The sequence below is a fragment of the Mauremys reevesii genome, linkage group 1, assembly GCF_016161935.1.
Source record: "Mauremys reevesii isolate NIE-2019 linkage group 1, ASM1616193v1, whole genome shotgun sequence".
In the NCBI taxonomy this organism is placed as follows: Eukaryota; Metazoa; Chordata; order Testudines; family Geoemydidae; genus Mauremys; species Mauremys reevesii.
This window is the reverse complement of record NC_052623.1, coordinates 45,524,882-46,101,597: the sequence shown is the minus strand read 5'-3', so window position 1 is coordinate 46,101,597 and position 576,716 is coordinate 45,524,882. Positions and strand designations below refer to the sequence as shown.

The 576,716-nt window shown below is 42.3% G+C and overlaps 5 protein-coding genes and 5 long non-coding RNA genes across 25 annotated transcripts; 5 read left to right on the top strand and 5 right to left on the bottom strand.

Moving 5' to 3' along the window:
• Positions 1-85,015: 85,015 nt before the first annotated feature.
• On the bottom strand, positions 85,016-117,051 carry FGF9 (fibroblast growth factor 9). 3 transcript variants are annotated; one of them, XR_005592646.1, is made up of 5 exons: positions 116,659-117,051; positions 115,987-116,272; positions 108,530-108,633; positions 86,862-88,287; positions 85,016-85,857 (listed from the first exon to the last, which is right to left on the bottom strand). XR_005592646.1 is itself a non-coding variant. In XM_039519902.1 (4 exons), exons 2-4 carry the CDS (start codon positions 116,261-116,263, stop codon positions 88,042-88,044), a joined length of 627 nt encoding a protein of 208 aa, XP_039375836.1. In that variant the 5' UTR covers positions 116,264-116,272; positions 116,659-117,051; the 3' UTR covers positions 85,016-88,041. The 3 variants fall into 3 exon arrangements, 2 of the variants coding, with proteins under 2 accessions (XP_039375836.1, XP_039375843.1); XM_039519902.1 differs by having other exon boundaries at positions 85,016-88,287; XM_039519909.1 differs by lacking the exon at positions 116,659-117,051 and having other exon boundaries at positions 85,016-88,287; positions 115,987-116,458.
• Positions 117,052-128,962: 11,911 nt separating this feature from the next.
• Positions 128,963-133,522, top strand: LOC120397890. The gene is made up of 4 exons (XR_005594070.1): positions 128,963-129,114; positions 129,491-129,703; positions 132,385-132,458; positions 133,419-133,522. It is a non-coding gene; the product is annotated as an uncharacterized LOC120397890 (long non-coding RNA).
• Positions 133,523-158,532: 25,010 nt separating this feature from the next.
• MICU2 (mitochondrial calcium uptake 2) lies at positions 158,533-415,207 on the top strand. 3 transcript variants are annotated; one of them, XM_039492554.1, is made up of 13 exons: positions 158,737-158,792; positions 290,978-291,093; positions 301,732-301,879; positions 357,627-357,658; positions 357,758-357,833; positions 365,607-365,654; positions 370,889-370,971; positions 392,091-392,156; positions 401,108-401,205; positions 408,946-409,117; positions 409,415-409,523; positions 413,033-413,190; positions 414,384-415,207. In XM_039492554.1, exons 2-13 carry the CDS (start codon positions 291,013-291,015, stop codon positions 414,486-414,488), a joined length of 1,176 nt encoding a protein of 391 aa, XP_039348488.1. In that variant the 5' UTR covers positions 158,737-158,792; positions 290,978-291,012; the 3' UTR covers positions 414,489-415,207. The 3 variants fall into 3 exon arrangements, with proteins under 3 accessions (XP_039348479.1, XP_039348488.1, XP_039348494.1); XM_039492545.1 differs by lacking the exon at positions 290,978-291,093 and having other exon boundaries at positions 158,533-158,792; XM_039492560.1 differs by lacking the exons at positions 158,737-158,792; positions 290,978-291,093 and adding an exon at positions 256,678-256,796.
• On the bottom strand, positions 330,803-345,910 carry LOC120373747. Of its 2 annotated transcripts, none has more exons than XR_005585686.1 (4): positions 345,790-345,910; positions 345,453-345,642; positions 343,971-344,098; positions 330,803-330,860 (listed from the first exon to the last, which is right to left on the bottom strand). It is a non-coding gene; the product is annotated as an uncharacterized LOC120373747 (long non-coding RNA). The 2 variants fall into 2 exon arrangements; XR_005585687.1 differs by lacking the exon at positions 330,803-330,860 and adding an exon at positions 342,431-342,507.
• Positions 403,439-405,157, bottom strand: LOC120373750. Its single transcript, XR_005585688.1, has 2 exons — positions 404,875-405,157; positions 403,439-403,732 (listed from the first exon to the last, which is right to left on the bottom strand). It is a non-coding gene; the product is annotated as an uncharacterized LOC120373750 (long non-coding RNA).
• Positions 415,208-415,437: 230 nt separating the features above from the next.
• LOC120373755 lies at positions 415,438-416,910 on the top strand. Its single transcript, XR_005585694.1, has 2 exons — positions 415,438-415,961; positions 416,168-416,910. It is a non-coding gene; the product is annotated as an uncharacterized LOC120373755 (long non-coding RNA).
• A 20,515-nt stretch (positions 416,911-437,425) lies between these two features.
• Positions 437,426-513,260, top strand: ZDHHC20 (zinc finger DHHC-type palmitoyltransferase 20). Of its 2 annotated transcripts, none has more exons than XM_039538929.1 (13): positions 437,426-437,654; positions 468,147-468,173; positions 479,558-479,652; positions 484,950-485,070; positions 486,655-486,724; positions 491,265-491,297; positions 493,290-493,410; positions 500,179-500,311; positions 501,701-501,827; positions 503,040-503,129; positions 505,086-505,201; positions 505,653-505,730; positions 507,137-513,260. In XM_039538929.1, the coding sequence occupies exons 1-12, from the start codon at positions 437,537-437,539 to the stop codon at positions 505,688-505,690; spliced, it is 1,089 nt and encodes a 362-aa protein (XP_039394863.1). In that variant the 5' UTR covers positions 437,426-437,536; the 3' UTR covers positions 505,691-505,730; positions 507,137-513,260. The 2 variants fall into 2 exon arrangements, with proteins under 2 accessions (XP_039394863.1, XP_039394869.1); XM_039538935.1 differs by lacking the exon at positions 437,426-437,654 and adding an exon at positions 445,010-445,134.
• Positions 446,188-458,184, bottom strand: LOC120405364. The gene is made up of 3 exons (XR_005598525.1): positions 457,985-458,184; positions 446,688-446,755; positions 446,188-446,301 (listed from the first exon to the last, which is right to left on the bottom strand). It is a non-coding gene; the product is annotated as an uncharacterized LOC120405364 (long non-coding RNA).
• Positions 513,261-515,082: 1,822 nt separating the features above from the next.
• MRPL57 (mitochondrial ribosomal protein L57) lies at positions 515,083-517,392 on the bottom strand. 2 transcript variants are annotated; one of them, XM_039519373.1, is made up of 2 exons: positions 517,165-517,392; positions 515,083-515,681 (listed from the first exon to the last, which is right to left on the bottom strand). In XM_039519373.1, exon 2 carries the CDS (start codon positions 515,676-515,678, stop codon positions 515,364-515,366), a length of 315 nt encoding a protein of 104 aa, XP_039375307.1. In that variant the 5' UTR covers positions 515,679-515,681; positions 517,165-517,392; the 3' UTR covers positions 515,083-515,363. The 2 variants fall into 2 exon arrangements, with proteins under 2 accessions (XP_039375307.1, XP_039375306.1); XM_039519372.1 differs by having other exon boundaries at positions 515,173-515,681; positions 517,179-517,388.
• Positions 517,393-517,429: 37 nt separating this feature from the next.
• SKA3 (spindle and kinetochore associated complex subunit 3) lies at positions 517,430-575,550 on the top strand. Of its 9 annotated transcripts, XR_005592513.1 has the most exons (11): positions 517,430-517,541; positions 521,524-521,640; positions 532,120-532,184; positions 532,709-532,874; positions 534,144-534,570; positions 540,177-540,283; positions 541,103-541,287; positions 541,535-541,744; positions 541,955-542,073; positions 552,303-552,488; positions 575,352-575,550. XR_005592513.1 is itself a non-coding variant. In XM_039519367.1 (10 exons), exons 2-10 carry the CDS (start codon positions 521,538-521,540, stop codon positions 575,368-575,370), a joined length of 1,401 nt encoding a protein of 466 aa, XP_039375301.1. In that variant the 5' UTR covers positions 517,430-517,541; positions 521,524-521,537; the 3' UTR covers positions 575,371-575,550. The 9 variants fall into 9 exon arrangements, 8 of the variants coding, with proteins under 8 accessions (XP_039375301.1, XP_039375297.1, XP_039375302.1 ...); XM_039519367.1 differs by lacking the exon at positions 552,303-552,488; XM_039519363.1 differs by lacking the exons at positions 552,303-552,488; positions 575,352-575,550 and adding an exon at positions 543,427-543,895.
• The last annotated feature ends 1,166 nt before the right edge of the window (positions 575,551-576,716 follow it).

Here is a 576,716-nt window from a genome sequence, read left to right as displayed (position 1 = left end):
CTACAAATATGAGCCATTCTTTTGCCTATACAGATTACAAGTGAGCATGGATAGGAAAGAACAGTATATCTGCACTACACAGGTATCATATTAAAAATGTCTACATTAGCAGTTTGCTATTATATTGTCTGTATGTCATAGTAAAATGAAGAGGAAACATTAATGTAATGTTGCTCTTTCATTGCTAGTAAGAGAGGGTCATAGATAAAATGCAAGACAGTGAAGTAGCTTTAACACGTCTCTGTTGGCATTGCATTAGTTTAGTCTAGCGTGAAGTGATGCAGAATACTGCAAACTGAAAACAGTTTGCTTGCTACTTTGAGAATTATTTTTTCATTTTATTAATGGTACACCATAACTAGTAAGGAAATAATATACTATTATGATTAGTGTCATGCAAAAATCTGGTGATACTACTGTTCAAAAGCCAAATGTTCCAGTTAATGCTGAGCCTTAACTTTGCTTTCTTTTGCTTATGCCTTTGATATGTGGTCTCTCTTTATATAATCTTCTGCCAAATATTGCTATATAGACATATATTAAAGACAAAATACTAAAAGAACATTATTTAAATTGTAAAATCAAGCACTCAGAAGTTAGGTAATGCCAGAATTTAGGTGGCCTGTGCGACATTAATTCTGAACCCTGGGGTGCAGGCATTGTGAACTAGGGTAACATTTTCAAAAGCACGTAGGTCCCATTTTCAGAAGTGACTTAGGCACTTGAAAGCCTAAGTTCCATTGACTTTCATTGAGATTCAGGGTATAGCTACACTGCAGTTAGGTGGCCTCATTGCAGCTTGTGTAGCCATACCTGAGTTCGTGTTAAACTAGCTAGCTCAGTAGGGATAGCAGTGAAGCTTCCCATCCACCCAAGAAATTACCCAGGGTTCCAGGGGGGCTTGTATAGCCCAGGCTGAAGTTCATGCTGGCATGGCTTGACTGCTGTTGGTACCCGAGCTAGCTAGATTAAAACTCAGGTAATTCTATATGGACTGCAGTCACACACACAACTGCAGCATAGACATGCCCTTAAGCTCCTAAACATCTGTCACTTTTGAAAATGGAACTTAGGTACTTTTGAAAATTTTAAACACAATGTTTCATTACATAATCACATACTATTATTTCCACAATATCAAATTTCAGCCTTTCCCAGGAAGAGGCATTCACAGCATCCACATCACAATAGCTTGTAATAGTTACTGCAGCCTAAAGCTATTATAACTTACTATTTCATTCTATTTTCTCAGCATCACATTAATAAATTGTCAGCTTTTACATCACGATATTTACTATTTACTTATTTATCTTTTTCTCCTTCCCTTTTTGAATATCAACCTGCAGAACAAGAATTCTTGCCTTTAAAAAGAAGTCATGGCCTGTTCTTCCCTATGCTCAGCTACATCAACTCCTCTACAAACGGAGCCAGTTGTAGAGAGAGATAGGGAGCAAGGGTGCCTCTTCCTGGGAAAGGTGGAAATCTGCAGAAAAAACAGAGCTATGCCCCTGAGAATAGGCAGCTTGAGACCTTTTTATCTTTTGAGTTGAACAGTACAGTAACTGGAAAGGAAGATGACGTCTGTCTGTATCCGCACGAGTTTTTTCATGAAGTTGATGGATTTCCACTTCATACAGCTAAATTAAATGCCTTGCATGGTGACAGGTTTCAGAGTCGGCGTGCAAGGCACTGAATTTAGCCATCTGATGTGGAAATCCATCAACTTCATGAAAAAACTCATGCAGATACAGACAGACGTCATCTTCCTTTCCAAATGCAAACAAATGGATATCAGACTAAAAGTACAGTAACTGTTATCATTACTTGGTTTGGAGGAATTTTTGGGGTAGTGTCTATTATACTGCATGTGGCTGCAGGGAAATTATTTTCTTCCAGCTTCAGGCTTCTCTTGCTCTGAAAGCTCCATCACAGCTTCCTCCTGGGTGCATTTCACTGCAAGCTGGCTTTGTAAAAGAGTCCCACACGTCCTTCAGTATCCTGGAACTACTAGATGGGCTCTTATGAATGAGGAAGATGCTTTGTCTTACTTTTACAGGCTTCAGAAGCTTCTCACGTGTTTTTAAGTCCATTTTGTCTTCAATAGTCTCTGCAAGTGCTTTGCCTATAAACTAGCCTCAAACTCTGCTTCCGTGTTAGTCTTTGGCTCTTTTGGATCCTTCTATTTCTTTCTCAACTTCCTCTTCCTCTTACGCAGACTGTATTCTAGGAGAGCAAAATTCCCCTACCAGAGAACCAGATTATGCAACCCTTACTCACACTGCAGAGCACTTACATGAGTGGTTCACTGACATCACTGGGATTACTCACATGAGCAAATGCTCATCAGTAGCCTTAATGAACACATATCTGTGTCTGCTTTTCACTCCAGTCAGGTGCCACCTACTGCTCAAACCACTTATTGCACCATTTCTTCCCACTAAATTATATCAAAAACAATAAAAAGAACAGGAGTACTTGTGGCATCTTAGAGACTAACGAATTTATTTGAGCATAAGCTTTCGTGGGCTACAGCCCACTTCATTGGATGCAATGAAAACAATGAAATTTCAGCATCTTTTTTCTCACTTCTAAAGGATTTAAGGACACCACTTCATCACTTGTGTGCTTAAACCTCTCTGCCTCATATACACCTCATGTAAATATTTTTAAAATACCCTTTCTGGTAACCATATAATAAAATGAAATTATGGATGTGTGCATGTTTAAACAATAAAAATGAAGTGTTTATTTAAAGGCTGATCTAGTATCACTTTAATTCTTCCACTGGTTAAAGCGACATTTTAGAAAATAATTAAGACGCAGCATCCATCTTTTGCAGGTTACTAGACACAGTAAACCATTCTAGACTTCAATCATTACCTCATCAGTCCACAATTTCTCAGCCATTTCCTACTTCCCAAACCTTCATGGATGCTATTTTCTTTAATTTCTTTGTGGTCCCAATTCTTTGCTGATAGTTGAACTGTGCCTTCAAGAGATTGTACTGACACCAGGTTAATTGTACACAATTAGCTCCAATTCTAGAAGGTGCTAGGAAGTGGAATCTTGTCACTCGGATATAAAACTATAAAACCTGGAATAACCAGAGGCACAGGAATTAAAAATGCTTGATTTTGACTATCTAGTCAAGTCTGACAGAATCAGGATTGAAAATTACATTATTGTGCACATACGTAATTCATGAACTAGAAAAAGTTGCATCTTTGATCTCTCATCCTTGACACAATATGCAGAAAACATGTAATAGTCAAGGCTTCCTTGTTGACACACATACTTCTTAGTCTTGTTAGAAATCCAGCTTCCTTGTCCTACTACCTCCCAAATATACCATGTATGAATTCTCAACTTTTATGGTAGAAAAAATAAGAACATTATATTAAAGTGTGATTTTGCTCTAAGGAGTGACTATAAAATTATTACCGTCTCACTCAATTTATCTGATCCCTGTGTATATTCAGAAGCATATCTTCTTTAATGACAATGATACATTTATACTACTGTTTACTCCTGGTATCACTGCAGAGGTCACACAGCTAAGAGGAAGTGAGTTGGATTCTATCCTTTCTTGTGCATCATCAACAGAATTACAGGGTCAGACAGGAATCAGTAGGAGATTAAATCATTAGGCATTAGGCATCTAATCTGCTTAATTGCTTTTGTATATTCCTCTAGACACCTGTGTTTTTAGACACCTAAATACCTTTGAAAATCTGGCCCTATGACTATTTCCTTCAAAAATCATGGATTTGTGTCTGCAGTGCAGTTTCTAGATAATCACCAACGGCAAATAAGGGTATTCACTAAGAAATGTACATGTTGTTATGGGTCTGCAATTACGCATTTGTGGTAAGCCCTCAAATACCATAGAGGTGGAGTTGGTATAAGAATATAAAGAAAACAGAGGAGAACTTAAATCTTCAGCTCATGCCGGTCTTTGCAGCATAATTGACTCTACCTTGTACGCCATCTCAACAACCAGGAATCACAATAATAGGAGCCTCAATAACACTAATATTCAAATACAACAGATGATAATACCTAAATTGACCTGAAGTGGCACAAAGTGGAAAGGCAAGGGAAAAGCATACAGTAAATGTGTGAAGTTAGAGTTAAACCAGGGTAAACAAGAGAAGAAGTAGGTCCAAGACATACATCTTCATGAAGAATGGCAAGTGAAGTCAGTGGAGAGAGGGCATGCAGCACCTCACAGGACTAGAGCTGTGGCTTGTATTGATAAGAAAAGACCTTGGGCCCAATTCTGCAATGTGCTGAGCACTTCCTGAGTGTCTTCATCCCCCATTGGATCAGGCCCCTTGTGAAGAATTTCCCTTTGACGATGAGAGGGGTTTCTTGAAGAGACTGATCTTTTCTTGAAGACTCATAGTGTTTGGACCCTGCATGGGCTGGAGGGAGCATGTGGGACATTTTGGTTACATGTCCATTTCCAGATGGTGACACAGTGTTAACAAGAATGTTACCAATGAGCCTTGATTGGTATTGTTGAGGGATGCTGTAGTCAGGCACGAGACTGAGCGTTGAGTAATTCTCTGGCTTGTTGTACCAGGTGCAGCAGAAAGTGCTTGCAGAACAACCCGCAAGATAGGGGCTGAAGAGCACACGTAAGCTGGGGGAGATATTTTCCAAGACCCCACAATTCACAGGTTACACACAGAATGGGAAATGATTGTTATTATGTGAATGGCTGCAGTCCGTTCTCCATTAATGAGAAATAGCTTAAAATCTACTAAATTCAGTGTTAAAGAATCAGTAATAGTTTTGTTTGTTTAAGCTATACAAAGGACTCTTCCTTTTAACCCTAGTCTCTAAGGGAAACAGCACACAGCATATATTACAAATAAATATTTTTGCTTGATATTTTTCTTCCAGCCATTCTTGTTAACATGCTTCATGTACTGCTAAATTCTTCTATCCATTACCATAGGAATAGGCAACAAGCTTTAATCTACTAGGTGGTTTCCTGTCCCTTGATGCTCTGATTCTTTAGCAAATCTTTCTATAGAAGTTAAGCTATGTTTTTATTACTGACTCCAGCAGAACTTCAGAAATTTTGCTACATCTAAAGTAGGTGTGGTAGTATTTATAAATCAAGGGCAAGTTATGCAGTTTTCAGAAGGTGGTTTATATTGCATATTTGAAAATTGGAGGTGTTTCAGGAATGCATCATAAAACCACCTTCCATAAACTGTCTCTCAGGAAACAGTAATGATAACAGAGGCAGTCAGATTTCATTTTAAACAAGTTACCTTGTACCCTTGATTTACTCAATTTCTGGATTTTTTTTTCAACCCAGGTTGAAAATCTTCCCAATGTTTTGAAGTCTTATCAGCAGAGTTTTCAGAAGCATTCAATTTACTTAAATTTTGCTATCACCCCAATAATTGGAGTGCTACATATTTCTAAATTGCAATTACTCGGTTTTGCTGTAACTTGAGATACAGTACCAGATAAATAGCAATAAAAATATTTGATTTTGAGCTCTTCAGTTAGCAAGATAGGGTTTTGGTTGAATAGGTTAATGAACAAGTTAAGTTATAATATACTTACTCAGATAATTTGGTAAAACCCTACCCTCTTTACTTGATAGCAAACTGCACTGTTAAAAAACTATGAAAATCCCTGTACTATATATATAGTATTATATAAAAAGCAGAATGTCATACAGTACATAAACTACACAGATTAACTAAAGTGCCTGACCTAAAACTGGTGAATTTCTAACTGCCACATGAAGTGTAGTGTCCTATGTAATTTAGTAAAATTAAACTGAAATTCTAGTGGATTTAATCTCTCTCTTGGAAAGACGTTATTTTCTCAGAAGAATGTGTACAAATCTTCATGGCTGGCTGCGTGGGTGTCAGAGGCCAGAAAAGGGTGAACAAATTGGACATGCAGAATGAAAATATATAAAAACCTGTAAAATTACTATGTTTCTTGACTGTAGGCAAGTGCTAAATTTGATTCTGGGACATAATGGGATGTTAGAAGATGAAGTACAAATTTTCATACACCTTCATTCCTTTAAAGGTTACCTCCTATAGATTACACCTTAAAGTGGGGCTTTTGCCCTGGAAAGGTTCTGTTGTTAAAAAACAAACATTTATACAACATGAAAGGCATCTGGCCTATATTTTTCAGTTCACTTTACTGTTATTGAAGATATTTTTGTTGATAAGGATTTTCTCTTTCACAGCTCAAATTCTCCATCTGCTTCATCTTCCCGGGAAATCAGAATCTGTTTGTAGCATCACAGCCTGTTGTTGTGTAAAGAAGGCCTGGAAAATCTGTATTTTGTTTTGAAAAAGTTGCAGATTGTTTTTTACCCAAACACTATCAAGGAACTAGCAAGGATATCAAATTCTGTCTCGCTTGTTTTTTTCTGGAGAATACATGGGAGGTCCAGAGAACTGGAATAGGGCCTGCTGTAGCCCATAGACAAAGGGGCAGAATGTTTAATATTTCACAAAAAGTCTATTTCTCCCAACTTTTTCTCAGGTGTTTAAGTTAAACTGTTGTTAATGCAATAAACCAAGCAAAATAGTCTTTAAAAGACTGAATAGCGAAATAAGTAAATATCCCTACCCCTCTCAAAGGTTCAGGTTTCACTCTTTTGTACTTGTGATGTCATAATCTCAATAACTATCCAGTCATCCATGAAAACAGGTTAGACTAGGTTTGTAGTATTAAAAAAATCAGAAAAAAAGAAAAAAATATTCCTTTATATGAAGTGAAGGAGAAAAAAAAGGCAGAAACACTTCATTTTAAACTTTTGTAGTAATTTTATAGGGATACAGTTCATGATTTGCTACTTGTATACAGATGCAGCTTCAAATTAATACATTATGAATGCATTATTAAATATGCCATAGTGGTTATTTGCTTTAGAAAGACTAACAAAGAGAGAGAAATAGAGAGAGCTGCAGATGAGTTTGGAAGAGAAGACTAGGGATGAAATCCTGGCCCCATTGAAGTCAACAGCCAAACTTTTATAGACTTTAATGGAGTTCATCCTAGAAGTTCACTTTTCCACCATATTGTGTGTGACATGGCAGCAGGACATCCAGGGGGAAGTATCTGAGAAAGAGTTGTGGATGCATAGCTGAAGAGAGGGGTAAGCTTTGAGGACAGAGAGGAGATTTGGGAATCATCAATGTAACATTCTGCAGGAAAAGAGGTCTTGGGTGAATCACTTTGTTATATTTAAAGTGAAGCTTAGTTTTCCAGCAATCTCTTGAGGGTCTATACTAAGCTTGCCGGACCTGATGCCTCATATAGGGTGACCAGACAGCAAGTGTGAAAAATCAGAACGGGGGGAGAGAGTTAATAGGAGCCTATATAAGAAAAAGACCCCAAATTGGGACGGTCCCTATAAAATCGGGACATCTGGTCACGCTAGCCTCATACCTCAATTCCAAAATGAAAACCACAATGACTTCTGATATTTCATTTAATACAATTAAATTTTGCTCCTGTGAACTATATCTCAACTAGGGGAGTCCAGTGGACTATGTTTTATTTATCTCTTTTTGTGCTACAGTGAGGCAAAAGAAGTTATACAAACACTGGAACTGTGAAAAACATCTATTTTTAAGGTGTGGAAACCCTTGTCCAGTTTTTGGTAGAAAATTTCTAACCCAGACCCTAAACCAGCAGTTCTCAAACTTCATTGCACTGGGACCCCCTTCTGACAACAAAAATTACTACATGACCCCGGGCGGGGGTGGGGGCAGAGCCCGGCCTCCCAAGGCAGGTAGGGGGGCTGGACCCTGAGCCCTGCTTCCCCAGGTTGAAGCCCACAGGCTTTGACTTCAGCCCGGAGCCCCAGCGAGTATAATGCTGGCCCTTGCAACCCCATTAAAATGGGGTTGTGACCCTCAGTTTGAGAACCTCTGCCCTAAACTAACATAACAATTTTGAGGCTTTTTTCTGTGGATTTTAAGGAGGAGGGGCAGAGAACAGTGGCTAAATGTTATACCAATATACTAGTGCCACCATACCTTGTAAATAAAGGACTGTGACTCCATTTCTGGATGCATACTGTGTCCTGCGCTGTGTTTAAAATTGTTAGTCAAGTACTTTTGCATGATATAATCAAAATGCTGAGAATGTATTAGAGACAGCACCATAACAAGCATATTAAAGGCTGGCCATCACATCCCCCTTCTCATCTTTCTCTTACCCATTCATTCCCTGTCGAAATTCTCTTCTGACTCCCCCAGACTTCGGTGCACTTCTAGACACCTATTAAATCTCTTTCCCTTTCAGGGAAAGTTGCTCAGTTGTGATTCATGCTGAAGGTCTCTGGTGACCTTTTACAGCCTTCACTGGCTACTTTCTGAAGAGGTGGGTTTTCATTGCTGTGCAACTAGTACTCCAATCAGAAGGTTTTAGGGACAGTTTTTATCCTGGAGTTATTTTTGCAAGTGGGATTGTATTTATATGAGTTTCCCTTCTCTCCCCTAATCTCCACAGGGAAAGACTAGAAGGGCTCACACACAAATGCAAACCACATAGATGTTACATAATTTATTTAAAAAAAAAAAGAAAACCTCTTCAAACCACCACCACAAAATTAAAAAACATCTCTTCTCTGGACCCTGTGAGCTGGCTTCATTCTTCATTAGCTATCTGGTAGTAGTGACATCACAGCTTAGCGCATTAAGGAGTTTCAGACTGGATCAAGAGGGGCTGGATACAAGGATCAAAAAGAAAAGTGGTGTGTTATGGGTAAAAATGCAGCAATGCCATGAGGAGTATTCAGCACATTTTGGAATATGTTACCATTTTAGGTGACTTTTAAGAGCAATGTCAGTCATCATTAGAATATTAAAATCAACTTGTATTCTACCAGGAGTCCAGAGAGACAATTTTACAGCCAGTCAATAATACAGAGAACCTTATTACCTCACAATACTTGCAGTGTATTTATATCACAGTTCTTCCTACGGTAGCACATTATGTAAACAGAGTTGTCCTAAACTAGGCCATGCATATTTGTCAGTGGTTGGCAAACCACAGTGTTTGTTAGTTTGCGAATGTCACAGTTATTTTACCATTCCCTTTATTTGTGTCTCTTATTTAAAATTTGCCTAAGATTCTGATTAGCCAGGGGTATCAGAACTGAAATGTTGTGAAAAATACTGGTTAATATACCCAAAATGGATATAGTGGCCATGTCAATAAATAGAAAATCATGCAAATGGCACCATACAAATTACTCAAAATAACTCATCAGAAGTAAATAAAAAATGAGACCTTCCAATAAGCTAATTGTTAGTTCTTTAGGTACAGACTATTCCATTCTGACTGAATTGTCTACCAGCATATACATTTCACAAAAATACTGTACATTTCTACATTAATTTGCAATGCTATGGTTTAGTTTAATGTAAACCTTTCGGGGCAGGGGTTTTATCTTTATATTTGCCTGTAAACTACACATACCACTATGGCACTTTGTAAATAAAAACAACAGCTTTCCATCCTGGATTCTGTGTATCTATTTAGCTTTGTATAGACACACACATCCATCAGCATACTGTTGGAGCGCTTAAAAAACATCAGTTAATTAATGTATCACACAACACCCCTGCAGGGTAGAAAGTATTGTTAGCCCCATTGTACAGATGGAGAAATAAGGAACCAGGAGTTTGTGATTTGCCCAAGTCTCACAGAACTTAAAGCTCTGAGTTCTAACCACAAAACCATCCTTCCTCTCTGGATGAGTAGATAAACTATGGGAATTCTTTCTTGCCAATCCAAGTCCGGGTGTAACTCCAAACACTTTTCTGCTGGAATGAAGCAGGCCTTTCCACTGAATGAACTTAGGTGAAAAAGAGTCTATATATATGAAAACTGTGGGTGAAATCCTGGACCCATTGATTTCACCCTGTGTATTAACCTGTCTGACAAAATGTGTGTAACACGCTGCCCGGATGCCTACCATGTCGCTCTCTAGTAGCTGGCCCCCATCAAGGTTGAACAGCCTGCTACTACCAATGGATAATGGAGTTATTACTTTTGATAAAGTGGCTGTGGGTTTTTTGTTTTTGTTTTTTTTTTCCCTTTCTAATGAGAGTCCTGAGTTCCATGCTCACTGGCAACCCACAGTGGAAGGTATTAGACTTGCAGGGAAATATAGTGATCTTCCTCCTAAGCATATCGTGATATGCCCACCTATTCCTCTAAGGAAGCCTCTAGAAAAAGCAGAAGGTCTGGAGATGGTGTGTGACGGGTCTGGTACCCCAGCACCCCCTAGTGGCAGGGGCGAGCTGGGGGCCTAGCGCCACGCCACTCCCTTGTCCGTCGGTCGGCCCCTGGTAGCCGGCGTATTACGGCCTAGCGGCCGGAGTCCATAAACACCCCCTTCGGAGCGGGGTAGCACGGCCTAGCGGCCAGAGTCCACAAACACCCCCTTCGGGGCGGGGTAGCGCGGCCTAGCGGCCAGAGTCCATAAACACCCCCTTCGGAGCGGGGTAGCGCGGCCTAGCGGCCAGAGTCCACAAACACCCCCTTCGGAGCGGGGTAGCGCGGCCTAGCGGCCAGAGTCCACAAACACCCCCTTCGGAGCGGGGTAGCGCGGCCTAGCGGCCAGAGTCCACAAACACCCCCTTCGGAGCGGGGTAGCGCGGCCTAGCGGCCAGAGTCCACAAACACCCCCTTCGGAGCGGAGTTTAAGGGGTGGGGTAGGGGGACTCGGGCCCGCCCTCTCCACCGAGCCCCGACCCAGGGCCCTGATTGTGGCAAGCTCTCCTTGCCACCCGCTCGGCGGGGATCCGCCCGCAACACGCCGAGAGGTACTGCAGCTTTAAGGCTGTCAGTCCCGACAATCACCCTGGGTCACTTCCTACCCTGTCTAGCCGGACGTCTGCGTTGTGGGAGCGGTTCCCCCGTAGGTTCCTCGCGGCAGGCGTCCCTCCCCGGGGTCTCCGGTACGGCCTCAGCTCGGCTGACGCCCCGGTCCAAGCTCACTGACTCTCCTTCTGCAGGAGCTGACGGTCTGCGTCCTTCTCCCCCGGTGGCCAGCCCAGATTGAGCAGACCTGCAGGCTTTTATATCGGTCTGCCAGTTGGAGCATGCCCAGCACAGCTTCCTGGGCGTGGCTTCCTCTGCTAGCAAAGAAGGGTTAACCCCTGCTGTACCAGTGCGGGGCTGTCCCGCCCCGTCACACACCCTCCCCCTTAAGACAGCCGTCGGGCCCGGCTGACCCTGGACTCCCGCCTCCCCCTCCTCTTCCCCGATGCGGGAGAAGAAGTCCGCGTTCCCATGAGCCTTGCCTGGCCGATGTGACACGCGGAAGGCGTAGGGTTGGAGGGACAGGTACCACCGCATGATCCGGTTATTCGTCTCCTTCATACTATTGATCCATCGGAGGGGCGCGTGGTCAGTCACTAAGGAGAAAGGGTTCCCTAATAGATAGTGCCTTAGTGCTTTGACCGCCCACTTCACTGCCAAGGCCTCGCGTTCTATGGTGGAGTACCGGGTTTCGCGGGGGAACAGCTTGCGGCTAAGGTACAAGACCGGGTGTTCTTCTTCCCCTACCTCCTGTGACAGCACGGCCCCCAGTCCCACCTCCGAGGTATCCGTCTGTAGGATAAAGGGTTTTGAAAAATCCGGTTGGACTAGTACCGGTTCCCGTGTTAATTGTTCGCTCAGGGCGCGAAAGGCCTTTTCGCAGCCTTCCGTCCAGCGTACTTTCTGGGGTTGTGAACTGCGCGTCAACTCCGTCAGTGGGGCAGCGAGTGTGGCGAAGTTAGGCACAAACTGCCGATAGTACCCGGCCAGCCCCAAGAACTGCCGGACTTGCCGCTTGGTTGTGGGCGTAGGGTACGTCCTTAATGCTTCCACCTTGTCTATGAGGGGATGGATCTTCCCCCGGCCAACCGTGTAGCCCAGGTAAGTCACCTCCTTCTGGCCCAGGTGACATTTCGCCGGGTTCGTGGTGAGGCCGGCTTCGCCTAATGCCCGTAGAACTTCGGTCAGGTGTTGTAGATGTTCCTCCCAAGTGCTACTGTAGATGACAATGTCATCAATGTACGCTGCGGCGTATTCGTTGTGTGCGTTCAGCACCTGGTTCATGAGTCGCTGGAAGGTGGCGCGGCCGTGCAATCGAGCGGCATCATAGTAAATTGGTAGAGTCGAGCGGCGTTGGAAATGCTGTCTTTTCTCGTGAGGCGGTGTCAATGGGATCTGCCAATATCCCGCCGTCAAGTCCAGGATGGAGATGAACTCGGCTTTTCCTAGCCGCTCCAGCAGCTCGTCCACCCGGGGCATGGGATAGGCGTCAAAACGTGATTGTGCGTTTACCTTGCGGAAGTCGATGCAAAACCTGACTGTCCCGTCTGGCTTGGGGTCCAACACTATGGGGCTCCGCCATTCACTCCGCGACTCTTCCACCACCCCTAAGGCTAGCATCAGCCCAAGCTCCTCCTTCACTGTCTCCACATCTTCCTGGGAGCGGGCGGTGTGTGTCCCGCACTTTGTGCCCTGGAATGGTAGCGATGTGGTGGCTTGCTGCGTGGTTTGTCGGGTCGTGTCGACAAAACCACGGGGAACGCCGCCACCAGTCGTTCTAACTGGTCCCGCTGGGCTGGGGTAAGCTCGTGGCCTATGTCCGCCGTCCCGGCTGCCTCGGGCTCTCCCACCAGCGGCCCCAACTCCGGTTCTGGCGGGTATGGGGCTATCAGCAGGCCCTCTCGGTCCCTCCAGGCCTTAAGGAGGTTCACATGGTAGACCTGGGTATCCCTCCTTCGCCCGGACAACCGTACCTCATAGTCGACCGGCCCAATCCGCCTGACCACTTCAAAGGGGCCCTGCCACTTGGCCAGCAGCTTGGACTCTGAGGAAGGAAGCAGCAAGAGGACCCGATCCCCCGGCCCGAAAGTTCGCACCTTGGCCCCCTTGTTATACTGAGCCTCCTGAGTCTGCTGGGCTCTAACCAGATTTTCACGGGCCAAGGTCCCCAGCTCCTGGAGGCGTTCCCGCAGGTGGAGGATATACTGCACCGACCCTCGAACACGGGTCTCCTGCTCTTCCCAGGTTTCCCTTAGGAGATCGAGGATACCCCTAGGCTTCCTCCCGTAGAGGAGCTCAAAGGGGGAGAACCCCGTGAACGCCTGGGGTACCTCTCGCACCGCGAAGAGGAGTGCGGGGAGTAGTTTATCCCAGTGCCGTGGGTCGTCCTCTACAAACTTTCTCAGCATGGCCTTCAAAGTGCCGTTGAATCGCTCGACCAAGCCATCCATCTGGGGGTGGTAGACGGAGGTCTTTAGTGCCCGGATGTTCAGCAGCCTGCACAGCTCTGCCATCAATCTAGAGGTCACATTCGTCCCTTGGTCCGTTAGTATCTCCCTCGGGTTACCTACCCGAGCGAAGATCTGCAATAGTTCGTTAGCAATGACCGGTGCTGTGGTGGACCTCAGTGGCACCGCTTCGGGATAGCGTGTGGCATAATCGACCACCACCATGATGTACTTATGACCTGTGCCGCTCTTCTCCAGGGGTCCCACGAGATCCAGGCCTATCCGGTCAAAAGGCGTCCCCACCACCGGCAAGGGTACGAGGGGGGCCCTTGGTACACCTTTTGGACCGGCTCTCTGGCATTCTGGGCAGGAGGCGCAATAATCTCGTACCTCCGCATGGATGCCCAGCCAAAAGAACCCCTCTGGGCCACCCTTTGCAACGTCTTCTCCCTGCCTAGGTGTCCGGCCCACGGCACCGAATGTGCCAGACGGAGCAAGTCCCGTCGGAACCGCCGCGGGACCAACAGCTGGCGTAGTTCTTCCTTTGTCTGTGGTTCTGGTACCACCCGATAGAGTAAGTCCCGATGGATCTCAAATCAGGGCCCTTGTGGCTGGCGGTGGGGCAGGTCTTCCTCCCCTGGTGAGCTAGTCGCCTGTTCCCAAGCCCGGCTGAGAGTGGTATCCCCTCGTTGCTCCTCGAGGAAGTCGGTGTCCACCTCTAGCCAGCCCGGGCCCTCTCTTGCCGGCGCTTCGGTGGGGACTTGGCTCCTTACCCCTCTCCCGGAGCTCCCCGAGGGCCCCTCTAGGGGGTCCTCGGCCGTGGGCTGGCCTAATAATCCCGGTCGTCTAGCCCCTTCCCTCCCGGGCGGCGTAGCCCCTTCCCTCAAGAGGTTTGTGAAGCCCGGCCAGTCACGCCCTAAGACCACGGGGTAAGCCAACTTGGGAGCCACCCCCACTAGACACTGAGCCCGGTGTTGGGCCGCCTCTAGCTGTACCCAGACAGTGGGGTAAGGCTTCACATCCCTATGGATGCACTGTAGCCGGATGGGGGCCCCGGCGGGGCCGGTGGGCTTAATCAGCCCCTCCCGAATAACCGTCTGGCTACACCCGGAGTCAACTAAGGCCCAGGCAGACGTCCCATCCACCTTCACCGGCAGAACAATTTTCCCCGGCTCCCAAGCCCGGGCCCGGTGACCCGCCGTCCACACCTGCCCATAATTGCAATCCATGTACGGGCACTCCCTCCTGAAGTGCCCTACCTGACCGCACTCGTAGCAGCGGTCCTGTCTCCCTTCTTCGATAGGGTTGTGGCGGGGGCTGCCCGGCCTTGCTGGTGCCTCCTCCGGTCATCGCGGGATATCTCCTCGGGGTGTCGCCCTAGGGCCCCGGGTTACTGGTATTCCGGGGGGCTGGACATGCCGCCGAGGGTCTCCCCCGTCCCCCTTACGTGGCCCTCGGGCCTACCCTGGGCTCCGTCCCCCGGGCTCTCCCCCCTGGGGGTTGGTCTTCAATTCCCCATCTGCTGCCTGGTAGTCCTCCATCAGGGAAATCGCGTCCGCGAGGGTCTTGGGGCGGTGCCGCTGCACCCAATCCTTCCCTCCCGGAGGCAGGGCTTGCAGGAACTGCTCTAAGGCTACCATCTCGGCCACTTGAACGCCCGTCCGCCCTCCCGGCTCCAGCCACCTCCAACAGAGGTCCCGGATTCGCTGGGCCACAGCCCGCGGCCTGGCCCCTGGCGTGTATCGTTCCCGGCGGAGTCGCTGGCGGTAGGTCTCAAGGCTGACGCCAACTTCGTCCAAGATGGCGGCCTTGACCTTCATGTAGTCCAGTGCGTCTTGGGGGTCCAAGTTCCGGTACACCGCTTGAGCTGGGCCCGTCAGGTAGGGTGCCAGTATCGTGGCCCAATGAGTGAGGGGCCATTGTACGGCGGTCGCGACTCGTTCAAAGGTCACGAGGAAGGCCTCAGGGTCATCCCCCGGCCCCATCTTAGCTAGGCGCACGGGTAATCCCCCGAGACCCTCGCCGGGGTTGCCCCTGACAGCCCCTAGAGGCGTACTCGGTGCCGGTCCGACTAGTGCCGCCATCTGTTGAACCAGCCGCTCCTGGTTCGCCTGTTGCTGGGTTGTCAGCTCCCGGATCAGATGCTGCTGCTGTTCCTGTCGCTGTGCGGCTTGTGCCTGCTGCTGGGCCGCCAGCTGCTGGAGCAGCTGAGTTTGCTGCTGCTGCTGCTGTTGCGCCATCTGCTGCTGCTGATTCTCCAGCAGCCACTTCACGAGTTTCTCAGGGTCCATTTTGGGTTCTGTGGCCTTATCTCAGGCCCGTTCACGCCCCACGTTGGGCGCCAGTTGTGACGGGTCTGGTACCCCAGCACCCCCTAGTGGCAGGGGCGAGCTGGGGGCCTAGCGCCACGCCACTCCCTTGTCCGTCGGTCGGCCCCTGGTAGCCGGCGTATTACGGCCTAGCGGCCGGAGTCCATAAACACCCCCTTCGGAGCGGGGTAGCGCGGCCTAGCGGCCGGAGTCCATAAACACCCCCTTTGGGGCGGGGTAGCACGGCCTAGCGGCCAGAGTCCATAAACACCCCCTTCGGAGCGGGGTAGCGCGGCCTAGCGGCCAGAGTCCACAAACACCCCCTTCGGAGCGGGGTTTAAGGGGTGGGGTAGGGGGACTCGGACCCGCCCTCTCCACCGAGCCCCGACCCAGGGCCCTGATTGTGGCAAGCTCTCCTTGCCACCCGCTCGGGATCCGCGACAATCACCCTGGTCACTTCCTGCCTGTCTGCTCACTGACTCTCCTTCTGCAGGAGCTGCCAGACTGAGCAGACCTGCAGGCCTGCCAGTTGGAGCATGCCCAGCACAGCTTCCTGGGCGTGGCTTCCTCTGCTAGCCATGGTGGAAGAATTGCACCCAGAGGGGTGTGACATCCCACAACAATAGTGTTTATTAAGACACTCAACCCAGACATAGGCAGCCTAGCTTAGCATCCCTTTACCTGGTATCAATTTTCAACTAGTGGTTAGGAAGAGCTGTCTCAGTCTCCACATTTTTGCCAGTTACACTAAGGAATATCAAAAACTGGGGGGGGGGGGAATCAATCCCCTCCTCTGAGCCATTATGAAACCAGAGATGGATCTTGATCTGTCTTATCAAAGAGGAGAACCTAGATTTGTCAGCTGTTGCCACCTAGGAGGACCTGACACAAACTACAGGACAAACTTTTACTCTTGGAAGCCAAATTCAGACGTGATCTAAAGACGTGTAGCATCTCTGAATAAAACCACAGTAACTGGCCAGCCAGGACAGAGTGAATGACAGGCTACTGCATCATCACTTTGGCCCACTGGTCTTACTTGGCAGCCAGAAGAATCGGCAATGACATCACCACCTCAACACTGCCCCAGCCTGTGCCCAAGCAATTGAGTCACAGCAGAGTAATGTCAGGAGCTGCTTTCCCCTTTATCTGCCTTTCTATTGCCCAGGTAAGACCAGCTGAAAGCTCCCCTTATAAAAATATCTCAGAGTGACCAGCACTCCTAGAACACTGATCCTAAATACTACAGCTTACACTCATGATACTGCTAATGTTAGGAGCAATTATTATATTATTATAGAGAATCAGGCAGAATTGTCTTAAACTAATTAAATAACAATACAAACTCAGAACAAAAATTCAAACAGCCAAACCAGTCGTTTTTTTAAATACTGTATGTTAAAAGCTGTTATCCTTTTGCTGAGGATTGTGTGCAAAGTTTCAGCTCAGACAGAATGTAGACAGTTGAATGCCATTCCCCAAAAACTTGAATGTTCCAGTTGTGCTGACGCAATCACTTACTGCTTCATCACCGGCTAACAGACAGATGAGAAGATATATTTGAAAGCCAAGGTTCTTAACCCAATAACAAGTCAAATATTGATCAGCTCTTGAATTCTTTGAAATGTGTTTAAATTACACAATAAAGTTCCCAAGATGCACAATAAAGAATTCTATGGCATCAGTTTTGATTCCATATACGTCAAACTGTCCCTAAAAAAAAAAAAAAAAAAATTTAATTTATATATTATTTTTTTTTCAAAAAAAAAAAGAAACTTTTAGGGTTTAGAAAACTGAAACTACTGTGAACTCTTAAAAATTCCATTCCCCATGAAGGGATTGGAATGAACTTTTTAAATTTATTACAAATACCAAAGACAGAAGGGGATGAGCTACACATCTGAGATGGAAGGAAAGAATCTCCTGAGAACAAGCTACAATCAACATGTCATCTAGATAAATTAATATCCTTACTCCCAAACACAGACAGAGATTTTTTTGGAGGGGGGGCTATTTTGATTTATAGAGATACTTAAGAATTCAAGGCTCAATTCTACTTTAGTCATGCAGGCTTCTTTGGCTATCCTTACCTTCAAATATTTCAGACTGTCCATCCTTGAAAGTTCACATCTTCAAAAAGACATTTAGTAATGTTTCACTAATGTAAGAATAAACTGAGAAACACATTTGAACTGTAAACACTGAGATTAAGATCATTAACATGAAGGAAAATATAAGCATGTTTCATACCTAGATAAATCCATTTATCTTTCTGGTATCACTTATTGTTTCTACTGCCTGATTTACCTATCAAAGATAACGGTTATTTTTTATAAGACCTTCCCCTCCTCCCCCCCACCCTCCTTATAGCCCATCTTTCGCTCCAGGATCTTGCATCAAAATCAAAATGAAGAATCTGTGACAATGAACCATATCTGAGGGTGATGATTTCACTGGGAGATCAAGAAGAAAGACTGGGGTCAAAACTTTAGCTGGTGTAAATCACTGTAGCTCCATTAACTTTACTGGAGCTATGCTGTTGCTACCAGCTGAAGATCTGGCCCTGCGTTCTGATATAGAAATATTTTAAACTAAGGCCCTAAATAAAGGGAAGAGGAATAGAGATAATTATGGACCAAGAAAATAGTCGTAGTTTAAATGGTCTGGTCTTTCAATTTTACCCTCACTGTGGAAAATCCCACTTTAAAGAATCACTGCCAAGCAGTTTAAGTCTAAGGTTAAGTTTTTGTTCCAAAAAAAAAAGGAGGGGGGTTCCCAAAGCATAACACTAATAGAATTATTGTCATGATGTTTTAAAGAATACATGAACCCTTGATGGCAGGGTTTAAACATTCCCCTGCAATGCTGGGAGCTCAAACACAACATTCTTGTTCAAATACATGAGAACCAGAAATTGAAAATGACCATGTTAGTTTCGCTGTCCTGCCTGAGTAAAGTGCAAAGAGTAAACAAGGAGCATACATCTTAAAAAATTAACTTACTTTTAGTTTCAATCATCTAAGGTCTTATTCGTAACAGAAGTAAGGATTGTTGTTAAAATAAGTTTTCAGTATTGATAGGGCGCTTTTAATGAACCTCCTAAGTAGAGATGGGAACTCTGTGCACAAGTCTCCTAAAGTCTGGGAAAGCTGAGACTTGGATTTAATTCTGCATCTCACCTTCAATGCTATGTCCAACTTGTTGCCTAATTTGTCTGGAGGACACTTCATTTGTCTGAAGAACCTCATGAGTTCCTAATTCTTTCATCTCTGTTTACTTCTCTACTACCATACCAAATACTGTTATTTTCCTAATTAGTGCTTTTTATAGGGGGCAGGAGGAAGGAAGTTTTGATCTCCTTTAAAGTGTACATTCAAGTTTCTGAACAGAATGCTATAAATTTACTTAGGAAGATATGGCAGGGAATGTAGCGCCACATCATGAATTAGAAAAGAAATTATGGAAAGATAAGTTTAAATGTAAATGTATGTAAATCACTGTGTTCTGTTCACCTTTTAAGTGATTATGGACACCTGCTACTGGAAATACCATTTATTTTCTACACATTGTAGATTTGTCTCAGATTTGAGATTTGTCATATCCAAGCAAAAAATAAGTAATAGTTATGCCATTATGCTGGGGAGTCAGCATTGTGCCTTGTCCTTAACTGGGCATTCTTTCTGGCACCCACATGTTAGTTCATTTGAATATCTACATACCCGATATGCTGAGGGAAGCTAGTAATTAGATGTCTAAAGGACTTAAATCGCACCAGTAGTTCACAGGTATGCAAACAGAGGTCATCTTCTTTGTTAATCTAGCTCCAGACCTGCACACATCCTTGGGTTCTTAGTGTTTTGTTTTTGACTCACCAAAAGCGAGATTTTGCAAATGCTAATAAGAGTTCACATAACTTGCAGCATTTGAGCCTTATCACTTATAACTTATAACCTTATAACTTATAACTCTCTCTTCCTCTATTAGCAGGGTATCTTTCCGACATCAAGGGAGTCCAAACGAGTTCCAGAAAATTTAGCTGGGAAGGAGTCACATTGACTCCCCACTCAAAATTACTCATCCCCCTCTTTGTCTGGTTTGTCTATTTAGACTATAAGCTCTTTGAGATGGAGACTGTTTCTTACAATTTGTTTCTAGAGTGCTTAGTAGAAGGGTCTCACTAGGATCTCTAGGTGAAATTTTTAATACAATGAATAAATAAATAATCATAAAGTGGATTGTTGGTTATTATTATTAAACCATTAACTGTATTCTGACTAGAAAAGAGGGTGGGGCAAGGCTCCACTCTCACCCAGCCAATAAGGAATGAGCTGGAAGAGACTGGCATAAATGCTGCCTCCTTCTTCATAGTGGGATATCAGATGCCTGCAGACACTGAAAGGAGTAAGAAAGCTCTTGAGTTAGCAGGGAGCAGAAAGCGGCCAAATCCTCTCAGCGTATGGACTATGTGAGGCCAGCTGAAGAAGATAAAGTTCCCCCCAGCTCCAGGAAGCAAGCTAGGGATCCTGCCAGGAGGCAAGATTAAGAACCCTGAGGGGACTAGGAACAGAGCTTAGGGGGCAGATTTTGGAGGAACCCTAAAAGCCAGATGTACCTTTTGTTTGTTGGGGCCTTTTTGTTATGGCCCCTTTTTGTAAGAGGTTTTGTAACAAAGAAGAAGACTATTATTGATTCACATGTCAAGAGTGTCTGAAGTGGAATTGTTAGCTTCAGGGAAACTGAGGCAGGGATTACTTGCAGCTCCATGCTGACAAAGGAGAGGGTATTACAGGGCAGGTATGCACTACAAGAGTCTCATTTGTTTATATTATAAGCTCTTTGAGGCAGGGGAAGTCGCTTCTATGTGTTTGTACAGCACTTAGCCCAGCAGGGTTCTGATCGCAGCTTTAGAAGCTTTTGAAATAAAAATATTAATAATAAAAACATAGTAATAACTACAAATATTTACTCCAGACATTTACCTCTGATCTTTGCAGCTTTGATACGTTCCCAGTGAATACCGTGGAGTTCCTAGGATGCCAGAGCTCAGTGTCTTCATAATTTAGTGCTTAATACTAAGCGTGGCTCATCACCTCTCCGTATTAGGCCATTAGTCTCTTTCCCTGGCTCAAGAATCCTCTCATCCTGCTGCCCTAGAGCCATAGGTCATTGCATACACACAGTTACAAACCATAGGCAATTTTTTAGGGAAGATGTCAAAGTGTCTGTCTAAACACCTTCTTTTTCGGACTGAAATTGATACTGGTTGATAGTGTCCAGCTCTTCACTAAATCCTGACAGTTATTTAACAACAAATAAAAAACAGCCAAATGATTTACTGTTCTAAGCCTACATTGTTGTGCTCTGTGTTTCTTTAAGAAAGGTGTGAGTATATGTGTAAGAGTCTTGAAATACAGTGGTTACCATGGTAATTATCTGTGTTTAGAGAGTGGAGGAGAGTAAAGTTCCATGTAAGAGGCCAGAGTAGAATGCAAGTTAAACATGCCTCTTTGCAGGTCTAACTTATGCACTATTCCCCCGCCCCCCACTAAAAATATCTTTAAAAATATGCATAGATTGTTCTGCTGAGCTCCAAAACTATTTCATGGCAATGCCAACTTCTTTATTTTCAGTGTGTCCCTTCCACCCGTTGACCGTGGGTTCCAAAGGCATGAAACAATTGTGCCTGGGAAGAGAGTATTTTTCTAAACAGAGATCTTCCAGAACAGAGTAACTGCTATGCAATCCATATTTTCATGAGTTCTGCATACCTTAATGGAACTGAGTGCATTAATCTTACAAAGCTAACAGATTTAAAATGTGGATATAGCTAAATGGCTGTAAACTTAATCGGAGGAAAATGTTTTGTCTACATAAATTTATCTATGTGAACAAATAATACTTAGCACTTATATTGTGCTTTACATTTTCAAAGTGCTTAACAAATATTAAGGGTTTAATTTTGCTACCCAGGGGGACTACTTCCATGACCAGGTCTTATTCATGTGAGTAAAGATGGCAGAATCTTCTTACTCATGCAAGTAGTCAATACTATTCTCTGTGAGAGTGCCAGTCTACCTGTATATAATTGTTGTCACAACAATCCTGTAAAGAAGGCCAGTAAGTACTGTTATCTCCATTGGATAGAGGGGGAAACTGAGGCAAGAAGGTTGAGGCCAATATTTTCAAAAGTAGCCACTGAATTAGGGTGCCTCAATTTTTAGGTGGCCACCCTAGCCTGATTTTCAGAAGTGCTGAGCACTTTCAGGTCCTGTGGAAGTTGAGGTTACTGAATACCTCCAAGAATCAAACCTGAAGTTGGGCACTCAAAAATCAAAACATATCATCCATGGTCACTTAAAATTTGGGCCCAAGTGACTTGCCTGAGGTTGCTTCATGAGCTAAAGGCAAAGCCAGTATTATAATTCAAAAGTGTATGCCTTCCACATCTGTGCTCCACCGGAGATTTTGTAAAAAATGTGTATTATAACTAGAACAGGAAAAGCTGTCTTTTGTAAGTGATTGTCATTTCACTCCTTTCCTGTTTTGATTTAGCAGTCTAGATTTTCTTTTTGACACACACACACCCTTTTCTTACTGACCCACAGCGAGAGAGAGAGAGAGAGAGAGAGTGGCTGATTTCCGTCTTCCACTTGGGTACACATATGCTATTTGTGTCATCTGTGCAGCAGGCAGCAGACTCCATCACTTGCTGTAAAAAAGTGATAACATTGTCACATAGTGAAGCTGTTTAGGCGCTGTGTGTGAAAATTCTAGCACCTGAGCATGGAGGTGATTAGCAGCAAAACATGCACAAGCAGATGTATGTGTGAACTAACTTGCACAAAAAAGTGTCCATATTAGATTACACAGGAAGCAGATACATCTTTGCAATATTGTTTTGTAAGGTATAGTGGTAACACTTCATAACAAGAAGACATTTGTTAATGTTTACAGTGGAATTCTTATACAACTACCCATTACCTCTACTTGAATGCCAAAGGAATTCATCATACTTACTGTTATTATAATAAATGCCAAAGGCAATAGGGTAATAATGGTTTGCCATTGTCACTTATTAGAATGTGTTGCTAGAATTTTCAAAAATGTTCATGAATAAAGTAGAGACAAGGTGGGTGAGGTAATATCTTTTATTGGACCAACCTCTGGTGAAAGAGACAAGCTTTCGAGCTTACACAGCATTGACCTGAAGAAGAGCTCTGTGTAAGCTCAAAAGCTTGTCTCTCTCACCAACAGAGATTGGTCCAATAAAAGATATTACCTCACCCACTTTGAATCTCTAATATCATGTGACCAACACAGCTGCATCAACACTGCAAACATGAATAAATTGCAAGCCAGATAAATACATAGTCAGTCCATTTCAAAAGAAACATTAATTAGGTCCGGTTATTAATGAAGGGGCAGTGGGACCCAGTAGATAGGGCATTTAACTAAGAATTGGGAGGTTTGGGTTTTATCCCCAGTTTGAGCACTAGCATGCAGTTTGACCTTGGACAAGTTCCTTTGGCCCAAATCCTCAAAAGTATTTAGGCACCTAAATTCCTTTGAAGATCTGGGTCTTCACCTCTCTAAGCTTTAGTTTCCGAATGTGTAAAATGGTGACAATTACACTTACTTTCCTAGGTAAAGCTCTTAGAGCTCTACATGTGACAGAAAGCGTATGTATTGTTTATTTGTACATTTAATGAGTATGCTAAGTGCTTTACAGACGAAAGAAAAAGACATGATCATTTCCTCAAAGCGTTTCGTCAATTTTATACATGACGCAATGAGAGGCAATAACAAACAATCAGGAGGAAGGGTGAGGAAGGGCAAGGGTTACTGTAATAGGATCACACAGTTAGTTATGGTATGTGACCAGCATGATGGTTCCATGGAAGTTTTGTTTGTTTGGTAAATACACTCACTTCTTATGGGTAACATGGAAAGAACTGGGTTTTAGGAGGGATTTGAATGAAGGCGGCAGCTTGAGAACAGGTGTTGGGAAGATAGTTCATGCTTAGAGACGTACTGTAGTTGGTATAGAGAAATTACATCATACAGCTAAATTATCTCTTTATTCTAGCACCTTCCAATCAACAGCAAGGGCTGTATTCCAATGACATCAGACTAGCAGATCATGAGTCTAGCACCATCTAGCTAGCTCCCAAAGAAACTCCCACCATCATATTACCACACCCTATAAAATATGTATTCTCTCAGCAGAAATAATATATAACACCGTCTCTAAAGTCACATTTGAATCTGAAAGCATTATATGTGCTAGTGTTACACATAACACTCAAGACTATTAAAACAAAATCACCAAACATAAAATGGGGTCTGTAAGATGCATGCTCTAAAACCATATCAAGTAAACAGAATCAGGCTGAACTAGTATGACTGAATCAATATTTCACAGCAGTGGAACCTGGCTATGGTAAAACTCCCACTGACTTCAATGCAACCCAGATTTCACCCCAGGGGTGCAAATGTCAAGATAACAAGTGGTTAATTAACAGGTGAACTACAATTACATACATTCGGGACAGTGACATCACAGATATGAACATCATGTTACACCTTTTTGGAGAGAATATCTTGCTTTTCCACACAGATGATGCCTGGAATCTTTTGCAAGGGCATCATGTGTAATTGTCTATACAAATCATAAATCCACCTTCAATGAAAGCTTGTAATTGATGGAGGATGCTGAGATGCAGAGAGTTTATAGGCATAAGAAATGTGGACCATCTTCTTTACTATTTCTGTACTGATCTGGAAATTGCACTATTAACTAATTTAGCTGCTTTGACATGATGTATAGATTCATAAATTCTAAGGCCAGATGGGAACATTGTGATTATCTAGTCTGAAGTCCTGTATAACATAGGCCATAGGACTTCCCTGAATTAATTCCTGTTTGAACAAGAGCATATCTTTGAGGAAAAAAGTTACCAGTGGTGAAGAATCCACCATAGCTTTTTGTATGTTGTTCCAATGGTCAATTACCCTCACTGTTAAAAATTTGGGCCTTATTTCTAGTTTGAGTTTGTCTAGCTTCAGCTTCCAGAAACTGGATCTTGTTATACTTTTGTCTGCTAGATTATCTTTAAAGTGGAAAGTGCAGCAGCGGAGAGTAACAGGAAAAGGAAATGTATTGGCCTTTCAGTAGGTGGAAAACATAACCACAAAGGCTGTATCCTGGCAACTGAGAGGTCCTCCTTATTAACAGCAAGAATATAGATCTCAAACTTACCAAACCAGTTTGTAAAAGACAAGTTAGAAATGCAGAAAGAGGGTTAAAGGGGAGCCCTGCTATTCTTGTCCCTAAAATATTGTATACTATAACTAGAATAAAACAAAAGTGCCAAACAGCTAGATATTATCTTGATTCCAGGAACTTCTACCCAATACGGATTTAAAAAAACCATCCAATCACATTAATATATTTATAAAATATGTAAAAGTACATAAGTATGGTCTAGCACCACCTAGCTAATTCTCAAGGTGGCACGTTTTCACAATTGCCACAGCTGTTGACAATTTTTCGGATTAGTTTTTCTCCAGTGAGTTGGATTTCACAGGTAGTGTCCTACCTACCACCTACAGAGAAGAGTGTTTCTTCAAAAACAGCCATCCACAATTATTACATTATTTTAACATCTATTGATAGTGTTATGCTTTTAGGTGGATCCCCACCATTTTCTGTCTCGCACCACACTATAGAGGGAGACTTTGATACATGGGGATCATAACCCTGGGTGTGGGGAAAATTCTTCCATCCCTACTACACAAACCATGCTCCTGGTACCAAACAATGCTGAGCCTGTTACGACTGTGTGCTGCTTCCCAGGGCTTGGCACTTAGGGCCAGATCCTCAAAGGTATTTAGGTGCATAACTGCCATTAATTTTGATGGTAGTTAGGCTCCTAAATACCTTTGAGGACCCATGCCTTAGTTTCTATGAAGGTTCAACATTAGAGAAAGTATTAGCACAAAGCAATTGTAGCATTATTTGTAAATGAGACCATGACTTAATATTTTATTAATGCTGTATCCTGCAAGGTGCTATGCATTGTGGCCCAATCTAGCAAAGCATTAAACACATGCTTAACTTCAATGACACTGTGCACATACAGCTAAGTATAAGCTGAAGTGCTTTGCTGCATTGGGTCCTGAATGCTCCAGTACCATGCAGGATCAAGCCCTTGAAGAAGTAACTTGTAGTATATTTGCTATTTAATTATATAGTTCTGTCAAATTTAATATTCTTCCAGAAATAAATGATTACAGTGTTACAAGGGAATTGCAATATTATTATCATGAAACACTGTGACTACTTGACCTCCATTTATTTAAAAGAAGAAATGTCTCTGTTTTTTGTAAATTAAAAAAAAATTAAGCAAGGTTCAATAGATATTAAATTGAAATGCCTTAAAAAAACAAATCAGGAAAACTCATTCTTTTTCATTCTGGTAAGAGAGTGTGACAACATATGGTACATAGTGGGTGGTTGTTCTAAACATAACATGTATGTGTTCAACCTAAAATGTTTTATTGGTTCCTGCATATGAGAGCAGCAGCTAAAAATGACTGATGACTGTTCTTTCTATATCAGCAGAGTGTAAAAGCCCAAGAAAAAAATGTAGGGCCTTTAAATTTACAAGTGTTTTAAAACAGACACAGCCTTCATTTAACCTTTTGTTTTCTCTAAGTATGCTCCAAGCTTAATGTTTCCTGTTCTTGAGAACCATAACACTGCAGTATTATTATTATTATTACCAGATTATCCAAAGATATATCACAAGGTAGGAGGCAAATGCCTTCCCCTCCCCCATACCCACTCTATGGCACCATGAAAGAAAACCTGCTTTAACTTGTAGGTTTCTAGTACCACAGTGCACAAAATATATAGGCAACATCACTGGGTGCAGAAGAAAATGAGTCACATACATAAGTCTCATAGCTCTATCTAATGTGTGTAGGTATTTATACCTCACTCATCCCCGTGATATCTGTTGCATAAATAAGGAAATCTTGTTACTGTCTCTCTCCTTCCCTCTTTTGGGATATTAGTAGTAGTAGTATTACTTTATTATTATTATTTATTATTATTATTTTATTATTATTATTAGTGAGGGAAGTGATGTTTTACTCTGTGTTCTGAAGGTGGTGAGTTTTGTCACCATTCTGTTCTGTCGCAATAATTCCACAGTAATAGGCCAGCTCCCAAAAAAGCTCCATGTCCCTCTCACATGAGTCTCATTCCTGTGTTTTCTTGGGACCATAATTGATATAAAAAACAACCAGCAACTTATGCAAATAGTTAACTAATGTAAGCACATGAACTAATTACATTTGCCCTCCCTGCTGATTTCTCTCCGAAGCTGTGTGTATGCCGGCAAAAACAGGACCATAATTCTCCATCCATGCTTCTCCAATAGTGGTAGCAATGGTGACAATTGGTGTGTGGGCAGGGTTTATGTGTTTTTATAGCTGTGTCTCCTAACCCTGCTCTGAGCAGGTATCATACTGCACCCATATAACTTTATGTCAAGGAATTTGGTTAAACCACGTAAGTGACCCACTGATTCTTCATTCTCCCACCTCATTATTAGTATTCAAGTTACATGTGTGGGGGTGGTGAATCTACGGGAGTCTAAACAAGTAAGAGAGCCTAAAAGAGCATATGTTAGCCTAGTCTAAGTATAAGTTGGTGTAACATACTCACTGAGGAAACAAGAAGAAAGTATAAGTTACACCAATTAACATGCCCTTTTGACTTGCTTAGATTCTGAATTTGGTTCTCCACGTGGCCCAGCATCCACAAAGTTGGGTCTAGGATTGCGCACATATTCTTGAGTTAGCAAGCCACGTCCCCTGCCTCTCATGTGTGAAACTACTGCCATTCATAAGAGGGATGCTGCCCCGTTCTTCCCATGCTCTGAGGAACATGGATTTTGGAGAGTGTGTTTTCCCCTTCCATGCATTTTCCATAGCAGGGGATGATTTGGCCCAAGGTCAGCAATATTTCCAGTTGTTCAGAATCGTTATTTCCTACATAAAATTCTGAGCCTAATTCTGCTGTCACATTATTTTCACCTGGGTATAACTCCACTGACCTCATTGGAGATGCCCCTGATTTACATTGGTGTCAGTGACAACAGAATCAAACCCTCTGGTTCTGAAATTTCTTTGGACCTCAGTGAAACAGAAGATTTCTATTCAGAGTGTCACCTTCCTTTCCCACTGACATATGAATCCTTCAGAACTTTTTAGAGGATAGCCATTGATGGATCTATCCTCCATGAACTTATCTAATTCTTTGTCCAACCCAATTATACTTTTGGCCTTCACAACATCCCCTGGCAATAGATTCCACAGGTTGACTGTGATTTATGTGAAGAATTACTTTCTTATGTTTGTTTTAAACCTTCTGCCTATTAATTTCATTGGGTGACTCCCGCTTCTTGTGTTACATAAAGGGATAAATAACACTTCCTTATTTACTTTCTCCACACCATTCATGATTTTCTAAACCTTTATCATATCCCCCATTAGTCATCCCTTTTCTAAGCTGAACACTGCCAGGCTTTTTTAATCTCTTCTCGTACGGAAGCTATTCCATACCCCTAATCATTTTTGTTGCCCTTCTTCATACTTTTTCCAATTCTAATATATCTTTTTTTAGGTGACCAGAACTGTGCACAGTATTTAAGGTGTGGGTGTACCATGGATTTAAATAGTGGCATTATGATATTTTTGTCTTATTATCTATCCCTTTCCTAATGGTTCCTAGCATTCAGATGGCTTTTTTGACTGCCACTGAACATTGAGTGAATGTTTTCAGGGAACTGACCACTAGGACTCCAAGATCTCTTCCTTGATTGGCAACAGCTAATTTAGACCACATCATTTTGCACATATAGTTGAGATTATGCTTTCCAATGTGCATTACTTTGCATTTATCCACACTGAATTTCATCTGCCATTTTGGTGCCCAGTCACTCAGTTTTGTGAGATCCCTTTATAACTCTTCATAGTCAGCTTTGGACTTAACTGTCTTGAGTAATTTTGTAGTATCTGCAAGCTTGGTCACCTCAGTGTTTAACCCCTTTTCCAGATGATTTATGAATATGTTAAACAGCGCTGGTCCCAGTACAGATCCTTGGGTGATCCCTCTCCACTGTGAAAACTGACCATTTATTCCTACCCTTTGTTTCCTATATTTTAACCAGAAACTGATCCATGAGAGACCTTCCCACTTATCCCATGACTGCTTACTTTGCTTATCATAGAATCATAGAAAATTAGGGTTGGAAGAGACCTCAGGAGGTCATCTAGTACAACCCTCTGCTCAAAGCAGGACCAACCCCAACTAAATCTTCCCAGCCAGGGCTTTTATGACCATCATATATTGCAACTCATTTAAGTGTAGTGAGGAGGTCCAGTGCAGGTACTCCATAGGAGGTATACAGTGACCAGATAAATGGCTTGGAAAAGGACTTTAAGAAAGATGTTCATTAAAGGAACAAACAGGGGGTGGTTGGGGACTCCTATGATTGGTAAGGCATGGAGCCCAACCCCCCATTCTTATAGCCCACCTTAGCCCTCCTACGAGATGGGGGTGGATGATAAGGTCCTGGCAATGGATTTACTGGAGGGACCTGGATGGAAAAAGAGGGGGAGCTGGTAAAAGTGCCCCAGGTAATTACAGAATAAACATGGGGTTACCAGCACTGTACACTGTTATCTGCTGGGTAGTCGCAGACACCGAATAATAAAGTTGTGGCCTGATTCATCCCATGTCAAATGTCTCCTGTCCTTCTTTTGGCATAGCCAGACAAAAAGACTTTGGTGTGAGACCTTGTCAAAGACTTTCTCAATGTCCAAGTACATTTTATCAACTGGATCACATTACAGTCCATATAGGACATAAATCAGTGAGTGAAGACATAGTGATTATGGTGTTTTTAGGGCAGAAAGGAAAGAATGGTTAAAACAAAGAAACATCAGGAGATTTGATTTGTAAATTGCAATAAAGCTTATGTGGTCCCAAGTACTACACTCAACATCATATCTGCTTTCTAGGAACAAATTATTTTTTTTTAATCTAATATAGCACTTTTCATCTCAGGTACCCAACATGCTTTTCCATAGTTTACAGGTCTAATCTTGTTCCTATATAATATAGTGTCATGAAATGAAGTCTCTTGTGAGGTGAAAGGTGGCAGCCAGGTTCACTGGACATTGCACAACAGTGAGAAGAGGAGAAATTTTGTCTAAGGAAAGACACATAAGTCCTACTCTTAAGAAAAGTATCCTGGGTTATTTAATATCCATGTGTAGCAGAGATGACCTCACATTTATAGAACATTAGAATAAATACAACTGCACTTAGGCCCGCCCTATATACTACAATAATACATACTGGTACTGTTTGGACTCACTTTTTATTCTGAGTCAAAGTGATTAATAACTGTGAAACACAAACTTTTCCAAGAAAGCCTATCAAATGCTTTGTGAGAGTATTCGTAACTCTGGCACATAGCTTGCTGCAGTTTTATTCTTCAGTGGAACTAAAGGAGAACTTGGTTTTATATTTTATGGATATTTAAATAAGTGACAGTGCTTATTAAATCACTGTAATATAGTAAATTTAGTTAAACATGTTGTCAATTAAATGGCTTGGAAAGAAAAAAAATGGACTACCATTCTCAAACCAATGTTTCCTTACAAAAACCTTGAAAAATTAAATTTCATTGAACTCTTAATCTCTTTCTGACTCTCATTCAAATTGTGCAATCTTTCTATCCTAGAAGGTTTAAGAGTGAAAATATAGAAAATGTTCTCTTCTGTCTTTGCCAAGGATTTTTGTCCAGCATGTCAAGATATTCATTAAAACTATATGAATCTCAGGCAATCATTTAAATATTATCACAACCAGCCCCCGCAGAAAACACTCAACTTCTGCAAACAAGGGACAATATGACATTCATTTGCTTAAGAGGTTAAAGGTGAAATGCATTTGTCACTAATGTCCTCAGCAAAACATGAACAATTCTTAACTGAAAAACATACAAGCTACTGTGACATGAAGGGAGGTTCACAAACGAATGAGCAGATGTCAACTGCTGTTGAAGTCAGCACTAGAATAATGGTGGATGGGGATTTTTTTAATATTTGTTTCATTTTGAATAGGTCCCTTGTTGTGTATACAACCACTGGGCTTGATCATAATCCTTTAGAAGTGGGAGTTTCACCAGTCGCTTCTATGAGAGATGAATCAATCCCAAACATCCATTAAATGAATTTCATAAATAGCATTACAAATAATAATTAAATCATCTTAATATAGCTGGTCATTTAAAAAATTAATAAAAAGAAATAATTGCAGCTCAGTTTAATGTAAGTATTAAATGCAGACAATTTAATGTAAGTAGTTAATATAATGCTCCTTTTCTTTTCTTCCTTTTTCTTATTTAAAAAATAAATTAGGGAAATTTTGTGCTGGTGAAAGTTGCTGGAGTGATGAACCTGAAGAATGAATCCTTATATTTGTTGACAGAACAAATGTAGCATGGGATGCACCATCAGTGCAAACTTTGCCACACTACTATGCCGGGGTGTCTCAAACTTGGCCTAAAAGAATTCTGTCTCATGAGTAAGAGGTTCATCCACTGCTGAGACTGACAACCAGGCTGCCAATTAGTGTCAATTGTGCTGTTGGCTTCTATGGTATAAAAACTCAGTCCAGCCAGAAGGAACCATTCGATCGTCTATTCTAACCTCCTGTATGTCACAGGCCACCAACACCTCCCAGCAACAGAACACTAACCCAACAACCGAAATGAGACCAAAGTATTACAGCCCACAGGAGGGTACGTCTACACTACGGGATTATTCCGAATTTACATAAACCGGTTTAGCAAAACAGATTGTATAAAATCGAGTGCACGCGGCCACACTAAACACATTAAATCGGTGGTGTGCGTCCACGGTTCGAGGCTAGCATCAATTTCTGGAGCGTTGCACTGGGGTAGCTATTCCGTAGCTATCCCATAGTTCCCGCAGCCTCCCCCGCCCCTTGGAATTTCCGGGTTGAGATCCCAGTGCCTGATGGGGCAAAAATCATTGTCGCGGGTGGTTCTGGGTAAATGTCGTCAGTCACTCCTTCCTCTGGGAAAGCAATGGCAGACAAGCATTTCGCGCCTTTTTTCCCTGGATTGCCCTGGCAGATGCCATAGCATGGCAATCATGGAGCCTGTTTTGCCTTTTGTGACTGTCACCGTATGTGTACTAGATGCCGCTCACAGAGGCGATTCAGCAGCGCTACACAGCAGCATGCTTTTGCTTTTGCATGACAGCAGAGATGGTTACCAGCCATACTGTACCATCTACCATACCATAAATTAGTAATAAGATGATCATGGTTACCAGTCCTTTTGCACTGCACCATTTGCTGCTGTCATAAGTGCCCCTGGCTGAGATCAGCCAGGGGCGCAAAAGCCAAAATTGGGAATGACTCCCTGAGTCAATCCCTCCTTTTTGGTATCTAAAAATAGAATCAGTCCTGCCTAGAATATGGGCAAGTGTACTAGAGAACCACTGTATCATAGAACCAGAGAGCACAGCTGCTCTGTGTCAGATCCCGCAGAAATTATGAGCTGTATGCTATTCACAGGGGGTGCTCCTGCAACAACCCCACCTGTTCATTCCGTTCTTCCCCCAGTCTTCCTGGGCTACCGTAGCGTTGTCCCCCCCACTTGTGTGATGAAGTAATAAAGAATGCAGGAATAAGACATAGTGACTTATAAGTGAGAAATGAGTGGAAGGCAGCCTCCAGCTGCTATGATAGTCCAGACAGGACATTAAGCAGTGTGGAGGAGAGGAGCCCAGCATCGCGCTGCTAGTCCAGGGGCAATTGAATCTTTTCTTTACACATGAAGGGTGGGGGCTGATGGAGCTCAGCCCCCTGTTGCTATGATGAGGACGGTTACCAGCCATACTGCACCATCTACCAGGAAAAATTAGGGCCAGGCGCCCTTGATAGACCTCACGGATGCTAGTCGGCATGGTTACCAGTCCTTTTGCACTGCCCCATGTGCCAATAGGCTGATGATGACAATGGATATCAGTCTTATTGCACCATCAGCCACCCATGGCGGGGTGGGGGAGCAAGGATGTTGGTGTTGAGTGCTGCAGCATCGTGTCTATCTGCAGCATTCAGTAAAGATAGGGTGACATGTAAAAGAGTCAAGAGAGGATTGTTTTCCCTTTCACTTCTGGGGGTGGGGGGAGGGTGCGTAAATTGCCGAGCTATGCCCTGACCCACCGCGGACATTGTGTTTGACCCTAGAAGCATTTGGAGCTCAGCCAAGAATGCAAATGCTTTTCGGAGACTGCAAGAACTGTGGGATAGCTTGAGTCCTCCAGTCCATGAGCATCCATTTGATTCTTTGGCTTTCCGTTACGCTTGTCACGCAGCAGTGCGCTGAGTCCCTGCTATGGCGTCTGTCTGGAGATTTTTTAAAAATGATTTTGAATTTCGTCTTCTGTAACGGAGCGCTGATAGAACAGATTTGCCTGCCCTTACAGCGATCACATCCGCATGGTCCATGCGGGAGCTCTTTCTTTATTTTGATTTTTAACTGCCTCGCCACACGTGCTGATCGGAGCTCCACGCTGGGCAAACAGGAAATATTCAAAAGTTCGCGGGGCTTTTCCTGTCTACCTGGCCACTGCATCCGAGTTCAGATTGCTGTCCAGAGCGGTCAGTGGTGCACTGTGGGATACCACCCGGAGGCCACTACCGTCGATCTGTGGCCACACTAACCATAATCCGATATGGTAATACCGATACTAGCGCTACTCCTCTCGTTAGGGAGGAGAACAGAAACCGGTTTAAAGAGCCCTTTATATCGATATAAAGGGCCTCTTAGTATGGACGGGTGTGGCGTTAAATCGGTTTTACGCTCCTTAAACCGGTTTAAACACATAGTGTAGACCAGGCTGGAGACTAGACTATTACATACCACAGACAGAGAATAGGAGGGACTGAGATGCTCCAGTGCCTGAGGTCCCCGAATGGCAGGGAAGTGATCAAGAGGAATACATCCAGATAATCCTGGCAAGTGACCCTCACCTACCTGCTGCAGAAGAAGGTAAAACGCCCCCCAAAAGTCACTGCCAGTCTGACCTGGGAGGAAATTCCTTCCTGACTCCACATATGGCAATCAGTTAGACTCTAAGGCCATGTCTACACTACAGCCCTACGTCAGTATAACTAAGTCATAGGGAAAAATCCATACCCCTGCAGTTCACACTGATAGTTATACCAACCTAACCTCCTGTGTATACAGCACGGTGCTGATGGGATAGTTTCTCCCATTGACATAGCTACCACCTCTCGTGGAGGTGGATTAACTACACTGACAGGAGCAGCTTTCCCGTTGGCATAGAAGCATCTTCACTAAAGTGCTACAGTGGCACAGCTGTGTCACTTTAGCACTATACGTGAAGACAAGCCCTAACATCTGAGCAAGAACCAGCCGGCCAAGCACCCATAGGCACCAACTCCAAGGGTGCTCCAGTCCTGCCATAATCCAGCTGTCCTAGTGACTAGGATTCTGAAGTGCACTCCGTTCCATGCAAAATTAAAATATGAATCTGAGGAAAGCAGTTGCATGGAGGAGTGATGGCAACATGGAATTTATGCCAGAGTAGTTCGTATTATATTACACTAACAAAATAGAATCCGAATATCAACAGCTGTGTCATGTATCCGTTATTTCCCTCCTCCCCAAAATATAAACCTTTCCCACCTTTTTAATTAGCAAAACTGTTATTGAATATGACATAGGAATATTTTACATTTTGTAAGTGATTATTAAATAAGCAGGAAAAAATGTTCTGTGGAAAAAAGAAAACCAAGATGACCTTTAAAACAATGTCAAGCCCACACTGTCCTGTGATTTGTGTGTAGGTATGGGTTGTTTAAAGAAGAAAAATTGCCTTATATTAAGAGTAACATCACATTATTTAAGGCTGCTATGGAAAGTATCTTTGTGTTAAAGTACTGTAGGTTAAATAAATAATTATAAATTAAAATGCATAGACTGTAATTTATCAAAGCTCAAATTGAGATTGTGCAGGAAGGCCTGTCTTTTTGGACATCATTACCAGAAAAAGAAATAATTTGGTTTTTATCTTGAAATATATACTGTAGTAGTTATTGAAGGTTATGACATCTCTTATTTTAGCTGACTCATTTTTCACTTGAACAGCAGCTCTCTCATGCATAGCAAAGCAGAACCCAGAGTCACGCAAGGAAAAGAAGTTTACTGCACCATTAGACAGAAACTGAATGCACCTTTGAAAAAGTATGCCATAATATCGATGTTAAAAAACAAAGTAGGCTATATTGTGTCCTCAGTTACACCTACATAACTCCAATGAAATCCATGGAAGTCCGATTGAAGACAGAATATGGCCATAATGATTCTAGAAAATCAGCCCAGATTTTTAAGGATTTTTTTAAATGTAAGTCAATATGCACAACACTTACCTTAAATGAAAGATGAGACAAGTATTTTGGACATATACTTAAAGAAACCTTAATGGGCTGCTTTGATGTAAATGTGAAAACATCTCAGATACAGTGGTGATTGAGTAAGCATGAATAATAGGTGTCCCTGATCAAGCAGTCAGACTCATTAGTGGAGATATTGTGTGTCTAAGGAGCCTTACAGGGGTCCACAAACACACTAGCCGATCTGATTGCTGGGCCCACATTACTCTGCGGTTCCAATTCTCACAGTTTTATCACAAGCCTCATGATATTGGCTGTCTTGATAAAAGTGCCAACTCCTGGAATCATGTTATTTTGTGAGTTTCTCAGCTTTAATTTAAAAAGAAAAAGTAAGTTTCTAGCCTTCATGGTTGCAGTTGGGACCCAAGTGTAACCGAAAGGCTCAGAAACCCGAAGGCAAACAAGAACTCAAAATGGATAGTTTATTTAAAATCTCATGACTTTTAAGCCAATCTCATGACTTCTGGGCACCTGGCTCACAATTTTTGAACACTTGGGGTTGGCAATACTGGTTGCTAGACATCGCTTGCTGTGTATATTTTTGTAACTTCTATGAAAATAGCAACATAACTATATCACCTTTTCTGGAGCCATCATTTATATTCTGTTTAGTTTGTTAGTTAATCAAAAACATGATTCCCAGACAGCATGTACACTGCCTGTGTACTGGAATACAAGTGACTACACAGAAATAGCAGTACATGGATTAATCCAGGGGTTGGCAACCTCTGGCACGTGGCTCGCCAGGGTAAGCACCCTGGCGAGCCAGGCCAGTTTGTTTACCTGCCACATCAGCAGGTTCAGCGGATCACAGTTCCCACTAGCCACAGTTCGCCGTCCCAGGCCAATGGGGGCAGCGGGAAGCGGCACGGGTGAGGGATGTGCTGGCCGCGGCTTCCTGTTGGGGTGAGGGGAAGCATAATGTAAATAAATGCCCTTCCCTCACAAGGATGGGAGCTCTGTGGACAGTAGCAGCAGTGGGTTTCTCTGATGAGGAGGGGACCAGAAATTGGACAGAGTAATCTGCAAAGGCAAAATCCTAAGCAGCAAGCAGATGTAGGCAGTAGCTCTGTTTATCTAAGGTATTTATATGGCCCACACTACTGTAGTAGGTGAGCACATCACAGTCTTTATGGATTTATCCTCACAACACCCTTGTGAGACAGGGAGGTAGTATTATTCCCATTTCACAGATGGGAAACTGCATCACAGAGCTACTAAGTGACAGACCCAAGATCACTCAGGAAGCCTGTGGCAGAGCAAAGAACTGAATCCAGGAGTCCCAGGTTAGCCCCTAACCACTGGGCCATCCTTCTTTTCTGAGGTAAAAGTAAAGTAGGGAGAGTCTGAGTTTGGAGAAGGTAGTTGCTTTGTTATCTAGGATGAAGAGCTGGAGCCCATGGTAGAGCGAGGACATGTCACCTGTTACTCAAGGGTATCACCTATAGGTGGTAAGACAGCAAGAAGGATTTTGTGGTCCCCTGCAACTAAGATTGTATAAATTCTAGAGGAGAGGCTTTGGCCCAGAGAAAGTGATGGACCTTGTGACCCAATGCAAAGAAGGGGAGATGGGCACATGGACTCTGGAGGAGCTGGGTCCAGGAACGGTGAAGCACTGGTGGCGGTAGTGGTGGTTGGATTTGGATTTTCATTTAGACTTTTCCCTTTGGCTGTTGGGCAAAATGCTGCTTAGCAAAAGGATAACTCTGCAGAGAATGAGGTAAATACCCCAAACAGCATGGCCAGCCAGAAAGGGAAGCTGAGGCACCAGGAACACTCACTGATGGACAGGAGAGACACTGCTAGGAGGGCAAAGTAAAATAACTCAGGCTCACAACATTACTTACTTAAAATGTATTAGTAAATGGGGGAAAAAATTCACTTCTTTAATGTAAAGATCCCACTGGTAAAAGTCAATAGATTTATGTCGAGTAACAAAACACAGAAAGAGTCACTTCCTTCTAACACAGGGAACAAGGAACTTTATTAAAATTGGGAGCATAGTGTTATCTCTAAAGCTACCTGGTTTCTTTGTTTCCCTGTAGAGCATCTGTCTATAACTTTCCCCAACCCTCCTCCTGCCTGACTTCCTGATACAGATTTAAAGGAGCAGTGCATGTCACCACAGTCAGGCTTCCCAATGTGGCTTTCATACAAGGTGTTTTTGCTTTTTTACACAAAAAAAGCTGAAGGTCTGGAAAAATTATCCAAATCTGTTAAACTTTACTGTGCTTTAAAACAGGCAGTCCCCGCCCCACTCAAATGAAACATGTGTTAACTCCCAGCTCTCTTGACCAATGCCTTAAGCTGCGCTCAAAACTGACAAAGCAGCTGTTAATGTAACCATCGATGTAACATGCTCATAGTTGTCCACTCCACTTAGGAAGGTTTCAAGTCGTCTTGGGCATGCTCAAGTAGAGTACACTGAAGTAGTCTAGGCTAGAACTGATGAAGGCCTGTGTGATAAATGAAGAGGGGGTAGCTCCCTTTTATGGACACCCAGCCAGCCATTAGCTATAAAATTCCTCTTAGTAGATATTCTCTAATTGCTCTACCTGTACAGAGTTAAAAATGGGAAGACTAGAACTTTTTAAAATTGAAAGAAGACTCCCCTTTTGTCTGTCTGTTGTTATTCTCCCAGGGAGAGGCGAACAGGCCAACAGCTATGCTGTAAGAAGCTCGGGCCAGGTATGAAAAATCATCAGTATCATACCTAGAAACTACTCATTTAAAACTCCCAGATATGAAAGTAGATCAGGAAATGTCTAGAAAGATGCAATTAGGTTTATCTCTTTTATTTCGTTATGGCTTGTGGATTCCTCTGTGCTAACCCCAGGTGCATTGCAGTTTTTCTAATAGCTCATCTGTGTGTGGAATTGGATAGTTCTCTGGGCTAGTTACAGCATTTAGCTTATGTCGTCCATGCAAAAGCGGATTTCCCCATCTGGTTTGGGACCAGAACCACTGGAGAGGCCCATGCACTCTCATAGGGGTGGATTACACCCATCTGTAACATGCCCTTGATCTCCCCTTCTATCACAGTTTTGGCTTGAGGAGCCATCCAGTAGTGTTGGGCTCTAATTGGGCGAGCATCACCTGTGTCAATGGAGTGGTACACCCGTTCTGTCCGTCCTGGGGTGGCTGAAAACATTGGTGTGAAGCTGGTGCACAGCTCCTGGATTTGCCGTTGCTGCTTACGTCCAAGGGTCATGGAAAGGCTCACCTCTTCTAGGCCACCATTGCTTTTCCCTTCATAGTAAACGCCTTCAGGACACACAGTGTCGTCTCTCTCCTGGGCTGTGAACTGGAGAACCTTGATTTCTTGCGAATAAAAGGACTTTAGAGAATAACATGGTATACTTTAGGTCAGGGCCGCCCAGAGGATTCAGGAGGCCTGGGGCAAAGCGGGGGAGCTGCGACGCTTGTACTCACTCGGCGGTGGTCTGGGTCTTCAACGGCATTTCGACAGTGGGGGGCCCTTCAGTCTCTCTGCATCTTCAGCAACACTGAAGGGCCCCCCACCACCAAAATGCTGCCAAAGACCGGACCACCGCTGGGCCAGGGCTCGTGGGGCCCCTGCAGGGCCCAGGGCCTGGGTCAAATTGCCCCTCTTGCCCATCCCCCCACCCTGGCCAGCCCTGCTTTAGGTTTTAGGGTAGGGTCTGGGAACGCTATGAGGTAATTAACAACTCCCAGGTGCTCTCGGACCATAAATGGCCCTTCCCACAACACTTCCATCTTATTGGCTGGAGCACTTTCAGGACCATGACTTGATCACCTACTCTGAAGGAACGCTCTCTGGCATGTTTATCATACCAGGCCTTTTGCTCTTCTTGAGCATCCTGTGGCCACTACACTAGGGTGATCATGGGCTAAGCTCAAGAGCTTTTCCCTATTCTTAGCTGTCTCTGAGGATGCCAGTCCTCCTTCTACCCACTAGAAAGGGTTTCCTTGTATAAGGGTAGGTCCATACTTACCGCGCGGGTCGACGCGGTGAGTTCGACTTCTCGGAGTTCGAACTATCACGTCTAATCAAGACACGATAGTTCGAACTCCCCACGCGCTCCGGTCGACTCCGGAACTCCACCACCGCGAACGGCGGTGGCGGAGTCGACCTTGGAGCCGCGGAGTTCGACCCCGCCGCGTCTGGACGGGTAAGTCAGTCGAACTAAGGTAGTTTGACTTCAGCTACGCTATTCGCGTAGCTGAAGTCGCGTACCTTAGTTCGACCCCCCGCCCCCGTAGTGTAGACCAGACCTAAGAGTCCTCCTTCTACAACAAACTTGGACTTATTAGAAGAGCTGAGAAGCAGTGGGTCACTCTGTGCTGTCATCCAAACTTCCTTGAGGCTTTCATCCACTTCCTGCTCTGCCTGGAATGGCTCCCTTGATGCTGGAGACATTAGTTCCTTGCTGGGTTGTTGACTTGGGCTTGGTCCCACTGGAAGCAATGCAGGTGATGGGGGTGTCTCTGTCGACTGTGAACCGCTCTCTGCTGGTGCACTGGGTTGTATTTCAGGCTCCGGTTGAGCTTCTTGCACCATTTTACCTGCTGCTGCAGGTGCAGGCTCTGTGGTGCCCTTTGGTGCTGGCTCCCCTGACTCCGGTGGGGTTGCAAGCACAGGCTCTGGTGCTGACTGCTCCACCAGTTCCGATCCTTGGGCTGGTTCTGGCTGGGTCCTAGGAACTGGACTACAACTGCTGCCATAGACTCTGGTCTGAGGTCTTGTTCCACCACCTCTGGCTGGGTCCCCGGGGCTGTGGTATTAGGGGACACAGACTAGGCCCCTGTAGGAGGCTCAGCAATGGAGTTAGGCGTGGATGCCTGTTTAGCCTGGCTGCAGGTGACCATCCCCACCTTTTTTGTTAGCTTCACATGGTTGGCTAAGTCTTCTCCCAGAAGCATGGGAGTGGGATAATCGTCATAGACCGCAAAAGTCCATATGCCTGACCAGCCCTTGTACTGGACAAGCAACTTGGCTGTAGGCAAGTTGAAAGAGTTGGCCTTAAAGGGTTGCACCATCACTTGGGCCTCTGGGTTGATGAATTTGGGGTCCACTAGGGATTGGTGGATAGCTGACACCTGTGCTCTAGTGTCTCTCCGGGCAGCAATCTTTCTCCCACCCACACTCACAGTTTCCCTTCACTCTGTGGGTATTTGTGAGGCATCTGGCTCTGAAGGCTCTCGGTGGGGTCCCAGGGTGATGAGTTGCAGTCGGCTGGTGCTCTTGGGGCAGTTGGCCTTCACATGCCTCAGCTCATTACATTTAAAGCATCGCCCAGCTGACTATGGGCTGCAGCGAGGTGGGTGGGTGGAGAGTGGGGGGGGGGGTGGGACAAGAGGGCATCTGGGGTCTCCCTGGCTGTGTGGAGGGCTCCTCCTTGTGAGGTGGGGCCTTGGGCTGACTCCTATGGTGGGGTGTCATCTCGGATTGCCCCTTCTGGTATCCCCATCAACTGCTACTAGCTTTCTTCTTCTCTGCCACCTCCACCCATTTGGCTACAATCTCCACTGCCTCAATTACAGTTTTGGGCTTCCTATCTAGGATGTACCTTTCTATTTCCTCAGGAACACCCTCTAAGAACTGCTCCATTTCTGTTAGGAGAGACAGATCTTCCAGACACTTAACATTTGCTCCTGATGTCAGGGCATCCCAATTCTTTACAATGTGGGAGGCGGTCAAAAAATGATGTCTGGTCTGGTTTCCCTTAGGCTCTGAACGCTGGCATGCTCAGGAGTTAGTTAGTAGCTTCATCCTAATTTCTGGCCTTTCGTTAAAAAAAAAAAATGTTCTTTTCAGATCTCTCTTAGGGTCCTCTGCTAAGTGGTCCACTTGTCACCATGGTCTCAGCTCCAGGGATGTGTAGTAGGTAGGGGATGTTAGGCCCCAGGGCTCAGAAATTTCTATTTCTACCTGTCTGTATCTTGTATGTCTATGTATGTGTGTGGAAATTGGAAATGGAGAGGGCTGGTACCTGGCTGTTACCTGGACCTGAGCTGACCCAGCTCCTGCCTTTTCAGCTCCCTCTCTGCTTCCTTCTCTCTCCTTCCCACTTCTCTCCATTCCATCCTCCCTCCTCCAAGTCCACTCTTCCTCTCTGCTTCCACTGTCTTCTAGAAAGAAATTCTTCTGCCTGTCTGCCTGTCCATCTATCGAGGGGCATCCTGGCATCTGGCATCTTTGGGTTGGGGAGGGGGGATTCCCACCTCCATTTCTGTCCCCTCCCCCCCCCCCCTCCCCCTGCATTTCTGGGCTTGATCTGGTTGTGTCCTGGGTGGGCTGGTCTGGGTTCCTGCTGTCTTGGCTCTGCTGCTGCTTGCTCATGGGGTTGCTCAGCAGTAACCTGTCCCCTCTGCACAGGGCTGCCCTACTGTGTGCCTGCTGCTAGCCTAGCTGCTGTTGCTGCCTGCTCCTGGCCTGAGCTCTTTACAGCTTAGCTGTTGACAAGACAGACAGACAAAAAGGAGACAAAGGAGAGCAGGAAGTGGCTCTTTTGTTTTTTTTTCTTTTTTTGGCCTTTTTGGCTCCTTTGGCCTACCTTCCTTTTACTTCCTTTTTTTTTTATTTTTTAGAACATTTTACAGGTTACAGGTAGAGCACTAGAGATTTATAGCTACTGGCTGTCTGGGTGTCCATAAAAGGGAGCTACCTCCCCTCCCTTCATTTATCACAGCCTGCATCAGTGTGGCAAAGGCCCATATCCAAGAGGAAGAAGGCAAAAATATCCTGGACAAAGACAGTACAAGACATCACAACTATCCAAGAATCTAGAAGCAGAGAGAGGGAGATATAGACCCTTAAACTACAGTCCTCATCAGCTAAGATTGGAAGACTCGAAACAATAGTACCATCCCTTGCGTCCAATGCTTTCCCTTCTGACCATCACTACTTCTCTTATCTGAAGCCAGCTTCGGCCAGTGTGCTCTCCTCATGTCTCCATCTCCATTCAGGAAATGGAAAAGGATAAAATTGCCAAGGGACGGAATTTCACTTTCATGCTTCACTGCAGATATTACAAATGATTGAGAGTAAAAGAAAAAAATCTATAAAACTAATCAGCTCTAGTTGTTTTGTCTGACTCTTGTTTGTTTGTCATTATTGTCTGGCTCACCTTCAAGGCTCTGAGTAATCACATCGAACCCTCTTTAGTTCTGTTGTTGCCTCCTGCCTCCCTCTCACTCTCTATACCCTCACTGCCCCCTTTGTCTCCGTTTCTCAGGGGTGGCTTTTTTGTTCCTTTCATCAACCCCGTTCAGTTGGAACAGCTTCCTAACTATTGTCTACCAAGTACCTTCCCTCTCCTTCAAATCCCTCCTAGAACACCTACTTCTTCAGAAAGCTCTTCCTATCTTCATTTCTTCACCAGTCTTGCACCTGAATTGTTATTCTGAGTTTAGTTTTTGTCTGTGTTACATTATAAGTTTTTCAGGAAAAGAGCCCTCATTTTATTTGTTTTGTAATACACCGTGCACATTTATGGAGCTATATAAACAATTAATACAGATCTTAATTTAACGATTATGAAGAATGAGGTGGCAATTGCTACAGAAAGATTCATGTGAGCAAAATAACTCAGACTGTGATTTTTTCTGGTGACCCAAGAAAGAATTTACCCAAAGAAGGCCCTTGTAAGTATTTTTGCAGACATGGCTTTGCTTTGTGTTCTTTATTTGCCTCTTCCTTCCAAGATACGTTTGTCTATCTGCTTGTTCACATACGTAAACATATCCTTTCCAATTCCTCTGGGACAGGCTGCTCCAAGAAATTTTACACTGTGGCATCTACTGAATAGTACTTTCTATAGTACATATGCAACAGTAGAAGAGCATAAATGTTGATTTTCCTCAGAACATTCAGCAAAAACTCCTTCAGGTAGTGCTGAAAATAATTTTAAGAACTAAATCCTTCCCTGACCACTGCAGCAATGAGAGGCATGAATGCTACCCAATCTGTCCCCATTTCCAGGAATCCTGAGAGCTAAAACCGAACTCTTCCGAGTAGACCAGAGTGCTACATTACAGGATTGCCTTTAGCTGCTCTTGGTAAGGTGCTTAGGACCTGATTTATCATTGTCCTGCACTTTGTGTAGTCACTTACACCCAGGGGTGTGCTCAGGGGGGCAAACAGGAATGCAGGGGATCTCTATAGTCGGTGGAGGACGCAGAACTCCTCCTGCTCCTGGGCTGCACTGGGGAGAGCAAGAGAGTTCCCCTCTCCCCACTGCAGCCCCCGGGGGAGAGAACTCCTCCTGCTCCTGGACTGTGGCGGGGAGAGCAAGAGAGCTCCTCTCCCCCAGGGCTGAAGGAGTTCCACTCTCCCCACCGCAGCTCAGGAGCAGAAGTTCCCTCTGGGGAAAGGAGCTCTCTCATTCTCCCTGGCACGGCCCTGGGGCTGGAGCAGTTCTGTGAAGGAGTTTGCTCCCCGCCCCCACCAGAGGAGTTCTGCATCCCCCACTGGGGACCCCCCAAAAGTGGTAAAATTTAAATTCCTGCACATGCCCCTGCTTACACCCACTGGGGTAAAATGCTTTCAAATCGTAATGATAGCATTTTTCCACTCCTCTTCCACTAGTGTAAATGACTATACCTTGTGGGAAACGTGCAAAATGCTGCTGTTGTGATTTGGCAGTGTCATGATTGGATTGCTCTTAATCTTGTTCAAATGATCCCTTATCAGGCCTAAGGTCCCAAATTAGTGTTGCCTTGCTCCTTATACAGTCATTTGGGCCCAGATCCACAAAGGGACTTAGCCATCATTATGATGCCTAACTTTTGTGCACCATGAAAATCACTGGACTCCACAAAGCCTGAGTTGGACGCCTAGGCTCGCTATAGAGAGATAGGTGCCTAAGCTAGCCAGTGGGAGATGCTGACAAGAGGACTCTATCCTAAGCCCTCTCATGGAGTTCAGTGCCTAAGTCCAGGATGAAGGGAGGCATCTATCTCTGCAGGCCATCCACAGCCAAGAACACCTGTCTAGGAGTCAAGTGGTCTGGATGTCTATGCTGTTGCTTGTGAAAATGGTTTAAGTGCCTGCACTAACACCACACAAAATGGCGGGTGAGAGGGGAGGAGCAGTGGCTAATGCCTCCCTTAGCCCAGTGGTTAGTGCATTTCCCCTGGGATGTGGAAGACTCTGATTCAAATCCCTGCTCTGACTGATGAGAAGAAAGGAACTGAAAAAGGGGTCTCCTACCTCTGAGGTGAGTGTGCTATACATTGAGTCACTCTGTGTGGCCCAATCACTATTTAATTAAAGTGCCATGGCTTCAACAAGAGAGACTGAGACACCCCTCATCAGAACATCCCTTAGTCTAGTGGTGAGGGCACTAGGCTAGAGGGCTCCTTCTACTCTTCTCCCTCACCATTTTCTGCAGGGTTAGGTGTGCCCGCAGTACACATATCCAATTGGGCTCTGCAGGCAAGATAGGCAGGGAAATGTCCATCTTCCCCTGGTTTGAGGACTGCATTGAGGCTTAGGCTTGAGATAGGCATCCGAGCACCTGAGCATGCCCAGAGGCAAAAACATAGGCACCTAAGGGACTTTTACAGAAAAAATGTAGGCACCAAGTGAGTTTAGGTGTCAACATGGTTAGGTGGCAGCCAAGTAGTGATTTTGTGGATCACAGTGCCTAAAACTGGGACATAAGTGCCTAAACCCCTTTGTGGATCTGGCCCTTGGAGTAGGGCAAAGGTGATTTTGGCTCCTGAGTCTGATAAGGAATCATCTGAATAAGAACAGTGCCTTTAAGAAATTAGTTGGTTTTATGTCGCTTTTGTTAATACTGGGTAGAACTGAGTAGTGTTTTGCCACCTGATGAGAGACTCACTGAAAACTCCCAGTAGTGTTTGACAAACATAAATGGGAACAAGAGAGAAGTATGAACCTTTTTCCTTTCTTGTGATCATTCCCATCTTTCTTTTACAACTCTTTAGTTCTTTCTCATTTCCTCCGAGTAGCTAAAATAGTTCAGGCAGGTCAGATGGGCTACAGAGATTGAAAAGGGGAAAAGAAGGAAACACCTGTGGTGAGGTCAATTAAGACTGAATCAAGTGAATACAATGCAACTGCAGAGAGTAAAGGTTTGGGCTGGGTCTTTCCCCCCTTCTTTCTCTCTAGCAAAGTTTTATGGGGAAAATAACTTTCTAATGGCTGAAGATTTCATAATGCCAAGGGGGAATGAAGGAAAGTTATTTCAAAAGCAAGAGCAGACTTCACTTCCTGGAAGCAGCAAAGCAGCAGAAAGGCTGATACTTTCCACTAGTTTTAAAGGACTGCACAAGGCAGAGGGTAACAGTTACTTGGGTCCTTAGGGATAATATGAACAAAAATAACTCTGAATTTCCTTGTCATGTTTATTAATTAAGTGGGAGATTTGTCCTATTTGGGAGAGAAGTGTCTGTGGGATAGGGTCCTCTGTGTGATCATACGCAAAGGGAATCTTATGTGTCAGCATGATGCAGCAATACATCAGCTTGTGGTGACAGGATGCAACAGGGGGAAGATAACATGGACAAGAGAAGAAATGTATCTGAAAAGGTTTCATGTCCTCCAGCAGGTTCATAGCCACAACACATATGTGTGCGCACAAACGCATGTAGCTGCAAATCACAGATGTTCTCCAGCCTCATTTCTATCAATATTAACTTCCATTTGATGAAGAATTTGTACCGAGGTGAAAAAAAACCTTAGTGTTACGTTCATAGCAAACACAGAGAGAAATCAGATAGAAACAAATAGTCTTGTTGGGAGGTTGCAACATAACACAACTTTATTTCTTAGAATTCATAACACAAACACACAAGAACTCAAAAACAGGCTGCTGTTTAAGGCAGCAAAGTGCAGCTCACACACATCCATCCCCCGTCTTCTTCAAGTTGGCTCTTTTCAGACTGAACTTCTGATTGCACACCTTCCTACAGACACTCCAGTCTGCAAGTAGGACCAGGAACCTTCTCCCGCCTACTACGCACACCCACTCTTAAAGTGATGGCTTGAAATTCCAGCACAGTTCTCTATATACCACACTTAGGGGATACTTCAATAGGAAACTTTGAAATCCACAATACCATTTCCTGCCTTATAAAAGATGTAAAGACATTTCCAAAGCGACTTCATGCAAAGTCTATATATTATGTAGTCATGTGTCTTCCTGCCCAGAGGGGAGGAGGTGGAGGAAGCAGAATGTCTTTTAGAGAAGAGGAAGTTGACTCCCTGCTGGGACACATCATCTTCTCCCATCAGAGGCTTTGCAGTTCCATCCACTGGTGGGAAATGCAGGGAGCCTTAGAAACTCCTCAGCCAGGCACCTGCTCTTTGCAATTTAGATTCCTCTGCTTGGTGAGTGCTCTTTTCACCAGCCAATGACGGGGGAACCAGGGTCCCCAAGCCAAGCAGAGTCAGAGGGAGTTCTCATTATCCTTTTGCAGTTTAGGGACAGCAGCACTCCTTCATGCTTCCCCTTTATTTTACCACCATATGTAATTGCAAACTTCTGTTTAATTTGATGTCCATTAATTCCAGCATTGCAGCTTTCCAAATCTCTTTCTCCCATTAAATATCTGTTGGCACAGCTGTAGAAGCTTGAATTCTTCCTCACTGAATCTCATTTTTTTCCTGCTCTTTTTGGATCCTTTCTATTATTTCTCTGGCCTTATTGGTGTTCACAACACCTTCCGTATAGTATCATAATACAAAGTAGTGTCTAATCCTGCTGTGGGTATTCAACTCCTCGCTGGAGGCTTTCAGCTCCACCGATTTTAGTGGGAGTTGGGGTTATTCAGCACTTCACAAGATCAGACCCTAAAAGCAGGGTTAGTACCAATCTCAAGGGGGTGCTTCCCTCTACTTGATTTACAGCAATTTATTATTAACTTTTGTTTATTGTCCAGCCAGTTTCCAACCCTTAATCAAATATTATTAAATCTACCACATTCCATTTAAAAGATGGGTGTAGTATCTGCTTACACAACATCCCTGATAAAACCCATGTACTAAATTCAGTTGCTTTTTATGAAACTGACTTCTATTCTCAACTGTGAATTCTGCCGTCTCATACACTCTGCTAGGCTGCAGCATATGAAGGGGGCAACTGATTCCCCTACACATACATTCCTTTACATGACACTTTTTACATTAAGTGTCTATCTGCTCATCCAGTAGTTACAACATACACAGTTTGGCAACGAAGGACTCTTTGAATCCAGGTTTGTCAGAACTAGATGCACCTAGTGTGCATCTTTTTTTAGCTACTTGTGTGAGTATGCAATAGGACCAAGAAATCTGACAAGCTTTGAAGTACAAACTTAACGCACTTCAAAACAAATGTGTACAATATACTCTTTGGTTCATCATTCATTTAGTAATCATATGGACTCATACAATTTTAAGCAGTGATGGTTGCATGAAGGATATTTGGTTACTATTTACATAATTTCATAATCTGATGAGATCCAGAAGGTAGATTAAGCTATGAAGATTGCTCTTATGACTCACTTTTTTCCCTTTGCTTTACAATTTTACAGCAAACATTTGTTACAAAACAGTCACCAACATCAACTAGTCCTTAATACAAAATTAAGCCTAGCATATTTGTATTACCAGTTTGCTACACTGCAATTTCAGTTGAATATATTCTCCACCGCTTGTCCAAAACTGTTGTGTAAATAATGGTGTATGCTTTTAAACAACTGCTACATTTCACCACCAAAGATAAGAGCATTTTGGTAGTGGAGAAATGATTCTTGGATGGATATAGATATAGATAGATACACACACACACACTTCATACAGTGCTTGGGGAATTTATGGTATGAAATTAGAGAAGCTGATCTTAATGGAGCTATTCACATGCATACCGTTAAGCACACGTGTATGCAGGATTCTGGTGGTAACTATCCCACAAAGCTCAGCAATTGAGACAGCAGGTAATGTTTGTTGCAGTAAGACTTTAGAACAATTTTGCGCAGTAGAGGTGCAATCCTGCTGGTTGCTGAGCATTCTGGCCCAGGCCCTCACAGCACTTAAGCACATGCTTAACTTTAAGAATAGTTAAATAGTCCCATTGAAATAACAATTACGCACGTGCTTTGTTGGATCAGGGCCAAAGTGCTCAGCACCTTATGAGGTCAAGCCTTAGGCAAAGAGAAATGTCAGGGACTGTAATAGTAAGCACTACTGTGAAGAGCTAGCTAACACCTTGCTGGTGTTTGGTAGCACAGATGATCATGCCACCAATCTTTTTTCAGTGTGTCTGCTGAAGCCAATGAGAGCTCCTTGCTTTGTTCAGGATCAGAACGAGTGGGGCTTGAGCGAAAATTTTATAACAGATGGGGAATTAGTGTGGTGGAAAGAGAAAGGCGAACTAATCCAGACAGCTGGTACAGCCACAGCATAGGACGGAGATCCTGTGGAGGAGAGTAGGGAGAGGGAAACTAAGAGAAGGCCAGAACTGACAGTCTGTAGGGAACCCAGTTGAGCTCACAAAAGTAGATGGGGTGCAGACATGATAGGCTTAAGAGTATATTTTTTTAGTTGAAAATGACGTAGATAAAGCTTGTACTAATTCTGATGTATGGCATCCAGCTAATATGATGGCGGAAACATCAGAAATCAGTTGTTAGACTGATTGGGTTAGAGACAATGGAAATCCACCCTGCAGAGGGCATGATGTGAGTCTGTTTCCAGACTGGAACAGACTGGAGTTTGAGTGACTTTTGAAGGAAGGAATTGGAGTTATCAAGCGTAGTGTCCAGTGCTTGAATGAGTGAGTCAGTAGAGTGTTTCAAAGCAGGATGTGTGGAAGCCTCTGTTGCAGAGTTTATAGAAGGCAGATTTGCAGCATAGTATAGCAAATCAGAGATCAGTTAACGTTGGTTCAAATATACTTTATGTATATCTATTTGAGTGTGTGCTTGTTAAAATAATGGAGTGTCACCATTGCACAGATAAATTTTACACAAATGCAAAAAAAAAAAACCAAATTGTAAGCTTCCTGCAGTAATATTAATGCAGCTATATCACACTTCCTGTGTACTTCCTGTGTAACCTGGAGACTCACTGCCCCAAGGCGATGCAATCCCTCCCTGAGTTCCCTGGCGCACAGGGTAGTGTGCAGGTTTTTGTGATATTTGTTGAGTTTGTAAGTCTCAGCTCCTGGAGTCATGTGACAACATGAGAGTCTCAGTGTCACAGAAAGGACATTTTTTGCCCTCAGGGTGGTGAAGAAATATTTAAAAACATAAAACCTAAAGGCTCAAAATCCAGAAGGCAAACAAAAAAGGACCCCAAATGTATTCTTCTTTTTATTTTATTTATTTATTTATTTGAAACCTCATGATTTTAAGCCAATTTTGTGGCTTTATGGTGCTTGACGTAATTTTTGAATGATTGGGACCAGCAATATCACGGTATGGATAAGGTCCAACTTCTGTGGTTTAGAGCATATGCTCAAGTAATACTGCTCTGCTTCTCCCCATGTCCCCAAGAAAGATGCTCAATAGGAAGGTCAAGACTTCAGTCTATAGGGTAATTTTTGCTCTTGACTTTCCTTGGGTGCCAATAATGCTGTTGACCAATGGGTAATATATATTCCCGCCAATTCCTTTTTAGCTAGTGTGATTATAGTTTTCTATTACTTGGTGAACATTAACTTCTGTCAATGCACACAACATTATTTTTGCTCTTCACTACTGAGCATTTAACTAGGTATTTATATTACATACAGTTTATACTTAAGTATAAGAGGGGTAGCTGTGTTAGTCTGGATCTGTAAAAGCAGCAAAGAGTTCTGTGGCACCATATAGACTAACAGACGTATTGGAGCATAAGCTTTCGTGGGTACATGCATCCGACGAAGTGGGTAATCACCCATGAAAGCTCATGCTCCAATACGTCTGTTAGTCTATAAGGTGCCACAGGACTCTTTGCTGCTTTTACAGTTTATACTTATTTACACTGTATTCAATATCAAATGTACTGCAGAGTACAGACTAATTTTTCCAGTACTTCTTTACTCATCAATAATATTTTTCAGTGTAAATATTTTGAATATTTTAACAAACAATTTAAATCCACTTACAATATACATTACAGTAATTCAGGATCAAATCCATGGATGTGGTTTCAAAAAATATACTTCCACATTAGTTGATCTAGAGTCAACTAGCAAAATGATTAACCCTCAATTATAGCAGCAGAGCATTATAAAGTGGATAGCTTTAGAAAGATAGAAGTGGAAGCTTGAACAAATGACCAAGGAGGAGTATAAAAATATTGCTCAGGCATGCAGGAGTGAAATCAGGAAGGCCAAATCACAACTGGAGTTGCAGCTAGCAAGGGATGTTAAGAGTAACAACAAGAAGAAGGTCAGGGAAAATGTGGGCCCCTTACTCAATGGGGGAGGCAACCTAGTGACAGAGGATGTGGAAAAAGCTAATGTACTCAATGCTTTTTTTGCCTCTGTCTTCATGAACAAGGTCAGCTCCCAGCCTACTGCACTAGGCAGCACAGTATGGGGAGGTTTCAGAGTAGCAGCCGTGTTAGTCAGTATGCATCCAAAGAAGTGGGCTGTAGCCCACGAAAGGTTATGCTCAAATAAATTTGTTAGTCTCTAAGGTGCCACAAGTACTCCTGTTCTTTTCACAGTATGGGGAGGCGGTGACCAGCCCTCTGTGGAGAAAGAAGTGGTTCAGGACTATTTAGAAAAGCTGAACGAGCACAAGTCCATGAGGCTGGATGCACTGCATCCGAGGGTGCTAAAGGAGTTGGCGGATGTGATTGCAAAACCACTGGCCATTATCTTTGAAAACTCATGGTGATCGGGGGAGGTCCCAGATGACTGGAAAAAGACTAATGTAGTGCCCATCTTTTAAAAAGGGAAGAAGGAGGATCCAGGGAACTCCAGGCCAGAGAGTCTCATCTCAGTCCCTGAAAAAATCATGGAGCAGGTCCTCAAGGAATCAATTTTGAAGCACTTAGAGGAGAAGAAAGAGATCAGGAACAGTCAGCATGGATTCACCAAGGGCAAGTCATGCCTAACTAACCTAATTGCCTTCTATGATGAGATAACTGGCTCTGTAGATGAGGAGAAAGCAATGGACATGTTATTCCTTGACTTTAGCAAAGCTTTTGATACGGTCTCCCACAGTATTCTTGCCAGCAAGTTAAAGAAGTATGGGCTGGATGAATGAACTATAAGGTGGATAGAAAGCTGGCTAGATTGTCAGGCTCAACGGGTAGTGCTCAATGGCTCCATGTCTAGTTGGCAGCCGGTATCAAGCAGAGTGCCCCAAGGGTCGGTCCCATGGCTGGTTTTGTTCAATATCTGCATTAATGATCTGGAGGATGGCATGGACTGCACCCTCAGCAACTTTGCAGATAACACTAAACTAGGAGGAGTGGTAGATACGCTGAAGGGTAGGGATAGGATACAGATGGACCTAGACAAATTAGAGGATTGGTTCAACAAGGACAAATGCAGAGTCCTGCACTTAGGACGGAAGAATCCCATGCACTGCTACGGACTAGGGACCAAGTGGCTAGGCAGCAGTTCTGAAGAAAAGGACCTAGGGGTTACAGTGGATGAGAAGCTGGATATGAGTCAACAGTGTGCCCTTGCTGCCAAGAAGGCTAATAGCATTTTGGGCTGTATAAGTAGGAGCACTGCCAGCAGATCGAGGGACATGATCATTCCATTGGTGAGGCCTCATCTGGAGTACTGTGTCCAGTTTTGGGCCCCACACTACAAGAAGGATGTGGAAAAATTGGAACGAGTCCAGAAAAGGGCAACAAAAATGATTAGGGGGCTGGAGCACATGACTTATGAGGAGAGGCTAAGGGAACTGGGATTATTCAGTCTGCAGAAGAGAAGAATGAGGGAGGATTTGATAGCTGCTTTTAACTACCTGAAAGGGGGTTCCAAAGAGGCTGGATCTTGACTGTTCTCAGTGGTAGCAGATGACAGAAGAAGGAGTAATGGTCTCAAGTTGCAGTGGGGGAGGTTTAGGTTGGATATTAGGAAAAACTTTTTCACTAGGAGAGTGGTGAAGCACTGGAATGGGTTACCTAGGGAGGTGGTAGAATCTCCTTCCTTAGAGATTTTTAAGGTCAGGCTTGACAAAGTCCTGGCTGGGATAATTTAGTTGGGGATTGGTCCTGCTTTGAGCAGAGAGTTGGACTAGATGACCTCCTGAGGTCCCTTGCAACACTGATATTCTATGATTCTATAAAGATCTGTAAAATGCAGACAGGCTTTTAAAAGGTATCTTTCCCTAAAAAATAATGGGGGGAAAAAACACAAAAAGAATCAATATGAAGACATCAGTGACATATGAATGAAGTTAAGCATGATTTTACTTATAAAGTACTGACTGATACCATCACTATAATGAATGTTTTCTGAGTCAAAAACCTAAGAAAAAACAAACTAAACTGCCTGTGTAAGTTTCTGGTTTCATTTGGCTGCCTTTGATAAAACTCTATACCATTTGAGGCTCCTAAGACAACTAATTCCATCCTAACTAACGTTTTTATTGGCTGAAGCTCACCATATAAATCTAAATGTCTGGTTACATATTATTTTAGCACACTGTAGTAAAAATATTTTTTTGGAAATAAATTAAATAAAACAACCCCCATGAGCTTAAATTATTAATGGTTTATGCCAGTACAATTGCTGAAATAAGTACAATTAATCCCATTTTCAGCAGTTGTATGATAGGAAATAAAATAAAGTTTGTATTCTAAGTGATAGAATCCTTTTCAGTAGCATAAAAAATTGTTTTAGCAAATTGCCCTTTGTGCCACATTGATGTAAAAATGTGTATCTTAAATTAAATCAGTTAAGTTCAATACTGGAGATCTTTCAACATGCAGCTTTTATTAAAATATAATGACCATTATTTTTCATATATGGCATGTGATACTAATTAAAAGCTACCTTCCTGCATTAGAGCTTAATCATAGAATCTCAGGGTTGGAAGGGACCTCAGGAGGTCATCTAGTCCAACCCCCCTGCTCAAAGCAGGACCAATCCCAACTAAATCATCCCAGCCAGGGCTTTGTCAAGCCTGACCTTAAAAACCTCTAAGGAAGGAGATTCCACTACCTCCCCAGGTAACCCATTCCAGTTCTTCACCACCCTACTAGTGAAAAAGTTTTTCCTAATGCCCAACCTAAACCTCCCCCTCTGCAACTTGAGACCATTACTCCTTGTTCTGTCATCTTCTACCACTGAGAACAGCCTAGATCCATCCTCTTTGGAACCCCCTTTCAGGTAGTTGAAAGCAGCTATCAAATCCCCCCTCATTCTTCTCTTCTGCAGACTAAACAATCCCAGTTCCCTCAGCCTCTCCTCATAAGTCATGTGCTCCAGCCCCCTAATCATTTTTGTTGCCCTCCGCTGGACTCTCTCCAATTTGTCCACATCCTTCTTGTAGTGTGGGGCCCAAAACTGGACACAGTACTCCAAATGAGGCCTCACCAGTGCTGAGTAGAGGGGAATGATCACATCCCTCGATCTGCTGGAAATGCCCCTACTTATACAACCCAAAATGCCATTAGCTTTCTTGGCAACAAGGGTACACTGTTGACTCATATTCAGCTTTTCGTCCACCGTAACCCCTAGGTCCTTTTCTGCAGAACTGCTGCCCAGCCATTCGGTCCCTAGTCTGTAGCAGTGCATGGGATTCTTCCGTCCTAAGTGCAGGACTCTGCACTTGTCCTTGTTGAACCTCATCATATTTCTTTTGGCCCAATCCTCTAATTTGTCTAGGTCCTTCTGTATCCTATCCCTACCCTCCAGCGTATCAACCACTCCTCCCAGTTTAGTGTCATCTGCAAACTTGCTAAGGGTGCAGTCCACACCATCCTCCAGATCATTAATGAAGATATTGAATAAAACCAGCCCCAGCACCGACCCTTGGGGCACTCCACTTGATACCGGCTGCCAACTAGACATGGAACCATTGATTACTACCCGTTGAGCCCGACCATCTAGCCAGTTTTCTATCCACCTTACCGTCCATTCATCCAGCCCAGACTTCTTTAACTTGCTGGCAAGAATACTGTGGGAGACTGTATCAAAAGCTTTGCTAAAGTCCAGAAATAGCACATCTACTGCTTTCCCCTCATCCACAGAGCTGGTTATCTCATCATAGAAGGCAATTAGGTTAGTCAGGCATGACTTGCCCTTGGTGAATCCATGCTGACTATTCCTGATCACTTTCCTCTCCTCTAAGTGGTTCAGGATTGATTCCTTGAGGACCTGTTCCATGATTTTTCCAGGGACTGAGGTGAGACTGACTGGCCTGTAGTTCCCTGGATCTTCCTTCTTCCCTTTTTTAAAGATGGGCACTACATTAGCCTTTTTCCAGTCATCCGGGACCTCCCCCGATCGCCATGATTTTTCAAAGATAATGGCCAATGGCTCTGCAATCTCATCGGCCAACTCCTTTAGCACCCTCAGATGCAGCGCATCTGGTCCCATGGACTTGTGCTCGTCCAGCTTTCCTAAATAGCCCCGAACTACTTCTTTCTCCACAGAGAGCTGGTCACCTCCTCCCCATACCGTGCTGCAGAGTGCAGCTGTCTGGGAGCTGACCTTGTCTGTGAAGACAGAGGCAAAAAAAGCATTGAGTACACTAGCTTTCTCCACATCCTCTGTCACTAGGTTCCCTCCCTCATTCAGCAAGGGGCCCACACTTTCCTTGACTTTCTTCCTGTTGCTAACATACCTAAAGAAACCCTTCTTGTTACTCCTAACATCTCCGGCTAGCTGCAACTCCAAGTGTGATTTGGCCTTCCTAATTTCACTCCTGCATGCCTGAGCAATACTTTTATACTCCTCCCTGGTTATTTGTCCAATCTTCCACTTCTTGTAAGCTGTTTTTTTGTGTTTAAGACGAGCAAGGATTTCACTGTTAAGCCAAGCTGGTCGCCTGTCATATTTACTTTTCTTCCTACACATCGGGATGGTTTGTTCCTGCAACCTCAATAAGGTTTCTTTAAAATACAGCCAGCTTTCCTCGACTCCTTTCCCCGTCATGTTATTCTCCCAGGGGACCTTGCCCATCAGTTCCCCGAGGGAGTCGAAGTCTGCTTTTCTGAAGTCCAGGGTCTCTGTTCTACTGCTTTCCTTTTTTCCTTGTGTCAGGATCCTGAACTCGACCATCTCATGGTCACTGCCTCCCAGGTTCCCATCCACTATTGCTTCCTCTACTATTTCTTCCCTGTTTGTGAGCAGCAGGTCAAGAAGAGCTTTTCCCCTAGTTGGTTCCTCCAGCACTTGCACCAGGAAATTGTCCCCTACACTATCCAGAAACTTCCTAGATTGTCTGTGCACTGCTGTATTGCTCTCCCAGCAGATATCAGGGTGATTAAAGTCACCCATGAGAACCAGGGCCTGTGATCTAGCAACTTCTGTTAGTTGCTGGAAGAAAGCCTCGTCCACCTCATCCCCCTGGTCCGGTGGTCTGTAGCAGACTCCCACCATGACATTACCCTTGTTGTTCATACTACTAAATTTAATCCAGAGACACTCAGGTTTTTCTGCAGTTTCATACTGGAGCTCTGAGCAGTCATACTGCTCACTTACATACAACGCAACTCCCGCACCTTTTCTGCCCTGCCTGTCCTTCCTGAACAGTTTATATCCATCCATGACAGTACTCCAATCATGTGAGTTATCCCACCAAGTCTCTGTTATTCCAATTACATCATAATTCCCTGACTGTGCCAGGACTTCTAGTTCTCCCTGCTTGTTCCCCAGGCTTCTTGCATTTGTGTATAGGCACTTAAGATAACTCGCTGATTGTCCCGCTTTCTCGGTCTGAGACAGGAGTCCTCCCCTCTTGCAGTCTCCTGCTTGTGCTTCCTCCCGGAATCCCACTTCCCCACTTACCTCGGGGCTTTGGTCTCCTTCCCCCGGTGAACCTAGTTTAAAGCCCTCCTCACTAGGTTAGCCAGCCTGCTTGCAAAGATGCTCTTCCCTCTCTTCATGAGGTGGAGCCCGTCTCTGCCTAGCAATCCTTCTTCTTGGCAAACCATCCCATGGTCAAAGAATCCAAACCCTTCTCTCTGACACCATCTGCATAGCCATTCGTTGATTTCCACAATTCGACGGTCTCTACCCTGGCCTTTTCCTGCCACAGGGAGGATAGACGAGAACACCACTTGCACCTCAAACTCCTTTATCCTTCTTCCCAGAGCCACGTAGTCTGCAGTGATACGCTCAAGGTCATTCTTGGCAGTATCATTGGTGCCCACGTGGAGAAGCAGGAAGGGGTAGCGATCCGAGGGCTTGATGAGTCTCGGCAGTCTCTCCGTCACATCGTGAATCCTAGCCCCTGGCAAGCAGCACACCTCTCGGTTTTCCCGGTCAGGGCGGCAGATAGATGACTCAGTCCCCCTGAGGAGAGAGTCCCCGACCACTACCACCCTCCTCCTCCTCCTCCTCTTGGGAGTGGTGGTCGTGGAACCCCCATCCCTAGGACAGTGCATCTCATGCCTTCCAATCAGTGGAGTCTCCTTCTGCTCTGTTCCCTCAGATGTATCATCCACTCCACTCTCTGCACTAGTACCTGCGGAGAGAACATGAAAACGGTTGCTCACCTGCATCTGTGTTACTGGTACATGGACATTTCTGGTACTCTTTCCTCTTCTGGAAGTCACATGCCGCCAATTATCCTCGCTGGCCTTCTGTCCCTGCTGCGTAGCCTGCTCTGAATCTTCAGAACATTGTGGCCTCTGAAGCTGATCCTGACATCTATCCAGGAAATCCTCATTTTCTTTTATGGAACGCAGGGTTGATATCTGTTTCTCCAGACCTTGAATCTTCTCTTCCAAGATGGAAATCAGCTTGCACTTTGTACAGACAAAGTCACTTCTATCCTGTGGAAGGAAGAAAAACATGGCGCATCCTGTGCAGGTCACAACAGCAGATCGCTCAGCATCCATGGTCTCTTCCTTCTGAGAGCTCTCTCCAGGTGAACTCCCAGGCAAACTCCTTCTGTTTGCCTCTCTGCCATTCGCTGCTCAGCTGGTTCGCAGCTGACTGCCTTTTTATAACAGTCAGGCCCAGCTGGAACAAAGCACTCCCAAATCAAACTGGTCAAACAAGCAATCAAACAATCAAGCACACAGTCAAACTGCCCCCCCAACAGACACTCAGATACTCACCAGTGCAGTCCCCCTACTGCAGCACTTAGCGTACCTCTGCTCAGAGGGATCCCAGGCAAACTCCTTCTGTTTGCCTCTCTGCTGTTCGCTGCTCAACTGGTTCGCAGCTGACTGCCTTTTTATAACAGTCAGGCCCAGCTGGAACAAAGCACTCCCAAATCAAACTGGTCAATCCTATTCCAGGATCCAGCACTTAATGTACTACTAAAATTATTATTTGATAGTCCAGTCCTAGGAGATGCTGAATGCTCTCAATCCTCGGTTCCCAATGGACTTAATGGGCATTGAGGTTGCTTTGCTTGTTTTCCATAGATTTTTAAGGTCAGGATGGACGATTATGATTGTCGTGGTTACAGGGTTGCTGAATCTCTGTCTCCTTTCCGGTCTTTCTGAGTGCAACCCATCAAGTCTCCGGCCTTGTGCTTTTTCTTCTCCTGGGGTAGAATCCGGCAGTTCTCTCACTCTTACAACAGGTCCTGAGAGACAGTACCCTGTGCCTCAACTATGCTTATCCAGCAGATCCAACTGAGCTTAGCACCTGTGGTTCTTCCCTTTGGGAATCTGGTTTTAAAAGGCTGCCTGGTCACCATATATTCACTAGTATTGTTTATTTTAACAGTAGGAACAAAGCTTTTGGAAAGAGGATTTTAAAACAACAGTCTATACATGTCTATCTTGCCTAAAGGCTTGCAATTGCCTCAGAGCAGCCTAAGCAGGCCCGGCTTCATCAGGCACCCCAGAGGGTGCCTGTATCACTCTGTTTTCCCCATCCCAGCAGCCCAACAACGGCCTCCTCTCCAGAGAGAGTCCTTCTAACCAACCAGAATTCCTCTGTTCTTGTCAGTTCCCAGGGCTTGGCCTGCTTGGCCAAACCAGTTGGTAAGCTCCACAGGAGGCAGACTCCTCAGTACTAATGGCTCTGCCATTGTACCACAACAACCCTCAGGTGTTTACTGTGGATGCTTATCTTGAGCCATTTTTTCCTTCCCACCTGCTTTTCCTGCATCTACGCAGCAGCTCAGATCATCCAATACGTGATGGCTGTTTTGTACAGACTCTAGCACCACAAAGTAACCCTCAAGTTAACGTAGCCAGCCACTGGAGTCCTCTGAGTAGGTGAATCCTGGGATAATTTAGAGCAACCATAGCAGCTCCTGTGCCATCTCCACTCCCAGATGGTAGCACATGGGCTGTGCCAGAGAAAAGTAACAAGGAACCCCTCACCCAGATAATCTCCAGTTGCTAGAACAATCCCTTGGGACCACAGGCAGAAAGGACAGATTAGAGAAGGGTGAGCAAACTTTTTGGCCCGAGGGCCACATCTGGGTATGGAAATTGTATGGCGGACCATGAAGGCTCACAAAATTGGGGGTTGAGATGTGTGGGGGGGAGGGCTCCAGCTGGGGATGCAGGCTCTGGGGTGGGGCTAGGGATGAGCAGTTTAGGGTGCAGGAGGGGGTTCTGGGCTGGGACCAAGGGGTTTGGAGGGTGGGAGGGGGATCCAGGCTGGAGCAGTGGGTTGTAGCACGGGAGAAGGTCAGTGGGGCAGGCTCCAGGCAGCGCTTACCTCAAGCAGCTCCAGAAGCAGCAGCATGTCCTCCCTCCAGCTCCTACGCGGAGGCGTGGCCAGACAGTTCTGCGCGCTGCCCCATCCGCAGGTGCCACCCCTGCAGTTCTGACTGGCCACAGCAATGAGAGCTGCGGGGGCCATGCTTGGGGCGGGGGCCATGCTTGGGGCAGGGACAGCATGCAGATCCCCCTGGCTGCCCCTCTGTGTAGGAGCCAGAGTGGGGACATGCTGCTGCTTCCAGGAGCCATGCGGAGTGGGGAAAACTCCCAACCTCACTCCCCGGCTGGAGCTGTCACAGTCACAATAAAAATTGCCCCTCCCATGGGGTCCCCTGGGTAAGCACCAGTGTTGTATATTGCTAACACTTATATATGCATTAAAAAATCTTTAAAAGGGTTACAAATATACATGTAAAGTAAAAAATTCCTTTGCAAATTGCAAAAAGCCAAAAAAATAAAATAAAACCTGAATTAACTCAACAATCCAGCTAGGCGCAAAAATAAAAAACAAAACTGCAGCCCAAGGCCAACGCACACAAACAAGCTTTCTGCTACCTGCCAAACAGCTAAAAGCTTCTTTAAAAAAAACCTAAGCCAAACAAACCTAACAAGATTGCAAAACTAAAATAATTGCAAAGGCCAGTACATGAAAAAACAACAGCCTCACAACCCTAAAGCTGGTGTGTTTTAAAAAACCTAAAAAAGCTGCAAAAGGCCAGTTCAAACTGGTACAAAGTGCACAAAAAACAAGAGTCCCTAAACAAAAACGCCCCCCAAAAAACACAGGGCTTAAAGCCCTCCCAAAAAGCTAAAGCAAGTCAAAAATTTACAGCAAACCCTAAACAACCTGTGCACAGGGCAAAACTCTTGTCTACCCTTCCCCCATCTTCTTCTTTCGTTACACCCAGGCTTGGCCATCCTTGGGTTGTGCGTGTATAAATATAAAAGTGGGTTATGGCTCGGGCACTAACGCTTTCTTCCTTCTTCCAAATAAGGTGGGGTGCACCCAGCACTCACCACTGTTATTTAATTAATAAAGCTTTAAAGTTAGTTACATGGTATGCTCCTTCATCTCCTCACCTAAAAATCCTGTGGCCTCAGCCTAATCACCTAAAGCCCCAGGCAAATTGGTAACATAAATCTGTCACAGAGGGTCAGATTAAAACATCTGGAGGGCCAGATGTGCCCCTGGGCCATAGTTTGCCCACCCCTGGATTAGAGCATATCTGAATCTGCTCTAATTTATTCTGGGGACTGAGCCAAGGACTGGACATACCCTTGATTGGAGGTGGAAGGGTATCCTCCCTGCACCCTTTCCGGTCCCCTCCCCTGTGCAGCTCAGCCATAGTTCAGGATCTGTACTCGTGCTTCTGACTAGCAGATTTAGCACTGTCTGACACTGATGTAATTCTTGTAAGCACAGCTTTTGGGGTGATGATTATAGAAATGCCAGTCTCCAAAATGAGTGTGCCAGAGATTAAAAAGGGTTAGTATGTGCTGGCCTCTGATCTTCTTGGAGGGACTTTGTTGAAATTAACATTGGGGAAAAAGGTGGGTCAGTGGGTGAGTTAAATATACTTAGTGTTCAGAAAGTGCCAGAACAGGTAGCAAAGCAAACTCAAGTCCTCTGATTAGTCCCACAAGAAACAGCAATAGTATAAGCATTTCCCACATGGCACCATCTACATGCCTCAACAGTAAACTGAAAGGACCATCTATTGAGAGGCAGAAGATGTTGCAGCCTCCATGACTGATCAATGCTACTGAGACTGAAAAATCATGATAAGAACCTCTCAGTGCCAATTGAAACACTGGCCTGTGATATCAGCAAGTGTCTGATACTAACATGCAGAGACCATCAACTCATTTCACTCAATCCATTTAAACCTCATCAGGATAATGACATTTGTTCGTTACTGAACTGGGTGAGATTCAGACCTTATCCCATTCCCAATCCCCTGGGACATTCCAGCCCTCTGAAATGTGTTTAATAATATGGTTACAAAGATGTTACACATGGCAGGGTAAGGTTAACTTTATCTTTTTTACCAAACTAATAGCCATGCATTGCTAAAGGTCAATAAACTGGCAAGGAAAATATACGACAACGCATAAAGAAGCTTTTCTTCAAAAGTGCTCTTGGATAAATAAACATTTGAGTTCTTGTAAACACTCTGTACTCTTCAGATGTAAATATTCAGAAGGTGTATTCAAAAAATTGAAATGGTTCCAGTACAGCATTTTGTTAATAGGAGATGGTGAATTTTTGTCCAGTTATTAAGTATAGCTTGTATTGGCCAATATTAGAGAGTGTTTATTTGCCTAACAAGATTTACTCCTTAAACCGAACTGCCTCCAGTATTTCTGATAAGACTATAGCAAGAAGAAAAAAGATGTTTTACTTTGGATGTTAGCAAACATCTTTTGCAATATATAAAGATTAGATACGGGCACAGGCCATAAACTCACTGGGAATCACAGTTTTTTCAGAGTTCAGAGGGGGGTAGGAGTGGTTTGGATCTGAGATTTGGTAAGAGGGTAGCCCTGTTGACCCACCTGCCAGGTAGTTCACATTACTTCATGAGCAAAGATTTCCACAAAAATGCCACGGAAATGAATGTAATTCTTTGTTGCAATGGGAGTTTGTGCATACGAGGAAGATGCTTGCTCAAATGCTAGTCTCTGAAAGGGTTAATTTGAAACCGGCAGGTTTCAGAAGTGACTAGAGACAGCATCAAGCCCTCTGTGTATGATTAGCCAATGTGAGTTTGGTCTGACTGCTGATGGGTTCATTGCCTGAATACTGTCGTTTGGTATCCTTCTACGAAGGTCCAGGAGTAGACACTCCCTCATGCAGCAGGTCAGTCAAGTCTTATTAAATTTGATGCTTGTTTTCCTAACTTGCCTTCAGACTCTTAATTACTACTGTTCTAAACACCCCAGTGTCATAGTACGCTGGAAGTTAGAGACAGAAAACACCTGTTAAGGTCATGCAGTTCACCTCATGCCTGATTCAGGATTATTCCTACCGTACATTTTCGACCTTGTTTTTTCCCCGATGTAATTCTAAAACTCCTAAACTACAAGAGTTTCTCCTTTCCCAGTGAAGACTGTAGAAAGGGCATCTTAGAAAGGAGAGGATCATAAAATATTTGAAAGAAAAGAAAGAACGAAAATGTGCTATTTCAGCACCAAGGCTGGATTTTGGTTTGATGAAAGCCATAGAAAGATTCAGCAAAAACAGCTGTGTTCCTCTCAGGGGTTGGACTTCAGACCTAACATATACAGTATACACAACACATATATTGTTTGGAACTCCAATAGAAATCAATGTATATATCACAGAAGCGCACCTTGGAACTACATAACAGAGAGACCATTATCCTTGTATCACTCTGCATCACATTTTCATTCACTCAGACAGGATGAAATCGCACTCAGTACAGTGGGCATGTGGAAAACCCTAGGCTTTGCTTATGCTCCACTTAAACAACAAGTAGAGCTTTGCAAGGGTCTCCTCCACCAGGTTGAATCTCACCTACAGTGCACACTGGGGCTGGTCGGTGAATCCTAGGGTCAAATTATCCACACTGTCTTGGTTTGAAGGCCAGATACACATCTCAACATACTTAAAATGTCCTTCACCAAACAAAGACACTCCAACAGAGAAGTAGATCACATCAAGGAATGGGACACCCAAATAAGCCCTGCTTCAATACAGAAACCCCCCTGCCTCCAATTGCATACCCCTAGCTGACACTTAGCACTGCACACTAGAGCCCCTGGAGAGTATCATTAAACAATTACTCAATGGGGACCACTTCCTGAAATAAATCTTTCCCAAAACCCCTCTTCTGCCCGTCAAACACCCCCCCACAATCCTCACCAAGCTCATCATCAGAAGCAAACTCCCTGGAGATCAGGACACACCAACTCCAAGCAGCACCAGACCCCACCAGGACAACAGATGTAAAACCTGCTCCACTGCTACAATGATCAATATCCCCACAACACACCTTTCATGATCCCTGACCTACATATGCCTATTGCAACCTGTGGTGTACCTCATGCAGTGCACTAAATACCCACCAATAATAATTATGTGGGTGAAACCAGACAATCACTATGCTTTCAAATGAACTCAAACAGAAAAATGATAAAAGATTAAAAACACCATCTCACCCATGGGCAAACACTTTTCACAAAATGATAACTCCATATCTGATCTCTCAGTCCTGGTCCTCAAAGGAAACCTACACAACACCTTCAAAAGACAAGTCTAGTAACTTAAATTCATAACTTTGCTACACACTAAAAATAATGGTCTTAATAAAGATAATGGATTTATGGCTTGTTTCAACAACCTGTAACTCACTTACCCTCTTGGCTTGTGACTGCAGGGGTGTTAGTGGCCATTTCACCTTGAATGGTTCCTTGAAATATGTGTTAACTACTTATGTTGTTCTACTTTGTATTTAACTGTGATGCTCTGGGTATGTCTACACTGAAGTTAAAGACCCCTGGTTGGCCCATGCCAGCTGACTCAGGCTAAGGAGCTATTTAACTGCAGTTAATGTTCAGGCTTAAGCCATGGCCTGGGCTGTAGGACCCTGCTAGGTGGGAGGATCCCAGAACTTGGGCTGCAGCCTGAGCCCAAATGTCTATACTGCAATTAAACAGCCCCTTAGCCTGAACCCCAAGAGCTCAAGTCCCCTGCCACAGGCAATTCACAGGTTTTTAATTGTAGTGTAGACATACCCCCTGAGTGCCATTCTCAGACCTGAAGAAGAGCTCTGTGTAGCCTGAAAGCTTGTCTCTTTCACCAACAGGAGTTGGTCCAATAAACAGTATTACTTATCCCACCTTGTCTCTCTAATATCCTGGGACCAATGTGGCTACAAGAACACTGCAAACAACAAAAGCTCAAAACAGTTCCTAATCCAGCTTCTAAGGGCAGTCCAATACAGAGCTATGAAGATAAGTGTCCCACTGGCACCTTCAAGACATCTTCCTTACCGTAGGCTACTCATAGACTCATAGACTTTAAGGTCAGAAGGGACCATTATGATCATCTAGTCTGACTCCTGCACAATGCAGGCCACAGAATCTCACCCACCCACTCGTATAACAAACCCCTAACCTATGTCTGAGTTATTGAAGTCCTCAAATTGTGGTTTGAAGACCTCAAGCTGTAGGGATATTAAAAAAGGTTTATATTAAACATGGTTTATATGAGAAATGATTTATTGATTTATTGTTAATTAATACTTTATAACTTAAGGTTTATGTTAGAAGTAAATTTGTGATTCCCAACATTTAGCTTCTAACCTGCAAGCCACCAGCTGTGTCTGTGTAAAGCCTGCTCAAAGAGATACTTGGTATAAAACTTGTTAAGCTCAAAGAAATACTTTGTATAAAACTTGTTAAACAGTAATTATCTCTAAGTAAGCCAAAACAGTAGCTGTTATAGTGTATAGATAGAGACCCCCACCCTCTGTAAGTTTTCATCTCACTTTATCTTTGCTTGTTAAAAGACAGGGAGTCTCACATAAATTGGTAACACCCCAAAAAGTAAAGAGACAGTGAAATAGATGTGATTAAGATAGAGAATGTATGTGACTGAATGGTTAGGGAGTCACCAGCCTAAAGAATTCAGTGTCGGCTGAAGAAGGTGTCAAGTGGGATCAACCAGATGACCCCCCGGAGGGCAAACTGGAATCCACCAACCACACCTCAAAGGAAGGAAAAACAAAACATCTAATAACATGGAGCCAGCCATCTGCTGATTGATTTAGCAACAGCAGAATGAAGCAACTCCTATGAACTAACATAGGGAAAAATCCCTATAAAACTGGACTCTAAAGAATAAGGACTTTGAGTCTATGGTTCTGCTGCCAGCCTCCAGGAGCATCAGATGCATCTGACACAGACTCGGCTCCATCCTCATGACCAAGATACCTGGCCAGTAACTTGGCATGAGCAACATCTAGGCTGGTAACTATAACATCTATACAGAACCTGAATATGTGTGTGTGTGTGTGTGTGTGTGTGTGTGTGTGTGTGTGTGTGTGTGTGTGTGTGTGTGTGTGTGTGTGTGTGTGTGTGTGTGTGTGTGTGGAATAAGTAGTAAAACAACATTGTTTACTGTTGTCTTTTGTTTTGTTATGGTATTTACAATAAATGTGGCATCTTTGCCTTATCCCTCCTAATAAGATCCTGCTGGTTTGTATTATATTGGTACAACAAAGCTGCAGAGAATCCTCCAGCAAGTGACCTGTGCCCCATGCTGCAGAGGAAGGCGAAAAACCTCTAGGGCCTCTGCCAATCTGCCCTGGAGGAAAATTCCTTCCCAACCCCAAATATGGTGATCAGTTAAACCCTGAGCGTGTGGGCAAGACTCACAAGCCAGCACCCAGGAAAGAATTCTCTGTAGTAACTCAGATCCCACCCCATCTGCAGCAATTACTAGCCCCCTGCCAGCTGCAGAATGTGTTTGCTGTCCAGCCTTCTCTCCATAGCCAGCTCCCAGTCTGCTGCCTGTGGCCCACTGCTCTGGATCCCATGCAACCTCCATCTTTCTTGTGAGTCCGCTTCCCTCCAACCTCAGGTTGTACTTCCCTTTCCCATCCTCTGGCAAGAATGGAACCATCTTCTGACTAGATATCAAAGTGGAGGATAACACAGCACCAATAATGAGCCAGCAGGTTCATTACAATTTCATTATTCTGCTCAAAGATCCCAAGTACCACCTTCAAGCTTATTTTTCTTTCTAAACATTGGGTTTAATGCAAAACATATATTGTAATAATACTGGCCTAAGTCAAGACCTGGATTTTTTTCTGCCTGGCAGTGTTTGCACTGCTTTGTTTATCTAGGTGTGTTTCTTTGTTTCTCTTTTTATACAAAAAGAAGGTCATTTTAACAGGGACAGAAAGAGTTTTGCAATGCTATTTTGGAACCTGGGAATTTCCCACACTGTAACCAAGTGCATTGCCAGCATTCCACGGGTAAAAAAATCCAGGAACAGGTGGGGAGAAATGTGACTGTCGGCAAGGAGTGGGAGATGATTGTGTTTCATAACAGTCTCACCAATGTGCACCACACTTCTTACTTTATTTTGCACATATACATCTGTGCATATATTCCACTATTATTGCAAGGAGTGTGAATGAATGGCTCACGTTACTGGTAGCTGGATACTGAGCCCTTCACCCTCCAGTAGACTGATTCAGATGTGTCCAAAGTCAGTAGTGACCAAAACATGATTCCTAAATTGTCTTTCAAGGATGCTGAATGGGATTGTGGCTCCCGCAACAACCTCTTACGCTGCTGCATGGGTGCACAGGATCCATAAAAGCCTTGCAGCCAATCAGGGGAAAGCACAGGACGCCTCACATGCCCTTATGTAAGCTGCAGGTGAGTATGTGTAATAGTCCCCCTCTGTACTCAATGTGCAAAGGTCATGAGTCCGTTACTGCCCCTACTAGAGAGCCTTGACTGGCCACCATCTTGGCAGACATACCAGGGATTGAAATCAGGACCTCTGGAGTTAAGCATGAGCTGCCATAGCTCAAGATGAAGAGCAAAAGCTGTCTAGGTGGGGCTGCAACAAACTCATATTCTCTGTAGATTGGCCTCAGAGTGGGGGGCCTGTAACACACACTCATCATGTGGGCACAAGGGGAAGGAAGTCCCTGTAGTATACAGCACCGTGGGGGATTCCTGGGGCTGCAGAGCAGCCCATAAGCAGCCTTGGTCAGGGCTGCAGTAAAGGATAGCTGCCCAGCCCTAGGCCCGGGGCTTCACTTGCTCCCAGAATAGTCTTAAAGACACTTTTTTCTCCCCACAACTCAGGCAGTGTCTTCTTATGTACGGCTGCTTGACACTTTTTGTGGGGAAAATGTGCAGGTGGGCGCAGGAGGGCTCTATTTTTTGTTTTGGTTGAGAACACATGTGTGTGTGTGTGTGTGTGTGTGTGTGTGTGTAAAGTGTTTTTATCAACATATTTTGAAGAAAACACTATTATACTCTTCCTTCATTCTCAGTACAAAAAAACTCATTGTAATTGTTTTTGTCAAATAACAAAAAAATATGCATGTAAATGTTAAATTCAGATATGGGGGTGGGGGTTGTTTGTGGGGTTTTTATTTTATTGTTGTGACATACACCATATTTTGGCCAGCTCTGCTTCTGTGCTGTGCCTCTGTGCCATTGAGCTCTGGCCTAGAGTGGCCCTAACCATTAAGACACTGATGAGAGTGTCTTCTCTGATCTCTGCATCAGGAGATTTAAGCATCAAGGCTGAAGCAATGCAGAAAACAGCTGAAAAATTGAATCGTCTGGCACAATCAGGAGACTTAACAGCTCTGCTCAATCCCTATTAGTATCATTATTATATTAATTAATTATTATTATTTTATTATTGCGGTGGTGGCTAGGAGCCTCAATAGTGGACCAAAACCCAGTGTGCTAGGCGCTGTACAACCACAGAACAAAAGACAGTCCCTGCCCCCAAAGAGCTTTTCCAAGCTAAGATAAGCATTGCAATGCCTAACTTTTAGGTGCGCTGCCACCTACCAGAATTCACAACCCCAAGATAATCCCCCCAAGCTCCCCATACAACACATGAGGAGAGTTAAGCCCCTAAAAAAGGGATTCACAGAAATCATCAGGCTGAGTGAGGAGCTGCCTAAGATAGGAAATGTCAAGGAAAGAGGTGTGACCTTGCAGGGAGTTAGGCTAGGGGGAGGCACCTACCTGCACTCCTGTGAACCCTCTCCTGGAGTTAGGCACCTAAGCAAGGTCAACCTTTTCTCCTGAAAATTAGAGGAAGAGGAGACTGTGTCCCCCTTATAAACAATAGCCTAATAGTTAGAACACTCACCTGGAATGTAGCACCATGTTCAATCCCTACGCTGCTGGATTTGGATCAGAAATTCCCACCTCCCCAAGGAGTGTCCTAAGCACTGGGATATAGGCTCAGTCGCACTCTGTCTCTGGCACAGTGACTATTTCAGCAATTACACAAAGTGGAAGAGCCTCAACAGGAGAGAGTATTGTAAAGCTGAGAGCTTAGGACACTCATTTGCAAATTGGGAGCCCCATCCATTCCCAGTGTATCTAGGTTAGTCTCAATGGCTTTGTTCTATGTACTGAGGTTTTCCCCAGGTAGTGCAGCATTCTCTGATTTGCAGTGCATTGCTCTAGTCTGCATTCCTACAGCATATGGAAATCCATTTGGTGTTCAAGGAAATTCTGAATACTGAGGGAAGAATATGCAATGTAGACCTCCCCCTCCTCCCTCTTGCCTCACCTGGATCATGGGGGTTGGATGGGACAGGAGTCCCAGGGAGGCAGATAGGAGGTGAGGGCCGGGCCATGACCCCTCCCCTAACCAACCCTCCATACAATTTACGAAACCTGATGCAGCCCTCAGGCCAAAAAGTTTGCCCACCCCATTCTAGGGGTTCCTTTTCAACAATACAACACAGAACCGGCTCAAGCCCCCACCCAGTAACTTGGGAAAATTACACACTTCCCCACTTGAAAGCACAGAGTCTTTAATGAAAGGAGGGAAGTCACTGAACACTAATTAGGGAAAATGCCTCAAGCAGGATTCATAATCATAAAACTGTGAGCGGGATGCCCACTCCAGAGTGTGTGGGGCAGTGCCTTCCACCTCATGTTCTTGAGTTCTACCGCCAAAAGTTCCTTTACTGTGCCCCTCTCTGCTCCCTCACTGTACCCCACTCATAGTGGTTGTCCTTGGTCAGTGAGGACCCAGAGTTCAGAGGTGCATCTGTGTGAGTTCATCTCCCACTAGGGGAAGAAGCCATCTTGTTTGCGCCACCATCTGAGCACTTGCTCTGGCTGGCCACCCCCCAGCTGCGGTTCCTCTCTGCTGGTCACCCCACCAGCTGCTCCTTCCACTCCGCTGGCCACCCTACCAGCTGTTCATTCCACTCCACTCACTACCCACCATTCCACTCACTGGTCACCTTCTGCCACCTGCCTCTCTGCTGTAACCTCTGAAGGTCAGTCTCTTGAGGTTCTACCCAGCTCTTAGTGATTTTCAGCTCTGAGGTTGGGCAGAGATTCTGACCCAACAGAAGTGATTGTCAGCTCTTTTAAGCACTTAAAATAACCAAAGGCTTCTATGGAGCCTATTCAGCTCAATCTTTGAACAGTAGGGAGGAGAAGGTTAAACCAGCCCAGAGAAACTTAGGGAGAGTCCACACCTCCTAACTGGGACACCTATCCCTACCCCTCTCTGCTTTCACAGGGGCTGGCATTTGAGCTCCTGGCTTAGTGAGGTCCTTTCAGCTGAGGGTGACCTCCTCATTTGGGACAGGTTAAGCACAGTTCTGCTCCTCTTTACTCAGACAATAAAGACAACAACATTGATAACAACATTTCATTACTCCTGCATTCAATACTAAAGTGATTTGTAGCCCAGCACCAGCCAAAGTTGATCACTTGGAGCTACACAGTTCCTGTCTGATATATACCTATGCAGAGTAGATGTGTTCATGTAAACACAGTTTGCTCCTGAAGTCTCTCCCCCTCCCCAACTAGCTGTCAGGGGAAAGTTCATTCAGACCCTGCTTACATAAATAAAGGCATATCTTATTTCTAAAGATGTGACCAGCTATGAACATTGGTTTTCTCTGTATTTTTGTATGTTTGTATTGGTTTTGTCTCTCTTTCTCAGGCACTTTTGAATAGATTTTTCAGAATTTTGCTAGTATCCTGAGTTAAGTCTCCAATAACTATAATAGAATCAATTCACTTGTGTGTGAAGTTACCTTTAATTGCAATTTTAGAAAATAAAAATCAACTGTATCTATATAATACTTACTTGAACTCCAAGAAATCAGAGTTTGTTTAAAATTGTGGTCACGGTATTCTGCACATCAGTTCAAGTACTCTCTCTTTCCTAGCTTAAAAACTTTTCAATTTAGAGCCCTTTTAATTTTAAAATTAAAGTACCATAATAATTCAGGACTTTGGAATTTTTACGAAGCATTTCAATCTGGCTTATGTGTATTAACACAAATAATTCTGTTTATGAAAAGCCTCTTCTCTAAATTCAGAGGCCAAGATCCTGGCCCCCAATACAGGCCCTTTGCAATGTGTCAGTGGTGCAAAAAGACCAAAAAGTCGCCCGAAGCAGGATTTCTACTATCCACTTTTGCATTAATTTCTAGCCTAGAGAGTCATGAAGTATCAAACTTTAAAATCACACTGTTCTGATTACTATCATGCTTTCTATTCCAGACTTCAATTCTGCATGGATTTTAGAAACCACATTCTCAAACTCTTAGAAGTAGAACCAAAGCTGTACATCATCTAAAACTTTGGAATCGCAGCTTTCAAATGACATAAAGCATTAATCATTAACTCTAGTGGTTAATGAGAATGCACTATCAAAATCAGGCCAGAATTGAAATAGGGGGTTAGGAGTGCAAAGTAAGGCACTAATTGGAGTAATCTGATTTTAAAGTGTAGGTGTTGCTTAACTTATTAAAATATATTTTTACAATATTATTGAGCTCTAACTGTATAAAATTTCATAAAACATAAAAGAAAGATAATATTTGTGCTTCTGCTATAGTTATAAGACACAGTTTGCTCCTGGCATTACAAGCAGTTCTTTTTTGGTACCTTCAAGAGAAACTAAAATGTTCCAATGAAATATCAGATTTTCTTCTTTTTTTCTGAGCCTATTTTCTCTATTTAACTTCAATTGGCTATTACAGCTCCTTCGCCCTGTGAAAACAGTCCCAGCCTATGGAAACAGCATGCAACTAATAGGGGCCTCTTAGATTTTGCTGAGAGAAGGAGCCACAGCAGAGGTCTGAATATTAATTTTCCTCAGTTCCATGAAACTATCAATATTTGACGCAGTTTAACATAACAAAAATATTGAAAATATATGTTAATAAATTAGATAACACCCACACTTTAAGGATCAACAAATCAGAACAAAAAATGGTTAGAACCAGTATACTTTTCAGAGACCCGTGACCAAAAAGAAAAACAGCTTTCTGTCATAACACTTTTAGTGGGCAAACCTGGAAGAAAAAAATAGTTGTTTCATTTTGTTAATTTCAGCAACTGCATTGCTTGCCAGACTGGCGTGCTTTGTGTTAGTTTCAAACGCCTGAGTTATGATTCTAAAACTGAAAATGTGCTCCAAGCCAAGTGGTTTCCACTAAGATAAAAAAAAAAGTGTTTGGCCTAATGCTGGAAATCTCTGCACATTCCATAGAACTTGAGGCAGATGTAAACCAAGTTGTCATTCACATACAAAACAAAGTTCCCAACTTACCTACAAAGAGCAAAAGTGTTCTGGGAATTTTAAAAGTGTGGTGTTCTTGGAAACTATATTCCATGCCAACTCTTTTTAAGCAGAAACTTTCCTGGAGATGTAAATAATGAAGCAGTAATGACATTTGCTGACTTACAGAGAAAATTCAAACAGTCAGATAGGCATTTCTTCAAGAACATCCATGTTAAGTACTTTGGGTCTGATTCTCTTCTCACAGCAGTCTTACACTGGTGTAACTACTAACTTTAATGGAGTTAATCCTGATGTATGCTGCTGTGAAAAGAAAATCTGGCCCTGTATGTCTCTCCCTATATCTAACTAGTATATTTCACTGCATGAAATTATACCACATAATCATCTGTGCACAGAAATTAAACCTGATGGGAACTTGACCTGGAACAGTATAGCCAGTCCTAGGTCTCATTCTCAAGAAAGATATTTGATTTAGAGGAGGTGAAAGATCTGTTAGAAAAGGATTTGGGAAAGGTTGAAAATAGACATAGTATCTAGAGCAATGTGAGTGTGCAGTTTATTACATTCATCTATTTTTCAGAAAAGGAGGAAGTGGAGTTGACAGCATGGTCACTTACATAACAGCAGGGAACCTGCTTGGCTGAATACTGACTCATGCTGCAGGTCTTGCCTGTACTCAGCTGCTATGCTTTTGCTGACTCACTGCAGCATCAATAAAAGAAAATCAAACCCAACACTGTAGACAAGACCCGAGGTCTGCCAGGATGAGCTGCATATCAGCTGTTTTTATATCAGCCTGTCTGAGCCAAATTATCAGCTGTGCTGAGCATTCTTTGGCTGAGGTTCAGGAAGGTGACAAAAAGGTACACTTTCAATTTCTCCCAAGCCTAGAGCTACTATGCACAGGCTATATCCATAAACACATTTTAGAGCAGCCCCAAGGCTCCTATAATCTATGCCATCCACCCATCCTCAAGCTGTTACATGAGCCAGGGATGACTTAGTCACTACAACCACCACTACCCTGCGTTGGTCTCAGGGACATGGAGTGCAATAGGAGTCACTATAGTGGTTCTATGCTGCTTGAGGATCCCTCTGTGCAGGGGCACTCTTATAGAGGATAGATCTGCATGGTTTAAAACCACTTTATGCTGCTGGATTGGTTCAAAGTGGTTGGACTGTGGCCTAGGATTGGGCCCTGTGACACAATACAGTGCCCGTTCTGTACTCAAACCACTGATACATTCAAATAATTTTGCAAGTAGAAGCATAGCCCATCTTGTTGCATGGTAAAGCCAGAAGTAAAACTCAGGAGGTCAGTGCTTGGACTCCTGTGCTTTAGCCGTGCTGCCTCGTCAGTAGTTTTAAAGTATGTGATTAACATTATGCAATGTTCAAGCAATGGGAACTGAAAATATATTTTGATATATTGCTTTTCTTAGTTTTTCAGCTATCTCTTTTAATGCAATTCAGTCATGATTTGGTTCTGCGTTTAACAATGTCTGCTTAACAAACCCCATAAAAGCTCTTCATATTAAGAGTAATGGGAAGAATTCTAGTAAACCTCTGACAGTCAGATTTCCATGGTAAATTATGGATGTTTCCCCCTCAAATATGCATTGTCATTAACACAAATTAAAACCACGCTGGATAGCCAGCTAACTGTAGATTAATTAACATTCCAAGTGCATGTTTTTGTTTTCAAAGAAAGGATTGAACTAATCAAGGTCACTTTGCTCTTGAGCAGCTGGGAAGAATGCACTTTGCTACACCAGACTTTGCAGGTCTTGCTGACGTTTAATAACGTGAACAAACATTTTTTGACAGGTTTCAGAATGTTTAATGCACATTCACAATGATGTTGCATGATGCTTTGATCTAAAAGTTAAACCTAATCAAATCTAAACCTGGAATAGGGTTAGAGTTCAGTCTTCTTACCCTTGTTCAGGTAAGTAGAACTTATGCAAGACAGTTGTCCCACTGTACTCACTGGGCCTACTTGCTTGAGCAAGGGCTGCAAATCAGGCTCCTAAGCTAAAAACTGCCTGCTTCCATTCAAACCAACGCGAGTTTTGCCTTTGACTTCACTGGGAGCAAGATTGGGACTTTTAATGCTCTGAATATTAATATGCTGCTGCTATGTTTTAATGTAGAAGATAGTAATAAATATTGTCTATATGGGCATATATTGCATTGCTAGCCATTATAACTCAGTGTTTTCCAATAACATTCAAATATGTTCAAATGCTGACTCAATAATTACTGTTCCATCACCTTCATGAGAACTCGTCTGCTGGAATAACAAACAAACAAATGACTAAAATGTTCAGGCAAAAGGCCACCTGAACATGAAAGCCCATATGATGGCCTGACAGTGACTCTAGGTGGGCTCTTTTAGACTATACTGAGTGCCATGAGTGGGAGCACTCTGTCACTGGCCCTGGATAACTTGAACTCCAGGCACAGACAGCTTGCATACATGTGCACACACTTACATGCTATTAGACTGCAACTGCTTTGACAAGATCGAAAAAAAAAGAGAGAAGCAATAAGGAAATATAGAAATGACCACTGCAGACTCTTCCATTGTAAGTGCCATGTGGCTGGAAGCGGGGGCCTGATTATCTACTTCCTTGTGGCTCGGGCCAGATGCTCAGCACTGTTCTGCCTGCAGTGCAGAAGCCTGGTGAATCTGCCCTCCTAAGGATTCCTCCAGCATGGGGTAAACCTCTTAGTGGCATAGAGCAGGTATCACCAGCTCAACCCTGCTACCCTCTTGATCTCCAGTGCAGGGTCATAGAATATCAGGGTTAGAAGGGACCTCAGAACATCATCTAATCCAACCCCCTGCTCAAAGCAGGACCAATCTCCAAACAGATTTTTACCTCAGATCCCTAAATGGCCCCCTCAAGGATTGAGCTCATAACCCTGGGTTTAGCAAGCTAATGCTTAAACCACTGAGCTACCCACCCAAGACATGAAAGGTCAAAAGAAAGGAAGCATGGCCAGAGCACCGTGTACTCCAGTGCTGGTGTAATGGTCTCTTGAGGGGCCATTACCACCTGGTGCAACTTAAAGCAGCCCAGTGAGACCGCATAATCTGTAGTTCCATGTCGTCTCTAGATTTTGTGCATTGAGGGATAGCTCAATGGTTTGAGCATTGGCCTGCTAAACCCAGGGTTGTGAGTTCAGTCCTTGAGGGGGCCATTTGGGGAACTGGGATAAAAATCTGTGGATTGGTCCTGCTTTGAGCAGCAGGTTGGACTGGATGACCTCCTGAGGTCCCTTCCAACCCTATGATTCTATACCCATCTGTACTCTCTACAACTGATCTTGATTATCTGCAGATATGTGGATTAAAAAAGAGGGAGCTATTGCCTCTTCACCCAGTTGTTCATGTCATATGGACATATCAGGAACAAATGTCCTTAGTGTAAATTATTTCCCAAGTCATCTTGTTTAGCTAATCACTAGTAGGCAACTGTCTGGCTATGAGTGATTTTACATAGCTTTCATGTGACTCTGAGGCTCTTCAGCATTAGTCTAGCCAGGGCAGAGCTCCCAATACCCAATACTCTGTGTAAAACAAATATGACCAGGCAGCTATATTGTACCATTAGATTTTAAGCAGAAGTCCCCATTGAAAGTCAAAGGTGAGTTCCGCTTAGAATCTGATGGCATGATACAGCTCAGGATTTGTGTCAAAACTAAGAGTTGTGTCAAAACTAAGAGAAAAGGAGACTTTTAGATCAGTTGTAGACAATACCAGCCACAACCCATTGAGCTAAAATTATTATCCATTTGCTAGTCTGTTCCCCTTTGGAAGCCCTTGTTTGTATTTGTTTGAGATGTTTTTTGTTTTAAAAGGACAAATCCAAGTGAGCTGGTAACATTCTTATTCTCCTCTTATTTATGTTGCCTTTACTTCAGTGGAGTTAGTCTGGATTTACAGTGGTATAAGTAATCTTGTGCCTGATCTTTCACTCTATAGGATGGTGGAGGCAATACACTCAGCAGCTGGGAAACAGAAACCACAAACTCCTTTGTGTCTTTCAACAGCAGCCTCTCTAGCCAAATAAGGAACACCCTTGATCTGCCTCAGAGGAGCCCTGTCCTCCTCAACCAAAAATGTGTTGACAGCAGTATGGGGCTTCAAGGTTAGCGCATGAAGAAAAGTTTTCTCCATGTGTAAGAGTCAGTCAATGAGGGCTCTGGGAAGGTGAAGGGAGGAGGCAGACGAGCATGGGCGCACTGTAAGATGCAGCTCCTAATCAGAGGCATCGTTTCAGAAAAATGTGGGGTGTGGGAAGCTGGGTCAGCATAATGAACAATATATATGATGCTATTATGTCCTGCAAAGTGAGGGGGATGGGAGGGACACAAAAAAAAGTAAGACATAATGAAACATATAGACCTCCGAAAAGTTGGGGAGAGGGGTGTCAACTGCCTCCTTTTCCCCACAGCAAGTGACACCCTGCTCCTAATCAGAAAATGACATGAGAGAATGTGACCCTTCAAGATATTTTTTTTTGATCAAATCATGTGGTACAACAGGACTGAGAAAATGAAACTAATTGTCTGGCACTTCCATAAATGTCACTTATAAGAACAGCAGATGACAAGCTGCACTTTTCAGACATTTTCCAAAATCATAACAAATATCTGTTACAGGGAACAAGTGAAAGGATACTCCCTCCCTCCCCGATGGAAGAGCCAAGTAACAAATGGGGACTAGAAGACTCAACCGTGATTTATTGTCAATGTTTGAAGACTTTGTAAACATGATCATTTTCTCCCTTGAGAAAGATGAGAGGACTCTAAAGTATCTGCTCTTCTTCTTTCCTTAATCTGCTGTCCCTACTTCCTTGACCTTATTGTCCTGCTGCAGTGATTCTCCATTAGGTTTCGGCACTATGGCGACATGATTAGGGCCTCACACCTGGAGTCATGTGAGACCATCAGAGTCTCACAGGATGGCTCCTTCCTGCTATCCCCGCAGGGCTCTGTGGAGGTTGTTGGCCTGCACACACAGATTATGCTGCTCAAGTGTATGGGGGCTGAGTCCTTCTTCCTCTGGAATGGACCCATCTCACATGAAGACAGGGAGCAGTGGTCCAGTGTGTGGGGAGCCTCAGTCTGCCCAGAGGGGAGTGGTGACAAGCCCACCACCAGATCTCTTTTGTGTGCATGGCCCCACCCCTCCCCTAGTAGGACTACAGTGAAGGGAGAGGGCTAGGGTGGCCCTTTTGAGGCCAGAATAGTTCATATACATATCTGAATTTCCACAGTACGCAGGAGTGTTTGGTTTGTGGTTTTGGTTCAGGCCTATCTGTAATTAAAATGGCACTTTCCAGAGGGAACTCTCTTGCTACATATTTCTGCAGCAGCACTTAGGCTTGGTCAACACTAGTCAGTTATTTTGGAATTAGCCGAGTTAATTCGAAAAGAAAATGATTCCGTCCACATGACCAAACCATTTTTTTCGATTTAAAGGGCTCTTTACTCCGATTTCTGTACTCCACCTCGGCAAGTGTAGTAGCACTTAAATTGAGATCGCAATCCTGGTTTAAAGGTATTGTGGTCGCAATTCAACGTTATTGGCCTCGGGGAGCTATCCCAGAATGCTCCCTTGTGACCGCTCTGGACAACACTCTCAACTCCGATGCACTAGCCAGGTGGGCAGGAAAAGTCCTGGGAACTTTTGAATTTCATTTCCTATTTGGTCACCATCAGCACAGGTGACCATCAGCACAGTCCACCATCACAAAAGACCATGCAGTCCCAGATTCGCAGACGAGCTCCAGCATGGTCCAAATGGGAGGTACTGGATCTCATCGCATGTTGGGGAGATGAATCAGTTATGGCAGAACTAGGTTCCAAAAAAGGAATGCAAATACTTACGCTAAAGTCTCCAGGGCCATGACGGAAAGAGGCTACTCCAGGGACACAGAGTCGTACAAAAATCTAGGAGCTCAGGCAAGTGTACCAAAAAGCCAGGGAGGCAAATGGGTGCTCTGGGTCACAGTCCCATACATGCTGTTCTACAGTGAACTGCATGCAGTTATGTGGGGTGACGCCACCACTACCCCACCACTGTCTGTGGACACCTGCAAGGGGGGAGTTGCATGCAGCAGCGGCTCCAGGCACCAGTGCTCCAAGCGCGTGCCTGGGGCGGCAAGCTGTGGGGGGCACCCTGCTGGTCCTTGCAAGGGCGGCAGCCAGGCAGCCTTCGGCGGCTTGCCTGCAGGAGGTTTGCTGGTCCCGCAGCTTTGGCGGCAATTCGGCGGCGGATACGCTGAAGCCGTGGGACCGGCGGACCTCCCGCAGGCAAGCCACTGAAGGCAGCCTGCCTGCCATGCTTGGGGCGGAAAAAAGCTAGAGCCACCCCTGGTTGCACAGAGAGAGGAGGATGAGTTATTAGAGGACAAAGAGGAGGAGGAGGACAGGCTGCAAGTGGGGAAACCATTTTCTCCCCTAGCCAGGAACTATTCTTAACGCTGGGCCAATAGCCTCCCCCCACTCCCAAGGTTGGCTCCCAGGCCATGACCCTGGCGAAGTTACTTCTGGTGAGTGAGAGCCTGATCGGAGCCATTTGGTGGGGGGCAGGGATAACCCAGCCACGCTGGGCTGTTCGTGTTTAGTTTAAAGGGCTCATCCTTGTTCAAACCCTCATCGGAGCCACACGGTGGGTGTGGGAAGGGAAGGGGGGGTTGTGTGGAGCAATCATCCCAGAGACCCCGCAGGCCCTCCTTCTATATGGCAAACCCACCAGGCATCGTTTGCTATGGGAAAGGTGGCCCGGCCATTTGAAAGCATTGAAATGAATGCGGAAGAAGCAGAACCCCACCTGCCCCTAGGGCTTACCATAGCTGCCTGCAAGCTGAATTCTGTTGCCCGGCTGTGTGTGATGGCTTACTCACACCAAAGTGGCAGGCACTTCAGTATAAGAGGCAAAATGCTAACTTGTACAGAAAGAACATGTGCTGTGTACTATGAATTGCCTGTTTCACTGAGAAAGAGTGTCCCCTTTATTCTCTGAAATGTATCTTTTAAAATACTACCCTCCCTTTTTCTCCTCCCGCAAGTGCAAATGTTTCAACAGGGCCCCTATCTGCTCCGTCCCAGAAGCTGGTCCGGATTAAAAGGCGGAAAAAATGAACTCAGGACGACATGTTCACTGAGCTCATGCAGTTCGCCCACACTGATAGGGCCCAGCTGAATGCGTGGAGGCAAACAATTGCAGAGTCCCGTAAAGCATTACAGGAACACGGACAGAGGATGGACATGTGTGATGAGAGCAGGCAGGACGCTATGGTCAAGCTTATGGGGGGGGCAAACTGACATGCTGCGCTGTATGGTGGATCTAAGGCGGGAAAGGCAGCAAGACCATGGGCTGCCACTGCAGCCCCTGTATAACTGCCCTCCCTCCTCCCCCAGTTCCATAGCCTCCTCACCCAGATGCCCAAGAACACGAGCGGGGAGGCTACGGGGACTCACATACTCAACCCCAGAGGATCGCCCAAGCAGCAGAAAGCTGACATATGCGAACTTTTGATTTGGTTTCTGGACTTGTCCTTCCCTCCTCCTCCTCCACACCCCAACCCAATCCCCCTCCCTACCTTCTGATTTCTCTCAATGTGTCGTACAACAAATAATAAAGAACGATTTTTAAACAATTGTGATTTTATTTCCTTTCAGATATATAGGGGGCGGGTAACTTCAAGAGAAACAAACAACTGTCACACCATACCCTGGCCAGTCATGAAACTGGTTTTCAAAGCTCCTCTGATGTGCAGCACACCCTGCTGCACTCTTCTAATCGCCCTGTTTTCTGGCTGTGCAAAACTGGCCACCAGGCAAGTTGCCTCAACCTCCAACCCTGCCATAAACCTCTCCCCCTTACTCTCACAGAGATTGTGGAGCACACAGCAAGCAGCAAGTACAATTGGAATATTGGTTGTGCTGAGATCTAACCGAGTCAGTAAACTGCGCCAGCGCGCTTTCAAACATCCAAAAGCACATTCTACCACCATTCTGCACTTGCTCAGCCTATAGTTGAACTGCTCCTTACTACTGTCCAGGCTGCCTGTGTATGGTTTCATGAGCCATGGCATTAATGTGTAGGCTGGGTCCCCAAGGATAACTACTGGCATTTCAACATCCCCAACAGTAATTTTCTGGTCTGGGAAGTAAGTCCCTTCCTGCAGCTGTTCAAACAGACCAGAGTGCCTGAAGATGCGAGCGTCATGCACCTTTCCCGGCCATCCCACATTGATGTCGGTGAAACATTCCTTGTGATCCACCAGTGCTTGCAGAACCATGGAAAAGTACCCCTTGCGGTTTATGTACTGGCTGCCCCGGTGTTCTGGGGACAAGATAGGGATATGTGTTCTGTCTATTGCCCCGCCGCAGTTAGGGAACCCCAGCGCATTAAAGCCATCCACAATGGTCTGCACATTTCCCAAAGTCACTATCCTTGATAGCAGCTTGTCAATGATTGCATTGGCTACTTGCAGCACAGCAGCCCCCACAGTAGATTTGCCCACCCCAAATTGATTTCCGACTGACCGGTAGCTGTCGGGCGCTGCAAGCTTCCACGGTGCTATGGCCACTCGCTTCTCAACTGCGAGGGCTGCTCTCATTTTGGTGTCTTTGCACTTCAAGGCAGGGGACAGCAAGTCACAAAGTTTCATGAAAGTGGCCCTACACATACGAAAGTTTCACAGCCACTGGGAATCATCCCAGACCTGCAACACTATGCGGTCCCACCAGTCTGTGCTTGTTTCCCGGGCCCAGAATTGGCGTTCCATGGCATGAACCTGGCCCAATGCCACCATGATCTCCCAATCACCACATGCCATGCTTCTAGGAATGTCTGTGTCCTCATCAGTATAGTAATCACACTGTTGTCGCTTCCTCGCCCAGTTTTGCAGGTACTGCACATATTGCTGGATAATGCGCGAGGTATTTACAATGGTCAAAACTGCAGTGGAGATCTGAGCAGACTCCATGCTTGCCGCGCTATGGCGCCTGCACAGGTAATCCTGGAAAAAGGGCACAAAACGTAGGAGAGCTGTTTGGTTCAAGATGGCCAATAAAAGGCGGGAAGTGGTTGCCTTCTGTACCATCTGCTGTAGCTTTCACAGAGGGACGAGCAAGTGACGACACACACCCAGAAACACCCACAAGAATGGTTTTGCCCCATCGTGCACTGGGAGCTTAACCCAGAATTCCAATGGGCAGCGGGGACTGAGGGAACTGTGGGATAGCTACCCACAGTGCACCGCTCCGACATTCGATGCTAGCCTCGGTACTGTGGACGCATCCCGCCGAATTCACGTGCTTTAGTGGGGACACACAACACCGAATGTATAAAATCGATTCCAAAAATTCGAATAGAATAATCTTCGTTCTGTAGATGTACCCTTAGGTTCACATGCCATCATTTGCTTCAAGAGTTCTCTATTGACTATTGAAATACAGCTCTGTACAATTAATCAATACTGTCAAAAATGTTGGGAAGCATTTCTCAGAAAATGACCTCACTTCTGTGGGGATCCACTGCAATACCATGAATAGGCATGAAAGAAAGGGAATTCCTGGTTCAGGATTATCCTGTCTTTTCTAAGAAATAAAATCAATTAATCATTTCATTGATTATACTGAACTTCTCTATTTTAATTTTCCCCACAGATAGGGCTTTGTTATAAATGTCTTTATAAGAACAAGTTGTCCACAGCATTCTTCTCTGCCTCCATCCTGCTAAGCATTGCTAAAAATCAGCACAGACATGCAATGGTCCAGTTGTTCCGCAGGAATTCCTCTTACTCACCTACTACCCTCATTATAAAAACAGGCCTGTGTACATGTAGTTCTGGCCAGGTTTTGCATTCCAGACCTGATCCAGACAGGTTAACTGAAAGAATCCCATTGACCTAAGTGTTGGTAGAAGCCCCAAAGTCGGGGCCACGGTTTGGCCCTTGGTCTGCAAAGCAAAAACTCATAGTGTGAGCTTGATCTTTTTGGTGTTTTTTGAAATGTAAAACTGACCAGTTATTCATTATTAGAAAGATCAGCTATTAAACACACAATGAGGAATCATTATAACCTTGCTAACACACAGGACTTAAATTCAGCCGGAGCCATCTGGAGTGGACCTCCGGTAAATATTTTCAAACCCATGGGAGCCCCAGCATGCTCCACTGGGCTGAAGCCCCAAACCCTGGCACCTCCCTGCAGCTGAAGGCTGGGGCCCTGAATGGGGTTGGGGAATGGGGGCCTCCAGGAAATAGTCTCTGAGACCTTAAGCCCAGCTCACACACACTAGTTACCTTCACAATAATGTCCATCTTCACAATAACGTCCCACTACAGAATGATAAGGTGACACAATGAAAAGAGAGTTTAAGTTGCTTCCAGATTGTATTTTTTTAATCTAAATTCTCCAGGTAACCCAGGACCAGCTCTTCCCTGCACATGCTGAAGTATGCCCCCGTTCACCCAGCTCCTTTCCTTGCTAACTCTTCTTCCTTTGTTCTCGGAAGCAACCTATCTGGCCCTTTTTCAGAAGGAAGTTTCTTGTATAGCTGAGTAGCATCCTCTGAGGGACTTTACCTAGCTCCAATGGAAGTTCCATCCATGCTCTCAGCTGAGTGCAGGAATTGAGAAAACTGAGAAAGCCTCTAGGCTCCTCATGGAGAAATATTTTTGTAGCAAATGAACCATGCCCAATTTTATCAAGCACTGAGGTCTCAGTACACCTGTGTAATGACTGAATCTGATCTGAAGACTACATTTCTGCCAACAATCCCATTTTCCATCAGGAAACAATCTGGTGCTCTAGCTGCATGTTGGCCCACAAACTACTGTTTATTGCCCTGCATCTAGTCATGTTTTAGTCGGTGCATTGCAAATAACAAGGCTTGAATTTATAAAGTTTCCATCCAAGAGTAACTTGATTAATTTTTTTAAAGCTGCATGTTCAAGTAATACAAACACAGAGGGGAAGAGGGACAGTTTGATGTATATTTGTTCTAGTCCTCTGAACTTCATTTTTTCCCTTTCTTTTTATTCTGGCATGGCCACCCAAAGTTTGCCCAGCAGAGGGTCTTACAGGCAGCCTGCTGGGTCAGAAGGACTCTGCCTACTTGGCCTAAAAATACTGTAGTTGCTCTAATGTTCAGGCCAGAGGCATGGCTCACAGAGAATACAAGTCCCAGCATCCAGTGCTACATCTTGAGCTGAATAGCTTATCTATAGTTTGTTTTAAAGAGCTGGGAGGCTGCAGGCTGCATTTAGCCTCTTCTGAACTAGACTTAAACACAAGAAAGTAAAAGGTTATGCAATTTTTGTATAAAAGTAAGCAATGTTGCAACATGGTAATTTGTTTATGAAAGGTCATGAAATGTTGCAACAATTCCCAAACTATACAAGAGTTATTATGGTAGGAAGTTTTACTGAAAGTAAAAATAAAGGCCAGGGTGGAGTGTCTTCACAGCAAAACCATACGAAAATTAGTACAGCCAAGGAGGACAATAACGTAGAACTGGCTACAACTGAGTCACAGTGTGCAGAGTACCAACCTACAGTACAATTTGAAAAAAAGAAGTAGGAGTTGGGTAAGAGGAAAAAAGCACAAAATAAAGAAGCAAGCAAGGAAGAACACAGCAAGCTTCAAGGAGAGATGGTAGAGAAAGGCTCAGGGCACTCTTTCAATATTTAGAACCATCCTCGAAATAATGTTTATCAGCAATTGCCTGTGTAGCTATAGAAAGCCTAGGCATTAGTGAATGCCCTTTTTAAGAAGACGCATGAATGATAACGCTTGAGAAATGCTCTCTTTTCATAGACGTATTGCCTCCATTAATAGGACATATATATAAGACTGTGTTTTGAAGGATGGAAATGATTTATGGGTCACGTTTTGCACATCACCTCAATTTGATGGTCTGTGATTTCTCAAGCAAACATAGAAATATGAAACACTGACAAGTGAATTCACTTCTAAGCTTCTTTCAATAGCTCTTTCATAGTCACACCTCATGAGACTGCACACAAAAAAATAACTTCCCTCTACCCCAGCAAAGAGTTTTGAAAGAGGTGAAATTCTTCTTTTTACTAAGCAATATACAACTAATTATTACTTTATTGCAATGAAAACCAGATAGGATATGTGTGAGTGTAAGAGGGAACAAGAGATACCTATTTAGTAGTGTCTTATAGAAAGACTGTGTATTCTTATTCTTCAGAACCATTTCAGGAGATCTCATTCATGATCAGCCACAAACATGAAACATGAAAGAATAAATAATGTTGTTGCCTCACATGTGCTGGCTATAGTGAGACAGGACATTCATACAAGGTACATCAGTGGATCAGAGCACAACATCCTTTGCAATACATAGAGATCCTTTCACCTCTCCAAAGATCAGGTGTTGGATTTTCTGAATCCTTCAGTGGGAGATTAAAACAGACAATGCACCTCAAAAATGATGAACGGGGGGAAAAAAGCACACTGATCTGCAAGAATCAAGGCCAGGTAAAGGAAAATGCACAAAAGCTATTTAAAAAAATACACAAGCACCAAAAAAGGTAACAAGATTGGATTTACACAGTATGATGCAAATGAGACATAATCATCACAGTCCAGGTTCGATCCTCAAGTTTCCCTCTCACTAAAAACAAACATGTTTTCTACTCTGATCAAAATCTGTGGCCAATGCAGGATTGATCTGAACTGCAATGACAAAGTGTAGCCAGGACATGTACTGTTACTTCTTTGTTTTTGACTAATTTTCTTCTCTTGTCTTTGATGGGTGAAGACAAAATAATCCTATATTCTAAATATTAAATTAATTAGCAGTGCCACAACCACTGCATTCACATCCACTCAGAGTATGAAGGAAATGGACTCCCTGAAGAATACGAGTGAATGGTGAAGGAACAGATGTTGCTGGCATATCTTCCCCTGCATCTTGCTATGTTCTGTTTATAGAGGAAACCTAAAGACCATCTTAGAGGAGTACTTCATATCGTCATCTCTTGCCAATCTGTGTTTTTATTAAATACACTTTTATCCCCATTCACAGGCCCCACTGTTAATGCTCACTCTTTCTCCAATGATCGCTGCCTTTTCCCCTCCCCCATCTCCACACACTTTATACCCAGTCATCAAACAAAAATGTACTTTTCCTCTAAGTAAAAGAGTGGGTAAAATTCCACTCCGATTGGTAACAATGTAAGACTATTTTTTTTCTGAAATTTGTCTTCTTACCCTCAGCACCTTTCTCCTTTGCCAAGCCTCCCACCCACTCTTTGCTATTTTTTGAATACTGCTGGTCACATACCAGGCTTAGATCAGAACCAAGAGATGCATCCAACTAAATTTGGATCTTAACACATTTTTTCCATACTGACTGCCCAATAGGTTACAGGTTTATTTGCAGTGAAATCCCCAAAACAACTCCTGTCAGAAAGAAATTTTTCCCCATATCCCAAATTAGCAAAAAGATATATACGTTCATGATTTTGCTCTGTGTGGAATTTTCTCACGTCTCCTGTAAGAGCTAGCAGAAATATTTTTAAATGCCATAATTACATATATGCACAGTTGTAAGAAACAATTCTAATGGAACATCAAGTAAATAATACCAATTTTCAAAATTCTATAACAATATATTTATACAAATGACATAATTCTGTACGTATTTACACACCATTACAGATTATCAAGTAAATAACACCAATTTTTTTCAGATTTTTCTCCAAGTGAATTTTAGTGCTCAAAAAAGGTGCCAGACTGACAGCACTAGAAAATGAAGACTTCTCTTTGTCCACAACACAGGACCAGCAGTAGTGCAAGCTTCCCCACTTTGCCCCATCAATTATCTTCACACTTGATTTAGAAGGATCACATGAGGAATGGAAGGGCATTTGAGTCTCCATGCCCATTTAGTCCCTGGCAAGGGTGCTAACTGGCACCCATGTAATAGTGGTTTTGTTATGTGAACCTTGCTCCATTAGAAAACAAACATTTTACATAAGTGATTGAACAAACTTTTGTTCACTACTTGACATGAGCTGAACCTGAGATGAAAGGCTCTGTGGCCCACTGCCAACCCCCGGACAGTCCAGTCTCCCAATAATGCCTATGTTAAATTTCATATTTCTATATTTACATAAATTCAGTATTTACACACCATTATGGGTTACTTGAGTAAATTGGTTACATTTTATTGTATCGACTGCCATAAACGCATAACATTTTTTCTTGGTTTTTAATCCTTTCTTTAAAAAAATACAAAAAATAAATTAAATAAAAACATGTTAAGTGATATAAATGGTCTGACTATGACTAAAAACCCAAGGAAACTCAATGTTAAGACTCAGACTGTGGTCTCAACTCATGGCATTTTTAACTTTTGTCATGAATGTCTTATGTTTGTGGATTTAGTGTACATTCAGTTATAATCCACCTTTTTGCAGTTCAATTAAGTTAACCTCTGATGTTGAATGATGAACCTGGTATGTCCTGGAAACTCATTCCTCCATTTTGACCAGATAGGTTTTTAATACCTTCTGCTCAAATGATTCAGTGTTCTGTCAACCTGCATCCAGACTCCCTGCCTGTTTCAGCAACAGTGAAGAGGGTTAAAAATAAACAAATGAATGATCTTATAGGCTGTTATAAAATGCTGTAAATTCTTAAACGAGAACATAGTCCCTACACAAATAAACAAACAGGCAATGCCTAACTATATGTTAAATCAACTACATTAATTTAGATAACTTTAGCATTCAAAAACAATTATTATAAAATGCCACATTTTTATTTGATTTAGTTTACTAGTGGTGTGAGTCAAGACACAGTCTCTGCTACCTATTATATCTGGGAGCACAGAAAAGTCATGTGTCAATGACATTGAGCCATATGCTGTTCCATAATAGATTTAAGTTTCAAATTACATAGTTTTATACCACATAGACAATTATGCATCAGAGCAAAAAAAAGATTAATAATCAAAAGTGGGTTAGAAATGGTAAGTATGGCTACCGCAAAATATGTCTATGATCACAGTCAGTCTCTGTATGCAGTCGGCTAGGAATATTAAGGCCAGATCTCTCTCCCAGTGAATTCAGTGGCAAAGTGAAGTAAGGTCAAAACTTAAGTAATACAAAAATTATAAATTCCATTTTGTTAAATATGCTAACAATTTTGCTCCTTTTTCCTCAGAGTATTGTGAAAAATAGTCTCTTTCCTAACAACAAGTTCCAAAATTATTACCAGTAACAATATATGTTTATGTGCTTAACATAAAATGATACAAAATCCATATAAAGTATATTACATATTGTAATCTCATTTATAGTTTATGAATATTTGAAGGTAACTTCAGGGAAAAAAAACAAGTATAATACTTTCCCCCTCATTGTCATTACTGATAGAGATTTATTAGTTTCATTTTGCAAGTTTGACTTTAAGAAGGGTGCTAATATCATGTATTATGACAGTTCACACTGAAAGCAACTTTCCATAAAAGATGTTACAATGACCCCTATGGAACTTGTATAATTTCATAGCAGATAGTCAAGTGCACAAATAAACATGTTTACAAGAGAGATCCTGTTACCTGGTTCTTGCCCTCTTAAACCATTCTGTGCTATCTGTGATCATCTTAATTAGTACAACCGTTTATATTAGTTATGTTGTTTCTGGTGTTCTGCTTAAAAAAAAGCATATTTATCATATTTAGCTTTGGTATAATCTGCAATAGGTTTTAACAAGTAGAGTATATACCAACCCCTATATTTTCCACAACTGAGAAGTTTACAATGATGGAATAAGTCACTTTATCAGAGAGGAAATATTACAAACACAGAATAAAAGTTGAAGACCCAGTTTTATCTTTAATCCTCTTGGGGTAAGCTATGAAACAAGCAGTCAGAAGAGTGAATACTCAGTGTCATGAGTGGTGTGCATACTTTTACAATAATATGGGCACAGAATAGATTGTCGCCTTTAGTACATTAGGGTCACTAGAATTGTTTTTGTATCCATGCACCTTTTATATTTACTTGCATGAATTTACCACAGGTTCATAGTGGCCTTCGCCATTTTAATGCTTACAGAGCCTAAAGCTTCCAAAATGCCTATCTGGCCTGTACATATTTCATTAAAAATAAACTCTCTATAATAAATAAATATATAAAATAAATAAAATGTTGCCTTTGGAATTTCTATAAATAAATTTAACTTTTTATTTTTTCACTAAGAGGTCTTTGCTTTAAACTCAAGGGGACGATACCCCGAGAGCAGTTTAACTGAAAAGTCTCTTGTTTAAGTAAGACTGCACCCTCCATGCCTTTGTAAATGCAGCGTACACTTGAGCAGGCCACCAGCCAAAAATCCTGATGAATCAAAGTATGGCAGCTATGCTGATATATGATGAAGTACAACTGATCAAAAATTTAAAAGCGTATCTATTTCCCAGCATGCATCAGTTCTTTTTCCTCTTTGCTTTTGCTTCTTTCTTTCTCTTTCATTCTCTCTCACTCTCTCTCACACACACTCTCTTCTCTCTCTCATAATAAATCAAGCGAGTGGGCATAGGCTCTCCTCCAGGAGGAGAAACCTTTAAGTGCAGAACAAAATCAGCATGTTCCATCCAAGCCTCCATCATACATTATGCATGCGACAAAGTTTGGCAACAGTGGAGCTGATGTGATGGCACAGCTAATCAATAAGAACCCACCGCATTAAACCTTTATAGTGGTTACTTTTTAAGGGCTCAAGTGAAGGAATTGTCTTTGTCAACTTTGGCTTAAAATATCCTTATATAGTTCAGGTACTTTCTCAGGGTCCACGGGTCTAGGTAAAAAATGTGTAAATTTTTGATGCCGTTTAGTCCTAGTCCCTTCTCTTGGAGTCCCATCTTTATTTAATGCAACATAATATCGTCTTCCAGTGTCCACATGTTTATATAGATTTGATGAATATGTATTATACCAGTTTTCTTCAAATTGCTCTCTGAATACGCACTCCTGGGTTAATTTTTCCTGAGAAGACAAAAGAAAAAGCAGTAAGAAACCAGTATTAAAAATAACTTTCTATCCATTTAATGCATGTATTACCATATTTAAAGGAAACATTACAAGATTATCTTTACTTATCAATACCAGTGACTCATTGCAAGTATAGTGAAATGTGCTAGATAAAAATTCCTAATGTTAACTATAGCAAAGATTCAACAGAGCTCTGTTATTTCTATGTGTTGCCTAAAACAATCACAACATAGACAACGGTGTGTGAAAGCTAAAAAGCTCTTTCAATAACCTGTTTTAAAAAACAATAAAAATAGCAATGCTTTAATTACCACTCATTCTAGAGAGAAAAGCAGCTCACAGCCAGGTGATGTTAATGGACTTTTTATCTTAAAAATCTTTTTTTTTTCTGCAAAGGATTTGAATTGTGAGATACAGCAAAAGAAAAACAGAATTCTTTTGTGGGTTTCAAATATAATTTAATGCCTTAAAATCCAAGTGAGTTTGTTCCAAAGAGTAATCGAAATATTGAATTGAAAGAAATACTATTTGAATATCTGTTACTTGGCTTATTAAAACAGAATTTAGGGTCTGACCAATTTGCTAAGCGATAATTCTTCACAGAGATATATAGGACACCTAGGTTTGTCTTTTGTTCCCTTTGCACCTGATCCTCCAGTCCTCAGCCTAGGCAAAACTCACATGGGCAACAAAGCAAAGACTCCAGGATCTTGTTCTTCAATGGCTAAAGTAAGAAGAGCTGTAGAGCCAATGAATTCAAAATTGAGGGCCACCGCTCAACACACATTGGGGAACAGAGTTATCAAGCCCCTGAGAGAGCCTCATATCAGAACACAAGACCTATAGAGTGAGGGAAAGAACTTAAGAGAAAGTGAAGAAGAGCCTCTGATCTTTATAACATGCAAAGAACTCTGAGCCTCCAAGAAGAAAAAAGAATTTAGAGCCACTTTTTGCCCTAGATTCATATGCACAGTTGTCAGTTAAACGAATAGAAGCGACATCTATCTATCAGCCAAATTCTGTTTTCAGCTGTAACACCAGTGGAATCACTCAAATTATTCTGGATTTATACCATGTAAGACTGAGGCCTGGTCTACACTAAGGGGGGGGGGTCGAACTAGGGTACGCAAGTTCAGCTACGCGAATAGCGTAGCTGAACTCGAAGTACCCTAGTTCGACTGACTTACCCGTCCAGACACGGCGGGGTCGAACTCCGCGGCTCCAAGGTCGACTCCACCACCGCCGTTCGTGGTGGTGGAGTTCCAGAGTCGACCGGAGCGCGCGGGGAGTTCGAACTATCGCGTCTTGATTAGACGCGATAGTTCGAACTCCGAGAAGTCGAACTCACCGCGTCGACCCGGATGGTGAGTATAGACCTACCCTAAGACTAGAATTAGGTCCTAGGGGACAGATCTTCAGCTGTTGTAAATCAGCATAGTTCCATTGACTTCAACTCAAGCTCTGGCCTTAATTATTATAGAACTCCAATCACTGTAATATTTTGCACAAATGATGAAATGCTTTGTATGTTACATGCATTTATTACCGTAAATCAGAAGATCTCCAAGCACTTTGCAGACATTAACAAATTAAACCTTAAAAAACACACATTTTTACAGATGAGGAAACAAAAACAGAGTGACGTAAATGAAATGACTTGTCCAACATCACAAAGGAAATCTGTGACAAAGACAGGAATAGAATCCTGACTCCCAGCCCTGGTCTTTAAGCACATGACCATCCTCTCCCACGTGTGTGCATCCTAGATCACAATTTGTAGGCAACTTTTTAAGATGGTTGTATTTATCTTTTTTAAGTATCAGAGGGGTAGCCGTGTTAGTCTGGATCTGTAAAAGCAGCAAAGAATCCTGTGGCACCTTATAGACTAACAGACATATTGGAGCATGAGCTTTCGTGGGTGAATACCTACTTCGTTGGATGCATGTATAAGGTGCCACAGGACTCTTTGCTGCTTTATCTTTTTTGGCACTTTTGATGGCAATTTAGTGAAATACTTTATACATAGCAACACTGCTCAGGTTTTTGTTTCTGTTTAGAAAATGAAGAGAAAATATTTATTTTCAATAAATCCTCAAGCATCAGCGGGACCAATTTGCAACCTGCTACTTGTGTAAGATTTAATTACACAAGATGCTCCATTGACTTTGAGAGCTGGGATTGCACCAATAACACATTTTTACTGAATTTTTTAAAAAGTTGAGAATTAAATGTGTTCTAGTAGCCTCCCACAACATATATAGAATATTACACATGCATCTTTAAGATCAAGATCTTTCTTATACTAACTAAATAATCTTTAAATACTGATCTTGTCTTAACATTTCTTTTACTTTGGGTGATTTTTAAAATTACTTTGTATTTTTTAACAGCAAAAGCAGATGCTGATTGGTGTTGTATGCTGTGCCTTTAGCTCCACAGGGGACATGAAACTAATTCAAATTAAGTTTTCTGCTCTCTGCAGGGAATTAGATCACATGACATGCACTGCAGAATCAGTCCTTGTTAAAAATAGAGATCTTGATAAAATGGTATTCTGTCCTTTCTTGAATCCATTAATTATTTATTCACTTCATCTACATTTCATACATACTGAGAAATGGTCTTTTAGTACTATCAAATGTATATTTTTATAAGTATTTTCCCATACCCAGGTATACAGTTTAAAATACTCTATCCCTTCATATGGAAGGCTTAATCAATTATGACAACACTACAGTATACTTAATCATCAGACCTTGATTGAGTTTATTTATTATACTGCATTCTGTATTCGTTCCACATATTTTTCACCTTACAGTTTCAATTTCTATGTTATGAAGAGTTCCCAATTTTCCCATATTTTCCTTCTGGAACATAGCTAGGCCTTTTTTGTACCATATCAAAATAATTCATTTAGGAAAAATTGGTATGAGATCCATATAGTACACAGTGTAATATTTTTCTTTCCAGGATATGGGTGATTGTTTATATATGTATAAATTATCATATTTTTATGTAAAATGTGTTTTTAAAATATCATGAACTGATACGGTATGGCAGTCTTGGACAGTTGGGAATTTGGGGTTTGGTCTACAGATCATTGCAGTAAATAGACTGCCATTGACTTTGATGGACTTTGGACAAGGTGCTCTGTTAGCTAGTGATGTAACACTAATCCATGACCAAATGCGGATTGCATCTGATTTTCCCCTCCTATCCTCTCCCCACATGGCTGCCACAACAATAGAGGCCATATAAGTTCTTAGATAGTTAGAAATTGCTATAAATCAATATTGCAAAAAGCTGTAGCAGTTTACACCCATATTATGAGTGCCCATGCATCTTATTCAAGACAGAAGCACACATAATTTAGGTGGAGGAGAATACATAGGAGCAGAGAATGACGCATGCATGCAGTAGTTTTGAGCAATAACATACATGAACCCATCTGGAATACCCTTTTGTCCTTCCAGCTCAGTGTGTGAACCATTCACAAAAAGCCAACCCTGAGGTTTTGGGAGGGAATATTATTGGTAAGTGTTTCCCCCTTTGGCTGTGATTTTCTGGAAGTACATTGTGCATAGCCTGAAAGCAGAAGTTGGCCTTAGAATACTCCATTGCTTCTCTGTGGTGTGATCTGTAACTTATTTAATTTTTTTTTGTAATTACTCATCTGCGCATACTTTACAGTACAATGTATTATTTAATCTTACTAGATGAATTCTGCTACAGACCGACACATACACCAAGCATATCTAAGTGGGATAGCAGTGGAAACTAACTTTTACTCCTGTGAGTGAAAAGGCTGTTTGCCTTCACCAAACTGTTCAATTTGGGGGCCAAATCTTGAGGTTTGGCCTCAAGTAAGGCTCTGCTCAAGATTTGACCTTGGAACTAAAGAAATCAGATGTTGCACAACACACCATGTTTCCAACTAAGACAGTTTATAGAGTATTCCACTATAAAGTGATCGATTCTCGTTTTACTGTATTTCCATGTTTTACCTCTTTTAGCTTATTTAACTGTAGCTGTTAATATAATATGCATCTTTGAACTATTCAATTATATCACAGGGCCCAAGTGATGAGTATGGATTTAATTCAGAAGTCTGCTAACCTGGTGCTTTGGAAGAAAATCTGGTGAACATTAGCTACTATGGAAACCTCTTTATCTTTTTATATATTATCCACTACTTAGCAGGGAGAAAACAGTAATTACAACATCAAAACTTTCAGCCAGCCCCATTAAAAGTAGGACTATGAATTAATAAAGTGTAGGTCTATCGAACACAACAATGGATGCCTGACTAGATGATTTTTACAATATATTCTTGTGGAGCAGCTAATGTAAAATGTAGAATAATAAAATAAGAAAATGTTTAATCCATATAGATATTACTCTCAAAATGACTTCATTCTAAGGCTAATTAATTTATTGGACAAATATTTTGTATTATATATTTGTGTTGCTTAGTAAATGAAAACAAAGTATAGTATCCTGTGTAAAAATATTCAGTATGTTTTTTGCCCTTTTAAGGCCTGTTAATTGGGGCTACATTTAAAGCTGTATAATTGATTTTGAAATCTGACCATTTACCTCATCCTTACTAAAATGACAATAAAACATGCCATCTATCCTGCTTGTCGTACACTCTTATTTCTGTGCAACACATCATTTTGTCCTTCTTCACATGGACTACTACATTATTTAAATCAAAGAAGACACTTTACACGTAAATGCTTAATCCAAAAGTCCCAGCACATTATAAAAATAAGTAAATTTGATTTGGTCAAAGCTCTTTCTATATCTACTCTACATCACAACCATGAGAGTTAACCCTCTCTTAAGAAGAGTTATGTTTTCAGATATAGTCTCCCCTAAATATATGCTTGCAATGGTTTGAGCATTGGCCTGCTAAACCCAGGGTTGTGAGTTCAATCCTTGAGGGGGCCATTTAGGGATCTGGGGCAAAAATCTGTCTGGGACAGTACTTGGTCCTGCTGTGAAGGCAGGGGACTGGACTCTGATCTTTCAAGGTCACTTCCAGTTCTATGAGATAGGTATATCACAGTAATGAAAGGTATGTGTTCCATAAGAGGAAAGCATAACTATACAAAATGTAATGAACAGACCCTTTTAATTTTTAAGCACTTTTCCTCACTTTTTTACTTGCAAATTAGAGCATTATATATAAAATTGGTCTCATACTCAGTCTGAATAGGCTATTAAACATAAACATATTACATTATTTACTCTAACTGGAGAGCTATCATAAATATTACAGCAGCCATACACAGGGCTATTTTCTTGTCTGATCTCACATATTTAGCAAGATTGGTCCCTGGTTGGATGGAAGACCTCTAGGGAAACCACAGCTACTGTTGGAAGAGGTACTGGTGACTGAGGAGTGTCACTTTTCTTTCTGAGTTTGTGAACGGAGCTGGATAGGCACTTTAGTTGAATATATTATTTCCTGCACATTGCCATTTTTCTCTGACAAATATGTTCAAGCAATATTTTTGGCAATATTCAGTCAGAATGCTATCATACCTAATACTATTTATTAAATCATTTGACAAATGATGACAAAAACATTATTTGTTTTTTTTAAACTTTTATTGCTGCTGAAAGAATGCCCAGCATTATACAGCTGAAGGAGACGACTACCAAATAATGCATCAAACTGAAATTCAGTCCAGTTATGATCATTAAATATTCCATGACACTTTTCACAAAAGCAGAGATGTTAGGCCAAGTGTCTTGGCTGAATCCCAATTGGGTAATTACATTTTGCCTATCTCAAGTCACTTTGTACTTTCAATTGGCTACGGTTTAATCTTAGCTTCCTGTTCTAAAGGGTTGTGTACACATGTGTGAAGGTTTTATTAGGCATACACCTTCACTTACTATATTCTGCGTTTGTTTATCTTCAATCATCTGGAAGCATTTTTCAAGTATTATTGTATCCAATATCTTCTATCCAAAATTATCCTAAAATTACCAACATAGCTGGTAAAACATGGTCTGCTTGTTGGCGGTATGAGCAGAAGAGCCAATGACTGACTGGACATAGAAACTATGGTCTCTCTAGCTCAGAGATGAGACATATTGGCAGGGCAGTGAAACTTGCTGTTCTTTATATAAGGAGAAGATTTCAGCATTGATGGTTAAATCCTGGGAATTTTGCCATTAACTTCACTAGAGCCAGAATATCTATCGGGGTGCTGAAACAATTTTCATAGTGGGGATGCTCAGAGCCATTGAACCAAACTGTAAACCCTGTGTATAATAGAAACCACTTCAAGCAGCAGCACCCCTAGTTCCAGGACCGATAATATCTATCAAATCAATAAATCACTCTCTCTCTCTCTCACACACACACACAACTTCATAAGACAATCTTTCATTTTACTGACACTCACTCTATTTGGATTGCAACCTTCCTAAGGCATTAGGGAAGTTTTTAATATGTACTTTCACTGGATACATAATCATTTATTTAAACATTTAAAATAACTCCAGTGCGGATGGATTTACTTCTGCCAGCAGTGACTGTGCACTGAGTACATGTGTTTACTTGTTCTAATGTATATATAGGAACACTTAAATTATAGTCAGTTGAATGAAGTAGATAACTGCATTTACTTCAATGTTTGGATACTGAGATACTTGCAAACTCATCCACAGTGAGATGATAATGCTGAGGGCCTCCACAGGCTTCCATTGAAAGCAACTGCAGAACTCTCAGGGGAGAGCCTCAGCTGTATAAATTGTCATAGATCTATTGACTTCAAAAGTTGAAGATCTGCTCGAAATTTACTTAGGCAGGATTGGGACTTGTGTTGATTTCTTTACCAGTCTTGCCCAACAAAGTCAGTCTGTAAGGAAAACAATCAAAGGGCCAATTCTTGAATGTTTTCCCATTGTCTTCAGTGCCAACAGGATTGAGATTATTCTGTGCCATACACTATTTACACCACTGATTTCTTTATTTTAGGGTTGCCTTCCATACTCAAGAGTACAGTTGCCAACATGATCAGTGCATCTGATTCAGAACACTTGGCTGAATGAGTTTCAGGGAGCCCTTCCAAGAATCTGAAAACAAGGTTTACGTGTTTTATATTATGCAAACTGACATCAGACCCAGCCCAATTTCTACTGAAGGCAGTAGAAAAATTCTCATTAACTTAAGTGGGAGTTGGATCAGGCTTATAATGATAACAGGAAAAAAATTAAAACACTAAGTGAATCATTTCAGACACATTCAGATTATCCTCGCTCCCCACATTCTATGGGGTCAAAAGATATCAAATATGTAAAATCAGGTATACTGCCCTGCAATCATACAATATATTCAGAAGACTATACTATATACTATGTTGTAAGACACAGTAATATGAAATAACTTTTTAAATATATACAGACATATTACCGTATATACTCATTCATAAGCCAAATTTTTTTTAGTAAAAAAGGGAAGCACCAGAGATGGGGGTCGGCTTATGAACAGGTATAGAGAAGTAGAGGTGGGACACAGCCCCTCCCCCCAACAGAGGGAGCAAGGAGAGGCAGCACAGCCAGCAGAGCCAGAAGGGAAGAGGCAGGGCCAGAGTCTCTTCACTTCTGGCCACGCTGCTCCCCACCCAGCCTCCAAAGCAGCTGCAGCTCCAGGGCTGGCAGGCTGCAGCCGTGCCACTTGGCCTCACCCCCAAGAGCAGGATGCGGCCACGCCGCCCGAGTGCTGAAGCACGCTGCAGCCGTGCTGCCTGGCCCAGCCCGCTGGAATATGCTGCAGCCGCGCTGCCCGGTCTGGCCCGCCTGAGCAGGCTGCAGCTGCACTGCCGAGCCTGATGGAGCAGTTCCAGTCAGGTCAGAGACATCCTCCCCTGGCCCTCCCCAGATAAGGTGGGAAGGGATGGAATGGGGAGAGTGTAGGGTACCCGGGCTAGGGGTGGGGTCATGTGGGGGGTGGTCACAGGGGTTATTCCCCTGACTCCCAGCTTCTCCCCCCTAAAAAATTTCCCCATCAGTTGCTGTCCCGGCCCATCAGGGTAAGCAGCTGGCGCGCCAGGACACTTTGTTTATTTAGGTTTACCTGCGGACGCTCGAGGTAAACAAACCATCTCGGACACCAGCGGCTTACCCTGATGGCCCGGGAGCCAAATTTTGCTGACCCCTGAATTGTAGGGTTAGCTTATGAACAGGTTATAAAAATTTTCCATTTTTACTTAGCCATCTTGGAAGGGTCGGCTTATAAACAAACCGGCTTATGATCAAGTATATACAGTAATTTAACCAAATTTGTTTAAATACAATGAATATATATAAAATATAGCCAGGCTGTTCAATCAGTATCATTAGATAAAGTTGTCCTTTATAAGTACAAATCAATGTTTAAGAGAGTCATATGATCCATAACATTTTGCCCCAATGCCCAAAATAAAAATATTTTTATAATAGTACATAAGTAGTAGTAGCAATTTATAGAATTTAGAATATTTAATTTTAGATTCTTTCAGTAAAATAGTTTGTTCAAGCTCTGGTAAATTAGATTTCTAGGCCCCAATGCTTCTACAGGCTCTTTGGCAGCTTACCCACACATTATACAGGATTGGGATCTTATAACACTATAGTTCTAGAATCAAAACTGTGGATGCAATTCAAACTCCTGTGTTGGACAAGTTTTTACGTCTATTAAAAAAAACCATCATACTATTAATTTTGAACAGATCTAGTCATGCAAAGCTTCCACTGGAGTCTGGGAAGATCTTTCTGAGTTTGCTGGGTACTGCGTACCCGATGCCATATCTAATGTTAGTCTCCACAGAATCTACTTGAGGCCATTAAATGTAACCCTTTCATTGGTCAGCTAAGTAGAAATAAATTGATATTAAGGCCATTGTGTCACACTTGCTCCCTAACCCACCGCCCCAAACCACCATCACCACTTTTACCTGGCAGGATTCATTATCTTCTTACATTTTAGCTATTTAAAGATTATCGGTCTGGGTTTGTCAGCATCCTACTTTTTTGGTCTTACACTTTGGGGACTTAAAGACCCAATTTAAATATTTCAGGTAGCAACTACTGAAGAAAACTAATCATATTTTTGCCTTTAAGACAGTCAGTGATCCTTTTTCAGAGTAGCAGCCGTGTTAGTCTGTATCCGCAAGTGATCCTTAACATTCAAAGGCTGTTTCTTCTAGTTTTGTTTTCCAGTTTATGCACTTTTCACATTTGTCCATTCTGAGTTTCAATTAGATAATTTTGCCCTAAGATCACTTGTTTCAATATTGTTTGTCATTAATTTTCTAAATAGGACATATGAGATTTAACATCAGAGTTCTCTCAGAAAGGCCAGGAATATCTTCTGTGCTGTTGTGATTTAAGTTAGGCTCTCAGAGGTGCAACTGTTTCAGTCATCAATGACGGCTTAGGGTACGTCTATACTACCCGCCGGATCGGCGGGTAGTGTTTGATGTATCAGGGATCGATTTAGGGTTAGGGCTAGGGTTAGGGTCTGGACACAATAAATCGATCCGCTAATCGATGCCTGTACTCCACCTCAGCAGGAGGAGTAAGTGGAGTCGATCGGGGAGCCACGCCAGTCAACTTGCTGCCATGAGGACGGCCAGGTAAGTCGAACTAAGATACTTCGACTTCAGCTACACAAATAGCGTAGCTGAAGTTGCTTATCTTAGTTCTAATCCCCCTGCTAGTGTAGCCCAGGCCTTAGACAAGTCAGCTGCCTTGGGTGTTTTGTTAACTACCCTCTCGCCCACCCCCCAACCCTGAAAAAACAGTGGAATCCATCTTTAATTATTCAAAATTTATCCAGGCAATTAATTGCAGCTTTGATGACAGAAACTTTCTCTAGTAAACTTTTTATAAGACCTACTGTACAGTTTAGCATAATTAACATTCCTTGCTTCAGAAAAGTTTGGGATTTGAATAACTGGGGAGCAGCAAATCAGGAACGCGGTATGCTTTAAAAAGATACACAGGGAAGCTCGCACACTTGCCAATTTCTTTTGGCCCCCAAATTTCATGAGCATCCAAAATTTGAAAACATTTTTTAAACAAAGTGGGGGAGGGGAAAGGTCAGTAAATCAAGGATTAAGGAATGTCGTGCTTTGGCATATTTTAGTTTATGATGTGTCTGTCATTTAACTAAAAGAAATAATGCTACTTCTTCTTTCATATGGCTTGGGTAGGTAGCAATGATTACAAATCTAAATCTAGGTTTGATAGTCAGCATGTTGCTGCAGCAGTGAGCTGGGGCCTCTGGTGAAAGAATGAAGGGGACACTCAGATATGATGTGCTCCATTGTTTCTGCCTGGTGACAACAGTTGCATAAAGGTGCTTGCCTCATTTTCTATTTAAAGGGGGTTTGTCCACATCTCCAATGAGATGTCCTGATGCAATTCAATCTGCACCAGTCTTTCCAACATAAGTCAAAACCCAATGGTTCCTCAGCAGGGTCAACAATGAGCTATTTGTTTTGAGCTGTTGAAATGTTCCGTGTGGCTCTCCATTGAACCTCAGCATCAAAGTTGAGTGTAAGGGTATTGATGCAGTTCTACAGAGGGTTGCAGGATTTTAATCTTGTCTTTGGTGGGTTCTGCAGGTCATCGTGCAATGGGATCCTCGTGTTTGCATTGACATGGTTGAGAAAGCCAGATTTTTGGGCAGCTTGTGATAGGACCGGGAGCCAGTCTACTGGGATCGATTTGAGCGTCCCTGACACTATACATATGACATTATTCATTCAATAACACTATTACATGACTGGTACGTTGCATTGTAAGAAGTTGATCATAGAATCAGAGATAACAGAATCTGAGAGAATCACTTAGGTCATTCAATCTTATCCCTTTCAGTTTCATAAGACTATGCTGAGGCCTAGTCAATATTTCAAATGAAGCCCTATAAAGAAAATCTAGGTGCTGTAGGTAGTAATGCTGGTGATTCATTAGCGCTTCCCTTTAAATCAATAGTGAACCAAAGTCCCTGCACAGTGCCAGGGATTATAACTGAATTTTAGACAACACAACCAGGGCCAATTTCCAGTTTTACTAAAAAAGTTAATCTGCCCAGATGAACAGAGAGTATACCCACATTCTCAAAACTAGGTATACAAGTTCATATGCTGATTTCAGATGGCACGGTATCCCCATGCCCCAAAAATCCCCCTTTCTTTTCCATATAGATTCCTCCGTACCTTTTCTACCATCTCGGTTACTGGCTTGAAACATCCTTCAACCTGCATCCACTCCCACCCCATATATCCTGGAGGAACAGCACTGGGCTAATAACACTATTCAAGTTTTAACAGGGCTGCCCCATACAAATCCTAAAAGGGTCATCTGGGAAGCTGAGGGCAGACTAGAAACCTTAGGCAGGTTTTCCCTACCTACGGCTACTGAGGATCAGCGGGCATCTTTCAGGCCTGGAGGCTCAACAAAGATGGAACCAGCAGCGGGGCAGGCTGTTTCCTGCCCCACCACAGAGGGAGAGAGAAAGGCTCAAGCTTCTCTTCCCTTCCCCTCCAACAAAGACCCTTTTAGAACTCGGGGTCAGAAGAAAAGTGGCCACATCCAAGGCTGTCCGGGGGAGGAGGGTGGTAAGTGAGGCAATTTTCCCCAGGCCCTGCAGGGGCCCCCATGAGAGTTTTTTGGGGCCCCTGGAGCGGGGTCCTTCACTCTTGCGGGACCCGGGCCCCCGGAGCATCTTCCGCGACAATTCGGCAGCGGGGGCCCCCCGCCGCCAAAGACCCCAGGCCCCCTGAATCCTCTGGGCAGCCCTAGCCACATCAACTCTTGCAGAAAAAGAGATGAGATAATGAGCACCTTTGGTTACACCAGAGTGTGGCAGAAGGCAGTAATGAAAGCCAACGGGTCACTGCCTCGAAAAACACAAAAGAAAAGAGGGGATTCCTGCAGGAGGGGAACAAAATTGTAAATTTCAGATGAAACCTGTGAATTTCATCCACTTTCGTGTGAACCTTCAAGCAAACTTGTCCAAATGAAACCTATCAGCAAAAGTTCATAACCAGAGACGCAAAAGTTTTTGATGAAAACAGGTCAAATTTGTCATGATTAATATGAATATAGGAACTTTTTTCCAAACCAGTTCTATTCCTATCACCCTCAAGTTAAAGACACCAGCTTCCACGTGATTAGCCCAAGCCTGGCATTGCCTTGTGAGTCCCGGGCATCTATTGCCATTAAAGATTACATGGCACTTTTTAGAAGCATATGGGTGTTAACCCGAGTGTAATGGCCAAATTCCAACTTGGATAATTACCTCTGTCTATTTAAAACAACCCCCTTTCCCCAGGCAGGGAAGCGTCTCTTAAATTTGCCTTCTGAAAGTGCTTTTAAATCAGCAGGCCTTCCAGACCAGTAAGCCTAACTTCAATAAGAGGCAAATTGGTTGAAACTATAGTAAAGAACAGACTTATCAGACACATAGATGAACACGATTAGTTAAAGGAAGAGTCAACATAGCTTTTGTAAGGGGAAATCATGCCTCAACAATCCATTAGAATTCTTTCCGGGGGTCAACAGACATCTGGACAAGGGTGATCCAGTGGATATAGTGTACTTGGACTTTCAGAAAGCTTTTAATGAGGTCCCTCAACAAAGGCTCTTAAGCAAAGTAAGCAGTCATGGGATAAGTGGAAAGGTGCTCTGATGGATCAGTAGCTGGTTAAAAGGTGGAAAACTAAGGGTAGGAATAAATGGTCAGTTTTCAGAATGGAGAGAGGTAAATAATGGTATCCCCCAGGGATCTCTATTGGGACCAGTCCAGTTCAACATATTCATACATGATCTGGGAAAAGGGGTTAAAAAGATGGCAAAGTGTGCAGATGATACAAAATTACTCAAGAGAGTTAAGTCCAAAGCTGACTGCAAAGAGTTGCAAAGGGTACGCCATACTACCCGCCAGATTGGCGGGTAGCAATTGACGTCTCGGAGTTCGATATATCGAGTCTCATCTAGACGCGATATATCGAACTCCGAACGCGCTCCCGTCGACTCCGGAACTCCACCACTGCGAACGGCGGTGGCGGAGTCGACGGGGGAGCCGCGGACTTCGATCCCGCGCCATGAGAACGGGTAAGTAGTTCGAACTAAGGTAGTTCGACTTTAGCTACGCTATTCGCGTAGCTGAAGTTGCGTACCTTAGTTCGACCCCCGCTCTCCCCCCCAGTGTAGACCAGGCCAAAGGGATGTCTCAAAACTGAGAGACTGGGCATCAAAAATGGCAGATGAAATTCAATGTTGATAAATGAAAAGTAATGCACATTGGAACTACATACAAATGATGATACAAATACATACAAAATGATGAGGTCTAAATTAACTGTTTCCACTCAATACTGTGTGCAGTTCTGGTCTCTCATGTTTAAGAAGGATGAATTCAAACTGGAGCAGGTTCAGAGAAGGGCTACTAGGATGATCCGAGGAATTGAAAACCTGTCATATGAAAGGAGATTCAAAGAGCTTGGCTTGCTTAGCCTAACCAAAAGAAGGCTGAGGGGAGATATGATTGTTCTCTATAAATATATCAGAGGAATAAATACCAGGGAGGGAGAGGAATTATTTAAACTCAGTACCAATGTGGACACAAGAACAAATGGATATAAACTGGCGATCAGGAAGTTTAGACTTGAAATTAGACGAAGGTTTCTAACCATCAGAGGAGTGAAGTTCTGGAACAGCCTTCCAAGGGGAGTAGTGGGGGCAAAAGACATATCTGGCTTCAAGACTAAGCTTGATAAGTTTATGAAGGGGATGATATAATGGGATAGCCTAATTTTGGCAATTAATTCATCTTTGACTACTAGTGGTAAATATGCTCAATGGCTTGTGATAGGATTTTAGATGGGGTGGGATCTGAGTTACTATAGAGAATTCTTTCCTGTGTGTCTGGCTGGTGAGTCTTGCTCATATGCTCAGGGTTTAGCTGATCGCCATATTTGGGGTCGGGAAGGAATTTTCCTCCAGGGCAGATTGGCAGAAGCCCTGGGGGGTTTTTTGCCTTCCTCTGTAGCGTGGGGCATGGGTCACTTGCTGGAAGATTCTCTGCACCTTGAAATCTTTAAACCATGATTTGAGGACTTCAATGGCTCAGACACAGGTTTGATATACGAGTGGGTGGGTGAGATTCTGTGGCCTGCATTGTGCAGGAGGTCAGACTAGATGATCATAATGGTCCCTTCTGACCTTAAATTCTATGATTCTAACAAAGGAATCTTGGAGTTACTGTGGATCATAGATCTCTGAAAACATCTGCTCAAAGTGCAGTGGCAGTCAAAAAAAGCTAACAGAATGTTTGGAACCATTAGGAAAGGGATAGATAATGAGACAGAAAAGATTATAATGCCACTAGATAAATCGATGGTGTGCCCACACCATGAATACTGCATGTAATTCTGGTCACCCCATCATAAAAAAAAAAGATATATTAGAATTGGAAACAATACAGAGAAGAGCAACAAAAATTATTAGGGGTATGGAACAGATTCCATATGAGGAGAGATTAAAAAGACTTGGAAATTAAAAAGACTTGTTCATCTTGGAAAAGAGACAACTAAGGGGGAATATGATAGAGGTCTATAAAATCATCACTGGTGTGGAGAAAGTGAATAAGGAAGTGTTATTTATCTCTCCACATAACACAAGAAGACAGGGGTCACCCAATGAAATTAATAGGCAGTAGGTTTAAAACAAACAAAAGGAAGTACTTCTTCACATAACACACAGTCAACCTGTAGAACTAATTGCCTGGGGATGTTATGAAGGCCAAAACTACAACAGGGTTCAAACAAGAACTAGATAATTTCATGGACTATAGGTCCATCAATGGCTATTAGGGCTCCCTATGGGGCAGACACTCCTGTGTCCCCCAAAAAGGAAAGAGATCCTGATCCAGATGTAGGCTCACAGCTACCAGCTATGACAGACCTTTCGCTGGCCAACAAAATCCTCCCCCTTTCACTCAGGTTGGGTTTGCTTCCAGATAGAGTCTTTGGGGCTTGTTCCCACCGCAGCAGTCACCAGGACCCCAACTTCCAGCTCCAGGATATATGTCTCTGTGCACCTCTTCCACTCCATTACAGCCAGTTCCTGCTTCTGGGTCTTAATTGCTTTGTCTCTTAAGTCCAGGCTGGTGGGCAGCCTTTTCTTTTCCAGGGCAGCCTTTTTCTGGGCAAATTGTACATCAATTTCTATTTGTCTTCCCTTAAGACCATCACTCGATGAGCTGGGATACCACAGAGGATCCCCTCCTGCCAGAACAGGCACCCCTCCACTCCTGTCTTGCTAACTTAGACATTCCAGTCAGCTTCAGCACAGACACAGAGGTTGGGCCACACCTGTCTGCAGTTCACTGAAACTGAGATGCACTCAGCTCAGGGGCTTCTTAGTTAACAGAGACTTTCCCAGTGCCCAGTGTTCAGCCTTTCTGGACAATTTCCAACTTGTATAGTTCTAGCTTCTTCTGATCTTCAATCTTATTTATTTTGCTTCCTTTTCTGTCCCTACTTCCCTTACCCGAAATAAGCAAATAGAAAATAACAAACCAGTAACCACTTTGTCTGTTCTCCAGCCACCACACTTAAAACTCGCCTAAAATCACTACCAGTACCTCAAAGCAACCAGCTGTGCACAGAGCCTGCTCGACTACTCCACTGTGACAGGTTGGATCACAGAAACCCTCTTGGGAGCTGCCATCTGATGTGCTAAGATTACTTCTACCCCTGCCTTCCCTGCCAGCTCGGGACCCCAGCACCCTGTCTTGCTGAGGCAGACACTCCCGTCTGCTCCATCACAGACCCAGGGTCTGAATTACTTGTCCCAAAGCTGCAGGTTTACCTGAAAGCAGCTAACAGAACTGTTCCTGTCTTTAAACACTCAGATGCCCAACTCCCAATGGGGTCTAAACCCAAATAAATCCATTTTACTCATAAATTGTTCACCCTCTATAACACTGATAGAGAGAGATGCACAGTTGCTTGCTCCTCCAGGTATTAATACAAACTCTGAGTTAACTGATAAGTAAAAAGTTATTTTATTAAATACAGAAAGTAGGATTTAAGTGGTTCCAAGTAGTAACAGACAGAACAAAGTAAGTCACCAAGCAAAATAAAATAAAATGCGCAAATCTATGTCTAATCAAACTGAATACAGATAATCTCACCCTCAGCGATGCTTCAGTAAGTTTTTCCTCAGACTGGACACCTTCCAGGCTGGGCACAATTCTTTCCCCTGGTACAGCTCTTGTTCCAGCTCAGGTGGTAGCTAGGGGATTCTTCATGATGGCTCCACACCCTTTGTTTTCTTCCACCCCTTTATATATCTTTTGAGTAAGACGGGAATCCTTTGTCCCTCTCTGGGTTCCCACCCTCCTCCTTCTCAATGTAAAGACACTAGGTTCAAGATGGATTCCAGTTCAGGTGACATGATCACATGTCACTGCAAGATTTCATTGCCCACTTGCCAGCACACATACAGGAAGACTTACACCCATCTGCAGACAATTGTCCTGGTTAATGGGAGTCATCAAGATTCCAAACCACCATTAATGTCCCACACTTTGCATAATTACAATAGGCCTTCAGAGTTATATTTCATATTTCTAGTTTCAGATACAGGAGTGGTACATTTATACAAATAGGATGATCACACTCAGTAGATTATAAGCTTTGTAATGATACCTTACAAGAGACCTTTTGCATGAAGCATATTCCAGTTACATTATATTCACTCATTAGCATATTTTTATAAAACCATATAGACTGCAATGTCACAGCTAGATGGACCATTATGCTGTGCAGTGAGGTTGGTACCTAAAGACTTCTCTGCTCCCCCTCCCATGAAAGACTGATCTCACAGTGGTGGTGAAGTGAAGTGAGTCTAAGGTATTTGGGATTTTTCTGGATCAAAGATGCTAAGTGTTATTGCAAGGTGACATTATTTTCCAATAGCATTTTTTCTGTCCTGTTCTTACATATCTGCAGTGATGCTTTGACTACTTACCTAGCCCAATTGCTCTTCAGATCTTTTTTCCCTAACTTATAGCCTAAACTTTTTCTCACTTAGTTTCCTTGCTCCTTGTCCTACCATTTGAGAGGCCAAATAATTCTCTTCTTTTATTTACATTGTAGTCTGAAAGGTATTTATGGAATGTGACATTATGCCCTCTTACCTACACCGAGTAATTTTTTTGTGGACTATGAAAATCTCTCTTCTCAAAATGTCTTATTTGCCAATCTTTGGATTTCTTGTATTATGTCCTTGCAAATTTACAGGAACAAACCAGAAGTGCATATAATATCACAGATGAAGTCCTGACAAGATGCTGTAGCAAGGTATCATTACCTTCCTAAGCAACACACCCACACTATAATATATATCTCTTCAAAACACACACAGTACTTTTGTCGGGCAAGGTCATGCTTAGTTTTCTATAGATTATTTCATGTAGGTCTTAATCAAATTAGCTATTTTCTAGACAAATAATTTACAGACTGAAACACAGATATTAATTTCCTCTTCCAGTAACAAAACTTAACTTATATCTATATTAAATTTCATCTTGTTGCATGTGCTCTATTGTGAAGAGGAATCATACTGAGTCTTCTTTGCATGCTGAAAAGGGGAGTCAATATAAGTGGAAGGGACAAAGTAGCTGCACAGAAGGAAAAGTTACTGCAAAGCAGCCTCCCAATTATGGCCACCAAGAACTACCTCTGGCCTCTCCATGGATGCAACACAAATACTGAGTTTTGCATGGCCAAGGCCAGAACATGGGGGTAGAGAGGAGGACTCTGAAAACAGCCACTCTACATAGCATGTTCCTACCTGAGAGCAGCTTGTTACAAAGAAAAATAATTGTACAGGCATTTAAGATTTTAAATGTTATAATGATGACGGAGGAGCTCCTCCTTTTGAAGCTTACATATTGTGAAGAGGGGAGGACGAACAGCTAGTGGGGATCTACCTAATAGGCAGTGCTTTAGGAAAGCCCGGGGGAGCATGGATGGGTCAAAATTTGCCAAAACTGACACTGTTGTTCCCAGCAATCTCCTGCCTTCTGTGAGAATTGTCAGTAGTCACATACCCTGGGTGTTCTACTCTGCCACCTATCCCCTCTCCAGTGGTGCTGAAGATATCTCAGGAGAAGGCCTCAAATTCCATGCCTTTTAACACAAAAAAGGGAGGATATGTGCCTTAAGGCAGTTGATTTGGAAGTACTGGACACATGTCACACCTTTTATAATGTTCACCCAGAGATATTTCAATGTAAATACATATTCTTCCCACTCACTGCATCTACACTAGCAAAGTTAGCACCTGTTAACAGTAACAACCAGCAGAAATGCACCTGCTCTGATCCTATTACACTAATGTAGACTAGGCACTTCTGACACTGTCATAAAAACCTGCTTTGAGCCCTGTCTTCACAGTAGCTGGCAGTTGCTGAAATATGGGTACTAATTTTGCTAGTGTTGACAAGGCTTTTGAGTATCATAACACTGAGTAGCCATTACATCTTATGTTTCATTGAAAGTAATACAATTTGATTACCATCAATCTTTGGTATGCTGCATCTCTGTAGTATGAGGACAAGCAATCTCTTGTCATGCATTTAAAAATGGAACTCCCCAGCCTGGCAATCCTCCAATCTGAAGGGCTCCGTTTTTTAAAATATAACTTTGAAGAAATATTTAACAAGGAATATTTTCACTAGTTCAGTGTGACATTATAATACAAACACAGAATACAAACCTAACATGGCAAAGTTCTGTCACATTACTAAAATTAACTTCCCAAATCCATTTATTAAAGCCTCATCAGTAAAAAGGAGTCATTTTTAAATTATTTGCCTTTTGTTATCCTTAGATATTTGCTTTAAATAAAATCTGAAAAGTGTACCATAATTTAATTGGTTCATTGGACATGTGTTTATCTGCTTAAAAAAATTCACCCCATGAACTGAAAATCAGTAATATTACTGTTGTTTCTCTGCATAATTCAGTCATATAACTGCTTCATAACTTAACTAGTTCTTTGGACTATTGATCCAATAATTGCACAATAATTATTTCTTAAGATTGCCCATTTAATCACCTCTGTCCTTCTGGACTCTCCTCCCACACTTCTCAAGCCCCACTTCTCCTGCTCCATCTCCAGAAAAAGGGCAGTCATCCTTGACTCCTCTATATCCCTGCTCTCACAGAGCATGGTGTCAGAGGACAGAGGATGAAACCTGGCTCTCCCTTGGAAACTGCTCTGCTGGACCTCTCCCATGTGGAAGCTTCTCCTTTTCTACGCACTCCCTACCCCAAATCATCTCCAATGGAACATGTGTTGGGGGCACTGGGCTTCTCCTCTCCCGCTCTTTGTGCTCACAGCCCCTCCCTCGCTCCTTCAAACAACATTTCCTCTGACACTTCTCTTGCTCATCACCAGTATCTGCCTCTGAAGGAAGCCTAGTGACATGTTCCCTCCTTCGTCGGTCCTGCCACCCTCCTTCTCCAGTAGCACTACTTCTTCATTCTGGCTCTCACACTGGAAATCCCTAGACACCATTCTCCTCCCTCCTCAAACCCTCCGTGCCCCTCTCTCTCACAATCTTGTCAAGTTTTCAAACACAAGAACAACAAACTTCTTTTCCTCGCTTTTAGGGCCCTGCATAATTTAGCCTCTCCCTACCTCTCCATTCTTGGAACTTCTGCTGCCCCTTCCAAGGACGATAACTTTTATCACTGGTTCTCCATACATCCCTTATGCCTGAAAAGAGCTCCCCCAATATATCCACAAAACCAGCCACCTTGTCCTAATTAAAATCCCTCCTTATGACCGACTTCTACTACGATGCCTACTGTAAATGGCCTATTAGCCATGATCATTTATAAACAAGGGACATTAAAACTTCCTGACTACTATCATTTAAAAAAAAAAACTTGAAAGTTGTAGTCTGTCTACATAATCACTCTTCCCTGCCACTATTACCCTTGTTCTCCCCGCTTGTTTATTACATTGATTTGCTCCATCTTGTCTTAAATTAGATTGTAAAATATTTAAAGCAGTGGCTATGGGTTTGTACAATGCCTAGCACAATGGACCTCAGATCTCATTAGGGCATCTGGGAGCTACTGCGACACTAATAATAATTAATGCAATCAGATGAGAGCACGATTTTCGAAACTGGTAAAGAACTTACCGAGCCATACAGTTCTCCTTTTTCATTCATTCCAAGGTACAGTCCACTGTCTACCCCTCGAATGCTGACCAGGCCCACTGCTATACTGATAAATTCCAGTATACCTGCAAAATACAGAACGAAAGAAATGTACAGGTTGTTTCCATTTGAAGATTATTTGCTTTTGATTGATCACTAATTGACAAGGAGATATTATCAAAATTGTTTTTCGACTTTAGAGCTGTCTCTCCAACAAGTAGGAGAACTACTGAATGTTATTAAATACACAATATGTGAAACAGTTAACTCTCCTAAGCCTCTACTAGAATGATGCATTGCAGATAGCATAAGGGTGTCAAGCCAAGAGATTATTCTCAACCTTTTCCAGAATTTATTTAAACAAAACTCTACAGCATGATCATATTACACAATGTTTATCAGTATCCTGATTTGCACCACAAACAATAAATTCAAAGAAAAAAATGTAAAGTATTCAGATAGATTCCTTAATCATGTTAATTTTGGCTATGAAATTTGTTTTGCCAAATAAATCCCTAAAAACATGTTTTAATAAAAACTGCAAGAGGAAAATAAAATGTTATGTGTTTGCTATGAGAAGCATTCATTTCCAAGCATCATCGAATGAGGAACACATACATGGAAAGAAATCTACTCACAGCACAGTCCTCCAAAAACTTAAGAAATAAAAATCTGAGACTCTGCAGTCCAGAGTCTCACACACATTTGTCTACAAAACTATCCATCTAACTCTCTGGGATGATATTTTTACTCATCCTAACTTTGAAAATTAAAATATTCCTGCTCCAAATAAACCTGCATAAATGATTTTTGTACATTTTACATCAATCTCCCAAAGAGGCATTTGGCCACTATAGATCAGAATGTTCTGCAGAGAAACACTGCTTCTGCAAAGTTCCCAGAGTTCAGCGTGCACGGTACAGCGAGTATCTGCATCACCAAGTCACCTGGTTCTGGGGTTTTTTCCCTCCCTTCCCTGCAAATTGCTTACCTCATCAACCAGGATGCTACCACCCAAGACTTGTACAAATCTAGAATTTCAGTGGAACAAAATAGACATCATTTTTCATTTTGCAGTATTTGTGCAAGACTACAATGATCTCACAATAACTATACTGAAACATTAATACGAAAGAAGCATATTGCTGCATTAAGCTACTTTCTGAGCCATACGATAAAATGTAGAGAAGCATTTTCAATAAATTGGTAAAATATGTATATCTAAAAAAAAGCTTATTGGAAATTATATTTACATAAAACAATAACAGTGTAATGCAGTGTTGAGTCTTATCTGGCTAATAAGTACTTATGAACAATTAATTTTTCATCTCTCACAAAATATAGTCTGTGCGCTAATCAATAATAGGCATGAGCCACATAAATCTAATAAAATATAAGTCAAAGCCTATGGGGAAATTTTCTAGCCAACATAATGTTAAGATGAAATGTATTCCCTATAAGGGACTATTGATCATTACTTTACATAAGCACTACACTGTATGTTTACAGCACTACACTGTATGTTTACAGTTTTGATAACCCTGACATATTAAGGCCTATATATTTTAAATTGCTTTGTACAATGTAATGGGGAAATATTTGGTAATTATGGAATTTTGTCTTTGAAATAACAACAAGAGATGGTATGCAACATACAGTATTTATGGTGTTTCAGACACAATCAGCCCATTGAAACAATTAAAACTTTCCCCCAATCGTTGCATATATAATACTTCCAAATCTTGTTAATGAGGCTTCTTCTGTAAGGCTTTCATTGAACTATCATATTACTTGATATACATTACCAGGGAATTTTAAATGAGTCAACTCTTATATTAAGTGTATAGCATTCCATATTGTAGTTCTAAGTTAGTAATGTTGAGCATGTATAAAAGTGGAGCATAACTTTAATTGCCACTCTAATTTCAAATATTTAGGTGCACATTGCTGACTGTCTAGGGGGTTGGGAGGAAGTGCTGTCATATGTTCTATTGAAGCACAGTAGCAGATTTTTCAAGGTAACTGGCAAGGAACACCCACATATTTGAGATTACAATAGAGCCATCTGAATATTTTAAATACACAAGCCCATTCACAAGTAGTAGTATATGTTACACACCAGAGTACTTCAAGAGATTATTTTGGGCCTACCCTGCAGTCCTTACTCTCAAGCAAAACTCTCATTGACTTCATTGGGAGTTTTGCCAGTTTAAGGATTGCATGATTTGGCCTTATGCCCTTGTGAATATTTTCACTTTATAGTTTGTGTAATGTACACGTAGTACTTACAAGTTGAACCGGATAGTAAATTAAAAGGGATATTTTCCCTTCAAAATTAGAGTAGTCCAAACTTAAATACCAGGACAAAACACCTCCAAACTTTGAGGCTTAGGCCCCATTTGTAGTCAAAAATCTGACAGCCTCCAAAATGAAGATATAATTTTCTAAAATGTGTGAGCATCTTATTCTCAGACACTGAGCATTTCTGCTTCTAGGCAGAATCCAACTTCTCTCCAAGGAAGTTGGGAAGAAACTTCTCCTGTGGGAAGGTTACTCCACAAATGCCTGCATCAGTGTTTCTTGCATCTTCCTCTGAACGATCTAATACTAGACCATGTTAGAGATACTGGACTAGACAGACCATTTGTCTGACCATGTAGAGCAATTCCTATATTCCTACCAATGTCATGGGAGGTGAGTAGGTACACCTTTTGCAGAATAAATTCAACTTTTATCTAGTCTAATACACAATAGTAAAGACTGGAACTACGGATGTATTTTCTTTGGCCTTAAATAATGAATACCTTTCAGCTAGGGACTGTGTTTGTCCCACCCTTTGTACATTTCTGTTTTTCACTCAATATAGTTATTTATTTTTCATATTGCATAAGTGGCTTCCACTTAACACCCTAAAATGTCATAAATCACCAATACACTAAATAAGCATCATTGCCATCAGTGACTTATTTGTGAAATTTCCAGAGAGGAGGTAATGAGGTGCCCAGCACAGAGGAGGGAAGCCACAAAGGACCTGGAGCCAAAGAGCTAGGTAAATAGCACTGTGCTGTATTATATTTAGCAAGTGATAATGCTACCACAGAAAAAATAGAGAGGAGGAAAAAAGATACACTCCCTGGTTATGAAGTTACTGAAGTTCAGACTCATGAAACAGATAGCTCAAAATGGGGAGGGGAATACAGGGAAGAAAAGGACAGGGGAGAGGAGAATGATTTCCCAGGCTTTCCCCCAATCCCTACAGATCACTGCTGGAGCAGCCCTGCTACTGCAGCTTCTTTCTGGACACCTACTGTCTACTTTTGGAAAACTCTGATTTTGGCACTCCGCTGGAACAAACATTTCAGCTGGGAAGTACTGCCTGACAGTCACAGCTGTCACCTCTCTTTTCCTACATGGCCACATTAGGCCAATTAAAGCACCAGAGAGCAGCTACAACTCCCCAAGAGGCAGGAAGGCCCCTCAGGCTTTGACAGAGCATATTGACCCTAGATAACTTAAAATAGCTGGCAAAATTGCTAGTTGTGTTGGTCAGTGGCAAGTGCAACTCAGCTGCAGTTCCAAGGATGCTATGTTTTGTTGTAGTTACTGCATCCAGAGGTGTTACAACGTTTCTGGGGGTGGTGCTGCTGCATCATCACCACCACACTTGCAGAGCAGCAGTCACTAACGGGGAAGGGAAGAGAGAACATGGGAACTTTTTTTCTTGCAGGCTTCCTTTCCTGTCTCTGGTGTCCTTTATTTCTCATCCAGGCCCCTGGAATGTAGTCCTTACTCAGGCTACCCACCCCTGAACTCAGTGAGAGTTTTCCTTGTGCACAGACTGGATAGCCATGTCTTGGATGATTTAGACCTAACAGTTCCTGCATCTTGGAGGAGGTTAGACTAGATGACCCTTGCAGTCCCTTCTAACCATATGGTTCTGTGATTCTAAGGATAGAGCTAGCTACCTGCATTTCTTCTTTACAATGCCAGCCCTCTCCCCAGCCCAGTCCCTTCCAAGGAGAGAGTGGAGCTGGAGGGGCCGGGTAAAACAGAGAGAGGAGATCACATATACACAGCACCAGAAGGAGGAGGGGAAAAGTGCCAGAAGCTGTTTCTGCTGCTGCTGCTGCTTCCACTCCCGTTTCTGGAGCTATTGTCTGCACCCCCCTTCAGCCCGGCGGGCAGCTAGTCACATACACTGCAGCCACTGCCGAAGGATTGCTGCAGAGATGCTCTAGGTCAGGCCATGCAGCTCCTTGTGGATCACTGGCCTCCCCAAGGAGAAGAAAGCCCACTAGATTTATTGTTCCCCGCTTTGGCGAGCACCTCAGACTGGCTCCTCTCTCCCACAGGCTCAACTCTGGCTGGTCCCGAAGTAGCTCTATAAAACCCACTGCGCCCACACACACCTTTCTCCTGAATAAAACTCGGATCCCAAGCCTAACACAGGCTCGCAGCGGTCACGGGTGACTTATATAGACAGTCGAGTGGGTGGTTTGTAGGAGCTTCCTCCTTCCCTTGCTGCTGGTACAGATGCTGATTGCTGCGCTTCTTTGTGGCTGCGGGTCCCGAAGCGGAGGTCACCTCTCAGCAGCTCCCCCCCCCGTCCCCCACTGCATATTCCTGCGTTTTTAATGCTGTGCATGCAGTGCGGTGCTGACGCAGAGGGCACGCCTCTCACTGTCCCAGAGTTACTGAATTTACAATGACTCCACTGTCTACCAAATGCCCTAGACCAAAGGAGACTGCATCAAAAAAATCCTTTGTCACCCCAGAGAGATAAGGCTTTGATCACATGGGATGGCATGGGGGGAGCTAATTCGGCTGTCACTGAGCGATTTTTTAAGGTGTACGTTTGGGCTGTAAAAATGCAAACTATTAAGGCTCCCGGAACACAGGCGAGCTGGATTCATGGCATGCCATAGGCACGCCTCCAAAATTGCATCCCAAAGTCGACTTTTTAGCTGTAGGCTCCTCTGGGGCAAAGCGGGGCTCCCAGGGCCAGAGCGCACAGCGTGGGGGGGGGGTCACAAATAGCCTCTGGTCCCCTTTGTCCTCCCTTTTCCTGAGGAACTGCTTGGCTCTGCCCCGAAGCCCCCGCTGCCAGCCCTTACCCCACGGCTGCCCCACTGGGGTCCCGCTAGCTCTGGGACAGGAAGGACCTGGCTGTACGTGCGGCATAGGACGTCCCTGACCTAGAAGATGGAAAGGAGACTTCAGGTCAGCGCCCGCCCCCCTGGGCACCGGGGGTGCCATCCAGCCCTGGTACACCTGCAGGGAGATAACACCGCCCCAGCACAAGTCAAACCAGGGCCCCCTCCCAGCACCTCCACCCCGGGACCCTCCTTTGCAAACCCCCACAGCCCTGCCTGCAAACGGGCAGGAGACCGGCCCCGCGCTTTGCTTCGGCAAACTGCCGGGAAGGCAAAGAGCAATTCCGCCGCAGTGCTAGAGCAGCAGCCCCCTCCGGCTCCGGTTCGCTCCCCAGCACTACGGCGGCAAAGCCGGGCGCCGGGCAGGAAAACAGGCTTCGAACAACGCGGTCCCCGCCGCCGCGCTGGTCAGGACCAGCTGGCAGCGCCCCTCCGAACGGGGGAACCCGGAGGGGTCTAGGACCCCGCAGAGTCCCTCCGGCTACGGCCCAGGCCGACGCGCGAAATAGCAGCCGCCGCGCGGCCGCCGTACACCTGCCAGCGGCGTGAGCCCGGCTCGCCTCGGAACGCGCCCGAGCCGCCTGCTGCCGCTGTCTGGCAAAGTGCTCCCCGGTGCTCCGCAAAGGCACCAGCTCCGCTCCGTCCGGGCACACGCAGCCCGCTCCCGGGGTCTGACACTAACCTGTGCGCGCCCACGGAAAGGGCGGGCAGCCGCGGGAGAGTGCAACCGTCAGGCAGATATTACTGTCAAGCCCTCTCAACTTTCCTCCAGAGTTTCAGCTAGGCTGGCAAGCCCAGCTGCGCTCGGCTGCATTGCCCGCATTCTTTTATTATACATTTGATTGTCTTCATCCTAGTTTCGGCCAGACAGCGGGTGTTCCTTCCTCTGTACGTGCGTTTGTTTATAAGAGTGCAAATCTTTTAGCAAAACGATCCTAAAGCAGGGAAAGCCCTGCCAGTTTCCCTGTCAGCTGCACCTCCGAGAGCGGTGTGCTGCTGTGTGTGGCTGCTGAAGGAGGGTGTTCGGAAACACACGTTACATTATCAGACAGAAAAGTCTGACACCGGCTGCTATACGGTGACTGTGCACGTTTTAATCCTCTCCGCCCTCCCTCGAATACCTTTGGAGATCATCCCTTACAACACGGGTATTATCTAAACAGACCCACAAAGCAATAAAATACAATTTAGATCTTGTTCAACATCTGGCATTAAAACATGAAGGGGAGGGAAAAAACCCCACCACAGGACTTTGTTTTTACGACCTAATTTAAGTGCTGTCAGGTGGGTTCACTCACAAGTTAACTCCTTCCAAAAGCCTGGAAGCCTGGATAGCTATGAAGGCACCACCCTCCTTAAAAACCAATAAGTCACTCCATCCAAAGTGACTCGGCTACTTTTATATATGCACCCGACAGAGTCTTTAAAATTACACGGCCAGGAGGGTAGCTCCAGGCCCATTTGACTACGTGTGCGCCCACAGGCTCTTAAAAGTGGATGAAGGCATAAGCCCCCCAGTCGTCAATGCTGAGTCACAAATAGCGACCTCTGGAAATGAAATCCACGGAATGCTCTTTAAAATTAGCTCCCAGCTTTACACACATAGCTCAGGGAGCCCACATTTTGCTGCATGCTTATGGAAAATGACAAGCACCGGTCTTAACTGGATACCTGCGCGCCCTATAATTCCTACTTCCTACAATGTATTGTCATTATTCTTATTTCATGACTAAGATCTTGTGTTATGCACGCAGAGATCATTCAGAGAGAGATCTTGTGCGGACAGGGAGGGTCTGCCGGTGGATCCCTCCCTGAGAATCAAGACGACCAGTTAATAATTCAGGTAGTTGACTTATTAAGATATATTTTTTAAAATCCTTCCATAAAAGTGGCTACAGACTGAGAGCCACTCCCTTCAGGAAACTCAGTGGATTTTAAAATTGTAGTAGTTACTGATTAAAAACCCTTTAAACTCCTGAAATCATCCCATTCAGTAGAAGCGTCCTGAACAATAAACAAAAACTCTCAATCTCTCTCTCTACCCTTAGGCATAATTTAAAGCTAGAAAATATTACTACTGTACTAAAAATACTGTAAGTGCCGCTGCTTTGGCTGCTGCAGTTGTGCCACCCGCGTATCTGCATTTCCGTACACATTTCTTTAGCTGGCCCGTCATAACAATAACAATAAATCATTCTCCTCCCGTCTCGTTCCCCCCCGTCTTTTTATTAGTTCTAGCATATTATTTCATCACATGACCACTAAAGGGTTAATGATAATACCTACCAAATCTGCTGTGGTCTTGCCTGGTTCCCTGGATAGTACCATTGGGGAAGATTTCTAAATGAAATCCAGTCCTGCAGTATAGCTGCCTCCGCCTGAGGATCCCCTTTAAATGGTCCAAGTCCGTGACTGCAGGCCCCCTGGGTAGCCCACCTGCCTCAGACTGACCCAGGTGGTCACTTAACAAAACCGGACTATCCACCGGCAAAACGGGCACATTCCCAAAGGGTACTGCATCCTGCACACCGAAATAGTTCCCAACTTCACCTAAGGGAGCCATCAGAAGATTCTGTTTTTAGAGAACAAGAATAAACAATAATGGTGCCAAACCCAGGAGATATAAGATTGGGTATATCCACTCCACTTCCCCTCCCTATTGCAGTTACAGAGAAAATGTTCTTTCTTCAATCCATTAAATGCATAAATAAAAGTAATATTCTGTTTTGACTGGTACAGGGTCAAGGTCAAACCCCTGTTAGTCTAAGAAACCACCACTTTATACTCACACACTGACATATTTATAAACATATATATGTGTATATCTATATATATGTATATATATCCCCAGCTCTTAGCAAGCAGTAAGGTCTTCAGCCCATCCAACTGTAATAAGGAAAAAAATCCGTAGTTTCTCCATTTGGTTTAAGATAAGAATGACCATAGCAACTTAAATACCTAGGCGTTATAGGGATTTTTTTTAAGATGCACAGGCTACGTCAGGATTTATGGATTCTGACTCCAGAAAGGCATGCGCTGTTTTTACTCTATAACAGACTGCATACATCAGCATGAATCCTGCAAGGGGGCGGGGGAATCTCACGTTGTTGGCGGAGATAAATCCGAAAAAGAAAAAAAGAAAAAAAACTTTTGACGTCCAGATCTATTATCCAGAATTCTCAGGAGGCTCAGCAGATGTCCGCTGGTTTAGAATTATTGACGATCCACAAGCAAAGCAGAAACGTACAAGTGCTTGTGTCTTTCTTGGCTGGCTCGAAACAGGTGTTGCTTCTGCAGGGCTCCCTGTGAAATGTTGTACTCCAGCACTGAGCTGCAGCTCTTGACTGTGGATCTCCATCCAGCACGCAGAGTGGCGCAGGAAGAGGCATTGGGCTGGGTTTAAGGTAGTCCTGATTGCTACTGGGAGGATTCTCCGAGGTCCTAGCGCTCAGCCCTACCTGCTGCAATACAGATACGGTTCCAGCTTTATTCACTAAGTATCTCTCTTACTGCTCTGCGGCAACGTATGCGTGCACATAATTAAATACATGGCCAGAAACTTTACGGTATAAATGAAGCACGTGCTTAATGTATAAAGCTACACTGCTGCTGGAAGCAGGATCTTTTTGGAGACCCCTGCAGAGCCCTGTCCACCATGGCACTGGATAAAACAGCATTATCATTGTCACTGGAAAACTACTCTGAAGGTGGATTGTGACATTCCCGGTGTTATTTGCGATAGGGGACTTAGAGCCTGGTCACTGACGGTCTGGAAATCAACCCCGCTCTTGCGAATGTAGATAGAAATACCAGCCTCTGTGTCGGAGCAAATCATCGCTGGTTACACTGACAAGTGCATGCCAGGGACACTGGATGCCAGCCACCTGTCCCCACGAAGCACAGCGTGGAAATTCGATCGGTCACCTGGAAGTTTGTGAAACACTTTTATTGGAGCCCCATTATTCTTCAGCTCTACCACGTGGATGTTTTCCTTGGCTGGAGCCTGACCCGCTTTCAGCGCTGTCGCATCACACAGCGCATAAGAGGCGAGGGGCGCTGGGGAGCCGCGGCAGCCAGAAGTAGTTCAACTCGCACGGGAGGGGGCACTTTTGGGACAGCTCTACCCTGCCTTTCTTCTCTACCGGGATCTACGGTACTCACACGCCAGGGAGATCCTCGCTCTCTGCTTGGAAGCAGCTGTAGACTCCGGCAGTTCAGAATCAGGATAAGAGCGTGGGATTATAAACGGCGTTTAAGGCTCGGGAGCATGCAGTGGAGAATCTGGACAGTGTCCCCGTGCTGCTTCCAAAGTCTCCTGCAGCAGCCGACTCCCTTAATGCTTCACGGCGAAATCACTTCTCTGTGAACCGGACTCTTCGACGGGTTTCTGCGAGCAAGCTACAGTCCAATGCAATTTGAAAGTAAACTAATCTGCAAACCCAAATAGTTTACAAATCAGTATTGTCCTCGCAACAATAACACAATGCACCGCAACAATCTGTTGGGGAGAGAGGGGGGCGGAAGGTTACTAGTAAATCTGATGGGTTTTTATTTATTTGTCACCAGCCATATCACCGCAATGAGAAGGAAGTCACCAGAAGGGTCTGTTGATTTGCCGGAAAGATTACATTATATCAAGGTGAGGTTTGAATGGCATGACCCTCTGATGGGGCAGGGCCCAAAGAGGTTAGTGGTGGAGGCTGGAGATATCTTTAAGAGGAAGAATTTTGCAAGCAGATGAAAAATAATGTATTTGGTGGTTCTTTTATGTGGGTGGCTATCAAGGAGCTGGTGTGACCCCTCTCACCTTTCCCAGCTACAACAGTTTGAAGTACAGAATGGACAATATTCAGTTTTGGACTAGCAACAGATTTAAAATCCAATATCTCACTGCATAATGGGACTAGAAATTTGTACTTTATGTTCCTGGAGAGGAGCTGGGAGCCACCTTCCCACTTGTTTCTAGCCCTGGTAAACAACCACATATCAGACGCTCAGATCACTTTGTTATATTACCACTGCTGTGTCAACAATACAAACCTTCATTGCCCATTAGTCCAATTTTCTAACAAGCAATTTCATGCTCTCTCATGTCACCCATTACGTATGGAAAAAGCTTCCCCATAATATCCCAAAAGTCACTACAGAACAGTCTTCAAATATGTTAATGGCTATTATAGAGAGGACGGTTCTCCATGTCCACTGAGGTTCTGACAGAAGCAATGGGCTTAGTCTACAGCAAGGGAGATTTAGGTTAGATATTAGGAAAAACTTTCTGACTGTAAGGGTAGTTACTTTCTGGAATAGGCTTCTAAGGGAGGTTGTGGAATCCCCATCATTAGAGCTTTTTAAAAAAGTTTGGACAGACACATGTCAAGGATGGTCTTGGTTAACCTAGTTCTGCCTCAGTTCAGGGGACTGGACTGGATGATCTCTTGAGGTCCCTTCCAGCCTTACGATTTTATGATTGTTTTCCTTAAAATCTCTCCTTAAAATTCATCTCTGCCAAAAACACTTGATGTTAGCTAGGCCTGCTGCTTTTTGTGCTAATCATGCATGTTTCACTGTTTTGTTATCTTTCCCCCATGACACACCTGTTGTCTTTCATCATGGGGAGACATTTTTTAATGACCTATGTCTCCCATACCTCATACAATGGATTTTGGTCCCTGACTTGGGCCTCTGGGTGCTACCATAATACAATCTACACCAGCATTAGGTGGGTGTTTGAAAGCTGTTCAGAAGTTTGTAATGTCAGCAGCAGAGATGGATTAGTGGGCAGAGTGCAGGTGAAATGGCTACAAGGTTATCACATGAATAGCAACACCATAGTTAAGAGAAAAAGAGATGCACATACACACATATGGGATATAGAAGTTTTGTGGCGTAAAGGTTTTATCTAACTTGAGACTTTGATGTCTGAATTACTCATAAATATCAAAGCCACACATGAATTATGCAGGACATCCCAAATATTATACCCCTCTTTAAGTAAGTGGTGATCCAGCCTGGCACCATACAAAATCTATACAAGATGCATAATGTCAAATGCACCCCCTCACAAAAGTTTGCCTTTATTGATACCTCAAGCAATATTAAAAGCCTACACTTTTATCCCCAAGACATCCATGTGGAAATGTCTCTACCCCTAGTTCCCTTTAACCAGAATTTCACGCCTACCTCTCTTATATCCTGGTGGAGTTAAAAGGTTGCATCTGCCACAATGAGTCATCAGAAGTTACTTCTCAGCTTTCTACAGGATTTTAACTCCTGCAAACAGAGTGGATCAACACAGTCTTGCATCTCCATGCAGGACTGTAGTTCCTGGCACGCTGTTGCACCACCATATAAACTTCCCATATGTTCCACATAAATGTGATATTTTTGAGATACAGTGCATGTATCATGCACCTTTTACTGCTTCACTTCCACTTTGCCCACCAGCTCATCTCCTGGCCTATTTCTCACATATCAAATTCTGAGCAACTTCTTATAACCACCATCATAAAAAAAACCAATTTGCCATGAGAAAAGAGTCTTCCTTTCCCAAAAACATATGGTGATTCTCCCAAAAATGCTTGGGCCTCACCCCTAGAATGAGCAATACTGAGTCCTGGATCAGTGTTAGGTTTAAGATCCTGTACTTTGTAGAGGGAGAATTGGAAGATTTATACCATTGGAAAGAGAGGATTCTTAGTTTTCCAGAGGGACACAGCATTTGCTTCTGGTCTAGAAAGTCTTGAGTTATCAGATTTTAAATAAGTGACATTTGTCACTATTTTAGGAGGCAGTGTGCCGAGAAGCAGCTACTCTGTGTGTCATGTTCCCTTAATCTGTATAGATATTTACTCATATATCTGCACGAGTTAATGCTGCTTCAAACAACATTAACTCTTATTTTGTGCCTTCAGCCCCCTAAGCAAAAGGAACTGTTTTACCAGATATGGACAGAGGATCCACTGGCAACTTAGAGGAGCCATGCTGCCATGAAGGAGAAGGGATCCAGTCATCACCATGGAGGGATCAGCTCTCAGTGGGGCTCCAACTTCCTTTTCCCATGGGTACCCAGGATCTGCAGAGTTTGCATTCTGTGTGGTCCCACATATAACCCAACAGGTGAATTTAGGGGAGTTTTGCAGGACATCTGTCACTCTTCTGCAAACTTCACTGCAGGATGACATTATACTGGTAATTATTATTACTGATTATGGCATTCTAGGTGCACATGGAATTGTGCAATAGGACTGCGCTAAACATATACCCATGCCTTGAAGTCCTTACATTCTAAGACAATGACCTGGTACAGTGCAAAAGGAAGGAAACAATACATCAAAGGTAACATTGAAAACGTGCTTGTCAGATGCATGCATAAAAACTGGAATTTAGGCATGTGATACTATTTTCAAGTTCTCTCTCAGGAGGGGAGGGATTGAGAATTGAATCAAGGCAGAGAAAAGGTTGTTAGGATTGTGCGCAGGGGATTCAATTAAGTTGGAGAAGTAGAGTTGGTTAGCAAGGAAGATGGCAGAACTGAAGGAGGAAAGAACAAATTTGTAGTGGAGGTCACAGGATTTCCACCAGAGCAACAGCAGAGGAAGCTGAGGCAGGGGGTGAGCCACCGTGGACCTGACTGTGGGAGAGAAGGGCAAAGGAGTCACAGGTGGAGGAGAGTGAAGCATGGAGAGACTCAACAACCATATCATTGGAACAGAGGTCTGAGAGGAGATGCGATGTTATCAGTGCTGATGGACTGGAAGTCAGCAGAATGGCTAAGAGACGAGGCACTGGGGAAACGGGGAGGGCTGATGAGTGCTGCTAAAAGAGACCATGTGATGGTTGGGGAAAGGGAACTGAGCAACAGAGATATCAGAGAGATAGCAGTGCTTGGTAAAGACCGAGTCAAATAAATGGCCTTTTTAATGAGTGGGACAGTTAAACCAGGGCTGCAGGTCAAATGAAGGGGTGAGTGCGAGGAAATATGCAGCTAAGGGGCAGGATAGGTCATCAACATGGAAGCCTAAGTCACCAAGGATGAATGTGGGAGATTGTGAGGAGAGGAAGAGAGTGTTTCTGCTCCTCTCCAAAATGGGTGGAGAGGGAGCTAAGCTATTAATGTAGATACACAAATGAAACCCTAAAAGAAACAAATATGTAGGCAAATGCCACTTTGTTCCGGCAGTTCAAGATTACTGAAACCATATGACTGAAGTAGGTTGGATTAATAAAAGGAAATCTCAGATGGCAGAAGAGTAAAACACACAGGAATCATATTGATCCTGTGCTGGATAATATCACATCATACTTAACTTCTCAGGCGAGAGGATTATAAACCACACTGCAGTAGCATATCCTGCATGAATTTCCTATGACATGATATTTCACCACTTTTAGGAACTAGTGCATGTACCCATATAGAGAACTGGTTCGTCCTCATATTGACAAACATGGCCAAATATGAGAATTCTTCCTGCCCTTGGGAATTAACTGATTGTGTGATTTCAAATGTCATGCTTTAGGTACATACAAAATAATGCTATTATCAATTAGCCACAGCAAACTGCATTATTATATGTATTAACGTGGTCTTATCGAACATATATAGCTCTAGGCCAGTGGTTCTGAAACTTCTGTACTGGTGACCCCTTCCACATAGCAAGCTTCTGCGTGCGACCCCCCTTATAAATTTAGAACACTTTTTTATATATTTAACACCATTATAAATGCTGGAGGCAAAGCGGAGTTTGGGGTGGAGGTTGAGAGCTCGCGACCCCCATGTAATAACCCCGAGACCCCTGAGGGGTCCTGACTCCCAGTTTGAGAACCCCTGCTCTAGGGGATATCTAAAGGTAGATAAGGTGGAAGTATGCATTAAATTGCCAAATATGTTTGAAATTTCTCCCACACATTTCTGTACTGTGATCATACACATATGTTAACTGTTGGCTCATATCTGTTGTTACTTATGAATTATTTACTTTATGATGACTAAATACACTGAACACACAGTATAAACTACAATAAAATGGATTTCTTAGATATGCTAATGACCTCAATATATGAAACACATGCCTGAAAATTGAAAAGAAGAACATTTAAAACTGCCTGTGAAAAATTTTTGAAGAGTTACTCCAGATTACTAGATTTTCATTCACTTCATGTTAATTATATTCACAATATGGTTCTTTTTCACTCGCATACAGCTATGCACTAAATAGCTATTAGCTGGATACTATAGGAACATAGGAATTGCCATACTGTATCAGACCAGTGGTACATTTGGGCCAGTAGCCATTCTTCAATAGTGGCCCGTACCAGCAGCTTCAGAGAAAGGTGCAAGAAATCCTGAAGTAGGCAGATATGGAATAGCCTGCCCAAAAGGAAGTTTATTCCCAAGCTTCACTTGTTAAAGGTTGGCTTATGCCTAGAAGCATGAGGGTTTGTTTGACTTGCTTGTAACTTTTACACCATTAGTCAAGAGAGAGAGTGCTGGTTTATACCAGCTGAAAAATTGGTCCACTGTTGTGTATGCTGGTAAATAAAAAACTGCACTATAACCCTTCTGCTGGTCTGAGTTGGCAGCAACAAGGGCTGTGTTCAATATCTAGGGGTTCCTTTTCAACAATACAACACAAAACCATCTTGAGCCCCCACCCAGTGACATGAGACAATTACACACCACTCCCTGGGCACCTCTAAGAGGCAATACTTCCCCTCTCACAAGCACAGAGTCTGAGTGTAGCAAAAAACCTTTAATAAATAAAGGAAAGTAACTCAGCATTAATTTGGAAAAACACTGCAAAAAGGGTTCAGACACATAAACCATGAGCAAAAGACCCACCCCCCAAGGAAGTTGGACAGTGTCCTTTTCCCCTCAGGTTCTTAAGTCCAGCACCCAAAAGTCCCTTTAACGTGCCCATCCCTTCTCTGAACCCCACTCACAGTTGCTGTCCTTGGTCAGTGCAGACCCAGAGGTCAGAGGTGCATCTGCAAAATTCACCTCCCACCCTGAGTGGAGTGAGGGGTAAGGAGGCATCTTACTCACTCCGCTGCTTGGGCACTCGCTTGCCACCCCTCTCTACCAGCCATCCTGCCAGCTGATCGCCATGCCTCTCTGTGGGGCTCTGCTCTGTCCCTCTCTGCCAGCTGCCCTGCTGGCCGCTCATTGTGCTTCTCCACCAGCCACCCTGCAGGCCTCTCACCAAAATGTCTTCACGGCCCACCACTTAACATGGCTCTCAGTGATTTCAGCTGTTAGTGTGGCAGCTTCTTGCATCAGAGACACTGTCCCAAAGCAAGTAGACCTAGACATCAGTGATCTCAGCTCTGCAGCATGGAACAAGACTCTCAATTGGGTGTAAATTAGCTCTGATATTACACAGTAGATAGAGGAAGGGCCTACACTACCAGGTGCAGGTACAAGTGCTAACCTCTCCCCTGGGCTTTGGAACCCATGTCCCCTGACTAGCAAGTGCTGTTTAGTTGAGGGTGAGTCCCTCCATCAGGGTATGCCAGGCACAGTTCTGCTGCCCTCAATTCATACAACAAGGATAACAACCCTTTATTACTCCTGCCCCAATAACAAAGACACTGGGGATCCAACACAGCCAAAAGTGATCATTTGGGCAAGCAATCCCATCATGCTGAGCACTTAAGCAGGGTAAGTGTGCCCATGCAAACAAAATAAGGTCTTCCACAGCTCATCACTAGATGTCAGAGGAAAGCTCATTCAGACTCTGCTTACATCGGTAAGTAGATTAATTTATTGGATGACTGATTCCATCCATCAACAAAATCTACGTCTTTATTAAATTGCTAATACTGTGTATCTGTGACAAGAAATACAGTATCACACAATAGTTTATATTATACTCTAGAATAAAACAGTGCTAATGGAAGGGGCAAGACTGATCACATTGGAAATGAAGTTAGACCGCTCTATAAGCAGATACAATACAGTGTTCCCTATCAATGCCGTTTCAGAAAGGCCTCTTGTAGGGTAAGGGTTCAGTCCTCAGGGCCTCCAGTCAGTTCTGGGATTCCCTACTGAGAGTGTCCTCTGTTGTCCCATTCTTTTTCTTCAACACACACACACACACACACACACACACACACAGAGCTATATATATATAGAATAAAATAATAAAATAAAGGTACATAAATAAATTAAGTTCATTGTACTAAGTAGCAAAGAGTCCTGTGGCACCTTATAGACTAACAGACACAGGACTCTTTGCTGCTTTTACAGACCCAGACTAACACGGCTACCCCCCTGATAATTGTACTAAGTGTTGTGCATGTCACAATGGGGATTACAACACAGGAGTACCTGGCTTTTAGTTCTGGGGTGAGTGCACTCCACTGTCTCTTACGTTATTGCGCTGTTGCTTCTTCTAGTAAAAGGTCAAATTGACTACTCAATAGATGAGCCAGCTCCAGCAAAGCAGACGGAATAGTACCTTGGCCACAAATTGGTCAGGAGTCTACCAACTAATCCAAGGATCAATGGCTGTTGGTTACACAGGGTGGCTGAAGGTGGGACTGTAAATAGCCCATACATTATTGGAAAATTCACCCCAGATTCTTTAATTCCAGTGATCAGTTTACATTTTTAAGGCTATCTTTGCAACCAGAAAGGGCTAGAAACTTCTTTAAAAAATGAAACCTGAGCTTCTCTCTCCCATTTGTGCAGTCGCTGCAGCCATGCGCTACATTATTCCCCAAATCTGGTACTGTTTATATTGGCCCTGTCAGGAAGTTTAGCTACTTCTTTGGGACTTAGTAAATCTGTTGCAAATAATGTTGCAGAAGCTTTGTGCATCCAGTGAAGACTAATGGTGGAATGCAAAGATGGCACAAATGGTAGTATAAATTGCACCCACTTAATTAATGTATAATTTACATGCTGAAGGGGCAGAAGGGCAGGGTTGTAACAGGAAAAGCCCACACTAAAGGATATATGGTGAAATATGGAGAAAGCTATTTTATCTTATACCTTCTTACACCCTCCATTTGGCTACTTTTCCCGCTATAATCTGACCTTCCATCCCACAGAAGATAAATTGCACCCATTTAGCAATGTGTAATTTATACCATATACACTACTTCAGGATTTGGCCCTAGGACCTTGTCATCTGATGGACTGGGCAATATGCATGATCTAACAACAAATAAACATCTTTCACACAGGGACCTTTTTTCCCTGGGCTGGCTTTTGGGATTTAGGGGGCACAGATGCAATCTGTGTTGTTCTATTCAGGAGGTCAGCCAATGATTATAACAGTCCCTTCGGGCCTGAAAATCTATGAAAAAGAAATAAAAGGCTTTCCAAGAAGAAAGGAACCAGCTTAAACTTCAAACTACCCCACTAGCAACTGAGTGTGACTCTTTAGAAGAATTAAATAAATTCATGGAGGATAGGTCCAGCAACGGCTATTAGCCAAGATGGTCAGGGATGCAACCCCACGCTCTGGGTGTCCCTAACCTGTGATGGCCAGAAGCTGGGAGTGAATGACAGCAGATGGATCACCCGATGATTACCTGTTCTGTTCATTCCCTCTGAAGCACCTGGCATTGGCCACTGTTGGGAGACACAATACCGGGCTAGATAGACCATAGGTCTGGCCTGGTATGGCCAGTCTTATGTCCTCTCCCTCTCTGATTACCATGGAGCTGTTTCTGTAGAGTTAATGAGCACACTTCTGAGGGGCTAACTGGTCCTTCAGTCCTTGGCCCTGCATCATTACTTCCCCCATGGGAGGCCTGAACATGCAGCTAGCTTCATTCACACTGGTATTTAGTCAGGGTCTCTGTATCCTATCACCTCGCATCTCACAAGAAAAGAAGATGGAGGGCCCAAAAATTCTTAAATGACAAGATTTTTTGACTCTGCACTATTTGCCTCTGTAGCTGTTCTCAAAAAAAGAAGAGATAGCTGAGCCTGTTTCAGTTTGGAGAGCTCATGAATTCATGACTCCTAGAAAACCATTGTGGGGACTGCAGTCCTCTCCATGCAGCTGTTCTTCCAAGAGAGCTTTATAAACTCATAACAAGAGGGTCTGAAAAATGCAGCAGCAATGGGAATCAGCAACTTGGATTTCAATCCAGAAATAGATGCTCCCTGAAGAACTGCTTGCTTCTAGGCACTGCCTTGAAAAGGTTTACAATCAATCTTCAGGAGAGACTTTTTTTCCTTTTTGTACTTCCATCTTTTTAAAAATTTCTCATGACTGAAACAATGTTAAAAAAGAGCACTACTCCAACCAGTGAGGAATCTCAAGGATTGGCCTCACACCATCACCAAGTACTGAAAGTTTATTCATTCTGGGGGTATGCATAAACCCAATTATTCTGGGTCCGATTCTGTCTCCCTTACTCCCATGGATAGGCCCATTATAGGCATTGGAACAATTTACAGAAGCCCTGCAATATTGCGCGGGCCTTCTAATATTACATACAAGCCCTTCACTTTTAATAGATGCCATGCCTATAGAGAACTATATAGCAAAAATGCAGGAAAATTTTCCAGGAAAGCCTCAAGTTATGCTCCTCCATAAATTGCAAATAGATTTTATTTGAACTTTGTTCATGACTAAGAAATATTTTATATAACTTTTGTTCTTGCAATTTTCAATTTTGTTTCATTTCTGTAACTTCAAACCCAATTCTCCTAGCCTCCTGGGTGCAAAGAGAGTTGGTGCACAGACAACATGCATCATCATGCCCTTATTTAAAATGTGTGCATTGCCACAGATGGTCACTGTGCGCCCTAGGGGGTTAAGTATCTACCATATAGTAAAATTAATTATTTCAAGTCACAAAGAAGTGTATTCTTATTTTAAAAATCTTTACAGCAAGATCCTCAACTAGTGTAAATTGTCATAGCTTTATTAAAATCAATGGAACTATGATAATTTATACCTGCTGAGTATCTGCCTCTTTCTGTCTTATTTTCTCACTGCAAAATGGATCATTACAATTTCATCACCATCCCCAAATACTCTGCTCTGGCAAATCTGGCCCAGAGCAGGCAAGGGCGGAGCAGAGGCAAACCAGAGGAGAGGAACAAGGATGGGTATTTGTAAGGGTGCAGAGGTCTATTTCAGCTAGTAAGTTGGAGTAGTCTCTGTAAAGTAGTTCTGCAGGCTGCTGGGGGAAAGACTCCTCACCCTCCAGCTGCTCAGAAGATTCAGCCCTTAATCAATTGACTAAGCATGAGGATTTAGCTCTTAGTGAACATGTCTGAATATTTCTTTTTGTAAATCTAATTGTCACGAAATTTTGCATATTTGTAGATTTTGGTTCAAAGAAGGGAACATATTTTGGTTATGTTTTAGAGTCAATATATGCTGCTTCCATTATTATTTTGTCTTCCAATTTTTAATATGTTTCTATAGTATTCAGAGAACAATAGGGGAGCCTTCTTGCAGCTAATATAACATTTGTAATTTCCCATGGGTGTAATCAAAGTCTGTATAATCTAGTGTCTACTTTATATTTCAATGTTATTGAGTTCCAATGCTATTAAAGAGTTGAGACTTTATTACAAACATCTATGAACTTTTCATTATCAATGTGATTGAAGATTATATCTTTCTTTCTAAAGGAAAAAACAATAAAAGTCACAAAAATAAAAGCCAAACTAAAAAAAGAATGTGACATCTACAACAACAGTGTTTGAAAGGAGTTAGTCATTTAAAGGGGCATTTGAAAAAGGACACAGTATGAGCTAACTTGGTCCCAGCAGCTGGACCTCTCAATTGAAGAGCAGGGAATCAAGTTACTTCCAAAACAGTAATCTTTGAATGAACATATCAACAGCCAACCTTTTGCAAATATGCTATTTTTATGGGTATATTGCCCAAGATTTTCAAAATGTCTATTGATTTTGGATGTCTTATTTCTGGGTGACCAACCTGGGACATCTTAAAAGGACCTGATATTCAGAAAGTGCTGAGCGCCGGCCCTCAGAAACTCAGGCCCCTTTAAGATGTCTCAAATTGGGCACCCAAAAATTAAGACACCTAAAATCACAAGACATTTTAAAAAATCTAATTAGTTAGAGCCTTGTGGTGGAATGGGCTCCCGCCCCAGCCAGGAAGGGTTTATAAGCTCCTCTGGGCACAATCATCTCCAACCCAGTGCACCTTTGAAACCTGCTGCACCTGAAAAAGGGTGGCTCCTTAAAAGAAAGGATCCCATCTTAGTAAGGTGTAGCACTCAGTAGGAAGCAGAGTCAGACTATAGAGCTCCCTAAACCCACAGAGTGAGGACTGCTTGTTGGACAAGCTGCTGAAGATCCTCTGCTACCTGACTCTCTGGATAAGAGGAGGGATTTTCTTTAGTTTTCCAAACTTAGCTCTATCCTGTAGACAGTTGACCTGGTGACCTTGCAAGGAGAGTGGGTGAACCTGGACTGTAAGACTACTCAGCCTTGCCTTTTTCACTTGGACTATTGTTAAATCCCAGAAGTGGGGAGGGAGAGGAGAACTGCCTCCCTGACACTTGAAGCTAGAATTGCCACCTTTCTAATGGCTAGTAACTGGACCCATGAGGCCCTGCCACCTCTTCCCCCTAAGGCCCCACCCCTGCTCTCTTTCCCCCAAAACCCCCATCACTTGCAGGGTATTCACCAGCAGGCCACGGCTGCCTTGCCCACCACCTGTGGGCTGTGCCAAGCTACACAGGGCCACACGCTGCCATGATCCACACAAGCAGCCTGGCCTTGAAGGCAGTAACTGCTGCTGCTGCGCTGCCTCCTTTCTTCCACTTAGGGTTGCTACCTTTTCCACAGATCAAAAAAACCGAACATCGGGGCTTGTCAAATGGCACCTGGACACACAAGCCAAAACCTGGACTGTCTGGGTAAAAACCAGATGAGTGGCAACCCTACTTGTAGCTGAAGAGACACAGCCCCACTCCAGTCTGACTGTAGAACCCCTGCTGCCAGAGGAAACTACCAGGGACAGAGGAAATGCTCTACTCAGCACAAGGGGGAACTCTAAAGGTAAACACTACATCACCATAAATAAGGATTTTGGCCTAACTTTAGGTCTCCCTTATTGAAAATCTTGGCCCATGTCTTTATACAGTGAAACAATTCTTTTGGTTATTTTGCATTTTTTTTTAAAGTGAAAAGTCAGAGGAGCTTATACTTACTTTTCATTGCTTCAAACTTTTTTAGCCTTCTTTGCAAAGGAATGTCACCGACCTCAATGAAAATTAAGGGCTAGATCAACAAAGGGAGTTAGGTGTCTAAGTCCAAAATTTAGATCTTCAGATTCCTCTTTCAGCTACTACCTTACACTGTAAGTGCCTAAATTCCCTAGGTGCCCAATTTTCCACTGGTAAAGTCCCATAGGTACCTAAATTTCTGCTGTTAGGCATGCATAAAGCCACCTCATTCCTGATGCACGACTCACACGTAAGTCAAGGTGGGATCCTCAAACTAGGCATTCTTTTGCCTATTCCACCTACAGGACTCAATCTGGTAGGTGTGCCCAGACCTTGTCTTACAGCACATCTACTGGATCAGGTCATATTCAAAACATAGCTGGTGATAGTGACCATTTCCACCACCACTTTATACCCTATAGCCCAGTGGTTAGTGCTCACAGCCAAGATATGGGAGACCCAGGTTCACAGTCCTACCTCTCTCTGATTTGAAGCATGGATTTGAAAACAGGTTTCCCATTTCCTAGGCGAGTGCCCCAGTTATTGGACATTCTGGTGTGAGTTTAGGCAGGCCATTTGTCCAGGTTTGAACCAGACAGTCCTACTGTTCTGAGATTTGTCCCCCATTTGGTACAGAGACAAAAGCGGATGTGGTGTTGGACAGGAGACACCATTTTGAAGAGTGCTTTGGCCGCCAGTGTTGGGCATACGAGGTCACACTGGTGGGGGCAGAGTGCTGCACTCTTCAAAATGGTGTCCGCTCACGCAGTGTGACCTCACATGCACTGTGCATGTGAGGTAATGGCAGTGGGGATGGGGTCATGCCAGTAGGGGACTAAAAGCACTGGATGGTCTGGTATTCTGTGAATGTGTGAGTGGCCACCCTAGGTGAGTCTCTCCTGTTGAATCTTTTCCGCCCTGTATGAAATAATTAAATATTATTTGGAGCAGGAATTGGAACCTGACTCTCCCACATTCCACTGGGCTGTAGAGTCATTCTCACTCTCTTTGGCCCAGTGGGACCCAGCCAGGGCCACCTCGCCTCCAGCACCCTGCTGGACCCAGAACTGTGATGGGGAGACCCCCAGACACATTGGTGGTACTAGTACCCAGCTGGTGCCTTGGGAGAGTCAGCCAGACTCTCCAGCAGGTAGGAATAGAAGCAGCCAAAGCACGGACTCCTAGACACTGAGAACTTTCTACAGTTTTAATTGGACTTCCTCTTCCCTGTGCTGATGGGCCGTTTGCTCCAACCCTCCCTCACAGTCTCTTCACCTTTGCTTCACTCCACACCTACTCCTCTTTCCCTCTTCTCTCCTGCCCTATCCCCTTCACCCTTCTTCCTTTCCCTTTCCATTTAGCTGATCCCCATCCTTAGTAACCCTCCACTCCCCCCGCCCCAAAAAAAGAAAAAGAAAGTATGGAACTAATACATTTGCTGCCATCACATTGTTCACTCTGCTTGTATGTTATAGTCTTTCCCATACTCTGTGTCCTTCTTGTCTATTTAAACAGTAAGCTCTTTGGGCATGGACCATCTATTACTCGATTAATACAGTGCCTAGCACAAGGGGCCCCATTCTTGGCTGACCCTTAGGTACTACTATAATAAACATGACTAATAATAATAATAATTTATTTTCAGAGCGCGTTTTAGATACAGTAGAATGAGCCACTACTCCTGGCTGGCCGGTGGAATAGCTGAAAATTCTAACATGGCTGCTGTGCACGTCTTTCTTCTGCATTCACTGGATTGCATTTAAGCACTTATACACAGGCCACACTCTATCTCTGCCTCTCCTTCCTGTCACCCCCATTCCTCCCTTTATTCACCAGTGCTCAGTTCAGTGTGGGCATGGAGGCGTGCTCACATTGCTGAGTACTGTGCACATTTTCCCATACTGTGATAAAGCTTTTCTGCACAGGTGCTGATCAAATGCTGAGTGCTAGCTTTCTGTACTTCTTTAGCCATGTTCAGCAGCCTGCAGGTTCAAGCCCTAATTGCTGTGCTCATGGCAACATTAGGCAGCAGCTTCAAACTTCCTGGATGTAAGATTCACACAAGAGGTTTCAGCAGCAAACGGTTCACTGGTATAGAATGCATGAGCCTAACTAATTTCCAGTCTTAATCCACTAGGGAATATAAACAGCTCATTAGAGGTGCTACCCTCTCAATGCCAATTACCCCTGGCTAATGACAAAACAAGGAACATGTATACACTCATTTTGAGAGATTGATTTTAGCAACTATTCCTCACATTAACACTCTTTCTTGGATACTCACAAATGTCAGCATCCTTGTTAGCCCTCACACTGGTGTCTAGCTTTATTGAGGGCTGGATTTAATGTCTACTGAGTTTTAACCTCTGCTAAGATATATGAAGAGAGAGACTAAAATTCTGGTCCATACAGTGAAAGATACAAGCTAAAACACTGATTTGTTTCAGCCCCATTACTCAAAAGAACCTTTGGCAACTTATTGTCTAAGAAAGGAATTCCTCCACTTATTTTCAGGACAACTGTCTAATACCCTTCTGAGGACTTTTATTCTTGATTACTGAAGTCCAGCTGATTCCAGTTTTTCACAGGTACAACAAAGTCCAGTGTGTATGTGCTACATTTCTACCTGTTGCTAGGTAGCAATTCCCACCCAGCTAATCAGATGTCTGCAAGGATCTGTTCAATATCTTTTGACTGATGGTATGATGCATAGGTTCTGGAACTAGGAATGCTGCTGTACCCCCTGGGTTGAAGTGGTTTCCATCATATACAGGGTGTACACTTTGGTTCAATGACTCTCAGCACTCCCACTATACAAATTGTTCCAGCACCCCTGGTATGATGCCTCCAAAAGGCTTCATGGCCCTCTTTCAGCATGTGCTATTTTTCCCTCCATTTCTTTTTCTAGTGTTTCTGTTTTCTTATATGTAACGGCAGGGGTGAAAGTAACACAGAAGATTTACTGGTATGGGGCCCAGTTCTGGCCCCCGGAAGGGGCAGGGCCTTGGGCAGAAGGGGCGGGGCTGGGGGTCAGCCTCCCCCAGGCAGCGCCCGCGCTGCCCAAGGCTCCAGCCTCCCCCGCAGCAGCGTCCAGAGCCCTGGACCCTTTTAAATCACCGGGCTCCAGGGCAGCTGCCCCTTTTACACACACACAGAGTCCCTACCAGCAGGACCGCCAATGGGGGGTGGGCTGGGGCCAAAAGGGGCAGCAACTTTAAAGCGCTGCCATGGCAGCGCTTGAACGTTGTCTCCGTACGGGCCGGTACTGGTGGCCATTTCTTATTGGTACGCTGTATCAGCCCATACCAGCCTATTTTCACCCCTGTGTAACAGCAACACCCCAGAGTGGGTCAAAAACAGGAGGGATTGAATTTGGGGACATCGGGATATTAGTGCATGACGTTCTACTGCCTGAGCTAAAAGGCCTACTTCTGTTAGCCAAGGTTCATCATTCTCTATTGGGCCTAGCCACCATTAGAGTGAGACACTGAATGGTCATGGCTTACATATATTTACTAAAGTATGGTTTTTCCCTTATGTTTCTTCAGCTTTCAAGGAGCAATCAGTGCCATAGTGTCTGCTCCAGCCACAAAATGAAGGAAAAGCGGTAGCTTTCTTGGTTTCCAGATAGAGTATTGTCATTTAGGTCTAGTCTTTAAATCCATTTCTACATAAATGGCACTTTATTTTTTGCACTTTAGTCTACCTTTAAACATAGAAATTGTGTTTGTATCCCTTCCTCAACTAATACAAAAATAAAAATAAAATACATAATGTGGCTGTTATTGCTATATTTTTATGATGTTGGGGTAAACATGGTATGGCTATTACATGGATGATTGTCAGCTAGAGCCAAACCACCCCCTGCCAAGGAAACTCTAGGAAACTTCCTTCCCAAATTAGGGTCACACTCACTCAAATGCACATACAATGGACTTTGATTCCATCCTCAAACTCTGGGGATCCCCAAAGACCCATGTGGAATGGACACACTAGAGGCCATGGGCATTCTACGCTGAGGTCTTCTATCTCTGTACCCTCTATGCTAGCCCCTTACAGCGTAGGTGCTGGAATTAGGGTTGCCGCGGCATCCCCTGGCTTGAAGTGGTTTCCATCATATACAGGGTTTACAGTTTGGTTCAATGACTCTCAGTACCCCCACTATGCAAATTGTTCAGCACCCCTGCCTTCCAGTTCTTGGGAAGCATGCTTCCATGGGAAACCCACTCCCACTGTCAGGGCTTCCCCCAATGGCAGCTGTTCTTTGACATTCCACAACAGGAAGGGCCAGATTAATGTACTGAGGGTCTCTTCTAGATCTCCGGGGTGATAACCAGAGCACAAGTTTTCAAAAAAATCTTCCAGCACGTTCTGCAGTCCAAATGTGTACCCTTAAACCATAAGATAGTCGCTGATCAGGTTTGGTTTGTGGGTTTTTTTGGTCATTATTCTCAATGCTTGCTAGGTGGCAATGTACCTTCAGCAAAGAAATATTGTACTATGTCATGGATCCCTGAAAAATCTCTGTTTTCCTCATTTCTCCAGTTTTAGTATAGCCAGTGCTCCATAAGCATATACGCACAGTAGAAGACTAATTGAAGAGACTTAAATTTATAATGTCATCAAATTTTAAAAGTGTTAAAAAGGGAGTAAAAACCCACATTAAAGAAGTAGATGTCTGTTTAAGTATACGTTATGTGCATAAAAGTTGCAGTGTCTCTTTGAATTAAAAATTTCCTCAGTGCAAATGTGGTCACAAAATAGATGTTAACATGTATCTGTAAATAAAATATGATCTATGCCACATGCTTGACTATTATAAGAGGTTTTGGGTGGAGCGGGGGATGGAGGAAACTAAAGACAAGACAGGCAAAGGAAAGGGATTTTTTTTAAAATAGACATTTTATTCAATTTTATATGATGTGAAAAGTCTTCCAGGCACTGAACTCACATTGACTTCAATGGGAATTATATGCATGCAGAGAGTGTAGAACTGAGTCAAATTTGAAAACACCCAGTTGTGTGTATGTGTTCGTATGTGCACATGAACAATAGTGTTATAATACCAACTCCTCTAGCACTATCATGTTATATTTATAGACTTAGCTGCAGTGCTCTGTTATAAATACATGTGCAAAGCCACAGAAAAATGCATAGGGTGAAATCCTGCCCCATTGAAGTTAATAGGAGTTTTGTCTGACGTCAAGATTTTACCCCTAGTTTCAACAAAGATTTTGCAACAGTTAAGAGCTATTAAGAAAGACAGAATCCCTCATCTCCTCACCGTCACAATCCCCCTTGATCACAGCAGCTTTAGTGTTTGTGTTCACTACTGGGGTAAGTCGACCTAAGTTATGCTACTCCAGCTACATTAATAATGTAACTGGAATAGACATAGCTTAGGTTGATTTACCACGGTGTCTTCACTGCGCTGTGTTTATGGGAGACCGCTAGACCCACTAAATCGACACCCACTGCATCGATTGCAGCAGCTTTGATCTCGCAGGTAGTGAAGACAAACCCTTAGATGTTGACCAGCTTACCCGTACACAGGGGCGGCTCCGGGCCCCAGCACGCCAAGCGCGTGCTTGGGGCGGCATGCCGCGGGGGGCGCTCTGCCGGTCGCCGGGAGGGCGGCAGGCGGCTCCGGTGAACCTCCCGCAGACGTGCCTGCGGAGGGTCCGCTGGTCCCGTGGCTTCGGTGGAGCCGCGGGACCAGCGGACCCTCCACAGGCACACCTGCGGGAGGTTCACCGGAGCCGCGGGACCGGCGACCAGCAGAGCCCCCCCTGCGGCATGCCGCCATGCTTGGGGTGGTGAAATGTCTAGAGCCGCCCCAGAGGGGAGAGAGAGAAACACTTCCCTGAGCCACAGTGGCAGTGAGAGACTGGACTTGGATTGTGATCCCAATCCCCTGGAGGCAAAGGGAGGTTTTAACTCTTGAGCTAGTGGTGGGGAGTAGAGGACCCTGCAGTATCAGTTCAGGTCAGGACTATCATTTTTGTTATTTTTCCATGTTTTGTCCATTAGTGTGGCAGAAGTATAAAAGACCTTGCATTGAAGGCGAAAAGAGAGTTGGGCACACGCATACCTCAGTGGTCTATCTTTGGATCAGGCTCTATATAAATGGTGAAGTGTCACCAGGCAATTGAACATGCATATTTGGAAAATCACCATTTATTCTCTGCTCATACAAAGATAGGTGTTTATAATGGTTATAAATGGTATTTTGAGCAAAGGAAATAACACTGCTTAAAATAATGGTGTACATTATTGAAAATAATAATTTAAAGCAAAGTTTTATAATTCCATTCCTATTCAAAGAAAGAAATAATTATATACACTTTGCTGTTCTCAACATTATTTTAAAATATGTTATAATTTTAAGACAACCTTTATTAATAAATCATAGTAATGCTACAAATTGTTATAACTAGTAGCTTTAGGCAGTGGTGTAGGCAAAGAATCTGGGGGGAAATGGTGTCTGATGTTTCTTGTTTTTTAAGTATTTTAAAAAATACTTGAAACAGACAAAAACACAGATAATTCTATATTTGTTTCCTTAACACTACTGTAAAGTAATGTTTTCCTCATCTAAATTATATCTTCCAGCTGCATAACAATAATTATTTAAAATTATATCACACACATTCTATATAAAAATATGAGAAAGAATCCCTAATAAATCTTTCTGGCTTTTCAAGTAATACATATAAAATTAACTTTGCTAATCTTGACTTGTTTTATTTGTACCCTTAAGTACAATGTATCTCTCTCTGACTCACTCACTCTCTGTATATATAGAATGGCCATATGAAAGAAAGTGTTAGGCAACCTTAACTACAGGCATTGCTGCCAACTCCATATATATATATATATCTATACGGATTTCTATAGTCCCCATCACTGTAGTACCACAGTGCTTCACAGGTGAATTTAAATCTGCACAAGGAGAACTCTAGAGGACTTCTGTGAGTTTTCTGCTCTTTTCGGGAGGCTGTATTGGAGAAATAATTTTTATTTCCTTTTTTTAAATCATCATCATCATTCCATTTATGGTGGAAATGCTGTGTCATAGAGGAGAGTTTTGAGGTATGCCTTGCAGGTATTCACTCTGGATTAGTTTGATCTCCTCTGGAAGCTCATTCCAAGGCAAAATCCCCTTACTCAAGAATGCTTTTCTCAAGCTCATGCATTCTTCATCTTGGGCTTTGTAAGTGGCATTGTAGCAAAAGAGTACATCTCTCTTATGGTGGAAGATGCATTTGCTGGTGTGGTTAGGTCCTGACTAACTGATGGCTCCGAATAAAAGGTCCGAGAATGAAATCCTAGTCTGTGATGTGGTGTACAAACCCCACACTGGGCAACAAGGGGTTGAAGGATTATTTTGGGTCCAGACAGCCCCTCCCCACCACACCTGCAGCAAATGCTCCATGTGGTCGAGGAATTAAAAGACAGGGAAACAGCTTATTAAAAGACAGGGAAACAGACCTGGAAAAAAGCAGACCTGCAGCTCACAGCTCCAGCTGTGCAGCGCAGAGAAGAGAGAAGGCTGAAGTTCCTGACACAATAGGCTCAACAGAGTCCTGAGAAGACCCACCCCAGAAACAATCAGAGAAGGAAGTATTCCCCTCTCCCCCACATATGGATACTGGTAATCCCCTCTTATTTTCTTGATTTGCACTCCCCCAGCAGGGAAAAGCCTTGGACTAAGCCATAGACAATGTGTGTGGGACATGTGGGGTTGAATGCCCTCCCCAGATTTCAGCGAGTGCCGAGCTGCTCTTGTAGGGCTTGCTCTGTTCAGCCTGCTCCTGGGGGAGGGCAGCTAGGGTTGCCAACATTCTAATGGCAGAAAACGGAACACCCTTGCCCTGCCCTGAGGCCCTGCCCCGACTCACTCCTTCTCTGATACCCCGCCCGCCGCTCACTCCATTCCCCCACCCTCCCTCACTTGCTCATTTTCACTGGGCTGGGGGAGGGAGTGAGGGCTCCATCTGGGGATGAGGGCTCTGGGGTGTGGCCAGGTTTGGGGTGCAGGAGGGTGCTCTGGGCTGGGGCCAAGGGCAGGGGCGCTGAAACAATTTTTACAGTGGGGGTGCTGAGAACCATTGAACCAAAATGTAAACCCTGTATATAATGGAAACCACCTCAAGCCAGGGGGTGCTGCAGCACCCCAGCACCCCTAGTTCAAGCACCTATGGCCGAGGGGTTCGGAGTGTGGGAGAGGGCTCTGGGCTGGGGCAGGTAGTTGCAGTGTGGGAGGGGGTATGAGCTCTGGGCTAAGGCTGTGGACTCTGGGGTGGGGCAGAAGATTGGGGGTTTGGGGTGTAGGAGGGGGCTCTGGAGTGTGGGAGAGGGCTCAGGGCTGGGGCAGGGGGTTGAGGTGGGGGAAGAAGTTCATGTGGCTCCCAGGAAGTGCCCAGCATGTCCCTCTGTCTCCTAGGCAGAGGGGCGGCCATGGGGCTCCACACACCGCCGCCACCCATAGGCGCCGCCACCTGTAGGCGCCGCCACCACCCGTAGGCACCACCCCTGCAGCTCCCATTGACCGCGGTTCCCGGCCAATGGGAGCAGTGGAGCCGGCTCTCAGGCAGAGCCTCCCTGGCCGCCTCTCCACCCGCCCCTCTGCCTAGGAGCCAGAGGGACATGTCGCGGCTTCCCTGGAGCTGTGCGGAACTGGGCACGGAGCCTGTCTGCCTCGCTGTGGCCAACTAGACTTTTAGCAGCCTGGTCAGCTGTGCTGACTGGAGCTGCTAGGGTCCCTTTTTCAACTGGGCATTCCAGTCGAAAACTGGATGCCTGGTAACCCTAAGAGTGGCTCCGTAATTCTCCTGCTGTGCCTCCCACCTGGCACTTCCAGCTCGCTCAGACCCTCCCTCAGGCAGCTGGGCCTGGGCGGGGAGCTGAAGGGGTGTGATAAATGAAAGGGGGTGGGGGGTGTACCTCTATTTTATGGACACTCAGCCAGCCAGTTAGCTATAAAATCCCTCTTAGTAGCTGTTCTCTACTTGCTTTACCTGTAAAGGGTTAAAAAGTCTCCCTTCGATGCATAGGTGCATAGGAAGGGAGTGGGCACCTGACCAAAAGAGCCATTCGGAAGGCTAGAACTTTTTAAAATTGGGAAAAAACATCCCCTTTGTCTGTCTGTCTGTTCTCTGGGGAGAGTGAACAGGGCAGCAACTATGCCGTAAAAAGCTTTGGGCCAAGTATGAAAAATCATCGGAATCATACCTAGAAACTACTCATTTGAAACCCCCAGATATGTAAGTAGATCAGGCAATGTCTAGGAAGACGCAATTAAGTTTATCTCTTTTTATTTCTTTATGGCTTGTGGATTCCTCTGTGCTAACTCCAAATGCTTTTGTTTTGCTTGTAGCCTTTAAGCTGGACCTCAAGAAGGTTATTCTTGATGCTTAATTCTTGTAAGTGTTTTTTTTAAATCTAGCAATAGCCTGAGTTTCCAAATGTATTTTCTTTCCTTTTGTTTTTAATAAAATTTACGTTTTTTAAGAACTGGATTGGATTTTGTGTCCCAGGAGATTTGTGCATGTTATTTAATTTGCTGATGGCAACAGCTGATTTCCTTTGTTTTTCTTTCTCAGCTCTTCCCCTGAGGGGCAGGGGGAAGGGCTTGAGGATACTGTACAGGAAGGAATTCCCAAGTGCGCCTTTCTGGGTTCTTAAAGGGGTTTTGCACTTGGGTGGTGGCAGCATCTCCCCATCCAAGGTCAGAGAAAAGCTGTAACCTTGGGAGTTTAATACATTCCTTGAGTGGCCAGTATTAATTTTTAAAATCCTTGCGGGCCCCCACCTTCTGCACTCAAAGTGCCGGAGTGGAGAATCAGCCTTGACAGGTTGCGATGGAGCTGCTTCTCACACCAGCGGACTCTACTCAGGGTCACTGTTTGCAAGAGATCCCAGCTGAGGAGGTGGTGGAGGCCCGCTCCTCGCCCAGGCCCGGTTGACAGGGACAGGGGCCGAGTGAGCTGGAAACCTACTGGGGTCTCTGACCCACTCGGCCCCTGTCCCTGGCAGCTGGATGGAGAATAGAGGGGCTGCCTCCCTAGCCAGGCTCTCTTGCAGACAAGAGCTGCACTGCACGGAGGCAGTGACCCTGAGCTGAGTCAGCTGGCATGAGAAGCAGCTACACTCCACCCAGGCCTGGCTGCTGGGGAGAGTGGTAAAGCGAGCTGGAAGTGCCGGGACAGGAGGTGCAGCAGGAGAAGTACACGGCTGCCTCCCCCCACCCACACAGGTAATGCTAGTGGGGTGGGGAGAGGATGGTGGCCCCAGGCCAGGCCCAGGGTGGGGGTAGTTAGGGTAGGCACCAGGAACATGGTCCTTCTGGTCAGCCAGAGATATGGGCATTGCCCATGTCCCTCCCCCTGCTGAGGTGTCTGCGAGGGTGCAGGAGCTCACGGGAGACACTAGTGCTGTGAATCAGGCCAGAGCTGGCTGGCCTGGCCCAGAAGCATATACTCCCCACTCCTGTGGCCCCAGCCTCCCAGAGCCTGGTGGGATTGACTGCCCTGGCTCAGGGAGGTGGGAATGGAAGGTTCCTCCCACAGGCAACACGTGGAGGGGTCACATGGACCTCCCTTTACATTGTGCCCACCCCTCCCACACTTCCCAACCAAACCCCGAGTGAGGACCATTACATAGCCCCATTGAACTGAAAGGGTGTTTTTCACCCCAAGGCTTGACACTGGCAACGTAAGTAAATTAGAAGCCAGTGGAAGGACTGAATCACAGCCCATCATCATGGCAACCCATGCCACTCAGGAGGCAGGCAGGTGTATTCTGTACAAGCTAGATCCTCTGGATTGCATCCATATTCAGACCCAGACACAGTGAGTTATAGTAATCTACTCTGGACATGATGAACAGATGCATCACTGTGACCAGATACTCACCAGGGAGCTAGGGGTGGCATTTCCTAGCAAATGGAAATGGAGAGAGCTATTCACAGAAGAGAGATTTCTCTAGCTTCCACGTAGTATAAAGAAAAAACAAAGAATTTTTGGGCATTTCTACATCAGAGATTTGTGATAGAAATTAGTGTAAATTAATTAAACCATTTAGTTTATTAAAGGCTTTCTGGGACACAGTAATACCAAGGTACAAAATATATTGGAAGGACAGAACGGGTCATGCTGGTTGGGGAGTGGCACTATATGTGAAATAAAGTATAGAATCAAATGAAGTAAAAATCTTAAATGAACCAAACTGTACCACAGAATCTCTATGGATACTAATTCCATGCTTGAATAATAAGAATATAGCAGCAGGGATATACTACCGACCACCTGACCGGGATGGTGATAGTAACTGCTCAGGGAAATTAGAGAGGCTATTAAAATAAAAAAACCTCAATTATAAAGGGGGATTTCAACTATCCCCATATTGACTGGCTACATATCACCTCAGGAAGGGAGGCAGAGATAAAGTTTCTTGACACCTTAAATGACTGCTTCTTGGAGGAGCTAGTCCTGGAACCCACAAGAGGAGAGGCAATTCTTGATTTAGTTCTAAGTGAAGCACAGGATCAGGTCCAAGAAGTGAATGTAGCTGGACCACTTGGCAATAGTGACCATAATATAATTAAATTTAACATCCCTGTGGTGGAGAAAACACCACAGCAGCCCAGCACTGTAGCATTTAATTTCAGAAAGGGAACTACACAAAAATGAGGTTAGTTAAACAGGAATTAAAAGGTACAGCACCAAAAGTAAAATCCCTGCAAGCTGCATGGAAACTTTTTAAAGACACCACAATAGAGGCTCAACTGAAATGTATACCCCAAATTAAAAACCAAAGAGAACCAAAAAAGAGCCACCATGGCTAAACAACAAAGTAAAAGAATCAATGAGAGACAAAAAGGCATCCTTTAAAAAGTGGAAGTTAAATCCTAATGAGGAAAATAGAAAGGAGCATAAACTCTGGCAAATGAAGTGTAAAAATATAATTAGGAAGCCCTAAAAAGAATTTGAAGAACAGCTAGCCAAAGACTCAAAAAGTAATAGCAAAAAATGTTTTAAGTACATCGGAAGCAGGAAGCCTGCTAAACAAGCAGAGGGGCCACTGGAAGATCAAGATGATAAAGGAGCACTCAAGGACGATAAAGCCATTGAGGAGAAACTAAATGAATTCTTTGCATTGGTCTTCACAGTTGAGGATATAAGTGAGATTCCCAAACCTGAGCCACTGTTTTTAGGTAACAAATCTGAGGAACTGTCCCAGATTGAGGTGTCATTAGAGGAGGTTTTGGAACAAATTGATAAACTAAACAATAATAAGTCACCAGGACCAAATGGTATTCATCCAAGAGCTCTGAAGAAACTCAAATGTGAACTTGCAGGACTACTAACTGTCATCTGTAACCTATCATTTAAATAAATTTCTGTACCAAATGACTGGAGGATAGCTAATGTGACGTCACATTTTAAAAAGGGCTCCATAGAAGACCCCGGCAATTACAGGCCAGTAAGCCTGACTTCAGTACCGGGCAAACGGGTTGAAACTATAGTAAAGAACAAAATTGTCAGACACATAGATGAACATAATTAGTTGCGGAATAGTCAACATGGTTTTTGTAAAGGGAAATCATGCCTCACCAATGTACTAGAATTCTTTGAGGGGGTCAACAAACATGTAGACAAGGGCGATGCAGTGGATATAGTGTATTTAGATTTTCAGAAAGCCTTTGACAAGGTCCCTCACCAAAGGCTCTTAAGCAAAGTAAGCTGTCATGGGATAAGAGGGAAGGTTCTTTCATGGATTGGTAACTGGTTAAAAGATAGGAAACAAAGGGTAGGAATAAATGGTCAGTTTTCAGAATGGAGAGAGGTAAATAGTGGTGTTCCCCAGGGGTCTGTACTGGGCCCAGTCCTATTTAACATATTCATAAAGGATCTGGAAAAAGGGGTAAACAGTGAGGGGGAAAATTTGCAGATGATACAAAACTACTCAAGATAGTTCAGTCCCAGGCAGATTGTGAAGAGCTACAAAAGGATCTCTCAGAACTGGGTGATTGGACAACAAAATGGCAGATGAAATTCAATGTTGATAAATGCAAAGTAATGCACATTGGAAAACATAATCCCAACTATACATATAAAGTGATGGGGTCTAAATGAGCTGTTACCACTCAAGAAAAAGATCTTGGAGTCACTGTTGATAGTTCTCTGAAAACATCCACTCAATGTGCAGTGGCAGTCAAAAAGGCGAACAGAATGTTGGGAATCATTAAGAAAGGGATGGATAATAAGACAGAAAATATCATATTGCCTCTATATAAATCCATGGTACACCCATATCTTGAATACTGCGTGCAGATGTGATCGCCCTATCTCAAAAAAGATATATTGGAATTGGAAAAGGTTCAGAAAAGGGCAACAAAAATTATTAGGGGTATGGAATGGCTGCTGTATGAGGAGAGATTAAAAAGATGGACTTTTCAGCTAGGAAAAGAGATGACTAAGGGGGGATATGACAGAGGTCTATAAAATCATGACTGGTGTGGCGAAAGTAAATAAGGAAGTGTTATTTACTCCTCATAACACAAGAACTAGAGGCCACCAAATTAATTTAATAGGCAGCAGGTTTAAAACAAACAAGAGGAAGTATTTTTTCACACAACGCACAGTCAACCCATGGAACTCACTGCCAGAGGATGTTGTGAAGGCCAAGACCATAACAGGGTTCACAAAAGAACTAGATAAATTCATGGAGGATAGGTCTATCAATGGCTATTAGCCAGGATGGGCAGGGATGGTGTCCCTATCCTCTATTTGCCAGAAACTAGGAATGGGCGATAGGGGATGATTAACTGTTCTGTTCATTCCCGCTAGGGCACCTGGCATTGGCCACTGTTGGAAGACAGGATACTGGGCTAGATGGACCTTTGGTCTGACTCAGTATGGCCATTCTTATGTTCTCTCTAGTTTCAGTTTTAGGCACAGAGTACAAGTGACACAAAATTGATGTTTTAGTACAAGTATCATTCTGAAATTATACTAATAAAAAAATAACAAAAAAGAAATCTAAGACATGCTCAACTACCAGAATATATTTGTGTTGCACAAGTGCAATAGGTCAGCATTGCCATTTCATACTCCCTACATTCAGGATTTATAACACAGCTACTTCAACAGGGACCCAGGAACTGGTGATCCAGTTTGTGGGGAGGTCTATTCATAAGATGATGTTCTGCTGAGAGCCACATCCTATCATCCACTGAATAAGGGGGACCTAGTTGACAACGCAAGTCTGCCTGCCTTATCTAGATTTTCTTGGAGATAATTGCATAATGCTGCCAGTTCAGGCTTTGACATAGCGTAGAGTCACCCAAATGGAACCTGCATTGGGCAATCATAAGCTTAGTGTGAGGGGAGGATATCTGCATTTTTCTTTTCAAACACATCAGCCAACTCTTGATGTTTACAGAGGAGCACGGCCATGGGGCATTGAGAGAGTACCCATCTGGGTGACCACTCTTGCCTGAGATTTCTTTCGGTTGGAGGTTGGATCAATATCAGCTTGTCCCTGGCAGTGTTGCTGTCAAAATTTGAAGAGAAACGGATTTCCTGTCTTCACCAGCGATGAAGGGGATCCTGGAGGGCCATCCAGGAGATCCCAACAATCAGTGGGAAGTGTGGAGAGTATCACCCCAAATTGCAATATTTCCCTATGCTCCAACACACAGACTTCCACAGGGACAGTCCTGAGTCACAGGTCTTGAGGATAGGGATGAACCACCAATAGTCTCAATCAGATCGAGGCAGCTTTTAGGCTGTAAGGTGATTTGCAAGGCACAGACTGCCACTACATCTATGAAATCGTTGGCTGCCCCAAATCGATCAGAGACTGCTGTATTGGGATCTGTTGGGCCTCTCTGGCGATATGCCACTGGATCAATACTTGCAGGTAGGATAACTTCCTAGGAAGTTGCGTGCACGTACCGGTTAAAGTTGAGGTTTGAAGCTCAGACGTCTTTTGACTTGATGCCCAGGCCACTCCTCTTTACCACACCTGTACTCTATGTGCTATGCCACATAGTACCTTTAATCTAAAAGGATCACAGTGAAATGTAATACAGGCTATGGGCTCAATCCTACAGACCTCTTTGATGTGACGATGTGGGTATGGTCCTTTGTTTTTAACTAGTGCTAGCAACACTACTCAATAGTTTAGACAGGAAATGAAAGTGAAGGATAACTTATTCAACTGAAACCACTGGGAAAATATTAGCTACTCTAGCACACAATATAAATGACTTGTTTAAAATGTTTCCAGGGTACTGTGAGCCCTTTATTACTATTGCAAAAGTGCCATGGGTTGTTACCAGGTATAGACAAACCAGAGACTTGAACCACACCTTTCTTCTCTACCTACTATTACCCATTCAGGTTCTAATCCTTCAAAGATGTATGTATATGCTTAACTTTATGCACTGTGAGTAGTCCTGTTTAAGTCACTGCCTTAGGTGTCCTGCATAAGTCTTTGCAGAGTTGAGGCCTAAATGACTACACAAGGTGCAAAACAACAATGAATTGGCCACCCTATACTTATCAACTACCAAGAAACTTCTATTTATTCAGAACACAACAACCTTAACTTTGGCCCACAGGTTGTTTTTCACCTGTTTATTTCTAAAGAATTATTTTTGCTATTTTAATATTCATATCTAAGTATTTTAAGAATTACTTTTAAGTGGAAAGTATTTGTCAGTAAAAGAGGCACTGTCAACTTAAAAATCATATTTAAAAATATTTTTCCTTTAGTTATGTTACTAATACCTACAGAATCTCAGAAAGAATTTTGTTTCAAATTGCATTTCTTTCTCAGTTTTTCTTCATATGATAATTCCTATGCAGCCTAAAGGAACTTGTTTATAAATATTGGTATTTGCTTATCACATGTACCACCAGCATGTTATGTTTTTCCCATTTGCTGTACAGGAATAGTGTCTGAAGAGAACTGGCTTCAATCTCTGTGTAGAGATGTCAATGTAAGTATATGCTGTGAGAGAAATAGCCCACATGGGACTACAGACCTTATATAAATTTTAATTATTTTTATTTTAAATAGTTTCTATCTTGATAAGTTGTAAAGTAACTTTTCTCTATCAAGATGAAAACTTCCAAAGAAATGCTGCTTGATTTATGGTCTAGTTCCTAAATATAAAGATTTCCATAAATTATCTTATTTACAAGAAGAATGGTGACATATGGGCATAAGATGTTCACATTTATTTTTAATGCTGTTGATGGATGAATGTGGAGTGTCTAGTGGTTGTTAGGACCTTTTCAATCAATTATTTTTATAGGATTTTGGGTTGAACTTTCCATAAACTGATGACATAATGTCATTTCAAGACCTTTTCACCCAGACAAGGTCATGTCAGCTTCCTCAAAAGACGTCTCTCGTCTGTATTGTTGATATTTTTATTTTATTTTATTTATTTATTTAGGGAGAGGGAGGATTATAGACTTAATCTCTGTGATATTCAAATGCTAATTTTTTTTAATTGCTGTCTTAAGTGGGACTTTTCTCAAAATTGGCTCCAGGTAAGGATGATGCGACTCAAACCTGATCGGATCAAGTTGCAAGGCTCCAGAGTAGGCCTCTGATCTGATTTTCCCAAAGGCTGTAGTGGGAAGCACTGCAAGACAGAGGGCTAGTCTACACTAGAAGCGCTACATCAGCGCAGCTGCACCAATGCAGCTGTAGCATGTCCAGTGAAGACTCTCTATGCCAATGGGAGAGCTCTCTCCCGTCGGCATCATTACTCTCCCTCTGCGAGAAGTGGAAGCTATGTCACTGGGAGAGCATCTCCCACCAACATAGCACCAGTGTGGACAGCACTTAAGTAACTGTAACTTGCATCGCTCAGGAGGGTGGCTTTTTCACACCCCTGAGCGATGTAAGTTTTATCAAATTAAATGGTAGTGTAGACTTGTCCAGAGTGAGTGGAGATTGCAAACCATAAGAATCCAAGGTAAGACTGAGAAGCCTCACCTTTTGGGTCAATAAGCCACCAGATGGAAGACTGACATTCCTGAAACACGAAGGCCAGCCATCTTGGGGAGAGGAAGTCAAGATATCAACATGCAGCTTTTGCCAGGCTTTGACCAGTCTCCTTGGACCTGAAGACGTCATGCTAGCTAGAAGCACTGTGCCAACAACATCCCCATCTGGCTCCTGGGCTGAAGTTCCAGCTCTTGTTTCAGGAGAGTCCAGAAGATTATAGGAGTTTGTGTATCCTCTGCTATCTTGTTTTTCCTTCTACTATTATTGTATTTTGTTTTTGCTAATTGGGAGACATCCCAGCCTTTTAATTCCCTAATTTTAAAGTGCAAAACTGGCTGATGCAGGCACATGTATGAGCATCCATAAAGGCCTCACATGTAAGGCACAAGAAAGAAAGTTCCCCAGGTTTAAACAGCCCTAAAAATACACTCATAAAGATATTCATTAACATGTGTTCAGTATTTATGTTTAAAAGTCTTTAAAAAATTAAACTGTCAGAGGTAAATTTTGATACATAACAGTTGTCAAACTTCAGCTTAGCAAAATGTTCTGCTAGAGACTATTATAATATGTCTGTTGAGGGGGAAAGGAAAGGGTTAGCCACCACACTAGAACTGAAATCTAAGGAGGAAGCATTATAATTGACTTTGAGGCTGTGATCTCAACATTAGGTAATAATTTGGTTTCAGTATGAAAATGTTTAGCGAGTTATTGTAAGGGGACTTTCGGGTTCATTATTTTATTCCCTGTCAGGCCATATCGCCATCTTGGAATGCCCATGTTGTTTGGCATCCATCTTGGCTCCCTGTCTTTATCCAAGCTTTGGCGCCCTTTTTCAACTTTGGTGCCTTTTCCATGCAGTGGTGGGAATGGGTAGAATCATGTGACTGGCTAATCTGTTCGGCAACGGGGGATTATTTAAGACCACCTATCCAGTCACTCAGAGCTGTCCACCCTAGAGGCAGCAGTGGAAGCCATGTGTGTTGGAGGCACCTGTAGAAGCTGATGTGGCCTAGCGGCAGTCAGAGCCCGAGCAGGGGCAGTTAGTCTCTAGGTAAGGTTACCTCCAGATATCTGCACCATCTTCATAACATATGTGTTGTATTGGGGAGGGTATCTCACTTTATGCATAGGATAGCAGCCCATTGGGTATCCACCCTCCCTCATACTTGCACCCAGGGAAGAAGACCGAGAAGGAAGATCACTTACCTGAAAAGGTCCATTGAGCTCCCGAGTCCAGGATCTGGTTCTTCACCCATGTAACCAGTGCTTCGTCCTGCCGGTGAGGCATGTCATGCCTATCAAAAAGAGATGGTACAGTGTTGAACTTATAATATCTTAACCTTACCTAATGTAATATTCTTGGGTCCGGGCTTCAAGCTCTGGTTGGGAAGTTAACAGCCGAGGAGTTATTTTATGTTTATCTTTCTAAATTGGGGTTCCTGTGTTCTACCTTGTTTGATTTTACCCTGTTAATAAATGTAATCTGTTTTGCACCTTAATATTTGATGGGTCCTCTGTTGGGGTTAAAATCACCTGATGATAGATGCAGGGATACGGGGGTGTAAACCTTTGTAAGCCCTTAGCCAAGCTTAACAGTTATGCATTATAGATTTGATTGACTTGAGTGGAATTCATCCAATAACCTACTTATTTGATTATATGATTCCAGTTCAGAACTGAGACTAACTTGATTTGACCTTGATTTGATTTTGATTTGGTAATAGTATTGCTTTATTCTTAGATTAGTATTAACAGTAGCTGGTGATCTGTTGTCTTGATTTTATATTATTTGTTTAGAAGTTTTAATAAATTAATAAAACTGATATTGCGGGTCAGATTTTTAAAGATATTCAAGTGCCTAGTAGGATTTTCAAAAGCACCTAGTCATTTTATTTCCATTCAATGGGAGTTGGGTGCCTAGGTGCTTTTGTAACATATCTGCATCTTAGGCATCTAAATATCTTTAAAAATCTGATCCTGAATTAGGATGACCATAAGAACATAAGAATGGCTCTACTGGGACAGACCAAAGGTCCATCTAGCCCAGTATCCTGTCTTCTGACAGTGGCCAGTGCCAGGTGCCCCAGAGGGAATGAACAGAACAGGTAATCATCAAGTGATCCACTCCCTGTCGCCCATTCCCAGCTTCTGGCAAATAGAGGCTAGGGATACATCCCTGCCCATCCTGGCTAAAAGCCATTGATAGACCTATCCTCCATGAATTTATCTAGTTCTTTTGTGAACCCTGTTATCATCTTGGCCTTCACAACATCCTCTGGCAATGAGTTCCATGGGTTGACTGTGCGTTGTGTGAATACTTCCTTTTATTTGTTTTAAACCTGGTGCCTATTAATTTCATTTGGTGACCCCTACTTCTTGTGTTATGAGAAGTAGTAAACAACACTTCCTTGTCTACTTATCTACACCAGTCATGATGTTATAAACCTCAGTCATATCTCCCCTTAGCCGTCTCTTTTCCAAGCTGAAAAGTCCCAGCCTTATTCATCTCTCCTCATACGGAAGCCGTTCCATAATTTTTGTTGCCCTTTTCTGAACCTTTTCCAATTCGAATATATTTTTTTGAGATGGGGCAACCACATCTGCACACAGTATTCAAGATGTGGGCATACCATGGATTTATATAGAGGCAACATACGTCTTGTTTTGGCCAGGACAGTTCCCTTTTTAAATCCCAGGCCCCAATGCCCTGGGCAAAACTGGGCATTTGTTTCCTGGCATGAGTTGCACTTTGTTAAGGGGGTTTGGAAGAATGTTTTGGGAGACCAGTGGTGACACAAGGAGTTGGGTGACAGGACTCGGGCAGTCAGCTCCAGTCCTGGGTGGCATAGTGCTTGGGCAAACAGCAACACCAGGTGGCTCAAGACAGCCCCATGCCAGGTAGGGGGTGTGTGTGTGTGTGTGTGTGTGTGTGTGTGTGTGTGTGTGTGTGTGTGTGTGTGTGTGTGTGTGTGTGTGTGTGTGTGTGTGTGTGTGTGAGAAACTCAGTGATGCGAGGTGGCTTAGGCCAGCCCTGTGCGGTGTCACAATTTTACTTTGGTAAATATGGTCAACCTACCTTGAGTCCCATTTCTTTCAATAAGCAACGTGGATCCAGAACTTTTGAGGACCTGGCTGAATATCAGCCAGTCAGCCTGATCAGCTCCCCCTAATTAGCCCTGGGGTATCAAACCACATTGTTTCATTATAACACTGAGAACAAAACCTCTTACATGTCTTTTTTTTTCTGTTTAGAGAGAAAAGGTGGGTGATATCTTATATCAGACCAATTTCTGTTGTTGAGAGAGCCAAGCTTTCGAGCTTACTCAGAGTGCTTCTTTTTCTGTTTGCATTTATTCTTATCTGCCCCCAAATCTTTGTCTTCTCACCCCTGACAAACAGCTAGGCTGCACTTCTATTAAACAAAACAAGATAGTAGTGGATTTCTTAAGAGGAAGGATGGTCTTATTGTGAAAGGGATTAAGAAGTGCTTGGTTCAAGTCCCTGCTCTCCACAGTCTTCCTGTTTGACTTTGGTCTAATCACTCTATGCCTCAGTTCTTCATCTGTAAAATTAGGACAATACTACTTCCCTTCTCTGACTATTCATCTGTTTTGACTATTTAGATTGTAAATTCTTTACTAAGAGGCAATTCTTGCCCTATTTGTTTGTACAGTACCTAGCACAATGTGGCCCTGATGTTGGTTTGGGTCTCTAGGCAATATTGTAATAAAAATATATAATAAACAAAACTTTAAACTGCCCTACATCAATTCCTCTGAATAGATACAACCCACACAGAGGATGGCTTTCCATACCTTCCCCAACTCCCAGCAGTATTTGCTTTTCCCCAAATATACTGCATTTGAAGCCCTCATTGCCACACAGCAGCCTGCGAGAGGGCGCCCAGACAACATGAATGAATACATTTCCATCTCTCATCTCTTATTCGTTGATATAAAGTAGTGAGAAAAGGTTTGAACTGAATGTAACAGGAGTTAAATTAAGCTGTTACAGGGAATGTCTGAATGCTGGCACAATACCTAATGCTCTTGAGAGGATTGGAGTTCTCACATAGTGAATCTATGTTGACTCTAGGCCTAATACTCTTAAGACATTGAGAAGTAGCAGTGGACTTTTGGACATGTGGATCTGTAGGTTTATTTAGTATTTTTACTCTTTGTATTTGACTTTGTAATACAATTTTTGAGGGAAACAAAGTTTCTGCCTGACAAATTCTCAGGAATCACAGAAAGAACTCCTAGAGAAACACTGTCATGAAACATAGTTTTTGTCAGTATGATTTCACATTGTATTAATCATGCCTAACAAAACTGCATTATACATCAGGCATTGTAATATAACAAGATTCAATGCAGCACTGAAATCTATAGAAAAATTCAATTTTTACAGATTTCATAAAATATTTTACTAGGTTTTACGTTTGCTTTTACAGATTGTTAGCAGCGTGGGCATTGCATCTACTAAAATGTCTCTTCCCCCTTCTCCCCCCCATATAATAAGATACACAATGACTGACTTCCATCAAAGGCACACTTAGCCCACATTGTACTGGCTCACCTGGCAGATTATAGACCACAGGGGACCCAGGTTTGAGTTCAGCTCCAACAATGTGCAGGACGCATATAGAGCAAGTTAGTCATATCACTCCACTAGCTGTAATCTTGTCAGCTTTCAGAAGCTAAGCATGGTCATGCTGGGTTAAATACTTGGCTAGCTGCCCTTAAAGGAAAATCCAGGTGCTAAAGGATGTTGTGATTTATGCCACCTTTTGCAGGAATAGTGCTAACCCCATTCTGCTGATGAAATCCCAGTTTTGGTAACTAAATTATTACCATTTCTGTGGGACATGGTAAGCTTCACTTCTTCACTGTGTGATGTTAAATAGGAACTACATTTCTGTGTCAGGTAACGTGTTTCCTATATATTTAGGGATAAATTTTGCCAGTGGAATGGACTACAGCAATGCAATAGATCTCAGCATAAAGCCTTAAACACTGAGGAAGCTCCAACTAGTACAGAATACTGCAGTGCATCTCATGATACTGGGTATCATGATCATATCAGACTTGTCCTCTGCTCTCTAAACTGGCTTCCCATAGACTATCAAATCAAGATCAAGGTCTTGGTCCTTATCTTCAATGCGCTCTGTGGCTTAGGCCTAGGATTTCTAAAAGATCATCTAAATCCTGGGATGAACAACTCTGCTCTTCTGGCACAATGGAATTCTCTACAGTATTGGTAAAGTTCATCTGTGTGGGAGACAAAATTTTCTTCGAAGTCAATCTGAGACTGTGGATTCAGCTTCCACAGAAAATAAGGACCATCACAAATCTCACCACTTTCTGCTCCAAGTATAAAGTGCATTTCTTTGACTTGCCTTCTCTAATATAAATACATAGCAACATGTATAAGTATATTAATAACCCTATCAAAACAAGGCATTCATTGCACACACTTGGAAGAGGATAAACAAATAAACATATGACAAATGGTAATCATGTTGCTTAATGTACCACTGGAAGGTGCTCAAGTTATGGTGATGAGGGCAGTATAAGAATCTATGTAGAACAGAAGTGTTTCCAGAACTGGGCCGTAGGGTTATTATAAAAGGAATACACTTCCCACTCTTCATTTACAATACAACTAATTAATATAGGAATTAGTAAAATATTCTTTTTGTATGTAATAATATATGAAAGAGATAGACAATTATCTGTCTCCTAAAAAAGGAAATCTCATTTTCACACGGGAATTATGCCAGACTAATTGCCCTACTCTGTCATGTTGTCTAATGAATAAAGGATTATAAAATTCCTTTAGCAACAACTGATAATATTTGTTTAGCTGTAACTGCGGTGTGTTAAAATTGTAGACTGTCACTTTAAATTTCAGGGTTTTTTTCCTGGTCCTGCTTGCAAGCAGCAGACACCACTGATTTAGTCTACTTAATGTATTCTCTCTACACACACACACGATTTGAAAGCTTATTATGTTTACTTTAAGATGAGGTATGATGTGGAGCTGTCAAGTGGTGCTGTTACCATAAAATGTGGATAAACAAACACCCTCAACATATTAAAATGACCACTTTGAAATATCTGCATTTGTTCCTATTAGTTTAATGACTGTTTTATTTCAAAACATGAAATTAGATTTCTCTGTGATCTCACTGCAACAATATAAAGGGTAAAACAAAATCTAATAATAAATGTGTACAGGTATCATTGAAATGTAATGGGATCTTGCCTACCAACTCCCTGAGTTTGCTAAAATCTGCCTTCTTGAAATCAATTTTCTTTATTGTGCTGTTTTTTCTCCTACTGTTCCTTAGAATCATGAACTCATCATTTCATGATCAATTTCACCTAAAAGCAACAAAGAATCCTGTGGCACCTTATAGACTAACAGACGTTTTGCAGCATGAGCTTTCGTGGGTGAATACCCACTTCTTCGGATGCAAGTGGTGGAAATTTCCAGGGGCAGGTTTATATATGCAAGCAAGAAGCAAGCTAGAGATAACGAGGTTAGTTCAATCAGGGAGGATGAGGCCCTGTTCTAGCATTTGAGTGAAAACCAAGGGAGGAGAAACTGGTTCTGTAGTTGGCAAGCCATTCACAGTCTTTGTTTAATCCTGAGCTGATGGTGTCAAATTTGCAAATGAACTGGAGCTCAGCAGTTTCTCTTTGAAGTCTGGTCCTGAAGTTTTTTTGCTGCAGGATGGCCACCTTAAGATCTGCTATTGTGTGGCCAGGGAGGTTGAAGTGTTCTCCTACAGGTTTTTGTATATTGCCATTCCTAATATCTGATTTGTATCCATTTATCCTTTTCCTTAGAGACTGTCCAGTTTGGCCAATGTACATAGCAGAGGGGCATTGCTGGCATATGATGGCATATATTACATTGCTGGACGTGCAAGTGAATGAACCGGTGATGGTGTGGCTGATCTGGTTAGGTCCTGTGATGGTGTCGCTGGTGTAGATATGTGGGCAGAGTTGGCATCGAGGTTTGTTGCATGGATTGGTTCCTGAGCTAGAGTTACTATGGTGCGGTGTGCAGTTACTGGTGAGAATATGCTTCAGGTTGGCAGGTTGTCTGTGGGCGAGGACTGGCCTGCCACCCAAGGCCTGTGAAAGTGTGGGATCATTCTCCAGGATGGGTTGTAGATCCCTGATGATGCGCTGGAGGGGTTTTAGCTGGGGACTGTATGTGATGGCCAGTGGAGTCCTGTTGGTTTCTTTCTTGGGTTTGTCTTGCAGTAGGAGGCTTCTGGGTACACGTCTCGCTCTGTTGATCTGTCTCCTTATTTCCTCGTGCGGGTACTGTAGTTTTGAGAATGCTTGGTGGAGATTTTGTAGGTGTTGGTCTCTGTCTGTGGGGTTAGAGCAGATGCGGTTTACCTCAGTGCTTGGCTGTAGACAATGGATCTTGTGGTGTGTCCGGGATGGAAGCTGGAGGCATGAAGGTAGGCATAGCGGTCGGTAGGTTTTTGGTATAGGGTGGTGTTAATGTGACCATCAATTATTTGCACCGTAGCGTCTAGGAAGTGGACCTCCCGTGTAGATTGGTCCAGGCTGAGGTTGATGGTGGGGTGGAAGCTGTTGAAATCGTGGTGGAATTTTTCCAGAGTTTCCTTCCTATGGGTCCAGATGATGAAGATGTCATCAATGTAGCGTAGGTAGAGAAGGGGCGTGAGTGGACAGGAGCTGAGGAAGCGTTGTTCCAGGTCAGCCATAAAAATATTGGCATATTGTGGGGCCATGCGGGTGCCCATAGCGGTGCCAATGATCTGGAGATATATATTGTCATCAAATTTGAAATAGTTGTGTCTGAGGATAAAGGCACAGAGCTCAGCAACCAGTTGTGCTGTGGCATCATCAGGGATACTGTTCCTAGAAATGGTTCCTAGAAATGCTGTTTCTGCCTGTGCACGTCGGCGGAAGCATTCAATGTATAGGTCCAGACTGTCATTTCGACCCTCAGGAGGAGTCCATGTGGAGTTCTTCTTTTTGTGCTGTTGGTGGGAGGGTAACTGTGTATCAGTGCGCTGTTCAGTGTTGTCCTGAAAGTATTCTTTGAGTCGGAGACGACGAAAGTAGGCTTCCAGATCGCCGCAGAACTGTATCATGTTGGTGGGGGTGGCAGGGCAGAAAGAGAGTCCCCGAGATAGGACAGACCGTATGGAGTGGAAATCCATCAACCTCATGAAGAAACTTGCACAAATACAGACAGACATCATCTTCCTTTCCAAATGCAAACGGATGGACATCATACCAAATGGACTAAAGGTAAAAAATCCACTGCTATCTACATACTACACAGACCACAGTGAGAGATTATGCCATACTCTATCAAAGAAACTGAGGAACCACCTGATCAGCCTCCTAAACAGCAAACAGGAAAACATCAAAAAAGAGTATCAGAGGGGTAGCCGTGTTAGTCTGGTTCTGTAGAAGCAGCAAAGAATCCTGTGGCACCTTATAGACTAACAGACGTTTTGCAGCATGAGCTTTCGTGGGTGAATACCCACTTCTTCGGATGCAAGACGAAGAAGTGGGTATTCACCCACGAAAGCTCATGCTGCAAAACGTCTGTTAGTCTATAAGGTGCCACAGGATTCTTTGCTGCTTCATCAAAAAAGAGCTCTCCAACCTGGAGACTCTCATTAATAACCAAACTTCCATACAAACAGACTTCACTAAAATAAGACAGGAGATCTACATCACTCACTTCACCTCTCTACAAAGGAAAAAGGACTGTAAGCTGTCTAAATTCCTACCTGCCACATGGGGCCACAACCGTGGTACTCCTAACCCACCCAGCAATATCGTCAATCTATCCAACCACACACTCAGCCCAGAAGAAACGTCTGTCCTATCTCGGGGACTCTCCCCTAGAGGCTTTCTCCGCCTTTTGAAATAAAAAATTGTCTCTAATGCATTCTAAGAACTTGTTGGATAATCTGTGCCGCACAATATTATTTTCCTAACATGTGTTTGGGTAGCTGAAGTCCTCCATCGACACCACATCCTGTGCTTTGGATGATTTTGTTAGTTGTTTATAAAAAGCCCCATCCACCTCCTCTCCCTGGTTAGGTGGTCTGTAGTAGACCCCTACCATGACATCACCCTTGTTTTTTACCCCTTTTATCCTTACCCAGAGACTTTCAACAAGGCCGTGTCCTATTTCCATCTCAACCTCAGTCCAAGTGTATACATTTTTGATATTATAAGGAAACACCTCCTCCTCCCTTTTTTCCCTGCCTGTCTTTCCTGAGCAAGCTATATCCTATTATACCAATATTCCAGTCATTTGTATTATCCTACAAAATCTCTGTGATGCCAACTATGTCATAGTTGTGTTTATTAACTAGCCTTTCTAGTTCTTCCAGTGTATTCCCCATACTGATCACATTAGTATACACACATCAAACATACTGATTTGATTTCTCCCCACTTATGTTCTCTCTTGTTTCTCCCTTATCCCTGCTATAATGGCTCATGCTCCACGCAGATTCTGACCCTTCTTCCAGGGCGCCATGTTTTTGACTTACCTGTGGGCTTTTGTCTCCTGCCCCCATTGAATCTAGTTCAAAGCCTCCTCACAGGTTAGCCAGTCTGTATCCAAAGATGCTCTTTCCTTGATATGTCGTTCCCATCTCGGCTCAGCAGTCCTTCCTGGAACAGCATCTCCTGGTCATGGGCAGCACTGTCCTCTGGTGCAGCCCAGAGCCCCCCCCACCATGGCTGCTGGCCCCTGACCCAGGCTAGCCCCAGAGTGCCAGTTGGGTGAGTGGCGAAGCCCCAGCCCCGGATTGCTGGGAGGGTAGGTGGCATGGCCCCAGCCTCCCCAACCCCTGAGTGGTGGGTTGTGTGGCGCGGCCCCAGGCTCCCCAGCCCTGGAGTACCGGGTGGGCAGGTGGCGTGGCTCCATCCCTGAAGCACCGGGAGGGCAGTTGGCGTGGCCCCAGCCCCCCCCCCACCACCAGAGTCCTCGGAGGCCGGGTGGCGCAGTCCCAGCCCCTGAGTGCTGTGTGGCATGGCATGGCCCCAGCCTCCACAGCCCCAGAGTGCTCGGAAAGTGGGTGGCATGGCCCCAACCTCCCCAGCCCCAGATTGCCAGGTGGGCAGGCGGTGCGGCTCAAGCCCCAGAGTGCTGGGAGGGAGGGTGGCACGCGCGGCCACAATAGCTGCCCCAGCCCAAGCCGGAGCCACTGCACACGGGAACTGGAAAGAGTGGGCCAAAGCAGGAAGCAGGAGGGAGTCTGGGGGCAAGGCATGGGCGGGGCCACACCTGGGCATTTGGGAAGGCACAGCCTTCCCCAGCCTATGATACCTGCTGCCCATGCCTATATTCAAGGAAGCTGAAGCCCTCCTGGTGACACCATCTGCGCAGCCAGTCATTCACCTCCAGGGTGCATCTGTCTTTGCCTGGTCTCCTACCCTTGACTGCAAGGATTGAAGAGAACACTATCCACTCCCCCAGCTCCTTCACCATTACTCCTGGAGCCAGGGAGCCCTGTAGTCACTTCTGATCTGCTCAGGGTCATACCTCACAGAATCGTTAGTGCCCACAGGGATGAGTAACACGGGGTAGTAGTCAGCGGGACGGATCATCCTTGACAATCCCTCCGTAACCTCTCAGATACAGGCCCATACCTCCCAGGACACCATGTCAGGCTGACAGATGGGTGCCTCCGCCCCCCTGATGACCAGTAGTGGAGGGCTCTGTTTGACTTCTGCATTGCCCCAGCCTCTGTAGCTGCTTCTGGGAAGATGGTGGCCTGGAAAATGGCCCTGGCTGCGAGTGCCCAGCATTCCCTCTGGCAGGGCCGGCTTTAGCAAGTGCGGGGCCCAATTCGAACCGTTTCAATGGGGCCCCGGCAGGGATGACTATATATATATATAAAAAAAAATGTAAAAAACACATGGGGCTTGTACTCACCGGGCGGTGCTCCGAGTCTTTGGCGGCGGGTCCTTCACTCGCTCCAGGTCTTCGGTAGCACTGAAGGACCCGCCGCCAAAGTGCCGCTGAAGACCCAGAGCAAGCGAAGGACCCACTGCCGAAGTGTTGCTGAAGACCCGGAGTGCTGCCGGGTGAGTAAAAATTTAAAAGGTGCCTCTAGCCAGGGAAGAGATTCTCACTGGGCGCGGGGCCCTCTTAGGCGTGGGACCCGATTCGGGGTAATTGGTGGAATTGGCCTAAAGCCGGCCCTGCCCTCAGGGGCAGAGTCTCTGGGCTGCGGGCACCCAGGGGCCAGCACTGGGGTCTGGGTGAAGAGCCCTGGCTCTTTATTTATCATCCTGTTAACCTTTGCCTATGTTGCTCCCTGGCACTATTCTGTCTCATTGTGTGGTGGGGGGTGACTTGATGGACACTCCATGCGCCAGGGCAGGAGTGGGCTCTGTGGGGCAGGCACAGACACCGGGCTGGAGGGCCGAGAGGGGAGTCACACACAAGCCTAGCACTGATGCTGAGGGAATTCCTGCGCCAACCCCGCGGGTCACTCTGTGCACTTGGTTAGTGGAACTGAGGGCAAAGTAAGGGCAGAGGCGTCACTCCTCCATTGCGCATGCTCCCTAGCGCGGCTCTGGCCGGCTCGGTAGCAGAGGGCTCCGTGTGAGTTCTGCGTTGGCTCTGTAGCGGCTTCCGGGAAGATGGCGGCCTGGAGAGCGGCACTGGCTGCGGGTGCCCGGCGTTCCCTGAGGGGCAGCGTCTCCGGGCTGCGGACCTCCGGGAGCCAGCAGCGGTGTCCGGGTCTGTGGACTGCAGCTGCCACCCTGCTTGCAGGAGGCTCGTTGGCAGCGGGTTACAGCGGCTGGTGCGGACGGGCAGCGCCCGGTGGGTTCCTGACGGTGCTGGCTCAGGTAAGTGACCAGCTTCTCAGGGGCAGGGCTATTACCCGCTATAACTGCCGTGTCCACCGCGCGCCCTGGGCAGGGGCTGTTACCCGCTCTAACCCCCATTCCCACACACACATGCACCATTCGCTGGGGCAGGGGGCACTGGGCTGGGGTTGTTACCTGCTATAACACCCCATCCCCAACACACACACCTGGTAGCCCAGGCCATTACCTGCTATCGCCCCCTGCCCCAACTCGGTAGCCTAAGCTAAACTGGGGCTGACACTTCTCTTCTTGTCAGTACCCAGCAAAGCCCACTGACCACAGGGCATGCAGAGTGACACTATATGACCCAGTGCAGTACACAGCTTATGTCAGGAAAGCCTGGCAGGAAAAGAAAGGTGCATAGACAATAATTACACTGTATCTGACCCAAAGAAGAGTAAGTGACAGTGGAAGCTGGTGACATCTCTGCTTAGGTAGGTGTAGTATGAAATCATCTGATAGCAAACCGTAATGATCATACTTTATCTATCCCAAAACTGTAGATAGAGCCCTCCTGGAAGAGCCTCCATTGCTTAGTTCATCTGAGGTCAAGCAGGTGAGGTAATGCATGTGTCTGGTCCCCTTGACATCAGGCAGCAACCAAGATCAACAGTATTTCACTTAAGACAATCCTGGCCTTATTTAGATTAATGAGGATTTCCCTCTTAGTGCTGAGTGCCTTTCTCCATTCACTGTAATCCATAATCACACAATAATGTAGAAAACTTAGTTGCAGTTGACACAGTTAGTTGATTCAGTTCATCAGCTTTGCCTGTAATTGTTCATTTACAAAGTTTGTCATCTGCTTCACAATCTAATGTTGTCACTTCAGCTGGCATGGATGAGTATTTCACAAACAGAATGTTTTTTGTGTCTTGTGTTCTGTCTGAATTGCATGGCTCACCACCCAGTACAAATATTTTCCAGGCGGGTCTATGTATTACTTATGTTTGTGTTATGAATATTAGAATGTACTTGCCTATTAAGCATCAGTATGCCGATAAAGGGTTACTGTCAGGAATACAGTGGGTGGCCAAGTTTGCAGATGATACAAAATTACTCAAGATAGTTAAGTCCAAAGCTGACTGCAAAGAGTTACAATGGGATCTCACAAAACTGGGTTGATAAGTGCAAAGTAATGCACATTGGAAAACATAATCCCAACTATACATACAAAATAATGTGGTCCACATTAGTTATCACTCAAGTCATTGTGGATAATTCTCTGAAAACATCTGCTCAGTGTCCAGCGGCAGTCAAAGCTAACAAAGTTAGGAATCATTAGGAGAGAGATGATAAAATATAGCGTCACTATATAAATCAATGGTACACCCACAACTTGAACACTGCAGGCAGTTTTGGTTGTTCCCATCTCCAAAAAGATATATTAGAGTCGGAAAAAGTACAGAGAAGGGTAACAACAATGATCAGAGATATGGAGCAGCTTCCGTGTGAGGAGAGATTAAAATTAAAAAGATGGGGACTGTTCATTTTAGAAAAGAGATGACAAGGGGTGGGGGATATGATAGAGGCCTGTAAAATAATGAAAGGTGTGGAGAAAGTGAATAAAGATGTGTTACTTATTCTTTCACATAACACACAAACCAGGGGTCACCCAATGAAATTAATAGGCAGCAAGATTTAAACAAACAAAATGAAGTACCACTTCATACAACTCTCAGTCAACCTGTAGAACTCATTGTCAGGGGATGTTATGAAAGCCAAAAGTATAACTGGGTTCAGAAAAGAATTAGATAAGTTCATGGAGGTTAGGTCCATCAATGGCTATTAGCCAAGATGGTGAGGAATGCAACCCTATGTTCTGGATGTCCCTAAACCTATGACAGCCAGAAGGTGGGACTGGATGACTGGGGATGGATCATTTGATAATTGCCCTGTTCTGGTCATTCCCTCTGAATCATTCAGCCCTGTGTTAAGACTGGATACTGGGCTCGATGGACCATTGGTCTGACCCAGTATGGTGGTTATTATGTTAATAGATTAAAAAAAAACCCTCTCTTGAAAACTTCAAAACATTATTATCCATACTAACTTTGTCCTTTTCAGTTTGGGAGTGAAATCTTTCTCTGTTTTCTTTAGGAGATTAAATTAATATGTGTCTTGTTGGATACTTGGACATGCTTGTATTGCTGTCCATCTGGTCAGTTCTCATGAGTGGATTGGGTATTGGGAAATATACAATAATTCTGATCGGGGAATACTTCTGTGAGCAAAAATTTGTACTTACCTTGCCTTCTAACAAATACTGAACACATTGAAGAGTGTAGGACAGGCAATTGCATAAAACTTCTAATCTTTGGTTTATTCTTGAGTCCCAAAATAGAGAGGCTAGGATTTTGCAGGTGTTGCAGTCCTTATTGTGGAGAAATGACACTTTTCTAAGATCAGTAGAGCAGTTTTTAAAATTGTGGTATTTTTATGATGAGTTAAATCTTAATCCTGTCCTTAGTCCTTGAAAATCCCCATTTAATAACAACTTGACTTGCTGTATATAGGATCCTGTCATAGCAATAATACTGCGGGTCACCCAGCATTCAGGCCCATTAACATGCTTCTGGAAATAGTTTTAATTTGCTCTGAAGAACCAACAGATTGAAAAACACAGTATTTTTGTTCATAAAGTGTAGTCTCTTATTTCACAAAAGTTGACTGCTACATTTAAAATATGAAAATATCAGATTACAGTTTTAAGCATTACAAAAAATCTTGTCAAGGGAAATTTGCAGAGATCGGTATTTATGTATAACTACAATGATTTTGTGTAACCTTAATTGGGTGCCAAAATCATCACATGAATGAATTGGAAGTAGTCTCGCCATATGACACTTGTGAGCCCCCCAATATTTTTTAAAAAATTAACCACGAAGGAAAAGCATCTGAGGCCGTGTTGAATTAACATGGTTCTGGTGGTGATATACCATGAAATAGCTCCTATATAGTATTTGGCTAGCTAGGTGGTAGAACTCTTTGACCCTCCAGGTGGAACCTAGCATTTCTAGGAACCATTTCTGTTGCAGAAAAGTGGAATCACTGAACAGTAGCAGATACAATTAATTTAATTTTGTTTTCCATTTTCAGCAATAAAATTAGCTGAAATTCCATGCCATTTAGAGGCAAAGGTTCTGCATCCAGTTTCTAGTGACTCTTGCCCTGAATTTTCTCAAGTGCTGACCATATAAACTGTGATACTGAGGCAAAGAACAGAAAATGAAAATGAAAATAAAAATAAGAAAATAAAAGAAAAATGGGATTGTGAAGTCCTAAACTGGAAGGGAGGTGGGGGATGGAATAGTAGAGTCAGCATAGCATGCTCCCTGCTGAGCACTCGGTATTAGATGCTACTGGTAGAGCTCTAGTAAATATAAATCTAAAATATTCATAAACAAATTGCATTGTAAGACTATTAGGTTGCTTATGCAGATATGTTAGTAGTATGGGGAATTGTTTTGTGGGGAACATGTGTTATGTTTGAGATTTTTGTTTTTCTTTGACAAGATAAGTGATGACTTCATTGGTTCATTGTCCTGTTGAACATACAGGTTACCAACCCACCTTTTATTTGTCTCACATTGTAGCTCTTAGATTATGAATGTCCTAAGTATTTTTTCATTGTGTAGTATGATGGGAGATGATACAGAGAGACAAGTAGTTCTGTAAAAGAAAATATTAATAGTTTGATACAAATATTCGTTAACATTAAATTAGCAGAAATTCAACTACCTTATGGTAATACAAAAGTACATTATTAAAATGTAAACTAGGAATTTTGAAATGTTTTGTAACTCTGTGTCCACCACCAAGTTATAAATGGTCTAAAGCAGGGATTGGCAATCTTTGGCACGTGGCCCACTAGGGTAAGCACCCTGGTGGGCCGGGCCAGTTTGTTTACCTGTCGCGTCCGCAGGTTTGGCCAATCGTTCGTGTCTTCGTAGGATCAGGTCCTAATTTTTTCAAATATTACTTGCTCCAGAGCAGTAATGATAAGATGTGCGCATATAAAACTGTTTTTAACCATTGGCAAATGATTACTTTAGGACAAACAATATGTGCATCAAAGCTAGGTCTGAAAAAAATCATTTTGTACTTCTTAAAAAGAGTGTATTACACCTACTATATTTTCCTTTCTCTTTCCCCATTCCCTCAGACCTTTTCTTTCATTATTTATTGAACTGAATATAAAACATCTCTGGCACTGATCATCTTCTGAAGTCTTAACTGAACTTTCCTGTTAAGTAACTTGTGCAATGGCCCTAATGCTGTTAAAATGTATATATGTGCTTACATTTACAAATGGTTGGTGTCCCATTGATTTTAATGGGGCTACTACTCATAGTGCATAAAGTTAAACATGCCTGTAAGTCTGTGCAGGCTGAGGATAAATGAATGAATCAATTTTTTCTTTCTGTAAGAAGCATAGTTAACCTGTTTCATTTTATAGCATCTTACTTTCCTTTATTGTGTGTTAATCCATTTTTTATTTCTTCTTACAGTGTGGTCTGTGTAGTCATGGAGGCTTTTTTCTTGTTTATCTTTAGTATCTTAATTTTTTCTACTTTAGGATATGGTAGTCTGGTGTTTGTTCATACAGTGTAATTTCCTTTGTTCTGTCACGCTCTCATTGTAGACTAGAGGCAAAAGTTCATGACCAGATTTAGGCTTGGTCTACACTACACAGTTAGGTCGACGTAAGGCAGCCTTGTTCCCGCCAATGTAAGTGCCCTGTTATACTGTCATAATAAATCCACCTCCACTAGAGGCATAGGGCTAATGTTGGTGTAGTTAGGGTGACGCAGTGTCTGTGTAGACACTGTGTTATTTACATCAGCTGTTGCCTGTCATTCAATTTTGCAGGTCCAGGCTGAAGCTGTGAAATTGACAAGAAAGCTAGGCTGTCACTGGGGTGGGTGGGGAACCAGGCTGCCCCCCAGGCTCCCCTCTCACAGCTGGGCTGCACTTGCCCCGCTGGGAGCCTGGCTTCCCAACCCCACCACCCCCCGGGCTCTTGGCTCCCCGCCACATCCGGGCTCCTGGTGGGGAGCACCTGGAATCCGGGCAGGGAGCTGGGAGCCTTGGTGCAGCTGCAGGGCTCCCTGTGGGGAGCCAAAGGCACAGCTTGGCTGTGAGCAGGAAGCCAGGTGGGTGCAGCCCAGCCGGGAGGTTGTGAGCCCAGTGGCTGCTGGCACCCTGTCAGAGCTCACAGCCAGGAGCTGAGAGCCCGGGGGCAGCCGGTCTCCTGGCGGCAGGGAGATGAGAGCCCGGGGGCTGTTGGGCTCCCAGTGGCCAGGAGCCAAAAGCCTTGCGGGCACAACCAAGAGAAGGAGGGTAGTGTGGACATGAACCACAGCAGTAATTACTGTGGGGGTTATAAGTCTACCTTACATAGGTTGATTTGTTTCTAGTGTAGACATTGCCTTAATGTAAGATTACTGTGGATGTATTTTTTTCTGGTCATTAAAGCTCTAGATAAGCAGTGAAGAATGTAAGAAATGATCTTTATTAATTCCCCCCCCCCTTTTTTTTTTGCCTATTCTTTTTAGAAATGTATCATGGAAGTACTGTGATAGATAATTCTTCAGTGATGAATGGAAACCTTTATCTATGCAATGACTCCACATAGCTCTTAACATTGTCCGTTTACACTGTTGGCTAATGCCAGATATAGGCCTTCTCTACACTAGAAAGTGTTTGTCGATATAGATATACTGGGAAACATTCCTAGTGTTGAGACAGCTTGTATGCCCATTTTTGCTGGTATAACTGCATCTATACTAGACTTTTGCCAGCATAGCTGTGTTCATTAGAGGTGTAGCTTTTTCATGCTCCTAATCAACACAACTATTCTGACAAAACTTTAAGTATAGACTAAGCCATAGTGATGGCTTATATTTGTTTTTCTGTAGTACTGTAATTCAAATCAGAGTGAAATAATGTATGGTTGAGAAGCTTGATAAGAGACTTGTCTATGCAGCATCTATTATTTTTATATTTTCAGATCATTTGCAGTCTACTGTATTAACATACCATTAAATTCTTATTCTCGCTGAAACTCTTAGGCTGAAATGTCTGTCTTAACATTAATCAGTTCTGCAATTTTAAAATCCCACTAGTTGACTTTTAAATATTTGATTCTGCTTAACTGAGGTAAAGCAGAACATAAAGCTTTTGACTGGATGCAACTTTTTTGTCTTGTCTTTATACTATCTGTTATAGCATTGCATTGCAATTGTTGCTGTTTGCCTTGTGACTTTTTATTGTTTGTTCAACACCAGCAGTGTGCTACATTCTTTTCAGAGAAGAGAAGACAAGGTTCCTGCCCTGAAGAGCTTACACTAAGTGCACATGGTAATTAGAGACCATAATGAAGAATTTAATACTAAACTATACTGATCTCTTAACAATCAAGCAGTCTATCCAGTGCCATTCTCTTGCATCAATGTCTTATACTTTTGAAATCCTCTTTTTTAGTTCATATGAATAAAATGTACATCTTCCCAGCCCTAAAACAAAACAAATTGGTAGCTTATTTTTACATTTCTTAGAGAAAAGATATTTAAAAACATTATGCTTTCTTGTGACCTACAGACTCACATTCAATGCTTCATGTTTTAGTTGAAAATGCACTGGGTGAGAGCCTCACCCTCATTCCAGACCCTTTATGCTGCCTGAAAGGGCTGGAGTAGTGTAAAGAGACCCTGGAAGTCCCACCTCTGGCCACAGGAGGATTCTCCTGGTGCAGGCACTGCAGAATATTGTCATAAAGCTGCCTTCTGAGGATCCCTTTGCAAGTCTTGTGGCTGCAGAGATTCCAAAAAGTGCTGCTGCCCCTAAGGGCTCACCTTCACTACGGGGAGATCGACACTGCTGCAATTGACGCAGATGGGGTCGATTTCACGGGTCTAGCGAAGACCCACTAAATCAATGGCAGAGCACTCTCCGGTTGACCCTGGTATTTCACCTCTCCAAGAAGAGTAAGGGAAGTCAACTGGAGAGCGTCTCCTGTCAACACAGCACAGTGAAGACACCAGGATAAGTCGACATAAGCTACATCAACTGCAGCTACACCAGTAGCGTAACGTAGGTCGACTTACCCCAGTAGTGAAGACAAGTCCTGCAATAGCCACAGAAAGGCTGTCATAACTTAGGCAGGCTTCCAGGGCTGTCTAAGTTATGCAAAGAGCCCCAGAGTGTCCAGGGTCAGGAAGATGCAAAGGTGGCTTAAGGCATGTGAGGGGCACAGCACAGAATCTTAAGCATTATGTTTGTGGCACACACTACTGATGTACCTTGCTATGCAAACATTATTAGTGGGTTTTTTTTTAGTACATTTCCTCTGAATCTGATATATAACTCCTAAAATCATTTTATAGGTTGAATTAATTTGTGCCAATATTTCACATTTAGGACCCAAATGTGTGGTCCTCATTCAAGTGAAATTCGCATTTAAACCAATGCGGGGTTTGCCTGAGTAAAGTCTAGTGGGACGGTCCTTTTAAAAAAAAATTCACCTTGCTTGGTCTCTGCAGTATCTGTATGAGAGCTGGGTGAATAATTGATTTTTCAGTTCAGACAGCCCACCAAAAAATCAGGGACAATATTAGGTTCAGTTCTGAAAATATTCAGAATTTGTCAGCAAATTGGAAAATTCCATCTCAGGTTTCACAAATTGTTTCATTTCAGTCATTTTGAAAGGGCCAGCTCCAGAAACTGTGTATTTTATAACTTTTAGCCCGGTGATTAGGACTCTTGCCTGTAATGATGGGAGTTTAAATCATTACTGTAGAGCAGGAACTTGAATTCAGACCTCCCAGATGGGCATTCTGGTCACCAATTTATAAACTATTTTGGGGTGGGTTGCTCTCAATCTCTCCTTTTGAAGGTTTTCCATTTTAAGTACTCATTGGAGCAGGAATGCGAACTCAGGTCTCCTTCCTGCCAGGTGAATGCCCTAGCCACCATGCTGTAGGCTATTCCAGTAGCTTGCAACCTTTCCAGACTACTGTACCCCTTTCAGGAGTCTGATTTGTCTTTCGTACCCCCAAGTTTCACCTCACTTAGAAAATACTTGCTTACAAAATCAGACATAAAAATACAAAAAGTGTCTCAGCCACTGAAAAATTGCTTACTTTCTCATTTTTACCATACAATTATAAAATAAATCAACTGGAATATAAATATTGTACTTACATTTCAGTGTATAGTATATAGAGCAGTATAAAAAACTCATTGTCTGTATGACATTTTAGTTTGTACTGACTTTGCTAGTGCTTTTTATGTACCACATGTTGTAAAACTAGGCAAATGTCTAGATGAGTTGATGGAAGATCTCAGAATACCTCCCGGGGGTACACATACCCCTGGTTGATAACCAGTGGGCTATTCTGCTCAGTCTCTTCTGTTGAAGCTGTTCTGTTTTGGCCCAATGAATATTTAAGTATTTATACAAAGAGAGGGAGAGAGAATGACTCTATACACTGAATCTGGCACAGACAAGATTTGAATCCACATCTCCTACCTCCCAGGTGAGAGCCTAAATCAGCAGACTATAGAGCTTGATGGTTAGTTTCTCTCCCCTGCCTCACCTAAAAGAGGTGAGTACCCTGAATTCGAGTCCTTGCTCCAATGAAGATTTAAGTAGTTATACAAAATCGAACTACTTCAACAGGAGAGATTGAGAGTTGGCCACTCCAGAATACCATATAACCTGCTGTGTAGAATGCTCACCTGGGAGGGGAGGGAATATGAGTTCAAGTCCCTGCAGTGGAATGTGGATTCAAACCTGGGTCTTCCACATCCCAGGCATGTGCCCTAACCATTGGCTAAAAGTTATAAAATATCCATAACACAGTTTTCTGAATGCACCAATGTATTCATACCTTACACACCATAGTAATAATTTTTGTACAAAATATGGCTTGTAAGGTATCATTTGAAAACTAATAACTTGCTGGTCAATAATAACATGGTGAGATGTATGTAGCAACATTATATGTAAAGTTATAACATAAGCTGAAATAATGAGTGGACTGTGTTTACCAGGCAAGTCTGGGAAGTGGGTAAATCTCTTTTTCAAAGACAAAGGACAAGCTGATGCCTCTAGTCAGGTGTCATCAAAGTTCATGGGCAATTACTTGTTAAGTGACCATTCCTTGGCAAGGAATGGGGGCAGGAACAAACAGACCTGTATCTTAGCAAACAACAGCATGTAACCTTTCACCACCAGGGGTATGGCTACACTGGCGAGTTGCAGCGCTGGAAAACCTCCACCAGCGCTGCAATTAGTAAGTGGCCACACCTGCAGGGCACTTCCAGCACTGCAACTCCCTGGCTGCAGCACTGGCCGTACACCTCACTCAGCATGGGTAATAAGGATTCCAGCGCTGGTGCTGCAGTGCTGGTCTTCAAGTGTGGCCACACACCAGCGCTGTGATTGGCCTCCAGGGTATAAGGATGTATCCCAGAATGCTTTTATAAATTATTCTCTTTGTTTTGTTATGCAGCCTCTCTTTGTTTTGTTATGAACGAGCTCCGCGCGGAGCTCCGTTGCCGCTGCTGCTTATCTAAAAAACAAACAGAGCTCCTGTTTGCTGTGATCATCTGTACCTGGCTGTAAACAATCAAACGAGAGGCAGGCAGGGAGCGAATGAAACAGCGGGGAGTCGTGTTGGCTGCAGGCTGTTTGCAGTTAAGAGTTAAGACTAAGGGGTCAGAAACATGTTCTGATTTTTCAAGGCAGGAAGCTAAACACACAGTGTTGGCTCCAAAAATCCCCTCTCTCTCTCCCTCCCCCCGCTCCGTGTCACACTAGACCCCACTCCACCCCCCTCTTTTGAAAAGCACGTTGCGGCCGCTTGAACGCTGGGATAGCCCATAATTAATCACTCCCAACAGCGCTGCAAATGCTACAAATGTGGCCACACACCAGCGCTGGCCCTGCACAGCTGGATGACCAGTGCTGCAAACTACGAGCACTGCAAACCGTAAGTGTAGCCATACCCTAGATGTCTTGTCTCTGTCCTCACAGCAGGAATTAATTTTATCTAAGGGTAAATCTCAGGAAGATGCATTTCAAAGTAAGTGGCAAAAACACCTCAAGGTGTTTCTCCCTATCCATATCTCTCTCTCTCACACACACAAAGAAACAGCCTTAAGGAGCAGATCCTAATCTGAGAATTTGGTCACCAGTGTTACTGGGAACATATGGTAAGGGACTTCATCTTGAACCAAGTCTAGTTTAAGTTTTAGGAAACATAATATCTTTATTGCTCTTGTAACCATTTATTTTAATGCCTTATACTTGTGCTCACTTAAAACCAATCATAGAATATCAGGATTGGAAGGGACCTCAGGAGGTCATCTAGTCCAACCCCCTGCTCAAAGCAGGACCCATCCCCAGTCAGATTTTTGCCCTAGATCCCTAAATGGCTCCCTTAAGGATTGAACTCACAACCCTGGGTTTAGCAGGCCAATGCTCAAACCACTGAGCTATACCTCCCCCCTCCATATAGTTAAATAAACTTGTTTTATTCTTTTATCAAAACTAATCCAGTTAGGATAACTCCATTTAGGGTAGAAAACTATTGCATATTGATCCCCTTAGAGTTGCAATGGACATAATATATCTGGACTGTCCAGGAAAGGGCTGGACAATGCAGAACACACATTTTGGGGGAAAAATTGGGACTGGGAGTGTGTTGGGGTCACCCTGCAAATGGTAACCCAGACTGGTGGAAGCCAAAGTATGACTGATGTATGGCTGATAGGCTGCAGCTATCCAGACACTCAGGGCTGTTTGTAAGTGGCTTGCTGTTTGTAAGTGACCATGTGGGAGCTACAACAGGAAATCATTGTGAGGCACCCAAGTTTGCACTTGTCTGGATTATACCCCAGAATGTCATACCCTGAAAATCTTTTTCCTAGCTGAAACAAGTCTGGTTAAATTCAGTAAGAGTTTTGGGTCAACCAAAACTGCACTTTCCAGCAAATCATAGGTTGGAAGGGACCTCAGGAGGTCATCTAGTTCAACACCCTGCTCAAAGCAGGACCCATCCCCAACTAAATCATCCCAGCCAGGGCTTTGTCAAGCCTGACTTTAAAAACCTCTAAGGCAGGAGATTCCACCACCTTCTCTAGGTAACCCATTCCAGCGCTTCACCAACCTCCTAGTGAAAAAGTTTTTCCTAATATCCAACCTAAACCTCCCCCACTGCAACTTGGGACCATTACTCCTTGTTCTGTCATCTGCTACCACTGAGAACAGTCTAGATCCATGCTTTCAGATAGTTGAAAGCAGCTTCGCTGAGCTCTAGTGAGAACTCTATTTTGGATGCTGTCAATGCCTTTGTTTAAGAAACTACCAAGAAAAAATCTGAAACTGGTTGGTTATTGAGCATAAATATTTGTAAAACAATTTTTATTTAAATCAGTGTAAGGTTTTTTTTGTTTGTTTTTAAAGAGGGGGGATCTTTTGTGGGATACTGATTATTCTAGTTTCCATCACATCTTGGGCCAGCTTGTGGTCTCAGATCTGCTCATGTAGCTTCCAAACCAGAATTTCTCCCATAGCACATTTCTTAATTCCTTTTTATTATGGAAAATTGGTTTTATGGAACCAGAAGCAGAGAAGAATAACTTTGTGAGAGTATAAGGTATCTTAGCCCCCTGATCCTGCAAACACACGTAAATAACTCTGTGCATGTGAGCAGTCCCGTTGCGTTTGATGGAACTACGCATGAGCACAGAGTTAATCATATACTTAAATCTTTGCAGGATCCAGCACTTAATCTGTAATTTAAATAAAAATGTTGGATTACATGGTAATATTTAGTATAGGAAAATGTTTTGTTTTATGGTTGTCTGTTTTAAAGCATGATTCCAGTTGAGAAAAAAAATTACAGTTAAGATGATGTGCCTGTTGATAAATATAGAATCCTGGATAAAATTGCATAAGGATTTGTAGCAATGTGTGGAATTGCCTGTAGGAATCTGCTACTAAAATAAAACCAGGAAGAAAATGTAGAAGCTAATCTGAGCAAGCACAAGAATCTTCTAGCATATTAGCCCACTATAGTAAAAAAGAAAAAATTATCACTCATTGCTTTTGAGGTTGTTTTATCAAAAATTATTAAACTATTTTTGTGTGCCATAACTGTTGAAATGCAATTTGCATTCATTTAAAATCAAATGGTTTATCTGGTCTTGTGAAAAGAAATAATTCAAAATTTTTCTAGAAACAATTCAACTGAAGACATAATCATGACAAAAAAAGGCATCTTTTTATCAGAATGGTCTAGAATCTCAAAATACAATTAAAATGACATTTAAAATATGCTTAAACTTAACATAGAAATGTAAAATGAATAATAATATTTAAATAGGCTTCTGAAGCTTAGTTTCAATATTTTTAATCTATATCAAGCATGCTACTGGAGAGAGCTTTTAGGCAGGCCTCAAATGTGCCTCCAAACTGGGTTCAATTTGTACAGAAATCTGATCACTTGGCCAGATCAGTGGTACTAGGCCTCATTAGTAAAACAAGACAAGGTGAAGATACTTAAAATCACCATAACTGTCATGAGATGGTAGCCCTTTAAAGTAAGCTTCATTCCATCACCTTGTCCCTTCTCCAGAAATGTCTTCTGTCCATCTCATCTCCAGAATTTGTTCCTTTCTGGTCTGTGAAGTATAGTACGTTTTATTTAGTGGACACTGAAGTGCAATGCATGGAATCAGATGGTTTCCCCTTTCACAAAATTTGATTTGTAGTATATCTGGATTTAGCAGAACTGGCATGAGATATGTGAATCCTCGTGGAATGCCAAAATTGGCGCCCTCACACCATTCACAAGGTGATACATTTAAACCTTCTTTCTACTGAAGAATTTGAGAGACTTGGGAAGTACAGTGGGCCCATGTTGCCAGTCTTCTTTATAGCAATTCACAATGCTGAAGGCTCTTAGTTGACATACAGTATGTTGCAGAAATTAGTAATTTCTTGTCCATATGTGTTATTACCCTTTTAGAGTATATTAACTGCTACATTTATTGCTCATTGCAGAATTTAATGTAATACACAGTGCAAAACCTATCATCTTAGATGATAAGGCAATTAACATCCTATACACACACAAAATAAGTACTTCTATTAACAAATTGTTATTGGAATACATTGTTTTGGGGAAACATGTCATAGTAATCTGAAAGTGTACATGGTTTATAAGTGTCGAAGTTTTAAAAAAATATTCTCAGTTTAGAGAGTCTCATCTGTGTGTTGACAGAAGACAAAAAGCATATTGTTTGTGTGTGTCAACAAAGTCACTGATTGCACATAATCAGTAACATTAAATCAATTAATATTCGGCTTTATGAGGAAGGAATTAGCTGACAAATTTAATAATACATTAGCTAGTTATGTATAGTCTATAACTATATCTGATGCAAAATTTAATGAAAGCCATCCATGTACCTTGTAATTAAATCTGCTTACTGTGTGAATATATTCCTTATTGAATTTCTTTCCTGTACATTTAAAGATCAGTTGATGAATATATTTGTACAGAACAAAAAAAGAAAATAAAAATAACAAAATTAAAAGCAGTTAAACTTCTTGACACTGCTATGGCATATCACTCTGCAGTGAATGAGTTTCAATTAATACCACCCAAAATCTAGGACAACAGTATGATCCTTAATGTGTAAAATAGCTCCTCTAGCTTTTTTTCTTTGATGGCATCAATAAATATAAATGTACACTTTAAACCGAGCTCTACTAGAATGAGTTTGTCTGTTCAGCTCTTCTTATTCCTTTTTAATTAAAAAAAAAAGAGTTCAGTCTTTCTGAAAGTGTTCCTTTTGTGCAGTCCAACCAAACAGGGTAACCCTAGCGACCTCTTGTTTAATTCAGTGTGTTTTGGAAATACTGTATGTATCAGATATCCCCCTAAGCAGTCTAAATCAATAACTTGGATTTTAAATATATCACAAACATCATACTCTGCATTAGTGACATACAGACGTTGTCATGCTGCGTGCCTATAATAGAACATAGTATAATAGGTATGGAATCCGTAGGACCATGATGTAGTAATTAATTATAGATTTAGATATTACTTATGGATGTGCATTTGTTTCACAACTTTAAATACATGGTATCCATTTCAGCTTATTGAGTGAAAAGATATTTATATCCTGAAGTTTTGGCTTTGAAAATATTTACATTTACTCCCCTTTCTGTGTATGTAGAGGTTTTTTTATACAGTTGTTTTCATTGTTATTAAAACAACATGATGTCAAATCTAATAATAAGGGTTGGAGTTAAAATGTAACTCTTTTTTAGTCTGATCTGTCACCTTCTGCTCGTGACTTTCACTGTTGCTGTGTGACCTGGGTATTAAAACAAAAATTCAGCTAAGCATTCTCTGTAGACAGACTGATCCATGTGGACAAATTGGTGAACTGAGGACTAATTCACAGATGTGGAGTTTTATTTTTGGTTTTTCTTTTTTTCCAAACTAATTCTCTTCATTCCAACAAACATTTTATGATGTGATTTTTGGCTCCACATTTTAATGGACAGACGACCTAATTACCAGACAGAATTCTTCCCGTGGCAAACGTACAGAAGAGAGCTTTCTCTGACATCTAGGCAAACTGTTTTCCACCACCTGTTTCTAGGACATGAGATGGCAATGCGAAAACTCATGCAACTACTATATTCACTCAGGCAAGAAACCCAAAGACTCACTGAGGGAGTGGTAGGCCAGTGATGTGCGGCCTGCAGGTTGCCCACCACTATGCTACGCCCTTCCTCAAGAAAACAAACCAGGAAAGAAATTCTCCTAAAGGAAGCAGCGTAGCAGAAGATATGCAAAAGTTGCCCCTGATGACTTACGTAATCTAGGATTAATATTACCCTTTGTTGGTCCCACCAACCACAATGAATCAATTCTGCCCTAGAAGATATCGGAGTCTGAAGCTGAAAACAGTCTACTCTGGTTGCCTTTATGGCGCTACAGTGGCTTTTGGTTTGTATTGCAATAGGAAAACAACATCTGGATCCAGAAACACCCAGACAGGCAGGGAAACTTTCAGCCAGTGAGGATGGCATCTACCTTAAATAATCCAAAGCATACACACAACTAGGGGACATCATAACATTTATATTCTCTTGACTGCCATTGTTATAATTGGTATAAAACTTTCACTGTATTAGTGAATATATTGCTTGTCTTGCTAAAAACTGTGACTAGGTAGAGTGGGGACTAACCTTAGAACAAGGAAAGGTCAATTGTGTACAGACAATAACATTAATTCTCAGGTTGTTTATGGCCCTTTTGCTTTGTTCATGGATCTGATGAATCCCCAGAGGTTGTAGAGTCAGCATAGTGTCTCTACATCACCACTCCTTGCAATGCCTGGCATAAAAGACACAGGGATAATGAGGCTATTCCCAGCTTCTGGAACAGTCCCTTAGGACAGCTAGTAGCTGGGTGAAGGCTAAAGTCACTCTGAAGGTTTTTTAACTTGCGTTCAGTGAAGAACCAGCCAGTCCCCAAAATAGGAAGCTGTAAAGGTGGCAGTAAAGCCATTTTTGTCCTGCTCCCTTTTTGATTCCTGCCTCCATCGCTGCGAGGCTGAACACTGATATTGATCCTCAGGTGTATCATTTTTCTCTTTCTTCCCATCTTTTATTTGACACAGGTGGATTGATTTTTGTTTAATGTTCCAGCAAGACATTGGCTAAGACTATTAACTGCAACAGATGTCTGGACTAGAAATGAGTGTGGTCTGCAGACAGGAGACACTGCAGGTTGTAGCTCCTTACCATCCCCCATTTCAGCTTCTGATATATGCTGGACCGGAGGGCACCAAAGCAGAGCCCTGCAGTACTGCCACATGAGACAGTCTTGGGGCAATTTCCCAAGACTACTTTCTTGGTTCTCTGACAAAGAGAAGAATGGAGTTATTAGAGTGATCCAGTATCTCCTCACTAAACAGCACAGTGGTTCTCAAACTTTTGTACTGGTGACCCCTTTCACATAGCTAGCCTCTGAGTATGATGCCCCACCCTTATAAATTAAAAACACTTTTAAATATATTTAACACCATTATAAATGCTGGAGGCAAAGCAGGGTTTGGGTGGAGGCTGACAGCTCACGACCCCCCACATAATAATCTCGTGACCCCCTAAGGGGTCCCGATCCCCAGTTTGAGAACTCCTGAGGTAGAACCAATCATGAGGCCATGGGTCCACTTTGCATGAAACTCCTTAAGCACCCCCAAAACTTCAGGGAACAATACCAGCCAAAGGTCAAGCAGATGATCCTGCTTTTGTTCCTTCCAGAGGCACAGAGCCATTCCAGAGTACTTAAAGATCAGCCTGAATTTGAAACTAATCTTATACACACATTATAGAGAAAACTCACAAGAAGAAATTCTGATTTATTTTTTTAAAGGACTGGTGCTGTGTTATTGAGTCTGAGACATGTTTTCCAGTAAATAAGTTTATCATTGTTTTTCATCCTTCATTAAGTTTTCCAGTTTAATTCTTAAACCTTTACCAATTGGATTCCAGTTTCATTCCACTCTGATCTTTCTGCCTTTAGTTATTTATTGTGTTCCTCTTCTTTCTTGTCACTTTAGGCTAATACACCCAGAGGAAATGAAAGGGACAAGTTTCATAGAGATCAGGCACAGCAGAAGATTCACATGGCTATGATGTAGCTGTGATGGGACATAGAATGGATTTCCATCTTGAACAGTCCCTTTCAAGTCTTTGGCAAGAGTCAATATGGGAGGATTTATGTTTCTTAAATCCCTCAAAATTCCATCTTCCAATCTCATTCATGGTTGGCCTTGTGCTATACTTCCTTTTACCTCTGTCTATAAACCTTGTGCAAAAGTGTACTGTCTTTGGCACATTGGACATCATCTCACAATTGTAGTCATCTTGTTCTCAAGTGAAGCAAGACTGCAGCTTGCTGGAATTTTCTAAACTTAGTGTCTGCACTTTGGAACAAAATCAAACCAAAGGATGTTAAGACTACACTGGTTCATTAGACACTGAAAACTGTTTCATTTCCTCTCAGCTGTTTTGACGGCCATGTTTCTGCTCCATATATGAGTGGTTATCACTACTATGTTGAACACTCATATTTTAGTCACACAAATCTGCTGCCCAAACAGAGGCCTTTGAAGACACAGAAATGCCATTGATGCAAGACCTATCTGATGTGTGACTTCTTTGAATGTAGAACCTCCTGCTTTCAGTCCTAATACCCAGATAGATGAAAATATTGCCCATTCAGTGTCATTGCCATCTATATGCAGCATTGGCAAGTCATTAGTTTCCATTCAGATTATGGGAGAGTGAAAAAGAGGTGCAGTGCAGAATGAATGCATTGGAATGTTAGAGTTGAGTCAATGAAAAGAGAAGGAAAAGCAATAGAGGAGAAGTGTCTTGAACAAGAGTGGAGAGAGCAGGAGTTACACAGATATGCTGTCTGATGAAAACGAACTTGGAAATAGTTTATGGTATCTATCAAAAATGTTGAAAAGTGAACACATTTTTATTAATGCCAAAATTCAAAGATCTCTTTTATAATCCAGACTATTTGGCTACACACTTTATTTTTCTAAAACTTTTAAAGAATTATAAACACAGATACCAGCTCTGTAAAGACATAATTGAGATGGGGATTGGTGGACAGCTGGAGCATATCTGTTGTAACAGTTCTGTACAATTTTGCTTTTGGGACTACCATATAACGGTCCATATTTTTCATCTGCTCTGAACTTTTGGGGTCAGAGAGCAGAATCAAGATAAGTCAGGATGGTGGTTCTTACTGTTGCATATCAGTCACTGCAGAACTTGTTTGGAGGTAACTGATTCCAAGTAGCAGGCCCAGTAAGGCATACAATGGTTTTTTGGCAAAGACCAGGAAATAATAAGAACAGGCATTGTGAACTCCAAAAAAATGAATTAGTATCCAAGATATGGTAGCTTATGCATTTTAAAATGATGTTCAGGCTGGAACTTCCAATAGCAGTTGAAATGCCATTATGAAAGTTAATCTAAGGTAAAAGCTTTAACTTTCATTGTGTGGTTGGGTGGAGAGAGCAAGAATTGTTTCCAAACAATGTAAGGCTATTATACAGTTGAGAAGACTTGGGGGAAGAGCAGTTCTGCTTCCAGGGCTGTCACACTGCCCTGGTAGAGCTCCCCCAGCTGGACACTCACTAGGCTGCTTTGTTTATATCCCAACAGGCTAGATCCATGTATTCTTAGCTTCCTTTAGTCTGAGTAGGCTTTAGCATTGACTGTCTTTGGCCTCTCTGCCACATTTCTTGGGCACAGATGCTTTGCTTTTTACCCCTTCACAGAAATGGGACCCCCATGGCATAACTGTGCTGGATCCCCAGGACCTGTTTTATTTATATATATATATATATATATGGAGATATACCGATCTCATAGAACTGGAAGGGACCATGAAAGGTCATTGAGTCCAGTCCCCTGCCTTCACTAGCAGGACCAAGACTGTCCCTGACTCTCCCCTCCCCCATCCCTAAATGGCCCCCTCAAGAATTGAACTCACAATCCTGGGCTTAGCAGGCCAATGCTCAAACCACTGAACTATCCCTCCGTCCTTTACAGTTAGTCTCTTCCGGGACATGCAATAGTGAAAGCAAACACACAATATACACTTTGTAAGGGTCCCAAAAATCAAATGCAGTTCACTTTAGCTAGCAAAAGAAATATACAGATCTAGATAAAATAAATGCCTCTGCCAGTGCCTGCATTTCCCTGCCTGTGTTTCCTCACTATTCTGGAGCATTCTTTAGGCTTAGATCAGACTCTAAGGAGTCCAGGATACCTTCTCATGCACATCACTTCTCTGTACCATTGAGTCTTTCTTGTGCAGCCAGTTTCCTTTGACCTTGGCTGTTACCACAGTCAGAAATGGTCCCCTCTGCTATGAAAGCATGCCTCTTCGTTCTTTTTGTGAGTCTTTCCTCACAGTTCCTCTGTGTTTGTAAATCCTAGCAATGATTCCTGGTATCTCCATTCTGCTTCTGGACTCCAATCCCCTGCAGAGGAATTGGAGAAAACTGATTTCAGTAGGCCTCAACCATCCTGTTGTCCTGAGGTGCTCTCATTTGAATGGGAGCCATTAAAGTTTAACCTGGTCTGGGAGATAAGTGTGACAGCAGATGTTGGATTCCACATACATTGAGGCACTTAATAATATAGAAATTTTATAAGATCAACCAGAATTCATAAGTTGTGCATAGAAATATTCTCTAAATTATCAGAAGGGCCAAAAATCCATTTTTATCCTTTGACTTTCTACTGTAGTCACTTGTGTCTTGCTTACACCAGTAAATTTTGTGCACGTTTTCAACACTGATCACATCAATGCTGATGACAGCTACACCAGTTTTTAAAAAGGTGTAAGTGCTAATATAGATCAGAAAAAACATTTCACAAAATGATTCAGACAAGTATGAATTCAAATCTGGTAGAAATATGTTCTAAAAATACTTTTTTGTGAATACACATTAATAATGTTTAAAATAGTGTAGCTGCAACCGCAGCGCAAAATGCATCCAACATTTTCTAGTGTAGACCATGCCTTGGAATTGGAGAGAAGTCTTCCATACTTGGGTGGATTTCTACAGAAATCATTCTGGTAGGCCTGAGATGTTGATGTGCGCATCAAAATCAAATGAATAACGAAAATAGAACCACTTAAGTAATTCACTTGAAATAGCAACTTTCCTAAAATCCCACAATCCAATTATTTGGCTGTGCAAGCTGCCTTTTTTCCCCCCTATTTAAAAGATTTAATTAACTCTGACAACTTTTATTTAAATCAGGTGTTCAGTAGCCAGTGTTTTCCAAGCTCCTCAGCAACCTTAAAATGACTGTTGAAGCATACCGTTTTGTAGAAACAAATGACAAATAATCTGCGGGGTGTCAAATGTCTGGCTTTTGTTTCATAACTTCATGGTTATCATTCTGCACATCTGTCACTATTTTTTTTTCCAAGTGGAATACCTGTACCTTTTTCCATAGGGGTCTCTAGTTGAGCTGTCCTGCAAATAAAAATCTAATCCTTCTCCTCTTGCCACCTTTTAATCCAAAAACTTGCCTGAAAGGGTACTAAAGAAGAAGAAACTTTTTTAAAAAAATGGATTGTTTATCTCTGAAGGCCATGATTTGACTTGGAGAATAAAAATGTCAAAAAATTAAACTAATCTGTTTATCTTTCTGAAAACCTTATTTTAAAATGCTGTACATTCTCAGTTCATTTGAACTATTGTGGACAATAAACAATGTATAAAATTACTTCTGCTAAAATTGTTCAACTTTTTTTTCCTTTTTTTCTGGATATGCCTGTTGTATGGAATGTTCCTACTTAGAGCTCCCAGAAGAATATTGTAGGAAATTGCTAACATACTTTTTTCCCCAGCTGCTATTAAATTTGGAAAACTGATAGTGTTTTAATGCCAAATAAGTGTTGTATTTTTTTTCTTCTTTAATCTTGAGATTAATATTATTCCTCTTTTGGCCCCAAAGGTTCAAAAATTGAGAATATAAAAGGATTTCCGTGCACCAGAAGTGATGCATAAATTATACTTAAGCCAGGTGTACATTAAAAAATTAAGTTGACTCAGCTACATCACTAAGGGATGTGAAAAATCCACACTCCTGAGCTGCATAGTTAAGCCAACCAACCCCCAGTGTAGACAATGCTAGGTCAATGGAAGAATTCTTCTGTTAACCTAGCTACTGCCTCTCAGGGAGGTGGATTAACTACAGCAATGGGAAGACCCCTCCCATTGCTGTAGTGTGTGTCTACACTGAAACGTTAGTGGTGCAGCATTTTTAGTGAAGAATATAGCCTTACATAGAGTCATGCCACTATGGAAATATGTCTTGTTGGTGTTGAGGGGCTGGAGGGAAAGTTGATATAAACACGGTTGTGAAAAATTGCTCTAGTCTGACCATGTTTATGTATTCTCTCATTGCACCTCATACCTACAGGAGAGATCCCTAAACATGTTGCTCAATGAAATGTTTTTCATAGTTGACCAGATTTATTGGACACATGTTCATAAGCGGTGTGTAAAATGTTCTAACTGGCAATTTTACATAAAAGTATGAAGAACACATCTGTGCATTGTAAGATATGTCAAGTAGCCAGATATCTTGATGCAGCACTCTTCAAATAATACTTTTGTTTTACTGAGAACTTTTCCTTCACATCATATATTCATTCTCTACAATCATGCTATAGACCTCTATATACATACATTTCTTTTGGTCAAATGTAGGTCTCATAAAATATCAATACATAGACTTCATAAAAATTTGGTTAGAAGTATTATGCTGCTACTCATTGAAATTAGGGGTGCCAGATGTCCAGTTTTCGACCAGAAAGTCTGGTTGAAAAGGGGACCTGACAGTGTCTGATCAGATCTACTGACCAGACACCCAAAGTCCAGTTACTGCAGGTGGGAAGGTGCCGAGTCATCACCTGCACCAGCCCCTACTCAGCCAGGGCCACCTCCTACCTGCATCTGGCGACTGCAGCTCCCAACCCCAGCTCTGCAGGTGTGTCCCTCCCAACTCACACAGGGAGGGAGGAGAGAGGGGAAAGCAGTGTGTGATGGAGGGAGGGGGGAAGAGGAGTGAATGGGGGATGGGACCTCAGTGGGAAGGGGCAGGGCAGGAGCACGGCCTCGGGGGAAGAGGCAGGGCAGGGGTAAGGCCTGGGGGGAAAGGGCAGGGGCAGGTCTTCAGGGAAAAGGGCAGGTTCCAGCACTCCTGCTGGAGTGTCCGGCTTTTAAATATTACGAAGTTGGCAACCCTAGTTGAAGTGCATGTCACACTAAGCATGGTCCCCATTGTCTTCCTGCCTCATCATCAGGCTTTGTCTGTGCTGTGAAATGTCCACTCTGGGGCTGGTGATTTCATATGTCACATCTGTTCAGAGCTGATGGATGCCTCTTCCATTTAATTTAAAATTGCTGTGAAATTTAAGACTTGTCCATGGGAACTCATTTCAATATAATCTGCCTTGCTCCATGAGTGAACTCTGAATAGACTAATGAAACGAGTCACTGAGATTGATTATGGTATGTTCAACTAGAAGCGGATTTGGAGGACTTCTGATATATGCCCCTTTTGGAATGTTTCCTTGTATGCAGATGGCATGTAAATCTCTGAAACACATTTTTGCAAAAGGCAGAATAGATGCTGACTTTTGAGGTGACAGTAGGTGATATGGCAGGTGCCTCTTTATAAATTAAAAGAGTAAATTCTCATTTTCACATGTATGGTGGTTGGATATGAAGGAACTTGGATTGTAAATACCTCTGGCAAGGACCTTGTCCTACATCATGTTGTTTAATCTAGTTGTGCACAATCTGTTTCCCTTTATCAGTTTTGAATTTGAATTAAACCTAAGAACATAAGAAAGGCCGTACCGGGTCAGACCAAAGGTCCATCTAGCCCAGTATCTGTCACCGACAGTGGCCAATGCCAGGTGCCCCTGAGGGAGTGAACCTAACAGGCAATGATCAAGTGATCTCTCTCCTGCCATCCATCTCCATCCTCTGACGAACAGAGGCTAGGGACACCATTCTTACCCATCCTGGCTAATAGCCATTTATGGACTTAGCCACCATGAATTTATCCAGTCCCCTTTTAAACATTGTTATAGTCCTAGCCTTCACAACCTCCTCAGGTAAGGAGTTCCACAAGTTGACTGTGCGCTGCGTGAAGAAGAACTTCCTTTTATTTGTTTTAAACCTGCTGCCTATTAATTTCATTTGGTGACCCCTAGGTCTTGTATTATGGGAATAAGTAAATAACTTTTCCTTATCCACTTTCTCAACATCACTCATGATTTTATATACCTCTATCATGTCCCCCCTTAGTCTCCTCTTTTCCAAACTGAAGAGTCCTAGCCTCTTTAATCTTTCCTCATATGGGACCCTCTCTAAACCCCTAATCATTTTAGTTGCTCTTTTCTGAACCTTTTCTAGTGCTAGAATATCTTTTTTGAGGTGAGGAGACCACATCTGTACACAGTATTCGAGATGTGGGCGTACCATGGATTTATATAAGGGCAATAATATATTCTCAGTCTTATTCTCTATCCCCTTTTTAATGATTCCTAACATCCTGTTTGCTTTTTTGACCGCCTCTGCACACTGCGTGGACATCTTCAGAGAACTATCCACGGTAACTCCAAGATCTTTTTCCTGACTCGTTTTAGCTAAATTAGCCCCCATCATGTTGTATGTATAGTTGGGGTTATTTTTTCCAATGTGCATTACTTTACATTTATCCACATTAAATTTCATTTGCCATTTTGTTGCCCAATCACTTAGACAAAACCTTTCAGTTTTGATTGCTCTTTTATAGTGGCATTATGAGAGATGTTGAATAGATCTACTGTTCTATGCCACTCATTATTCTGTATATTTTTATCATTTACCCATGTATTCATCGTCTCTCTAAGATTACATAGGCTCAGTTTTTCTTCATAGAAGTTTGTCAATTCTCTCTACTCATATCTGACCCTCCTCTATTTCTGCTATATCCTTTTTGAGATAAAGTAACCAAAATTGAGCACAGTATTCTGGGAGAGGGCATATTGTTAATTTATAGAATGGCAAGATATAGATTCCATGATCATTTAGAATTGCAGAATTTATGAGGCCCTGTCTAAAGCATGTTGTGTTAATAGAGGGTATGTGTATACACAGTGATAAAAAATCTGTGGTGTGGCCAGTCTGAGTCAGCTGACTCAGGCTTAGGCTGTGGGGCTAAACATTGCTTTGTAGACATTCAGGCTCAGGCTGGAGTCCAAGCTCTGGGACCCTCCACACATGCAAGGTCCCAGAACTCATGCTTCAGCCCGACCCCAAATGTCTACACAGAGATTTTTCAGTCCTGGAGCCTGAGTCAGCTCATGCAGGCGAGCTATGGGTTTTTATCCCTGTATAGACAAACCCACAGTCATTTTCAGAAAATACTCAAGAATTTTTTTCAAGTATGGCCTTGTGTGTTGTCCATTAATTAGTGAAATAAAATCAAAATCAATAAAATATGCCTACCATTCTAATTAAAAGTAAATAACTGTCAGTCTGGGCATGTTACCTACCATATCGCACATCTATAAATGGCAGTAGTACCAATATCAAGCATTCAAAAATAATGTCAGGCCCCAAAATATCATGAGGTTTTTAATTTGCCTTCTGGTTTTTGAGCTTATAGGGTTCACAAGTATTCAAGCTTTTGACTGCAACCATGGAATCTAGAATTTTCTTTTAATGAAAGCTTAGATGCTCATGCAATCTCATGACTCCAGTTAGCTGGGCTTTAAAAAAAAAAAAACAACGAAAAAACTCACTAAGCTTGTGATAAAATTGTGAGCGTTAGCAACATTGAAATGTGCATATGAATAATACCTTGTGATTAGCCTGCCTGCCATAATTGATTCTAGAAAGTTCTTAATTGGCTCCAGGTGTCTTGATTCACTCGCCTGTCTTAATTGGTTCTAGCAGGTTCCTGATTGCTCTAGGGCAGCCCCTGCTCTGGTCACTCAGGGAACAGAAAACTGTTCATCCAGTGGCCAGTATATTTGCCCTCTACCAGACTCCTGTACCCCACTGGTCTGGATCTGTCACAGATATAAAATGATGGGGTCTAAATTAGCTGTTACCACTCAAGAAAGAGATCTTGGAGTCATTGTGGATAGTTCTCTGAAAACATCCACTCAGTGTGCCGCGGCAGTCAAAAAAGCAAACAGAATGTTGGGGGTCATTAAGAAAGGGATAGATAAGACAGAAGATATCATATTGCCTCTATATAAATCCATGGTACGCCCACATCTTGAATAGTGCGTGCAGATGTGGTCACCCCATCTCAAAAAAGATATATTGGAATTGGAAAAGGTTCAGAAAAGGGCAACAAAAATGTTTAGGGATATGAAATGGCTTCCATATGAGGAGTGATTAATGAGACTGGGGCTTTTCAGCTTGGAAAAGAGACGACTAAGGGGGGATATGATAGAGGTCTACAAAATCATGACTGATGTGGAGAAAGTAAATAAGGAAGTGTTTTTTACTCCTTCTCATAACACAAGAACTGATCACCAAATGAAATTAATAGGCAGCAGGTTTAAAACAAACAAAAGGAAGTATTTTTTTAACACAACGCAGTCACCCTGTGAAGGCCAAGACTATAACAGGGTTCAAAAAAGAACTAATGTTCATAGAGGATAGGTCCATGAATGGTTATTAGCCAAATGGACAGGAATGGTGTCCCCAGCCTCTGTTTGCCAGAAGCTGGGAATGGTCGATGGGATGGATCTCTTGTTGATTACCTGTTCCGTTCATTCCCTCTGGGGCACTGGCAGGATACTGGGCTAGATGAACTTTCGGTCTGACCCGATATGGCCGTTCTTATGTTCTTAATCTCCATTATGTAAAGCAACTATTAAGAGGAAAAAACAAACACATTTTCTTCCAAAAATTGATCAACTTTTCTGTCCTTGGCCAGTTTGCAAAGAACTTCCTGAAAACAAAAATAAAATTCTGTTGATTACCTGTCTTAAAATAAATGTAGTTTAAAGGAAATTCAAGAGGCTCAAGCTCAGACAGCATTGTATGAAGAGTTTTCTACTCTTGAATCACCGCAGTACAAATTTGTATGCTAGTATATGAACTAATTAGCAAATAGTGAATTTAATTTGTCTATCTAATAATTTACAAAGTGCTAAAATGGGTTTAAAATTGTACTCGGTGGTGTAATCCATCCTATATTGCTGGACACAAAGATTCTATGTAGGCACTTTCCGGAGTAGTAAGTGCAGTCTCTCCCAAAATGTGTAGTTATCCTTTCACCCAAACACTGGTTATACAATATAGTTTAATTGGTTTTGTAACCAGTGCAACTTTGATATTGGCCACTTTTATTATTCCTAACTGTGAGCAGTGCTAGACTTCTAAATATTTATAAATTAAAATGTTTGGCAAAACATGATATGGAGACACCATAGTTGTTCTGTAATTAAGTTTGCATTGAGATTTGCACTCTGCAGGGGCTAAACTTCTTTAACTCTTTTGCATGAATAATAAATATACAATATGTCACCCAATTTACAGCATTTACTCTTTGAATACAGAATGAATTCTCTGAGAATTTACAAGACCATTTTGTTCATCCACTTTATTTTTGGGACTAACATTGTTTTGGATCCCTCTAGTAAAGACATTTCTGGTGAAAATTGACTCTTTTGAAGATTATTCCAAAATCTAACATTTAGGCTATTAAAGTTTCATAGTCTATACATTTTTTAATTTATGGACACTGTTAATTGCAAGTTTTTTATGCTGCAAAGTTTATATAAATCTCTCTCATCTAATTGACTTTAATCAAACTTTGGAGAACGGTTTGTACAATGTATTTTCAGAGGTTAAATCACCAGTAGAGAAATTGGGAAACTTTTCATCACTGGGCTTCTTTACAGTTCAGCCATTTATGTTGATCACTTGACTAGCGGAGCTATAAGCAAAGAGCCAGTCCCCCTGCTTGACTCCTGGACCTCCTGAATTCTGTAAATGGGTGGGCATTTGCTCTCTCATAGCCTTCCTCGGATCTGCAGGAGAACTGTCATCCTCGACACCGCCCGAAGGCGTGCAAGATGGAAGTTTATCTCCTGCAGATGTTGAGAACCCCTGTTATTAACTGTTCTACGCAAACTGATGTTCCTCCACCCTTTCCATTGCAAGTCAATGGGCACCTAATTTCCCTTTTTGCCTTTGAAAATCTCCTTCTTAGTGTTCATATTGTTGTGAGGGAAATATGCATCCTGAACTCTAAAGAAACATTTTTGTGTGGGTAAAACATATATCCAAGATAGTTATTACTACTTATGCATGTTAGTATAGTGTGTCAAGACTGTTATATACTTGAAAAATGTAATGAGATTTAGAAATTTCAGTGATTGCGTGACTGAGATTGTTATGCTCTTGGGGAAAGATTCTCTAGTCTGCTTTGCTCTCTTTGCACCACTCCAGTAGTATGTATGGAGCAGTAAACAGCCACATCTGCCTTGCTAGGGCTCCCATGACTTGAGGAATCCTGAGTGAGTGTAGAGATGGCATTGTCCCTGCCAGCTCTATATGTAGGCCATGGCAAGCTGGAGTAGCCTCAGACTGTTCTAGTTTTGGGCTAGAACTGGGGCCCATGTGGAGCCAGGCTCAAGATCAGAGAGCTGAAGCTTGCGCCCCTTTGTTCCTTCCTTTCACCTGTGCTGAGAAGCCCTGGCCAGATGGTTCTTTCTTCTATGGATTTGTGATTACACAAATTCAGAAGAGGGAAAAAATATACAGAATATATATCTCTACCCGGATATAATAACACTGTCCTCAGGAGCCCAAAAATCTTATCGCACTATACGTGAAACCGCATTATATCAGACTTGCTTTGATCCACTGGAGTGCGCAGTTCTGACCCCCCCCGGAGCACTGCTTTACCGCGTTATATCCGAATTCGTGTTATATCAGGTCGCATTATATTGGGGTAGAGGTGTGTGTATAGGAACATAAATGGATTCCCTAGTTCTTGAATATGTAACACTATTGTTATTTATTGTGGTAACCCCGGTCTACGATACTTTTGGCCCCCATTACTGTAGTATTTGAGCATCTCTCAATCATAATGGACATATCCTCACAACACCTCCTGTGAGGTAGGGTACTACTGTTATCCCTAATTTTATGTACTGGGAACTGAGGCACAGAGAAACTAAGTTACTTGCTCAAGGTCAAACAGAAAGCCCCTTGTGACTGAACCTTGATGTCTTAAGTTCCAGACTAGCACCCGTACCACTGGACCATCCTTCCTCTCTTGAGGCCTAGATGCTTCAAATCATAGCGCACGGTCCCATTTTATTAGGCACTATATATGCAAAATGCAAAGAAAATCCCTGCCTCAAAGAGCTTACAATAGGTGGAGATTTTCTTTGGTAATATACTCTACAGCATGCTATAGGTCTTTATCAGAAGTCGACAACCTGTGGCATGCATGCCAAAGGCGGCACGTGAGCTGATTTTTACTGGCACGCTGCTGCCAGCCGAGGTCCCAGCCGCCAGTCTTGCTGAGCCCACTGCTGGCCTGGGTGAACGGAACCCCCAGCCGGCAGCAGGCTGAGCGGGGCCGGCAGCCAGGACCCCGGCTGGCAGGAGCTCACGAATGGAACCCCAGACCGGCTTTCATTTCTTACATGTATTATTTACTTTCCATGACTAGATACATAATAACAAATTATATATTACTACATAATATTGTATATGGCTCTTTTCTTATTCCCTTTACTACTTTCTACCAATATCTCTTGATCTCTTGCCCATATTGATAGAAAGTCATTCTAAAAAGAATATATTAATTATTTTTTTTCACTTTTATTTGCTGAAATAAATTTGTTAGTCTCTAAGGTGCCACAAGTACTCCTGTTCCCCACTGACTTGCTGCGTCCCTCTAGTCAGTCCCCCCCCACCACTCGCCTCCTTCCTTTCTCTCCTCCCCTGCCACCCCCCCCCCCCTCCTCCCCCCCCCCCTGCTGGCTCTTTTGTATAACTTTTACATGACTTTGTATTGAACCTTAGTAATATGTTATAGCAGGCCCCTAAGGGTAGTAAAAAAAAAAAAAAAAAAAATTTTTTTTTAGAAGTAGAATAAGATCTCAGGCACCTCCAGACAGCTGCAACCTTGGAGAGGAGAGGGGGAGCAGACCAAGGAGCTTTTGCCCAGGAGAGTGGGATGGGCTGCCCCTTGCCCAGTGTTTGCAGGAGGCGGTGGCTGGGGGAATCAGTCTTTGATCTTTTGGTGGGAGCCATGAAAAACCAAACCCCAATGAGAGCAACAGGCTGAAGACTAGACTGAAACCCACCACCCAGCTCCATCCCAGAGCCCAGCCAGGGACTGAGGCAAATGTCCCAGGGCACCTGCTGCTTCCTCTCCCCTCCCAGCGCACCAAGAGCACCTACCTTCCCCTGCCTAAGCTGCTGATGGCTGAAAGCTGAGCTGGGCATTTGATTGATCTAGAATATTATCACCCCCAAAAAACTAATATCCCACAAAGAATATTCATCCCCTACAGCGTCTTTGCAGCAGGGAAAGCAGAGTTGATGGGGAAGGAACTGGTTTGACAGGAGCCCCCCCCTCCTCCTGATGTATTTGATTTCCTCCTCCAAACTCCCTCTCTCTCACCTGGAATTCACAGCACTAACAGACACAGGCAGGCACAGACTCACCCTCAACAGCAAACACCACGTAAAACCAAAACCAGCTGTCTGCCACAGACCAGAAGCTCCTCCCTCCTCCAGGTGAGTGCTGGGGTGGGGAGAGGGGGGAAGGAAGGCTGGGGCGGTGGGCTGTCTGCCAGCCCCTTGCCAGCTGGGGTCTCGGCCGCTGGCCCTGCTCAGCTCGCTGCCAGCCTGAGTGAATGGAACCCCCAGCTGGCAGTGGGCTGAGTGGTGCCGGCGGCCAGTATCCGGCCGCCAGCCCCTTGCCAGCCAGGGTTCTGGCCACCGGGACCGCTCAGCCCGCTGCCAGCCTGGGATACCAGCCTCTGGTCCCGCTCACCTCGCTACTGGTCTGGGGTTCCGGCCGCCAGCCCCTTGCCAGCCAGGGTTCTGGCCACCGGGACCGCTCAGCCCGCTGCCAGCCTGGGATACCAGCCTCTGGTCCCGCTCACCTCGCTACTGGTCTGGGGTTCCGGCCGCCAGCCCCTTGCCAGCCAGGGTTCTGGCCACCGGGACCGCTCAGCCCGCTGCCAGCCTGGGATACCAGCCTCTGGTCCCGCTCACCTTGCTGCTGGTCTGGGGTTCTGGCCGCCCGGCTCCCTGCCAGCTCGGGGTCTGGGCCTCCGGTGCTCAGCCCTCCTGCTGGCCTGGGGTACTCTGCTCCTAGTGCTCTGCAGCCCTTATAAAAAATTACACTACAGCTAGCTTAAAAACTTGAAAACTTAAAAACTTTGTTGTGACGGTGCTGCCCGTGGGAGCCAGCTGAGGTCACTCAATCAAGGTGAACTGCAAACCAAACGGGGCAGACAAACCCCAAATGCTGGTGGTTATTCCAATACTTAGATTTACCAACCAGCACAAAACAGCTTCTACAGTACCTCACTGGTCACTTAGAAGTCCAAACCACGCAGTTCCCTTAAAGTGCCCAGCCTCAGGCCTCCGTCCAGACACACCTGTCAGATATGATGATGATTCCTAAGAATCTTACTTCATCATATAAAAGAAAAGGTTCTTCCAATCCCAAAGGATCAGCCACATACCCAGGTCCAATTATAACTTAGATCTTACCCAAAATACACGCTATAGCCAATTCTTATTAACTAAGCTAAAATTTATTAAAAAAGGAAAGAGAGAGAGTGTTGGTTAAAAGATTAATCTACAGACAGACTTGAATTCAATTCTTGAGGTTCAGATACAGCAGAGATGAGCTTGTAGTTGCCAAAAGTCCTTTTAGAAATAGTCCATAGGTTATAGTCCAATTTCCATATTCACGGTGGCTCCAGTCAATGACTGGGGATCTCAATCCTTATGGCTTAAGGTTTCCCCCTCTTGAAACCCAAAGCAGATCTGAGTTGAAGAAGGACCGTGTCCCAGGCTTCTTATACATTTCCAGCAGCCTTTTGGCCTGAGAAAACAATAGGCTTAACTTCTTCTCCCAATTAGCAATTAGCACAGAGTAATTTATCCATTAAACCGTTCAGATACAGGTTAGCATAACCTTCAAAGAGACACATAGACAATAATACTATTTCACTCAAGTATCATCATAAATGTTAATATTCCTTTCTTGATCTTTGAATTAAAACTATAGCAATAGACAAGACTTGTTTGCTGCCATCACAAGACCTGAGCAAACATCTCCCCTTCTACCTCTAACAATGCAGACTTGCATTTCAAAGCTCTAGTCATTTACATATCTTCTTAACCCCCTCAAGCTTCACCCATGGGTCAGGTCAGTCTATGAGTTAATTAACTCTTTCTGGCCCTGTCATCTTTCAATGAGATATTATATCACAGTCATAACGTCACACCCCCAACGCAAAATTAATGCAGGAAGGGATGACACAAACATCACTGAGTGCATCCCAAAAGCTCCCCATCCTGGGTTTTGTCTTATTACAGTTTGTATTGGTTAGAAGCCATGTCACTGTAAAACAGAAATGGTTTACCCAACTCATGTTCAATAACATGATTGAATCTTTTTATGAACTCAAGGTAAAACTCACTTAGAACAATAGTGGATTGGATCTGCTCTTGCAGCAGGGTTCCTGTATGTTTCATGTGATCTTGAAAACTTAAAAACTTTGTATATTACGGTAATCGTTAAAACATGTATAATGTTAATAAATACATAGGTTTGATGGAAGCAAAGCAGTTGTACTTATGTGCCTGTGCTTAATTTGTGTTTTCAATGATTTACCTTCTAAAAAAAAAATCTTGCATGTCTTGCACCCCCAGAAAGGGCATCTTGCACCCCCAGGGGATGCATGCACCCCAGGTTAAGAACCACTGTACTAAACTGATAAGATCTGAATTTTAATTTAATTTTAAATGAAGCTTCTTAAACATTTTTAAAATCCTGTTTACTTTACATACAACAATAGTTTAGTTATATATTATAGACTTAAAGAGAGAGAGACCTTCTAAAAACATTAAAATGTATTACCGGCACGCGAAACCTTAAATTAGAGTGAATAAATGAAGACTCAGCACATCACTTCTGAAAGGTTGCCGACCCCTGGTCTATATAATATTTTACTCATAGATCATCTTCAATAAACTCTATTGCTGTCAGTTTTATGGGGCAGCAGGAGCACACTTGAAAGTATATTGCAAATGACACTATTTTGCCATGTATAATTCTCCACAACCCATCGCCACAAAAATATTTGGTTATATGGGTAACTCTTGGCTACACTTTGAGTGAAATGTTATGTCCTGGAAATAGAAAGTATCTTAAAAATCTCTGGTGCATGATTAACAAATTGTTCATCCTGTTCATATTATTTACATCAGAAAATCATCTGTTCTCTTTTCTTGGAAGCCGTACTTCTACAAATATGTTAAATTCTGTTCTTAGAAAAAGATCATATATAGTATAAAGCCTGTGTTATATGGTCTATTTTTTTTTTGAGGATACGAAGTACTGTAACTTTTCAGACATTGGGAATTACCTCATATGATGAGGGAAGTTATTTTTCTTTTCTGGCACTAGGAATGCAGTACTAAATTTTTTCTTAAATGTTTGTCTGGCATTTAACATTCTACAAGCTTCTGTAGTTAAGCTGGTTAAGCCCTAGGTCTAAATAGCTGTTCCCAGCTGCTGCCAGTTTATACCCTGGTGATGACTAGATCTTCTTACCAAAACATTACTATATTTAAAAGAATTCTCTCTCTTTTGACTAATTTTAACCACTGTTTCTTGGTTAAATTCCCTGTATCACTGGTAGAGGTATTGTCTTCCTCCTTCTCTGAGGCTCCATATTTCATGCATCCATGAGAACTGGAACTCTGCAAGCACTTTGGATCTTGCCATGTATGCGCTCTGGTGTACAGAGGGAAAGGTGGCCCTATATAGCCGTTGACCCACAGTGTGGAGGGATCCCTGCCCATATGAGACTCCCACAGTTCGTTAGTCTATTTCCCACCTGTGCTATTTCTTACCTTGCGTCAGATATACCCGCACCTCTGATACTTTCTCACTCTCCTCCTTCACCCTACAACATTCCAGTCCTTTTTTCTGTGTAGAAGTTTTTGCACTGAGTGGTAACATGGGCGAAAAAAGAAAATTGATATCCTATCCCATAGCTAAAAAATATTTATGAAAAATATCTGTTGTGCATGTGGTCAGTAGCTCTTGTATAAATTGACTATCTCTGTCATTTCTAACTGCAGAATTTCAAAACAATTCAGCAACATTTGGAACAACTTCAACGCTTCATTTTTCCTGTGCAATAACTAAAACAGTTAATCATACTTTTATAATTTTAGTAACTAAAATGTTGTCTGGTATTGCTATTTTTTTATACCAAGTTTTAATCTAATGTGACTTACAACTGTCAAGTATGCATCCCTGGAAAGCTAGGTTTTTAATGGAATGGATGACAAGAGACTGTGTATTTATAAAATATGCAGGCACATGCACACAAAATATTGTTTGGATGTGAACTTCCGGTTTTTAAGATGGATTTTGTTTGTGTTGACATTGAAAGCAAATCCTACTATTTGTTTTTAGGCTGTCATGCATAATGCATCAAATTATTTTACCTACTGAATTAATGATGACTTTTATGTTTTTTTCTATAGAAGCTTTAATGACTAGCTTGAAGCCATGTTGTTTAAGGGATTAATTTAATATTTCGACAGATAACATTAACTACATGGATAATTAACAGGTTTCGAATAATGAATGAATAAAATGGCTAGGAGTGTAATTTGCATTGTACAATCTTCATTTTCAGATCTGTTTTCTTTAAAGACGTTGCTAATGAAAATAGACACACAAATTGAGTTTCTTTAGCAAAGAATACTGAAAGAATTGATCTTGTCTAGATCTCCTTCTAGGTTGTTCTTAGAGTAGTGTTAGGAAATTAGTTTTCCAGCATGTAGTTATTGTAACTAATTATTAGAAGTGTATTGATTCTAGAGCACTGGTTTGTAATACTTTATTATCAAGATCTTTAAAAAATCTTATTTGGTTGTATGAATGGACCCATTTGTTCTAAAAATGAATGAAAACGATCTTTTTCCTTTCTGTACAAACTGAAGCAGAAGAAAAAGATAATGTTTGTATGGAAAACTTGCATCAATAAACATGTAACTTAAAGCAGATAACCTTGATGATAAATACTAATAATTCATCTATAAACTTATATTCAAATTTTACATACTGAAGTGTATGTCTTAAACGTAGGATTACATCTTGTCTTGCTTTTATAGTCTGTACCTTCTGCATACAAATAACAAAATGCTTTAAAATGTATGTAACTAAGCAGTACAATACTTGTTCATGATTGGAAGTTTTCTTTTGGCATTTTGAGTTAGTTTGGTTGAAGTTCCAGATGGTGTAAAACCCAGAAACAAATAAGTCATTAAATTTCAGGTAGCTCACATGTTAGCAATAATTTATGGCAACTTTTGCTTTTCTGGGTACAGTTATGTGCTTTATACAGGTCTTCTCAAGGGGGGGCCTCTTCAATCATGACATCAAACATCCTCTATCTTGGTTAACATGCTCCATTGATGCTTGAGTTGAAGGAAGCTGATAACATTTACATCAGAGTAAAGCCTGAAGCACAACAAATATTTTTAAGTGTGGCACATTGTACTCAACTTTCCATAGCTTGGTATGCCTCCAGATTCATAATTACACTTACCAAGTTCCTTTCTGGACTTTGAAATCATTATGAAAAATGGACATTGCTAACTAATAAGGGAGCGGTATCCTAAAGCTTCTGATCTCCAGTGTTAAATCTTTTGAAGTGGAAAAAATAATAGCCTAGAAAAATTTGATTTAAGATTACTTTAAGAAAAATGGATTTAATAAGTGGTTGCCTAATTAGCTTGAGACCTGTGAGGTGAGAGGTGCCAGACAACATAAGCATAATAAAACAATTTGGCTAAACTTCTGCTTTATAAATAATGCTTTCAAATTCTATTATATAGACAGATTGTAATCAAAATGACTATATTGTTTTATTCTAAGCTCCAGTAGAGAGCCTAAGAATTGCCACTTCATAAATAACAATAAATTGCTCTGGCTATCGTCTGGCCTGGCTAATTGTTGCCCTTCCCATGCTTCCTACTAACCAAAGGGAGAACACAAATTTTAAATCAGCTAATAAATTAGATTCGGTCAACATACAACATTTGGAACATTCCATTGTTTAGTGTAGCACTTAGGCTTGCTGGTGCTCAGCAGTGCAGGCATATTTTGTGCTTCTCGGTGAAGTATTTAACCAAGAACGTTTAAATTTAGATATTCTTTGCAAGATAATCTTTCTCCATGAGCTCTGCTGGGCACAAAGAAGGCATTGAAATTTCTGTCTTGTCCATATGTATTTCTACTTCATGATGAGCACTCCTTTGTTTTCAGTTTTATGTACCAGTGAAGAAAATTGCCTTGGTATTTGAATATTCCTAATTATTGTTAGAATATAGTTTAAGATTGGTGAGGTAATACCTTTTGTTGGACCAACTTCTGCTGGTTGAAGAGACATATTTTCACACTTACACAGGCTCTTCTTCAGACCTGAAGAAGAAAAGCTCTGTGTAAGCTCAAGCGCTTATCTCTTTCTCTCTCCCTCCAACTGAAGTTGGTCCAATAAAAGATATTACCTCACCCAGCTTATCTCTCTAATATCCTGGGACCAATACAACTACAAATATATTACAAGCAACCAGTTTTAATGATGAATCAAGGAGATGTACAAATAATTCTTGCTTTTCCACACTGATCATTGATGTGTTTTTATGAGATACCTGCTGCTGGAAGAAGCTGAGGCCAGATAATTGCACACATTTTATTTGCACTGTTGTGTGATGTGATGACATGTAGCAGTTGTAAAATTAAATGTTTTCTGACACTTTAACCTTGTAATGTATCTGGCCACTTGTAGCCCTGTCATATAATCTCCATTATTGATCATTGGTCTGAATATGGCATTATGTAACATGCCATGCCACATTCTTATCTCCCTCTTGTAATCTGTATTTATGTGGCACCCATGTTTTTAGTTATGGCAGATAAAAGTTGTGTGAATAATATGCCCATGATCCAACAAGCAGCCCACATGCTCAGCCTGGTCTAATTTTTTTCTTAACACCTTGTCTTGCATCTCTTTTGAGCAGCTAACCTAATCTTCCTGAGTTCTGTCATAAAGCAAAATGACTGGGAACATGGGGTCAATTTCCCATAATAGTGTTCTCCATCCCATAATTTCATCCGCAGCCCATATTATTTTACACCTTCTTTACAACGTCCCATAAATCTGCCCGTCCCTCCTCACTGTCCACCATCTCTTGACAGAAGCATGGAGCCTGCACAACTCTGTGCTGTTGTCATGAGCATTGCAAGCATAGGGCACTTGATCCTGCAGTATTTACAGCGCCGCAAGAGGAGCTGTGGGGAGCCTGATGATTCCTTGGAGGCTAGATTGTTCTTGGACATAGAAACAATTCAAGATTGTTGATGGTGTTCATGGAGCAGCTGGTGATAGTGGAGTGCCAGTTCTGGGCCCAAGAAACAAGAACTGACTGGTGGGATTTCATTGTTATGCAGGTTTAGGATGATGAGCAATGGCTGCAGAACTTTTGGATGTGCAAAGCTACATCTGTGTGCTGAACTTGCTCCAGCCCTCCACCATAGGGACATCAAAATGAGATCCACACTGACAGTTGAGAAGTGAGTGGTGATTGCATTGTGGAATTGTTTTGGAATCGGGAAATCTACTGCAGGGGCTGCAAGTGTGCAGGACTATTAATTGTCTCCTGCTATGCAGGACTGTGACTCCAGGCAATGTGCAGGACATAGTGGGTGGTTTTGCAGCGGTGGAGTTCCAAAACTGCGGTGGGGTGATAGATGGCTCACATATCCCTATGTTAGCACCAGACTTCCTTGCCACAGAGTACATCAACAGAAAGGACTGCTTTTGGATGGTAATGCCAGTGCTGGTGGATCACAGGGGGAAGCTTTACCAACATCACTGTTGGCTGGTCAGAGACGAACATGATGCACACATCTTTAAGAACACGGCTGTTCAGAAAGCTGCAAGCAGAGACTTTCTCAGGTGGCGGATTACCGTTAGCAATGTTGAAAGGCCATTGGTGATTCTGGACAGGCTTGCAGCATCTCCTAGAACATGTCCTCCTGAGTTATCTTCTCCTTCATGTCTGGCTCAGGTGTTCCATGAGTGTGGAGGGAGAGATCCAGAAGGCCACAGTGGCAGCAGCTGCAGATACAACACATAGAAATACTACTGTCAGTGTATTCGTGACAGAGATCGAAACTTAGGATACTGAACTCACTCCCCTTTATCCCTCAAAGTTGTAAGCACTACATGCTCACTTCTTCTGGGGATTGATGCAGCATGGCACCATTCATAGCACCAGCCGTGCTGGGTAAGGTCCTTTCAGAGAGGTTGGGGAAATGAGGGGGGAATAGTTTACGGGCATGAGTATAGTTGTGTAAGGTAATGGAACTCAATACTAGCACCATTTTCCACGGGTAGTGGTGATTTTAGGTGATATCTCACTCCGGAGGGTAACAGAGGCAGAGACTGCACAGATGCTGCTGATATTTTGATGTTGCCCAGGCCCATATGCTGCTACCCTGTGTATTCAATAGTGCTGAGGTAATCGCTGAGTGGCATGAGGAAGTGTCCTACCGAAGTCAAAGAAATAAAGCAGCCCTCCCCAGAAATTTTCAGCAGAGGATTGCAGAGGACTACAATAAAAGTTTCATCAAGATCTCTACAGAGGATTCATGGGACATCTTGGTACACATAAACAAACTGCTCTGCGTGGCCTCCTCCACTTGTGGATCACCGTGGACGTTTCACAGACATTAACGCAGGCTGGTCTGGAAAGGTGCATGACGTACACATCGTTCAGAACACTGGCCTGTTCAGGAAGCTGCCTTATAATCATTCCTGTCCCCACATTTTCCATAGGCTATGTTCATTATGGAAGATATACTGCTCACCCTCAGCAGCAGGGAATCAAGGGCGGGTCTTCTCCAAGTCTGCAGCTTCTGCCCAGGCCCTTATGTGACTTGCCTGTGTGCAGCAATGGTCCCCCCACTCCCCAGTGAAGGCAGAGTGGTGCAGAAACGTTACCCTTAATGGGGCAAGAAACAATGCAGCTCTGCCAAAGAACCTGCAGCAGCGGATTGCCCAGTTATCTCCATGAGAATTTCATGGAAATCTCTGAGGCAGATTCCCGTGAAGTGTGGGTGTCAATCAATAACCTGTTCCGCCACTCAGACAAGGCATATAGTGGTACACGCATCATACAGAAACAAGCCTGCTTTCTGCAGCCTTCCTGCCCCCAACAACTCGCTTCAGTGAGTCCCAAAATCAAAGCCACTTACTAGGGGCCTCCTCTCTTGTCTGCGCTTTGCCAAGCTCCGACAGCTGTGACTGCCTAGCCTCCTCTGGGGTAGAGAAGAGCACCTGGCTGCACACATCTCTGACCTCCAAGTCGTCCTCTGCCTGTGGGTCCCACTCCCACTCCCTCTCCAAATCCTCATCCAAGATTTCCTCCTCCTGGCTCAGTCCACTCTCGACTGGCACACGAGCCACTCAAGTATCCACAGTGGCCTTCGCATTGGAGGTGGGGTCGCCACCGAGTATCACGTCCAACTCTTGGTAGAACCGGCAGCTTGTGGGTGCAGCACTGGAGTGGCGGTTTGCCTCCCATGCCTTGTGGTAGGCGTTCTGCAGCTCCTTCACTTTGACCCTGCACTGCAGTGTTTCCTGGTCATGGCCCCTTTCTGTCATGCATCGTGAAATCTGTCCATAGGTATCATAATTTATATGAGTGGAGCACAGCTGGGACTTGACAGCCTCCTCTCCCCAAACGCTGATGAGATCCAGCAGCTTGGCAGGGGATCGCCTGGTGTGTGGAGCAGGCGTGGTCACCTGTAACGATGGGCTGAGACCACTGCATGCATCACCGAGCAAAGAGGAATTTACAGGGTGGGAATGACTGCAGGGCAGTAGAATTCAAACCGATGACCAGAGAGGCAAGAACAGGCATTGTGGGACACCTCCCAGAGGCCAATCACAGCGATGTAATCAACCAGGGTATCTACACTGGCACCACGGCACTGTACCCCTGGCACAGAAAGCACTATGCCTCTCATTGGGGTGTTTTTTTCACAGTACTGCAACTGCACAGTTTCTGTGCACTAAGTGGCTTGGCAGTGTGTACACCTCAGGAGTTACACTGCAGAAAGCTGCTTTACTGTGCAGAAACTTGCCCGTTTCTGCACAGTAAACTTTACTGTGCAGAAACTTGCCCAGGTAAGACAATGCCTTAACCTGTCCTGGAAAAAAATGACGACATGGATAACTTTTTACTGAATATATTAAACTTGCTGATAGTATTCCAAGTAAAACATGCCACCATCTGAACTTTCTTTAATTTACAGATGCAATAACATCCAGTGTATTAATTTCTAAAGACATGATAATCTCAGTCCTTGCTGTTATATGATGAAAAGTTATAGATAACAAGGGATCCTAGAAATCCGTTTGCCACGGAAATATGCGGAATTTGCATTTTTACAGATAATCTTTAGTTTTTACATTTTGTGGGAAGAAAAAAAACCATATACAGTACAACCCCATTTATCCGAGCCTCCATTATCCGGCTCTCCATATTAACTGAACCACCAGACTCCGGGGGCTGACAGTGGCTGGGGCTTGTGCCATCAGTCCTGGCAGCTGGTGCTCAGCTGGTCAGCTCCAGGTGGCTGGTGGTTCGGTTATTACGGAGAGCCAGGTAATGGAGGCTCGAATAAACTGTGATTCTATTGTATATCAATCAAACACTGTGTTCAACAGATATCTATATAGAGGCTAGGGAAATGTAAGTTCTGCATTTCATTTTAACCATGGAAAAATCTGGATTTTTATGGGGTTTTTTAATCTAAGAATTTGGGGGGGGGGGTTATGACTGAAAACTGGGTTCCCTGTAGATATCTGACTCAGCCTACAGTGATGAACATGTTGGGATATAATAATCTTTTCTTAGATTTTGAATGACAAAATGCTATGATTTCAAATATTTTGCTTTGGGTGCATGAGCAATAGTTACATTATCTATCCTTCTCAGTTAGTTAGATAATTACAGCGATCAGTTCCAGCTGTTAAACTATGTTAAAACAGCAGTTTCTAGGAATGCTTTTTTTCATCTTTGTGCTCTTTTAGCCAGATCATTACTTTCAGTTTCAGGTGTTGTTACTGAGACCCATACCTTTGTCATGTAAAGATTAGAATTCAGGGGTAGGCAACCTATGGCATGCATGCCGAAGGCAGTACGTGAGCTGATTTGCAGTGGCACTCACACTGCCCAGGTCCTGGCCATCCGTCCGGGGGGGCTCTGCATTTTAATTTTATTTTAAATGAAGCTTCTTAAACATTTTAAAAACCTTATTTACTTTGCATACAACAATAGTTTAGTTATGTATTATAGACTTATAGAAAGAGACAGTCTAAAAACGTTAAAATGTATTACTGGCACGCAAAACCTTAAATTAGAGTGAATAAATGAAGACTCGGCATGCTGCTTCTGAAAGGTTGCCGACTGCTGGATTAGATTATACAGTGAGCTCTAGATTTGCTTATACCTTTAAATCAACCCAGACATTGATACTAGCTCAGAATTCAGCAGGAGGCATACCAACCAGTATATCTCCTTGGAACACAAGAAAACCACCTCTCAGGAATTTGTACTACTAGTTACTTAGTGGTTTCTGGGTGTTGTTGAATTGTAGGATTTTGATCTGTAAAACCCTAAATGGTTTGGGACTTGCCTGTTTGGGAGGCTGCCTTTCTACCTGTGCTATCCTGCTACAGTTGCTTTCAGTAGAGGCACTCAAGTGTCAGCCCCGAAAGTTTTAACAAAGAGGGGGTTGGGGCAAGGAATCTTCCATAAGATGTCTTGACATTTGAAATTTCCTCTGTTCTCCCCTAATCTGAAGTAGCCTGAAGCTGTTGACTGAGAGCAGACTGCAGGGCCCATTGATTTCCCAAATTTTAAGGTGGGAGAGGGATTAGTGCTAATGTTTTGTGAGGGGAGCATCATGTATTTTGTTTGGTCTCCTTCTGGTTTGGGCATGAGGAGTAGCTGCTGTCTTCACTCTTGTTTGCTTGTATATTAATTTTTGACAAAAGCACCTAGAACCCAAGACAGATACTCTTTTCTGTGTATTTGATTTCTAAAATACTCTCTTTGAAAGCAGAGAAGCTGGAAACATGCTTAAACATTCTATTCAAGTTTTTCTATAATCTTTCTCAAATATGGAACATATTTGGAATTATTTACCATACAGAATATTCTATTATGTTAAGCTTGCAGTGTAAAACATGATTGACATATTTTTAGATATGCCATTAACTTTGATGTATGAGGGCATATCATTAATAGCATGACAGAAGGTGTGACAAAAAATGTCTGCTAGAAGTCTAGTGTAAGTGGGTATAGAAATTTTGCAAGGATAGATAGAGATGCGACACTTTATTGTACCGTTTACTTTCCACAGTTCTGTTAGTACAAGGAACTATTCTGTTAAAACGAGACAAGCCATATTATTATTGCAGGATTAGAATTCTTGTTGTTAAGACTGGCTAGCCACATCGGTACTTATGACTGTAAAGCTCTTAGTTTTGTTACCCAAAGTGTGCATAAACATATTTTCCAGTAATGAATCCATTGCAACAAAAATACTATATACACAATCCATTCAGTCAAAGTGATGCTTGTTCTGTGAGAAAACTTTGTTTTCCAAACATTTTTTTCTTGCAGTGCAACTGTTCTCTAAGTCTTTGAGGCAGATGTCACAAGGTGGCACTCTTGTGTTCAAACAGCAAACCACACAAATGATTTTGTTCAAGCTTGGCTTTGAGTATTCTGATCTAACTTGAGGTTACTGAGGACAGTAATGCAGTCATGGTCTTTAGATTTTGTAAGCTACTAAGAAGAGGCAAGCAGGAAAGATATGATGGCTGCATCATTGGTGGGTGTCGAGCTCCAAGATCATCTTGCAAGATAATTGGAGAAGAGATCGTACATAGCCATGTTAGATCAATGGATGGTGCCTCCTCATCTTGGACACTATGTTTGAGTTCCGATTACCCCATATAAAAAAAAAAAGTACAGGAAAAGTATGATCAACAACAAATGTTTAGTCATGAAAATACTTTCATAGAAGGAGAGACAAACTTTTGTAAAATATGGCTTCATTCAATAAACACAGAAGGACAATTACATGGAAATTGGGGAGTACTGAATGTTACATCAGATAACAGAAGTAAAAGGAAAGCATATTACATTATGTTCTTATGTTTATATTCTTATTTCTTTCCTCTTACAATGTATTTATATTTAACATAGTAATTAAAAATTATGAATAATAAACTTCCCCTCACATCCATCTACTCTTCATTATGAATTCAAACACCAAATACTAACAGTATTTTGGGCAATCAGTTGATTGACTTGAATATAACTGGTATATTTAGAGACTAAGATGGTAGTCAATGGATTTATCATTAATTTAGTCCTAGTATATATATACATGTGTCCTTCTGTGTTTGATCCAGTGTGGTGGTTTCAGTTGGTATGGACTGCGTGTGAAAGACAATATATTTTGAACTGATATAATAAAGTATGAAGTGGCTGAACTGCTAGCAAAAAATATGCATTCCCTCATTAAAAACAGCTAATGTGCCAGAGGTTTGGAGGGTAACAAATGTACCTATATTTTAAAAAAAGGCTGTAATGGCAGTCTGGAAATTAAAGACCAGTAAGTTTTGTACCTGTACCTAGCAAATTGATTGATACTATAATTAAAAACAGTATAATAAAACACCAGGAAGACCATGATATGGTAGTGTGTAACGAATGTTTTCTGCAGAGGAAAATTATCTCACTAATCTCTTTGAACATATGAATAAAGTAGTGAATAAAGTGGACTTGGTTGACATAATTTATTTAGATGTTCAAAAGACCTCTGACGAAGTCCCTTACGAGAGACTACAACAGGAAATAAGAAGCCATAGGGTAAGAGGTTCTAAAAACTAACTACGAGAGAATAAACAGAATAGGATTAAATGGTCAATTTTTACCATGGCAAAAAGTTAACAGTAGGATGCATCGAGATTCTCTTTTAGGTCTAGTGTTGATTAATTAATAAGTTATCAAGAAAGGTGTGGGGGGGGAAGTGGGGAGTCTGCAGATGACACCAAGTTATTTAGGTTAGTTAAAATCAGAGAGAACTTTGAGAAACTTACAGACACCTAACCATGCTAGGGGAATGGGCAATACAATGGTAAATAAAGTTCAGTGTTGATAAATGCAAAGTAATGAACATTGAAGGGAAACATTTAAATTACTCATACACTTTACAAGATTATACATTAACTGGATCAACTCAAGAAAGGGACCTGGGAATCACTGTTGACAGCTCAATGAAAACTTCTACTCAGTGTGCAGCTGTGGTCAAAAGCAAACAGGATGTTAGGATGCATAAGGAATGGGATGGAAAATAATACAAAGAATATTATAATTAGAGCTGGCTGGAAGATGGAAATCTCTTCCTGCAAAAAATTTGTTCTCACTTTCAGGTGACATTGTAAATAAGAACTGGGCAGCATCATCTTCTGTCAATGTAAACAAACTTAGCAATTGGCTGAACAAGAAGTAGGACAGAGTGGACTTGTAGGCTAAAATTTTGTACATTGTTTTCTTTTTGAGTGGAGTTATGTAAAAAAAATTTTACATTTGTAAGTTGCACTTTCAGGATAAAGAGATTACACTACAGTACTTGTATGAGGTGAATTGAAAAATACTATTTCCTTTGTCCTCTTTACAGTGCAGATATTTTTAATAAAAATAATATAAAGGTAGCAGTGTACACTTTGTATTCTGTGTTGTAATTTAAATCAATATATTTGAAAATATAGAAAAACATCCAAAAATATTTATAATTTTATTTTTAACAGTGTGATTAAAACTGCTATTGATTGTGATTAATTTTCAATCAAGTTAATTTGTTTTAATTGCTTGAGTTAACTGCGATTAAATCTAATTGAAAGATTGTCAATGGAATAGTTAATTTATATTGTGTATATATAATTGCCATGGCTGCTTTTAGCAGTAATTATAATTCACAGTCTGTGAAGTGTATATAAAACATTTTAAGGCTCAGAAAGGAAGCCACAAAATAATTAACCTATTACATATAAGATTCCATGTTATAAATTCATATGTGCTATAGGATTTTATATTTAGTTCATGGTAGATGTGGAGTGCATGTCCCAGTTTATGGTGGTTTTCATAATCAACAGGTATAAAGTTGTTCTCTGGTCAGTACTGGTCCTGTAGAATGAATGTTGGTCCAGTCTAGTCCTAAAGATTGAGAATCTAAATGAGTGTATTGTATTAATTTATTGAGTTAGTTAATCCTTTTCTATAAAGACAACCAAGTTTTAAGGTAAATAGTGTCAAATGTGAGTTTTGCTTTGGATAGCTACAGATTTAGATTTTTTTTTATTACTGTCTGGGAGCGGTCTTACACACAGTATTCGTGTAAATGCAGTGCAAATTGACCTTTTATGAATGGTAGCAAGGGGTCTAGACAAGTCAGTCTTCAGTATATCTGCACCTGCAAATTGTGAAGCAGGATGAACTTTTTCATCCATAGTATTCTGAAGGATTATGTAAATTTAGGAGACAAATGCTTAAGGTTGTTTGTATATTGAAGGTGTATCTCTGTTGTATGACATGATAGTAGAGATTTGGATCTAGACTTATTTTAAAAAGTCTCGTAATTGTAGGTACATATAAAATTGTTTTATAGTTAATTGAAGGACATAGTGTCATTCAATCTTTTAAGGACCCAGTCCTTTTTAAGGGTCCTTCCTGGTTCGGTTTTAAAAATGTTCCTTTCCTTTGAAGGCTGATATTAAACAAATGCTACATTAGTATGTTATTCTTAAAACAGATTTTTTGGTACATCGTGATGATTATACCATTCCCTTACAGAAAATAATGATGTGGCATAGTTGGTGTTTCCAGTTCAGAAGGGAAAGAACTCCTCTGTCTTTGGATAACAGTACTGACTAATTCTTCCCCAGTTTTCTTTTTCCCTTCACCCATTAAAATTGTTTTTTTTTTTTTGTTCTGATTTGTTTTTAGGCTTGTCCCCAGGATTTTCTTGTTTTATTGTGCTACAAGTGTTTGAAATATATAGGGAGGACTTAAAAGAGATAACATAGTCTTGGTTTTGAGTTCACTTTACTAAAAGGAACACAGCCCTGCAATAGAAGTAGGGGATCCTGCCACATAATTACTCTGTATTTTGTGAAATGCTGGTGGACTGTTTTCTTCAAAGATGTTGCTTAGATCAGTGTATTAAATATTTCAACTTGGTAGGTGCCCATTACTATAAAAAGATTTTCACTTGTATCCTTTTTAGTCAGGGCTCCAATGGGAGTGATTATACATTTTTTATGTTAATTTAAAGACCATTTCCCAAAAAATGAGTAGATCTCATACCTGAGGTATGCAGTTCTGGGGGGAGGTTAATACATTAACAGGTCATTAGCACAGATGAAATCTTATGATTGTGGTTTCCAACTACCCTAGAGGATTGAAGTGCTGTGGCCCATGTGAAATAAGGGATGAGGGTATAAGAACATTTCTTAGAGAAATAGAGTACCCATTGAGCCTTTTAATAGCTGCTTACATGTAATTAAAAATAATGTTTTCCTCTAATTTTATGTTTATTTGGGGAATTTTAACTTCTGTAGGAACTTTGATGTCAACAGGACCTTGCTGCTCTTCAGGAGTATGTTTACAGAAATTTAGGAATACTTTTATTAATAATTAGGTAGTTAGTAGTTGGACCTAATATGCCATCTTTGGTGGATGCTATAATCGTTTGTTGATGTAGAGGTTTAGACATAATATGTAGCATTTTGCCAGATCTGTTGCCAAACTAAGAATTTTCTTACAATATTGTATCCAACGGGGGTATTTTTTGGATAAAGGAAGGTCCAGTTTACCCCAGTACACAGAGTAAGGGTGTCATGCAGTTTGAAAACAGTGGAGTTTGCAAAGCATTTATTATATTAAAATTGGGTTTATCTAAAAGATAAGCAGGAAACCTCAATTCTGTTGTGTGCTGTGAGGAGTTAAATCATCTTCCATCAGGTAGGTGGCTGCATGATTAGCGATATTATAGGGACTTCTGTGGTTGACATGTATCTCTCATCATATAATGTATAGGGTAAGATGCAGGCTTAAATTAAGGTGTGTCTCATGTCAGTGGGAGCAATAACATAAGTATTTTCCTCTAGGATTTAAATATCTTTAGTCACTAATGTAGTGGCTGTCAGCAGGGACGTAGTCTAGCTCACAGTGACAGAGGAGAATTGTGAATGGACTTCAGGGCACTGTCCATCAAAGGGTCTAGAACTATGGTGTAATCTCCATCTAGTATGTTGATAACTATTGGAAATTAGTTTTTTATCCTAGAGGGGTGTGTACACACACACACACACACACACACACACACACATATATATATATATATATATATATATATATATATATATATATATATATATATATATATATACACACACACACCCACACACACACATATATATATATATATATATATATATATATATATATATATACTGGCTGTACTTCTCCAATTGTGATATAAAAGCCCTGATTAGAAAATATAACATAAAAGTGTTGTCCTCTAGAATGGAAAAAAATTCTTGCATTTAAGAAAAGATGGGCATCTTTTATGGGAATTAAATGACATACACTGCATGTTCTACCCAGTGCTGCAAGAGGGCAATTTCCACTCTTCTGAAATTAATTACTTGTTTGTTTGTTTCTTCTTTCTGTTTGCCAGAAGCTGGGAATGGGCGACAGGGGATGAATCACGTGATGATTCCCTGTTCTGTTCATTCCCTCGGAGGCACCTGGCATTTGCCACTGTTGGAAGACAGGATACTGGGCTAGATGGACTTTTGGTCTGACCCAGTATGGCCATTTTTATGCCCTGGTTGGGTTCTGAAGGGCCTGGATATTCTATGAAAAGAATTTAAGATCATCCTTGTAGTGTTTCAACTGTAATAAAAGGTAATGCATTTCCTTAACTGCCTAAATTGTTTTTATATTTCATCAGCAAAGAGTCCTGTGGCACCTTATAGACTAACAGACGTTTTGCAGCATGAGCTTTCGTGGGTGAATGCCCACTTCGTCGGATGCAAGAGTGGAAATTTCCAGGGGCAGGTAAATATAAGCAAGCAAGAAGCAAGCTAGAGATAACAAGGTCTTGCTTGCTTATATTTACCTGCCCCTGGAAATTTCCACTCTTGCATCCAACGAAGTGGGCATTCACCCACGAAAGCTCATGCTGCAAAACGTCTGTTAGTCTATAAGGTGCCACAGGATTCTTTGCTGCTTTTACAGAACCAGACTAACACGGCTACCTCTCTGATACTTTATATTTCATAAAGATTTTAGGGTCAGAAGATACCATTAGTCATCTGGTCTGACCTGTTGCATAATACAGACCCTAGATTTCACCCAGTGATTCCTGCGTCATGTCCAATAACTTGTAGTTGAACTAAGAAATATCTTCTAGAAAAACATCTACTACTGATTTAGACATTTCAAGTGATGGAAAACATATTACATTTCTTGGTAATCAGTTCCAGTTCTTAATGATTCTCACTTTTTAAAAATTTACACCTTATTTCCAGTTCGAACATAAGTAGGCCCACATCTAATATAGGAGCAAGCAATGGATTTTTCTCAAAACTGTAACTTTTAGCATAAATATTAGCCAACTTAATTTCTAAAGGTATTTTAAAATTAAATACACCTCCACCTCGATATAACGTGACCCGATATAACACGAATTCGGATATAACGCAGTAAAGCAGTGCTCCTGGGCGGGAGGGGGTTTCCGTACTCTGGGTGATCAAAGCAAGTTCAATATAACGCAGTTTCACCTATAACACGGTATGATTTTTTTGGCTCCCGAGGACAGCATTATATCGAAGTAGAGGTGTACATAGTAAACATTTTCAGTTGATCTATCTCATGAGCATATTGTGCAAGAATCTAAACATTTCTCCTTAGCTATATAAAGACACTTAAAACAAATTTCAATTGAGTGATTTTAAATCTTAATCATAAACTGACCAGATCCTTCCCTATTTATAATATCTTATGGACTAAACAGCAGACTAAACTTTTTTCCCATGTTGTCATATGGCCAAGTAAACCTTATAAACACTGAATCATGCATTGAAGACTGTTGTCTATGTTGATAGCATACACAGTTACTGAAGATACTCAGGGATTCATCTGATTGTGTGAAGTTTTATATTCTTTTTGGTGAAGGTGTGTACAACAGCTGAATAGATGGTGTTATATCTGTGACCATGTTTCTTGCGGAACTTGCTCATTGGGCTAAAAGGTGTATGATTTCTCTAATGCTAAAACTGATGTTCTTGCCATTATGCTGATTAATCCTCTTTAATTGCAGCAGCTTCTTATTTCGTTATTTATATTGTGATAGTAACAGGAGATCTCACTAGGAGTTGGAGCCCCATTGTGCTAGGTACTGAATTCTTAATGAAAAGATCCAAAGTGTATATGTTCCAAAAGAGCTTGTCTGTCTTTATAGTTGTGGAACTGTACCAAAATAGCGCAGAGTAACTCTCTGAATGCAGGGAGTCGCTCAGTTCAAATATTTTTCCTGTAACCTGTACTTGCTATCTTCTGCTTGTTTCTCAAGCAGTTGCAGTTTTTTTCTCTTTATCTCACAATCTGTCTTTGTGTTCCTACTGAGTCTCCTGCTAATGACACTCTTGGTCTATCACTGCGATTCTTAGTCAAACTTTCTGTTTAGGGGACATCTCCACCCGGACAGAATGCAGAGCGGATGAGAAATTCTTAAACTTCTTTCCCCCATTACTATGTATGGTATGGTTCTGTGCAATTTCGTCCACAATTCCAGCTGTCAGGCTTTCTTGTTCTTTCACGATGGTGTTTGAGGCTATGTTGTTGCTGGCACCATTATGTTTATTATCAGAGCTAGGAGGTTGCTGCCACAGCTTCTGTTTTGTACTGATCAAAGTCTCGATCCTTTTTTAAAACAGATACATGTCCAGGGATTTTTATGCCATTGAAAAATCTTATTTTGCTTCAATAAGCTGCTGTTCTAGGTAGTGGTTTTATCAGAGCAGTGAGGAATGGAGCCAGAGCTCAGTGTGAATGCAGCAGCTATCTAAGTCTGTCACATGATCCCCATCACTTCCTCTTCATGAAATGTGACTAGAATGGCACACCACAATACAAATGCATTCTCCTTTTAAACAGTACAAACACTACTTCTGACAAGTGTACAGTATATTATTCATAGCATACATCTATAGTTGATAGTATATTTCCTATTGGTTTCACTTGTACTTGTTTATTTTCCCATTTAATTTCCTACTTGAATTGCCTTCTGTCTTGGTTTAAATAAGTAATTCTGAACTCTCATTGCTGCCCTGCAATTTGTATTGCCAGCGCCCGCTAGTGTAATTTTTGTTTTATTTCTTGGCGGGTTTATGTCATTTTGACATTATAGTCTACATTTTTTTCCTGATGTAGCCTACTGTTCCCATTCTCTTATCTGCAGAGAGTTTATCTACACTGGATTTCAATATTTAATAACTAGTTTCTTTATTGGTGGATGGCATGTTTAACTTTTTAGCTCATGTTATTACTGAAGAATTTGTATTTCCCTTCTGTATTCTTTTCATTTCACTGTCTTACTCATTTAATTTTCACCCAGCATTTACTCTGTTCTTTTAAAACCTTCTCTGCTGAAATAAGCAACAGAGTCTCCTGTGGCACCTTTAAGACTAACCATATCTGTTAGTCTTAAAGGTGCCACAGGACTCTCTGTTGGTTTTTACAGACCCAGACTAACACAGTTGCTCCTCTATCTGCTGAAATAAATATCAGTATTTTCTAACACTGTGTCTTGAATTACCAGGCTGATGTCTGATCTTTTTGAAGTTGAAGTGGCATCTGCACATGTTTAATCACATTCTTTAATCGTAAACCTAAGTTGGAGTACTAGATAAAATTTCCTTTTTTTCCCAGTCTCCTTCTGATGTAGTATAATATTTCATGCAGTATTGTATCCCAGGTCTTGGCTGTAGTGCGCCGCAGTGCGGATGACTGGGAGGCAAACTGTAGAATGCACCCAAGTGTCATGCACTAAATGCCCTGTGTGGACACTGCTGGTTCGAACTAAAAGATATTTAGGTCGCATTAATGTAGTCCTTTTTTGGAAAGAGGACTATGTTAATGCATATTGTAGGTACATTTTAGTGAATACCAGCAGTGTCTACACAGGGCAGATAGTGCGCAACATTTTGGTACGCTCTGCAATTCACCACCTCTTCCCCCTCCCTCCCCGCCTTGTCTGGATAACTTTGATTGTCCAGTACTTTTGTTTTCTTATCAAAAAGCTTTGTATTTCAATGTTCTATAGCAAAGTTTTACTCTTAATTTTCTCACTTTATTATCTCTATTTGGGGTCCATAATTAACTCTTTTTACTTGTATTTCCTCCAGGGGGAGCGATATCTCAATGGTTTGAGCATTGGCCTGCTCAAACCCAGGGTTGTGAGTTCAATCCTCGAGGGGGCCATTTAAGGATCTGGGGTAAAAATCTGTCTGGGGATTGGTCCTGCTTTGAGCAGGGGGTTGGACTAGATGACCTCCTGAGGTCCCTTCCAACCCTGATAATCTATGATTCTATCTCAGTCTTTGAGGCCTACTTTGGTATATTCTGTTCCTCACTGGGTTTTTTTCGCTTGCCATTTGTTTTTTCCTAATATTGTTTGGCCTGATTTACAGCCTCTCTTTACAGCTCTTGGAATTGAAATTGCTATCATTAATTTTGTGCACCAGCTCCCTCTGAACAGTGACAACAGTTCAATCAAAGTAAAGTGGATCAGACTAATAGGTTTTTTCCCACTTGAGATGAAGTTGAAAAAAGGAAAACATTTTTAGCACTTTCACGGTAGAAGTTCATTTATATCCTCTGATTCCCTCAATAGATTGATTGCTACTAACAAGCATCTACTGTATTGCTATTGACAATGTATCGGTGCCCTTTTGCTATGTTGCTCCTAAGCGGCTGTTGCTGTTATGGGGGGTGTTGACTATTCACAGTAGGGAAGGTGTTCCCGGTTGAAATGTTACTGGTAAGCAATGGTTGCTCTTACGGGGTGTTGCTGCAAACAGGTGTCTACTGTACCCACCATTCTTCCCAAAGAGCTCCAGCAGTAGGATGGCCCAGCATATTCTGTCTGTAGAATTTTCAGTTGCTATGGTGGAGTAGGGATGGGAATATATGATGGGAAAGGGAGCCCAGATCAAACAAGGTTGTGTATAAAAAAGTGTTTTCCTCCCAGCCCCCTTCCTTTGCAAATTGGCTAATATTTTGTAGTATTGGCATGGAGTTCTGTCATCCCTTGATGTAAGATCTAGCAGGGACCAAGGAATTGTCCATCTTTCTCAAATGAGAGTAAAATAAAAAAGCCACTTGATTCTTATTTCCATACCAATAAATAATGTATAATGAAACTTTAAAATTGCAGTTGATGTATCACTCAAAGCATACATTTGTCTTGAATTAGAAGTAAAATATACAAGTCATCTGAAGAATTAAAATAGCTTTTTATAACAGATCTATACTTTGGCTAACTTCTCTTTCTTCCCTTTTATTGCTCATTGTGCCATGAGATTGTTACAGTTTCTATTGGAGCTTAATAAACTATGCATGACTAGACAGCTAGAAAAAACCCTTGATTTTATTGTTTTTTACATCAAAAATCGATTGTGTGGAAAACACAGTAAACATAATGTAATACTTTGTATTTCATAAAACATGCCATCATTTTCCAGTTAACATAATACCTGTTGGCTAGTAATTATAGCTGTTTGTAATTCCCTGTAAATGTTGTTGTGGTGGTTTTATCATGATAAAAAGACAAATCACTACATGTTTCTTGCAGTTAACATTCATGTAATTCTAATTTTAAATTGAGACAGTCCAACTTGCATTTTACACTGGCAAGTGCTAATGAGAAAACAGCATAATATGTAGACTAGAAACCAATGGATTATATTATGGCTGTTCAATCATGTTATTCATTAAAATTGTGGTGGTAATACCATGCTGCTGGTCTTGCTGCTCAAGGAGATAGTTACTTGTTGAAGTCAAGCACATGTTGAATGTGCAGCCTGAGAAATATTGAGACACTGAGTAGCTTTCACAAAGGCTTTCTGGGGAAGTTGTTTACTTCTGTGACACCGGTCTTTAAATAAACAAATACCGTAAGTAAATGCATGACAAGGTCTCCTACAACAGTGTTCCCAGCCAGAGGGTGCACATATCCCTGGGGATATGCAGAGGTCTTCCAGGGAGTACCTCAACTCATCTAGATATTTGCCTACTTTTAAAACAGGCTACATAAAATGCACTTGTGAAGTCAATACAAACTAAAATTTCATACAATGACTTACTTTTACTGCTCTGTATACTATACACTGAAATGTAAGTACAATATTTATATTCCAATTGATTTATTTTATAATTATATAGTAAAAATGAGAAGTAAGCAATTTTTCAGTAATCGTGGTCTGTGACACTTCTGTATTTTTATGTCTGATTTTGTAAGCAAGTAGTTTTTAAGTAAGGTGAAACTTGGGGTTGCGCAATAGAAATCAGACTCCTGAAAGGGGTACAGTAGTCTGGAGAGGTTGAAATCCACTGTCCTACAGCACTGACCCTGGGTTCTTTGCTTCTTGATCAACAGGCAGGATTGACAGACAGCTACACTGTAGAATTTTGACACTATCCAGGGGTTGCTTGCTCCAGGTTTTCTTAGATTCCTTCCTCACAGCAGTTTAGAAGCAGGATAGGGAACTTGTTGCCACCTACCTGCCAGTTTGGAATGCTTCTTATGGATTTTAACTCACCTGCCTTATGGCTTTCTGTAGTGTCCATCCTTGTAGCATCTAAATTCTTTCAAGGCTCAGTCTGAAAATGCTTTCCTGGATGAGGATTTCTCTGTGCTCTGATCTACCTGCAGCAGCTTTCTGATACCTTCTGCAGAGTCCAACACTCTTACTCTACTAACCTTTCTGAATCTGGGAGAGAGCGTGGAGGACATGGCTCAGACAGATGTGAAATCTGGCAATCACACATGTGATGGCAGCTCACTCCCTGAAAGCAAGTGCTGGGGGCAGAGGTTTCTAAAGTCCGCTATAAGCTTTTAAACTCTGTCATTCATGTATTTGTGTATTTAGTGATCCTTTTTACGCTGCCATCTTTGACCAACACTGTTGCAGCTGTTTGTCTCCTCATTGGGAGTCTGTCGGGTCAGAAATACTTAATGCCTGGGCAATATATCCCCGGCAAACTCCATAAGTAAGATGACTCTACAGGATTTTTTTTGATTCATAATGTATTTTTGAGGCAAAGGGGATCATTATAACAGTTTAGTCTGATCTTCTGCATAACACAGGACATAGAGTTTCACGCAGTGATTTCTGCAACAGGTTTATAACTTGTAGTTGAACTAAAGCATATCTTTTAGAAAGACCTACTACTTGGCATCTTTATCAAAATAGTGAGGAAGAATGTTACCACATCCCTTGATAATGTCTTTCAATGGTTATTTAGCTTCCACTGGGGAAAATTTTGCATCTGATTTCCAGTTTTGAATTTTTCCTACAGCCTTTGAGTCTGTCTGCTAAACTGAACAATCTTAACATCAATCTGTGTGAGTAGTTCAGACCATGATCAAATTCCTCTTACCATTATTTTTGTTAAGATTAAATAAAATGACCACCAGATCTTGTTTTCTAGAACTCCAATGGTTCTTGTAGCTTTTTGATGAACTTCTCCAGTTTTTCAGTATGCTTTATTTTGGTATCCACACTTTAAAATGGACACTGCATTGTATTAGTGGTCTCACCAGTGCCAAATACTAGCTTCTATTCCAGGGCTAGGCAACCTATGGCACGCGTGCCAAAGGCGGCATGCGAGCTGATTTTCAGTGGCACTTACACTGCCTGGGTCCTGGCCACTGGTCTGGGGGGCTCTGCATTTTAATTTAATTTTAAATGAAGCTTCTTAAACGTTTTAAAAAACGTATTTGCATACAACAATAGTTATAGAAAGAGACCTTCTAAGAACATTAAAATGTATTATCGGTACACAAAACCTTAAATTAGAGTGAATAAATGAAGACTCAGCACGCCACTTCTGAAAGGTTGCCGACCCATGTATATTCTATTCAGTGTTCCTGTAAGCCCTTTTTACCACTGTCTACACTGTCCACCAGTATATGTCTACATTGCAGTTGGGAGTGTACTTCCCAGAGTGGGTAGACAGATGCGCTAGCTCCGCTCAAGATAGCGTGTTAAAAATAGCAGTGTAGCTGGGAGTACTATGGGTAGTGGCTTGGGCTAGCAGCCCAAATATGTTCCCTGCTGCAGGTGGGTAGGTGCTCAGGCAGCTAGCCTGAGCTGCCGCCTGTGCTACCCACAGCTATGCCGCTATTTATGGCACACTAGGACTGAGCAGAGCTAGCACATGTGAATCTACCCACGTTGGGAAGCACGCTCCCAGATGCAATGTAGGCATGCCCCGGGAGTTCATGTTTGGTTGGCTATCTACAATGACTCGTGCATCCTTCACCAAGTCATTGCTTTCCAGGATACAATCCCAAATGTATTACCTGGCACATGGCTATTTTAAAACATGTTGTTTGATTATTCCCAGATTACCAGTTTATTCAGATCACACTGTATCCATGACCAGTTGTCATCTGTATTTGCTACCCCACCAATCTTTGTATTGTCTGCAGACTTTAACAGCATTGGTTATGTGGTGAGACTGGTAAACTCCTCAGCTTTTCCCTTTGCCTCCCATTTTCCTCATATCAAGTGAAAGTAGCAGAAATTGCCACATTATCCTTTTTTTCTTCTCTGGGGAGGAAAAAGGTGCAAAGCAAAACTGCAAAACAAGGGTAAATGTCATCTCAACCAAAGGAAACAGATTCTTTCCAAGGGTAAGAGATGGGAGAACAGAGACCTTGATTCAGATTGGCTGGGAAAACTCATCCTCAAAACATCCCAAATCCAGAGATCAAGAACAGAGGGAAACCACTTCAGTGAGAGCTACTGTAAAAGAATAAATAAATTAGTATATCCTCTTAAACATGATGAAACACAAAGGTGATTCCACCTTTCCTATGCTTGACTTCTCAGACAGCACAGAGTGATTAGTGATATAGGTAATTAACCGTAAGTATTTAGAATAATTATTAAAACTCTCTGCCATTTAAAAAGCCCTTTGTGGTGTTTGATATTTATGTGCTTCGGATCAAGCAGATGAAAGCATCTTGATCTCAGATTTCTTACATAGAAGGTCATTTTCCTGGTGGCAGTGACTTCAGTCAGTGAGCTTCAGGCTCTAGCGACTGATCCACATTATTCCAAGTTTTTATAAAAATTGAAATGGTGCTTTGAATTCATCCAAGATTCTTCAAGATGATGACAGAGTTTTACTTTAATGAGCCTGTTGCCCTGTCAGTATTTTTTCTTGTGGCCACCTGCCCATCCCAGTGAGGCCTTTCGCTACATACTTAAAGTTAACATGACCTCTGAATTCTACTCTGACTAAAGCTGTTAAAAACCCAATGTTTTGTTTCATTGGACACAAGTTCAGCAGAGGATCTTGGTACTAAGAAGCAGCAAAGAATCCTGTGGCACCTTATAGACTAACAGATGTTTTGCAGCATGAGCTTTCGTGGGTGAATACCCACTTCTTCGGATGCAAGCAGTCAAGCAGTCTGCTTGCATCCGAAGAAGTGGATATTCACCCACGAAAGCTCATGCTGCAAAACATCTGTTAGTCTATAAGGTGCCACAGGATTCTTTGCTGCTTCTACAGAACCAGACTAACACGGCTACCCCTCTGATACTTGGTACTAAGAGGATCATGACTGATTGTATCATGAACTGCTGTGACTTACCTGGGCTAAAACTGGAAGCTCATGTCAAGCTGTATTCATAGCGAGGTAAGTTGAGCTCACACTGTTTCCAGTACTCCATACATTCACTCCATACAAGCATTATTGCTTGGATTCAGCTTCTCTAGGAGTGAATCCCAGGTTTGTCCCTCTAAGCTGGGGTATGTCTATACTACCTGCCAGATGCGTGGGCAGCGATCGATCCAGCAGGGGTCGATTTATCGTGTCTAAACTGCACTCTCCCATCGACTCCGGTACTCCACCGGAGTGAGAGGCCTAGGCGAAGTCAACGGGGGAACGTTAGCTGTCGACTCCTTGCAGTGAAGACACCTAATGTGTAGATCTAAGTATATCGACTTCAGCTATGTTATTGACGTAGCTGAAGTTGCATAACTTGGATCAATTCCTCCCCTCCCCCTGAAGTGTAGACCAGGCCTAAGCTGCAGAATCTGACTCCAGTGCAGGAAAATCCAAATTTGAAAACCTCGTGGGGTTTTTTGTTTGTGTTTTTTAAAGGAAATTGCTTATTTAAATTGGCCAATTTTACAGGAAGATTTTTCACTTGACTCAAAACTTTTAAATAACCTAAATTAAATCTGAGATTAAAAGAGTTATCCTATCCCTCTTATTTTGGGACATTCCTAGTCTTAATTACTCTCCCCGGAATAAGAGTTCTGATAGAGGATATCTTCAGAGAAGGGAAAATAACTGATGTATAAACATTTATATGACTATATTCTTCAGACAGGATTCTCTCTCACCCACCTTTCTCCATTCAGAATTCATGGGAAATCTCTTTTTGAAGTGTCAAGAAAAAATCTTGATAGCTGTGTTAATTTTCTAAGATTAGTTGTTTTACCTTTCATATTTCATCAAAGATGGTTATCTGTTATTATTTTTTCTGTTGGAATCCATAAATACAGAAAAGTTCTGTACAGCTTAATTAAAAATGTATTGCCATTTAATCTTTGATTAGAGCCTAAACAATTTATAAAATTAAATTGTCCTTTACTGCAACAAGTAATACATCAAGACTGGATAATTACATCTGTGGTTATGTTAATGAAAAATTGTGTTAAGAAAAAGAATAAAATTTATCAGAGTGTAGTGCTAATGTATTTATATGCATACTGGCAGTAGGTTTAATTATAGTGCATTTAAGATTGGTATGCCTAGGGCAGTAAACTTTACAACAACATACAAAAGTTTAATAAGCATGAAACATCATAAGAACAATGCAGACTAAACCTTTCTTGCATCCGAAAAGCTGAAATGCGAAGAAGTTTTTATTCTTTATTGCCTCAGGTAAAAAAGTCTGTAGAAACAGATAAGTGATGACAAAGCTTTGATGTTAATAAACCCAAATGGAAGTCAAAAATCAAAGTGTGTAAATGGCTAGGTTATAAAAAGAAAGATGACAGAGTTATACCCTGTAATTAGATGTAATTTGTGCTTTTGGCAAAGCTATTTGTCCTGCATGAATGAGAGGTTGTCTTATGTTTTCTTGTTCTTATATAATAGAATTGCAGTACTGGCACATCCCACTTTAAACCTACAAAGGCATTTTAAAAAAATATTTGAAAACAGTATGCATATTTATTTCCTTTTCTTTTTGGAACTATAAGTTTGCTCTGTTTTGTCAGTTGGCCCTAAGTAGCTTTAAAAAAATAATATTCCAAGCACTTACTCCAGAGCTGCAAAAATTTAATAGACAAAGTAGCAGCAATGTAAAATACAGGAATACCACAAACTTTAGATTTCTCACATAAATCTAAACCACAAAAGTGCTGTGTGTTGTACATGCAGACTACAGCAAAACTAGCACTTGGGCAACCCAATTAAATTATTTAATGACTGTTTCTGTTTAGCAGCTGCATAAATGGCTGTCTCATAAATATTTGATAATGTTGTAGAAGAAATTGCTATTGGCTAAATAACTTCATTCAGTTTGTTGCTGTCTGTGTGTAATGTGAAATTTAGTTTTGCATGCTCGAGGTGTTCTTGTACTCCCAGACAGAAATCCAGTTTCCTACCATCTCTCACCCCTGTGAAGGTTTAACCCTCATCCACATTTGTGGAGTAATGTACCCTGCAAACGTATATGTTGTGATACTTCATGAAGTATGGCCCTTCAACTGTGTTGTTTTACGACATTGTCACCTAGGTACATGTAAACAATTCAGAGGAAGAAAAATTAATTTAGCATGAAAAACATTTTTTACTGTATCAAAAAAGTATGTGCAGTACAATTGTATCCCAAATGTGTTGCACTGTTATCCTATATTTTTAGTAGTTCTATGTACATGTCTGCTTCTAGTGAGAGTATCTTATATTGTAATAGCATATGTTAATTGATAATGTGTTGCAGTGACTGTGATTGCTATATACAGTCACCCTAAGTTAGAAGGTACACCAGAGAGGCGATACCCCTTATCTTGCCTTGCCCATCAAAGCAGCACTCTTATCCTTTGGCTACCATCAAAAACCAGCCACCACACAGCACTGAGCAAACTCAACAGTGGATGATGCCACATTTGCCCAAGGTCAGCTGATTGGAAGAGCCACAAGCAATGTGGAAAATGCAGTGAGTTTGTATGCATTGATCACTTCACACTGATGCTGATGTGTGAAAACTGCATATAGGCTCACACCAAATGAGAGTCCCGCTAGTTCTTTCAGTTTGCTTGTTAAGTAATTTTTTTTCACCTAAAACATTAAAGAATTGTCTTGGTTTCTGAATGCATGTGGGGTACAAATTTTCACCATGATATAGTTAATGTCACTTTTTTCTTGACACTAGATAAAGGTTAAAAAGCACTTTTTTCCCTTCCAGTTTATAAAGCATCTGAAATAGACAAAATCTTAATGCTTCAGATTTTATTAATTGGCCAATTTTTAACACATTAGTTGCAGTGGTGGATTTTTTAATGGATGTCAGTTGTGGTGGTGGGTTTTTTTTAATGGGTGTCATTTTGTAAAAATGTTTACTCTCAGTAAGACAGCACAAAAATATATCTTTGACCACGCTAAGCTCCATAGCAGTGTCATTATGAAATAACCATGTGCTTTGGTAGTGGTATATCGTTTGTGTAGTTAACTGATGTAAAGATTAAAACTCTCATTTATTATAAAAGTTTAGAATGTTATACCAGGACAGTTTTCACTTTTACTGGAGTACACTTTAAGCCCCAATCCTGCAATATGCAGTGCATGAGTGGACAGTTGTACCTGCATAAACCCCAGTGAGGTACATAGCAAGATATGTGACCTGAGCTTAGATATACAGTAACTTCTCACTTAAAGTTGTCCTGGTTAATGTTTTGTTGTTACGTTGGTGATCAATTAGAGAACATGCTTGTTTAAAGTTGTGCAATGCTCCCTTCTAAGTCGTTTGGCAGCTGCCTGCTTTGTCCACTGCTTGTAGGAAGAGCAGCCTGTTGCAGCTAGCTGGTGGGGGCTTGGAACCAGGGTGGACCGGCAGCCCCCCATCAGCTCCCCACTCCCCTAAGTTCCCTGTGATGCAGCCACCCAGCAGGCTATCAATTGCCGGACAGTTCAGTTGTCCCTCCTCCCACTGCCATGTGCTGCTCCTGCCCTCTGCCTTTGAGCTGCTCCCAGAGACTCCTGCTTGCTGTGCGGAGGGGAAAGCGGGAGAGCTAATGTCAATGTGTCCCCCTTCCCCCCGCTCCTGCACCCCACTTACCCCTTCTCCATATAGAGCAGGGAGGAGACACAGTCAGAGAGACAGAGAGAGCTTGGGGCAGCAGCTGCTGTCTCAACTTCCTGATCCACTTAAAAAGACAATGCACTTAAAAGTGGCTCCGCTTACTTAAAGGGGCAGTGCGCATCTCTCTCTCTCTTTCCCACACACAAGGTGTGTGTCTGTCTGTGTCTGCTATGCTGTCTCCCCTCCCTCGTGTTCATGCTGCCTTGTGTGAGAGGCTACATTAACAACGTGTTAACCCTTGAAGGTTCAGCCGAGTGCTCGTTCATCATTTAGCAGCAAGGCATTCCCTGGGAAATATCCCTCCCTCTTCCACCCTCTAACTTCACCACCTTAACCAAGCTTCACTATCATCATAGCTGTGAACAGTATTAAATTGTTTGTTTAAAACATATACTGTGTGTATATCTATATAATATATACACCTCTACCCCGATATAATGCAACCCGATATAACACAAATTCGGATATAACGTGGTAAAGCAGTGCTCTGGGGGGAGGGGGAGAGTGGCGGGGCTGTGCACTCCGTCAGATCAAAGCAAGTTCGATATAACACGGTTTCACCTATAATGCGGTAAGATTTTTTGGCTCCCGAGGACAGCGTTATATTGGGGTAGAGATGTAGTTTTTTGTCTGGCTTAAAAAAAAAAAATTCCTGGAACCTAACCTCCCCATTTGCATTAATTCTTATTGGGAAATTAGATTCACTTAACATCGTTTCGCTTAAAGTCGCATTTTTCAGGAGCATAACTACAATGTTAAGTGAGGAGTTACTGTATAGAGAAAAATTAAATATACAAAAAACACATAATAAGCTTAAAATCTTTCTAACTGTTTCAAGTTGACTTAAATATTTGCTTTGTTTTAGATGCCTAACATTTTTTATTTTAATTTTGAACCTAGGAGTATCTTGGAGTCTTTACCTCTGAAGATCCTAAATCATTTTTTTGCATACACTATCATGGAAGCATTTTGCTTTAAGGTCTTGTTTCAGTAAATCGTTGAAAGATGTATGCTGAAAGCATAAATGTAAAAGATTAAAATATCAAAATTTTGACAAGTGTTCAACATTTAATATATTTAAAATATAATTTGATTGAAAAGTTGTAGGATATAATTATAACAGTTCTCCAAAAAATTAGGGGTCTCTCTGAAATTCTCATTTTTAAAATAGGATGGAATTCATTAGATTAAAAACCAGTGTTTGAGGGCATAAACTAGAGTGCATAAGCATATCTACATAATTCAAATCAAATTAGATAGAAACATTGACGGCTGTTCAAAAAATGTTTTAAATCACTTTTGTATCATAAAATTTAATCTGAGACTTTTACTGATAAGGCCGGGGCACTAAGAAAATCAATAATCAAATGTGTGTTGCACACATTCCATTTGCTAAAGAACATTCAACAAGTGTCAAAGATGCAGCTCTTTAATCTTTTTCAATAGAACTCCCCAATTTCTATTAAAAATGTGTTTGTGAGAATGTCGCGTCTTATAGATCATTTTATTATAAGGCATAATTTTTGTTTGTTCTCAATGAAATGTTAAGGTGTTTCAATGTCTTGTGAACTCCTAAGAAAGAAAGGCCTGACATAGACTAGAATTCTAAAGGTAATTGTAAAAAGAACTGGAGTACTTTTTGCGGATACAGACTAACACAGCTGCTACTCTGAAAGATAATTGTAGTTCATGATGTACACAGTTGCTTATAGGTCTCTCACTCAGTTCTCCTCCTGCTGGGATTCGCTGATTTATTTTATCTGTAGCTCTTAAGCTGCATTTTCTACCTGTAATGGAATGAAAAGATTTGACTTATCTTTGTCTCGGTATACTGCAAGAAGGACAAGAGACTTGTTATGGGTTTAATCAGGCCACAACTTTATTATATAGATCTCTGGGACTACCCGGCAGATAAAGTGTACAGTGCAGGCAAATCCATGCTTATTCACATCAATTCTCCGGGGCTTTCACCAGCCCCCCTTTGTTTCCATCCAGGTCCCCCAGCAGATCCATAGCTTGGACCTTACCATCCACCAGCCTCGCAAGAAGCTTAAGGAGGGCTATGAAAATGGGGGAGGGGGGCAGATTGGCTTCATGCTGTACCAGTCATGGGAGTCCCCGAACCCCCTCCTCCATTCTGTTTCTTTATCCAGTACCTTCTTTTAAGTCCTTTACCAGGCCATTTATCTGGTCACTGGCTGCCCTCCCTATGGAGTACCTGCACTGAACATCCGCCCAATATTACAAAATAAGTTGCGACATATGGCTTACCACCTTTTCTATTCACCAGAAAAGGTCCATCCTCACACCCGCTGCGATGGCAACTCATCTTTAAAACAAATCTCCAAAATCACTATAGCGTTTTGCCTAAGCCCTAGACCTATTCCCAGAAATCTACAATTTGGTTAAAGAAAGACTCCTTTTCCTTTAACTAGAGCTAATAATGATTGCTTTTTCCCTTTAATTGTAAGTTGCCATCAATAACACATGAGAGATGACTAACAGTTCAATTTGGGATATTTCTGGCTCTTTTTGTGTACAGAGCTTGTTTTGCCCAGGATTCATAGAGCTGGTTGAATTATTTTATGAAAAATGTCAGTATTTGCCACCAACTTTAGTGGTTTCTTCTTTTGCTCCCCCTCCAGGTGAGGAGCAAAGGAGTAGGCAATAGGTTGGTGCCATTTTTGTTTTTGTGTTTTGCTTCTTTTTAATGTGTAAAAGCCTGAAAGATCCTTGGTTTTTGTAGATTTCTGATGTGGAACAATTACAAATTAACCAAACCAAGCACTAACTGAATTCAAAGAGAGAGATTTTCAAAGGCTACCTTATGAGTTGTCACTAATCTTGCAAGCATAAGGTAAGACAGTTGTGCACATACTATTTGATCTTACACAGCCAAAAAAAATGGGTGATTCTCACCCACTGTGTTGTTATGCTGGTGTAACTTCACTGGCTTCAGTGAAGTTGCATCTGAATCTAATTAGCGTGAGAAAAGAATTGAGCTTCATTTGTGCAACATTGGCTTCACTTTGAGACTGAATTAAAGGCTCTTTTTTAAAGTTTTTCCCAAAAATGTTAACCTGTTTCTAGTAATTAGCAAATCTATAATTATTAAGGTTTATTTGGGATCAACTTTAAACCAGTTACCATATGTAGAATTAATACTAGAAAGTATAGATGATAAATTGTCCCTTTTTAATCTTTGACTAAAATGCATGTTAGTTTGGGGTTGTGGTAAGTAATATAGTTTCTAGTCTAATTTTCTCTCTCATCCTCTCCCTAATCCCCAGTCATCCCCTTTTGGAGAAGCTGGCTTGCTGAATTTCAAGTTTATGGTTTTATTGAAAGTGTGGTATCATTTTTATTTGAAGGCATAGGTTGGTTTGTTTTTCATCTGCAAATTTCAGCCTTTTCAAATACACGCCAACTATGTAATATAGGTTGTAATACCATGCTCATCACCAAAGTATCTGACCTCAAGTAGGAGAGGACCTCACTGAATGTATGTCTCTTTTTTTGTCTTAGCAAAATATTTACTCTTCCCCTTGGGGAAAAAAAGATGCTATAAAATAACTCGTCTGTTATATGATCATATTACCTGTAAAGAATGGATGAGGCTATATATATATATATATATATATATATATATATATATATATATATATATATTAGTATTATATGTAATGGCTTAAACTCTTTCCTATGGCAATATGCAGTTTCATACCATAAATAATTTTTTTTAGTCTATCTTTATTGATCATCATAGCAAACTGGGGGTCTAAGCACTACTGTCTGTACAGTTTCAGCATAACAAATTATTAAAATAGCTATATTATTGTCCTCTTGTTCGCACACTAATTCATTATGGGATGTACTGCAACATTTAGTTTATATGGTCATAGAAATGAATTACCTCCTTCCTCTACTCCAGTCCAACTTTGTTTGCCCACTTATGAATGTCATCTACTTTGTTACTTCATTTATTCATAGTGAAAAAACATCTAAAGAGAGAGAGAATGTATCTACTAATGTGAATATCCTCCTCTGGATATAATATAAACTGTTTTAGTGTTTATCTTCACTTCAGCCTTAGTTATAACTTGTTTAAACATAATACTACAACAGTTATGTGTTTATCAAATAGCATTATGACTTTTGCTCAGTGTATGATTAAATCCTTCTTGAATTACCATTCTGATGAATTCAGTGAGATTATCTCCATGATCTAACAAAGCTAACATTGTTCTGTAGAAGCTAGAGAACATGGTGGTAGTCTGTTAGAAAAGTTTTCTCAACATGTTGCAAACTGTAAGATACTTAAATATAAGATATTGCCAATTTAAAGTTGAACCTTAAACTAAATGCAAACATTGCTCGTCTTCTGTGCACATAATCCTTTAGTAGACACAAACTTTGAGAAAACAATGTATTTCAAAATAAATAAAACTTTCTTTAAAACTGATTTTTTGTGCTTTAACATCTGTTAAGTACGTTGAGAGCCATTAATCTAGACACTTATGTAGAATACTTAAATTCATAGTAGAATTTGATGTGTTTTTCCATTCTAAGAATAGGTAAAGGTAAATCTGTGTGTGATTAGAAGTGGAATTGCTGTGTAATAATCTAAGAATACTGATGTAATTTTATGTACATTGTATGTGACTTAGTCATTGAGGTGCAGTTATTGTATGTTAGGTTCTAAGACTCTCCTGTATGAATGTATTGCTGAAGCTTGATAAGAGGCTGTGCAGAAAGCAACACAAAGCATCTAGATAAGCAATCTCCAAACAAACACTTGGGGGCAGTTACAAGACAATGGAGAAAACTATTAGCTTTGAGCAGCCTGTACAGTCTCCCACAAAGAGGCAGTTGTTCTGACAATGGAGAATAAAGAGCTCAAAAGAACACTAGACCATTTTTAAAAAAAAAACCCTTCTGAGGAGAGAAGATGTCAATTGTCAATAGCCGTCAGGGAACAGGTTGCCACAGTGAGAGGCTCTGCAGAGGAGTCTGAAAGAGTTGGATATTTCCCCAGTTCCAAGAAGTACTAAGCCTTAAGGAAGGACAGGCAATAGGGTGACCAGACAGCAAATATGAAAAATCGGGACAGGGGGTGGGGAGTAATAGGAGCCTATATAAGAAAAAGACCCAGAAATCAGGACTGTCCCTATAAAATCGGGACATCTGGTCACTCTAACAGGCAAGCATGTAGACTGTTGATTGTTTTAAGATCTGTGTTCTCTGTAATGCTTTCTAAAGACATAATTTGCTGTGAGAAAAGCTGTTTGGTTACTGGTTACCACTATCATTGCTCCCAGGAGAAACAGAACTGCTGCTGCTGAACATAAATCAGACCTGCTGAGATATTCATGGTTAGCACCTTAGGGTTGCAGCCCAAGGTGCAAACACAGAGCAGGAGAATTGTGTGGTCCCTCCCCAAGGTAGAGGCAATGGGGTAATGGCTTGAGGCCCAAGATCTGCGGGGGATGCACTTGGAGACTAGGAGAGGTCAGAGGTGCAGTTAGCCTAGTAACTGACACACTGCGATTTGATGAACTAAGAGGGAATTGGTAGGTAAGGAGCAATGGGGAGGAAATCTAAGGGAAAAAGGAGTTCAGGAAGCTGGCAGTTTCCAAAAGAAACAATGCAGAGGAGCGGTAGGAAGAATAGTTAGAGACCAATATGGCTGCATCATTTGATTTAATTACATGAAAATCAAAAAGCATTCATACAAAAAGTGGAAACAAGGAAAATTTGTTAAAGATGAGTATAAATGAATAGAACAAGCATGTAGGGACAAATCAGAAAGGTGAAGGCGTGAGTTATACCTAACAAGGGACATAAAAGGCAATAAGAAAAGGTTCTATAAATACATTAAGAGAAAGAGAACAATGAAGGAAAGTATAAGTCCATTACTTAATGGGGAAAAAGAGCAAATAATGGATGACACGGAGAAGGTTGAAGATGTTTAATGCCTTTTTTGCTTCAGTCTTCACTAAAAAGGTTAATTCTGACCAGATGCTTAACACAATGAATTGTTGGGGTCCCTTCTATGATTTTTACCACTGTACGTATCCTTTACATGATACTTTTGAGAATTGCTAAATTTGAACATTTTAAATTTTATGTCTGTTAAAACAGGAAATTATTCTGCAAAAGAAGTTTCAGCCTTAACTCTTCATCTTTCAGTTTCACTTTTGTCTTCATTCCAATGTCAGTGGCTGTGCACCACTCTAATTGCCTTGCTATGATGATTGCAGACTGAAATGTAACAAGGTACAATACAAACTCCTGGGAGCAAGGATCCTGTTGTTCGACTGGCACATTTGATCAATTTGTAAAGTTATGGATCCTGGGGAGCTTCTATTACATTGGTGGGGCAGTGTGCAGAGGCTAATGTATATTATCCCAGACCTGTGAGGACTACTTCTGTGGCTAATAGGTTAAGTTCAGCTTCCTTGCCTATTCTGTCCTTCACCTTTCTGCAGAGGCTGTTAACAAAGAGGCCAATTTTAGGAAAGAAAATAACTTTTAAATTAAAAAAAAAAAAAAAGGAAAGGTATCGACTCCAATACTTGAGCAGACTTTTCTGTATAGAAACGTTGAATACTTTTTCAGTAGTATATATCGGGGCCTTTTACTGCTTTTAATCTATTTCCAAACTTTGAACTTGGATATAATATAAAGCTATTCTCATTAATGACAGTCACTGAAGGGTGGGGTTTTTTGTTGGTGTGTGTGTGTGTGTGTGTGTGTGTGTGTCGGGGAGTGGGGGAGGCAGGTTGTTTTTGTTACTGAAATAAAACATCTTTGTGATGATTCTTTTGTGATATGCCAACTCTCATTTCACCTGTTTCTTTATTTTTATAACATATCCCCCCCGCCCCCTATCTTTCTTTGGAAGGTCTGCATTAATCAGTTTCTCATGAGAATATTTTTGCCTTCTGCATTTGTAGATTATTCCTGAAATTCAGGGGGCGGTGTGTAGTCAGTTTTGTGAGATACCATTTTGAGGTATATTCTGAATTTTTATTTTTGCAGCTGCCTTTAAGTTATAAAGCTATACATAATTGGTTTGGGGTATTTAAAACAACAACAAAAATCCTTGATTTCCAGTCTTTTTAATCCATTTAAAGAAGAATCATATAGTTACAGTTGTCTTTGATTCTACTTCCCCCACAAAAATCCTAGCTTTTCTGGGGTCAGTGAATCTGTGGAGGATAATTTAAAAAATACTTCAGTGATTTCTAACAAACAAATAAGAGTTACTTATGCCAAGCCAATAGTCTCTTCATGTTTTTAATTTGGAGCAAGAATGCAGTAGGCCTAAGTTTAAATTTGAATTAAAGGCTGTATTTCAAACCTTCTTGTAAGTTTTTGCAAATCCGACCACAATGGAATCCATAGAGTACCAAAAATATTGTGAAACAAATGCCTCCTGGGTGGCTAATTATTAGCATTCTTTCCTTTTGACTAAAAAGGAAGCTGCTATCTTTGTAAAATGTTGTCTGACTTGTAAGAGCAGGAATGAGCTGTGGTGGTGAACTGGAAATTGTTAAATTGTTCTTATTTGTGTGGATTTTTGTATTCTTTCATTATTATTTAACTGAAGACAATTATCTTTTAAATGGAAGTGTTGCACAGATATGTTTTAATCCTTTACAGCCACACTATACCATTAATATCCTGGCCTGTATTATTAAAAGGTTGTGTAAACCATTATTGCATTATTTGCACTGGTTCATAGATGTTAACTATCCTTTATATGTCCAACATTTATTACATATTAAAACAGTTAGTGCTTGCTGTTAATTTAATATACCTTATTTAGACAAACAAATGTAATCACTTTTAGATTTATTTAATTAAAAAACTCCAAAACTGGTCTGCTCATTTGAGATGAGAAAAGTGATGCTGTTGCTATTTATCATATGCTGTTTATCATATTGCTATTAATGCATTGTTGCTACAAAGAGGTTTGTAATTTAATTACAAACCTGTTTTTAAATTTGATGTCAATCTTTCACATAGTGATATTTTTTGGATTATTCCCAGATCAACATGATTACCTTGCACTAAAAATTTTAAATGCCATAATTTTCATGAGAAACAACGAGCTAGGTAAATAAGGTAGTGTACTAAAGAGTTTCTGCTTTCCAAGAAAAAATGATAGGAAAGGAATGCACAGAAGTTCAGCCTGACAGCCCCTTGCAGTGTCTGTTTGAAGGTAACATCTCTTGGCTTCTGTTACTCCTCTTTGGTATGCTTGTATAAAGTCTTTGTACCAAAGATCAAATTGCAGGGGGTTCACCAGTCATATCCTCCCCAACTTGGGCACAAACTATTTCAAATCCCAGAGATCACTGCTAAGTGACTTCCAGACCGATAGGATAAAGCTAGGGGCCAACAATAGTAGTTTCTATATGTATGTATATAAAATCTGATCCCCAAAATGTAACACAGTTTATTAAAAGTCAAATTTTAAAAAGTTGCTACATGGATGTATTTGGCCCTACTTTTAGTGCTTGTAAATGTACCTGTGATGGGGTCTATCAGGCCTTCTCTGCCCCTTGCTGGAGGCATTAGCACCCTGACATTCCCAGCGCAAGAGAAATCTACTCAAACTGGGTGACCAACAAGACAGTCCTCCGGAAGCCTAGAAGGGCCAGGAGAAAATATTGACCAATCAAGAACTCAGGGGCCAAACTGGGGAGACTTGGACAGAGGAATATCACCTCAGGACTAATCCAGGGCCTTCCTTTAAGTGCTGCAACTAAGCACTTGAATTTTGAAGCTTTTTTTTCTTTGTTTAAAGGCTCAGACAGCTGCATACTGCATTGCTGTTCTGTTTCTTCATAGTTTAGAGACTGACACCAAGTGTATGGCACCGGCTACCCTGTCACAAGCAGGCAGCCAAATCTTGCAGAATAAGGCTGAGAGTACCTGCAATATGATGCATGGCCTTGAAGGGGGCCCTGCAAAGCAGCCCCACTTACCACAGTACACGTAAGTAGTCTGAATTCAGGAGGGGAAACCAAGTTTGTCCTAATTGCCTTGTTTAGCTTACCCAATTAAGTAGCTAACCCTTTTCTAACTTGGTAGTTTTTAATAGAAAATAAGACATATTTTATTCTCAGATTCACCTTTTGCATTCCTATTGACTTCAGAGCTGCAAAAAATTTGAAAGGTTACCGGAGCTGTGGAAAGTAGACTGACTTGATTTTTTTTACACAGCTTTATTTTCAGTTTGGAGTTTTTTCAGCAGTGGTGTGTGCCTCTAACGGAAGGGTTTCTGCAATGTATTTCTATTCTTCCTCCATTGTGAGAGGTCCCAGCACACATTTTTGCTGGGGTTATTATGGTGCGGAGAGAAGCTTTATAACCTTGAACCCTCCCATGGTCAGGTTTGGTGGCAGGAGTTTCTGGTAATGGACATAATTTTTCTGCTCTTCCTGATGAAAGATAGGAATCAGCCTCTTCTCCCCTCCCATTGAATTTTTACAGATTTTTAAAGTACTGTGTATTACTGTACAAATTAATCTGACATGGATTTATCATGGCTTTTGATACTTGCAATTCTATTCTTAGGGAGCTTTTGTACTGCTGCCTGTTGTGGTACAAAAGAGAACGGGAATTTACTAGTGCATGGCAACAAGCTTTCATCTGATTCTGTGGGTGGAGGCTACTTGCCCCTCTCTCTTATACAAAACTCATTGAGTGGGTTACTTAAAGAGAAATCTTGTGGCACAAGTAAGCTTATACCAGTAACTTGCCTATAACTGCACTGAAGGAAAATAAGTTAATGGCAGCTAAATTTCCAATAAAGCTAAAACTTTGCAACTCATACATGGAAACTAATAGGCTCCAAAGTCCTTGGCTAACAGCCATTGGAATTTTTAAGATTTTGAGTTTCCATAGTTCTCCATTAATGCCCAAGAAACAAAAGAATTAATGCAGCATTTAGTGATGGGGTTATAAAGAATCTTCCTTAGTTCATACAGAGGTCTGCAGCTGTGCAGAAGTTTACCAAAAGCCCCCTTAATTTACTGTGTTCACTTTTTCAAGAAAATTAGAGTGACAAGGTATTTCCCCCTTCATCTTGGTTATATATAACTCCGTAAGAAGGCGATCTACAGAAAATGATTTTTGTATGTGCTGTAATTAAGTCCAGTGCTTAATAAAGAGCAGTACCCTTACAATTTCTATCAAGTTTGTAACTTTATATGTAATAACAATAGTGACAGATTCTCAGCTGTTGTAAATAAGAATTGTTCCATTGACCTCAGTGGAGTTAAGCCTATTTATACCAGCTGAGGATCTGCTCTGGTGATTTTTTTCTATCTTCTCTTGAGAATGGGGTTGTATAGCACATGTACCCAATAAATGATTTTACCTTGTGTGTCATAAAACGTTCTCTGTAGCTATTTGAATAAGGAGGAGAATTGAGTAGAGGTGCAACAAACAAGAAGGAAGCCAGAGAATATGCAGGACAAGAAATAAAAATGCACAAGTCCTGCAGCTGCCTTAAAATTTACATATCACTAGATAACATCTGTAATTCTAAGTCAGTTAAAAATGCAGCACCTTAGGTTAAAGAGGTATTGTGTCAGCGTGATGCTGGCTATGAATTGCTTGTCTAATAGTGTGTGCTGAGTACAGAATACTGGAAAGCAGAAATACACCCATGGAAAACCAAGCCTATGGCATTTCTTCAAATACTGTTCTCAACACCTCTCAACTAAATAGTTATCAACATATATCAACATTTACAGGACAAAGTACACAGTGGGCAATTCAGTGAAAATGGAAATAGTTAACATTCATTTTCAGTCTTTTCAGCACTTAAATCCAACTCTACAAAAGTAAACTTGAATATAAGAAGCTGCTGGCACCACAGAAATCAGAGTTTTAAGTGATGTTTAGGAAGAATAAATGACCACAATTTGGTTGATTTTGATAAATAGTTTAATTTTAGAATTTTTGAGATTACTGAGCCCAGTCCTTTTTTCCCTAGAAGTCTTGTCCCCTGCAGAAAGTAATTTTTGTGGGCCAGATCCTGCAAGCTTCTAAACACCCTCCACTCTCTCTGGAGAACTTTGTATTTCACAAGAGTGAGATCTGAGTCATCAGCAGAGATCAGGCCCAGGTGAGCAAAGGCTGTCTGAGGTTAACATCTGCTGTTTCAAACAGAAATAGCCTTAGCTATTTAAAATACACAGCACAGTGATTGGATTTGTAGGCAGATAGATTATAATCTATCAGGTCTCTTCCATCACTAACTTCTACAGTTCTGTGAACTGAAACACCTAAGAACCGGTTTAACTTATAACAGAACATTCCAAGGAAAGTGAGTTCACAAATAAGCATAATTTAAAAATAGCTGCTTACCTTAGCACTTTTGTTTTCCAGATTGTGTCCCAGCCACCCAACTCAAGAAGTTAAGCATTTTCTAGAACACTAATGTTTAACTTTCTGGTTACTGTTCCCCTAACAGTACAGAGCAACCATTATTTTTATAAAGTTCCATAAGTTTGTAGGACATCTGATAGGCTCCCTTTGTTTATTGTCACCCTTTTTGTTTATTCTGCTTTGTAAACTCATGCTGGGATTTATCACTTCGCCTATGTGAGAGTTACAATAGTGCTACTTTTAAAATATTGTATTCACTTCATGTTTATTATCAATAAAGACAATTATAAATTGGCAAGTGGAAAGAGGGAATTTGTATACTGTAAATGAAATGGATTTAGCATACTGGAAAACCTATGGTATTAAGACATAAATTATCATCTCTCTCACAGTGTGAATGACATAATAGTATGAATCAAATGGACAGCTCCCCTCATGTTCATGTTTTCATGGACCACTTCCCCTCTCATTTGCAGCCACATGATGTCTAGGTGGCAACTATAACATTGTTTATGTGGAAAAGAAATAATAGCAAAGTATTTAATGTATTTTTCTGTCCTTCAATGTAATTTAATCACTGGAAACAAGAAGCAGCCTGCACCATGTGACCAGTCAGCTGTCTGGGCCACAAGCAAGTGCTCTGTGGAACACATAGAATCTCAGGGTTGGAAGGGACCTCAGGAGGTCGTCTAGTCCAGCCCCCTGCTCAAAGCAGGACCAAACCCAACTAAATCATCCCAGCCAGGGCTTTGTCAAGCCTGACCTTAAAAACCTCTAAGGAAGGTTTAAGAACATCTGTATTTAGAGAATAAAATACTTCCATTGACTTCAAATCAGGCCCATTGCACGTCCAAATCTATATTATAGTATAAATATTTCATACTGACATATAATATGAAAAATAGGTAATATTAACTACAATAATTATTTATCATTGTCAAAATCAGAGTTACAAATAATAGAGTTCAACAATTAATTTTCTTTCTTTTGATCCTGGTTTGCTCTGTTATCTTGGAATATGTTGTATCTCTTTTCATTGATATAAAGTATTACTTTTCCTTTCCACCTTCAGATATAACCTTCGTGACCCTAATCTAACAAGAAACAGAGAGAAAATGTTTAATATTAAAGTACGATAGATGGGAAACAGTCTTGGGTGTAAATGGAGGCATGTTTTTTAGGGAACTCTAAAGCCTGTAATAATTCAAAGTAATGGATCACATTTTCCCATCATATATTAATTCTAATAAAGATTATACACCATTATATGAACTGATATATGTCAGAACCTTTAGCAACCCTAGTAATCCAATACTGACCTTATTTTCTAAACCCTTGTAGTTCTAGTGTAATAAACCTGATAGAACTCTTATAAAAAGTATCAGAATTCACCCATTGGTATTGTAACTCTGCTTTATTTTTTTTCTCCAGATTTTTGATAGATTCCTCATTTGAGTCAATTCCCTCTTCCACCTATCAAAAAATTTTCGGTGGTTTTCAGGTTTCATGATTTTGCCAAAATGTAAAACAAAAAGAGACTAGGAACATTAGAAAAGACATGTATTGGAATCTAGCTGAAATCTTAGTAAAAGTGGTAGAATTCTATATGTAGGACTATCAGCACTTCATATATTACATCTGTAATATGTTAATCTTCTTTTCTGACATGCTATCTTTGGAAAGAAATGCCACTTTTGAAATCGTAGTTACTGTTCATCTATAAAAGGAAAAAGAACTAATTTAGTAAAAGTTTGACATGCTTAATCTGCATTTTGTGGATCTTCATCTTTTGTTTAATTGTTATTTTTTTGAACTCTAAGAATGGCGGGAAGTTAATGAGAGATTTCTTTGACTAAATTTCACAATATATCTTTGGTTGAAATGTAGTAGTTTCAGTTTCTTCTTATTTTCTATTTGTAGTTGCTGTAGATTTTTAAAAATATATAAATCAAACTTTACATTTGGTCTCTGTGGTGCAAGTCAGGTAACAGAACCAGTATTGCCTTTATAACCCAGACTTTCCCTGTCAATTTTTCTCTCAACATTTGAAATTCTGGCTAAATATCATTAAACTTGTGACACCCTGTGGCAAGGGTGAGTCATTACATATCAAGTATAGCTGCAGAATATTGAATCTATTTTTATTTGTTTTATTTTATTTGTTTCCATCCTTTCTGTGCCAGAGACTTCACTCTTCCAAAACTGAGCAACACACTGTTGCCTCTCACACCCTGGTCCAAAATAGTGGGAATGTCAAGGACATTGTTGCCATCCAATATTTTGTGACAAAAATTAAGAGCTCAACTAGGTGTGTACCTTAGATTACCTGTGCTTTTATTTTGAAACTGCTTATTTATTCCTGATGTATCTCAGTCCTCCTTTTCACTGAATAGCTCTCCATATATCATTTGTGCACTGTACGATTCCAAACCATCAAGGGGCAAACAAATGCTTCTAAAGCCACAGGGTTTACTACAAATTGAACTCGTCTCTTTAGAGACTGAAAATCTGTCCCCTATCAAGCCCCCATCCCTGTGTACTTTAATGCCCAGGAGTCGTGTATGAAGCAGCTATTTGTATTGGTAGCATGTTGTTCTACCAGCTGAGCTGCCAAGAAAACCGAAAAGACTTTAAAAAACAAAACAAAAAAACCCTAAGCCCCCAGTTTGTTATATGGGCTTATAAATCATCATCCGTGCAATATCCTCTTTGTTGAATGAGATCATACTGACCTCTTATAAAGTATGTCAGGGGAGGATGGAGAGCTCTTGCCAAGTCTTAAGTGACTTGCTACAACATTTGTTCCTCTCCAGTATAAAGCAGAGTTTCCCTACAAAATCGTGTTTTGCTGAGGCAATAAATTAGCTTGCCAGAACATTACGTGCCCACATCTGTGGATTACTACTGTATTTACTTGTAATTTAATGTTCTGTGCTTTATATCAACTACAACAGAAATATGAATGGTATGCACCTTTAGTACCTAGATCCTTAACCTTGCATGTTCTGCCAGAACTTGGTTTAAAAAAAAAAAAGTTGCTTTCTTTTCTTTTTTGTTTTGTCAAATTGTCACATTGCTTCAGTTACAATAAATCTTTAGCTTGAGCATATAGGGCAGGTAATATCTAACAGATATCCTGATATCAAAAATAAAGTAATACTGTTTTCACAGTTAGGGCAACAGTTTGTGTAGCATAGAGTTTAGGCACTCCAAGATAGCTAAAATCTATGAGGAAATAGTATGCGTTATACAAAAAAAAAAAAAAAAAAAGGCACAGGTCTGCGAAGTCACTGATGACCTTTGTTGTTATAGGCAACTCTGGTAGCAATGCCTATAGTTAAGGTTGCTTAACACTTTCCTTTACAAGCCTATGTTTTCAGTAGCTTATAACTTTGCTACATTTTAACTACTTGGTCTGAAATTTCCCACGTTGAAATTTTTTGGAAGAGGCTGCAGGGATGGGGCAAAAGGATTTGTCACCATTAGTTCCCTTATAGAACCTGAGATAGAACCCAGGAATCCTGAGTCTCTACATTCCTTTGCTTTCTAGCAAATAACTGTGAAACCCAGTGGCAACCCCCCTCTTGTGGCAGTTAAACATAGAAGAAAAGAGCCTACTACTGCTACCTGTTCAAGTGGTAGAAGACTGTGCTGTTATACAAAAACAACGAGGAGTCCGGTGACAGCTTAAAGACTAACAGATTTATTTGGACATCAGCTAAAAAAAACACTTCTTCAGATGTGCTGTTGTAAAGACCCAACTCTGCTGTGGAGTCAGTATGGTGCCACATAATGGCATTTTTTTTTTCAATTGTAAGATTTTTTTTTTTAAGGAAATTACATTTTTTAAAAAAGTCAATACATACACGTAAGGGGTCTGAAATAAGGTTGCACGAGGAACATTAATTCAGGTATTTCCTAACTTTAGAGCACTTAATTTTGCAAACTTAGTATTCTGGGTTTTTTTAGTGCCCACAATGTGCTCGTCATTATTGACACACTCAGGAGGAATCAGGTTATGGAAGAAGCAGACTAGTGGGCTGTCAAAGCTAGCATCACTGACAGAGCTGAAAGAGTGAAGGGTAGTGTAATCAGATACAAAAGCCAATAAGTAGAGTGGGGCAGAGTTGTGAAGATGAGAACAAGAAGCTTGTCCTTGATGTGATGAAAAAGGTGGGGCAAGCTGTAGAATTTGAAGAGAGGATGGCATGCTTAAGAAGATGGCACGGAAGATCATCTTGGCTGTGATTTAAAAGGAATGTGAGTGGGGCAATGTGGATGATAGGGAGGCCAAAGAGGGGAGGATGGAGGCGGATTACCCTAGCAATACAGGAGGTGGTAAAGCTCTGGAAATATTTTAGCTATGTAGATAGAGAGAAAAAGATAATTTTGGAAATAATGGAGGAATAAAGTAGCAAGATTTTGGACATAGCTTGGATGTGTGAATCACTAATGAAGAGGAATCAAAGATGTCTCTCTGTGCATAGGCCTGGGTGATGAGGAGGTTAATATTATTGTCAGTAGTGCAAAGAATGGCTGGCTTATGGAGCATTTATGAGGAAAGATTATGAGTTTAGTTTTAATCATCTTAAATTTAAGGTGGCAGGAAGACCATCAAGAGCAGTGGTTTGAGATGTGGGACTGAATCATGCAAAACAGGTCAGCAGCGCATAGGTAGATTTGCAAGTCATCAGCATAAGATGATAGTGGCAGCTGATGAGTTCACCTATGTGAAGGGAAGAGGATGGGATTAAGAATGAAGATCTGTGTTAACTCTAGAGATGAAGTACATCCTTTTACATCTGCTAGAATGCCATTGTTAGATTTACTTCAAACCATAAAACAAAACAAACATGTAATCAACTTTGTGACATTTTATTTTCAATATTAATTATATATGGAATATAATATGTGGAACTCAAAACTTGAGAACTCAAAGTTTCTTAAAACTTGACCTTTGCTTCCATAACTTAGGTATATAATGGTTATTCTTTTTAGTATTTTGTACCTTGTCTAATGATCTTTACATCTTTGTCACAGGTATTACTAAATCGTTCATATGACAACCACTTCACTGTAAAAATATATTGTTTAGATACAAAGGGCACTTCAGATTCATGATATAATTAAATCTACCTCTCCATTTGTTGCATTTATTGCTGTTCTCTGAGATATGATTTGTAGTTCAAAGACTCCGTTGACACAGTATTGAAATCCACACTATTTTCTTTCAAAGGTACTTTACTGGTACTTGTACTTAACAAGAAATTATAATTTATTTCTACCTTTGGCTTTTTGTAGTGGTCTTTTATAAAATATGCTACTAAATGGGGTTCTTCTATGTATTTACATATAATAATTTAGACATTGTGAGATCTAAAATGAATTCAGATTATGATCATATCCCATATCCAGAGAATCAAAGCGTTAGAATCAAATGGAGGGAAGGAAAATGCAGTAAAATGGCACAATACTTCATAAATCCTTAGTCGTATTATTTGCCGTTAGTATTCTTCAGGACCTGATCTTGAATTGGGATCTGCTCACGTGGATTATGTGGAGTCTATCTGATTTCAGTACAACTCGGATGTGCTGGGTTCAACAATAGTGGATTGTAATACAAGATCAGCACTTTAAGCTGTACATGTTACCCTAAAGGAAAAATTCCTGGGACCTGATTCTCTGCTCCCTTACCCTAGTTGTAATGGGTATAACTACTTTGACTTTATTGATTTATTTATTATTTTTATAGCACCTAGAAACCCTAGTAATGGATTGGACCCAGTTGTGCTACATGCTGTACAAACACAGAACAAAAAGACGGTCCATGCAGTTATTTTCTCGTCTCAGTCTAGGTGAGAGCAGAATAAGGTCCAAGAAATACACACATTCTTCCACTGCAATAAAGACTTGATGACTTTCCAGGGTTAGCCCAGTTTGCAATCAGTTTTGCTGTTCAACATATTTTCTTGGTTTTCACCTATTTTCTCCTTAGATATATTTGCTTGGCCTATATTAAAGACCTTCATTACTGGACTAATTTTTAAACCTGTGGACTGGTGGAAGTTGTATCCTTTGCAAAAGTGTGATGGTAGTGGTAGGGAGGTACTGTCTTGGCTGTCCAAAAAACAGGGTCCTGGCTATGACTTGGGCTCTTAGGTGCTACTGCAGTACAAATAGATAACAAAATAGTAGTAATAATGGCTGTCTTAAAATTCATGGGCTGGAGAGAAGAAGCTATCTGCTGTGTAGTGGGAGGAGCTGGAATGAGGAGAAAATAATGAAGCAAATTGCAACACATTGGCAAAGTTTCTTACAAATATTTTCAGTTAAGTCATTACATACTGTATGTTCTCAGCTGGAAATTCTGTGTTGCTCTTACTTTCTTGTTGCATTTCAGAGAGCTGCCTAAATGTTTCATATCTTATAAGTGTATCTCACAGGAATTCTAAGATTTTTGTCTATATTCTATTTTTAGTTATTTATTAATACCCAGTTTAAAGTATCTCAGTAAAATGTTAGCCTTCCAAAATTTAAATGAAATAAGAGATAGTAAGAAAAACTTCAAATATGTGAAGTCCAGAAAAGTTTAAAATAAAGACAGACAGTTATGTATGTTTCTTACCCTCCAATGCTTGTCAAAAGAAAATTATTTTTTCCTAGCATTAGTTATTAAAAAAAATACAAAATTAGTGAAATACTGATCAATTCTCCCATTATACTTGTTTATTCTTAAATATGAAATAACCTTTTATAAGGATTTAAATATAAACAGCTCTGAAACTCAACTCAAGATAAATGTTATAGACAAAGTACTTCACTGCTCTTCAAATATCAAATAGAATTCACTCCAAGACTTAAGATTAGAAATTCTTTAAACTGTTTTCAATGCTTGAACTTGATTTGCAAACTGCAGTTGGAGTTGGGCACTTATGCAGCCATTTGTGGATGTCTACAGATTAAAAAACACTGAATTTTTTAAAATAGCTATTTGGCTTATTCCTTCAAGCTTTCTTTTGCAGATGGCTTTTGAAAGCATGCCGTATTTAAAACCCTCACAAGGATTTAGAATAGCTTTGAAACAGTTTTCAAGGCGGTAGAATAGAAATAGTGTGACATGACTACTTAATCTCTAGCTAGGGCCAAAGGTTCTTTTTACATAATCCCATCATTCTTACAAGATGGTAATGTAATGTATGTAGTATGCTGACCAATAGTTTATAAGAAAATACAATAAGTTTATCTCCTACAAATAGAACTATGGTATTCAATAACTTGTTTTTGAAGTTGTGTTGATAAGCAGCAGGCATGCTTGTTTTTTCTGGTTATAGTTAGCTAAGCATAATAGTGTCTTGAAAGCCAAATTGCAGAATAGTGTTTTGCCTGATTTCACCAGTTAGCAGTATAAGTTGGTCTTATCGTCCTGTGCTGATTCAGAAAAAGTAGTTTAACCCAAAAAAAAAAAAAAGTGTGTTGTAATTACCAGAGAAAACAAAGGAATAAAAAAAAAAATACTGTTGCTCAGTAAACAAAATATAGTTTTGACTATGGTGTTGAAATGTAAAAGTTTTAGTAATTAAATGCAAACATTTCAGAATTAGTATACGCTTTAGCTGTGTCTAATAGAACTTGGCTTCCATTTTTATTAAATGCTTTTTGATAATCACTTTTGCAAATCTGTTAAGTCAAACTCAAGTGTGGTAAAAATTAGATCTTTCCAAGAAAAAGGATTACATATAACCTTTAAAATTCATTCTGCATAGATGCCTTGGTGGTTCTCTTTTACAGATCAAACTTCCTGTAATAATTCCCATTTAATCCCTATGTAGTTAAATAGCACAGTAGCCATAACATGCTTGAAATGTATTCAAAGCACTGACCCAAAAGTTTAAATCATAATAACATCACGATCAAAGGACCTACATTGACATAATTTTTAAAATAAAACACGATACAGACATAAAGGTTAGCATAGGTAAAAGGTTTATATAGCATTCGTTTTGGATATTTTAAAATCAGTTTTGGATAGATTAAAACCAGTTCTCCCTGTTTCAGGCAGGAAAGAAATTGCACCCACCTTACATTGTTATTAAACAAATGTCATTTCAGTTTGCTTACCAATTTATGGGTCTTTGCTGTAAAATGATGGTACTGGGGAAAGTGAGAGCAAAACTGATGTGCAAAACTGAAATATATATATTTTTAAAACCTGCTTTGATGCCTTAAAAACTAGTAAAGGGATTTTGTTTGTTTTTAAACATCTTGCCATGTAAACTCAGTACATCTAAATGAACTTCTTTTGAAAGCAGCTGTGTTGCTGTAGAGTATTGAAAATAATGGAAGCTACAATACCTCCTAAGTAATTTGGGTGAATTATAAAGGCAGCTCAATTTGCTTTTTCTTTACAGAAATTTGTCTTTTAGAGATCCAGTTGTGTGGGCTCACATAGTTAGCTTCTTTTCTCTAGATGACTAGCTAAAATAAACTGAATCACAAAATCCGTGTTAAGAGTCTGATTTAAACCCACAGAAGTAAGGACACTGAGTTAAGACAGAAACTCCACCCTTAAAGGAAGGTTGTATCCATCTTGCCCAGGACAGTATTCTGAAATCACAGAGGGTGAGATTTATATTTCACCATATTCACAAACAACTGTTTCTTGTGACTGTTTTTGCTTAAAATTTCAGAGCTCATCCTACTTTTATTATTTAAAACTGATGTAACTTCCTGAACCATTACAAATTATAAAGAAGTACATTCTTCATGTCCAGTTCATGGTTTAATATTTAAATTAAATACTTTTTTAAATATGAAGAGGTTTGATCTTCTGGTTGTTAAACATGTAGGATAGATATGTGTTTTTAAGTGTGCAGGTATATTGCTGAAGTCTCTTTTCTGCTAGCTGACAGCCAGAATAAAGATGCTCAGTTTCACCAAAGCAGTCATACAAATTTAACAGCTCCAATATATGGTGAAATAGAAACTTCCAGGTTTTGAGGAGCAGTAACTCATTGTTCCAGGGTAGGCTGCTTCTGACTCTAAATAGTGGCAGGAGGGGAAAGGAGAGAGTTGGGGAATAACGTGGTTTTTTTTCAGTTCCTAGGCACAATAGTATTGTGGGGAAAAGGGGACTCCAGTTTGCCCTGAAGGGTACTCTGTTTTTAGATATCTGATTGTTCATTAGTGTGTACCTTGTAAAATTTGTAATGGCTCTTTCAGCCATAAATCTGAATTAGCTATAAGTGTGTGTTTAAAATTTATCGTTCCTTAATATAGCTTAGACTTCCTAACTGAAGCCTACACGTTCCTTTATGGCACAGGTTTGCGTATGAGATGGCATATAGGTGCGCTTAGGAAGTATTGTGCCTCAGAGGCACAACACCTCCCAGGGCTTCCCTCTTGCACTAAGCGGAGTAATTTATGATGACCCTTAATCATATTCTTCCACCCCCTGTGCTCATCCAGCCCTCGAGGTCAGAGCCATGCCTCTGTTTTCTCCCAAAACATTTGCTTCCACATAAGAGTGTAGCCAGAACCCATGGTTTAGAAAGCTTTGACAGGCACATGCAAGAGTGGGGAACTCGTACTCCTTGTTACTTCTTTGTACACCTGTGTTGGGACTATACACAATCAAGGCCTTAAGTTTTGTTTTAAAACAAACAAATTGGAAGAAAATTGCTTCTGGGTTAGGACTTTGTAAGAATAAATTTTTACAGTCGACTTACAAATTCTAGAGAAAACATGAAAATATCACCAAACAATTATAGCAGAATTGCTGTTATCCAAATCATTCCTTGGTAGGAATGAAACTGGTAACATTGGAAAGATGATACATGAAGCTATTTTCTAACAAAATCCTAAGCAGTTTTTGTCTTCACCTACTGTAAACCAATAGATAAAGTGCACCATAATTTAGAATGATTTACTGTCTGAGGATAAAGTCGATATAATAATCAAAGCAATACTCACAGTGCTTATTAAATTGGTTCTCCTACAACAAAGTAAATCATTAACATGACACTGTCTTTAAATACAAGCAACTTTCCATTGTTCATATATGCAGTAGTTGCTGAGAGTGAATTCAGTAAAATGCAGGATTCATAAAGATATGATGCACTGATTAAAACAGATTTATTTGCAAGGGTTATAGATTTTATTACATCAGAATATCTAAAATGTAGGCTCAGTTAAATAGCGAATCCATTAAAATTAGATATCTATAATACTGAATTAGTGCCAAATGATACTTCATAAAATTATACAACATTTAATTAACTAATAGGTAGACCATAGACTCTAAATTCTCCTACACAGGTGAATCCGCTGTGCTGGAGATTGAATGTTGAATTACCATTTCTGCATAGGCCACAGAAGCAGTAGAAACTTTTAAAATTTTACATAGTGTGGAAATGAAAGCTAAGTTAATATAGAAAAATGTCTTGCATTTATCCACATGATGGGAATTATAAATAGGTATATACCTATTTTAGCTTCTTCAGCTGCCTCCCTCTAATGAACTGTGCCCCAAACTAAAACTATTTTGCCCTTTGCTCACATTTTTCTAGGATAAAAAAGGTAAGCTACATATAAGCAGAGGTCATCTTCTCTACTCAACAGAAATTACCAACTGGGTGGAATTATTAGATATATTTATGATATAGATTGACCATTGTGGATTGAAGTGAGCCTAAATCATTTCTTCTTGGATTCCACTTTCTTAGGTCAGTTTGGAGTAGGATAGCTTTATCCTACCACAAAAAGTGAAGCCACAAATACTGGAAATATTTTGAGGGGAAAAAAACAAAAACCTCTCCATCTGTAAAGATGATTTCCCCATATGATTTTATTATATAACCACTCGCTCACCTTGCCTTTGTGCTCCCCATACATCTATTTTTGTTAGGTCCTTCTGAAGTTCCAAACACTCTTGACTTGTCTTGATTAAACTAAATAATTTTGTCATATGCTGATTTAGCAATTTTTCTGTTTACCTACTTTTCCAGATCATAAATAAACATATACCAGTTCTAGTACAGGACAAAGTGACACCCCTCTGATGTCATTATGCCATATTCAAATTGACCATTTATTCCTACTTTTTTCTCTCTGACATTTTCAAAGTAGTAAGCTGAGATACAATTCTGTGTTTCTTGGGCTTCTGTAATGCCACCACAGGAAGGTCAGCAAATTAGCAAACTAATATGATTTCACTAATTATGTTAGCTATGATTTAGTGCAAAGGTTACCTTTGACAGTCAATACACCAATGGTTTATCAAAGCATTTTATTCTTTTAATAGAGAAACTGACCTTACTGAAATATAATATAGGAAATATTACATAACTTTGATATGCCATTTCTGTACTGAGAAATTAAATGAATGCCTTGTACATCATAACATATCTCCATATACAGAAAATGATATCCAAAACTCAATAGAACTAATGTTCAGTGTCCATGGAACTCATGCTTTCAGAGTAACAAATATGATCTTCTTTGTCTCTAGCTATTTGTTACTAGAGTATTTCTCCTTACAAGAGTAGAAGATTTCAAGTCTGACTTGCCAAATACACTCCAACTATTTGGCTAATGGTATATGTTTCTTTCTGTTAAAGCATGTTCATTACAGAATAACATAGGTACTCAGCTTTAATTTCTTTTAAAAAGGTTTTTAATGGTTACAGAGCCAGACGTGAGACAGCACAGTAAGGCAGGGAAATGTCTTCCATCAAGGAATTTCATTTTACAAATGACAATTTTAGAAATTAGATTAATATAGTTATAGAATGCACCTGCCTAAGTCCAGTCTTCATTTCCCTTGCAACATTTAAACATCTAGGTAATGATCTCTAAATGATTTTGTTGTTATATCACATTTCCAGTAAATTTTATTAAGTTAATCAACATAGAGAGACTTATTATGATGTCATATTAACTGGAAATTACAATATAGAATAATTCTATCACTATTGTTTGTAAATGTGTTAAAAGAAGAGTTAGGTGAAATTTTTCAGTCAAATGATTTATTCACCAAAAAATGCAGTTTGGTTGAACCTGAAATCATTCACAAATTTCACACAAATTCGCTGAATTGTTTCAGCCAGAAAAATGTTGGGGGGAGACTTAGGTGCCATTCACAAAACAGGGCAGAGGAAGAGGCAGTGGCAGTGGTCGTGGTGCCAACTTTATAATTTTTATCCCAGTGGTTAGAACACTTACCTGGGATGTGGGAGACATGGATTCCGTTCCCCACTCTGTCTAATGTGAAGAAGGGATGTGAATTTGGGTCTTCTCCCTCCTAGGTGAGTGCCCTTACCACAAATTTAGAGAGTCATTTTCACACACTCTTTCTAGCCCAATAAAAATTTAATTATTTATACCAAGTGGAACAGCTTCAATAGGAGAGTTCAGAGAGACCTACTCCAGACCACTCTATAATCTACTGGTTCGGGCATTTTCATGCAAGGTGGGAGACCCAAGATCAAATTCCTGCTTTACATCAGCAGAGGTGGGAGTGAAGCCCTGGTCTCCCACATCCCAGGTTAGCCCTAAGGTACTGGACAGCTCCATCCCTACCTCCTTTTATGAATCTAGCCTTTAATTGCCTGTGTTTTTATTTTTAAAAGTGTGCAGAAACTAGACATTTTGCTTGCGTTGAAAAACACATTTCATTTGACCCCAAATGAATTTTTTGTTGACTTTTTTTCAATTCATCAAAATTTTTCAAAAGTTTCGATTCCCCCTTGACTGATTGCACATGTGCATTCAACTCTTGATGTCTGTGTGCCTGGCACATGGCCATAAGAAACTTTATCCCTCAGTGGTACCTGTTGGGCAGCTCGAGTGCTCTGTGCTGCCAGGTTCTGCACTAGCCCCCAGCATTCATTGGGGCAGCCCCTCAATGGTCAGAGTATGGGGAATCTTCTTGTTTGGACTCAGAGGTTGGATCAGAGCAGAACCGGCCATTCCCCACATAGATCCTGCCCTAGATGAGGTGTGTTCCTTTGAGGCAATTCACTCTCTCCTGATGATTACAAGACTTATCAGGAATTGTTGCAGAGGGTGACTTCAGTCTTGGGCATTCAGATCAAGGATCAAATCTCGTAGCCTGATTGACATTTTATCAGCTGCAGGTCCATCTAGGATGGCGCAGCCAATCAATGCAATATTAGAGCCTCTAAAGACATTATGGCAGACCCTATCTTTGTTGCCTCTCATTTCAAAACATGCAGAGAGCAAGAACTGTGTCCCTCCCAAGGGTTTGACTATCTTTACTTCCACCTGCCTGCATGATTGCTAGTCATTACAGTGGCTAACGAGAAAGAGACCAAAAAATCAAATCAAAAGAGACAAAAAAAATGGACTTTTGTTTGGCAGAAAGGTTTGTTGGACTAGGGATTGGAGCTCTCAATTGCCAACCAGTAAGCTCTGCTGTGGTGTTTTGGTTTTGATTTATGGGGCTCCATGGAGAAGTTCAAAGAGCTGCTCCCTGAGAACTCTAGGCAGGAGTTCTTGTTGCCGGTGCACAAGGGCAGACTGGTAGAGAGACCATCGCTGCCAGCTAGACAATGGCTTCCATTGTTGCCATAGACTCACAAACTTTAAGGCCAAAAGAGAACCATCATGATCATCTAGTCTGACCTTCTACTCACCGAGCCATCACCATCTGGACTCAGTGGTGAGAGTGCCCTCTCATGTCCTTGCCTCCATTGATTGATGGACAAGTCTGGCCAATATATGTGTGGACATTCACTTTGCCTGCCTGAAACCAACACACATTAGTGACTGACGCATCTGCCCTTGACTGGTAGGCCCATTTTGGTTCTCTATGAACTCAGGGTCTATGGTCCACAGAAGGCTTGGCTTTACACATCAACAACAGAGAATTTAAATCTGTCAGTTTGGCATGCCAAGTTTTTCTGCGGCAGATTAAGGGAAAGTGCCTGTTTGTCCTCACAGACAACACAGTAGCAATGTTCTACCTCAACAAGCTGGGGATTGGCACTCCTGTATGCTTTTCCTCCAATTCTGATTATCCCGCAGGTTATTCTCAAGTTGAAATTGGACCATGCCAAGCTCATTCTCATTGCTCCAGCATGGCCAAGAGTTTTGGTTCTCCATCCTCATGCTATCAGTTTGGCTTCCCATATCCCTTCCTCTTCATCCTGACTTCCTGAATCAACATTGCAATCAGGTTTTGCATCCAACACTTAGCTCCCTACATCTCCCAGTGTGGATACTGCATGGCTAGATGAGGAGTAGGAATGATGTTTGGAGGCAGTCCAGAAGTCCCCTCCAGCGTAGCAACCTCTTTGGCCAAGTGGCTGAAAGAGCCATTACTCTTTGGCCAAACATGGCAGTGAGGTTCTTGGAAGGAGTCATAGAATCATAGAATCATAGAATTCAAGATCAGAAGGGACCATTATGATCATCTAGTCTGACCTCCTGCAAGATGCAGCAGGCCAGATAAATCCCACCACCACTCCTTGCAGCCCACCCCCCTGCCCCATGCTTGGAAAACCGAAAAACCCAGGGCAGCCATTGCCCAATCTGGAAAATTCCTTCCCGACCCCAAATATGGCGATCATGAAACCCCGAGCATGCGGGCAAGACTGCCAGCCAACCCTCTGAAAAGGTTATCATACCATTGACCCACATTGTACTACCACCACTGTGGCACTACCAGTGTGACTTTGAAATTGACCTATCATCATTATCATATAATATAACTCTTCTACTTTAATCTTAATTAAATGGTCCTTCCACCCCTCTGTTTCTTTGGCTGTTTCCCCCTCACTCCCTGTTCATGGTTTGCACTTAGAAGGAATTTTCCTCTAATTTTTCTGAATTTCTGACTGACTGTTGATATCCCGTATCCCCCGTCCCTCCTCGTGTAGCACAGAGCTCTCAATTCTTCCTCTTCTTCTCCCTCCTATATTCTCCTATATTTAAATATTTATCTCCTCTTCTCCTTCTTCTTCTTTTTGGAAACAAAAAAAAACCTCTCTCTCCTCTCTCCAAGGCCTTTCTCTCCTCTCCTTCCTCTCCCCTTCTTTGTACCTCCTCTTTTTTGAATTCATCATGTTTCATCCTTCCTTCTTAAACAACATAGACCAAAAAACAAAACTACCAAAAATGAGGTCTCTGAGGTCATATATACTTTCCTACTAGCACCTCCTTATCCCTACTAGAAATAGAAATACCAATGACCCAGAAACACCATTAAGCACCATATTACATTCACATCACATTGCCTACCATTAGGTCTCTCTCCATCCCATAGGGACTCTCCCTCCCCTCCCCCTCCTCCTCCTCCTCCAACTGGTGTCCCCACATAACTACTGTAAAGTTTAAACTAAACTAAATCAATTACACTTCTCTTCTCACTATTGAATTTCATCTCACTATTTACTTTACAAGGTCATCTAAATCTCCCTCCCTCCCATCTATCTCTATCCTTCCTCTTCCGAATTCCTTCCCCTTGGTGTCACCAAAAACTTGGTTCCCACTCCTACTCTTGGTTCAGTCAGCCTACTCATGATTAGATAAACAAAACCCAAAAGACCAGAAAAAAGACCCACCACCAGCAACCCCTCACCCCCCCCCTCTCCCCTTCAATCCTACCTCTGCTCCCCCCTTTAACTCCTCCTCCTTCCTCACCTCTTTTTTCATTTTTTCCCCATTTTTCATTTTATTTTCATTTTCATCTTTTCCATTCTTTATCAACATTCTTACGTATCAAAAATCCTTACTGAAATCCAGATATTTTAGATCCATAAAAAATCTGTCTAAAAAAAGATAAACTTTCTCAAAAGTTGGTTTCAAGTATCTACCTTTCTCATGTAATCTACCTCATGTATCAGTCTGCATCAGGTCATCCTCCCTCTCTGCTCTTTTCTTCCTTTTTTTATCTTTTTTTTACTACTTTTATACTACTTTGGTTAGACTAACAGGCCTAATTTTCCTTTTTCCTTTTCCCCACTTTCTTAACTAAACTTCTTGAGTATATCTTATCCATTAGCTAATAAATCCCGAATTTTAGGAATTATTAAAGATATTCCCACTTGTCTCCACCACTGGTTAAAGAGATGATTCCTTTGTGGGACCTTAATACTGTCTTAGCAGCTCTTATGGGAGCCTCTGGCATCATGTTCTGGCTCCCTTCTGTGGCAGAAAACTCCCTTCCTTTTGGTGATAACACCTGCAATGGGGTGGGTGAGTTATAGGCTTTGAGGGCAAAGCCCCCTTACATGCAGTTTTCTAAAGAGTAACCCTGCGGCCACATCTTAAGTTTTTATCCAAAGTGGTTTCCCAGTTTCACTTCAACCAAGCTATATATTTACCAGTGTTCTTCCCTAAGCCACATTGAACCCTAGAGAAATGATGTTTTCACACACTGTATGTCAAGAAATGGTTAGCTTTTTATCTGGATAGGACCAAACCGTTCCACTCCTCATCTTGTTTTTGTTTCATGTGCAGACTGAATGAAATGTCAAGTGGTGTCTTCACAGACCACCTCCAGGTGGGTAACTCCTGCATCATGACTGCACACAGAGTATTCCAGGCTACACCTCCTCAGAAGGTGTAAGCCCATTCCATGACAGCCCAGGCAGTGTCAACAGTGTTTTTAAGTGACATTCCTATATTGAACATATGCAGGGCTGCCATTTGATCCTCTGTGTGTAGTTTTACAAACCAGTATGGCATTACTGCTGTGCTTAGGACAGATGCAAATTTTGGGAAGGCAACCCTACAGTCCTTGTTTAAATAGACTCCAAGCTCCACCTCCTAGAAGTAATGCTTATGATTCACCTAAGTAGAATACATGGCTGCAACTTCTCAAAGAAGAAAAAAAGTTACCTACCTGTAACTATTCTTCAAATTGTGATGCAGACTTGTATTGTACGACCCAGACTTTGTCCATTCTGCATCAAAGTCTGTACTTCTAACAGTCAGTGTGAAGGAACTGAGGGAGTCAGTGCAGCGCCCCCTTATATGTCGAGGGGAGGGGCTAGGGCTACAGGGCGTGAGCACCACTTCTATAGGTACTTCTAGGCAAAGTTCTCCAGCCGTGGGGCACACACATACCTAAGTAGAATACACATCTGCATCACATCTCAAAGGACAACACAGGACAAGGAAAAGTTTTAAGTAGGTAACCATTTTGTTGCCTACTCCAGCTGAGCCTGCAGTCTCCTTGTTTAACTGCATGGATGTGTCATGGCTAGATGTTAGAGAGTGGTCTTGCTTGAAAGAGATTCAAGAGATCCTGCTAAATAATAGCCTTCTACCATGGTTACTTAGCTCTCTAAGTGGAGATGTTTTTCCATCTGGTCTTGCCATTACCATCCTGTTCTTTAGTTCAACACATTCTGTATTACTTAATGTACCTGAAACACAAAGGTTTGGCTATTAGTTCAGTCAAGGTACATCTGGCAACTATTTCAGTTTTCCACCCTAAAGTGGATAATCAATCTGCTTTCTCCGGTGATGTCCATAAAGTTTTTGAAAGACCTAGTCAGATTGTACCCTCAGGTGCAAGACTCAGTTTCCACCTGGGATCTAAACTTAGTGTTGTCAAGACTTATGGGTCATCTGTTTGAGCCTTTACCTACTTGCTGTCTGCTACATCTGTCAATCAAGGTGATATTTTTGGTTGCCATTACCTTGACCAGTAGAGTAGCAGACTGTACACTTTAATGTCTGAGCCTCCATATACAGTCTTTTTTAATCGCATTGTTTACCTGCGTCCTCATCCAAGGTTTGTCCCAAAAGTGATGTCATCTTTCCATATCAACAGCCAATTTATTTATCCTGCATTTACTTACCTGAAGCCATATATGAGCAGAGAAGAAGGTCAGAAGAGCTCTGGCATTCTACCTTGACAGAACCATGTCCTCCTAACTTTTCATAGTGGTAGCCTACAGAATAAAAGGGCAATCAGTCTCAGACAGTTTCTTCTTGAATAGCCTCTTGTCTACGCATGTGCTGTGACCAGTCTAGTGTTACCCTGCCGAGCAGAGTCACAGCTCATTCTGTGAGATTGCAGGCAGCCTTTCTAGCACATTTGTGGAGCGGCAGCCTGGTCCTCCGTCCTCATGGTTGCGTCCCATTATGCTGTCACTCAGGACTCAAGAGATGATGTTAGAACTGGGCAAGTTGTTCTTCAATTTTTATTTAAATAGATTCCGATCCCACCTCCTGCTCCACAGCTTGTGAGTCACAAAGAGTGGAATGCATATGTGCAATCACTCAGACGAAAAAATGGTTAATAGCCAGTTCAGTAACTCTTGTTCTTCAACATCTATTCCACATGTCCATTCCATGACCCTCTCTCCTACCACTCTACATCAGAGTTCTGGCAAGAAGGAACTAAGGGGAGTGGGAGCAGAAGCAGTGCTGCCCTTTAAATCTGCTTCCAGTGGTGCACTGCAGCAGAGGGCACTTGAGTCACCCAACGGTTACTAGTAAGAGGAAAAAGTTTCTGACAGCTGTGCACCGAGTGCCGAGACACCAAGAGTGGAATGGACATTACAACACATCTCGAAGAACAACAGCTAGTATTTAAAATGAGCTATTAATCAGGGCTTTGAATCAGGGGTTGTAAGAGATGTGATTACAACATGCCATCGCCTCTCTCATACTGCCATCTTTTGCTCCAGAATTGAAGCTTTGTATGTTTATGTAGCTCTCTTGGCTGTGAAGAAAACTTTCAAAATACAAACTAGGCAGACCTCTCAATGGTCCCAAGTTTCACAGAACTGTCCCATTTTGACCCTCAAAGCCCCCTGACATGATTGAAGAGGTTCCTGTCCTGCAGAACTGACTGAGTCTGCCTTCCTGCTCTGAGCATTGAGTCCTGGCCCCTGCTGCCAGGTTACTGCGCCACTCAGGTTTGGCCTATCTGCCTCTCCATAGATGGAGTTGCACAGGGAGACAGGCCAAACCTGAATGGCACTGCAGTCCCATGTGCAAGGAACCAGGTCACAACACCCAGAGCAGAGAGGCAAACCCAGCCAGCCCTGCAGGATAGGAGCCGCAGGAGCCACTGTGTTAAGGTGAGTGCAGGCTTGCTCTGCAAACTCCCTGTCCCTCCCTCCCCTCCCAAGCACCACCCAACTCCCTGGGTCTCCTACCTTCCAGAGGGCAACACGTATTCCATTTTAACCACTTTAAATGTTTGGAGTTATGACTAAATGTAAGGAGCACAGCAGTGTTTGATTTTGCAGACAATCTGAATAAATCCCATGGAAGGGTGAACTCTTCCAGTCACCTCAGTGAGGTGTTAATTAACGTGCCCAGTGATGTCAGCATTTCTGTTTCACTGCTGATGAAAGTATGTACGAGAGGAGAGTGAAAATAAGGTCTTAGAAGATCTTATGAAGAACCCAGTGGAGTTCTGCAGAGTGCATGTGATCATATTTTGAACATCTGCACAATTTACCATGAATGCAGTCTCATATTGGCTTGTCAGATGAGTGTAGCTTGCCTTTTGGGTGTAGCTTGGAAGAGTACCACTATTCTCTACCACCCCTACCCCTCAATTTGACCCATGTTCTGTTAGAATGCTGAAATGGATATATTTTCCCCTGTATCATGTAAGTATACTTGTTTGGTTACAGTGTAGTTTTTAAAGACTGCACACTTGGCTTCTTCTCTTTCTTCATTTTAAAAAATAGATTAAAAATTAGGTATTAAGGCTTTTATGTGGAAAAAAATATGAAAATTTCTATATAGACTTAGTTCCACTCCAGTATCACTTTATATAGCAGATGTTGGGCCTATCTTCCTTAATTTTGTCTCTTAAGAATTCATAGGAAAAGTTATTCTGTTATCTATGTGCAAATTCTGTCAAATTTTAAAGGTTAACAATGCATTCCCACCGTCACTGCCTCAAAAAGAGAACTAAGATAAGTTATCATGTCCATTATTATACATTTTAGTGCATAGTTTAAAATGTTGAAAATACTTAATGTAATATAAACATTTTACTACACTTCAGAAAAATGAGTTATACTTTCAGATGATTGCCCAGAGATTGAAGGGTATTAAACATGTTTACTTCAAAGTCGATGCTTTCCTTTAAGTACTAGACAACTAATAGCTAAATTTTTTTATAACCTTAAGAACACTGCTAAGCAAAGAAAATTGTGTATGGAAACAGTCATATATTCAAATTGCTTACTTACCTTTGTTTAAAAAATCCAGTTAACACTGAATGTAGTACCTTTCAGAGAATTATGTTTAAATGTGACCTTGATAGAAAAATCCTGTCACAGTTATTCATGCATAACTAAGCTATAAAATAGTTCTACCAGGATCTCAGTTTGTAAAGTTGTTTCCTAGTATAATGTAGACAAGTCTTGAAGGTAACGGGTTTGGATTATCCTTATTGAAATCAGTGTTTCATAGGGAAATAAAAAGCTTTTTTTGTTGTTGTTGCTGTCACTAGTACCAGTCCCTGCCCAGTCTAGAGATGTCTTCCAGAGGTTGCCTGTATTCTTCCCCTGCTGTTCCTGATGATTTCTCTTGTTGACTTCTACAGTCAGAGAAGAAGCTACCAGGCCAGCTATGTCAGTTTAGCTCCTGACTGGGGACAGGAGGAGATGAAGCCTTAGGTTGTGCAGAGGAAGATGAAAACCTGTAAAGGGGAACTGGGAGGGAGAGATCTTGAGACTATACCAGATGGGAGTAGCTGACTACTAGGTTCTCTACAAGAAAATGGCAGGTAGGATGACTTGCTTAGGGCAGGAGTGGTTGTGCAATGGAGTCTTATTAGGCTTGATGGGAGTCTCCATAAGTTTGGACAAGCATCCAGATTTTAGGATGCTTATTCAAATTCTCCTTTCGGGTTTTCCCATCACTATTTATTTTGGCCTATTGGTGGATTCTTGCTGATCTTATGATCCAAAAAATTCAATTTCCAAAAATTGTGATGAACCATCACAGGCTGTTGCAATATATATATATATGACAAAGAAGGACACCTGGTAGGAAATCATCTTTAAATACATGCTGAAAGCTGTCTTCTTTTTGAGGCCTGAAAATAAGACATTTGGTATTTTTAAAATTTAATCCTAAAATTCACTAGAATGTTCACAAAAATCAGTAGCAGCAGGGCTCTTAGTGGATGTCAATCCAAGCTAATTATGAAAATTTGTCCTTGGGAAAAATTTTCATTAGTGACTATGGAATAAGTAGTTTGCCTGCATAATGTTTGAATCACTCTTCTGTCAGGTTATGGTTGGCAAGCACACCTTCCTTCCCACCACCAAAAAATGTGAAGGTCTGCTATAGAGTTTATCAACCATAGGATCGTAGAAATGTATGGCTGGAAAGGACCTCAAGAGTTCATCTATTTCAGCCTCCTGCACTAAGGCATGACCAAGCCAGGCAACTCCTGAGAGGTGTTTGTCCAACCTGTTCTTAAAAACTTCCAATGACAGAGATTCCACAACCTCCCTTGGAAGCTTAGTCAAGTGCATAACTGTCCTTATAGTTAGAAAGTTTCCTAATATGCAACCTGAATCTTCCTTGTTTAGATTGTCAATTACTTCTTGTATTACTTTCTGTGGTGCTGTAAAACAATTGATCACCATCCCCTTTATAACAGTTGTAACATTTGAAGACTGTTATCAGGTACCCCCTCACTCTTCTCTTCTGTAGACTAAACGTGCCCAGTATTTTTTAACCTTTCCTGTCTGGTCTTCCAAACTGCTTATCATTCTTGTGGCTCTCCTCTGGGATCTCTCCAGTTTTTCCCCATTCTTTCTTAAAGTGTGGTTTTTCAGTACCCCAGCTGAGGCCTCGCCAATGCTGAGTGGAGTGGACAGTTATTTCCCATATCTTATGTGACACTCGTGAATGATATTAACTTGTTTTGCAGCTGCACTATGTTTTTGGCTCATGTTAAGTTTGTAATCCACTATAACTCTCAAATCTTTTTCAGCAGTACTGCCACCTAGCTGGTTATTTCCCATTTTGTGTTTGTGCATTTAATTTTTCTTTCCTATGTGTAGTACTTTCCATTTGTCTTTATTGAATTTCATCTTGTTGATTTCAGAGTAGTTAATACTGTCTTCCAAAGTGCTAGCATCCCCTCGCAGCTAAGTGTCATCCAAAAATGTTATAAGCGTACTCTCCACTCCATTATCTAAGTCATTAATGAAAATATGGAATACTACCAGACCCAGGTCTGACCCCTGCAGGACCCCACTGCATTTGTCCCCCACAGTTTGACAGCAAGCCAATGATCATTACTCTTTGAGGTATGGTCTTTCAACCAGTTATGCATCCACCTTATAGTAATTTCATCTGTACTACCTATCCCTAGCTTGCTTATGAAAATGTCATGTGGATCTGTGTCAGAAGCCTTACGAAAATCAAGATACATCACACACTTACAGCTTCCCCCACATCCACTAGGCCAGTAACCTTGTCAAAGAAGAAATTTAGGTTGGTTTGGCATGATTTGTTCATGATAAATCTATGCTGGCTATTACTTATAATCCTCAAGGTGCTTACAAATTTATTGTTTAATAATTTGTTACAGTATCTTTCCAAGTATCAACGTTAGGCTCACTGATCAGTAATTCCCTGGGTCCTCTTTGTTCCTCTTTTTAAAGATAGGGTACTTTGTTTTCCCTCCACCAGTCCTTTGGGACCTCATGTGTCCCCCTTGAGTTCTCAAAGATAATCACAAATGGTTTTGAGACTGCCTCAGCTCGTTTCTTAAGTAACTTAGCATAATATTCTTTAACTTACTCATTCCCTGTTATGGCTTGTGTTCCTTCCCCTTTGTTGTTAGATATCTAATTGTTTAGCTATGTGGTCACAGCTTACCTTATTAGTGAAGGCTGAAGCAAATAGTCATTAAACACCTCATTCTTCTTGATGTTGCCCATTATTAGTGCTCCTGCCCCACTAAACAGAGGACTTATGCTTGCCTTCATCTTTCTCTTGCTCCTACTGTGTTTATAGAGCCTCTTCTTACTGTCTTTTATGTCTATTGCTACGTGTGACTGATTTTGTGCCTTGTCCTGCCTTAATTTGCCCCTACCTGCTTCTGCTGTTCTTTTGTACTCATCCTTGGCAATTTCCACTTTTGGTAGGATTCCTTTTTGATTTTCAGGTCATTTGAAGAGCTCCTGATGAAGTCATAGTGGCCTCTTACTATTCTACCTATCTTTCTTTGGTATCAATATAGTTTGCTGCTGCAGCTTTAATATTGCCTCTTTTAGAAACTGCCAGTTCTCCTGAACTTCTTTTTCCCTTAGATTTTCTTCCCCTGGGATCTAACATAACAGTTCTATGAGTTTGTTAGAAGTCTGCTTCTTTTTTTTTTTTGAAGTCCGCTGTCCTTTTTCTGCTGCTCTCATGCCTTCCTTTCCATAGAATCATGAAATCTATCATTTCATGATCATTTTAATAATTATTACGTTAGTTATTTACTGCTATGAGCTAGGTTACATGAAAAGGGTTTAACGGAATTTCTGCTTCATTTCTGACCACTTTGTAAGTTGACACAATTTGCTATTTGTTTAATTGTGTAAATTCCTTGTTGCAAACTGAAACATGTTTTTGTTTGTTTATTTTTTTTTGTGCAGTCTCTTTGTCAGCTTGTGGACTTGTCATCCCGGGCTCGGCTTCCAATTTTTCTTCTATTTATTTTCTATTGAATTGCCTTTTTGTGTGTGTCATCAACGAATCCCTTCCTCTTTCCATTATTAGATTCAACTTCAGCTTCAAATGAGCTTTTCTTATTGTAATTTGAAGATCTTCTGACTTTGAATTTTGTTTGAATTATCCTGGTCAGTTTGGGCCCATTTTCTGACAATTACTCCACACAGATCCCAGTCCTGCAAAGATTTACAGTACACGTGAGATTACTTTTATACTCTGTGACTAGTCCTGTTGAAGTCATTGGGTGCCTTACTGTGTAGTTGCACAAATTGTGTTAGAATGACAGATCCTCAGTTGGTGTAAATCCGGCAGAGCTATGTCAAATTACACCAGCTGAGGGCCTGACCCAGTCTTAAATTATCCAGCTTAAATGTGTTTTTTAATTACATTGTGACTTTTGCCAATATTAAAATTGTGTAGTATATAAAATGGAGTGTTGTAGTAGAACTTGGCTTATGGAACTAAAACATGGAAAAGGCAAATAGCAATTGGAGTACATCTTTGGCTAGAAGGTAAAAGAAGTGAAAAGGATATCACAGATTCCTTGTTAGACTGGAGTATATTATCTTGTATAAACGATGGCGTCTAATTTAACTGTGTAAAAAGGATGTTTACATACCTGCTTTAAACTGATAAAAGATGCCACATGAAATTTTACTTGGTTAACAAATAAAGCTACTGTAGATCTTTAAGAACTCTATGTGCATCTCTTGTGTAGAGTAGACTTGATTGAATACATTTTGCACCTCATTCATGTGCTGATATTACAAATCTTTTTTTAAACTAGCTATTTTGAAAATTTTCTAGCTCTCCTGCTTTAGTGCAATGTTATTGTGTTATGTAACTAATGTTGTAGCCAGCCCAGCCAAGTGTGAGGGCTGGTCTACACTGGAGGGGGGATCGATCTAAGATACGCAACTTCAGCTACATGAATAGCGTAGCTGAAGTCGAAGTATCTTAGATCGAGTTACCTACCGTCCTCACGGCGCGGGATCGACGTCCGCAGCTCCCCATGTCGACTCCGCTACCGCCGTTCGTGTTGGTGGAGTTCCGGAGTCGACAGGAGCGCGTTTGGGGATCGATATATCGTGTCTAGATGAGACGCGATATATCGATCCCCGAGAAATCGATTGCTACCCACCGATACGGCCGGTAGTGAAGACGTACCCTGAAATGCTTTTAGCTGCTCATTATTGCAACATAAAGAAAAATGGACATGTTTGCCACATTAGTCCATTGGACAAGTTGTAGTCTTAATTTCCAAAGAATAGTGTCAAATAACTTTGCAGTACAAAGATTTCACTTTGAATGTCTCCATATTGTTGTTATGATGTATGTATATGCAATCTGGGAGCGTCCCAAAATTTGCTTTGCTTCTGGTTAAGCCATAGACTTTATTCATTCATTCATAAAGGACCTTTTGAAATTTATTTTGTGGGTAAACATATACTTTTTTCTATTCAGAAGTACTGCACAGTGCTATAATTGTTCTGAACTTTTTAGCCCTTAATCTGAATGCTATGTTAATCTTCAAAAAGAATCGGTTCATCTAGTGTAGGCAGCAGTGTTATAATTTACATCAAGTTATAGTCTTTTTGAGTATATTTTTATAAATGTTTAACAGTACATTTTTATTTAAAGCTTGTCTTCCATCTGCCTTTTTAGATTTGCATATAAAAAAATCAGTAGCTAAAAGGATCAGGTATGAACTTTTCAATGTATACTAATTACTATGTGATTAGTGAACTGACTTGAAGTATATTAAAATAAAATGTTTAATTTTGGGTAGCTTTATAACTTCAAACATTCCTTTCTTGAGGACCAGCTTTATGAACTGATTAAATATAATGTAGATTTTATAGTTAACTTATCTCTTCATACTAAACGAATTTAGCATCCTCATTGAATCTGTGCCCCCATTCTTATAGTACATCCCATTTTCCATTTACACTGATAGTGAGTTAATTAAATCACAGTTCACCCATTCATCATTTTTGGCCCCCCACTTTAGAGAAGAAGAGTTTTTTTTTGGCCATGGCCATTTAAGCATGTTGAATTTCAATCTGAAAATCTGAAAGAAAGAAGTGTTGTATGTTTACAGATCCCTTGAAGAGAGAGATACATAAGTTCAATTCAATTAACAGTAACTATATCCTATGTTGTGACTTGATTTTTTTTAAAAAAAAGCATACAAACTACTTTAAATCTTTTTGTCAGTGCTTGTTCACTTTTATACTAACAATGGTGATAATTTAGGTGGAACAGCAGAATTGTACCATTGCTAACATTGCCTTAAATATTCTCAGTACATAAAAAGCTAGAGCTGAAAATCAATTAAGAAGTAAGTCAACCATGGTGTAAAGTTTGAAATCTATACAGCTAATTCATTCATACTTGCAGAGCCATAGCGTGAAGCAGCTTGCATACCGTATTTTCCGGCGTATAAGACGAACCCCTAATTTTACAGTTAAAACATAGGTTTTGGCCTATACTCGCCGTATAAGACTACCCCCCCTTCCGAGGGGAGGAGCACAGAGCCTTTTAAATCCCAGCCGCGGCGGGGAGTCAGAGGGCTCTGGGCTGCCCGCTGCGGCGGGGAGCACAGAGCCTTTTAAATCCCAGCCGCGGCCGGGAATCAGAGGGCTCTGGCTGCCCGCTGCGGCGGGGAGCCCAGAGCCTTTTAAATCCCAGCCGTGGTGGGGAATCAGAGGGCTCTGGGCTGCCTGAAACCGCGGGGAGCCCAGAGCCTTTTAAATCCCAGCCGCGGCCGGGAATCAGAGGGCTCTGGGCTGCCCGCTGCGGTGGGGAGCCCAGAGCCTTTTAAATCCCAGCCGCGGCCGGGAATCAGAGGGCTCTGGGCTGCCCGCTGTTTATACCCGGCGTATAAGACGACCCACGATTTTTGGGGGTTGTTTTTTAGTATAAAAAGTCGTCTTATACGCCGGAAAATACGGTAATCTAGTTTCATAGCATTCTGTTTTTGTAGTTTCCATGGTTTCTCCCACAGCTAAGACAAGGAAAAGTGCTTTGTATCATCAACACTAGCACCACCTGTCTATCAGCAGTTTTCTCTTCTGTTCCCCTTTACTGCTTCCGTTCTTGCAGCTACAGTACTTAATGGTGTCTAGTGATTTGTGGATGCAATAGCAGGCTACAAACCTGTGTCATTTTGGTATGAATTTCATGTTTTAGAAGGAAGACATCTTCTGAAAATGTTTGGTAGAGATTTGTCTGTACAGCTGTGTAACATGTCACGTTAATATTTTATGACACCTTAGAAAATGTATCACTTAGTGATCCGGGACATTGTTGGAATTGTAGTTTACTTCATGGGCCAAGAATTACAGTGACCCAGGCTGATTGGACCTTACTATCTTAATTTTCACTGATCTAGAGTTTCTTAAGGGCTGAGTCATAAAGGGAATAATGTAAGAAATTAGAAATTTGAGGCAAACAAAACTACACAAATGTGAATATTGTTTTGCTTACATAATCTAATCATCTGATAATTGCAATATAATAGTAAATTGCTGTTTTTATTTAAGTATAACTATTTTTAGCCTTGAGCCTATGTAAGGTGCATTTGCTCTTAAAAGATTAAAAAAGACCAAACATCCCATAATTAGCATAAACGATATAGGAGTCAATGCAAACATTTCCATATTAATTCTTGGTGTAAATCTGTTGATTTAGATGCAACAAAGAATCCTGTGGCACCTTATAGACTAACAGGATTTTAGCATGAGTGGGTGAATACACTTCTTGGATGCAACATCTTGCATTCTGATACTTGATTTAGATGGAATTGCATTGAATTTGAAACAGTATTTCTCTAGAGATTTTATGATTCAGTATAGCCTCCCTCCTTTTTAGTAAAATCCACTAGTCATCATGAACATGCAGACTGAAGATGATATATCAAGAGATCAGTTGAGACTTTGAGATAATGAACTAACTACAACCTCTATGGTCCTTAGTTCAAATCTTGGCTTAGGTCCCAAGAGAAAATTTGTTAAATCTCACACCAATTCCTCTCCACTTCCTTTTATCTTCCCTTGCCTTCTGTGAGGGTTGGGGAGGTTGGTGGCTTTCTGCTTTCTCTTCTCTCCCCTCTCTATTTTTGTGAGGTGAATCCCTCTCTTCCTTCTGCTGTTTCTCTCTCTCTCTCTCTCCATTCTTTGCTACAGTAGTGAGCTCTTTACTTTCCATGTAAGTAATTTCTGTACTTGCACAAAGGAGTTACACTATTACCAGTGGGAAGGGAAGTAGTCCATGCAGTTTGGAAAGTGAGAGGAGGTGGTCTGTATGATGATACTGGATATATGCACCAGACAACTTCTCTATTAATTAGGGTTCTATATTATGAACCCTATAGTATGAGAGAATCCTTGTCTTTTCCAGAAAACGTATACTTTTTGTTCACAAACTAAAAGAAAATCTCAAATTATAGACAGGAGTTTAAGGGCGTATCTTCACCTTTTAAAGCCTTTATCTATTTAATTCTGCCCTACCCACCAGATCTTATCTCTCTTGCAGTGTTCACCTCCACTTTTATTGCTTGTCAAAGTTCACAAAATCACCACCTTGTCCTCCTTCACCTGCCCTGCTTCTGACTTCACACTGCCATGTTTCTTATGGAATGCTGCCGTCTGACAGTTAGTCAGGTGGCACACAGTTATGTGAAATGTGCTTGTTTTACTATTACTTCATCCCCCACCACCTACCTTTCTGTTAGTTCTTCTGCCTCTTTCATCTTGATGTAATCCTGTATTGTGAGCTGGGGCAGGGCTTATCTCTCGTACTTGTTTGATGCCTAGCACAATAAATCCCTAATCTTGGATTGGGGCCTCTAAAACTACTATTGTAACACACACACAATAAATAAGGATTCAGGAATCTGTGTCTGAAACTTTCTCCTTTCATCTTTGATTTCCAGATTATTATTATTTTTTTAGGAGAATTCATTTTTCTCCCCTGTCCCTACCCACTATCTTCACATATAATTTCTAAAATTTTACAAATTATTCCCTTTGCAATAAACAAAGTCAAATGTGGGTTTGACATCCTGCTATCACATAAAATTTCTGGACATGGCCTTCGCTGTTCTGTCTAATGCAAGTTAGTTCAAGTCAGGGGAATATTTGTGTCAAATTTGATTTGAAAATGCATTAAATAAAACAAGTATCAATTTAATATACAATGAATCATTTTGCCTAAACTGTTAACATCAAGACAATCGTTAAAAACATACCATATCTATTCACATAAAATTTGCATGCATGACTAGAACCATTTTTAATATACTTCTACATTCTAATAATGTGACTTAGCAGCTGGAAACACACAAAGATAATCTGTATCACATGACCAGAACTGTATCAGCAGACGAGGACTCAAGTTTTGAGAACCACTGTGATAGCAGTGGGAACTAATTTTACCTGTATCAAACCATCTATTTGAAACAAAGTTGTTGGGAAAACTACAATGTCTAGCTTCAGACAAGGTACAGGTTCATGGCTCAGGCCTCTCTACCCTCTTGGTGGATTATTCTGCCAGAAGCAGTCTTGGCTTGATGACAGTCAGATCATAAAAATTAGCTAAAAAGTATTTATTTTTAAAGTATAAGATGTTATTTCAAGGTGGATAAAAAGTAGAGATAAAAAACATTTAATTTCAAAGGCTAGAGTTATTACTCTTCCACAACATGACTGTAGTGTAGTCTAACCGAGCATGTTGCCAGGTAAATAACAGTCCATGAGGCACTCCCACTAGAGGTATCCTATGTCCACACCACGGATTTTGTCACCAGACCAACACAATTTAATATTAATGTTTAGGTTTTAAATGAATTTATTAGTACTTATAAATAAACCACATTTTTTGAAAAGTCACAGAATAGGACAATACTAGATATATCAACAACATATTTACAGTTCTTTGAATTTTTTTGTTTAATAGTCTCAAAATGTTACGGTACAGCAATAAAATCACTTTCTGACAATGTAATTAATAGTAATGAGTGATGTGGATTGGATGGAAGAAATCACGGAAAGATCACAACTTCTATTAAAACATTCCATTAATTGATAGCCCTAAAAATAACAGGTGCTTCAACTTTGTTCTTCACATTTATGGAAAAGGATGATTATGAGATGGGACTGCAGTCTTTAGGCTACCAGGTGAGATCAGCAGCCCTGCTCACTAAGGGCATGTCTATACTTATGGCTAAATTGGCACTGCTGCAATAGATGCAGCGGTGTCAATTTAGTGGATCTGATGAAGACCTGCTAAATTGATGGTGGAGTGTTCTCCTGTTAACTTCTGTAGTCCAGCTCCCTCAGAAGCGTAAGGTAAGTCGGCAGGAGAGCATCTCCCATCAACACAGCATGGTGTAGACACCGCTGTAAGTCGACCTAAGTTACATAGACTTAAGTTACGTAACTTACAGCTTTAGTTTACACCAGCCCTCAGTTGGAGGATGGTAGAGCTGTGGTAAATCATTCAGTTTAACTACACAAATTCATTATGCAAATCCTGATATACTTTTGCATATTTCTGCAATTAACATTTTAAATTAGCTTCTTGGATTTTTAAAATTCATAATCAAGTGGTAGTTCATACCCACATATTTCAAACTGTGCTTTGTTTCTTTTTTCCCACATGCAAAATGTGAAAATGGAGTATTGATTAAGACAGAATACTTGGTGGTTGCCTGAAAAATAAAAACTTCAATTTTTTTTTTAAATGAGATAAGTCACTGTAGTCGGATGCGGCCCCCAAACGCCCTGCTGCATGTTCCCCTCCCCCATTTGCTCTTTCAAATGCAGTCTGAATAGTTTCCTGTTTGGCTGCTTATGGCTTTGTAACATCATAAGTCCCTAGTGATGTTAGATGCTTGCTTAAAGCTACAGTGCTCTATATCAGTGGTTCTCAAACTAGGGCTGCTGCTTGTTCAGGGAAAGCCCTTGGCAGGCCGGGCCCATTTGTTTACCTGCCACGTCTGCAGGTTTGGCCGATCACAGCTCCCACTGGCCGCGGTTCACCACTCCAGGCCAATGGGGGCTGCAGGAAGCAGTGCGGGCTGAGGGATGTGCTGGCCGAAAGAAGGCTTACATACCCCCCCGCCCCCAGATTAGTTGATATCCTGAATCACTGTTTCTGTGGAATGAGTGAGAACTCCCTTTACGTACATCAGTGCTATAATCAGTAAGGAAAATTATAAATGATATATTTTACAAATCTCTAAAAATTATCTACCATAACCTTTGTATACATGTTATAATTTTAAGGCCTAATAGTTTGACTGCTACCAGAACTAGAAACAAATTCCTTATACCGTGAAAAAGAGGAAATAGTGGACTTCTGATGGAATAAAGTTCCCATTTGTACCCTCAATAGATCATAAGAGCAGGTCATAAACTTGTCACTAGTTTGAGACTGATATTGATGGTTCTAATGTGCAGGTAAATGCAGTTTGAGGCAGCAGGATTACATTTGGGGAAAGACATATTTTCATGGCAAGTTTTTTTTTTTTTTAAATGGCAGTGGATGGAAGCTGCTCAGAAGTTTGGAGTGTTAGAAGTAGTCCCAGTAGAGAGGGATTAGTAAAAAAAAAATGCAAGTGAAATGGCCAAAGGCACATGATAAATTACAAAAATACACTGGTCACTTGCATCACACCTCCACATAAGTAATGTGTTCGTGCATATACATCTGTTTACTGTACGTTTTTCTGTTTTGAAAGTAATAAAATTCAGTGAATTAGGAATAATACAATCAGATGCAAAAGGATTTAAAATTGTTTAGGTGGCTGGCCCACAGCTGGCAAATGCCACTGTGGAAAAATGTAAAATAATTAGTCTGGGAACAAGAAACCAAAGGAAATACAGTATGTGCTGAAATGGAACAATCATTCAGCACCCTGACTAGAAAAAGGATTTAAAGGTTATTGTGGAAAAATCATTGAAACCATAAGGCTTGTCCACAGGTGCAAGCAAGAAAGTTACTAGGTTGTATTAGCAGAGGGACTGAATACAAAACAAGAGGTGATACAGTTACAGGAGTGTTAGACTCCATCTGGAATACTCTGTGCAGTGTTGGTCACTGTCATAGGTCTCACCCCCACTTAGAGCTGTTGGGTTCCAAAGTGGGGACCTGCCTTGGTTTCCCTCTAAACTAAAATCCTAGTTTAGATCTAGTAAAAGCTGCCACCACCCAATCAGGTACGTGGATTGGGACACAGTCCTTCCCCAAAATCCTTGGGGATCCCAAGAGCCCCAAATCCATGGAGTTCTTTCACCCAGGAGAAATAAACCATTCCCTCCTGCTTCCTCCCCACTCCCTTTTCCTAGGAGAGACACCGGGATCTAACTACAGAGGGATACCTCCCCCTCCTCTTTCCCTGAGAATCCACCCAAGGAAAGACCAACCAAGTCCTTAATAGAAAAGAATTTATTAAAGAATAAAAAAGAAAGTCACTGTCTCTGTAACCAAGATGGAACAATATACAGGTCTAAACTTAGCAATCTCTGGAGAGAATCCCCCCTCCTTTCTTTTTCAGTAAAAGCAATAACAGTACAGAATTAAAGAAATTCCTTCAGCAACACACAATTGCAAATGTAGAAATCAAATTATAAGACTAATCCGCCTTTCTAATTAATACTCACTATTGAATAGTAGAAACTACTCCAGGAGAACTTAGAGACATGACTGGCCTCTCTTAGGGTATGTCTACACTACAAGAGTATCAGAGGGGTAGCCGTATTAGTCTGGTTCTGTAGAAGCAGCAAAGAATCCTGTGGCACCTTATAGACTAACAGAAGTTTTGCAGCATGAGCTTTCGTGGGTGAATACCCACTTCTTGTTCTTCTTGCTTGCTTATATATACACACCTGCCCCTGGAAATTTCCACTGCTTGCATCCGAAGAAGTGGGTATTCACCCACGAAAGCTCATGCTGCAAAACTTCTGTTAGTCTATAAGGTGCCACAGGATTCTTTGCTGCTACTACAAGAGTAGTTCGATTTAACTTAGGTCGAATTTGTGGATTCGACGTTATGAATTCGAATTTGTGTATCCACACTAAGGACACTAATTCGACTTTGTGAGTCCACACTAACGGGGCAAGCGTCGACTTTGGAAGCGGTGCACTGTGGGAAGCTATCCCACAGTTCCCGCAGTCCCCGCTGCCCATTGGAATGCTGGGTAGAGCCCCCAATGCCTGCTGGGGGAAAAATGTGTCGAGGGTGGTTTTGGGTAACTGTTGTCATTCAACCGTCACTCCCGCCCTCTCTCCCTGAAAGCACCGGCGGAAAATCTGTTACCGCACTTTTCTGGTCAGTGACAGCGCGGACGCCACAGCACTGCGAGCATGGAGCCCGCTGCGATCATCGCTGCACTTATGGCCGTTGTCAACTCCTCGCACCTTATCGTCCACCTCTTCCACAGTCAGCTGCTGAGAAATCGGGCGAGGAGGCTCCGGCAGCGCGGTGAGGACATGAAGTGTCAGAGTGGCACAGACCTCTCACAAAGCACGGGACCCCGCGCCGCGGAGATCATGGTGGCAATGGGTCACGTTCATGCTGTGGGACGGCGATTCTGGGCCCGGGAAACAAGCACGGACTGGTGGGACCGCATAGTGCTGCAGGTCTGGGATGAATCACAGTGGCTGCGAAACTTCAGGATGCATAAGGGCACTTTCCTTGAACTGTGTGACTTGCTGGCCCCTGCCCTGAAGCGCCAGGACACCCGGATTCCTGTTTTGTTAAAAAATAAATGTTTACATGTTTATAGCACTTACCGACTGATCCTTCCCCTGATTCGGAGTCTGGGTTAATGGCCGGGGAGGGTTGGTAGGGGATCTCTGTGAGGGTGATGAAGAGATCCTGGCTGTCGGGGAAAGCAGTATTGTAAGCGCTGTCACCTGCCTCGTCCTCCACAAACCCTTCCTCATCTTCGCCATCGGCGAACATCGCCGAGGAACTGCCCGTCGACACTATCCCATCCTCAGAGTCCACGGTCACTGGTGGGGCAGTGGTGGCAGACCCACCGAGAATGGCATGCAGTGCCTCGTAGAAGCGGCATGTCTGGGGCTGGGCTCCGGAGCGTCCGTTTGCCGCTTTGATTTTTTGGTAGCCTTGTCTCAGGTCCTTGATTTTCACGCGGCACTGCGTTGCATCCCGGCTGTATCCTCTGAGTGCCATGGCTTTGGAGACCTTCTCGTAGGTCTTTGCATTCCGTTTTTTGGAGCGCAGCTCCGAAAGCACAGACTCATCGCCCCACACAGCGATCAGATCCAAGACTTCCCGCTCAGTCCATGCTGGGGCCCTCTTTCTATTCTGAGATTGCATGGACTCCTCTGCTGGAGAGCTCTGCATCGCTGCCAGTGCTGCTGAGCTCGCCACGACGTCCACACCGGAAATGAGATTCAAACTGGCCAGACAGGAAAAGGAATTCAAATTTTCCCGGGGCTTTTCCTGTATGGCTGATCAGAACATCTGAGCTCGGACTGCTGTCCAGAGCGTCAACAGAGTGGTGCAGTGTGGGATAGCTCCTGGAGCTACTAAGTTCGATTTGCATCCACACCTAGCCTAATTCGACATAGCCATGTCGAATTTAGCGCTACTCCCCTCGTCGGGGTGGAGTACCGAATTCGAACTAAAGAGCCCTCTAGGTCGAATTAAATGGCTTCCTGGTGTGGACGGGTGCGTGGTTAATTCGAATTAACGCTGCTAAATTCGAATTAAAGTCCTAGTGTAGACCAGGCCTTAGATCCAAAAAGAGAACTCTCTAACACAGACAAAGGCTTCCCTCCACAGAGATTTTAAATTATCTTGTCTCTGATTGGTCCTCTGGTCAGGTGGTCATCAGGTACTGCATGTTAACCCTTTACAGGTAAGAGACCTTAACCCTTAACTATCTGTTTGACAGTCACCATGCCACACACGGTAGATATTATTGCCTTGTGGGGCGGGCGGGGGAGTGCAATAAGAAGTAACAAAGATAAAGAATCTTTTATGAATAAAAGTTAAAGGAGTTGGACTTGTCTTTGGAAGAGAGGCAACATAAATTTACAAACATATGAAAAAGACTAGTGAAATTGGTGTGTTTTTTTCTTGGTGTAAGAGTTCAAAACTCAGGGGGAAGCTTAAGAATTGAGAAACTGTGGCCTGATCTACACTTGAAGGGTGTTGATGCAAGATACGCAACTTCAGCTACTGGAATAGCATAGCTGAAGTCAACGTATCTTATTTCGACTTACCTCCCGTCCTCACGGCGCAGGATCGACGGCTGCGGCTCCCCTGTCGACTCCGCTTCCACCTCTCGCCCTGGTGGAGTTTGAGTCGATGGGAGCGCATTCGGGGATCGATTTATCACGTCTAAATGAGATGTGATAAATCGATCCCCGATAGATAGATCGCTACCCGTCGATCCAGTGGGTAGTGTGGATGTACCCTAAGTATAAATGGACAGTTTAGACAGAAGTACTTCATGCAAAGTGTGACTACTGAAATCGAGTATTGGTAAATTCTGTACACTCCTGGAAGAGGAGGAATAAGGGGTGTAGCAAACAATCAAAAAGGTGTGATTGAATTAAAATTTTAAAGGACAGGCATGTTAAGCTGTGATATCTTTATTTCTTTTCCTAAAAGTTCATATATTTTGGATAGCCATGTTTTTAAATGCATGTGGGGGAGCACCTAAAGTTTTCTTGGCGTGTGTGTTAAGAATAACATTTCATTTGGCATCTGCTATTTTAGTTGTCAAAATGCAGCACCTAGAAATGAGGACTGAACATTTAGTGTTACACATTCAGTGGAACCATAACACATGAACAGTAAGAGTGGTGAAATATTTGGTAAAATGTTTTAGATACAGTTTACTGTTTGTCAACTATTTTCCCCCTGTAATTTTTTTTTTAAAAAAAGGAAATTAAAGAAAATGTGTTCTGTTGTGAGGTAAGGGGCATATAGTTAAATTTTAAATAGTTAATTGTTTTAGCATATTTTTTATAGTAATAACGTTACATATAAAACTACAAAATTTGAAAAAAGTTTTTGGCACTTGCCTAGCTGCATGGAATTCTTAGATCTGTTTTTCTTAATGGCCATCTGACTGTTGAAGAAATATTAAAACACAGGTCAGTGATGTGAATAATGTAAGAAATAATTCAGTAGCTATTTTAATCATTTGAGCTTCTATGAGGGGAGATTTTGTGTTGTTTTCTGAATATAATTTCTCTGATTTAATCCGAGCGGTCTGCATTCATAGGATCAGAGCACTATTTTGTAGGAATATTTATGATGATGGTTGGGAAAGCAAATTGAAAATTTAGTGGAAGTTGCATGATCTCTTCTGGGTACATTTGTCTGCCACTTTGTTACCCCAGTTTGCAATTTTGGGGTTGGTGTTACATCCATATCTGCTTTTGTAAGATCAGATTATTGGCAACAGTGTTGCCCCCTTGGTACCTTCTGGCTGTGTTGCAGAGCTGCCCAGCTTGTCAGCACCACAGCTTTCACTGCCAAGGCCTCAGGCTGTAGAATTGAAGCTGACACTGGGCCCGGCACCAAAGGCCCTCTCAACACTGGTGCATCCTTTGCTACAGATCCATTGGTCAAGTTCAGTAACATCCTTAGCCTCAATGCCGGCACTTCTCCCAGTACTTGGTGGGAGTGTCTCTCATTCCGTACTGTCAGTTCCAACCCTGTATTCCTCTTTGGCGCTGATGTTGTCCCCATATCGGGCTTCAGACAAGTCTGACTGTTTGTTTGCCCCATCAGGGCTGGTTCCCCAACTGTCACCAGAGAACCTTTGGGACTCCTCAGGGTCCAAATCAGGGGCATCCTCCCCCTCATCACCCAGTAAGCACCAGAAATCACCTTCAGATCACCATCAGTGATCAGAGATAGACACCTGTGCCACAGTTGGGACAGGGGCTCTTGGCCCAGTGTTTACAGGTCACCAGCATCTTACCTGTATGCCCAGTGGCTTCCTCAGAATCCCTGGGACACTCCTCAGTCCCTAAAGTCTCAATCTTCCTGTTCTAGAGCAAGATCTCTAGTCCTGCAAACTGCCTCACCACATGACTCTACTGTGCTGAAATCTTCCTCTCCCTTGATACCTGAAGACTTATGGCAAATCAGTACCTCCTGAGGAATATGGCTGCTACCTTGGATGTTGAGGCAGAATTCCTGCAGGAGAATATGCATAAACTGCTGGATATTTTCCAATCATCAGCTCTGCAGAAAGTAGCCCTCCCGATAAATGAGGCTTTGTTGGAGCCTGGAAAGGCCTGCTAGAATACTGCAGTTTCATTGCTTCCCACAGAGAAGCATTCAGAGAAGTGGTACTTCATTCCCATACAGGATTTTGAGAGTTTCTATTCCCACCTGGCCCCTAATTCGCTGGTGGTAACTGCAACAATTGACAGAGAATGGCAGGGAAGGTATAAATCCACCCCTAAGAACAAAGAGTCCAAGAGGGTGGATTTGATGCAGAGGAAGATTGATACCTCCTCTTTCCTGCAGATGCGCATCGCAAACCAGCAGGCGTTGTTCTCTAAATATGACTTTGTTGGGCCATCATGTCTAAGTTCACAGAGAAGTTGCCAGAAGCCTCCAGAGAAGAGTTTAAAGCATTCATTGTAGAAGGCCATATGGTGGTCAAGACCTCACTGCAGTCAGCTCTGGACGTGGCAGATGTCCTAGTGAGAATTATGGCATTGGATGGGACCATGAGGAGGGCCTCATGGATGCAGAATTCAGGCATTGTGCCTGAGGTTTGTTTTCAGAAGAAAGACAGACCCCTGAACTCTTTTAAAGACTCTCAAGCTACTTAGCATTCTTTGGGAGTAAAAAGGTGACCACTGTATGTGTTTAAATTCCCTCTGTTCTTCGCTACTTGGGGCATTCAGCATCTTACCTTGCTGTTACATCATTTTTGTTTAAATCTTTGTATGTCACCTTAAAGTATTAAAGGCTTTGAGGGATAAGCACTTAAAAGTAGCCATCTCTGGAAAAGTAGTGTGAAGAATATCTGTCAGAAATGTCTTAAATCAGGAAATACAGTTAATGTAAAAATCTCTGCTTTTGTAAATTTTATTTGGTTTGTACGCTTGAGCTATTCTGAAATCCAGTTTTAAAAGACTTGTTGATCAACAAGACTCTGCACATTCACCAGCATGAGATACACAGCAGAAGAAATTTTCAGCTACGTACAAATCCAGAGTGAAAATACTTTTCTTGGGATGATTCTAGATATCAGGCAAAAATCAAGCACTGAATTATACCTGAAGAGGAGGAAATTATGATACTGGGCAGCCTGGAAGAATTTCTCTGAAGCATAAAAGGAAGTTTCTCAAGCAAAAGAAGAAAAACATTCTTTACAGTAATAGCTAAAAATAATGCTAACGTTTATAAGTAAACACTCTGACATCTTTGAAAAATGTAGGAATGTCTGGAGTCTTGGGATGTTTGTCAAGTATCAGAGGGGTAGCCGTATTAGTCTGGATCTGTAAAAGCAGCAAAAAGTCGTGTGGCACCTTATAGACTAACAGATGTTTTCGAGCATGAGCTTTCATGGGTGAATACCCACTTCATTGGATGCATCCGACGAAGTGGGTATTCACCCACGAAAGCTCATGCTCCAAAACATTTGTTAGTCTATAAGGTGCCACAGGACTCTTTGCTTTTTTTGGGATGTTTGATAAATTAATTAATTGAGTAAAAAGAAATGGGACCAATATAGCTGTAACTTGACTCAACCTGTTTCATGCATAGTTTTATCCCTCCTGAAATGAATACTCTAGTCATACTATGTCAGAAAATAAGAGCCTCTGACATGCAGATAATCTTTAAAAAAAAAAATAATTAGCAGGCAGTGAAGAGAGGATTGCATCAGATTGAGTTCTGGACCTCCCAAGGAAATTTAATGTTTCTACTATCAATATGGTCTGCTTCCAAGAATACAATAGCTCCTGATAAACGCAGCACCATTGATAGCCATGAGGGTCTTGGAAAAGAAAATCAGCAGACACTTGACAACCTGCTTCAGTGATACCATAAGCTTTTACAAAAGCAGTTCATTATAGCGCAGCCAGGATAACATAAAATAGCTTTATCTCAAGTATATAGGAATGTAGCCTAAAGAAAATCATATTTAAGTTATGTGATCAACTTACTACACTCAGATACCAGGGAGATGGAAGAACCTTGCATTGCTCTGTTGGAACATCCCTGTCTGACTAGGGGGTAGTAGTGATGGGTTCTGAAAGAAGTAGTGGACAAAAGGAGTTTGACAGTGTGTTTGTTTGAAAAGTGTGACTGTTTGACCGTGTTTGTTTGTTTTTGTTTGAAAAGTGTAAATTGGAACTGCTTTGTTCCAGGTGGGCCTTGAGTGGTTGATTGGATGGAAAGCTTTGAGCTGGGCCAACTGCTTCGAGTCAGGAGCCTTATAAAAAGGCAGCCAGTTGTGAACTGAGTGAGCGGCGAACAGAGAACAGGCAAATAGAGGGAATTTCCCTGGGGGGAATTCCCACAGAGTGTTTTTGCCTTTTAGGCTTCTTTGAGAAATAAATACAACATCTGAGGACACTTTTAGAAGGAAGACATGGATAGTGAGCGATCAGCTGTGACCTGCACAGGATATGCTATGTTTGTCTTTTTCCCAGGGGATGGAAGCAACTTCGTCTGTACAAAGTGCAAACTGGTCTCCATATTGGAAGAGAAGGTTAAAGGACTAGAGACGCAAGTATCAACCTTGCGTTGCATCAGAGAAAATGCTGACTTTCTTGACAGAAGTCAGCATTTGGTTCTGGAGACACAATATGCCGGGCAATGCAGAACAGGGAAGAAAATTGGACACATGGGACCTCCAGAAGAAGAATGAGGAGAACCCATGTACCCCCTATGCAGATAGAGGTAAGAAACTGTTTTCAGGCTCTCTGCACAGGTACTACTGTGGAGAGTGATTTGGAAGAGCCATCTAAGGGAAGGAATCAGGAGACCCCATTGACCAGAAGGCATGAAATGCATTGTCCTAGAGATGGGTGTTCCATGACCACCACTCCCAAGAGGAGGAGACAGGTGGTGGTGGTAGGGGACTCCCTCCCAAGGGGGACAAAGTGATCCATCTGCCGACCAGACCGAGAGACTCAAAGTGTGCTGCTTGCCTGGAGCTAGAATTCAGGATGTGACAGAGTGTCTGCCAAGACCGATCGAGCTCTCAGACCACTATCCCTTCCTACTTCTCCACATGGGCACCAATGATACTGCCAAGAATGACCCTGAGTGTGTCACTGCAGACTACGTGGCTCTATGAAAGATAAAGGGGTTTGAGGCGCAAGTCGTGTTTGTCCATCCTCCCTGTGGAAGGAAAAGGCCTAGGTAGGGACCGTCAAATTGTGGAGATAAATGCGTGATTACACAGATGGTGTCGGAAAGAGGGCTTTGGATTCCTCGATCATGGGGTGTTGTTTCAGGAAGGAGGATTGCTAGGAAGAGATGGGATCCACCTAACGAAGAGAGGGAAGAGTATCTTTGCAGGCAGGTTTGCTAACCTAGAGAGGAGGGCTTTAAACTAGGTTTGCTGGGGGATGGTGACCTAAGCCCTGAGGTAAATGGGGAAGTGGGATACCGGGAGGAAACACAAGGAGGAGGGTGCAATCTGGGGGGGCCTCCTGATTCATACTGAGAAAGCAGGGCAATCGGCTAATTACCTTAGGTGTATGTACACAAACGCAAGGAGCCTGGGAAACAAGCAGGAAGAATTGGAAGTCCTGGCACAGTCAAAGAACTATGATGTGATTGGAATAACATAGACTTGGTGGGGTAGCTCACATACCTGGAGCACTGTCATGGATCGGTATAAACTGTTCAGGGAGGAAAGATGGAGGAGTATAAAAATATTGCTCGAGCATGCATGGGTGTAATCAGGAAGGCCAAAACACAACTGGAGTTGCAGCTAGCAAGGGATGTGAAAGGTAACAAGAAGGGAAAGTATGGGACCTTCTATGTTCTGGGGCCTTCTATGACGAGATAACCGGCTCTGTGGATGAGGGGAAAGCAGTGGATGTACTATTTCTGGATTTTAGCAAAGCTTTTGATACAGTCTCCCACAGTATTCTTGCCAGCAAGTTAAAGAAGTCTGGGCTGGATGAATGGACGGTAAGGTGGATAGAAAACTGGCTAGATGGTCGGGCTCAATGGGTAGTGATCAATGGTTCCATGTCTAGTTGGCAGCCGGTATCAAGTGGAGTGCCCCAAGGGTCGGTGCTGGGGCCGGTTTTGTTCAATATCTTCATTAACGATCTGGAGGATGGTGTGGACTGCACCCTTAGCAACTTTGCAGATGACACTAAACTGGGAGGAGTGGTTGATACGCTGGAGGGTAGGGATAGGATACAGAAGGACCTAGACAAATTAGAGGATTGGGCCAAAAGAAATATGATGAGGTTCAACAAGGACAAGTGCAGAGTCCTGCACTTAGGACGGAAGAATCCCATGCACTGCTACAGACTAGGGACCGAATGGCTGGGTAGCAGTTCTGCAGAAAAGGACCTAGGGGTTACGGTGGACGAAAAGCTGAATATGAGTCAACAGTGTGCCCTTGTTGCCAAGAAGGCTAATGGCATTTTGGGTTGTATAAGTAGGGGCATTTCCAGCAGATCAAGGGATGTGATCATTCCCCTCTACTCAGCACTGGTGAGGCCTCATTTGGAGTACTGTGTCCAGTTTTGGGCCCCACACTACAAGAAGGATGTGGATAAATTGGAGAGAGTCCAGCGGAGGGCAACAAAAATGATTAGGGGGCTGGAGCACATGACTTATGAGGAGAGGCTGAGGGAACTGGGATTGTTTAGTCTGCAGAAGAGAAGAATGAGGGGGGATTTGATAGCTGCTTTCAACTACCTGAAAGGGGGTTCCAAAGAGGATGGATCTAGACTGTTCTCAGTGGTAGAAGATGACAGAACAAGGAGTAATGGTCTCAAGTTGCAGAGGGGGAGGTTTAGGTTGGATATTAGGAAAAAGTTTTTCACTAGTAGGGTGGTGAAGAACTGGAATGGGTTACCTAGGGAGGTAGTGGAATCTCCTTCCTTAGAGGTTTTTAAGGTCAGGCTTGACAAAGCCCTGGCTGGGATGATTTAGTTGGGTTTGGTCCTGCTTTGAGCAGGGGGTTGGACTAGATGACCTCCTGAGGTCCCTTCCAACCCTGAGATTCTATGATTCTATGACCCTTAATGAATGGGGGAGGCAACCTAGTGACGGATGATGTGAAAAAAGCTGAATTAATCAATGCTTTTTTTTTGCCTCGGTCTTCACAGACAAGGTCAGCTCCCACACTGCTCTCCTGGGCAACACAGTATAGGGAGGAGGTGAGCAGCCCTCAGTGGTGAAAGAACAAGTTAAGGACTATTTAGAAAAGCTCGACATGCACAAGTCCATGGGTCCATGTCTAATGCATCAGAGGATGCAGAAGGAATTGTCTGATGTGATTGCAGAGCCATTGGCCATTATCTTTGAAAATTCATGGCAATCAGGGGAGGTCCCGGATGATTAAAAAAAATGCAAATGTAGTGCCCATCTTTTAAAAAAAAAAAAAAAAAAGGAAAAAGAACCCGGGGAGCTACAGACCGGTCAGCCTCACCTCAGTCCCTGGAAAAATCATGGAGCAGGTCCTTAAGGAAACCCCATTTGAAGCAGTTGGAGGAGAGGAAAGTGATCAAGAACAGTCAACTTGGATTCACCAAGGGCAAGTCATGCCTGACCAGCCTGATTGCCTTCTATGATGAGATAACTGGCTCTGTGGATATAGGGAAAGCAATGGATGTGATATATCTTGACTTTAGCAAAGCTTTTGATACGGTTTGCCAAGTATTCTTGCCAGCAAGTTAAAAAAGTATGGGTTCGATGAATGGATTATAAGGTGGATAGAAAGCAGGCTAGATAGTCAGTCTCAACGGGTAGTGATCAACAGCTTGATGTCTAGTTGGCAGCTGGTATAAAGCAGAGTACCACAGAGGGGCCGGTTTGGTTCAATATCTTTATTAATGATCTGGATGATGGGATGGATTGCATCCTCAGCGAGTTCGCAGAGGACACTAAGCTGGGGGGAGAGGTAGATTCGCTGGAGGGTAGGGATAGGGTCCAGAGTGACCTAGACAAATTGGAGGATTGGGCCAAAATAAATCTGATGAGGTTCAACAAGGACAAGTGCAGAATCCTGCACTTAGGGCGGAAGAATCTCATGCACTGCTACAGGCTAGGGGCCAACTGGCTAAGCAGCAGTTCTGCAGAAAAGGACCTGGGGGATTACAGTGAATGAGAAGCTGGATATGAGTCAGCAGTGTGCCCTTGTTGTCAAGAAGGCTAATGGCATATTGGGCTGCATTAGTAGGAGCATTGCCATTAGATCAAGGGAAGTGATTATTCCCCTCTGTTCGGCACTGGTGAGGCCACGTCTGGAGTTCTGAATCCAGTTTTGGGCCCGCCACTACAGAAAGGATGTGGACAAATTGGAGAGAGTCCAGCGGAGGGCAATAAAAATGATTAGGGGGCTGGGGCACATGACTTATGAGGAGAGGCTGAGGGAACTGGGCTTCTTTAGTCTGCAGAAGAGAAGAGTGAGGGAGGAATTGATAGCAGCCTTCAGCTACCTGAAGGGGGGTTCCAAAGAGGATGGAGCTCGGCTGTTCTCAGTGGTAGCAGATGACAGAACAAGGAGTAATGGTCTCAAGTTGCAGTGGGGGAGGTCTAGGTTGGATATTAGGAAACACTGTTTCACTAGGAGGATGGTGAAGCAGTGGAATGGGTTACCTAGGGAGGTGGTGGAATCTCCATCCTTAGAGGCCATAGAATCTCACCCACCCACTCCTATATCAAACCTGTGTCTGAGCCATTGAAATCCTCAAATCATGGTTTAAAGACTTCAAGGTGCAGAGAATCTTCCAGCAAGTGACCCAGGCCCCATGCTGCAGAGGAAGGCGAAAACTCCCCAGGGCTTCTGCCAATCATCCCTGGAGGAAAATTCCTTCCTGACCCCAAATATGGCGATCAGCTAAACCCTGAGCATGTGGGCAAGACTCACCAGCCAGACACCCAGGAAAGAATTCTCTGTAGTAACTCAGATCCCACTCCATCTAACATCCCATCACAAGTCGTTGGGCATGTTTACTGCTAGTAGTCAAAGATGAATTAATTGCCAAAATTAGGCTGTCCCATTATACCATCCCCTTCATAAACTTATCAAGCTTAGTCTTGAAGCCAGATATATCTTTTGCCCCCACTACTCCCCTTGGAAGGCTGTTCCAGAACTTCACTCCTCTGATGGTTAGAAACCTTCGTCTAATTTCAAGTCTAAACTTCCTGATAGCCAGTTTATATCCATTTGTTCTTGTGTCCACATTGGTACTGAGTTTAAATAATTCCTCTCCCTCCCTGGTATTCATTCCTCTGATATATTTATAGAGAGCAATCATATCTCCCCATAGCCTTCTTTTGGTTAGGCTAAACAAGCCAAGCTCTTTGAATCTCCTTTCATATGACAGGTTTTCCATTCCTGAGATCATCCTAGTAGCCCTTCTCTGAACCTGTTCCAGTTTTGAATTCATCCTTCTTAAACATGAGAGACCAGAACTGCACACAGTATTCCAGATGAGGTCTCACCAGTGCCTTGTATAATGGTACTAACACCTCCTTATCTCTACTGGAAATACCTCGCCTGATGCATCCCAAGACTGCATTAGCTTTTTTCACAGCCATATCACATTGGCGGCTCATAGTCATCCTGTGATCAGCCAATACTCCAAGGTCCTTCTCCTCCTCTGTTACTTCTAACTGATGCCTCCCCAGCTTATAACAATAGTTCTTATTATTAAACTGTAAATTCATGACCTTGCACTTTTCACTATTAAATTTCATCCTATTACTATTAGTCCAGTTTACAAGGTCATCCAGATCTTCCTGTACAATATCCCAGTCCTTCTCTGTATTGGCAATACCTCCCAGCTTTGTGTCATCTGCAAACTTTATTAGCACATTGCCACTTTTTGTGCCAGGGGCAGTAATAAAAAGATTAAATAAGATTGATCCCAAAACGGATCCCTGAGGAACTCCACTAGTAACCTTCCTCCAACCTGACAATTCACCTTTCAGTACGACCCATTGTAATCTCCCCTTTAACCAGTTCCTTATCCACCTTTCAATTTTCATATTGAACCCCATCTTTTCCAATTTAGCTAATAATTCCCCATGTGGAACTGTATCAAATGCCTTACTGAAATCGAGGTAAATTAGATCCACTGCATTTCCTTTGTCTAAAAAAATCTGTTACCTTCTCAAAAGAGGAGATCAGGTTGGTTTGGCACAATCTACCTTTTGTAAAACCATGTTGTATTTTGTTCCAATTACCATTGATCTCAATGTCCTTGACTACTTTTTCCTTCAACATTTTTCCCAAGACCTTGCATACTACCGATGTCAAACTGACAGGCCTGTAGTTGCCCGGATCACTTTTTTTCCCTTAAAGATAGGAACTATGTTAGCAATGCTCCAGTCATACAGTACAACCCCCAAGTTTACAGATTCATTAAAAATTCTTGCTAAGGGGCTTGCAATTTCATGTGCCAGTTCCTTTATTCTTGGATGAAGATTATCTGGGGCCCCTGATTTTGTCCCATTAAGCTGTTCAAGTTTGGCTTCTACCTCGGATGTGGTAATATCTACCTCCATATCCTCATTCGTATTTGCCATCCTACAATTATCCCTAAGCTCCTCATTAGCCTCATTAAAGACTGAGGCAAAGTATTTGTTTAGATATTGGGCCATGCCTAGATTATCCTTAACTGCCACTCCATCCTCAGTGTTTAGCAGTCCCACTTCTTCTTTCTTTGTTTTCTTCTTGTTTATATGGCTATAGAACCTTTTACTATTGGTTTTAATCCTCTTTGCAAGGGAAAACTCTACATGGCTTTTGGCCTTTCTCTCTTTATCCCTAATGTTCTGACCTCAATATGGTAGTTTTCCTTGCAGATCACTCCCATCTTCCATTCCTTGTAGGTTTTCTGCTTTTTCTTAATCACCTCTCTGAGATGCTTGCTCATCCAGCTTGGTCTACAATTCCTGCCTATGAATTTTTTCCCCTTTCTTGGGATGCAGGCTTCTGATAGTTTCTGCAACTTTGATTTGAAGTAATTCCAGGTCTTCCTCCACCTTTAGATCCCCAAGTTCTTCAGTCCAATCCACTTCCCTGACTAATTTCCTTAATTCTTTAAAGTTAGCCCTTTTGAAATAAAAAACCCTAGTCACAGATCTAGTTTTGTTTATCCTTCCATTTAGTTTAAACTGAATTAGCTCATGATCGCTCGAACCAAGGTTGTCCACTACAACCATTTCTTCTATGAGGTCCTCGCTACTTACCAAAACCAAATCTAAAATGGCCTCCCCTCTTGTTGGTTCCGCAACTACTTGGTGAAGGAATCCATCAGCTATCGCATCTAGGAAAATCGAAGCCCTATTATTATTACTAGTACTTGTCCTCTAGTCTATATCTGGGAAGTTAAAGTCTCTCATGATCACACAGTTCCCGTTAGTATTTACTTCATTAAAAACATTAAAAAGTTCTCTAGCCATATCCAAATCAGATCCTGGCAGTCTATAGCACACCCCAATCACTATCTCAGGGGAGGCTCTAGTAGCTTTCTTCCCCAATGTGATTTTTGCCCAGACAGACTCTTTTTATCCATTCCATCCCTTCTTATTTCTTTACAGTCTACCTCATCATTGATATACAATGCTACTCCTCCACCTTTGCCTTTATTTGTGTCTTTCCTAAACAGCACATAGCCTTCAATACCTGTACTCCAGTCATAACTACTATTCCACCATGTTTCTGTTAGCCCTATAATATCCGGTTTCATTTCCTGCACCAGTAACTCTAGTTCCTCCATTTTGTTACCTAGGCTCCTCGCATTGGTGTAGAAACATCTTAATTCTTGCTGTTTGGCTTCACTCACATTCTTTACCTGATTTAGGCCCAGACATTCTACCGCCAGTATCACCTATTAGAATTGTATCTACAGTACCCTTCCTCTGTATGTCCATTCTCCTACCCACAACAGTATCCTTTCTTGCTTTGTTTTCTTTCCTCTCAATGTTAAAATCCAGCTTGGAGATTACCTGGACATCTCCCAACCATCTCCCCCCAATTCCTAGTTTAAAGCTCTCTTAATCAGTTGTGCCAGCCTCCATCCTAGAACTCTATTTCCCTCCCTACTCAGATGAAGTCCATCCCGAGAAAACAGTCCTCTGTCCATGAATGCCTCCCATTGGCCATACATCCCAAAGCCCTCCTTATAGCACCACTGCCCGGGCTATCTGTTGATTGCTATAATCTTGTCGCACCTTTGTTGCCCTTCTCTAGGAACAGGCAGAATCCCACTGAAGATCACCTGAGCCTCAATTTCCTTAAGTGTCTTCCCCAGCCTGGCATAGTCTCCCTTGATACGTTCCAGTGAGAATCTAGCGGTATCATTCATTCCCTCATGAAGGACAATCAGCGGATTCTTTCCCTCACCCATTAGGATCCTCTTCAGCCTCAGGTTCACATCCCATATTCTCCACTTCTCAATCTTCTGAAAAGAAAGCATTTCTGAATAAGCATGGTGTTTCATTCGTTATGTTGGCAAAATGATTTGCTTGCAATTTTTGGAAGGTTTGTTCCATGCTGTATTGTAAGTATTTTACAGGTTGAGACAAGAATGTTGGTAAAAGTGAATAGCTGAATAGTGGGGATTCTAGCATTTATGTAAAGCTTTAGCAATTATTTTCTAGAAGACAGTGAGTGGCACAAAATTGTAATATGTATGTCTCATAGATTTCTCAGCTGCCTCTTTTAATCCTTTCCTTTCCATGTGTGATCCTTTTGTCAAGTAAAAATGTTTTAATTTTCAGACTGAGAGAAAATTTTATGTAGGTAAAAAGTTTAAAAAAATAATCAACAAAGACTAGAAAAATTATGTCTGCTTATTAGAAAACTAAATGCATTTTAAGACATTTAAAAGTTTTACATAGTGCATTGCCCCCCAGATCACTCACTCCCACAGGAAACAAATCACTTATTTGGAAGTGAAGTCAGCAGCTTTATAGGGAAATAAATATAATTTTACAACTTAATTATAGTATAAACATTACTTAAAACAAAGTAATTTCAACCACAAGAATTACTTTTGTATCAGTCTTATAAGACATTTGGATGTTTTTTCTGCTCCCTGTTGGGACCAGTCTAAATCCTCTGAACATAACCTTCACCCTAGAATCAAAGATCTTAAATTGTTAGCCTTCATGTTTTTATAACACGTTTAAATCTTCATAAAAAATCCTTAAGAAAGTAATTCCATTTTTCATTTACTTCTACATGTAGTTGCACTCCCTGATTAATTTACTACTATGAAGATTTTACCTATTAGTGTTAGTTCACTGTCTTTAAAAACGAAGAATTTCACACTTTGCCAATGTTGTTTAATGCGTTATATGACAGATACTGTAGTCGTAGTTTGTTATGGCAATGGCATCAGTTCACTCTATACCATTATGCCACCTTTTTAAAGTATCAGGCACTCTAAAAATTAAGAAATCATGTTAGTATAGCATGAGTAATAATGGGGCTTAACATGCAGTAGCCTTATTTCACAGAAAGTGTTACTATAAACTTCAATGCACACTGTAAAGTATTTTTTATATTTTTAAGTTTAGTTTCAATTCCATTGTTTGTGATACCTCTTTAGAACCCTGACCATACTAAGTTTTTTTTTTCACATTAATTTTTGTCTCTTCCATTTTTATATATGGAAGAGACAAATTGCAGGTCAATTGTAATCTTAACAAAATGTCACCGTTCTAAAAAGATATGTTGTCTTCAGAGAAGATTTCTCTGTAATTGTCACCCTTTCATCTCCTTTTCTGCGAGTGCAGATCACTTGTAAGATCACTTTTCACTACAAAGACACTATGGTCACCTACCAGGGGTGATGGAACAATTTTTATAGTGTGGGTGCAAATGATGGAAACCATGTATTTGTTTTTTGTTACTACTACTTCAAGCTGCACCCCCAGCATCACTGTCACCTACCATAAATAATTGTGGCATTGCCAAATACACATCTGGACTAAGACAAGAGGGCCAGATCTTGAACATTGAGGTCCAGATCTTGTGGCTAATGTTGCAACTGAATTTTGGGACCATAAAGAACTGGGGTCCTAAGATCTGCCTTCCATAGTGCATTGAGCATACCAGGAATTTGTCTGCCTCTGAGGTGAGTAAGCTCAGGCTCAACTTTCACCAGGAGTTGAGCACCAGCCAACAAAGCTCAGCCCAGAGATTCAACAGCATTTTGGAGCCACCTGGGTTTTCATGTGAGAGGTTTCAGGAAGAAGCTCCTGAAATGTGGGTGGGTTCAGAACAAGCTCCTCTTGAATTTAAACCACCCTATTGCAGGTCAATTGTAAATAAGTGCTTCTTTTTAGAGACAAACAGAAAACCAGATAAGGTACATGACATATTCATTTAAGATTTTTATCATCTTATTTTGTGACGATAGCCTTTTAGAGCCCTACAAAAATATTATTTCCTATTTTCTTCAGTTTGAATTGCATGAAATCCCATTCATAGAACCAGTACATAAATTAAGGCCTGGTCTACACTAGGAGTTTATGTCGAATTTAGCAGCGTTAATTCGACTTAACCGTGCACCCGTCCACACCAAGAAGCTAAATAGTTCGACCTAGAGATCTCTTTAGTTCGAATTCTGTACTCCTCCCCGATGAGGGGAGTAGCGCTAAATTCGACATGGCTATGTCGAATTAGGCTATGTGTGGACGGAAATCAACCTTAGTAGCTCCGGGAGCTATCCCACAGTGCACCACTCTTTTGACACTCTGGACAGCAGTCCGAGCTTGGATGTTCTGACCAGCCACACAGGAAATGCCCAGGGAAAATTTGACACGCTCTGGCGCCTTGTGGATGTTCTGCAGGACTGCAGGCAGGAGGACAGAGCCCCCCTGCACTGTATCTGCAACCGCCCTCCCCCGCCACAAAGTCCCAAACTCCCCTCACCCAAAGTAACAAGAAGGAGGGGCGACAGGGGCCGTGAAAACTGTCACTGCACCCCTGCAGAGTGCACAAATACAAGAAGGCTCTCATTCCCTAAATGTTGAGAAGTCCTTCCCTTCCTGGCTCACCGAAGCCCCAATCCCAGTTTCATCCCCTAACTGTGTAGTTGATTATTAAAAGTAGTTTGCTGTTAATTACTATTTCCGTCAAGTTTTTCTACAGAAGACTATCTTTGAAGGGGGGCGGAGGGGAAGGGGATTGTTAATTGCATAGGACAGTCACCTTCACCAGGGTACAGACACAGGGGCAGGATCAACAGCAGGTCACACACACAGTGCAGTCAGTAGGCACCCTGGTCGGTCTGGGAGGTGTTTTCCATGTTCTGTGTGGGTGGGGGGTATGTGACTTTGTGGCATGGGAGGGCGGTTACAGAACTTATGCAGCGGTCCTTGTCCCGGACCACAGAGCCACGTAGCAGGGGAATCTGTAACCGTCCTCCCCCGCCACAAGGTCACGTAGCCCCCGCACACAGAGTCCCGAAAAGGAGGGATGGCAGGCTCCGTTGAAACAACCAGTCCGGCACTGCAGACCGCTCTAGGAGCAGGAACCTGTCATTCCTCGAGTGTAGAAGCAGTGTTAACATCACTGCACACCCTACCCACCACAGTCTGCGTCCCTGTTTCAACCCTTTAACACGAATTCATTAATAAAGAAAACATTAATTGTTAATTAACAATGTTTTCTTTATTAATGAATTAGCGTTAAAGGGTTGAACAATTTGTTAATTAATTTGTTAATTAATTATGTTCCATTAACTTTATTTTTAAACGTGTGTTGGAAGGGGGGAAACATGGTGAACGGGGTATGTAACCGCAGAAGAAAGTCAACAGTAACTGAAGCAGGGGTAGGTTCAGCTTCTCTGTAAAGAAACTGAACAGTCACAGGTTACCCTGCTCCCTGAGGAACCTAGCTTTCAAAGCCTCCCGGATGCACAGCGCTTCCTGCTGGGCTCTTCTAATTGCACGGCTGTCTGGCTGAGCGTAATCAGCAGCCAGGCGATTTGCCTCAACCTCCCATCCCGCCATAAAGGTCTCCCCCTTGCTCTCACAGAGATTGTGGAGCACACAGCAAGCTGCAATAACAATGGGGATATTGGTTTTGCTGAGATCCGAGCGAGTCAGTAAGCTCCTCCATCTCCCCTTGAGACATCCGAAAGCACGTTGAATGATGACAGTTACCCAAGACCCTCGACACATTTTTCCCCCCAGCATGCATTGTGGGGAAATCCCAGAATTCAAATGGGCAGCAGGGACTGCGGGAACTGTGGGATAGCTTCCCACAGTGCACCTCTTCCAATGTCGACGCTTGCCCCGTTAGTGTGGACTCACTACGTCGAATTAGTGTCCTTAGTGTGGACACACAAATTCGACTTTGTAAGGTCGATTCCACAAATTCGAATTAAGTTAAATCGAACTAATCTGGTAGTGTTGACATACCCTAATTCTCACAGTGCAAAGAAAATGAAAAGATTCTCTGCATTTGGGGTGCTGCCTTGTCAGATTAGAGAAGCATCTGTCCCAGAGTCTATAGGTTCTGAAGTCCATGTGGTTATATTTGGTCAGCAGACAGAGTGTGTCAGTCTGCACTACAACTGAAAAACAAAATGTAGTTCTCGTAATGCAATCCCACTATTGTGCTGAATAATAAATCCCTGTCAGAGCAAGCACAAAGTATGTAGGTTAAAAATTGACAGATTAAAGGATATGCATTTTAATGTCTAATTATATTTGGCACACTGCATATTGGTGTAAGCTGATATGGAAATCTAAGACTGTTTCTACTTGTACCTTTCTGAACGGCACTGTGTATTCAGTCACTGTTTAAAACATTTTGGATGTGCAAACATGTTAGCTATAGTGCTTATAAATGACAAGTATTCTGATAAGTGTTTTGAAAATATGCAAATGATGGCTTGTCTGAGGGCAAGATAGCAGTTTCCTTCAGAATGCTTCCCTCAAAGTATGTAGATTGTAAAATGTCATACATGTATAATGGCTCTTCAGAAATGTTATTGGCATATGGTGAATATGTGGTTTACAGAGCTATTGGAAATATGAATGATGGTTTACTGAGTTACTGCATTATTATTTTTAAAGGATTGTAAAAAAACACTTTCCCAAGATCTTTCTGTTGAAAAGTGTCACTTTTTCCTCTTTTAATATGATTGTAATCTACTCTTGTCTCACTGCCAACACTTGTAACATCATTTACCATGCCCTAATTAGCACTCACCTTCATTATGGGTAGCTTTCTTGTCTCTGGCCTCTCCTCTTCTCACCACTGACCTTTAGGCACCATCTCATTAAAAATGTTTATAACAAATTTGTTCTTGCAACCCCCACCCTCTACTCTGAAACTCTTCACTGGTGTCTTGTCTCTTATTTCAACAATTTCACATTCTTTATCCTTACCTGGTCATCCCTATCTTTAACTCTGCTTTCATTGTCTCCTAATCCCGTGCCTTCTCTCTTTACTCCTTTGAATCCTAGCCCCTTTACCATCTTCTCCCAGTCCTGGCTTTGGATGTGCATTCATTAGGATCTCTGTGCTTAGACCAGTCTCCTGTTTTCTTTCCATCAGGTACCCTGTCTTCTCCCTCAGATGTACTGCTTCTGGAATGGCTAGCTATCTATGCTAAACTATCTGTTCTACTTTGTATTTAGCTGTGACTCTCTAAGGCTATGTCTTCACTACAAAGATAAGTCTACCTATGTTATGTGGACTTACAGCCACCAAATTAATTACTGCAGTGGCTGATGTCCACACTACCCTCCTTGGGTCAGTGGTGTGCATCATCACCAGGAGCACGTCTAGTGACCTAAGAGGGGCAGTGTGAGGATCTGAGAGCCTGGTCTTTCAACTCTGCTGGTAGCGCCCTGCTGGGAGGCCAGCTGCCCCACAGCCAATGTAAGGAACCACTGCATCGCCTGAAAACACTGACATAAGCTGTACACCTCTCGTTGAGGTGGTTTTATTATGTTAGCATAGCAGGCGAGTTACATCAGTGGGAGGAGCATTTCTGCGTGTACACCTCCACTGTTTTGTTGACAAAATTGTATAGTGTAGACAAGGCCCGAGTACCTTTCCCAGACCTGAGCAAGAGCTCTGTGTAGCTTGTTTCTCTCACCAACAGAAGTTGGTCCAATGAAAGATATTATTTCACCCACCTTGTGTCTCTCTGCTTCTATGGTTCTTTCCTGTCTGGGTCTCATCAATAATCTGACTGTCATAAGGCCGTCTCACTGACGTCAGTTAGAATTTTTTCTTTGACTTCCGTGAGAGCAAGATTCAATATTGACAGTAAAAGCTTTTAAAGCTGTAAAGCACTACGTAAATGTATAACACTATGCAAGTGACCTTCTTTAGATTGCAGAAGTGCCCAAAAGGCAATGTGCACTTTCTGAAGGAAGACTCAGCCCTTGCCCTGAAGAGCATGTAATCAAACTGAGTTGTGACATGGCTGACAGACTTATACAAATCTGAACATAGCGGGCCAGATTTTCAGGCCCAGCTTTTTCTGCAGTGCCTCAGTTGCACAAAGCAGGTGGAAAGCTACCATAAAGGGGCAGATGAAGATTCTTCCAACAGTGGCAAATTATCATGTGGCATAGAACCTCAAGCACAAGCAGTCCCAGGATTACAACCACTTTTCTCCCCAGATCCCCCCAGCTGCTCCCAAGTGTAAAGTCAGTATGGCTGACAATCTGACCTAGTATGTCAACTGAAAAGTCATGAGGAAGAAAAAGTTTTCTTCTAAAAATATTTGCTCAGTTTTTCAGGTTCCTGTATTGCTTTCATGCCTGTAGTTCGGTTCTTGGGTATATTCATCGCTATAGATAGATATTACTGTACTAGCATAAAAATATTATTGCTATGAAGAAAATTAATATCATTTCTCATATTAACATGCAGGGATCTAAATCTGAATACAATCTACATGAAGTAGATACAATACATTTTCCACTTATCAACAGACTGGTTATTTTAATACAGACTATCGAGCTTTCTGAGACAACTCAAAACATCTATTTCATGTGTATGTTGCCTTTGAGGTGTTTATATGACTTTTCTCTGTTCTGTATATATTTAGTACTTCTAAAAAAGTGAGTGCAAGCAATGTACTATTGAAGTAGTGTAATGTATAAGTAGTGCAGTGTGATAACTTGCAAGTTGAAGTGTAAATGTGTGATTTTTAAATGAGTTGGTTGTATGTCTTGTTAGAACTTGTGGACCCTGCCTGCCTTTATTATATTTTCTTTGTAGATTTATTTTTTGCTTCCTACTTTGTCTTCAGTTTATATTTCAAGAAGGATCAGGGTGACCTGATGTCCTGATTTTATAGAGAGAGTCCTGATAGTCGGGGCTTTTTTCTATAGGTGCCTATTACCCCCGTCCCGATTTTTCACATTTGCTGCCTGGTCACTCTAAGAATGATCTAATCAAAAGCAAAGATCACTGAATTTGAACTGTAGAAACTAAAAAGCTTTGAACTAGGACTTACTGATGTACTATTGCCCTTATTATTATTTATATTGTAGTGGTACCCAAAAGCCCCAAATCAGGATTGAGGTCTCATTGTTCTAGGCACAGTATAAACACAAGGGAATTCCTGCTCTTTGCACCAAAGTGTTTACAGTCAAAGAACAATGAAATTCAAGCCAATGAAATGCAAAGAATGAGAGAGAGGTTTACAATCCAAATATATACATATTTTATAGAGGTATTTTTAGACACAAAGATATAAATACATAATTATCCAACTGCTGCCTCAAACTTAGTCATCATTAATTATAGTCATCACAGCAGATATGTCTTTTGTGTAAAGATTTGAAAAAGGAGAGGATAGTGACTATCTGTTTTCTTTAATAGGAACTGGTTCATTTAATCTTCCCCCTGCCATTTTGAAGTAGCTATATCCAGGAATGCTAAGAGTCCTTGGATACTATGCCATCTCAGTCTTAATAGTGTTTGGTTGGTTGTAGACTTCCATTGATAGCCCATTCTGTACCCAATAATCCTTTCAGTGAAAAGTCTTTCAATATTCTATTGATTTCATTTTTGTAATTTGTTAAATTTTCAAAATTTAATATTTTGAACTCACAAGTTTATGGCAGTTCAATAGTAGTGTTTTTAATTTCAAATTGTTAGACATAGTAATCTTAATAGCTGTAACTTTTTCAAATGGAAATAAATTTTATTTTTTTTCTGGTTGGTCACTGCCCAGGCTTGCAATTTGATCTCTTAGATCAAACCAGAGAAATATAATGTGGAAATGAAATCATATGGGCTAATCACTTCAAAAGAACATTTTGCTTGTGATCTGGTCCCTTTGATTTGGTATTGGTTTTGATATCTTGGTATATTTGAATGAGTCTATATAATATGTGGCTCAGATTCTTTATCGTGAAAGCATGAGCTTTTCCTTTTTTAGCACATATATTTTTAGCAGGATGGACTGATTTAAATCAGTGATGTAACTCGCTGGTTTTAATCCTGACTTAAATCAGCAAGCAGAAAACCTTGATATAATGATGCATTTCTTATTTATTAGATGATTAATGTTTTACTTGTGATTTGTGTCAAGTTTTATTGAACTGATTATTTCTGGTTACCATGTCCTCCAAGATTTTAGAACTAGTAGATCTCATCCTCTCATGTAGGTTTTTATCCATAGACTGGAAGAGGAAAACAAGCTTTTTTGCTTTTTCAACTACAGTTGGTTTCTTAATTTTGAATGAACTAGCCATTAAACTGAACTAGCTGAATAAAAATATTCTCTCTGTACCCGCAGAAGAGGCTACTGCTGTCAATAGTGGTTTACTCCTTCAACAAACTCTGGTTCCACGTGCTTAGCCGGTGACTCCCATCAGTTCAATGCTATGACTTTATTTAAAACTTGGCCACAAACATATACTGCTTAATGTTACTTTTTAAATTTAATTTGTTATTTTATAGATTATAATAATTTTAGGCCTTAACATAGGTTGTCATTTCACATTTAATTTTAAATGTTTATTTTAAAAATAAACCCATATTTAATTTAAATACAAAAATTGAAGATAAATAAAAAATCAGATTTTTAATTTTTTATCCACCCTGATATTTACTTTTTTAAATGTTAGTATCTTATAACATGCATTTAGTAACTCTCATATGTGTATCCTGTGTATTTCTTGTCTGAAACCTTTGTCATCTGTGAAGTTTTAATTTTTTAAGCCTAGAGACTTCAGGCTTTAATTTCTCATTCTGTGCATGCATACACTAAATGTGCCAAAACGTGCAGCACAGATTGAAGATAAATTAAGTTTTCAGTTTTAAATCTAGACTTTAAGACTTCCATATCTTGATAATTTCAAATTGGATTTGGTTAAATTTGATGTACAGTAGTGACAAGTGAACTGCATAGTTTTCAACAGATTCAGAAATCTGAGGTGAAGAAGATTTACTAAATCCGGGGATGGATTAAGCATGACGTCATGGATCCATCCTCAGTGCTACAAGGCAGCCTGTTGGCCCTAGTGAGGTTTAAACTGCACACAGACTTCTTTACTTATGCCTAAAACAGGCACAGATAACGGAGCAATCAGTATACCCTGCCAAATCTGCTGACATCCATGTGGGAGGAAGAAAAGAGAAACATTCCCGTCCTTATTGTGTCTGAGGGGAGGAAGAAAACAGCTTATGGCCCTCTCATTGTATCCAAAGCGAAGGGAAAGGAAAAGAGGACTCAGAGCTTTCCCTCAGTGAGGGGTTGAGGATAGAGGGAAAGATGAGCAAGTGAGGAGAGAGGGTGTTTAGAGGGGTGAACTGATAAGGAAAGGAAGAAAAGGAGACAAAGCTGGAAAAGAGGAAGAAAAGCTAGAGAGAGGACAGATGTGAACCCAGTGTGGAAGGGAACAGAGTGAAGAAGGAATAACGTTCTTGGAGAGAAAATAGATTGAAAAATGTATATTATTGAACATCACAGAATAACTGGACTGAGGGGTAAATGCATAGAAAAAGGTGATAGCACACCAAGACACTGCATGGTGTGCAAGAGAATTAAAAATAGAGAAGAAAGGGAAAAGAAACTAACAATAGATGCAAGGGAGGAAACGCAGTAAGTTTATTTTTAAAATAGTTTGGACTAAAATATTCTACTCTCTATATGCACATGTTGTGCACATATTTAAGTCTTCCCTTTTATGCTGTTTGTACTCTGTCTGTTAGCCATACTGTCATGTTAACTCTTGCTTTTAGCTCATTTTTCCATTGCACTTACTACACATGTATTATTTCAAAATAACTTTTCAAAAAGATACATAACTGGTTTTTCTTTACAAAATAATATATATAATTAGAACAGGTGTCACAGATCCTAGCACGTGTCCCTTCCTAGCTACCCAGGAGGATTGCTGTGAGGGGAATCCAAGCTTCTGTGCTCTGGATTCCCTGCGGTGTTTTAGGCTCCTGGAGCTTGAACGGAGTCCAGCCACTGCCCCAATCTCAGGGTCTTTAGGCACATTCCCAGGGAGCAGACATTTTATCTGGCACCCCCCTTGTGAGTGTTGGAACCTGCTATCCAGCCACCTAACTGGGCACCACACTGACCCTTCAAACTCCTCAGTACTTGAATATACCCCTCTCCCAGAATTCCACTCCCAAAGGTGTGAAGCTTCTGGTTTACAGTTTAACTACCTCATGGGCATGCAGTAGTTGTGAAGCAGTCAACACAAACATGTTTTGTTCAGTCTATCACTTTATACTCGTTACTTAACAGATGAAGCACAGGAAAGTACAGATCATAATCCTAAATCCAATATGTCCCTCACTAGGTCACTCTTCCTTTGGAAGGGGATCCATCTGTGTTCTGTCAAGCAGATAGGCAAGGTTCTCCACCGCACTGGCCTACCCTGCCCCTGCAGGAGCCTCCATCCCTCATCTTAATCTGGTTCAAAATGGCTCTCAATTCCCCTGTGAGAGTCTCTTTATAGACTCCTCCTGGGGTCACCTGCTTCTTTTGGTCTGATTTTTGGTAAGTTTCCATTTCTCGCAAATCTCCCTCCCTTCTGACAAGAGGAAGAAGTGTCTTCTCCCAGATAGAATAAACCTATTGGTCCACTGTGTTTTACTTTGAATAGATTATAGTTGAGTGCTGTCATATCTGGCCTGGCAGAGACATGGCACAACCCAGCTAACTCATGGGGGATTCACATGAGAGCTTTCCTTGAGACTGTAATTTCTTGAGACAATTTCATAAAATCATCCAAAATTCAGAAGTGATAAAGATAGAATCCCTAATTTATCACAATCCTCTATACAGAAAGAAAATTAACAAAAATAATAGTACTGTGGGTCCTGTTCAGCCCCCTGGGAACCAGGTTGCTGATACAATCCAAAATACAAAAGAAAACCCATGCATTCTTCACTAGCTTTCCAAATAAAATTCATGAAGTTAAGCAGTTTTATTGCACAAATTTCAAACTAACTAGAAGAGGAAAGAACATTAATGGAGAAATTGCTGCCCTAAAGCATTTCTCAATGCAAGCAGCAGACCATAGCTTCTGAAATAATGCTCACAGTGTCCAATAGCTCCCTAACAGCTGATCCACTGCCATGTCAACAGTAGGGGAAACACTTGCATCATTAGAGGGTTCTTCTGACCTCATTCAAGTCTAATTTCACCATTAACTATTGTAGTTATACCATTAAAATTCTCAAATTAACATTCAAGGTCTGACTTAAAACTACAAAAGCAACTAAATTCAGAGTTAAGAATGAAACTCCATCCTTCATTCATTCAGTTGTGCCGTGGTATTGTAGTGCATATGGTATGTGTGGGAACATCCACTGTTTGAAGCCACTGCTGTATCTAAGCACAATAGAACAAGCTAAGGAATTTCAGACAGAGCCTTAACCTTAACATTAACATACAGTAGAACCCCAGAGTTACAAACACTTGGGGAACGGAGGTCATTCGTAACTCTGAACAAAGTGTTATAGTTTATTCAAAAGTTTACAACTGAACATTGACTTAATACAGCTTTAAAATTTTACTATGCAGAAGAAAAATGCTGCTTTTAACCATCTTAATTTAAATAAAACAAGCACAGAAACAGTTTCCTTACCTTGTCAAATCTATTTTTAAACTTCCCTTTTTTTTTAGTAGTTTGTGTTTAACATAATACTCATGCTGCTCCTGAATGTCTGGGTAGAAGTTCTGGCCAAGAGTGTTGTTTCCATCCATGCCTGCCTAGAAAAGTCTGACAGTTTATTTTAGGTGTGGATTTTGCTGCAGTTGTTAATGACTTTGTCCCACTGAGATGACACTGCTATAACGCATTTTACTTGGGACTACCTCTTGAGATTATCTGGAAACTGCTGCTGGAGCAGAAAGATTCTGCCTTCTTATTCAGCAGAGTTTCACCCAAAGAGATTAGACAAATGCCTGTCAGGAATGGTCTAGATAATACTTAGTCCTTCCATGAGTGCAGGGGACTGGACTAGATGACCTCTCAAGGTCCCTTCTAGTCCTATGAGTCTATGGTTCATTTTCTGACCAGCAAAAACACTATAAAGTGAGACATTCAAAGTTGATGTCTGCATTTTTTACATTTATATTGTTTTGTATTTTAATAGGAAGAGTAAAAGAGACAATGGCATGTACCATAGTGTTTTGGCATTTAATTAATTTTTAATGAGCAGTTAAATAAGGTTATGTTTGTTACTGTTAAGAGAATGAAACTTTCCTGTAGAGAGACCTTTGATACCTTATATAGAAAGCAACATGGTCCTGATCTCTGTGCGAGTAGGTGAGACTTTATTGTTAGAATAAACTACATTAAACATTGAAAGGAGCTGTGAGCTTTGACCTTTTATATTTCCAACCAAATGTGATTACAGCAGAATTGCAGGAGATAAAATAGTAAGCATATTATATGGCATGAAAAAAATGTAGGTTCCAGCACTTTTACAGATAGCTAACAAAGAACAAAAATACTGTGGAATCAGTGAAAACTTTTTTTTTTTAATTATTCTATTTTGTAATGAAAGAAAATTGATAAACTGGCATATGGCTGGATACTAGTGGTCTAAATCCAGAGAAACCATTGTCTTCAACTGAGAGCAGAATTTGTCTGTAATTCTGTTACATCCTATCCACCACTACCACTCCCCACTGTTAAATCTGTATGCTTAAATTGGCATTTGAGTATTTATAAGTCCACTGAACTGAGAAAAGCCATCTTTTAAATTTAGCTAAAACTGCAGTGGTGGTAGCTGTTCTTCTGAATGATTATTTTTCCAAACTGTAAGAGAACAGGCTCAGGCCTGGAAAGTCATATTACTCTATTTTTTGTGGTGTTCTGGCTCAGTCACAATTTTTCTAGCCTCTGGTCCAAAAGGTGGTGAAATCAAGCTCTATAGCAAGACCTGAACTCCTAATGAATGCTAGATTGTGTAGTACTAGGGTGATGCTATACTGTTTATTTAAAATTACAGCTGTGTTGTATCCCTTTCCTGAGTACCAAGTAAATAACAGTCATAAACAGTATAGTGCAAATGATAGGATGCCAGATGCTGCGTCTAAAATAGCAGACAAGAGTGTCCAGTCCCAAAAAGGCTTAAGGTGAGACAATGTCTTAAAACTAGAGGCTGTTTTTACTTAAACTTGTAGCTTATTCCAGCTTTATCTGTTGCAGCCTCAAAAGCATTCCAGTCCAACCAACAAGGAAGGTAAGAAGTTAGACCAAGGATTGGCAACCTTTGACACGCGGCCTGCCAAGGTAAGCCCCGTGGCGGGCCAGGCCGGTTTATTCGGTTGTTGCGATCAGCTGAACTTGCAGACGCTGCCGGTAAACAAACCGGCCCGGCTCACCAGGGGGCTGCGTGCCAAAGGTTGTTGATCCCTGGGTTAAACCTTCTAGGTCACAAGGTCTTTTCTTCAGTCAGCCTTCAGTTCCTCATCTCTAACTACCTGTCATTGCTAACTAAATATGACTTTTTGAATTATCCACCAGTTAGCAGACTTTGCAGACAAGCTGCCCCAACAGGACCATGTTCGCTTCCAGGCTATTCTGGAGGAAGGTAAATTGGTTGTCAGGACGACGCTCCAGGCTGCAGTAGATCCAGCAAACACATCTTCCTATACTATGGTGACTGGGATCATCATGAGGAGGAAATCCTGATTACATTCCTCTGTTTTCCATAGGGAGTGGCAGAACACAATTGAGGACCTCCCCTTCGATGAATCTTGCCTCTTCAATCAGAAAACTGATGATTCCCTGCACTCGCTCAAAGAATCTAGAGTCACCCTGCGATCTCTGGGTATTTATACACCAGTGCCCAAGCAAAAGTTTTATCATCCACATCCTGCACAGCAATACAGAGTGCCTCTGTTTTTCCACCAGTGACCTTATGAGCCTCCCCAAAAGCATCAAAAGACTCAGCGGCCTGGTTTTCCTTATCCGTTAGCGCAGTCCTCCATGAAGCACACTCAGTGTTCACATAAGTGATATTTCTGAGTGCATCTAAAGAGCTGTCAGCCCCCTTACACTCCATCACTCTTACCAGCCACCCACCCCCTTCAGGGGCCATCTAGGGCTCTTTCTGCTAGCATGAAATGTGATAACAATGAACAAGTGGGTCCTGGATGTCATCCGACATGGCTATCCGATCAAGTTCACAACGCTACCTCATCCACATCCACCCTTCCCAATCCCACCTCAGGGACCACTCTCACAACTGTATATTTGCCCTAGAGGTGGACTACCTCCTGCAGAGAGGGGCAATAGAGTCCGTTCCCATGACCTTTCAGGGCACAGGGTTCAACTCCATCTACTTCCTGGTACCCAAGAAAAAAGGAGGATGGAGACCAATCCTAGATCAGTCATCTCAACCGCTTCGTATGCAAGCCAAAGTTTCATATGGTCACACTTGCAGCCATCATATCCTCACTAGAAAGAGGCATGTGTTTACGGCTCTCAGTATGCAAGATGCTTACTTTCAAATAGCTATCCACCCAACCCACAGACTATTCTTGAGTTTTACGGTGAGCACTCAAAACTTCTAATACAAAGTCCTGTCATTCGGACTCACTGCTTCCTACATCTTCACCAAGTTTTTCTCCATGGTGGCAGCCCACCTCCAGTGTCAAGGAGTCCTCGTTTTCCCTTATCTCAACAATTGTCTATTGGCAGCGCAGTCCAGACGAGAAGCTTGAGTATCAACATCCCAGCTGCTTCTATTCCTCTCCTCCCTGGGGGTCAGTGTGAACATCAAAAAATTGACTTTGGACCCAACTCAGTCCCTGGAATTCATCGTAGCACACATTGATGCAGTCTCTGCACATGCCTACATACCAGAGGACAGGTTCCAGATCCTGCTGGAACTAATTGCTTCAGTGACTTCCAACCTCTCTGTTCTGGCCAGAACTTGCCTTTCCCTCCTTGGCCCCATGGTGGCATGCTCATCTTCATTTCTGCTGTCTACAACTGTGTTTACAGAACGTCCATTCTCCCACACTCCATTCCCTGGACATCATTCCGACTCTTCCCAACGAGGTCCTCTTCTCCCTTTGGTGGTGGACAAACCTGAATCAGGTTTGCTCTGGAATTTCTTTCCTTACATTCTCCCCTAATATAATGATCATTACAGATGCATCTCTTGGTGGATGGGGCACTCACATGACACACAGGGCTTGGACTGCTTGGGAATCCAGGATGCACATTAATATCCTAGAACTTCGAGCAGTAAGGAGAGCGTGTTGCACATTCCTCCCACCCAGCCGCTCACACAATTTTCTTATCATGTTGGATAACACCACTACCATTTACTATTCAAACAAGGGAGACCCGAAGTTGCCAGCACTTTGTGTGGAAATGGTGCATCATATACAGTATCCTGTTGTCAGCGGCCTAGCTCCCAGGGACTCAGAATATGACTGCAGATACTCTCAGCAGGAACTTTGTGACTGACCATGAGTGGCAGCTCCATGACTCAATGATCGTGGATATTTTTGACCGCTGGGGTACTCAGACCAGGGATCTCTTTGCCTCCCACACCAATGCCAGATGCATCCTGTACTATTCCAGGAGTAGACTTGGAGCCCGCTCCTAACGCGACACCCTGATCCTTGACCGGTTGGGCTGAATCAATTATGCCCTCCCTCTCCTACCCACTCCTGCCCCATATTCTGCACAAGATTCGGTGGGAGGAGGTGATGGTCATTCTGATCACCACGTTCTGGCCTTGCCAGTTCTGGTTTCCTCCTTTTCTTCACGTGTCAAGGTATCCACCACTCGGGCTACTGACTTTCCTGGAACTGCTCACTCAGCACAATGGCAAGATCAGACGCCCCAATCTGCAGACGCTTCACCTGAGAGCCTGGTTTTTGGATGGGCATCTTCACTAGCATAGAAGTATTCATAGGCAGTATGAGACATCACCTCAAGTAGCAGGAAAAGAATCCACAAGGTGGTCCTACCAGGTCAAGGGGAAACATTTCACCTTCTGGGCCCAACAGAAGTGTGTGGCTCCTGAGGCCATTGGCATCCTTCTCCTCTTGGACTACCTCCTGTCCCTGAAAGCGTCAGGTCTCGCTTTCAGCTCCATCAAGATGCACATAGCAGCCATTAGTGCTTTTCCCACCTTATGGAGGGGCACTCAGTTTTCACTCACCCATTAACTGTCAGATTCTGGAAGGGCCTTGTATGATCAGGGCCTTCCATCCAACCCTCAACCTTGTCCTCACGGCATTGGTGAAGTTACCCTTTGAACCTCTGGCCTCCTGCTCCCTTTGTCTTCTCTCTGTGAAGTTCACCTTCCTAATAGCCATCACCTCTGCAAAGAGGGTAGGCAAATTGGAGGGAGCCATGATGGCAGGACCCCCCTTTCACCATGTTCCATAAAGACAAAGTTTCCCTATGCTTACATCCCAGGTTTCTGCTGAAGGTGGTTTCCCGTTTTCACTTCAGCCAACCCATACAGTTCTTCCCTAAGCCACATGCCTCAGCAGAGGAACAATGACATCACTCCCTTGATGTCTGAAGGGCCCTCGCCTTCTACCTGCAAAGGACAAAGCTATTCAGGAAGTCTTCTAGACTTTTTGTTGCTATAGTGGAGAGGATTAAGGGCCAGACCATTTCCACTCAGAGGATTTCTAAGTGGATTTTGAGGTGCATTATGCTCTGCTATCATTTGTTGGATCTGTCTCCACCCATTGGGGTCCAAGCCCACTCCATGAATGCAAGCATCTACTACAGCCGCTCTCCACCACCTGCTGCTCACAGACATATGTAGGGTGGCCACATGGAGTTTGGTACATGCCTTTTCCTCCTATTATGCCCTCTTGTAAGACTCTGAGAGAGATGCCTCATTTAGTGCAGCTGACCTCTGCTCCACAGTTCCATCATCTTCCTCGCACCCTCCTCCTAACGAGGCACTGCTTGTCAATCACCCTCAGTGGAATATAATTGAGATCATCACTCGAAGAAGAAGAGGAGTTTACTTACCTGTAACTGGAGGTTCTTCAAGATATGTGGTCCCTATCAGTATTCCAATCCCGCCCTCCTTCCCTTCTGTTGCGGACCTCGTTGATTTGTGGTGGAGACAGAACTGAGAGAATGGTCAGTCTGCCCTGCCACTTATTGCCTCCATTGAAACTATTAGGAAGTACAAAGGCACATGCATGGACCAACACACACTACTGTTTTTAAAAGCTCCGGCCCTAGGTGTATGGTGCATGCGCATAAGCCAGATAGGGACCACACATCTCAAAGAACCTCCTCTTATGAGGACTGTCAGAATAGGAAAGGTGGTAATTCCTTACGCCCAATACCTTAGGAAATTCCTAGTTTAGTCCTGAAAAAGTCCTGGGATCCCTTTTCAGTACATTTCTCTATTACAAGCAGTTAGGTACCCTGCAAGTTTCCTGGCCAGGATCAGTCTGTAGTGTTTTGTTGGGGGCAGCAGGAAGCTGAGCAAAGAAGCAGACTGTGACTGGCAGATGTTGCAGGAGAGTTGTTGGAGTGATTCATGCACAGTTCCTGCTAGCAGGAGGTTGCTGCAAAGATGGGAGGCAGTTATATTCCAACACCCCAAAGTCAGCACCTCTCCCAGTCTCTGTATTTACCTTTCACAAGGTCAGCAGCTCTTCCTCTCTAGAACCAATAGCCTATAATAGTAGGCTAACTACGTCTGTAGCTAATTCCCTGTTTCTAGGGCACTATGGATGCAATGAACTTTCTTCAAGCTATTCTCCCTTGTCTAGCTGCTGTACAAGAACTTCTTTTGAGCCCCTTTCTATATAACCCTCAGGATCCAGGATCCCTTTCCAGTCTCTGCTGTTTCCCCACAAATTCCTCACAGAACTCTGCTGCAATGCCTGCCAAGGGACTCATCTTGATCGGATAGGTCTATGTCAAGACATAGTGGCCAGCACCGCACAGAGAAGGACCGCATGATCATGATTGCTGCACAGCGACCACTTTGCTTCTGGCTCCAGCACTGAGCAGGAGTCCTTGACAGCAGGACAGGCCCTGGCACCGGTGGTACCGTCTACATTATAGGCACTGCAACTGACCACATGGCCCCAAGGCCAGTGCCCAGCAGCCTGGTACCCCTGGAACCCTTGGGGGTTTACCCAGTCTTCCCAGACAGTCCAGCAGTGGCAGGGGCCTCAGCATTCTGCCCTCCACCTGAGGTGGAGGCCCCAGAAGGGAAGACCCCCCCAGGCCCATGAGGACCATGGGGAACAGCCAGCTGGGCCACCATGGCACATGGCAGATCCCACGGCACCGGCTTCATCCTCATCGTCGCCGGATAAAGCTATTACGGGTCCCCTTCAACCAGTTCCACAAGATGATGCTAAGCTCATCCGGAACTATTGAAGAGGGTCACCTGCAACCTGGGGCTCCAGGTAGAAGAGCTAGAGCAGCCATTGGACTCCCTGTTCAATGTCCTTTGCGCCACGGCACCTGTTAGGGTGGCTTTTACTCCTACATAAAAGGGTATCGAAAATCAATAATGCCCTATGGCAAATCCCCTCCTCCCTGCCCCCCATTTCAAAAAGGGCTGAACACAAATACTTTGTGCCAGCTAAGGGCCACGAATACGTCTACACTCACCCGGCCCCAAACTCCCTCATAGTTGAGCCTGTTAGGCAATGGGAGAGGCAGGGGCAACTCGGGGTTATGCCCAAGAATAAAGACTCAAAGAGACTGGATCTGTTTGGGCAAAAAAATTATTCATCGTCCAGCCTTCAATTGAGAGTGGCCAATCACCGCGCCCTCCTGGGCCACTACAACTATAACATGTGGCAGGCCATGGCCAAGTTTGAGGTTTCGCTTCCCAACGGGTCCAGGAAGGAATTCTGGGTGATCCTCGAGGAGGGCACGGCTGCAGCCAGCGTAGCTCTCGAGGTGATTTGATGCGGCGGAGTCCGAGGCTTGCACCATGACCTCAGCCATCTCCATGCGGCGGGCATCCTGGCTGCTCATCTCTGGTCTGTCGATTGAGGCTCAGCAGTCAGTGCAGGACCTCCCTTTCAACGGCCAGGCCCTGTTTGCAGAGCAGACGGACAGTAAGCTGCATGGACTAAAAGACTCCTGCACTACCCTGAAAACTCTAGAGCTGTATGTCCCCGGTCCAGCCTGTAAGCGGTTCAAACCACAGCCATCTCAGGCCCAAGGGAGCCAACTCCAGTAGGAGCAGCCCCACAAAAAGAGTAGGGGCTACAAACACCACCTGAGCCACCCACCTCCATACTCTGCCCAATCGGGCTCGACCCGCAATAAGCAGGGGGACAAGTGAGCGTTTTGAGGGTGCACCTGAGGGCAACCTATCGGACTGTATCCTGGATCCATCTTTCCCACTTTTCTCCAACCACCTTTCTTTTTTCCTCCCGACATGGACCACTATAACTTCAGATCACTGGGTCCTCAATACAGTGGCACAGGGTTATACCCTCCAGTTTCTTTCTACTCCCCACCCCCTTCAGGGACCCCTCTCAAGAGAGTCTTCTCACGCAGGAGGTAGAAGGGTTGCTGCATTTGAGTGCAGTGGATGAGGTTCCTCGCGAGTACAAAAACAAGGGGTTCTATTCCTGGTCCTTTTTAATCGCAAAGGCCAAGGGCAGTCTATGGCCCATCCTGGACCTGCGAGTCCTCAACAAGTACCTAAAGAAGTGGAAGTTCCACATGGTCTTCCTGACATCCATCTTCCCTCCCTGGATCCGGGAGACTGGTATGCCACCTTTGACTTCAAGGACACTGTTTACACATAGCCATCTTTCAAGGTCACAGATGCTTCCTACAATTCATGGTGGTACCAGACCACTACCAGTTTGTGGTCCTCCTGTTCAGCCTTGCAACAGCACCAAGGATATTTACCAAGTGCATGTCAGTAGTAGCCGCTTACATCAGGCATCGGGATATCCCGTTTTCAAGATTTACTTCATATATCCATAAGGCCTAGAAACTTTCTTTTAATGAAATTTAAGATTCTTATGTGATGACATGACTCCAGGAGTGGAAGCTTTAAGAAAAACACAAAATGTTGCAAGGTTGACAATAAAATTGCAAAAGTTGACAAGACCAATATATTTCATTTATGCAGATGTTGACTCCTTAGTGTTTTGATAAATGTCTTCAGCTTTTTTCTTACCAAAAGGAAAAAAAACATTTGTTTCCAAAATAGTTTTGTAAACAAAAAGTTATTCATGACAAAAAACTGAACCAGTGAAATTACAGTAATAATATGTATTGACAGTTTTGATGGTAATAAATTCTATTCCCTCTGTCTGTGTGTGTGGGTGTGTGGAGATACACAAATTTACAGCTGTTTTATTTAAATTTAAAATTTTCAACTGTTGAAGTTCAGAAGTTTTAATATCACTAATAAGCCATGCTTTGGCCATTGTTAAAACAAGTATTCTAGTATTTTAAGAGCTTGAAAATCCAATTGGCATGGACAGTTGTATAATAGGATTAACTCTTAATCTTCTTCCACAAGCACAACATAATAAGTTTATGCAAAAAAAAATCTTTCCATAATTTCAATTAAAACAGTACTATAGAGCAATCTGTTTTGAAGTTTGCTTTAGGGCACAAACTGTTGGCGTTATTATGAGATGATTCTAATAAGAGTGCTGAATTTTAACAGCTCACAAATACGAATTATTCACTTGATATCTGAAGCGGCATTTGTTGAAACTTGTAAAAAGACAATTCTGTAGTAACCAATCCCAGAACTTTTTTGAGACTTACTACATTAGAGTTGTTTTAAAATAGTATTTTTCAGAATCTGTGAATCTGATTAGTAGAAGAACAAAAATGTTGTTTGCATCTTCCACACCCAGCTTTCTTCTAATGTGCAAGATAAAGGTTAAAGGAACGCTTTCTACTTGAAATCTGATCAGTTTAAAAATGAGTTTAAAATGGCTTCAGGTGCCACACCTGTCCCTCTGCTGCCAGGTTTTATTTTTCTAATAACATTTTCCTAATTTTAAAATTTGTTTCATTTCCTTTAAGGTTGTTCGAAAGACCCAAGTAAGCAAGGGAAACCGAATGACAGTACAGGGGTAAAAGTGAAATTGACTAATAATATAATATAAACAAAAGCACATATCATCCAACATAGCATTTACACACGTACTTCACTTTAATGGGACTGCTTGATTTAAGTCATGCAGTTCGGAGCGTAGCTGCAGTGCCTATCAAGATGGGTCTAGTCATCACTATAGAAGGTCAGAAAATGGAATTTGCATCCTATGGGAAATTCCAGTACTTCAAAAAATGTTCTTCATGAACTGGTACAAAAAGTCAAAATATTTCATGGGACAAAATCTGAAATATTTCGATTCAGAAACATTGAAACAAGCTTATTTAAACATAGTATAGAATTAAAAATTTCAACAAAAAGTCAGTATAAGTGAAAACAAGAAAGTAGAAACAAAATACTCCATTTTGATTTTGAATTTTTTACTTTTACCTCAAATTTCATTTAAATTGACATTTCCTTGAAACATTTAGATTTTGAGATACCAGCTTTTTCCAATAGAAAACTTCCATGGAACATTTTTCAACTAGCTCTAGTGTTTTGCTTATATTTTGCTTATATATCCTTTTCATTTATCCTTCATTTATTTATTTGCATTTTCAGATTGTAAAACCTTTTTGGCAGGAACTATATCTTCCTGTAAGTCTCTACAGCATCTCATATAGTTTGGACTCGGCTATAATAACTATAAGTATTTATAATAGCTTAGGCCTGGTCTACACTAGGAGTTTATGTCGAATTTAGCGGTGTTAATTCGACTTAACCGTGCACCTGTCCACACCAGGAAGCTAATTAGTTCGACCTAGAGGGCTCTTTAGTTCGAATTCTGTACTCCTCCCCGACGAGGGGAGTAGCGCTAAATTCGACATGGCTATGTCGAATTAGGCTATGTGTGGACGGAAATCAACCTTAGTAGCTCCGGGAGCTATCCCACAGTGCACCACTCTGTTGACGCTCTGGACAGCAGTCCGAGCTTGGATGTTCTGACCAGCCACACAGGAAATGCCCAGGGAAAATTTGACATGCTCCGCCTTGTGGATGTTCTGCAGGACCGCAGGCAGGAGGACAGAGCCCCCCTGCACTGTATCTGCAACCGCCCTCCCCCGCCACAAAGTCCCAAACCCCCCTCACCCAAAGTAACAAGAAGGAGGGGCGACAGGGGCCATGAAAACTGTCACTGCACCCCTGCAGAGTGCACAAATACAAGAAGGCTCTCATTCCCTAAATGTTGAGAAGTCCTTCCCTTCCTGGCTCACCGAAGCCCCAATCCCAGTTTCATCCCCTAACTGTGTAGTTGATTATTAAAAGTAGTTTGCTGTTAATTACTATTTCCTCAAGTTTTTCTACAGAAGACTGTCTGTGAAGGGGGAGGGGAAGGGGGTTGTTAATTGCATAGGACAGTCACCTTCACCAGGGTACAGACACGGGGGCAGGATCAACAGCAGGTCATACACACAGTGCAGTCAGTAGGCACCCTGGTCGGTCTGGGAGGTGTTTTCCATGTTCTGTATGGGTGGGGGGTATGTGACTTTGTGGCATGGGAGGGCGGTTACAGAACTTATGCAGCGGTCCTTGTCCCGGACCACAGAGCCACGCAGCAGGGGAATCTGTAACCGTCCTCCCCCGCCACGAGGTCACGTAGCCCCCGCACACAGAGTCCCGAAAAGGAGGGATGGCAGGCTCCATTGAAACAACCAGTCCGGCACTGCAGACTGCTCTAGGAGCAGGAGCCTATCATTCCTCGAGTGTGGAAGCGGTGTTAACATCACTGCACACCCTACCCACCACAGTCTGCATCCCTGTTTCAACCCTTTAACGCGAATTCATTAATAAAGAAAACGTTGTTAATTAACAATGTTCCATTAACTTTATTTTTAAACGTGTGTTGGAAAGGGGAAACGTGGTGAAGGGGTATGTAACCGCAGAAGAAAGTCAACAGTAACTGAAGCAGGGGCAGGTTCAGCTTCTCTGTAAAGAAACTGAACAGTCACAGGTTACCCTGCTCCCTGAGGAACCTAGCTTTCAAAGCCTCCCAGATGCACAGCGCTTCCCGCTGGGCTCTTCTAATTGCACGGCTGTCTGGCTGAGCGTAATCAGCAGCCAGGCGATTTGCCTCAACCTCCCATCCCGCCATAAAGGTCTCCCCCTTGCTCTCACAGAGATTGTGGAGTACACAGCAAGCTGCAATAACAATGGGGATATTGGTTTTGCTGAGATCCGAGCGAGTCAGTAAGCTCCTCCATCTCCCCTTGAGACGTCCGAAAGCACGTTGAATGATGACAGTTACCCAAGACCACCCTCGACACATTTTTCCCCCCAGCATGCATTGTGGGGAAATCCCAGAATTCAAATGGGCAGCGGGGACTGCGGGAACTGTGGGATAGCTTCCAATGTCGACGCTTGCCCCGTTAGTGTGGACTCACAAAGTCGAATTAGTATCCTTAGTGTGGACACACAAATTCGACTTTGTAAGGTCGATTCCACAAATTCGAATTAAGTTGAATCGAACTACTCTTGTAGTGTAGACATACCCTTACAAATGGGGTCTTGGTACTCTGAGTTTGTCTAATTTAGATTTCCTTGTTTTTCCATCATTGTTCATAGTTGTTAGTGTTACTAAAGTGTAATGGCTTTGTATACAATTTCTAAGGAGTGTTCATGGGTGTTGGAGAATTGTTCCACAGCATGAGTCAAATACATATGTCATGTTCATTCTAAGAAACTCGAATTTTCCAAGTGCTCAGTTATTCTCTCTGAAATGGTAAAATATTATGCCTATTTCTTGTTTTCACTCCGTCCAGATTCTCTCTGCACCTGACATCACTTTCTGTTGCTGTTTCTGCAGTATTGCCGACGCTTATGATTTTATCATAAGTTTCTCTAAATTTGGTGTTTTTCTTAAAGTCCCAGTTCATGGAGTCAGGTGATTATGTTAGAATCTCAGCTCTGGTTACAAAAAATAGTGAGTTTCAACCTCATGATTATGGAGAGGAGCTTGGAAACATGAACCCTAAAGGCTCAAAACCCAGAAGGCAAATAAAAAGAACACAACTTATTTTTAAAATCTCATGATTTGGAGGGAATGATTTTTGGTGTGGACAATACTGCCTCTGCTTCTGTTGTCTAAAACCCAAGCCCACACCTAAACTGGAAAAATCACTGTTCCTATATAATGTGTCATGGTAGTTATTGCATAGCTAGACAACAAATTTTAACAATGGTTCAAAAAAATTCATAATCCTGTCCCTTTGTAAGGTTAAACTAGAATAACTATCTAAATTACAACCAGTCCCTCTTAAAGTGGTGACTTGACCTCAATATACTGAGGATAGTAGGCTGCCTTCTGATTAGGATAATGGTCTAAAGCCTAATCATATTTTTGTTGCATTGTTTTTTCCCTCTTTTTAGAAGGAAGATGTCGCTAATGAGGAGATGGCAGAAAAACTGTCTATTCGAAAGCAGCGCTTTATGAAGTTTGCATCCTTGGAATATGAAGGAGAATATTACATGACACCTAGAGACTTCCTGTTCTCAGTAATGTTTGATCAAGTCGGCCGTAAGTTGATTTCTCCTCGGTAAATTGTACTACTGATTTGTGTGACGGGTACTCTTTAAGAAGTTCCTATTCTTAGCTGAAGAAAATCAGCAAAGGCCAGATAACAACATTAATAGAATACATGCTTGTAGACTCTTAACAGGGACCAGTTGGCATACCTGTTGAGACTGAAGGTCAGAAATCTGGAGTCTTTGTGCAAATGACTTAAACCCCTAATGTGCATATTTGATCAATATTCATTTCCTTGTTTATCTAAACAACAGAGAAATTAGCCATGTTATAATACACCAGTGTTCAGAACATCCTCTCCCAGCTATCTCCGTAATTGATACTGTGACTTTTTTTCCTTGCACAAAAAGGAAGTTGTGGGAGTGAAAGATGGTCATTTGTTGTCCCTATTGCACCTAGACTTCTCTTCTGTGGGAACTGTTATTTGTGAAAAACACAGTGGAATGGGTCAAATTTTTACATGTTTAAAAAACAAAACACTTTTAAAATTCTATAATCCAATGAGAAGTCAACATGCTATGTATCAAGTGCTTGGGCTGAATTAAAGATCTTGTGAGCTTTTATCCTCCTTTACCTAAGGTTCCAGACTGTCATGGCCAAATCCCAGCCTGATTAACAATGTCCACCTTAAAGCTTCCCCTTGTAGTTTCAGAGGTAGTTGCCTTTTCACTGTCTTCCCCTCACTAACTGTGGCCCTGTTATACTCTGTCTCCTGTTCCATAGTGAACTGCCCCCTTTCTCTCTAATGCACCCAGTGCACTGCACTTGGCTGTATTTGCTGAGTTGCAGTGATTCACTCCAGTCTATAATCCCGGCTTCCTCCTAGTCCATGGCTTTTTCCTACTGCGTGGCTGCTCTCTCCATAGCCTTTTGCCTTTCTGTAAATCCATGGCATGAGGCTCCTTTAGGGGGCTGAGTAAGCTATTGCCTGATCATAAAAATGAGAGATACAGGCCGCTGCCGGACAGCCCAGGAGAAGGGTACCCAAAGTCAGGGAGTCTCCTGGGAGAACCAAAATACTTAACAGGTAAGAACGACTAGAGTTGTTAATATTGCAGTCTACTTGGTATTTCCTTTAATAACTGCACATGTGTATATGCTTATAAATGCATACATTTTAAAACAACCTTAAGGCAGCCTAAATCCCCTAACTAGCCCTCCAGTTCCTTTGTTGCCTTCCACAAATTGGGTTAAGCTGCTTTGGTTTTAGTTTCTTTAAACTTGCATAGACAGTACAAAAACACAACATGGGAGGGACAGCAAGGGGACAAGTTGGGGCAGGGTATGCATCTCATAATAGTTTTGGTAAGTATGCACTTTACAAGTTATGCATCCTTGGGTTGCAATTAACTTTATTAACCTTCTTACTTAACCAAAGATATATACCCCACCTGCCCAACACACAACTTTCAAATGCTCTTAACTTTATAAAATCAATGTACATTCATACAGCAACATGAAGGAGAGCAGGTCTCCTCCCTACTCAGCAGATCAATCCCTAGTAGTTAAGAGATTGCCCTTGTTTTTACAGAACCCTCAGGCAGCAGTTACCACTTCCAAAAGAGAGGGAAATACTGAGGGCTTGTCTTCATGACCGGGGAGATCAACACCCTTGCAGCAGGTGTCAATTTAGCGAGTCTAGTGAAGACCCGCTAAATTGATGGCAGAGCGCTCTCTGGTCAACTCCAGTATTCCAGGTCCCCGAGAAGAGCAAGGTAAGTCCATGAGGGAGCGTATCCCATTGATGCAGCATGTGAAGTCACAGTGGTAAGTTGACCTAAGCTATGTTATTCACGTAGCTGGAGTATCGTAACTTAGGTCAGCTTACCCTGGTAGTGAAGACAAGCCCTCAGAAAAAGAAAAGATCCTTATCCCCTGTCAGAGGAATGGAAATGAATAGCTGCCCCATAAGTTGCTTCAGGGAAAGCAAGCCATTTTCCATTTGCCTCCAAAAGTTATGCAAATGTAAAGTATTCTGTTTTCTATCTAGCAGAACCTAGATATACCTAATATACCAAACCTAATTTATGTTATGCAAATGTGGTGCAAATTTGCATCTTCCTTACTAGCCTTACCATTTAAAAACAATCAGAGCTGTACAGCAGTTAAAAATTCTTTCTGGATGTTGCTTGATTGGACAGCTAGTTTATTTTTTAAAGTGTGGGGTTGGAATGTTCAACCTATCAACTCATTTTATTGTCTGAACATTAGTTGGGTGCTTAAGAATCTTTTCAGTAGAGAAAGAAGGCAAAGTCATTCTCAGTCCATATCAGTTAACCAGACATTAACTAGAGAATGAAGTGGCAGTTTGAGCACGACGCGTAGTGATTTGCTGAGCAAACCAGAGATGCTGTTCATTATTTCAACAGATATTCATGAATCTGTGAGTCATTGCAGCTGGTATGGCTAGTATAAGTCCAGATGACAATACTACATAAAGCTAAAGAGTGCATAATACTGTTATGCTGAAATTTATTAATGGCTGCTATCAAGCATGTCTTTAGTCATTAGGTAATTACAGACATAATTAAAGCTGATGGGCATGCTAGCTACTATTCATTCAGCCTAAATGGAAGAAGCAATTAAGCTCCTTTATGGAGTAAAATAGCTGGAGACAATGGAAGTCACCACCCAAGGCTGTATGCAAGGTTGATCAAGATTTAAGCCATGTGGGCCAAAGGGTTTCCCTGGGACCTGATTGCAAATGCCAAGGGCTAGGTCATTGAGTGTTTGGAGCTGTGTATGTGTCAAAGGGAGCAAGCAAAATGGAAACAAGCAGAAAACCAGAGATACGGTCATGAACATAGCCCTGATGGGAAGCATAGATGCAGAGCTCTTTTGGGTCATAGGACTCGCTGGCAAGGCAGATATGGAAGTTATTAGTAAGGAAAATGCCTGTTGCTGCTCCTCTTATGTTCAGGGAAACAGGACTTTGTATACATTTTTTGTAAATAAATAGGATTTCACCAAAGAATCATCAATTTTTCCTCCTAATGAAAACAACCCAGCAAAGCCTTGAATATTAACTAACTGCTCAGCCCAAGGGGCAACTGTATTAACCTGCTTTAGGAGGATTCATAGCACACAGAGCAAGGCTCACGTGGCTTGTAAAATTGTTACTTCTGCTGTTGAAAAGCAAGCTTTTTTTTTCACGGCTGCACATTGTATCCCTCCATTTTGACTGTGTAATGTGCCCTGAATGGTCAGGATATTATGCATACAATAATTTTATGCTCTTAGTGCTTCAGAAAGCTGAATTCATATATTGTGCATCAGTACCCTGCCTGCTTGCAATATCAGAGCAAACCACCAGAGTGTAGGACGATGAATACATAGAACCTTGTCACCTTGATTTTGTTGTAGTCAGCCAGCAGAGAAGGTCTAATCTTACCAACATTTTTAATAAAGCTAACTTTTTGTCATATCAGCTTTAAATGTGGCCCTTTTAATATACTATTCTATTTTCACAGCTGGTACAACAATATACTATTATGAGGTGAAATTTCTCTTTTGTCACATAACTGACAAATGTATAATTAAACATAATCAATTTTACAATCATTACCCACCAGCATCATTTCACTTATTGATAATTTTCATTTGAAGAATTACTTGATGTGCTATTTTGCTTGGACGTTTTTATATTTTCTCTAATGAAACATAATTAAAATTTAGGAGAGGGAGTAAATGTGGTGTTGAGTAAACAAATAAATATTCTAACTGGCAATGCCACATCAAAAGTTCCTGGAACTACAGCTAAAGATGGCAAATATCAAACTATCGTGGATATGTCTAGATTGTCAAATGGTTAGGTAGCATTTTTTATTGAAGCAAAATCTTAAATGTACCCTTTGACAAAGTTGCAAAATATGCAATAAATTATGATTTATTATAAAGCAGTTTCCATGATAAGAAAGTATAGATAGATTACACATAACTGTACAGCAAATACATAGACCATCATAAAATACAACCCAAATGATCTTGAACCCTGTTTTCATGGACCTTAGTTCACCAATTTTGTTCCTTTGCTTCCTGGTAGATAAGCTTTTTATTACTGATTTTCTGTTTAATATAGCTTAAAAATGTGAGATCATGGCATTCTGTATAGATTAAATCACACCTGCAAAGTTATTTACTATCAGGGTGATAATGAAGAAAAATATTTACAGTGCTGCCATTTAAAGAGCAAGAGCTGATAACAAATGCACAGCTTCCTAACAGACCTATTTTGTGTTTCATATTGACACAGCAGATAACTCTTTAAAGGCAGAATGGCAAGGTCCAAAAAATGCTTTTGTTTGCTATCATGTGCAGCACTGCATGCTGGATTACTTCAATTTTATTTTCTTAATTTTATTACAACTGTTTTCTTAATGTAAGCAGTCTGCTCCATTTTTTAATTATAGATAAATCTGTAAAATAGGTTTGGGAGCCTGACTTATTATTTGTACCTAGGATGGTGTCCTGTACTGATCAGCTCAACACAGAGAGCGCTTTGAGGACTTTTATATTCCTGGCTACATGCCATGTAAACAGTGTTCAAACATTGCAACAGCAGGGATAGCAAGCAAAACACTTCACTGGAAAGAAAGCTGTGTAAATAAAAAAAAGTTATTAGCAAACCATAATATGTAAAACATCAATAATTAAGTATTTTATTGTTCCTCTGTTTATCATGCTGTGGAACCTATTGCATTTACTCTGTGCTGCTATCTTGTAAAAGAAATATCAAAGGATAACTTAAACTTGCTGGGTTGCGTCATAAGCTTCTAATGTATTTTTAACATATTTTGGCTTTGAGGTATATAAAATATGAAGGCTTAATTCACTTGAGAATTGCGTTAATATTGAGGATGAATTTTCATGGAGAGTTAATAAGCTACATTTAATGCTTTAATTTTAACAGTAAGAAACAGTTGTGTACACTGAGGATATGTCTATACAGCAAAGAGAAACCTGAGCTTGTCCCATGCCAGCTGACTCAGGCTTGTGGGGCTCCGGCTGTGGGGCTGTTTCATTGAATCATAGAATCTCAGGGTTGGAAGGGACCTCAGGAGGTCATCTAGTCCAACCCCCTGCTCAAAGCAGGACCAAACCCAACTAAATCATCCCAGCCAGGGCTTTGTCAAGCCTGACCTTAAAAACCTCTAAGGAAGGAGATTCCACTACCTCCCTAGGTAACCCATTCCAGTTCTTCACCACCCTACTAGTGAAAAACTTTTTCCTAATGTCCAACCTAAACCTCCCCCTCTGCAACTTGAGACCATTACTCCTTGTTCTGTCATCTTCTACCACTGAGAACAGTCTAGATCCATCCTCTTTGGAACCCCCTTTCAGGTAATTGAAAGCAGCTATCAAATCCCCCCTCATTCTTCTCTTCTGCAGACTAAACAATCCCAGTTCCCTCAGCCTCTCCTCATAAGTCATGTGCTCCAGCCCCCTAATCATTTTTGTTGCCCTCCGCTGGACTCTCTCCAATTTGTCCACATCCTTCTTGTAGTGTGGGGCCCAAAACTGGACACAGTACTCCAAATGAGGCCTCACCAGTGCTGAGTAGAGGGGAATGATCACATCCCTCGATCTGCTGGAAATGCCCCTACTTATGCAACCCAGCCTTCTTGGCAACAAGGGCACACTGTTGACTCATATTCAGCTTTTCGTCCACCGTAACCCCTAGGTCCTTTTCTGCAGAACTGCTGCCCAGCCATTCGGTCCCTAGTCTGTAGCAGTGCATGGGATTCTTCCGTCCTAAGTGCAGGACTCTGCACTTGTCCTTGTTGAACCTCATCATATTTCTTTTGGCCCAATCCTCTAATTTGTCTAGGTCCCTCTGTATCCTATCCCTACCCTCCAGCGTATCAACCACTCCTCCCAGTTTAGTGTCATCTGCAAACTTGCTAAGGGTGCAGTCCACACCATCCTCCAGATCGTTAATGAAGATATTGAATAAAACCAACCCTTGGGGCACCCCACTTGATACCGGCTGCCAACTAGACATGGAACCATTGATCACTACCCGTTGAGCCCAACCATCTAGCCAGTTTTCTATCCACCTTACCATCCATTCATCCAGCCCAGACTTCTTTAACTTGCTGGCAAGAATACTGTGGGAGACTGTATCAAAAGCTTTGCTAAAGTCCAGAAATAGCACATCCACTGCTTTCCCCTCATCCACAGAGCCGGTTATCTCATCATAGAAGGCAATTAGGTTAGTCAGGCATGACTTGCCCTTGGTAAATCCATGCTGACTGTTCCTGATCACTTTCCCCTCCTTTAAGTGGTTCAGGATTGATTCCTTGAGGACCTGTTCCATGATTTTTCCAGGGACTGAGGTGAGACTGACTGGCCTGTAGTTCCCTGGATCTTCCTTCTTCCCTTTTTTAAAGATGGGCACTACATTAGCTTTTTTCCAGTCATCTGGGACCTCCCCCGATCGCCATGATTTTTCAAAGATAATGGCCAATGGCTCTGCAATCTCACTGGCCAACTCCTTTAGCACCCTCGGATGCAGCGCATCCGGCCCCATGGACTTGTGCTCGTCCAGCTTTCCTAAATAGCCCCGAACTACTTCTTTCTCCACAGAGAGCTGGTCACCTCCTCCCCATACCGTGCTGCAGAGTGCAGCTGTCTGGGAGCTGACCTTGTCTGTGAAGACAGAGGCAAAAAAAGCATTGAGTACACTAGCTTTCTCCACATCCTCTGTCACTAGGTTCCCTCCCTCATTCAGCAAGGGGCCCACACTTTCCTTGACTTTCTTCCTGTTGCTAACATACCTAAAGAAACCCTTCTTGTTACTCCTAACATCTCCGGCTAGCTGCAACTCCAAGTGTGATTTGGCCTTCCTAATTTCACTCCTGCATGCCTGAGCAATATTTTTATACTCCTCCCTGGTTATTTGTCCAATCTTCCACTTCTTGTAAGCTGTTTTTTTGTGTTTAAGACGAGCAAGGATTTCACTGTTAAGCCAAGCTGGTCGCCTGCCATATTTACTTTTCTTCCTGCACATCGGGATGGTTTGTTCCTGCAACCTCAATAAGGTTTCTTTAAAATACAGCCAGCTTTCCTCCACTCCTTTCCCCGTCATGTTATTCTCCCAGGGGACCTTGCCCATCAGTTCCCTGAGGGAGTCAAAGTCTGCTTTTCTGAACTCCAGGGTCTCTGTTCTACTACTCTCCTTTCTTCCTTGTATCAGGATCCTGAACTCGACCATCTCATGGTCACTGCCTCCCAGGTTCCCATCCACTATTGCTTCCTCTACTATTTCTTCCCTGTTTGTGAGCAGCAGGTCAAGAAGAGCTTTTCCCCTAGTTGGTTCCTCCAGCACTTGCACCAGGACATTGTCCCCTACACTTTCCAGAAACTTCCTGGATTGTCTGTGCACCGCTATATTGCTCTCCCAGCAGATATCGGGGTGATTAAAGTCACCCATGAGAACCAAGGCCTGTGATCTAGCAACTTCTGTTAGTTGCTGGAAGAAAGCCTCGTCCACCTCATCCCTCTGGTTCAGTGGTCTGTAGCAGACTCCCACCACGACATTACCCTTGTTGTTCATACTTCTAAATTTAATCCAGAGACACTCAGGTTTTTCTGCAGTTTCATACTGGAGATCTGAGCAGTCATACTGCTCTCTTACATACAGCGCAACTCCCCCACCTTTTCTGCCCTGCCTATCCTTCCTGAACAGTTTATATCCATCCATGACAGTACTCCAATCATGTGAGTTATCCCACCAAGTCTCTGTTATTCCAATTACATCATAATTCCTTGACTGTGCCAGGACTTCTAGTTCTCCCTGCTTGTTCCCCAGGCTTCTTGCATTTGTGTATAGGCACATAAGATAACTCGCTGATTGTCCCGCTTTCTCGGTCTGAGACAGGAGTCCTCCCCTCTTGCAGTCTCCTGCTTGTGCTTCCTCCCAGAATCCCACTTCCCCACTTACCTCGGGGCTTTGGTCTCCTTCCCCCGGTGAACCTAGTTTAAAGCCCTCCTCACTAGGTTAGCCAGCCTGCTTGCAAAGATGCTCTTCCCTCTTTGTGAGGTGGAGCCCGTCTCTGCCTAGCAATCCTTCTTCTTGGAATACCATCCCATGGTCAAAGAATCCAAACCCTTCTCTCCGACACCATCTGCGTAGCCATTTGTTGATTTCCATGATTCGACGGTCTCTACCCTGGCCTTTTCCTGCCACAGGGAGGATAGACAAGAACACCACTTGCGCCTCAAACTCCTTTATCCTTCTTCCCAGAGCCACGTAGTCTGCAGTGATACACTCAAGGTCATTCTTGGCAGTATCATTGGTGCCCACGTGGAGAAGCAGGAAGGGGTAGCGATCCGAGGGCTTGATGAGTCTCGGCAGTCTCTCCGTCACATCGTGAATCCTAGCCCCTGGCAAGCAGCACACCTCTCGGTTTTCCCGGTCAGGGCAGCAGATAAATGACTCAGTCCCCCTGAGGAGAGAGTCCCTGAGTCCACCACCACCCTCCTCCTCCTCCTCCTCCTCCTCCTCCTCTTGGGAGTGGTGGTCGTGGAACCCCCATCCCTAGGACGGTGCATCTCATGCCTTCCAATCAGTGGAGTCTCCTTCTGCTCTGTTCCCTCAGGTGTATCATCCACTTCACTCTCTGCACTAGTACCTGCGGAGAGAACATGAAAACAGTTGCTCACCTGCATCTGTGTTTCTGGTACATGGATGTTTCTGGTACTCTTGCTGTGTAGATGTCCAGGCTCGGGCGGGAGCCTAGGCTCTAGAACCCTGCAGGGGTGGTTGGGGCTCCAGCCTGAGCCTGGAAGTCTATACAGCAATGAAACAGCCCCACAGCTGGAGCCTAGTGAGCCCAAGTCAGCTGGCACAGGCCAGCTGCGGTTTTTTTTTACTGTGTAGACATACCCTGAGAGTACATCTACACTGCACACTTGTTACAGCAGTGTGTAGAGTATATACACTGCATGCCCCCCTAGCAAAGGTATAAATAGCAGTATAGACAGTGAGGTGCTGCTGTCAGGGACAGTGGGTCTTGAACCCTGGTCCATAGTGCACTTAGTAGCTGGTCAGTAATATGCCAGTCAGTTGCCAGTGTAGAAGCTGAACTCTGACAGAGGACGCCCATCCAGGGATTAATTGGTTGGAATGCTGGGGGCACTGATTGGTTCCCAGCTCTTATTCAACTCAAGCATAGAAACAGGAAGTTGTCCCTGCAACTGGATTCTCCCTGCTTAGGACTGCTTCCCCTGTAATACCTGTTCCTGCTACTGATGTCCTGGTAACCTGGCCCTACCTGCCTCCTGACAGCTGACTCCCGGTTTGCCCTCTGCCTGTCTCAGACTCTGACCTTCTGGTATCTGTCCTGGTCTGACTCCTGCTCTGAACACTACTTCACCATCCACAAGGCAAGGGGTTCTATTCTTGTTATTTCCTAATACCCAAAAGGAAGGGAGGTTGGAGACCCAAACTGGACCTCAGAGCTCTCAACAGGTTTGTCAAGACTCAGAAGTTCAAGATGGTCACCTGATCGATGATCATCCCTGCATTGGAACAGGGAGATTGGTTTTTGGCCCTCGACCTCCAGAATGACTACTTTCACATCTTGATCCTACTGGCTCATTGACAATTTCTCAGGTTTGCTCTGGGACACAACCATTACCAATACAGAGTCCTCCCCTGAGGGCTCTCATCAGCCCCAAAAGTATTTTTCAAAGTTCTCTCAGTGATAGCCACTCATTTATGCTTGGAAGAGATAATGATTTACCTGTACCTGGATGATTGTCTCCTAAGAGCCCAATCTCTCCAGGAGGCTCACTAAATCATCAATACTATGATACACTTGTTCACAGAACTGGGTCTATCGATCAATACCCAGAAGTCAACCCTCACTCCAGTGCAGTGCCTGGAATTCCATAGGGGCCAACCTCAACACCCTCCAGCCCAAAGACCTCCTACTTCAACACAGGTTCCTATCCATAGTTTCATTCATAGACATCAATCAATGTAGTCTACAAATACCAACCAGGCTCTGCCTCCAACTCTGGTGAAATATGGCAGCAGGCATGGTGGTGATACCACATGTATTGCCTCCAACTGTGGTTCAGTTCAGTTTACAGACCAAACAGGGACAGGTTGGACAAACCCCTGTCACTACCCACCAGGATCAAAAACTCCTTAGACTGGTGGAAGTACCCAGCCAATGTGTGCAAAGGGATCCCCTTCTCGCAGATGTTGCCATTGTCGCTCCTCAACACCAACTCATCACTCAGAAGATGGGGCGCACATTTAAACGGCCTCATGACGCAAGGCAAATGGTCATCTGTGGAGATACCCTTCCATATCAAACAAATCTCCCCAACATCCACGTCTCTTCTACACATCCTAGACTATGTTCTAACCCTTAAAAAATAAGGACTATCCCTAAGCTTTCTTAGGGTCCATCTAGCACTGCCTTTCACCAACCAGTAGAGGGGCGCTCAGTGTTGTCACAACCAACCACAAAAAGTTTCCTAAAGGGTATAATAAACCTCTCCCCTGAGCCTCAACTTCCTATCCCCCTGTGGGACCTAAACCTGGTACTGAAAAGGCTGATTAGGCCTCCTTTTGAACCTATGGCTACCTGTTCGCTGACATACCTATCAATGAAAATGGCATTGATAGCTATTACCTCGGCCAGAAGAATAGGAGAGATAGCAGCCCTGATGGCACATCCCACCTACACAGTACTTTTTCCGGACAAGGTTATGCTCAGGCCACATCCAAAATTGATCCCTAAGGTGTAACCACTCCATTTCATATGAATCAATTGAGTCACCCTCCAGTCTTCTACCAAGCCTCACAGAGACAACAGGGAGGCTATACTTCAAACTCTAGATGTCAGAAGAGCCCTGGCATTTTACTTTAACAGAATGAGGGCCTTCAGGAAGTCCCCTAGACTTTTCCTCTCCATTGCGGAAAGATCCCTGGGCTCAGCAATATCAGCACAAAGGCTCTCTAAGTGGGTCTCGAATTGCATCAGACAGTGCTACCAAATTTGCAACATGACCCCCTCCAGACTCGATTCATACTTACACCACAAGATCTATCTCCTCATCTCTTGCCTTCTTCAAGGATGTCCCTATCTCAGAGATCTGTAGAGAAGCGACATGGACATCAGTCCACACTTTCTCAGACAACTATGCAGTCATTGGGGACTCTGCCTTCGATGCCATCTTTGGCTCCACAGTACTGTCATCCATAACTGACCCAACTTTGAAGTCCCAGTTCTTCAGAAGGGATACTGCTCTGGAGTCACCTACAGTGAAGCACCCATAGGGACACTACTTGAAGGAGAAGAAGAAACTCACCTTGTGCAGTAACAATGGTTCTTCGAGATGTGTGTTCCTATGGGTGCTCAACAACCCACTCTACTACCCTCTACTTCAGAGTTGTTGTCAATGATTAGTAAGGAAGGAACTGAGGGGGGTTGACCCATGTGCACTGATTAGCCTTGTGGCAAAGCACGAGGAGACACAGTGCATGTGTGGGCCTGACGGACACTGCTACCAAAGTTCTCCGAACAGCAACTCAGGGACACAAGCATACCTACAATGGAGCACCCATAAGGACACACATCTTGAAGAACCATCGTTACTGCACAAGGTGAATAACTAATTCTTCTTTGTCCAGAGATGTACTCTGTTCTCTTCCCTCCTCCCCACCAAAAGGTAATGGGCCACTCTGATTACATTGGCCTCATTAGCACTACAAAAGTAATTTTCCCTCCCTTGGTATTCACCCCTTCTTGTCAACTGTTGAGAATAGGCCACTTCCACCTTAATTGAATTGGCTCATTAGCACTAAACCCCTCCCACCCCAACTTGGTAAGGCAGCTCCCATCTTTTCATGTGCTATGATATATATTCTGCTTACTGTATTTTTCACTCCATGCATCTGATGAAGTGGGTTTCAGCTCATGAAATCTTATGCCCAAATGAATTGGTTAGTTTGTAAGGGCATGTCTAAACTTACCTTCAGATCGATCTATCCAGTGGGGGTTGATTTATCTAGTGAGGATGCAATGAATCGACCGCCAAGCACTCTTCCGTCGACTCTGGTACTCCACCGGAGCGAGAAGCGTAGATGGAGTCGACGGGAGAGTCAGCAGTCGACCTACCACAGTGAAGACACCACGGTAAGTATCTCTAAGTACGTCGACTTCAGCTACGCTATTTTCATAGCTGAAGTTGCGTAACTTAGACCGACTTATCTCCCGCCCCCAGTGTAGATCAGGCCAAAGGTGCCACAAGGACTCCTCATTGTTTTTGTGTTAGCATTGTTATCTGAACTGCAAAGGATATCTGCAATGGTGGAGTGGTGATTTTTAGCTGACTGGCTTATCTAATAGTACAACTTATTGTAAAATTGCTTTTTAGACAGAGATAATTGAAATACTGCCATGTTCTGTTTAATTTTGTTATAACCCCTTGGTGTTTACTGTTTATCATGTAGTATTGAAGTCAAGGCTAATAAACTCATGAAGATGTACTTTAGCAACTACTGAGTCCAGGTACCAAGCAATGGAATATATTTTTCCAGCAATCACATCTAGTCCTTTGGCCAGACAGCTCTTTTGCTTCTTGGTGTATTTAACTGCTAGCAGTTGCAGCAGCTAAGAATTGACTTTGGGTTAGTCGTGAGGTTATTGTATAGATAACTGCTTTGCTTAATTGGATACTGTTGTCTTTTGAGTCAAACTTGTTTGTAATAAATGTGCCCTGAGCTATCTTTCTGAAACAGGGTTACTAAGAGATTTTGCAGTTTCTTTGCCCAGTGTGAAGATGTGTGTTTGCTTCTGTTTGAGAACTGTATTTTCAGCCAGCAGAGTTTTTCTCCTGGAGTTTGTGTTTGGTTTTGTTTTAGAGTCCCTTTCCCCACTGGTCATAATAACTTTGCTAGAACTGTATTAGCAACAACAATATTTAAACAAGGTTGTAGTTAGGTCTGCTCCCAAAGCAGACAGGTTGCTAGAGACAACAATGAGATTGTAGTGAGCTTCTGGTTCTTCTTCGAGTGATTGCTCCTATGCATTCCATTTAGGTGTGCGCGCCGTGCGTGCACGGTTCTTCGGAACATTTTTACCCTAGCAACTCTGGTGGGCCGGCTGGGCGCCCCCTGGAGTGGCGCCGCTATGGCGCTGGATATATACCCCAGCCGGCCCGCCCGCTCCTCAGTTCCTTCTTTCCGCCCGTGACGGCTAGTAGGAACAGTGGAGTGCTCCCTTACCTCCACAGCCCTAGCGTTCTCAATAGTTTTAGTGTATATAGTTGTAATAGTTTGTTCAGTTTCTTGTTAAAGTTGTATAGTTAGTTGTATATATAGTAGTTAGGGAATTAGAGGGGTTAGCCCTCTTCTTCCGCCCCGGTGCGGGCTTATGCCCGGAGCACCGGGATTCAAGCCCTGCGTGGCTTGCCAGCGGCCCATGCCGGTGAGTGACCCGCACGACTCTTGCCTCTGCTGCCTCGGAGAGTCGCACAGGTCGGATAAGTGCCCCATTTGTGTGGCTTTCAAGCCTCGTACGAGGAAGGAGCGGGACTCTCGTTTAAAACAACTCCTTATGGAGTCGGCTCTCCGGCACCAGCTCCGTCGGCGCCGAAGCCGGCCTCCGTGAGCAGCGCACCGGCAGCACCGAGCCGCTCCGGTGCCGACGCGCCCCGGCACCCGGCACCGAAGACCCGGCACCGCTCCCTCTCTCCGGGAAAGAAGCCAAAGGTGCCGAAGACGGCCACTGCGAAACAGCAGCAGAAGCCGTTAGCCCAGCCACCACCGACTAAAACAGTACAGGCTGAGGCAGTGCACAAGAAGTGCACCGGGCCGTTGACTCCGGCGCCGCAAGGGCCGTCGACTCCGGCACCACCCAGCTCCCCGGTGCCGACCAAGGAAGAGCTGAGGCTCCTGTCCACCCCGGAGGCGTTCGCGACGGCGAGGGAGCTGATTGACCTCACCGCTGAGACGGGCCATCAGCTACCGGCACCGCCGGTGTAAACAGTCAAATCTATTGGGAAGCCACTGATGATGCGCCCTCCCTCTCCTGGCAGCCGAGGTGATCGGAGCACCATGATCCGCTCTCGCTCCCGTTCTCCCTCAAGACGACGGTCGCCAACGCGCCGGGCCCGATCCGCACGATGGTCAACGTCGAGACGCCGCTCCCCGTCTCGTCGCCGGTCGCAGTCCCGGTACCGCTCGCAATCGCGGTACCGGTCGCACTCCCGGCGGCGCTCCAGGTCCCGGTCGCCGAGTCGCCGGCACCGCACCAGGTCCGGCTCAAGGCATCGCAGCCGTTATCGGGACTCACGCAGCCGCTCAAGGCGCCGCCGCTCGCGCTCGAGGTCCGACTCCCGGCACCACCGGTCGAGCTCCCGGCGCTGCCGGTCGAGCTCCCGGCACCGCGCTTCGCGCAGGTCCCGTTCGCCTATCAGACCACCTGGCGATCGGCACCGTCCGTCGGCACTGGAGAGGCAGTTTACTCCGGCACCGGACGTCTGCCCGGGAACCGCCACGGCCCCTCCCTGGCCTTCCAGGGAACCCTCAGTTGCTTCTCCTGAGGGCAGTGCGGTAGACTTCCGAGCGGGGTCTATCCCGCAGGACCATGGACCTCAGCACTGGGGGTTTTGGGTGCCCTGGGCCCAACATGAGCAGGGGCCTCCCCTTCCACCGAGGCAGCCAGGCTCGGCGCGTTCGGTGCCAGAAGCCACTGTCAGCAGGCCACCCCCGTCTCCAACGCCACAGGCCGCTGCTCACAGTGCGCCGTTGGGGCATGAGACACTGGCACCGGACCACCCAGACGCGGAGCCGGCTCCTGAAGAGGTGCTACCAGGTCACTCCTCGTCCTCCTCTCCCGACGAGGCGGTGGCAGGGGCGTCACCATCAGAGCCCCCGCCTATAGACCTCAAAGCGCACCAGGACCTTCTCCGGCGGGTAGCAAAAGCCATCAACCTGCCCATCGAAGAGGTCCAAGAGGTCGACGACCCCATCACGGATGTCGTGGGAGCAGACGCCCCCGTGAGAGTAGTGCTGCCATTCATCCGCACAATCCAGCGGAACAATGCCGCCATCTGGCAGTCGCCCTCCTCCGTCCCTCCCACGGCACGCGGCGTGGAGAGGAAATATTCTGTACCACCTAAAGGGTACGAATACCTTTATGTGCACCCGACTCCGGACTCTTTGGTAGTCCAGTCCGTGAACGACCGGGAGCGTAACGGACAGCCTGCCGCTGCGCCGAAGTCAAAGGAGTCCAGGCGCATGGACTTGTTGGGGCACAAGATTTACTCGGCGGGCGGCCTCCAACTCCGCATCGCAAATCAAATGGCCCTGCTATCCCGGTATACATTTAACATCTTGGGATGCCTGGGAAAATTCGCGGAGCTGACCCCGCAGGACTCCCGCCGAGAATTCTCGGCACTCCTAGAAGAGGGCAAGCTGGCCTCCAGGACCTTGATTAAAGCAGCGGTCGACTCAGCGGACTCGGGGGCCAGAACTGTGGCGTCTGGTGTTACCATGCGACGCATTGCGTGGCTGCAGTCGTCCACTTTGCCGCCGGAGGTACAATACACCCTCCAGGACCTCCCCTTTGAAATGCAGGGCCTGTTCTCGGAGAAAACTGACACAAGAATTCAGACCCTGAAGGACGGACGAGTGGCAATCCGCACTTTGGGAATGCATACACCGGCCACTCAGAGGCGTCCGTTCCGGCAACAGCCCTATCGGCCGCAGGCCAGGTCTCGGCCATTTAATAATCGCAGGGCCCCATTCCGCCGCAGACCATCGGGCAGGCGGCATAACCAGTCCCAAGGCTCGTCCAAGGCTCCTCAAGGTCCCAAGTCGACCTTTTGATGGGACGCCCGGGGACGGCGCACCACTCTCCCCCCAGGATCCATCCCCTTTGTTTTCAAGCCGCCTTTCCCGCTTCCTCCAGGCGTGGTGTTCTGTAACATCGGACAGCTGGGTGCTCAACACCATCCAGCACGGCTACCGCCTACAGTTTATTTCGCCCCCTCCCTCCCACCCACCTTCCCCGTCCCTCTTCAGGGACCCCTCTCACGAGCAAGTCCTCTTACAGGAGGTCCAGTCTCTGTTGAGCGTGGGTGCCATCGAGGAGGTGCCTCCCTGCAGGCGGGGCAGGGGATTCTACTCCAGATATTTTCTCATCCCCAAGGCGAAAGGAGGTCTTCGTCCCATCTTAGACCTCCGGGAGCTGAACAAGTACCTCTGCAAGCTCAAGTTTCGGATGGTAACCTTGGGGACCATCATCCCTTCCTTGGATCCGGGAGACTGGTTTGCCGCCCTCGACATGAAGGATGCTTACTTTCATGTGGCAATTTACCGCCCCCACAGACGCTACCTGCGCTTCATGATCAACGAGGCCCACTACCCGTTTGCGGTGTTACCCTTCGGCCTCTCCACCGCACCGCGGGTATTCACCAAATGCATGGCGGTCGTGGCCGCGGCCCTCCGTCGTCGTCGAATTCACGTGTATCCATACCTCGACGACTGGCTGATTCGTGGCCGTACCCAAGAGCTGGTAGCGGCTCAGGTGTCCGAGATACTGCATCTGTTCCGGTCTCTCGGCCTCCTTGTCAACGCCGACAAGTCCCACTTAGTTCCGACACAAAGAGTGGAATTCATAGGAGCCGTCCTCGACACCAATCTGGCCAGAGCCTGCCTCCCTCGGGCTCGGCACGAGACGTTGGCCTCCCTGATACAGACACTGCAGGCCTTTCCAACGACAATAGTGCGGTGCTGCCTACGTCTCCTAGGTCACATGGCAGCGTGTACGTTTGTGGCAGCGCACACAAGGCTGCGGCTTCGCCCGTTCCAAATGTGGCTGGCATCGGTGTACCGCCCTTAGCGCGACCCACTGGATATGGTGGTGGTGGTGCCGAGTCCCGCTCTCCAGTCGCTCACATGGTGGCTGGATCCGGAGACAGTCTGTGCAGGGGTTCCGTTCCGCCCTCCTCGCCCGTCGATCACCCTGACCACAGACGCGTCGGAGCTGGGTTGGGGGGCTCACATAGGAGACCTGCACACCCAAGGTCTTTGGTCAGCCCAGGAACTCTCCCTCCATATCAACGTCTGGGAGCTGAGGGCGATCCGTCTGGCGTGTCTCGCCTTTCAGACCCACCTTCAGGACCGCTGTGTAGCGGTGAACACGGACAACACCACAGCCATGTTCTATGTCAACAAGCAGGGCGGAGCTCGATCCTCCCTGCTTTGCAAGGAGGCGATGCTCCTCTGGGATCTTTGCGTAACCCACTCGATTCGCCTCGAAGCGTTTTTTCTACCAGGAGTGCAGAACACGTTGGCCGACCGTCTGAGCAGGTCCTTTGCCTCCCACGAGTGGTCCCTTCGCCCAGATGTGGCTTACACAATCTTCCAGAGGTGGGGGTTTCCCCAGATAGACCTCTTCGCCTCCCGGGCCAACAGGAAGTGCCACAGGTTTTGCTCCTTCCAGGGCCAAGCTCCAGGCTCCCTCTCAGATGCGTTTCTCCTGCCATGGACGGAGTCCCTCCTCTACGCGTTCCCCCCGTTTCCGCTCGTCCACCGAGTGTTACTCAAGCTTCGGAGGGACAGGGCCCGCGTAATTCTCGTCGCTCCGGCCTGGCCGAGACAGCATTGGTATACCATGCTGCTCGAGCTGTCGGTTCGGGAACCCATTCCCCTCCCGCTATGGCCGGACCTCATCACTCAGGACCTCGGCAGGCTTTGTCACCCGAACCTGCAGTCGCTGCATCTTACAGCTTGGTTCCTGAGTGGTTGACCGACGCAGAGAGAGGATGTTCGGCGGCGGTGCAGCAAGTTCTGCTGGAAAGCAGGAAGCCCTCGACGCGCTCTGCCTACCTCGCGAAGAGGAAACGCTTTGCGCTATGGTGCGACCAGCGAAGTCTTAACCCATTCTCGGCCCCCATCCAGACCGTCCTCGATTACCTCTGGTACCTGAAAGGTCAAGGCCTCGCGATCTCGTCCCTGAAGGTGCACCTGGCGGCTCTGTCAGCCTTCTGGCCCGCTATAGGAGGTCGCTCTGTCTTCTCCAACCCAATGGTAGCCCGCTTCCTTAAGGGGTTAGACCGTCTCTACCCTCAGGTGCGTCTGCCTGCTCCGACTTGGGACCTGAACCTGGTTCTCGCCCAGATGGGCCACCCTTCGAACCCCTGGCCACGTGCTCTCTCCTCCATCTTACCTGGAAAATGGCCTTCCTCATGGCGATCACATCTGCCAGACGAGTCTCGGAGCTCCGCGCCCTGACGGCAGGTCCCCCATACACCGTCTTCCACGGGGACAAAGTGCAGCTTCGACCACATCCGGCCTTCCTCCCCAAGGTGGTGTCGGCCTTCCATCTCAATCAGGAGATCTTCCTCCCGGTCTTCTTTCCGAAGCCGCACGCCTCACCTCGTGAGCAGCAGCTCCACACTCTGGACGTCCGCAGGGCCCTCGCTTTTTACATCAGCCGGACAAAGCCCTTCCGGCGTTCTGCCCAGCTCTTTGTGGCAATTGCCGACCGCATGAAAGGCGAGCCGGTTTCCTCACAGCGGATTTCTTCCTGGGTGACATCCTGCATACGAGCGTGCTACGAGCTTGCTCGCGTCCCCCCGTGCCGCCTCACCGCACACTCGACGAGGGCGCACGCCTCGTCGGCCGCCTTCCTGGCCCATGTTCCCATCCAGGACATCTGTAGGGCGGCCACCTGGTCTTCAGTCCACACCTTCACTTCCCACTACGCGTTGGTGCAGCAGTCTCAGGACGACGCAGCCTTCAGCTCCGCGGTTTTACACTCCGCCACGTCTCATTCCGACTCCACCACCTAGGTAAGGCTTGGGAATCACCTAAATGGAATGCATAGGAGCAATCACTCAAAGAAGAAAAGGCGGTTACTCACCGTAGTAACTGGTGTTCTTCGAGATGTGTTGCTCCTATCCATTCCAGACCCGCCCTCCTTCCCCACTGTCGGAATAGCCGGCAAGAAGGAACTGAGGAGCGGGCGGGCCGGCTGGGGTATATATCCAGCGCCATAGCGGCGCCACTCCAGGGGGCGCCCAGCCGGCCCACCGGAGTTGCTAGGGTAAAAATGTTCCAAAGAGCCGTGCACGCGCGGCGCGCACACCTAAATGGAATGGATAGGAGCAACACATCTCGAAGAACACCAGTTACTACGGTGAGTAACCGCCTTTTTTGTTTTCTTTTTTGCTTTCATGGTTCTGCTGAGTTTTGCTAAAGACTCATGCAGAATCAAAATTCTTACCTTTCTTAAACAAGACACTTATGTTGATTAAGGACAATTATTTGTCAGGGAATGATGAGTGAAAAGTACAGTTCTTAACTATGCAGCTTTCTGGAATGCAGCAGTTGCCAATAATGTAACTTCTTGATTGAATAAAATCACATTTTAAAAGCAAAACTTTTGGAACAAAAACAGTGTGAACAATGAAACCACTCAGACTTCAGATTGTTTGCCTCTTGCTTAACAACTAATCTTTCACAACACACATCTTGAAGGATTTAGTTACTTCAGTGTGAAAGTTATTTGTTGTTTAATGGCATTTGAATAGAAAATGGATTCTTTGAAATGAATGAATATATATTGTACATGTACAGAATACTTGTAATACAAGTAATGGAAATATCTGGTTATTAATAACAAGAATCTGCTTGTTGTATAAACATGGGCTGCCTTAGAATTTCAGAAATTTACAGCAGTTCCTTCTTTAGCCAACTCTTCCAGTTTTGTGACATACTACCATGATATTTATAAGATTAGAAATAGAAGTTACTTTTCTTCTTTTTGCATATGAACAAGTCTCAAGAATTCTTCAGATCATTCCTGTCTCTCTGTAAATATTTCTCTAATTTGTAATGAATATTTTGTACAACATAGCACACCATTTAGACTATTTTTGGTTGTTCTTGATTCCTTTGGGCTGGAATCTTCCATGCTTGGTCTTAGCCCAGAGTTGCATTTTTTTGTGAAAGTTATACTAGTAATCAAACTGGTTTTAACCACTTTTGAATGCTTATAGTATGTAGAACAGGTTTTTATTTCCTCCATGTGTTTTGATTGGAAATGTAGCATTCTAATTTTTTTTAATTGTTCTTTGAAAGGCTGAAGCTAGACACACCAAATATCTACATCCATTTAGACCAGGGGTTCTCAAACTGGGGGTTGGGACACCTCAGGGGGTCGCGAGATTATTACAAGGGGGGTCGCGAGCTATCAGCCTCCACCCTAAACTCCATTTCGCCTCCAGCATTTATAATGGTGTTAAACATATTTAAAAGTGTTTTTAATTTATAAGGGGGTGTCGCACTCAGAGGCTTGCTTTGAGAAAAAGGTCACCAGTACAAAAGTTTGAGAGCCATTGATTTAGACCCAAGGTAAAATCCAAATGTGATTAGATCTCCAGCAGTCTGACCTATGACCAGTGCAAGCCTGTTGGGTTGGGGGAGCTCAAATGGGACCTCAGGGGCGGACAAGTGTTGATTTCCCGGGAAGACCATCAGCCTTGTTGAGGTGCAGGCAATGTTGCTTCCTGAGAGTCCCTCCAAGAATCATAGCCAGTCACTTGGAGTGCAAAAGCAGAACCACTATGGCTTATCTCAACTGACAAGGCAGAACAAAAGCAAAAGCTTGAACAGAGAGGTCAGAAAGATTCTTCTGTACTTGGAACACATGGGTCAGTTTTTTAGAGCCACATACATTTTCGGCAAGGCCAACAGTCAGGCTTACTGACTTTGCCATTGCAAACTGGATACGGGAGAATAGAAGCTAAACCAGACATGGGCAAACTATGGCCCACGGGCCACATCCGGCCTGCGGGACCGTCCTACCCAGCCCCTGAGCTCCCGGCCAGGGAGCCTAGTCCCCAACACCTCCCCTGCAGCCATGCCGCCATGCAGGCCCCACGGTCAGGGGATGGGGAACAGGGACGGTTGGGAGTGGGAGTCTCTGGGGGCCTGTGAAGGGGCAGGGATGTGGATAGGAGTCGGCAGGGCGGTCAGGGGACAAGGAGCAGGGGGGGTTGGATGGGTTGAGGGTTCTCAGGGGGGCAGTCAGGGGGTGGGGGCCAGGCTGTTTGGGGAGGCACAGCCTTCCCTACCTGGCCCTCCAAACAGTTGTGCAACCCCGATGTGGCCCTCAGGCCAAAAAGTTTACCCACCCCTGAGCTAACAGAACTTTTTGATCAGATTGCACTGAGGTGGTTCTGTGTGCAAGCTCATCTGTTTGCAACCCAATCCAACAGAAAGATAACTGATTCTGCTTCTGTTGTTGGCAGCCACAGTTAGTGAGCACAGACATCCTATCTTTCCACTGGCTGAGGGGAAAATGCCTTTCTCATCAGATCCAGAATAGCTGGAATGATTAGCCAGCGTAGAGCTTCAGCAGTCCTAATCACACTATACTAAGCCAGTGTCCTTGGCTTGTCAGCATGTCCTTCCTGGATGCTTCCAATCTCTTGGCACCTCAGTTCACCAGGATCTACCTGGATCAATAACATTTGAGGCGTGGTGCATGGAACTTGAATGTGGAACATGGTCAGGCCCGGGTACTGATTAATTTCCCTTAGAAATTCAGAAAATCTTCTACCAACCATTTGGAGGAGCTGGTATTCATGCTGGACAAGGAGAAAGACAAGTCCTTGAGGCTGAACACACAAGGCATTCCTGACTTCCTAACAGATGGTTTTCATAAAGCTATAGTTTCTTGAAAAAGTAACTTTACGCTCCACCATGTGTCCTATTTCTCCCAGTTTTAGCCTACTTGCTTCATCCATCTAGCTTCCATTTTCTGATGCAGTATTCCATGAGAAACTTGATCTGGTTACCTGTGGAAAAATTGAGCCCTTAGAGAAGTGCTACAAGTCCTTACCAAATCACCTTTCAGTTGCTTGTATGTTACAGAACTGACAGACATCTTTTTCACTTTTCCTTCCCAAGTGCTCTTTTTTTATTGTTTGCTGCTTCCAAATAGTTCCAAGCTTGAAGAGCAGATTGGCATAACAGAGAACACTAAAATTAATAATTTTGTCTTCTCTGAATGGGAATTTGCTTTCCCATCAGGACCTGCTTTGACTCAGTGTGTTTGACAACTTCTGAATGTCTGGCTGCGCTGAGACGGCAACTGATTTTTCTCTTCTGGTTTTCTAGTCAGAGAGATGACAAATCTGCTTTTGTTTCACATACACTTTCTTAGGGGAAAATGTGAAACCTAATGTTTGAAGATCTAATCTGTTCCTGTAACTTTTTTTCTTCTTCTTCTTAGCTTTGGCAGTATAGCTTGGGAAGCATCATCCGTGCAATTCACTAAGTGGCCTGTAGAGGTTGGTGATGGGAGACTACTGCACTGGACAAAAACAAAACAGAAACTTCTTACCTGCCTCAGAGATTAATACCAGAAAAAAAAACAGTGGTTCTAAGTCTGATGAAGCAGTGAATTTCTATTCAAGGAACACAAAAAATACTTTATTGTTCTACTAGAATAGCCACTTCCATAATTTATCTCCATAATGTATCAGTTTCTAAGATTTGTGAGACTGCTGCTTGGAATATCTTTCACATTTTTATGGCTCTGAAGCCAAATTACATACACATTTCAAGAGAGTGGTCTTTTATTCATTTCCTCTCCTGCTTATTGGGGTTGCTACTGCTATATAATTAACTGTGTAATGGGGACCTGCAGAGGCAAACTTGTAAGGAAGAAAGAAGACGGTTACTTAGCAGCCAGTAACTGGAACATTCTAAACATATGGCCTCTGCAGATCCACACTGACCATTCTTTTTCCCTACTTCTTAGGAGTATTACAACTGGTGTTGATTAAATTAAGGCTATGTCTACGCTACTGCAGTAAGTTGACCTAAGTTATGCTACTCCAGCTACGTGAATAACATAGCTAGAGTCTACTTAGCTTAGGTCGACTTAGTGTGGTGTAGACAACGTATTGTTTTAGAATGGTTTCACAATCTTGCATTTAACATAACATCTTTCTCTTTACCTCTTACTGCTGTTCATTGGCTAACTTATTGTTACATGCATAGCAGTATATTATAAATAATTGTCTATATTTTTACAGCTCCCTTAAACTAATCTGCACCATTTTATAACACATTTGAAAGGTATTACATTCTGTAGGAATTATTGCTTTTTTAAATAATACATATCCAGTAAGATTTTTTTTACTATAATGAAATCAGGTTTTTTAATCACTGCTTATAGCGATCATTAGATTATATGAATCAATTTTTACCTTTCAAAAATCAGTTCCCATTTGTGGTGATGTGTTTGACTATGGTTTTACTGATAACGTGCGATTTTTAGTTGAAATGATTTTTGTTTCTTTTTTCTTTGTCTCCAATGGTAGGAAAGAATTTCTCACCTTTCTTAGTGCTACTTGATTGCAGGTAACAATGTTACAGCTTGTCAAAGTGATAATTAGAACCAATTATAAACTGATTGACTTGCCTTGGTATTAAAATATGTAGTACAACTAGCTTTATCCTTGCAAGATGGAGATTTCTTCTATGTACAGTAGGTCTGAAGAGCTCACTGTTTCAGATTCTCATATATTTTGTACATTTTTCATCAAAACTATCATAAACGACTTACCTCTTGCAACTAAAGTTTGAAAAAATAAATAGTGCAGAGCAAAAGTAAGACAGGGCTTGAAAAATCCATATTATATCCAGAGGTGAATAGGAAACTTTTTCCCTGGAAAGTGGGGATGGGGTTCCAAGATGACAAATTTCTATGGAATTTTAGCTTTCATTTTGAAAAAATTAATTTTCTAAAGCACTTATTTTTGAAAAGATAATTTCTGTTTGTAACTCTTACACAGCGGTATCTTCCTGAGTCTGTATATAAAGGACTTTACTGTGGTGCATCTACTCTTCTCATTAGTTTTTTCATAAAATAGCGGAGTGAAACTAACAAGATTATTCAGTTTCACTGTCGCTATTCAGAACTCTGAGCAACAGTGAAACTGAAAAGAATCATGTAAATTGTGCTGCTGCTGCTTGGAAGAATTGAGTGAGTGGTAAATAAAAGCAAAGTTGCAAAGTTACTTGTAAGTATATTTGCAGTGATAGGAGACGATGGGAGTGAAGCATTCAGGTCCAAGAATGATATTGGGCTATGGTCCACAAAAGGAAATGGAAAGGCTAAATCCTATATTAGAAAACTTGAGCCAGTGTAAGGGTATGGCTACGCTTGCAGCTGTACAGCGCTGGGAGTTAAAGCTGTCTTCGTACAGCTGAGTAGGGAAAGAGCTGCAGTCTGTCCACACTGACAGCTACCAGCACACTGTCGTGGCCACATCTGCAGGATCTGCAGCAACATTGGGAGCGGTGCATTATGGGCAGCTATCCCAGCGTTCAAGTGGCTGCAACGTGCTTTTCAAAAGGGGTGGGGTGGGGTGGAGTGTAGTGTGACAGGGAGCGTGGGGGAGAGAGTAAGTGGATTTTTGGAGCCGACACTGTGTCAGCACCCTGCCTTGCAAGTTCCGACCCCCTCCCCCACCCCTCTCTCACTCACTGAAAGCAAACAGCAGCTGTTTTTTTCTCACAGACCAGATAAGCAGCCGCTCCGAAACAGCCCCCCCCTCCCGCCCACCACGCTGCTTCTCTCCTCGAGCCCCCTCCCTCCCCCTCTCTTCAAGCAAACACTAGCTGTGGGCATTCCAAAGGGAGCCCCCTGCCTCTGCTCATTCACAGAAAACAGGAGCTGTGTTTGTTTTTTTGATAAGCAGCTCCAGAGCCCGGAGTTCACAACAAAACAAAGAGAGGCATCACAACAAAACAAAGAGCAGAACCGTCACTTAAAGGATTATTGGAAGCTTCCAGAGGTCAGTCACAGCGTACTAAGATTATTCCCTGTTTACACTGGTGGCGCAGCGCTGCAGCAGCAGCGCTATACTCTTTATTCCTCTCGGGGAGGTGGAGTACAAGCAGCACTGTAGCCACGGAGATACAGAGCTGTATGTGCCTTGCCAGTGTGGACGGGGAGTGAGTTACAGCACTGTTGGTGGCTTTATAGTGCTGTAACTCTCAAGTGTAGCCAAGGCCTAAGTAACATCAGTCTATTTACACTGTTGTAAACCCATAATGTATATGCACATTTGAACTGGTTTAAATTGCCCTTACTGATTTCATGCAGTAACTTAACTAAACTGATGGTAGTTATACTGGTGCAAGTTTTCTAATGCATATGAGATCTAAGGCTGTGTCTACACTGCCACTTTCAGCACTAAAATTTTAGTTGTTCAGGAGTTTGAAAAAACACACCCCTGAGCGACAAAAGTTTTAGCACTGAAAAGCGCCAGCATAGACAGTGCTTTATCGCTGGGAGCGCTACAACACCTCGTTCAGGGTGGTTATTTTTTATCGCCGGGAGAGCTCTACCCTGGCGATAAAGCGTGACTACACTGCCTACGTCACAGCGCAGCCATGGCAGCGCTGCTGTAGCCGCACTGTAACGTGGGCAGTGTAGACATACCCTAAGTCATGGAGGGAAATAGAACAGTCATGCTTAAGGATGCTCATTTTGCCCAAAAGAAATATATATATTTTTTATATTTAACTGGAAAACGTTTTGCTGAAGTCTTAGATTTGTGGTCAAGGTAAGAAGAGGGTTTAGATAAGGTGTAATCATTTAAGGTACTGAAACATATGTACAGTTGGTATTTAGATCTGACAACTCTGTATATAGGTAGAGATAAGATGGGAAAAGTAGAAAATAAAAAGCTAGAATTTTAGTCAATGATGCTCCCTAGAAGAGATTTCTCTGTGCACAGGAAGTCGCACTTTTCTTTTCTCTCAAGATTGCTTTGAGAATAAGCAGTTGGATTTGCAGAAGAAGGTGAATGTGGCAACTGGGAAACAGAAAAGCATGTATAGTTGTGGAGGTGCAGACCACAAGAATGGAGTGGTTGACAAGTGCTGAAGGCTGCACAGAGTTAAATGAGAAAGGAAAAGGAACAATTATTGGTGGGAATTTGGACATAATGCGATTTTATGCTTTTAGAACTATTAACTCAACGGGACCTGCCTGTTCAATCAGCAGCCCTTTTTGGGGTTCTTCCACTACCAAATTGTCTATTCCACTCTTTCATCAACTAAAATAGCTACTACCTTTTCTTTGCTGATTTAGTAGAATATTTCTTATGGCGCTTAGCAAGTTTAGACTCCAGAGAGTTAATCACTTTTGCAACCATAGAGTCGAAGGTCAAAAATGCCTGTTTCAGATTTCTTTATCAGAAGTTTTAAATTTGGAAAAACACAATTCTTCTTCCATTTGGGAGGAACTGCCCTCTAGATAAGGGAGTGCACATATTTTTTAGTCCTCTTTTTCGGTTTAGCTCTAGACGTTTTCCTTTTACCAGAGTCTGTACTGTAAAGGACAAAGGGGGCGGGGTGTCTGTGTGCTTTGAAAATCTCATCTCCTTTCTTCTTCGGTTCTCAAGAGTCATTCATTTTCTAAGATACTGGGAAAAGATTATCTAATGGCTGTCGTACATGGATTAGTCTTAGTGGTAGAAAGAAGCTCTTAGAGCTGCACCATCTAACTAGATGGGAATAGAATTCAGGCTCTGAGAGTAGGAAAGACCAACAGTTTAAGGGCTGCAACTCAACAGGCCAGTCCCCTTACTTCATCTTTTCCTGTGAGTTTGTTTCAGGGATGTCAAACTCATTTCCTATGCCTAATCTGATAGCCCGTCACTTGGTGCAGGTCACAGTCAGCAAATTTCTTGAAATAGAAATAGATAAAGATAAGCCATATTGGTAATTACTTACATTCACCCTTTGAATTATTTAGAGTTTCCTTTTCTTTGACTTGCCAAGCTGGGATATCTACCTGGGCAGCTGGGGGGGTAAGCTGTCTTCAGTGCCATTTTACCTTGTCAGGACACATTCCAACTTCCACCAGACTTATGCCTCTCCAGTACCTCTTAAACGTGAGCAAGTGGTTCTACACTTGTACACAAGGTTTTTCTGGATTGCTGTACCAGAGTCTGGACTTTAGGGGTGTTTTTTGTAGAGTGCTCTAACTACCTCATGTGGACCCTGCTGGTGCACACTACATTTTCCTTAGTGCACATTGATTTGAAACAAGACTAGATCAATGCATGCTAGAACGGTCTACACAGGGGAATTAGAATACAACACACTGGTGCACACTACAAATCACACCCTCATAGTGCAAACTACAGTGTCATTCACACAAGCCCAAAGATTTGTGGGAAGTTGGCAGGCCACCATACGTTTGACACCTCTGGTTTACGTAGTATATATATGGCCTAATGCTAAATCACAGGCATAAGAGTCAGGAGGGAAGAATTCTATCCTAGATTTTTCAAATGACATTTTGCATGATCATGGGTTTCTCAACTAACCTCTCTCTACTCCAGTTTCCCCATTTGTAAAGTGAAAATCATTTTTGTGAGGTTTAATGTTTATAAAGCACAATGACATCCATTAGTGGAAGGTGTTTTACAAATTTATAAAGCACAGTACTATTGCTATTATCATCTGTGGAAGAATTCTTCCAGGTGAAATCATTTGTAAGGGTGGGACTTCCTGTAGTCCACTTAGCCTAAAGGTGCCTCCATAGCCACCCAGGAGGAGGACAACTCATTTATTAGGTTGCACAGCATTCCTACCTCATGGAAAAGAAACTAGCAGGCAAGTCCAAAACCATTTCAGCACTTAATTGAGAATGGAAAAGTTAGAGGTGGGGTTAGAGATAGTTAATCTCTGTCATTGTCAAGAAAAGAATTTCATAGAATCATAGACTATCAGGGGTGGAAGGGACCTCAGGAGGTGATCTAGTCCAACCCCCAGCTCAAAGCAGGACCAATCCCCAGACAGATTTTTGCCCCAAATCCCTAAGTGGCCCCCTCAAGGATTGAACTCACAAGCCTGGGTTTAGCAGGCCAATGCTCAAACCAGAGCTATCCCTCCCCCCGTTAAGGTTTGAGAAGATTGAGATGGGGCAGTTTTTAGAGATTCAGAAGGAACCAGGGAGAGTTGTTAACTATGGTAATAATATAGAGAGACAGGACAAAATGATACATAAGGGAAAGTGTATAAAGGGAGGAGAGCTGTTTTCTGAAGAAAATAGTGTCAGGAAAGTTCAGAGGGACAGGAGAGGGAGAGTGGGGCAGTATTGCCAACCCCAAAAGTTCAAAAATGTTGTGTAAGACCCCAAAATAACAGGAGATTTGGGGGAGAAATCATGATTTTTTTTTCCCCCAAACAATTTTTGATCCAATATTCATGATTTTTTAAGTGTCTTCTGACTTTAGAATTACCCCTGCCCATCTCCATTGTGTATGCAATAATTTGCCAACTCCCACAAGTTTATCATGAGTAAGGTTATTTTGATTTTGGCCCCCCATTGTAGGAGCTCTTGCTAGAGGGCCCACCAGAGATGGGGGCCCCGTTGTGCAAGGTGTTGTACAAACACATCATAAAACACTGTATGTACCTTAAAAAGCTTACAGTCTAGTGCAAAGCATAGTGGTGAATTTGTGATTTGGAAGCTGGAACTGGAACTTGCCAAACTCATCTCATGTAGGGGTACAAAACATCCATTAGGTGGGTACAAGTTTTAATCCCTGTTGAGGGGAGCAGAATTCATAATGGAGACCTACAGATTAAGGTTATATAAACTAAAAGCAACATTCTGAGGCATCCAGTCACCCTAAGATACACCTTCATGAATGAGGGTATTTTTTCTTCTTCGAGTGCTGTCCCTGTGGGTGCTCCACTCTAGGTGATGGTGCGTCCCGGCGCTGTCGATCGGAGATTTTCGGTAGCAGTGCCTGGTTGGGGCGCATGCACCCAGATGGTATCTCCCGTCTAGTTGGAATCTTCCTGAGTGCGTGCGCCCCACACCCTCCTCAGTTCCTTCTCAACCGTCCTCGGCTGAAGACGGGACTCGGGGCAGTGCTGCCTTCTCTTCCCTGGTCTCTATAGGAAACAGTAACAAAGAACATAGAAATAATTATTAATTACTTCCCAGTTGTTTCCCTTCCTTTAGTATAATTACATAGTTAGTTACTTAGTTAAAAAAAAAAAAAAAAGTCCCTCAGGCTTGTCTCACTCTCCTCGGCCATCTCTAATTTATAATGCCAGGAGCTTCAGGTTTCAAAAGATGCATCTCCTGTCAGGACTCCATGCCACAGTCAGATGGCCACTCTCATTGTGTGAAGTGCCTCGGGGACACCCACATCCCCGCGAAGTGCCTCCATTGTGCAAGCCTCAAGTCAAGAGCTTGTCGTGACAGGGATCTGCGCCTCAAGATCATTATGATGGAAAAATCCCTGCAGCCGCTGTTGGAGACGGGAAAGGTTGAACCTGCTCCCACATGCTCCCCAGCCAGATCGGAACCAGTGGGGAGCGTTGCTTCACCCTCCCTGGAGCAGAGGCAAGAAGCTCAGCAGTCTCACAAACGAGACTCTAACAAGGGTAGGGGGTCTCCGGCGAGATCCCTACCCCTGTGCTGACAACACGAAAGACAGCTGCTTCAGCCTCTTCTAATGCCTCAGCTACTGCTCTGACAGAGCTCAGAGGCAGGGACCAGACCTCCCGCGCGGGGAAGGCACTTGTTGATTCGGTCCCCTCAGCGCCGCAAATGACTGCGGCGTGGACAACTCACTCCTCTTCGGCACCGAGATGGGCTACAGCACCGGCACCACGTTCCTCCTCGGCAACGGCAACGGCCGTGGTGCCGGCAGCGCGTCCGGCACCGACACCCAAAACGGCCGTGGTACTCACAGCCTGGTCAGTTACAGCGCTAAAAGCGGCCGCGATCCCGCCAGCGCATTCTGCCTCAGCAACGAAAATAGCTGTGGTGCCGACAGCGCGATCAGCCTCGGCACCAAGAAGAGCGTCAGCACCCAGCCATTCTTCTACCCGCGCACCAGCAGCAGACCCCCTGCAGGGCACCTCTAAGCTCAATACAGCAGGACACTCTCTGTCAATCTCCCCTACTAAAGAGCTAGAGCAGAGAGCAGGCTTAGCTCAGCCTAGGGAGCAGGAACAACAGCTTCTCACTCAAAGTGACCTTTTAGTGCCACTTGAGCCTCACTCTCCGCTCCTAGATACAGAGGATTCCTTTCTTGACCTGCCACTTTCTCCACCTGAACTGGCTTTCACTGACGGTGACCTTGAGCTACAGCAGCAAGCGGAGTTTTCCCCTCCTGCTTCTCCTCCACAGGCACTTTTACCACCTCAGGTCATGGCTCAAGCTCAGCATCCTCAGTTTCCCTACTTTGCCCCCCCCGTGGGCGGCACCTGGGTTCTCCTACCCTATGCCTTGGCCTCAGTGGTACCCGTGGCAACATCCTCCTACCAATCATCCTCCTTCTGTGCCTCAATCTCCTGCTCCATCCACTTCCAGGTTGCCTGAGCCCCCTCCTGAGCCTGGGAGCTACGCACCATATCCTGACTCGCCTGACCCTAACTCTCCACTAGCCTCAGATGAAGCCATCCTCCCTTCACCTCCACAGACCATGGACAACTGCAAACAATTCCAAGAACTTTTTAGGAGGGTTGCATTCAGTCAGGATATTCCCATAGAAGAGGTTCAGGAGAAGCAACACAAACTCCTCAAAATCCTTCAACCGTCTGCGCCCTCGAAAATCGCGCTCCCTATAAACGCAGCACTCATGGAGCCAGCTGACACTCTCTGGCAAACCCCAGCTTCTCTAGTACCAACTTGCAAGAAGGCCGAACATAAATACTACATTCCTGCAAAGGACGCAGACTTCCTATTTTCTCATCCACCACCGAACTCTCTTGTCATCAATGCAGTTGCACAGAGGACCAAACAGTCACAATATCGACCCACCCCGCAAGACAAAGACCTTAGACGCCTTGATGTCCTGGGACGCAAAGTTTATACATCCTCTACACTACAATTCAGGATTGCAAACTATTCTGCTCTCCTCGCCAGCTATGATTTTGATAATTACAATAAGCTTTTCGAATTTGCCTCCTACATACCAGAGGACAGAAGAGCAGACTTCAAATCAATCCTGTCTGAGGGACAACTGATCTCCAGAACGGCCCTACAGGCGTCTTTAGACACAGCGGACACAGCAGCCCGTACCACTGCAACTGCTGTGGTTATGTGCAGATCCTCATGGCTCTCTGTGTCAGGCATTCCTAAAGAACTCCAGACCAAAGTGGAGGATCTCCCTTTTGATAAGGACAAACTCTTCTTGAAAAAAACTGATGAACTCCTCCACACCATGAAGGATTCGAGAGCGACACTGCGCACCCTGGGCATTCACCCATCTCTTCCCAGGAGACAACGATACCAACCCTACCAAAGATCATGCACACATCAGTACTATCGCCCTCAATCCAGACCATACGACACAACTAGGAATCGTACTAGACCTCCCAAATGCAGACAAAATCAAAATCAAGCCACCACCTTCCATCCACCGGGCAAGAAACAACAGTTTTGAAGCGTTGGTCGAGGGTCTGCACGACTACCCCTTGATTCCACCACTTACTTGTCCATTTGGCCACTGCCTCCAGTATTTCCAACATGCCTGGCAGCGGATTACACAGGACCGCTGGGTCCTCGAAATAGTTCAGACTGGTTACTCCATCCCTTTTATATCCTACCCTTCCCCCTTCCCCGTCCCTCTTCAGGGACCCTTCTCACGAGCAATTACTTCGCACAGAAGTGGCTCACCTTCTGCAACTAGGCACAGTGGAACCTGTGCCGACGCAACACCAGGGGACTGGTTTCTACTCCCATTACTTTCTAACACAGAAAAAGACCGGGGGATGGAGGCCTATACTAGACCTACGCCGACTGAACAAATTCGTGAGGACACAAAGATTCAAGATGGTCACTCTGGGCACAATAATACCTGCATTGGATCAAGGGGACTGGTTCACAGCCCTCGACCTACAAGATGCTTACTTCCACATATCAATTCATCCAGCTCACAGACGCTTCCTACGATTCACAATCGGTCAGGATCATTTTCAATACAGAGTTCTTCCTTTCAGACTCTCCACGGCTCCAAGAGTTTTTTCCAAGACCCTAGCCGTGGTTGTGGCTCACCTCCACAAACACGGGGTCACACTTTTCCCCTACCTGGACGATTGCCTCATCAAGGGCGACTCCTATGGCGAGACACTTCAAGCCATGCGTTTCGCCATCTCCCTCTTTCACAGCCTAGGCCTCCAAATAAACATCCAAAAATCCACCCTGATACCCATGCAACAGATCGAGTTCATCGGAGCTCATCTCGACTCAACCCAGAGCAGGGCCTCACTCCCATACAACAGATTCCTTGCTATCACGCAGCTCATATGCACGCTCTCTATTCGTCCCAGGACGCAAGCAAGAATCTGCCTACAGCTCCTTGGTCACATGGCAGCTACCACCTTCGTGGTTCAATATGCCAGACTACATATGAGATGCCTCCAGGGCTGGCTCAACTCCAGTTTCAAACCCAGTAGACATCCCTTAGGGATGCTACTAACTCCTCCTCCCAATGTTATAACTTCCCTACAATGGTGGACAAGTCCAGAAAACCTCTGCACAGGGGTTTCCTTCCAGCAATGATCCCCAACGCTCATGCTCACCACGGACGCTTCCCTGATAGGTTGGGGAGCGCATCTAGGGGAACACAGAGCACAAGGCTGGTGGTCTGCATCAGAGACGCATCTACACATAAATCTCTTAGAGCTCAGAGCAGTGAGGAGAGCATGCCTTCACTTTCTTCCCCTCATAAAGAACAAATACCTGCGAGTCTTAACAGACAACATAGCATGCATGTATTACATAAACAGACAAGGGGGAGCCCGATCACATTCCTTCTGCGTGGAAGCCATTCGACTATGGAACTGGTGCATACAACATCGAATACAGATCATCGCTTCCTACCTACCAGGCTGCCACAACACTACTGCCGACGCGCTCAGCAGGCACTTCTCGACAGAACATGAATGGGAACTGCACCCCGCAATACTCCAACAGCTTTTCTCTCACTGGGGCACCCCATCAATAGATCTCTTCGCCACGACCCAAAACCGAAAATGCCCCCTGTTTTGCTACAGGGCGGGACTCGGGACTGCATCCCTAGGGGATACATTCCTCATCCCATGGAACAACTACCTCTTGTACGCCTTCCCACCTATCCCTCTACTACACAGAGTTATTCGGAAGATCGCGGACGACAAGGCCCAGGTCATCCTTATTGCCCCAGCTTGGCCAAGACAGACGTGGTACCCCTACCTTCTCCGCATGTCCTCCCGTCACCCATGGGCTCTCCCCAACAGGCCAGACCTCCTTTACCAGGACAACGGACGAGTCCTTCACCCCCAGCTCCGAAAGCTCCACCTCACAGCCTGGTTCCTTCATGGTTCCAAACCCATGAACTAGCCTGTTCCGAGCAAGTCCTATATGTCCTCTTGCACAGTAGGAGAGACTCCACTCGTAAAACCTACCTTCAGAAGTGGAGGCATTTCGCTCTTTGGTGCTCATATAAACATTTAGCACCCAACAACATGACCCTCCCTAACATTCTAGATTACCTCCTGAAACTAAAACGGGACGGACTTTTGCTCAGCTCCATCAAAGTGCACCTGGCGGCACTTACCACCTTCCATGAACTATTGGATGGGTACTCACTCTTTACACACCCCACCATTAAACGCTTTCTCTCTGGCCTGCAAAATCTCTACCCTGAAATTCACTCAACAGTGGCTACATGGAAACTTAACCTTGTTCTTCATGCTCTCATGAAACCTCCATTTGAGCCCTTGGCTACCTCCTCTCAACTCCATATGTCCATGAAGGTGGCTTTCCTAGTTGCCATAACATCAGCAAGGAGAGTTGGTGAAATGAGTGCCCTGATGGCCCACCCTCCCTACATAATCTTCTGCAAAGATAAAGTCACTTTGAGACCACATCCTAAATTTCTTCCTAAGGTGGTATCGACCTTCCACCTCAACCAACCTATATATTTACCTACTTTCTATCCCAAACGTCACAAAACTCCGCAGGACGCAACCCTGCATACTCTCGACGTCAGGCGAGCAATTGCCTTTTATTTAGACAGGACTAAACCATTTCGCAAGTCTCCATGACTCTTCGTTTCCATTGCCGAAAGATCAAAAGGCACGGCTATCTCTAAACAACGTCTATCCAAGTGGATCTCTGACTGCATCAGATCCTGTTACCGTGCAAAGAATCTTCTACCGCCCGAAGACATTAGAACTCATTCCACTAGAGCCATGTCGGCATCTATTGCCTTCTTACACAATGTTCCCATTCCTGATATCTGCAAAGCGGCTACATGGTCATCTGAACACACGTTTGCAAAACACTATGCTCTAACGCAAGACACCACCGGCAGACACAATAGTAGGCCATACAGTACTATCTTCAGTACTCCCTGCCGCATCTCCACAATCCCACCAACCATAGTGGGTACTGCTACACATTCACCTAGCGTGGAGCACCCACAGGGACAGCACTCGAAGAAGAAGAAGAAGAAGAGAAAGTTACTCACCTTGCAGTAACTGAGGTTCTTTGAGATGTGTGTCCCTGGGGGTGCTCCACTCCCCGCCCTTCTCCCCTCTACTTTGGAGTACTGAGATGACTCTCCACGGTAGAGAAGGAACTGAGGAGGGTGTGGGGCGCACGCACTCAGGAAGATTCCAACTAGACGGGAGATACCATCTGGGTGTGTGCGCCCCAACCAGGCACTGCTACCGAAAATCTCCGATCAGCAGCGCCGGGACGCACCGTCATCTAGAGTGGAGCACCCACAGGGAACATCTCGAAGAACCTCAGTTACTGCAAGGTGAGTAACTTTCTCTTCTGAGAAGGTACATTTATTAACTCTAGTTCTGACCTTTTGGAATTTACCGCTCTCTGGAAAACGCAGGCAAAATCACCCCCACCCTGTTCTTGAAGGGAAAGTCCCTATTAACCAAACGCAAACACACACAAAATGCAACAGTAAAACAAATATGAGCACATCATCATCCACATTCCCCTTTAAATACAACATTTTGCAATATAAAATCATTTCAGCAATTACTCAGGGGTTCTTACACTAACTTTTATGCATATTGGATATGAAGATATTTTTCACCCCCCGCATGGGTCATCAGTAGGATGTGAATCCTCAGCCTTCAGGTCCACAGCATGGACCTCTTCTGCTTCAGCTGTAGGAATAACTAGTTAAGGAGAAATCATGTTGTCCTCTATGTGGACTAGCCCATACAGAGAGAGAAAACACACGCATTGTCAATGAGTTACATGACAGTTTATGGAAAGCTGGGCATGTAGATTCTTGGTTTTTATTCCTGGTTCTGGGAGCAGATTGTGATCTAGTGGTTACAGATAGCATAGCCAAATGTAATACTCTTTGTGGGATCATCTTTGAGTACTGAACCCAAGATTGTGTGATGGACATGCATGAGCCTCTACCACTTGGGCTAAGTAACCAGATCTATTATCAGGGCAGCAGTATCCGAGTCATAAACTTCTATATATGATCTAGCTCTAAGGGGGTTTCATAGAACTCCACTGTGTTGGTGTGGGTTACAGAAGCACCTAATTTGTCATGTACTTTTTGAAAGACTGTGTGGCAAAGTAGATGAGACTTAGTTCCATTATATTAGAGACCCATTCTCAGCTCTGCATCCAGTGACCATGTGCAATCTGTCAGTTATTTCATCTGAGAAATGGGTAGCTGAGTTTTAACCCCCCTTTCCTCCAAGGTCTGAAACCTTGGCTCATAGGGCAGAAATACAACAGTAGTCAGTGGAAGACTTGAGATTAGAACTCATGGCCCCTAGGCTTGTAGTTTAGTGCACCTTCCTCTAGATGGTGCCTTCTGTACGTCACGTGAAGGCTTTTCGTATTGTTGTGAGACTATGTGCAGCAAGAACCAAAAAATTTGCTATAAATTCACTGGAGTTGGAAAGAAAATAGTAACAGTAGTGTGGTGGGAGAGATGTTTTGACAGTGGAACATGGGCAGCTTTAAAAAGAAGGCTGGCTAGATGGAAAAAAGAATTAACAGCAAGCAAGAGGGAGCAAGGATTACCAGCACCTTTGGAAATGAAGGAAGGGTAGAAATCAGGCATCCTGTTGGTGAGATTTCCAGATCTCATAATAGATATGAGAATGCATGCCACCTCTTTCAAGGCTCTGACTAGGGATTATTGGGATATAATGATCAAAAGACTGAGATGGGAGATTCCAAAATTGATCCTCCTAGCAGAATTCCACTGTTTTTTCCAACTAATTATTGACTCTATAAAGTAACTTTTTCTGCAATATTTGTGAAAATTTTCACTTTTTGCTGCTGTAATGAAAGCAAATTAATCCTTTAAAGAAAAAATATTATTGTAACAAAAAAGAAAACATTGAAGATGCTGTAGATAATGATGAATGTGATAGGGTGAAATGAAAAATAATAAATGGACTACTAGATGAACTGGATCCAAATAACTTTTTATATTTACGGGACTCCTGAGGCCACACTCAATTTATATGAAATGTTACTTACCCTCTGAAGTAGTCTAAATTGTCTTGATGGACTAATACCTCTGCTATTTACTGCTTGGATGCAAGCACTGTAAATGCTCTACCTCTGAACAGAATTATGGTAAGAGCACTACATTTTTCATACTGATCCCATGAATAAGTTGACATTTTTCACAAAATGTTTCAAATTTTGTATTTTGAAGGTATTAAACTTTTTGCTCCATTAGGAATGAGCAGTATCAACATTATCCTGAAGTTTGTACACAATGTAGAAAGTTTTGGGAATTGTTGCATCTGAATTTTCACCGCGTAACAAAATTGAACTGTTTCTTTTGTCTTTCAAACCTGGAATTACAGTTTAACACTAATATATCTTGGCATATGTGTATATACGTATATAAACAGCACGAGTAAGAATCCTACTAGGCATAGGATGTCAGACTGGATGACCCGATTGGACTTTTTTGGCCTCAGTAACTAATTCTTGTGGTTCTTGTATGCCAAAATATTCATTGCATATCAAAGTGCAAAGATTAAATCATACAATTATTTCACAAAATTTGGCACAGTTTAATATAATTTGCAGTTTCTGGTTAGGGGATAAACAAGATCAAAGGAAGAAAAAAGATAAAATCCATGTTAGTAAAAGTAGTTTCTGTTGTCCACTTAAAGACATAGGCCTTTATTTCCTCACTCCAGCCAAGCCATCCACCCACCACTGGAACACTCTTTCCTTTACTTTACTTCAGGTGTGGCTGAGTGGATTTATGCCAGTGGTAAATTCCCATGCACAGGATGAATTCTCAACCAGTCCTCTCCAAAGAGTGAAAAGTGGCCTTAGCCAACCAGAGAATCCAGTTCATAATAATTAACAGTGATTTTTATCTTTTATGAGCAGCCCTTAGTTACCTGTTGTTTTTTTTTAAATTTTTTAGGTGCCAGAAAAAAAGTGATAATTTTTGTCGATGTTTAATCAGTAAATGTCAGTAAACATCGATTTCACTGTATACACACAAACTGACAAAAATATATTTCCATCAATAATAAACAACATTTACAGATAGGCAAAGAAAGAAAAATGCTATTTGAGAACTTCTTAGAGTTTGATTTAAGGATATTTACTTTGTATATTTTAACATGTGATGTGAACAATTTGAGTTTTGATGGTTTTGAATCTTAACAGGTACTTTCATTAAATAATTACTGTCTGATACCTACTTCATAACTTTCTGCAAGAGTGAAATTTTAAATCAATAAAAATTGAAAAAAATCTTTTAAAACAAACAATATTATCTGTCAAAATTATTTTAAAAAAAATCAAATTCTGCCATATCTCCTAGAACCAGTTTAAATTTTGGTGGGAGGCATTTTGTGAACATCTTCTTCCCATCTAGTTGACTGCATCTGAGATATGATGCCTTGCACAGTGGGAACCCCACCACCACCACCACCAATCGGGTCCTCGGGGCACTACCAGATTGAGATGGATGATTGAATGTTTGTGTGTGTATATATATAGTTCCTTTCCTAGCATGTACTCCTATGTTAAAATGATCTCAAAACTAGTTTTTGGTTATAAGAGAAATAGAACACATAATATAAAGCATAATAATATATAACACTATAGAATTCGTTCCCACTTTATTTCAGGGTAGAGTCAAAGATATTGAGTGCATGAGACAGAACCTTCAGGGGAGCTGAAACAATCCTGTGGAACTCACTTCCGCAAGATATAAGAACTGACCACTAACTTCACTAGATTCAGAACTAAATGCAAAATCCACATCTTAATTTAGCTTTTCACAATAAACTTTCCCCATAGACTTACACACACATAAATTTACCTTTCAAGCTACCTTTACAGGCAGAGAAAGGAGAGAATGTGTTTGTAACATTTTTCATTTGGGAGGTGCTCAGATGAGAATCGAGTATGTACCTAAATAGACTGATTAATGACCATAAAGCTATTGATCATTTCTGGAATTCTTAATTATTGTTGGTAACTTACCATCTCTTTCAAAAATTCTAGCATTTTATGAAAATAGGCTTTCCTGGAAATTTCAGTCTGTTTCAGTTTCTTAACAGATCATGTTATCCTTTGATGTTATCTCCCTACAACAGCTTCCCACCCTCTCAATCCCAGGCGGCCTTACTCATAAAGAAATCTTCTGGTATTTCTGGGGTGTGACGCAACTACTCCTCTGAAGTGGAAATCTGCCAAAGTTGGCCTCAACCCGGGCATGTGCATAAACTTATTTCCTCAGTGGAACTATTGCACTAAATAAATAATGTTCATATACATTTCTGAAAGATACAGAACCATGCTCTATAAATCATCATATCAGAAATTTTTGATATTCTGTTTTTTAAAATCAGCCATTACATTGGTTATATTTGTTTTTAATTCAAAGTTGCAAATTCTGGTGATGCTGAGGGCTTGTATCAATTACTTTTTCATTTAGCAATTCATGGCATCAGTAAGTGATTGCTAGCTAAAGTTAGGTTAACTCAGCTAATTGTTTTAACCCTGCTCTCTTATTTATTGATCAGATATTGTTTTTTCAGTATTTTTCACAGCTGATCAGCTGATCAGGACTTGTAGACTGACTCCATAAGAGTCTTTTGATTTTTCTTTGATTTTTTTTCTCCCCAGATGAGTGTTTCAAAAGTAGATTTTAAAGAATAAATTGTTTATCCCTGAATTTTCTTTTTATTACAGTATAAACTAGAACCACCATTCATAACTTTGTCTCTATTGTGGCAGACACTGTTACAAACACATAGTGTAACAGTTCTTGTCCCAAAGAGCTTAAAGTCTAAATAAACAAGACAGACAAAGGATAGGACAAAGGAGTATTATAGTCTCTGTTTTACAGGAAAACAGGCAGATAGATTATGACTTGTCCAAGTTCACATAAGATGTCTGAGGAATAGCTAGGAATTGAACCCAGCTCTCCCGAGTCAGTCCTGTGGCTTAACCCCAAAACCATTTTTCCTCTCTTCTTGAGGTTATTTTTTTCCCTTGTTCTAAGGATATGTCTACACTTTGAGCTTGGGGTGTGAGTCCCAGCTTGAGGAGACCTATTTTATCTAGCTGTCATCAAGCTGGTGCACTAAAAATATAAAGTGCAAGTGGCAGGAGAGACTAGCTGCCCCAAGTACCTGCCTGTCATCTCTGATGGGCACTCACTCTGAGTGGCTAGCCTTTCCCACTTTTCATGCTGCCGTTGCTACATTCTATTTTTAGAACACTAGCTTGATGACAGGTAGCTTGAGAGAGTCTCCTTGAGTTGGGAATAATATTCCCAGCTCAAAGTGTAGCTGTACCCAGACACTGCCCATTGTAATCTTTAGGTGCATTTCCCAGGAGCACGTGACAGCAGACTGGATTTTCTTCAAAGTTTTGAGTGTACTGAAAATAATTATATGCTGAGCACACATGCTCTGAAAATCAGGCCCCTTTAACATGTCTCAAGTTGGGCACCCAGTAATTTAGGCGCCCACGATCATTAATCATTCTTGTAAATTTAGGTCCATGCCTCTATCCAGTGACTAAGACACAGGTCATATGCTAGAGTGAACGTAAGCACATATTCTATCACGATAATAGAACGCAATAAGATCTAGATCGAAGATGAATGGTTGCAGTCACATTACTAGAGCTGCATGAAACTAAGTATTTTGGTTGCTGCCTGGGTACGTAGAATTAGTTTGAAGTGAAGGTGTCCAAAAGTAATCCCCAAACTGAGGATCTCTTGGACAAGTAGAGAGATGTCTCAGTGTGGGAATTAGGGACTGCCCTAGCATACCGTCAAGAACCATCCCATAAGATTCATCCTTGTTTTAACTTGTCTACCCAGCACATGCTCTCAAGTCTCAATCCCAGCCAAGTAGGAGAAAGGCAAAGACACTGCACCAGATGGATCATGTGACATGGTTTAATCAGTTGTTAACCAGTGAAGAGAGGAATAGTACTAAAATATGTACTGTCATGATACTGATGTGTCCAACTGGCATCTTTGTCTATCCTAGGAACATAAGACTGGAAGGGCCTTCATGGGTCATTGAGTCCAGCCCGCTGCTATCAAAGTGTGAAATAAAAACATAAATGTACACCATATGTGAGAGAGATGCTTTTTGCGTGCATAAGTGTATACACACAAATATTACCACATCCACCCACATTTTAGCAGTGACCTTCATGCCACTTTGTGGAAGGTGTTAGTGTTTCTAATTTACAAGAGGGTGAGGAGAACAGCTATTGCAACTATTGTCATTGTGAATAAACACTGTGTAAAATTTGTTGATTTTATTATGAAAAATAAGATGCTATTTTTGAAAACTCCCAGTTTTTCTGAAGGCCTAAATCTAATAGGTCAGAGTAATGTGATGTTCCCATGCTTTTAGGCTAATTTTAACTTTGTTTTAGGTAAAATAAATGTTTTAATTAGGCCCCAATCCTGGAATCTGATCCACATACTCTGACCCCTGAATCTGTGCAGAGCCTCACTACAGTGGGACTCCACACCACTTCAGCAACTATACCTACAGGGAACAGATTGCAGGATCAGAGCCTGAGTTAATACTATTGTAACTTCAATTAATCCTGCTCTCTTTATTCTTTAGAGAAGAAGCTGTAACATGTGAGGAATGCTGATGAGATATTGCATTTGCCAAACTCCAGCAAAAGTAGCAGGGATGGCAACAACTAAAAAGCAGATTTTGAGAGAAATCTTGTTTGTTATTTTTTCTAAGCTATGTCTGCATCTGAAATATAGCTAAAATGGTATCCTACTGAAATGTTCTCAGTAACTTTGCTAAGTCAAGGTGATGGTAGTCTGTTAATTTCCTGGACAAAAATATCTGTTGGGCAATTGTTCTAAATTTAAGACATGGCCCTTAGTGTATGGTGGGGTTCTATATATATATATATATATATATATATATATATATATATATATATATATATATATAGTTTGCATGGAATTTTCCTTATTTAAAAACAAATAAATATACAGACTTGAAAAATTCTGCTTTGTTCAGAGTGTGAGTTAAGTTTCCCACTTACTTCGGCATTTGATTTTTATCATCAAAATGAGATCTTAGTGACTTTGTTCATAAAAGGTATTGTCAGAGCAAAAGAATCTTATCAGTTCTGTCAGTTTTAAGCCTTTTCTAACCCTATGAAAGTAATAGGTGTTACTGAGTGCAAGCGTGCACTTGTTTAATTCAGTACTGTTCTAATACTAATTCTAGCACTGATGTCAAATTCATTCTGCATGTTAATGTAAAAAGATGATAGATGATGGAAACATTTCTATTGTCAAAAATTACATGACAAAAGACTGTGCTTGCCTATGGCAAATTAAAACTGAAGTAGCTGCTCTTGGTGGTGTTTTCTTAGTTATAGTTGTCAACTAACTACATTTTCTTGGCTGGAGGCAAATAATTTTTTTTTACTCTTATGTACACTTGATGTTTTTTAATGCAGCTTCACTCATAAAGCTAAAATGGCCCTTTGCCTGTAACAAGATGTGCTTGTACCTGATTGCTGCTTTGTAGATCCACTGTAAATAGCGAAAATCAGATGATGGAATCTCTTAGATAGGAGGGGACTTTAAAAACTTTCAGTTTATTTCCTGAGCCAAAATTCCACCATGGGCTTGGAAGATCTGTAACAAGAGAAGTATTTTCCATTCTTCCGTACTCATAAAAATAAAAATTCAAAATTACATTTTAAGGCATTGACATTAGACTTATTACTGTAAATGAGTTTTCTAATCTTTGATTTGTGGGTGTGTATCAAAATACACTGTTTCTGAATTAGACTAAAATTGCAGAAAATTGCATTCATAAGTTTTGCTACTCAACAAATAGGTTCTAGTTATATCCCCACCTGTATTCCTCAGACAAAGGGTTGGGTCTTAGTATATATGATCAAGTGTCAGGAATGATAGTTTTAACATGTCCCCATAATCTTTTAAGGATGCAAGGGCACCCTTTTTAAAATAAATCATATTAATGGCATGCTTTTAAGGCCTCGTCTGCACTGGCTGGAGAAACTGTGGGCAGCTCTCTAGCAAACCATGTTGAAGCATGGCTCTTACTAGACAGGAGCTAACCTTGTTTCCCTAACCAATGTAGACAAGGCCTTAGAAGATCTTGTTCTTCAGAGAGCCATACATCTGATGGGCCAGTGCATGATATTAACAAAGCTATAATAATAATTGGAGATATACCCATCTCCTAGAACGGGAAGGGACCTTGAAAGGTCATCGAGTCCAGCCCCCTGCCTTCACTAGCAGAACCAATTTTTGCCCTAGATCCTTAAGTAGCCCCCTCAAGGATTGAACTCTCAACCCTGGGTTTAGCAGGCCAATGCTCAAACCACTGAGCTATCCCTCCCCGTAACAAGTTGACCTTGTTAGAGTTCCAAAGGGAACTCCTTGTGAGAAACTGAATCAGTGACAATGACAAGCACTAAGGGCTAAACTGTTGTGTAAGAAATATTATGAAAACTACAATAGTAATTACAATATTTCTGTGTGTGAAATTTAGTCATTGGTTTAAGCTTGTTTTCCAAATGATGTGTAGGGCTACTGGATTCAAAGGATAACTGAATTCAAATCTTATACAATATTTAAAAAAAAATTGAAAAGACTCCTGTATGCAGTTTGTTGTTAAAAGGGCCTTAAAATCTCTATTGTAATAGACTAGACTAATCACATGACCATATACAAACTAATAATGCTTCATAGTTTGAAATTTCTGTTCAACAAGGTTACTACTTTCCATGAATTTTTGCTTACTATCTATGAATCAGTACACCACATTAATTTGAATAAATTGTAACAATATAGATTTTTTAAAACCTATTTATAGTGGGTGCCATTAAACCAAAGAAATCAGCATTACTACACCCAGTATTTGCAGCATTTCCTGTACTAAGAATAGTGGTAAAATGTTTTGATTTGCTTCTCAAACACCCCCGTCTTTCTCTTTACTTCATGTTGTTCTCTTTCTTACCCTTCACAATTCATATCTTCCTTCCCGGTTTGGCTGCTCAGTTTCTCTCCCTCAACCCCAGTTGATGTCACTTTTCTTTCCTGGCCATTCTGCTCACATGTCCATTCTGCTCTCCTTTCTTAGTAGACAAGCTCATCAGTCCGCCTGCCTACCCAGCTTTTATGCAGTCCATTCAGATGAAAGAAATCTACTGGAAACAAGCATCACCTGGATAAATTTTTTTTCTTCAAAGGATAAAATACATAAACTGTTACCTGGTCTGCAGCTTCGAACTTCCATGATTTAAGATGCCCTATTGTATTATGGACATTATAATGGGGATCCTTACTAATCATACCTAGCATAATTTGTCATTGTAATTAGAACAGTAAATCAGCATATTTGAACAGTTTTCAGCAAATGGTTCCTGTAAAAGCATAAGAGCATCACCTGTGACAAAATTGCTGAGCTAACCACTGTGAGGTCAGCTCTGTGCCTGTCAGGGAGCCAGCTGCAGTAGGGGCAGTCTCCTAGCAACATACTGAACACAGCTGATCCTAACAGGGGCTGCCTAACTGACTTCACTTCCTGACTGGTGGAGGGGCAGAACTAACTACTATTTAACCCAGCAACAGCCAGAGCTCATTGGCTGCTCAGCATATTCCCAACCTGCAGCTGCACTTGCTCCTGCCCCACCTGCTCTTATGCCCCTTCAGCCCTAACCCTTCTCCATCTTTGACACCCCGTCTCCACTTCTTGACCAAATCTCTGGCTCACCCATTGGCTCTAGTATTCAGCTTCTGATCCGTCGTTCTTCTTCGAATACTTACTCATGTCCATTCCATATTAGGTGTGTGTGTTTGCCACATGCACCGGTGCCGGAAGTTTTTCCCCTCAGGAGTATCCGTAGGGGACTGGCCCTGGTGCCCTCTGGAATGGTGCCCGCATGGCACGGTATAAGAGGCGCTGCTGGCTCCCTCCACCTTCAGTTCCTTCTTGCTGCCAGTGACAGTGCTGGAAAGTCTGCTGCTTTGACTAGCGTTGTTTTGTTCTCTATTCTTGAGAACTTTGAAAAACCTGTAATATAGTTGTATATTGTTAGTAGTTGAATTAGTTACCCTTATTAGTAGTTCTTGAAGTTCTAGTCCCAAACGGAACTCAGCTGGGGTACTGGGTATGCCCCAGTCTCCAGGCTTTAAGCCCTGCGATCACTGCAAACAGCCTACGCCTGTCAGCAATCCACATACCAGCTGTCTAAGGTGTTTAGGCGAGGGACACATAAGTGCCGTATCTGCAAGTCCTTCAAACTTAGGACAAAGAAGGAGCGCAATATCCATTTAAAGGTGCTCCTAATGGAGTCGGCACTCACTCCGGCACCGGAGCAGTGGTCCGACTCTGCACCGAGCACTGTGGCCTCCATGCGCAGTGCTCCGCCGGCACTACCTGAAAGGGAGTTCCAAAGAGAATGGAGCTCGGCTGTTCTCAGTGGTGACAGATGACAGAACAAGGAGTAATGGTCTCAAGTTGTAGTGGGGGAGGTTTAGGTTGGATATTAGGAAAAACTTGGAGGGTTAGACCAAAAGAAATCTGATGAGGTTCAACAAGGACAAGGGCAGAACTTTGGACAGAAGAATCCCATCCAGTGCTACAGGCTGGGGACTGACTGGCTAAGCAGCAGTTCTGCAGAAAAGGACCTGGGGATTACAGTGGACGAGAAGCTGGATGTGAGTCAACAGTGTGCCCTTGTTGCCAAGAATGCTAATGGCATATTGGGCTGCGTTAGTAGGAGTTTTGCCAGCAGATCGAGAGAAGTGATTTGACATGAGTGAGGCCAAATCTGGAGTACTGCCTCCAGTTTTGGGCCCCCCACTACAGAAAGGATATGGACAAATTGGAGGGAGTCCAGCGGAGGGCAATGAAAATGATTAGGGGGCTGGGGCACATGACCTACAAGGAGGAGAGGAACTGGGCTTATTTAGTCTGTAGAAGAGAAGAGTGATGGGGGACTTGATAGCAGCTTTCAACTACTTGATGGGGGTTTCCAAAGAGGATGGAGCTAGGCTGTTCTCAGTGGTGGCAGATGACAGAACAAGAAGCAATGGTCTCAAGTTGCAGTGGGGGAGGTCTAGGTTGGATATTAGGAAACACTATTTCACTAGGAGGGTGGTGAAGCACTGGAATGGGTTACCTAAGGAGGTGGTGGAATCTCCATCCTTAGAGGTTTTTAAGGTCAGGCTTGACAAAGCCCTGGCTGGGATGATTTAGTTTGGGATTGGTCCTGCTTTGAGCAGGGGATTGGACTAGATGACCTTCTGAGATCCCTTCCAACTCTTATATTCTATGATTGATTCATCCACAAGCGGGCACCGGTACCCTCCATGGCTCTGCTCAAGAAGCCAAAAAAGACTGTGAGGGGAAGATCTCCTAGCTCCCACAAGGAAAAGCAGAGGGCTGGGGGCAGGGGAGGCTCCAGGCCCCAGCACGCCAAGCGCGTGCTTGGGGAGGCAAGCCGTGGGGGGGCGCTCTGCCGGCGCCGCGAGGGAGGCAGGCAGGCTGCCTTTTGCGGCTTGCCTGCGGAGGGTCCGCTGGTCCCGCGGCTTTGGAGGACCTCCCGCAGGCTTCGGAAAAGCTGCAGGACCAGCGGACCCTCCGCAGGCAAGCCGCCCAAGGCAGCCTGCCTGCCGTGCTTGGGGCGGCAAAATGTCTAGAGCTGCCCCTGGCTGGAGGTAAGCCAAGACCCATGCTGGGGGCAGCTCAACACTCCCCGTTTGGGAAGTCGGACCCCAACTCAAGTCGAGCAGTGCAGCCCATACCATCCTTCACCTGCAACTCCAGATAGCAGTGCAGGCCCTGGCCAGCTTCAGGTACCATCGACACCTGAAGCCCTTCAGGCAGCTCAGGAAATCCTGACACTCCCGGTGCCACCCACACAGGCTCCAGCGGTACCCCGGTCTCAGGAAAAACCCATATTGGGACCTATGTGTGTGTCCCCGCCTCAGCGGCACCATTCCCTATCGAGAGGGACATCCCGCCATTGCTTGCCCACCTGAAGCCATTATGCCTCAGGACTAGAGAGGCAGGCTCAGCGGAGCCCTATTCGGTCCCCACACAGAGGGCACTGATCAAGGGACTCAAGGCGTACCTCGCCGGTAGATTGGCGCAGACCCTCTGAGGCGCCTGCAGCCCGGCAGGAACTCTGGGACAGGCCCCAACCATCTCCAAGGGCCTGGTATCAGTCACAGGACTGATGAGGAACCAGAGACCGCCGATTGCTGGACTGTCATCGCCCATCTCTAAGAAGTAGGTCGCCCTACTCACGAAGATCTCCTGGTAACCAGCCCATAGTAGTTCCTGGTCCTGTTCAGTGTCCTGGTACCAGTCGAGTAGCATGAGGCATGGCTTGCCAGGTGTCCAATGCAGATCCGCTGAACGTCGTCGGTCCCCAAGACCCCAACTCACTTGGACAGGTCAAGTTTGGGACACAGCGACCAGCACCAGTCAGACAAGAGCCACCACTCCACACTCCACACCACTCCTGGTCATCCTGTACCGACTGCTCCACTTATAAGTCACGGAGCAAGGTTCCCTGACTGCAGGACAAGCCCCAGTACCTGCAGTGCCTTCTACATCATCAACACCAAAACCTGTCCCATGGCCCCAAGCGCAGTGGCTGGCACCTTGGAACCTGTGCAACACTTCACCCAACCTTTCCAGGCTCCTCGGTCAGTGTTGGGAGCCTCAGAAAGGCCAGCAGCCTTGGTATCCGATCCTCCTCTGGTTCTCGAGGCTTTGGGGGATAAGACCCCCCCCAGGCCAGGAGGACCCAGGGGAGCAAGCTGCTGAACCACCAATGGCAGTGGAGGTTCCCACAGCACCGGCATCATCCTCTTCATTGCCAGACGAGGCTATCACGGGGCTCCCTCACCCAATTCCTCAGGATGATGCCAAAGCACACCAGGAACTTTTGAAGAGGGTCACTTCCAACCTGGGGATTCAGCAAAGGAATTGGAAGAGCCATCAGAGACTCGGTTTGACATCCTTTTCTCCTCGGCCTCTGCCAGAGTGGCTCTACCCCTTTGTGAAGGGGTTTCCAAAATCACTAATGCCCTGTGGCAGACCCTCTCTTCCCTGGCCCCTATCTCTAAGAGGGCCGAACGCAAGTACTTTGTGCCAACCAAGGGGCATGGGTACTTGTACTCCCACCCAGCCCCCAATTCCCTCGTGGTTGAGGAGGTTAACCACAAGGAGAGGTAAGGGCAACCCGGGGCCACCTGCAAAATAATGCCCTCCTTGGCCAACATGACTTCAGTATGTGGCAAGCCATGGCCAAGTTCAAAGGGTTTCTCCCCGAGGCTTCCAAGATGGAGTTCCGAGTAATCCTTGATGAGGGCATGACCGCGGCCCTCCAGGCAGTGTCTGACGCCGCTAATGTTGCTGCCCACACCATGACTTCCACTGTCTCCATACGGTGAGCCTCCTGGCTGCTCCTCTCTGGGTTGTCCACTGAGGCCAGCAGTCAATGCAGGACTTGCCCTTCGACAACCGAGCCCTATTTGCAGAGCAAACAGCAAGTTGCATGGTCTCAAGGACTCTCGCACCACCCTGAAAACCCTGGATCTACATCCCAGCCCCGGCACATAAGCAGTTCAAACCGCAGCAACCTCAGGGCCGCAGGAGCCAACCTCGGCAAGACCAGCCCCATAAATGAGCCAAGGGCTCTAAATGCAGTCCGAGCCACCCACCTCCACCCGCCTCCCAGTTGGGCTCGACTCGTACCAAGCAAGGGGAAAAACAATCATTTTGAGGGTGCACCCGAAGGTGACCTACCAGACTATTTCCTGGATCCATCTTTCCCATTGTTCTGCAACCGCCTTTCCCTTTTCCTCCCTGCTTGTACTGCTGTAACTTCGGACCGTTGGATCCTCAGCACAGTGGAACAGGGTTATACCCTCCAGTTCCTTTCTACACCCCCTTCCCACCCACCTTCCCCGTCCCTCTTCAGGGACCCCTCTCATGAGAGTCCCCTCACGCAGGAGGTAAAGGGGTTACTACAGCTGGATGTGGTGGAAGAAGTTCCTCTCGAGTACAGGAACAAGGGGTTCTATTCCCGGTACTTTTTAATCCCAAAGGCTAAGGGCGGTCTGGAGCCCATCCTGGACCTGCAAGACCTCAACAAGCACCTAAAGAAGTAAAAGTTCCATATGGTTTCCCTGGCTTCTGTTATCCCCTTCCTGGATCCAGGAGACTGGTATGCCACCCGTGACTTGAAGGACGCATACTTCCACACAGCAATCTTTCAAGGACACAGATGCTTCCTCCGATTTACGGTGGGGCCCCACCACTACCAGTTTGCAGTCCTCCCATTCGGCCTGGCAACAGCACCGAGAGTGTTTATCCAAGTGCATGTCGTGGTAGCTGCTTACCTCAGGCGCCAGGGTCCAGATCTACCTGTACCTTGATGACTGGCTGGTCAAGGGCACCACCAGGTCTCAAGTCCATGTGCTGCTCCCTGGGCCTCCTGGTAAACAAAAAAAAAATGGTGTTAGTACCAGTGCAGAGGATAAAGTTCATTGGAGCAGTCCTTGACTAGAGCCTGCCATGCCAGGCTCCGGATGCAGCACATACAACAATGGCTGGGGATGGTCTATTCCCAGCACTTCCTGGAAAAGATTGGTACCATTCCCCAGGCGATACTTACCTCACTGCATTGGTGGACCGACCACAGGACAGCCCTAGAGGGGGTTCCGTTCGACAACCCCCCTCACTCCATCATGTTGGTGTCGGACGCATGAGACCTTGTCTGGGGTGTGCATCTCGGCAATCTTCCAAAGATGGGGAACTCCCCAAGTGGACCTGTTCGCCACCAGACAGAACAGGAAATGCCACCAGTTTTGTTCTCGACAAGGTCTGGGCAAGGACTCCCTCTCCAATGCCTTCCTCCTGTCATGGTCAGGGAGCCTGATATATGCATTCCCTCTGATTCCACTCATCAGCAGGGTACTGGCAAAGATCAAGAGAGACAAGGTGCAGGTGATCATAATCACTCTGGCGTGGCCTTGTCAGCACTGGTTCGGCATGCTCATCAACCTTGCAGCAGCCCCTCCCTGGTCTCTGCCCAACTGACCGGGCCTGCTATCACAGGACCATGGTCAGCTCACCCCAACCTCACATTCTTCCACCTCACGGCATGGATGCTGGGTGGCTCAGAAAGAAGAATGGACCTGTTTGGAGGAGGTCCAACAGGTTCTCCTGGGAAGTAGGAAGCCCGCAACTAGACTGACTTACCTGGCCAAGTGTACGAGGTTTTCCTGCTAGGCGTCTGAGCATAGCTTCTCTCCCTCGCGTTCTCCTATACAGGCTGTTTTAGACTACCTGCTTCATTTGAGGAACCAGGGCCTGGCTCACTCTTCCTTTAGAGTACATCTCGTGCCTATCTCCACTTTTCACCTGCCGATCCAAGGCCAGATGGTGTTTTCCCATGACATGATGGTCAGATTCTTGAGAGGACTCAAGAGACTCTTCCCGCAGGTACAGACTTCTGTCTCGCAGTGGGATCTTAACTTTGTCCTCTGTAGGCTCACAGGTCCACCCTTTGAGCCACTGGGTTCCTGCTCCCTTCACCTGTCATGGAAGGTCATGTTCCTGGTGGTGGTGACATCGGAGAGACGAAAATCTGAAATTAAAGCCTTGACCTCAGAACCACTGTACACGGTCTTCTACAAGGACAAAATTCAGCTGTGGCCCCACCCGGCCTTCCTGCCAAAGGTGATATCTACCTTCCATATGAGCCAGGACATCTTCCTCCTGATGTTCTGTCCCAAACTGCACGAGACCACCGAAGAGTGGTGTCTTCATGCACTGGATGTCCAAAGGGCCTTGGCTTTTTACTTAGAACATACCAAGACTTTCCATAAGTCAGCTCAGCTCTTCATCGTTACAGCGGATGGGATGAAGGATCTTCTGGTGTCCTCACAGAGGATTTCCAATTGGATCACCTCATACATAAGGACCTGTTATGACCTGGCGGGGATCCCGCCACTGCTGATTGTCAGAGCCCACTCGACTAGAGCTCAGGCATCTTCAGCAGCCTTTCTGGCGCACATCCTTATCCAGGACATCTGTAGAGTCGCAACGTGGTCCTCTGTTCACACGTTCACAGATCATTATGCTATCACTCAGCAGGCCAGACACTGTATTGCAATCTACATGTTCATGAACTTGTACCCACCTCCAGGGGTACTGCTCTGGAGTCACCTAATATGGAATGGACATGAGCAAGCACTCGAAGAAGAAAAGACAGTAACCTTTTCTGTAACTGGTGCTCTTCGAGATGTGTTGCTCATGTCCATTCCACAACCCGCCCTTCTTCCCCACTGTCAGAGTTTCCGGCAAGAAGGAACTGAGGGTGGGAGGAGCCGGCAGCACCCCTCATACCACGCCATTCGGGCACCACTCCAGAGGGCGCCTGAGCCAGTCCCCTGCTGATACTGCTGAGTGAAAAACTTGCAATACCAGTGCATGTGGCAAGCACACACACCTAATATGGAATGGACATGAGCAACACATCTTGAAGAACACCAGTTACGAAAAAGGTAACTGCCTTTTGTGACCCTTAGCTCTGCTCTCGACTACCACCCCCAAGTGTCCCATGGCCCTCATTCTTGACTCCAACTCAGCTGCGGCCTAACCTCCAGGCCTGGCGAACCCCCTGGCTCCAACCATTAGCCCAACTGCCCATCTCCTGGTTATATCCTTGATAGTACCGGGAAGTGAAGCTTCCAAGGGAAAATGGCAGATAGTGGTGTTGGTGATTCAGAAGGTGGTGCTCTTCCTTCTGTGTCAGTAGCTATGCCCCTGCCCTCTTCTTACACATGCATGCACACACGCGTACACACGCATGCACACACACGCGCGCACACACACACACACACACACCCTAGTGGCTTTGCTCATTTTCCTACTCCAGTCTGCAGTGCTCTGTGCCTCTCCTTCTTGAGCCTCTTGGTTTCTGTACATTTCTTTTGGAAGTTAGCAAGAGCTTGCTGCTTGTATTCCTCTGAGTGGGTGGCTGCCTTCTGACATGTGGTACTCCTGTGGCTAGCTGTTCCCTGGGCCACCATGGGAGTGGGGAGAATGTGTGGGTGGATGCAAGTGCCATTAACCAGACACATGAGCAGATGACTGGCTTTAAAACAGATGTTGGTGGTTTCCCAAGAGCTTCTTGCAGTGAAAGTGGTGGTGTGGTTGCTTTCCCTGTTTCTCCAGATCTTCTGTTCTGCCCACCAGCTGCCCAACTGCTTCAGCTGCTTCCCACTGTCTACTCCTGCAGATCAATCAGAGAAGTGAATGGGAAGACTTACATCCTGCCTCATTCTATCCTGCAGGGCTTCTTGGTTCATGGTCCCCAAGCACCACTGCAGCTGCTGCACTGATATTTAATACCATGTTAGAGGGCCCTGTGCTGTTGGAGATGCTTTCTGAGGAAATTAATAACCAAGTGGTTTGGACCTCAGCTTTATAGGATCCAAAGGCATATTTACACGAGCTAGGGGTTTTAAACCAGTGTCTTGGACACATTCTAATTTAGTAAGTTCCACCTATCCCCTGCTGGATACAATAATCTTCCTCACTTTCTGCCCTAAAAATGTACTGAAATATTGCAGTGCTGTGTTAACACCTGTCACATCCTGCCCAAAAGATGGCTGCATATCAGTGCTGGATATAAATGGAATTCATGTAATAATACACTAATATTATTTTAGCCATGTTAAATATCTTTCAGCTCAAATACTTAATTTTTGGCATCCTTCAAGATACAAGGGTCTGGGGGTGTATGTATATAATACAACCTCCCTCAGAACACTATCCTTGCCATCATGCATGTCACCTCCCCATACACCAACATCTCTCCCAATGACTGCATCGCTGCCTGCCTCAAATACAGTATATACAAGACAATGGACAACTCTCAGATATCCACCCCAAACAGATCACCAAACTTCTATTTCTTCCTCACCCATAACAATTTTACATTCAACAACAAACACTTTGTCCAAACAGCCAGGGGTACTAGGATGGCTCCTCAGTATGCCAAGCTCTTCGGGGCCACTTTAAGGAAGACTTTCTGGACAGATGCACCACAAAACCAATGATATACCTGAGGTACATTGATGATATTTTCATATTCTGGACAGATCTAAACTCCCACATAGATTTCCATCTCAACTTCAACAGCCACCACCCATCCATTAAACTCTCTCTAGAGCACTCCCACAGTAGCATCAACTTCCTGGATATCATCTTCAGCAATGGAACCCTGCAGACAACTATATACAAGAAGCCCACAGATCACCACACCTATCTTCACAGATCCAGTAATCACCCCAAACACACCAAGAATTCTGTTATCTTCAGCCAAGCACTCAGATACCACATAATGTACTCTGAGGAGAAAGTCCAGGATATATACCTTAATACACTCAAAAACACCCTTGACCAAACCGGGACACACCACCACAGAAGTAGATTGCATCATGGAACAGGCCATCCAAATAGCAGAGAGAACCTGCTTCAATACAGAAATAAAAGCCCCTTTGATAACACCCCCTAATTGTTACCTACCACCACACACTGCAGCCCTTATGATGTATCATCAAATAAATACAACCCATACTCGATGGGGACCACATCTGAAAGAAATCTGTCCTGAACCACCTCTTCTGGCCTTCAAATACTACTACACCAGTCTCTCCAACTTCATCATCAGAAGAAAGCTCCGCACAGAAGGGGACACAAACCGAAAGCCATACCAGACCCTGCCAGAACAACACATGTAAAGCCTGTAGACCAGGGGTAGTCAATAGGCAGACCGCCAGACGCTTTTGAACAGACCCCAAAATCTTTATTTACTTACTGTTGTTTTTTATTATTTTCTCTGGAGTCTGGACCTTGACTTTACCTTCACCAAGAAATTTGGACTTTGGCAAAAAATAGACTACCTCTGCTGTAGAAATACCTCCACTACTATAATGATCAACACCTCCCCGCACAACACAACGTTCAAGATCCATGGGTCCTACGCATGCCTATCACAACCTATGGTGTACCTCATCCAGTGCACTAAATGCCCGAATAACGACTGTATGTGTGAAACCTGACAATCACTATGTTCTCAAATGAACTCACAGAGAAAACTGATGAAAGACAAAATCACCGATGGGCAAACACTTTTCACAAAATGATCACTCCATATGTGATCTCTCAGTTCTCATTCTCAAGAGAATCTGTGCAACTTCAAAAGATGAGCCTGGGAGCTTAAATTCATAATTTTGCTAGACACTAAAAATTCTGGACTGAATAAAGATACTGGATTTATGGCTTATAACAACAATCTGTAACCCACTAACCACTATCCCCAAACTGTCTTTTTTCCTCTCTTCCTTTCTTTCCCCCCTATGACTGGAAGAGTGTTAACAGGCTACTTCACCTTGACTGGTCACTTGAAATATGTATTATGCTAAACAATCTGTTCCACCCTTGTATTTAGCTGTGATGCTTAGAGTAAGTTTCCTAGACCTGAAGAAGACCTCTGTGTAAGCTTGAAAGCTTCTCTCTCTTACCAACAGAAGTTGGTCCAATAAAAGATATTCTCTCACCAGCCTTCTATTTCTGTGTATAATACACTCATACATACACTGATATTCATATGTATAAATAAGTAAGGTGGGCTGAGTAGCAACACCTATAGCTGAGGGCCCCCAACTCTTTCTATAAAAAATACCAGAATTTCAGTAGTTTATAACTTTAAAATGTTCTATAGCAGGTATCTGCTGAATTTTTTAGGAAAGTTTTTCAGCAAAAATGGTTCTGCAGTTTCAGATAACAAGGATGGGGAAATGCATTATTTTGTCCACATTTTTTAGAAAAAATTTATATGACCATTTCATTGAGACATTTTAGCATCTCAGTGATTTGAAGCAGGCACTTGAAATTTGCCTGTGGGGTTGTACTGTTACCTTTTGCTATCCCTGTGAAAATCCACCCATATTTGGCCAAGTTATAAGCCTCTGACAATTGTAGTTAGCACATGCTCAGTAGTTTATTAGAGGCCACTAGCATTATTGGTCGAAGATTCTGTCTGCACTAGTGTGCTCCATCCTCATATAGCAGCTATTGCCAACTGAACTTCACATACACAGTCCCCACAGAGCAACTGAACATACTCCATCCTGGGACTCAAGGAACTGAGTGGGTCTTTACCTAGAATTGTTCCTCCCCCTTGCCTGAAGTCACTGTGGCACCAAGAGCAGGGAGACCCTCTCCTGTGTTCTCAATGCACCCAGGCAGCATGGAGGAGAAGAACGCAACCTGACTTTTATTGAAAATAAGTAAGGGGGTGGGAAAGGTAAACTAGAAGCAACAGGAGCCCAAAAGGGACAGGAGTTACAGAGGGGATAGAAACATTGCAGGAACAGGCTGGGGTGACAAGGTCAGAAACATCTAAACCACTAGAACACACTTCCCTCCAGAAGTTAGAACTGAACCCAGGATTCCTACATCTGCATCTCTGTTTCGCAGCTGTCAAGCCTATCACTGCTTTCCACTGGCTAAATATGTGTGTCATCCCCCCCGTAATGGCTGGTTCACACAGAGCAGAGCAGCCTAATACTGCTACCAGTTACTGAGGTCAAGATGTAGGAATGGGGGCCCTGCTGATGACCCATGGGCATCAGTATGGTTCCATGTAATGAAATTTGTTTTCGCAGTTTGCTTTTTTTAAAAACTTAACAGACATTGGATTTTTAAAACTACATTAAAAGAACTTTAATTCTGGCATTTCCTAACTTTTGAGTGCTTGACTCTGTTTCAACATATATTATGTGCATATATGTGTCTGAATAGTTTCAGGATCTATAGCACAGTGTACACAAAAGCACACTGCTGAGCTAGTAATAAATACCTGAAGCAGTTTGTGGTTTCATCTGGGTTGCAAGAATATTTGAAGAGGTTATTCATACTATTTTTGAACATTGTCCTTACCTGATCATTGCGGGAATTAGAAACAAACTGCCGGCTACAAAATATTCTGTTTCATATTACTTACCATTTTCTCATAAAAAGCTGAAGAAATGCTACAGATCAAAGTTTCAAGTCAGAGTTTGTTACTGAATGATGTTTTTTTTATTATTATTATAGGTACAGCATTGGCCAAGAAACTGACAAAAAAGGTAAGCACAATGTTCTGTTCTCAAAAGGAACTCTCATTCCTTCTGTTACTAAAACTGTATTTCACAACTGATACATTTTTTTTAATTTGTGTATTAAAGGAGGTAGAGGCTGCGCTGGTAAATGTTACGAAGGCTAAGCCAGGACCAACCTTTTTTAGAGACCTCGGCGATAAAGGTAACACACTTTGGTACTGAAAGTACATCTTATATTTTTGGACCTAATTATTTACATGAATATATTTTAAAGAAGGTTCTACAAGCCCAACTTGATTTCCAGCTAGCAAGAAGTTAACTCCTTGCTGAGATCTCACTCAGCTTTTCAAGACAAGGAGGCAGGGCTGGGAACTGAAGACCCATTCAGTTATTCCTAGGGCACCAGGAAATTCTGTAAAAACACCTAGCCGACACTGCCTATGGAGGAGGCAGAGCTCAGCAGCCAGTTACTAGAAGGGTGGGTTGTAGCCCAAAGTAGGCTTTTGTTTGTTTAACCCCAACAGGTTGTTAGATAGATTTTGTGTAATTTATATGCACTTAAAATTTATAGAAAAGAAACCTTGGATAAAAATCATACTTGACAATGTACCCCCCTGTTCTGGGGCATCCCTGGTTTCCAAGGGTGGTTGAATCCCTTATTCTTTCCTATTCAGACAGGACCTCAGTGATACTCACTCTTTCCCCTGACCCCCTTAGGACCAGCAGGCCCTGGATTCTTGTGTAGCCCCTCCACTTAGGGGCTGGAAGTATAAACTAGTAACAGTTACTCCAGCCTCTAGGATATTACATTTTTATAACCGGGAAACCAAGACCAGCAAATAAAGATTAACAACACTTTCTTTTAATTTTTCCCTGTCCTTTTTAGGAGTAAAGGGAAGGGAACAGGCAAAGAAATAGAGAATTCCAAATAAGGGAGTAACTAACCAATCCATCAGCAATAAACACCCACAAACTAAGTTGCTCTGAGAGAGCGACCCAAAGTCTCTGCACAGGCCCTATCTGGATGGTAGAGTTGGAGCTTGATATGAAGGGCTGGTGTCTCTTGCTGGGAAGCAAACAATGCTCCCTTTCGGTTGAAGTGAGTCCTTGGCATCCACAAGCCCTCACTGTCCCCTGGCTCCCAGTGCAGAGGAGGCCAAGCCAGCACTGCTAGTAGTCATTCCTCTGTGGCACAGTACCTCAGGAGTTACATCCTCCCCAGTTGCTGTAACCCAACTACCGGCATCCAGTGCTCTCTCACTGGTCACATTGTCCCTGGCTCCTTTGCCAATTCTGGGCCATGCAGATATAGATGGTGCACAGATGTCATACATTTTTTATGGGATGATATGCCCATATTTCTCTATACTCTCAAATTGCTTCAGTAAAACTCACCACCACAGAAGTTTTAGCTGAAGTGCAGACATTGGTGTGGAATTATAGAATCATAAAAATGTAGGGCTGGAAGGTACCGCTAGAGGTCTTCTAGTCCAGCTTCTTGCAATGAGGCAGGACCAAGTAAACTAGATCATCCCTGACAGATATTTCTCCAACCTGTTCTTAAAAAACCCTCCAATGATGGAGATTCCACAACCTCCCCTGAAAGCATATTCCAGAGCTTAACTATCCTTATAGTTACAAGAATTTTTTTTTTATCTAACCTGAATCTCCCTTGCTACAGATTGCTTCTTTTCCTACCTTCAGTGGACTTTGAGAATGGTTGATCATCATCTTCTTTATATCATCTGTCCCCACTCAGTCTTTTTTTCTCAAGACTAAACATGTCCAGAATTTGTAACTGATTTTCTAAATCTTTCATTATTTTTGTTGCTCTCCTTTGGATTCTCCATTTGACCACATCATTCTTAAACCAGACAGTACTCCAGCTGAGGCCTCACCAGTACTGAGTAGAATGGGACAATTTACCTCCCATGTCTTATATATGATACTCCTGTTAATACCCCCCAGAATATTAGCCTTTTTTGCCACCAGATCGCATTGTTAGCCCGTTTTCAGTTTGTGATTCACTATAACCCCGAGATCTTTTTCAACAGCACTACCATGTAATCAGTTATTCCCAGTTATTTTCTAGTTGTGCATTTGATGTTTCATTGCTAAATATAGTATTTTCACTTGTCTTTATTGAATTTTATCTTGTTGAATTCAGACCAATTCTCCAGGTTGTCAGGGTTATTTGAATTCTAATCCTGTCCGCCAAAGTGTTTGCAACGCCTCCCAGCTTGGTGTCATCCACAGATTTTATAAACATACTTTCCACTCCTTTGTCCAAGTCATTAATGTAAATATTGAATCGTATAAGACCCAGGACAGTGAACTATTGATAACTACTCTTTGAGTATCATCTTTCAACCAGTTATGCACACACTTTAAAGTAATTTAATCCAGACCACTTTTCCCTAATTTGCTTATGTTATGTGACACTGTCTCAAAAGCCTTACTAAGCTAGATCTGATCCATGCATCCATCTGATTTACCCTGGGCCATTCTAGATATGGCTCTGAGGATCTCCACTCTTTCATTCCAGGATCTTCTCTCCCCACTCTCACTCCCTTGAGGGCTTTATTGGTGGTAGCTGGGAGTTGCTCTGGAATGGGTTTACTGCTGGTCTGGCTAACAGCACATTGGGAAAGTATTTCTACAGCTTTAGATCCTATCAGGGCCACTGAACAGGGGTTCCTAAACTTTCTGCCAGCATGACCCCATTTTAATGAAGTCTTTCTTGACAGGACCTGAGACAGCATGGCAAATGCCATTTTAAAGAGCAAAATATCATCCTCTGCACAGTGTGTGACCTTGCATGTATCCTACTTGTGAGCTCACACCGCAGGGAGGATGTCCTCTGCCCAGTGTGACCTTGTACGTATGGTGCATGTGAGGTAATGCTGTGCAGAGAATGCCAGTTTGTAATGCAAAATGGTATCCTCTATGTGTTGTAACCTCGTGTGCATTGTACGTATGAGGTCATGTTGCAGAGCAAAATGGTGTCCTCCACACAGAAGGGATCGCCGCGACCCCATCTGCTGATAGTGCGACCCCATTTTCAGTCATGACCCACAGTTTGGGAACCACTGCCATAGAAGCATGCTCAGTGTTTGGTCCACCAAACCTCCTTACTGACATAACTCTTTGAATTCAGTTTCAGTTTCACATGTATAAAGCTATAAATATTTTTTTTAAATAAAAATGCAAAATATTACTTTCACAAGTGCCTGGAACTAATAATCTACAACTGTTTGAAGGCACAATTTAGGTTGCTTATTTCTACCATCAAATGGTTATTTAAATATTCAGTAAAACTGTCATTGGTTCAGATTGCAGAATAGAAAGCTAGGAAATTCTGCCTTCTAGTGGATAGTTTTAAAATTAACTTCACGTTCTTGGGGATATATTTCTGTTTATATTTTACTAAGAATATTTTATTTATTAGCAACACTTATTATTTTATAATCTTAGCAGTTTGACTGTGGAGGTTTTTTTTTTTTTTTAAATACCAGGAAAATACAACATGCTTGCTAATCCAAAATAAAGAAATCTGGTTGCAATTGACTGAGGCATAAGCATTAAGTAAAGTTTGCAGCATTTATCTTTTAATTCTAATGGGGTCTACATATATGCCAATAGTATTTACAGATTGTTTTAAAAAAAACCTTGTCTACTGCACCTATTAAATGTAAAAATGAAAATGAATAAATGTCAATGATCTCTTCAGAATAAAAAGTTTCACAAAGAATAACTCAGTTCAGTTTGTGCATCAGGTAAAGTGGTCAAATCTGTATAAAAGTAATAAAAGTGAAGTAATAATATTGTGAGATGAATTCTCATGGAAATGATTCCATGGTAAAAATCTGCTTCAAGTCAGCCAGGTATATGTTGACTTCAGTATAATCAGTCATAGACAGAATATCAAACATATCATGGCTTTGTTTAAAGTCACTGAGGTTGGTGTGGAAAAACAATCAGAAATATTTTACACCTTTTTGCTATTTTTTAATCTTTTTTTTACCTATTTTACTATGCTGACTGTTCACAGCGTCACATGGCAAAAGCAGAACTCCTAATCTTCTCTCCCCTGTAATTCCTCCCTCCTTCATTCTCAGTCACTAGTGAACAACACCACCATCCTCCCTGTCACTTAGGTCCATAACTTGGGTATCATCTTTGTCTCAGCCCTCTCTATAGATCCTCACATCATTCAGGCTGAGGCTGAGCCTAACCAATTCTTTCTGCATAACCTCTAAGATCTGACCCTTTTATCCACCCCTACAGCTAAAACTCTAGTCCAGGCTCTCCTCATCTGGCATCTTGATTACTACAACATCCTTTTCCCTCACCTTGACAAATGCAAGTTTGCCCTGCCTGTATCTATTCAAAATGCTGCTGCAAAGATCATTTTCCTAGCTCAGTGCTTTGACCATGTCACCTCTTCCTTTGTTTCTCTTTACTGGCTCCTCCTCCTCCTCCTCCATTGCAATCAAACATAAGCTATTTTTCTTCACTTTCAAGACTCTTCGTGGCTTATCCCCACCCTGCCTTTCAGCTGTCATTTAGCATGAGATGTCAACTCCCACCTTTCTTCAGCCTGACATGCAAGCCTCCATCACCCACTTGCACCAGCAGTATCTACACTGGGGCTGCCCCATACTCACCCCTAAGAGCCACTGTAGCTATAGGCAAACTAGGCAACTGCTGCTTAGGATCTGCAGATTTCTCAGAGAAGTGGTGCGGCAGACTAGTCTACCAGGATGTAAATTGCAGAGTACTACAACTGCTCCATGTAGACCCTGCTGGTGCAAATTAAAAGCACCTAGTTTGCATTGATGTACAGGACTATAGTGCATACTGATAAATACTTTTTAGTTTGCACCAGCAAGATCTACATGGGGCAGTTAAAGCAGTACAGATTGGAGTGTTCTGCAATTCACATCGCCTAGACTGGTCTGTGCACTGCTTCTTCCAGAAATCTGCTGCATCTAGGCAGCTGCTGCCCTACACGAATGCCTGTAACTATCACACCCTCTGGGTTGGGGCAAGGCAGCAAAATAAGGACCCTGGAATTAGGATCCTGCATAGATATCATCTTTGGGGAAAGAAACACTAAATGGAGGGAGAAAAATGGGTACTTTTATTGGAGCTGTGAGAAAAATAACTGATTTCAGTATCTGCTGGTAGCATTGTCATAAGCTCAGTATAGTATAGGAATATGAGCTACATTTCAAAGAACTAGGTATGAGCTTAAATCTCTTCAACATAGTATTTAACAGAATGGAAGATGTCATGGGCAATTACAAATTGACTGGGTAATTAAATTAAATAGATTGGGGAGGCAAAGGTCTGTCTAAACATGAAGAAAATATAATGATAAATTAAAACCAAATAGGAGAGTTCCCCCATTCTCTCAGCCTTTCATGAGTAATTTAAATTGTTTAACATAAAATAAGGTTCAGCCATGGGGCTTTTGATCTTTTTAGTTGGTTGTTTTAATAGTTGTGGTTTTTAAAATTCCATAGTAATTTGGAACTGTATATTTGGTACTTAGTACTTTGGTCTGTATATTTATGACAACACTTGTTTGCATTTGGTGCCCAGCCATATGATTGGTGAATGCAAAGCAATTGCTGTTTGTGCTCAAATTGCAAGTTTTTCCATGGGCAAAATTGTGGGTTCAGATATCAAGATTTGGGTTTGAGTCCTCATTGCATCACTCCCCTTTATAGCAGCATAACTCCATCCGTTTAGTTTCTGTAGAGTTACACCAACTTGAAACTGCAGTAACGCAGTGGTGACTCAAACCCTTGGCTTTTGAAAATTCAGCCAATTAAGGGTAAACTCACATGCCACAGAGGTCCATGAGCAATTGCTAATTAACTAATTCTCCCTATTAGCTCTCTGCATTAAGCAGACAAAAAATATCTCATTGTGCACCTTTGTTCATAATCCTGCTCTAGGATAGAAGTCGGTAATCCTATACCATAAAAAAAACCCACCTGATACAATTCCAAATCTCCATATTCTAAACTCAACACCTGAGTAAAATTTGAGACCAGTGTAAAATACTCTTTTGGAATCTTAAATGCTTTATTGAAGTTTGAAGAGAATACTAATGTTGTTAGGTCACCAGTGGGTTTTTTGATTAACTACATGTGTGCTTTGGACTTGCCTTGCTATGTAGTTTACAGTTTGGCATATAAAAGCTGAATTACCCGTGTATTTTTGTTGATACAATATGTGTATTTATTACTAATGTGTGAAGACTCATAATTGCTGCTGCACGGATTTTCAACTGGATAAAATTTACTGGTAAAATATTAGTTAGGTTTTGACTATGGGTGCTTTGTTTTATGGTGACATCACACAGGCTAGATTTTGGAGACTATTTCACACACTATCAACTTCAAATCATTTCTGCGGGGCTCCAACACTATAAAATGTAGGGGCATCACTTTTTGCTCTGTGTTTGTAAAGTGCCTAGCATAATGGGGTCCTGGTCCACGACCAGGGCTCCTAGGCACCACCACAGTACAAATAATAAATACAAATAATTTATGCCTTTTATGTTAAAGAACTAATACAATATTGTACATTCAAGTTATAAACACAGTTTTTGAAATATAAACATTACTTAGTATCTAAATAGTGTTTGTATGGTCATAGCACCATCCAGACATAACTTTACTAATCCTCACAATGCAGCTGTTAGGTAGATGGCTAAGAATCATTTATCCCCATTTTTACAGGTGGGGAAATTGAGAGAAAAGGAGAAATGACATGGCCAAATCTACACAGCGTGTTGGGGCAGAATTAGAACTCACTCTCCTGAGTCCCAGCCCTGCACTCATTTCTCCAGACAGTTCTGCTTTCAGTCAATGAATATTTCTAAATTCTGGAGTTGGTATAAAATGACAAACTTAAAATATTAAATTATTTCAAAGCAAATAAAAATATTATTGGCTCAGCATAGTGATTAATCGAGTTTATTGTTTATCACTGAGGCTTAAGAGGATTCTTTATCAATTAGCTAAATATAAATTATAAAAATTATGTTTATCTTTGAATAGAGTGTAGTTTAAACATGCCTGTTTAAACAGCTTCTACATTATACAGTGTTTACTTCACAAGTTAAAAGTTTTTTTAAAAGCTGCTCATAAGAAGCCCATTAAATGTTTTTCTTAAAACATTATCATAGGGCAGATGCGTAGGATTCTGTTGTTTAACCATCAGCTTTATATAGTCTCTGTCTTTAGCTTGTATGCTGCTATTTGACATTGTCACATCTTTGTTCAGGCTTTTCATTTAAATCGGTGTTTCAAAGGAAAACTCTGGAATTTTCCTTCAAAAGGGGGGGGAAAAACACTTTCACCTTGTAGAAAGGACATGTTGCTATTAAAAAAAAAAACCCCTCTTTTTGGCACAGGGCCCAGCACTACTATCAGTGCAATCTAGCAGCTTGGCAGCTTTGCTTGTTGCCATATTCCCCTTGAGAATTAAAGGAAAGCTATTCTCCGCCTTTTCAAGGCTGCCAAAGGATGAAATACTTTGATCCTTCAGAATAACAGTAGAGTAGTTCTCCTCCCAGGTACTAAATGTGACAAAGCACATTTAATTTATTCATCTTTCATATAAACACTGAAATTTTTCAGTGAAAATCCAAACATTTACTTCAGGTCTTTTATTAATACCAAATAAATCTAACTCTCTCAATTAGACTTCCACATGACAGAGATGCTCGAGAAACAAGTTCACCTCCAGAGCACTGAAAATAGAATCAAAAGTTTTGTTGAACAAATAATGACAAAAGAAAATATTTATTTCTAATAAGTCATATTATTTAATATACAATTAATATGAAACTGAATGTTTTAAATATTCAAAGTTTGATTGTAAAAGTGCAAATATTTCAGATCAATATGCTGATTTTAAAATTCACCATTTAACTTTTAGTACTATTTTATTTCAGGACTGATCTCATATACAGAGTACCTCTTTTTGCTGACAATCCTCACAAGTAAGTATTTTGCGTTATATATTATAATGCAAGAATATTTAATTGCTACTAGCTGCCCAGTAACTTTTCTAATTTTTATGACTTCTAGATTTCTGCATCACAGCCCAACATAAAAAAAAAATTATATTAAGACCAATGGTTACTGCACATTAGGGAATTAATGTAAATGGATACTATGTCAAATGACTGCACTCTGAATCCATCGTGTTATCAGTGATTATTAGTAGCACTTTAAAGATGTTGATAAGCCCTGCCACAAGGGTCAGGAATTGAATAGGTAGCCATTCAAGAGAATTTGGTGGAGGGGAGGGAAGGAGGTATTTTTAACAGTTATTTGTTAGTCAAGTTTGGCAATGAGACGTTTACATCTTAACAAACAGGACTCGCTCAGTAGTATCGCATAGTGTCACCATGAATCGTGTATGAAAAGGAGTATCTGTCATGCACAACACCTCCAAAAATGAGCCTGGGAATTTAAAATCATAATTTTGCTAGACACTAAAAATCAGGGTCTTTATAACACTGGATTGATGGTTTATTACAACAATCTGTAATCCACTAATCCCCCTCATTTTGTCCTATGACTACAGGGATGTTAACAGGCCACATCACCTTGAATGGTCCTTTAAAATATGTATTAACTACATATGTTAAGCAATCTTTTCCACCTTGTATTTAGCTGGGACACTCTTAGTACTGTCCCCAGACCTGAAGACGAGCTCTGGGTATCTTGAAAGCTTGTCTCTTTCACCAACAGAAGTTGGTCCAGTAAAAGATATTACTTCATCTACCGTCTCTCTAATATTCACATACTAAGGTGTATAAAGGACACTAGATAGACAGCAGTAGTTCACAACATTATTGTTTTGGAACCCATCATGTTCCTTCATACCATGCCCTCAGACAATTGCTGACATAACTCCATTTTTTAATCCATTTTCTTCTAATTCCCTCCCTCCTCTCTGTTCCATTTCTCTTCTTTGTTTTTTTTCTCTCTCACATATATATATTTTGCTGACTCTTCTGCTTGCCCTGTTGTCTGCTGATTACTTCAGTAGCCCTCCTCTCCATTTCCAGCCGCCACTTACCAAAGATGTGGAAACTATTCATTGTGTTACACAAGGCTGGGCTGAAAAGAACAGGGAAAAGATGTTTGGGCTGGCAGGTAGTTCTTTGAGCCTGCAGTCCTGGACATGAAAAGTACTATTGCAGCCACTTTCATGAGGGGCTACAGTGGGAAAAGGGAGTGAGTGCAGGTGGCTTTCAAGAGAGCCATTTGCTGCTTTAGCTGCAAATATAATGGCACTCTTTGCTGGGTCTGTTGGGGTGACCTTGGGTCTTTTAGCTTTCCTCACAGACACTGATCCTGGCCTGTGCGCCATACATGCCACCCCTCTGTACCACTCTGGTGGTCTGTCCCTCAAGCTGGGAAATATTAAAAGTCAGGGAGAGCTTTCAAAGACAAAATGGATATAATGGGCATTATGAAGTGAGGCCTTTGGCTAGCTGTGATACATTCCAATTATATAACCATATAGGCCCAGTTTTGTTAGCCAGTATACTCTTTCTCAAACCATTAGACTCACAAAAGCAGGAGAAAACCAAAATTCTTAGCTCTCTTGATGTCAGTGGATGATGGACATACATCCTCATGGACCTCTCTGCAGCATTCAGCACTCTCAACCATGAGATACTGCTGTCTTACCCAAGAGAGGTGATTGCACTAAAATGATTTTGCTTGAAGGATGCATCCAGAGAACCGTGATGGAAAATGACATCTTTCCCACTAGCCCCCTCACTTTGTAGAGGGCCTCAAGCATTGATTCTCTCTCCAGTTCTATTTACCATCTACATACAGCCACTAGGTGAACTGGAAAGATAACATGGACTTGAGTGCCAGCAGTATGCAGATGACACACAGAGCTACCTATCTTTCACCTCTTGTAACCATACCGGTACAACCAAGATGGCCCTGAGCTTGATCAGGTCATGGATGAAACTGAATTCAGGCAAGACAGAGGTTATGATGGTGGGCAGAGGAAAGCACCTCCTGGCTGGACTATAGCAATGCAATATACATGGCATGAAGCAATCATCCTTCAGGAAACTCTAGCTAATACAGATCACAACATTGTGCATGGTGTCAGTATAAACTAATCCATCATACAAATATACTGCCTCCCTCCTCGAGTAGTGACCCTCCAGTGCCACAACTAATGGCCCAATAATTTTGAATGTGAGCAATACTAAATGCACAATAGTTATTCAAAAGTGTTTCCAAACAGATGGTAATTGCCTAGAAGGATTCTGGTTGAGTAATGTCCTACATAAAGCAGGGGGGAAAAGTAAGGTCACCTCTTACATATGAAAATAGTCATTTTCAAGATAGGCTACCTTGATCACTACTGGTATTTAAGAAAAGGAAAACATTCTTCCATGCAAATAGAAATACCAGCCAGGGGTTTACTGAATCCAGAAGTGGCAGACAGGATCTAGCTCCACAGGAAAAATGTGAAACTAATTTATTTGTTGCAAAACAAATCAGGCAGTGGATAGTCATAAGCACATTAAAAAAAGAGAACCCTATAGCAGCATCAATATTCTTATATAGTATGTTTTAATTAAAATCAGATAGCAGAAGATTCAGTTTCTTTATATTCAGTTAGGCTGAGAATTAAAACCAATGTCGATGCATTGGATCAAATAAGAAGGAAATGAAGCAGCTTCAAAGCAAGCAATTCTTCACATTTTCAGACAATCAAATGACATTATTTCCAGGGTATATCATATAGGAATGGATTGAACTTCAAAAACAAAGGAACCTATTTATACAGGATGAATCCAATGTTAATTTTGCTTCTGAAGTTACACAAAAGGTTATCATGTACGTCATTCTGAAAGCAAATGTCAGCAAGGGTTAGTGCTTCCATCTGTATCTAATATCTATCCCATATCAATCAGTTCTTGATATTTCATAATTAAGTAGCCTATGTGTGTATGATTCTTTAATTATTACTAGATACAATCAGATTATTCGAAGAAGCTCTGTGAGGCTTTATTTACCTTTTTAATGAGATTTTCCCAACCCCACACAGTTATTCTCTAGATCTGCTATCCTCTTGTACTACCCCTCTATCAGCTAAGATATTCCCAGTTTCTGTGCACCTGGACTGATATGAAATCCAGTATCTGGGTAAAAAGGGCCTGCATTGAAAATATTTCTTCATGATAAATGGAGGCCTTATTTTACCTATTGCAGTACTTGCTTCCGACTCAGACATGCCTCATGTCACCGCAATTATCTTTTGTTCAGTGCCAAGGCTTAGTTAATGGTATACACCTGGTTAGTCTCTGCTATGGGTTGTGAACAGCTAAAAGCCAGCATTTCTTTCCTGGTGAGTGACTCCAGGAGCTGAGCATACCATCTCTATCAAAAAATTTATTCCAGTTAGCCCATTATAAAAGTTAGAGATAATTAATGCTGTTTTGCTGTGCAGGACCAAATGGAACCTACACTTGTGGCTAATATGCAGGTCTGATCAGATTTTTTCAGTTTTGCCTGACAGTGTAATTAAATACAAATATATTTGAGATCTTCTTTGAACCACATTTACATTATAAAATGCATACCATTGGCATTACATCATATCAGATAAGTGTGTCTTCTTGGGGACTGTATGAGCAGTTCTCGCCTGTATATTTTACGTCAGGCTACTTTCTTATCTGTAAATTACAACACAGATTACATGAATCATTTTACAATAAATCATTACACTTTTATTCTCTAATGTTTTTATGGGATATGCTCTTATTATTATTGAACCAGAGAACTCTCTGGTGTGGTTTCAAAAATAAAATCATAGGAGAGAGAACCAACCAGTTTTCGTTCTAGTTAGGTACACACACTGTAATGATATTTGTCAAATAATAGTACAAGGTTTTGGTTGTGGAATTTGGAAAAGGCTGGTGGCTGGTTGGGTATATAAGATAATATATATATAGATATATTATTAGATTCACTGTTTGGAGTAAAAAGAGGCAAAAAAAGTTTTCACTCTAAATGTTTTTTCTCAAAGCATGTTAGAAAAAGCATGTTAGAAAAAAAAAAAGTCACGTTTTTTTTTTTTCAAACTAAAAAAAAAAAAAAAACAAAAAAAAAAAAGGATTACATTTCATTGACCTTGGAGACCACATTGTATTCAGTAAACTACCCCAGAGAACTATAGGAGATGTATGTTGATGGTTTGAATGCATTGAGAGCATGCCTCCCCAGATATAGTGGGGATGTGTGATATGCAATCACTTGCAATTCAGCTTCAGTTCATCTAGTCTGCCTGTTCTGCTAGTCTGGGCTCCTGGGCAGGCTGGTGAGTGACCCACAGGTGAATCAGGTAAGAAGTAGTTCAGAGAAGTAGTTCAGAGAGTTCTGTTCTTGAAATTGTCCTGATAGATAAGGGGCAGCAATTTGGTGAAAGAAATGCAGTGCACGTTTTTGCAAACTATTTGCATCATTTCATTAAAAAATAGGTATTGGAGAATAAAATACACAGTGTGCTGAAAGGGGAAGAATTGGAGCTCAAATGTATAGAGAGATTCTATTGAGAAAAAAAAATACTTGGGCTGGCTCAGGACCCTGTGGCTAGTTCCCATGCCTCCTAGCTGAAAGAACTGGGTTTGATTTACAAACTGGATTTGATTTACAAACCCAATCTCTTGCTTCTCAGGGCAGTAGAGACTGAAGATAATTGTGTATAGCATGCTTAGTTTCTGAGAGGAAGAAGTACCTGAGACCACTCTACAGTGATTCTTCTGACCAATTTGGGAATATTGATTGGCTTTGGAGATTTTTTCCAGCTCTTCTTAGCATGAAAGTAGGTACAGGACATAGAGCTAGAACTTAAGATGGTCAGTGGCAATGGAGAAAATGGGGAAACAGGCTGAGGATCATAGGAAGAGAATCTAGGGCATTAAGATGGACTGAATTTTCAGAACAGGTGAGAACAGATCAAGATATTCTGCTATATATAGGTACTATTAGCATTTCATTACCCATATCCCTATCTTTTGAAATGGATATAAAACAGTGTTTTCTAACATTCACATAATAGTTGCGTAGGATAATATGGTTTGGGAATTCAAAGCATCTGTTCAATTATGGAAAACTGCAGGTGATAATTCTGCTGCATTAATTATTTATAAGCAAATGTATATGTATTTTTAACACTTCATTGCAGAACCACAAACTGGATTTCATATTGCTTTTAAAATGTTGGATGCAGATGGCAATGAACAAGTTGAAAAAAAGGAGTTCTTTAAGGTATGTAAATACATATTCATTTTTGAAGTCTACAAATTTTCTATAAATTATATCCACCAAATGAACAGTACATGAAAAATCTTCAAGTGTAGTCTTTTGCATCTAATCTGTGATCACATCTTACAATACAGAGAGCTATATTTGCTAATACACTTTATTTATATGAAAGGAATATATAAAAAAGCATCACCACAGAGTTTAAAAGTAGTTATGTCATGTTTGAAGTTAACTTTTATAAGCCCTACCTTTCATCCATATCTGCAGATCTCTGTATAGTAGTAGTAGTTGCCCCAAATTTGACCTACCTTAATGTATCAGCTGGGGAAAGTCTCCAATTTCTAAATATTGACTTTAAAAAAGTCACTCTCTGATTTGTTTTAAATTGGATTGTGCTGTTCCACAATAGTAAACAAAGATTGTTCCCAACCTAATATATAATGTAGGTGGGGGAAAGAAACTACATTTTTATTTGAAACACAAATGGGGGAAAGTGTTCCACAAATAGAAAAAGAAAACTGTGAAAGACACTTATTTTAAAGCTTTTACGAGAGTATCATTAATTTTGTAGAGTATAAAAAATTATAGTAAATATTCAATTGGGTCCTTACAGGAAAATATATCTTAAATATTCAAGTCAAAAATAGGAAACCTGAACACTTTTTATGCACTCTCATTGTGATCTCCTATTACACGACTGTAGATAAGATTTTAAAAGAAGCAGAAATGACTGCTGTCCTCTTTTATGAATTAGTCTCCAACATTACCCTAACGATAAACAGCACTGTGATCAAAGTCAGAAATACAGTAAAATTCACTTAACCTGAACCTTGATAATTGGCAAGCCCGCTTGATTGGGAAGATTGCCAAGGATTCAGTGGAATGTATTTCAATGACTTTAAACATTGGGATAATGGCACACCAATTGCTAGTATAAATTTCTCACTGTGCTGCCCTTTGTTCATTTCATGCTGTTTCCCAGATCAATTATGATTGTTAAGAGTGTCTTGCCTTAATATTGCTTTAGAACATATTTTAATGCTTTGGAGTACCTTTTTAAAGCAATTCCTGAAACTAAACAGTGTTTCCCAGTGCAGTGTGTTCCCATGAACCTCTAATAATTGAGACAATTGCTTAATTTTGGTACATTTGTTTCTCTCTGTTTGTGCCAGTTAGGAGGATTCTACTGAACTATTCAGATATAAATTGCACAAACAAATCATAGAATCATAGGACTGGAAGGGACCTCAAGAGGTCATCTGGTCCAGTCCCCTGCACTCGTGACAGGACTAAGTGTTATCTAGACCATTTCTGACAGGTGTTTGTCTAACCTGCTCCAGTGGCCAAGTTCCATTCAGTACCATTTGCAAAGTATAGGCCCAATTTTGCAAGGTGCTTGAGTGCCCTCAATTCTCTGCAGGTCCTGTGTGCAAGCTCTTCCAGGTGTGAAAAAGTTATTCTAGCAAACTGTTCACATCATTATTCTGCTGATGAAAAATAAAGCCAAATTACAAAACATCCATTTTCTTTTTGCATTTGTCATTCTTACCCACTGGTTCTGATAATCATCCAACAGGATTGTATCAGAGCAATTAAAATACATACTGATCAGTGAAATGTGTCTATTCCAGCTACTGTTTTTTTAAGCTGAACAATACAGAACATTGATAACATACAGATATGGATAAGTCCGTTAAAGATGAAAGTCTGTGCTTTTTTTTTTTTTTTCTGGTCTGGCTGCCTGCAGTGCCAGTGCATTAAAAGGTCACTTTACCACTACTTTCTTTTATTGTGTACTGCTGCAGGAAAGCAAGCAAGAAAATTCTGGTTAAGTATATTGCAAGTCTCTCTTCATGTTGTACGTGTTAAATCACATATCTGATTTCCATGTTTCAATCAGTTCTGATTGAATTATCCAATATTAACAACTGAAAGTTATCAAAATAGGCAGCAATACAAATCAGTACAAAAATTAGAATCTTCGAGAGGGAATCATATTAAGTGAATGTCATTGTAGTAAGAAAAATTAAGTTACTTTGCATGTCATTAGGTTTCATTAGGGCTGTCAAGCGATTTAAAAAATTAATTGTGATTAATAGCACAATTAAAAAATTAATCACAATCGTGCATATAATCTCACTGTTAAACAATAATAGAATACCATTTATTTAAATATTTTTTGTTTTCTACATTTTCAAATATTCTGATTTCAGTTACAGCACAGAATACAAAATGTACAGTGCTCACTTCGTATTTATTTTTGATTACAAGTATTTGTGCTGCAAAAAAAAATAGTATATTTCAGTTCACCTAATACAAGTACTGTAATGCAACCTTTTTATCATGAAAGTTGAACTTAAAAATGTAGAATTATGTACAAAAAATAACTGCATTCAAAAAATAAAACAATGTAAAACTTTAGCGCCTACAAGTCTAATCAGTCTTACTTCTTGTTCAGCCAATTGCTCAGCCAAACAAGTTTGTTTACATTTACAGAAGATAATACTGCCCGCTTGTTGTTTACAGTGTCACCTGAAAGTGAGAACAGGCGTTCGCATGGCAGTGTTGTAGCCAGCATTGCAAGATATTTATGTGCCAAATCCGCTAAAGATTCATGTGTCCTTTCATCTTCAACCATCATTCCAAAGGACATGCATCCATGCTGATAACAGGTTCTGCTCAATATTGATCCAAAACAGTGCAGACCAGTGCATGTTCACTTCCATCATCTGAGTCAGATGCCACCAGCAGAAGGTTGGTTTTCTTTTTTGATGGTTTGGGTGCTGTAGTTTCTGCATCACAGTGTTGCTCTTTTAAGACTGAAAGTATGCTCCACACCTCGTCCCTCTCAGATTTTGGAAGGCACTTCAAATTCTTAAACCTTGGGTTGAGTGCTGTAGCTATCTTTAGAAATCTCACATTGGTACCTTCTTTGTGTTTTGTCAAATCTGCAATGAAAGTGTTCTTAAAACGAACAACATGCTGAGACTGCTATAACATCCGAGACTGCTATAACATGAAATACATGGCAGAATGCAGGTGAAACAGGGCAGGAAACATACTATTCTCCCCCAAGGAGTTCAGTCAAAATTTAATTAACGGATTATTTTTTTAACTAGCGTCATCAGCATGGAAGCATCTCCTCTGGAATGGTGGCCGAAGCATGAAGGGGCATACAAATGTTTAGCATATCTGGCACGTAAATACCTTGCAATGCTGTCTACAAAAGTGCCATACGAACGCCTGTTCTTATTTTCAGGTGACGTAAATAAAAAGCCAGCAGCATTATCTCCCGTAAATGTAAACAAACTTGTTTGTCTGAGCAATTGGCCGAACAAGAAGTAGGACTGAGTCGACATGTAAGCTCTGAAGTTTTACATTGTTTTGTTTTTGAGTGCAGTTATATAACAAAAAAATCTACATTTGTAAGTTGCACTTTCACAATAAAGAGATTGCACTATGGTACTTGTATGAGGTGAATTGAAAAATACTATTTCTTTTGTTTATAATTTTTGCAAATATTTATAATAAAAAATAATATAAAGTGAGCACTGTACACTTGGTATTCTGTGTTGCAATAGAAATCAATATATTTGAAAATGTAGGAAAACATCCAAAAATATTTAATAAATTTCAATTGGTATTCTATTGTTTAACAATGTGATTAAAACTGCAATTGCGATTAATTTTTTTAATCGTGATTAATTTTTTTTTAGTTAATCACATGAGTTACCTGCGATTAATTGACAGCCCTACTTTTGATATTGTATTAAGGAATTAAAATGGAAGTTGTAAGAGCACAGAAAATGTAATCTAAACCCATAAAAGTCATTAAATTCAAAATTGTCCTTAAGGATCCTCAGAGGATTGCTTCATCAGGCAAATAGTTACGGAAATTGGATGTTTGTTTTTTTGTCCCCTCTCCCCGCAGAATGGTCTTGTTTTGGGGGGAGGGTGGAACAAACCCCATGTGGGTACAGAGCAGGAAAAGGAAAACAATCTCTGCAGTCACAGAGGGAATCTTCTCATGTGGTTAGATATCAAACATTTATGAGAGGTGAATATTTTAAAGTGTTCATTTCTGGGCAGCACTAGTTTGCTAGACTCAAAACTAAGAATTTATCATCAGGCCTTTAGACTTTGCATATCAGTTGTAAATGCACTGATGAAAGAATATCCTGGTCCTCAAACTTTTAGAATGTTAAAAATGAAAACTGTTACGTAAACACGATTAGTCTGCCTGAATCAAGTGTCTATATAGCTTACAAATTAACAAACTAAATGTCTGTATAGCTAACAAAAATTTACACACCCCTGTTGTGTCACAGTTAGTTTCAAAAGAAACTAAGTCACAACTATTTTTGAGTTTCTTTTGCCTGTTTCACAACTTTTCCTCCTCCTGAGTTTCTTTTATTGCAGTCTCCTCTCAGTGTTATAATGTGTTTATTATCTACAGAGTCTCACTGATTGACCCAGCAAGTGTTGTTTTGATACTACTGTCTCTTTTCTTTTCCAGTTATATAATGACCAAAAGGCTTCTCTGTGTCATGGAAAATAGATTTTCTTTGTTGGAACATTACTTTCAATCTATTTCCCAGTAATGTAAATCAGATTTGAGGCAGTCTCTCTGGTAGCACGATCAAAGGAGGAGAGTGTGTGCACTGTCTCCCTCACTGGTTGAGTCACAATTACTCCTGGTTCTGAATGTGCTGGGAAAGGTCTGCTCCATCACCTGGTAAATGGGCCGATGTCCCTTATAGAATCAGAAGGTTAGGGTTGGAAGAGACCTCAGGAGGTCATCTAGTCCAACCCCTTGCTCAAAGCAGGACCAACCCCAACAAAATCATCCCAGCCACGGCTTTGTCAAGCCAGGTCTTAAAAACCTCTAAGGATGGAGATTCCACCACCTCCTTAGGTATCCCATTCCAGTGCTTCACCACCCACCTAGTGAAATAGTTTTTTCTAATATCTAACCTAGACCTCCCCCACTGCAACTTGAGACCATTGCTTCTTGTTCTGACATCTGCCACCACTGAGAACAGCCTACTTCCATCCTCCTTGGAAACCCCCATCAGGTAGTGAAGGCTGCTATCAAATCCCCCCTCACTCTTCTCTTCTACAGACTAAATAAGCCCAGTTCCCTTAGCCTCTCCTCGTAAGTCATGTGCCCCAGCCCCCTAATCATTTTTGTTGCCAATTTGTCCATGTCCTTTCTATAGTGGGGGGCCCAAAACTGGATGCAATACTCCAGATTTGGCCTCACTTGTGCCAAATAGAGAGGAATAATCACTTCTCTCGATTTGCTGGCAAAGCTCCTACTAATGCAGCCCAATATGTCATTAACCTTCTTGGCAACAAGGGCACGCTGTTGACTCAGGCCTGGTCTACACTAGGACTTTAAGTCAAATTTAGCAGCGTTAATTCGAACTAACCGCTCAACCGTCCACACCAGGAAGCCATTTAATTCTAACTAGAGGGCTCTTTAGTTCGAATTTGGTACTCCACCCCGACAGGTGGAGTAGCGCTAAATTCGACATGGCTAGCTCGAATTAGGCTAGGTGAGAATGCTAATCGAACTTAGTAGCTCCGGGAGCTATCCCACACTGCACCACTCTGTTGACGCTCTGGACAGCAGTCCGAGCTTGGATGCTCTGACCAGCCACACAGGAAACGACCTGGGAAAATTTGAATTCCTTTTCCTGTCTGGGCACTTTGAATCTGACGTCCTGGTTGGACATCGGGGCGAGCTCCGCAGCACCTGCAACGATGCAGAGCTCTCCAGCAGAGGAGTCCGGGCAATCCAAGAATAGAAAGAGGTCCCCAGCATGGACTGACTGGGAAGTCATGGATCTGATCGCTGTGTGGGGTGAGGAGTCTGTGCTCTCGGAGCTGCGCTCCAACAAGCGGAATGCAAAGACCTTCGAGAAGGTCTCCAAAGCCATGATAGACAAAGGATACAGCCGGGATGCGATGCAGTGCCGCGTGAAAGTCAAGGACCTGAGACAAGGTTACCAAAAAGTCAGAGCGGCAAACGGACGCTCCGGAGCACAGCCCCAGACATGCCGCTTCTACGAGGCACTGCATGCCATTCTCGGTGGGTCTGCCACCACTGCCCCACCAGTGACCGTGGACTCTGAGGATGGCATAGTGTACCTGGACAGTTCCTCGGCGATGTTCGCCGATGGGGAAGATGAGGAAGGGTTTGTGGAGGACGGCGCAGGTGACAGCGAACACAATACCGCTTGCCCTGACAGCCAGGATCTCTTCATCACCCTCACAGAGATCCCCTACCAACCGTCCCCGCCCATTAACCCGGACTCAGAATCAGGGGAAGGATCAGGTGGTAAGTGCTATAAACATGGAAACATTTATTTTTTTAAAAACAGGTATAGAAAAAATAGAAATACTATATAAAAAATTTTCAATGTCAAACTATATAAAAAGTAGGTCCACACATATAGGGATTGAACAATAATCCTCTTGGGACAGTTCAACAAAGCTCTCAGAGAGCTGCTCGAAAAGCCTCCGCAGGAGGTTCCTGGGGAGAGGTGCCTTATTTGGTGCTCCGTGGAAGCACACTCTTCCGTGCCAGGCCATCCTAATGTAAAGGGGAATCATCGCCTCCACAAGCATGGCAGCATATGGTCCTGGTCTGTGCAGGGCTTCTCTTAGCATCCGCTCTCTCTGACTCCGAGTGACCTGCCTCAGGGTAATGTCGTTCTGGAAGTGCTGCATCTAATTAGGGCAATTAGTGTACTGTTACTATTGTGAATGGTAGACTTTTACTTTGCATAAGAATGACCCTCGCTTAACAGCCACGTGTTGGAGGCCACAGAGGAAAAGCATTCAGTGATCTTTCCCGTGCACTGCCGGGAGGGGCTGGAAAAGGCTCAGACTTTATGCTTTCCAGATTGCCTTTAGCGGGAGGGCACAGCTATCCATTAACTGTTAAGCAGACTCTACTGTAAGGCTTACCAGGACTGGCTGCTAGATGGATTCAGCTGTCCCTCCCCGCTTGGCATCTGTCCTGTGCAAGACCGCAACCACTGAAAGCGTATTCCGAAATCTCGAACTTGTCCTGAGATCTCGTGAGACTAGGTGCCCTGTATGGTCTTGTTCACAGAAACTGACTAGATTGTGTTCACTGTTCGCAAACATGTATCTGTTCAAGGAAATCACTTACTTTTTCCCATCACACAGCTTCGGCTCTTTCCCGGACTGCCCCGTCATCCACCTCGCAGAGGCTGGCTAACATTAGGCGGCAAAAAAAAAAGACTAGGGACGAGATGTTTGCGGAACTGATGGCCTGCTCCACAGCCGAGGCGGCAGAGCAGAGCCAGTGGAGGGAGACCCTATGTCAGCAGCATCGCACACACATCGAACGGGAGGATAGGTGGCGGCAGGAAGACCAGCAGGCGACTCAAACGCTGCTTGGGCTAATGAGGGAGCAAACGGACACGCTCCGGCGCCTTGTAGATGTTCTGCAGGACCGCAGGCAGGAGGAGAGAGCCCCCCTGCACTGTATCTGCAACCGCCCTCCAACGCCAAGAAGTCCTGTCCCCCCCTCACCCAAAATTACAAGAAGGAGGGGCGGTAGGGGCCGTGAGAACTGTCACTGCACCACAGCAGAGCGCTAATGTACCAGACACCTCTCACGCTATAAATTTGTAGAAACGCTTCCCTTACAGGATCACCCAGTCCCAAATCCAAGTTTCATCCCCCCACTGTGTAGTAGATTATTAAAAGCGGTTTGCTGTTATTCCCTGTTTCCTTCACGTTTTTCGTGTAAGAAGATTTTGTGGGGGGGGGGGGAGGGGATTTTTAATTGCACTGGATAGCCTACATTACCAGGGTACAGACTTGGGGGCAGGGTCAACTGCAGGGCACACACAGACTGCAGTCACTAGGCACCAGGGTCAGTCTGTGTGGTGTATGCTGCCCCGGTTCATCCGGTGATGTGTACGCTTGTCCAGGGTCCTAGCGCCTGCCATCCCCGAATGTTAAGGCAGGCTGCCCTTACCATGCACTTCCACCGTAGCCACGAGCCTCTCCGCTGCCCTGAGCCCCAACAAGAGCCCTCATCCACGGACAGATACTCACCCTTCCCCCACACCCCTCACCCCTTCCTACGCCCAAACCCACAGCCCACAGCCGTCATCCAAACCCCTATCCAAAGACGGCACCCCTTGCCCCTTCCTGCAAACCCGCCCCTTCCTGCAAACCCACCTCTTCATGCACAACCACCTGCAACCGTCCCCCCACCCCAGAGACCTATGTAGGAGCAGGAGGCTGTCATTCCTCTATTGTACAAGCGGTCTGTACATCAGTGCACACCGTACCCAGCACAGTATGCGTCCATGTTTCAACCCCGAACAGAAATGCAAAGTAAAAGAAAGATTTATTAACAATTACTGTTCTGTTTAATTTGTTTTAAAACGTGTTTTGGAAGTGGGGGAAACTTGGAGAACGGGGTATGTAACCGCAAATCTCACTCAACACATAGAGACACAGGCCCAGGATCAGCTTCTCTTAAAATCAAGTGGAGAGTCATAGGTTACCCTGCTGTCCGAGGAAACTTGCTTTCAAAGCCTCCCGGATACACAGCGCTTCCCGCTGGGATATTCTTTCGGCACGGGTGTCTGGCTGAGCGTAAACAGCAGCCAGGCGATTTGCCTCAACCTCCCATCCGGCCAAAAAGGTCTCGCCCTTGCTCTCACAGAGATTGTGGAGCACACAGCAAGCAGCAATAACTACGGGGATATTCTTTTCGCTGATGTCCGAGTGAGTCAGTAAGCTCCGCCACCTCCCCTTAAGACGTCCGAAAGCACACTCCACCACCATTCTGCACTTGCTCAGCCGGTAGTTGAAGAGTTCCTTCTCACTGTCCAAGGCGCCTGTATAGGGCTTCGTGAGCCAGGGCATTAGCGGGTAGGCTGGGTCCCCGAGGATCACTGTAGGCATCTGCACATCCCCAACCGTTATTTTGTGGTCCGGGAAGAAAGTTCCTGCCTGGAGGCGTCTAAACAGACCAGAGTTCCTGAATACACACGCGTCATGAACCTTGCCTGCCCACCCGACGAAGATGTTGGTAAAACGTCCCCTATGGTCCACCAGTGCTTGCAGCACCATTGAAAAGTAGCCCTTTCGGTTAATATACTGGCTGGCCTGGTGGGCTGGTGCCAGGATAGGGATGTGAGTCCCATCTATAGCCCCACCGCAATTTGGGAATCCCATCACGGCGAAGCCATCTATGACGACCTGGACGTTTCCCAGGGTCACTACCTTTGAGAGCAGTTGCTCAACGATTGCGTGGGATACTTGAATCACAGCAACCCCCACGGTAGATTTGCCCATGCCAAAGTGGTTTGCTACTGACCGGTAGCTGTCTGGCGTTGCAAGTTTCCAGAGGGCTATGGCCACTCGCTTCTGCACACTCAGGGCTGCTCGCATCCGTGTGTCCTGGTGCTTCAGGGCAGGGGCCAGCAAGTCACAGAGTTCAAGGAAAGTGCCCTTACGCATCCTGAAGTTTCGCAGCCACTGTGATTCATCCCAGACCTGCAGCACTATGCGGTCCCACCAGTCCATGCTTGTTTCCTGGGCCCAGAATCGCCGTTCCACACCATGAACTTGACCCATTGCCACCATGATCTCCACTGCGCGGCGTACCCTGCTTTGTGAGAGGTCTGCGCCACTCTCCTCACCGCGCTGCCGGAGCCTCCTCGCCCGATTTCTCAGCAGCTGACTGTGGAAGAGGTGGACGATAAGGTGCGAGGAGTTGACAACGGCCATAAGTGCAGCGATGATCGCAGCGGGCTCCATGCTCGCAGTGCTGTGGCATCCGCGCTGTAACCGACCAGAGAAGGGCGCAAACAGATTTCCCGCCGGCGCTTTCATGGAGGGAGGGCGTGATTGACGGTTCGATGACGACAGTTACCCAAAACCACCCTCAACACATTTTTTCCCCCAGCAGGCATTGGGAGCTCTACCCAGCATTCCAATGGGCAGCGGGGACTGCGGGAACTGTGGGATAGCTTCCCACAGTGCACCGCTTCGAAAGTCGACGCCGGCCCCGTTAATGTGGACTCAGAAATTCGAATTAGTGTATTTACTGTGGATACACAAATTCGACTTCATAAGGTCGAATCCACAAATTCGACTTAAGTAGATTTGAAATAGTCTTGTAGTGTAGACAAGGCCTCATATCCAGATTCTTGTCCACTGTAATCCCCAGGTCCTTTTCTGCAGAACTGCTGCTAACCAGTCGGTCCCCAACCTGTAGCAGTGCATGGGATTCTTCCGTCTGAAGTTCAGGACTCTGCACTTGTCCTTGTTGAACCTCATCAGATTTCTTTTGGTCTAATCCTCCAATTTCTCTAGGTCATACTGGACCCTATCCCTACCCTCTAGTGTATCTACCTCTCCCCCTAGCTTAGTGTCATCTGCGAATTTGCTGATGGTGCAATCCATCCCATCCTCCAGATCATTAATGAAGATGTTGAACAAAACTATCCCTAGGACCGACCCTAGGGGCACTCCACTGGGTCTGCCAACTAGACATCGAGCCATTGATCACTACCCATTGAGCCCGATGAACTAACCAGCTTTCTATCCACCTTATAGTCCATTCATCCAATCTATACTTCTTTAACTTGCTGGCAAGAATACTGTGGGGGAGACTATCAAAAGCTTTCTAAAGTCAAGGTATATTACATCCACCACTTTTCCCATATCCACAGAGCCAGTTATCTCATCATAGAAGGGAATCAGGTTGGTGAGGCATGACTTGCCCTTGGTGGGTCCATGTTGACTGTTCCTGGTCACCTTCCTCTCCTCCAAGTGCTTCAAAATGGATTCCTTGAGTACCTGCTCCATCATTTTTCTGGGGGCTGAGGTGAGGCTGAGGTTTGTAGTTCCCCAGATTCTCCTCCTTCCCTTTTTAAAAAATGGGCACTATATTTGCCTTTTTCCAATCATCCGGGACCTCCCCTGATCGCCATGAGTTTTCAAAGATAATGGCCAGTGGCTCTGCAATCACATCAGCCAAGTCCATCATCACCCTCAGATGCATTGTATCTGGCCTCATGGACTTGTGCATGTCCAGCTTTTCTAAATAGTTCTTAACGTGTTCTTTCACCACTGAGGGCTCCTCACCTCCTCCCCATACTGTGTTGCCCAGTGTAGCAGTCTGGGAGCTGACCTTGTCTGTGAAGACCAAGGCAAAAAAACATTGAGTACATTATTTTTCCATGTCATCTGTCACTAGGTTGTCTCCCCCATTTAGTAAGGGTCGCACACTTTCCCTGACCACCTTCTTGTTGCTAACATACCTGTAGAAACCCTTCTTGTTACCCTTCAAATCCCTTGCTAGCTGCAACTCCAATTGTGCTTTGGCCTTCCTGATTACACCCCTGCATACTCAAGCAATATTTTTATACTCCTCCCTAGTCATCTGTCCAGGTTTCCACCTCTTGTAAGCTTCCGTCTTGTGTTTAAGCTCACGAAGATTTCTCTGTTAAGCCAAGCTGGTTGCCTGCCATACTTGCTGTTCTTTCTGCACATTCGGATGGTTTGTTCCTGCACCCTCAATAAAGCTTCTTTAAAATACAGCCAGCTCTTCTGGACTCCTTTCCCCATCATATTAGCCTCCCAGCGAATCCTGCCCATCAGTTCCCTGAGGGAGTCAAAGACTGCTTTTCTGAAGTCCAGGGTCCATATTCTGCAGCTCTCCTTTCTTTCTTTTGTCAGGATCCTGAACTTGACATGAACGTCTACTTCCCCTACCAATACTTCCCTGTTTGTGAGCAGTAGGACAAGAGGTGCAAGGCCCCTAGTTGGTTCCTCCAGCACTTGCACCATGCAGTTGTCCCCAACACTCTCCAAAAACTTCCTGGATTGTCTGTGCACTGTTATATTGCTCTCCCCAAAGATGTCTGGTGGAAGCCCATAAGCAATGTCTAGGCCCACTAACCCTCAAATATGGGGTGGTGCAGTCTGTGTTCAGAACAAATGACATGAATTATCTCACAAGTTACAACCTTCATTTTGTGGGGAAGGTCAGTAAGAAGATAGTATCAAGCCATCTCCTGCAGCATCTGAATCTTTTCCATTTTTTCAAGCCCAATCTATTGGGCCTCAGATCTGGATATGATATGGAAAGTGCCTTGATTGTTTGTAATCTCCTTAGAGTAGTGGAAAGAAGTTGTACAACCATGAAAACACGATTAATTCTATCAGCACTTTCAGTACCCTTAATTATGAGATGCCTTTGACTCCACTATGGAACGGGGCAGTAACAGCCAGAGTTGTTTTAAGGTGACTTTTTAGGGCTTGTCTACACTTGAAAGTTAATTTGCATTTATGTGGGGTGTGAATTTAAAGCACAATAACTATCCCTAAATAATTCCATGTGTGGACACTCTCATTCTAGAATAAGAGAGTCCACACATGGATCTATTCCGGAATATCTCTATGTGTAGACAACCCCTTATTCCTATCACAAAGATGCCAATTGTTGTTCTTCCCCTAAAGCTCCAATAATTAAGTCCATAACTAGTCTAGCTGGTGGAATCTTCTCACCTTTCTGTTCACTCTGTATGTGAAGCTATTAGAAGACATTTAGAGGTGCTTCTCAGCTGTGTTTCATTTTTAATCAACCCCAGACAGAGCTGATTCCTTGCTGTCCTACTGTCTGGTAGAGATAATGACCTGGTTGAAAGGCAGCTGGCATTGGTTCTAACCAGATAAAACAGAGGCAATGCTTATATGTGGGGAAAAAATTTCAAGGAACTGGAAAGAACTGCCGCTGCACTCTGAAATGAAAGTATTTGCCTGCCAATTTTCAAGGTGATTTTACAATTTCTTTGTTTTATGGGATTCCCCTTTGTTCCTGGATTATGTAGTAGCGGCATAGCGCTGGGAGAGAGCTCTCCCAGCACTATAAAAAACCCACCTCCCTGAGGGGAATAGCTACCAGCGCTGGGGGAGCACAGCTACTGTCTACACTGGCACTTTATAGCACTGAAACTTGCAGTGCTCGGGGCTGGGGGAGGTGGGGTTCACACCCGTGAGCGAGAAATTTGCAGCGCTGTAAAGTGCCAGTGTAGACAAGCCCTTAGAAGCTTCAGCTACTGCAGAATACATTTGCCAGCTTTGTAGTATCCATTTCTTCCTCTCTTCCTTTTTCCCTCCACTGCAGTACCTGCATTCAGCAAGAACACTTCAACTGTCAATCTTCAGGGTGAAATTTGCAGGCACAAGTGGTGAGGCATTCTTAGTGATGGGATCTTGCCTCTGGAAATTCATCAGAGTCCAAATCTGACCACTTTTAGGCCTTTTCTTCACTAAGGAAAAAAAAAGTATATTTTGAACACGTTAACATCTTTGTGTAGACAAGCTGTAGTTATAACACGTTAGCTGATCAGGATAAACACTGGGCTCACTCTAGGGTTTACCCTGAGAAGCCATAACATGCAACAACTACAACTGGTTTGTCTGCACTAAGACTGAAACCCTGGCGCAAGTGAAGTCAATGGCAAAACTCCTATTTAATTCATGAGGTCAAAATTTTACCATAGGATTTTAACACATATTAACTATGTATTGAAAAGCATCTGTATCCTAGTGTGTACATGTCCTCTGTGTGTGATGGACACACCCTGAGTATAGTAGGATTTTTTCTGTAGGTGCTATAATCGTTTTGAGCGCTTTCTGGTTGATAATCTTTCAGTTTTGGTCTTTTTCAAGGAAATTGGTTTGATTGCTGTAGGAGGACACAGAGCATATGCTCTTTAATTTGGGATAAATGTTCTATTTTCTTGATACAAATAATGGAAAGTGACGAAAGACTTATAGAAGCATGTAATAACTCATTTTATCTCATATCAATTAATGACAGATTCTCTAATGAAGCATTCAGTTTTGGTACACATTCACAAAACACATATAGTTCACACATTAAGCAATGTTAAACAATAATGTGTTGACCTTTTCGGAGAAATCTTTGGGGCTGCACAATGATAACAAAGGGCAGCAATTGATCTCTGGGTTCAAATTGTGATTAAGGTACCAATGAAAGTGTTTATGATCTCAACTTAATCCTTAAAACAACTAGCATTTTATGGCAGCCAGAGGAATGACAGTTCCAGAAATCCATATAGAAAAATATAAGGGGAAGGTATAGGGCTGTTTCAACACTGGGAAGATAATCAGAAGAGGATTTCAGAATGATCAAAATCAGTTATTTTTGTCCAGTTCTCAACACAATGGATGATGATGACATTGGAAAACATTGTGCTGGAAACAAGAAGAGGTAATATTAGAAAGGCAATAATTAACTAGAACAAAATTTAGCGAGAGCAAAAAAGAAAGGGGTGGAAAGAGGAAGATAAGAATATAAGAATGGCCGTACTGGGTCAGACCAAAGGTCCTTCCAGCCCAGTATCCTGTCTACCGACAGTGGCCAATGCCAACAAGTAAAAGAATTTGTCCACAGTTTTCTCAGGTGCTTTATATGTATTCTAAGGACACAACTACTTTTTCTGAGAGTAAGTGAACTTCATGCCATCCAAGCCCTGCTCCTAATATAGAATTATTATCTTCCTCATGGGCATTTCTGTGGTGCTCATGACTACACTACTTGAGTGCTTCCCAAACACTGATGAATTGATCTTCACAGCACTCCTGTTGTATAGGGAGATTTTGTTCCTATTTTACTGATGGGGACTGAGACATAGAGAGAGCAAGGCCAAAACTGTCCACTGGTTTGGGGTGCCCGAGTTCAGATGCCCAAGGCCTGATTTTTCAGAGTATTTAGCATTTTATGAATTTCATATGTTCAAGGCACAGCTCCTTTTGGTGTCAGTTGCTGTTATGAGTTCTCAGCATTTCTGCAAATCTGGCCCCAGGTATCTCAATTTGGGCACACAGAAAATCCAAAACACAGTGGCCACCAGTGAAAATTGAGATTTGAGACTTACCCAGCATCACATTGGAACTCTGGGACAGATGCAGGGGTAAAATACAATTCTCAACTGCCTTAGTCAAGCGACCATCCTTCCTCTTTGTGAAATCCCCTGTCTCATTCACTACACATCTTCCATACCACCTGAGCCGGCTACACAGTGTCCAGCTGGCCTGCCTCCGTACTGCAACGCGAAAACATCAGTACACACTCGTGCTTCACATGATTTGCTTCTTTGCCCTCATGTCCCTTGCTGACACCTGTTGCCACCTAAGGAGGGCAAGGACCACCAGCGAGCCAGCCTGCACTCCACTCTGGTCCGATGGCCTGCTAGGGATATCATCTGGTGGCTTCTTCATGGAGCTGTGAGCATGAGTGTGTACCTAGCCCAGTTCACGGACTTCCCTGGCATCTGCCCCTTTTGTGGCAACAGGGAGACCCTGGTGTTCATCTGCGTAGGGTGCATCAGTTTGCAGCCCTGACTTACCCTCCTACCGAGGTTCTGGCTGCACTTTTCCCTACACCTCCAAATACTCTCACATCCCATCCAGGGCCCCACAAAGTTGCAAGACATTCTCGCCAACTTCCTCCTGGCACTGGCCAAGACTGCCATACATCACTTCAGGAGGAGGAAGCTAGATGGAGGGGCGGTGATCTGCGCCTGTGGGGCCTATTTTTGTTCCCTTATCTGGTCACACCTCCGGGCAGAATTCCTCTGGGCAATGTCCACTGACTCCTTAGACAGCTTTGAGGAGCAGTGGGGTCTGGGGTTCTCTACTCAGTGACCCCTTTGTATCCCTCATTATTAACCTTTTACCTCAACTCCTTATCCTGTTTTCTGTTCCATTGTCCCCAGAAATCACAAGTAGCCTGGGCTCAGTTGTTCTGCCCTCTTAGCTGAGGGGTCGGGCCTTTAGCTTTGGGCAGGGCTATTCTGACCTGTCTTGGTACTACTAGTAGATACACACCTTCCAACTTTTGCAACAAATGAGGCAGGGTCCCACAGACAATAGTCTCATTCGTTACCCAGCCCTGATTCATTCCATGAGCCCCATCCACCCTGTGCTCTGAATGAAAGGTCCTCTGGAGGGGAAAAAAAAAAAGTATGTGATCATGTAATTAAAGATTGTATCATAATGCATAGTGAATTAAAGTTGATTAATTCTTGCATTACTGAACTTTTGAGTGCTTGCCTTTCCAATCTTAATGTTCTTTTGGCTTAGTACAGGGTATGTAATTTCCTATATTAAAAAAATAAATTAAACTGGAAAAAAATCCATCATATGGAACCATATTCACGTCTACATGTGTCATCCACACTGTTGGAATCTTTAGATCTGCAGCACAGATCTCTACACTTGAACTAACAGAGTAACTGATAGCTGTAATAGGCTGTCATCCTCTGTGTAGATCAGCCACTAAATGTGATGAGATGCATACTTTGCCTGTAATTTTGTAACTGTTTCCTTATAGCAGAGGAATCATGGGTTCAATTCCATGTTTTGGAGGAGAGTGTTTTCTTGTGGCTACAGACCCTTCTTACACTGTCCACCCAGCGGTGCCCTCTTCTGTCCATCCCCTGATCTGTTCCTGTGCCCCACCCTGCCGCAACTTAATGTGTCCTCCTTCTCCCAACCTGCTCCTCTCCCCTCTCTACTTCTCACACCTCTGCACTTGTTAGGCTGCTTTCTCTTTCTCCATTTCACCCTATGGGCCACAGGAGATTATTCAGCGCATAAGAGAGACAGCCTCCTAGCTCTCAGCTTCCATGGCCAATATCACAGCAGCTTCTGACTGCCAGAAGGAGCAATTGCAGAGAAAGTCCTGGTCATCCCTGCAGCTCTGGGCTGGAGCATGCTTAGTGCAAGTAAAATGTTCATAGAATTTAGCTGTCCAACTCTAACAAACCCCTACTGATGTGCAAACTGTGATTTTTTCAGAGGCTTATCACTCAGCCAAATTTCAGTGCATATTTGTGAGGACAGCAAAATACTTCTCTAATCCCAAGGCTTCCCCCTGTCATATTTCAAGTCCTTGCTCTAGAGCATGGAAGCACTAGAGCTTCTCAATGAAATGATTGTAAGAATTTTTTAGCATCATCAAAGAAAAAAAAAAACACATTCTTCCAATTGATGAACTGTTTCGGATGAAAGTTTCACACACAAAAAAAATCATCCTAAAGCAGACAGCAAACAGAAGATTTCAGTCTGAATGTTTACACTTTGGCAAAGTTCTAAAAAAACTGAAGATAGGGTCTTGTAATGAAAAATGTTAGATGAGGTAAACTAGAGGCATTGCTCCCTGGCCTGCTGTAGCCCATGAAAGCTTATGCTCAAATAAATTTGTTAGTCTCTAAGGTGCCACAAGTACTCCTGTTCTTTTTGCGGATACAGACTAACACAGCTGCTACTCTAAAAAACTCTCTGGATTTAGTCAACTACTCAAAAGATAACGAATTAGTGTAATGACTGTTTAGTATTTCTCATTTCCTACACTGCACAGATGTGGTCACACCTACAATTGCTGTATGATTTAGACTTTATTAAGATAGTGAGCGAAGTGAATTGTTGGTCTCAATATAGCTGACAAGTTGAGACCCTGAATCCCTTTATGCAAACTGGCAAAGGAAGCACTCAATACACTGTTGTCAGAACATTTAGCCAAACAGTGTCTTGTAAGTTATCATATAAAAACTATTGACACACTGATTGATTGTGTATATATTGATGTGTGTTTGGTTAGCATGTAAAGAATTATGTATGTGTGCCGGAAATATGTTCCTAAAATATGTTCAGACCCAGCAATCTGAGCAGAGAGGGCAAATAACCTGATTGCCTGTATCTCCAATGTAAACTGAGCAAGGTGAGGCCAGAGACAATAGAAGCACATTTTCATCTAGGGTAAATGAAGTGATTAAGCCAATTGAAAAAGCAAATTAGCTAGAGCATGAGGAAGACATTTTGGCATCTACACAACAGCAGGGGAGAGGAACTTTGTGTTTAGTTTTCAAAGAATACATTTCAAAGGTCTTCTGGACTATAAAAGGGAGGACAGAAGACCTCTCAGTTATCCATCGCTTAGGGAACGAAGGGGACAGCACCATCTGATTCCATGAATATTGGATCCTCTGTTCTGAGGGGCTGGATATGCTAGTAACTTGATGTAAGTAAGAACTGCTTAGGCGAAGATTTTAACTTGCTAGTTTTAGTCACTAGAAAGCATGTTGTGTTGTGTTTTATTTTTAACCGTACCTGTATCTTTTTCTCTTGCTTAGTATCACTTAAATCTTTGTTCTTTATTAATAAACTTATTCTTAGTTTTACTATGACCATCTCAGTGCTGTTATATTGAGTGAGTCCCCAATTAATCTAACAGGCTGGCATCTGTACTGTCTCTTTGGAGGCAATGAACTTAATGATTTCTGGGAGGATCCAATGAGAGGGACTGGACATTACAGAGGGACACCTCTGGGGAACTTGGAACTGGGGTCACTGATTATTACCTGCATGGCAAAATTAAAGCTGGCAGAGTCCCGAGGAATTTCCTGGTGAAGCAGACTAGTGTGGCAAAGAGTGGAGAGACAGTCTAATCTTTCTAAGGCAGAGGAGTAACACAGTGGCTTATGGTTCTGGGCTGCCCTGAATGGAGCACCAAACGAGTGCACATTACAAAATAACTAGAAGTCAAAAATTAACTGAACATGGACAATGAACTACTCTCTCACTCGTGGAGGTGTGGCGTACAATACCTGTACAGTCTCCAGCGCTAACAGTTCCACAAGCACTAACTTCAGTGTATAATTCTAAAAATGAAAAATTGTTTCATTTGTTTTTGTTTTAAAAAATGAAGAAGTCTATTCTACTAAAGCAAGTCTTCTTCTGAGAAGATTGCTTCTTAATAATATATTTCTTTGGTAGAGAAGCATCAATTATGCATAATATGCCTCATCCTCTTTGACTTGTTTTATTTAAAGGATGATGGCCATTAGTGTATTACTGTGATGAACTGATATAAATATTAAACACAGATAAATGTTACAATGTGATGAGAATCTCTTACTTAAGGGCACAGTTCTCTGTATTCCACTGGAAATTACCTCTTCCTCCTCCCACCCCCCTTGTCCTGGAAAAACCTCTTCAAACTTCTGAAAAGACCAATTACCGTAATTTTTTTTCTAGAAAGTGGATAATGAACTTTGTGGTTATTTATGTTTTAGAAAACAACAAACAAATCTTATAGATAGCTTTCTTTTCAAAATTACACTTTAAGCGTAGACATGTGAGTGAGTGCTCTCAGCAGATTGTATGTTTAAAAAAAATTCTCACAAGCATTGAAACCAATGAAAAATCACATTTCTTTGGTTTGTGGAAGAATAAAAGTTTTGCTACTTCATCTCTTATGTTTTCATATAAACAAAAGGTAGAAATTCTTCAGATAAGAAAGTAAAAGGGAGTTTTCAAACAAATTGGCTTAATTTTTCCACTTGTGAGCAATCATGAATTTGTCCAAAGCAGAATTTGCTATTTGCTATGAAATTTGGTTCATTACCAGAAGAACTTCATGCTCCTACAAAGGCAATGCTTTTACTATAGGCATCAAAGGTCCTGCAAGAACCAGAAATAGGACATCAGCCAAGGATAAAGGCCTCATTGTGCTAAAGATTGTATAAGCATGCTGTAAAAAAGCCAGTCCCTGCCTCAGAGAACTCAGAATCTAGGTTATGACAAGACACAACAGGTAGATTAGACAAACAGAATGAAAGGGGTTGGAGAAGAATGGTAACAACAGTGTGAGCAATAAACAGTGTTCTTGGCTCACCATCTGCAGAGCCATGTCAGCCAGTATTGCTTTTTAGGCATCATTGCAGAAATGAACTAAGGAGGGATTTGAAAACAAAGTAGTGGCTCTATGGATTTTGTTAGGAAGCTTTTCCCATTAATAAGGGACAGCATGAGAGAGAGCCCAGAGATGTTTCAGAGAGAAAACAGACTAGAAGATGGCAATATAAATATTGGTTTTAAAAACATCTTCCCTAGGTGACTTGAAATCCACAGTGATCTGTTCATGTCTACGCCTGTATCCCAAATGTAATGACAAGTTCCTTGTTCTTTTATTTTTGCTATCCACTTGAGGACTGGTACAAATGTCTATGAAAGGTAGGTGAACTTTGCTATGTACTATGTTAACTCACTGGATTTTGTGAGTATATTGACTTCTCAAGCTGTTTGTGAACAGTTATAAAATATATCCATTAAGAAAGCTTGCTGCTGAGTGTGTTTCTGAATAATACATATGTATTTATAGTAAAGTGCAGATTAATAGCTGTTTTTTTCCTGATACAATTATTTTAAATATTTTGTGCTGTTTGAAAATTTTACCTCAGTGACTTTTGAAAATGAGACTGACTTAGGCTCTATGCGACTTTTGAAAATGAAACTTACATGCTTTTTGAAAATTCTATTCATTGACTCATTCAAGAATGTTTGTTTTATTTTTTAAAAAAGTCCAGGCCACATTTTGATTTAAAAAACAAAAAGTAATTTCTCTGACTAGCTAGTTAAATTGCTTTGAATTTGAAATTAGTTGGTCTTGTTAACCATATGGTACCTTATTTAAACAGACAAGTTTTTTGTTGTCTAGAGGGAGGGTTTTACTCTATTTGAGAACTATTCCAAAGCATTTAAATATGCATTGGTAAAGTAGTTGGGGTGGGGAAACATAACCATATTTTCCACTTTCATATTCTTATCTCCTTATGATCCTGGATGTAACATCCCTGAATCTTGAGATTTTTCAGGGGTGGATGGTACAAAAAGATGCTCCCAATATAAGAGAACCTCTGTCAGTAAGACTAGAATGACAAGTAAAAAGACAGCTCATTAACCAGTGTTTTGCTTGAACTTATTAAGCAAGAGAACTGTGATGGATTGGACCTCTGTAGAAAAGAGGGAGGAAGGGTAAACATTTGGGCAAAATATCTTTTAAATATATAAAGGATTTTTTACTACACAAAATAATTTGATGGTCAGAAAACAGAGCAATAGAAAAATATGAGATTAATTAAAAGGTGAGGTTAATAAAAAAATATTCCTAAAATACAAATACAAGAATCTTAAGCCAATCAAAATGTTTACAGATTCTCTGTTTCTGTTGTTATGTTTAGCTTCAGAAAATCATTGGGAAGCAAGATGACTTGAGAAAAGTTTCTGGATATGAAACAGTATCACAGGTATGCTTATAGACAGTAAGTTAATCATTTTTCTTAAACAGGTTTCTATAGAACTTACACTAAACTCTGTATGTTAGTGTTTTTTGCAGCGCTTATAGATTAATTCATCCATTTCAACTATGGTACTTCTAATTAAATGGAAGTGCATGATCTGTCCCCTCTGCTATTTAATTTTGGTTAGAGAAGTATTATAAATGTTTTTCAGTTTTACTTCTGAGTTTCCTAATAAAACATATTAAAGTAATGTACTTCAGTACTATGTAACCACTCTATTATTTAGAGTACATAAGCTTGTATTTAAAAGCAACGTTTTTATAATTTATGAAAAACGGTTGTTAGAGAGCTTATTCCTTCACTCTCACACTTCCCTGGTCCTTCTCATATGAACAGAGAGCAACAATACCCGAAGTCTGAAGGTGCAAACAATTTGATGTTTATTGGAGTGAACAGCCAGCAAGCTTAAATCCAAGTTCCTTTTTCCTTATTTTCTAATCCCAACTTACTTCCTGTTTGCCCCTAATTTATATAGTAATATTTTTAGCTATACCTTAACCAATCAGTCTGCTAAAATTTACCTAACCAATCCTAACGTATTGTAACATGATTAGCTAACCAATTATATTCTACCACCTTAATTAGTTTACACCTAGCAAAATTAATTATACAGCAAACAAAAACAATTACAGAACCAGACAAAGACCATGCAAATAACCATACAAAACAATACAAAAATAAGAATTTCACAACTACATCTATACAAACATAAGGGTTCTCCAGCTGTGTCTATTAATAAGTAAATTCTTAGCAGACAGAAAACTATCAAACTAAATTTCCTTTTACATGTTCTAGACTCTTCCCTTTCTCTGGAGGTGATAGATCGGATCACCTTCCTAACAGCCCCAGATTGCTTTATTTCAATATGACTAAACAGGCCCTCAGACTGTCACAGTGAGAGAAGGCCCTTACACGGATAGACAATGATTTTAATTATTTCTTTTATACCTCTATAACTAGCTAAGTACTAAAAATACACAAGCCAAACAGGCTTGAATATCTATATCCTAACAATCATGTTTATAGAAAGAATAATATAATGTTACAGTCTCTCTCCTCATGTATCTCAGATAGATAAGTCCCAAGCCATATAGGACTTTCTAGGCTAAAATCAACACACCCAAGAACCAGTAGGCAATCAGCACAGACTATAGAGTAGCTTCCACATTCTGCATCAGCTTCAGTTTCTGTTGATTTACAATGTGGCCCTTAATGTTGTGTTGAGAAAGGTATGGATTACTTTAGCCAGGTCCACGTCCAATGAAAATGTTTGCAGTGTCTGGACCAGTTGAAGATATAAAAAAGAATCCTAGACAATCTTCCAGCAGTACTTGGGGCTCCCACAGATTGATAACTTTGTTAACAAATGGCTACCACAATCCCCAATTAAAGGAGCAGATATAATCCTCCTCATATCTTTTGGCTACCTCCCTCAATTTACCAACATTACCTAATTTTTTCCCAGACTGAGCTTCAGCCAGCTAACTGTCATCCACTCTGTAATCTCTACTAAACACACAGATAAGGCATTCTATACCAATGGCTAGATTGTATGAGATTGAGAAACAGAGTTGGGAGTCTTCAGCATAACACCTCATGTTTGAAGGTAGCTGATAAAACTAACAATGTCAGTAAGAACACATTGCCAGGAGGAGATGAATGCACCACCAGTGCTTTCTCTGTCCTGCACCCAGATTAGTACCCAGATTGACAGGGGTCATGGAGATCTGAGGCATCTATGTATTTGAAAGTTGTCTCACCACAACCTTCTTTACAACTTAGCCAAAACTGGAAGATCAGATACTAAGGTGATACCTGGCTAGATTGTCATTGTCCAGCAAGATGGTGAAGAGGAGTTTCCTTATGAAAACCAGCAATTTTTAAGACACTGATAGTCTCTACAAACTACAGAACCAGTTCTTCCTCACTGGCCTTCAACAAACAGGAAGACATGATTGTGGTACAAAGTATTCCTAACATTAAGCATGAAGACCTGGTGTTTGCCCCATCAAGATATTGCTCTGCCTCCATAGAAGCAGATAATTCAGTCTAAATCTGCTTTACTTTCTTGAAAGTACTATACAATTCCCTTCTGCCTTGGGAATTTTCATCAGCCACCAAATGAAGACAGCTCAGATTAACCAGGCTGTCCACTATTCATAAAAATAGTGGATTGAGGTTTAGCCAATACTAGGTGGAAGCAAAAATTATTTTCTTTGCCCCATCGCAGTTACAGCATAAGAATTCAAAGGACCTTTATGATGCAATTGGTCACATTTAGCTGTGAACACCTCAGCTCTCTAGGAACTAATTTAAGAGTTGAGACTAAGAGCAGTGTACACTCAAGTGCTACATCGGCGCAGCTGCATTGATGCAACTGTGCTGCTGCTGCACATCTGGTGAAGACACGCTATATGACAGGAGAGCACTCTCCTGTCAGCATAATTACTCTACCTCCATGAGAGGCAGAAGCTATGTTGACGGGATAGCGTCTCCCACCGACATAGCACTGGTGTGGACAGTGCTTAAGTCAATGTAACTTGTGTCGTTCAGGGGTGTGTCTTTTTCAAACCCGTGAACTTAAGCAGTAGTGTAGACCAGCCCTAAATATCTTAACTCTGCTTTAAACTGTACTCCAGATTGTTTTCTCAAAGTACTCTCATTAGAAAAATCTGTGAAGTAATATTACCTACAAAATATAATGTAATTTCTTAAAGGGTCACTTTCATCTGGAATTCTAGTCAGTTTTAAAAATACATGTTAAAAATAGCATCAGGTTATACAAATCCCTCTGCCAATTTTTGTGGTTTTATAGTCCTATTTTCTTGTTGTTTAAAAAAAAATCTATTTTTCTTTCCTGTTGCTATGTAAAAAAACCCACACTAACCCTGGAAACTCAATAACTAACAGAATAAAAATCCAAACTGACTCTACAAAAATTCTGTCAAACAAAGTATAAATTTTTTTCTCTAATATCTTAATGTTGTGGTAATCATTGGTGTTATTTTTAAATATAGGAGATAAAAGATGAGCTGTCAGAAGTATGATTTTTTAAAGTTGATTGTGTCCCTTTAGAGCCAAAGGATTACTACAGTAGTTTCAGCGGAGAAAAATAAGTACATAGTTTCTCAACGCTATTATGATTTGCATATGAAATTACTTTCTTACGAAGAACAACAATCCTAGGATTTTATCTTGTGTGAAATGCTCAGTTAGAACTAAGAGCCTTAATCACTCTGAGGATGGGGAGTAGGCAGACCCTAAAGTTATGCCTATACAAGGCTAATGCCAGGAGAGATGCTGTGGGGAGCACCCTGGCTACCAGGATTTGATACATCTTGGAAATGGTTTAGCCAGTACATAGATGGGCAAGTGCATAGATTTGGCAGGTGGGCCACATTCACACGTGCTGTCTCTTTGGCCCAGCTAGCCTTGCTGCCACGAGCACTAACTGCCTGTCCCACCTGGCATTCCTTCCCCTCCCCATGAGAGACTCACATAGAGACAGTTGTAATTGTGACATAAGTATTAAAGCCTGTTGGTGACTCTGTCTGTCTGTTCTGCAGAACTCCCAGATGGTGGTATTGTTATTTATTAGTATTACTATAACCCTTAGGAGTCCTAGTCCTGGACTAGGACCCCGTTGTATTAGGCACTGTACAAACAGAACAAACTCCTTGCTGCCCCAAGGAGTTCACAGCCATCTCGTATCTTAAATGGAGTCACACATTCTATTATAATAATAGGAGATATACCAATCTCCTAGAGCTGGAAGGGACCTTGAAAAGTCATCAAGTCCAGCCCCCTGCCTTCACTAGCAGGACCAATTTTTGCCCCAGATCCCTAAGGGGTCCCCTCAAGGCTTGAACTCTCAACCCTGGGTTTAGCAGGCCAATGCTCAAACCACTGAGCTATCCCTCCCCCCTATTGAGATGGTTGCTGCCAGTAGGTGGCTCCAAATGCCAATTCAAATTAAAAAGTTTGTTTTGGGAAAATTAAAATTTTAAATTTTAAAATACCTTTAGTTTGACGTATATAGGGTTTTGTCATGTATTTAGCTCGAGACATGCTTTTTTGCCCTATCCATTTCAGAAAGCTTTTCATCAGTTCAGTGAGCAACACTTTCTTTTGAGGCCATTAGGCAAAATTTAATTGCAACCAGGGGCGGCTCTAGGATTTGCGCCGCCCCAAGCAGGGCGGCACGCCGCGGGGGGCGCTCTGGTGGTCGCCGGTCTCGCGGCTCTGGTGGACCTCCTGCAGACGTGCCTGCGGACGGTCCGCTGGTCCCGCAGCTCCGGTGGACCTCCCGCAGGCATGCCTGCGGATGCTCCACCGGAGCCGCGGGACCAGCGGACCCTCCGCAGGCATGCCTGCAGGAGGTCCACCAGAGCCGCCTGCCGCCCTCCCGCGGGACGCCGCCCCAAGTGTGCGCTTGGCGCGCTGGGGTCTGGAGCCGGCCCTGATTGCAACATAAGATATGTCATAGCCTAGTGAGCTGTGGTCCCTCTCATCCAGTATCCTGTCTCCAACATCCTGGGCAATGCCAGATGCTCATGAAGATGATGTAAAACCCCCATGTTTCCCTTTATTTTACAGTATTAAAACCTGGGTGAGGGGATATTGTTTGTTTTGTTTTGTTTTGTGACTGCAGCTGGTGATCATCTCCAGCACTGACGCATGGGGAGTGGTATTGCTTATAATTGTTCCCTAGCTAGTGTATTTCCTAGCTAACTTACGGAAGTGTATGTTGTCCTAAACAGTATCAAAATGGAAAAATCTCTGGGATATATTGAGGAGGTGTTGATTTTCACCAATAATACAGGTACAATTTAATAACAAAGGGGACTTTGACCCAAAAAACCCACCATAAAGAGCTATCACATTGTTTCTAAGACTAGTACATAGTCAAACCAGTTTCTTAAACTATTTAAATACTTTTAATTAATAATGTGTAATTTTTCAAAAAGGCTAAAATAAGTATAATGGTACAAAATGAACTTTAATTACCATTAGCAAGGAGTGATTAATTGTGTAGGATGTTTTGCATTTGTTTATAAAGTAAAGTTTCATATTAGGCAAGATAATACAGTATATTATCTACTTTGACAGTTGTTTCCAAATGACAAATTAGGCATATGGTTCTGAATTCTATAATGAGCTTGTTTCTACATGAAGTATCTCGTGTGTGTCTTTTGTGAAACATTTAACTGGTTCTTAGGGACACTGCTATTGATTTCTTAAAAACAGGAGATTTTAAACTCTTAAACTGAAATTTGATGCAGCTATAAACAACTTACTCTCAGACTTGGCCATATGCATTTTCCACTGATGTCCATTTTGATCATGTGTCAAGCACTCTTTCTATTCATAACTTCTTCACTCATAAAACTCCTTTTCCATCCTTTGTTCTGGAGAGAGATGATTTGCTTTTTTCACCTCTGAACTGGAATACAGCACTGCAGTATCCCTGGGCATGAAGGCTTCAGCACTTAGGAAACACCAACTAATACAGAACACTCCAGCATTTCCTCTCAGCAACATTGGCTACTGTGAGCACATCACACTTGTCCTCTGCTTTGTACACTGCCTTCCATAGACTATCAAATCGAAATCAGTGTCCTCAGTCCTTATCTTCAAGGTGCTCCATGAGTCCACCATACCTAAAAGATCATCTAAAGCGCCAGGATGAAGACTGTGGTCAACAATTGTGACCCTCTGACACTGTGGAACCTGCTACAATAAGCTTGTCTGCATGGGAGACAGAACTTTCTTGGGGGCTGTTCCAAAACTGTGGAATGAACTCCTACAGGAACTAGGGACCATAACGAACCTCACCACCTTCTGTTCCATGTGCAAGGCATGTTTCTTTGACCCTGCCTTCTCTAATATAAATATCAACATGTATATTTTAAAAAACTACCCAAACAAAATAAAGTGCTGCACATACTTCTCCCCCTAGGGAGAGAATGAGAGAACAAACAATATGTGACAGATGTTAGTCATGTAGCTTAATGCACTATTGGAAGGTGCTCAGCTACAATGATAAAGAATAGAATAGTTTTATTTGTCTCTTATAAATGAATTTATGAAAATCATGTTTTCTCATTTCTGCACTTATTTTTGTTCTGAAAATAGAGACTGTCTCCCCACCACTGTTTGTAACACCTCTTTGAACAGCTTCCACTGCCTAATACCATTTTTCTACTCTAGCTAATACTTGCCAATAGTCTGATACTTAAGGCCCCAGTCCTGCAAACATTGAGTTCATTGGTGATGTGTTTGTATACTAGATTAGGTCACCATTCATTCCCAAAGCTGAGGAAGAAAGTTTCAAAATCTAAATTATGTTTCCACCTAACCTCAGAAGAGTGAGGGGTTGGAAATATTAGTACATCTCTCATACCTTTTAACAAACGATTGTCATGGGGATATTAATTTATACAATATGTGGAGATCAGCAGGAAAGGCAGCTAATGATTCTGTGGACAGAAAAGAATTATGTACTAACAATGTACCTTAATTTAATAGCATTAACCTTGGCAAAAGAAGTTTTTTGAAACCCTTAAGCTGTTGTCTCTCAGGTTTCCTATCACACATTCTGCTTTCAAGAAAAGTACTATTTTGTAGTTTTTTAAACACACTTAACTCTCACTAGCATAGTGCTTGGACATGTGCCAATTCCACCTTGGAATTTCAACTGATAAAGAGGGTAGCAAACAAGTAGGTGCATATTTATTATAAATCCAGGGATAGGCTTTGTCATCTTAGATAAGATGAGATAGGTATTGTTTATATATCGTCTTCTAGTTTATAAGGAGAAATTTGAGTAGAGGAACAACGTGCCTTTTCTGTTGTAGATTTAGTCTTTAAAATGTTATTATAAACACTTGCTTTTCAGCTGTAGTTTTCAGAGCAACACAAGAGATTTTGACTTCACAGGCATAGAGATAAAAGTGGACTATTGAAAGCATTAGGTTGTTACTTAGTTGTAAGTTAAATTTTAAAAATAATGATTTCAGGAAATCTGTTATGTACTTTTTAAATCCATCTTTAATATGTAAATTGAAAGTACAAAACTAATTAGAAACGGATACTATGGGCTGATCCTCCTTTGTTTCTTCTTGAAAAGCCATGGATGCTGACATGACAACAAAAAGTTTTGCTTTTGACTTTCAGATAAGCATATATGAATGTATTATACATCAGTCATCATATATGAAGCCTAAGCATTTAAACTTCTGAAGCACAGACCTTGGGAATATTTAAATTGTCTACCTGCAGTCAAATGACAAAAGGCAGTGCCATTGCATGAGTCCTGAAAAGATTGTTTTTAAGTTAGCTCATACTTATCTCATATTACTGGCATTTTATGAAATGTGGCATAGAATAGAAACAAGGAATGTTACCTCTTTAACTGTAAAATACTTTGTGTCACATATGCAGTAAGCATGAAACACACAGTGGACTAATGGGACTTGTTATTGATGATGCTGAAAGCTAAATAACCATTAGTATTAAATCTCATGAATAGACTCTTGTCTTTCATCTTACCTCTTCAGCAGGATAAAAGACACAGAGGCTATTTAGATGTCATAAGAATAGTTCTGTTGAAATCCCTGTGGACTTCCAAAAAAATCTCCCTTCATGTTGCTTAGTGTTTTGTTATGTTCAAAGAAAAGCCACTATGCTAGTGGTGAAAGAAGAATAAAACATAGAAATCCAGCACATTGTGTGGTTTTAGGCTTTATAAAGATGCAGTAGTTGAGCTGAAGTGTATTCTTTGTTAATCTCAATTTTCTCTAACAGCTTATTCTTTTACTGTATAATTTTTTCTTCTTCTGGAAAAAAAATAGCTCTACAGAAAACAAACAGCCTTATAACAATATAAAAACATACATAATGCTTGAATGCATAAATGTAAATGTTTGTATTCTACTTTTTATATGTGTGTGTTTCAGACTAATTTATGAGTTTGTTACAAATCAGACTTTGCGTTTTGCTGGAGCTGAAGGTTCCCAAACCAATCCAGATGAATTAGCTGAAAATTGTTTTTATCTGAATGTTAAATTGATTTGAAAGACAATATTAACCTAAAAGTTAAGCTTGCTGAATAGCTAACCAGCAATTTTATCAGTAACTAATAACAAAGAATATAGAAAAGTATGTTGTGCTGTAACATTAAAGTGGATATTAGCATGCTATCTGATTTCATGGCAATTACAGAGTTTAATTCAAAACATGTATAAAACTGGAAAACAATCTTTTTTTCAAAGACAGCTGTTATTTCCTATCCCAAATGGTTCTTTTAATGGGAAATTTGCACTTGAATCACAGTATGTCAAAGAGACATACTGTGGACCATAATTTTATTTTGAGTAAATATTGCCAGGTTACTTTGCCAAGTTCAGGTAGATGCTGCATGTTCTAAGCAACATATGATTGTGAATAAGGGAAAGAAACCTGTAACAGGAAGGTGTTAAGATTTTGAGTATGAAAAGCAATACAGTATATAGATTTTAAAATTTTGCAAATTACTGTATTATCAGTAATAATAGGGAATAAAATCAGAGGGAGATTTCTGTTTCTTGGGTAACCCATAATTATCTCCAATTATTTCCTTGATAACCTTTTTACCATTGAAATGGAAACTTGTGTTTGCTGGTTGATCAGCATTTAGCTACTGTTCTTGATATCAGGAGCAGAACATTGGACACAGAGGTCAGAGTTCAGCTTGGCAGAGAACCATTCAGTTTTGCTTTGGAATTCTCGAAATACTGTCTGCAAGAACAATAACTAAATTACAAGTGACTTCTGGGAAACTCCAGTTCAAATATGCATTATCAATTTTGTGTTGAATTGTTAGTAATTAATTATACAAGTTTATTTTTTGTTTGTAGGAACCAGAATTGGAAGACTCCGCTGTTAATACAACATTGCTGGTGCACTTCTTTGGAAGAGCAGGAAAGGAGAAGCTTCACTATTCTGAGTTTTGCAGGTAGTTTACAAATACTAGTTGTCATTCATTGATAGTAGTCATTCTTATAAGTTCCACGTTTGAGTAGTGATGAGTTTGTTCCTGTTTGGTCAAACTCGTATCAGCCAATGCACATCAATCTGAAGAAAAATGAGGGCTTTTCTACACAGTGCAGCAAAGCATGATTTGTAAAGCACACTAACAAGCTGCACTCTAATTGCCCTGTGTAGACCTTGTAGGCATGCTCTAAAAGATACCTAGTTTGCATTCTGTTTCAAGGGTTATGTTAACACAAACTAGGTACCTTTTAGTGCACACCAGCAGGATCTACGTTAGGCAAGTAGAGCATAACATGATCCAGTACTTTCCAAATCACCCCCCTCCAGTGCTCTTTGCTGGCGCTTTGTAGACAAGCCCTGAGAAATTTTGCCTTCCACTGCCACAGTTGCTGTCCCTACTCTCCAGAATAATTTAAATAGTACATTTAAATAGTATGTTTTGTCCCAAAGAATTAGAAGGAGCTTTACAAACTTTACATATACAGGAATCATGTCACCAATTGAAATGTTCTTGCAGTGGAACCATGCAGCTGCCTAACAGTGATTCAGCACAGTATACAATTTTAGGACAGAAAGCGAAGAACACCATATCCATTTGAAACTGCTATGGAATATTGTGAAACATTACTCTCTGAAATGTGTGACTTCAGATCTTTCAATGTGCAAAATATTTTATTCTCGTATGTCACAAAGAATCTCTTTACCAGTCTTATACTGAAAGCCAGAAATTAATGAAAAAAGCTGTAAGAATAATATAGGTCAATCATTCTGTTTATAAAACACAAAATAAGGATTGTAATTATTTAACTAGAGACTCCATTACTTATTGCTATGATGTGCCATTGTTACTAATTGTGTATGTGTGTGCACCCCCTAATCTGTGATGACTGACATACTGGTCATAGCAAATGTTACAAGGCCAAAACAGTCCTTTCTTTGTATGGGGAATGGGGAGACTCCTCATCTGGGCTGTCAAGTGAAGAGCCTCCATAATTTGATCTGGTAATGCCAACAAAATGTAATGGACTCATCTCTCAGTTTTGTAACTTCACCTGTGGCCACTACAGATACCCAATATGGGCTGAAACAACATAGTCATGTTGTGATGTCAGAAAGATGCTCACATAAATCTTAATGCAGAATCTCTTGCTTTGTCCCCTCTCAACTTGACAGCCCAGCAGCATGTGTGACTGGAAGAAATAATCAGAGCTTAAAACATCAACATAGCTTCTTGTGTGTAACAGCAATCCCCAACACTTCTGGGTTTTAAAGAAATAACCAGTTAAGACCCTCTATTACTCTGGAATATACATGTCCTGATTTGATACTAATTGCTGAAACCACATTTGCATATATACTATTGAGCACCAAGTTTTTACGTCACAACAACTTAAGTGCTTTCACACCTAAAAGGGGACAAGATTATTTTCACTAATGTTCCATTTTCTTCAAATGTAATAGGTAGTTCATAATCTGCTAAAAAAGTAGCAACATAAAATGGATAGCCTGATTTATGTCCAGCTGCAGTGGAATCAGTCAGCCCTGAACTTAGTAAAAAATGTTGCGATCAGTTGAGGTTTAGGAAAAGCCAGAACAAAAAAGGGGAGAGTGGCATTTCTCCTTACACTATAAAGTGTTTCTACTCCACTGACTGAGGCACGTACCAGTCTTCAAATAAATAAATAAACTTCTCTCTTTTGAAGCTCTTGACTCAATAGAACGCTAAATGAGTAAAATAAGTTTAGCATGTCTGCAGCTACCTTCTTTATAAATACAGTAGGCCCTCTTAATGAAACAAAGGACAGAGAGCACCAGTAAAAGGTTGTGTTTGCATATATAGTGTAAACTGGAATGCCTCATGTTTTAGATAAAATCCTGCATTGACCCAATGAGGAATGACATTGATAAAACTATGTACCTAGTACATTCAGAAAATGTAGGTTAAAGACCTTTGCCTACCACACAAATAGAGACCTGTAATCAAAATCAAACTCCCACATCTTGCTCTTAAGCTTTGTGGGATAAGTGTAAGGTTTAATGCAGGTAATTTTTCAACAGTGGCAGTTATTTTTCATAGAGGTGGAATGTGCCTCTTTATCACTGCATATACACTCCATTTAAGTTGCCACATGACAGTGAAGTTTGTTTAACACATAGAAAGGTGAATAAAAGGATCAGTGTCTTTTTAACCTGTGTGGAGATATCACTTTTCACATGATTTTATTTGCAAGTAAATCAAGCACATCATTTCTGGGTTCCTATTGTTCAAGGAAAATGTGATTTCTATCTGATGGCCTCTCACAACATTTTACCTCACACGGGAAGCTATTGTTAGCTGTTGGATCAAAGTGCCATGCTGTTTTTACAAGACATGACTGATGAGCTATACAGACATAGATCATTGTCAAAAGGAAAAAATAATGATGGTAAATGCTTTTATCATTTTCCAAGTTGTTGCTAGAAAGTCTTTTCACTGATCAGTGCAGCACCTAGAAAAAGTAGGAATGATTAGATTTGATTAAGACACATTAAAACCTGTCACACCAGTTATATATAAAATAATCCGTGTGCTTTAGATTTCTCAAAAATAAAAGGGAATATGGTGGAATCTTGTTTATTTGATGTAATTGGGACCATGGCCAGATCGGATAATCAAAAAATAAACTAATCCGGAGAAAGGGCGGGGCTCGGACTGTCCACCCTGTCAGCCCGAGCCCTGCTGTCCAGTTCGAGTATACAGAGAGCTGGATAATGGAAGCTCAATAAACAGGTTTCTATTGTACTTTCTTCATGAAATTTCACCCTGTTTACCGGCAGGGTCCTCAATCCAGTACCATTCAGTATTTTCATTAAATGACTTGGATAAAGGAATGGAGAGCATGCTTATAAAATGTGTGGATTACATCAGTCTGGGAGGGGTTGTAGCACTTTGGAGGCCAGGATTAGAATTCAAAATGACCTTGACAAATTGGAGAATTGGTCTGAAATCAACAAGATGAAATTCAATAAAGATAAGTGTAAAGTACTACTCATAGAAAAGAAAAATCAATTGCACAACTACAAAATGGCTGGGTAATACCGGCTGTACTGCAGAAAAGGATCTGAGTGTTACAGTAGATCACAAATTGAATGAGTATACAATTGATGCAGTTGCAAAAAAAGCTAATCAAATTACTTATATCATGAGGGTAGTTTACACTTGTTCAGAATTTTCCTCTGAGGATTTCAAAGTGATTTTTATAGGCAGAGGTATTATCATTCTTTTACAAGTAAGGAAACCAAAACATGGAAAGGCTACATAATAATTGTCCAGAGTGTGATAGTGAGTTAGTGACAGAAATGGGAATAGAACTCAGGTCTGACCCTGTCTATCTAGGTACTTATATGGACTCCTCATGGTAGAACCAGAGCACCTCCAAAGTATTTAATAATAGAGAAAACTATAACAATGTATCTCTCTTCCTTCCTTCTCAGCCAGTAGGAGGAATGGCTTGATTTGTTTCTAGGGAGTTGTTTGTAAGTGTGAGTGAGTGACTGTGGTTGTACTGAGAACTTGTTGAGGAAAAGCTAAATCAAAGAAGTGAGTTTTACATTTGGCTCTGAAACTGGTGAGCTCCATGATCATTCTTACCTGCAGTAGGAGTGAGTTCAATAGTGTAGATCCAGCTCCTGTGAAAAAGTGAAAATTCTGTGTCTAGCCATCGTGAGACTCCCTTTACTCATTGATAGTTTCATGATTCTGGTAGAACTCAGCTGTTATGGATGGTCAAGGTTGCAAAGGGAGAGGTGATCTTACTGGTAGCTCAGGACAGTCTCATAAAGCAGAGAGGTATTTGAATGTTAGCAATTCCTGAACTGGACTCGGTGTACTATGGGGAGTCAGTGCAGAGTGGAACACCAAGGTGATGTGTCCATGGCAACCTTTGTTGCTAGGTTAAGCGGGCAGCAGCCTTTGTATCAGTTGGTCCTTTTTCAGGAGATGAGACTTCATTCCTAGATAGGAGTCTTGTAACTGCTAGACAGTGCAGCCTTAGAATGTTGGTGTTGTACAAACATTCTGAAGTACAGAAACAAAATTATAGGAAGGAAAACTTTCCCTAATTTTTCCTTTGTGTTTCATTTTGCTATTTTGTTTACCATAAGGAAAGTACAAAGCTAGTATTGTATTTCAAAATCCCAGGTTGGTGGGTGAATCTGTAAAGCCTTGAGGTTTCACTTTACTTTCACTTCCATTTAAAAGTGAGTTACCAAGGATTTGTAGGCACTGTATCTTTCTATGTGGGTGACAAGTACCTTGCAAAATGAGTCCCAATCCTGACTGGGGATTCTGGATGCTACGATATCTCAAATAATTAATAACAAATTTGGCTGTTGGTCTTAAACATGTGCATTTTGAAGACTATGGATAACAGGCTAGATGAAATAAAGTACTGTCTTCTCCCTGCCTCCTTCCCTCTTGTAAATTATTGATTTCTCTTATACATTTTTTAAACTCTGCCCTTGATTCTGATTACTTTTACACCACTGTAACAGAAATTTCCTTGACTGCAGTGGATTAATCTGGATTTACACTGACTATCTGAGGTCAGAATCTTGCCCTCTGTTCCTATGGTGAAATCCTGGCCCTACTGAAGTCAATGGCAAAGCTCCCATTGATTTCAGTGGAGCTAGGATTTTACCCCTAAAGTTTATTTTGTCCCTTCGTAATGTTTTCTCAAAACTAAGCAGTGTTTAGGGGATCATAACTCTCTTTAGCTGTGAATCATTATTTTGAACAAATGCAACCAGAGACCTAGGAGGTACATAGAAAAACACCCACAATCAAGTGTCTTAGTCATATAAATGTTATCAAGCTACCAAGATTTCCTTCCTAGCTAGATACTTCTCAAAAAGTGTTACTAAAAAATAAAAAAAACCAACTCATTAGGATTTTAGCTCTCACATCTGGTAATAAAAATGCCCCGATGTGATGAGCCATACACTGATAACTCAAAATATGGGGAAATATCACATTTGAATTTTAAATTGCATTATTCAGCTGCTGCTCTGCGAAATATTTGGTACTGCATGAAATCTTCTCACTCCAGCACGCCAAGAGTAAACCTACTAGCTTGAAATGCAATACTTACTGAATTCCTTACATCTAAATAGATAATCCACCCCATTTCAGTAGGGGGGATGGTTGGCCCCACTGCAGGAAGAATGCTCTGTCCCCAAAGGGAGGTGGAGGGGAGAGAGCCCATGCCTGAGAAACCGTTTTCTATAACAAATTATTGTAACAATTCATAGACCTTTACTCTCTTTTTACCAATTCAGATTGTAATTAAAGTCAATTTGTACACCCAAGTATCACAACCACATCTCCAGCTCCGTGGGTCAGGAGGGATGCTGCCACTGTGAGAGGGAGGGGAGCACATTCCCTGAAAACACCAGACTTCCCCTTCTCCTCAGATTCACTGCATCCTGTTGGCTGGCTGAGGGTAGAGTGGGAGCTGATTGGCGCCTGTGCTTCCCCCAACAATTTAAACGTTTCTCTGGGCTGCAGGAGCCCCTTGCCTCTTTGCCTACCCTGCCCCCCCTCTCTTTAGTTGTAGATAGCAAGCTGTATTTCCAGGATACTGAGGACCTGACTGGTTGCCTGTGTTTTGGGATAAGAAAAGAATTTTTTCCCATTGGGGAAAATTGATGGTGGATTTTTGCCCTCCTCACAGCAAATTGTGGAAGCACAGCTGAGGTAAAGAAGAATAGGATTTGGAGGTCTAATATTAAAAGCTATTATAGGAATGTGTAGTTTGTCACATCTTGCAGCCCGTGTCAGTTGTAGATAAGAGCTAAAAGGGCCAGCTCCCAGAGATAAATGAGACTCAGGATTTTTGCTGGTGAATCTTGTGCCTCTGGGGAGAAGGGAGACCTGAAGTCTTCACAGACTGAGGGACGTCCCCACTTGGATACTCTGTATTCCCCCTTAAGGGTGGGAGAGCTAGAGGACTCAGAACGAGCTGAATCCTGGGGTCTACCCCAGGTTATTGCTTATATGGTGGGAGACCTCTAACTCCACACTGGATCCAGTTAAATGATATGTGAGAGGGGGTGAGTATGTACCACCCCTACACAGTGTTGAGTTAATGAAGTTGTAGCCTACTGCTTAAAATCCATTCCAGTGTCTATCTTTCTTTCACCTGCATGTCCTGAGCAATGAAGCATTATTCATGCACCCACTTGCTTATGCAGCACTAATTATGTGGAGGAAAATACAAGAGAGAGCTTATGTTGCAAAGCAATCTTGACATATCCCCCTACAGACAACACAGAGCTCCAAGCTGCTAATTGTCCAAGTGATCTCATTAAAGAACTAAAGATAGCTCTACTGACTAAAATGCCTTAGATTCAAGAAAGAATTCAAATACAATGAGGCCATGCAAACACTGATAAGCAAAGGAGCCTCTACCAGTATTTGCTGCACAGTCACTTTCCTTGCTACTCTATTCTCCAAGTAATTACTTTGTTCTAGTATAAATTTACTGTATTTCAGCTTCTCTGTAGTTATTGCAACTCAGTAAAACCAAGTTCTTGTTAGAACCTGTGGACATTGAGAAGAAAGCACAGGGAGAGACAAATTGTTGGGAATAAGTGCCCTTTTATCTTATATTTCCAACAAAAATGTAACTACTTAGGGATGTGGGCAACAGAAATAAAATGAAAATTAACAAAATAGGAAAGAAAAGATATTTGGAAATTCTGTTAAGTGTGTGACACCTCCCCAGATTCCTAGATTTTAAGGCCAGAAATGAACCCTCCTCCACCCTGTGATTATCTTGTCCAAAATAAGTAAACTCAAAGCCACGCTTATATTTACAGTTGTAGTTTCTATTGCTGCCAATTGTAGCCTGTTTCATGGATCTTTTATGGGGGAAATAATCTCCTAAATCCCTTAATGTTCATGCCTTCCTACATCAGATGGTGCTCTTGTTTGTTGTCTTGTCACCTTCCCAAATAGCTGTGACATCATATTTTCTGTAACTTTCAGCACTGTTTTCATGCCAATCATATTTCCTCTTAATCCATTTTCTAATTAATATTTACCTGATTTACCAAGCCTCTCATAACGTCTGAGGCCTTTAATTACCTGTGCTGCCCTGTATTGATAGTTTTAAGTTTCTTTCTTCTATCACCTTTTCATGATCAGGAATCTTGTGGCTTGACTGTTAGGGTATAATATCTTTAGCCATTGTCCAATTCTCTCATCCCACAGTTTTTAACATTAAATTGCATAAACCACATTTTAGTCCATAACCTATATTTACCAGGTCAGTCCCTTTGCATTAAATTATCTTGTTACTGGCTGGCCATCTAAGGTTCACATAATCTTTATATACGCATACACACTTTGCTGCATTTTCTCTTCTCCGGGTAATTGTTGTTCACTAATGTAACACTGACTGCAACATCCATGAATGTACATAGACTTAGAGAGCACCCTAGTGGTATAATTACTGAAACCCGGCATTGAAACATTTACATGCACAGGTAAAACTGTATCTTTGACATATTAAACAGTTAACATGATTGTAATATTTGTCGGTGGATAGTTATAGATTTTAAAATGTTACTATTTCTTCTACTGAGTTGAGTAACTAGTTTAGTATTAATAGTACTAACTTGTGGTTATTTTATGTATTTCACTGTATTTCTTTACATTTAGATTTATGGAAAATTTACAAACAGAGGTGCAAGAAATGGAATTCATACAGTTTTCAAAGGGTCTGAACTTCATGAGAAAAGAGGACTTTGCAGAATGGTTATTGTATTTCACTGATGAGGAAAACAATGAAATTTACTGGCAAAATGTGAAAGAGAGAATCCAAGCAGGAGAGGTTGGTACATAGAATATATTATTTTTGTTTTGCTTTCTTATTTTAAGTTCAAGTGCAAGTTTCTGATAGATAAGTATATACTAAAAATATGGTTATTTTCAAATAGAGGAGTTCTTGCAATCTTTCAGATTTAATTTTGCTATCCATAAACATGATGATTGTTTGATAACTAGAAAATAGAAATATAAAAGGTGATAACCACAGTAATATCTAAATACTAGAACTCTAAGGAAATAGACCTACTTGTTTCTGGATTTATTATCTAACAAACCTAATTTGAATTATTTGGTACTCTAGAATATCAGCTTGGATGAATTCAAGACATTTTGCCAGTTTACAAATCGCTTAGAAGACTTTTCTATTGCCATGCAAATGTTTACTGTAGCTAATCGTCCTGTTAAATTGGGTAAGTAGTAGAAAGTATACTGCATAGAGATTGTGTGAATAAGTTATCTCAAACATTAGCATTGTCGACTCCAAAAACTATCGTATTAAAATTTTATTACAAATTAATTTAACTTGCACAAAGAATAGTAGCATTTATAACCACAAGTTATTAAGATGTCTAAATTCTGATGTGTTCTGTAATATAGTATTCACAGAATCACCCACAAGAGTTTGAACTTATTTAGTGACACCTAAGTGTATCTGTGACCAGGGTTGTGGGGCGGGGGGGCACACTGCGGTTACTCAATTAGGGCAAAGTGCAAAGAATGGGGCAGACAATCCCCAAAGCTGGTGGATATTCCAATACTTAGATTTGCCAAGATAGCACAAAACAGCTTCTGTATCTTATTGGTTACCCAGAAGCCAAAACAAAGTTCCCTTAAAAGTAATTCAGCCTTCGGGTTCCCTCCCAGACAGCCAAGTTAAATATGAAAGTTCTACCAATCCCAAAGGATTGGACACATTACCTCCCAAGTTAATGAATATTCCAGATCTTACCCAAGTACACTCTACAGCCAATTCTTATTAATTAAATTGAAATTTATTAAAAAGAAAAGAGTGAGTAGTGGTTAAAAGATCAGTATACATACAGACATGAGTACAGTTCTGAGATCAGTTTCATAGCAGAAATGGTGAGCTTTGGAGTTACAAGATTTCTTAGAATTAGTCTGTAGATTCAGTCCAATGTTCATATCCAGGGTGATCCAGGTGGGACTGGAGATCTCAGTCTTAGGACTTAAGCTTCCCCTGCATAAAGCATCAAGCAGATCTGAGATAAAAAGGATCAGGACCCAAGGGTTTTTTAAATACAGTTCCAGGCCTTCTCTTGACAGCTTGGAGTCCTTAGGTGAACAATAGGCAATCATCCAGACTCTGAAGTAGACCTATTTCCTAAGCATCACCAGATTAACATAAGGCCTGTTTTCCACCATTTGCAGGTGATTTGCTATATACTTAAAAGAGGAAATCAATATAATGTTATCACTAAATTTACAGTTCATTTAAATGGTCAGATCTCCTTTTGATCTCTGAATTAAGAGAATACAGCATAGACGCGAGATATTCAGTTACACTGTTAACCTCTGACAATATGTATGTAACCCAGAGCTGAATTAACTCCCCTGCGGACCTGGGTCTATTAGATTTTGTGGGGCCCCTGTATACAAGTCTTTTTCCTGGGCTGGGGCTGGGGCAGGGTATTGAGATGCAGCGGGGGCGTGGGGTCTGGGAGGGAGTTTGAGTGCAGGAGGGGGATTCTGATCTGGGGCAGGGGGTTGGGGTGGAGGAGAGGGTGCGAGGTGCAAGCTACAGCCAGGCAGTGTGGGGCCACAGCATGCAGGCAGCCTGCCTGACCACCCTGCTGCACTGCGGGACTTTTAGCGGCCCAGAGTTGGAGATATCTGCCTGTGATTTATTTTTGTGGGCCCCGCCTTGAGCCAGGGCCCTGGGTTGCAGCCCCTAAAGCCCCTGCCTTAATCCCGCCCTGATGTAAACACACAAAAACACAAACATTATCTACTAGTATGTCCCCAAAGGTTGAATTTGGGTCATTTATCCTGCAGGATACTTAACCCTTTCTGGCCAGTATCACAGTATCAAAAATTTTCTCACAATCAAATATCTAGGTTTTTGAGGAAGGGAGATGCTGTTGTAATCATTACAAAGAATGACAAACATCTCTTTATTGCAACTTAGGGCTTTTCTACACTTACAGTGCTTAATGAATACACTCTTTTAGTTTTTGGCACAGTCCTTTGTGCATGGAGGTTAATCTGACTTTCTGTTCTGTATTTATACTGCATCTAACCCAATGCAGTCCTGGTTCACAACTGGGGCTCCTATGTGCTACCGTAATACAAATAATAAATAATAATATTGCTAAGGGCTTATCTAGAATAAAATTTAGTTCACAGCAAGCTGGGATCTGAATCTGGCCTGTGCTAGCCTGCCATGGACTGACTGTGTGGACTCTGCTGATGTGCATTAGCAGTTTAAGGTGCTTTGATTCAGTCCTCTTTGAAATAGGAGTAATCAAAGTGCATTAATGAACTATTAATGCACTTCAGCAGGGTGCACACGGACAGTTACTCAGCGGCATGCTAGTACAGGGTAGATTAACACCCCAGCTTGACATGAACTAACTGTTTGTGTTGACAAACCCTTAGTGGCGGAACTTAAATTACTGCTTAAACCAACTTGTTTGTGTCACTGAGAACTAAGTCATGAGTAGCCCTTCCTCTAATGTGCTTTAGAACTAGCTGGTTTTAGCTCAGGGTTACCAACAGCATTCATTGGTGAAGATGGGGCTCAATTTTAGTATGTGACCCTCCTAGTGGGAGCAGTGTGCTATAAATGGAAGGAGCTCCCCATAAAAATACATAAAACTACTATTTCTTCATTATTCTTCTCCAGATCCCGCCTTAAAACGCATCTTGTCCATGATGCCTATAAAACGTTTGACCTAAGCTAGGCAGTTTGTGTGCTGTGATTGCGGCTTATTGTATTAAGCATAATCATTTCTGTGTTATCCTGTCCTCCACATTCCTCCTCATCTCCTTCCCCACACCCCAGATATTTTTTGTAGCTGTGTGTTGTTTTTTATGTGCTAGGACTATAAGTTCTTTGGGGCAGGATCTGGTTTTTTTTATTACGTGTATACAGCCTGAAGCACATTAGGACCCTAGACCCTGGCTAGGATCTGTAGGCAGTACCACAATACACATATATAACAATAAAAATGTGAAAAGAGGATGGCAAAAGATAGAGGGGGAAATGGAGGCCCAGAATGGTATAGTGGCTGCTTCTTCCATGAAGTCCATTAAACCTTCCTCTCTCCCACTCATTCAAGAAAGGGCAGACCAGTTCCTAAAGCCTCCTTCAAAAAGCATATAAACCCGTGTGCTGTAAACGCACTTTTTAGTGCCTGATAGTTACTGGCTGTTTTAAAAAAAAAAAAAAAAATAGCTGAGGGAGTTGTCAATTGAAGTGAAGTGTGTCTTTGAAAAAAATGCCTTATAGACAAAGATTTTAATATGGAATTATTTAGCATTAGACTGATTCCAAATAAAATGTTAGTATTTTTATAAGACCTTTGTGGGTTAAGTCCTTGCAATCTACATACACAGGTGTAAGCCAAAAGTAGTTAATTCTTTTAATGTGCAGCTATTTTCAGCAAATATTAATGATTACCATTTGTTCTTGTTGCTTCAGAAGAAATCATTTATTTTAAAAGCTCATAATACAAGCAGCAAAGATTGCATTGAAATACAAAGCAAGCTCAAGAGCATGAGGTCTTCTAATATAAGTTACTAGTTCACACATCCCAAATACCATAGGTTAGGATACCCAGAAGACATCATAAATTGGTACAGAAATCCCACTATTTATGTGTGTGTGTAGTTTTTCTTCATGTCTCTGTAATGTGTTATTACACATTGTGTATTAACATTAACATTACGTTTTTACTAGCTGAGTTCAAGAGAGCTGTGAAAGTGGCAACAGGACAGGAGCTCTCAGACAACGTTTTGGACACAGTCTTCAAGATCTTTGATTTAGATGGAGATAATTGCCTCAGCCATGGAGAGTTTCTGGGAGTATTAAAGAACAGGATGCATCGAGGCTTAAGGGTAACAAAACTAGAGTTGTCTAAAATCTGCAACGAAAGTATTTAACTGCCTGTAAATTACACAAAAAATATTAACAAAGAGTCCTGTGGCACCTTAAAGACTAACAGATGTATTGGAGCATAAGCTTTCGTGGGTGAATACCCACTTCATCAGACGCATGTGTGTAACATTGGGAATTTTTAATTCTACTGTGTTAACATTTGTAGAAGTGAAGGCAAAACTAGTTGATAGGGAAAAAACATTAAAAACTGATGATTCCTACTACTAACAATTACTGAAGAAAAACTACCCTATTACCTTGCATGCACATTGCTCCTAAACATTCAGATGCTTCTGAAGGATCTGGAATTCAGTGTCTGAGAATGTCTTTCTGACATGAACTGAGGAACTCTTTGAAGCAGGCATCTCAGAGAAGAAACTGCCACTGAGTTTGTAATAAGTGTACCTGCATACCAGTCATGCTGAGTATGCTTCCTCTTTCATATCACTCCCCCCAGGTTAACATCCTGGGATACATCGGCATTTTATGCAGCAAATTGATTTCTTTTATTAGGGTCTATAATCTGAATTTATCATTCTAATTGGAGTATCTCTTATAGGATAAGTATTAGCTCATTGGTGGTATATAAGAGAACATCCATAATAAGAGGAAGAGCAGATATTTGTTGAACTGGCCTCTCAATGGTATTTTTGTTTTATTTGGGGAATGTAAACTTGTTCAGCATTTATTTTAATTCTTTCTATATATATATTTATAGTTTATATAACTGTTATAGTTAAAGCTAAACATGAACCGATATGCCAGATCTGAACTCCGTGATCAGTGGAAAAGTCTGAATCCAGACTGGAACTGCAGTTTGGGCCTAATACTAATTTATAATGAAATTTTCCACCAGGAGAGAAAAGACCTTCACCAGCCAATCAAGATTAGCTGTCCACCTGTCTGAGAAACACAGGCTGTACAGCAAAATAAGAGGATTTCAGCATATTGAGGAAGCCTGAATGCTGATTGGCTGGTGTGGATGCAATGTTGTGCTAATTCTGATACTCAGTATTATCCATACGAACTGTGGAAGGGTAGCACTATGATGCTGCTATGCTTTTGTGTGTTGAACAGCCATAATATAGGGAAGGTATTTTATATGTAAAGATGGAACAAAACTATGTAACTTTGTTGTTATTGTTGATAACAGGTACCACAACAGCAAGGGGTACAAGGATACTGGAAATGTGTGAAAAGAGAAAGCATTAAAGGAGCAAAAGAAGTCTGGAAGCAAACTGGGAAAAGCCCTTTCTAAATAAGTTACTTGTTCTTTTATTACTATAAATGTCAGAGGTTGGGGTTTTCATGTATTTTTGTTTGTATGCTGGCTAAATCGTATGTAAATTTTTATGCAACTTAAATATTTAATGAATCCAATTTCTGATACAATAATTTTACAGTATTTATCAGTGTAATCAGGTTTGCCTGTGGAACTGTTATGACATCTAGCTTCCATACAAAAGTATACTCATTCCAGGAAATGCTAAAGTTTACAAAAATGGACATCAGCAGAATTCTTGTGTGGGGACTGGCCCTGCTCTCTAGCATGTGGGATACCTGAGTTTTAGTACTGGTCACTTGCTGAGTGTGCTGCAGAAATAGCATTTACAACCTGAGAATGGAAGACCAGTAATACAGCAATATAGTCCAACCCAAAATGTACCTACCATGTTTCCTTTATAGGAATTGGGGGTTACAAAGGCACAGACTACCTGCACAATCCCTAGGAGATGCAAGATTTTGGTATCAAAAAGGAAAGCTTGACTGTATTGTTTTGTGTGTCATCACTATTATGAACTGCCCGTAATCCATATGAATGTATTTTTGTTTGCTGTCTTGGTAATAGAATTAACATATCTCAATCAAAACTGGAAATTTAAGACTGTTTACAGAGGCTTTGAAAATTGTAAACTCTTTGTGAAAGTGAGTAGGCTCAAGACCTCCTCAACAAACAGAATAAATTAGAAGATTGAAGTAAAGACCTTTGTCATTTTTTAAGATTGTGCTCAATATTGCTTGCAGTCGTCTTAATCATCTTGCTTTAGTCATAACTTGGTGGTTCAGTGTTTAACAAACTGAACACTACCTTTGTCCATCTGTGTCCTACAATTATTTCTAACTGGTTTTTTAATCTTAACGAAGGTGTCATAGTGAGCCTACATTATCTCAGGAGCCCAAGGTTACCAAGGCAGCGTAATGTAAGTACAGAGATAAATAAAAATTAAAGTATTTATTACCTCAGAATACAAACAACATATAATGAGATACAAGGCCTTAAATAGTGACAGAAGGAACAGGTTTATGTGTATGTGTAATATGTTTTCGGATGTTTCCTTTGGCTCTGAGACAAGATTAGCCTTCCTGCCCAATCTACTGAAGGCTGGAAAGTAGTCCTGTTTATAAAGGCTCGGGGCTTCTCACCCCATTTCCTAGCTTGTCCCAACCAGAGTAGAAAGTTTAGCCTTCCAAAATGTCTGCCTTTGTTGTACTAAGACTTCCCAGCCTGTCTTGTGAGCATGTCTCAGAAAAGGCAGGCTGTGAGCAAATACCTGCCATCATTTTAAACATGACTGTCCACCAGTCTCCAGGTAGTTTTCTCTTCACTGCATTGGCTTGGAAGCTCCTGGGCCTTTCAGAGGAGTTAGATACCAGGACCACCCTGAGATGGAGAACACGATGGACCCCTAATATGAGATCATCAAGATCATCACTACTCACCCTAGAAGAGGTAATAGACCAATACTTAAAGAAACCATTGCTCAATGATGGAGCTCTCCCAGCCCCCCAAACAGTGTTATTTCCTAAGCATGCTAATTGAGACGCTAGGGAGAAAACAGCAATGCCACCCGTCAGCTACCAGTATCCTGCATCACTGTCATACTTCTGACTATGGCATGGTTAAAGAGATAACACTTGTACTCCTGTTGTCTATAGACATGAAGAGCTCATCCAGCAAAGCAGCATCATACCCATCCTGCATGGCCTTTCTTAAGAATCAGATACCAATGACGACTCATGTTCTGCCTCCAGGAAGCTACAGGGCTGATATGAAACACTCTGAAATGTCTCCATTCCTTACTCAGAAACTGAACTCACAGAGTTATGGACAACAAGAAGATTTCTGTTTTTAAATATTTGGGAGATGCTCAGATATTGTGATGATGGGGGGCCATAACTGCCTAAGTGGAAGATAGCTAATGGGGCAAAGCTAGGGCACTGTTTTGACAGCAGCCAAAAAAACCAAAATAAATAAACCATGTGAAGATTTCTCCTTATAGCCACAGGAAATTTGAGCCCACCATGCTCCCAAAGCACCCTTCCTAGGACATTGAAAACAGAGCCAGGAAAAATAGGACATAACCAAACAGCCCCATGTTTCCCCAAGATACTTTCTCCCACCTTACAATGGAGAAGAGCATTACCCCAACTACACCTCTGTTCAGGTTCTAGCTTTAATGCAGGAAGCCTTTGGATTTGCTATATTTATTTATAATTTTAGCCAATAAAAGTTGCAATTTGGGGGATAAAGGTTACTCATTTTCATTTTTATCCTGTGACTTTTTAACAAATTTTTCAATATTCTGTTTTAATTTTTTGGTTGTGTGACTTCCTTTGTTTACTAAGCATGTTCTTTCTTATGACTACTTTATGAAAAATAAATTGGTTCAGCTCTGTCATCTCTAGAAGTTTAATGCCTCTTTTGTAGCTGGGTATATGCAATCAGCAGTGTCAGGTCTTGGCAGCAAGTTAGTAAAAACCGAGATTTCAAATCTGAGTCATTTTTAGCAGAGTTTCTAAGAAGTTACATCTAAAGGTAGAGTTCAGAGGAAAATGAGAGCTGTAGCATCTTTATTTCCTACAGATGAATACTGAAATTTTTAATAAGAAATGGGATAATAGACCAGGAATAAAAATCCATCTGATGAAAATGTTTTCCTAGCCCTGACCCTGCAAGCACCCGATGGGTATATCTGCACAGCATTTTGGAGTGAATCTCCCAACCCGTGTTGACAGACTCAGGTTAGTAGGGCTCATGCTAGCGCTCTAAAAATAGCTGTATGCACAGTAGTTTGAAATTGCAGTTTGGGATGGAGGTCAGGCTCTGGAGCCTGAGCTGCAACTTCAAAGTGCAGTCTATGCAGCTATTAGAGCGCGAGCATGAACCCTGCTCATGTGAGTCTGTCAACTCGGGCTGTGAGGCTTGCTCCAAAATGCTGTGTAGATGTACCCACTGAGAACTCCCACTGAAGTCAAAGGAGGCCCATGCATGAGGGCTTGAAGGATTGGGCTTGGTGTTTAATTGTTTTTAAATCTATTTTTAATTTGTCTTCATTAATAGGTTTTTAAGCAATCCTGAATTAACATCATAAATTGAAAATGTTATTCATGTGAAGAGTTGCATCATCCTTTCCTTATTAAGCAATCCACAGTTGATTTTTTAAAACTTAATTTAGCTCTCAAGAGACTAACACAGCTGCAGTAACTGTATAGTCTGTTTTAAAACTGTATGTCAGCATAACTCAACATATAATTTCTAACCAAATACAATTTATATAAATCTTTATGCATGAAGCCACTGTATTAGTTAAACATGAGAATTACTTCTTTAATCAGTTCTTACTTTTATAATCTCCTGGCTATGAACTGCAATTTATAGAAAACTTAATACAATGTAATAGAATTTGAAAAATATCCTTCAAAATATTGGTTATGTACTATGGTGGCAGGTGGTATCAAAAATGCTAAGGTACGTACATTTTGTTACTGTGGTGCCAAAGGCTGGCTTCACACCTTTGCAAAAAGCACAAAGATTAGTTGTGTTCTTTTATTATAATTTGATGTGCATCTATTTACTGTTACCAATTATGATACACCTCTGTTTGCTAGGCACTGGAAGAGTTTGGTATAGAAACACAAAACCATGTGAAACTCAGTTTTAGTATGTATCCAAGCACATGAGAATGTTTAGCTTGAACCAGTTTTGAACCTTGCAGCAAAATTTTCTGCTATCGCTGAAAAGGAACAAACATGGAGTTCTACAGTTTCATTTTAGTTTGGTAATAAAGTTTTGAGTGAATCCTAACTCTTCCGAGACTTCACCAATACATAGCTAATGCAGTAGAGCTGAACAAAACCAATGCAATAGAGTATTGAAAAAACCTCGGTTTTGTTTGGAGGTTCATTTTTGCTGTGAGGATGTATACAAACCAATTCCCAAAAGTGAAATGCCTGAAGCCTTCTAATAAATTGGATGATCCCCATGTAGACCAAATCTAGTAATTTTTTTAATGAGCTCTGACATTCCCCATTTTCCCTGATGGCGTGGCTGATGTGATTAGGTCCTATGATGGTGTCACTTGAATAGGGATATGTGGACAGAGTTGGCATCGGGCTTTGTTGCAAGGATAGGTTCCTGTGTTAGTTTTTATTGTGTGGTATGTGGTTGCTGGTGAGTATTTGCCACGCCATCAGGGGTTCGTTCACCTGCACATCTACCAATGTGATATATGTCATCATGTGCCAGCAATGCCCCTCTGCCATGTACATTGGCCAAACCGGACTGTCTCTACGCAAAAGAATAAATGGACACAAATCAGACATCAGGAATCATAACATTCAAAACCCAGTAGGAGAACACTTCAACCTCTCTGGTCACTCAGCAACAGACTTAAAGGTTACAATTTTGCAACAGAAAAGCATCAAAAACAGACTCCAACAAGAAACTGTTGAACTAGAATTAATTTGCAAACTAGATACCATTAACTTGGGCTTGAATAGAGGCTGGGAGTGGCTGGGTCGTTACACAAATTCAATCTATTTCCACATGTTAAGTATCCTCACACCTTCTTGTCAACTGTCTGGAATGGGCCATCTTGATTATCACTACAAAAGTTTTTTTTTCTCCTACTGATAATAGCTCATCTTAATTAATTAGCCTCTTAGAGTTGGTATGCCAACTTCCACCTTTTCATGTTCCCTGTATGTATATATATCTTCTAATTATATGTTCCATTCTATGCATCTGATGAAATGAGCTGTAGCCCACAAAAGCTTATGCGCAAATAAATTTGTTAGTCTCTAAGGTGCCGCAAGTACTCCTGTTCTAAAAGCAAATTAGTTGATTTACTCATGTTCACAAACTGACAGTAACTCTAGCAGCATATACAGGATTCTACTAGCTGCACCGAGCAGCACATGTAGGATTTGACCAGTAAGGACTTCTCTGCTCTCCCTATTGATATGTGTATTGAACAAATTATTTTAACAAGTGGAAACAATACGTTCATTAATTCCTCATTAATTGCAGCCCTTATATTGAAGGAAACACCTTTTGCCTATTAATGTCACCACTTAGGCTCTATATCACTGTTCACTGTCTAGACTCCTCTGTACGTCTGAAGAGGGGAAAGTGAGATAGTGAATCACAGAATCATAGAATATCAGGGTTGGAAGGGACCTCAGGAGGTCATCTAGTCCAACACCCTGCTCAAAGCAGGACCAATTCCCAACTAAATCATCCCAGCCAGGGCTTTGTCAAGACAGAGGGTTAAAGTTACATTATTTACTTCTTCTATATCACTTTACATCTTCAATGTGTCTTACAAAATGAATCACTATGCAATAATGGGCATGAACATAATCTGATCTAGATACATAGTAAAATATTTTTATATTAGATGTTTTGGCCACACTTCGAATGATTCTGAACCAGAAATGTGTCAAAAGATTCACATCAAGTTTCAGAAAAAACTTTGTTTCTTATCCCACAGTTGGGGGTGGGAGGGTTCTGCAAACATGTCTTGTACCCTGACATTTACTCTCTTCTGTAATGAAACAAAGTAAAGTTTGGTCAGCAAAAGACTCCAATGCAGAAAGCAAGCTCCTGCAGCCTCTTTGCATAGAAAATAGGTTGTGAAATGATGGCATGGCCATTATAAGTCATTAGCAAGCTGACCTAGCTACAGCTCCTGATATATAACTGATTGCAAGAGCAACATGTAGATGATGACAAACATAGATATACACTATTAGCATCCAACCAACCAAATAAATTCCTCCTAGAGAAACTGAAGATGTCACCCAATAAGAGGTGAAAAGGCCCATTCACAATAGGAAACCTGAGAGACCATGGCATGTACAAAATTAATCTGCAAACAAGGGCACCTTTCTTCACTCTCCTGCTATTGGAATGTTTTCTACTGTCTTTGTTGATTAAACAATTCCTGGTTGGTCCAGTAATGTAAGAATTAGTGTGGCATACTTGGAGAAAGATTCCCCATTAGGCTACTACTGGCTTAGTTGATGGTGTGTTCAGTTTAGTAACAATAGCGCAGTAGTGCAGAACTCTCCTCGTCCTCATTAGTAACTACTCTGCTGTTCATGCAATCTGGTGTCCAGAAACCTGGGTCTTGTGAGCAGAGTGCCCACCTGAATGGGTTTTATACATAATGTCTTGTTTTTTAAAAGGCCACAAAATCCAGAATTTTCAAACCTGGGCACAAAAGTCAAACTGCTAACGCCATATTTAGATCCCTTAATGAAAGTGCCCTCATTTTCTGAATCGCTGAGAACCCATAAATAACTTTGAAGTTAGTGGGAGCTGACCCAGGTTTGAAAACTTTGTCTATGATCATTAACTCTGAAGAAGAGCCTATTAGTAATCATGCACTTTCTATTAAATTACAGCACTCCTCCAGTGAAGGGTAAGAAGTCTTAGAAAGGAAATGTTTAACATTTTTGCCCATGAAGCCCATGTTTTGCCTATGAACACAAAAACATCTCTGTTTTGAAACAAAGTTGAGGATATATCAAATCTGTGAACTGCTTGTACTGCTGTATGGTCAGAGATCTGGATCCCCTTATACGCAGACCTGGAGGCCATGTGCATTATCAGCACCAAATCCTGAGCATAAAGTGGTTCAACTTGGTGTGAAATTTCACAGTCTTAAGCTATCTGACCTTCCTCCAATCACTCAGTACCTCCAAAAGCAGTGTTGCATGCTGCCAGGATGGACAAAAACACCCCAGCACACCGTGCTATCAAAAATTCTCCATCAACGCACAAAGGAGTTTACTCCTTGACCCTACCTCACATCACCCACAAGGCCACCCCAAAGACTTGTGGATTTGCAGAATAGAGCCAGATCTGGGAACCTCACTCTACTTGCCTAGTACAATGCCATCAACAGTGGTCACTGTGGCTGGCACAACGGTCCTCAGTAAATTCTGTGCATTTGATTATGATCCCACTTTAATTAATCTGCTTTGAAAATGACGTAACTATTTTGGAATGAGTTATACTGTTAAAAGTTTAGTGTGTATCTTTAGTCTTAAGTAATACAGAGAAGCTAATTCAAGCAGTAAAAAATAGTTGAACCAAAATACAGTTGTATCACAGTATAATTTAGGTTCAACATCCCAGGAGGGTGCTGTGAGGGAGCAGAGAAACTGCCATCCAGCTGATGTTAAAAAACCCTTTGGGGTCAGGTAACCCTATGACGCTATGCCTGCAGACAATGCCAGGCCTAGAGGGGGGGAGAAAAGAAGGGAGCCTGGCTCAGTTGGGTGCTGATTGGCAAGGAGGCAAGAGCCCTCTGCCTACCTGCCCGAAGGGATGGATCAGCCAGCACAGCCACTTGAAGCAAGTAAGCACGCCCCTGCCAAGAGGAGGCAGTAAATAATCCCTACCACCCAGGGCAACTGACTAGGCGAGCGCCAGTAAACTGGGCTAGTGGGGCCATGCCCCAAGCTGAAGAGACTTGTAGAAAGTAGCCCAGGGAAGCCGGGAAGGAGACCCATCTCCGCTGTTTAGGGGTTGATCTACACAGGATCCAGGGCTGGGACCCTGTAGAGAGGAAGGGCCTGGAACCCCTGTCATACCCTCTGGCCTTACCGACTGAAAAACCAACAATCTAGTCACTAGGCCGCCTGGCCACGGAAGATGCTATCACAGGTACCAAAAAGTGACACAGTGATACTAAACTTTAGAAAAGGAGATTTCATTAAAATGAGATTAGTAAAAAAAGCTCTAAAGTTAAAATGAAAGGAAGCAAAATCCATAGGTTGGATGCTGCAAAATAATAATGGAGTCTCTGAACAAAAGACAGCTGAACCGAAAGGGAACCAGGAAGGCAAGCAGTAAATTAATATGGCTAAATGGCCACGTTCGAGAAGCTCTCTTTCAGCCATTCTTCAACCTTTAAAATCTTGGCCTAGTGAAGCCAATAAATAGGATCATAAATTATAGCAGTCAGAACAGGGAAATTAGATGGGCCAACCTGGAGTTTGGAGAGCAAGGGCTAGATTCACAAAGGCACTTGGGCATGGTGACACTAAGCATTGCAGTGCCTAGAAAATCACTGGGATTTACAAAGCCTGAGTTCAGTGCTCAGGCTTCCTATACAATGAATGGAGGGAGATTAGGTGCATAAGAATGAGACCACAAAAGCCAGCATGCTGGGAGGCTCCCTGTTTAAGCTAGCTAATGGGAGATGCCAAGGCAAGGGTGTGTCCTAAACCAGAGTTTCTCAAAGTTCGGGTCATGACCCAGTACTTGGTCGCAGCATGTCAGGCACTGGGTCGCTCTGATCAGCACCACCAACCGGGCCGTTAAAAGTCCTGTCGGCGGTGATGCCCAGCTAAGGCAGGCTAGCGCCTACCTGTTCCAACACCGTGCTGTGCCCTAGAAGCAGCCAGCAGCGGGTCCGGCTTCTAGGCAGGGGGACCATAGGGCTCCGCGCACTGCCTGGGCTCCGCGCACTGCCCCCACCCCAAGCACCAGCTCCACACTCCCATTGGCTGGTTCCTGTCCCATGGGACCTGGGTGGGTCAGTGCCTGCAGGTGAGAGCCACTTGCACACCTCTGCCTAGGAGCTGGACCTGCTGCTGGCTGCTTCAGGTGCAGTGCGGTCTGTGGTGCCAGGACAGGCGGGAAGCCTGCCTCAACACCCCGGCTGCACCTCCGACCAGGAGCCACCAAAGGTAAGACCATGCCCCAACCCCCAGCCCTGACTTCCCCCACCCCCAACCCGGAGCCCCTCCTGCACCCCAAACCTCTCAGCCCCAGCCCCACCCCAGACCCTGCACCCCCAGCCTAGAGCCCTGACCTCCTCCTGCACTCCAACCCCCTGCCCCAGCCCAGAGCCCCCACCCACACCCCAAGCCCCTCATCCCTGTTGGGTCACAGGCATCAACAATTTTCTTCAACTGGGTCCCCAGAAAAAAAGTTTGAAAACCACTGTCCTAAGCCCCAACTCCTCTGAGGGAGTTGCATGTGTAAATCTTGTTTGGAGAGAGGTGCCTCCCTCCTCTCAGGATTCTCCACTGCAAGCCCTCTCTGGGGGTGAGGCACCTACACCATTTTTGCAAGAGGCCTGCCAGAGGGAGGACCTTGCTCAAAACTTTTAGTCCAGTAGTTAGGGTACTCACCTGAGATATCAGAGACACCCCCACCCCATCCCAGTTCAAATCCCCCCTCCATCTTGGGGGGAGAAGGGTTTTGAACAGGGATCTGACACTTCTCACTGAGTGCCCTAACCCCTGGGCTACGGGCTATGCTGATGGGGGAGGGGGATGTCTCAGTCTCTCCTGTTGAAGCTGTTCTATTGTGGATTAAATAATTACAGAGTCACTAGGCCAGGGAGACATGAGATAACTCTGAGAATGACTCTATAGCCCGGTGGTTAGAGCACTCACCTCGGCTGCTCCCCCTGCTCCAATGACACTTTAATCATATAGCCACAGTGCAACAGCTTCAACAGGAGAGACTGAGGGTACATCTACGCTGGGAAAAAAACCCACAGCAGTGCATCTCAGAGCCCAAGTCAACTGACTTGGGCTCACAGGACTGAGGGCTAAAAATAGCAGTGTAGACATTCCTGCCTGGGCTCTGAAACAGGTCTCAGAGCCCAGGCTCCAGCCTGAGTGGGAATGTCTATACTGCTATTTTTAGCCCCTTCACATGAGCTTGAGACAGCTGACCCAGGCTCTGAGACTTGCTGCCATAAGGGTTGGGAGACGGGGGTAGCAGTGTAGACATATTCTTAGAGAGTCCCTCTTCCCCATCTCATAGCCCAGGGGTTAGGGCACTCACCTCAGAAGTGACAGATTGCTGTTCGGCACTCACCTCAGAAGTAGCTTCTCAGGTGGAGGTGGGCTTGACATGGGTGGAGGGGTCCCCATGGCCAATGTAAGTACCCTAACCACTAGGCTAAAAGTTATGAGGGAGTTCCTCTTCCTGCCTCCCAGCTGTTCTGTGTTAGCTCACCTGGGGCTCCAAGCGTGGTTACCAGCTCGGACCCTGCAGGCGAGTTAGGCAGAGGAATGCCCATCTTATCCCAGTTCCTGCATCACTCTGGGCTTAAGTGTCTGGATATCTACAGCATGTGCATGCTCAGAGGCACCTAGTGAGTTTAGGTGTTTTATGATTCAGCAGAACTGAGCAGTGGTTTTGTAAATACCAGTGGGGTCTGATTCTGGGATTTAGGCCCCTAATGTGGCAGTTAGGCACTTCAGTCCCTTTGTAATTCTAGCCCCAAATAGTTACAGAATGCCTTTGTTTTCATATCTTTAAGTATATCAGAGGCAGGAAGCCTGCAAAAAATCGGTGGGTCTGGTGGATAACCAAGGGCTAAAGGGAGTAATTAAGGAAGGTTGCTGAAAAGTTAAGTTTCAGAGTAGCAACTGTGTTAGTCTGTATCCACAAAAAGAACAGGAGTACTTGTGGCACCTTAGCTTATGCTCAGATAAATTTGTTAGTCTCTAGGGTGCCACAAAAAAGTTAAATGATTTCTTTGCATCAGTTTTCACCACACCTACCCCAGACCTGCTCTTCTCTGATAATAATAATGTGGTTCTTGGAGACTGAGGTGTCCAAAGAAGAGGTGCTGGAGCAAATTGATAAATTAAATTGCAATACCTCACCAGGGCCAGAGGACATATACATTCAGGAGTTCTGAAGGAACTCAGGTATTAAGTGCCTGAGCTGATAATAGAAATTTGCAATCTCTCATTAAAAACAGATACTGTACTAGAGGGCAGCAAGTGTTGTACCCAGATTTTATAAAGACTGTAGAGGTGATCTGGAGAATTACAGACCAGTAAGTCTGTATATGGCAAATTGGATGAATTGATCATTAAAGACAGAATAACACAATACCTTGAAAACCATCATATGATGGGGTCTAACAAGAACAGATTTTCTAAAGGAAAATCATGTTTCACTAATCTCTTAGAATTCTTTGAATGTGTAATTATAGAATTTGTAAAAGAGAAGCATGTGACAATTTATTAGACTTCCAAAAGGCCTTCAACAAGATCCCACACAAGAGGCTACTAATGAAGCTAAATAGTCCTGGAATAAGAAACAAGATATTGTCATGGATCAAAAACAGTCTAGGAGATAGAGAGCAAAGAGCAGGATAAAATGGTCATTTTCATCACGGTAAAAGGTTAATAGCAAAAGGTTCTATACTAGAATCCGTGTTTAATATATTGATCTGGAAAGGGGATGGTGAGTAGTGAGCAAAATCTGCAGATGACACAGCTATTTTGGTTACTTAGGACCAGAGATGACTGTGAAGAACTTCGCAGATACCTAATCAAGCTAGGTGAATGAGCAATTTAATGGCAAATGAAATTAAATGTCAACAAATGTAAAATAATCCCCATTGGAAGAAAACATTTAAACTACTCATACGCTCTATTGGGTTCTACATTAATTATAACAGTTCACAAAAGGGTCCCTGGGTGAATGAAAACCTCTGTTCAATACACAGCTGTGGCCAAAAAAAAGCAAACAATATGTCAGTATGTGTAAGGAATGGATGGAGAAAAACACAGAAAATATTACAGTAAATGTACATCAGTGGTGTGGCTTCATCTATTTCAGAACTACACGGGGGTTCAGAGAAGAGAAATGAGAATGAGAAAGGACATGTAAAAACTCATGTGAAGAGAGATTGAAAATATTGGAATTGTTTACCTTAAAAAGGAGATGAATAAGTGGAGAAATGACATAAGTAATTTAAAATAATGAATGATGTAGAGAATGTAGACTGGGAATTTCTGGCCCCCTGTCTCATAATATAAGAACAAGGACACTCAACGAAATTAAAAGGTGGGAAATTCAAAACTGATAAAAGGAAATACTTTTTCACACAACATCATGTCTCTGACAGTGGCCAGGGCTGGATGCTTCAGAGGAAAGTTTAAGAGCCTCACAGTATGCAGATGTGGGATAATCTGCCCCCAAATAGGTCCCATCCTGGTCTCTAATCATTAGAGATTGGCTTAAACCTTAAACAGACCCTTGGTAATAAACTACAGATTGAAAGAGCTGGAGATCAAACTCTTCCCTATATAGATACTAAAGATACAGTTCTCGAAGGACCATTTGTGGCACCACCAGGAAACATGAGATCCTAGTTCTCATTTGCCCAGTTTAATGGATGAATCAGCAAGTTCCATATTGGTACAAATGTGCTGAAGAGTTTTATTAAGAATGGTAAGCAAGAATGGGGTCCTGATTTTTCCCCTTTCTTCCCCATTTTTCTTTTTCTCCTTTGTCAGTGGCAAAATGGGGAAAGGGAGGAAAGAGCAAATACAAAAATGTTCAGTACAAATGTTTGCAAAAAAATTTTGAGCTCTGCTTTAAAAAAGTTTAAACGAAAATACTTTTTAAAATGTTCTTGATTTCTGTTCCTGATGGATTTTAGGTTCAAAGAGTTATAGTCCTGCTCCTAAAGGGAGCTCCCTCTCTTGTATCAGCAGGGGACAGTGTATCTGCCACCAAGCAGGACGTAAAGGAGCAGTTATTGAAATACCAGAACTGGGCATTGCTGAAAGGTAAATACTTATTTTACAGGGGCAAAACCCAAGATTCATCTTATAGCTGTCCCATTCCTCCACCTTCAGCTTCCCTAATAAATAAACTGTATCACATTATGAAGAAACTTTAGTTGCCATGCCCTACGTTCAACAGTTGTAGTTTAACCACTCTGCTAAGGGTTGGTTGATCAGTCGTTGGTTATTTTTGGTCTGGGATTTTTGCAGCCTATGCTCCAGGACAGAATCCCTTACAATGTTTAGCAGACAGATGAATATAAGAGAGGGCACCAGTGTGCACCTGTGGAAGCTTAATGTTCAAAACTAAGGCTCAACCATTCAGGAATGAATTGGGCCCAAGAAATCAAAACATTTGGCATATATAGTCTATTCACATCCTTAAAAGCCTGCCAGAAAAGGCTTATCTTCAGTTTCTTGGGTCAAGTAATTCAGGGCAGAAGAAGCTTTTACACAAACAACTTTCAGTTAGCTATTCCCCTTGACCTATGTGTCAATCAGGATTATGTTGATTACACAGCATGACTTACTTGTCTCACAATAACTAATTCGCAACATAATACTATAATAATCTCTTGCTCTTCTATCATTTGTTCGATTAGAAGATGTCAAAATACTTTTCAGAGTTAATTAATAAATTGTAAACTCCCTTGTGAGTTGGGTAAATAATATCTTTTAGAGAAAAGAGAACAGCCGCCAAGGGCCTGATTTGCCCCTGTTGTGCACTTTCTTTGGTCATCTATGCCTGTGCAAAGTGAGCATAAATGCTATCAGATTGCAATTCCCCACACATATACACCAAGTCAGCACTTTACACCCACAGTTCACAGGTGCAAAGGACTATCCAAGGTGCAAAGCAGATTAAAGATCACAAAGGAAATTATATGGGAATAGATCCCAGAATAGATCCTTTGCTTTAAAACACAAAACCATCCTTCCTCTCCAACATAGAGCAAGACTCTATGCTTCTCCCGCTACCACATTTCCTGTGGTGGCAGAAGCAGCAAACTACTAGTGGCAACCTCACCTTTTAAACCTCGTAAGTATGGTCCAAAACTCACAATCCATTATTATTTATGTATTAGTTTGTAGTATGGTAGTGCGTAGGAGCCCATCATGGAGCAGGAATTCTCAGCAGTAGGCACTGTACAAATACATAAAGAGACAGTCCCTGCCCCAAAGAGATTACAATCAATCCACAGCATGTGTCCCTATACTGAATAAATATAATTTTAAATAGTTTCTCTCTTGTACTGCAGGAACTAAGGGAATCACACAAGTGAGACACTTCATTACAGTAATGGCTCTTGTTATTCCTTTTGAGAAGGGAATGGCATTCCTCAGAGTGAGGACTACTAGGTTAGTGGTGTGTCAATTTTGACTGAAGCAATTCTCAGGTGGGGGCAGAGAGTTGCACTGGGGATGAATATAGCCTTTCATGAAAGCAAAAGATAAAGCTTGTATTATCCTGACTTAAATACATATATTCAATTGAAGGGAGTCCCCTGGAAAGTAGTAATGCTGAAAGAGACCTAGAGATGATAAAAAGACCAGGAGTACTTGTGGCACCTTAGAGACTAACAAATGTATTTGAGCATAAGCTTTCGTGGGCTACAGCCCGCTTCATCGGATGCATAGACTGGAACATATAGTGAGGAGATATATATACATACAGAGAACATGAAAAGGTGGAAGTAGCCATACCAACTGTAAGAGGCCAATCAATTGAGATGAGCTATCATCAGCAGGAGAAAAAAAACTTTGGAAGTGATAATCGAGATGACCCATAGAAGGTGTGAGGATACTTAACATGGGGAAATAGATTCAGTTAGTGTAATGGCCCAACCATTCCCAGTGTCTGTTCAAACCTAAGTTAATTGTATCTAATTTGCATATTAATTCAAGTTCGGCAGTCTCTCTTTGGAGTCTGTTTTTTAAGTCTTTTTGTTGTAAAATTGCCACCTTCAAGTCTGTCACTGAGTGGCTAGAGAGGTTGAGGTGTTCTCCCAGGGGTTTTTGATGATAGTGGACAGCAAGTGAAATGTGTTCGCAATGTGACATAGCAGCAAAAAGACTAATACAGTATTTGGGCTACACATGCACAAATATTACCTCAAGGGGCATAGAAATGCTAAGTTTATTTTATACGACTCTGGTGCTACTGAACCTGAAATATTACATTCAGTTCTGGCCACCTTACCAGAAAGATATTGACAAAGTGGAATGAGTTCAGAGGAGAGCAATAAAAATGATTAGAGGTTTGAGGGATTAATTTATGAGAAAAGATTACATATATAATTTGACTAAGAGATGACAAAAGAGGTAACAACAGTTTACTAATTATGAAGGTGTAAAGCACCTTGGAGAGGGGTAAATTATTTAGTGTGGTACAGTACGCAGCGGTATGACTAGGCGTGGTTAAATGAAACCAAGAAAGGGGCCAACATGTTTGAATATCAGGTATAATTTCCTATCATTGAGGTTCATTGCACTATGGAAAAATCTCCTGGGGAAAGTGGTAGAAATCCCATTCACTTGAAGGATATAAAACTAGATGGGCAAAATGCAAGCAAAGAAAATGTACAGCTGAGAACATGCCTGCGTGAGCAAAGAAATGAAATGGATTCGCTCATAGGTCTTTTCCTGCTTTAATTTCTGATTTACAGCAGTATATTTTTCTGAGGTAAAACAGACACACAAACTATAAATTATACCAAAATAAAGCATAATTTGCTGCGATATGGTTCCTTTTTATCATTTGATTCCTGTGGCTGGTTTAAGCTGTATTGTAAGCTCTTTGTTTTAGCACAATTTCCACAAGGTGGCTCCCTTGCTTTTCCAAATATTTGTTTTCCCAATTCCATAAAACTTCCCCAAAATAATTCCTAGAGCATATCTTTTAGAAAATATCCAATCTTGATTTAAAAATTGTCAGTGATGGAAAATGCACGACAACCCTTTGTAAATTGTTCCAATGGTTAATTACTCTCACTGTTAAAATAAAAATATCCGCCGCCTTTTCAGTCTGAATTTGTCTAGCTTCAACTTCCAACCACTGGATTGTATTATACCAGTGTTTCTCAAACTGGGGTTGCCACTTGTGTAAGGAAAGCCCCTGGCGGGACGGGACGGTTTGTTTACCTGCCCCGTCTGCAGCTCTGGCTGATCGCGGCTCCCACTGGCTGTGGTTCGCCACTGCAGGCCAATGGGAGCTGCTGGAAGCGGCAGCCAGTAAGTCCCTCGGCCTGCACCACTTCCAGCAGCTCCCATTGGCCTGCAGCGGCAAACCGCGGCCATTGGGAGCTGCAATTGGCCGGACCTGCGGATGGGGCAGGTAAACAAACTGGCCCAGCCCGCCAGGGGCTTTCCCTACACAAGCAGCGACCACAGTTTGAGAAACGCTGTATTATACCTTTCTCTGCTAGATTGAAGAGCCTATTATTAAATATTTTTTCTCCATGTAGATATTTATAGACTGTAATCAAGTCATCCCTTAACCTTCTCTTTGTTAAGCAAGTAATGTTTTCTAATCCTTTAATCATTCCCTTGGCTCTTCACTGATCCCTCTCCAATTTAGCAATATCCTCCTTGAACCGTGGACACCAGAACTGGACACAGTATTCCAGCAGCAATCACACCAGTGCCAAATACAGGGGTAAAATAATCTCTGTACTCCTACTTGAGATCCCCCTGTTTATGCATCCCAGGATCCCTTTAGCTCTTTTGGCCACAGTGTCGCACTGGAAGTTCGTGTTCAGCTGATTATTCACCACGACCCCCATATCTTTTTCAGATTCACTTCCCAGGATAATCCCACATTTTGTTAATATGACCTACATTCTTTCTTCTGAGGTATATACTTTTCCATTTAACCATATTAAAATGCATATTGTTTGCTTGCACAGTTTACCAAGCGATCCAAATCACTCTGAATCAGTACCCTGTCCTCTTCATTATTTACCACTCCCCCAATTTTTGTATCATCTGCAAATGTTATCAGTGATGGCTTTGTTTTCTTCCAGTTTGTTAACAAAAATGTTAACCTGAAACCTGTGGGACCCCACTGGAAACACACTCAATCAATGATGAGTCCCAGTTTACATTTTGAGACCTATCAATTAGCAAGTTTTTAATCCATTTAACACATGCTATGTTAATTTTATATCATCCTAGTTTTCTAATGAAAATGTTGTGTGGTACCAACTCAAAGACATTACAGAAGTCTAAGTATATCATAATTTAACACTATTTATCAACCACATTTGTAAGCTCATCAGAAATATCAAGTTAGTTTGACAGCATCTATTTTCCATAAACCCATGTTGATGTGAATTAATTATGTCAACTTCCTGTAATTCTTCATTAATCAACTCCCATATCAGCCACTCCATTATCTTGCTAGAGATTGATGTCAGGCTGACAGGCTTCTAATTACCTGGGTCATCCCATTTACCTTTTTTAAAATGGGCACATTCGTGTTTTTCCAGTCTTCTTGAAATTCCCCAGTAATCCAAGATTTATTGAAAATCAACATCAACTTTGAGATCCTCAGCCAGCTGATTTAAAACTCTTGAATGCAAATTATCGACCTGCTGATTTTAAAATGTCTGATTTAATAGCTTCCATTTGATGTCTTCTGAGCTACTAGTGGAATGGAAAGAGTGTTATCATCACAATGTATCATCCGTTTATTCTCCAAATACAGACCAGAAGTATTAATTTAACACTTCTTCCTTTTCTATGTTGTTATTGATAATTTTACCAATGGACCAATACTATTCTCAAGATTCTTTTTCCCCCCCAATATATTTTTTAAACAACTTCTTATTGTCCTTTACTCTGCTGGCCACAGATTTCTGCTTGTGTCCCTTGCTTCTCTTATCAATTTTCTACAATTCCTAACAGACAATTTATATTCATTACTATTAATTTCCCCTTTCTTCCATTTATATATATGGAGCTCTAATATATATATGTATTTATTAGAGCTGCCTTGACTTACCCTCTAAACCAGGTCATTTTTTAAAATCAGCACAGCCTTCTTCCTCAATTGTGGCTTTTTGGTCATCTAGAAATGATTCCCAATTATTATTCACATTTTTCTGATTAAATTCTTTCTCCCAGCCGATTTGGCTCATAAATGTTTTCAGATTTGTGAAATTGTGTGTGTGTGTGTGTGTGTTTATTTATTTACTGGGTCTGCTTATATATCACTTTATTCTTCTTCCACATTAGAAGACAGAACTCGTGGCTACTATTCCTGGCTCTCCCTCTACCTTCTTGCATCACCTTGGATGAATCACTTAACCTCTGTTCATCCATCTGTAAAATATTGTCTTTCCAGGTGAATTGTGATAATTAGTGCTTTGAAGTCTTTGGATTAAAGGCACTCTAGAAGTGCAAGGTATTTAAGACTTGTGTATTTCACACTAAATTTAACAATAGCTTAAAAGCTACTTTCACCTCTCAGCCCACAAGTCCACTGTGAACAGACAAAATCTCCCAGCAGGCTGTGCAAAATCATCCAGAGCTAGGAACTCTGAAATATGTGGCCAGAAGTCATGGTGCCTAACTCAAATGAATATTTTGCCTGAATCGGTACAGCAAATCTTCAAAGCACACATGTGAGCAGAGTGTAGATGCACTCCATCATGAGATACATAACTCAAGTTAAAAACAATCAATTTAACTGTGCAGTCTCGAGAAACTAACTCATAGGTGCACTGAATGGGCCCCACATTTTCAAATATATTCTAAAATATTTTGGCTCAGGACTTTATAACTGATACTATATATCTTTCTATACTATATGTCAACATGCACACTGAGTTACTGCAGCTTGTGGTAAGTAAAATGCAACAAACATACATTTATGATTTTTTCCTGCAAACATGAAGTATTAATTAGTCCACTTTATAATAGAAGTCTCTATTGACCCTCACTGTTGTCAGATCTAAAACATATTTAAAGTGCTGCTCTGTTTTGAGAAGTAACTGTACAAATGGTAACTAGGGTTTTCTTGTTTGTTGTGTCTTAGTGATGTATAACACAAATTTGTTCAGTTTACAAGTTTGCAAATGGTTTTCTACCTGGCAGCCTTACAGATTCAACCTGGGCTTTGGGAGTCAAGGTAGGTTCTTTCCTTATCCTCTGTTATCACTTGTAATTAAGAATCTTCAGATGTGTCTTCAGATTGTGCTTTCAGTGTCAACTGTATAACTCCAGTGATGTATAATTCATTAACAATTTAAATGTATTGAGATTCTCAGACTTAAATGTATTTAAGTGCAAAGTGTATATTCCTATAGTAATATATAGTACTATATTATTGTGATTCTTGTTCTGCTGTTAATTCTACACTTGTAACCCAAAAAGTGAATTCTTGTTGCTTTTATTTTCTAAAGTTTTAAATTGTCAAAAAGTTTGTTAAATGAAGAGCATTTTAAAATTATTATATTTTGAATATATAGTAATCTATTTGACAGAGTGAAAATAATATATGAAGAGTATCTAATAAAAAATATAATCACTAAATTTTAACAGAATATAATTGAAGGTAGGCTCTTTGGCCACCAGAGGGTGCTTGTATTATATTATCCCACCAGTACAAGAGAATTATAAGAAAAAATTCATTATTCTAAAAAGTCAACAGTGTTATAAGTTGAGGGATAGAGAAGACTTTGGTGTCCATTCAATCCAGTTCTGGGGGAAAAAACTATTTGAGAACTAGTCTGGCCCAGTTCTTATTTTTCCTAATCAGTTTGCCTATCTCTAAAAATCATATGCATAATCATAGAATCATAAGACTGGAAGCGACCTCAAGAGGTCATCTAGTCCAGTCCCCTGCACTCATGGCAGGACTAAGTATAATCTAGACCAGGGGTCCCCAACCCCCGGGCCGCGGACCGGGCCTGTTAGGAACCGGGCCGCGAACCGACCCCTAGCACATCAAGCGGCGTGTCTCCGGCGGGGCCCCTGAGCCCCGCCCCCTCAGAGCCGCGTGGTGAGGGGGCGGGGCTGCGAGCTCCGGGCTGAGCTCAGCTGCCCTGCTCGGCGTGGAGCTCCCAGCCCTGCCCCCACACCACACGGCTCGGAGCGGGACGGAGCTCAGGCCCCGCCGGAGGCACGCTGCAGCTGTCGGGCGAGGCGCTGAGGCTCCGGGTGAGGAGGGAGCCGGGGGTAAGAGGCTGGGGCCAGGGGGGTTGGCTAAGGGGCAGGGAGTCCTGGGGACAGTCAGGGCACAGAGAGGGGTGGTCAGGGGGCAGGGAATGGGGGGGGGGTTGGATTGTGGGTGTTCGGGGTCTGTCAGGACTCAGCGGTGGGGATAGGGGTTGGGGCAGTCAGGGGACAGGGAGCAGGGGTGGGGTCCCAGGGTGGTGGTGGGGTCTCTGGGGGATGGTGAGGGAACAAGGAGCAGGATGGGTCGGGGATTCTGAGGGGGGCGGGCAGTCGGGGGGGCAGGAAGTGGGTGGGGGTCAGATGGGGGCAGGGCTCACACTAATTCTGCATTATGGTCAGTTGTATAATTATTTCATTATATATTACAATAATAATAGAAATAAAAGTACAAAAATAAATGTAATGCACTTGAATCGTCCCAAAACCATCCCACAGGTCCGTGGAAATTTTTTTTTCTACGAAACCGGTCCCTGGTGCCAAAAAGGTTGGGGACCGCTGATCTAGACCATCCCTGACAGGTGTTTGTCTAACCTGCTCTTAAAAATCTCCAAGGATGGAGATTCCACAACCTCCAGAGGCAATTTATTCCAGTGCTTAAACACCCTGACAGTTAGGAAGTTTTTCCTAATGTTCAACCTAAACCTCCCTTGGTGCAATTTAAGCCCATTGCTTCTTGTCTTATCCTCAGAGGTTAAGAAGAACAATTTTTCTCCCTCCTCCTTGTAACAACCTTTTATGTACTTCAAAACTGTTATCATGTCCCCTCTCAGTCGTCTCTTTTCCATACTAAACAACCCCAATTTTTTTCAATCTTCCCTCATAGGTCATGTTTTCTAGACCGTTAATCATTTTTGTTGCTCTTCTCTGGTCTTTCTTCAATTTGTCCACATCTTTCCTGAAATGCAGCGCCGAGAACTGGACACAATACTCCACTTGAGGCCTAATCAGCGCAGAGTAGAGCAGACGAATTATTTCTTGTGTCTTGCTTACAACACTCCTGCTAATACATCCCAGAATGAATTTTGCTTTTTTTGCAACAGTGTTATACTGTTGACTCATATTTACACTGTACGTAGAGTTAAATTCCAAATGAATCTAAAACTGATTCTTTGAAAGCAAATCAAACAAACATCCATTTGACTAGTTTCCATTTAGAACTTCTTCACGCAGCGCACAGTCAACTTGTGGAACTCCTTGCCTGAGGAGGTTGTGAAGGCTAGGACTATAACAATGTTTAAAAGGGGACTGGATAAATTCATGGTGGCTAAGTCCATAAATGGCTATTAGCCAGGATGGGTAAGAATGGTGTCCCTAGCCTCTGTTCGTCAGAGGATGGAGATGGATGGCAGGAGAGAGATCATTTGATCATTGCCTGTTAGGTTCACTCCCTCGGGGGCACCTGGCACTGGCCACTGTCGGTAGACAGATACTGGGCTAGATGGACCTTTGGTCTGACCCGGTACGGCCTTTCTTATGTTCTTATGTTCTTATAACTAGATCACATTGCCTTGAAGTAGCCAACACTGAGGAAACATGAAATAAGGCCGCTCTGACTGTGCTGTTCAGGATGGTTAAGAATCGGTTAAAGGTGTAATGGGAAAAAAAACTGGTGAATATTCTGAATCAGTTCCAAAAGCTAATTCTAGGTGCAATTTCTATATATATTAGATACTAACTAACAGGTGATTAGAAGGGGAGTGTTGGAAGACAAGTTTGGGAGATGTGTGTCATTAGGAGGATAAATGCTTAGGGGTGGATTACAAAAGGTTAAGGGATTTGTAGGGAGTTCATAGAATTGTAGGGCTAGAAGGGACCTCAAGACATTATCTACTCCAGCATCCTGAGCTGAGGCAGGATCAAGTATACCTAGACCTTCCCTGATAGGTGTTGTCCAATCTGGTTTTAAAAATCTCCAGTGATGAGATTCCACAAACTCCTTTGGAAGTACATTCTAATGCTTAACTATGTATTCTCCCTTGCTGTAGATTAAGCCCATTACTTCTTGTCTAACCTTTAGTGGGACATGGAGAACAATTGATCACTGTTGTCTTTATAACAGCTCTTAACATATCTGAAGGCTACTATCAGGCCCCCACTCAGTCTTTTTTTCTTAAGATTAAACATGTCCAATTCTTTTTAACCATTCAAAATAGGTCAGGTTTTCTAAACCTTTTATAATTTTTGTTGCTCCCCTCTGGGCTCTCTCCAGTTTGTCCACATCTTTCTTAAAGTGTGGCACCCAGAGCTGGACACAATACTCCAGATAAGCCCTCACCAGTGCTGAGTAGTGCTGAACAATTGTCTCCTGTGTTTTACATACACCCCAGAATGTTAGCCTTTTTTTGCAACTGCACCACATTGTTCATTCATGTTCAGCTTATGATCCACTCTAATGTCCAGCTCCTTTTCAGCAGTAAGACTGCCTAACCACTTGCAGCTGATTTGTCCTTCCTAAGTGCAGTAATTTGCACTTGTCTTTACTGAATTGAATGTTATTGATTTCAAACCAATTCTCTGATTTAACGAGGTTGTTTTGAATGCTTGCAACCCCTCCTAGCTTGGTGTTAGCCACAGACTTTAGAAGCATGCTCGCCATTCCTTTATCCAACTCATTAATGAACATATTGAATAGCACCATACCCATGACTGGCTCCTGCAGGCCCTCACTAGATACTACCCCCCCCCCCCAGTTTGACAATGAACCATTGATAACCACTCTTTGAGTCTGGTCTTTCAGCCAGTTTTGCAGCCTCTTTATAGTAATTGCACCTAGACAATGTCTGCCTAGTTTGCCCATGAGACGGGTTGGGGACAATTGGAGGGGGGCTGTTGGATGTTAGGGTAGTGGATAGTGTGGGGAGAGCTAGCATGAGGGGACTGGGGTTAGGACGCAAAGTAGGGTGGTAGTGGGGTCGAGGCTTTTTGCTTATGCAGCTAATGGGCAGCACTGCAGGAGACAGAGTATTTGGGGGCTGAGCAGAGGCTGAGGGCACTGGGGAGAAGCTAGGGGCGGTGACAGAGCTCGGGGGAGGCCGCGGGAAGGAAATGGGGAGGGGGAAGGTTTCTGGGCAGGCCACACATTGCCTGGGGCCTAGGGTGCAGCGAGCCCCGCCCCGCAGCGAGTTCCGGGGGGGCGGCCGCTGCACAAGCCCAGCCCCCTCGGCGTGCGGGGCGGGGACGGGACGGGACGGCGGCGGGAGGCTCCGCAGCGGCTGCAGCCCCAGCAGCAGCGCCGGCGCCGCCGGACCCCGATGCCGCCCCTGCAGCGGCTCGCCAGGGAAGATGGCGCCGTCCCACGTCCTCAAGTGCTGCCAGAGGGTGCTGGCCTGGGTGCCCGTGGTCTTCATCGCCCTGGTGGTGGCCTGGTCCTACTACGCCTACGTGGTGGAGCTGTGTGCGTGTGAGTGCCCGGGAGCGGCCGGGGAAGGGCGGCCGGCCGGCCGGGGTGGCGCTCTCACTTCCCCCAGCAGCCCGGGGGGTGGATCCGCCTCCCGGGGCGGCAGCGGCTGTGAGAGCGGGGAGCCCCCCCCCCCGGGTTACCTCTGCGGTGCCCCGGCTCCCCGATCTCGGCCCCCAAATCCCGTCTCTCCTCCGCCTGCTGGTCGCGGGGCGGAGCAGGCGCCGACCCCACAGATCCGTGTGTCGTGCGGGGCCCTCCCAGGGGGTCCCCCGCTCGTTTGTGGGGATGGGTACGGGGTGTGGTGGCTGCCGCCTGTCACTTCAGCGAGCCGGCTCCCGAGCTGCCTGGGGGGATGTTACAGCACTTGGACGTTGCCCTGCGTGAGGCTGGTGGGTGGGTTGGTTGGTTGGTGTCCCTCATTTTGGAGCTTTGCCTCACGCTTGGAAAGCAGCAGGCTGAGAGCCGCAGGGGCGGCGGGGTCGCTCCTGTTTAAATGGTGTCAGCTGCCCTCCTGCCCAAGGGTGTCCCACTGCTGTGCCTTTCTAAAAACGTCCCTTTAACCTGGTAGCATTTGAGAGGGGAGGCAGCGGCGGTTCCTTGCTTTCTGCAGGCTTGCGGGGCGCTGCCCCCGTCCTTGCGAGGGGCTGTAGGAGAGCATCCCGCAGAGTGCCGAAGTGGGTGATAGGCCTAGAGGCTCATAAACGAAGGCTTCTTGGGGGAGAAACCAGGGTGCCAAAGAACCGAGAAGAGTTAAAAGTGAGGAAGGAATGGGCGGTGGGGAAGAGATGTGTGAGAGGGCTGTAAAAGGCTTGGGACGGTCTGGAGAGGGACTGAGCTCCCTGCCACTTGAAGTTAGTAAAAGTGGCTCAGGGCCTCTCCAAAATCTGCCTTTAGGAAATCTGCCGTTGTAACTTGTGCCAGTTTTTGGTTAATTCCTTCACCATCCATGGTTTCTGTCCCTACATTATTTATGTGTGTTGCCACTTTTTTGTTTTGTTTTGACACTCTTCTTTCATCCTCCGTGAGATGATGTGGGGAATTTTTTAACCAAACCACTGTTGTTTGTCTTCTTTTAAAAATAAACTGGGCTAGAAGTTCATGTTTTAGAAAGTACAACTTTTTGAGTTCTTTAGTGTTCTGTCCCTCTTCTGATAATGAATCCTAAAACCTCATGTCACTGAAATGTGATTAGAGTGAAGTCTTTTGGGAAAAGGGATTTAGAGCTTAGATGTTTCATACTGTCAGGGTATTGGTAGTGTGATTCAGTGTTATGTAAATCTTATTTGTAGACAGTGTCATTCAGGATGATATTTATCCTTGTATTTAGATCTCAATTTAGACTGAAGTCTTATGGTATTGTTCAGTTTAGATCATTTTTTCATTTAATAATAATAATACATTGTATTTACATAATTCATCAGAACTTTATTGTTTTACATGCTTTGAAGATATGTAGTGTTTCAAATCTATAGGTAATCTATGTAGTTGAAATGCATAAAAAAAAATAGACTGGAAGACAGAAGAGTGCACAACTACTATAGAGAGAGAGAGAGAGTGCACCCGAGAGAGATTAGGACTGCCAATTAATTCACGTGAATAACTAAAAAAATTAATCATGATTAATCGGACTGTTAAACAATAGAATATCAACTGAAATTTATTAAATATTTTTGATCTTTTTCTACGTTATAAAATATATCGATTTCAGTTATAACACAGAATACAAAGTGTAGTGCTCACTTTATATTATTTTTGCTTACAAATATTTGCACTTAAAAATGATAAAAAGTAGAATTTTTCAATACATCTCATACGAGTACTGTTGTGCAGTCTCTTTATCATGAAAGTGTAACTTCAAATGACTTTGTTTTGTTACATAACTGCACTCAAAAACAAAAAAAATGTAAAACTTTAGAGTCTACAAATCCACTCAGTCCTACTTTTCGTTCAGCCAATTGCGAAGTTTGTTTACGTTTACAGGAGATAATGCTGCCCACTTCTTAATTACAATGTCACCTGAAAGTGAGAACAGGCATTCGCATAGCACTGTTGTAGCTGGCGTTGCAAGATATTTAGGTGCCAGATGCTCTAAAGATTCCGAAGCCTCTTTATACTTTGACCATCATTCCAGAGGACGTGCTTCCATGCTGATGACGTTTGTTAAAAAAATGTGTTAATTAAATTAGTGACTGAACTTCTTGGGGGAGAATTGTATGTCTACTGCTCTGTTTTACCTACTTTCTGCCATATATTTCATGTTATAGCAGTCTCGGATGATGACTCAGCACATGTTGTTCATTTAAGAACACTTTCACTGCAAATTTGACAAAATGAAAGAAGATATCAATGTGAAATTTCTAAAGATAGCTACAGCACTCAAGATTTAAGAATCCGAAGTGCCTTCCAAAATCTGAGAGGGATGAAGTGTGAAGCATGCTTTCAGAAGTCTTAAAAGAGCAACAGTCTGACATGGAAACACAGAACCCAAACCACCAAAAAAAAAAAAATCAACCTTCTGCTGTTGACATCTGACTCAGATGATGAAAATGAACATGCATCAGTCCACACTGTGTTGGATCATTATCAAGCAGAACCCGTAATCAGCATGGATGCATGTCCTCTGGAATGGTGGTTGAAGTATCAAGGGACATATGAATCTTTAGCACATCTGGCATGTAAATATCTTGTGACGCCGGCTATAACAGTGCCATGCAGATGCTGTTCTCGCTTTCAGGTGACATTGTAAACAAGAAGCAGGCAGCATTATTTTCTGCAAATGTAAACAAACTTGTTTGTCTGAGTGACTGGCTGAACAAGAAGTAGGACTGATTGGACTTGTAGGCTCCAAAGTTTTACATTGTTTTATTTTTGAATGCAGGGTTTTTTTTTACGTAATTCTACATTTGTAAGTTCAACTACCACGATAAAGAGATTGTACTACAGTACTTTTATTAGGTGAATTGAAAAATACAATTTCTTTTGTTTTTTACAGTGCAAATATTTGTAATAAATAAAGTGAGCACTGTATACTTTGTATTCTGTGCTGTAATTGAAATCAATATACCATATTTGAAAATGTAGACAACATCCAAAATAGTTAAATAAATGGTATTCTATTATTGTTTAATGGTGCGATTAATCACAATTAACTTTTTTAATCGCTTGACAGCCCATATATATATATTTTTTTCCTGTTTGTGGGGCCCTGGAATATGGAAATACTTTACACTAATTATTTAGATAGAATGTGTGAAATGCTTTTGTTTTTTCTGTTGTGCAAACCTTATATTTCTAGTTACAGGGCATATTTGATATTTGGACAAGCTTGTAAAAATCTGTATGTATAAATCCCCTACAGATAAGATTTTCCACTGTATTTAGGTATAGGGAAGCGGCGTGGGTGAGGGATGTGCTAGCCGCAGCTTCCCGCCACCCCCATTGGCCTGGGACGGCAAACCTGCTGACGCGGCAGGTAAACAAACTGGCCTGGCCCGTCAGGGTGCTTACCCTGGCGAGCCGCGTGCCAGAGTTTGCTGACCCCTGTGCTAGGAACTGTACAGACACAGAACAAAAAGAGAGTTCCTTCCTTGTAGCCTCTCCTTATTAAATTAATAAAGGTGAACAAATGTATTCACTGAGTAATTTAGTGGGCTACCAGGATGCACTTTTAGTATCTTGTTTGTAAACTTTGCAAAAGATTCTTGAAAACAAAATTAGATAGGATGCCAATATTGGGAGTATCACTGTTGTCTCTGTCCCTATTCTGTTTATCTTCCTCTTTCCATACTTGTTTTATTACCACTGTTGTTTCTCTGTTTAATTATGTATTTCTGAGTTTCATGTTTCTGCATTTTTCTCTTACCCCTGTGATGGAACTGGGGCGGCTTTATAATAATTTATAAATTCATAAACTTGGGCCTGCCTGAGTGCAGGGGACTGGACTTGATGACCTCTCGAGGCCCCCGTTAGCCCTACGTTTCTATTAAAAACTGTATGTTGACCTGATTATTTGGATGTTTACTGTATGGCTATATTAGCTTAATAGGGAGCTGTCGGGAATAGCCATCAGGAAAGGAAAGAATACTGAGAAATGACTTATTTTGAGCCAAACACTTGAGTAGTTAAGAGGCTACCAGGACAGGAAAAGGCCTGTGAATGTAGGAGATAGAAGAACTGGAAGGTTTAAAAAGGAATGGTCTCTTAAGAGGCGGTGTAGTTGTTTGAGGAAACCAGACTGAGACAGATGGACCCTACTGCAGATGTCTGAAGAAGTTAAGCTTGCCTAGTTGTTGTTTGGGGTGGGAAGCTTTTAGGCAAGGTAGACATACATGTAGACTGTTTTAAAATCCATTTTCTCTAAACGCTGTGTTCCTACTGCTGAACTAAGCAATACTTTGGTTTTAAGAAGGCTGTCTGATCACTGTACATCCTGCTCACAGACTCCTGAAGGAAAAAAAGACAGGTACTTAAACTCAGTCAGACCTGCTGCATAATAATGTTTAAAACGCAGGGCACTGTAGCCTGATGTGCTCTAGGTGTGAGAATTCTTGACATCTGAGAAATGCTTTACATACACATTGAATTGCAGAGTGAAAATGATTGACTAGGTTTGTGTTGTGATCCAAATGAATTTCATTCTGCACCTGGCTCCACTGAATTTGGTGCTGCTGTTGGCGCTGATGATTTCTTAGTAGTTCATTGCCTTGGATGGAGATCAGGAAGAATGATGGAGGTGGTCATGTGAGACAAAGAATGTCTGTCTGGTTCTGCTATGTTAATATTTTGGGGAGGGAGAAGATTTAAGTAGAAATCAGAAAGCAACAATTAAGTATGATGGTCACTTTTGGGTTATTTTAAATAATTTTGGATTATGCATAAAAATAGATGTTCAATCAGCTGATCCATGTGGATCCTCAAAATTAATATTTATCCCTGGCAGAAATTATTCAGTGTAGAAACTGTTTGTGCATATAGTCTGGATGACTCCTGGAGTGGTTGATAAGATGCAAATATCTTTCATATCTATGCCACTATCTTGAATCTATGCTGGCTTGGTAATGACCAAAAGACATTGTTGTGACCTATATAAAATGAGCTGGGGAGGGATCTTGGTCTGTTCCATACTAGAAAAACATCCATTATGTACCATGGTTATGAACACGCTAAATATTTAGATATTGCAGTTCACACTACTTGGTACCATTGATGCAATCTCAGTATTGTGACTGAACTAACTTATCTTTGGGTGTGCTGCTTGTAGAACATAGCTAAGGCGCATTGGTTGGAAGTTATATCTGGAAACTGGTAGTGCTGTCAGTACTTTTCTTTCCCTATTGAGAGAGGTTCAGTTTTCAAAAGCACCTTTTACTTGAGTTACATTTTTAAAGAAAAAATCTTGCTGTATATTGCACCTTTTATTTATATAAGCCTATACACATCTTCATTCTGAAGATATTCCAAAGCCCTTAGAAATAAGTGAGTTATATAATTGTGACTCTAGGCAACCAGAGTAGTTTGTGCTCATCCCACCAATGGTGGATTAACTGTGGATCCAGCGCTGGGCTGATTCAGGACAAACAGCTGACCAGTATTGTTGTTTCTTGTCTTATGCTTAGCTTGGAAAAGCTCTTTGGGTCAGGGACTGTCTTTTTGTTCTGTGGTTGTATAGTTCCTAGCATAACTGGGTCCTGGTCTGTGACTGGGGCTCCCAGTTGCTACAATTGGATTAACTGTGGATCTGGCCCTGGGCTGAACCAGGATCCATTATGCAGGAAAACTCTTGTCTTGTGGGACACCCTGCCTAAATATGTTAAAACTGGGACTTGTTTCAATGTAGTTGTCTAGCTACTAACCGCTACATCTTAAGGAAACTTGAAGCCCTCGTCTGCTTCTGCTGGCCTTAGTTGTGCCTCCACTGAGTTCTGCATGCTCTCACAGACAATGAAAGCTGGGGGTGTCAACTTCTTTGAGAGAGGAATTTGAAAAAGCTCCAATCTCATTTTGGGTCTTAATTGCTTATGCCAGGGCCCAGACAACACATGTAGCTGGCCAGAGTTTATTGCTAAATGGATAAGGAGAATTGTTAGAAAAGGGGTGTCATGTTCCAGCCTGACCAAACCTTGTGTGTGCTCCTTCCCCCATTCACACAGCTCTTAGACCCTCCAGTTTCACAATCCTCCATCCCACTTTTTCTAGCTGCAAATCCCTTCTGCAGTGCACCACACCTAAAAATGTGTTTCCTCTGTGGAAGAAAGTGACTTCCCCTTGTGATTGACCTGGCTCTTTTCTCCACCCCCTGCCCCTGAACATTGAAGCAGTATGATTTTGGTGAAAAATGCCAGTGGCCATCTAGGCTATGGCTCCCAACGTTATTAATGCTGGTTCAGCTTCACCAACAACAGTGGAAAACTTATGCAAAACTTCCCTAGGATAGTTAAGCCTTAAATTAAATCACAAAATTGGTGGTGGAATGGGAAATGGGACCAAAAGTGTAGCTAGCTAAAGGAACTGATTTCCAGACCATCGCTTTCACAACTAACATGGAAAACTTCTACTGTCTCTGGAATCAGAAATGAACCATTACAGTAGAGCAGTGCTGGGCAAACTTTTTGGGCCGAGGGCCACATCTGGGTACGGAAATTGTATACAGGGCTGGGACAGGGTGTTGGGGTGTGGGAGGGGGTACAGTATGCAGGAAGGGGATCAGGGCAAGGGATTGGGGCAGAGGAGGGGTGCGGGGTGTATGAGGGAGCTCAGGGCAGGGGTTGGGGTGCAGGAGGAATGCGGGGTGTGTAAGGGAGCTCAGGGCAGGGGGTTGGCGTGCACAGGGGTGCAGGGTGCAGGAGGGAGCTCAGGGCAGGGGGTTGGGGTGTACGAGGGGGCTCAGGGCAGGGAGTTGGGGTGCAGGAGGTACAGGCAGGGGGCTTAGGGCAGGGAGTTGGGGGGCGGGGTGCAGGAGGGGCTCAAGCTCCAGCCCGGCGCTGCTTACCTAAAGTGGCTCTGGGATGGCAGTGATGTGGGCCAGGGCCAGGGCAGGCTCCTTGCCTGCCTGCCCTGGTCCCGGCCCCATGCCACTCCAGGAAGTGCTGTGACCCCTGGGCGAGGAGGGAGGCGGAGGGCTCTGCATACACTGCCCTTGCTGTGCCTCCAGGTACCTCCCCCGAAGCTCCCATTGGCCAGGTTCCCCATTCCTGGCCAATGGGAGCTGTGGGGTGGTGGTGCCTGGAGGCAAGGGCAATGCATGTGGAGCCCTCTGACCCCCTTCTGAGGGCCACTTCTGAGAGTGGTGCGGGGCCCGTGGGGCCACAGGGGGCAATCCCATAGGTCGGATCCAAAGCCCTAAGGGGCCGGATCCGGCCTGTGTGCCATAGTTTGCCCACCCCTGCAGCAGAGGCAAGTTTGTCTGGTTTTTATAACAGTGGACTGGGAATGATGGTCTCTCTCTTTCGCCTCACCGATGGAACAGCATATGCTTTCAAAGGTAGGATTTAGCTTCCTTTGCTGCTATGGAGGAGGAGCCGTCTGTTGAGCTCCTTTAATCTTCAGACTAGAAACAGCATTTATATACTTTAATAGCTAAGACATTTTTTCCCCTCACACCCACTCTTCCTTATGGCCTTGTCACTAGGGAAAAAATGGTGTTAGCCAACACATGTTAAAATCCTAGTGAATGCAAGGCAGTTCGTAGTTTTCGTATGTCTTAGATTACAAACTATGTTATCTTCACTAGGAGTTTAGCATACGTTAGGTGTGCTGTTACCTCATGTTAGCTTTTTTCTTCGTGTGGATGCACCTCTGTGTTGTGAAGAATCATTACTACCTTGTCCTAGGAAAATATGTGATAGTCTCTGTCTTTGGTTTGTTTAGAATCCTGAACTCACGTATAGAGTTAGTCTGTACCATGGACTGTCTTATTGTTCTGTGTTTGTATAGCCCCTAGCACAGTGGAGTCCTGGTCCATGGTTCAGGCTCCTAGGTGCGACAATAATACAAATAAATACTTAAATAATATGTAACTTCAGTTCCCTCTATCTGTACCACCAAGCCCACAAGGGTTACCATAAACACAAACTGTCCTTTATAATTTCTCTGACGCACAGTCAGTACTAAGAGGCTTGGGTTGATCTGTTTTAGTGCTGCGTTCTGATAAACAAAGGGACTGTAATTTCATCTGTTTTCCCTCAAGAAGTCTTTACTCTGTATCAAAATGTTAACACAGTAGCTAACAAACAATGACAAGATTGCACTTAACAGTTGTATAGTGTTTCAGTAATTTTTTGGAAAGCTGTTCTGTTTCTGTATTTGCATGAGTATCAGCAATATATTACAAGACTTGCATGTGGTGGTTTTATATGAGCTCAACATATCTTGCTAATGGGATGAAAAAGCCCACATTTCAAGGAGAATGGAAAGCTGGTGTGATTAGTTACAGTAAGCTAAAATATTTTAGCTATCTTAAATATATATTATAAAAAAGAATGATCAAAATGGTTTTGGATACATCTGTTACTGTTTCACTATCTCAGTTCAGTGATGGGAGTTGGGAATAGTCTCTGTCTCTTTGGAGGCTACCATTTTATATATACTTCCTATCAAGAGCTTCAGCCTGATGCAGTGGGGTTGACAGATCTGATCCCATTTGAGAACACTGAAAGAAAGATGATCAAACCTTTTATAAGGTATGCTAAATTAACTGCTATGACTCACAAAAAGGAAGGGGAAGAACGGGGTTAGTGCCCTTTTATGGTATATAAGGTTTGAAATTGTGTGCATGTTCTTTTTAAAAATTCTGCTTGGTTTGTTACTCTGGCGTTAACAGGTATATCAAGTTTTGTCTTCCTTGATTTTGCGCTAGTCTTATTGGCTGTGTTTAGATATAGATTATTAACTTTCTCATCCCTTAATTGAAAAGCCTGGACTAATGTCTTCTAAATATTTCTCAGACATTGAATTTAAATGTGCAAGTTTAAAAAAAAAAAGTTTGAAATAGTTTGAATAATAATCACTTCATTTTTCAGTTAATCCAAATCATACCAATTCTTCAGTCATCCATAGAGTCTTGTAGGGAAATCAGGATAGACAAGACTTGAAGTTCTATTCTGCTTAAAAAATAAAAAAGTAATTTTTAGTTTTTGAAAACAAAATAATCTTTCAGGTCTTCCTTATACATATAAAGAAACAAAGGCATAAACCTATGTTTTCTTTTGTAGATCAGCTTTTACCCTCTTCAAAATTGAACTTCGTCCAAGATTAAACAAACAAAACCATATAGAGCAAAAAAGTTCACCATCTGCCTTTAATTTTATGGTTAAAATATAGATAGCCTTGCCCATATTCAAAGACACTTACTCGGATAGGTCAGAAATGCATCTTCTGAATTGAGTTGTCCTTGCAATATAGTATATTTAGACTGTCTTATATCTATCTCTTTCTTCGCTTCTATAATTTGTGAAACTTCTCTGTATATCTGGTTTAGCACAAAAGGGTAATTTGTATATGGTTATTTGTTACACTTTTCTTTTTTTAAAAAGACAAATCCCAGTTGTATCTTGTATGAACTTGGGTTTTGGAACGCTGAGTTTATCCCACTCGGTATATCAGTGCTTTTGGAACATTTTTTTCTAATAATCCTGAGATCCCTTTAGCCAAACCCACCATTTCCTCATATGCAACTAGTATGAATTTGTGACATTTTCTTGTGTTTCATCCTTCTATGCAATAAACTATTAATTAATTACAGCTTCCTACAGTTTTTCAGACTGTCCAGTTCAGTTGTCAGTGTCACACAGTCTGGAGTGGCTAATGACTATGAGTGCCAGCCTCAGGTCAGACTGTCAGAAAGCAGGACAGAAACCCAAAATTGGTTATATGTTCTAAAACTAGATTTCACCAACCCAGTAACAGGTGTGACGTCCTAAAGCACTATAACAGTCTTACTACGGAGTTACATACAGTCCCCTTGGGCACTCCAGTCTGTCTTGCCACCCAGGCAAGCTGCACTATAGATGGTCACTTTACAACAAAAATCCCAATAATATTCAGGTTACTCCCAGTTCCAAAGAACCAGTCACTTATCACAGGTCAGTTGTACTCAGATCTCAAGCCCAAGATGCAGCCTGTAGCCAATCCTGTAATAAACTAACTAAACTATTTCTGAGGCCTGGTCTACACTACGGGGGGTGGGGGGTGGTGTCGAACTAAGGTACGCGACTTCAGCTACGCGAATAGCATAGATGAAGTCGAACTACCTTAGTTCGAATTTCCTACCTGTCCAGATGCCGCTGGATCGAACTCCGCGGCTTCCCCGTCGACTCCGCCACCGCCGTTCGCGGTGGTGGAGTTCCGGAGTCGACAGGAGCGCATTCGGAGTTCGAACTATCGCATCTAGATTGAACGCAATAGTTCGAATTCCGAGAAGTCGAACTCTCCGCGTCGACCCGGTGGGTAAGTATGGACCTACCCTTAGTTAATAAATCTTATTTACAAGGTTAAAACAGGAAACACACACAAATGAGTTACAGTCTTTGATTTAAGCGGTAATATAAAGCTGCTTATTATACATGCTTATATGTCTTTTAGGGCTGACCCATGCCACACAGCATGGGGATCTCTTTTTTATGTTTAGGAATCTTTTCCCCTCAGAATCCAGACAGCATAAAGATCCCAGTTTCTCCTTGTCTGGGATTTTTATCCTGTATCACCCAGAATCCAAACTGATGGGATGAGATCATGCTCAGGTCTTGGAGGGAGTGAGGGATGCAGTCAACAAGGTCTCTATCGTTTGATGCTATGCATTGCCTCATTTGCCTTCAGTGGACCATCTGGTGTGCAGGAGCACTTTACCTGAATTAATGCTGCTTGTCCTGTTTAGTGAGTTACACAGTTATAGAGGTTTACAATACAAACACTCAATATAACAATACAAACACTCAATACCATGGGCTACAGAAGTTAAGTGAGATCAGTACATGCAGCTTCCTATATTGTTCATAAGGTCTAGGCACCAAACACATTCTTAGAAACTGCTCATTTCTCCTCGTATTTTTTCCCCAACTTCGGAGGCAAAAACATCCAATTTTCCCTTAGTGGTATTTAACAGAAGTACTAATCCATTATCAGACCACCTTGCTCCCTGGGCAGACTCCCTAACATGATGTGAGAGGGTAGGTGAGACAGCAGCAGACGCACTAAATCCTGTAGCCACCTCCCCCACACTTCCCCATTTCTGCTGCCTTTGAACTTTGAGGGATACACCTTAACCATGCCCTGCACCCCAGGACAATAAGAGTGAGAAATGTCTTAAGAAAACACTGCAGCAGGAATAATTTCTTGCTGTCTGTGAGAGCATAATATTTGACTCCTGTCTTCTTCTCTCAACTTTAAGCCAAAATTAAGTCCTGTCACTTCTTCCTCCACAACATTTCAGCCAAATTGCTCATCCACACCCTACTCATATTCCATCATGACTACTAGAATCTTCTCCTCTGAGGTGTGTAACAGTCTTGTTTAATAATTTGATCACTGTGGCCACAGGTGCTGGCTTTCTCCAAGCCCTGGGGGTGCTCTGCCCCAGGCCCTGACCCCTTCCCCCAGGCTCTTGCCCCCATCTCACCCCTTCTCCCATTTCCTCTGCTGCCACCTCCCCTGAGTGCTCCCCATCCTAACTCCTCCCTCTTCCCCCCCCCCCCGCACCTCCTGTCCACTGCAGAACAGCTGATCGTGGCAGGTGAGAGGCAATGGGGCGGAGGGGGAGGAATTAATTGGCGGGGCTGCCAGTGGGTGGGAGGTGCTGGGGATGGGGAGGGGAGAGCTGGCTGCTGGTGGGTGCTAAGCATCTACTAATTTTTTTTTCCATGGGTGCTCCAGCCCTGGAGCACCCACAGGGTCGGCGCTTATGACTGTGGTAACGGATAGCCCCCACTCTATCCAAAATGCTGCTGTACTAAAGTCATCGTTCTCGCCAAGAACTTTTACCATATCACCTCCCACTCCCCTTTTGAGTCATTTTGCTGCTCCTCTGTTACACTGAGCATCAAATTTAGACTTGTCCTTTTCTTCGAGTCCTTGATCTCATTCGGATCACTCACTTAAAAAAAAAAATCCTACAATAAATACCAAAACCATCTGAACCATTATGATGTATGTTACATGTTATATGTAAACTCACTATCTGTGTAATCCATGTCTCTACCAGCGCTTGCTGGTGTATATTCTGCCTTCTCTTGTTTGTCATATCTACCCCCTTAGTTTTTGGGCTCTTGAGAGCAGTAACTTGTCTTGAGCGTCTCTGAAGCATCTAGCACTGGTATGTATACAATTAACAATACTTAATCCTAAATTATGTTAGATTTAGGAATATATAACACTTAAAATATTCTGTCCCTACATTGGTTGTTCGTCTCATTCCAGAAGCCCAAGTCCAAGCTAACCACATATACTCTTGGGAACAACAGACTTGTTTTGTTTTTTAATTTATAAAAGGAGAAGGTTTTTTTACAATACAATTTGAAGCACAACTTGCAGTTTTCTATTATAGAATTAAACTTGACATTAATTGATGATTCAACTGATACTTTTTTCTCATAGTTATGGAGAATGTGTACTATTATGTAATTCTTGAGACAAAACCTCTAACAGTGACTTATTTTTTGAAGTGTTTGGCTAAATTATCCATAATTTTTGGATAACTAAGACGACTTTAAAGCTTGAGACTTGTTTTGTTCACCAATATCATATAAACATGAGAATAGACTATACTTTATTAACCAGGATAAATATAACCAAAGGCTTTTCAGAGCTGTGGTTTTGTACCATAAGAATGGTGTGGCCCAGCACAAGAAAGCAGGAAAATGACTACCAGTGGAGCAGCTTCTAACTAGAGCTGGCTAGATTGGAAGTGGAAGAGAAGGAAAAGGACTGGGAGTTTCAATTGAAACTCAAAGGGGCAGAGGAAGCCAGGGAGGTGGCTGCCCACAAAAGAGCAGAGGAGGCAGAAGAGGTTGCCCACAAGAGAGCTATGGAGGCCCAGATCGAGGCCCAAAAGCATGAACTGGCTGTTATGGGGTTGAAGAGACAAAACCCTTCAGTTGCTGGCTCCACTTCCCCAAAAACCCACAAATGAGAGCCATCCCCTAGCTACCACCTGAGCTGGAACAAGGGCTGTACCCAGGGAAAGGACCCTGCCCAGACTAGGAAGGTGTCCAGTCTGTGAAAGAGACTTATTGAGACTTAAAAATCTCACCCTGAGAGTCTCTTTATCTGTACTCAGTTGTATTACTGTATTAGACTTAGATTTGCCTGATTTATTTTATTTTGCTTGGTAATTCACTTTGTTCTGTCTGTTACTACTTGAAACCACTTAAATCCTACTTTCTGTATTTAATAAAATCACTTTTTACTTATTAATTAACTCAGAGTATTTGTTAATGCCGGGGGGAGGGAGAACAGCTGTGCATCTCTCTCTATCAGTGTTCCAGAGGGCGAACAATATATGAGATTACCCTTTGTAAGCTTTATACAGAGTAAAACGAATTTATTTGGGTTTACACCCCATTGGGAGTTGGGCATCTGAGTGTTAAAGACAAGAACACTTCTGTGAGCTGCTTTCAGTTAAGTCTGCAGCTTTGGGGCAAGTAATTCAGACCCTGGGTCTGTGTTGGAGCAGACGGGCGTGTCTGGCTCAGCAGGACAGGGTGCTGGGGTCCTGAGCTGGCAGGAAAAGCAGGGGCAGAAGTAGTCTTGGCACATCACTTGGCAGTTCCCAAGGGGGTTTCTGTGATCCAACCCGTCACCACGGCCAGCACCAGCTCAGCAAGCAGGTGCTTGGGGTGGCCAAGGGGAAGGGCTCTTCGGCAGCAATTTGGCGGCAGGTCCCTCTTGGAGGGAAGGACCTGCTGCTGAATTGCCACCAAAGAAGAAAGCGGTGCAGTGGAGCTGCCGCTGATCACGATCATGGCTTTTTTTCTTTTTTTTTTTTGCCTTTTTTCCCCCCCGCCGCTTGGGGCGGCAAAAACCCTGGAGCCGGCCCTGCATGTCACAAATGGTACGCCTGTCTAGAATGAAAATAAAGCAATCTTTGGGTTTTTTCCTTGGAAAATTGTTCCATGTATGTAACGCAAAAATCTGCTGGAGAATGGAAGCTGAAAAAGGAGAGGGGTTTGTGACAAATAAAATAAAGTGGTGTTATGGAGAGGAACTACCGTTTCTTCCTTTCGTATTAAAGATTAGTTTGAACTATGGAAATTTGAAGTCATTGCAGAAACTTGGAGAGGTCAGTCTATAAGTATACACATCATTATAATTCTTGGCACACTAGCAGTGTTGCAGGGCTCCATGTACTGGAATATAGCCAGCAGTGTAAAGGTGGGTTTTATAACAATGACTTTTCTTAATGCTTCAGAGCTTAAACATATTTAACTACTGGCTTTGGTTTTTTGTCTGTCTGTTTTTGGATAGGGAATGTGGTTAGAGAGGGAGTTTAAAGGTTGTTCCACATTAGGATAGAATTAAATAGTTTTTGTTTGTGTGAAGTGTAATAGAGAACTAGAATACTTTACAGTTAATTATTCAGAGATTGGCCAGATTTCACTCTTCTTCATGTCATATGCAATTTGCAGAAAGACATTGTTTACCAATTCCTAATTATATAGGTAATATACCAAAGGCAATAATTCCATGCTGTTCATCTAGATACTCTGGTGATTGACAGCACATGGATACTTAAGTGTAGTGTGCCTAATAGGCTGGAACTCATTCTTTCAGCTTGCACACAACTAATAGACAGACTACAATGTGCTTTTGAAATAAAACTTCCTTAAATGTCTCTGTTCATAAGCTTCGTGCAACTAAGTAACATCTTTCAGCAGTTAATGTAAATCATTGTATTGTTGGCTTTGACAACAGAGTAGTGAACTTAACAAAAATAATTTATGCATGTTGCCTGCAGTTTGCTTAGTCCAAAGAAACTCATCCTTCACTGACATTTAATTTTTTTTAAATCAGACATCATCCTGCCCAAAAATCTAGTGGTTGATGGGAGACCCCCATTTTGCTAGCTGGGTTGGGCCTCATTTCTCAGGTCATCAGAGGAGTTCCACAGCAGCAAAACACTTGGCCCCGAGGAAGAGAGAGTGCCTTGTGTTCTGCGATTGGATTAGAATGGAATCTCATCCACTCCTCCATATGCTTCATATCGGGTCTAAGGGCGTGGGAGAAAATGGATTTTTAAGAGACTAAAGGAAAATATGTATTCTCAAAGACAGGCCATTACTTAACTGTGGAATGTGTGTTTGCAGGCCTTCTTCCTTATACATTTTAAATAACTCAGTGCATCCAACTCACAAAATAAAAGCTATTTTAGCATGTCAGATCTCCTGCGGGAGGTAGGTAACACTGCTTTAAGTAAAATGTAATACAAACAATGCAACCACAGTAATAGTAAAGTAACTTAAAAACTAATATCTTCAAAATGGTAACGTTAATTTAAGAAAATCAAACCACCCTGAATTTTCTAATCCCTGAAATCTGTGCAAACAACTGGAAAGTGAAACATCTTTATAAAACAACTGTAGTGTAATGACTCTACAAGGCAGGTGTAGTTAAAATTGTGAAAAGTAACTCATTAAGTACCATATATACTCGTCCATAAGCCAAATTTTTTTTTTTTTTTTAGTAAAAAAGGGAAGCATCAGAGAAGGGGGTTGGTTTATGAATGAGTATAGAGAGGGAGAGGTGGGACATAGCGCCTGCCTCTTCCCCCCCCCAGCAGAGGGGTCAAGGAGAGGCAGCACAGCCAGAAGGGAAGAGGTGGGGCCAGAGTGTCTCCGCTTCTGGCCACGTTGCTCTCCCCGCAGCCCTCCGAAGCCGCTGCAGCTCTGGGGCTGGCAGGCTGTGGCCGCGCCACCCGGCCTCCTGGAGCAGCTCTGGCCAGGCCAGAGACATCCTCCCCTTGCCTGCACCGGCTAAGGTGGGAAGGGATGGGATGGGGAGAGTGTGGGGGGTCCCAGGGTAGGGGTGGGGTCATGTGGGGGGTGGTCACAGGGGTTACTCCCCTGACCCCCAGCTTCTCCCCCCTCCCCCAAATTTCCCCACCAGTTGCTCTTCCGGCCCATCAGGGTAAGGCAGCTGGCACACCAGGGTACTTTGTTTACTTAAGTTTACCTCTGTGCCTGCAGACGCTCGAGGTAAACAAACCATCTCAGCCCACCAGCGGCTTATCCTGATGGCCCGGGAGCCAAAGTTTGCTGACCCCTGAATTATAGGGTCGGCTTATGAATGGGTCATAAAAAATTTCCATTTTTACTTATCCTTCTTGGGGGGGGGGCTGGCTTATGAGCGAACCGGCTTATGATCGAGTATATACAGTAGTGATTTCCAGCATTTTTATTGCCCTCTATTTAACTGCAAAACTTTACCAATATTTCAGCACTCACAAATACTCTCTGTTTTGGCTTAGTTAAATCAAGACTGTTCATATTTCCTTGTCTTTATCTACCTGGATTTGAAGGGTGAATGGGTTTGTTAGTAGGATTTGAAGTTAGGCCATTGGGCACGTGTAATTAAGGTACTGAATTTTATGCCCAGTGACCCAAGTGCTCTTTAGGGATAGGTGCTTGATTATCAACACCGGTATTGACTAAAAATACACTTTAGCTGGTGAAGAGTACATTTTATTCTTTTCAGAAAACAGTAATTCTGATCAGAGAAATTGGAAGATGAGAAGCATGTCTCTATATCTCTTTTTATTGTTTCAGATTTATTGTTTCCAATGTTGCCCACAATGTATTAGGTGTTCTCTATATAAAACCCATATATTGCTAAAATTATACTATCACCTGGCCACTTTGCTTGTTTCTGACTCCTCTTTCTAATTCCTTCAGTGCTTGTTTTCACTGCACTCAAGTTTATAACTCAAGTGTTGCCCCTAACTGTAGTCCCTTCACCCCACACAAACCTTCAAGTCAAATGCAGTGGTGCTTTTATCTCAAGTTGCTAGGCCTGAGAGACGTATAGGCTAAAACTCAGCGAAACACAACTTGTCAGCTGCTAACATGATCGCTCTGTAGTGTGGACGAAGGCTAACGACACTCAAGTGCTGCTATTCTTCCAGTGTCTTCCTATAATTCTCCCCGTGTGACCAGGAAGGACAGAGAAGTTCTCTCTCAACTCACTGGGAAAGAATTACTAGAGCAGCTCAGCTTACTACAGTACTAAGAAACACGGCATGTGCTCCCAGAGGTTTTAATGCCACACCCAAGTGAGTGTAGCACCAGTGTGGACACAGAAGCTCATATTGTTTCTCAGGCTATATCTACAGTGCGCACCTTGCAATGGCACAGCTGTGCCTTTGTAAGGTATGCAGTGTAGCTGCTCTCGTCACTGTGAGAGAGCTCTCCTGATGACAAAATAAAACCACCCCCACCGGTGTTTTTCGTTGTCGTTCGGAGGTTTTTTTCACAACCCTGAGCGACAAAACTTTTAATGACGAAAGTGCAGTGTAGACATAGCCTTAGTGTGGCTGCTTTCACTCAAGCTAGGTTAACTCAGGGTATATCTATACTGCAATAAAAAACCTGTGGCACAAAGTTTCAGAGCTTGGGTCAGCCGACTCTGGCTTAGACTGTGAGGCTAAAAATTGTACACAGACACTTGGGGTGGAGCCCGGACTCCAAAACTCCACAAGAGACAGAGGGTCTTGGAGCTTGGGAGCCCAAACTCTGAGACACGTTTTCCCCGCCCCCTGCAGGGTTTCAGAGCCCAGACTCCAGCCTGAACCCAAATGTCTACTACACTGCAATTTTTAGGCCCAAGGCCCTGTGAACCTGAGTTAGGTGACCTAGACCATGGGTCTTTTATTGCAGTGTAGCTGTACCCTCAGAGAGGAGTAACTCAAGTGTACATAAGTTGAGTTGACTCTGTAGTGTAGACATACTCTCTGTTTTGATTTTAAGAGAGTGTGCCTTCTTTTGTGTTTGTATAGCACTTAGCACATTGTGGGCAGTATTGGAAACAATCATTTATATGTAGCATTAAAAAACTACCCTGCAGTCAAGCCATTGAAGTTACTTGAAGGTGTTGTGACAGAGCCGACTATTCAGGAGGGATTGAATGAGGAGTGTGTAGTGGCTTTACCAACCAGATGAGGAAGGTATAATCAAGTGACACTGGAACTAGGAACAGGCCGAATTGCTAGTAAAATGAACAGATTGCATTCCTTCAGTGTACTGGTGATTAAGAAAAAGGAAGGAAGTCTGAAAAATGAGCTAATTTAGGTGTCTTGAGTCCGTGCAGTTGTTCTTCATTACAATGAATGGTGCTTTTTCAAGGATAACAAATGTGGGTGAGTTTCTGCTGCAGTGCAGTAGTTTGAGTAGCTTAATGTGATGATTACAGAGCCAGCCTTAGCATTTTGGGATGAATGTACAAAACACTTTTTAAGCCAACCTCTCTTTCCAAATATAGCCAGTGCCTCACCATTTTACCCGGCTATGCATATGACTAGCTTCAGGATTGATTAACTAGGTGACTCTTTTCAGAGCAACCTTGTATTTACTAAAAAGCAGGAAGCTAAAGACTAAGGGGGAGATTTTCAAAAGCATGGATGGCAGTTTGGTGCCTAATTCTGGTTCAAAGTCAATGGGAGTTGGGTACCCAACTGCCATTTGTGCCTTTGAAAATCTCCCCTTAATTCTTTGTCTGCTTTCTTGCATCAGGGGAAGTGGAAAGGGTTCATGTAAATTACCAACATCTAAAAATGTTTCAAGGCACAATTCTGCAGATAACCCAGTGGTCAGTATGCTGCTAGAATCTCTGGAAACTTTTGTGTGCATTCTGGTGCATTTTAGTCCCCTCTACAGCAATAATATATGAACATTAATGAATCATCATAACCTTCACCTGTGAAGTAGTTAATAGATAAACATAGGCAGAAAAGTTTGACTTTGAGTTGGAGTAATGGATCCCCTACTCTGTCCTGTGCTGAGTCCACAAACCAGGCCATGTCTCATGGTATTAAAGTGACCCTTCTTGTGGTCATTGGTCACATTGCTACTTGCAGCTGAGCAGCCAAGCTGGGAAGTAAAAACCTGAAGCAGTCATAACACTCTCAGAGACCGTCTCCATCTCCAACAACTGCAAATTTCATTGAGCTTTCCTCAAAAAAATCAAAGGACCCATATGTGCCAGTGCAGGGATGGACAAACTTTTTGGCCTGAGGGCCACATCTGGGTATAGAAATTGTATGGTGGGCCATGAATGCTCATGAAATTGGGGTTGGGGTGCGGGAGGGCGCTGAGGGCTCTGGCTCGGGGTGCGGGCTCAATGGTGGGGCCAGAAATGAGTAGTTCAGGTTGCGGGAGGGGGCTCCAGGCTTGGGGGGGTGAGGGCTCCAGCTGGGGGTACAGGCTCTGGGGTGGGGCTGGGGATGAGCGGTTTGGGCTGTAGGAGGGTGCCCCTGGGCCGGGACCGAGGGGGTTGGAGGGCAGGAGGGGGATCAGTGCTGCGACAGGGGGTTGGAGTGCAGGGGATAGCTCAGGGGTGCAGGCTTGGGGCGGCGCTTACCTCAAGTGGCTCCCGGAATCAGTGGCATGTCCTTCCTCTGGCTCCTACGCAGAGGCGCGGCTAGGCGGTTCTGCTGCGCGCTGCCCCGTTCACAGGTGCTGCCCCTGCAGCTTCCATTGGCCATGGTTCCCAGCCAATGGGAGCTGCAGGGGCGGCGCTTGGTGCGGGGACAGTGTGCGGAGTGGAGCCCCCTGGCTGCTCCTATGTGTACGAGCCGGAGGGGAGACATGCCACTGTTTTCGGAAGCCACGTGGAGCGTCCCCCGACCCAGCTCCCCACGTGGAGCACTGCCCGACCCAGCTCCCCAGCTGGAGCACCGGAGCTGGGCAAGCCCCAGACCATGCTCCCCCGTGGGAGCTCGAGGGCTGGATTAAAATGGCTGGCGGGCCAGATGCAGCCCATGGGCCGTAGTTTGCCCACCCCTGTGCTAGTGGCTTTCCCAGTCCCATAGGTCAGATCTGACCAGCTATAAGAATGAGACAGAATAATTCATGATCTTTTAGAGATTTTCTACAGACAGTTTTGGTAACTATTTAATTATATCTATTTTTTAAACAGATATAATTAAATCAGTGCAACCCCGTAGTGTAGACGGCACGTAAAGGTGCTTATATCAGAATAGCTTATTTTGATAAATGTGTGGTTTCTTAACTGATCTAACAGTTCAGTTTTTTGTAGATAACCCTAAGAAAAATCAGTTACATCCTTTCAGCCCCAGGGTACCTTTACACTTTCAAGACTATCTTGGCCAAGGAAGAGGACTAGAAACTTACTTTCTAAATATGAAAGTTGAAATTGCTGTTCAAAACCAGGAATGGAGTCAGTGATAGAGGGTCATCTGCAGCTTTGGGGGTCCGAAAAGCCAGCTCTGACTAGATCTCTTGATTTTGAACTGTGAGGGGTGAGAGGCAGAATCCTCCTGGCATCCACTGTGGTTAGTGTCATGGAGATCTTCTTACCTGTTCAGTGACTCTGTTGCAGTATACATACTATAGAAAACCCTTAGATGCATAGAATGCTGGTACATGGTAATTAGAATGTTTGTTTTTGTTTCTGCAGCTTATGCTGTTTTTAAAAACAAACATATACTTACAGACCTCCCTTGTTTCCGTGTTGGTACACATACTGTGTTAAAGCTAGAGTGGCCTCGCCATAAATAAATATCTACCGTGCTTTTGTTAAAAGAGAGTATTTTCTGGGCAGTGTGCCTCTCAGGCATTCTAAATGATCTGTTGCGGTCAAATAACTCTGTTAATGTTGCTTTAACGATATAACAGAAACTGTGACCATGGTTAGTAACAACTAAAAAACAAGTAGTCATGACCCATATTATGCAACTATAACCTCACTTTTACCATATTTGGAATATAATACAATTTATGATGTCAATTCCTGTGAGTGTTAATTCTCTCAATAAACTAATAAATATAGCAGTATGTGGCATGGCCCTGTCTATGCAGGTAAAAAATATGCCTTGCTTTTTCGTTTTTCCAATCGAGATAGCTCAACTCGATTGGAACCCGCTCCCCTCCCTTAACTCCTGTGCAACAGTTTAACATCTTTTGAGATAGTTTGAAGCTACCTCACAACCAGGAGTGATTCCACATTACAGTATTAACTCAAGTGATCCACCCTTGAGATTATTCCCTTGTATTAGCTATGGGAGTTACCTCCTGCATCCACGTGAACATTCTGTTTACTTGTGTGTGATTCCAAGGCTTTTGGGGACCCATCTCATTGTAGTGCTACGTTAAACTGCACTGCTCCCTGAATGCTTTTGCAAGTGTAATGAGGGAGAACATGTCTGCCCCTTCTGGGGATTCTGGTTGGAAGTGGTATGAACCTAATAACTCAGTGAAGTAAACCAGTTCCATTTGGGCTCGCTTCAGATTTCTCTCTGGAGAAACATTCCTATGGGTGGCAAAAGCATGTATCCAACTTGTGGACCCTGCTAGCGTCACACCAAAGATCCACTGGTACCTTCGTGTCAGCCTTTGGCCAGCTGGCAGCATACTGAGGCAGTCCCCTTGGGGTCATTCTTAACAAACAGAGCTCTGTGCTGAATATAGATGAGTAAAGTTGCTGATGCTGGAAACTGTGCAAGTGGGGGAAAGAAGGCTGAGAAGGCCTATGTGCAATGGTAGGTGGCTTCTGATCAGAAAACAGAGAGAGGTAGATGGCAAGAAAAGGGCATGGGGTGGGAGGTGTTGGAGGATTGTTGGAAGACATTGGAAGACTAGCGGTTTTTGCTTGTGTTGTGGCATTAGCCTGTATCCAGGCTACAGATAAGACATGTTAGCAACTGTTGAGGGAATCTCACTGGAAGTCTGTCCTACACCCGCAGTTATGTCCGCCAGCTTTTGTTATATCATCACCACACGTGAGTGATTGGATTTTTGTATGTGGATGGGGTCGGGAACACTCAAGCTCTGCCTTGTTACCTTGCTAGTGGTCCTGTCTACCTGGATCTTAAGGGGAGTGGGGGTCTCAGTTGAGTTGAGCTAACTTACTTTTTGGAGAGGGTTAGGGTGGAGAACTTGTTCTTATAGTCAGTCAGGGCCACTGTTGAGATGTGTTTCAGCTGAGTTCCAGAGCTGATGGATGGTTGGTGGGTTGTTTTTTTTTAAATTGTTTTGATCTTCATTTGTGAACAATTTAATGGAGTGGAAGCTGGGGCGAGTTAGGGCTTCAGATATGGTGAAGGAATGTACTTGCATCTGCACGTTAGTATTTCCCCACCTACCTGGAGCACCGGAAAGAATGTAAAAGTTCACTCTTTGAATGCCTGGAGAGACTTTAATATTCATAGTCCATGACTTCAGTCAGGATCCATGATGGGGCTGTTAATAAATATTCCATAAGAAACAGATCCAGTTATTTCCATATCTTTATTTTTATTTGAGTTTTATCTGCAATAAGTACTCTACAATTGAAAGAATACACACCCAATACCTGAAGAATGGTTTTGTGGTTAGTTATTGCACTGAGATACAGGTTCTATTTCTGGCTTTTTAGTAGATTTCCTTTGATACCTTGGGCAAATCGCTCAATCTCTCTGTGCCTCTCTATGGAGATACTTCCCTACCTTGCAGGGATGTTGGAGGTGATCAGATACTACTGTAGTAACCATAGAAAAGCCTATAAATAGACTCATGGACTTGAAGGCCAGAAGGAATCATCATGATCGTCTAGTCTGACATCCTGCACGTTGCAGGTCACAGAACCTCACCCACTCTCTCCTGTAACAGACCCTAACTTCTGGTTGAGTTACTGAAGTCTTCAAATCATGATTTAAAGAATTCGTGTTACAGAGAATCCGGCATTTACACTACAAATAAGTGGTATACATTCTGAAGTCCCTTGAAGTGGTGCATGTATTTTCAGAGGGCGAATGCTTGACACTTCCTGAAAATAGGGCTCCTCTAAGGTGTCACAGTTTGGACATCCAAATATAGAAGTATCCAAAATCACTAGTCACTGCTGAAAAAATTCGACCTCTTTTATGTCTGATTCATTAGATCATCCACCAATCTCCCTACCACTGCAGCATTGTTTCCTGTGGTGGTGGGTGGAGCCCCCGTTTGGGGAGGCTAGTTCCGGCTCTGCCCCTTCCTCCCGCTGACATCCCCTCCCATGGCCTGAGGAGCGTGTAGTGCAAGAAATTGCTATATATAGGAATTTGCTATATCGGATAGCAGTTCTTTACAGTAGCAATTTTTTACAATCCTTTACATATGCATAACTGCTACAGGTAGCAAATTCCCACAGATAGCAATTTCTCACACTACAGGCATAATAAATCAAAAACTTCGCCGCAAAACCCTGCAACCAGGGATCTGCCGGCTGTGGCAGCGCCTATTGTACCCGCTGCCCATGCCTGTGGTACAGGTCTCGAAGGTGCAAGCCTAAAGAGTGGCATGGTCAAGGTGCAAAGACAAAAATGGAGAGAGAGGTGCTTAGGAGAGGTATAAGCAATAGGAAGGAATTAGGAGGAAAATGAGTGGCATTGGGACATCTGAGACAAAACACTCAAGCTTTCTCCCCTGTTAGAAGCCAAAGTTGGAATGTGTTTTTGTTTTCTAACTCAGCTAAGCAGAAAGTTAAATAAGAAATCAGCCTAATAGAGCACCTAGTTTCACATCGCAAAATACACTATTTTCAGAGAACTGAGTGCAACATGAACAGGACTCTGACCGTATAATAGATCTGACTTGAACAGAAAATAGATTCACTTTGTACGTTAGTGTGAGTTGCTTTTGGTGCATAAATAGGATTAAGTCATGTTTGAAGAATAAGGGTTTTATTTTTACTCTGTTTTATTTTGTTCTTTGTGCTTCATGTTGAGAGAAGGTAAAAAGTTAGAGACAAATTTATACAATGCGGTCAACTAAAACATTAGAGACCTTTGGGTTTATCAGTCCTCTGTTGAAACTTCAAGGTTTCTGTAGTGCTCAGTAGGTACTTTATGAGCTGTTTACAGAACTTCAGCATGAATTATAGCTACAGCTGTAGTCCATATTTTTAGTATTTGCTAGCAATAACTTATTAAAACATTGACTTACTGTAGCAAGTTGAGATTTTAATATTTAATACATTTTCAAGATGCTTGGCTTGCTTAATTCCCCCCCCTTCCCCCCCCCCTTTACCTCTGTAATTGAACAATAGACCAAGGAATATATTTCAAACTCCTCAGCTCCCAGCAAGGACAGACCGAAAGCAGATTTGCAGTACTTAAACTTGTGAAATACTGACTTTGCTCTGCACTGCAGGTCTCAGGGCACAGACCCTGGTCGATACATTTCATCATGTTCTTCTGAGATGTATGTGCTTCCATGCAAAGGTTTTGGAAGCATTTTGACTTGTTTTGTAAAAAATCAATAGGGCAAAAAAGCAGCACTGTTTGGTATCTTTCCCACATGTAGAAAAGATTTTGAAGTGCCTGGAGTGGAAATACATTTCATTTCACTGGAGAGCCACTGCAACAAAGCAAATTGGTAAAAGACAGCACAGGGAAGGATTTTAGTTTGCAGTTCTGAAGCAGAATATAAAGGCTAGAATGATTGATTGGCTGACCAGGTAATCAGTGCATGTTTAAAGTTCCTAGTGGAAACAAAATAGTAAATATCGCTATTAATTTGAAATAGGACTTCATGATGTAATATAGATACATCCTGGAAAACGGTTGACTCGCCTCTTGCTTGCTGTGTGACTTTAGTCAAGTCATAAACCTTGGTGCCTCAGGACTGTGCTTCAGTTTATCCGTCCATAAAATGAGAATACCTGTGGAGTGAGAGTAATCTCTCTTTAGCTAAAATGGTAACCAGCTTTACATTTTAAGACCAGATTTTTTTTACCTTTTCCCTAAATTGGCTAGACCCCAACAAATTGTCCTTATATCTTATGTGCACTTCTCTGCCCAGAGGGCTTTTTTTTTTTTTAATTTGGTGGTGACTGGACGTAATCTTGAAATGAAAACAGTATGAGAAATCAGGAGGATTTCACTATTAGGATATACTTCAGACTACAATATTTTGTTACCTTAAAATTGCTCTGCATGGTCTGATGGCTATGCATGTTGACCTGAGGGAGCTGGCTAGGAAAGGGAGAGATAATTAGCTTCCTTCCAGGGTTATGAAGTGTATTTAGTGTTTGCAAAGTGCATCCAGCAAGCTTGCCGACAGAAATTCCGGGCCCTGGCCCACGCCCCCCCCCCCCCCCAAAGTGCGGGGCCCTGTGGCCCGCCCAGGCAATTTAAAAGGGCCTGCGGCTCCTGGCAGCAGCGGCTGGGGGCCACCAAGCCCTTTTAAATTGCCTGGGCCCCTTGGAAATTGCCCCTTTGCATCCTCTGTCCCCCCCTTGCCCTCCCGGTCAGCGGGCTTGGCATCCAGATCCTTGGATGAAGTCTCTATAAGTGCAAAGTAATATGATGTTATCTAGGCTTAAGCTGATTGTGTTCAAGAGGGAAAATATATGATTTCTGAAGCATCATTCTGAATATTCTCATAAAATATAATTGAATTGAATTTGTTTGATATAGTACCTGTATAGGCCACATATTACAGCGCTTTTTGACTGGAACTATGATGTGAACATTTTTATATATATCATTTCTAAGTTGGATGCTTAGTTTCTTTCCTTTCAGAAGACAAATGGAATTTTGAATTTATCTTGTCTCAGAGAAGGCATGTTTTTCCAACTCCGTGCAAACATGTTCACCCAGGATAGAGCTGTAGCTAGAGGCAAAATTCAGTCTGAAAATACATGTTGTTATTTTGAAGTTCATTGTTTAGGAACTCAATCTTGCAAGAAAAAACACTTTTAATGTTTACCTTCCACTGTCTGTAATGTTCACCTTTTTATGTTCGGGAAAAAATGTGAAATTATTAATTAAGCAATTGAATATGAACAAGAAAAGAGAAATATAATACAGTAAATTAGAACTATTTTGTTTTAATAAACTACAAATATCTCCAGAGTTTAAAAAAAAAAAGAAAATAACTTGAAACTAGGGCTGTCAAGTGATTTAAAAAAATTAATCGCACTTTTAAACAATAATATAATACCATTTATTTAAATATTTTTGGATGTTTTCAACATTTTCAAATATATTGATTTAAATTACAACACAGAATACAAAGTGTACAGTGCTCACTTTATATTTATTTTTTATTACAAATAGTTGCACTGTAAAAAAACAAAAGAAATAGTATTTTTCAATTCACCTAATACAAGTACTGTACTCTTTATCATGAAAGTTGAACCTACAAATGTAGAATTATGTAGAGAAAATAACTGCATTCAAAAATAGAACAATGTAAAACTTTTGAGACTGCAAGTCCACTCAGTCCTACTTCTTGTTCAGCCAGTCTCTCAGACAAACAAGTTTGTTTACATTTGCAGGAGATAATGCTGCCCACTTTTTGTCACCTGAAAGTGAGAACAGGTGTTCGCATGGCACTGTTGTAGCCGGCATCGCAAGATATTTGCGTGCCAGATGCGGCAAAGATTCATATGTCCTTTCATGCTTCAACCACCATTCCAGAGGACACGCGCCCATGCTGATGATGGGTTCTGCTCGATAACAATTCAAAGCAGTGCGGACCAATGCATGTTCATTTTCATCATCTGAGTCAGATGCCACAGCAGAAGGTTGATTATCTTTTTTGGTGGTTCGGATTCTGTATTTTCCTCGTTGGAGTGCTGCTCTTATAAGACTTCTGAAAGCATGCTCCACACCTCATCCTTTTCAGATTTTGGAAGGCACTTCAGATTCTTAAACCTTGGGTCGAGTGCTATACCTATCTTTAGAAATCTCATATTGGTACCTTCTTTGCGTTTTGTCAAATCTGCAGTGAAAGTGTTCTTAAAATAAACAATATGTGCTGGTTCATTATCTGAGACTCTATAACATGAAATATATGGCAGAATGTGGGTAAAACAGAGCAGGGGACATACAGATCTCCCCCAGGGAGTTCAGTCACAAATTTAATTAATGCATTATATTTTTTACAAGCGTCATCAGCATGGAAGCATCTCCTTTGGAATGGTGGCCAAAGCATGAAGGGGCATATGAATGTTTAGCATATCTGGCATGTAAATTCCTTGCAATGCCAGATACAAAAGTGCCATGTAAATGCCTGTTCTCACTTTCAGGTGACAAAAAGTGGGCAGCATTATCTCCTGTAAATGTAAACAAACTTGTTTGTCTTATCGACTGGCCGAACAAGAAGTAGGATTGAGTAGACTTGTAGGGTCTGAAGTTTTACATTGTTTTGTTTTTGAGTGCAGTTATGTAACACAAAAAAATCTACATTTGTAAATTGCACTTTCACAACAAAGAGATTGCACTAGGATACTTGCATGAGGTGATTCGTTTATAAGCCAACCCCTCCCAAGATGGATAAGTAAAAATGGAAAAATTTTATGACCCGTTCATAAGCCGACCCTATAATTCAGGGGTCAGCAAACTTTTTGGATCCCGGGCCATCAGGATAAGCCACTGGTGAACCGAGATGGTTGGTTTGCCTCGAGTGTCCACAGGCATGGAGATAAACCTAAGTAAACAAAGTGTCCAGGCGCACCAGCTGCTTACTCTGATGGGCCGGGAGAGCAACTGGTGGGGAAATTTGGGGGAGGGGAGAGAAGCTGGGGGTCAGGGGAGTAACCCCTGTGACCACCCCCCACATGACCCCACCCCTAGCCTGGGACCCCCCACACTCTCCCCATCCGATCCCTTCCCACCTTATCTAGGGAGGATGTCTCTGCCTGGCTGCAGCCTGCTCTGGGGGGGCCAGGCCGGGCAGCGCGGCTGCTTCGGAGGCTGTGGGGAGAGCTGCATGGCCAGAAGTAAAGAGACTCTGGCCCCGCCTCTTCCCTTCTGGCTCTGCTGGCTGTGCTGCCTCTCCTTGCTCCCTCTGTTGGGGGGAGGGGCTGTGTCCCACCTCTCCCTCTCTATACCCATTCATAAGCCGACCCCCGTCTCTGGTGCTTCCCTTTTTTACTAAAAAAAATTCGGCTTATGAACAAGTACATACAGTTTCTTTTGTTTATCATTTTTACAGTGCAAATATTTGTAATAAAAAATAATTTACATTTTGATTTCAATTACAACACAGAATACTATATATATGAAAATGTAGAAAAACATCCAAAATATGTATGGGTGGGGAGGGATAGCTCAGTGGTTTGAGCATTGGCCTGCTAAACCCAGGGTTGTGAGTTCAATCCTTGAGGGGGCCACTTAGGGATCTGGGGCAAAAATCAGTACTTGGTCCTGCTAGTGAAGGCAGGGGGCTGGACTTGATGACCTTTCAAGGTCCCTTCCAGTTCTAGGAGATTGGTATATCTCCAATTATTACATTACATTTAATAAATTTCAATTGGTATTCTGTTGTTTAGAAGTGTAATTAAAACTGCAGTTAATTGTGATTAATTTTTTTAATTGCCATTAATTTTTTTTTGAGTTAATCATGTGAGTTAACTACGATTAATCGGCAGCCCTACCTGAAACCTTGAAGCACCTGTCTACACTGCTATCTTATGTTGGTATAACCACGAGCAATGCAGCTATCCAGACTGAACTCCCGGTGTAGATAGTGCTTCTCTGTCAACATAGCTACCCCTCTCAGGAGGTGGAGTACTTATTCCTGTGGGAGAAACTCTCCTGTCATCATATATAGCACTACAGTGGTGCAACTTGCACCACTGTAAGCGTAGACAAATTCTAACTCACAAGAGGTTAATACTGACTGTACTGTCCTATAGCATGTGAGCCTGTTCTTAGCAGTTGTAACTTGTCTTTGTACATATTGACTTGCTTCGGGACTATTTTACTATGTTATTGGTTCATGTTCTTTGAGGGAGGGAAAATGCCCTAAAAAAAGGCACTTAAAACAGAAACTTGATTTTTAATCATACCCAATAGTTCTTCCTAATTCAGTTTAAAACCAAACTTGCTGTATTTTGGATGGTGGATAAAGATTCTTTCTTGAGAGGGAAGGAGTTAAAAAGTTGCCAATAAAACTGCATAGGGGGATGGAGAGGGTGCTGAGCAGGTGAATTAAAGGAGAGAACCACCAGCATAAGCAGAAAGGAAGCATCTGAGCCTTGTGAGAGAAGCCAGAACATTTTATTTTAGTTGTTTTGCTTTTCCTTTCTTTGGTTAGGTCTTATTACTGCTAAGAATTACTAACTATTTGGAGGCATCTAGACAATAAAAAAAAAGAGGGCGGTGCCAGTCCTAAGGACAATGGAAGGGCAGACAGACAAGTAGAGATTAGGAGGAAACATATATTTTACTTACACATGGCAATAAAGTTCACTGTAGACTGCATGACTGAAGTGGGTCTTCAAGGGGGACTTAATGTGGAGAGGATGAAGGCCTTGCAAAGGAGCACAGGAATGCCCTGCCTGTGCAAGGGGAAAACATGTGGCTGTGGCTGTGCAAAGCTGACAGGCAGTGGAAATTAGGAAAGTTGGCAGAGTAGGGAGGGAGGAAACAATGCAAAATGAGACCAGCTCAGGTAGGTAGGAAGGGGCAGAGTTATGCAGAGCTTTGGAGATGGTGATGACAAACTTGAATCTGATGCAGTAGCAAGTGGAGAGCCACGGAAGGGATTCAGAGAGGGGCGTGACATGATCAAAATCAGAAGCAAGGAAAATTTCCAGTGCAATATTTTGTCTGGACTGAAAGAGTTGGTTTAGGGAAGCCAGAGAAGAGGATGTTGCATTAGTTCAGGCCCTTATTATATCTTGTCTTAACAGGAGATTTAGCTGTAGGGATAGAAATAAATGGAGAAATCTTAGAGATATTGAGGAGGCAGAAGTGATGAGACTTTTAGATATGAGCTGAATGTGTCAGGCAGGGGAGAGGAAGTCAAAAATAGCTTGTAAATTACATGCCTGCGTGATGGGGAGAATGATGGTGGTGTTGAAAGTGATAGAGAAGTGTGGAGCTCTAGAAAGTAGATTGGATGTGACTAATACAAAAATTGTATAGGGACTTCTGTGAAGGGCTCTGCAATTATTTAAACTTCCCTCTGTATCTGCCACTTGAAGGGTTTTATTCATTTAAGCTTTTCTGAAATCTCTGTAGGCAGTAAATAAGCTGTTGGGTGTGTGTACAACCTAAGAAAGTTCAGAAAGTATAGTAGATGTCCATGGCAACATGTTTAATTGTTAAATTATGATCTAATTAAACATGTGGATTAATGCTTGTGAAGAGCAGCATGCTTATTTGGCTAGAGCAGGGAGCTGGGGCTTCTGGCTGTTTTTAGCCCTGTCACTGACTTTTGAGACTGTGGGACTCTACAGCAGAAGTTTAATGAGTGTTTACCTCACAGAGTTACGGAGGCTGCATTAACATTTATAACATGCTTTGATCTTTAAAACACAATATAGATATACTTAACCTTTTCTGTCTTTCTTTTTTCCTAGTTACGATTACCTCAACTGGAGAAAAAGGTAGGAAACATGTATTACTCATCCTCAATAAATACATTTGAAAGTTTTTATAAATAGGAAAGTTGCCTACTTCTTGTCTCCTTAATATAAATGTACAGTGTGTTTCTGATGTATAATTTACATTTACTTACCAATGCAATTTTGTATGATTTTATGTAACTCTCTAGAGAGAGTGAGCAGATGGGTACATAGAGGGAAAACATAGGGAGGCTGGTTCTATCAACTTTTAGTGCCACAGGCTTGGCATGATCATATTACCTGTGAGCAATGGAAGCATGACTTAGTTATGCAGATCTTTCAAAACAAGGGGTTGAGGGGGGAAGGGGAAATCAGACCCACATCATGTTTTCTATATACCACTCAATGTGTGTTATGTGGGTCTCTTTTATCTCTCTGGTTTTCCCTTGTTTTTAAAGTGCATTAATTGTTGTGGTAACCATACTATTGATGTCTGCTATGGCTACGTCCATTGCAGACTAAAATCAGTCATATGGTTATTGAAATTCTGGAGTTATCATAGTGATGGTTCTGACCCCATTTGTTGTGTATATGTATTGTATTACATTGAAATAACTAGAAAAAACTATGTTGAGAAAACATTATTAAGGTTGCAAAGTTAGGAGATGCCAGAATTAAACTTGCCCAGCCCCCTTATGTGCATACATTACATTACAGTCTTTAGTTACATGATTATATGCTATTTTTTTCTACAAGACCCCTGTCTCATTCACTTCACAGGATGGAGGTACTCTGGGGCTCAGTCAGGGTGGGGTAGGGAAGCAGACTTGTTTGTAGGACTCCTGTCTCATTTGTTGCAGAAATTAAAAAGTGAGTAGTGAATGAGGTTGGGGAGTATGGTCTCATGGTTAAAGCAGCTGAATGCTGCCTTCGGTAATTAGATTTTATCCCTGCTTCTGCCACAGAGTTCTTATGAGATGTTGGACAAGACACTTCAACCAAACTTTTCACAGGTGGTCACTAATTGTGTGGTCCTCATTTTCTGGGAGCCTAACTTGAGACCCTGCAATCTGATATGCAGAGGAGCTGAGTGTACTCAGCTGCTACTGAGGTCAATAGGGGCTGTGCTTTGAACATATAAAATGCTGTATAATGCCAAGCACTGTAAAAAAACAAACAAAAACAAAACAAAACAAAAAAAAACCACCAAACAGGTTCTAGGCATTTCAATTGGACATACAAAATTAATGAATCCTTTTTACCGCTAATACTTCTGTGCCTTGGTTCACCATCTGTAAAATGGGGATAATAATACCTTCTCACCTCACAGGGGCATTGTGCAAATACCTTTGTGAAGCACTCTGATACTGTATTGATTAGCATAATAGAAAAGCCCAGGAGGAAATTAATAATTCTGAAGAATGAAGAGCTGAATAGAATCTAGTGTAGTTTGTACCTATAGCCCAGGAAATCTAGATATTTAAGACCCGATCCTCAGATCACTGAGCAGCCTTTCCTTTTCCTATAGTTGAACATATTTGTACAGGTTATACCCCCCCAAAAAAGCACCAGTAGAAGAGAAATCTTGTTTGTTCTAAATCTTTCTACTTTTTTTTTTGAAGAAATAACAAAACGAGTCTAACTTGCAGGAAAACATTCACATTTAGGTGTTGATATGAAATCTCCTTTACTTGAATTTTATAGCTCTTATAGTCAGGTTTTTGTTGTGTTTTTTGCATCAGTAGAAAAATGAGCACTCTAGCAGCCCAGGTGGTATCAATAGATTCCTGTGATTTTTAAACCAAGAGCCCATATCCTTGCTGATAAATTTCTGCCTCACATTTCAAGTGTATTATGTTTAAATCCTGTTACAGCAGTGCTTGATTATAATTTTCTATTTAATTTAACAATAGGTACATAGAACTACATGAGTGATCTATCTCTTGTTTGATATTTTCTCCCCTAATTTGCCTTATTTTTAAACATGTGAATTGTTTTGAATCTGATATACAACCACATGAAAACCAGTAGACCCTAAGCCTATACACATGCAAGGCTCTAACGATAACCACATGAGGAAATCTAGAGTGGTGTGGTGTCATGAGTGTCTCTGGGTGTACATGTCTAATCCAGTTTCCCAAAGTTGATTTCTCTATCTGAAGATTATCACAAGAGTTTAAGAAAACCCTTTTTATTAATTATGTACAAACTAGGCCTCTGTTCTCCCACATGTTTTGATTCTGTAAGACAGGTTGTTAGAAAACATACTAAATGTAAGTGGTAAGTGCATTTTTATTTTGTTTGGTGCAGTGGGAATTCTGTAGGGTTTTCTGTAGAGTTCTTTCTGTCAGTCTTGAACCTCTCGTCAGTGAAACCCTTCCTTCAGCTGAAGAAGATTTCATATAGATCCCTCAAAAGCCTCAGCACTACTGAGTGATGCAAGACCTGCTCTTCTTCTAAGCACTCAGCTACTCCCTGTGCAGTATTGCCAGCACCAGTTTAATTAATGAACAAAGTCTGAGTAAAAAAACAGGAGTACTAGTGGCACCTTAAAGACTAACAAATTTATTTAAGCATGAGCTTTCGTGAGCTACAGCTCACTTCTTCGGATGCATAGAATGGAACACACAGACAGGGGATATTTATACATACAGAGAACATGAAAAGGTGGAAGTATGCATACCAACAGGCAGAGTCTAATCAATTGAGATGAGCTATCGTTAGCAGGAGGAAAAAAACTTTTTGAAGTGATAATTAAGATGGCCCATAGAAGGTGTGAGGAGAACTTAACATAGGGAAATAGATTCAATTGGTGTAATGACCCAACCATTCCCAGTCTTTGTTTAGGCCACAGTTAATAGTATCTAGTTTGCATATTAATTCAAGTTCAGCAGTTTCTCTTTGGAGTCTGTTTTTGAAGTTTTTTTTGTTGCAAAATTGCCACCTTCAAGTCTGTCACTGAGTGGTTAGAGAGGTTGAAGTGTTCTCCCACTGGTTTTTGAATGTTATGATTCCTGATGTCAGATTTGTGTGCATTTATTCTTTTGCGTAGAGACTGTCCGGTTTGGCCAATGTACATGGCAGAGGGGTATTGCTGGCACATGATGGCATATATCACGTTGGTAGATGTGCAGGTATACGAGCCCCTGATGGCGTGTGTGATGTGATTAGGTCCTGTGATGGTGTCACTTGAATGGATATGTGGACAGAGCTGGCATCGGGCTTTGTTGCAAGGATAGGTTCCTGGGTTAGTGTTTATGTTGTATGGTGTGCGGTTGCTGGTGAGTATTTGCTTCAGGTTGGGAGGGGCCCTGAATACATTCCCCTTCCACTTGTCAGTTCAGTGTCACTAGACCACTTAGTCTGCCAACTTACATTTGTTCAGTGAATACCGCAGAAGTAACTCTGCCAATCCCTTTAGTTGACTGCAGTTAAAATGCTGTTAAATTTACAGATTTTTCTTAACACGTCAAACAAAGTTAGACTTTATGGTTATGATCTCCAATTATGTTAGAACTGTGAAATGACTTTCCCTGCTAGTTGGTGCTGGGGTTATTTTATTCTTTCCTTTCCTTCATCTGGTTTGTACTTATAAGAAAATAAACAGATCTTAATAGGAAACCAGCTAATGCATATTTATACTTGGAGCCAGCACAAGGATCTTTGAAGGGTTGCCCTCAATGAGTCCTGCTGCTACTGCCTTTGCAGGTTGGGTGGAGTCTAGAAGGGAAGCTGCTGAATCTGGTGTCTTCCACCCAGGGCCGTTGCAACCATTTAGGCGATCTAGGCGGTTGCCTAGGGCACTAGGATTTGGGGGGCGGCATTTTCTTTGGCAGTGACCACGGCGGACGGATCTTCGTCCGCCCCGGTCACCGCCGGCATTTAGGCGGAGGGAGCTGGGGCAGGGGAGCACGGGGAGGGCTGCTTGCAGCAAGTAAGGAGGGGGGAGCGGCATGCAGGGGAACTCCCCCGCCCCAGCTCACCCCTGCCCCCCCGCTTCCTCTCCGAGCACGCTATGGCTGCTTCACTTCTCCCGCCTCCCAGGCTTGCCGCACCTAAGCTGATTGGCGCCGCAAGCCGGGGAGGCGGGAGAAGTGAAACAGCGACGGCGTGCTCGGTGTGGAGGCGGAGCAGGGGTGACTGGGGCGGGGGGGGTGCCTCAAGGTGGAGGGTGGGGAGCTGCCGCAGGGGGGGCGCCTCAGGGCGGGGGGGACGGGGAAGGGCACAAGATAGAAGTTTCGCCTAGGGCGCGAAACATCCTTGCACCGGCCCTGCTTCCACCCCACCCCACCCCACCCCATCTTTAGCCTAAGAGGCACCTGCATGCAGAATCCCTTTCCCAACGGCAGCAGTAACGACAGCACGTGAGGCAGGATAGAGAGGCAGGGGCCTGTTCAGCATGGGGCCAACCTCCAAAGGACAGGACCCTGATCCCAGGGACTTCCTCTGCATGGCATACAGTAGCAGCTGGACCCATCTGGGCAGGACACTCAAAAGGCTCCTGTTCCCCTTGAAGTGTATAGCTGTAGAGGGCTGACATTCAGCTTCCCGTGCTGTATGACATAGAAATCATAGAATTGTAGGGCTGGAAAGGAGCTTGAGGTAATCTAGCTCAGCCCCCTGCACTGAGAAAGGATTAAGTATACCTAGACCATCCTTGACAGCTGCTTGTCTAGCCTGTCCTTAAAAACCTCCCAGTGATGGGGATTCCACAACCTCCCTAGGTAACCTGTACCAGTGCTTACCTATCCTTATACACCTCTACCCCGATATAACACGAATTCGGATATAACGCGGTAAAGCAGTGCTCTCGGGGGGCGGGGCTGCGCACTCCGGCGGATCAAAGCAAGTTCGATATAACGTGGTTTCACCTATAACGTGGTAAGATTTTTTGGCTCCCGAGGACAGCGTTATATCGGGGTAGAGGTGTAGTTAAAACATTTTTCCTAATATCTAACCTAAATCTCCCTTGCTGCACATTAAGGCCATTACTTCTTGTCATACCTTCAGTGGATATGGAGAACAATTGACCACCGTCCTCTTTATAACAACCCTTAACATATTTGAAGACTCTTATCAGGTCCTGTTTTCTCTCCCCCAACTCCCCGCCCACTCCCCCCAAGTCTTCTCTGGAATAAACAAGTCCAGTTCTTTCAACCTTTTCTCATATATCAGGTTTTCTAAACCTGTTACCGCTTTTTGTTGCTCTCCTCTGGAGACTCTGCAATTTGTCTGTATCTTTCTTAAAGTGTGGTGCCAAAAACTGGACACACTACTCCAGCTGAGACCTCACCAGTGCCGAATAGAGTGGAACAGTTACCTCCCATGTCTTACACAAGACATGCCTGTTAATACAGCCCAGAATGATGTTTGCCTTTTTCTATAACAGCACTGCACTGCTGACTCATGTTCAGTTTGTGAGTCCCTGTACCCTCTCACTCCGATCCTTCGTTGCTGCCTAGCCAGTTATTTTCCATTTTGTATTTGTGCATTTGATTTTTCCTTTTTAGGTGTACTACTTTGCACTGGTCTTTATTGAATTTCATCTTGTTGGTTTTAGATGTTCTCCCATTTATAAAGACCATTTTGAATTCTAATCCTGTCCTCCAAAATGCTTGTAACCCCTCCCAGCTTGGTGTCGTCTGCAGAGTTCTCTATCTTCCTGATTTCATCACTTTTGCAAGAAGTCTAGACAGTTTTCTCTTTCTGCTAAGTATTGCTAGCACGGCCACAAATTTCTGCCCTCATTGCCACTAACTACTGTCTGTGCTACCATCTGTAGTTGCTTATTTGCATTGCAGTAGCACCTAGCCCCAGTAAGGGCTTAGGGGGAGGGGAATGGGTGTGTGTGTGTGTGTGTGCGCGCGCTAGAGAGGCCTCCAACCCTCAAAGAACTTGCATTTTAAGTGTAATCTTCTGTGTTTTAGTTAACTCCCTACTGCTAAGACAGTTTATTTGTGCCCTGCCCTCGTGCATCCATCACTTCCTCTTTCTGGTTCTAACTATTCCACTCTTCTCACCCCCTTGCACTGATTTACCCAGCCACCTCCATTGTAATCTTAAATTTACCTTTGTCCTCCTTCCCCAACCCACCTTCCTGTTTTTATCATGCCTCCTATTATGTCTAAACTTAGACATGAAGCTTTTTAGAGAAGACACCATCTTCTTTGTTCTGTATAGTGCTAGTACCCTGGAACATTTCATAAAGAAATAAGCATTCATGTCACATGGTGGCAGTTTTTAGGACTCTGTATATGAATATAAAGTTATTTTTGCTGACTGCTATGTCACTTGAGTCCCACTAGCTCTATTCCATGAATGTTAAAATCATTCTAATCTCCCTCTAAAGCTATGTCTACACTACACAGCTTTTAGCGACAGGGCTGTGCCACTACAGCCGTACCGTTAAAAGGCGCTCAGTGTAGCCGCTGTTTGTTGCCAGGAGAGAGCTCTCCTGCTGACAAAACTTCCCAGTGAGCAGCAGTAGCTTTGTCGGCAGGAGAGCGCTCCTACCGACAAAGCACTGTTCACACCGGTGCTTTTCCTTGACAAAACTTTTGTCTTTCAGAGGGGGTGGGGGGGGTTGTTTTGTTTTTAACACCTCTGAACGACAAAAGTTTTGTCATTCATTTACCAGTGTAGACAAAGCCTAAGGCAGGGGAGATAGGGGCAGGGGCAGAAGTGCCCTATTAGGAAAAACCCTAGGAACAGCCAAGTGCATGAAGAAGTTTAGGTTAAGGTTCATGTTGTGCACAACAACATACCCTCTTTCCCCCTTTAGGAGTTAAGTGTGGCCCTATCCAGTGTGTGTGTGTGCATGGTTTGGAGCAGGTGGAAGTGCCACAAGCTTACTGTCTACTTCATGCCATCCTTAAAACATATTAAATATAGCTTCTTTAAATGTTTATTTCTATATCAGCATAGCAAAGTAGATCAAGCTTCCCCCTTCTTGGAAGGGAAGATAACATAAATGGTTGATGTTATTTCCTCATTTTAAGAGGTTTGCTGCCTGACGCCACACAGCTGTTTAATCTCAAAAGTAGGTGGGAGCAGCTGTTCATAGTGGCTAGTTTTAAGACTCTTACGTAGTAAGGTATGAATATAGTAAATGGAATGCTTGTGGGGGTGACAATTTCAGGATTTCGGTGACATCGACATGCCTGCTAATTAGTGTTCCATTATCTTCCAACGCTGTTTAGATTGGAAATGTGCCTCTTGGGAAATTGAATAGGATTTAGGCTGGTGAAGAGCAATGAAGCCAGGAGGAAGGAGATAGTTATTTGGCTGCAGTTTTGCTGCTGTTAACTTTACTTCAGCCTCATTTCATCTGATGGAGAAGGGAATTCAATGGGAGACTGACAAGCTGGACCACTCCTTGGTTTCTCTGTCTCTTAGCTTAATTTGAGTTAAAGTAGTTCATGTATCTTCTTAGACAGAAGTGTACTTGGTGCTCAAAATCAGTTAGAGGATATCTTGCCTTGAGGCTGCTTGAGTCACAGCAGCTTGATGATTCAGCACTTTGATTTCTTTGACTAGATAAATATGCTGGAACAACTTAGGCTACAGTCTTGAGTTAGCTTAGTTGCTTTGCTCATATAGGTCCTTAAGGTAGGTCTTTCTCCTTTTGGAGTCTGTCTGCATCATACCAACAGTCAGTGGTTCCTGTTTACTTCTGGTAGGAGGCGTAGATCATGTGGTGCACTGGAGAAGCATTGTTAACTGTCCCCAGGTCCACACGTCAAGTATGTTGCTCGCCTGATTTCTAATGGCTTCTTCAATTCCTAGGTACAGATTTAGCAGGAAGGAAGGAAGGTTCAGTCATTTTTCTTCCATTATCCAGTAAGGGTGTCTGACTGACCAGTTTGCATTGTGTAAGCTCTACATTCATCTTTAGGTATTCTTACATCATCAGTGACGTTACCTGTATAGATCTCCATTCTTAAAACATATGACATGCAGACCTAGGAACTGTTAAAGTTAGCCTAGCAAGAAGCTGAATGTATCAGTGCATTCTCCTTATGGTATAAACATGTCAGCAGTTTAAAGAGAGACCCCTCTTTTCCTGTTTCCTTATATTCTCAGCTCCCACCTCGGGTCAGATCCTGGAATTGCCTCACTCTAATCCAGTGGTCTCCAAAGTTTTTGTGTCATGCCGCCCCTTACCCATAATGGACTCTGTCTGTGCCCCGCTGGGGGCAGAGTGGGGCTGGGTGGTGCCCCGTCCCTGCCCCCCCGTGGGGGCTGGCTATGCTGCACACTCCTCCCGAACATTCCTCCGCCCCACAGTTTTGGGACCACTGCTCTTATCTTACTGCTGTTAGCTGTGTTACTTTAGTGTTATTCATTGGTATTGCATTGAAAATAGCACGGTATTAAATTTGGCATCTAATCAGTGGCCAATTATTTTCAACTTCCACAAGATGCCACACATCAGCATACAATGAGTTCTGCCTTCATCTATCTAGAGCAGTGGTTGCCAACCTTTTTATGCCCAAGACCACTTTGAATTTAAGGGCAACCCAGGCTCTGCCCCGCCCCTTCTGCAAAGCCTCGCCACTCTCACTCCATTCCCCCCTCTCTCCATCACTCGCTCTCCCTGACCCTCACTCACTTTTACTGGGCTCGGGTAGGGGTTTGGGGTTTGGGCTGGGGATGGGTTTGCAGTGTGGGAGGGGGCTCTGCACTGAGCCTAGAGAAGGGGGTTGGGGTGCAGGAGGGGGTGAGGGGTGCAAGCCCTGGGAGGGAATTTGGGTGCAGGAGGAGGCTCTGGGCTGCGGCAGAGTGTTGGGGTACAGGAGGGGGTATAGAGTGCTGGCTCTGGGAGGGGGATCAGGGCTGGGCTAGGGGGTTGGGGTGCAGAAAGGGGTACAGGGTGCTGTCTCTGGGAGGGGGGGGTAGGGCTGCGGCATGGAGTTCGGGGTGTAGGAGAGGATTCAGGGTGCTGGCTCTGGGAGGGGGCTCAGGGCTAGGGATTGGGGTGTGGCCTCCTGCCAAGCAGCACTTAACTTCCAGCAGCTCCCAGTCGGTGGTGTAGTATGGCTGCTGCTAAGGCAGGCTCCCTGCCTACCCTGGCCCCATGCTGCTCCCAGAAGGAGCCAACGTGCCCCTGGGGGCAGGGGGCAGCATGTGGCTCCGCATGCTGCCCCTCTCTGTAAGCACCACCCCCGCAGCTCCCATTCGCCACAGTTCCCCGTTCCTGGCCAATGAGAGCTGCGAGGATGGTGCTTGCAGGCAGGAGCAGCATATAGAGGGAGACCCCTGGCCATGGGGCATGCTGGCTGCTTCCAGGAGCAGCGTGGGGCTGGGGTAGGCAAGGAGCCTATGTTAGTGGCAGCCCCGCTGCGCTGCCGGAGATTGCGATCAACTGGGAGATCCTCCTAGGATTGACCTGTCGGTCGCAGTCGACCGGTTGATGACCACTGATCTAGATAGATCTTCTCAAGATGTTACAGAGAAGTAGAAACTGGTCAAACTAGTCTTGGATATCATGACTTTGTTCAGCCCTGGCCACCAGCATTAACCCAAGCACCATAAATTGTGGTGCTATATTCATCATGTCATTTTAAGCACTTGCTCAATCTCCTGTGATGGCTTCAAATCACCCAATGGATTCTCTCTTTCCAGCGCCATGAATCCAGTTATAAACCTCTGATATAATTCCTACCAAGAATGGCTGTGGTCTATATGTGTGTCTGCTTCATACTACAGATCAGTGGCCAACTGCTTCTTGGTTTCCTTCCCCTCCTCCCAAAATGCTAGAGATGATAGCTCCCATTAAATGATTTTGAAATTGCCCTGTGGTATATTAACACCAGAGAACAAATCTCTCATCTTTTGACACAAGGGTCCTGCTTCTGTTTTTGCACATGAGATTATATCCAACTCTTTCAGGAACCTGACCACGAGTTGTTTGCAGTGCAGATGCTTCCCTTTAGTCCAGAAGAGAGCCTAGAAATACTTTATTTTGCAACCCTAAGGAGAAGTTGGATCATCCAGTTCTCATGAGTCTCCCAGACACTGTTAACTAATCATAAACATAACATAACATATCTTGAAATTAGCTACACCTTTTCCTTAGGTCAGCACCATTAAAAGAAATTGAGTCCATTGTGTGTTAAAGGCCAGCAGATCCTACTTTCCACTATGGTTGTGACAGTGGGGAAGGGATAGCTTAGTGGTTTGAGCATTGGCCTGCTAAACTCAGGGTTGTGAGTTCAATCCTTGAGAGGGTTACTTAGGGATCTGGGGCAAAAATTGGTCCTGCTAGTGAAGGCAGGGGGCTGGACTCCATGACCTTTCAAGGTCCCTTCCAGTTCTAGGAGATGGGTATATCTCCTATTATTATTTATTTATTATAGTGCTGAGTCTACATTTTAGTTACAAATGTTCCTTTTTATTTGGCAGGTAGAAGCAGAGAAGGCACCAAGAGTTATACAGACAAAAAATAATCAGAAAGGCAGAAGTTCTCATTATCACAAATGTTCATACAGAAATAAGATGTTACATCAAGAATTCCCATTATCTAGTCCCTAGCCCTTTATTATAAGTATAAAGAATAGCTTTTCCAAGATGGAATCAGAGTGGGAGCCTAGTATATTAAAAACTATAGCAAAATCCAAATGCGATTAATGTTTACCTTGTTTGAATTACAGTACAGGTACATTTACATTTTAATATTATTTACAACCCCTTTTCAACACCTAGTAGTAATACAATATAGTTATAATATTGGCATGTAACTTTTTTTAGTGCAATGCTTAGACTTTATAAGATATATATATATAGCATAACCCAAATTTTACATTAACTTGAGTGTTTTCAGTATCTGGTATCATTTACTTCATTTGCTAACAATATATTATACTGTACATGGACTGAATTTAGTAATCGAACCAATTGGAATATACTGTTGCCTGTCTGTCAAGATAATTTAAATGTATACTTCCAGCTTTTTTATTTTGCTATTTCAGACATCAGACACTTTATTTTAGTTTTACTGAGGGTGGGTACGTGGGAATGAAGGTGTGTTTCTGAAGTTGTGGGTTGCTGCTGTCATGATGAGACTCATTCAGTTGTGTAAAAAAAAAAAAAAAAAAAGTGGGGGTGTAAGTGGGGAAATTGCTTCATGACCAAGATTTTGATCATCATTATTTTAGTAGCCAATTAAATGAATCATTTCTGAAGATGAAGTAGCACTCATCATATCTGGTGGGCTATCAAGTGGATTTAGACAACTTCTTTATAGGGCTAAGCCCACTCAGATGTGCTAGTATTCCTAATTATCCAGTGGGTTTAAGTGCAATTTATCTTACTGGCTTGCAGAAGAGAAATAACTTATCTACACCCAAAACCATTGCATTTTTATGTTATAATTCTAGGTCTTTTTAGCTATATACACTGAAATCTTATATTTATTTTTATTGCAGTTGTCTACCTTGTGGTTTTTCATCTGTCATTTGTCATGTTTGTATGGTCCTATTGGAAGACGATTTTTACATCTCCTGCTTCCCCCTCTGATGAGGTAAATTTAATGATGGAAAAATGCCAACACTACTTATACCATTGAACTCTTTTCAGCAGTGATACTTGTTTTAAAGTACAATGTAATTCATCTTCTCTGTTCTCATTAGCTGAAATAAATAGCATGCTGCCATATCGTGAATGTAAATAATTAAATTACTTTGAAGATCATCATAACCTAATGACATTTTTTCAGATTGAATGCTTGTTTCTAAGTGGTCACGAGTTTGACATTCAGGTGTATATGTTCAAGTAATAAGGTATGTGAGTATATATGACACCACAATGTTTTGCTAAGAAATAACTTCAGTTTGGTATTTAGAATAAATAAAATATAAGTAGGCTTGAAAGGATTCATTTTTATGGGTAAATGTTGGTAAATGTTGATTTCACCATACACACACAATCTGACTAAAAATATTTCTATCAATTAATCAAAATTGACAGGAAAAGGAAGAAAAATGCTACTTGAGAACGTGAGGTTGATTGAATGATATTTACTTTGTGTATTTTGACACGCAACATTGACAATTTGGTTATAAAACTTTAATTTTTTGAATCCCAGTGCCTGTACGATGGGGTATACAAACCCCACACTGGTCCCGAAGGGGTTAAAAGGCTATACTAGGCCCAGGCAACCCCATCCCTATAGGCCTATTGAGCATGTGCAATGTGGAGGAGTGGGTTAAAAGGAGCTCAGAAGCCCAGGCAAAGGGTTGATGGGTTGCAGGACAGAAAAATCCTTCTCCGGAAAGCCAGACAGAAGGTGGATCCTTGAGAGGGGCCCACAGAGCGGGTAAGGCCCCCCGGCAGTGCCTTCTCCAACCACCACCCACTTGGAGAACAAGCAGGTTTTGCAAGGCCTGGCTCATTTGGACTTTGTGAAGCTGTTGACTGTTTGAACTAGCGGGGCCAGGCCCCAAAGTGAAGGAGCACTAGCCCAGGGCAGCAGACTTGGGATCTCTACAGGGAAGAACCTGCCGATGTTACTTCCCAAAGGGCTCTGGGCTGGGACCCGCTGGAGAGGGAGGGGCCAGGTCCCCCTACTGTGGCCCACTTAAAAGAAAAGGCCCAGATGGAGGGGGAAGGCCCCAACACTCTTGACCTGGGGTCAGGAACCAGGCACCGGTATCCACTCCCCCAACAAAGAGACAAGGGATTGTATGTTAGATGCACTAACCAGTAGGCCACCCACCAAGCTCCCAACCTCTCTATCAGTGTATCGTTAATTACTGTCTGATGCCGCCCCTAATTTCCCACAACTGTGAAAATTAAAATTGATTAAAAAAAATGCTTAAAACCAATATTTTTGTGCAACTGTGAAAATTTACATCAACAAAAATTGAAAAATGCTTAAAAATAAACCAATATTATCTGTCAAAATTATTAAAAAAAAAAATTCTGCCAAAACTAAATATAAGTTAAGACACAACAAGCTCAGTGACTCAGTCTGTATGTATTTTCATTACACACCCTTATTTGAACTCTTTCAGTGACATTTCTTTGGATAAGGATAGGTTGCAATAAATATTCGTAACTTTAAGAGGACTGTAATGCTCAGTGATAAGTCTGTTTAGAAGTTCAAGGCGTGGTGAGCACTGTTAAATCAATATAGAAAGAAATCTCTAAACACTGACATTAAAAAGTGCTAGCTTTATTGACAGAGGTACGGTAATTGTAATATAATCATCTCTCCAAGGAATCTATTAGGTGAATTAACCTATAACCTGATGGCTTTTATTTTTTTCCCGTAAGTCAATTGAGCTATAGGCTTAATATCAAAACTACGATTAAAGTTGTCCCTCTATTTCCTGTAACTTTAAAACTGGCTAAACAGAAATATTTTTATTCTATTTTTGGCAGGGATGACTCTCTCAAAGCCAGCATTTAGCCTGAAGCAAATTTGTACAGGTGAAAACATACTTGCAATGGAAAAGCAGACACTGTAGTTCTATAATATGTATCTATAAAGTGTCACAGAAGTTTACAGTAGAGTAGGAGAGGAAGCTGAAGAGAGAGTTCTGCTGGTTAGCTGAGCAAAGGAATTTAGTACTGAATATTTTAAGTTGTAAATTCACTGCGGAGGCTGGCCTTCAAAGCATATGACTGGTTCAATTGGAGCCTGTTCTGTATGATAATGACAAAACACTTGGCAGATCAAACAGTTATCTCAACCAGTTAGTTGCTCCAAGATTTGTAGAGCCACATGAACTTGAGCATCAGTGTATTTTATAATTATTTTGGTGCTTGCCTGGTTACTTCTGTCTGCCAACATCTATTTATAACTCACTGTAATAAAAGCTGCAGCAAGGCTTCAACTTTCAGTGAGTAGCAGAGAGTTAAAAAGAGTGCAGCCATTTTAAGTGCTGATAAAATCAGGTCTGAATTGGAAAATTTCTACATATGTGCTTATCCAAAAGCCATGTTCCTCCTTTGAGCACTCTTCTCCCACAGTGTCTGTCTGTCATCTTCATTCAGGCACCAGGGAAGAATATAGTGTTGTCTCTAAACTGTTCTCACTTAATTTTTTCCAATTGTTTTAAAACATAGATGTTTCACGTAATCTTATTATTTTAAGTACCCATTCTTGTAAAATGAGTGGCATCCTGTGATTTTACTAATGTACTAAAAAAGATTTCACACCTGTTATTGTGCAAGTGTAATCCCTGCACATTTTATAATAAGGAAGAACAATCAACATTATTTGAGATCCCAGAAAGAGAGGAAGGAAACAAAGGGTCTCTTTGTTACTGTTTACATTAAGAGCTGCTGGAACTTTGTCACAATTGTTGATGTTTTGTTGATCTGTAACTTTCATCCCTTTGAATATTTGCATCTGTTGCCCAACGAGTGGGTAGACTTGTGACCCCATTAATATTCAATAGACATAATTATGTAAACATAACTTTTTTGGGAAATTGAACATTTGTTAGCCAATTTGTTATGGTTACAGGACAACTTTAGAAAAAAAATTTAAACCACACTATTTTAGAGATTTAGGGTTTTGTCTATGCATTAGTTGGATGGCTTGTTTAGATGTGTCTGTTAATTAGTGTTTTAAGGCTAGTTTTACTCTCTTAGGCCTGGGCTACACTAGTGGAGGGGTTCGAACTAAGATACGCAACTTCAGCTACACTATTCACATAGCTGAAGTCGAAGTATCTTAGTTCGACTTACCTGGCCATCCTTATGGCGATGAGTCGACTGCCGTGGTGCCCCCGTCGACTCCGCTTACTCCTCCTGCCAAGGTGGAGTATGGGTGTTGATTAGCGGATCGATTTATCGCATCTCAATCCCCGATACATTGAACACTACCCGCCGATCCAGCGGGTAGTATAGATGTACCCTTAGTTAATTGCCCACTTCTCTGGCCCGGGGTTGAAGACACCAAGGAGACTCCTCCTAGCAGCAGTCTCCGCTTGACAAGGCCTCCTGAGAGGCAGCAGCAAATGTGTACTGCGGTACTCCTCGTACTTATACAGTGTTGCCAACTCTCACAATATTTGATATTTTATTTAAAGCCCTGTCTCCTGTAGGCAAATAATTATGTGAAAATCTGCCTTTATTTTTAAAAAAGGGAAGTTTCTAGTCCTTGTGGTTGTGGAGAAAAGCTTTTAAACATGACCCAAGTGCACCCTGATGCCTCAAAATATTGAAGGCAAATAAAAAGAATACAGGATATATTTATTCTTTTTTAAATTCATGATTTGAAGCCAATTTCATATTTTTTGGAAACTGACGTGTTATGACTTTTAAAAACTGGAGCTGGCAATACTGCATACAGCAGTGGAATCTTGCCTGACTACTGAGGGATGTGGGTTGAATCTTCAGCCTTCTGGATTGAGGAAGTAACATGGGGAGGCAACAGCAGTCTCTCCTACTCTTCCTGTAGTAGTAGAGGTACCATTTCTTCACTTGTCCCTATTATTACTCCCTCCCCAACTACTTAGACTCTGGTGAATTCCAAAGGAAGGGGATGTTACAGGGCCCAAGGAAAACCCACATGAACTAATCAAGAAGTACAACATGGTTAAAATGATACACTCTTAATCCGGTTTGCATCTTTTCCTCACTGGAGTGGGCATGGAGACACTGAGTAGTGCATAGAGAAAGGAAAGGGCACCTTCAGGGATTCCTGCTGGGAGCTCAGAGTTTAAAAGATTTCACTCTGTTCAGAACCTAGAGCTCCTTAGGGAAGCAATAAGTTCTGTGCCAAGGTCTCTGGCAGAGAAGCTTGTAACTGCCTTGGGCCTCATGGATGTGCGAGGGGATGAAGCTTATAATTTTAGTGAGTACTAATTCCTGGGTGTCACAGGAATGTACAAGCTCTCCAGGTTATTCTGGCAAAGCTTCTAACTGGTGAGTCTTAAGTATGGTTCTTCTCATGTCTTATAGAAGTTGGTAACTCTCCCCCCAAGAACTACCTTTGTGGCTTCACTGACATTACTAGCTCTGCCAATATAGCTAATGGAGCTTGAGACCATTGCTGATAGTCTCATTAAAGTTACCAGCAGTATCCCTTCAGCTGGTGAGGTGTGACTGTGAAAAGTTACTTATTTTCCTCTTCAAGAAAGCTTTCCCTGTTCCTGCTCTGTCTGCAAGCCCACCAGAGATAGGGAGTGGCAGCCATAGAGCCTGACTCTTCTCCCTGTGGCAAGAATGGTTAGATTATAGAATATCAGGGTTGGAAGGGACCTCAGGAGGTCATCTAGTCGAACCCCCTGCTCAAAGCAGGACCAATCCCCAGACAGATTTTTGCCCCAGATCCCTAAATGGCCTCCTCAAGGATTGAATTTAGAACCCTGGGTTTAGCAGGCCAGTGCTCAGACCACTGAGCTATCCCTCCCCCCTCTGTTATTACAGAGCCCTCTGAACTCATGGGATCCCCAAGCACCTCTGGGACAGGGTTTAGACCCATGGTTTCAAGGGAAGTTTCCACCTTCATAAAACGCCACTGAGTACAAGTCTTCATCTTGTAATCGTGTATGGCAAAGGGAAATCTAGTGGCAGGAACTAGGACAAAGACAAGAGTACTTGTGGCACCTTGTGACAAAGACAGTTCCTTTAAATTTAGCATTTTAAAGTTTAGTTACAAAGGATCAATCGTGTAATTTCAGAATGTGTGGGGGGAAATTCTTGCTGTACCTCCTATCATTTACTACTTTTTCTCCTCTGTTTGGTAAGATGATAGGCAGATATTGCTGCTTCTTTAGGGGTAAAGAATTCAAACCATTCTCTCTTAACATAAACCTTGATTGTCCATGCAGTTAAAAACTATTCTTCTGCCCCCTCTTGCAGTTCTGCTTATCAAAATCTGATAAAGAACAATATGAAAGAGAAGAGAGACCAGAATCCCAGCAGGACATTTTGAGAAGAGCTGCTAAAGACTTGCCTATCTATACCACAACAGCATCAAGGGGTGAGGCATGCAGACAAGTCCAGTTGTCCAAAAGCTCATAGTCCAATTCATGAGATTTATTTTGATGTTGCTATGTGAACTGTCTGCTAAATAATTTCTGCAAAAGGCCATGACTTCATATTTCTCCATGAGATGCCAGAGTTCTTTTTTGTCTGTGGATCTCTACAAGCAGCCAGTAAATAGAACAGTTTTCTCAAAAAAGAGCCTGTTTTGCAAAACAAATTCAGCATGAAAATATGTATCTTGCGCTCTGCTTATAATAATCTTACATAGACTGAAAGAACAGAGTTGGAAGGCTGAGTTTTTTATATTCATTTCTATTTAATCCCAATTATTGCTTTGGTCCTCTAAGTATGAACATGTGAGGCTTGAATTTACTTCCACTACAGTGTCGGAATTGAGGCTATGGAAGCTAAAATGCCAGTAAATTCTTCTTCCAATATCAGCTATAACTCTCAGGACAGAGCTGTTTAATCATTATGTTTATGATGCTTCAGCTATTTCTGTCTTTACCTTCACTATTTTTAAGTAATACTATTGCAATTTCCCTGAAAATATCATGAGAGACTGTTAAATGACTTTCTCTGATGCCTAAATACAATATAGCTAGATTTCTATAACTGCATTACTACTCTAAAACTAGTGGTGTTATTGATTACTTCCAAGACCTATGGTCTTTTTTTAATAGAAGTTACAAATGTTATACCATTTAATAGACAGTGTGGTTGTAGCCATGTCAGTCCCAGGATATTAGAGAGACGAAGGTGGGTGAGGTAATATCTTCCATTGTATCAACTTCTGTTGTCTCTTACCAATAGAAGTTGGTCCAATAAAAGATACACTTCACTCACCTTGTCTCTCTTATCACTTAATAGTAAGTCATGAGATTTGTTAATGTTTATCTTGAGTAAATTCATTTTGCATTTAAGTGATTCCCAAACTGTGGTTCCTGGGCCATTGGTGGTCTGTGGGGCACTTGCTGGTTGTCAGCACAGAGCTGCCTGGTGATGGTGGCTTTTCTCCTTCTTTATAGCTGCCTCTACAGGTGTGCCATCTTTTTATCAAGAAGAGTCTGGAGGCCTGTTGAAAGCAACTGCTGAGAAGGAGTAGTAGCCAGCCTAACCGCATCTGCTAGATACCATGTCAGCAGAATAGGAGAGAAATATGAGCCCCCCTCAAGGACTAGGAGAGGACTAAGGCTTGAGGAGTATGTCAAGAGGCACAGGGGGAGAAGAGGACCCGGTGTCTGGGTAGCATATCCAGAGGAAAAGGAAACCAAGTGGCAGGGAAGCATGTGCTGGAGGATCAGGGGAGGGGAGACCGAGGAACAGGTTAAATGAAGAGGAAGAGTTGAAAAAGCATTTATTACAATAGAAACAGATATTGCTACACTAAATACTTTCATGTTACATTTTTCTGTAAGCAATTGTTGTAGTTGCCACAGCAATCTTATGCGATTCAGAATGGAAGTGGGAGGGGAGATGTCCTTGAGACAGTCTCTTGAACATAGGGAGCTTCTGTGTGTATGTAATTTAATTTTACAAAGACCTGTTTAACAGATTGACTTTTAAAATTTGAACATAGCAATCAGATATTGTGATAGATGCCAACTAATCAAGCCTGACCGCTGTCACCACTGTTCTGCATGTGATCTGTAAGTAGCTGTGATGATCTATTGTTTACATTCTCATCTTGAATACTTGTGCCTTATTTTTATTGCTTGCCAGTGGAACTGAATAATGGTAGAACTACTATCTCTGTCCCTCTCCCAGCCCACAGAGCCTAGGCTTCATGTGAGACGTGCAAATCTCTGCCTTTCCCTCTGCTGGAACTGCAACAGTTCTACTGCATATGGGGCCCTCTGCACCATGGAGAATGGGACAGGATTTGTCCTAAATTTGCTTCTAGCTTTGTAAAATGTGTTCAATCTGAAGGATCAGTACTGGAGAGTGAAGTGGGTCTGGACTGTGATACATATGCCAACAGAAATGTCTGTGCATGGAACCTAGCTTGCTTCCCTAGCTTTCAGGCACAAGCATGCTGTGGTAGTAACAACTTTGTTTCAGGAGAGCTACAGTAGCATTACAGGTCTTCATAACTTCAGAGGTATTAGTGTTATCCACCAGACACATTCTGCTCCACCTGCAAAATCTGTTCTTATGGGCTGCTTAAGACTGGGAAATAAACTGTTAATAGATTTCAGTGACTGAGCTTGGGTAGATCTATTTAATTAAGAAATCTGATGAATGCATGTGTCTGTCTGGAATTACTACCCTTTGGCCATGCTATATTAAATTTGGAAGAAAATGGAATATAGACCATTGGAACTATCAATTATATATTTTTCCATTTTCCTCCTCTCTATCCCAAAGTTATTTTTCTATCAAGCATTTTGATCAGATTGATGAAGTTTAATGCCAGGTTACCATATATCCCATACTATCCACAGCAGCTGTAAGGCATGCTGGTTATTAAAATCAATTCTAATGTTGATTTTTCTTTCCTCCTCAGATGCTAATGCTGAATCATAGAATCATAGAATATCAGGGTTGGAAGGGACATCAGGAGGTCATCTAGTCCAACCCTCTGCTCAAAGCAGGACCAATTCCCAACTAAATCATACCAGCCACGACTTTGTCAAGCCTGACCTTTAAAACCCTCTAATTCCGACACCTCCCTAGGTAACCCATTCCAGTGCTTCGCCACCCTCGTAGTGAAAAAGTTTTTCCTAATATCCAACCTAAACCTCCCCCACTGCAACTTGAGACCATTACTCCTTGTTCTGTCATCTGCTACCACTGAGAACAGTCTAGATCCATCCTCTTTAGAACCCCCTTTCAGGTAGTTGAAAGCAGCTATCAAATCCCCCTTCATTTTTCTCTTCTGTAGACTAAACAATCCCAGATCCCTCAGCCTCTTCTCATAAGTCATGTGTTCCAGACCCCTAATCATTTTTGTTGCCCTCCGCTGGACTCTTTCCAATTTTTCCATGTCCTCCTTGTAGTGTGGGGCCCAAAACTGGACACAGTACTCCAAATGAGGCCTCACCAATGTCGAATAGAGGGGAATGATCACATCCCTTGATCTGCTGGCAGTGCCCCTACTTATAAAGCCCAAAATGCTGTTAGCCTTCTTGGCAACAAGGGCACACTGTTGACTCATATCCAGCTTCTCGTCCACTGTAACCTCTAGGGCCTTTTCTGCAGAACTGCTGCCAAGCCATTCGGTCCTTAGTCTGTAGCAGTGCATGGGATTCTTCTGTCCTAAGTGCAGGACTCTGCACTTGTCCCTGTTGAACCTCATCAGGTTTCTTTTGGCCCAATCCTCTAATTTGTCTAGGTCCCTCTGTATCGTATCCCTACCCTCCAACGTATCTACCACTCCTCCCAGTTTAGTGTCATCTGCAAACTTGCTGAGAGTGTAGTCCATGCCATCCTCCAGATCATTAATGAAGATATTGAACAAAACCGGCCCCAGGACCGACCCTTGGAGCACTCCCTTGATACCAGCTGCCAACTAGACATGGAGCCATTGATCACTACCCATTGAGCCCAATGATGTAGCCACCTTTCTATCCACCTTATAGTCCATTCATCCAGCCCATACCTTTTTAACTTGCTGGCAAGAATACTGTGGGAGACCATATCAAAAGCTTTCCTAAAGTCAAGGAATAACACATCCACTGCTTTCCCCTCATCCACAGAGCCAGTTATCTTGTCATAGAAGGCAATTAGGTTAGTCAGGCCAACTTGCCCTTGGTGAATCCATGCCGACTGTTTCTGATCACTTTCCTCTCCTCTAAGTGCTTCAGAATTGATTCCTTGAGGACCTGCTCCATGATTTTTCCAGGAACTGAGGTGAGGCTGACTGGCCTGTAGTTCCCTGGATCCTCCTTCCCTTTTTTAAAGATGGGCACTACATTAGCCTTTTTCCAGTCATCCAGGACCTCCCCCGATCGCCATGAGTTTTCAAACATAATGGCCAATGGCTCTGCAATCACATCCGCCAACTTCTTTAGCACCCTCAGATGCAGCGCATCCGGCCCCATGGATTTGTGCTCATCCAGCTTTTCTAAATAGTCCCGGACAACTTCTTTCTCCACAGAGGACTGGTCACCTCCTCCCCATGCTGTGCTGCCCAGTGCAGCAGTCTGGGAGCTGACCTTGTTTGTGAAGACAGAGGCAAAAAAAGTATTGAGGATGTGGAAAAGCTTTCTCCACATCCTCTGTCACTAGGTTGCCTCCCTCATTCAGTAAGGGGCCGACACTTTCCTTGACTTTCTTCTTGTTGCTAACATACCTGAAGAAACCCTTGTTACTCTTAACATCTCTTGCTAGCTGCAACTCTAAGGGTACGTCCATACTACCCGCTGGATCGGCGGGTAGCGATCTATCTATCGGGGATTGATTTATCACGTCTCGTCTAGACGCGATAAATTGATCCCCTCCGTGCTCCCTGTTGACTCCGGAACTCCACCAGGGTGAGAGGTGGAAGCGGAGTCGACGGGGGAGCCGCGGCCGTCGATCCCTTGCCATGAGGACAGGAGGTAAGTCGAAATAAGATATGTTGACTTCAGCTACGCTATTCTTGTAGCTGAAGTTGCGTATCTTACATCGACTTCTCCCCCCCTCCCCCCCAGTGTAGGCCAGCCCCAAATGTAATTTGTCCTTCCTGATTTCACTCCTGCATGCCTGAGCAATATTTTTATACTCCTCCCTGGTCATTTGTCCAATATTCCACTTCTTGTAAGCTTCTTTTTTGTGTTTAAGATCAGCAAGGATTTCACTGTTAAGCCAAGCTGGTCGCCTGCCATATTTACTATTCTTTCTACCCATTGGGATGGTTTGTTCCTGCAAACTCAATAAGGATTCTTTAAAATATAGCCAGCTCTCATGGACTCCTTTGCCCCTCATGTTATTCTCCCAGGGGATCCTGCCCATCAGTTCCCTGAGGGAGTCAAAATCTGCTTTTCTGAAGTCCAGGGTCCATATTCTGCTGCTCTCCTTTCTTCCTTGTGTCAGGATCCTGAACTCGACCATCTCATAGTCACTGCCTCCCAGGTTCCCATCCACTTTTGCTTCCCCTACTAATTCTTCCCTGTTTGTGAGCAGCAGGTCAAGAAGAGCTCTGCCCCTAGTTGGTTCCTCTAGCACTTGCACCAGGAAATTGCCCCCTACACTTTCCAAAAACTTCCTGGATTGTCTGTGCACTGCTGTATTGCTCTCCCAGCAGATATCGGGGTGATTAGTCTCCCATGAGAACCAAGGCCTGCGATCTAGTAACTTCTGTTAGTTGCAGGAAGAAAGCCTCATCCCCCTGGGTCTGGTGGTCTATAGCAGACTCCCATTACGACATCACCCTTGTTGCTCACACTTCTAAACTTAATTCAGAGACTCTCAGGTTTTTCTGCCGTTTCATACCAGAGCTCTGAGCAGTCATACTGCTCTCTTACGTATAATGCAACTCCCCCACCTTTTCTGCCCTGCCTGTCCTTCCTGAACAGTTTATATCCATCCATGACAGTACTCCAGTCATGTGAGTTATCCCACCAAGTGTTTGTTATTCCAATCACATCATAGTTCCTTGACTGTGCCAGGACTTCCAGTTCTTCCTGCTTGTTTCCCAGGCTTCTTGCATTTGTGTACAGACACTTAAGATAACTTGCTGGTCATCCCGCTTTGTCAGTATGAGACAGGAGTCCTCCCCTCTTGCAGTCTCCTGCTTGTGCTTCCTCCCCGTATCCCATTTCCCCACTTACCACAGGGCTTTGGTCTCCTTCCCCCGGTGAACCTAGTTTAAAGCTCTCCTAACTAGGTTAGCCAGACTCCTCACTAGGTTAGCTTGCAAAGATGCTCTTTTCTCTCTTCGTTAGGGGGAGCTGGTGTACAGTGAAAAAAGCACCTTATGGTCTATGGAGACAGAGAGTGCCTTGTGCAGTTCAATAATATCCCCTCTTTCTGATTAATGGGCTTTTTTGAGTACTGTCTTCAACTTCTCCTGGGCAGAAGGTCTGACAGCTATAATATGGCGCCTTTGCCTGAAGGGGAGGGGGTTGAAAAGCAGAAATAATGGATATTAAAAAGTTGTTTCACATGTTCGGAAGTTTGAGACCAAATGTTTGAATTAGAAAGTAAATGTATTTTGTATTTCAATTTTTATTTTAATTAATTGGAAATGGACTTTTTCTTTTTCAGATGTGTACTAAAAATGGACCATCATTGTCCTTGGTATGTTTGTTTTTTTAAATGAATATAAATAATATTGAAACAATTGATCAAATTCTGCACTCTCTTACACCAAAGTAAATATGTAATTACTCCATTGATTTTTAGTGGAATTTTTCCAGATTCAGACATGTATAAATGAGAGCAGCATATTTCCTAATGTATATTGCAATGCAATATATATTGCAAGCCAGAATTGTAGGTCTAAGAAACCTAAATATGTACTTAAATATAGATGCACATCAGAACTGACCAGGTTAAAAGAAATGAGAGCGGCTGAGATGCTGTTCTATTGTGTTTAATTCAGTACTGTATGTGCCAAGAGATAAGAATCTATTTTATTAAATTGTGAAAATCAACTGCTTAAATGAATTCACTCCCAGATATCAAGTTGATCAGCTCACTAACAGGTACAGTAACTCCTCGCTTAACATTGTCCTGATTAACGTTGTTTCGTTGTTACGTTATGTCACTAATCTATTAGAGAACATACTCGTTTAAAGTTGCGCAATGCTCCCTTATAACGTTGTTTGGCAGCTACTTGCTTTGTCCACTGCTTGCAGGAAAAGCAGCCTGTTGGAGCTAGCTGGTGGGGGCTTGGAACCAGAGTGGGCCGGCAGCCCCCCTATCAGCTCCCCTAAGTACCCTGTGCTGCAACTGCCCAGCAGATTACCAACTATCAGGTAGTTCAGGTGTCCCTCCCCACACTGCTGTGTGCTGTTCCTGCCCTCTGCCTTGGAGCTGCTCCCGGGAGCCTCCTGCTTGTAGTGGAGGGGAAATGGGGTGCTGATGTCAGGGTGTCCCCCTCTCCTGCCCCTGTACCCCATCTCCACAGAGCAGAGGGGGACACAATGGCTCAGGAGGAAGGGGGCTTGCTGATCTACGTAAAAAGGCAGTGTACATAGAGTGAGATCAGTGTACTTAAAGGGGCAATGCGAGTGTCTCTGTCTGTCTGTCTCTCTCTCTCTCACACACACACATGTTGTGTCTGTCTCGCACGCACCCCCTGGCACTTTGGAAAGTGGAGGGAGTGGTGCGCTCTAGTGGGATAGAGTGGGTTCCTCATCATGTTCAGTTTCCAGAGGGAATGTTTGCAGCCACTGCCATGCGACTATTGTCTCTCTTCCCTCTATTTGTGCTGCATTTTAGAGTGAGGCTACATTAACAACAATGTGTTAACGCTTGAGGGGTCAGCTGAATGCTAGTTCATCATTTAACAGCAAGGCATTCCCTTGGAAATATCCCACCCTCTGACTCCACCTTAGCCAAGCTTCACAATCATCATTGCTGTGTACAGTATTAAACTGTTTGTTTAAAAGTGTGTGTGTGTGTGTGTGTGTGTGTGTGAGAGAGAGATTCCAGGGAAATTCTCTAACTCCCCTATTTACGTTAATTTTTATGGGGAATTGGATTAAACTTGCATTTTTCAGGAACATAACTACAGCGTTAAGCGAGGAGTTACTGTATTGCTATATATATATTTTTTCATGCAGGTTTCATTTCAGGGTGTAGAATTGCAACCTGGACATGTAGACCCTATTGAATATCATACAGTTTTTAATCCCCTACACATGATGTGCCATCCCTGCAGATATTGCTAGTTGTGGTAAACAGTAGATGTTCTAGGGCCTAACGTGACACCCATTGAAGTCAATATAAAGGCCCCCAGTGGATCAAGGTCCCTGATGTCTGGCAAGATTTCGTATTTTTATATAAGAAATCTGGCCAGAAATGGTGCTGGTCATCAGGCTGCTCTTTGTGCGGCAAAATAATTTCAGTGGCAGGAGTGATGGGAGGAGCCCAGATCACCTGATTTAAGGGAGTATTCTTGAAAAATGTTAAATCTTAACTTTTTCATTGATGGAACGTTGTCCTAATTGACAGACTGCTGAAATCATGCACATACAATCGTGCCCCACAAAAACAGTTTGATTAATCTTTATACCATAGTGATCTCTCTCTCTCTCTCTCTCTCTCTCTCTCTTTCTTTTTTAGGGTGAATAACTGTGTGGGATTTTCTAACTACAAATTCTTCCTCCTGTTTTTATTATACTCCTTATTGTACTGTCTGTTTGTTGCTGCTACGGTCTTGCAGTACTTCATAAAGTTTTGGACAGTAAGTTTTGCTTTTTGTTAAATTTGCATGCATTACTGAAATCTATATCAGAGCATCATGTCATCCATTTTTGTCTGTTTTGTGGATCAGTACCATCAACAACAGCATCACTTGAGGTGACTGAAGCAAGAGAACCTTCCGAAATTAAATGAATTAAGTTCTACATTGAGTAGAGCTGGACAAATACTGTGGGAGAGTAGAGAGGGTGGAAATTCAAAAACAATAAAATGCAACTTCTCTGATGCCCAAAATTGAACAGCACAGCTCAATTTTTCAAATATGTGTGTTGGATACTTACAGAGAGCTGCTTATAATCAAACAGAGTAAAACAAATGATGGAAAATATTGTTAGATTTGAATAACAAATTCAAGGATATAGACGTCTACTTGTGGATATTATGCAAGCAGAAGAGACAGCTAAATTTGCCGATTCATTATGAATTTGTTTGGTTTTAATACTGAGTGCTTATAATGGCAAATTTCAATTTGAGGTTAGTAGTGTTTACTGACCAGACGTGGGCATCATAAGAAGTTATACAAAGTATGTGCAGTGTTAATACTGTTTACTTTCACTGCAACTGTTTTCAGTGTTCAAATGGACAATATGCACTTACTCTATTACACAAATTCATTTGAATAGAGCCTTATCAGTGGAAGCATCCTTATACATTATATTTTATACCAATTCTCTTCCAGAGAGAAGTGCACATTCCAGACTCAATAGAGTATCTTCTATTTCATTCCCTCTCCTAATATTAAAACCTTGCATTGTGCCTACTGTCCTTCCTGATATGTAGGACTAGATGTAGTTACTTTCAGAATTCAGCTAATGCTACTGAAAAATAATTGATTGGAAGAATTGTCATCAGTGAAAGGCTCTTCTTCACAACTTTTAAAACCTTGTGACTGCCTCCTAGATACAAGTTGCCATCTGTGCAGCTGTGCAAAACAGTAATTATCTTCAGAGCTGTAAGGATGACAGTTTTTGGAGCCTAAAGATGTAGCTAATCAGGGATCTCTTTCTTTGTATAAGACTACACGGTATGTTCAGAGTAGCTACACTTGAAACAGTTGTTCTTTTGATGTCTCAGAAAGACAAATGGTATAAATGGTGTTAGTAGTCATCCAGGCTGTATGCCCAATTCTACGAAGTGCTACCTTTCAGTATAATATATCAATTTTACATTGTGGCCCATCAGTCTAGAGCCAAAGAACTCAGTGGGAATTGAGTGTCAGTGCCTTGCAGGATCAGGCTCTATGATTGTATTCAATCCGATATGTTACTAATTTTCCTCATTAAAACATTGCCTTGGCAAATTTCTCAAAATTAAATGGTCTAACTCTAATGTTCAATCTTATTGAATATACACTATTGAATCTTTAATTTGTTTGTGAATGTGGCTCAATGTGGATGTAGCCCTCTGTATTTTACAGATCAGTGGGGGAGCAGACATGCAGGAAAGAGAACTGATTTGCCTTGTCACCTCACTTCATAAATCTTATTACAGTGGAAGTCTTGTGTTTGGACATTTGGCCGTAATGAGCATTATTTAATACCACCTATTTACAGAAAATCTCTTCCAAAGCCCATCAGACACAATAGTGGAGAGGACTTCTCTGAGTGGAGAGAGGGAACTTAAGAGTTTCTTATGTAATCATTAGACTTCAATATTCCCTGCAAGCATATGTCATTTCCGATAATTGACTGTTTAAAAAAAAAGTGGTCTTATCTTACTCAGCAGTACTGCTTCATTTGTATATTCAGTTATATCTGTTTGTTTTAGTGATTAAAACAGGTATGTGATGCTTCTTATGTCTGGTAGCACTGCAGAGCCAACATACTTAGAAAGATTGAGCAGGATTCAGTGCATCAACAACAGAACAGTTTTGATTATGAGTTTGGGTCTAATTTGGCATGCAGAACTTTGATATTCAAGATGGAAAAGAACCCATCTTGACAAATTTCAAAATGAGGTTGCTGGACTTGCAGTAGGAAAAACATCTTTTAATTGTAAACTTGCACACAGTTGTTATTGAAATCATTGAGACACAAAATCCTGAATTCTTTCACTTTTCAAAGTAAAACTATACTTTATACCTATATTCAAGCCACTTATACACTCCTGCATTTAATGTACCTAAAATAAATTATAATGAGACTAAAATAGTAGACCATTTTAATAAGACTTCTGTAGAGCAGTGGTGGCACCTTCATCAGCATAGCTTACAAAATTCACTTGTGTATGGTGTGTAGGAAGCTTTTCTAGATGAATGCCATCAACTTCTGCAGAATCTAAGACTTTATTCCTATGTGTGATTTGTTTTCTTTAAAATATTCTAGTCTCAGTAGTTGTAAAGAAAACCTTCCAGATATGAACCAGGTATAACTGATATGGTGCTGTCTGAAGACTGTTAGCTTCGGTGCCTCTGCAGCTGCTCATATCTTTCTCGCAAAGCAAAGTGAAAATTGATCAGGCTTGTTAGTTTTCACTGTTGCTGTTGGGGACCTTTGAGACAGCACTGACCCAACATGGACAAGTTTCAGATGAAATTTACTCTGCTGCAGCTTGGGAAAGCTCTGAGCAAAGGCAGAAGATGGATTCAAAAACAGAGCCTGGTACAGTCTTAGATTTTAAAGTGATGAGACCATGTATAGGTACATAGATAGGATAAGTGCGACAGCACCACCCTTGCAGCAGCCAGTAGGCTCTGAGGCCGGAGTAGGGGAACAGAGCTATTTTTTAGTTCCAACAGCCAGTGGGGAATGGAAACTTCATACTTACCAAGCATACATTATCTGGACACTACAAAAATGGTGCCCTCGAGCAGATCTAGGGACATCATAGTAGAAATCTCAAATCTCCTTTTGCAACAGCTGCAGGCAGGGAGAGGAAGGTTGTGGGAGGAGCTTAGATTCTCACATGGGCATTGCTACTAGCCAATAGGGCCCTTCATTTTAGTTGAGTCCTCAAGCTATTAGATGTTTAGAAAATCTCTATAAATGAGAGTGCCTGTGTGGAGTGAGGAGAATAATGAGATAAGAAAATATTCTGTGGGGAAGATGAATAGAAGTAACAGAAGAGGAGAAGTTTGAAACAATTTTTTTTTTAAATCCACTTGGCTATTTTGTTACATGAACAATCAAAAAACCAAATTGAGTTCTGCCTATGTTAGGTAAACAATTTCTAAAGTTCAGAACAGCAGCAGCAATTTAACCACAGTATTGACCAGGTCCCGATCAAATTTTATTTCAAAAACTAAATATTTTGCTTTGAGAAAATACTGTTCTCCAAGAATTACTTTGTCTGTTTTACAGAAATATAATTCCAAAATAGCCAAGTGGATTTTTTAATTGTTTTTAAAAAAGTTTTTTCAAACTGAAGATGTGTGCCATGTTCATGAAATTTGTATTAGAATTGCTATCAACCCTTGAAAATGTTGTTTTTTTTTCCCCAGTGGAAAAAACTGACATACCTTGAAGTTCTAGTATTTTTACAGTTTTGAGAATTTTTCTCTTATCAGTTAGCCTGCAAACTCTGATGAGAGAGCCTTGGCTATCCTGCCTTCCTGGAATAAAAAGCACCTCTGTAACTTTCTTGTTTACTCTGTGGATCTGTATTTCTTAATCTTCAAGCTGTGTCCCCCCAGAAAGAGGGCCACCTATCTTGGATTGGAAAGAGGCTTGGCTACCCCAGTGTGGAGGTCAGCAGAGAGAAGCAATTAGAGTATCTCCTTCACCGACCCTGATGTCAAGAGGTCAAAACATGGCTGGGTCTCTTGAAGAAAAGAGAGAGAGAATGGCAGCCTAAGAAATAGAAATCATCAGTAACTAAAATGGCCCTACGCAAGGATGTTGCAAGGTCAAGGAGCCTAGCCTTGATGTGTTGGTGGAGAGAGCAGTTGTATCTTGCTCTCTTATGCCTTGTCTAGACCTGGATGTAAGATGTGATGTTAACTAACACATTTTAAAAGTCTTGTGTAGACAAGGGATGCTGCCTTTAACATGTGCTAAACTGTTCAAGTTAAAGCTTAGGCTTTTGTTTGATCAGCTTTATATGTTTAAAGCAGTCAGTCTTGCCCACGCTAGACTTTTAAAGTGTTAGCTGACATGTGCTAACATCACACTTGAAGTCCGAATTTAGAGAGGGCTTTATTGTTGCAGAAGGGGAAGCCTAGAGTTTTTCAGTTAACTGGTGGGAGGCATCCCAGATCAGTGTGTAAGACCCTTTTGCCTTCGTGCAAAAGGACACTGCGGGAGAGGCAACATTATCACACGTGTATTTGTATGGGCAGTTTTTATTTTTTTAGCTATGACTAGAGAAAATGAGAGAGAAACTATTTTATTCTGCCTCATTTAGAGCCCATTCCTAAATGTTTTACTTCCCCAGCACAACTGAAAAACAAACATCATGTCTGAATGGAAAATTTTCCCCTCTTCATATTTACAACCCCCCGATTGACAACTCCAGCCTGTGGAAATGCAGATAGATGTGTAATCACTAAACTGTACAGCATTTGTTTTGCACCTCTAAGGTATGCTGAGCTTGAGTTATTTTCCTGACCCCTGAATATTCTGTACATATTCAATGTTTTTTAAACCTCAGTTACAAAATTAAAAGACAGTTAGATGAAAACTACTAATGGAGAGAGCACCTGATGCAACTGTATTGGGAAAGTTGAGGAAACATGTTGAAAGCGCCCTATACATGGTATAAATGTTGCCAGTTACACACACCAACAGAGTACTTCAGGCTTTCAGAAAAGAGTTGGCAATCTGCTCCTGTGCACTTTGCTCCCATTTTCTTTATGAATGAAAGATAAGACTTCTAATGGGCATTGGAACTCTGCATGTTCTAGAACACATGTGCACACTAACCATTGCTTTCTGAACAAAGCCTGTGCCGTTTTCAAACATTTGTCTTCAAGTAATACTGGTATATAATAAATTGTCTTTGTTTGCGTAAAGCTTTGCCGCAGGAAATCTGCAGAGAATTGTCCAAAGGTAAAATCCTGTGTTGATGTGATTAATATAGAAATTGTTCCTACTGTGCTTTTTCTAGTCTATTCATTTGTGATAGTTGTTTACATTGTTACCTAATGGAAAAAAACCTGTAATCCTTTCTCCGTATACGACAGGTGTTATAGAGTGTTTGTGTGTTTTGATTTAATTGAAATGTATGGCAGATAACCTAGAAAAGAAATCAACATCAGATAAGTGTGTGTTGAATGGACTAATGGAAAATTAAATGGCATAAGGACAACTACACCTCTGAATAAAAATAGATACTCTAATTTCCAAGTGCTGTTAAAGGTCAACTTCTTAAAAGTATTGAGTTTTTGAATGTATGTAATTAAACCATTTATTGTTTAAAAAACTCAAAAGTATTGCAAAAGTATACAGCAAAACCTAAAAATAGATAGGGAAGAAAGTGAATGCCTAATATTTTTGTTTGTTTTTTTAAAATCATGTTTTGTGCCTGACGTACTGAAATTGTAGTTTAAGAAAAGTTGATCTCCATAAAAACGTGATCTCCATAATTTTGCCATGGGCACAGGCCTGTAGTGGTTTGCTGTGTAAGTGCTGTCTGTGTTTTAAGCTGGTCTAACTCAAGCAACTAGGCCTAGATCAACCAAGGGGACTTAGCCCTGCTGCCGAAACTAGCCAGTAGGAATTGGAGGAAGAGGGTGGGTCTTAGGCATCTCTCTCATTTTGATATTCTTGACCATGAAGCTCATAGATTCCACGGTCAGAAAAAAAGTTGTGATCATCTAGTCTGACCACCTGTATAACACAGGCCATAGAACTTCCCCCAAATCATTCCTTTTGAACTAGAAATCATTCCTTTAAACCTCCCAGGTGAATGCACTGGCCTACTGGGGGGAGCCACGGGCATTAGCAAGTCGTCGTCCTCTGTTTTGTGCAGGGCCCAATCCAGTAAGTGTGCTCTTAGGTGACCTTTGAGAACACCCAGGATGTGGGTGCTGTAGGCAACCTAGGAGTTGGAATGCCCAGTTTGAAGATCCCGCTCGGGCTTAGGCATTGAGCAACTCAGGACTTGCACAGCTTGGCACATGCCCACTGGCAGAAAAGTAGGCACCTAGGGAATTTAAGCACTTTCAGGGTTAAGTGGCAGCTGAGCAAAGGGTTTGAGGATCTAAACTTTGGACTTAAATCCGTTTGTGGGTTTAGCCCCTAATGTTTCCAACATTTAAAAATATTTTAGACAAGACATTGTGTAACTAGTCCAGTTCCTCTCTGCTTTCGCTGCCAGTTTGGGGTCATGTTAACAGGGACACTGTCAACTTAAAATCTAGTCCATTTTTAAATTAAAAGTAGCTTAAGCACCTTCCCTGAGTCACTCTGCTGATTCTTGTGGTTTCACAGTCCAAATTTTCCTGTTTCTAAAAACAATTTTCTCTCCCCTGTTGCTGTATGGAAGACCCACCCTAACATGAAGGAGATTATACCAAAAGTGCTGTCAAATGTACATAGAAAATACTGCTCGCTTCCAGTTATGTTGGTGTTTACAAGGAACGGTAGGTAAAATTCAGACAGAATGGGGTTGCCATCAGGCTAATCACTGTGATCCACTTCTCTGAACCACTTCAGATAATATGGAAAAGAGGCTTATTAGTGATGCAGCATATTATGCAAAGTGAAGAAAAAAAAGCTTCAGAGGGGAATAAGTGTAGAGTAGAACATTTACTGAGGATGCCGGATTATTTGCTAAAAGGGTTAATATTAATCTTCATTTTTTTTCTCCCCAGAATGATCTGCCAGACTCGCATGCAAAATTCCATGTACTTTTCCTTTTCTTTGTGGCTGCCATGTTCTTCATCAGCATACTGTCACTTTTCAGCTACCACTGCTGGCTAGTCAGCAAAAACAGATCAACAATAGGTCAGTTAATTGGAATATGTAGTTGCCTTTTGGCCAGAAAACTGATACTGATGTGAGCATGAGTTCTGCAGGAAGTGGCATAATGTTTAAGGGAAATTCTAAAATCCTGTGGAGAGTGGAACATTTTCAGTGGAAGTAATTTAATTGAAAGGTTCTGTTGTGAGATAATTGAGTGTAAAGAGTTATCTGTCTGGAACCAAAGGTGTGGGTGTACGATGGATTTCAGTTATTTGTTTTATCTTTTTGTGGTATTTTTTTTGTATGGTGCCTAGCATAAGAGGTCCCTAATCCCTGGTTGGAACCTATAGGCATTACCACAGTGCAAATCATTGGTATTACAGTAGCACCCCAGGGCTCCAACCAACATCATGGCACCATTGTGCTAGGTGGTGTACGTAGATGTAGAAAGACGCAGTCCATGCCCCAGAAATGTTATGAGGTATAGAGGGAATAAAAGAGAGGACCTTGCTACTAGAAAACTTTTTGTAAAACACTCAAAGTAATACGGAAAAATGGAAATACTGACAAATATTTCCTGCCTAACATAATGATACTTCCCTTGCCTGCCGTAAACTGAGTCTTGCTGGTCAGTACAATGGGTATTTTTTCTACCATGTGTTCAAGTTAAAGCACTTGGATAACATTTTCAATAGTACTTACGTGACTTTGGAGTCCAAGTCCTATTGATTTCTTTTCTGTGATTTTTTTTTTTCCCCTCAGAGTTTTCATCAATCAGATCATTCGCTCAGCTCTAGTTGCAGCTTTTCCTTCTGATTGTGGTCTTTGCTTCTGTTAGACAGGCCTTCTCACATCAAAATTAAACTATTGCAATGTGCTGTATACTTTAAAACTGTTTGGAGATTGAAGCTGGTACAGAATGCAGCAACTCCCTTATCAAACAGTATCTCACTGGGAGTATGCAACACTGGTGCTCCAAGATCGGCACTGACTGTCTAGTGGTTAATTTATTTGTAGATTAGTATTAATGCTGCAGGGTAGTTGTTATAAGCCTAATTATAGTCGGGGTTTCAGGTTTTGTATTTGTATTCCTTTGACTGTCAAATGTAAATTAAATAAAATAAAATAAAATAGACATGTTACAAAAGCACGTCCCGTATCAAATTTAAAATTTTACCCTTCATTACTACTATGTCACTTACCTTGTTAGATCTTTGCCATATTTTTAATTGCTAAAACTTGACATCAGTGTTTTACTGTAATGCATTTTAAGGCATTTGTTGATATTAGTTTCACTAAACTCACTGTCTGAATCCCATGTATCTTCCCATTGCCTACAGTAATCATAGTGATGAAGAGAAATTTTGTTCACTTCCATGCTTTCTAAGTATGTTGCTTAGTTTAAAATGGTTAATTTCCTTTTTTAAACAGAAGCATTCCGTGCACCCACATTTCGAAATGGCCCTGACAAAAATGGCTTCTCTCTTGGATGCAGCAAAAATCTGAAAGAGGTTTTTGGAGATGAAAAGAAGTATTGGTTTCTGCCTGTTTTTACAAGGTATTAAGTAAGACTTGCTACCCTTATGGGAACCATGGATTCCCCTACTTTAAAAAACAAACTAACTATGCATAACTCCTGGAATTTAGGGGTTGGTGGGTGAAAGTGTACAGTAAACAGCGGAACAAACTTCACTGAGGACCCTGATCTGAAGAGTTAAGCCCTGATCACAAGGGAGCATGGGGCCTGCCAGACTGAGACGTTGAAAACACTTCTTGAACAGTGTTTAGAATGATGCTAACAGTTTCAAATGACAGTGGGCTGGTGCCTTACATAGAGCAGGACCCCAGCAACACAAAGGACCAGACCAGTGAACTCTCAGGCTTCATCTATGCTACAAGAACACTGATGTCAGATGACATTTTTTAGAAATAATTTAAAAAATAACTGTCTGACACAATTTTGCCTTCAGTGTGGACCGCACATAATTAGATTAAAAGTGTTATGAGAAAATATTCTGAGACTAAGCAATATAAGGCTCTGTCTGTGGTAGAGAAATTGACAAATAATTTCCCAGCAGTTTTAATACCATTTCAGCTGAACCTGTGTTAGAATGGGTGTTTAAAACCACTGGGATTTATAGCGTAGATGAGCCTCTTGACAGCCAGACAAGTTTTTTTCCCCTGTCATTTTAATTTAGACTGGCTTCAAAAGCAGGCTTATTGAAGGTGTGGTAAAAATAGGTCTGGCCACTGGAGCCTTGCCTACACTACAGCTCTTGCCAGTTTAAATGCCAGATCACCTGCATGCATTTGTACAATGGGATGTGTGAATCTCTCTCGCATGCTTTCACACACAATTTTATACAAACAAAAAAAAAGTTACTTTTGGGTCATGTCCCAAAGAATCATCTCAGTAGTTTTTACTAAAATCTATAGTCTGGTGCTGTGACTCAGTCATGACAGACAGCAATATGTTTAGGCAGAGAAGGGCAAAAGTTATTTCATAGGCCTTCCCAAAAGCACAGAAACTGGCTCCAGTATTAAGTGGCCTGGTCACATAGCTAAACGGTAGAACTTTGCACTGCCATGAAGGAAATCTATGTGCAGTTCCTGTTTTCACTGAGGTTTGGAGTGCAGCCTGGCACTTAAACTAACTAGTTCTGACATGTGACATTTGATTTTCATGCATGTACCTATTCAACTGGATTTACCTAGCTCATTTTAATACACCTCCAGTATTGATTTACTTAATGTTTCCTTCATCGTGTAGCTTGGGTGATGGTTGTAATTTTCCAACTCGCCTGGTGATTATGGATCCAGAGCAACTTACTGTCTCAAGCCAAAATGAACCCGCCAAAAGGTATTTAATTTCAGCTATTTATTTTGTATTTCTGTGCTTTTATTTATGTCTCATTTCATCTTTCATCTGGCGAATAAAGTAAGTGCAAGTTTGAAAGGCCACTTTAAACTAGTTACACCCACCAGTAGGTCCTGAATTAGTTTGTAATCCTTCGTAGGTAGATGGGGTGGGTTGAGAAACAGTGGTGGAGAGCAGAATGAATATGTCTCCTCAGTGCAAAGCAGCAATCAAAAAAGAAAAGAATAAGTTATTTACATAATAGTATTAAGGGGATAGACACCAATACCGAAAATATAAATGGATGGATTAATAATAGGGCCCTACCAAATTCACAATCCATTTTGGTCAATTTCACGGTCCTAGGATTTTAAAAATTATAAATTTCCTGATTTCAGATATTTAAATCTGAAATTTCATGTTGTTGTAATTGTAGACATACTGACCCAAAAGAGGGTTGTGGGGAGAAAGGCGGTTGTAAGGTTATTGTAGGTGAGTCGCAGTATTGACACCCTTCTGCACTGCTGCTGGCAGCTGGGCTGCCAGAGAGCGGTGGCAGCTGGCCAGGAACTGAGCTCTGAAAGCAGCACTGTTGCCAGCAGCAGCGCAGAAGTAAGGATGGCATGGTATGGTATTGTCACCCTTACTTCTGCACTGCTGCTGCTGACGGGGCGCTGCCTTCAGAGCTGGACACCTGGCCAGCTGCTGCTGCTCTCCGGCTACCCAGATCTGAAGGCAGCTCAGAAGTAAGAGTGGCAATACCATGACCCTCCTATAATAACTTTGCGACCACCCCACCACCACCACCACCCCCTTTTGGGACGAGACCCACAGTTTGAGAAACACTGGTCTCCCCTGTGAAATCTGTATAGTATAGGTTAAAAGTACACAAAAGACCAGATTTCACGGTCCATGACGTGTTTTTCATGGCCATGAATTTGGTAAGGCCCTAATGATGCATCTTCACTGTGAACACTTTCAAATTTGGTTACTTCTCAAGAAGAACATAATAGAAAAGTTCCAAAGATTAGCAAATAATGTAATTTGAAGGCCTATCAGAAGGGATATGAAAAGACTAAAATAATAATACAATTTTAGAGAATGATTAGAAAGTGGTAGATGTGTATAAAGTAACAAATGATATTGGTGGTGTTTTTACCATTTCACGTAGTCCCATAAATGCATAAACAAGAGGACACTCAAGCCCTACCTATTTGAGGAAATTGAACTGTTGCTGGCAACGATTTTTAGTAGTTTGCTGATATTGAAAAGTGTGCTAGTTTAGAGAGGACAAAACTGTCTTCAGTATTCTTCAGAAAGCTGGATTCAGACTTGGTGAAGTTTTGTACATGTATATGGAACTAAGTCTTTCTGAAGTGCTATTATTGCCCAGCCTACAATAGCACTTAAGGGGAATCCATGGCTTAAATCATTCTGGCAACAGTTCTGTTTTCTGATGTAGATGGGCTTTGGAGAAATTAAAAGCCAACTTTTATGAAATAAATTAAATATACTTTTTTTATGCAAGATAACTAACCTGTGGAACTTGCTTAAACTTAAACAATGGAGCAGGTTTATGCTGCTTTTTCTTTTTCAGGAAGTACTGGCTACGTTATTTTCATAATTTATATGGCAATTGTGTAGGTGAAATCACAAGATGAATGCAGCATGGAGTTCTGAACAAGGCATTCCTCAGTATTCAATTTTCCATTTTCCCCATGAGAATAGTAAATGGCCTTAACCAGTCCAGACAGAGGCTATTTTCACTGAAGCAAGTCTATACGTAATTAGGTTTCAAACAGGCAAAAATACACTTAATTTCCAGTTGCATTGCCTGGGCTGTTTGGTGTTTTTGTTTTACTTTTAAGTCAATTTTATTAATTTTTTCAGTAACTTATGACTTGTATGCTTCTTACAAAATCTAACTTTGGACCATACTTCTGTGTACTCTGTTTTCAGTTCTGGAGCCAATCAGCCCTTTCCTGCCAGGCCACTCAGTGAGTCGCAAAATCGATTGTTGGACAATGAAAGTCAGTGGGTGGAAGGTGGCTCAGAAGAAGAAAATGTTAAATCAGGTAGAATTTATAAAGTAGAGGGTCACATCTCAGCTGGTATCATATTTTATAGTTCAGCTATGTTTTCCTAATGGATTTTTAAAGTTTAGTAAATAAAATATTAATGGGTGGAAAATTTGTCAAATGGAATAAAGTCAATATTTTATTTCTAGAATGAGGCTAATTTGTGCCTCATAATCTAATCCAGAACAGATTAGTGTGCTAAGGAAATCGAAGAGTTCCAACTTTCTAGTCTCCTGTTCTGGATGTTCTAGTTTGGGGTGGGTTTGTGCTTTGGCTTAAAGGGAGGGGAAAATTACTTCTGTAAAATAGAGAGAGAAGGTGGGTGAGCCAATATCTTTCAATTTCTGTTGGTGAGAGACACAAATATATGCAGCACCGTAAACTTTGTGGTTTAAAGCCAGTGTCTGTGCAATACATACTTTGTATGATGATCCTCTCACTTTTTTAGGTGCAAAAAAGCATGTTATAGTTTCATTGGAAAGCTGATCTCAGTCTGTTAATGACCAATTATCTCAATGAGAAAAAGGTAAGATCAATGTAATTGATTATTTTACACAGAAACAGCAAATACATTACTTCTGGCCATCTGAAGCCATAAAATATCCAGTCTGTGAATTCAGAGAACATCTCGAAGCTTCTTAATAAAAAGTTCCCTCTTCAGTGCATCACAAGTGCTAGAGGTGTAGCTCTACGTAGCATTCTGTCTGCAGAGTAATAAGGGGGTTGGCTAGTCTCTTCCTCTGTCTGATTAAACAGCAGAGAACCTTGCCTCTTAATAGTACCATCCTCTGATTTATTTGCTTCAAAAGTATTAAGGTCCAATAGTAAGTCAGTTCAGCCTTCCCTGAGCAAGAGTAGATTTAAGGATAGAGTCCGGTGGATGAGCATGAGCATGAGGTTCCTGGGACAGAGCCATAACAGCTGGAGGGGATGGAACTGGAGAAGTGGATAGAAGGAGCAAACCCTGTTGCAGTGGATTTGTGGGCTCAGCCCTTCCCCACAGTTTGGTCTGCGAGCAGGCCAAAGAATTCCAGCCTTACCCACCAGTGGAAGGAACTCGCTGCAGAGGCAGTTCCAAGCTAAATGCTTTCTTGATGTTCTGGAGCAGCTAAACAATATATTGTTTTGTCTTGCTCTTGCTTATGAGGTCAGAAAAGCGGTGGGTGTGAGGTAAATCCTGCTTCAGTGAGCAATCTCTGTACACAGAACAAATGGCTCTGCTTAGTCACACTTCAAATTGACAGTAACGTTATTTTTCTGTGTATGAAAGGGTTTCTGTATATACTTTTCTTATTTGATATTTGAGAAATACGAGGTGCGCTGCTGCATCCATGAAAACTCTGTATTTCCTGGGTACATTTACAATGACTAGTTTAGTTTGTAATAGTGACTTTACAAAAATCTGGCGGAATTCTGTAAGGAAAATGCAATGAGAAAGTATTCGTAAGAGCAACACATTGTATACAGATACGACTGTTATTTGTTATTAGTCATGATGTACCATTTTATGTTGTTAAGAAGAATTTAGAGGGACCATCTATTGGCGTCCTGTATTGCAAATTCCCCATTGGACTTCCCTGGTTGCCAGAGTCTGTCACCATGCAGGAGAAATAGGGAGACTGAGGTCCTTTGCAGGAAGCTGGGCAACTGCTGTAGAAAGAGAATATAACTGATTCAGGAAAGCAACACTATTTAGGACAGCATATAAGCTTGTGCTTAAATGTTGCCCTGAATAGAGATGAGTACATGTTTAAGTATTTTTATGAATCAGGGCCTTACCAGAGGCAGAGAGCTTGAAATTACATGTTTTAAAATCTTATTTGTAGAATTAATTATAAGATAGGTAGATATAATTCTTAAGTAGAAACTAATCTACATGTTTATTAAAGTTAATATTACACTTCCACTAACTAACTTATTTCCTTTAATTAGGTTTCTGCGACACATTTGTGCTTGAATATTAATTTTGTTTGAAAGATGTTGCTCAGTAAAATGGAACAGTGTGAACATGTTAAAGAAGATTTATGAGAAATTGTTTTTGTACAGTACAATGGACTCTTAGAAGCGCTGCTGCAGAGCAGGGAAGTCAGACAGATGCCTTAAGATTATTAATATGCATTTATGCAACATTGACTTATATACTGCTACAAAAGAGCCAAATCCTGAAGTGTCCTGCGTGGGTGAGCAAGGCCCAAACAGAGCAGAAACTGTGCATTGCTGCTGTGGGGGAATAGATCTGCCAAGACCCAAGCAGGCAGATCCCATATTCCTGTGCACTGCAGAAGTTACTTCCATAGTAGGTCTCCAGGGGACCAAGAAAGGGGAAAAGTGGATGTGTTGCCCACAAACAGAGAGCATGGCCAGTGAGTCTCCACTATGTAGCTACATGTGGCCCAAACACCACGTAAGGGAAGAGCAGCACGATGTATCTTCATCTCTTCCTAGTACCTAGTAGTTGCTGGTCACACACTTACTACCCCTGTACCCTGGCTCTGTAGTGCTGTGTGGGTTAAAAACTCCTTCCTTCAGCCCTGCTTTGTTGCAGCAAAATGCCAAGCAAGTAAAGCTCTTTCACTTGGGCTCCACTTGTTTGCTTCAGGATTGGGCCCCCTAGTAATTTGATTTCTTTAATCATATCAGGAATGTGACTCCAGAAAGTGAATTTCCATTTCGATATAGTAACCTGAACAACAGTTTTACTTTTCCTACAGTTGCCTCTCAACTTACAAAACATTGTCAATCCAGAAAGGAGCTAACAAACTAGTGCAGTTTTCTGTTAAGGGGTGCAAAATGGGATGGACAGGGCTGTAACAGAGCAGCAAGATCCTAGTGGCATCAGAAAACTTACTGTAAGTTTTGTAATGTATTAGAAAATGGAACTGGAGGAAATTACTGCTTTTTATATTGAACACTTGATGGTTTATAAACATTGTTTTATATTTGCTTTAACTTTTTAATAAAAACAGAAGGTTGTTTTTTTTATTGTTGGCTCTAAAGTACCATTTAGACACAGTTCAAGTATCTGTGATGAAATGTAAATGTTGGATCATGCATTTGGGGAATGTATTGGAAGTTTATTTTATGCTTTAGTCTGTTGTCTTTTACTTTCATTTTAAGTGGAAGTGACTGAAAAATAGCTGAAATAAGCACTTTACATAATTCTTTATCTTGTTCATGAAAGGCAAATTAAATATTTCCTATGCAGGGGACATAGTCCATCCAAAGCTCGAGACCCACAGCAAACAACAACCTATCCACATTTCTTACTCCTATTTAGAAAAGACTACTAATTATATTTATTTTGCAGTGGTACTGACATTGCACCCAGCAAACTTGAAAAATGTCCCTTACTTGTCAATTTCTTTATTCCACTATATGGTATCTACTGATTCTGAATAGGTGCAATTGGGTCCTCTTGAAACTGGGACTGGAGGCAGCAGAGCAGTTTATCAGGGACCCACCTATGTTTTTGTTCCTGGGCTGATTACTTCCAAAACTAAACGTGTATTTTATGGAAACACTAAGGTTAAAGTTGGGGCAGGATTTTGCTCTCACAGGGGTCCTAAGTCATCTCTGGAGTTAAAACGGTACCTATTCCTTTATATTTTCAAGTACTGTTTAAAGTGGGATAGATCTGAGAATTTTTAATCATGCTCTGGTCACTAGCAAGTGTACTCATGGAAGGAAATGTAATGGTCCAAAATTTCACTTTTCAAAAGTCTTGCAAAATGTCTCTCCAAAATTTGTACTACTTTTGTACAAAAAGTGTAGCACCTAGCAACTTCAGAATTCACAAAAAACATCATATGCCTTCTTTTGAGCTACAAACCCCTTTTCCCTGAAATCTTTCAGCCTGTCTCAAATATTGGCAACTTCTGCTTAACTGAAAATAAAAAAACCAGAAGTCACCAAATTCTAGCAATCAACGTTAGGTTTGGAAAGAGAGATCGCCCCATCAAAATATCCTATGGCTTGGGGAAAGGTGCACTGGGTTGAGAACAAGACCCTGATTTCATCTCCCTTCTTCCACTGACGGGTGTTAAGGGCTGTGAAGCACCCCAAGCTGTCATTATAGAAAACGTGACTGTGTATTTCCCCCTGCATTTTACAGATGAGCTAATTGAAGATCTAAGAGGTTGCAGAGGGTCATTTCTGGCAGAACAAGGAATAGAACCTAGGTCTCTACTGTGGCAAGCTCTCCTACTTAACAGTACTGCCTTTAAGAGTCTAAAAACACTGTGTTAATTGTATCCGTTTAGTATACCAGTATAATTGCATCCACACTAGAGGCTAACACCAATTTAACTATATTGGCTTCTAAACTGATAAAATTTAAAGCAGTACAAAAGCTGCATATAGACAAGCCCTCCGAGATTAAGCCAAATGTCTGTGTGTGGTTTCCAGTGAGCAATAGTTTCTTTGGGAGCATTCTTTCCTCTGCATCTCAGATAAGCCACTAACAATGAATTGAGACTTCCATACAGAATTGGTGCCACTGATATATAGATCTGGATACAGATATAGATAGATCTTTAGTGCCATAGCTTGCCAGATTTTCTGACGTTTTGAGTAAGACTAGTATAAGAGTAGCACACTCTTGATTCTGGTGAAGGAGGAGCTATGCTTGGATATAAAAGCAGGTAGTATCTGAGGCCACTTTTACAGGATGTAAAACATCATTGGGTGGTTCAACAAAGAGTCCGCGGGTTCAGCTCACCCTTCTTGGAGAAGTGATTGCCACAAAAAAGACCATATTGATGGAAAGGAAATACCATGAAACTGATCTTAAAAGGTGCCCAACTATGGACTCATAGAACTAAATAGAATCCACTGGCCAGACTGGTGCCTCTCTCTGATACAGGGAGTCATCTTTGCTGTCTTTTTTTGAGAACTGACATAGGAGCTCTGGGTATACAATAGGTACAGCATCTGAAACAGGATCAAATCTTCCAGGCTCTCATTTGGAGAGCAAATCTATTGGCAGTTTCCCATGCATAGGCAAGAGCACTCTGTACTGGAGTGAAGGAAAGTGAATTAAACGCAGAAGGGGAGAGAGCCAGCAATAAAAATAAATTTGGCAAGAGAGAGAGAGATGGGGGGAAGCTGTTCTGCTGCTGAGTGGAGTTGTAAACTCACTGCTTCCACACTTGGCTTACAGAGGCAGGACAACTTGTGAGAGCAACCTACTGAGCAAGTCCTTTCAGGCCAGGCCTTCCTATACAACCAAAACTTCCAGTCACTGCATCAAGGGAACCCCACCCATTCAGGATCAGTGGATGTGTTCTTGAGATAATATGGTTATAGTGAGTGCTGGATTGTGTTTTATAAAAGCTGTTCCATATGTGCAAGTACGGAAATACTGAGATGACAGCTAAGGGCTTGTCTACACTGGCAATTTACAGCGCTGCAACTTTCTCACTCAGGGGGGTGAAAAAACAAGTTTCAGCGCTGTACAGTGCCAGCGTAGAAAGTGTACTACGCTGGGAGCTATTCTCCTTGTGGAGGTGGGTTTTTTAGAGCGCTGGTTTTTTAGAGCGCTCTCTGCCGCGAGTACACAAACCACGTTAAAGTGCTGCCACAGCAGTGCTTTAGCATTGCCAGTGAAGACTAGCAGTTCCAATGCTTAAGCCTTCAGATGCCTCCACGTTCCAGCCACAAATAGTATTCCAGTTATTTGATTGCTGGAGTATAGTGGTACCATTAGAATCCATGTGCTTAATGCTTCTTAAAGCTATTTTGTATTAAAAGTATGTGATGTGCTTTAAACTTCTAGTTTGAGGACAAAAGCCTGACACAAAGCTCTTCTCTCTTCCTATGTAAGGGTTTCCTCCCATTTCTGAATACTTAAGATGATAAAGAAGTCCCTTAAGGGGGAAAGATGAAACAAGTGAATCTGTGAGAGAATTCAATTCAATTTGGAATGCTTTTGCTGCATTTACAATTTGTACCACATAATCAGACTGTTTTAAATAGTGGTCATCTGATTCTTGGCAAATGTGTATGATGAATGTAGGAAGAGAGAGATGCTATCTCTTATCAACTAAATTCTTAAAATACTATCTCAGAATTTGACATCAGTAGTTTATAGAAAGTAATCTTTGAGCCCAGACTTCCACTGACTGATTTTTACTAGGTAATTCTAGAAGAAATTTTTTGACATTACTAATTTAATTTAACTACTGATTTAAGAACATACTCTGTGTTAGTAAGCGTTCCCAAACTGTGTGGAATGCATAGGTAACAAGCTACTCTGAGTACAGTATGTGTCAGAATTAGACACACTAACACTTGCACTTCTATGAGTTTTAAGTATCTAAATTTTTCAGGTACTATTCCAGTCTAAATTCATGCTTGAAACAGATTTTACTATGTTTATAGTAATTTTTGTGGACATTTGTCTGCATCATTGAAGGATTGCAATTTCAGCTCAATGGAGCCCCACCAGTGGAATGGAAGTAACATTTGTAACTAACAATTAAGGTCTATTGCCAGACTGTCTAATGAAGGATAAGGCTAGTGCAGTCATTCTTCAGTTTGAGCAGCAACCAACCAAATTCAAAAGTATCTTCTGAATATGAAGTTTTACATTACAATATAATAGTTTGTGGAACCCAGGCAAGCTTTAGGGATTTGGACATCTGTTTAAGAAGACTCCAAATATTTCAATTACTGAAATATCTGTAAACACAGATCACTCGGGAACCATTGTTCACCATACCTGAAATGTAATTAGATATTCAACACACAGGGCATCTTGGCAGTATCACTAATTGATACCAAAGAGAAGCTGCAGTATGTAAAGTTTAGTATAATACTGAAAATGTTTACTAAGTTCATTTCTATCCATTTATTTTGTATGTAGGGACAGCTTTTAGTATGCATATTTTTCTTTAGTATAGAACTGCCATAATATGTAATGAAAATACAGAGTGTAGTTATAGTGCATCTTAACATTACTGTAACGATAAAATTTGTTTTAGGTTAGACTTAATAAAACAGTGATTTTTGCAGATGTTACTTGAATCTTGTTTCTAATAGGTAGCAGAATCTGACCATGTTTACAAGATTGTTTTAATTATTTGGTTTTCAGATGAGATTTACCAGCAGAAATTCAGATGAGTGCATAGCACCCATGCAAATGTGCTGGGGAGTGAGTATCAGGATCTCCTGCTTGCTGGCACCAAAGATTTAATGGTGACCAGCAGACTTCATACTGTTTACATTTAGGTTACAATATACTAAAGTGCTCAACATGCCTCTGTTGAGCTCTTTTCCTGCTGCATCAGCTCCAGTCAGGTATTCTGAGAAAATCAGATTTCACAGTAATATTTTTAGGATCAGTCTACATTATGGTTCAGACAGAGGATAGATAAGACTGATGTATGCTTTATTAAGAATTTGCCCCATTTAAATTGCGAAATAAATATCTCTGCAGCTCCTGTATTTGCCAATGGGTATGTCATCTACATTGCACTGTAATGGCAAAATCCTGGGTGTCTGCACATATCTTACTTTCTTGTAGTTCTTTTCAGTGGGTTACATACACTTGCAATTAATTGTTTGAGTCTCTGAAGTTAATTATACAAGAATAAATATGTAATAAATGACACTTATTGTATTTTTTGTATGTTGCCGGTAGGAACATTCCTATGCACAAAGAAAACATGTTGCCATTTATAGTTTAATACTTTGAAGTGTTTTTTTTAAATGGGCTTTTATAAATGAATGAAATATACAAAAAAAAAACAAATTTTGCCTGAGTTTCTACATGTTTTAATTGTACCTTGTAATTTCTCCATACGTATATTTTTTTTCACCACTGTACTCTTAGGTTATTACTTAATGTTGAATGTTTGCATTCAGACTTTTGTAAATCAAAGTTCAGACCTACGTATTTTATCTAAATTACAATTCACGGTTTAGGCAAAACTTGCACCTTTTGGGGCCCTCTTTTCCTAAGTGGTAAAATATCAAGTTATGACACTTGACTTCACTGAATGCAAAAGTAACTAAATAAAGAATGTGAAATATTCTGCAAATAAACTGTTTAAATGTAGTGCATTTGTGTGGTGGCAAGGGAAGCTTGTTTGACCTGTTGATGGAAAGCTAAAACATTTGTAAAGGGAAGACAAAATTCTCCTCTAATTTTGTTAGAGATGGGCATATGCATGGTGTGCTTTGCACTACAGATAAGTCTCTCTGCCCCACAAGGTTTACAGTCCAAAACAAGAGCAAATGACAGCATGGTAACTGTTAGTTCTAACCTAGCCTGTTTTAATCATCATACTGATATGTCTAATGGAAAATCTGGTTCTGCAATTTCAGAGTCAAAGCTGCCACTATAGAGAATTAAAAGAAATATGCATTCATAGTAGTCCAATTGTCACTGTATGGGGAGCTGCTCCCACATCCACCCAAGCATCTGGGCCTCCTAGGCACTCCTGCCAAGCCTCACACTGTACACCCAGAACCCCTGTACCCCTCCATACGTGCACCTCAACCCCTGCCTCCAGACTCCAATCCCTGAACCCGGACCACCCCCCAGAGCTCCCTGCACTCAAACTCCGACAAGCCCCCCCTCTGTCACTGAGCCCAAGCCTTCTTGCCACTGACTCTCAACTAGCTGCACCCAGACCCCCACCAAGCCCCTCGCCCCCGCATGCTGAGCCCCAACCACTTTCACCTGGAATTCCCTGCAGAGTCCCATTGCCCCTGCACCTGGAACCTCCCCCCCCAAAGCCTCTGTGGCTCCAGATCCCCTCAACTGTCCCGCACAGAATCTTCTCACCCCACACTGAGTCCCTCCCCACTTGGGTCCTACCTGCCCCACACCTGGTACTCCTGGCACAGAGGGGCAGGGCTCCAGGGTGTTTCTGGCACAGGCCCAGGCCTTGTGCTGTGTCAGGGTCAGGTGCAGTCTCACTACTGAGTCCATGTCCCAGGTGTGGAGAGTGGGGAGGCTGTAGGGTGATCTCCCACCTTAATACAGCCAGTGGCCTATGCTCCCCACTGCCATGCTGGAGTCTCTGCATTTATTTATTGACAAAGTTTGCAGAATTTTAAAATACTGTGCAGAATTTAATTTTTTAGCACAGAATGCCCTCGAGTAAAATTCATAGAAAAAAAACGGGTTCACACAATATTAGACTCCCTGCCCTGGAGCAAAATTAAGGAAAACCAGACCAGACCGCAACACACTGAAAGCAAATTTGTGAAAGAACTATGACTACAGGGCTGTGGGAGTGAGGGGGAAGAAGTTGGGGGTGCAGATAGTGTTCTCATACATCCTCCTAGTTGAAAGTAAAGGCCCGGGCAGGGACACATGCATCCTGGATATAAATGCATCACTGCTCAGTGGTCCCCAACCTTTTCGAGGTAGTGGGCACGAGATGATGAGCCACCAAGGACCGTGGCCAGTGAACAAGCATCTGCCGAAATGCCCCGAGAAGCAGCAACAGCAAGAGGCGTCAATGCCGAAATGCCACTGAAAATCAGTGGCATTTCGACAGCAATGCCTCTTGATGCTGCTTTTCGGTGGCATTTTGGCGGATGCTTGTCCACTGGTCAGTACATGGACACACAGAGATGCTCCATGGCGCCTGTGAGCACCGCCTTATTTTTAGATACTATTATTGTTGGATATCAATCTGCCCAGAATAGCATAATCAGACCACCTCATGCCAACATCAGTTATTCATTTTAATCTCATAATAAAGCAAAGGGAGTCAGTGGCAGGAAAAGGCCAGAAAAAATACTGGTTAACCTTCTAAGGTTGCTTTTTCCCCTGTGACCCTGCCAAACTCCCGCTACGCAACAGTAATTGCCTTACAGCAACTCCCACTGCCCAAATGCAGCATGGCCCTATACAAAACCCCTGCTTTATAACAGAAGATAGGCATATACTAGAGATGTATGGAAAATTTTCGCTATGTAGTGAGTTAAGATTAGGAAAAAAAAAACACCCCACATTTTTCCTGTATGATTGATTTTAATGTCATTAACTCTACATATATTAACAGAAGACAAATGTTCATCTGATTCACGTCCTTATCCCCACATTTTTATACCAAGTACAAAATTTTCCACAAGAGGTGCTTAACAGCCTTCAACAGATCAGATGGTAGAGCACTGCAAATATGCCAAAAGTGAACAGATATGATTAAGAGTTTGTCCATTTTTTAGTCACATTCAAGTGATTCAAATGATCTGCAACGTATCTATGTTCAGGAAACTTGGATATCATCTGGCTTTTCAAGGCCTCCCATTTTGCAAGTCTCCTCTCTGCATTATGTTTATATTCCTGCTCTGGTGTCATATATGGTCGACTCAGCCAATATTCATTCTCAGCTTCAACTTCCAGCCTTTGAATCATTGAACGCTTCATTGAAAGAGTAACCACTCTTGGTCTTCTGTATTTTCCAATCCATTGTTTCCCAGGAATCCTTTTTCGGAGCAGTGCTGTGGTCAGAAACATTACCTTAAAGTAAATAAGATTATATACAAAGTTTTTAAATTTATTATGAATAATTAAAGTCAGTTTAGAAATAACAAGAGAGTTTCTGTACAATTAAAACACTTGCTCAGAACACTTAAGCTATTAGAGCAGCCTTTACTCTGGTGTGGCACACCTTGAGCTCCGGGGCTGTTCCACCAGCCAGTGGCTGCAGGAGAGAAGGGGCAGACAAGCCCATTCATTGCTGGCAGAGGAGGGGAGAGAGGGAGATTGAACTCTGATTGGTTACTCTGCCCCTGAAGTAGGCAGGGCAGTGAGACAGACAAACAGCTAGTCAGAAGGCAGCTTTCCCCCACTTCTTGTTCTAACATTTACTTTTTCAAAAAAATCCACTGCACACCTGTTCGTGCCTGATGACACACTGGTTGGGATTTGGGAAACACTGCATTAACGTGTTACAAAGCTGAACATTTACAAACTTGGCACCCTGAAATAACCACCATTCAGACAGATTCTACAGTGATGGATGCATCAGAGTTTCACAGGTTTTTTTTAAGGCCAAAATGGACCATTAGATATTTTAATCGGATTTCCTGTACAACACAGGCTACTGAATTTCACCCAGTTATCCCTGCATCCAGCCAATAACTTCTGTTTGACTAAAGCATATTTTCTAGAAAGGCATCCAGTCTTAATGTGATGACAGACAGATAATCCACCACTTTCTGTGGTAGAGCCATTGGATAATTACCCTCCCTGTTAACGATATGCCTTCTTTCGAATGGATATTTGTCCAGCATTACCTTCCACTCTCTGGTTTTTGTAAAATAACCTTGTAGTACCTGGTATTTTCTCCACATACTTACACACCACAATCAACTCTCCTCCTGATTTTTAATTGATTTATTTTTTTTTAATCTAGCTAAACATTAAGTCTGTAACTGTAAGGCACTTCCCCCCCCCCCCACCGTTTAATCATTTTGGGGCTCTGCATCCTCTCCAAGAATTTTTTGACTATGGGGGCCCCAGAACTAGATTCCAGTATCTGTCTCACCAATGCATATAAAGGAGCATTTACACGTTCAAAGCTTGCAGCAGCCCGTTTGCCATCGCATTACACTAGGCTCTCATCTTGAATTACTTGTTCACTCCCCCCCCGCCAGTCACCGCCTTCTAGCACGCGGGCGGCCCCAGGCTGGATACGCGTTCCCGGGGGTGTAGCACTAGCTCTGCACCCCGCGGCACCAATCGCAGCGCTGGCAAGGGCGCAGGTTACGCGGCCATCGCGCTGTGACTAGCACCCCGCCCCCCCTGTATTTACCGCTCCACAGAGCCCCTGGAGCCTCGCTTCCCCCGGAGCAGGGGAGGCCGGGTCTCGGGAGGCCCGCCCGGGGGGGGGGGCGCTACTCGCCCGCCGAGCCTGGGCTGCGGGGATCACGCTAGACCCGCCGGGGCTCAGGGCTGCCCCGTGGCGGGCACAGGCCGGGCCATGCGAGCCCGTCCGCGCCTGGAGCCATTTACCCTAAGACGAGGTCCGGCCTCACCGACCACCGGCCCCGGCCCCAGCCCCCCGGTCACCGGCTTCGTTCACCGCAGCCCGGTCACTTCCTCACAGGCCGGGGACAAGGCGGCAACGGCCTAGGCCAGGCGCTAACCAGGGTCATCCCAGCGCGAGCGAGACACACGCCACGGGCGCTCGCTTCTATCGCGAGACTAGGAGCGCCGCCGCGGGAGGGGCGGGGCCTCGCAGCGCCCAATGGCGTTCGCTCAGCTCAGGCGTTCAAACAGCGCTCGAGGCGCGCGGCGGTGGTGGCGGCGCGTCTTTTTGTTTCCGTTGCAGCAGCACGGGACGGGGCCGAGCGAGCAAACCGAGAGCAGCTGCGGGTAACGGCTCGGCCGCGCGCTGTCGGGTGGGGCTGGGGAGCCTCCTCTCTGCCCCGTGTCCGGGCCGCGGGCCCTGCTCCCGCCGAGCTAAGCGGGGAGACGGTCCGAGAGGGGAGTGCGGGTGCCCGGCGGGGTCGTTAGCTGAGCCCTCGCTCCCGCACCCATACGCACGTAGGGGTGTGTGTGTGTGTGTGTGTGTTGCATTAGGTGAGTTCCCCCCCCACACACACACACAGAGACACATGCGGAGTGGGGGGGAGTGTTGTGTTTGCTGAGCTCCCGCGCAGACATGGGCGGCGGGGGGGTTATTGCATTAACCGAGCCCCCTCTACAGGGCACTGAAACGACTTTAATTTGCACCATACCTTGGTGCGCCCCCAACACGATGTGCCATCCGGTCAGGGAGTGTCCCTATCTAACAGCTACCGCATCCGGACGGCAAAGGGGCCTGGCTGCAAGGGCTGAAACCTCAGGATTCACCGTTATTGCAGAGATACAAATCCCAGGAAATTTGTGCTTTTCCCGCTGTGGGAGTTCCCAGGCCCCTCTCCTGCAACTGATGTGTGAAATACCACGTGTACATTGCTCCTCTCTGGGTGTATTATTGGGGGGGGGGGGTTTACTTAGCTTAAGTACTTATGGAGTCTCAGTAAAATAAATGCCTCAGGAAGCATAACGTGTGATTATGACAATCTCTTTAAACATCTCCACTTTCTAGACAGTCTGTCAGAAAGAAACATTGGAGCTGCCGTTAGTACTGTGTGTCTTGTAACTTGAAAAACACACATGAAATGTGTCATAAATGACATCCTCATGTGTCACTTTCTTCTTAGCCTATGCATAACGTGCCTCAGGTGGCATGTGACTAGGATTCATCACTGAATTTGGTCCACTGGTTGACTCATTGGTTTCCCCAAGCTGGGTACTGACAGGGTGTGCGATCCATGCCCCCTCTGTGCTGCTGAACCGCTCTCAATGGCTTGACTTTAACTTGTTTAATTTACATTTAAACTAAATTCTTGCTAATTCTCATCTGGCCTATTGTTGAACATGAGCCGAAGTCCCCTTGGCATCCCTCTGAATGAAATGTAAGGCAAGGGCAATACAAAACATTTAAAGTAGCTCTCACAGAAAATAGAAAAAAGGTATTAGTGAGAAGGGGGGTAAAATGGCAGAGGATGCTGATGGAGGAGGTTTGTTTGGAAGTGGGAACATTAAGGGGGCATTCTGCCCTCTTGAAGCTTGCCTTGCTCCTCTGCACCTTCCAAGCGGCGCCTGTCTACAGTTGCTGGGTAAACTGCAATTCGCCTGGGGAGACGGGAAGAAATTCCCTATGTGTCCCTGGCCTCCCAGCCCTGTTGTGGCAAGTCTGCAGCTTCTACAGTGGATTTCTGTGTAGGAGCACTTTGCTGTCAGAGTTCGCTGCAGCTGCAGCTTTTGCAGCTGCTCTGAGCCATCCCTGTATGCGTCTTTTTGTGTGAGAGGATCACTGGCAGCATGACCTGGAACTTCATAAGTTCACCTCAGTAGCTCAAGGTGTGCAGTTTGGTACTGTCACTGTGTTTGGTATGGGTCACCACCGAGAATACCAAACTGAGGACAGATGTCAAGAAACAGGGCAGACACAGCCCTAACTGGTGGTTTGTTTCTATAATAAGATTTCACCAAGCCAGTTAACAACAGTGACTCCTGTACCACCACACTAGTTATCAAGAAGCCAAAACACAGTTTCCTTAGACATTCCAGCCCCTGACTTACCACCCAGACAACTGGATTTTTGTTATGAATGATTATTAAAACTAGAAATCATATATAAAGTTCTTCCAATCCCAGAGGACCAGCCACCTTCCCAGCTCAGTATATGCTTTCAGGATCTTACCAAATACCACACTGCACCCAATTCCTTTAGTGAACTAAAGATTTATTAATAGAAAATAAGAGGGTTATTAAATGGTTAAAGGAGTCATATACAGTTGATTTCAGAGTATGTAGGTCAGGATAATAGCAGTGATGGTGATTCTGCTAGTGTGCAGTAAATCTCCCTGGATCACCCAAAAAGATTGGGGATCATCAGTGTTTTTCCAAAGCTTCCTTGTTAGAAACCACAATCTCGAGAAGTGGAGCAAGAAAGAAGACAAAACAGTGATGTCAGTCTCCTATTTTATACCTTCAGCCCATGTGCCTAGGAAGTTACTGGCAAAAAGATGGAGTCTTGGATCACATGTCCTTCATGCCTCACTGAATCATGGGGCAACCATTGTCTGGTGCTTTCTGAAAAGTCTCCAGGAGAGGCTCACTGGGCGAGCTGAGTCTCTTCAATGGCCCATCAACACAGGGATGGCTAGTATGCATGTAAATTTGCCCTGTGGGTGTCACCCAAGAGCAAAACATACTTGATATACAAACACATAGCCCAGCGGTTCTCAAACTGTTGGTCGGAACCTCAAAGTGGGTCGTGGCTTAGACTTGCTGAAGCCCAACCCTGAGGGCTTCAGCCCTAGGTAGTGGGGCTCAGGTTACAGGCCCCCCTGTGTGGGGCTGAAGCCCTTGGGCTTCAACTCCCTCCCCCCATCCCTCCACCCAGAATGGTGGGGCTCGGGCTTTGGTCCCCTCCCCACCTGGGGCAGTGGAATTCAGATGGGCTCAGGCTTCTGGCCCCCCTCCTGGGGTTGTATAATACAGGCAGCCCTCGGACTTAGGACCCAATTGGTTCTTGAAAATTGCGTCATAACTTGGAACCGCAATACGCTCCATTGTGGGACCAAGCGTCAGAAAGTCAAAACGAACTGTAAGTCAAATCAAGGTGTCAATTCAGAAACATTGTAAGTGCCATTCATTGTAAGTTGAATGTCTGTAAAGTCGAGGACTACCTGTATTCATAACTTCAGATACAACGATGATACCTGGATTTAAACAGAATAATCATACTGCATATGTTATAACTTTCCCATTGATCCATGACATACTTTGTACAGGATTTATTGCGATTTGTAACCATGGTGACTGTATTAGTGTAACTAGTTATATTCCTTTTTATGCAGGATCACAGGTACAAGCTAAGGGTAGGCATAGCAGGAAGCCAGCCAACTTGGTGCCACATGAGAGTACAGCACCCATCTGCCCAATCTCAGTGTGGAAATGCACTGCTAAGTAGAACTTTATGCCAGTGTGGTTGGTGATGTTATTCACCATCATGGGTGAATATGGCCAGGAGAGTGCATTTTGTTTCATGGGCGTATGCTGGAGCACTGCACTGCGTGCAGCGACCATTCATTTGGAACTGAAACACTTTTTAGTTTTTTAGCATCCCATTTCCAACAAGCTCACAGTTTGGTACCCCCTGTCTTAGTGGATATATGGAGTTCTATACGGTTGCATCTTTCAGAGATGACCTTAAGCCACTTATATACAGTGTAGTTTGTAGCCATGTCAGTCAGTCAGTCCCAGGATATTAGAGAGGCAAGGTGCATGAGAATCATAGAATACCAGGTTGGAAGGGACCTCAGGAGGTCATCTAGTCCAACCCCCTGCTCAAAGCAGGACCAATCCCCAGACAGTTTTTTGCCCTGATCTCTAAATGGCCCCCTCAAGGATTGAACTCACAACCCTGGGTTTAGCAGGCCAATACTCAAACCACTGAGCTATTCCTCCCTCTCCTTGAGGTAATATCTTTTATCGGATTAAATTCTGTGGGGAGAGAGACAAGCTTTCAAGCTATACAAAGCTCTTCTTCAGGACCTGAAGCTTGTCTCAGAAGTTGGTCTGATAAAAGATTGCCTCACCCACCTTGTCTCTTGAAATGACTTATGGAACTTCATAAGAGTATGGTTGGCCTGTGGTATTCATGAGTAAAATTTCCCCTCATACCCCACTGCTGTGCTTCATGTTGTAGTTCATTAGGTCTTGGTAGTTTATGGAAGAGATGGCCTATGTAAAAGTCAACTATTAAGTTGCTGATAGGTGCTTGCCTTGTCTTCTGTAGTGATTTTCTTCATCATGGAGGTGACGGGAAATTTCTTCAGCAAACTGCGGGCTTTAGCTGTCACTCTGGAGAAAGAGGCTGAGCAACTTGAACAAGCATTAAATAGAGAAGATACTCGTAAGTGTGTGAGAGGCTGCACCTCAAATCTGGTACTTCACTGAAAGCTGTTAGTGTTGTGCTCTCAGTAAGAAAAACATTACAAGAGAGGTCAAAGTATTTCCATCCTGGTCTTTTGTATGGAGATGCAGATTCTAGTTTCCGATGTGATATGGATATTTGGATTTAGATGGAATGTTGAATGCTGAGATCTATAGACTTTGAAACTTTAACTTTTTTTGTCTTGCAACTATTTTTCTTAGTTGAAATTTCTTTATGTTGTGGGTTAAATCTTGAATGGTATGTTCCTAGAGTGGCCTTTTTAACATTTGATATAAAAAAAAAAAGGAAAATTTGTGATTATGAGTTGTGGAAACTGGCAAATTGTTTAAAAATATGATACCTCTCTTCTAGAAGATAATAGTGATGCAGCATTACCTACACATGAAAAGTTTGCTTAAACTTATTTTGTTAACCTCGTTTGCACATATTTAAGTTGTGGGCTGCAGCATGTGTGGTGAAACTCTCTCTTCAGCATAAAAAAACCACCCCGCGAGGGACAGAAGCAACATAACCCTGTACACACTAGCATTTACGCCAGTGTAACTTATGTTGCTCAAGGGAGTGGAATAGTCGCACCCCTGAGCAACATAAGTTTTGCTGACATAAGCGATAGTGTAGACATAGACTGAGTTCCTGGAGGAGATGCAGTAACCCTTCACCCTTATGCATATGATACCAACTAATGCTATACTTGAATTTACCCTTCATTAAACTCAGATCACGAGTTCTCTTCCATGTAACTGCAGACTATCTCCAGAGCCCCACTACATAAGAATGGCTATATTGGGTCAGACCAAAGGTCCATCCAGCCCAGTATCTTGTCTGCTGACAGTGGCCAATACCAGGTGCCCCAGAGGGAGTGAACCTAACAGGTAGTGATTAAGTGATCTCTCTTCCGCCATCCATCTCCACCCTCTGACAAATGGAGGCTAGGGACACCATTCCTTACCCATCCTGGCTAATAGCCATTAATGGACTTAACCACCATGAATTTATCTCGTTCTCTTTTAAACCCTGTTATAGTCCTAGCCTTCACAACCTCCTTGAGCAAGAAGTTCTACAGGTTGACTGTGCGGTGTGTGAAGAAGAACTTCCTTTTATTTGTTGTAAACCTGCTGCCCATATCGGTCTGTAATTGCCGGGATCACTTCTAGAGCCTTTTTAAATATTGCCGCTACATTAGCTACCTTCCAATGATTGGGTACGGAAGCTGATTTAAAGGACAGGTTACAAACCATAGTTAATAGTTCCTCAATTTCACATTTGAGTTCTTTCAGAACTCTTGGGTGAATGCCATCTTGTCCTGGTGACTTGTTACTGTTAAGTTTATCAATTAATTCCAAAACCTCCTCTGACACTTCAGTCTGTGACAATTCCTCAGATTTGTCACCTACAAAGGATGGCTCAGTTTTGGGAATCTCCCTAACATCCTCAGCTGTGAAGACTGAAGCAAAGAATTCATTTAGTTTCTCCGCAATGACTCTATTTTCTTTAAGTGCTCCTTTTTTATCTCGATCATTCAGGGGCCCCACTGGTTGTTTAGCAGGCTTCCTGCTTCTGATGTACTTAAAAAACATTTTGCGTTTTTGGCTAGCTGTTCTTCAAACTCCTTTTTGGCTTTTCTTATTACATTTTTACATTTAATTTGGCAGTGTTTCTGCTCCTTTCTATTTACCTCACTAGGATTTGACTTCAACTTTTTAAAAGATGCCTTTTTATCTCATTGCTTCTTTTACATGGTTGTTAAGCCATGGTGGCTCTTTTTTAGTTTTTACTGTGTTTTTTTTTAATTTGGGGTATACATTTAAGTTGGGCCTCTATTATGGTGTCTTTGAAAAGTGTCCATGCAGCTTGCAGAGATTTCACTCTAGTCACTGTACCTTTTAATTTCTGTTTAACTAACCTCTTCATTTTTGCATAGTTCACCTTTCTGAAATTAAATGCCACAGTGTTGGGCTGCTGAGGTGTTCTTCCCACCACACAGGAATGTTAAATGTTGTTATATTATGGTCACTATTTTCAAGCGGTCCTGTTATAGTTACCTCTGGGACCAGATCCTGGGCTCCACTCAGGACTAGATCGAGAATTGCCTCTCCCCTTGTGGTGGTGGTGGGGGGGGGGGGAGAGTCCTTGTGGCACCTTACAGACTAACGAATTAGTTAGTCTCTAAGGTGCCACAAGGACTCCTCGGTTTTTTTTGCTGATACAGACTAACACGGCTACCGCTGAAACCTCTCCCCTTAGGAGTTCCTGTACCAGCTGCTCCAAGAAGCATTCATTTAAAGTATTGTCCTGAGGTGACATGTACCCAGTCAGTATGAGGATAATTGAAATCCCCCACTATTATTGAGTTCTTTATTTTGATAGCCTCTCTAATTTCCCTCAGCATTTCGTAGTCACCATCACTTTCCTGGTCAGGTGGTCGACAGGGGCGGCTCTACAAAGTAGGCTGCCCCAAGCAGCGCGGAGCGCTGCGCCGCCCTTCCCCAGTCCCGCGGCGGGTCTCCTCTTCCCGCGGCTCCGGCATCCTGGGAGGCGTCATTTGCTCGGTGGAGCTCCGCCCGGCATGCCTGCGGCAGGTCCACCGAGCCCGGGACGAGCGGACCTGCCGCAGTCATGCCTGCGGGAGCTCAACCGGAGCCGCGGGAAGACGGGACCCGCCGCAGGCATGACTGCGGCAGGTCCGCTCGTCCCGGGCTCCGGTGGACCAGCCGCAGGCATGCCGGCGGGAGCTCCACCGGAGCCAAATGACGCCCTCCCCAGGATGCCGCCCCAAGCGAGCGCTTGGCCCGCTGGTGCCTAGAGCCGCCCCTGGTGGTCGATAATAGATCCCTACTGTTATGTTCTTATTAGAGCCTGGAATTACTATCCATAGAGATTCTATGGAACATGTGGATTCATCTAAGATTTTTACTTCATTTGATTCTACATTTTCTTTCACATATAGTGCCACTCTTTTCCCCCCGCCCCCACATGACTTGTTCTGTCCTTCCGATATATTTTGTACCCCGAAATGATTGTGTCCCATTGATTGTCCTCACTCCACCAGGTTTCTGTGATGCCTATTATATCAATATCCTCCTTTAACACGGGGCACTCTAGTTCACCCATCTTATTATTTAGACTTCTAGCATTTGTGTACAAGCATTTTAAAAACTTGTCACTGTTTGTTTGCCCTTTTCTGATGTGTCAGATTCTTTTTTATGTGAATGTTTCTCGTCTGATCTGGCCCATACTTTATCCTCTTCCATCCTCTCCTCCTGACTAAAACCTAGAGAATCTCTATCAATAGACTCTCCTCTAAGAGAAGTCTCTGTCTGATCCATGTGCTCCTCTGCAGCAATTGGCTTTCCCCCATCTCTTAGTTTAAAAACTGTTCTGCAGCCTTTTTAATGTTAAGTGCCAGCAGTCCGGATCCACTTTGGTTTAGGTGGAGCCCATCCTTCCTATATAGGCTCCCCCTCACCCAAAAGTTTCCCCAGTTCCTAATAAATCTAAACCTCTCCTCCCTACACCATCGTCTCATCCATGCATTGAGACTCTGAAGCTCTGCCTGCCTACCTGGTCCTGCGCGTGGAACTGGAAGCATTTCTGAGAATTCCACCATAGAGGTCCTGGATTTCAGTCTCTTCCCTAGCAGCCTAAATTTGGCCTCCAGGATGTCTCTCCTACCCTTCCCTATGTCATTGGTACCTACATGTACCTCGACCACCGGCTCCTCCCCAGCACTACACATAAGTCTATCTAGATGCCTCAAGAGATCCGCAACCGTCGCACCAGGCAGGCGAGTCACCATACGGTTCTCCCAGTCATCACAAACCCAGCTATCTATGTTTCTAATGATCAAATCTCCTATTACTAACGCCTGCCTTTTCCTAATGACTGGAGTTCCCTCCCCCAGAGAGGTAACCTCAGTGCGAGAGGATACCCCAACATCATCTGAAAGGAGGGTCCCAACTATGGGAAGGTTTCCCTCTGCTCCCGTTGACTGCTCTGCTTCCCTGAGCCTTTAATCCTCCTCAACAGTGCAGGGGCTGTCTGACTGGAGGTGGGACGATTCTACAGTGTCCCAGAAAGCCTCATCAACATACTTCTCTTTCTGCTTTAGCTCCTCCAGTTCCACCAGACCTGTATGCGGTCTCTGAGGACCAGGAGCTCCTTGCACCGAATGCACACATACACAGGGCTGGTAATTATACATGCTACACTGAGTGCAATAAACAGGATAGCCCCCACTCTGCTGCTGGACTTCTGCCTGCATTCTCTCCTATAGCTACCTAGGTTAATGATAGGGGTTTTGTTTAAATCAAGTTTTGATTATAGTTTAGTTTAAAGGTTTTAAAGAATGGCAAGTGTACCTCACCCCCTTCCCACTCCCGTTCCAAACTCCCTGTTAGTGGCCCCTATTCGCAAAGTTCCCTGGTCGCTGACTCACTGCTTTATAAAGCCCCGGCCTTCCTGATAGCCCCACCCCCTAACTAAGGGTCAGCCAATAAACAGAGGCTTCTAGATTTCAAACCTTGTTTAGAAGCTCAGAGCACACGGTCCTTCAAACAAAACAAACAAACAGACAAACACATGCTCACAGCACACAGTAACCCCCAAACATAAAGACAGTACAGACAACCACTTACCTCAAGGGTCCCGTATTTGCTCCTCCTTCACCTGGAGAACTCCCTCTCGAAACTCCCCGTTAACGGCCCCTGTTCGCAAAGCTGTGACACAAACTACATAAGTAAATTACATTACATCCTTCCCATGCCATTACTGATGCACAGGGCGGAAACTAGTCTCTTCCATTCTTCTTTGTCATTTGCTGTTGCTTCCGTCTGTTCTACAGTGTCGATCAACTGTTTTGCCTGTCCTTCTAAGAGTTCTTCTGAAGGTTTCTCTTGGGCAACCTTGTTTCCTCAAACCAGTTGTTTTCCACTTGACAGCTTCATGTGGGAATCTGTGCATTGGCATCCAGAGTTCTTGTCCCAAATATGTGCCGTGCTTCCTTCTGATTCTGATGGCAACAATCGGCTGGTTGGTGATTTCTCAGATCTTGTGTTCGTAATGAAGTCTTTCCACTAATGCCCAAAATCTTTTGTGGGCACTTTTTTGAATGCATCTAATTTTTCTGTCTAATGATTTGGTAGATAGCCAGCTCTCAAAGCCATACATTCGCACAGAGATTATGTTTGAATTGAAAATTCTCAGTTTTGTTCTGATGTAAGCTTGGAAGGATTCGATTTTTATTGCTACATGTCAGTAAATGTCATTTTCACTATACACACACAAACTGATGAAAAAATATTGCCATAGATGATAACTGAAACTTACCGATAGACAAAGTAAGAAATTCTGCTTGAGAACTTATTAGAGTTTGATTTAAAGGTATTTACTTTATAAGAACATAAGAACATAAGAGAGGCCGTACCGGGTCAGACCAAAGGTCCATCTAGCCCAGTATCTGTCTACCGACAGTGGCCAATGCCAGGTGCCCCTGAGGGAGTGAACCTAACAGGCAATGATCAAATGATCTCTCTCCTGCCATCCATCTCCATCCTCTGACGAACAGAGGCTAGGGACACCATTCTTACCCATCCTGGCTAATAGCCATTTATGGACTTAGCCACCATGAATTTATCCAGTCCCCTTTTAAACATCGTTATAGTCCTAGCCTTCACAACCTCCTCAGGTAAGGAGTTCCACAAGTTGACTGTGCGCTGCGTGAAGAAGAACTTCCTTTTATTTGTTTTAAACCTGCTGCCTATTAATTTCATTTGGTGACCCCTAGTTCTTGTATTATGTGAATAAGTAAATAACTTTTCCTTATCCACTTTCTCAACATCACTCATGATTTTATATACCTCTATCATGTCCCCCCTTAGTCTTCTCTTTTCCAAACTGAAGAGTCCTAGCCTCTTTAATCTTTCCTCATATGGGACCTTCTCTAAACCCCTAATCATTTTAGTTGCTCTTTTCTGAACCTTTTCTAGTGCTAGAATATCTTTTTTGATGTGATATTGACAATTTGTTTTAATGGTTATAGAGCTTTACATTTTTGAATCTCAACATCTGATGTAATTAAATAATTGTCTGACACCCCATATAATTTCTCACAACTGAAAATTTAAATCGAGAAAAATTAAAAATGTTTTAAAATAAACATTGATATTTCTGCTGAAATTATATAAAAAGTTCTGCCAAGCCTGTGTATTTCTTTGATTACCATACGTTTTTAAGTTTAGTAAATGCTGTGTTGCCTTTCCTATCCTTGATCTCACTTCCTTCTTGAAATCTCTGTTGGTCAATATGTTGCTGCCTACGTAGGTTAACTGTTCTACTTGTTTGTTTTTGCCTTCTAGTGTGATTTTACTGCTAGATGACTGGGCTTCAAGGATGTTTGTTTTAGCATACTAATCTTGAGCCCTGCTTGGCCTGGTGTTTTTGCCAGATTGTCTATCTTTGTAACTTTTCAGAAGTGTCACTCAGTAGTGCAATATCATCAGCAAAGGGTGTTGCCAATATCCTTCTTCATTATCTAGTCTATGGCAATGCCAAACAGTGGTGATAAAATGCAGCCCTGTTTTATGACAGTGTCCAAGTTGAATTACCTTCTGTGGTTGTTTACCCTTACAGAGCACTTTGCATCTTTGTACATGGCCTTGATAATGGTGACAGCTTTAGCTGGGATTCCGTAGGACTGAAGCACATTCCACAATGTACGTCTGTGCAGGCTGTTCAAATGTCTTTTGAAAAATCAATTAAATTGATAATGAGGGGAGCTTCCCATGTTAGACATTCTTCTATGATGGTCCTTAGTATAAATATCTCCTCTACACTGGATGTCTTGGGCCTGAGTTCTTCTCTAAACTTTGCACCCACCGCCTTTCTTCCTGAGTAGTGTCACTCAGCAGAAGGCTTTCCCTACAACTGAGTAATGTAACTTCTCTCCCATTTTTGCAGTCAGTAAGATCACCCTTTTGGGATATTCTGACAATGATTCCATCTTTTCACTGGTCATTAGGAGGTTTCTCTTTTTTCCCAAACCTTAATTGACCAACTGTCAGTTTTGTTACGGTGATGGTATCAAGTTTTTAGTGTTTTTGCTGTGACTTGATCATCCCTCAGTGCTTTATATTTTAGTTTCTTGATTGCAACCTGTACTTTTGACATCTCTGTTGGGCCAATGTTAATATCGAGTTGATCCAGTTTGCATGTTCATCGAAATCTGGCACTGAAATGGGGCTTGGTCTATTGAGAACTTCTTTAAAATGTTCTGCTCATTTGTTTTTCTGGCCTACCTCAGCTGTAAGCATTTTTCCATCTTTGCTTTTTTTTGGCCTATTTCCTATTTTGAAATTTTCACTTGGTAAACAACTCTGACTTTCTATCATAGTAGCAGTTTCAGCTTCAGCTGCTAGGTCTTCAACATATCTCCATTTATCTTTCCTTGCATTGCTTTTCACTCCTTTCTTGCAATCCTCTTGTTTTTTCCAATATTTCATTGATCTCAGAATTCAGGAGTTTTCCCTGTCAGTACTTTTCTTTCCTGGATGAGAGGTCACATTTCTTGGCTTACCCTGTTCTTGCTCTGTCTACACTGATACCCAACTGTGGCTGCTGCAGGTTAAATCACATTGTCTCTGGAAGTCTGAGCACTGCTCAGGTCTGTTGTCTCTCACCTTCCTCTGCCTCTGGCAGTGTCTCAAATCTGTTTCTCAGTTCAAGCAGGAATTTCTCACGGTACACTTTTGTTTTCTGTTTAAAGTTGATAATTTAGTTTGAATTTGAATTTCAGTTTAGAAATGCAAAGATTTTGGCTGCTGCTGACATCTGCTGCTTAATGTGCCCTTGAGGCTTGGACAGATTACCTGACTTTCGAACTAGTGCAGCTGTGATCATAGGCGCCGACTACATGGGTGCTCCAGGGCTGGAGCACCCACGGGGAAAAATTGGTGGGTGCTCAGCACGCACCAACAGCTCCCGCCCCTGCCCAGCTTGCCTTCACCTCCTTTCCTGAGCATGCCGCGTGCCTGTCTGGGAGGGAGGCGGGAGAATGCAGTGCACTCAGGGAAGAGGTAGGGCTGGGGTGGGAATTTGGGGAAGGGGTCCAATGGGGCAGGGAGTGGGCGGAGTTGGGGCGGGGACTTTGGGAAAGGGATTGGAATGGGGGTGGGAAAAGGTGGAGGCGGGAAAAGGGTGGAGGGGCACGAGCACCCACTGGCGCCGGGGAAAGTTCACACATATGGCTGTGATTGATCTAGTTTGTCATTTTGCCATCTGGTGAATTCCATGTTTCTTTGTGTATGTCTTTGTAAGGGACCTGGGTGCTTGCAAGAACTAGGTTGGACACCAAGTACAATTCTATGAGTCTTACCATTTGGACTGATGACTCCCAACCCATTTCTCTTTCCATTCCTAGTTTGTCACATCCTACTATAGCATTAAAGTCACCCATCACAAGGAGTAAGTCATGTTTTGGTATTCTGCCAATCCTCTTTGGAGGCAATTTTAAAACTCATCTTCATTGTCATTGCCATGTTCCTCTGTCAGAGCATAGCACTGTATGATTGACATTTTTAAGAATCTGGTTTGGAGTCTGGAGTATATGATGCACTGGGTTATATGTTCCCAATTGATGAGTGATTACCTTGCGTAGAATCAGCCATAATGAGCACTACTTCCTCTAATTGATTGTTGTCATTATAACCTGAATAAATGAGATGTGGCTTCTCTTGCTTGAAGTGCTTCTTGTCCTCACCTGTCAGTCTGCTCTCGCTGATGGCCAGAATTTCTAATCGAATGTTGTCCATTTCCTTCATGATCTTTGATATTTGAAACATCATTCTCATGTTTCAGTAACAAACTTTGAAGTGTTTTCTTGCTGCCAGCATCAAACTTTTCAGGGTCCTGGTTTCCACAGACGTGGTTTCACCAGGAGCCTTCATGCAGCATGCGGGCTCAGCAGTGTTCTTTGCTGAGCAGCCATTTTTACTGGAATGATACCTTGGTTCTGTTTCTATAATCAGTGTGGGTCTTTTGAGGCTAGGTGGTTAACCTTGTGCTCAACCCTTCCCACTTTATTCATGCTTGGGATGAGCAATCACATTCAAGTTCAGCAGGCCAGTTTAACTTACAGAGTGCAGTGCTGAAATGAAGGATACTAGATTTCTCAAGTACACTTGCATCTCTTTGATCACACACTCGGGGGTCAAGGAGAGGCACTCTCAAATCCCCAGAGACTGCAGCCTCCTATGTTGCCTCATATCAAAATCGCTCTTCTTCCAAGCTGCTCCAACTAATTTCTCCACCATTCAGTACAGCTACATCTAACACAACGAACGCAGCTCTGGAGCATGCAGATAATACCAGTGGGGGCTCCTGGTGGGCAGAGTTAAAATTGCATGGGCAGGTATCTCAACTTCGTATTTCTTCGTTTTCACAAGTTTGAGTTTTGCTGAACTTGGAGTTTTGGAGGGGCATGAGATACCACCGGGCAACCTTACCTCTGCATTAATGAAGTTGTTTTTCTATTTAATCTTTGATGACAATTCAGTACCTTGTTCCATTACCTCTAATCCTTAAAGTCAGTAGGTTTTACTTACGTTTTCTGTTTCATTGTAAAACTATTGCTGCTTGTATTGTCCTTATTGATCCAGCCTGTCCTGTGCTATTTGTCTATCTATTTTCATTGCTTGCTTGCTTTATAGTGTATCTGCACATTTGATTCAAGGTTTTAATTTGATTTATCAACTCATACTTTTCCTGGTCTGTACATTGCCGTGTCTTGTCACATAGCAGATGTTCCCTCTTGCTTCAGTTATTCACATTAACCTCAATTTCCAGTATAAGGGACAACGTTTGTCTGCTTTTGACTTCTGCATGCATAAGTGGGAAACACTGGCATCTGTATGCAAGTAAACAAGTCAGAACTGGTACTAGATTCTGCTTTTTGCAGGTATAGATGTTTGTATCCATGTTTCTGCCAATCTGAGTTGAAGGTTAACCCTGATAAGAGGTGAAATTTGGCACAGGTATCCCACATTTTCACAAAACATTCTTATAGGAGTAGATTATACCTGTGGTGATACTGCTTCTATAAACAGGACTTTCTAGCATCATTCACAGGAGCAGTAATGGAGTGAACCTAAATCAATTAGTAATGGAGTGAACCTCATCAATTTCTCTCCTCTTCCCCCTGTGGCTTTGCAGCCTGTATAATGTCAGTTGTCACGCTGATATGTGGGGCATTTGGTTTATAATATTACACTTGGTTCTTTTTTATATATTTATTTATTTGTTTGTTTTTGTTTTGTTTTTCTTGTTGAATCTAATAGAAGTATATGTCTATGGTAGAAATAATTGAGATTACCGACTAACTTTATGAAAAGATATTAACCTCTGTTTTTCTTCCAAAATCGTTTTCCATTAACATGCATATTGAAGAATATGAAGATGAATCTCCAATGAGAGTTTTACATGACCTGCATTGTGAAGTCAGGACTCTAAAGGTAATGACTGACTCATCACTTGCTTGTCAAACTATACAACAATGTATCTTTTTATTTTCCATAACTTTACAGATCATATATTAAATATTTTACAGTTCTAACTCATGAATGTTAACAACTCAGAATTTGACTTGTTTTCTTTCAGTTTGCAAGTCCTAATTATTTGTTTTCCAAACTAATTACTTTAGTAAATTCTTTGTTTATAGAGTTGCTGGCACTGAATTTATAATAAGCCAATTTGTGAAACCAAATTTAGTAAGCAAACAGATCCCAGTTTCAGGCTTTCAGATAGTGGTTAAAAATGGTAAAAAGATTTTTAAATATACAAATATTTTGTCTACTGTCTTCTCACTCTGGTATTTAAATATTGAATTCATAGATTCAATACACTCACTCATTTGATGAAGCATACAATAAATATATTGTATACTTTATTTCCCACTGATCTTTGAACAAAACTAGGGAAGAACAAACTATTTGTAAATTAGTATTTTAAAACTCACCTCTACTTTTTTCCTTCAAAGGGTGATGTTAACGCTACCCTTGATCAGAGTCGCTCTGAAAGACAAGAAACTTATGATATCATGAAAGCCATTAAAGTACTGATGCAAAGAAATACAACAGATCTTGAAAAAATAAGAGAACTGTTCCAGAAATATGGTTATCAACCACTTGTTAAAGATAACTCAGGTAATACTACTTGAAAATACTGTAGAACCTTTGGAAGATTAAAAATATGATTTCTGATCAAACATTGCCCTAATTGTAAGCATCTCTGTATTAAAGCACAGACCAAATGTGTTAATATTATGAACTAGTTACAAAACATTATACAGGCTTAGCCAGATTTCTTTGCATTAACATGTCTAACAGTAGGTCTGTCCGTAAACCCTTGAAATAGTATGCAACTTGAAATTTTTACCCTTGTTGCATGGACAAGTTAAATATCACAGTAACATGCATAAAATTACACTCCCTGACCTTGTAATCTGTCTTTCATTTCAGGTGTCATTAATGTGGACCATAGTAGTATTTGTTTTACAGTAGTACCCAAAGATTTGGGGTCCCATTGTGCTGGGTGCTATAAACACATGGACAAAAAGACAAAGGTTCTAGAGTTAATAAATCCCATTTGATGTTGTTTCTAAACATAACTGTCTTGTCCTATATTGAATACTAACTGGTAACTAACAGCATGTTAAAACATGTAACGCATCTTCTTAACCCAATTTGTTATCCTAGCAGAGGCTTTGTCTACATGAGCTATTGTACTGGTTTCATTTAAATCAGTTCATACCCCTGTACTCTTATGTTGGTTTGAATGGCTTTTTCCAGTTTAGCTTAAATCAAACTGAAATAAAGCTGGTTTAAACCAAAATAAGTGTCCATCCAGCGGCTTGCACCAGTTTAATTAAATTGTTTTAAAATCACAGTGTTAAACCAGTTTTGCATAGACAAAGGCCTTAGACAAAACCAAAGGATTATCTAGTTGTCTCTCTTCTTCTTTAATATTGTCTCAACTTTCCCCAGTCTACTCCTTATTGATATAAAAATCCCAGTAATACTTGAGGATTAATATAAACCCTTAAAGGTATTATATTAAATTTTAACGAAAATCAGTAAATATGTGCAATACTAAAGCATTTTCAGCAATGTCACCACTGGCACTCCTGCTACTTATACTGTCAGTTGAATGGCTTTCTTTTAGTTGCTATAATTTGTAGGAATTTGCAAGTGTTGTTTTCTTGAGTGTCTTAGTTTCTGAACGTAGGATTTGGGCAATCAGTTACCTTTGCAGTGGGATCTTCTTCGTTCCTCTTGATTTTTTTACATTGTGCTTATGCACATTTTCACAGTTTTCTATTAACTCTTTGTCAGTGTCTTGTTTTCTTAGTCCATAAAACAGTTCTTAAGTGGTAACTGACATTTCTGACGTATCCTTTGTTTTTAATAAAACAGTGGAGGACAAGGAGGAAGTTAACCATGCATCTGAGGTATCTGACCAAGCTAACTCTGATCAAGAGAGAGTGGAAGATATGTCTAGCTTTCCTGCTTGTATTGGGAAAACATCTGTGCCTAAGGATCCCCTGCGTAACCCACAGCTTTCAGATTTCGGTCTTTCACAGTACGCATTCTCCAGAACTTGGGATATGATTGATGTACAACCCCAGACAAATATGCATAAAGAAGATTCAAGAAATAGAATTCCAACTCCCAAACAGACCCCATATATAGTGCCCAAAACACCAAAATGTACATTAAAGATGGATGATTATGAGTGTTTAACTCCAAAGCTTGAACATTTTGGCATTAGTGAACATACCATGTGTTTGAATGAAGACTATACAATGGCACTTATTAATAAAAATGTTCAGACAAGAAAAAAGTAAGTAGATGTTTTTAACTTCAGACTATCCTTGTTTTCTGTAGTAGTTGCCTCTGTGATTGTACTAGTTTCTTGTAATTTTCTGATGGTAGGTGATCCTTTTTTTTTCATATTGATTTCCAGCTTTGTTAGTGTTGCATTTGGAAACACACACACACACACACACCACCTCTTTGCTGTGCCAGACACTGCTGTGTTGGATACTAAAGATTTTAAATTTTCCAGTTTGAGTAGGTTCCACATGATAGAGACAGTCAGACAGTGACAATCTGAAGACCTTGGCTTTCATTAACCTCATATTTGGGTTCAGACATTAATAAACATTGTCCTGTGCAGTAATCATTTGAGAACTGATTTAAAGCTGTTTCTTGATAATGCTGTCTGAGTTATGGATGGGGAATAAAAGGTGATTTTGTTTTTTTTATTTTTTTAAGTTAGCACTTTTAAAAGCAGTTACCAGCTGTAATGTAGTCCAGTTTTTGGTTTTTTGGAAACTAATTTTTCAGAAAACCAAAGATGGATAAAAATGTTTACAATTTTTCAATAGCCATGAACATATTGGTTTTTATCAGATAGATACTCCCTTGTAGTAGCTGCAACACAAACATGGCAGCATGGAGAACTTCAAAGTCAAACTGGTATTTTTAAGAGCCTGACTTCTAAAATGGGTACACCTGGTTTTAAAAGTCAGGTCCTCATTGTCCATAGCTGAATGAAACAGAAGAAATGCACAGCATAATAAATAAATTATATTTTTAACATAATTTTGGTTGTAATAATCTAAAGTGAGGTTACTAAAATAGGTGAAGTGTTTTTTGTTTTTTTCACAATGTCCTTTTAAATTCTACAACTCAGTTTCTCTTAATGATTTATTTCACTTAATGAAAGAGTTAGTATATGGGATGACAAAAAAGGGTCACCCTTGCTGGAAGGTTCTCTGCACCTTGAAGTCTTTAAACCATGATTTGAAGACTTCAGTGGCTCAGACACAGGTTTGATACAGAAGTGGGTGGGTGAGATTCTGTGGCCTGCATTGTGTAGGAGGTCAGACTAGATTATCATAATGGTCCTTTCTGACCTTAGTCTATGGTTCTATGAAAAGGGCTGATAATGAAAACTGTCACAACTTTAATTATGAAGTCAGTGTTAGTTCCATGGAACTTCTATAATTGACTCTTTATATTATCATTTAAAACTCAAATGGAAACTTTGTAATAGAATTTAACAGTAATCACAGCATAGTTGTCTGTTTTTCCTTCACACTTACTGAGTAGGTGGATTTTTTTTTTGATCAATGTTAAAATTCAATTTTTTTTAAAATCAAATCTCCAGACAGACATTATGCTCTTGCTATGATGCCAATGTATGTTAGAATCAGTGGCTCTAATTGCAAATACTACAAGCACAGGCAATTCTGTTATTTTGCCTTTTTCTATACATAGGAAAAATTGACATGATGATTTCCCATATATATTCCATCCATTGGCTATTCTGCGGCTGCTATTTTTCTCCCCACTCTGTGGACTTGTAAAGGAACAAGTCTCAATTCATGTCTGGATCATTCTGTAAATGGCACAAACATGCCCCTTGTATTCGTATTTCATAATATTGAACTTTTAGTAATGAGAGAGCTCACTATGCTGTGACTGATGTGACTTTTTTTGTGGCTGTGTTTTTTCCATGTACTGTGTTTAAAGGGATGCTAATTCAAAACCTAGTCAGTTTCAAAGAATGCGTTGAAAGTAGTGTCAGCTAGTGAACCTCACTGGGTATTTAGTTTTTAATAATCACACTTCTTTTTTGCTTCTATCTCCTGTTACTATGGGAAAAAATCAAAACATATTAACTATGATCTGCCGCCTTACCTGTGCCCATAAATATACCAATGCATCTATAAATTAAGACTTCAGTTCTGTAACTGTAATTACATTTAGAACAATTGCTGACACACATCATCTTTTCCTAAACATTTTATTTAAAAAAAAAAAAATCACAGCTATCAATTGGCAATCTGACAACATACTTCTCTTACTTACAAAACCAATTCAAAATTGTACACGGAACTATATACGGTATAAGTTGTGCTAGCCACACAAGCCCTATATTAAATCAAAGTAGATTAGCATAAAACCAGTAACCAGGACTGGAGTTAGGGCTTGCACAGTGGTAGTGTTCAGAATTAAAGTAATAATATGTGGATTATGAAAGGTGAAAGTGGTTCAGCTTGAAAGGAAACTAAATGAAGTGTTTGAATGGCTGAACTTTTTATTTCCTTGCTTCTTACTGTTTGCTAACTTTGAGTTACGGTTGATAGACTGCATATACTGTCAACAGTTTTCTTTGTGTGGCGTATGTGTGTGTATATATGACCACTCCCTGCTTTGTAGAGTTTAGATTACAGTAACTCCTTGCTTAACGTAGTTATGTTCTTGAAAAATGCAACTTTAAGTGAAATGATGTTAAGCGAATCCACTTTCACCATAAAAATTAATGTAAATATGGGGGGGTTAGGTTCCGGGGAAAATTTTTTTGCCAGACAAGACATTATATACAGTATAAGTTTTAAACAAACAATTAAATACTGTACTCAGCAATAATGATTATGAAGCTTGGGTGAGGTGGTGGAGTCAGAGGGTGAAAGAGGATGGATTGTTCAGCTGCTCCTCTTGCTGCTGTTTCCAAAGTGTGTGTGGGGGGGTGCTTAACCCCCAGCTCTGCCCGAGGCCTGCCCCCACTCCACCCCTTCCTCCAAGGCCCCACCCCCTCCCTCAAGCACACCACATCCTCGCTCTTCCCTGCAAGAGCCTCCTGAATGTCGTGAAAAGCTGATTGCTGCAGTCAGGAGGTGCACTGCCTCCCTCCCTGCGCCTCCTGCCCACAGCAATCAGCTGTTTTGTGGCTCTAGGGCAGTGGTTTTCAAACTTTTTTTCTGGCTACCCAGTTGAAGAAAATTGTTGATGCCCGTGACCCAACGGAGCTGGGAGTGAGGGGTGGCGGTGAAGGCTGCGGGATGGGGCCAGGAATGAGGGGTTCAGAGTGTGGGGGAGGGCTCTGGGTTGGGGGCGGCTCAGGGCTGGGGCAGAGGATTTGGGGCATAAGGTTGGAGCGCAGGCTTTTCAGGCGGTTCCCAGTCAGCGGCGCAGCAGGGGTGCTAAGGCAGGCTTCCTGGCTGTCCTGGTACCGCGGACCATGCTGCATCCCAGATCTTGCTCCTAGGCGGAGGTGCGCAAGCAGCTCTGTGTGGCTCTCGCCCACAGGCACCATCCTCCCAGCGGGGCGGGGTCAGTGCACAGAGCCCCTCCCCCGCCCCCCCCAGCTAGGAGCCGGACCTGTTGCCAGCTGCTTCCGGGGCACAGTGCAGTGTCAGAACAGGTAGGGACTAGTCTGCCTTAGCCAGGCAGCACTGACAATGTGACTTTTAACGGCCCAGTCAGTGGTGCTGACCAGGGCGCTGCGACCCAGTGCCTTACGTTCTGTGACCCAGTACTGGGTCGCGACCCACAGTTTGAAAACCACTGCTCTAGGGCGGAGGAGCAAGGACACAGCATGCAATCTCCCTTCTCCCTCCACGCGCCTCCCACCTGCAGCAATCAGCTGTTTCAGGGGGCAAGGGGTGAAGCTGTGTGCCACATCCTTGCTCCTCCCCCCAGCCTCCTGAATACCACGAAACAGCTGATTGCTGCAGACAGGAGGCGTGGGGAGCAAAGAGGGGAGTTGCTGCTCCATGGGGCTGCCGGCGGGTGGGTGGCGCTGGGGGTGGTGGAGGGGAGCTGATGGGAGGCTGCCAGCCCACCCTGGTTCCAAGCCCCCACAGCCGAACAACGTTATAAGCAAACATTGCGCAACTTCAAATGAGTATGTTCTCTAAGGCCTGGTCTACACTGGGGGGGGGGGGTGTCGAACTAAGGTACACAACTTCGCGTAGCTGAAGTCGAACTACCTTAGTTCAAACTACTTACCCGTCCTCACGGCGCGGGATCGACGTCTACGGCTCCCCTGTCGACTCCGCCACCGCCGTTCGCGGCGGTGGAGTTCGAGTCGACGGGAGCGCGTTCGGAGTTCGATATATCGCATCTAGATGAGACGCGATATATCGAACTCTGAGAAGTCGATTGCTACCCACTGATCCGGGCGGGTAGTATGGACGTACCCTAATAGATCAGCAATGTAACAATGAAACAACATTAACCAGCACGATGTTAAGTGAGGAGTTACTGTAGTTTGTTTAATCTTTGTTTCACTTGCCCTGCAGGATAACAATCCTCTTCTTGCACTTTCTCTTTCCTGGACTCTTTCTTGTCAGGCGTATAGTGCAGAAAGTGTGCAGAAAGACTTTACATGCTTTTAAGCAGGCTAATTTTTGTAAATAAGACTCTGTAAAATTTAATTAGTTTATTAATTTAATGGGAAGAATCTGTATAAAGTTTGAGATATGTATGTAGCCAGAGTGACACAAAGTAGACTTATTCAATGTCATTTTTAAACACCTATAACTTAAAATGGTTTGACTACTTGCTTTCAAAAATAATTCTAGTATACTTAAAGTATTTCCCCAATTTTTTTAGCTAGAAATACTTTTCCTGTGCAAAACTATAAGGAATATGAAAATGGGTCTTGTAATGAAACTCGTGTTGCAACCTTCATGGAACGCTATTAAGTAAATAATCAGTGTAAAGTAACCTGTAACTCAAACAGCTTGATCAGTTTTCCTGAAGCTTTAGGGGGAAAAAAATTCTCTTTGGTTTTGAGTAACTTTGGCAATTTTCAAGCCAAACTAACTTTTCTAGCCAGTAGGGAGATAAATATATGGGTCTTAAAATGGAACCTGGTTGCAACCTTAAAGAGACATCAACTTAAAATCATACAACAGCACTTCAGGTATCGTCATGGGAATTCTCATATCAGATCAGACCTGTCAGTACCTTATGTTTAAGGGGAAGGTTCAAGAATCCCTGCTAGACAATTATGGAATCCGTGGTCATAGAGAAAACAGGGCTGGGAAACAACTTCCTCTGTCTTTCTCATTGCCAATCTTCCTCCTCTGCTGTATAGATTTCAGGCAAGAGGGAGAGACAATGTAAAATAAAATGGAAATATGGACTCTAAAATCAGATCAAGTGTGGGATAAGACAACCTGAAACAACTATTAACTTTTTTTTTCTTCAGAATGACTAGGTTTCAAATCTCTTGGGCAATTGATAGAGCATGGATAGATTGCTGCACTTGTATGCTATGAACTGCGGGATTTGAGCCATAGCTTTCTTTGAGGATGAGAATGTGTGTAGTCTTATGTATTTATACAATCATAGAATATTAGGGTTGGAAGGGACCTCGGGAAGTCATCTAGTCCAACCCCCTGCTCAAAGCAGGACCCATCCACAACTATTTTTTTTTTGCCCCAGATCCTAAATGGCCCCCTCAAGGATTGAACTCTCAACCCTGGGTTTAGCAGGCCAGTGCCTAGCACAATCCTGATCGTGATCAGGCCTCTGGGTGTAACTGCTATATAAACGTTTAGTAAGTTGACTATATATCTTTAATCATGGAACCATAGTTATGGTATTTTAATATCACTTTTGATGTATTTTTTTAATCCCAATCTGTAGTTTTCCTAAGGAAGATGATAATGAAATGTGTGTGGCAGCAGAAACATCAAAGTCCAGGGAAATCATGGTTACTCCTGGACCAGCAATGAAAACACCTAGCGAAAATGGTAAATTCAAACTATTTGGAATTAATAGTGGTAATTTTCAATTAATTCTGAAGTAAACTTTCTGCATTGACAGTTAAGGTTTGATATTTGTTTGCATTATAAGGATTCAGAAAATTATTTTGAAAGGGTACAAAAGAAGGTGGGTTTGGCGGTGTGTAAATCTAGCATCCAGACTTAAAGATAAATATTGGTTTTCTCTCCTGTCTCCAACACCATCATCCACAAAGACTATATGTTACTCTGTGAGTCTTTCACCTTCAGAACTTAATCGTTGCTTCAGTAATTTTAAACTTATTTATTAAAAGTTTAAAAGAACAGAATGAAGTTACGTTAGAACAAGCTGACCTGATATTATAACTTGTAACTCTTTCAAGATAGCTGTACAGTATCTTAAAAGAGAAAAATGAGACATACTTCAGAAGGTGTATGAAGATCTTAGAGCAAAATTGTACACTGGCATATTTAAAATTTGGAAAAATGTAAGATACGTTTATGTAAGAGATTTGTTCAGAAATATGATATAGATATGTTTTAAGCAAGAGAACTGGTTCTTGAATGTGGATATTGCTATGGACTTGAACCTAAAATTTGCATTGTATAGATTGACTAAAGCATCTAACCTTAAAGATCCTTCTAATTTAGTTATGTCTTCACAGTGGTAAAATGGTCAGCTAGTATTATACTTTCATGCTGTTTTGGGATGTGTAAATACACACAAATTATTACTTCAGTCTCTAATACAGAATTGTAAAATTGAATTGTTATAAATGCCCTATGTATTCAAGCATGTAAAATTATTATTCATATCCATTATTTTAGCTGTTGATTGCCTGGCTTCTCCTTTGATACCTGTGTTCTGCACTCCTGGTCTGAAAATTCCTTCCAGAAAGGACAATACCATCTTACCCAAATCCCCGAAGATGAAAGAATCAAATATTTCTAATCAGACAGCAACACCCACTCTTCCAGACTTTGGAACAGGCTGGCTAAAAACAGAAAGTAAAGTAAGTGCTTAAATATCATTTTAGTAATCATATTTATTCCGTGACAGGTGAAAATGTACTTAGATATAATTTTTTTAATGAGTCAGTAATGGCCTTCCCTTTCCACACTGCTTTTGTTGGCAAGTGTATCAATGTAGAACTGTAACATCAACTTGAAGTAATTAATAGCATTCTTAATTCTAATAAAACTAAACTAGCTGAAGACATTTTACTATAAATTTGAATACGATTATCATCTTTTATACAGCCATTAAAGGGGAACAAGGCTGAGTCACTGCCAGAGATTGATATGACAGTTAAACAACACAAAGAAGATTGTGCTCCTCCTATTTTAAGTTCTGACAAGTATATTGAACATCTTGGAAGACCCTCTCTTCCAAAACTATCTGACTATGAAAATCTCCTTAATACTCCTCCACCTCCAGAAATAACAAAGATACCAGAAGACATTCTGCAGGTTGTTTTTACTTACTACTTGTGTGTGTTTGTGCCTGTGGAATCTGCATTCTGTTATCAGATCAGTGGTGTGGAAAGACTACTTCATTTTATCAGATTTGAATCTGGAAATTCTTTGCTGCTTTCAGTTGAAAATGTATAAACCATAGTCATGCTTTGAATTCTTGCTCAGATAAATTACCTCTTTAATCCCTTTAATGTTTTATTTTAGATATTATCAAAGTATAATCCAAAAACAGATACACCTACAGTAATGAAAAAGGAGATCAAAACAGGAACTGCTACAAGATTTGAAAGGAATATCCCAGATTATTGCAACAAAGAGAACAGGTGAGAGTGAATTCCCCAGATGTACTAAAGAAATTGAATTGATATAATTTAGGAGAGTATATTTGGAGAAGATATATTCATTTAGAAATTAATACTTGCTCACAGATCAGCTACCAAAACAACCCTTCTTTGTTGTGTCTTAATAAATGTGCTGTTTGGTCTGTACTTCATACAAATATATATTTGTGTACAACTAATAACTTCATTTTTTATAAATAGAATAAATTCATAGAATTTAAAATGATCATGTTCAGCTGTATAACTATCAAAATTGAAGGAGTTGTGACCTGGCAAATATATAAAAATGTGTGCTATATCAGTGGTGGGGAATACACAGCAGCTTCCCATACTACCTGGCCAGAACTGTGGCAGTCTAGCAATTAAAGAAGACATAGGACAGATTACTGTACCCTTCCCAAATAGCATGTGTGTATACATGCAAATACAATTACGTCATGACTGGGAGAATTGACTATGAAGAATGTAAACAGTCAAGAAATACTGCTTACGCCTTTCTTAATTGGGAAGGAACCCAAGTATCCTTTAAATGTGCAGTCCAAGGACTAATCAAATCTAATGCTCATTCTTGTACAAAGGAGGACAGGAAAAAAATTAATGTCATAAAACTTTTACCTTTTCTTTCTTCAAGGGCTCTTTGCCCACTCCCTGAGAACCAACGCCCAAATGGTTTCTTGAGATGTTCTACTGTTCAAAGTTAGGTTATTAAAACCAAGGAACAGAAATAACCACCCATGACTTAAATGACCAATCACGCAGCCCAAATAGCAAATTTTGAATACTTAAATGCTTGCAGCAAATCATTTGTGAACAAATCCATAGGTTGAAACAAGTTTGCACAACATATCTGAGCAATTCTGCATAATGGATAAATTAGTAAAAATCCTGTTCAGATTGATCAGGAAAAGGATACATTATTTGTGACAGATAACTTGACCTACTATGGATATCTCACACAGGATGATATTCCTCTGCTTCGGTGTTCTTTATTGTGCTTGTTGCTTACTCTGATATTTACTTGTATTTGCTACAGATTTTAGAGTATTAGTGAGGAAAAAACAAGTCTTCTTCAGAGTTAAGGCCATCATACCACAGTATTCATGAGAGCCCTGAATGAAACCGAGAACACTCTGGCTTACGTCAGCTAGTATGTTTGAAATTGGGATCCACTCTAGTTCTGTATCAAATTAATTTAGATGGACTTTTTCCCTGTCAAGCAAGATTTACAAAGAAATGCCTCTTTCAAAGGCTCTGTTTGAACTGACAAATGTAGTTCTCTTTATTGAAAACACTACTGAAATGTTAAATAAACTTCTGTTCTGGATATATTTGCAGAGGATATTTTGAATCTATCAAATCAAATGATTGAGAGTGAGCTGGGCATGGTTCTGGATTTTGAGCCACATTCATGGATCCTTCTGAGTCTTACAGAGCTTAAAAAGTTTGAAGAAATAGGTCTTTTTTCACTGGTTTTCTATATCTCAATTTCTAATAACTTTCAGCAAGTCACAAAGAACTAGTTATGCAAAACTCTCATGGAAAAGATCTACATTGTCATAACTTTGCCTTTCTTCAACAAAATACATCTCCATGGCACTAGCTACAAACTTGGAAGTGGGAGACACAAGAGAAAGAGGACTCGTCTGGGGATTGGTCCTGCTTTGAGCAGGAGGTTGGACTAGATGATCTCCTGAGGTCCCTTCCAACCCTAATCTTCTATGATTCTATGACTTCTTATACACAGGACCTTGGGCAAGTAAAATCGTTTTAATTACCAATTTGTACTAAATCTCATATTAAAATAAAGCACGGTCAAAAAATATATTTGTGCTACGTTTCTATGTTAGTGATGTGGTTCAAAGAGCTTTGCAGAATAATCCTTCATTTAATTCAGAACTGGTGACATACTCCATATGATTATTTCTGTCTGCTTACACATGTTTGTGCAGTATACTAGAGAGAAGAGGATGATTCAGATAATACACTAAACTGAAACTTCAATATGCTACCTTAAAAAGTAAAATATCTAAATCTTTCACTTACATTATACATCTTGTTAAAAGCACTGAATTTAAGGTCAACATTTTATTAAAATATCTGTTTTGTTGTCTGTAACCAGGAAGTTGAAAGCCACTCCAATGACTGAAGAACTAGAAAGAGGAATAAATACGGTGTTACATAAACAGCTTCTAAATAAGGAACTGCTTATGCACATACATGAAGAAATTGGTTCTCTCTTTAGGGCAGGGAGAGAACTGTATTGAAAAACATTTTGTTAACAAAAAAAAACGGGGAGGTGTTAAATATTTGACCCACTTTAGATAGATACTTATAATGTGAAAGAAAGTTGCAAATGCTGAATTGTTTTAATTAATTTTTGAAAAGATCATTCCTAATCACATCACTTTTGATCCATGCAAAGTGATGGTTGGTTTGTAGTTATCAGCCAGAATCCCAGCACTCTCCTCCCAAGTAGTCCTTATTTTCAGAGGCCTTGTTATCCATAACGGGGTCTCAGAGGCATTACAAGCAGGAAAACCAATAATAAAGAACTGTTTAAATCCTGTCCTTTAAAAGCAGTCTGATACAGAGGAAATTACTTGTACTGATTTGAAAGGAAAATGCTAGCAAGAGGCAACGCTGAATGTTATAGGCAACAGACTTCTGCTGCACAGTTCCTCTCATTATTCATAACGAATGGGTAATTCCTCCTACCTCTAGAATTTGGAGGCGATCCACTGTTGTTGCTGGGAGCTCTGGGACTAAGCCCTTCCCTTTGGCTTAGGCCACCAAAATTGCTGCCTCAGGTCGAGGAACAAGTTGGCAGTTCAGTTTCTCCCAACCAGTTTGTTTTAACAAATTTATTTATTTATTTATACAGTAGAAACTTCATTTCAGCTTCTAGTTCTTCTCTCCCTCTTCTGAGCTGTGGACTTACTGGAGTACTGACGCTCTAACCCTCTAGTTCCTCCAGTATAGCACTTCTTGACTGGACTCCCTTTGCCCTGCATTACAGCAGCAAAGAAGCCCTGTAAGCACTGAACCAAGTTCAAGAGGTGCTGTACACTGCTTTTCAGGAGCATCAGAGGGGGCGCTATGCCCTGCTTCCAACAAGCCACCGACCCTTGCTCTGCCAGTGCATGGGGCTTCAGAGGCTGAGCTATGCGTAATGTGCTATCTTTCTCCTATAAACAGCCAGGGTAAGTAACATACACATTATCGAAAGGGAGAAACACCCCCTCCCCCCCAAAAAAAAAAACCTAAAAACACTGACTCCTAGGAGACAGGAAGCCAGTTGCAGGTGAGGAGCTCTTTAATAATAATATTGCTTTCACTTACTCTAATTTTGCTTCTCTTGCTTTGAGGACATCAGGTCCAAAAAGTGTGCTTCTGATTAAAATCAAATGTTAAACTGAAATGTTATGTAAAACCTAAAATTTCCTAAATTTAAGAACCTAAGTTTGGTACAGCACTCGTCCCACCAATAAAAGATATAGTCAAACCTTCCAAAAGATCCCAAAGACCATAAAAATGAGGACAGTACACCAAAATTTCAAAGCCTCAACTGGCTATTCAGACAAGAAATGATTCATGTACTTAGTAAGGAAAATTTACTACTTGGCAATCAAATGGCTCATCGCATAGGGATATGAATCTTGCTTTGGGTGTGAAGTCTTGGATTTACATTCAGATCAGGTCCTTGCAGATGTGTGTAAAATGTTTTTAGCAATTTTTCCTGGGACTTGATGTGATTTGTGGCAAGAGTAATGGCTCCTAACTGAGTGGATTCAAGGAAGTTGTGTTATACCCATCAATGTTCAGGGAGGACAGACATGATAAAAAAGAAGGAGGTGTTGCATTATATAAGAATATATACACTTGTTCTGATAAAGGAGGTGAAAGGCAGAACAGTTGAAAGTCTTTGGGTAAAAATAATAGGGGTGACACCATGATAGGGGTCTACTATAGACCACCAAATCAGGAAGAGGAGGTGGAAGAGGCATTTCTAGAACAAACAGGAACATCCAAACACAAGACCTGGTAGCCCAGATATCTGCTGGAAAAATAAAATGCCAAAACACAAAATTTCCAATAAGTTCCTGGAATGTATTGGAGATAATTTTTTTGTTTCAGAAGGTGGAGAAAGTAAGCATAGGGACAGCCATTTTAGATTTGATTCTGACCAACAGGGAAGAATTCATAGTGAATCTGAAGATTGAAGGTAATTTGAATGAAAATGATTGTGAAATGATAGCTTTCATGATTCTAAGAAAAGGAAGGAGTGAGAGCAGCAGAATAAGGATAATGGACTTTAAGAAAATCCAAGAACTGGTAGGGAAGGTCCCATGGGAAGGAAGTCTAAGATAATAAAGGAGTTCAGGAGAGCTGGGAGCTTTTCAAGGAGGCAGTATTAAAGGCATAACTGCAAATTATCCCATTGTGAAAGAAAGAGGAAGAATAGTAAGAGGCCAGTCTGGCTCCATCAGGAGATCTTTAATTACCTGAAAATCAAAAAGGAAAGCTACAAAAAGTGGAAACACGAACAAATTGCAAAGGAGGAGTACAAAAGAACAGCACAAGCATGTAGGGACAAAATCAGAAAAGCTAAAACACAAAGTGAATTACCCTAGCGAGGGATATAAAAGGCAATAAGACGAGGTTCTTTAAATATATTAGGAGCAAGAGAGACAACAGAAACTGTAGGTCCTTTATATAGCAAGGAAGGAGAGCTAATAACAACATCAAGAAAGCCAAGATGGTTAATGCCTATTTTGCTTCAGACTAGACGGTTAATGGTCACTAGATACTCATCATGTCATAGGTTTATTCCCCACTTTGAACTTTAGCATTCACAAGATGGGGACCTGCATGGACTCCTCTAAACTAGAATTTTAGTTTAGATCTGGTTCTTGCTGCCACCAGTCAAGTTTTAAGTGTCTGACACACTCCCTGTTCCCCCAAAACTTTCCCTGGGGAACACAGATCCCAACTTCCTTGGATCTTAACACAAAGGGAAATAATTCATTCCCCCCACCTTCTTCCCCCTCCCCTTGTCCTTGGGAGAGATACCTTGATTCAAACTCCTTGAATCAAAACAAAGAGGGATTTACTTTTCCCCCTCCCCTTCCCCTGAAAATCCAAACAAGGGAAGAAATCACTCAGGTTCTAAAAGAAAAGATTTTATTAAAGAGAGAAAAAAAAGTACACTATCTCTGTATTACCAGGATGCAAAAATACAGGGTCTAACTTAGAAGCCTGGAGAGGCTGCCCCCGCCCTCCTCAGAAGAATCAAAGTAACAGCAAACAGAAATAAAGATATTTCTCCAGCAACCACACAATTGCAAATGCAGAAATTAATTAGAAGATTAATTCGCCTTTCTAATACTCACTATACTGGATAGTAGGAAATACTCCAGGAGAACTTGGAGACATGTCTGGCCTCTCTTAGATCCAAAGAGAGCACGGCAATTCAAACAAAGGACACAGACAAAGCCTTCCCTCCACAGAGATTTGAAATTATCCTGTCCCTTGATTGGTCCTCTGGTCAGATGTTCATCAGGTTACTGAGCTTGTTAACCCTTTACAGGTAAAAGAGACTTTAACCCTTAACTATCTGTTTATGACACACCACAATTAATATTAACAACAAGGAGGAAGGCATGCAAGCCAAAATAGGGAAAGAATAGGTTAAAGAATATTTAGATATATTCAGTTTTGCAGGGCCTGATGAAATTCGTCCTAGGACATTTAAGAAAGTATCTGAATCAGTCTCATAACGGTTAAGTTATCTTTGAGAACTCCTGAAGGACAAGAGATGTTCCAGAAGACTGGACAAAGTACAGTAAACATGGTACCTAGCTTTAAAAAGCAGAGCAGAGAGGAGCCTAGGATTTATAGACCTGTCAGCCTAACTTCAATATCTGGATAGATACTGGAACAAATTATTAAACAATCAGTTTGTAAAAACCTAAAGGACAATAGTTATAAGGAATAACCAACCTAATTTTCTTCTTTAACAGAATTACTGGCCTAGTGGATAGAGGGAAAGCAGTAACTGATATGTCTTGATTTTAGTAAGGCTTTAGACGCAGTCCCCCATGACATTCTCCTAAGCAAACAAAGGAAATGCAATTGAGATTAAATTATTGTAAGGCGGGTGCATGATTGGTTGAAAGACCAGACTTGAAGAGTAGTTATCAATGGTTCGCTGTCAGACTTAGAGGGCACTTCTAGTGGAGTTTCACAGGGTTCTGTCCTCTGTCCGGAACTATTAAATATTTTCATTAATAACTTTGATAATGAATTGGAGAGTATGCTCATAACATTTGCAGATTTACACCAAGCTGGGAGGAATTACAAGCACATTGGAGAACAGAATCAGACTTCAAAATGACCTTGACAAATTGGAGAATTGGTCTGAATTCAACAAGATGAAATTCAATAAAGATTAAGTGCAAAGTTAAAAATTAGGAAAGAAAAATTAAATGCATAACTATAAAATGGGGAATAACTGGCTAGGTGGTAGTGCTGCTTAAAAGGAGTTGTGGGTTATAGTGGACCACAAATTGAAAAAGTCAACAATGTGATGCTGTTGTGAAAAAGGCTAATATTCTGAGGTGATATTTGATAGGAGTGTTATGTTAGATATGGTAAGTAATTGTCCCGCACTACTTGGCACTGGTGAGGCCTCAGCTGGAGTACCATGTCCAATTCTTGGTGCCACACTTCAGAAAAGATGTGGACAAATTGAAGACAGACTAGAGGAGAGCAACAAAAATGATAAGGTTTAGCAAACCTGATCTCTGAAGAAAGGTTTAAAAAATGGCATGCCTAGACTTGAGAAAAGAAGACTGAGAGGGACGTGACAAGATTTCAAGTATGTTAAGGACTGTTCTAAAGAGGATGGTCAATTGTTCTCCATCTCTACTCAAGGTAGGACAAGAAGGCTTAATCTGCATCAAGGGCATTTTAAGTTAGATATTAGGAGAGAACTTTCTAACTGTAAGGGTAGTAAGATCTGGAACAGGTTTCCAAGGGAGGTTATAGAATCCCCATCATTAAGAGGGTTTTATGATCAGGTTGGACAAATATCTGTCAGGGGTTGGCTAGGTTTACTTGTTTCTGTCAACACAGGGGGGTGCACTTGATGACTTCTTGAGGTCTTTTCTGGCCCTGTATTTCTATGATTCTATAGCAATTGGCCATCCTAAACAGACACGCTGTGTATCCAAATTTACAGGTGTTGAAGATGTTTGAGGAATCAGAGAAATTAGTATCTGAGAATTCAGAGAGGCCTTGATCCTCACTATCAAATCCCACATAGCAAATCTATCACTAGCAAGAGTATTCCAGAAGAGGCTATTCCCCTAGCAGAGGGAAAAATCTGGAGCTGAAGTTCCCAAGGAAACCTAGATGCATTTTCTTCCCAAACCATTAAACTCCTTACTAAGAGAGAGGCAACATGAGCATTTCTGTGTAAGAGCTTACAGTTCTTCCACAAGACTTCCTTTGGATCTACCCTGTATACTAATCTTAAGCAACGTCTGGTGGTATTCACAGCAAGTCTCGGATTGCAAGTTATGCCACTTTACCTCTTCAAGCACAACATCTCATTCTGTCACTCAGCTTCTCTCCTTATTCACTGCTAATGAGTTAATGCCCTCCACCTATGGAACTTGGAGGTGGTCCAATGTTGGAAAGCTCCAGGGCTAAGCCCTACTCTTCTGCTCAGGCTACCAGATTTTCTACCTCTGATAGTTAAACCAGTTGGAAATTTAGTTTCCACCTACCCATTTTGTTTTATAACTTTAATTTTTATTTTTCTGTGCAGTACTTAGTCTTTCTTCCTTTCCCCCTGTATTAGGTGTTTGGCAGTGTGGGGGCTTTAACAACTTGGATCTGCTTCAGCCCCTGCCCCTGCCCGACTCTTCTCCGTCAGGCATGGCAGAGCTGTCTTGGTCCATATCTATGCTAGGGTGCTACAACGGCATAGCTATGAGTCCACAGCTAGAGAAATATGGGCTTGGCAGAACTACCATTAAGTGCATACATAATTGGTTAACCAATCAAAACAACCATCCAAACAAATAACTCTTAATGGAATGATGTCAAATAGGAGGGAGGTCTCAAGTGGGGTTCCACAGGGATATGTTCTAGGTCCAGTGTTGTTTAATATCTTTATTAATTACCTTGATGTAGGAATAGAGAGCATACTGATCAAATCTGCAGATGACAAAGTTAGGCGGGTTCCCAATACTTTGGAGGATAGAGCTAAAATTCAGAGGGATCTTGATAAATTGGAGACCTGGGCTATAGACGACAAAGTGAAATTCAACAAAGACAAATGTAAGGTACTACACTTGGAGGGGCGGGAGGGAAACAAATGCACAAATATAGAATGGGGGATACCTGGCTTGGCAGCAGCACTGCTGAGAAGAATGGGGGAGTTGTGGTGGATCACAGTCTCGGCATGAGTCAGCAATGCGATGCTGTTGCAAAAAAAGCAAATACAGTTTTAGGTTGCATTAATGGAGGTGTAGCATGCAAGTCACAGGAGTTGATGGTACCGTTCTACTTGGCGCTGGTTAGACCTCAGCTGGAGTACTGTGTCCAATTTTGGTCACCAATGTATAGAAAGGATGTAGAGAAACTGGAAAGGATCCAGAGGTAAGTGACAAAGATGATCAAAGGGACAGAATACAAGCCATATGAGCAAAGGCTGGAGGAACTGGGTATATTTAATTTTGAAAGGAGGAGATTATGGTGGGAGATGATAGCGATCTTCAAATACTTGAAAGGCTGCCATAAAAAAAGGTGGAGGTAAGTTGTTCTCTCTTGCCCCAGAGGGCAGGACAAGCAACAGCATAGCAGATTTAGATTAAATCTCAGGAAAAACCTCCTAACTGTAAGCACAGTGGGATACCCTGCTTAGGGAGGTTGTGGAAGCTCCTTCACTGCAGGTTTTCAAAAGGAGGCTGGAGAGCCATCTGTCTTGGATGGTTTAGATACAACAAATCCTGCATCTTAGCAGGGGGTTAGACTAGATGACCCTTGTAGTCCCTTCTAACCCTATGAGTCTGTTGACCCTAGCTTTGTCTACACTCGAGGTTAGGTCAGCATAGCTATGATGCTCTGGGGCATGGATTTTCTACACCCCTGAGCACCATAGTTATGTCAACCTAAGTTTTAAGTGTACATCAGGCCTAAGTGGTGGTGCTCCCTCTGTGAGGCAGCGTTTACAGAGCGTGATGTGCTAGGGCATAGGCCTCAGAGTCAGATCAGCATCTCAAGTCCTGTCCCTGTCCCCACCCAAATCCTGAGGAGTTATGCAAACTCCTGAAAAGCCCAATCAGGACCTTCTGAGCACTTGGGGAGAGAGTCTAAGATAGAGGATACCATCTGTCTATAGGGTAAGTCCTGTTTCCCCCATCCCCTAGATACTCAAGTGCACCCTCAGCTCCTTGAGAGAAGCAAGACTCCTACACAGCTCACCTTCCTCTACACAGGGGTAAGTCTTGCAAACCCTAGAGACTGGGCCCCAAATAGGCAAACACAAATGTCTCCTTAACAAGGCAGCAATTAATATTAATGAACAAGTAGGGGTGACAATCAAGGGCTAAACCACTTCTTTGCCTTCTCCCCCCTGAGGGAGTTTTACTGCGGCTTTTCTACGCAAAGGCTCTCACAGTGGTCTGTATCATGCTCACCACTCCTTCACCCTGAAGCATCTCTAGGCTTCCAGAGAAGCCTGTTCCTCCTGTGCAGCCCTGACTCAGGTTGCAGTGTAATGGGAATTTTGCCTGTCGGTCTTTCAGCCTACAGTCCCTCACTCTGACTGCCTGGAAAGTGGGCTCAGATTTCAGGGAGTGGTGGAATTAGTGTGACCATCCATCCCTTATTTTAAGGGACACCTGCCTTATTTCATTGATTTTTGTCCCTTATTTTAAGATGCATTGAAATGTATTAAAACCGATCCTAAGTACCATTTTAAATGTTAAATTGAAGCTAATGATAATTCCATTGTACATTTGAGGGCAATAGAAATGTACATTTGCGAGAAAAATACATGATATTCTAAGGGAAATTGTTTCCCTAAAGTGTTCTTTTATTTTTCATGTGACTTTCCCTTATTTCCATCCAAAGATGGTCACCCTAAGTGCAATCGGAATTGAGTCTTTTGACCATCAGTCATTAAACCCTTGTTCTGCTAGGGGAAAAGAGTCTTAGAATCTGAAAGACAGGAAAGAGTCTCTTTCTGACCACCAGTTCCCAGCTCCAGAAGGTGGCTCCAGAGGAAAGTGTAAAGACTAGGACCACTTCAGACAGTCTGTGCCCAGAACAGAGGCACATGGGGATCCACTCTCCATGAAGCTGCACCATCATCAAATTACAGAAGTGTAAGTGATCAATTCTTTCCCATGTTCAAAATGACTCCTTATTTACTGAGTAAAGATCCTTGTTTCCATAGCACTCACTTAGGCCTGGTCTACACTGGGGGGACGGGGAGATCGATCTAAGTTATGCAACTTCAGCTACGTGAATAACGTAGCTGAAGTTAATGTACTTAGATCGACTTACTGTGGTGGCCTCACCACAGTGAGTCGACTGCTGCCACTCCCCTGTCGAGACTGCCTGCGTCTCTCACCTAGCTGGAGTACAGGAGTCAACGGGAGAGCACTCGGGGGTCGATTTATCACATCTAGACTAGATGCGATAAATCAATCCTCACTGGATCCATCGCTGCCTGCCGATCCGGCCAGTAGTGAAGACATAACCTTAGAAGCAGACAGGCAATCTTTCAGGCTCCTGGGGCAATCTAGCAAGCTATTTCCATGTTCAAAGTCTGTGTACCAGTATCTCTCCAAGTTGTGTGGTCCCCAGGCCAAGATCAGTAATGTATTATCGCCTTGCTGTAAACAGTCTAAGGAAGTACTTCACATGCGCCACAAAAAAGGGTGGGGGCGGAGACCTGCAGGACTTTTCCAGGACAAGATGCCAGCAGCTTGCAAGGGACTGCTTACATGTACCACCTTTCTTAGGGTTCTTTTAATTTCAATTGCTTAAAAGAAAAGACCTCAAGAGTTGAATTTAGTTATATAGAGTTTTGTTACATATTAACAACAGCAACTAATAATATAGGGTATAAGAAGACAACAATAGTAGTGACTTTGATTTGGCCAACAAACTAGAATACTGGTTGATATAACTAACAGATACAGCAATTCCATGCAATATATTTGGGAGATCTTACTGTGTTAAGTGACTGTATCATTGTGGGCCATGACTGTGTATAATTCCATGTGGGAAGGTGACCACAGCTCCTCCAGGAAATAAGAACAATGGGGAGGGGAGAATAGGCAAATTCCCTCAGGTTGTAACACCTCCAGAGAAGTACCATCACCTGGAGAGGCTATGCAATACTAATTCAAACTGGATTATCCAGAGACCAATGGATAGAAGACTTTTGGATAAATAACCTGAGTTTAAGCTGACTTAAGGCCTGTTTCTGATCCAGCAAATGGTCAGGATATTCTGTCCAAAGGGGGTCGCAATCCTTCCTGGAAAGGGTTAGAACAGGGGTCGTCAACCTTTCAGAAGTGGTGTACCGAGTCTTCATCTATTCACTGTAATATAAGGTTTTGCGTGCCAGTAATACATGTAACCTTTTTAGAAGGTCTCTTTCTATAAGTCTATAATATATAACTAAACTATTGTATGTAAAGTAAATAAGGTTTTTAAAATGTTTAAGAAGCTTCATTTACAATTAAATTAAAATGCAGAGCCCCCCGGACCGGTGGCCAGGACCAGGGCAGTGTGAGTGCCACTGAAAATCAGCTTGCGTGCCGCCTTCGGCACGCGTGCCATAGGTTGCCTACCCCTGGGTTAGAAGGACATTGACCTACTGAGGTGCCATAAGACTTATGAGTGACCTCTGATAAGATTTTAGCATGCATGTAGGTTCTTTTATAGTTTTTTATGTTTTCTCTAATGCTTTCTCAAGAACATGCTTGCTTATAAAGAGCTGGCAATTACAACTGTTTGTAAGCCTTCGGAGAGAAAGCAAAGTGCAGACATTCTGGGGATATCCTAGTATAGGCTGGGAACTGTGCAGCCTGGAAAAACTCTTGGTCAGGAGGGAGAGAGATGCAGGTCTCTGCCTAAGAGAGATGACAGCTGAGAAGCTGGAAGCCTAGAATGGGTACCCTTGAGGCACCATAGAGGAGGAATTTATGCAGTTGCCGTGAACTGTGATAATAATCATTCAGGTTTTCAGAATCAAAGCACAATACAGAACAACACTTATACTTAAGGCTGTGAGTTTGTCAGATTCTATGACTTTCTGGGGCCTCCATGACTTCTGCAGTGGCTGGTGCAGCTGGCCCGGGGGCTGTCTGAGCAGCTCGGGCAGTCCCTGGGCCAGCCACACCGGCTGCTGCTGGAGCAGTCTCGGGCCACTGCCCCCAGCAGCAGCAGCAGGAATTTGAGTGTGGGAGGGGGTTCAGGGTTGGGGCATGGGAGTGGGTGAGGGCTCTGGGTGGCGTTTACCTTGTGGGGCTCCCTGGAAGCAGCGACATCTCCCTCCCTCAGCTCCTAGCTCCATCCACTGCCTCTGCCCACAGGCACCAACCCTGCAGCTCTCATTGGCTGTGGTTCCTGGCCAATGGGAGCTGCGGAGCTGGCACTTGGGGTGGGGGCAGCACACAATGCTAGGAGCTGAGGGAGGGACATGTCGCTGCTTCTGGGGAGCTGCAAGGAGCCAGGTAGGGAGCCTGCCAGCCCCCAGCACCAGCAGGGGTCCCAGGCTACGCACTGCCATCCGTGCCCCCCAGCCTGCCCTCCCACAGGTACCTGCACCCCCCTCCCCCAGGCAGCCCTCCCACCCAAGATTTAGTCAGGGGTATATAATACAAGTCACGGACAGGTCATGGGCCTTGAATTTTTGTTTACTGCCTGTGACCTGACCATGACTCTTACTAAAAATACCTGTGACTAAAACATAACCTTATTTATACTCAATCATTATCTCGAGAAGGTGATTTTATTTAGATTTTTGACTGAGTCCCTCAGTGTCATGTCTAACTTGTGCAAATGTTTAACTCCAGTGTTGCTAACACAATGTTCCTTAAACACTATCTAGTTTGCTCTGGTCAGCAAATTACCTCCTCAAGTCACTTGCTGTGGGTCCCTTTGCAGCACATCTGTTAACCAACCAACATTGCTACCTGCTGAATTGTCCAGTTTAAAGTTCATATAATTTATAGAAAGTTCCTCAATATTCTTTGATGTTCTTTAAACTTGTTTTAATAGTCCATTAGATTATGCAAGGTCACTTCAAGAACTGTTGTTCTCCAGCAAGCCAGAACAGCTCTATAAATCTTACATTTTTGGTCTTGTTTTAACAACAAAGGTGGAACCTTGGTGTCTGTGAAAGAGCTGATTCTGTGCATTATTAATCAGTTACATTTCTGATTAGTGCACTCTGATCAAATGTCCTTATAAGCACATTCTTTGGTTTTAGTTCTTTTTATTTAGTTTCCTCTTTCAGCAGTTATTTCACTAGCTTGATTGCAATCAAGCATGCTTATGCTAACAGCCTTAGTTCTTCACTTTATCACTTAAACAAAAAGAAAAAAAAATATGAACATAACCCCTTTCTTTCCTAACAGGATTGCCCATGAGGTAAACCCCTATCCTTAAAGTTTACAATATTTGGCCCACAGCTGTGTTACTTATACTTGACTTCCTTTTTTTATATATATAACTATAATATATTCCATCAAGTTTCTTATTTTACTACTGTATCTGGCATATCATACAATATCTTAATGTTCTTTGAGTGCTTGTTCATGTCCATTCCATGTCAGGTTTGTGTGCTCACCACATGCACCAGTGCCAGAAGTTTTTCCCTCAGTGGTATCTGTAAGGATTGGCTCTGGTGCCTTCAGTCACATGTGTATGCACCAGTATAAGGGGTGCCACCGGCCCCCCTTTCAGTTCCTTCTTACCACCAGTGATGGTGCTGGAACGTTTTTCTTGCCGTGGCAAGCATGTATCTATCAGTTGTTCTCTAAACCATTTTTAGTGTATATAGTTCTTAGGCAGTAGTTTTCTTGTGCTTTTTAGTAGTTTCCTAGTGTAGCTGTTAGAAATAAGTTAGTCCCTTAAAGGACTTAGCCCATGGATGGGACATGCCCTGGTCACTGAGCTTCAAACTTTGTGAGCAGTGCAAGAAACCCATAGCCATCAGTGATACCCACAAGAGCTGCTTAAAGTGTCTGGGAGACACACACACCCTAGCACCAGCAGGTGCCCAGGAGGCCCCCAGAACACCAACAGTTTAGTTAGGGTATATAGTAAAAATCATGGGCAGGTCACATGTCTGTGAATTTTTGTTTATTGCCTGTGACCTGTCCATGACTTTTACTAAAAATGCCCATGACTAAATCTTAGCCTTATTTATAGGTCATCCTCAAATTCAGGTCCTCTCATGAAACTTTCTCACACAGATATTTTAGAACTCAGGGCAGCCATCCACCAGGAAAGTAAGGCTTTCCTGGCTCTTCTTCAGAGATCAGCAATTCCAGCGCTGATGGACATCACAGCAATGCAGTGCATAAACAGACAAAGGGGAGCAAAATCATCCCCACTCTATCAGGAAGCCACCTGTCTATAGGAGTCTATTCTGCAGGAAATTTTACTAATAGTTCTGCACCTTCCTGGTCTTCACAACACACTGGCAGACCAGCTCAGTAGGGACTTCTTCAGAAATGAGAGGTCTCTCAAAGATTCAGTTGTACAGTAGCAGCATTTACAAATGGGGATTCCCAAAAGTAGAAATGTTTGTATTGAACCATCAGTTTAATCATTACTGTACCATTTGCTATCCCTATCCATCAGCATAATAAAGAGCATGTAACAAATATCCACTAATCACCCTCCTATCCAGGGCCACAATTTAGTTTCCTCCCCTAAAATTGCAAAATTCCTGAAGGGGACTCAGGCCCCTCCCCACACACACACACACACACGCTCTCCTCCAGTTGTAGAGCCCCTCCTCACTCGGATCTTAATATAGCACCAGAGCACTGATGGATTCCCTCTTTGAACCCTTAGCATCCTGCTCCCTTGCTCACCTGTCAATGAAAACTACTTTCCTGGTGGCCACTACATCAGCTAGGAGAGTAGATGAGATTCAGTCTCTTATGTCAGCTCCTCTGTCAGTGGTGTTTCATGAGGACAGGGTTACTCTTAGACCTCACACAAAGTTTCTGCACATGTTTGTCTATAAACCAGTCTCAGTTTTCTTTCCTAGATCTCATTCTATCTGAGGTGAGGCAAAGTCTCACACACTCAATGTAGTGAGAGTGCTGTAATTCTATCTAGCAGGAAAAGATAATTGAGGAACACACCCCGGCTAGTTGTGGCCTTTACTGATGAGGTCAATGGGAAACCTATAGCCACAGAGAGGTTATCCAAGTGGGTGTCTGACTATGTAAGAATGTTATTTATTAGCCAGGCAAGGTCCCCATAGCCATTCCACTGGCTACCAGGTTGGGTAATATTCCCATTCCTGAGATGTATAGAGCAGCTACATGGAGCTCAATCCACACATTTATCACTCACTGTTCCCTAATGCAGGCCTCCTGATTGGAGGACAATTTTGGTAGAGTTGTCCTTGGTCTTTAGTCAAGTAGGACTCTTCATACACACCACCAAGCAATTGGCAACTGCTTGTTAGTTACTAATAGTGAAATGTGTGTTAGACAGTTACTTGAAGAAGAAAGAATGGTTACTTACCATACAGTAACTATGCTTCTAGGTGTGTTGTCCATGTGGATTCCACAACCTGCCCTCCTTCCCTGATACGACAGTCCAACTCCTCTGGGATTCTGTATTGGTGAAGGTATTGAGGAGTGGTTGTGCCTGCTCTGCCCTTAATACCCTTGGGTTGTGGGGCATGAGGGCACCCACGGTGCAGGTGCAGCCCCAGCAGGCAAAGGTAATAAAAAAGAATCCAGTTTTGTGTGCATGTGTGTGCACCAAGAGTGGAATCTGTGTGGACAACACATCTCAGAGAACCACAGTTACTGCAGGGTAAGTAACCATTATTTTTCTTTGCCTCTGATTCAAAGCAGGCTGTGTGTCTTTGCTAATAAAAGCTGATTTTATGGCACAATTTAGGAGAGATCATGCTCATAATACCACAGTGGTGATGATCTAGACTTTCCAAATTTAAGCATGAATGAATTTTGCATTACCCATATTAAAAGCCCAGACACACTCCTTAAACTTCTGATGACAAAAAAGATTAAATTACAGAAAGCTTAACCAAGCATAAATCTCATTTGACTTTCACATAGTGTTCCTGCTTATCTTTCAGGGTTCTCAGAGTGGTAAAGGCAAACTGCAAAGGGTTTGCTACTCAACAATTTGATACCAAACTAATGAAAAACGTATTTGACACTTTAAAAAAAAAGTGTTTATATTAACAAAATTCCCTTCTTCGGAGTTCTGCTGCAGATTTCCTAGCTTTTGTCAGTAAATATTACAAGTACCATAAACAAGAAAAGGAATGGTTCTGTGATTCGTACACCTCTACCCCAATATAACGCTGTCCTTGGGAGCCAAAAAATCTTACCGCGTTATAGGTGAAACTGTGTTATATCGAACTTGCTTTGATCTGCCGGAGCATGCAGTCCTCCTCTTTCCCCCCCCCCCCCCCCGTACTGCTTTACCACGTTATATCCGAATTCATGTTATATCGGGGTAGAGGTGTACTTGTATTGTTATTCTGTCTTAGAAACCAGAGGCCCCATATACAGCTGAACTGTTCTCAAGAATATGACTTGTAGTCCAGGTTGGCAACCATTGTTAGCATGAATTGTTGAAAATAATTCATGCTAACATTCTTTAAGTACCACTGTAGGAAGGGCCTGAAAGTCTGTATCTCAAGAACTAGACTAAAATCTGGTGGTCTCATACAGGTTTTACTTCTCTCTCTAATAACATGATTTTTAATCTGTTCTTGTTTTAGAATATAAAGCATGGGAAACAATGTAATCTGCTTTTATCCACAATTGCATTAGTTGAGAAAAAATGTCTTAAATTGTCCTGCATCGAAGCCTCTTTAAGGAGTAAATCCTCTGTTATGTCTAAGAAGAATTTTGCCTGATCTTAAACACAAACAGGGGAGATGTCACAGTGTAATGAATCATCCCAAACAGTTGCCAAATACTTAAAATGATACAGCATTCCTGTTAGTTCCTTCTGCTGTTTGTTTTTTAAATCTCTGGCCCAATAGCTATATTCTGAGCTTTCATGGTTATTCATGTATGTCTTGGGTTTGTTGTGGTATATATAATGTGCCTTGTTTGACGTTAAAATGCATGTTGTTATTCAGAGCTTGAAAAATCCACCTACCTGGGATGAGGGCCATCAACATCTGCAGTTAGTGTAGGGGCTTCCCTATATTTTGAGTTATCATTAACAGTGGTGTGTGTGTTTTCCTGTTGGGTCACAATACAGAAATATTACCACTTGTGAGGAACTAGGACAATATCCAGTGGCCACTCTGCAGAATCACAGGAATTGCATTCCAAGGGGAAAAGAACAGGAGTACTTGTGGCACCTTAGAGACTAACCAGGGGTGGCTCTAGCTTTTTTGCCGCCCCAAGCATGGCAGTCAGGCAGCCTTCAGCGGCTTGCCTGCGGGAGGTCCCCGGTCCCACGGATTCGGCAGCATGCCTGCAGGATATACCCGCTGCCGAATCCACGGAACCGGCGGACCTCCCACAGGCAAGCCGCCAAAGGCTGTCTGACTGCCGCCCTCGCAGGGACCGGCAGGGCGCCCCCCACGGCTTGCCGCCCCAGGCACTCACTTGGAGCGTTGATGCCTGGAGCCGCCGCTGAGACTAACAAATTTATTTGACCATAAGCCAGCCCCTCTGCCATGTACATTGGTCAAACTGGACAATAGCTCATCTTAATTAATTAGCCTCTTAGAGTTGGTAGGGGAACTCCCACCTTTTCATGTTCTCTGTGTGTGTGTGTGTGTGTGTATGTGTATATATATGTATATATATCCTCACTATATGTTCCATTCTATGCAGTGGGCTGTAGCCCACGAAAGCTTATGCTCAAATACATTTGTTAATCTCTAAGGTGCCACAAGTACTCCTGTTCTTTTTGCGGATACAGACTAACATGGCTGCTACTCTGATTCCCAGGGAACACTCCTCAGAAATGGATCCAAGCCTATGCTTCCTATTCAAAAGTTGTTAGTTGATATGAACTGTATCACCTGCCAGATTTCACACTTGTAATTTAAGTAGACAAAAATGTGTGCTGGGGTGACAGAACTTTAATTATCAATTAGCATGAGTGTAAGTTGTTCCCAATTGCTGTTTTCACCAGCTGAAGAACTGGGGGGAAGGGGAGAGAGGATAATTCTAACACATTCTCTCTCTCTCTAACTACTCCACAAAAGATTTTCCATTCACTCCGAATCCCCTTGGTGTAATACAATACATTTTCTGTAAAAGTCCAAATCCCACTAAGAATCGTCTACATTACTCTTTGGGATTTCTCATTTTCTCTTTCAAAATGGTACATAGAGGGTTTTTTTCCCACATCTTCTTTATTAACAGTGAATGGGTAGCAAGCACAGCAGTTTACAACATGCTATAGAAGTGTGGGTGTGCAATTCAGATTGACTTTAAACTGACCTTGTGGTAGGTGTAATTGACAGCTTTAGTATGAGCATTAATTCATATGACAAGGTGTTAGCATCTTCTCCCTACAGGCATATTTTGAACATGTTAATATTTATGTGGTGTTTTCAAAGTGTGGTGCAAACACCAAACTTCATCCCACTCCTGTCATGATCTCCCATGTTCCCATGCAGCACATCAGTCCAACTTTTGTTCTGAAATATTCCTGATTTAAGCCATGCTCCAATCTTCCCTTGTTTATAGCAGAAGGCCAACTCCAGGATTCCTGTGCTGGCTGCTCTGACGGCCCATTTAATCAATCATGCCTCTTCCACTAGCAGCCCCTATGCTCCCCACCTCCACTCGTTCAGATCCTTGCAGGGAACTCTCGTTTCCTTCCCATTTGTGAGTTTGCTCCAGTACTCTCTCAACAGCAGAGTCGTTTCATGCAAAATCCCTTTCCACCTTCCACTGTACACTTCCCTACTGGTCTAATCCCATAGCGCTTCACTCTGGAACATTTCTATTCCATCCAGAATGGGTAGAGTCAAGTCCTAGTTTGGGGAGGGACCTTGAAAGATGACAACACTGCATCTTCTGGGGAACTGAAATGAGAATCCTAAGTGCATTTTTAAAAATGGGGGAAACAGTTCACGAGGGAGCTTTGTTGGACCTTATTGTGGGAAGGAGGACAGTAGAGCTATAGTGAGTCCATAGACTAAAGGGGGGGGAAGGGATAGCTCAGTGGTTTGAGCATTGGCCTGCTAAACCCAGGGTTGTGAGTTCAATCCTTGAGAAGGCCACTTAGGGATCTGGGGAAAAAATTGGTCCTGCTAGTGAAGGCAGGGGCTGGACTAGATGACCTTTCAAGGTCCCTTCCAGTTCTAGGAGATTGGTATATCTCCAATTATTACCTTTAAAGTTTGGTTAATTCCTGTCTACGTTGAGCAATAGCTATATAGCATCATATTCAACACTCTGAAATACATTTGTAGAAAGGGATTATTCATTGGAGCAGGGACTTGAACCTAATTCTCCCCCATGTGAGGTGAGTGCCCCTATCACTGGGCTATAGAATCTCTTTCTCTCTCTCTCATGCATGCACTCCCAATGAATATTTAATACAAAGTGGAACAGCTTCAACAGTTGAGATTGAGACAGTCTTCCCCAGAATACCCTGTAGACTGTGGGTAGGGACCTCACTTGGGGTATAGTAGACTTAAGTTCCAATCCCTGTTTTGAACCAGGTAGTGTAGGGATTTGAAAACAGTTCTCCTGTATCCCAGCTGAGTACACCAATCTGGACTATTGGCTATAATGGCTGGGTGTCTCTCTGTTTTGATGTGAGAGCTTTTCTGTCTTAGGCACTTAATTCCAGAAGCAGGTTCACAGCTGTGAATCCTGAGTGGAGATGGGGCACCTAAAGACTTTTCAGGGTTAGGGGATAGGCCCCTCCCCTCTTCTCAGTGTTTCCTACTGGCTAGCTTAGGTAACATCCCATTCAGTGTGTTGGCTTCTGTGAATTCCATTCTTAAGTGCCTGACTCTCCCCATATATTGTATAGAGAGCCTGGGTGCCTAATTCAAGACTCTGCAACATCAACGTGTCTTCGTGGATTTAACCCTGTGTTTTCTATTGTCTTCATCTTTTCTGCCTGTGTTTCAATCCCTCTTTCTGATGTTCCTCTTATCAATCACTCTTTTTGCTGCTTTTTGCATGTGTCTTGCTTGAGTTGACTCCACAATCATCTGGTTGCTCAGCAACCAAGCACCAGCTCCTTTATCCCTTCTTCACCTGTGCCAATCCTTTGTGCAGCAGATGAGCTCTCCTCGCATGCATGACCTGGGGAGCCACAGCTCTGATCAAAAGCAAATGGAATAGATCATTTCAAGCATTCTCTGGAGCAGCAGGCACTTGAATTGACTGTGGGAGGTACGGGCAGAGATGTTTGACTCAACTATCAAACACAGTAGGGTTTTCCAGTGTAAGTGCAGCCTTCAGTGTCCTTAGTTTTCTACTTTAAAAACAAAATAGGCATCTTGAAGCTTAAAACCACACCCCACTGCACAGAGATCAACACAAGTGGAAATCACCCAAAATAAATAGCTCACATTCAGATGTTACCTCTAGTTTTCCATGGTGTTCTGCATCACCATGCACACACAACTTTTCCTGCTGAGGTGGCAGTTGTGAGGAGGGCAAGTGCATTTTCCAGGCCAGAGAGTCTCTGCTTAAGCCTGTCAATTTCTGTTAAAGTATAAAAGATTCCAACTCAGGTGTTCGGATAACTTTTCAAATCTTCAGGCTCATGTGAGACCAGGCATTAAATGGTTTTGATATCCTATGCTGCAGCATCCCCCAAGTCCAGCTCAAACCACCTGCCTACTCAACGCTGTTCATAGCAGCCACCCAGTTTTGTGCAAGAGAAGCAAAGTCCTTTACAATTCATATACTTCAGTGTCCCATGCTGTCAGAGGAACTGCAGCACTTATTTCTTTTTAACCCAGCTCATCTGCTGTAATGTCTAGACACAAGGGCTCGGGCAAGGGACCAGCAGTAAAACTTCAGAATCTCCTTGCTTTTGACAGTTTATGACTTAGCTGTCACATTATTTTAAAGTATTGTTTTGTTTAATAGTAGCATAGCTATTGTCATTGATTTGTTCTGACATAATAGGTCTCTGAGACCTTGTACTAAAGATGTTTTTCGCTCTTCATATAGCAGACTAAGAACTTGCCTGATTACTCTCCAGTCAAAATCTCGTATGGAAATAGCATTTGCTGCTCCATATAATGAGGCATTTTTGTAGGTAGACAAGGAGGTGGTCCAGGTTTGGATTAGTGTGGCACATAGTCAGGGGGTGTTATAAGTATGTAATTGTTAATGTTGGTAGTTTACTTGTCGTTGTCTTTAATGGTACTGGTCTTGCCACAATATTTTTAAAAGTTGAAGTAGAAAAGAAGTCTGTAAAACTCGTAAGCGTTTCTCTTTTTTCTGCTAGATGGTTTCTCCCCTATTACAGGCTCATTTCTTCCAGAAAAATATACTTGTTTGTTACTAGTGCATTTCAGAGCTTCACAAACAAGGGCATTTATCAAATTACCACTTCTCAGCAGCCAAAGCACCGGTCCGAACAAGGCGGGATAAGATGAGGCAGAGGAGAGCAGCCCAATAACCAGGCTTACCTGAAGAAGCAGAGCAGGATGGTCACTGAAGAGCCCAGGCCTGCAGCAGCAAGAGGCTTTCTGGCTCAGGCAGTGGGCAGGCAGGAGAGAGAGAGCTGGATAGAGCTACAGCAGATAATCCTTAGCTGGCTAGTGCTGGAGGAAGGCAGTGACAAAGGCCAGGGAAGTGAATGAGTCCAAAGACTTTACAGTTGTAAAGTTTTTATAAATTGTTTTTTTTTCTGCTGCCTCTAGTGAAGGTATGTCTGTCCTGAAGTCATCCCCTGTAGGAATGTGGGGGGAGAGAAGGACCAGGCCCCCATTACTAACCACTCTTTTAGGATTAGTGGTGTGGGAAAGAGGAACCTTTATAGTAAGGTTTAGGGTAGCCAACTTTCTAATCACACAAAACTAAACACCCCTGCCCCTCCCCTTCCCCAAAGCCCCACCCCTGCTCACTCCATTCCCCCTTCCTCCATCACTCACTTTCCCCAACCCTCACTCACTTTCAGTGGGCTGGGCCAGGGAATTGGGGGCAGGAGGGGGGTGAGGGCTCCAGCTGGAGGGGGGGCAGGGATGAGGGGTTTGGGGTGAAGGAAGGGGCTCCAGGCTAGGGCAGGGGGTGGGGGTGAGGGCTCCAGCTGGAGGTGTGGGCTCTGGGGTGGGGCCAGAGATGAGGGGTTTGGGTGCAGGAGGGGGCTGGGGTTGGGGGGGGGACTCTGGGAGGGAGTTTGGGTGTGGGAGGGGACTCCGGGCTGGGGCAGGGGATTGGGGTGTAGGAGAGGATGTGGGGTCCCAGCAGCACTTACCGTGGCTCCTGGGAAGCAGCCACCAGGTCTCTGCAGCTCCTAGACGATAGGCTAACATGGAGGCTCCGCTTGCTGCCGTCATGCCTGCAGACGCCACCCCAGCAGCTCCCATTGGTCGCAGTTCCCAGCCACCTATGTGCCTAGGGACTGCATAGCCTCAGCAGCCACTTCCCAAGGCCATTCAGAACCAGGGCAGGCAGGGAGTCTGCCTTAGCCCCAAGCCCCTGCTGCGCCATCAACCAGATTAGGTGCCAACTGGAGCTGCCAGGGTCTCTTTGCAACTGGGCAAGCCACTTGAAAAACCAGACACCTGGCAGTCCTAGTAAGGTTGCATGCACACACATAAATAGCATGGCGGAGTGGGTGGAGCATCCCCAAATGTTTCTCTGTGGTGGTAGTTGGGGACAAATGTGGCTCCTATGAGGGGCACAAATCCTGTTGTGAGTGGATTGGGCCTGGAGTGCCATCCAGTCAGTCTGCTGTGGTATCTTTGCGGGAAAATTGGCCAACAGGACAAATTCACTGGTATCTTGCTTGGTTATGGAAGGCTGTGATTGCTGGGTGATTGTGGGTGGGGTTTGCCGAGGTTTGGTGTAAACAGCAGAAAATGAAAATAGGGAAAAGACATATTTAGATACGACTGCCAAATTACCAAAATGGTGCCTTTAAAAAACAACTATGGTTTATGATTGATGTGTTATGGAGAAACTTGCATTTCTTCATACTTGATTTGAATATTTATGCTTATGTGGTTAGAATAATACAATGTCATTAAGTTTTTATTTTTTGTAACAGGTCCAATAGGTAACTACTATACCTTACCACTTACCAACTTCCCTGGTTTAAGTTTTTTGGTTTTGGAATTTGTATTAGAGAATTTCTGGGTTGGGCTATGAGACTGTGAAATGAAATTGAGTATTTCTATAACAAGTGTCTCATGAATGAGACATCCTCTGTAACAAATAGAGGCATCCTGAAGGCACTTTACACCATACGTGTAAAGCACTGAAATAAAATTTGTAAATCAGCTTCAGTGCTGAAGAATTACATGCCGTTGTTGAAACCTTATCTGTAATGATACCACCATTTCTCCATAACAATTTGTCTTCCTAATATCTTATAAAATGGAAGGAGTTTGGCTCTATGTCAGCACTTACAATTACTGCGGAGAAATAGATCACTATATTTTTATCCCACTGATTCTATCAGGAAGTTTTATGGTGAGAGGTTTGAATTTAAAAAGGCTTCTGAAGCAATTGGATAGGAGTTAAAATATCAGCAAATTTAGCCCACTGAAATTACAGTCCACTTTGGAAAACAATTCAGAAGGCTTTGGAGCACTGGAAAGTACATGCCATGAGAACAGCCAGAATAAATGTGGCTGAATGAATGAATATCCTAGCAAGGTTAAATTATGCATTTCACCTTCTGATAAACAACACCTCTTCCCCCTCTTCTTTTTTTTTTTACATTCTTACAAAATATATTTTCTAAATAGATTTTGCTACAGCACAAAAAGAAAAAAGAGGATGGTTTGGTTTTGCCTTTTTTTATAATCTCACGGTTCAATTCAAATAAGTTTTTTATTTTTACGTTAAACCCTTTTGGAGTACTGGATTCCCTGATAACTTACTACATCATAAGCTAATTTAAATTACTTCTTTTCCCTAGAATGATCTTCTGAAGTATGCCTCCCTGTTCACTTCGCAGGGGGGACTCTCATGTGCTCTATCTTCTTCCCATTTGCCAGCTGAGGTCTCTGATCCCCATCCCAGTAGGGGTATTCTCTTCTCCACTGTCCCTCTTTCCAGTAGGGCACTCTCTCTTAAAGTGGCCCTTTTGCCAACAGGCGTAACATTGCCCTGCTTGGGCTTCTGGCCGACCTTGGGACCTTGCTTCTCTACTTGCTCTCTATAGCCCCTCTCTCACAGCAGCTTAAGCATATACATCTGCTGCTTGGCTAGCCAGGCCACACAGACTCTCAAGTAGTCTGACTCCGTTTCTCCACCTCCACTGTCTCTCAGTCAGGTAATAGTCCCCACAGTCTTCTAGCTTCCCCTTGTATTGGGATGACGGCGTGCCACCATTCTCCGCCACATGTAAAGAGGCAGGAGTCACAACCACAGAGCCTCCTGCTGGCCATCCTGGGAATTAGCTCTCGTTTCACCAGAGTGCCCTCATCTAATGGTGTCTCACCAGTCATCACTCTCGCCTCCACCTCTAGGACTCACATCACTCCCCAGACTGCAGCATCCTCTTCTGGACACAGCCTTCTGGCTGTGCCCCACTCAGTTCTCTCCCCCGTTCCAGGGACCCAACAGTCCTTAGTCCAACCACTCGCCTCAGTGGCAAACTGCAGTCCATGCACTGGCCACTCCCCTTGGTGGCAAGTGGGGGGTAAAAGAGGGGAGACCCAGGCCTGCCTGCTACTCCAGGTCCCAGCCCAGGGACCCTATAGCCAGCAGCCACATACTGCCCCTCCTCCTACTCCACCATCTGTTTCCCTGGGCCACTTCCCCATAGTGCTGGCACCTTCTCCGCCCTTGTATCAGGGCCTCAGTCTGGCAGCCATCAGGCTGGAGCTCCCTATTGCTCCCCTGACCCTGCGCAACACTGCTTTGTCTGTGATGCTGTTTCTCTCAACTCTCCTACAGGGCAGCCAGGCCTTCTCCCTTGTCCTCCAGGGGGAGACTGCCTCTGTTCTACTCAGCAGCCCTTCTTATATGTGCCAGCCTGGCCCTGATTGGCTGCTCCACTAAGCCTTCTCCCTATTGGCTGGCTCAGTAAGCCCTCTTCTAATTGGCTGGGTTCTGCATAGCCTCTGCAAGGCTGCTTTAACCCTTCTTCTGCCTGTGTGGGGAAGCTGCCCCACCACAGATTCCAATGGCTAACCTATTTACCTGTCACTCTTATCACTGAAAAAGACTTATAAAATCGTGGTTTCCTTCCCTTTATAAAATAGCTCTCCTCCACTATTCTTTTCTTTTCAGTTATGTCTATGCTGAGAACTACACTGAAAAACATTTAGAAATCTGGCTTAAAAAAAAAATCACAATTGAATAAAAAAAATCTATTGTTTGTTACTGATTTCAGCTGCTTCTGCTGAGTGATAGGGGAGGGACCTTGCGCTTTGCTCTCTTTAAAATGAGATGAACTAAGGGACAAAAAGGTAGCTGAAGCAGAAATTGCATTTTTAATATATCCAGCCTTTAATATCACATACTTTTTGCTTGTTAATTCAAAATAGAATTAATACTCTACATAGTACAAACTGAAGTCTGCCCATTCCACAGAAGAATGAGATGCTAGCGAAGCAGCACCAGCAGTCAGGATGGGCATGGATAGGCATCTTTCACAGAGGGTGACAGTCACAGCAGCAAAGAAAGTGGGGTTAAGGTGTTATAGAAAATAATCACTAATGCAAATGGAACCTGGCACGCCATATTACGCATAGCTTCTGCTGAACTTGGCAAATTAATCTTGTGCCTATTAATCCCACTGTTAACAGGATCAGACTCTTAAAGCCATCCTTCCCTTTGGGGACTCCTTGTTAATGTCTCTCCACTTCTAAGTAGCCAGGAACAGAGGGAAAGAACCTACGTCATTTTGATCCTGTTCTTATGCAACTGTTTTGGTGAAGAAAACTTCATTTAAAAGTATGTGATGTAAATTCATGTCTATGGTTCTGTCCTGCTGCAGGGATCTTGCTGTGGCGCTCTCTCCCCACCTGTTTGTTCTATGGTTCTCCATGGACACTCTCCATCGTGTGACTGAGTGTTACCCAGCTTCACGACCAGGTTAGACAGCACAACAGACCTGCAGGGACTGGCCCCCACAGTTGATCTCCCCACACCAAATTGGCTGGCTACAGACAGGTAGCCCTCCTGGGTGGCCAGCTTCCAGATGGCAGTGGCAACCTGTTTCTCCATGTATACGGGGTACTGTATGTGGATACGCTGTCACTGAAACTCCGGGGTCAGTTCTGCACAGATCTCAAAAAAAGTAGCCCCTACCCCACCCCCAATCGTGAAGTTCTCTTGCTGTGTAGGTGATCCAGGAACTAGTCCTCTTGTTCTAACAGCTTAGCATCCTTCAGTTCTTCCACCTCATCCTGCTGCCATCGTTGAAGAGATCCTCCTACTATGGGAGGAGCTGCTGCTGCTGAATATTTTCCTTCCACATCATCTGTTCAGTGGTGGGATAGATGAAGTCCAATGCCAAATTCCTCCGGCTCTGAGTGCTGTAATACAGCCCAAGCAGTCTTTGCATGTTTGAACGTATCACCATAGCAGCAGGAAGCATTGTTGGGTCCATGCTGACTGACAGCAATTTGAAAATGGTGCACACCAACCCAGAAAAGATGTATGGAATCGAGACAGTGGAATCATGCATTTTTTTAAATATTTAAACCCACCTGACTTCCCACAGTTCACACTGAAAACAATTACAGGATGCATGCTGCTCAGAGGTGAAGCAAAGGACCTTGTGAGAATACTACACCCTCAATTCACAGCTTACTGCTACCGTGCATTCATACAATGCCAGTTGAAAACAGAACAGGTGTTCCGTCTGCATATTGCTGGCGCAAATCATGTACTGCGAGTTATGTGACGTAATTAACCCCCCATCTCCTGGGTGGGCACAACCCTAATCAACTGCCACTACTTGGGAGCCCTGCAGAGGGTACACAAAGGTGGGAGCCTCCCAGGGAAGCTGGGACACCTAAGAGGTTTTTGGGAGGGTAATGTGGAGCCTAGACCTCATGATGCTGCATACTGGGCTGAGTTTAATACCTTGGCTTTGACAATCATGCCAACCCAGCGCTGGCTCCAATGCTGCCTTGTTAGAATCCTCCCAGAAACTCTGCCTTCTCCCTGGGAATGTGTGTTCCTTGGGGCCATGCTGCCCATCCCCCATCTGAAGTTGTAGCCACTGGAGGCCACTTTCCCCACTCTGCTTTTTCTCTCAGAAACACTCCAATTCCTCATTCCTTTGTGGAGACCCTGGTCTGCCAGATGAGGCAGTAACAAACAAGGGGTGGACAGGCACTAAGGATCTTATAATGCTCTCTGTAGGGCAGGGATTTGCTCTGGTGCCACTGGCCAGAATGTCCTCTCTCCTCCTGTGATGCAGCAGGCTCTGGGGGTTAACATTCTTGGCTACTGCCTTGTCACCCCAAATGGGGATGAGTGAAGGGATTCTTTGGTGCAGTTTGTAGAGTGTTTTGAGCTCCTTTGGGTGAAAGATGTTGTGTATCTGTAAGAGAGTATTACTTCTTCCCACCTCCCCACAAAATAGCCTCAGCTGGAGAGATATTGTGGGGATGTTTTTAGCTCTCCTCATCCACACCAGCTTAATTCAAGAACCCCAAGGAAAAATTCCACCTTGCTTGAAAACAGCTTTTCCTCATAGAGCTGTAGAATAACAAAGGATTGATTAGGTTGCCTGACATATTCCTTGGGCGAGGCCAGGGCTAGATTCATCCCTTCAGTGCATTTCTAATTATTTTTGTCCAGTTTGAGTTTTAATGACCAGCACTAGGACTCCCCTTGGGGATTATTCCTTGCTCCAATAGGCCTCACTTTTATAAATGTTTCTCTATTCTTTGACCTACATTTTCTCTTGCTGGATTCCATCCCTTCACTAGAAGTTCAGTCCCCTTGTACTACCCTCACAAATTCCCCTCCCTGAAAGTGTTTGCACCCTAGAAACACTTGCACTTAAATGCCATAAAGAAGAAACAGCCATTGTGGGCTGGAGTCTAAATTTGAGTGAACTTTACTGAACTTTTTTTCAGACAATGGATCTTTTAATGAAATCATATCCATATGAGTCAACAGTATGCCCTTGTTGCCAAGAAGGCTAATGGCATTTTGGGCTGTATAAGTAGGGGCATTGCCAGCAGATCAAGGGACATGATTGTTCCCCTCTATTCGGCATTGGTGAGGCCTTATCTGGAGTAGTGTGTCCAGTTTTGGGCCCCACACTATAAGAAGGATGTGGAAAAATTGGAAAGAGTCCAGTGGAGGACAACAAAAATTATTAGGAGGCTGGAGCACTTGATTTATGAGAAGAGGCTGAGGGAACTAGGATTATTTAGTCTGCAGAAGAGAAGAATGAGGGGGGATTTGATAGCTGCTTTCAACTACCTGAAAGGGGGTTCCAAAGAGGATGGATCTAGACTGTTCTCAGTGGTAGCAGATGACAGAACAAGGAGCAATGGTCTCAAGTTGCAGCAGGGGAGGTTTAGGTTGGATATTAGGAAAAACTTTTTCACTTGTAGGGTGGTGAAGCACTGGAATGGGTTACCTAGTGAGGTGGTGGACGGACTCTCCTTCCTTAGAGGTTTTTAAGATCAGGCTTGACGAAGCCCCTGATGATTTAGTTGAGGATTGGTCCAGCTTTGAGCAGGGCGTTGGACTAGATGACCTCCTGAGGTCCCTTCCAGCCCTGATATTCTATGATTCATATATCTTATACAAACTGGATGATAATGCACATTGCCACAATACACTCAGTTTGTGTATAATCTTGAATTTGTAGGACAGTTGTTTATTCGTAATAATACCCTTGCTCCCTATTTGTCAAGCACAGTTTAAATTTAAAAAACTCCAGGATATCAAACAACAAAGCACAAATATTAAGAAATTAAATGAGGCAACAACATATTCCATATCATCATGCCCCTTGTATTTGGATTGTACGTTAGGAAGCATTCATACAATACAGGCAGAATCCTCAGTGTAGCATGGTCTACTTGATGGGGCTCAGCACTAGGAATTAGAGGATTTGGGTACAAATCTCAGGTCTGCCAATGTCCCATGTGACACTGGGGAAGTCATGTCACCTTTCTGTGCTGCTGTTTCCCCTTCCCTTAGGCCTGTTTGTACCATCCCAGGCTCACTGGGTTAGAGCCTCAATTAGAGCCTCTAGGGGCCAATGTAATAAAATTATATTTCACAGAATTTAAGGCCAGAAAGGGGCCACTAAATCACCTCGTCTGTCCTTTGGTATGTCACAGGCTATTAAATTTCACCTAGTTACTCCTAGATTGAGCCTACTGATGATAATATCCCATTCTTAAAATATTAGCTAAAAAAAGTCCAGTTTCAGTTTAAATTTGTCTATTTCTCTTCTGCAGGGCAGAAGGATGTTCTGCCACATAATTTAAAAAGGAGTCAATACCGCTTTAAAGTTCTTCTGGTTGTTTCAAAATATAGAACATATTATATCACTTCCTGGAAACCCTCTTGTCTCTTATGCAATGTTATGGTCTGTATATTAAACTTGCCACATCCTCATTACATCTTTTCTCAATTTTGTCATTTGTTCAGTTCTGTAAGACTAGTCTAATGAAAACAGTAACGGCTGTAGCAGACAACTGAGAACCGTTGATGGACTTTCACTGACAAAGTATAGTTTGAGTTGTTTCCTCTAATTTGGCTGTTTCAGTATTTGCAGATAAGAAGTCTATTACACCATTCTCATTTCAGAAGAATAGATCCATTGCCTCAAACTGCAGGACCTCAGGAAAATTGGTTGACATCAATATTTCTGTTGGTTAAAGCTGCAGTAATTGGCATATGTTACAGTTTTCCATTATTCTTGGTTATGGGTTGACACTAATTCCCACATTAATGACATGTGTTTCTGCATCAGTGTTCCATGTGAATTTTTAATACCACCCATGCTCACAATTTGTGGTATTGCTCACTGTTGGTCTTGTAGCTCTTAAAATGTACCTCAACCTCCTGTCCCTCCTTTTGTCAACTGGTGCTCCAGAAAGAGACATTCCTTTTGCCAGCATCATTTTTGACACATGTACTATTTTTGTTGGTAAATTGGAGGTGTCTGAGCAAAAAAAGTCGGTTGGAAGCTCATCCAAGATATTTGTTTAAAGAAAGGCCAAGCACAGCTCCTGTGGTGATTAGATAGTGAATACCATACTCAACCAGGAAAGGCAAACATGATGACTTGCCTGAGTGCTCCCTCTTCTCCAATATCCAAATACCATGACTCTGCTCCTGTGAGGTCCTAGGAAATGAAGGAATTAGGTTTCCAGTCTCTTTCTTGTTGAAACGGCACAACAGCTTTCCCTGAGCTATCTGCCACCATCTTCTTCTAGGCCTTGGCAACCTATATTTCCAGAACAGACAGAGGCATTTACTTTCTGAGTGGCTGTGTAACTTGTACAAGGCTGAGTATAAATTTTCTTATGTATTTGCTCATGCTCTGGAGTCTAATTACTACTGATGTATCTTTGTTTGCTGGAAAGTCTGACTCGTTTTATTGTATTTTTTATGTTTATTTTTTATTGTTTGTTTCCTTACTTTGTTTAGATCAGATTAAAGCCCCCCTGCTCATACTGAGCACATCTTCCTCATATCTGATCTCTCTCCTGTGTACTTGTTTTTATTATTTGGGGTGAGATGACAGTAGGATGACCAGACAGCAAATGTGAAAAATTGGGACAGGGGTCGGGGGTAATAGGAGCCTATATAAGAAAAAGACCCAAAAATCAGGACTGTCCCTATAAAATCAGGACATCTGGTCACCCTAGATGACAGTGTCATGCACCAGAGTCCTTTATAAGCTTTCAAGAACAACTTAGCTTGCAAAGACTGTGCTGTTGCTCTGTTATGGTTGCATCAGACCTCCTAGCATAGTAACATTTTTGCTAAATAATATCAGATCCTCAAACAATTCTGTTATTTATCCCCAGCTTTTTTTGAAAGGCCTCGTGAATCACAAGTTGCTGCTGTCCGTCTCTTGAACTGCCAGTATCTGCTGTGATCAGGTGTTGGATTTGGGGTATTCTGTCTGAGTCAGCAGACACTTGGACGAACTTCTCAAAGTTCTCTTATTCTGCTGAAAAGGCAGTTATAAGCATTTCTGTCAGCATCAACAATGGTTTGGGCTCTGTTTCAGTAGTGAACTCCATACCTAGGCAGTAAGGCTAAACATGTTGTCATAGACACACATACTGCTGGCATCAGGAAATGAGGGCAACCGGATGCCTCCGTTTATCTCGTTGTAGTTGCATAAGGCTTGTGTAAATCCTGAAGTATCACACTTCTTTTATTTATATTGGTGTCTCTTGTGGACCTTCAGTTGCAACTTTGTGGTATTACTCTGTGGTGTTGAATCAGCAGCCGACCTTATATTCTGGTTACGTTCCTTCCAACAAAGTAACAAATCCACAGACAGTTCTGCCCTATGTTCCTAGCTTCTTCTGGAAGGCCTGAAGAGGCATATATTGATACTGGCTGTCTTTTGAACTGCTTTATAGGTTGTGATTGGATGATGGATTTGGGGATATTCTCTGTCTCATTCTATAGACCAGTGATACTCAAACTGAGACTTGTGATGGGTCTACTGTGGCTCTTTGCGGCACATGATATTAAAACACTGATTTAATCATTAACCTATCAGGATGCTTTTACTATGTTATAAACCAATTATAGTTGATAAAATAATAATGCTTGGTCAGTTATTTTGCTGTGAGAATAATATAGATATAAACTAAATATTTCTCCTGTCATACTGTTTAAATATGAATAGTACTATAGTAAATGAAACAATGAATTCACACTACTGTGGCTCTTTTCGGTAATGTTGATCGCTAATTTGGATACTGAACCGCTGAGGTCTGAATATCACTGATATAGATACTTGGACTAGGTTACATCTACACTGCAGTAAGAAACCTGTGGCACCAAGTCTCAGAGCCTGTGAGAGACTCAAGATTACGGGGGCTCAGACTGCATGGCTAAAAATTGCAGTGTAGATATTTGAGCTCCAACTGGAGCCTGTGCTTCTGAGACCAGGGCATCTCAGAGGCCAGGCTCCAGTCTGAGCCTGAACGTCTACAATGCAATTTTTAGCCTCGCAGCCAGAGACCCCCAGGCTCTGAATCTCAATAAACTTCAATTAAAAACTCAGTAGGAAGGAGAAGCAATGACAACATTGTAATTATCTCTTGCAACCTTTACAAAACCTTTACATTTAAAAGCAAGTAAGTGGAAAAGCAAAGGACATTGTAAATCTTGCACTGCCCCATGTCATAAACAAACACATTACCCTCATGGAGTCCAAAGAAATGCATATTTCCTCAATACAACCTTCACTGAGACACAAACAAAATTCTTTCGTCGGTTACCTCAAAATATAAACACACCAGAAGTATATAAATGTTTAACTGGATTCTCCTCTGCCTTTGTCCTTGTGTTGTCATTTAGATCTGTGCAAAGTTATCCCAAATGCTACCGTTCTGATTTAGGATTGCTTCATGCTCACTTTACAGAGGTATAAATGACCACACAAGACACAAAGTAGTAGAGAATCAGGCCCATCAAAGGGCCAAATGTACTATTTTCAAGCAATGTATATTTAGAATCCCTATCCTGAGAGCTTGTTTTGCAGAGTCTTATAACCGCAGGGCTGGGAACGCCCATATGTAAATAGAGCATGGCCTACAGGCACACTCACTCATCTGTAGCATTCCACCTGCGGAGTGTAGGAGGACAAGTGCTGCTCCTGAGAAAGCTATGACGGATGAGCCTTCCTCTCTTCCCCAGGTCGCTATCAATGGGCTGACAGGATGGAAAGGGCCAGTGGATCACCCCTACCAGTCAACCAGATTGCTACTCTGCTCTCAGGTCTTCCGCTCTCTTCTAATGAGGAGCTCAGAGCAGGGAATATGAACCTCAGAAGAAGAAAGAAGCAAACTCTGGCCGAGGTGGCAGCAGTAGCATTAAAAAGATGATGATCTGGTGACCAAGGAGCTCAACCTAGCCTGTGTATGAGGTAACTGGCGGGGAGGAAGGGAGTTGTATGGAGAACAATGACTAGGGAACCGGGGCCAGGTCTACGCTAGAAACTTTTGCTGGGATAAGAGTATTGATTAGGAGTGTGGGGTTTTTTATGACATTTCTGTACTAGCAAAAGCTCCAGTGTAGATGCAGTTATAGCAAAAAGTGGGCTTTTGCCAGTACCCCTTATGTAGTTTGGGGAAATGGTATAAGCTATACCAGTGTGATGCTTCTCAGGCCACCCAGGGCTATGCGTCATCTTGTTGCCACCTGCTGTCAGCACAAGGGAGTTTTTCTGTGCCAGCTGGGTCTTAGCTCCCTAACATCACCAGTCTGGCAGGCCCCCAAGCACTCTCCTCTTGGCTAAGTCAGTCCTGCCTTTGCTCTGCGGGTTGACAATAGATGGACCCCAGCCCCCAAGTCCCTTCCTGCTGTCCCCCTGTGGTACCAGCCTGACCACTGGATATTCACAGAAATTCCAGGTCCTCCATTCCCCAAGGAACAGTGTACCCCACTTTGCCCATTTTACCTTAGCCCCCTGTTCCTGTATTACATACAGCCTATGCCTTAAATTATCCTAGAACAGGGGTCGGCAACCTCTGGCACGCAGCTCGCCAGGGTAAGTACCCTGGAGAGCCGGGCCAGTTTGTTTACCTGACGCATTTTTAGGTTCGTCCGATCGCGGCTCCCACTGGCCGTGATTTGCTGCTCCAGGCTAATGGGGGCTGCGGGAAGCGGCACAGGCTGAGGGATGTGCTGGCCGCTGCTTCCTGCCGCCTGAGGCAGACAGCTGGTCTAGAAAATGTCACCCCAAAGGGTTAGTTTGGCAAAGTTCTAAGCAACTGAAAACAGGGTCTTATAATAACAAATGTCAGGCACCTTTAATGCTGGGTGGTGCTACTGCCCTCACCTATAGCATTTACTTCCAAATCATGTACTTTTTGCTTGTTTAATTCAAAATAAATAGGACCCTGTCAAATTCATATTATAAGACTGTTTTCAGTTGCTTAGAACTTTGCCAAACTAACCCTTTGGGGTGACTTTTTCTAGATCAGCTGTCTGCCTCAGGCTGAATTATTTTTTTGGGAAAACTTCAGGACAAAGTGGTTCAGCTTTTTCCAAGAACAAAGT

Coding starts and splice junctions, on each gene's coding strand:
- FGF9 (XM_039519902.1), bottom strand. CDS start 116,263: ATGGCTCCCTTAGGTGAAGTTGGGAACTATTTCGGTGTGCAGGATGCA. Junction 108,634..115,986: donor GCAAGACCACAGCAGATTTG/GTAGGTATTATC, acceptor TGTATTTTGCAG/GTATACTGGAATTTATCAGT. Junction 88,288..108,529: donor AAGGAGAACTGTATGGCTCG/GTAAGTTCTTTA, acceptor TTGTCTTCTCAG/GAAAAATTAACCCAGGAGTG.
- MICU2 (XM_039492545.1), top strand. CDS start 158,583: ATGGCGGCCTGGAGAGCGGCACTGGCTGCGGGTGCCCGGCGTTCCCTG. Junction 357,659..357,757: donor CCAAGAAACTGACAAAAAAG/GTAAGCACAATG, acceptor TGTGTATTAAAG/GAGGTAGAGGCTGCGCTGGT. Junction 409,524..413,032: donor TAATCGTCCTGTTAAATTGG/GTAAGTAGTAGA, acceptor CGTTTTTACTAG/CTGAGTTCAAGAGAGCTGTG.
- ZDHHC20 (XM_039538929.1), top strand. CDS start 437,537: ATGGCGCCGTCCCACGTCCTCAAGTGCTGCCAGAGGGTGCTGGCCTGG. Junction 503,130..505,085: donor CAAAATGAACCCGCCAAAAG/GTATTTAATTTC, acceptor CTCTGTTTTCAG/TTCTGGAGCCAATCAGCCCT. Junction 505,202..505,652: donor AGAAGAAAATGTTAAATCAG/GTAGAATTTATA, acceptor TCACTTTTTTAG/GTGCAAAAAAGCATGTTATA.
- MRPL57 (XM_039519373.1), bottom strand. CDS start 515,678: ATGTTTCTGACCACAGCACTGCTCCGAAAAAGGATTCCTGGGAAACAA.
- SKA3 (XM_039519363.1), top strand. CDS start 521,538: ATGGAGGTGACGGGAAATTTCTTCAGCAAACTGCGGGCTTTAGCTGTC. Junction 521,641..532,119: donor ATTAAATAGAGAAGATACTC/GTAAGTGTGTGA, acceptor TGCATATTGAAG/AATATGAAGATGAATCTCCA. Junction 541,745..541,954: donor TACCAGAAGACATTCTGCAG/GTTGTTTTTACT, acceptor GTTTTATTTTAG/ATATTATCAAAGTATAATCC.